The sequence below is a fragment of the Ambystoma mexicanum genome, chromosome 4p (genome assembly GCF_040938575.1).
Source record: "Ambystoma mexicanum isolate Mex_15411 chromosome 4p, UKY_AmexF1_1, whole genome shotgun sequence".
NCBI lineage: Eukaryota > Metazoa > Chordata > Amphibia > Caudata > Ambystomatidae > Ambystoma > Ambystoma mexicanum.
In genome coordinates, this window is record NC_090927.1 from 1,065,818,703 (window position 1) to 1,066,395,418 (window position 576,716).

The window sequence follows — 576,716 nt, forward strand, 5'->3', positions numbered from 1 at the left end:
CAGGATCACAGTGTGAAATACAGATGGGGGTTACCTTCTCCCTGTCCTTTCAGATTCGTAGTGAGACATTTCATATCACGCCAAGACAGGAAGCTGAAGGTGTGCCCATAGCAGAATGTATTGCTGTGCAGTGTTTCAAGCCATATCAATAGCAGAGTGGTACAGAATATTTGAAATCACCAGAAATACACTAGTATCAGGGTCTGTTTTATCCCTTTCATATCATTAAGCATAATGTAAACAGTTAAACTCAGGGATCCACAACTTGGGCTCTCCAGATGTTCTGGGTAGCAACTCCCATAATTCCTAGCCAGCATTGTCAATGGCAAGGAAACATGAGAGCTTTAGTCCAAAACATCCTGAAAGTCACAGCTTATAGCCCCCGCCCCCAACTTTTAAGTCTACGGAGTGTGCTTACTGTACAGATGCTTGGTTTGGGGCAAGCATTTTGGGATAGTGTGATTCCTGAGCTGAATGATGCAAAATACAAAGTTATGTACACAAGAACAATTTGTCTTTGGTAGAAAGTTGGCTTCCTTTTCTTGTACACTTGTATACAAATATTGATGATCGTATTTTAGCAGGAGGATACTCCTTAAATGTAATTGAAAGTATATATCAAAGGGACAAATTACTGCAAACTCCCCTTCTTGGCCTTTTGCTGCTTTGTTGTTTCCATGGTATCACCCGTTTTGCTTTGCAGGGCATGGCAATTTACTTTATTCTATCACACCCTGGCAAGGTGTTGGTTCATATTTTTTTTAATGTACATTTACTCATGGCTCTGGAATGCATTCATTGTGTTTCTTAATTGTACTTTTGAAATTTTAACTTCCCTTTTCACAAGGTTCTACTGGACCTTAGGGAACATACAGGAGCTTACATTGAGTTTTATTCAACTATCACGTAGAGATAATGTTCTTGGAAATGTATTTCAACTGTTAAAGGGGGTTTCCATTGTCCCAAAGTGCCCCCCACATCTTTCGTAGCTAATCTGCTTGTGTTGAGTAGCCAGTTATAAATCCCTCCCCCTCCCTTCTACGTTCCCCCTTAGGAGCATGAAAGTACCTGGTAGTGGGTGATGTAGGTGCCCGGTCTAGAAATGCTTACCCTTGTTATACAGTTAACAACACTCAGTCATTAGCTACTGGGATGAGAGGGTCTGGAGACCATAGAACCGTTTAGTAGGCCATTAAGAGGGAGATAGCTTCACTGTCCTAATCCGGCACAATGTCATTGCCCAAAGGCATTGTCTGTAGTCTTATAGGTGCTTGTGATGTGCCTCTGAATAACAGTCTTTCTTTCAGGTTCCATTTAAATGCTCTGTATTTGCCTCACATTCTTTTTGTCTAGTTTGCCCCTTCAGGCGCGGTCGCTGAAGTTGGAACACTGTGTGTCTGGAATAAAAGGCAAATTCATTACATCAAAAAAATGAAGTTGAATGGGACAGTTTGTTCTGCTAATTTTATGTTTTTCCTGTCCTCACAGTTGCCCAGATGGAGTAAAAACAGCTTCGGTGAAAACCAAAGTCAGGATCCTACCAGGTAAGCTTCAACAAGATGACTGGCATTATGTTATAGTTGGAAGGGGCCATACATAGGTGGGATCCCAGGACATCTTGTGATACGTCTAGGCCTCTAAAGGGGAAATTAGAAGGGAGGGAGCGCAGAGAACTCTGATGAGTGTATTTCTCTGGACCCCTTTTTCCCTAGAGCCTTAATATGTACCCACACATACCCACCTCTTGGACCCTATGGGCATCAGGCGACTCCAGTGGCCTATAGAATATGTAGCTAGGGTGTCCATGAAAACAACATTGTTAGGCCTTGTCTTTATTAGAAGTCTACATATATCATCCATCAACACTATTTCATTTTCTTGTAGTGATCACCTAATTAGGCTTTTCTCTTTAAACTTTGCCAAAGTTTCCACCACTGCCCCTTCAAGTCTAAATGCCACAATAGAATTACGCTGAACAAAAAACATATTTATGATCTCTCCTTTTGTAATTCATACCCTGTCTTCCATTTTGCATTCCTGATACTCCATGCGAGTAGTATTTTGATCAATGAAAATACGTGTTTCAGAAGGTGATTGATTTTAAAGCTCCTCTATTGAAATCAACTCAGCAAAAATCAACAAATCCTTGTTACTCCATAGAATTAAGAGTCCTCAAACAGAAATATTGTAAAAAAGAAAACATTGGTATTGTTCTAGGGACCCAGACTTACTCCTTGGTTAGACTTATTGCAGATTTAATTAACCTCTCTCTTGGTCAGTGTGTAGCTCCATTCCCCCCCCCCAAAAAAAACTTGAATTACTTAAAAAAGCCTTTATTGGATGTGGATAAATGTTGTGTTTTGTGTTCTGAACCAGAGTGGTTTACTACCAAATTGAACTTCTTTGTGTCAGTTGCAGATTTGTGAATGCAGCACTCTGCTGTCACTCTGCAGGTCTGCAGAATTGTGCCTCTGCAAGGTGGATGTTACCATATATACTTTCTAAGGATTGTTTCTGCTCTAATTATCTGGCCACAAGTGTTTTGCCATGGCAGCTGCAGGAATCCCACCACCTTCCCCATTCCTGGCAGAATCTGGCACTCCTCCAATCAGGTGGGAAAAGTGGAGGAGGATGTTCAATATCTATTTGGTTGCATTGGAAGGCGACAAGTTTGCACTAGCCAGGAAGCAGGTGGTTTTACTCCATAGCCTTGGTCCAGAGGGGCGCAGCATCTATGATGGACACCCTGAGATGCTGAAAGGGGGAGCTGGGGATTTGGATGATTTTGCTATAGCCCTCAAAAATCTCCAAGAGCACTTTGAGCCCAAGATGAATGTGATGAAAGTGATGGTTGCGAGGCACACTTTGACAAAGAAATCAAGAACCCCTGGAAACTGTGGAGAGATTTGCAGCTCTTTTGAGAACATTAAGTCATACTTGCGAGTATGGGCCTTTGACAAATTCCTTGATTAGAGATCAACTTGTGCGATGCACCAATAGTGTCATGGAACTTATGGCCAAGTATCTTATCCTAAACAAGCCGGTGAATTGACAAGGAGTATGGAAAGACCGCCGATTACATGCAAAATATGGGGGTAGAGAAACAAGCCCATGAAGTGTGTGCCATCAAACCCAAGAAGGGAAGTGAGGGTAACAAAGAAGTCAAATGTTTCACATGTGGGAGTGCCGGGCATTTGTCGTCCAGTTTGTTCTGCCTGCAAGGAATGCAAATTGTATTAAGTGTAAGCGTAAAGGACATTTTGCCCGTGTTGGCAAGGAGGGGGCAATCAATATGGTGGAACAGGCAGCGACACGACCAGAGCAGGAAGTGGCTCATGTTTCTCAGTCACCCACTACAGAAGGGAGTGCACAACATGTGTTTGAGATCTCTGCTCTCAATGGGGGCAAGAAGGGTCTGCTGGACAGATTTACCATCAACGGGAAGGTCCTATCCAGGAAGGTGGACAGTGCATCTCCGAGGACCTTTGTATCTGGAGAAACCTTAACAAGAATATTTCGAGGTTGCATCAGAAACTGCTGGAACATGATATCCAGCCATGTGGTTATGGACAGGTTGAGATCGAACGGTTGGGTAAATTCCAAGCATCCATTGAGTACAAAGGCAGGAATTGTATTGGTGAGATTTATGTGGCAACAAAGGGATCATCCCTGCTTGGTTGGGATGAGCGGGCAAGTTTGGGCATCTGCAATCAGGCCAACCTGAGTGAGCCAGTGATGGACAAATGGGCTGTGGAGTTTCCGGAGGTGTTCAAGGATGAACTGGGCAGACTGAGGAACTTTGAGCATCTAATCAAGGCCAGAGGAAATGCCATTCCTGGGGTTCATAAGGTGCGCCCAGTGCCTCATCATCTGAGAGAACAACTTAGAAGTGAGCATGATGCGCTGCTGCAGAAAGGGATTAAAGAGAGAGTGGAAGGAACAGACTGGTTGTCCCCGGTGGCACTAGTCACTAAGAGTAATGGCAGCTTGAGGTTATGAGTTGACCTCAGGGACCTCAATAGTAAAATTTTGTTAGCTTGTCATCCTTTGCCTGTCATCTCGGAAGTGTTGGCTATTCTGGGGGAAGCCAAGCACTTCACAGTTATTGACCTATCAGTGGCCTATCACCAGGTGACACTAGCGCCGGAGTGCCAAGAAGTCATGGCTTTTGCCATCACAGGGGGCACTGAGTACTGCAGGATGCTGTTCGGTATGGCCTTGGTGGCAGTGGTATTCCAACAGGCCATAGAAAAAGATCTATAGAATAAAAAGAACATTGTAATTATCCAAGATGACGTTTTAGTTCATGCAAACTCGAGGGATTGGTGTTGAGTGTGTTGAATACTTGGGGCATCAGATTTCGACAGAGCGTGGCCTGCCCTAAGCCTAGTTTGTGGAGGCTATTTGATTAGCTCTGGAACCCAAAGACAAGGACCAGATAAGGTCATTCCTGGGGTTCACTGAATACTATAACAAGTTTGTGTTTAATTTTGCAGTGATTGTATGTGAGTTAAGTATGGCCGGTCTGAGGAGTGTAGGGATGCGTTTGTGATTATCAAGGAGGGCATATCCAACGCCCCGTCTTTGGGGACATTTTGTAATAAGAACAGAATATATCTTACGTTGGATGAAAGCATCTTTAACACAAAATGATGGTGGTAAGGAGGAATGTGTAACGGCCTTTGCGTCTAGACCATTACAGAGTATGGAAAGGAATTATTCAGTTGAGAGAGAGGCTCTTGCTGTGTTTTGGGCAGTTCTCCATTTCAAATATTTTTGTGGTGTCAACGATTTGAGGTCAGGATGGATCGCAAGCCCCTGGTACAAATGTTGTCAAGCGTCGGGCGGGGCAATGGTTCAACAAGGATTTCCAAATGGCTTTTAGGGTTGCAAGGTTATGATTTAAAGTGTGCTATTTTCCGGGCAAGAAGAATTTGGTGGTGGATTATCTGTTGTACATGCATGTTGAGACTTCAGAGAGGCAGGTGAAGAGTAATGGAGAGGAAATGGTGGTGGCCAGTATGAGGCTCTAGGTGAGGCAGAGTGAGAACGCGCTGGTAGTTAGGATGATGTGTTGAAGTCTTTTGCATAGTGGACGGTTGTAGGTTGGCCTTGAAGGGGTGTCCTGGAAAGGAAATTTGAACCATATTTTCAGGTGAAGGATGAGTTGCCTTTGCCTGGAGAGAAACTCAGGAGAGGAATGCACTTTGAAACTCCTGATAGTGCCAGGGAAACATTGGATTTGGTGCATCAGGGACATTTGGGGCAAATAGCACGAAGAGAAAGTTACGTCAGAGTTACTGGTGGCTGATGATGGATAGTTGTGTTGAAAGGAAGGTGAGGGATTGTGTTGAGTGTTTGGCTAGTGAAAAGAGCAAGGTAGTTTGGTGACTTTGCTTATTTCCAGCTCAGCCCTGGAGAAAAAGGTTGCCGTGGATGTGATGGGTCCTATTCAAGGTCTGGGCGGTGGTCTCAAGTATTCTTTTGTCATGGTACACCACCATTCTAAGTGGGTTGAGTGGAAGGCAGTGAGGCAAGCTCCAACTGTGGAGTTGGTTAAATTTCTGGAGTGTTTGTTTTTCTGCGAAGAATTTCCCATGGAGTTGTTACTGACAATGGGGTTCAGTTTCGTTCGGAGATCATGAAAACATTTTTGAGGGAGTAATCTACTGTCCATGTTCACACTGCTCTCTATCATCCCAGGGCCATAGGGTTGATTGAGCGTGACAACATATTTTTGAAGGGAGGTATCCAGTTGGCTTTGAGGTCAGGTGTGCCATGGCAAGTGGTGTTGAGGCAAATGGTGTGGGGATACTGCGCAAATTCACATTCTGTGAAAAAGGTGTTTCCATTTGTTTCCACTGCAGAGACATGAGCTAGGCATTAAGGTGTGTCCCAATTGGTTGGGAATGGTGGTTCCTGTGTTGGTAGACTGTGAGGAAATGTTGAGAGTGGTGGAGGTAGGGCAGGTGCATTATAGAAGAGTGTTTGATGATTGCTTTAAATGTAAGTGCCAAGACTGGGCTGTGGGTGATCTGGTGCTAATCAAAAACCCCAGGTTGGGTCACAGGTGTCTGGAAAGTATGTTTTTGAGACTTAAGAGGAACACAGCTGCGGGGAATAGTGTTGTCATAGTGGAAGGTGGTGAAGTGTGGTCGATGGGCAAGTTAACGCTTTTTAGAGGTGTGTCATGTTCTGGTATGGGTGTTGTTGGTGTGGAGAAGGAAGTTGGTCATGGGGTCAGAGGAAGTGAGAGAGTGAAGAGGGCTCCTATTCGCTTTAAGTATGTTGTTTGAGAATGTGTTCTCAGAGAGAGAGCTTTTTGTTAAGTGGTTCTGTTTTGGTAAGATGTCTTCACCAATTACTATTACTTGTTTGGTTTCATTTTGGTTTCATTTTGCCTATTTTCCTTCCTTTCTAATGTGTTTTGTCTTTGTTCCTAAGGTTGGATATGTTGTGTTGTGTGTTCTGTTCCAGTTTGGTTTACTTCCAAAATGAACGTTCTGTGTGTCAGTTGGGGCTTTGTGAATGCAGCACTCTGCTGTCACTCTGCACGTCTGGTAATAAAACTCTTACCTGGATACGTCTCGCCCAATATTTTCAGTACACTTAGCAGGTATCATCAAATACCTATGTTTCTGTGAATAGCAAACATTTTGGAAAAATTGGTTACCTCACAGTTACAGAACTATGTCAAGAACGGCCGATCTTGGACACATTTCAGTCAGGGTTTCATCCTAAATATGGAAATGAAACCACTTTAAAAGCAACTGACTGGGATGATATCTTATCCTAAAATGAAGAAGGCAATCAATCTATTCTAGTGCTGTTGCATCATCCCACAACATTTGACATGTTAGACCACACTATCTTACTCCCTCACCTTAAAAATATTGTCAGCCCCAAATTTAGCTCTGGACTGGTTTCACTGTCTCGTTGAAGGAAGATTTCAATCAGTCATAGTTGTCTCTTTTTTTCCAGGTCTGTTGCAATTACCTGGAGAGTTATGTAACTCTTTCTGGTGTTGTTTAACATCTACCTAGAGCCATTGATGAATATTTTTTGCAATTTCGGCCTGCATTCCCATTCCTATTCTGTTTATATTCAGGTTTACATCAGTGCAGTGGCCCCAAAGATAATTCTTCTTGACTTGATTTATGCCTTCAAAAAGTATGACATTGGATGGCTGTAAGTGGCCTCTAACTGAATCCTGAAAAAACAGAACTAATTGTCATTGGGCCCAAATACTTGCTAAATGGTCCTTGTCGACTCCCTCACCCCCACTGCTCTTCGGCTCTCCCATTACTTTTTATAGTCAAGAAACTTGGAGTGATTTTGGAGCCAGACTTGAGTTAAGCTTCTGAAATCAACAAAACAGTGAAGTCTTCAATTTTTCCTCTTAGAATACTCTGATAAATGTTACCCTACATTCAAGAAGACCAGGAAATTGTGGTAGATGCCCTGTTCAACACGCGTGTTGACTATGCTAACGCTCTGTACATTGGTATCGATTATTATCTTCTCAACCAGCTACAAGCTGTTCAGAATTCGCAAAACATCTTATTTTTAGATTGCCAAAACGTTCTTTTGTTACCTTATTTAGGCAATCCATACATTGGTGAATATTAATCAAAGAAAACATGTCAAGGTACTATGTTTATTTTTTTAGTGTGTCCATGGGTTGGCCGCCAGCATGTTTCTCATAAGATTCAAGCATATCTGCCAGTTAGGTCCCTGCACTTTCAGTATCTCAGCCTTCTACTTGTGCTACCTACTCACTACATGACCAGGGGGGTAGAACGTTCTATCTGCTGGGCCTCTGCTTGTGGAATTCATTAATAATTTCCTGCTTGCTTTCCGCAAAAGTTTGAAAACCTTTATGATGCCTCTTATGTTTTTTGCTTACAATTTCTTATGTTCCTACTGCACCTTGATGCAGTTCGTTCAGCTAGGTACTACCATGTTATGTTCACTACAAATACTCCAAATCAATCAAATTACTGGAGCCGAATGTCCAAGTCTCATGAAAGATATAACTGTTTGTTCTGTCCTGAGCTGCACAACTCACCTTGAAGATTGGTCTTAAAACATGGCTGGGAGCTCAAATTCAATTTTCAGAATGTTTATGAAATTTAGGATGACAAAAATTAATCTGGATTAAAATGTATTTTGATCCTAAAACATAGTGTAATAAGGTGTAAACATGCTGCCTCAAATTCAGGCTTATTTTACATTTTATAATTCATTAGCTCTGGGAAATTGAGCTGGCAGCTTTTTTACACCATTGATAATGCAAGCTGGGCAATCTTCCCCTCATCAGATATTATTTCTGGGGACAGAATGGTCTATTCACACCTAAGCAGCAGATGGAGAGTCTTTTGACTCTGGAAATCCAAGTCAGACTGGATGGCTACAAACATGCCTGGAGGTAGCAACTCCTGTGCAAGCTTGCCAGGTAATTTCCCTTTGAAAGGTGGTGGCAGAATACAAACTACTTACAATCCCCTCATCCTACAGCTGAAGGCCTTGGCCATTTGGTTTGGGGTTGTAACCAAACTATAAATTCGAATTAAAGGAAACTAGTTCATCTTCTATATATACAAAAGTCAAAATGTGTCTATGGGTTTGTGGCTGGATTTGTGGGTTTATGGCTTGGAGAAGCGTTGTTCCTCATACAATTCACCACCGTTTCTCCACTCTGCACCAAATTCTGCATGCTTACCTGTTAGGACCCTCTGGACATTACTGGATACATGATATTTGGATACTCAACCCTTTTCCACAGATTTCAACAAAAGTCAAAATGCGTTTGTGGCTTTGTGACCTACCAACAAAGTCGTAAACCATGTTCACAAGGAAGGGAAATAAAAACTTTATGAGAGGAGAATGGACCTGAGAGGTGAAGGGGAAGGCAGGTAGCATTCCAGAAGTTTCCAAATTTTTTCTGCATGAGGTGAAATTACTTTTCCATAGGATTTTTGTGAGATGGTGCCTGCCAGCTAAGCCATAAACCATGTTCACTGTGAAGGGAAAGAAAAAGTTTTTCTAAACAAGCCTTACAATGCCGTAAACCATGTTCACCGTGAAGGGCAATAAACATGTTTTCTGCATCAGGTGAAATTACTTTTCCAGAGAAATTTTGCGAGATGGTGCCTACCGACAAAGCCATAAACCATGTTCACTATGAAGGGAAACAAAAAATGTAGTTTTTCAACCAGTCCTGACACAAGGAACAATATTTATGGTCCCTACGGTACCTCACAAAAACACGTTTCAAGGCCTTAGCATGCACGATTTCTGAGATATTTGCACCACAATGAACTGCACCACCCCAGGGTGAGGCGGAACAGAGACCTACAGGATTATTAATTTGCAACAATTGATGATAGTGTTATCATGTCTGTCTACAGAACCTATTCAGAGAACGGGTGCTTTTGCTAGTAGTGCAATAAAATGTATGTGATCATTTGTCTCAGCTTAGGCAAGATCTGTTCCTAGAGTTTGAATTTTCCAAAAAGGGAGTCAGGGCAAAAACATGTGCTTGTGGGCCACACACAGCAAGCTTTCATGGTTTATGGAGGGTGAGGAAGTATATGCCTGGATCAGCTGAGCTTAAAGGAAGGCTTGCATGCCTTGGAATGAGCTTTGCCTGGCCAAAACCTGCTTGCCCTGTAAATGGACTAATTGCCTGCATTACCACTTGATTTGTTACCACAGTTGGAGAAGCAAATGCCTCAGCTTATCCTTTGGGACGGGTGGATTGGATCTGGCTAAAAGACCTGCCATCTCTGCTATGGATACCATTCTTCAAGTCCCATCTCTGGTCACTTTGGATTATTCAAGGTACAACATATAGTATTTTGAATGGGTTCCCTGTGTTTCTGACATGGGGTGTGATGCCATAGCTATTTCTGTGTAGCTCAGTTGCCCCCCTGGATGCCTGAAAAGTGCAGATGGACCATTGGGTGCTCCCTACATGATGCTTTCTACATATTTATGTACTTGTTGAAGATGCTAAGAAGAATAAGGAAGCATCATTAAATCTACCTGAGTTTGCTGCTTCATCCATGTGCATCAAACTTTAAGTAAATTACAACACAGAGGGATCCAGAACCATTTGCATGGCTCCTTGAATATCCCGGGCCAGGCACTGTGCTTGGAAGTGCAGAGCAGAAACTAATTACGTCTTTTTGGGTTGACTTCACAGTGGTCAATTGTCCAAAAGGTACCTGTGCAGACAGACCTGAGATCCCTTAGCCTGCCCAGGGAAGGTGTGGCTCACTGGGCACTGAAGAGGGATTTGGGGCACACAGAGCTTTTTCACTCGGATGATAAGTTCCCTCTAGGACTATCAGGGGGGTATCTGAGGCGAGGGAGTGTTGGTCAGTCGCAGCTTGCCAATAGTGACTGTGATTAAAAAGATTTTCAGGGAAATCAAGGTTGTTCTCCTTGAACCTGCAACCTTGAAGCTCTTCCTTCCTTGCAGGTGAAACTAATGCAAGTCCCACCACAGACCTGTGACTGATTCAATGAATGCACCGATGGGAGAAGGGACCGTATGTTAAACTGTTGACATTGAAACATTTCCTTATGGTTCTGTTTGCGTGTTACAATAATATATCATTATATTACATTGTATTTCCTCTATGGGAATCAATATATAAATGGTGGATGGTGATCCATTTTTATAAAACTAGCAGATCCACGGGCAATTCAGAGCCCCCCTTTTTACACCTACCTTATTTAACGAGATGCACTGGCACAAGCAGTGCCTGACTTTCTGGAAATAGGATGCTTCAATGTCAGAGCGCAAAGTGCTGTCATGACTAGTGTCATCATTGTGCCTTCGTCAAGACAGATTGGGCTGTAAGAGTGCTCATCATGCAGACTTCACCCTGACCTACAGTAAATGAAAATGTTTGGCCGAACTTTAATCTAAATTGTGAATTATGCAAGTCTTGGCAGGGGTCTTTAAGGGGTTTAGTCCATTGGTTCTTAAGTGTACTGAACTGATTTGTGATTGGGTGAATGCAATATATCTTTCTGGTGTTGAACATTTTGAACTCCTGCATGCTGAAGAATTTCAACTAGCCTTTTCCAACACATGCTTAGAAGACCAGAATAATAATATTAACACTTGCCTGTTTGGAGAGCCCAAGAATCTGGGGAAAGGCACAGGAATATTTTATATAGATATGGCTGCTAGTACATCTGGTGATACGGGCACTCAAGCTCTGATATGTTATTATATACATTGGCCCTCGTTACAAGTTTTCCTGTCTGGAATCAACGGTGCCGGTAGAACCGTACCGCTACCGTTTTCCAGACTGGCACATTCTGACCCGCGATGGCGTAAACACCATCTCTGCAAAGCAACCCCATGGTGCTACCGCACCCAGTAGCACCGTGACTGGAAGCAGTTGGTCGACTCGGCCGAGCTCCCCCATTTACCGGCATGGCGCAATACCAGGTACATTACAAGTACCACGTACATGGAAACACTGCCACAAATATGGCAGTAATACTGTGAACACTGTGCCGTAACACCAGCCCCACGGACTAGGCATTAAACAGTGGCAGGTGAGCTGCAACAAGCCCCAGGTGTGCACAATTAGGCCAGCTGAAAATGATAGGCCACTGGGAGCCTACAAAAGGGCCACACCCACACCGAAGCCACCCAGGGCTGGTCTTACACCAGATTGCACCCCAGGCGGAAAGCATCAATGGCGCCCCCCCCACTCCTGACCCCTAACAAATGCCAACCAAAAAATATGTTACAAGTGTTGTAAATTGGGTACTCCATTAAGAACCAGATAGAAATACAAATGCAATAGAAAATGCATACACTAGACACTAGGTGACAGTCTTAGAATGTTACCTATATTATGTGTTCAAAAAGTAACTTTTCTTGACTTTGCCCTTGCGAATTGAAGCACAGCGTCGGATAGATCCAGGGATTGGCCAATGTCATTTTCGATTGATAAAATAGCAAGCGATGTCAGTCTTTCATTGGCCATTGTTGATCGAAGTAGAGAGTCGTAAAGTGCATAGGCGCACCAAGTGTGTGTGCAGCTGGTGTGGTTGTTGCATGATAGCTGCTTCTTAGCGGTAGGTGTGGTGCTGAGGAGATCAGTTGAATGTGTTCAGTCTAGAGGGTTGACATCCAGACTCAGTTATGGCTGTGTTAGGCCTGAGGAGATGCTTAAGATAGCCGGTGTGTGCTGGCTAGCTGTGTTTTATTAGGATGATGAGTGGTTTGATGGGTCATGTTGGTATGAGAACAGCTTTACCGAATGTGTCATAGTACTGCTGTGTTCTAGTTGAATGGTGGTGTATAGGAGAGAGTAAGCGTAGTAATGTGATTTTGTGGTAATCAGTAAGTGTATGCAATCAGGGACAATCAATGTTGTTGGGAATACCTTCTAAATTTAACTTTTAACACAGTGACGCTATTAGGGCACATTCATTGCTGTTGGTAATACTATCTTAATTCAACTCTGATACAGTGACTCTATTAGGGGATGCTTCTAGGTTCAACTTTAACACAATGATGCTATTGGGGCACACTCAATGATGTTGGGAATACAACCTAGATTCAGAATTAGCACAGAGATGCTATTAGGGCACGCTTTCTAAGTTCTGCTTTAACACAGTGACGGTATTAGTGCACACTTTCTAAGTTCAACTTTAACACAGTGACGCTATTAGGGCACACTTTCTAGATTCAACATTAACACAGTGGCGCTATTGGGACACACCTTCTAAGTTCAACTTTAACACAGTGACGGTATTAGTGCACACTTTCTAAGTTCAACTTTAACACAGTGACGCTATTAGGGCACACTTTCTAGATTCAACATTAACACAGTGATGCTATTGCGGCACACTTACTAAGTTCAACTTTAACACAGTGAGGCCACTAGGGCACACTTTCTAGATTCAACTTTACATAGTGACGCTATTGGGGCACACTTTCTAAGTTCAACTTTAAACACAGTGACGCCACTAGGGCACAATTTCTAAGTTTAACTTTAACACAGTGACGCTAGTAGGCACACCTTCTAGATTCATCTTTGGCGCAGCGATGGTATTGGGCACTCTTTCCAAATTCAACTATAGTATAGTGCCTGTGTGTCGCTCTGTTCCCTGCCATCCTGTTCACGTGCCTGGTCTGGGCGCTTTAAAGATAACCATCATATCACATCAATTCGCTTACTCTACTATACACCATCATTCCACTAGAACACAGCTATACCCCAGATTTCTTCGGCCTAGCTGTTCACATAGGAATACGACCCCATGAACACCTCATCACCCTAATAAAACGCAGCTAGCTGAGCACATTCCGGCCTAGTTGCTCACATATGCGTTCCTCAGGCCTAACGCAGCCAGAGCCAAGTCTGGGTGTCCATCCACCAGACTGCACACATCCAACTGATATCTCCAGCACCACACCAAACGATAGGATGCAGCTACCACCCGGCAATTACATCAGCTGCAGATATCTGGTGCACCCACGCACCATACAACACAATCTTTCTCTGAACAGAACTGCGGTTCCCGAGGGCATTCAACCTACCAGCGCTTTGAGGTCATACCAATGCTATATAGAGTGCTATATAAATGCCAAGTAACATAACATTGACTACGGTCACCGAGGGCGTTCCAACCACAAAGCACAGAGTATAACCAAATACAATACTTTCAAACTGACATAACACATTTATCAAAGACACCCCACCCCACATTTCCATAGAAACATCAGCATCGAAACATTCAGGGTGCCTATAAAATCTGATTCTACTCTGTTCAAGTGTTGTACTTTCCGCGACCCTAAATACCTCCCTGCTTAAGTCCTCCAGTCCACTCTAGGTCCAACTCTGCAGAGCAGATGTTTTTCTTCCAAGCAGAGAGTGTGTGTGTGTGTGAGGGGGGAGAAGAGATCTCTTCCGCAGGAGCCTCCCTACCCATCAGTCTTGATCCGGCTCTCCAAGTTCTGGATGCTCCTAAAGACCTTCCTAGTCTCCTCCTGCCACTACATCTGAATGCATGTGTCCCATATGAATCTCGGCAGGTTCTGGTCATCCCTCGTCCAGTCTCCCCTACTCACCCCTTCATAACAGCACTTGCCCTCAGGCTCCTTTCCCTGATTAGCCTTCTGAGGCTGCCCCGTCACATTATCACCCTACCCCTGGCACTAGCCCTCATGGGAACACCTTCGCACTTGCCCAGCCCCATGGGCTCTCTACCCCTATACTATCCCTTTTCCCTGCCCTTCTCCCAGATACCGCACTTGCCAGCTCCGAATGTCACAAGGCATAGGACAGTTGTTTTCCACCTCTGCCCACTGTCTTGTGGCGACTGGAAACACTTCCTACTGTATAGGCGTCATACAAATGTCCAATAAATAAATAAAAGCTTGGTTTTGGTCATGCCCCTTAACATCCAAAGGGACAGACATGAGCAAACTGGAATGAAAGGCAAAGAGTATTGGGCAAAGCCAACTGTTTTGGCATTGGCGAGGCACTGCTGCAGCGGTATGAACATCAATGGTGTGTAAAACTTGCACACAAGCCAAGAGTTGGTTTTGCCAATGCTGGTTTTTAACAAGCCTTCAGTGAACGACATGCATAGCGCTTCTAAAGAGTGGCCCGTTTAGTATTGAACTCAGTTGACTGCTTTGAAAAAACACCAGCAGGCACTTAAAGCACAAAGTCTGATAATGATCAAGTTAGCTCAAAGAAATCCGAGGATTGTGCTTTGGGATGGGAGGAGCAGGAAGTGGGTGGGAATGGCCATAGGGATTAGCATGGCCAGTCAACGGGATGGTCCAAACACTGACAAGATGTGTGCCCCTGAGAAATGTGTGTGCCAATGCACCTTTTTCACTCATCCTCTTGGCAGTCATTGCCCCTTCCCACTCATCCACTTGCCATTGCCACCTAACGCATATCCACTGCCACGTCTGTCTCCACTGCGGACCTTTCCCATAGAGCACCCACCTGTAGACCATTGTCCTCTCACACGTACCCAAGGACCATTGCCCCTTTGCAGCCATTTACAGGCCATTCCAATTGTGTGAGTGGCAGCTGCGGAGGAGAGTTGTCATGTTGTCCGTTGCACAGTGTCTGTTTCAGTGCACAGGGCTAGCCTTGCTTTTGTCGGGCTGTCACTTCGAGCACTTTAAGTGATTGCACTCCTGATAAACAAAAGAGCTCGTTTCACACCTGTAAGCAGAGGTGGTATGCCGCTAAAGTTTCACTGCTCTGTTTTCTGCAACTAGTAATTTAAGAGTCGATCAATCAGTGGTGGAAATGGAAAAAATCTGGTGGGGGATCCCACAAGGCCCGGGACGGGGGCAGAGATTTGGGGGTGGGCGGTGTCTGAGAAGGCAGCGTTTAGAGGGGGCAGAGCTGGCAGGTGACCTCCGATTAAAGGAAATGTCCAAAATAACAGTTTAAAACAGCACTATTTCTTTCATGCTGCTTCTTTTTCAAGCTATATATCAATTCCACTTTAAACCACTTCCATGGCGCTGGTGCACCCAAAATATGATATCATTACCACTTGAAAACCGTTGGGGTCCCATCATCTGATAAGGTGTGAAGGCAAGCAACAAGCGGTGGAGTAGGGCTTGCAGTCAGGATTAAGCACAGAGCCACACTGAGCCTCGTAAACCCTTTCAACTAAAAGAATTGAAAGGCCCTGCCACTATACCTATATGAAGGCTAGCCATAGACACCACCTACCTTGGCCCAGTGATGCCATGTCCCGGACTATTGGAAAAATTGGTGCCAGGCAAAAAAGTAGAGGCCACGGTTAGGGAGTTGGCAACCCATGGTGGTGTATGGACCAGACAGACACCGTTGCATGGGGAAAGTCTGCCATGCCCCTGGACCATCCTAAGGGGCTGAGAGAAGGATCACTGGGAACAAACACAAGGAGCCCTGCTGTTGGCAATTGCTTCCCTGCAATGGTAAGCAAAGTGCCCTGTTCCCACTAACTTGAGTGGAGTCAGTGCTAAGGAGCGGACAGGAGACCATCACAAGGCTGGAATACAACACTGCATGCAATTACAAAAGCTTTATTTTTGTTCTCTTATTTTACTGCAGAACGTAAAACACCCAGCAATCAGTGGTCAAAGTGTACGGAAATAAGTAGTGGAACTATGTTCCCCTACTGGCCTCCACCGCTCCCCACAAACCCCAACGACATCCCCTCGCCCCCTCCCACGCACAATACAAACCACAAAACACATGTGCCTGCTGTTTAGGGAAATGTTCAGTGCAGTGCACTGAAAGTGCAAGTTTCAACTTCATCCTACACTATTTTAAAGTGGTTTCATTTTAAAATAGGCATAGGAACCCAGAATTTTGCATTAAAAGCAATGCCCTGTGCGAGCACTGAGCACAAAGAGTAATCTACTCTGTGTGCACTGTCCTCGCACAGGGCAGAGATCTGCCGGGCCCACGAGGGCTCCGAGCAGCACAGACCCCACCTTTGCAGGCCCGGCTGTGGTGTTGTGCCTGCATGAGGAACTCATAGTGACAGTGCAGGAGGACAGCCTTCCTTAAGAAGGCCTGGCTGTTCCAGTGTCCTGCTGAAAGACAGGATCTGTCTAAAGATCCCCCAGTTTTCCAGTTGACAGTGCACAAATCAGCACTGGTTTTAGCAGTGTTAATGCAAACAAATTATTATTTCGTGCTAAGGAGTGCTACATAATTACAGTGAAGGCAGTGCTCAATAACTAGCCAGTTAGGGCATCAACGTGATGTAAACTGTGTGGAAATAGTAGAGTTATTTCATTCTGTGAACAAAGGAATAAGAAATGCCCTTTGGCAGAAAGGTCCGCGGACCGCGTTGATTAAGTGTTTGGTCAGGTTAAAGGTCTCCTCCACTCCATTAATGAAAGCCCTTCCTCTGACTTAAGCCGTGTCAAGGCCTTAGAGGCCACCAGCCCATTTATTACCACGGGTGTTTTTCAAAGAGCTTGCTGCATGTCTAAAATGCGAGATGTATTCCTTTCTCCGACACATTATGATCAAATGCGATTTCTGAGCTATTGCCATAAGTTGACCTTTGCCGCAATCACACACATATCACTTCTAGTGCACATATGCCGTGATTATGCCGTGATTGCGGTCGTCCGACTCTGGGGCATGTTGTTGTTCCATTAATGCAGCACCCTGGGTCCCTGGCCGTGTGTCTCGGGTGCTGTATTAATGGAACAACAACATGCCTGAGAGTCTGATAATACAGCACCCGAGCCGTATTAGCAAAAAAAATGTATTATAGTCACACTTGCACTCGCCCACCCCAACCTCCCAACCTCCCAAGCGCCCAAACACAGTACAGACTGTACTTACCTGATAGTGATGCATGTGCATCCACACTCGCTCGCTCCTGTTTTTGGAATGGTGGGGCCACGGGGGGCTGACAACAACGCCAGGCAGCCAGCCAGCCCCAAGCTATCAGTACACAGACGTTCACATAGCCTGAGGGGAACGCCGCACCTGCGCCCATGGGCCTGCCTGGCGGCCTGGCGCCAGCGCCACCGGGGCCCTAAAGTGAAAAAGCAACAGACAAATGTTGCTAATTGCATATTTATTAGTCTGTCAATTGCACTTTGCTGCTGACCTGAGGGCAAAGGCCAGCTTGTAGCAGTGCTCACTGCTCGCTCCTAATAACACATCAAAATCAGGATGCCATGGGGCGCCCCCTAGAGGCTGATTGATGTCAGGCAGCCGCCTCAGCTGCCTGACACAAAGACCCTTCCAACACAACCATGCTGTCAGTCGCCCTAGCAGCAACTGGGATAGGGCACCTGCAAGAAGCAGTGGAGATAGAAGCAGCACTGAGGCAGAGGAGGAGGCGGCGTAGGTGCAGGAGGCAAATGAGGAACCTGGTGGCCATCCCAAACATCGATGTACAGCAGGCACCACCCCGCAGGCAGCCAGCAATACCCCTCATCAGGGTCTCACCCTGGAACCTGACCCCAAGTCAAATACATACATTATACCGGCTCCACAGGGCCACAATAATATCAATTCTCACACTCATTGAAGAAGACATCAGCAGCAGAATCTACATCCGCACTGCAATCCCACCCCTGCTTAAGGTAGTGTCTGTACTGCACTTTCTTGCCACTGGAACCTATCAGCACACTGTTGGGGAGCTGCACGGGCTGCCACATCCCTGTTTTTCCAGGATACTCTTGCAGGTACTGGATGCGCTGCTGCGCCATGTGTCAGACCACATTGGCCTACCCTGTACCCCTGCCCAGGTCAATGCCACCAAAATGGCCTTCCATGCCCTTGCCGGCATGCCCAATTGCATAGGCACATTAGACTGTACGCATGTGGAGTTGACTGTCAGACATGCAAATGATGGGGTGTATCGCAATCAGAAGCAATTTCACTCACTGAACGTGCAGATGGTCTGCGATGCCCAACAAGTCATCACGCATTGCTGTGCATGTTTCCCAGGATCCACACACGACTCAATGGTATTGCGATACTCCACGTTGCCAGGGTACATGGCACATTATGCTGGTCAAAGGACATGGTGTACAACTGCCAATGCATGACCCCTTCGTAGTTGGGGGGGGCGATAGACAAGCACCACAGTGTCACAAGCTGTTGGGTGAGCAGAACTGCCAATTCATGACCCCTGTGTAGTTGGGGGGAGGAGGGGAATAGACAACCACCACAGTGTCCCAGGCTGTTGGGTGAGCCAATGTATGCCCCCTGTGTAGTTGGGGGGTGGGAATAGACAAGCACCACAGTGTCCCAGGCTGTTCGGTGACCATAACTGCCAATGCATAACCCCTGTGTAGATGGGGGGGGGGAGAATAGACAAGCACCACCGTGTCCCAGGCTGTTGTGTGATCAGAACTTCCAATGCATGACCCCTGTGTAGTTGAGGGGGGAATAGACAAGCACCACAGTGTCCCAGGCTGTTGGGTGAGCAGAACTGCCCATGCATGACCCCTGTGTAGTTGGGGGATGGGGGAATAGACAAGCACCACAGTGTCCCAGGCTGTTGGGTGAGCAGAACTGCCAATGCATGACCTCTGTGTAGTTGGGGGGGGGGGGAATAGACAAGCACCACAGTGTCCCAGCCTGTTGGGTGAGCAGAACTGCCAATGCATGCCCCCTGTGTAGTTGGGGGGTGGGATAGACAAGCACCACAGTGTCCCAGGCTGTTGGGTGAGCAAAACTGCCAATGCATGACCCCTGTATAGTTGGGGGGAACAGACAGGCACCACAGTCCACACAGCTTACCGCTGCAACTGCCAAATGACACTATGCCATGTCACGGCAATGCATACCCTGGCCATCATTAGGAATACCATAGCCATGGAGTGGCACAACATGCAATGTCAACATGTGGTTGTGAGTATCTCCCCGGGTGAATAAACATTAGCTACACCCATGTGCACAATGGGTGAACCTCGTGCTGTGTGCAGAAGTCACCTCGTTGGTCTGGTCTGCATCTGCCTGATACAGATCACCCCTGCACCTTACATTACATGAGACAATTAGCACATCTGAACACATGCACATTGCAATGATTGAGACAAGTGCTTGCCTACCATCACTTCACAAATGTAACCATCAGACAAAACTGACTCTGTAGGAATGTGTGACCCAAGTGTGCAGAATAGATATGTCCAACATATGAATACCAGATAGGACATCTGTGGGTTGTAGTGATCGCTGTGCTGATTTCATGCAGAGAGTATAGACATGCTATCTGATACAAACAATAATACCACAAACACTAACATGTCTCCTCACTGTCACTCCCATGCAGGTGATGCCAGATGTGCTATCAAGCATGGCTTATGATGCCCATCCGACGGCCACGGAACAGGCATGAGGAGGCCTACAACTGGGCACACATACAGACACGTGGTGTGATAGAGGGGAACTTTGGACTGCTGAAGGCCAGGTTCTGCTACCGCAGCCGATCAGGCGGCGCATTGCAGTACAGCCCGATGAAGGTAGGCAAGATTGTGCTGGCATGTGCCATGCTGCACAAACTGTGCAAACGCAGGAACATTCCACTGCCCCGGACATTGAGGCAGCAGATGAGGATGACTATGACGATGATGATGATGGGATGGGTGCACAACCAGGCCGGGGTGTATTGATGGCCTACATGCACGGGGAGCACCCATAGAAAATGTTTTCTGATCAACTCTAAATGCACATGCTGCACTACAATTTGTGACACTTACATTAAATGACTACAACACACACGAAAGGAGATTGTCCACTCGTAATTTGCATTTGCACACCAGTATATTAAGTAATTAACATATGGAACAGGTGTAATTAGGTATAATGTCCCCACGTGACCTCCCACCTCCCCAATTTACCCACTCACCGACCAGGCCCCAACTAACAAATCCCACTATGGACCATCCCCACCTCCCAAACGTACCCATCCACCGACCAGGACCACATCCCAACATGTGTGACTTCTATGTCACACTGTAAGCCCTATTTTTTCCCATGCTTGGGCCCATGATTGTCCGTTCCAGTTGCTCCAGCAAGCCGCGATGACCTCCTCCTGGTGCTGCTGGTCACAGAGCTCATAGGAGTGCTGGTGGCAGAGGGAAAACCAGGGTTTGGTGGGGGTAGGTGGCCCATGATGGCCTGCAGCGGCAGCGATATCATCTCTACAATGTTGTTTGGATGTTGTTGCCCTCTCTAACCCTTCTCGACAACACCATGTTGGTAGTGGCAAAACACCCTATTGCGCGTGATGGGTGCTGCACGGAGGTCGCGTTGCTCTGACGCTGCAAACAAGCCTCCTTATGTTGGAGCCTTGACTCCTGACGCTGTTGTTCCACCAGTTCAGTCAGCGTGTTCTTACACTCTTCAATGCGCTGTAGCCGGATGATAAATTCCTGAAGGGATGGTGTAGGTGAACGCATTGGACTGTGCAGTCCACTCGGGCTGAATGTGCCCAGCTGCTCAGGTGTGGAGGTGCACCCCTCGTTCCCTGACCCTGGTGCCTCAGTGGCCTGATGGCCATGTGCGCTTTCCACGTCATCAGATTCTTCTTGGCTTGGTGGTGGTGCAGCACTTGCAGGTGCACTTGGAATGGCAGAAGGGGGATTTGCTGGCGGTGCATGCTGGTCTACAGGCGGTGCCGGGATGGGGGTCTCCAGAGGGCGGTGCATCGGCATCGTAGTCGCAGCATGGGTGCTGGAGGTTCTAGCAGTGGCTTGCTGTTGTGGCCTCTGACGACAGCCACGTTCAGTCCCCCTTGGCATCGACTGTTGACCCCTGTGACTGTCAGATGATGATCCTGTGGGGGATTGTAAGGCATGCCATTAGTGGTGTCACAGGGTGTGTATGGGACAATCACATGCAACACACTCCTCATACTTCATCTAGTTGCAGGTACATGTATTAATGGGTGCTGCGCTCAGGTGTGTGATTCAGGGGTTGCACTCGTTTGCACACCATCTGGCTGTCCAGTTGGTGGTGTCCCATGGGGGTGCTGGGTGTGGTAGGGTTGATGGAGACTGTGCTATGTGGCTCTGTGTGACTTGCTGGGTGGGGGGGATAATTGGGGATGTTGGGTGTGATAGGGTTGATGGGGACTGTGCTATGTGGCTCTGTGTGCCTTGCTGCAGGGGGTTCATAGGGGTGCTGGGTGAGGTAGGGGTGATGGGGACTGTGCTATGTGGCTCTGTGTGCCTTGCTGGTGGGTAGAGGGGTATACCTTCATTCACATTCATGTGTTTGCACTCTATGTACTTATGAGACTCGCCAGGTGTGTCTGCTCTGGCCTCCGCTTCGCCTATCTCCTCAATTCCTTCAAGGTGCAGCAGGCTGCTGCACCTCACTTCCCACGGTTGCAGCTCAGTGGGGAATGTGGTCCCCCCTCCTGTGGCACAGCTTTCCTGTCTGTGGGCTGGCAGCAGGTTCCTGACCCGCAGCCACAGGTTGTCCCGCCTCTTATGGCAGTCCTTTACTGTCCGCCCAGTCACCCCCACAGCTGAGACCTTCTGGGCAGCCTCAGACCATATGGCCTTCCTTCTCTGCAGCGTGGAGCGCCTCTGGTCTGCGCTGACTAGTTCTTCAGCATTCTCCACTATGTGCTCAACAAACACAGTGAGTTCAGCTTCACTGAACTGGGGTTTCCGCTGCCGGATGGCTGGGATGCTTGATGTCATCTTCCTGAAGGATTTTAGCCAGTCACAGGAGCTGTGGGCCTTGTGGTTCCAGAGGAGTGCAGTGAATTGTGATTTATGTAATGGCCGCCACTCTCTTTCCGGTTTTCGCGATCACGGTATTTCTGATGCCGGTATTTCTGCTTCCGCTGATACCAGCATGGCCGTGGCGGATACAGATGTACCGCTGGCATTTCTCGCGGTGCATCCATCTCTGTGGGTGTTACTGTGATGGTGGTGGCACCGGTTCTGCACTGTGCTGAGGCGTGAGGCCGCCAAACCGTAATACGTCCTTGTTTCTACATCCATGCAGTCATGGAATCGGTGTTACCTCTATCACGGTAACACCGGATTCCAGACCAGCAAACTTGTAATGAGGCCATTGAGTCTCTATTTACATCTGATGGGAAAGGAAGTACAATGTAACACCACATTGAACAAGATATGATCTAGTGGGAGGGGTAAGGAGTGCTTTTTATGGACTATGCTCATATTATAGGCTGTGGGTGGTGGGTGGTACTGCTTTACCTATACTTCTTTTTGCTTTCTTTTCTATCTAGTTCACCTGATCTAGTAGTTAATCCAATTGTAATCGTCAACACAGTCTTGGTATCCCCGAACCTTTTTTTCCTGTGAACATTTACTATTTAGCATTTATATCATTCAGAGAATGTATTTATTTGTTATTTTTAATTTTTATTTATCTATTCCCTTATTTATTTACTTTTAGACTTGTAAGTCAAAACATATTGTATGTGTTCAGTTGTGTACCTTGTTTCTGGCACTAGTCCTTTGCAAGTAATATTTAGCTGCTTGCCAATCATTTCAGCAAAGAAGACAGTAAAGTAGAATTTACAAACAGTGCCTTTATTACCAAGTGTGCCCTTTGTGTTGACACGTGTTTCTACCTATTCAATGTCTTTTTCAAAACTCTGCGCTTATAACGTATCTATTTCTATCATTGAGGATAGGTATGGGATGATTGTATTAAGGCATGTGTGGGGTACAATCCACGGGTTCTGAACTAAGTGGCGTGGTCGCTGTGTTACTGCAGGATCAGAAAGCCTAATGGCGTGCCGCAAGGTTGAATACATACTACATATTACCTGCAATGGACTAGCACCACAAACAAGGTACCCAACTTAACTCATGCTTGCCACGTTAAGGTTTTGGGTATACCTTATCGGTACCTGGGGCAGCTAACGTCCTTAGCTTTGGATTAACAATGCATAAAATAACTTTGACCAACGATTGGCGCAGAGTGAGCAGAGTTACCCAGAACTTAAATCTCACACAACATGTTGTATCATTCACTTATTGTTAATCTTTCTTCATAAACCTAACATGGAAACCCATAACTCTACTGCAGTGATCAGACACCTTAAATTGGTCTCATGGAATGCATATGTATATAGCACTGTCAGACTCAATAATATTTTATCCTGTTTGAAATCTATGACTTGTGATATAGCTTTTTTGCAAGAGCCCGCCGCAATGATGCATAGGCAGGAAAACTTAAAAGCAACTGGCTCTGCCAAAGATTCTACTTTACATTCAATACCAGGGCGAGGAGTGTGTCCATTTTATTTCTGAAAAATGTTCCTCTCAAAATTAAATCAAGCAATAAAGACTCTGAATGAAAACTTGTCTGTGTGAAAATCACGCTCCAGAACACATAAATCCTACTATGCTGTATTTTCTGCTCCCAATTCTGATGATTCTTATATCTTTATGAGCTTGCAAATTACATGCAAGGCTATGATGCTACTTCTATCATTCTTTATCACGGTGCTGGACACCTTACTAGATTGTTCTATTTCACTTAGAATTTGACACACAACAAGAAGTAAAAGAGAGCTAGTCAATTTCATTGACAAATTTCATTCTGCAGATATTGCAGGTATCAGTCTGGGACAGACTACAGCTTTCATTCCGCTTGTCATGGTGGTTTTTCCTGACTTAACTTCTTCCTGACATGGGGTCGAGCAACCTCAAACTGTTATAATACAGAAATAGGTACAATTGCAGTGACATACCATGCACCAATATCTTTGTGTCTAGCTCTGAGGTACACACTTGTTAAATTGTTCCATTGGAGGATGAACACACCCCTAATACAAAATGAGATAGCAAGAGAAGAAATGGTTAAGGAAGCTGACAATTTAATCGAGCGAATATGAACAGAAGGCGTATCCAGTTCAATCATATGGGAAGCTTTCAAATACTATATATGAGAACTGATAATGAATATGACTGAACACTGTAGGAGGAGAAAAGAAAGGGAAATGGAAAGTCTGTACAAAGAAGCTGAAATAATTAAATGCTACTATATAATCACGAAAGATCCAACTCTTCAGGCTGAACTTAGAAAGAAAGAATATGAACTGATCAAGATTATCTCGGATAAGGTTGAATATGACATATTCAGAAGCCAGTTGAATTATTTAGAACAGGGGGAGGATGTCACCTCCTTGCATATAGGCTTAAAGTAGAAGATAGTAAAAGGGTCATTGCGACTATCAGAAATACTGGGGTGTCCTTTGTATGACCTCAGAAGGAATTAATGGCAAGTTCAAGAATCACTACAAAAACCTTTACATTTCTAAAGCAAAGTGTGATATCCTGTTGTACATTTCATCTCTGAAACTGGATTGTCACGGCTCACCAAGGATCTTGCAAGCAGACTGCATGATGCAATCCCAAAGGGAGAAATGTGCTCTGCAATCCTAGGTCTGAATACCAATAAAACACCCAGAATGGCTGGACTACTAATAGAATGTTATTGTATTTTACCCAATTCTGCCATTTAACTTCTCCATTAAATGTTCACTGAGTTTCTTGGATCAGGCATCTTACCAGATACTCTCATAGATGCCTTAATCACCGCCCTCTAGAAAAAAAGACAAGCCTCCAACGTTCTGTGCTAGCTACAGGCCAATCAGCCTGATCAATGTTGATTGTAAAATCATGACCAAGAACCTGTGGAAACACCTGGAAAAGGTGATGCCCTTCATAGTCCATGAAAACCAAGCAGTTTTTTTTTCAGGGAAGGCATGTTGCAGACAATATGAGGAAATTGCTGCTGGCACTGGAACGCGAACAGTGGGCCCCTAATCCTTTAGCCACAGTATCTCTGGATGCAGAGATGGCATTTGATAGGCTTGAATGGAGATAGCGGTTTACAACCCTGAAGCTACTAGGGTTTGGACCAACGTTTATACGATGGGTGACCCTAGTTTACACAGATCCTTCTGCCAGTTTTCTTACCAATGGCTTTGTCTTAAGAAAGATAGGCCTTCAGAGGGGTACTAGACAAGGCTGTGCCCTCTCACCCCTATTATTCATCATTGCAATGGAATCCCCAGCCATTATGCTGTGGAAGAATGGATATGTTCACTGATTCTTTTGTGGAGGAGAGTCAAGGAAGATTTGGCTATATGCAGATGACCTTCTGGTGGTGTTGCAAACCCCTGATGCGAGCATGTCCTCCATTATGCATGTGATTAAAATGTTCTCCAGCATCTCAGGCTATAAGGTTAATTGGAGCAAATCAGAGATTCTGCCAATCTCTCCATCCTGAATTAAACATCTGGTCAATGAATGGAACTTCATGTGGTACCACACTAAGATGAAATCGCTGGGAATCTGCATATTGCAAGGGTGTTGAATAAGGAAGCTGACACAAAGGTGACACGGTGGTGGTTATGGACTTTTATTTGTGCATAAAAAGGCCCTCACTATCCCTATCTTCTAGGAGGGGTTTCCCTGCCCCAAAACCAATACTAAAGGGTCTGTCAGAATGTCTGTCAAATAAAACTCCACCATCCTCTCTCACAAACTACTTCTATCCCTCACGCTACAACTAAAAGTTAATTCTTCAGGAGAATGTCTCCCTTCTCCTGATGCTCAGATAGTGTTTAAAATAAAGTTCTCTCGCGACAAGAATGCCAGGGGGAATAACTCCCTTCCCCTGGCTTGTGGGTTTCACACATTTGTGTTCATACAATTCCACATCCAGGAGAATTGCTCCCTTCTCCTGGTATAGATCTATACAGTTTTCAATAAAGCCAGGGTGAATGACTCCCTTCACCTAGCGTCTCTATCACAACTCCCAGTTCGGAACTAGGAGAATGAATCCCTTTTCCTGGTAATTCTTGGCACAGTTTACAAGGCCATGGGGAATGACTCTCTTCCCCTGGCGTCTCTAGCACAATTCCCATTTTGGAGCCAGAAGAATGAATCCCTTCTCCTGGTATTGATTGGCACAGTTCACAGCAAAGCCAGGGGGGTGGTTCCCTTCCCCTGACATCTCTAGAATATGTTCCAAGAGCTTTAGCCTCTTCTCCAGGAGAATGACTCCCTTCTCCTGTTGTCTAAAAAGTTATTTCTCACAGTCTTCAGCTTGATGTACACTTTGCCACTCTGATTTCGTGTTAGCAAAGTCCCAAATCCATCTTTGCTGATCACTGTTCTTAGTGCCACCACTAAGGAAGTTCTCTTTGTTTGCTCGATTCACTTTTGTTAGGGTCCCAGACCATGCGATGAGGAAGCTCTCCTCGGATACTCATTTTACAATTGTTTGGGTCTCCAACCTATCTCTGGCGGTCAGTGGACTTATTGTCGCCAATGCAACAAGGAAGCTCTCCTCGGATGCAGGCTTTGTACTGGCTAAGGTCTTTGAACCATTTCTGGTAGCCAGTGGGCTTATTGATGCCACTGCGACAAGAAACTATTCCTCGGATGCTGAGTATACACTGATTAGGGTCTCCTACCTGTCTTTGGTGGTCAGTGGACTTATTGTGCCACTGCAACGCAGAGGTTCTCCTTGGGTGCTGGGTATACAAGTGTTAGGGTCCCAGACTGTCTGGCACTCTCTGTGACCCTGTGCACTCTCCAGGTCGCTCATGCCTCCTGTTACTTTCTGAGGGATTGCAGCACGCCACCGGGTCTGCCTGGGACTGCGGTTCTTCTCTCTGATGCACAGGGCTTCTCTCTCTGGGTTCCAAACCAGCACAGCAGCTCTGCGCTCTGATATGTTGCTTGACTCTTCTCTTCTGCTTTGCGTTTGGCTCTATGTCAGCTGAACTCACAGAGAACTTCTTCCATGCTTCGCCGGTATCCTCCGTTCTTCTACGACTCTGTTCTGCCATGCAGCGTTTCAAACTCACACTAGTTTCCGCACCTGTTGCTTCTTCCGGCTGGGTGTGACAGGTTTGTTAGTCCATCGTCTATACTTATACAATATACAATATTGCCAGTCCCACCTGGCATATTGTAAACGTCCTTTGTTTCGGTTGATAACTTAATCCCCATGCCTCCTCGGGGCCACCTCCTACCAGTATTAGTTTAGTCAATGACCTTCATGTCTCCTGTGTCCTTATTCATCCTAATACCTTTGGCTTTAGCTTCATCCCCTGTGTTACAGCAATACAACCAAATTCTTGAGCATTGAGGTTTCAATCCAAGAACTACTGACTTTTTTGTCAACTCCATTGTTAGAGTCGTATGGCTCAAATGTGTACAGACTATTCCCACAAGAATCATACTGCGTGGCTCTCACACATTTAATTAAAAAATTTGCGACATGTAACTAAACAGAATTATCCCAATACCACCCATATCTGGGTAATATCTTTCTCGAAAGCTTATCAACAAACTGAATGTTGCATACCCTCTCACTTTTTGCTAGGAGAATTAGGATCGCTTCATTTTCATTGCTGTTGTACTGTTTCATTGATTGCCTATATTTTGTGTAATGTTTTATATTGATCAAATTCAAGTCTCGCAAGATTTTGCTTTATTAAAATGACTAATTCAATGGGTAACTTTTCCAACCAGTTTTGGTATCTGAATACATGTGCCTGTGGGTCAGCAAGACTTTGTCCGGTTCCATGTCATTTTGCCGACGGTAATTACTTTGAAGTAATTTACTTTGAAGTAATTACTTCGAAAAAAATAACAGCATTTTTAATTATTTTTATTTGGTGCGGTCCTTCCCCCCAAGCCGTCCCTTCCCCTCCACTAGTAGCCATACTCTAAGCCCCTTCCCACAATTTTAATCATTTAACCCACAACTCCCTGTATAATTGGAAGTGTTTTTGAAGTAATTACTTTGAAGTAAATTACCTCAAATTAATTACTGGTGGAAACACCACGGGATCCCTTTGTCCTACACACCAGTTTGGAAAACAAAGCAAACACTTCTTTCTCATTTTCTCATGTTTCCATTGATTAATGGTCACTACCATAGGAACTCATTGGTCCTCATTACGAGGTTCGAGGTAACCATGGCGCATTTAGCGACATGGTTGCCTCCTTACCGCATACCGGGCACAGGTTCCTCAAATGAGGACTTACTGGGCCATGCCAACCTTGGCGGACCCGGTAATTCCTCGTCCGAGGAACCCGGACCCGGTCCATCCCCATTCCCATTCGAGCCCACATAGGGCTCAATGGGAATGGGGAAGGAGCTAACAACGGAGTTAGCTCCCTGGTCTCCTCGCGGGACCCGGTAAGGAAGCCTGGTTTTACCAGGCGCCCATTGCGGGTCCCGCGAGGAGACCTCGTAATAGGGCAGAATGGGTTTACCCGCACCGCACCATTACCGGTGCTGGTAAACCCATTCCGCCAACCTCGTAATGAGGGCCATTTACTGCTAATTGAAAACATTTAAAATAATTTTTCTTGGGCTTCCATTAGAGTGTTTTCTCCAGATTGCATACATTAAGTACAGAATTAAAGTGTCTTGGTGTATGTGGTATTTAGATAACAAAAATATGCATTCCTGTTTAAATTTAGTGTGGACAATAGGTCTAGTTATTCCTACATTTCTAGGATTAAATCTTAACCTTGCTCATTGGTTAATCCAAGAGGTGCCATGATGGTCTGTTGGTTTGCCCTTTGGGAACCCTCCTCAAAATGGGCAATTACTGGAGTTCCCTTTTTCTCCTAAATTGGGTGGCAAGGGACAGTGACTTCTTTTATGGGAGGGCAAACTGGGCACGTACCCGGGCCCCCATCCTGGGATGCTTATGAAGGGAGACTCCACCTGTCCTTGACTTTGGAGGGAGCCCGGGCCAGGCATGTGTTGTGCTGTGTAACGTTCATAATTGATTGGACAATGGGCACATGGGGACATCAGACTGGGCTGCGGGAAGAAGAGAGTGAGACATGTGCCAGGCTCCACTGCAGTGATGAGAAAAAGCTTCAATAATGTTGAGCACGTCCTTGATGATTCTGCTCTGTGCTCTGCCCCTCCCTATGCCCCAGGCATATCAAGAGTTAAACCAATCACAGCTCATTTTATAGGCCCCATGATCCTTCTCAGTGGAAGTATGTCTGGCTGGAGCCTGGAACAATGCTGACAAGAAATAAACTATTTTGATTGATGAGCCTCATGTGCTGTCCTGGCTCTGCCTCTACAACCCATCAGCCAGTCAGGAATCAAAAACCTGTTGCCATGGAACTTCCGTCAGCCAATGGTATTCAGTCAGCTTCTGACTTGTTCTGGACAAGTCTCTTTTATGCAGTGCAAAGTCAAACTCAGCCCTAGACCCCATGTGCTCTTCTGAAGTTTGCACCTCCCGAATTTCATACCCAAACCCGGGGTCCCCTGACGAAGTCCTCAAACCGGAGCTCTGTCAGGTATGTAGCAATCCATGTGTGTGTGTTTATGAGGTGTTATTTGTGTAAGCGATGTCATTCCAGAAAACCTGGACATTAACAGTAAATTTTACATTTCACTGCTGCTTGGTTTGTCAGTCACATGAGAAAAGTACACTGTGATGGTTTGGCTTGGAGCTTTTTTAACCATTTGCAGGTTGATGCTGTTTAGCATGTTTTGAAAACCCTTTTCATGTATATGCTGTTTTTGAGGCTGATGCCAGTGACGACATGCAAAACTAGTGGTAGTTTGCTAAGTTGTGTTCAGCCTCTCTGCTCGTGTTGCTTTAAATGTAGGCAGCTCAGCTGAGACAGGCTTTGGTGAACATTTTTCAGACCTGAGTGTGTGGTTTCTCACTGTTGGGGAGCATTTTCATTTTAGTGCTCAATTCCTCCCACCTTAGAGACTCCCAGCTCTTTTGCTGGACTTTAGGACTTTTAATTTTAATCCCGGAGTGAGTGAGCTCTTTTTCTCACTACCTCATGTGTTTTGACCTGATTTGGATTGTGTGTTTCCTTTGTTTTTAGAGTCTAACAAACTCCATAGGCATCTACTTTTTGTATGGTGAAACACAGCACCATTCGGTGCAGTGTCACAGAGAAATCCTTTAGATTTCTCATAAGGTTTAAATACATTTTCTTGTGTGAATAACTGTTCCTAAGAATAGTAAAGTGAAATTGACTTTACTTACCCTTTCTGTTTGTAGGTCCAGCACAAACCATCTCATGTGGAGTGCTGGGGGATACTTAGTAGCCCCTTTTCCTACCTACTTATGTAACTTTTTAATGTTACCCTCACTACTTTAAATGACTGGTGGTAGTGGTTTAATTTTCCCACCAATTTTTTTTTACCGCAAGCTGAATCCTCAGCTGCAGTATAGCACCAATGAGTGATAATTTTGTCCAAATGGCCGGGTCTTCTTTTTTTGCCATTTTCTGTTTGTGAGGTCTTTTTTGGGTTTTACTCTGCGCGCCAAGCCAGGTTCGAGCCCTTTGTTTGTTTTGCATTTTCCCTCTGGTTCCAGTATGTCTGGAAGGGCAGGAAGTGAGGCAGGTTCCCGAAACTCCCCTGTCCTTTGTCTTTAGGAATGCCTGAATGCCCCAGTCCTGATTGGCTGGCTGGCTGTCGTTCAGGACAGCCACCTTGCTGTTTGAGTGACAGCTAGACTGTGCATGAATGGGAGAAACCTGCTTAAAAGGTGAGAGTTCTGGGACTGAAGAAAGAGTCGACCACTGGGAAGAGCAACCTCACAAAGAAACCGTGAACGAAGCTTGCTGCATCCTCCTGGACCGTTGAACTGCCCAGTGAAACCCTGCTGCTGTGCTGAAACTCCTTTTTGTAATTGACAGGAGACGTTCTGGAAGGGACGACTTCTTCCCATGGGTTAGTGGGACCAACTAACCCCAAGAAGAACTCCACTGCACCAGCTTCCCTGACTGGCTGTACTTCTTTGCTGCTGCAGGAACTCAGTGCCAGGGGTCGAGAAATCCGTAGTCGAGTGACACGTCTGTGATCCAGCCTAAAGCTCCAGGAGTCTCCCCAGGACCCTCCCGAAGCAGGACGACTAGAGCTTGAGTCCCCTCACCAGAGTGCAGGACTCAAGGAGTGAAGGAAACCCAACCGGGATCCAAGATCCGCAGTGGTGCTGTTTACCGAGAGCTGAAACCGCAAAGTGCAGCTGATCCAAAAAGAGACTGTAGCTGCCGCTGACCTCCGCATTGCTGCTGCAGGAGTCCCAGATGTCCTACCTCTTGTCCCCACGACTGAGGCCTAGGAACCCAAGATCTGCATTGCTGCAACCAGACAGAAGTCAGCTGGACCACTCTTCTTCTAACCAAAGGTACTGTTCTGACTTGGGGTACTTACCTCAGTGTCTTTAGCGTTGCACTTCTCAGCTGAGACTTGCAGTAGCTACTTTGCTAGAGCTGATTTCAGCTCTACCCTTCACAAGTGTAACAGCTTGTGACCCTACAGTGATTTTTCTTCAACACACTCTCTAACTTTGTGCAAGACTTTACTATCTAAGAAGTGCCTCAGCTCCATAGACTTTGTCCCCAATTGACTTTGGCTGCACTTTGTCCCTGCACACTCTTCTAGTCCATTTGACTTTGATACTTACTGTCCCTCATAGGTGATAACTTGTTTTCTAACTATTATTGCTGGGAAATGTTTTTATCTAGACTTCATTAGAAGATTTAAGTGCTCACATGCTCTGAGAACCTGTTTAACCTTTTTCCTTCCTTTAACCTTTCCTTTCTACAAACCTCATAATCTACTAAGTGTACTAGTGATATATAAATGCCATTACTGTCCTAGTTAGTGATGTCACCTCAGGGTGTCAGAAGTGTGTAAGAAGCATCTCTAAAGAGTATCTACTAGCTTTGTGTTGATTCTGGAAAAGTATTTTGAAGTATATTTGATTGCTACATACATTGCCCTTTTTAAAGAATTCTTATTTAAAAACTGCTGTTAAATAAATAAATAATGATTTTAACTAAAACCTTCAGTCTAAGTGTTACTTCACTACTTGTATTGGTGGATTTCATTGCTCCAGCTCTACAACTCACCTGTACCCCTTGTGTAGTACAGGCCTAATGGGTTAACTGAGCATACAGTCTGCACTCCGCTTGTGAGGTCATAAATCAGCATTTTTGCCAATCTAATTGAGTGAAATGCCAAATTAAAACCCCACTCACATACACTTGACTTTCAGTCTGTCCCTCTCAAATGCACAAAGAAATAGCATGATTCTTCCTTTATTGCATGTATGTTTGGCAGGGGGACTACCCTAAGGTGGCAGCATTCCCCTGCCCTCACCCTTTTTTTCCCAACCCTGTAGGACATTACAGCACTTCCAAGCAGAGCTGCTTTTATAGAGGAACATTTTGGTAATTCTCAGCAGGGTTTCTCATGAAGCGTTAACAGGGACCTCATTTCACCTAAATGACAGGGGTAGCGGAAGTGACATCACATGGCCCAAAAGCTTCCATTTAAATAAATATATTTTTTTAATAAAACATTCTTTTTTAGAGTAGCAAAGGAGACGACGGGGTTAGCAATGGAGGTCTCAGGGGTTGAATGTGCGACCCCTGGTGACCCTCAAATGACGTCTGTGTGTGTAAAGAACAATGTACCAGCACTACTCAACAGGGCTGCTATAATTTTATAGCTATTATGCAGGTGTTTTTTTTTACCTCCTCAAGTGTAATTTTACTGTTTTAAAAAAAGTGATGTCATTTTAATTATTCACAATACAATCATTCTTACTGTGTAAGCAAAATGACATGCGTGCACTTTTAGAAAAAGTCAATTTTAATTAGGTTTTTTATTCGTGACTCAAGTAGCCCACCGTTGCCCTAAATCACATCTATACCACATTCAAGTTTGAAGCGTGTGCATGTTCTCATTTCCAATCATTTGCCCACGTAGCCCATAAATACTGGAATTCTCTCCCTCTCTTTACCCGCTCTTATTCGTCTCTTTGCATTTTTCAATCCAACCTGAAAGCTCATCTTCTCGCCCCTCTTTCCACTGAGTGACTTTCTGTTTCTCTACCCCTCCTTCCGTGTTTAGTTGTTTTTTTCATTATCATGTAAATTGTACAGTTTTCTAATATTTTGAAATAGCGCTTTTGGCAAAAGGTACTTTATAAAATCAATAAATGAAATTAAAATGTAATGAACATTTTATAAAGTAACATCACGGCTGTTCTGCGCATGCAATTAAAGTGCAGTTGTGAGGCCATTTTGTATTTATATGAAAATCTTTTTTTTGTAGGAATATTAGCATTGATTCTGGGAGTCACTGGAGAGTGGCACAGATGTGACCGAATGTGGCTCTGTGAGATGTACAGGTGGTCACCAGGACTAATTATTGCCAATAATAGGAGAAAGTGGTTTTGACGTTTAACAAATACACATACTTAACTATCCAGTTCAACACCCCTTTGAGGACTATATCAAACTGTCATTGACCTTTTCAGTCAAATGTGATTTGAATGTTGCAGTTGTCACCTACTATTACAAAATGTAATTTTGGGAGATTACATTACCTTGCATACTTGTTATATTATCATATTCCGTTTTGACCAATTTCAGAGGTGCAGTATGCTTTTATGGTGCAGAATGTGCCATATTGTTTTCATAAAAATCTCATAGGGGAGCCCCTCAAAACACCTACAAAATGTTCAAATCCTCTTTGTTGGAACGTTATTGACCCAGCCCAACATCTGCGCTTTGCTGAAGTCGAGTGTAAACAGTTCTGTCCTGGACTCCTTGCCGTAGGCGATGAGTGGAATGCAGATGCACCCACCTCTATTTTTAAACCGCCCCTGTGAATGAATCAGCCGCAGCGATGCTGTTTGCTCAGGGCAAGCAGCTGTGGTAAGAGGTTGCACACTTCAGCAGCTTGCGCTGTGCTCTGCCCTGCCCTCCCAGATTACACACACTGTTACTCTTTGTACCAGTGTCTTTGAGGGTGAGGGGCTTCCTCTGCAAAAACTAAACAAGCATTGGCAATACCACCAGTTTGGGCTTTTGTGTTAGCATGAGAAAACCACTTGCCTGGCTGGCACAGCCGTAGTGGTGTTAAATACCCAATGTTGGTAGCAGGTGCAAGTACCTGGGCATCTAATAGCAGTGGCTGGCAAAAGCTTAAAACGTATGCACAAGCCAACATTGTTGACTTTGCCAATGCTTATTTTAAACATTACTTCAGTGGCTTTGCCAATGCATGTTTTTAATAGGACTTTAGTGAAGGACACGCAGAGTGCTTATAAATTGAGTGGCTGAATACATGACATTTTTCTTGCACCAGTAGCGTGTTTACAACTCCAATTAACTCTGAAGACTGCTTTGAACAAACACTGCCAGGCACTTTGAATGCAATGTCTGATGGTAAGGTTTGATTAAAGCAAGCTGAAAGAGTTCCCATGAGGAGGTGTTTTGGGTGGGAAGAGGCAAGAATGGGTGGGAATGGCCATAAATATTAGCATGACCAGGCACAGGCAATGGGTGGGCACATAACCAAACACCACATACAGACTCTAAGTCCCCCCTCATATGTCATTCCTCCATATCCATACTCTAATGAAATAGTTTAGGCTTATAGGTGTCGCAAGTGGCAGCTGGCATGGGTTTTGGGGAGGGACATGAGTTTCAGGGGATAGGTATGGGTTTTGGGGGGATTCGAGGGGGACATGGATTTCAGGGGGGCCCAACGGCTGTTTATGCCCTGGTCCCAAAAACTGTTAAGATGGCCCTGTGACGGGCTCTGCAAGGTACAAAGCTACGTCAAGCAGATTAGAATAATAATAATAATAATTAGGCATTTATATAGCGCTACGAACCCTCAGGTATCTGAGCGCTGCTTATTATTACCCACGGTGTGTGGTGCGGATTCGAACCTGCGTTGACAGGCTCTGCACGGATGTCAAAGCGAGCGCTCTATTCGCTGTGCCACTTGACCGGCTGTTGCAAGTACGCTGGTTTGAAGGGTTCAGTTAAGCACCAAAGGCAGCACTGGTGGTTCTTGTGGTTTGAATGTGGCGAGCCCAGTTTGAAGGCAGTTTGATCTGTTTGAGGTGGTGAAAAACAGGGATCCTGGCTGTCTCAGGATCAGGGAGCTTATTAATAGAGGAGATTAGCTGGTAGGTGTCTCAAGGACCTTCACGTTAGAACAGGGAGGTGATCTCCTGAAGACAAGCACACACAAGTGTCTATGACTGAAGTTCAGTGCTGGGAGGTCTTTCTCCTTAACCTCAACCTACTAGAGGAGACCTGCAGAATGATCCAAGCCTGGAGCACACCAGCCGTGCAAGGCTTACCATGGTGCTCAACTGATGAGGGTTTGCAAACCAGGCAAATCAAAGACAAAAACAAGGGTTATCAACTGGACATTCAAGAAGGGGTGAATGGACCCCCTGTTGGTGAGAACTGTTGTATGATTTATAATTAAGAACCTGTTCTATGATTCCTTTTGTTATTGGTGAGACAATAAATCATTTTGTTTGCTTGCTGAAAGCTATCTCCGTGTCAGCCTATTGTGCTGCTCACCCGGCCACCCTGTCACCCTATTTTTCCTTTTGCAGAATGTTTTTTATTTCGTTTTGTCCCTCTGACCGTAATGACATGTACGGCAGCCCTACTGCCTGCTGGTTGAGTCTGCCAATACCCAAAGGGAAAACTCAAAAGCAGTTCGGGACATATGAGTAATATGAGTAACATAGATCAAAGCAAAGGAGTTGGTCCGCAAATGGACCATTTAGAAACCAGATTTGGTAGAGGTTGTTAACCGCACAATAAATGAGACAACAGGCTGTACAGGGCTAGGTCAAAAACAAATCAAGATATTGTAGGGATTGTCTAACCTTGTTTAAGTTGACTAGTTGTTGCCCAATTTATTTATTTTTTGTTGGTACACCATTAACTAGAATAATCAAAGATTGATCTATTGGCCATGGTTTTCCCAGAGTTCATACATTTTCTTTAAGATCTAATGGCAAATATACTACTTTGTCGTGAATGCCTCTTAGTAACTCAGAAGGAGGCCACTTGGCTGTTTTGGGTTGAAGACGTATGATAGCTTGAAATGGGTGTACTGTTTGGATTATAATGCTTGCATACAAGTTAAGTTGTTGGAGAGCCGTTGAAAGTGGGACTATTTCTTACTGACAGCACGTGATGGCATTTGGTTATTTTCAAGCTTTGTATTGTAGTATGTGCAAACTATTGAGGGGTCCCTTATTTTGTTTTTATTTTCTGTTGTTAAATATAAAGCTACTTGGAACCATTTGGATCCCTTCTTGTCCTCTATTTTGTAGCCCATATCTGCTATTTTTGTGCTCTTTTTATATAAAGTTTGTTGAAAACAGACACATATTTGGTCCGGTATTTCAGCAGATGTGTTTTGAAACTTTGCTATTTCTTTTTTGTATGTGTGTGTTAGGAGGTTGGTGTTCGTAAGGTTTACACTCATGTTTTCTAAAGTTACAGAATGTTCTTTTTTTTTTTTGGATCTTCACTTCCAAAATATTTACTTTGGATGTGCTGTATTTGTTGAAGGAGTTCTTTGGCTGTACCATTTAAGAGTGTGTTATTCAAATGTTTCAGTTGTAAAGCAGGAATTTTAGCATAGTTTACTCTCTGCACAAGGGTTTGTAAGTGAAGTGGTGTACTGCTAACATTGTAATGTCTTGGAATGTGCTTTTACAAGCAGTTCCAGAAATGCATGCTAATGAATGTCCTCGCAGTCCCGTGTAGTTGTGCACTGGACAGGAGTCCATGGTTTGTAAAGTTTTTATTCTACTTTTGTCTTTTAGTCTTACATACTGATTGAGGAATTGTCATAAAGATTTGAATGTTGGGGTACGTTACACATTGAGCTGCATGCCCATTTGTACACTGGACGGATTGTTTGGACAAAAGGGACAGTTGGTTGAAAGTTTGTGGGGGGCGTTTTTTCGATAAGCGTTTCTTGTGCCTTGATGGTGTCTCCCACCCTTTCATACCCTCGGACATTACTGTGTATGGCAATAGTTTTTTTTTTCTTTTTTATAAGCCTCTTCATTGAAATATGGTTCTTTGCTGCTTGTGTGAATCTATTCACCTGCACAGAGGTTTGAAAAGTTATCTATATTGACCTTGCGCATGTTTAGACATACCTTTTGTAAGTTAGTTAGTGGTTTCATGTTGTTTAAAATTAATTTAAACAACTTTCTTTTAATCAGAAATGCGCTGTCAATTAGAGCTTTCAGGATTAGTCTTCTGTGGTCATTTTTAAGGGTACAGCATGTCTTTTCAGCTGTTATCATAAGATTGTGAAGTACTCTACGGTGGAAAGTGTTGTGTAAAATTCAATTTGCTTTACTGGGGCTACATTACCATTGTTAGATATAGGGTTAGGTGTATTTGTAGGTGTGCTTTTGTTTATACATTTTTTTTGTTTGTTTTTGGAAGAGGGGCTTTACTTTTTGTAGTGGTTGCTGGATTCGTTTTGTTGAGTGATGTTATTAGAAGTTTTATTTGAATATTTTCTATAAATTGTTTTAGAGGTGGGTGACCATATGGCTTGCTTTTATTCTTATCTGCTCTATTTTTACTTTGTTTTCTCTGGATTTGCTTTTTAGTAGGCCTTCTGTTATGTCTGTTGGAAAAAAAGAAAGTATGGGGTTTAAAGTTGTGGAATACATATGGATGTATTCTGAATGGGTGTGTGAATGTGATGGTAGGGATGAATACAGTGCTGTGTGATTGTGTAATGGAATGATAGTTGTGGGTGGGAAGGTTGTAAGAGTAACTGTGTGTGTAGAGGTGTGAAGGGCTTGGGGTAGTGAGTAAGAGAGTGGTGGCATGAATGAATACGTAGAGACATTTTGATGTTTTCAGAAGACTAGTGGGTATTATAATGATGTTGTTTAGATGAGAATGGAAAGAGTGTGCATACTGAAATGTAATGAGTAAGAGTGAAATAAATGTTGCTGATTTTAAAGAAATACTGTAGGCTAATATATAGCAAAAATGCATTGGTACCATAATAAAGAGATTAATAGTATAGTAATGTACTTTGTAGGATGTGAAGAGTAATCTTCTGGTTGGTGTCTTCGGTATTATGCTTTTTTCCTATAATTATGAAAGTTAGTGGGAATATATGGTAATGTTGATGTACTTTCAGTAAGATAGGTTATTTATGAATGTAGGAGATGTTGGGAAACAGAGTTAATAAAGTTGTGTTTTGGATTGGCTAGTAAAGTATGTTAACTATGTTATTAGAACAATTGAAGTATGAGTAGTGCTGTTTTGGAGATTAGAAGGAAAGGGGGATAATGGGTGTAATGGTGGCAGTGCAAAGGTTGTAATGAGTGAGGTTGGAAAGTGTGACATTATTATGCAATGAAAAATTATGACTGTGTAAAAAGGTTTGTTTTTAGGAGCATTTTTAGGAAAGATAATGAATGCATATGAGCATGTATAGCAGCACTGTGTGTAACTGTTTTGTAAAATAAAATAAAAGTGGAGGTTAAAGATGTGTAGAACATGTTTATGGGGTACTTGGTGTGTGTAGGTTTAATATGTTGGCAGTGGATGCGTACTTGCAAACATGATCTTTTGCAATATGTAGGTGCTTATCAAGTCTTGTTTTTCTGATTTGCATTCTGGGAGTTTAAAAGCACCACATTTTCCATTCCATATAATATAAATGTTATACTTTTCAATCGTCTAGTGTAGTCCTGTGTTTTCTTTTTTTTGTTTACATTCTGTGAGTTGTGGTCCAAGATGTGTAATGGCAGAAGTGGTATTGCAAGTCACTGAATGCAGAGAAAAAATACATGATTTCATAACCACCTATATTGGAATGGGTTATGTTGGTTGGTATGAATCGACTGCCAACATATTAAACTTCCACGGAGCAAGTAACATTGTAAAATGTTACAGAAATCTTTTCAAGCTGCCTTTCCTTTTTTTGTTGTTGAAAAAAGTAGCACACCGTGCTGCTATAAATGCACATGTGCATTTTGTAAGTTTCATGGAAATGCTTTTAAAAAGAAAGATGTTTACACGTACAGCATTGTAAGTAAGTGTGCTGAATGATGCAATATATGGCATTTGGTACAGCGGTTGCAAAAGAGAATATGTTGACTGAGAAGCTCATTACAAGGTAAGTAGAAGCAACCCTGCAACCCTGTGTGTGTGTATATATATATATATATATATATATATATATATATATATATATATATATATATATATATATGAAGATGTTGACAAAAATTACTTATAGGCATACCTGTACTATGTTTTGTTAGATACAGATTTTGTTAAATCTGGAAATAGAAATCTTTGACAGTTGCACAGTAGATTTTGATGCAGATGCCTTTCATTAACAGGAGATTTGTACTCTGAGAGTTCAAGTGTACATTTGAAGTGTTGAACTGAGATGACAGGGTTAGGTGTAGAGGTTGTAGATGTGATTGGTGGATGGATGTGCGACTCTTTGAAAGCAGCCAATGAGGGAGTGTTGAGAACATGAAAGTGGAAAGGATACAAGGGCTGCCTCTGTGTTACAGGGTCTGCGGACACCGCGGTAGTTGGCGCACGGCACGTGCCACATCCGGGTCTTTTGTGGAGGCCTGGCATGGAAAGGGAACTGCAGGGATTAGCCAATCAGGTTTGCTGGGTGTGGTTTACAGGAAGAGAGGGTAGTAGGAGTTTTGTTTGCAGGAGTTGTGAGAGCAGTGACAATGGCTATGGTTATGTGTTTCAGAAGGCAGACTGTGTGGATTCGGGGTAACTCTTCATTTCAGTCATTGAAGGTATATGCTGAGAATCATGGCATTCTTGGAAATAATAAATTCACTAGCCAATCCATAAGCCATTGGCAGAAGTGGAAGTTTCCTGGCATGCAGTTTGTGGCTGAAATTGGGCAAGCTTGCGTTCCTTCTGTGAGAGTATGGCTCATTTTAAAAGTCCAGATAATGTGATTGTCCATTGTGGAGGGGACAGTTTGGGGTTTGGGACTCCAGTGTCTTTGCAAGTTGTGCTGAAGGATTTTTTAAAAAGCCTAATGCAACTGTTTGCTGATGCTCAGACAATTGTTTCGGAAAATAAATCAAATCAGAGTCGTACATGGAGATGTCTAACACACTTTTTCAGTCCTCAAATTGAACAATCAAGACAGATTGTTAGTAAAGGCATATCTGCTTTTTTGTATGGTTCTGGAATTACATCTTTTGAGAATTATAATATCAGTTCTCATGGTGTAAATGTATTTGTCCGGATGGAATTCACTGCACAAATATTGGAAATGCAATTTTCCTTTATAATGTAAGGAATGCATTGAACAGGTTCCTGTAAGGAGAAAAACAACATAAAAGCAAAAAAAAGGTATTTGTTTACAACCCCCCCACAAATAAAAAAGTTATTTTCAGGGCCACCACTAAAGATTAAATAACCTACATTGGGGGTCATTACAAGGTGGCCGGTAAGGGATACCGGGCACTGGTTAGGAGACCAGTGCCGGTAATCACATACCGCTTAATTCCAAGGTCCCTTGGCGAAGACCGTAAAGGACGTGTGGTCGGACCACACGTTCTTTACAGGACCCGTTAAGGGACCTTGGAGATAATAACGGTACTGCAATTTGCGGTACCGTTATTGCCACCTTCCCCCTTCCCATTGAGACATATGGGGGCTCAAATGGGAATGGGGAATGTCTTTTGGAATGGGGACTTACCGGGTCCGCCTAGGGCGGAATGTCCCGGTAAGTCCCCCCTCCACTAGACCGGACCCAGACAGGATTTTGGAGGCAGCCATGGCGCTAATAGCACCATGGCTACCTCCAAAGTTGGAATGAGGCCCATTGTCTTTAATTTCCCTCCCCGGCCTGTTCAATTAGATGATCTGTCCACGGACACCGCGATAGTCCGTGGACGGCATGTGCCACATGCAGGTCTTTTGAGGTTGCCTGGCATGAAAAGGAGCCCGCAGAGGCTGCAGGCAGTCGTGGTGTCCGTGCACACAGGTGGATCAACCAATCAGGTTTCCTGGGTGTGGTGTACAAGAAGAGAGGGTAGCAGGAGTTTTGTTAGTAAGTGTTATGAGAGGATTCAAAGTGGCCATGGCAATGTCTTTCAGCAGGTAGAGTGTTTGGATTTTGGGGGACTCTTGGATCCACTGGGTGAAGGTGTATGCTGAGCATTGTGGAATAGCAAAATCTTGGATTCCCTGAATTGGAAGTGTTCTGTACGCAGTGCGTGGTAGGAAGTGTGTGGACTTGCTCCCATTTTGCGCAAATATGGTTCAATTGAAGCATCTGGACATTATTATCATTCATTGTGGTGGGAACAGTTTGGGGAACGTGACTGGAATACCATTGCAGTTTGCAATGAAGGAGACATTGGGAAAGTTGAAGGAAATGCTCCCTAATTCTAAAATAATCTTTTCACTCATTGTACAGAGACAGGTGTGGATGCATTCCAGCTCATTTTGTCTGCAATTGGAAAAAGTGAGGCGCAACATCAATAAAGCTTTGTGTGCTTTTGTTTGTGATGTTGACATGACATTGTTTCACAATGAGAACATTACATTTGATAGGAGCAACATTTTCTGGTAAGATGAATCCACCTAACTGATGTGGGTAATCAGATTTTTGTGGAAAACCTTAAAAATGCTTTGAAGCAGTTTTTGTGGAAGTGAGAAGAAATAATGAAAATTATTGTACTGTTTTCTTAGTTCAGTTTGTAAAACCAAAAATGAAAACAAAATAAAAAAGCCAAAAACACAAAAAAGGTTCTTTTAAGAGCTACCCTTTTTGAACGCAAAACAATAAAAAAATTTACAATTGTCCCACGCCTTGAATTGTTCTAGAAGTCTGCAGATTACCGTGCTGTCTGCAGACTATGCAGGCTGCACAGGGGCCTGTGACTTTTTTGTTAGTTCTTTTTTTCAACTGTAAAGGTGGCTCCTAAAGGAACAATTTTTAAAGTGTTTTTGGGGATTTTGTATTTTTTTTTCAGGAGAGGCAAAGTATGGGAGGGAAGAGAGGGAAGGGGCACCAACCACAGTGACAGAGGGGCAGGTGGAGAGAGAAAGATGTTGGGCAGGCCTTAATCAGGTAGGGGGTAGTGTTTCTTGTGCTCTTTGACCACGGCCTCGAAAGCACTCCAAAACTGCTCCTCCCTACAGAGCGATGTGTTGCAGTACATTCATAGCACTGTGACCCTTGAAAGGTAACAATGTTTTGTATGGCCAGCGAGACTTTGCCGGGATCCTCTGCCCCACAGGAGTACCTCTTGTGGTGACAGGAGCAGACAATGAAGATGGGGTAGAGGGCGTCAGCCCACTCCTCCGTTCAAAAGGTACCACCTTTCTCACTGCCTCGTTGTGATTCGACTTGGCGTGGCTGGTGGTCACATAGGAGTACACACCTGGTTTTCTGCGACTGAGTACAAGCTTGCACTCAGTGCATCAAACCTTGTGTTCCTGAGCCTTTGGTACACCTCCTACGGTGGTGAAAGGTTGCCACACCCAGGACTCACAATGGGAGCTGGAGAGAGGGACTTCCTGTACCTCATCTTAATTTTCCTCTTGTTCCTTTTACATATCTCTGCGCCTGTTCCCCTCTCCAGGCCTTCCAGATGGTGGTGGTGGTGGTGGGTGATGACGTTTTGGAGCAGAGATGGCCAGAGCGGATGCCATTAGATGAAGATTTTAAAGTTCTGCAGAGCAGGTGCTTCAGAAATGCTCTCTCCTGGACAGCCAGATTGAGAATGACGAAACGTAATGGGTGGGTCCGTTCAGAGGCACTGTCCCGGGACTGCGCGGCTGTCCCTGGACTATCAAGCCACCTCAAATGGGGCTTAAAAAGATATAAAAAGTTTCCAGGTCAACTAAAACAAATGTAGTTTGAAACTGTCTGCGGGTACGGACACGGTCCGCGAGCACTTCCGTCATGCTGCACAGGCACGGTCACATGATGACAATGGCTGTCCCCTGGAACGGATAGGGCTGTCAACGATGCGCGCATGCGTGGCAGTGTTCGCAGGACAGAAGTGGTGTCCCCTGACTAATTAAAAGTGTGCCACATGAGAGCGGACATGTCTGGACAGGCATGATGTCCGGGGGGCACTGGGAGACGAGGTGCGCATGCTCACCAGTGTTCGCATAACAGAGGGGGTGTCCCTGGACTAATTCAAAGTGCACCACACGAGAGCAGACACGTCCAGACAGGTGCCATGTCCGGGGGCACATCCATTTTGGGTGCGGACATGTCCGGACAGGCGCAGTGTCGGAGACCAACTAAAGGTGGGTCATGAAAAACGGACATTTGCAGACATCGCTCGTGTCCGGGGGCACCTCCATTTTGAGTGCGGACACACCGGACAGTCAAACTGTCCGCGGACCCATAATTGGGCTTTTAAAAAAAAATTGTGATTTATTTACAGTAAAAAACATAAATTCATTTATCAAAGAGATGGGGAATCGGAATGGGAAACATATAGGGGAGAATTGGGAATTTCTGTACAATGTTCATGAGGGGAGGAATGGAGTGAGGTTTCCTCATAGCGCCTTTTATTTAAATTGAGGGAATGTGATGGGGATGATTGGTTGGGACAAGGTGAATGTGCTGAATAAAATTATTATTTAGTTCATCCATTTTTGCTGATAATTTCATTAGTTCATTATGTACATTTGGGGCTAGGGTCTCTCTTTACTTATTCTTCAGATTCTCTCAAATGGAATTGGGCTGTGGCTTCTTCATAACAGGTATGTACTGTTAAAAAGAAAAGAATGTTATAGTGAGATTTTAACACATTACATCAGTTATTTGTTTTGAAAAATGTACTGCATACCATTAGAGGTGTTTTCATCAGTCATGTCTTCTTTAGGGACATTTTCCTCTAACCATTCCAGTGTGCTTGCCATTTCTGTTAAAAATAGAAAAACAGTGATTTTTTCCTTATAAGATATGTATATGTAACAAATGATAACAATAGAGAAATTAATAGTGTAAAAGCTTCATTTGAAATAAGTGCCAGGTGTCTCTCAGTCCATTAGCAGAGTTGTACTGAGATGATACAGTGAGGTGTACAGTTATGCTTTGTGGTTGGTGAATTCCATTATATTGTGCGCTAAATTAAAACATAATTGTTCATTTTGAAGTGAAGATTTTCTATGCACACTTATTTTTGGGTGTAGAGCATATACATATTGCTGGTTTATGTATATGTGTTTGTCGGTTGAAAGATACAACAGTGTAAGATGACCCCTGTACTTTTGGGCTGTGTGAATGCTGGCCGCCGTCCGCAGACATTCGCTCAGTCTGCAGACTTTGCAACTGTCACGTGGGTGGTCAGTATGCTGGAAGGGATATGCACTAATAAAAATCTTTTAAATTCAAACTACTTACCAGAGGATAGCCACATGACCTAGTGAAACAGTCCATGAAGCGTGCGTACGTGGGTGGTCAGTATGCTGGAAGGGATATGCACTAATAAAAATCTTTTAAATTCAAACTACTTACCAGAGGATAGCCACATGAGCTAGTGAAACAGTCCATGAAGCGTGCGTTCAATAATAACCGTGATATATAACTTGATGAAAGTACTAAGAGAGAATGTACATCCTCGTGAATCGTGTTTGTTTACACTTTAACCAACATGTAATATAAAATCAAGTCAGCCATTACTAAAAATTGGAGGAAGTGTTTTGACAAGACTGCCCCTTTGCCAAAGCACTAATATCAGAAATCTAGTCATACATAAGGATATACAGTTTGGTCTTAATAAACCAAGGACCATTACTGAGTTATGGAGACTTGATACGATTATCGGGCACCATAGATGTGGGGCTTGTTCTGTTTGTGAGTTCACCATGGATACTCTAATTGTAGATTTGGGACTGACCAATATGTGGCATTTGAAGGAATCTACCAATTGTAACACTGCAAACATCATATGAATGATCAAATGTCCATGCAACATGATGTACATTGGTAAAACCAACCGGAAATGCAAAACACTTATAATTGAACATAGGAGTTGCTCCTAATCTAATTGAAACCAGTGCATTAGTGAAACATTTCATGACCAAGGGAGACTCCCATACAGATCTTATATGGGTGGCACTGATGTAGTCCCTTCTCCCTTTTCATAGCGTCCATTTTATTTTCTCTCTTTTTTGATTTTTTATTATGGCATATAGTGAATTACAAACTGTTGCCACCTATTACATCAAGGTCACACATTCATTACTTTAAAAAAAAAAAAACATTTTTCCTTGTTCCACTTCTTAAGATCTGTTGGCAAAGAACATCTCTAAGAACTTGACTAAGGCATAGTTCAGTCCCATGTTTGTTCCTCCATACAGGGCTTCCCACCATGCTTCTGCGTCCACATTTTTAACTTGGATGGTTATTCTATTCTATTCTGTTAGATTTATATAAAGCGCCAACTCGCCCGCATGCGTCAGAGCGCTCATTAGAGATGCAGGGTCCTATAAGTTATCAGTTTGGGGCAAAACAAGATCAATGGCTTAATTCGCAGAAGCGTTTTATAATGGCACAATCCCATGGGAAAACGTTCTGTGAATCAGGCCCCAAGTGCTTTAGAGTTTATGGTCGTTTTTTGCATAGTCTGCATATGTCAAATCCCGCAGTCATTCTGTATCTACATAAGGTAGAATTTGTATGAAGTTTATTCAGGCAGAATCTGAAGAATAGATCTCTGTGATTTGCAGTCGGAAATGTTCTGAGATAAAATGGTGTTATATTGGGCAGCACAACCAGGTTGCTTGAGAGTGTATGTATTTTAGTATTTTCTCTTTTTTTTAATTTTTTTTATTTACTTGTGTATAATCATAAGAGACAATGATTTTTACAAGGATGATCAGAATCCGGGCTAGCCGCGTGTGCTTCTGCTCTCGTATGAGTACGCCAGCTCACACATTCTGTTGCAAGAAGTTAGGGTCCTTTGCGAGTTGACGGGGCTGGTCAGGCCCAGAAGGTCTGAGTGTGACTGTGGGTCCAAAGGCCAGACCTTGCTACACCAGAGGTGGTGCTGTCTGTCTCAGTGAGAGGCCGTGTTTTCGCCTGCCTAGTGAGAAGATTCTATGGCCTTTATTTTTGTGAAGGCGACTTCCAGTACTTTGCATGCCGCTACAGCCCAGCGTGTTTTTTCACCCGAAATGAGGCGGCACCACCACGTGTCTTCCTCCACCAACACTGAATTGACCCATAAGGGTTCCAAATAGGCTACACGTTCTGCGTTGAGAGTGTGGCAGTTTAGCAGAAGATGGCGAATTATCTCGATTGCGTCGTCGGATTGACATAATCTGCATGTGGTTGCCGCGGCCAAGCTTCTTATCGCCATGATTTCTCTGGTATGGAGCAAGTTAAGCCTTGCTCTTAGGAAGTATGTTCGAAGATTTCTGTTTGGAAATTTTACACAGTAGGCCAGTGGGCAGTTGAGCCGGTTGAATGTCGGTGGCAGATGCTTTAAGAATTTGATCTCTCTGGTTTGGTCGGCTGTGGTGATCCAATCTTGATTTTTCAATTTTTGAGAGACTCTTTGTGGGTTGGTTTTCAGGTCCTCTGTAGAACATGCCACTTGTTCCAGATTGTTTGCTTGGCAGGCAATCCACTTCTTGATCTCCGAGCATTTAGTTGATTCCAGCTCTTTGTTGATAATGTTAAAGATTGGAAGACCATCTTGAATAAGGGTCTTTCTGAAATAGCCATGGAAGCAAGGCTGACCGTTGCACCCAGCGAGAGTAGGCCCAGGTCTCTTCTGATGGCTCCGATCGGGATGGAGTTCGGAAGACCCAAAGTTGTCTTCCAGATGTAGCCTTCCAGCTTAGGCCATATTGAGCTAGGCATGTTAATGGTGGCGTCCATGCCTTAGGTTAGTGCAGGGACTACTTTGCCTTTGTAGAAATTGATGACGGGCATCCAAGAGAATTTGCCGAATTTGCGGTCAATCATCTTCATTTGCGAGGTTAGGTTTTTTGCTTTCTCCCAGAGATGCAGTTGCATTTTTGTCTCCTTTGGAGACCGGTCGATGTAGACTCCCAAGTATTTGAAATGTGGGACAACTTCAATGCTGCAATTATTCACTGACCAGGAATGTGCTGATTTCTTCGGCTGACGCTTCTTGGCCAGTATCATGATTTTTGTCTTGCTGTTGTTTATTGTAAGGTTGTTGACGGCCATGTACTCTGCCAGGTTATCTAGCTGGCGTTGAAGGCCTATTTGTGTCTGGTCTAGAAGGATCATGTCGTCCGCATAGAGAATACGGGACAGGATGGTGTTACCCAGCTTCGGAGGAAAGCTGCGGACCGTCACTTCAGATTCTTGGAAGTCTCCCAGGAAAGCAACAAAGAGGGCCGGCGCCAGCGGGCATCCTTGTTTCACTCCTCTTTCTGATGGAATTTCTTTAGTGAGAGAGCCTTGGTTGTTCAAGCGGACACCTAGGGATGTCTTCGAGTGGAGAGCTATGATCGGTTGGAGGATTTCGTCTGGGCAGCTCCATCCTTGAAGCTTTTTCCATAGGCGCGTTCTATCGACTCTGTCGAAGGCCTGTGACAGGTCTATAAAAGCTGCATAGACAGTTGGAGCACCCTGCTTTATCTTAGCCTTTAGAATGCTGAGGATGAGGATGTTGACTGCTGTCCCGCCGTTCTTCTTAAAGCCCATCTGGAATTGATCTTCGCATGGGGCGTATTTGGCCCATCGATGAAAGTGGTCGAGGAGAAGAGTGGCAAACAGTTTGCCCATGATGTCAAGTAGGGCTATAGGCCTGTAGCTTGCCGGGTCTTCTCTGCTTCCCTTTTTGAAGATCGGAATCACAGTGGCTTCTGTCCACGACAATGGTATCATTCTGCTGATTCTACAGTGTGTAAACAGAAGACTGGTAAAATCTGTCCACTCATCGATGTTTTTTTTTAGGTCAATGTTCGTGAGCCCATCAGGTCCCGGAGCTCTGGATGATTTAAGCTTCTGAATCCCCTCGTAGATGTCAGCTTTTGTGGAAAGATCAACCCAGGGGGTCCTGTTGAATTCCGGCTCGTGGGTCATGTTCAAAGCAGGAGTAGCGAAGAGCTTTGTGAAGAAGTGTACCCAGGAGGCTGCCGGAACCGAGTTGATCATGTTTGCTCTGGTGTTGCCTTGCACAGTGTTGGTCAGGGCCCAGAAGTCGGCAGATTTTTTTGACGCCAGTGTTCTCATCATGGTTTCTGTGTCGTTTTGGTACATAGTGGCCCTTCGCAATCTTATCCAAGCTTTGTAGGTTTTGTTTTCTTTTGCCCAAAGTGCCCATCCCGATGTGGTATTTTCAGCTTTTGCAGTACGTTTCAGTTTCCTCAGAGCCTTTTTGTTATCCGCTATGAGTTTGTCGTAGGTGTGGTTGAAAATAGTGGGAGGTGTGTTTCTCTTTTTCTGGGTGGACTTGTGATTGATCAGAAGCGGAATATAGATGGGTCTCAACAGTGACTCAGCCGTTGTTGGATCGGCCCAGGTTGTAGCGTATTGCTTGGTCATGGCTCTGACGCTGGTCGCTGTCAAGCGTAGACGAGTTTGTTGGGGGTTTACCTCTACCGACGATTTGTAGTTGCTGGGTTCCTGAGAAACAGAAGACCAGACGACGATGAGCATGTTGTGATCGTTCTGGCGCGTTTTGGAAACCTTGAAGTTTTCGATCTCTGGGCACATAGGTTCAGAAATAAAGATGTAGTCCAACGTAGCCTTTGAAGAACCTCTTTCCCAGGTTGGGATTTGCGGGAGCCAGTCTTTGATCCATGCTGCGTTATGTATGTTCCTGGCCAACATCAGTGTCATCCAGGCCTGTCCTCTTGAATCAGTTGACGCAGCAGCTGGCGATTGCGACAGAGCTTCTTTTGGATGGCGGCAATTAGCGTTCAGGTCGCCGCATATTAAGAGGTGGATGGTTTTACACTTGATTACGATTTTGTCGATAGTTTCAGCCATAGAGTGACAGAAGGCCATGGGTGACGTTCTTTGAGGGTTCCAGTACACCGTGACAATTGCCAGCGAGGTCACTGACCGTTGCTTTGATGATTCCGTGAAGTGGGTCCATTCAATGAGTGATGCCAGTATCCCGTAGGATCTCACAATGGTTTTGACAATTTTTAGGTTGTGGCCTGTTTTTACAGCGATGAGTAGGCCAGCTGAGGGGCGGCCTAGTAGGCCCCTAACCACCGGGGAAGTCTTGATCTCAAATCCATCCATGGATGGTTTTTCTAGGAGCCATGTCCCTTGGAGACAGAGGATGTCAAACTGGCCCAGATCCTCACTATTGGCGTCGGTTAAGTGTGCATGGCCTCTGGTATTCCACGAGGCCAGTGACAGCGTCTTTGTTAGGGAAGGTGGATTGGCTCCGGTGGGTAGTTGCTATCTGCTTCGATTGGCGGTTAAAGCTCCTTTTAGCCAGTTCCATGGGCCGCCTGCCGACAAATCTTTGTTTAAGTGGGCCGATGTTTCCGGAACTCTGAGAGATGGTGATTGCTTCCTATGATTTCTGTAGCTGTTGAGTCTTCTTCGTTGCGGGGAATGCTCTTGTTTCCTCTCGCTTCTTTGCGGGTCGTGGTGTCTCGTGAAAGACTGTTGGGGCGGGCTCTGCCTACTTCTGTGCTGAAAGTCTCGAGGTGAAAAGCCCTCCGAATCATCAGTCGGGTAATTTCGGCGGACGGACACTCCTAGTCTCCTCGTGGAAGAAATCGGGTCAGTTCTTCTGGATGTCTTGCTATCTTCGTCATGACGGGTGGGTTCCCTCTCTGGACTCACCCGGAAATGGGCTCTTAACTCCGCTTTTCGAGTGTGGTGGTGATCTGGTGAGGTTGTCTTATCTTTTCTTTTGCTGACTATGTTCTCTTCCTGGATTCCTTTCTTAGGTGATGGAGCTGAGCTTTTAATCTCAGATAGGAGAAATCCGGCTGCTTTTAGTTCAGATCCGACTTTCCGAGTTAACTGTTGGATTGCATCTGATTTGATGTGGAGATATGCTTTCGCCTTGTTGTCTCTATGGTAGGTCTCAATTAGTGTGAAGTCGTCCGTTTTCAAGTTCTTTAGCTCAGATGTGGATGCTATGATCTGTAGCACCGTTCTGCGATTGAGAACCATGTATTTGCCTCTGTTTGAGGACTGTTCAATTTTGAATATTCAAGTGGTTTTGACATTTTTGACAAAGGCTTTAGTATTTCCTGTAGCTCTGTGTGGTGTCGTATGATGTGACGACAAGTTTCTTTGTGCAGAGTCAGTTATTGGGGTTGTTGAGCATATATTCGCTGAAGGAATTTGTGTGGATAGGAGGTGGGCTTCATCGTTCCTGGGTTGTTGGCTTGGAGGGCCGTCCCTTTTTTGGGTTTTTGAGGGTAGATGGGTTGTTATCTTCTCCGTGGGAGTTGTGGGCCTTCTTACTTCATTTTGTGGGATGTCCTCTAAGTGCCCGGAGGCTGTGTGGGTCTCTGGATCAGGATGCTGAGAGAGGTTGCTTAGAGGGCTGGAGTCTGAAAATTCCCTAGCAGTTTTGGGTGAGTGAGTTAGGTCCATCGCGCCGGCGGCAGACGTTTGCAGTGGTTCTATGACGGCGTTATCGTATGCTGTTGCAGTTTTCCTTGTGAGTGATGGGTAGTTCGCTTTGAGAAGGTGACGAGTTGGAGGGTTTGTTTGCTCCTTCTCCGCAAGTTTAAGAGCTTTTTTCCCCAGCTCCTGGTTTTGCAGTAGGCCAACGTTGTTGGTGGTCGTGGCAACGATCTTCGTAGATGCTCTGTTCGGGGTTGGAGCCGGTTTGTTTTTGCTGAGAAAAATGGAAGCAATTTCATCGTTCTCTTTTGGCCTAGGAGTCTGAGTTGATTTTGATTCTTGCGGCCTCGGTGACACGAGTTTTGAGCTTGAGATGGCCGGGCCGTGTTCCGCGTCGAGGTCGCTTCTGTCTCTTTTCCTTTCTGAGATGTCGTATTTCAGGTCAATGGCCGTGATAAAGCCTTCCAGATAGGACAGCTTAGATTGGATGATTGCCAAAGTAGCAGTGTTGTCTTTCGAAGCGTCTCCTATGGCTTCGTAGAGTTTGCAAAAAGGCGCCATGGCAATTGTTATGGCTGACATTATCGTGGTCATGTCTCTCTTGTTATATGGCAAATCTTTTAATGTAGATTTTTGAGATTCAGTTGTGCTTCCCTTTTTTGGGAAGAGTTCTCTGCTGCCTGTTGGTAAAGTGCTCGAGACTGAGTGCCGCCGTCCCGGTGTAGTAGCGGCTGACTCTGGTAAGTTAGCAATCCTTGGCGAAGAGTTCCAGGGGCCGCGTCTTGAGGCTGATTGTGGTAGAAGATCCGTTGAGTAGGAATGGGCGGGCGGGCGTTGGATGGCGATGTGTGAGCTTTGGTCCCGGGTTGCGGGCTCGTTCCTTTATGCGCAGGGTATACTTTGGGCTGAAGTAGTTCGAATATGTCCAGCAATCCATGCTGGTGCGTTCGCGCTTCTGTTAGCAATGTTTCAGTTGATTTACTGATTATAGAAACCTCTGGGTTTGTTGGCTTCAGGCCTGGGGCTTCTGGGTGGTGGATTGGACTTGTGATGACCAGTGCGTCTGTCTTGCCCAGTTTAGGTAGGGATTGATCCGTGGGAGCAGTAATCGGGAGGTCTAGCTGGGCGGTGGACACAGGGTCTCTGTGTGTTACTTGCAGATGTTGTGCTGGCGTGTCAGCTATTTTGGCCATAGCTTCTGATTGATTGCAGGGCACTGTCTTTGAGCTAGGTTCGTCAGTGGCTGAACAAGGCAAGTGTTCTGTGGTCAGCACGTTTGTGTATTTGGTCAGTTGTGTTTTTCTGCATTTGGCTGATGGAAGAATCTCTTCCAGTGCCTCAAGAATTTCTGCGTCCGACAACTCGGAATCGTTGGATAGTTTGCGCTTTCCTTGTGTTTTAAAGAAATTCAGCAGAGCATTGGAGAGGAGCGGAACAGGTAGCAGCCGTTTCCCAGTACCCCGTTTTTTGAGAGGTACTAGTGGGGCCGAGCTTGTGGTTGATTTAGTTTCTTTTGTTTTCAGATCTGCCTTTCTTTTTTGTACAGTGGTGTTGTCCCCGGATCCTTGGGACAGAGGGAGTTTGGGTTTGGGCTTCCCTCTCTTAGAATGCTGTAGTCTTTTCTTGTTTATCACCGAGTTCGGTTTGGAGATTAGAGTGGGTGCGGCCTTAAGCTGATCATCGTCGTCTTGGTCTGAGTTAGATGTAGACATATCACTGTGGGTGTGGGAATCCGAGTCTAAGTCGTGGCCCACGGACTCTGATTGTACCAGATCCAGAAACTGGTTCACTGGTTCTGCGGGCAGACACAGGTTAGAGTTGGCAAGTAAGCCTGTGGGAATGGGAACAGCGGAGAGTGGCAATGGAGGTGGGACTGTATCGGGTTGTTCCGACAGTCCTCCCTGCGGATAGTTGTGGACCAAGGCCAGGACAGTAAGAGACGGCGGAGTTCCATTTGGGCTTTGCTGAAGTGCCTTGGCCGAGCCTTGTTTGGGACGCTTTTCCTGGTTTGGGTGGCAAATCTGGGTCGCCAGACCGGGATGTGCTTCTGATTGACCCTCTAGATTCCCTTGAAATGAGGGTGTAGTGGAAGAGACGGGTTGAAGTTGAGTCGTCTCTTCACTGTGACCCCTGAGTGGGCCGTGCAGCTCCCCTGCGGGCATCAAGTCGTCAGCAACCGCCTTGGCCCCCGCCCTCAGACCTGCTGCGAGGGATCCTCCGATCCTCTCGTCGGTTAGGTCACTCGCCGAAGCGGTAACGGGGTGGGAGGCATTGACGGGGAGAACCTCTGTTGCTGTGGGTATCCCGACCTCCGAGTCGAGCGCGTTAGGCGGATCAAGCTCCATCGCGATCTCCGGAGAGCCGGAATTCGCTCCATGGGCGAGAGGCAGGGTGTGTTGTCTTTTCGTCCGGTGTGTTCAGATCGAGATGGGGACTGTGTGAGGTTTGGTCTGCCGGCTGTGAGCTGAGAGAGAAGAAAGCGGTGGTCTCCCAATGTAGTGGGAGATTGGCAGTCCAGAATGGGATCAGACGTGATCCTTGTTTTGGGCGTAAAGAATGGGCTTGTCAGAGTGGGAGGGTGCAGCGTGAGCAAAGAGTTTTTTTTCACGTGAGTTCTGAGGATACGTGAATCGGAGTCGTCCTCCATGTTTAGGCGAGTCGCGCACTGTGCACCGATGGGGAACAGAGAGCGGGGCTCGTGGATAAGTGGCAAGACAGAGGTGAGGTAATTATAGATCTATGTAGATCGTGTACAAATTCACTCGCAGTTCACAAGACACAAATCACAGTTCGAGTAGTTTTCCGACGGCAGAATCGTCGTCTTTCTCACCTCTGTAGCACCTCTGTAGCAGGACTCACTGGCAGGCACGGTGTCGGTGGCGAGGCTCGCGTCCGGCGCGGACTGGTGCAGACTGGTACTCTGCACGGTACTCTGCGCGCGCTCCGCGCTGTAGAGGTGTTTTTAAAGCCAGTGGAGGTTGTATTCCTTAAAGAAACACGTTGAGAAAGCAGCAGCACAGCAGAACACGTCCTCTCTCTCTGGTGCAGACTGGTACTCTGCTACTTTGCTCTTTTTGATTCAGTTACCCTCCAATCATCTGCCCACAAAATGTTCTTAACAAGTGCAGGATTCTGTAATAGGGTATCAACAGTTACACCTAGATTTAAAAGAATGTTATAGCACCTTTCCTGCCATGTGTTCAGGAACCAATCTAGGATTACAGCATTGCTTGCTGATAGAATATTAAATTGCAGTGGGCGTTCTGGAGCATCCACCTTGCTAATAAGAAGTAATGATTTCCAGATGACTCTTACTTGTAATTATAGCAAGCCAATCTCAAGCCTAATGATCACAACTGGTACTGCGTTCGGTAGACGTAGAATTGATCTCCAACACCTGCCCTCTAGTCAATCCCATATTTCCCAGGGTAGGGCGAAGGTACGCTTCTGTGGCCTAGGGGATATATGGTATTACTTTTAAATTGTAGAATTTTATTATTGGGATAAGTGAGAACTTGCCATACTTCCTTGCAATTATAAGACCCTGGTTGGTTATTTGTCTGATTTTATTTTCCAAGTTACTTGTGTTTCGAATGCACTTGCACTGATCATAGCTCCCAGGAATTTTATTGATGGGATTGGTTAAAGTCTATGTTTATTTAGGACCCACCTCTGGGTTTTCAGTTTTTTGCCTTTTTTGTTCTCCAAAATTAGAATTTCAGATTTACCGACCATTTTGTTCAACATATTGAAGCAGGATGTCTAATTTCTTCTGCAGGCCTAGCTGAGTTCTGTCCAAGATGACAAGGTCATCGGCATATAGGAGCGATTTGTGGATCCCCACGACCTAAGTGTGTAAAAGCAGGGTAGCTATCTGTGGAATCTGTATGTTGGTTGCACTTTCTCTGTCCTCATCCACATAGCCCCCTATACAAAAAAGAGGACTCTTATGCTCATTCATATTGTATTCTTGTAAGGACAACCCGGTTGGTCGGCAGAGCTCTATTCATAGGAAAGATGGAAAACGTTAACATTGTTTAGTTCTCTGACAATTTATATAAAGAAATGTCTAGACCTGCCCTCGATACTTGGACAGGCCACAGCGAGAGCAGACACTGCCCCTCCATCTAACAACAACGATTTGGATTTACTTACCCAAAAAAAAGAAAAAACTTGTATGAACTGAGTCCCATGGCCAATTAATGGTTGAATATCTAAAAGCAGGGGCAATCCCAGAAGGCCTGCAAATTAAAAACATCCCTGTGGTCTTTTTAGATAATCCAAATTCATGATCAACTTTAGCAGAGTGGGCAACAAATGCTAGTGATCGAAATGGCAGATGAGCAGGCAAAAAAACAAAAAGAAGACTTGGCCCTCCTTGAAAAGAAAATACAGGAAGAAACAATTATCCCTGATATAAAAACATTATTGGGAAATATCAGTGAAGAAATGAAAGCATTTAAAACTTTTACAATTGATAAACAAAATCTGGAAACTGAAAAAATACCTCCATTATAAGGAAGAAACTACATACCCTTATCTGGTTCCTGGCTTTTCCAGCAGATGAATGCAACTCAGGGAAACAATGGAGGACAGCAAAACAGAAGCTACTACAATAACAAGTTTTTGACCTTTTCCAACTCGTCAAATAGTAGTGACTCTGATTCCAACAGTGGACAATCTATTAACGACAGAGGTTGGCAACAGCAAAGAGGTCAATTTCCTCAAGGGAAGTGAAGACGGGGCAAGACCCGGCAGCCGGGAAATCATGCCATGTGCACACAGCAGTGGCAACCCCCGCTGCAGAATTGGTAATATCAATTTTCAATTTGAGCACACACAACCTCACCCTTACTGAAGTAAGCTTGTAAGGGGTTGTCTTTTGCTATGACCACCAAAGCTAACAGATTCCAAAGGGAAATCAAAATGAAAAACTTCTTCCATATATTGAGACTGAAATACCTCTTCCGTAATTCCAAGGATCAAGAGCCTGCAAAAATGAATACATCTGGCCTTAAACATCCTTCCTTTTTTACTCCAACTACTGCTATGGTGTCACCTGAAATATTGACATTCGAAAATAAAATACTGAGATAGGTAAACAACCCTTTCAGTACAAAGAATCAGTATTCAGATAATCTAACAAAGGCTGAAAGAAAGGCACAAAAGAATCTGGAAGACAATCCTCTGTTTCTAATTAAACCAGCTAATAAACGCAGAGGAATTGTATTGTGGGACATTATTCTGTATCAAGCAGAGGTCAAAAAACAACTTGAGTATAAGACATTTTATAAAATCCTCAGTGGCAATCCAACCATCAGAATTACAGAAGAAATAGAAAGCCTCATGAGTCATGCCCTTACTGAAGGATGGATCGATCAAGACGAAAGACTGTTCCTACTTAAACATAATCTTGTCACTCCAGCATTTTATTGTTTACCAAAAATGCATAAACATGCATATACACCACTGGGCAGATCAATTGTTTCTGCATTCAGCGCTCTTTTGGAACATTTATCAATCTATGGGGATGTATTTTTGAGACCGTTTGTTAACAAGATGCATTCTTATGTACAAGACACGACCTCCATGATTAACATTTAAGAAGATCTGTCTATTGATCCAGAGGATTTACTTGTAACATTAGGTGTTGATTCTCTGTATACAAGTATACCGCAGATGATGTGTGTCCAGATCATGCACACATATCTGGAGAAGAGAGAAGATGGGACTGTTCCCTCTGACTTCATCGCTCAATGCATCAGGCTGGCTCTTACACAAAATGTCTTTCTATGTGAAGGAATCTATTATCAACAACTACACGGAACAAGCATGGGAGCCATCTTTGCCCCAGATCTGCCAAATCTTTACATTGATAATTTTGAACTGAATTCTGTGTACTCTGACACTAATCCCTTCTGTGACTAAAATGTTGGCACTGTTATATGAACCACGTGTTTATGCTATGGAGTGGAGGCTTGGACACACTTGTTACCTTTCTTACATGGTTTAACACGCAGGAACAATCTATTAAAGTCACCATGACGACAAATAGAGATAAAATTGCCTTCTTTGACCTCAAGATATATAGGTCCGTGGACAACAAATTGGGTACCACTTTGTTTAAGAAACCAATGGATATGAATACCATCTTGTTGTATAGTAGCTTCCACCCACAAAGCCTCTGTGAAAATGTACTGTATGGACAATTTCTCCATATCAGACAGAATGTTAGCAAACCATAGTATTATGAGGCAAATAGCAAAGAACTAAGTCTAAGATTAAAAAATCATGGTTATCCACCATACACCATTAGAAGGTCACTGAAACGTGCTTGCCATACCAACAGGCAGACATGGGTGACCAAACAGAATAAGATCCAGATGGAAAAAATCACATGTGTCACATCCTTCTCCTCCATCAGCAACAACTTACAGAGAAGCATTCTAAAACAGTGGAGGATGATCCACACGGATGACTTTAACATTTAAGCATCTTGGTTTGCCTTCAAAAGAATGCCCAATCTTAGAGATAAGGAAGTGCACACCTATGCACTTCAAAAAGAAAAATCTTCCTCTCAAACCTCTCTTTGGCAACTACACCCAGTAATAGGCCACTTTAATTGTGGCAATTGCTCTGTTTGCCATTTGACAAGCAACATCAAAGAAATTGACTTAAATGGTCAAATGTGGCATATTAAAACATTCACAAACTGCCTTACCAAATGGGCCATATATGGGATAAATTGCCCATGTGGCCTTTTATACATAGGGAAAACAAAGAGACCGATACGTAAGAGAATTTGCAAACATTGATAGTGCGTAAAAAATCTGAGTAGTGGAAAAGTCACTAGTTGCACATTTCAAGGAAGCCAAGCACAGTCAAGAAGACATCTTTTGGTTTATCATACAAACTATTAAACCACTTCCCTGCGGAGGTGATAGAGATCTGTCACTGAAAAAACTTGAACAAAAATGGATCTTTAATCTTCACTCAGTGAAGGCTGGTCTTAATGTATCCATTGAGTGGAACTTATTTATCCACTAGAGAACACAGTTTTTCCTTGCTGTGTACACACATCAGCATCCCCAAATAGCACATACAACTAATTGTATTAGGTAAATGATTTGTTGAAAATGGAGATGATCTAACGTATCTAGCACCAGGGCCTAACATGATTTGCTGCTGTAGCAACTTCACATCAAGATATCCCGTTGCTTGGTGCCCATAAGATATGAATCCCTCAGGTGTACATAAAAGTTTAAAGTAACTGGGAACATCCATGATCAAACAGAATATAACTTGGAAATCTGAGGCTCGAAACAAGACTCCTAAAATGGCGCCTGACAGCGTCGGTTTCGATAATGCAGTTGCCTTGCTTGCTTTTGTGCTAGAATTCACAGGACTTGTGCCAGAATGAATGATCGATAGTGGACTCCCTTGGTGATAGCGGCGTCCAGACTGAACGCAGTGGGTAAAAAAGACGAGAAGTAAGTTGACTCCTTTGATACTACAGAAAAATGACATGATGTATGTCACAAAGTCAAATAACGGCATAGTAAGCAGTGAGTTATTCACCCCCATTCTTTTGCTGGTGATACGCTCTTTCGAGGTAGTCGTCAACCGGAACACCTCGCAAACGGGAACCGCAGAGTGAGCTTTCAGTGAAAGTAACATCTTAAATCTGAATTTCACGGTTTGCAAACAGCCGTCTGCACTTTGGTTTAGAAGGTCAATTCCTTATTACATGCCTGTAACACGCTACTATAAGAAGAAACTGATACACACACAGTGGTGTGTACCTGAGTGGTACTAATATGTATGACATCATATTGTACAAGGTTGTACAAGGTAAATCATAGCGTGAACTTGGTGTCCCCAGTCTCTTCATTGCAGCATTTGAACGCAAGAACAAAGTATGTTGCATGGCGTGCCGTGCCATATTGTAGATGAGACAGAAATCAACACATCAGATCATTTGTATCCCACTCTGCAAGTGAAAATACACATGCTTGCAGGTATGGCACTATATTTAAAACATGAATTATATCCAATGACATGGTGTATCGTGTACAGTACACCAAAAGGGACGTCAGTCCATTTACACTCTGTACCATCAAGTAGTACTAAAAGAACATTGGCATATGTACATCCAAATAATATTCAATGACTGTGAATGAATTAAGTGGGACACCCCCACTTCTTTACAAATGAGCAAATTACTTGAATGATATGAGAGGAAGAAGTAAACTTGGTCTTTCTTGTCCCTCCTGTAGTTGTGAATGATACAAACTCCCCGGATAGCACAATAAATGGGAAATCCGTGAAAACTACTTTACACAATATCAAGAAATCAAAGGTCAGTCAAATGGGAATATAGCCCATGTAAATACAATATAAATTGTCCAGGTAAGCTTCTTGGGTTAAAGAAGACTTTTAATCTTTGATATTGTTATCTTTCATTGTAATATCCTATGCACATGGCCACATGTGCATGAAGAAACGTGCAACTAATCCACGTTCCATTTACAGCAAGTAGCCTGAAGACGGTTTCGAAGGAGCAAATAAAATAGATTGGTCCATGATGGTGCTCTCTCCGATCCAGAAACACCAATATGTGTAGACACCAAATAGGGAAGGGTCAATGCATGTACATTTATTTGGAATTAGCCTCTCACTTGTTCCACCAACCTTACAAAAACATCCTTAATTAATAGAAGATAGATGACAGTTTTTGTCTGTGTTCTGAAACATCAATTGGATATGTTAGTTTGGATACAACAATTTCTATGTGTATGATTTTATCTTTTTTATATGTTTTTTACATGTGTATATGAATTAAAATATGTGTACATCTGTATTGACCTGTTGTACTACTGCCTAATTAATACTATGCAGATCTGTACAGTGTGACCGGTGGGTCCCCACAACCTAAGTGTGTAAAAGCAGGGTAGCTATCTGTGGAATCTGTATGTTGGTTGCATATTGAAAAAACATCCAGGAAGGGAGATTCCAGAAGCCATGATTCTTGAATGCATATCATTTCCAAGTTGGCCACCACTTGGGGTAATCCTTGAAAAAGATGGACAAATCCTCTTGTGTTCCAGGAGCCAGTCTTTAAGGTCAGTGGCCATTGGATCCTCTGGCTCTAGTCTTGTTTATCAGAGGTTAAAGCTCTTGCCAGCCAATGCCAAGATTGCTCACCATTTTGGGCAGACTGATCCTTCATGTTTTGGCATTTTGATTTTTAGAATCTGAGAAAGGGTTAGCTCCTTTGATGGTAACATCTAAGGATTCAGAGCCATTAACATAAACTTTATTTTCTTGGTTTGGGTTTTTAGATTGGCCAGGTGAATACAATTTGTCTAAATATTTCAATGATATGGCGGTACTTCGACAAACAGCCAGCGACCAATCTTCTAGCACTGATAGTGAGTGAATGGTGTCTTCTGTTCATCTCTTGCATCCATGAGTAAGGTGAATTAGGAAGCAGAAGCCATGTGTAGTCAAACTCTATCATTCACTCCTTCATTTAGAAAGTCTACAATTTTAATTTCAATTGTGTGTATCACTCTGAGTTTCAGGACATGATGGAGTAAGAACATTATGTTTGAACATTTAAAAATGAAATCTTCTTTGGCTCTTAACACTCTCTCAAAGGTTAAAATATCATGGCCAGTTTTCCTGGAATTTGGTTGCACATAGTGAGGCTGAAATCATTGCTATGTCTGAGGTTCCGCTTATCATCTCTCATTTTGTGGACTTTTTTACTTGATAATGATTGAGAGGACAAATCATCTGTTCCATCACAGGGTTGGATTGCACGGATCCAGTTATTAATTGAGATGTTTTGCTCATCTGTTTGCTAACGTGAGAAATGGAGAAGTAATTATTGTGGATTTAGTCTGATTTTTCTGGATGACGGCCGTTTGCGTTACCTACTCGTCGGTCTCCTCGATTGTTACGTTTCCATCTGTGTCTTCACCTTATGTCGAGAGCTGTAGTAATATTTCATCGATGGGTTCTAGATGGATTGATTCTTCTTTTCTTGGAGGGGACTTACATCTTGTTTCACCTCGAGTTCATCGAACTGTGTGTTTTTAGATTGACAGCTAGAGGTAGCTGTCATGTCTATGTATGTTTTCTCTGAAGAAGGTTTTAAGTTTCTCACAAAGCTCCTTGCGCTCAAAGTTTTAGTGGAGCTACAGGAAATGGCTGTATTCTTCTTTTTTTTTGTCTGATTAGTTTTTGACAGTTTTACATTTTTGAGAGCAGTCACCCGAGGCTGTGAAAAAATTGCATAGTTGGTTGATTGCCACTTGCTTCAGGGGCATTAAACTCAGAAGTGGGTATCACTACAGGCTCGAAGTTTTTGCTCCAGGCAATATCCAGAGTCTGATGTTCAGAGACTGGGGATGTCGTTTGATGTATTTGCACAGAAGTGGACATTTGTGCGGTGTTCGTGAATCGAGGTGACAGGGTATTTTCACGTCTATCCCCAGGTCGATCGGTCAGATACATACTTGTTTAACTACCTCAGGTCTCATTACCTGGATTAGTCAGTAACGATTGCAGCTTGTCAGAGCACTCAATAATGGACTCAACTGGTGGAGAACGATCTTCAGGTTTCTACTACAATACTAGGTCTCGTACACCTTCTAGGAAGATACTTTTATCGGGTCTTACATCTTGAGTTAATTCAATTAAGGATTTCAGTACTGAGACTTCTAGTTCTTTTTCCTTTCATTCTTTTTTCTCTTGTAGTTTCAATGGCAGCGTCTATGTGAATTAATTTGGAGTGCATTAGGCCAATTAACATTGATTGATCCTCATAATTATCACTCAGGGTTTCATAGAGTTTTAAATAAGGTGCCAACGTAATCGAGACTGCAGAGGTTATGTTTATTTGTAATTGTGCAAAATGGGAATTTGAGATTCCATTGTCTCTGTCGTTTGTAGTATAAGATACTTTCCTCAGGCAATGGTTCTTGTTCTGCGATTTCTTGCGATTTCGAATCAGGGGTATCGGTCTAGTCACATCTTGTTCTAATTCTTCATCAGAATCATCACTAGAGGTAGATTGATATTAAGAGGAAATACATGCATCATGGGGATAGCTGCTATCTACAGCTGTTCGAGTTGTTTTCGTCTTCACTGCTGTCAAAAGAGGGGCCACTGGAATCGAGAGCATGGATTTTTTTTTATACCAAACGAGTGGAATTTAAAGACTCCATGGGGTCAGTGCTGGGGCGCTTATTACTACGATGGCCAGCTTCTAAGCTCAATGTGAGGTTCACAATGTCCTTTGTTGGGCGAGCAGCCAAAGTTGCATTCATGTGAGTGCAATCATTTTTTGACGGTTCTTCTGCAGATTTTAAAATGATCACTGTTAAAGGTCGTCCTTTATCGACGTTCAGTGTTTTTGATGGGGAACGAGTGTCCTCATCGTGCATATCATTGTTCAACTCTGCTTCAATGCAGTTTGGTTCTTTTGGTCTAGATGGGGGCCACTGAGGCCATTCATCTGAAGTGAACGTTTCACTTGGTAACAGGGGAGCTGGTCCATTATTTTCCACTGATTCACAGTTTTCAGCACTCAGGCGTAGTAATTCACAGTTGCTCAATCATTCGGCATCAGAGAGCGAGCTCCAGCGCAATGTTGTTTGATTCCCATTACACGTGGGAATTGTTGTCGAAGGTTGTACGCAGTTTGGGGGTTGTGAAGGTTGTACGTAGTTAAGGGGTTTAAAGTGCCATCTCAATTTTGCCATGACCGCAACAGATCTACTGTGTTTTTTTTTCAAGAATTTTATTTTGGGTGGTTTCAGTCATTCTTGTCTTTGAGATTAAATTCATAGAATTACGCAGAAAAGTGTCGCAAGCGGCTGGCGCAGAGTGTCCGCGTGCGATTGACTGCGCCAGGCACGTGAGATAAAACCGATTTCCGCGCACAGCGTATTCATGGATTTCATGCTCCCAAACCAGCCGTGGCGCAGAGTATCGCAGCGACCCTGCAGCAGCGCCAGTAACGCCCCCAAGAACGCCCTCGCGCAAGGAAAAGCCAGCAAAATCGCTAAATCATCGCAAAGGGCTGCGCTAACTCTGGACCAGTTTACAGGGCAGCCAAACAAGGAACGCAAAGCGGGTAACGTGCATATCAGGGGTACACGTGAAGTCATACACGCGATTAGCCAGGGTACGTGTATTACAGGGGTACGCGGGAAGTTTAACACTCGATTGGCCAGGGTACGTGTATTACAGGGGTACGCGGGAAGTTTAACACGCGATTAGCCAGGGTAAGTGTATTACAGGGGTACACGTGAAGTCATACACGCGATTAGCCAGGGTACGTGTATTACATGGGTACGCGGGAAGTTTAACACGCGATTGGCCAGGGTACATGTATTACAGGGGTACGCGGGAAGTTTAACACGCGATTAGCCAGGGTAAGTGTATTACAGGGGTACGCGGGAAGTTCAACACACAATTAGCCAGGGTACGTGTATTACAGGGGTACGCGGGAAGTTTAACACGCGATTGGCCAGGGTACGTGTATTACAGGGGTACGCGGGAAGTTTAACACGCGATTGGCCAGGGTACGTGTATTACAGGGGTACGCGGGAAGTTATACATGCGATTAGCCAGGGTACGTGTATTACAGGGGTACGCGGGAAGTTTAACACGCGATTGGCCAGGGTACGTGTATTACAGGGGTACGCGGGAAGTTATACACGCGATTAGCCAGGGTACGTGTATTACAGGGGTACGCGGGAAGTTTAACACGCGATTAGGCTGGGTGGGTCCTCACAGGTGTTCCCTGTACACCCTCCACGGCCCCTGCAGGCAGCCTACAAAACAGGGGACTACCCTGCACACCTGCTCATGTCCCCCTGCACCCCCACCCCCCCAGCAGTGCAGGGGCAGCCTCCACCAGGCCCCCACTCATGTCTCCCACCACCCCCACCCTCCCGCCACCAGGGGCAGCCTCCACCAGGCCCCCACCCATGTCTCCCACCACCCCCCGCCACCAGGGGCACTCTCCACCAAGCCCCCACCCATGTCTCCCACCACCCCCACCAGTGCAGGGGCACCCTCCACCAGGCCCCCACCCATGTCTCCCAACACCCCCACCCACCAGCACTGTGGTGCACGTGGCCAGCAGGCAGTCAGGCAGCAGCAGATGGCAGGTGGGAGCGTGCTCAGGGCTCTGGGGGGCAGTAATTTCGCCTCCTGGCCAGGAGCGTGGTCTCTCGTGTGTGAACGCGTGGACAGCCTGATAGGTAGCGAAATCCCACACGTCAGCAAAGGCCCTTAGCGCGTAAACCCGTCAACAGCATATGCGCGCCTATAGTCACCTGCACGTGCAGGAAATTGTTGCGTGACACGTCCCAGTGTCAAAGCGTGTGATTGGTGAAAATGGATGTACACGTAGAAGTGACAAAGCGTGTGATTGGTGAAAATGGATCTACACGCAGGAGTGACAAAGCGTGTGATTGGTGAACGTACACGCCGCGTAAGTGACGCTGTACGTGTGGGCCTGTATATAAGGTACATGTAGAACACCATTTCCTTGTACGTGCTGTTCGTGGAGAGCGAGTGGGTGAAATCTGTACTTCTTGTCGTTTCACACGCGATTTACTTCACGGCGTTTCCAGTTCGTATTCCCTGTTACCTCTGACAGCTTTTTCTCTTTTTTCTCTTTTACTGGTTTACCTGGGCCTGTTCCCTCAAACAGTGTCCCCTTCTACTGTTGTCCTGTCTTCTCAGACAGCGTACACATCTTCTTTTGGCGGGGGTTTAGCCAGCCAAACGCGCTCATTCTTCACGCTCTTTTACCTGGCAGACGGTGAGTCACGCACGTATCCAACTTCTGTGCTTGCCCCGTGTGTTGCCTACCCCTTCAGAGGTCATTCTAGGCTGCGTGTGACACGCATACGTTCATTCTTGTGTTACTGGGTGCCACAGCGTAGTGCAGGTTTTTCTTTCTGCACACGTGGTCTAGGAGGGGTTGCGTGCACGTCATCTCCCTTTTTTGGGCCTCCTGTGCGTTGCGTGACCCGTCATCTTTCCCCAGGGGTTACAATCAGCCGTGCTAGAGCACTAGGGTACAATTACCATCTGGTACCCAACCCCTTTGACCCCCAATTGCCCAGGACAATTGTCTACAGCCACTCCCATACGCACATTAATATCAGTGCCATGGCTGGGAGGCGAGGATTCCGTAAGGGTGGCAAAGGTGGAAGAGCCACAAGTGGTGGCCGTGGTGGATCCGGTAGGGGACGTGGTCGTAACTTGCAGGGTGAGCCTGTCCCCCCATGTGTGGAGGACCAGTCAAGGGCACCCATCATCCCCCCCCCCTCCCCCCCCTCCCCCCCTCCCGTTGAGGCTGAAGTGGCTGACACCATCCATGCTCAGCCCTTGTTGGACCAGCCCATTGTGGCACCAGACCTGGCTGACTCCATGGCTGACTTCCAGGTCAGCAGGGCTACGACACGTGCGCTGGTGCACGTTGATGCCATCATGCCACGTGGATCTGGGGCAGCAAGGTCATCTGCTGCACCAAGGAGGCAGGGCGGAGTGGCTGCAGGGGCAGCTGCGGCTCCATCCACCCCAGCCCTCACACACCCAGCCAGGACAGTGTCGGTCCTAGTCCATGCTGCTGACATTCCCCCTGACACCATCACACTCGAGCCAATGCCTGCACCAACTCCCATGCTGAGTGTGCAATCCCACACTCCTGATACAGAGTCCACCAGGGCTCCTGCCCCTAGTGTCCAGAGCGGCGCAGGACACTCAGGATCACCACCACCTTCCAAGCGGAAGAGGAAGAGTGCTCGTCCGGCACAGGCTGATGCCCCAGACACGGCTACACAGTCCGGCCCGTCCAGGAAGCCCAGCTTCACGGATGACGAACTGAATGCACTTGTCGAGTATGTGTCCGGACATGACAACGAGATGGTCATTGTTGCAGGATCCAAGACCACACCTGCACAACGCCAGGCACACTGGCAGACCGTTGCGGACATCGTAAGTCCCCTTGGAATCGTGAGGCGCACAGCCAATGATTGCTATAAGCGCTGGAATGACCTAAAGCGCAGGGCAAAGAGTAAGCTGGCCTCAAGTCATGCCGCAACTCTAGTGACTGGAGGTGGGTCTCCAGTAGTAGACATGGAACTCACTCCACATGAGTCAGTCGCTGGGACCTACGTCACGGAGGAACAGATCCAAGGCGTGGGAGATCTGGCTGATTACGAGGCATTGTCCGGTGAGTGCACATGCATGTGTGTGTCATACATGTGCATGGTGTGTGTGTGAGGGCTTCTGTTTGGGTGGCAGGAGAGAGTGTGTGCGCCTCAGTCGTATGGGTCAGCCATGTGCTTCATGCAATACTTCCTGCGCAGCTGCATTTGGCCATAGCAGTATCCCTTCTGCCAACAGTAGACATCTAGCACAACTGCACGCCAGTTGCCCTTGAAGTGTCACCTTGACACAACAGATTTGCTTATTTTTCACTGTTCATTCAGTCAGTTTGTTTGCATTCCACCACTTTCACTAGGCATGTCGCTGTCCACTAGTCACATGTCTGACATGGGTATGGTAAAGGGGAGTGACTTTGTTACCTGGATATCATTTGTACACACATGTCCCTGTGCAATTTGACCATTACAGACTGGCAGCTCCAGGTGAAAAATCTGACCTGTTAGAATCAGAAAAGCTATTACATGCGGGAACTGGACTGAATGAATAGGTGCTGCCCTCCTCTCCATCTTCACTCAATAGCAATGGTACATGCCATCTGTGTGATGGCATGTGTGTTTCACCTGCCAATCACAGGCCAATGTGTGATGCCACTGCCAGGCAGCATGCAGAAAATGTGTTCATCTTCCATCTTGGTGTCATCAGTGTGTGCCGTTTGCCTGCACTTCATACGCAGTGTGGGTGCATGCATGGGAGGGTTTTAGTCATGTGGGACATGTCAATCAAGTACTGGTTCTCTTGCTTCTCAGCCCTCAATGTGTGCCATGGTGCTAATGCCTGTTTCCATTACTTTGTTTTCATGTCTTTGCAGGGGAAGACGCACCTGATACTGCTGGGGTTGTGGAGATGGTGCAGACCCAGGAGGTGTCCCAGGGCCGACCAACCACCAGTGAGGGACGTGGTGTGGTGGTGGGGGAGAACCCACAAGTGCTGCAGGTCGTGCTCTCAAGGGGTGTCTCTGGCTGCACCTCCCCCGAGCTGTACTCAGGTGTTGATTCGGATGAGACCTACGTGCCGTCGCTGGTGAGTGTTCCAGGTAGGGATTCTGTTCTGTCTCACCCACCTGCACCAGGGTCAGTACCCTCCATGGGGATGTCAGTGTTGGCAGCTACGCCTTCGGTGGTTACGGATGCAGGGTCACACTCCGCGACATCTGATCCTGTTCCTGGGCCAGCAGATCAGAGGGGGAATGCAGTCCTGCAGCCTCAGGCAGTGCCGGCACAGCAAGGCGCAGTTCGCCTTGCCCCAGACAGGTGTGGTGCCCGCCGACGTGGTGGCCGTACGCCACCTGGCAATACCGCATGGGAGCAATCCATTTACGGTATGGCTACCCAACAGGCTGCATCATCCGAGATGATGGCTCAGGCCATGGATAGGGTGGCCACTTCCATTGTCCCCCCAGAAAGGCTGATGGAGCGACTAGAGCAGGCAACTGACTCCATCTGCCAGTCACACAGGGAGGACATGTTGGGGTCCAACAGGGACAGGCGGGCGGCACTGGCGACTCTGCAGGAGGCCATCTCCATTGAGTCCCAGGGCCACAGGGAAGCCCTGAGGCAGGAGCTCCTACACCTCAGGACGACTCTTGTTGAGCTTGAGGCTTCAACACACCAAAGGACAGAACAGCAGCTGGAGCGTCTCACCCGTACGCTCTCAGCTGAGATGCAGGCAACGAGGGCGGAGGTCCGGGCATCCCGTGAGTTGTTGCATGGGGACCTCCGCACACTCATCCTCCAGAACCAGACCTACCACACCCGCATGCTTGCAGCCATGGAGGAGCAGACTAGGGCCTTGCGTGGGCTGCCTCCCATAGTGCAACCACCTCCGGATGCAGCTGCACAGGGTGATAATAGCGACAGCAGTGACACTCCCACAATAGGGTAGCCGTGTGGGCCATGAGCCCATGGAGGTGTTTTATTTTCCCAGGATCCACGCAGGTGGGTTCTGGTGTGCATCCTGTCCTCGGACCTCCTGGGTGGCCTCCCCAACCCCCCCGGGCCCATCAATGGCCATTTTTGATTGTTTCTTATTTTTATTTTTATTTTTATTTCTTTTATTCCCAATTTTTTTGGGAGGATCTGTTGGCTCCGATCTGTTGGCTCCGATCTGTTGGCTCCGATCTGTTGGCTCCGATCTGTTGGCTCCGATCTGTTGGCTCCGATCTGTTGGCTCCGATCTGTTGGCTCCGATCTGTTGGCTTCCGTGGTTCCTGTGGGCATACGCTGCATTGTGGCTGGGCACATGCAGGCTTGTAATGTATTTGGTTCAGATGCTTGGGTTTGAGTCACACACACCCCTCCTGCTTCCCGTTTCCATGGGCTTGCAAAGGGTGTGCCCAAGTGACAGTGAATTACACAGTGACGTTGGACTCCCATGAGCTGTGTGGCCAGTCTGTAGTCAATACTGTGTATACATTCCTAGTGCATATTGCTGTTGTGTTGTACACTGCATGTTGCATTGATGTGTAACTCTTCTTCTGTGTCTACCTCCCAATTTGCAGGTCCCTTCCTCAAGTCCACACAAGGACCTCTAGTCTGGCGATGGGGACCATGTTGGCAGCAGTGCACCTACAACTCTACATGGCGCCAACACTGCACAGTTGGTAGTGGTGGGAGTGCAGGCATTTCCAGGTGGTGAGACTACTAATATGTTACATTTTTGATGTCATGTTAATGGTACTACGTGCTCAAGTATGTTGTTGGTCCGGCATTGCTGTGAGCATTTCAGGTGTTGCAGGTTTCTAATAGTGCCACTGTACATAGTGAGAGTGATGTCATGTTGTGGGGATTACTTTGTTTACCTGCAATTAGCATGACATGGCACGGTGTGTCGTGTGGCAGTGCTGGGGTTGGGTTGGCTGACATGGCACTGTCCTCTTGTTGCATTTTGCAAGTGGGTATTCATTTTAGCTGCTTCAATGTGTAACTTCACAAAACTGCATTGGTGGTGTCTGTGTGGGTAGGGATGCACACATTGTGACACTTCCAGGTGAACAATCTCAGGCTGACATGGAATTCCCGGTTCATTCTCCAGACATTCAGGATCAGTGTCAGGTTGAGTCATCATTGATTGTCAGATGGAATGTGCCAGGGCAGTGTGCACTCCACAGGGGTGTGATTTCTATGTGAAGTAATTAGCCACTAGCTGTGTACGGGCTGCCTCCCCCCGTGCCCTTTCCCCTCCCATGCGCAGCGGCTGTGCATGTGGTTGGGGATGTGGGGCCACCACCATGTCCACGGCCAGGCCCCGGCGTGTTGCAACGTTGTGCAGGACACATGCTGCCACTATGATCCTGCACACTACTGGGGGAGCGTATAACAGCTGCCCGCCAGAACGGTCAAGGGAGCGAAAGCGTGACTTCAGCACTCCGAATGTGCGCTCCACTATGCCCCTGGTTGTAATGTGGGCTGTGTTAAATCTTACCTGGGGTGGCGTGGTGGGGTTCCGAATTGGCGTCATCATGTGGGGGCTGAGAGGGTAGGCACTGTCCCCTGTGGAGGTGGGGATTGGTATCATTGGTGAGGTTGTGACCTTGCTCAGTATCCAACATGCATGCATGTGCAGTGGCATACATACTCACCAAGCAGCCATGTATCGCCATGCCGCCCAGCTTCTAGGTCCCGGCTTAGGGTGGACATTCGGTAAATGAAGCTGTCGTGGGTGGAGCCGGGATAGTTGGCATATACTGAGGTGATGATTCCCTTGGCATTACATGCTACCTGCACGTTGATGGAATGCCAGTGCTTGCGGTTCCTATAGATGTGCTCAGATGCCCTGGGGGGACGTAGAGCCACATGGGTGCAGTCGATGGCACCTAGCACTTTGGGGAATCGTGCCACTGCGTAAAAATCCAGGGCGGCAGCATGCCTTTCTGCAGGTGTTCTGGGCAGGTATATGTGCCTGCGGACTGATGGGCGTGCAGTCATGATGTTCAAGACCTGGTGTAGGCAGCGTGACTGGGTGGCCTGTGACACCCCACCCACTATGGCACTTGTCCGCTGAAATGATCCAGTGGCTAAGAAGTGCAGTACATTGAGGACCTTCTCCAGGGGGCTGAGTGCTTGGGAGCACAGGGTGGGTGATGTGAGGTCATCCTCCCACTCAGTCACCAGGTCCAGTATGATGTGTGGTGGAAACCTGTACCTCCCATACACCTGGTCATCAGGCATCCCGAAAAGGCTGGTTCTGGGTGTGAATATTCTGGCCCTGACTATCCTCCTCCTCCTCCTTTGGTAGCCCACTGCCACTGCTGCTAGGAACGGTATGTTCATCCTGGCGTCTGAGCTTGTTATTGTTAAAGTCCGCAATTTATGCTTAGCGCGTGTTCTAGGCGAGCGTGTGACCCGCGCAGCCCTGGAATCCTGTTCCCAGTCCAATAGCGTGTGGAAATTCACACGCACCACGGGATACAGCGTGTGACCCGCGCAGCCCTGGAATCCTGTTCCCAGTCCAATAGCGTGTGGAAATTCACACGCACCACGGGATACAGCGTGTGACCCGCGCAGCCCTGGAATCCTGTTCCCAGTCCAATAGCGTGTGGAAATTCACACGCACCACGGGATACAGGTTCGCTGACGTACTTGCATGAGTAAGTGGCCGCGCACCCATTAAATACACGTACATAGGCCAATCGCGTGTACGCGCACTTTTGTCCAATTACACGCGATGACACTCTGACGTGCAGTATCTCCACGTGTGCCCCGTCATCACGTCCTGAGTGGGGAACACCCGTGCGGGTCACGTCACAGACGCGCTTACGCGCTGAGGGACTCTGGTCCAATAGAATCGCGTATGCGTGCTGACGCGCTTACGCGCTAAGGGCCTTTCCTCGGATTTCACGCTGACGTGCAGGATTTTCACGTGCCAAATCACTCCGTATCAAGCTGGCCACGCGAAAACACACGGAAGCCCACGCTCCTGCCCAGAAGGCCGAGTTACTGCCTCCCAGTGCCCCGAGCAGCCTCCCACGTGCCATCTGCTGCTGCCTGCCTGCCTGCTGCCACCGTGCCCTGCCATTTGGTGCCTGCACATCAGCCATCTGCAGGGGTCCAGTTGCTGTGTCCACCCCTGCTGGAACTGAAGACTCCCGACTGGTATTACATCGCTCCACAGCCCAGCCCCAGGACCCAGTTGCCCACCCACACCTGCCTCTGGGGTTGCCATGTCGGGCACTTCCACATCTGGCACCAGTGGCAACCCCAGGCCAGAGGGGCAGAGGGGCACCAGCTTCACTGTCACCGAAGTTGGTGTCCTGGTGGAGCATGTCCTGGGGCAGTATGATGCCCTCTTTGGATCGTCCCGCGCCAGCAAGGAAGGACGGCAGAGGATCTGGGCCGACTGTGTGGTTGCCATCAACGCGGAGGGGGTGGCAACCCGCGACGTCCTGAAGATCAAGAAGCGCTGGGAGGACTTGAGGTCCAGGACCCTTGTGAAGGCCCGGCGCCTCGTGGAGGGGGGCCGGGGCCGCATGAGTACCATCCAGATGAGGGTCCTGGAACGCGTACGCCCAGCGCTCCACGCCCAGATCCTTGAGAGGGAGGCCCGTCTGGAGTTGAGCGGTAAGTGTCCATGCATTACTGTGTGAGACAGGGCATGTTGCGGTGTGCTGGTTCTATGATACTTGCCTGTATGTGTGCCATAGCCCATGTATGCATGTATGTGTGCAGGGACATCATGGTAATGCATGTGCGACCAGTGATGTGTGATGCACATGGTTGTTGCATGTGTTGATATGCCGCATGGGGAGCCCTAATCAGATTATGAACATGAGAGCATGCCAGTCTCTGTACCTGAACATGGGTGGGGGTGAGGGATGGGTGCTGATGCCAGGTACATATATGGTAGCCATGTCTGTGTGCCTGACCTGCGTGTCTGTGACTTGTGCATGCCATGGATGCATGACACATGTGTGTGACAATGCAGAGATTCAGTAAAGCAGCAAAATTACCCTTGTATCCGCTGTGTTTGGTGTGTTTGGGGCCAGATGGATGTGACTGAGGTGATGTGTGTGCATGTGATGGGCATGGGGCATGATGCATGTGAGTTACATATCATTGAATGTTTCAAGAGTCCATTGGACATGCATGGAAATGTCCATGGCATGCACCATGCCTGTTACTGTGTGTGTTTTGCCTGGACTGGCCCATGTGTTGTGGAGGGACATGATGGAAGTGTACTTTGACAGTGGTGCTCATCTGCTATTGCTTCCTGTCTAGGGGACCATTGTACAGTGCCCTGATGCTTGTGTTCTTTGTCTCCCTCTACGCAGCGGCTAGTGAAGAAGAGGGCGGAGACAGCGCTGTGGAGCAAGGCGGCGGGGATGCCCCCACGGCTGCAGCGGAAGGGGTGGGTGAGCCCCCACAGGGGCCTGCTACGGTGGGAGACGGTGAGGAGCCATCCAGGTTGGTGGTTTGCACAGAGGAGGAGGAGGCCGCCACTGGGGCACACATGGGGCCTGGTGGGGGCATCCCTGCTGGTGCAAGTGGTGCAGTCCAGGGCCAGGGGCAGGAGGCAGCACAGGTCACCGTGGAGGGGCCTGTGCATGTCGCTGTCCCTGACCCTGTGAGTGCACCACCATGCACCAGCAGGGATGCCCCGTCCCAGGCCTGTCCGCAGGTAGAGGGGATGTCCATGTCACCTGACTCCCCTCCACCTGCGGACGTGGGAACCCCTGGCCGTGCGGAGAAGGTCCTGATTGGGGTCGCGTTGCGCACGGCTGCGATTCGTGATGCCGTGCGTGCTTCCCGGGAGGAGCACGCACGTCATCACGAAGTGCACCGTGCCGACGTGGCCCAATTGGGATCGGCCATGTTCGGGGGTTTCCTGCATGTGTTGGCCAATGTGGCGGCCCTCTCCTCCTCTGTGCAGGCTATCCACCAGTCGTTCTCCTTGCCGTCTTCCAGCCCAGATGCCACCAGGGCCCCCTGTGGACCTGCCCCGACCAATGCAGCCAGCTCGGTGGGGATCCCATCCCTGCCACAGTCGGGAGTCAGAGATCCAGCAGGGGTGGACACCAGAGCAACTGGACCCCAGCAGATGGAGGATGTGACGGCATCATCGGGCAGGGCACGTGCACGACGGCGTCGGTGGTTTCCATCAGCCTGGATGCCGTCGTGCTGGCACAGGCAGTTGCGTCGGAGGCAGCAGCAGGCTCAACGTGGGAGGCATCATGGCTCGGGGCCATCAACATCAGGGGTGCAGGCATCGGCCGGAGGGCAGGAGAACCCTGGAATGGGAGTGGCTTCCGTGTGGGAGAGGTTGTGCCAGCGGATAGGTGCGGAGCGGCAGCGGGCAGAGGAGGAACGGCTCACGATGGTCAGGGCGGAGGACTCCATGCGGAGGGCGCTGAGGCGGGCTGAGTGCCTCGAGGGTCTTCGCAGGGAGTTTGAGCTTGACACTGCGTTATCCCTGCGGGACCTCGGGGCCAGGGAACATGCCCGCCTCCAAGCCATTGACCAGGAGTTCGAGGATGCCCTGGCCCATGACGACAACCAGTGAGCCGTCCGAATAGCCCGCTGCCTTTGTATATAGTTGTATAGTTAGGGTTAGGTTTCCTTTGTTTTTTTGAATTTTTTTTGGGTTGCGATTGGACAATGCACCACTTTTTTGTATATAGTTCCCTTTTTAGTTAGTAGTCAGTTAGGTTTAATTTGGTAGGGCTCATGGACCCAGGATTATCTTCTTGATTGGCTTATTTTAATTTTTCATAATTTTTTCTTGGACATTCATCTTGTTTTGTTTGATTTGCTTTGTGTTTTTTCTTATTTGCTGTTCAATACATATTATTTTTTTAATCTTCAATGTGTCGTATCATCTCATTGCTTTCAGGCATGTCATGTTGGGTGTTTTGTCATTCACTTGCAGCCATTGTGTGTGACAGACATGTGTTAAATTGCATTATTTACATTGGGGGTGTAACATGTAATTGGCTTTGATATGTGGGTGGGTGTGATAGTTGGTTGGGCCTTTTGGCAGGGGAGGATGGGCATTACGGACATGATTGGGGAATGTTGGGACCCAGGTGCAGGGGGGCATGGATTGGACATGGGTGGGGGCCTGCTGGCAGGTGCCCCACAGTGCTGGGGGGTGGGGGTGGTGAGAGACATGAGTTGGACATGGGTGGGGGCCTGCTGGCAGGTGCCCCACAGTGCTGGGGGGTGGGGGTGGTGAGAGACATGAGTTGGACATGGGTGGGGGCCTGCTGGCAGGTGCCCCACAGTGCTGGGGGGTGGGGGTGGTGGGAGACATGAGTGGGGCCCTGGTGGAGGGTGACCCTGGTGGCTGGGGTTTGGGGGTGGTGGGAGACATGAGTTGGACATGGGTGGGGGCCTGCTGGCAGGTGCCCCACAGTGCTGGGGGGTGGGGGTGGTGGGAGACATGAGTGGGGCCCTGGTGGAGGGTGACCCTGGTGGCTGGGGTTTGGGGGTGGTGGGAGACATGAGTTGGACATGGGCGGGGGCCTGCTGGCAGGTGCCCCACAGTGCTGGGGGGTGGGGGTGGTGGGAGACATGAGTGGGGCCCTGGTGGAGGGTGACCCTGGTGGCTGGGGTTTGGGGGTGGTGGGAGACATGAGTTGGACATGGGTGGGGGCCTGCTGGCAGGTGCCCCACAGTGCTGGGGGGTGGGGGTGGTGGGAGACATGAGTGGGGCCCTGGTGGAGGGTGACCCTGGTGGCTGGGGTTTGGGGGTGGTGGGAGACATGAGTTGGACATGGGTGGGGGCCTGCTGGCAGGTGCCCCACAGTGCTGGGGGGTGGGGGTGGTGGGAGACATGAGTGGGGCCCTGGTGGAGGGTGACCCTGGTGGCTGGGGTTTGGGGGTGGTGGGAGACATGAGTTGGACATGGGTGGGGGCCTGCTGGCAGGTGCCCCACAGTGCTGGGGGGTGGGGGTGCAAGGGGACATGTGTTGGTGTTCATTAGTTCAAGGAGACATGTGCCTTTGCTGGGGGGCATGCCCATGTTGGGTGGGCTGCCTGCGGGACATGACCAGGGATGCAGGGTAGTCCCCTGTGGTGTGGGCTGCCTGCAGGGGCCGTGGAGGGTGTACAGGGTACACCTGGGAGGAGCCACACTGTCAAATCACATGTGGAACTTCCCGCGCACCCCTGAAATACACGCGCCCAGGCTATTCGCGTGTGGAACTTCCCGCGCACCCCTCAAATTCACGCGCCCAGGCTATTCGCGTGTGGAACTTCCCGCGCACCCCTGAAATACACGCGCCCAGGCTATTCGCGTGTGGAACTTCCCGCGCACCCCTGAAATACACGCGCCCAGGCTATTCGCGTGTGGAACTTCCCGCGCACCCCTGAAATACACGCGCCCAGGCTATTCGCGTGTGGAACTTGCCGCGAACCCCTGAAATACACGCGCCCAGGCTATTCGCGTGTGGAACTTCCCGCGAACCCCTGAAATACACGCGCCCAGGCTATTCGCGTGTGGAACTTCCCGCGCACCCCTCAAATTCACGCGCCCAGGCTATTCGCGTGTGGAACTTCCCGCGCACCCCTGAAATACACGCGCCCAGGCTATTCGCGTGTGGAACTTCCCGCGCACCCCTGAAATACACGCGCCCAGGCTATTCGCGTGTGGAACTTCCCGCGCACCCCTGAAATACACGCGCCCAGGCTATTCGCGTGTGGAACTTCCCGCGAACCCCTGAAATACACGCGCCCAGGCTATTCGCGTGTGGAACTTCCCGCGAACCCCTGAAATACACGCGCCCAGGCTATTCGCGTGTGGAACTTCCCGCGCACCCCTCAAATTCACGCGCCCAGGCTGTTCGCGTGTGGAACTTCCCGCGCACCCCTGAAATACACGCGCCCAGGCTATTCGCGTGTGGAACTTCCCGCGAACCCCTGTAATACACGTAGCCCGCTCCCCCAGGCCCGATCGCGTGAGGAACTTCCCGCGCACCCCTCAAATTCACGCGCCCAGGCTATTCGCGTGTGAAACTTCACGCGAACCCCTGAAATATACGTAGCACGCTCCCCCAGGCCCGATCGCGTGTGGAACTTCACGCGAACCCCTGAAATATACGTAGCACGCTCCCCCAGGCCCGATCGCGTGTGGAACTTCACGCGAACCCCTGTAATACACGAAGCCCGCTCCCCCAGGCCCGATCGCGTGAGGAACTTCACGCGAACCCCTGTAATACACGTAGCCCGCTCCCCCAGGCCCGATCGCGTGAGGAACTTCACGCGAACCCCTGTTATACACGTAGCCCGCTCCCCCAGGCCCGATCGCGTGAGGAACTTCACGCGAACCCCTGTAATACACGAAGCCCGCTCCCCCAGGCCCGATCGCGTGTGGAACTTCACGCGAACCCCTGTAATACACGTAGCCCGCTCCCCCAGGCCCGATCGCGTGAATAACTTCACGCGAACCCCTGTGATGCACGTACCCTGCAAATCGCGTGTGACACTTCCCGCGCACCCCGGTATACATGCACACGTATTTTTTGTCAGCGGGTGTCCGTGTTTGTGGGTACCCCTTTGCACGTCATTTTTCCTGGAGGGCCACAGTATGGGACATTCATCATGGCAGTATATAGGTGCTATTTGTTGGCGCACCTTTTGGCGCACATTTCTTACAGCCGCAGAGACGCTACCGCCTCCTTTCTTGTGGCGGTCGTGTTTGTGCCTGTGCGCTGGTTTGAGCGTGCGCTTTTTTCCCCTATTCTATTCCATGAATACGTGTTGTAGGCGAGCGTGTGGGCGTTCCGCGCACTTGTGCCCTGTACTTCCCCCGTGACGCCCACGTTTTGGCAAGTTGTTCCCCATTCCGAGTGTTACGCCCGTGTTCCGCCTACTTTTATTGCGTGCGCCGCGCTATGTGCGATTTTCGCTGTGGCCTGTGCGATTTTCGCTGTGACCTGGCGCACGCTGTTAGATGGCCTGTGCGCTAACGTGCGCCGCGCACTTTTTATCGCACATCCGCTGGTTTTCTCGCGCACGGCCTTCCATGAATCGACGTGCGCTGCTTTTCGTGCGATTTTCGCACGTTCACTGCGATTTTCGCTATTCCACTGCGATTCGCACGTTTATGCCCACTTGCGCCGCGCTAATTATTCCATGAATCGGCCTGTAAGGTTTGCTGTGTGCAATTAAGTCTCCCGGGTACTTCACAAGCGTCTTTAGTTGTGAGGCTTGGTGCCAAAGCCACACTGGGTACATTATGGGAAGAGTTTCCACTAAAGTTAGTAAATATTTTAGTATGCGTGTTTGCATTTGAGCTTAAATGCAAAGAAGGGCTGATTATACAAACTTCGCTGGGTGTTAGATGAGTTTTATTTCTACTGACATCGGTTCAAAGGAATGGTGATGTGTCGTACCTGAGAAAGCAGGATTCTGGTCCTGGCTTTCAACGAACACAATACTATCAGCATAATCTTCACCCACAGTTTCACTAATAGTGCATGATTAAGGTATAAAGTCAGGCGGCTCCGATGTTATGTCTTTAGAGGATTTTGGCGCAGTTATAGTGCGAGTTTCTCGCTGATCTCGCTGTGATAAGAGCCGGACTTAACTCCGAGTGCTCTGTAAACCGCCCACTGCTGAAGGTGTATCCATTGGCTAACACCACAGCTAACACTCAGTCAACACTCTGCGATGCTCGGCTTCGGGAGAGGCGAGTGTGGGTGAGGAAGCTCTCCCTCCACAAACTAGATACTGGAATAAGACTCGAGCAAATACGCCGCAGCATGGTAGCAGTGTTATGAACGACCCAACACTCAGCCAACACTTTTTTTTATTTTTTTTAAATGGCCACCACGGAAACGGAGAAGGGACTATGCCTAGGGAAAGTCACTTTTCCCTTTCCATGACAGCCATTTTCTTTTATTACTATGGCCACCACAGAAAGGAAAAACAGACTACCTTTCCCACTCCGCAGTGGCCATTTTATGATTTTTTTTCAGCTGCGTAATGCAATGCCTCTCGTAACTGAACAAAAATACCATTAGTACCCCGGTATAACAGGCCAGGGTACTAATGGCAATATAACCCGATCGACCTGGGGCAAGGCCCCCCTCAGGATTTATTGCCTAAATATTAGCCAGCCACTAGACATGGCTTTCAGCCATGAGCAGTTGCCACAGCCTTGGCGATAACAAAGGCCACGTCCGAGACCACGGCCTAAATTGATATTTAGTTATTCAAAGTTTTATTAAGTTGATATAATTAGTGATGTCATCATTCTGGTCATAGGCTGCGTAACAGGGGTCACAAAGTTATGGTGGCTTTAGCTGAATTTCAGGGGTTAAGTTCTCATTTTAGCATCCCTGCAACTCAAGTTTTTTCCTTGAAAATATATGTTATCTGTTTCTCACACATTTACTAATAGTCGGAACATTAAATTGTGCACAGCTTAACGCACTGCAAAGAGAGTTTGATATTTTTCAACCCAGGAAAACATCTCTTTTATATTATATAACACTGTGCTTGTGAGATATCAGATGACTAGAGAAGAGTTTATTTGTGTTGTGATATTTGTATAAAAGTGACCCCTTTTGTATTGATTGTTTTGCTTATCTTTTTTTTTGCATTGCAGCTTCTTCAATTATGGAGGAGGCAGTACACCATATAGCTAATCGCAAGCTGTTTTTGCATAGAGGAGCCTATTTTCTCGAAGGCACTGTTACACCTGAATATATAGATTCTCTTGAAGATTTTCAAGTCAGAGACAGTGATGTATTTGTAATCACTTATCCAAAATCAGGTGAGACCGAAATACAGTTGTGTATGTCCAGCATTTATATACGTTAATCACAGTAGCTTGGTCAGTGTACCTTTTTCGATGTTTAGAAAACATTCAGCCGGCCACAAGAGTAGCACACTGAATCATAACCAAAGTATATGCGTTATATCCAGCTTCCAAAAGCAGGCTAATAAAATGTGTCAAACAAGCATTGGCAAAGCCAGTAGTTTGGGCTTTTGTGGTCGCACATTGTGTTATCTGTTTACAAGCATGAATTTGTGTTGGCCCCTTAAAGAAGGGGTCCAGCTCGAAGAACATGTAAGCTGAAGGGCTGGTCATCACATGATTATTATTACTTGAGCTGTTAGTCTCTGCTAGTTGATAAACTACTAGTAAGTGTTTCATTTGGCAGCTGAGGTATGAAGTTTACAGCCTGCACAGTCTACTACTGTACAGCAGCCCATAACATTATGTTGCTCTAGGTACCATCAAGCATGATATCCTCAATACAGTTAAAGAACAACTTCAAACCCAAATTACCCAGATGTATGAACCGATAAGAGAGTGCCAGAGAATGGAAAGAGAGAGGGACTCAGCCAGAAAGAAACTATAAGAGGCAGAGTGGGAGACAGGGAAGCTGAACACGTTTGTGGTTGGGAGTGATAATGAGTGATAGACTGACTATTACTGAGACTGGCTGATTATGCCTGTGAGACTGACTGGGACAGACTATGACAGAGATACTATATATGTGACAAGGACTAGGAATGTGATGAGGGCTAGAAATGTGAATAGAACTGTAATTAGGTATAGAACTAGGATTGTGACAAAGACTGGGACTGTTATGAGGATTTGAACTCAGATGAGGACCAGGATTAGGACTGTCAATGGGACTAGGACTGTGACAAGAACTGGGAAATTAAACAAGGACGATAACTGTGATAAGGACTAACTGTATAACAGTGATGAGGACTGGGACTATGATGAAGACTGGCACTCTGAAGGCAACTAGACATATGACAAAAACTAGGAACTGTGACAAGAACCTGAGGTGTGAGGATGACTAAGTCTAGACTGTAAAGAGGACTAGGATGAGGACTGTGATGATGACTGTGACTAGGATTAAAACTGTGACTAGGGTTGGATATAGCACTGTGATCAGGACAAGAACTGTAACTAACACTGCAACATGAACTAAGATTGTGACATGTACTGTGAATGTGACAAGAACTAGGACTGTATTGAGAACCTAAGAATATGACACGGTACAAGAACTGTGACCAGTACTGTGATGAGGACTAGGACTGTGATGAGAGCTAGGTCCAAGATGAGACAATGACTGGGACTATGGCTGAGAAAGGGTCCAGCTCTAAGACTTTATGCCCGATCACGAGTTGGGCGGTAGCACTTAAATGCAGCGGTAGCAGTGTTGCTGCTGCATTCAAGGGTCTACCCAATCTCGGGTCTGGCGTGTTTACCCCCAACTGGGGGTAAACACACCAGAAAAAAAGCAAGTTTTCGACTCAATTACCGTGCAGTAATACCACTAACAGCACCCAACCAGTGATCCGACTGTAATAACGCCGGACGGAAGGGCACTTTTGCTAATTAAATAGTGTGGTATCCCAGCCGAGATACCACCCAACTCGTGATCAAGCACTTTGATGAGGGTGAGGAAATCGAACAGGAGGATTTGGACTGGGACTAGAACTGTAATGAAGATTTTAAATTGGACTTTGGTGAGGCTGAGGATTGACTAAAATGATTAAAAGGACTGTGACTAGGGAAACAAAAGAATAGGACAGAAACTGTGACAAGGACTTTGATAAATACTAGGATTTTTTGTCTGTTATGAGAAATAGGACTCTGACAAACACTAGGACCTCGACAATAACTAGGACAGGCAATGTGGTGAGGAGTGGGGCCGTATAACAGATTAATACTTGACCAATCTCTGGGTAAGATATCCCTGTAAGGCTTCAAAAATGCTTATAGCCCTGCCCTCTTTTGAATCTCCCTTTGAAGTGTAGCCTTCATGTGCTCAGGATGCTCATTTTACTTGTATTTTTCTTCATGTGCTGGTGAGTTTTGCTTCAAGTCCGATCTTGCAAGGATTTCTGTGTCCCTCCTGATCCCCTGCAGTCCCTTCTCACTCTCCATTCATTTTCTGTCCCAGACCCTGTCATAATAGCCAAACTCATATTTTTTAACTAATGTTATTGTCTTGCTTATAGCGCAAATGTAGCACACAAGCAACAGAGTGATTTATAGTAGGAGACTGCCAGCATTGGGCTTGGCATTTCATAAAGAGATTTTTTTTTGTCAGGCTGGTATTGTTGAAAGAACCACATTTTAGAGTTTTTCTGATCTGCTTCAATTTCAATCGCTACATAGCTAGCTCTACAGCTTGCTCAGCCATGTTGACTTATTTGCAGAGCCTGACTCACCTACATGTATAGGCCATATTTAAGTACTCCACATTCAAATTCTTTTTTGCTTAGCCAGACCTAACTTTACAAAGCCAAAACATTAGATGAATAGACTTGTGTGGTACGCAATAAGACTAATTGCAGCAAGCCCCGATGTGAATTTTAAATGCCAAAGTGGTTGTTGCATAATCAGCTTGTCTGCCGCCCATTCAGATATATTGTTGAGCTGACAGACGTATCCTGCAGAGCCAAATTTTCTTATTGCACATTCAGAACAACTGCTTGCAATGCATGTTTACCCTCACATAGCCAAACTCACTGTTGCATATCCAATCTACTCACAGCACAATCAGACCAATTATTGCATAGCTAGAACCACCTTGGATAGCTGGATTTAATTTACACAATTAGACTAACTGCTGCATACCAAGACTTAGTTTTAAAAATCCAAAAAACACTCCTTAGTCAATTATCTGGTGAACAAGGAGCTTTTCCATAATAATAATTAATCTGCACAGCACACAGGGCCTGATAGTTCATTACATGCACCCCTCAATATGGCTTATCCAATACTGCAGCAGAATAAACCACCAGAACAACCTTTCGAGACTGTCACAGGCTAGCTCCATCCTTGCTGGCCCAAGTCCGGTGTGGGATGTCTTGTCTTGACCCACTGTTGCTCTGCCATGCGGCATCACTGTGTTCTGATGGTGCCAGAAACATCAAAATGGCCGCAAAACCCTGGTGCGCGCTAAAACCTCTGAAAATCGCGCTTTGCAAAACACAAAAAGATGGCTGCCCAATCTACCACGCATGTTGTCAGTGGTGGAACAGAGATCTCACTCTGGAATCATGTCACTGGGCTCCACAACAAGTGAAATCGGAGTACAGAGGGACAAGCAGTGTTCTGCTAAAAGAAACCCCAAAATCTTGCTTTAAATCCTTATTCTTGGTTGCTGAAATGGCAGAATGCCGGCACAAAACACCCTTAAACATCCAAAATTCTTGCTGGGTGCTACAATTCACTTAGTTCAAGAAATCATTGTGAACAGACCATGTACTGAAAAGCTCAAAGTATCAAAGAAACATCCACAGCAAAAGTGGCCTGCCTGTGGAATCTGTCAAAATATGGGCGCAGTACCCTCGGCCGCCGAATGACAGCTGTCAGAAGCCTGCATGATAAACTTTAAAACCTGTATCATCTGAAATCAAAGGTTGGAAATCTAAGTGGCCTGTTCCTTAGAGTAACCTATGTTGTAATTATTAATCCCATGGTTTAGAATCTGAAATAAGTGTTCTAGCTGCTAGTTGAAATCACAAGTTTGTTTTTAAGCCAAGGAAAAATGTAACAGAATTAACATTTAAATTTAAGCCTGGCTAAAAGCCACCCAAACTGGAATAACAGCTCTCCTTCCAGCTTCTCTCCACCAGGAAATCACACCTAGGCGATAATTATAGGGTGGGGGAAGAATTTGGGCTACAGAGGCAAAAGAAGACAATGGACTTCCTCCAGCTAAAGGAAAGGCTAAGTGTGAAGGATCGTAAATGGCCTCTTCCCAGGAGAAATAGGGAGGAGGCTGTTTTTGAACTGCAGGGCGACAGAAGGAGACGGAGACAAATAGCCATCTGTGGCTGAACATTCACAAAGAACATTTTGTTTAAATACATATAACTATGTATAATTGCGGAAAATATAGAACTAACAGCATTGTTAATGTAATTTCTAGATGCACGGGTGAAAAGGTGCCAGAACCCTGTGGCATGTTCTGGGAAGAAACGGTGGAAAATGTGATATTACATCAAATGTATTATAGCTAGAAGTGTGAAACGTTATACCCTTATGCCCATGTTATACGCGCACACTTGTACAAATTTTCTGATAAACTGGACATTGTGTTCCTGATAAAAAGGGTGAAATTCGGTGGAAAGCAGACACAAGATCCTACATCGACAGGGTTTTGAGGAGTATCTGCTACTCAAAATATGTGATCTATATATGTGGTTGTTACAGAGGTCGCACATGTGGAAATATGTATTGTACCAAAAGTAGATTTTGTGTTCAAGGGGCAAGGGGTGGACTCTAAGCCTCATAAACCCACACCAGGAAGGTGACACCCTGTTTTTCTCCTCCTATCAAGGAAGAGAGGAGACCTTAACCAATCCCTGTCAAAGGGGCGAGCTTAGGATAAACCAGCACACACACCCCTTTATCATAAACATAATAGAGACAGCTCAGCACTCAAAGGGACACACAGATTCACCCACTATCTGAATGCTGGCGAAGCACCCTTCTGCAGAATTATCCATCTTACTTGCTCCAAACTCCAGAAACTTGGCAAAGCAGAAAGGCCCATTATATAACTGAACCATTTTCCATTAGGGTGTCCGGTCAAAGGTTCGAATCCAAAAGGATCGAATGCCATAGGGTCGAGTCAAATGGCCGAAAACAAAAGGTTCGAATTTATTTTTTTAAATATATGTATTTTTTTGGGTTTACGTATAGGAAAAAAAAGAGATTTTTACCACAAAAAAAGCTGGTTTGGGGGGGACCTCCCCCCAAAAAAAGAAATTAAATTAAAAAAATAAAAATAAAAAAACGACCCTTTTGTTTTCGGTCTTTTTGATTCAACCCTTAAGGGGAACATCAAACATACAGCCGGGCTGTGCTGTACTGCTTGCCTGCTGAAAATAATTATCATCAGAACCAAAAGATCCAGTCCAGTTGTGCCGTGCGGTGTCCCGAGCGCCTTGAGGCTGCCAATCCGATGTGCCCAGCAGTCTGTCCTGACCAGAATCCCTGACCAGAATCCTGACGGTTCCATTTGAAACACATCTAGTGAGTATCTATAGATAGAACTGTGTCACTAGCCTATGTACCGTGCTTAGTTAATCCCTATCTTAAACCTATTCTCTCTTTCTTTCCGAGTCAGTATTGTTAGAACTATCTTTGCGTGGACTCTTCTCTCATATGTGTTCCTAAACCCTAACTTCCTATTGATTGATTAAGAAAGTAATTCCCAAACCAAACAGAAAGTAAAGTATCACACCTTAACTGTTATGATCGGCCGTGAATGACCTTCCTGTGTGGCATTATACTTTTGGTAGTCTTTAACATAGTGTAAGAAATCCTTTTTGTCATTGTAAAAGTGCATTTCTGTTCTCCATTCTTGCACCTAACTCGAAAAACGCCCTCCACCAAAACGTTCATAACTTCCTCAATCTTTGTGCTAGAAACAACATTTCAACTTCTGCTTGTGGCTGACATCCACAGCTTTAATTTGCATTCCAAATCCATATAGTTCTCCTGTAATCGCGATTACCGCGCACTGAAAAGTTTGCTGCGGATTTAGTTTTAGGGAATTTCTGACACGTGTAAAACAGCTTTTGATTGCTTCCGACCTTAATTTTAAGGTTCACATTGTTTCTTAGTATCAAATCATTGCTAATGTTTTTGTGCAACTATCCAAAGCAGCTCCCATAAGAATTTAAACAATTTCAGCAATTTAGACCATATTTAGTGTTTTTGCACATTCCATTCTCAGATAACTTTAAAAACCATTTTGATAGCTTGCCCATCAATTCCGTTTCTCTCTTGTGTTTGCTGGGGAAAATTGGGATTGGCATTTTGTTTGAATTCTGCCATTCCTGAATACCTGCTCTCTCTTCTTATCTCTTTACATTGTCTGTTGGGGGGGTTGAGTTGTGTGCAGGGGGAACTAGTAACCACAGTGTTATTTGATCTACACACACTAAAGTATTATTTCTGTGCTGAATTGTTTTGCTCAAATATTACTCCTTGTACCCATTAAAACATAGTATGATTAAATTGTGAATACATAAAATAAATATTTTAACTTTGCAAACCAGCCTGATTCCTGGTTCAGTGTGACCGGGGGTTTCCAGGAGAGGGGCGTGATATGAGTGGTACATCGTTCAGAAAAAAAGAACTTTTAGACAACAATAAATAAAGATTTCAGTTGTGCATTACACGCTAGGCGTTGACTTAGGTGTGTGCTGGATTGAAATCACTTACACCGGCAAGCCCAAGAGCTACCAACTGAACTAATCATCTCCAAGATAAGTGGAGGATATTATCGGGGAAACCTCACATACCTCACGGAACTCTCAATACACTGGCAAATCTCATAAAGCAATACCACATCATATCTCTAACACAGAAGGAGAGCAGTCTCAGAGCTGAATTAAGAAGCAGGAAAGCTGTGGAGGCTGCTTACAGAATGCCTACAAACCCATCAAAAAGGGACCTTGGGGCATCCTTATTACCCATCGAAAGAGAAGTAAGGGCCTACATCTTCAGATGCCTCCTGAAAGAACTCCCAGCATCAGCATCAAATGGCCAACTCTCACCCGATGGCAGCAACCCATTGCTTTAGGAAATAACAGAAACCAATACTGTAACTGGAAATATATTTTTAGAATATTAAAGGCTAACGACAATTAAAGGATTTGTTCAAACTGCAGAAACTGCCTTTGCCGGCAATACCCCTACAGCACTTAACCCTATAGCAGAAGAGAAATGGACTGGGCATATTATGGAATTATACTACGATGATAAATTGGCGAACCCATGGTGGAAACTCACAGATTTGTGTTTGGGACAACCACAGGTTTCGAGGCTGACAACATATTAAATGTCATAAAGAAATTGAAAGCGTCTAGGGCCTCTGGCCCTGATTCAATCGCAAATGTTGTCATTAAGGCACATCCATCTTTTTGGGCAACTATTCTATCCCAATTATATCAATGGATATGCCAGTGCCAGAACTCCAGATAGTTGGAGGGAGTCCATTCTAGTCCCTGTATTCAAAAAGGGGGACAGGGTGGACCCCTCCAATTATAGATTACTGGCCATGTTGGACTCGAGTTCCAAAATACTTGCCTCACTGATTCTGACAAAAAAGTAATGGGTGGGCAGAGGAGAATGGGCTTCAGAAGTAATTCCAAATAGGTTTTAGAAGGACTCAGAGCAGATCTCACAACATATGTGCCCTTTGCTAGGTCATGGCAGAAGTATATAGACACCCAGACAAAAGACTTTATCTCTGCTTCATTGATTACACTAAGGCGTTTGACTACGTCTCGTGCCCATTGCTATGAAGTAAGTTGAAATGCTGGGTTTTGGACCCCATATATTGCAGAAAAGCGCTGTATAGGGACACTTCAGTTGTTATTCCCTTAAATAAGGATGGGGCCATTACTCGACCCATGGTCACTAACCCGCTACTCGCACCCCTATTATTCAATCTATATGTCTCTGACATGGATGATGTAATGAAAACTGTGTGCACTTCCCCTCGCCCCCTGTATAGAAGGTGAACTTACTCCATGGCTGACCTATGCCGACGATACCGTGCTTTTAGATCACACCCCAATAGGACTCCAACATTCTACCGATGCTCTCTCTCTCTTTGCGACCACTAACCACATGGAAATTAAAACGTTCCAAATCGAAAATATTGGTCATTGGAAGCAGATCTACAAGAAAACCTCACTTTTTTGGGAAATTGGCCCACACCACCTTAGAAGTAGTTGATAGCTATGTAAACTTGGGCTCCCCGAAGAAATTATGTCCTGCACTCACCTTTTATGACGATTATATTATACATAAAGCCCTGAAAAAGTGGCTGGTCATTAAAATGTTTGTAGCCAGGAAAGGTGGAAACAACATGGAGGGTCTGCTAGCCATTTATCGTACCAGCATCATTCCGGGGATACTCTATGGTTTGTAGGCATTATATGATCGACATGTGGAGTGGCTGGAAAGAATAGAGTGGAAAATACTTTGTTCTATGCTGGTGGTCCCTGGCACAGTACCAGTCCAGGCATTAAGGTGTGAATTGGGATTCACTTCAATTAGGGCTTGGTGGCCTTTACAACACAGCAAGTTATTTCTGCTATTGTTGTCTATGCACACTGATACTAGTACCCCCTTGGGCCTTAAAGCCCAAGGTATGCAGGAAGAGAGTCCTAACGCCTTCCTGCAGGAATTACAAAGGTATGCATTATCACACCTTGATAACATAGCCTTGTCTGCAAAACGGATGCTGGACTCATCCCAATGCCCTGATTCTATTCAAAAACAAAACCAGAGACTGGGATAGATCTGACAATCTGTCGGAATTGCATGGGAAAAACGATTTCGTGAATATTGCTTGCAAGGTTTCCATTAAGTGTCTCCATGTACCTATTTGTTCAAAATTCTGTATGATGAAGGACTCTGTCACCTGTGTCACGCCCCAGTTGAAACCAATCGCCATGTTTTAACCTCCTGTGCAATCCTAAAGTAACAATATTGTAAGGGATACCAGGGGCTGGTTGACCATGAGGAATTTATTGTGACCGATCAATTCTCGAGTGAAATTTATGGGGCAGAATCATTGTCATAACCTCAGCAACCTTTTACATCTGGAAGGAGGCATTGGCCCTATTTGCAGTCGCAATTTAACATTGATGCCTTTTCATTTATGCATTGTTTCACTGATGGTCTGCCTTGCAAACTTGGGGAAAGCAATAATAGATCTTTTTACTATTTGTATATTCTGTATTTAATTGCAGAGGTTGTTCTTATGTATTGCTTCTTGGGGCCCATTCTTATGGATATCCATGCAATTGTGATTTTTTTGGTGAATGTTTAATAGTTGAATTAGTTTTTAAAATGTAAACGTTTTTAGCCATGAAACGTCATGTAATTAATTGTATTAATTGGTAATTCTGAAATGTGTATTTTAATATTTTGATATGTGCTAAAGATTTGTCTAAGCAACTGCACAATAAAAACATTTTAAAAAAAAAACAGTACAAACCACACCAACCTAAATTCTATTCTGACTGCTAGATCTACTCCACCAACTGAACCAATTTCCAGAAGCATGTGGCTTCAGGATTCATGTGACTTCAAAAGTCATCTGACTTGAGGAGTCTCCTTTGATCTTAGTTTAAAACCCAATACATCACCCAACAGCCACCCCTCGCTGGAACGAGGAGCTTCAACATGATCCCACGAAGAACCTACTGAGCCTGTTTGAGGACAGAGGTAACAACCAAGTGTCATCCGATGACCACAGCACAAATACTGAACAAACCAATTACCTCTTGGCTACAAGGACCCACATAGGAAAGGTTGGTACCAGATAACCTCCTCATCAACATGCAATAATTCCTCAAACACTCATCTGACATATATGATCTTCCATGTGAGTCCAAAATATAACGACTTTTGATCACTGAAACCTGGCTTCCAGGGCATCATTCGGCAGTCATATATGAAACCATTAATGTAGGCTACAATTAAGCTGTGTAAATGTGTAAAACTTGCCAACATGACAGATGGGAGAGGTGTAGGACTGACACTTATACGTAGCGACTCCATTAAAGTTACTTCTCCAAACTTTGGTAATATCCCAGACTGCAAATCCTTCTTCTTTATATGCTCACACTCACACATGTCAACACTAACTTCCTTCTCACATACATACCACCTTCCTACAATCCTTCTTTCACAGATAACTTTTCTGATTTGGTCGCTAATCTGTCTATATTCCACTACCTCACCAGACAAATCCGAAAGCCTGTCTCTGCAAACCGTGGTGTGTTTCATCACAAACAACTCATCTAGAGACCTACTCACACATCTTAACACTTCATAGATGGTATTTTCTACAACAAAACCTTGACCACTGTTTTCTCCATAGTTACATACTGTGGAGAGACCACCTTTATATCCCATTCACCATCTTTTATAAAGTGCAAATACTTGTTAAACTCCTCAAAGGACAACCAAAGTTAACCTGATCAGGTAAAAACACCCACCTAGACAATCTACTCGATAATTGTGAAGGAGCAAAACCCCAGTTTATAACTGAAACTAAGACCAGCAAACCACATGACCAACTTAAAATTGAAAACTGGGCTAATATTGCCCTGGAAAGTATAGCACAAAAGAAAAAACGTTCAGACACTCAAAGAAGAAACAGGTTTCAAACTGTTTTATGCCCAAGCTGAATCGCATCAAAAAAGAAAACAGGAAGTTTGAGAAAATCTAGAGAAAAAGCAACTTAACAAAAGACAAGCTGTCCTACAACCAGCGTTTGCAATGCTAGAGCGGAGACACTACCAAAGCAAAATACACTATTTCACTTTGTATCTAATAAGAACAGCACAGTTAGAATTTCTTTAAAATCACTGAAGAACACAAGAACCATGCACCCTGTAACATGACCCCTACTCCTATGCAACAACTCTGTGACTCCATCGTGACACACTTCAACAACAAAATTCAAATAATCCAAGTCCACCTGCATAGGAAAGGAACAACAGTACCCTACTCAACTAGGGAAGCAATACACACAAAATAGTCTATCTCATCATAAAGTGCTTTGCACTCTTTTACCACCAAGGACTTGCTTTCCACATTTAAAGTCAGCAAAATAGCAGGTTCTCTAGATAATGCCTCCATTAAGCAGGGGACGGCCTTATTCGCCTTCAAAACAGCCTTCATTAAAACCTCTCCACAAAAAAATGAAGGCTGGCCCACATGACCCAGAAATGTATCACCCAATCTCGAACACTCCCTTGATCTGCGAAATCTTCAAGATATTCATTATTAAACCGCGTTGAGAATATACCAAGACCACCAACCTCCCCCATGAAAACATGAATTGAGTACAATGAGAGGAAAACAAAACATGATGTATTCAGACTTGGACATGATAAAAACAATGCAGACAACAACGCAATCAGTGCGCTCTTGCTTCTGGGCATCTATGACGCACTTGACACCAACTGTCACAAGATCCTTATAAGAAGACTGTAGGACATTTGGATACATGGAAACCCCCATAGGGTGGTTGCATCCTTCCTCACAGAGAGAACAGAAAGAACTCTCAGGGCCCCTTTCAAATCATGTCCTTTTAACTGGCATGCAGAGTACCCAAAGGATCAAGCCTCTCCTCTTCTCGTCAACATATTCATGCCTCACCCAAATCTCATAAACAGCACAGACTTCATTTATTGACTTATTTTGCTTTACATGCTTCGATTGATATATAGGGTATTTATAACGCACCTATACACAAGTGTTTCAAGGCGCAACCAGGCAGGGAGGGGAAAATAGGGGAGAACAAGACAAACAATCTTTCTAGGCCTAATATCATTTAGATAGTGCAAGTGCACAGACAAGAAGTGCAGGGGTGAGAAAGGGGAGAATTGCATCCAGTGTAACAGTGCCCTGGGAACAAGCCTTGGAAGTGAAATGAAGGCCAGGTGGCAATGCAGAAGGGCCCAGAGGCAAATGCTAGGGACTGGACAGGGGAGTGGAGGGGGGCAGGTGTCCTATATGGCTCAGGGGAGCATCAGGCAGCCAGTAAATGTAACTGAGCAGGAAAAAGGGAAGGATAGCAGAGGGAAGGCAGAGAGAAAAGGAAGAGGGGAAAGGTTAGCAGGGGAGAGGCAGAGAGAAGTAAAAGGAGAAATGGGAGGTCTTGTGGAGCTTCTGGAACTTAAGGAGGTCCAGCTCAAGGCGGAGAGTGGCAGGGAGGCCATTCCAGAGGGAGGCACCTTCAGAGGAAAGAGATCTACCACCCAGTCTCTGCTTCGAGAAGCGACTTACCCGCAGAGAATTGGAAGTAGACGAGCGGAGGGCTCTGGAAGAAAGGTAATTAGGAAGAGAGCATTGGAGATAGTACGGGCCCGGCCCCAGAAAGCCTTGTGGATGGTGCAGAGGGTCTTCAACTTAATCATTGCAGCCACCGGGAGCCAGTGGAGGGCTTTCTGAGCCGGAGAGATGCAGTCCCTAGGCTTTAGTCCAAGGATATGTCTTGCGGTCCTGTTTTGGATGAGTTGCAGGGGGTGCGGGGTAGAGTTAGGTAGATTGAGAAAGAGGCTGTTGCAATAGTCAACCCTAGAGAGAACCAGGGCTCTGGAGACAGTGAACTTCTGGGGGAAGGTGAGAAAAGGTAGAATACCTCAGAGGAGGTGCAGTTGGAAATGGGACTTTCTGGAGATTTTTGTGATGTGTGGAGAGAAGGAGAGAGTGGAGTCGAAGATGACCCTACGGTTTTCTGCCTCACTCGAGGGTGAGGGCACAGGGCAAAGGGAGGCTGGCCAGAGTGAAAGGGGAAAAGCAGGAGCAGGGGTACCAATGAAAAGGATCTCTGTCTTACTAACATTAAGGTGGAGATCATTATTTTGTATTTTTTTGTATTTTTGTATTTATTATTAGATTTATATAGCGCTTTAACCATTAGAAGCGCATCATGCCTGAATAGCAGAGAGACAGTCAGGGATGAGCGAGGAGGAGGCCTTGGGTAGCCTGAAAGAGAGCTGCATGTCATCTGTATGACACTGAAAGTTGTAGGAAAAGGTAGAGATAAGGCAGGCCACGGGGGCCAGATAGACATTCATTATTCTTTATTTGTTTTGATCAATTAGACCTTCACAAAAAGAAGCAATTACTTAAAATAAAATTCTTTTTCCAGTTTTCCTTTTTAAAGACGCTTAATCAACAGGCCCAAAATGCAGCATCTAGTATTTTTTTTCAGCCCCTTTTGTCTTTCCAAGAGCCCCTTAGTGCGGGTTGCAGGGGGAATGTTCTTGCTCCTCCCACAGCTACCCTTCATTTTCTTCTGGAGCGGTGGTCACAGTCTGCCGCCGATCTTTTTTAGCACCTGACCTACTGCGATTATTAAGGCAGTATTGTGACCTGATGTCAAGAGGTTCCAAAAATGTTATGAGAGCAGGTACTCCATTTTATTTACGAATTTCGAAAAGTACATTACTCTTATGTCCCAAGTCCCTTTACATTCTTGAAGAAGATGCTGCAGATTTTGTTTATTCGGATCTACACAAGTATTGCAGAAGGCGGGGACATTATGACCTTGCCCTCTCACATTCAATATTTCGCCTGTGTGTATTAAATTTAGCTGTGCTCGAAGGAAGACTTTTCTTGATTCACTGTCTGGATGTTTTTGTGGCTATTTAGGTACTTCACCTAATTTTTTGTCTATGATTGGGAAGCTGTTCTTTGTTTTTACGAGTCGCATTTCCAGCCCTGTTTTATCCAATCCATTATTTCTGTTTCTTTTTTTATTTTCTGGGGGTTTTCTTTAAGTGTCTCCACCGATAGGTCTGCCTCTATCAGACTTCTCATCCCTTTTTCTTCCAGCTGTTTCAGAATCTTGGACTTATCCGACTGGTGTTGTTGCTTTATGTCCTCATACAGCGAGTTGCTTTGTGGGATTATTATTAATCTGTATAGTGAGAGAAGTCTCCAGGCCACTTATTGCTGCAATGATTTTAGAACAAGTTTGAATCTTAGAACTGCCATGGGTACACAATTAGGCAAGCCCAGGACTCTTTTCCATAGTTGGCTTTCCACTTTTTGCCAGTCTATATCCCATAATAACGGTTGAACCTCCAGTCCATACAGTATGACCGGGATTATTTTTGCGACATAGAATGTTAGTAGTGGCATAATTGAGAATTTACAAAGGCCATAGAAGACCTTTTTCATCTGGGGTACCACTTTCTCCACCTTCAGCCCTATTTCCATTTCTATTTTGTTGGTTGATGGTGAGGAGTATACCATGTACCCCAGATACACCAGCTCATCTGTTCTTGTGATGGCTTCCCCTTCAAAGAGCCATTTTCCATAGTGGATGTGCTTGTTAGGATGTTTCATCACCAAGACTTTGGATTTCCTTGGGTTAACTTGCAGGCCATTAATTTTTACGTAGCTGCTTAGTCCATTCAACAGATGTTGTAAACCTATTTCTGTCCTATCGATCAGGACAATATCATCAGCATATGCGAGCCAATGGACGTTAGTAGAGCTCAGTTTTGGACTCGCCATGACCCATAATGCAAGAAGTCTCCCAGACCCGACAGGTACAGGTTGAAAAAGAATGGTGCGCCCAAGCAACCTTGTCTCACACCTTGTTCAACACTAATTGAGTTTGTCAGATGGCCTACTTCGTCTACTCTTACCATCAGCGAGGTGTCTTTGTGCAGTTCAATTAGTATTGCCAACAGCGTTCTTGGCAGTCCCCAGTCTCTCAGTTTTGCCCAGAGTTTCTCCCTGTTGACTAGATCGAATGCCCTGGAGAAATCTATCCAGTCTCCATATAATGGGCCTTCTCCATGATTTTTAGTATTTTCTGCTAAAAGGCTCAAGACAAAACCATTTAATGACGTGGACATGCCCCGCCTAAAACCTGTTTGGAATTTGGAGATGATATTTCTTGTCTTCGCCCAGTCCTCTAGTTCTATCAAGAGGATCTGCATGAATATTTTGCTTTCAATGTCGAGGAGGGCGATTGGTCTATAATTCTCTGGTTGAGATCTATCGCCCCCCTTGTAGAATGGTATTACAATTGCTGCTTCCAAGACGACGGAAAGCCTTTTGTCTCAATTATTTCCTTATAGAGATTATATAAGAGGTTTGCCCATGTTTTGACGTTGTTTTTCAGAACCTGGTAGGTTAGTCCATTGGGTCCTGCAGCCTTCGAAGGTGAGGAGCTCAAGATGAGGAATTCTATTAAACTTATGTCAAATTTGTGTTCCCAGTGGGTAGCATCTTTCTCTTCTTCCTTAGGCTCTGTTGTATTCCTGAAGTTCTTTGTGAGGTAATCTGTCCAGCTCTTTTCTGTGACCAGGTTGCATTGCGGGCTGTTGCAATTTGTTTTTTATCTAGGTTGTTTATGATTGACCAGAAGTTTTGTGTACTATTGGCACACAGGGATATAAGCATCTGCTTGTTATCCTGTTGGTGTTGGAGAGCTATTCTTGCTTGCGACCAGTGCTTATACCCTCTTGCGAGCCTTTGTAGCTCTTCTCGTAATTTTATTGAATTTGTGATGTTCTTCTTCAATCGTCTGCATTCTCTCCTTATGATCCTTTTCTGTGTCCAGGTGTCTTCATCGAAGGAACGTTGATGATGGGTTAGGTTTCCTGCAGTTCATGCAGTTGGCTGATGGACAGACCAGATAAATGGTTTAAATCGTTCGGGCTTGCAGTTCTTTTTTTGCTCTTCCAGAGAGATTTGGTTTAGTTTGATATTTAGTTTTTCTGCCTCTCTCTTATACTTTACTAATTGTGCTTTACCTTTTCTGAGGGCCAAATCATGGGTATATCTTTCCGGTTGTATTTTCCACTTGATATTAGCCTTCAAGCGAGCATGGTCACTCCCCTCCCCCCATATGGTCTCCAGAGTCATTTCTCTTGATTTCAGATCTTCTGAAATGAAAATATAGTCCAAGGTGGAAAATGAACTTCCTCGAGACCATGTAGGTTTTGAAGGTCTGTCGTCTTCAACTGATCCATTCAACATATTGAGTCCCCATGTATTCAGGTAATCTACCCATCTATTTCCTATCTTTGATGCTTTTGCCCATTTTAGAGTGGAGTTTGTGCCCTGCGTTGTAATACATTGGGTATTCAAGTCTCCTCCCAGAATCACACTTGCTTCTCCATGGAATAATGCAATCTTCTCCAATACCAACAAGAGGGCCTGGTGAAAATTTTGTAGGCTGATTTGAGCTGGGTTCCAATACACATTAACTATAATGAGATTGAAAAACCCTTCCAAGGTAGGAATCCTTACTTTGCATGCTAGAATGCCCTCCCTTGCGCTGTGTAAGAGTATAACCTCCTTACCCAATGAGTTGTTAATTCCTAGCAGCAGTCCTCATGATGGCCGGCCCTTTGATTTCTGAAGAGCCGGTATTGTAAATATTGTAATGCCCTCTATTACGATTGGATGTGTGTGCCAAGTTTCTTGAAGTAGAATCACATCTGACTCAAAAAAGAGGGCTTTTTTTCTGCTGCTTGCGGTAAATGTATTCGGACCGTTGGTGTTCTAACTTATTTCAATAGCATCTTGCCTAAAGGTTCTGATGCCCAATCCTAGCTTTTGGAGTACCTGTGTAAGTATCTCTGGCAATGCTGCCAGTGTGTTGGCTTTAATGTCTCCAGACATTCCCTGGGAGAGTCCTCCTGCCTTCTTGTTTGGTGCTCTCACAGCACGGGAAGTTAATTCTTTGCAGTCAACTTTCTCATTTTCATCTTCATTTGTGCCCTGCCCCTGAGGTTTTTCGAACACTTGCAGACTCACTTTCTCCAGTTCTTTTGCATTGTTTTTTATTGCTTTCCAAGCTTTTTGTGATGTAAAGGCCACTTCTACTAATTGCCTGTTATTTTTGCTTGGGAATTTTACAAATTCAAGGTCTTCAGTAGCAAAAAGGTACAGGTTAGGAACGTTTTTGAAGTAGTTCAAGATGGCCCTCCTACATAGAGACGAGTACTGAAGAATTGTATTCAATGCCTTAAGCCACAATGTAGGAACGGCATAGTCTTGTTTTTCCATCTCAACTTCCTCTGGCTTATACTCGGATACTTCTTCTAGAGAGAACCGTCTTTGGTTATCTACTACTTTTTCTTCGGATTCTTCTGGTATTTCCTTTGTTTTCCCTTGTCCACTTTTTTAAATTTCTGCTACTATTGGCTCAATCGAATTTTTCTGAGGAGCTTGCTTTAGGAAAATTGGTGCAATTTTAACGTTGGATTCCATTTTTCCATTGACAATCTTTTTGGGCGAGCTTATCATTCTTTTCCCCAAGAAGATTGTGGCCCACGGGGGACCTTTTAGCGCAGGACAGCTTTTAGTGGCACTGGTCTTATTTTTTCCTTTTGTATCTTCTAATGGACTTCTCGTGCTTCCACCTCCTGCGCCCAAGGTATGTTGCGCCTCTGCAACAGTGCCTATTAGATCTGTTTGTTGTCCTACACTTGCCCAATTTTTCTTTTTGTTCCTCAGAGTTTCCTTGTCATTAGATATAGCTTTAAGCTCTTTACCCACATTTCCTCTTGTCATAGATGTCCTTTGTTCCCTTCCATTATTTTTCAAACAGTTTTCGAATTTCTATTTTCTGTGATCTGACTTTTTCCCTCTTCTTCTATGACTTGAATGTCTTCCTGATTTGATGTTGCCTTTTGTTTACTTTTTTCATGTTCTTCACTCGTGGGAACCTTCCCTTTCTGTTTATTCGCTGGACAGTTTTTTCGATTCTATCGAAGGGTAATCGGATAAGACGTTGTGCTGATTTTCTTTTTTGCTTCCTTTTTTTTGGCTTTTCTTCTTCCTTTTGAGAGATGAGTGCCTGCTTCTGACCACTTCAGGGAACAAACTCTTTCACTTTCAGATAACCCCTCTTTGTTACTCAATTTGGGTCCAATTATTTCTATTTCCTCTTCTTCTATAACATGCGCAAGCCTTCTAAACTCTTCAAGAACAGTTTCCAAAAAATGAGTATCATCAAAGAGATTGTCTACATGTTCTTCCCCATTCAAAAACCAGGGCAAGAGGATAGATCCCTGGGAAACACCAAATTTTGAGAGAGTGATGGAGGAGAGGAAGGACCCAAGTTCAACTTGGGAAGGTTGGTCCAAGAGGAAAGAGGATAGCCACGCTAGAGCATGATCCGTGATCCCCAGGGTATCACGGAGACGGGTGATCAGGATGCTGTGGTTCACTGTGTCAAAAGCAGAAGAAAGGTCAAGGAGGATGAGGACAGAGGGATATATAGAGTCAAGGTTAGAGAGCACATCTTCATCCGATGTTCAGGAGAGCAGTTTCTGTTCCTCTGGCTGCTCATTATGGTCATGGAGACAACCAACTGATTCAGTGCGGAAGGTTAGCTGGTAGATAGCTAGTTTCTCCAGGAGTTTGCCCAGGAAAGGAGTGATAGAAATAGGGCGATCGTTTCCTGGGATGGAGGGGTCAGCAGAAGGCGTTTAGAGCAGGGGGTGCACAAGGGAGTGATTGAGAGGAGTGGGGAAAACTCCAGTAGCAAAGGATTGGTTGCAGAGATCGGCCAAGGCTGAAGCGAGAGAGTCAATGTTGTCCTTAATGGATCTGGATGGGCTGACAGACATCTGTTTGGATGAGACTTTCATAGACCAAATTTTTCTGGAAACCTCATCAGGTGTGACAGAAGAGAGGGGGGAGAGGAGGAGGGGTGGCCTCGGAGGGCCTGAGAGAGGTAGAGGGAGGGAGGGGAGCAGATGAGAGTGAGAACAGAATGTTCTGAGCTTTAGTGGTTAAATGAGAGGCCAGGGTCGAACAGAGGGCCTGGGTGGGTGTGGTAGAGGAAGATACTGCAGTAGGATTGGCCAGCTCCTTGCAGATTTTGAAAAGTTTGGCTGTGTTATTAGATGCCACCGAGATTTGGGCTTGAATGTAGACTCTTTTTTAGCAAGGTTGGAGAGTCTACATTGCCTTTGGAGTAAGCGGCAGGCCAGTTTGTTAGAGGGTGAACAAGAAGTTCCCCATTTCCGTTCTGCTGCTCTGCACTTGCTTTTCAGGGCAGCCAGGTGGGAGTCATACCGGAAGTGCACTTTTTGATAGGCTTCAGGTGGATCTTCATGACAGGGGCAAGGATGCCAAGAGTGTTAAAGATGGAAAGGTGAATATTGGAAAGGGGTGTGTCAGAATGGGAGTCAGCCACAGGAGTAGGTGGAGGAGAGTAGGTGAAGGCAAAGGCTGCCACCATGAGAGCTTCATGGTTCAGATCAATGTGAAGGAGGGTGGCAGTGCTGGATGGGCCATTGTCAGGGGAACAGGAAGCTTCAAGTGAGAAGAGAGAAGAAAATGGTCAGTCCAGGAGAGAGGAGTAGTGAGAGGATTAAAGAGAGGGATGTCAGAAGAGATGAGAGCATCCAAAGTATGTCCGGCAGAGTCCATTGGACCAGAGGGTAGAATGGAAAGGGAGAGGGAGTCAGAAAAGCCCTGAGGAGTCAGGAGAGTTCAGGTGGATATTGAGAGTAAGAGAAGCTGGGAGGTAAAGGAGAGAAGAGAAGAAGTGAGGTCAGCCCATTCAGAGAGGACGAGGGTGGCCTGTCCAGGTGTCCTGTAGAAGGTGACCAGAGTGAGAGAGGAGCCAGGAGACAGAGAGAGCCTGCAGACCAGCCATTCAAAGGAGGATTAGACTTGAGTGGGAATGATAGAGAGGAATCCACCCAGGAAAGATCAGGGCCACTCCGCCTCTGGGGCTGTTGGGCCTGGGCTTGGAGAGGATCTTGCAGCCCACAGGGAGACATTTGTCAAAACCTGTGATAAAGCTGGCCTCAAACCATGTCTGGGTAAGAGCGAGAATTTCTAGATCCATCAGTTCAAGGAGGTGGCAGATGTCATAGGAGAGTTTGACCGCAGAGCGACAGTTTAGAGTAGCAGTATGGAGCAGGTTGCTACTTTTGAAAGACTTCCGGGGAGGGGTAGAGGGGACAGGGGTCCCCACCAGAAGTGTAGAGGAGCTTGGGAGGTAGAGAGAGGAGGAGGCAGAGGACCCAATAAAGACATGAATGGCAGAGGGGCCAGAGAGGTGGCGGCCAACGCAGGTGAGGGAGTCAGGAGAGAGGCATCTGCCAAGGGATCCAGAGAGGTAGAGGACGAGGGAGGCAAGTGAGCCAGGACAGCAACAGCTTGCAAGGGAGCCAGAGTAGCAGGTGGAGGGGGTGGCAAGGAAGCCATCGAGGTAGGTGGCAAGGGTGCCATGGAGGAAGATGGCAAGGGAGCCAGGGTTGTGGACAAAGGTGGCCAAGGGGCCAGCACAGTGGTAGCCCGGGTGGCAGAAAGAAGAAAGCTGATGAGGTGAGGGAGTCACCCATACAAAATTAGAAGGTTGGGCTGAGGCCCTTGTACCAGAATGGTACCATTGAGATTAATGATGACTCTGGATGAATGGATGGAGGCTAAGAGGACCTCCCAAAGTATGCCAACATTAATGGGTGAGGAGGAGTAAGGAGAGAGCAGGGAGACCAAATGAAGGGTCCATAGGTCGGATGAAGGAATGACAAAGAGGATGTCTGTGAGAGTCTCTCTAATGGAAGCACTGACATAGGTGTTAGCGTTGGAAGGCCTGGGTTGGAGACCAGTGTGTCCATCTTAAGCTTCTTCCTACCATACTTAGTGAGAGGTGAAGGATAGGAGATAGATAAAAAGTTAGAGAAGATGGGGGAAATAGAGAGCACCATGGTGGAAGTGGGAGGGGGGAGAGGAGGCACTTCGAAAAGCTGAATAACTGATGTGTAAGGAAGGGGTACGATGGGAGGGGGAGGGAGATAGAGAGAACATAGGGATACACAAGTACAGGTATCAGACTAAGAACAGTAGGTTACAACATCTACGACAGAGTGCAAAGAACAACAAAAGAGCCGCAGGCAATGAGTACCAACAGTGGGAGCCGGCTCAGACAACTCAAGGGGGGAGAGCTGGAAGCTAGCGTGAGAGAACCCAGAGAAGAGGAGAAAGGCCTATCGGAAAAAGCAAATCATGAGAACAGAGCCATGGCCGGATACAATCTGTAGCGGAAAGCAGTTGCAGGGGTCCATAAGTGTTTACCTAGAAGGAAAAAGCAGGAAATGCAAGAGAAGTGCAAGAAAAACAGAAGTGGTCATGAAGAAACAGAGTACAACTAGCCTGCAGAAAGGGCAGCCTAGTGGATGTGTGCGATACAGTGCAAGGTAAGAAAATGCATTGGAAAGGAAAGTATGCGCAAGGTAGGGCATCTTAGTAGGATGCAGTAATTTCCTACCGTGCGTTTGCTGCTGGTCGACGGCTGCACTGCATGCTCGCTCTCTTCGAATCCACGTCCCGTTCTGACCCCTTCGTCACCAAACACCTGTATCACTCAACACAGCAGCCTTGTCCTGTGAAAGATTTGCTGGAGAGGGTCCAATCCTCGGTTCTTAAAGGCTTGGATGCATGGATCTAGAATTGCATGCTATTTATCGTCGGGCATTGTTTCCTGTGCACCTGCATTGCTCAACACCGGGGCCTTGACTTGCGAGGGCTTTGCCACAGAGGGTCCGATCCTCGGTTCTTAAAGGTTCAGAAGCATGGATGTGCCATTGGGTGCTATGTATCGTCAGGCAGTATTTCTTGTGCACCTGCATCCCTCCGTAGCAGGGTCTTGTCCTGCAAGTGCTTAGCCGCAGAGGGTCCCATTCCCCATTTTTTAAGGTTTTGGAAGCGTGGATCTAGCGTTGCATTCTTTGTATCATCGGGCAGCGTTTCCAGCCCACCTGCGTCACAACACTTTCCTTGTGAACAGTCATTGGCAGCTGCCGTGTTTGCAATTGAGAAGTCTACAAGTATTGTAATGGGCTGCTCAATGACTCTCTATGTGGACCAAACTCTGCCATTTTAGAGAAACCCAAAGCTACATTGACAACCCAAAGAGCTTCAGGTTATGAGGTAATGATTTTGAACCCAACGATTAAGATTTTAAGATGTAAAATAAAGAATCATGCCACGTTTGTAGTTGAGCCAGTAGAAGGCGGCGATCATGTGCATGACTGTGCTAATTATGTTGAATTTTATGATGATATACCCTTAGTGAAAGAGAATGCTTTGGCGGGAGGGGGAATTCTCCTTATTGACGGTTCTTTGAAAATTGATTAGACTAGTGGGGAAAGGCATTCAGGTGCAGCGGTAGTGAGACATAGATTGAATGGAGAATTTGAAGTCGTAGAAAGTGCAAGGCTATCGTCCCACTTTTCAGCGCAAGCAGCAGAATTAGTAGAGCTTATGGTCGCGCTCGAGAAGCACGAAGGGCAGGAAGTGATGGCATACAGTGACTCTGCCTACGTGATATGAACCGTACATGCAGTATTAGCACATTGGGAAAGGAGGGGCTACCTCCGTGCGGATGGCACTCCGGTGCAACACGCATCCTTATTGGACAGGCTTATTAAGGCACTACAACTTCCAGTAGCCATAGCAGTTGTTAAATGCGCAGCGCACACTAATCAAACAGATTTTATCTCCTGTGGGAATGAAGCCGCAGATGAAGAAGCCAAAAGGGTTGCATATTCCACAGAAATTTCAAGTTTTGATACTGGGAGTATTAAAGAAAAGGTAGTTATAACCATGGTAGTGCAAGAAGGGTTTAATAAATTGGTGATAACCCAACTAATGGAAATTCAAGGAAGTGCACCGCAGGAAGAGCAGGAATTATGGAAGCGAAGGCGGTGTTCTTTATCCCCCACAGACTCATTATGGCGAGTATAGCACTGGAAAGCCGGTGATGCCAGTAGCGTTATTAAATGTTGCGCTTGAACACTTGCATTAACCCGTGCCTGTAACTAGGGAGAGTCTTGCTGCTACAATTGCAGATGACTGGTTCATTCTTATTATGTTGGAACACATTAGCACGATTTATGGTAAGCTGCATCGTGTGCCAAAAGTTTACTGCTGGGCATACACCGAGAACAATTAGAGGGGTAATATCTCAACTGAATGGTCAGTTTCAGCATTTAAATATCGACTATGTTGATATGCTGCAAGTATGTAATGGATATAGGTATCTGTTAGTGGTGGTGTGTCCCTTTTCAAGGTGGATCGAGGCAGGTCCTGTTACACATTGCGGTAGATGGACTCTGTGGTCCCGTGCCCGCTTGTGCGGTATCGTGCGGAAGTGCAGTTCCAAGATGGATGCCTGTCGGGTTTCTCCAGCCGACAGCTACGGTCTAGTCTATTCACGTCCCTCCGAGACACCACGGACCGCTCACGTGATACTATATCCAGACTCCAAGCCAAGGTTTCATCGCGTCGCTTCTGCTACAGACGCTCCGTGAGTTCGTTATTTGAATCCTGCATTTACATGTCTATTAGCCCTTGATTACTCTTTAAACTGTGCTAATCTTGTCTTTACCTATCTCCCAGGTATTATCTCCATCCAAGCTTTTCAATCTCTGCCCCCTTCGTGTTCAGCCCAACCCGGCGAATCCTGCTCAATTCAGCCGTCTATAACACCTCCTCCACGGCATTACCCTCTGCTTTGAACCCCATTTGGGTAAGCTTCCTAGTCCCTGAGTCTTCTCTTCTAGCCCCGAGTAGAATCACTTACCTGTTTGTTCTTGCAGGCCTTCTGCCTCTCTTCCGTTGCTCTTCTGAAGTCCAGTTCCGGAGTCTCTGTCCCAATCCTTACCTCCAAGGGTGAGAGCCTTTCTCTTCCGCCTTCTCTTTGGCTGTCTTCCCTTTTTACCTTTCGCTGATACTATCTTTTCCTCTCGTTTACTCAGAAGGGATATCCTGTGCAACTGCCGTTTGAAACCACCTCTCAAGGATTCTCCTGCTACTACTACTTCCCGATCGACAAGCTTCCAGACTCGACCAGGGTTTTCTTCCCATCAGAGGGTTTCCCTGGCGATCCTATCCTCTCCCCCGGTTTTCACCTCTTTCCGGGTCGGAGGGGCCAGGACTGTTTCAGGGGAGCTTTCACTGCTGCATTTGGCTCTTCTATATTGGATTTCCGTATTGTCAAGGTGAGCGGTTTTGTTGCGGTTTATTACCGCTTTAAGCTGTTTTCGGTCATTCCTAATAGTAATCATAACAGGTCCGTGCACACACCTTGATGCCACTTGCGCAGCAATGTCTTTAGTGCACGAAGTCTTCCCAAAATGGGGTGTGTGTGAAGTGCTGAGATACGACAATAGGCCACATTTTGTTAACGAGCTATTTGAACGGATAGGGCTTCTATTGAACATTAAACATTAAACACAAGTTTTTTTCTGCTTATCACCCGCAAGGAAACGGCATATGTGAGAGACTCAACGGCCTCCTTAAAGAAAGGATTGCCAAGATTAAAATTACTTTGAAGAGGGGATGGCTATACTGCCTACCCCTAGGTTTATATGCCCTTCAGAATCAGCTGGATCAGACCACCACCTCACCCCACATGAACTAGTGACAGGGAGGCGTGTGAGAATGCCCCTCACTCCTCCATCTAGAAGTAAAAGTGATGCCCATAATATAGCTAAAACCTTAGGTGATGAAATGCATGATTATTTGACATGTATGACCTCTAGCATCTCTCTCATTTCAGATCAAGTCAAGCACAAGGGGGTTGGTCTCAGAACACAGAAGAAGACAATTCAACAACCAAGCCAAATCAATTATTATCGGCACCAAAGCTATATGTTGGAGACCTAGTTCTCATTAAAAACTTTACTAGAATGTGCCATGAGTCATGTTTTAATTGTCCCTTTTGCATTGAGAATATAACCCCTTCAGCTGTGAAAGTCCAAGGAAGACAAGCTTGGCTTCACTTAGGCGATGTAAAAGCCTATTAAGGTGAGATGCCGATCCAGAAGCAAGACAAGAAGAAGAATTTCAGCATGTGCAGACTCGATCGATGACGAAGAAGAAGGACGACAAAGCAACAACCAGCTGATGATACAGATTTATCTTGAACTAAAATTCAGTGGACACATCCTATAGATATTTTAGCAGGAGTGCAAAGACTTGATGAGAATTTTAGGAATTTTGAAAATGAACTTTAGAAATATACATTGAAGTATCAAAGTTATGCTTAAACGTCAGTTCTTGATCAGAAATTGGAAACGAGATCAGTATCCAGATTCATTTTGTGGTGAATACCTGTTCTAAGCAGTTAAACATACAGTACTTACTGACAGCGATATTCATCGGCTTGTGCTTGCTGTTTTTGTATTTATACTTCAAGCTTATCCTGCTCTTGTCAGAAGAGACGTTGCACTTTTTTACAGGATCCTAAAAATGGCTGAGTGATAAGAAGGCTCCTCACTGCGATAATTGAGCACATTTTACAATTGCAAGTATAAAGAAATTTGATAATTTTGAACAAGTGCAACAAGTACCAGGATGGAGCGAGAAATGGACGCCTATATTTTTGTGCATAGTATATGCCTGTATGATTACTCTTTTTGTTTTTCTGTTCCTCATGTTTCATAGTCTCTACCATGATAGTACTTCCAATGAGGTAGAGGCCACTATGCTTCTCCCTACTATGAATACTACTTTTGATTTACTGCATGATTATTACACTGCTTTTGGGAGACACAAGAGAGATGCAGAGGATGATAATGAGGGGATTAATACTTATCTAAATACTTATCTACACAATGCAGCACACTTTGGTAATAACATGTGGTATCAGTACATGAGAAAAGTAGGGAAGAGACCATCTAAGGAGAGTTGCTATGTCTGCGCTCTCATACCAAATGCCATGAATACAGTGCAAATTTTAATCTCCAGGAAAGTCCCAGAACATGATGCCAGGTGCCTCATTCATCTTGCAGCATGCACGACAAGAGGACAATTTCAGGGAGGTTGGGCCACTTTACGATGGAGATTGAAAGGGTCATTTCATACCAGGACGACTATATCAAAACCACACAGATGGAAAAGGAGCCTGGGTAGAAGAGCAAGATGCTTGTGTATCCTGCAGCCGGACAGGAAGAGGTAGTCATTGAGGACATGAAGAGAATGGATTGCCCCGATGTGACAAAAATAGCTGGATTGCCTGGATGTTGGGAATGCTTACCTGCTGGTATTCAACCTTCGTCTCCTTTTTCCTTTTCACGGAAGAAACCGAGGAGTGTTCAGGAAACTTAACGTGTCCGGTTGTCGGATTCGAGGCATCCGACTGTTTCTCTGCCTCGTAGGGTTTTCCTCACTGCACGTACCAGTTTCCTGGAATGTAGCCGGTTGCCATGGAAACTTCTACGGTGTTCGGGGTTTCCGGGTCATGTGACACGTTCTACCAGGTCACGTGTTAGCAGCCTCATAAGCCGCCGAGTTACAGAGTTCGGCGCTTCTAATTAAGCGTTCTTACAGTTTCGGAATGTATCTTTGTACTGCTATTGACGACGGATAAGTTTAACCTACGACTGCCTTTAGTGTCTAGCCCTTGTCTGTCCTTGTTTCTTCCAAGCCAGTTGCCGAACCTTTACTGCTACATTTTCCCGGATTGCTTTTTGCCTCTCAAACTGTTGATTTTGCTTGCAAGTTGCCAGACCTTGTTTGATTCATTGGATTGCTCTCGTTTTGCCCTTGCCCTGCATCTGTGCCTGCGGATTATTCCACTCTTCTGAACGGAGTCCCTGTCTCCAAGACTCCTGCCCACTTTTGTCCTCCTGAACTCCGGTGATTGGATTGTTGAAGGATCTTGCACGTTTCTCCCTGGGACCAGAACTATTTGGACCGTGCTGTGTTTCAATCCAAGTCATCTGCCCCCACTGATACGGCGTCTTCGTGCCATCGGGTCCGGTGGCGCATCTGGGACTATAGACTCGCCACTCTAGGGTAGGAGGCATCCTCGTGCTGTCAGGTCCGGTGGTGCATCTGAAACTATAGACTCACCACTTTAGGGGTGGCATCCTGGTGCCGTTGGGATAGGGCCTTATTTTCCTCCCATTCATCTGGTCAAGATATTTCTACGCATTTTCACCCTGGTAAGCCTGCTTATATCTATTCACCTTTCTTATTGTTTTCTTTTCTGGTCACTTTTGGTCACTTGTTACTTGTTATATTACAGTCATAACATCCGACTGAACCTTCAGTGTTGCGTTTGCTCACCTGTGGATTCCAGTTTCACACAGGTTAGTTTGGTGTCTGCTTCTAGTTTCATGTTCCATGGTTAGCCTTCACTTGTACAGTGATTGTGTATATCCTTCTGCAGGTTTTACTTACCTTTGGTATCTGCCTCGGAGTATTCCTGCACGCCCTGTCCACGCCAACTCGAGACTGGGGTCCATCTTCAAAACAATCTTCTACTTAATAACCTTCCTAGAGTGTTCTGGTTTATTAGTCATTCAGGAAGGGTATTATCTTGAAGACTCTACGGCTACACTACGGGGTCAAGAGCCATAGAAGTCTGACACTTAGGGGGTCATTACGAGGTTGGAGGTAAGTAACAGTCCTTACCGGCATGGAGCAAATACTGTGTCTGTGTAGTAAAGAGCCCGCTAATAGAGGGTTATTACAAGTTTGCGTGCACAAGCTTTGCGCCATGCCGATAATGACATTACTGGCATGCCGCTAAAGTCCAAAAAAAGGCCCTTAGCGGCATCATGGAAAGCGCAGACAGCACTAATAGCATCAATGGATACGGCATTAGCAGGCACCGCTATCAGTGGTGACTGCTAATAGCGGTGACCGCTGATAGTGGTGCCCGTAAATAAGCGAAACCGGAAGTAGCGTCATCACACAGGAAATGGAAAGAGCACGGCGGCCATCTTGAAAAACACAATCCATTGCCATCCTCACCACACAGGATCTGGATCTTCTTTCTGACTACGGAAATCAACCCACAGCACCAGCATCATGCCCAAGGCAGTAAAGAAAGGCTCTTCCCGCCAGCGCAAAGAGCGCTTCAATCTGGATGAACTCACCATTCTGGGCGAGACACTTGCAGACAATGCAGAGGTTGTTTTTGCAAACAGCCTCAAGAGGGAAGTACAAATAAAAAAGAAAGAGATCTGGCAACTTGTTGCCCGGAAAGTCAGCGCCGTAGGCAACACCCCCGCACCATTAAGGATGTCCGCAAGCGCTGGGACGACCTGCGCCTCAGAGTGAGGAACATTCTGTCCGCAAACCGGAGCCAGGCCATGGCTACTGGCGGTGGCCCTAGCTCACCCATAAAGCTAAGCCGGTGGGAGGAGATCTGCGCCAGCACAATTAGAATGGAGGCCATAGAGGTGTGGGGGAGATGGAGCATGGCATCACCTCATCGGCAGAAAGAGGTGAGTGGCCTAAGAAAACACTGTAATGCTAAGTATGATGATAGTCCACCAATTTGTCTGTCCAAAGAGGCAATGCATGGCCCAACACATACACATTGAGACATCCCTGCCTAGATGCCGTCCGCAGCACAGACACATGCATAATACATGCAGCATGGCAATGCCCTACCTGACACATACCACACAAATATGAAAATGGCATAAGTCACACTGCAGTCAGCCCACAACAGAAATGCATGTCACATAGCATACGCCCGCCCCAACATGAGTGTCCCAGACGGATGCCTGCATGCTCCACCTATATAGCAAGCAACGTGATCATCAAAACTCCACTGCCTAATCCCCTCTAATGTGTAGAAGAGCAATAATACTAATGTATGCATGATGCTTGTCAAACCATCACTCATGCCGTCCCTCTCTTGGTCCCCCACAGGCTCAGATCCTGACAGCGAGGCCCAGGACTCATCCCCACAGGCGACTACACCCCGAAAGAGGGCCAGGGATGAAGGCAACAGGCCTTCCACTTCGAAAGGCCCAGACAAGCCACGACAGGCACTTAAGTCAAAAACAGCTCAGGATGCTACAGTACTGGTGCTGCTAAGGACCATTACCACAGTCCCCACAACACCTGTGACATGTGCAAAGAAGACAGTGGGCGATGGGGCACAATCAGCAGAGAGCAGCTCTGTTGGGGAGGCGGCAGCTACGGCACCCTGGACCTTCCTGCAATACCCAGTCCCGCCCGATCCCCCCAGCTCAAAGCTGTCTACTCCTACCACAACACCACACAGGAGCAGTCTGGAGGGGAGGCCGTACAAGGGAGCATGAGTCCAACAGAGGACCCACATGGATTTGGGGAAGTCACACATGCACCCTCCACCTCCACTGGTGTACAGGCGGGGGTGCAGTAGATAGGACACGCAGCACAGAGCCAGGAGGAGCTCACAGCCCTAGTGAGGCAGTTTGTCGCAGACAGTGCCCAGGCAAGGCAGGAGGGGCGCGACAACACTGCTTCCCTGAGGCAGGCCATTGACACAAGCACCACAAGAATCTCTGTGGAGGTGTCTGCACTGAGGCAGGTCCTCACCCGCATTGTGGATTGCATGGAGGCTGAGCGTCCGGCCCCCAGACTGGAGCAAGTGGCCACCCCTTCTTCATCAAGCTCCACCCAAACCAGCCCCCTATGCAGGTCATTGCGCACCTTGCACCGATCAGACATGGCGCCACCAGGTTCAGGAAGTGGAAGGATGTAGAAGGGGCAGCCTGATGAAGACAATGGACGCAGACATATGAAGCATTTGCTTGGACACCATGTGTGGGGGAGTTGTGGGGGGAGGGGTAGAGGGTGTGTGGGGGAGTTGTGGGGGGCGGGGGAGAGGGTGTGTGGGGGAATTGTGGGGGGAGGGTCACTGGGAGGGGGGAGAGGGTGTCTGGGGTGTTGTGGGGGACGGGCAGGGGGGAGAGGGTGTGTGGGGGAGTTGTGGGGGGAGGGGAGGGGGGAGAGGGTGTGTGGGGGAGTTGTGTTGGGGAGGGGGAGGGGGGAGAGGGTGTGTGAGGTGGAGGGTTTGAGCACTTAATTCTATTGGACATTTTAATACACCCGTTGTGTAAAAAAAATCTTGAGTGGACAATCCTTGTTGCATATGTGTCATTTATTGATATACAGTGCATAGTATACATGTACTCCCACACCCAGTGCCCTCTATCCCACTTTCATGTCACCCTCTGCACCCATGTGTGTTAGAAATATTGTGCAATCACTGACTGACGCACAGCACGTCCCTCCTGTTCATCGGCACCGCGATGATGTGCGCCCACATCTTCATCATCACCAGGTGGTTGCAGTTCAATGTCAGAGGGCAGGGCCACGTTCCGTCGGATACAAATGTGGTGCAGCATGACACATGCTATGATGATATTGGCCACCTTCTCATGCCTCATTGTGGGATGTAGAGGAGTGCCCCACCTGACCGGAGCAAGAACGATGGATGTTTGAAGTCATGGGCCAAACATGCCAAACTGTGTAGGGCAACTAACTAACATGTTTTCGTCAAATATTTCTAACTGATCTTGAAACCATTGCAGCCATTTTAAGAGTTATTATATGTTTATTTAACTGAATAGAAGGCCATTCGAAAAACTCTACATGACATTATACAAATGTGTATATACCATGTATTCCACAAGAATTACATTATAGAAGTACTGACATATAATGAACAGTCCCAACTGTGCACTTTTCAAAGAGGATTAAAGGGTGATTCTTCACATTACACAATGTATTTGATCAGTAAAACATTCCAGTACACATCCTTATGTAATTTTCTTTCAATGTTTGATTCTGCCGCCTGATATTATTTCCCCCTTTATGGGGTTTATTCCAAAATGCCTGAAAATGTCAACTAGATGGCATGGCTGAGCTTGCTAAACATCAATTTCTGAATTCAAGTGAAAATTAAAAGCAGGGTCAGCGCTGACATCAAGTGAACATTTTTAGACATGTATGCACTGATTATTATCTAACATTCCCGAGACTACAGGGCTGACAATGTTCAGTTAGTGACTTGTCACAGAAGATCTGAATGGACTACTTGATCAAGTGGTGCCATGTATTCCAAAGATCCACCATCAAACTCTAGCCCAAAAACAAGTTATTTTTGGGAAATGAGCTAAGGAAAAGTCACTTTTATTCCCATATTGGAAGGCTTTTAGCAAAATTTGATTGTACAGTTCAGTTAGAATAGTAGAGTTATGTCTGTGATTTTGAATCCTTAATTCCAATGAAAGTAAATACCCAGCTCTTTTGCATGGTTCCAGGATCTTTTTAACCATCCAATTAGTAAATATGTAAACGCTATATATTTACCAAGGGCTCCATTACAATCTGTATGATGACAATATAACTTCCACACAAGTATTTCTTTAAAAGGTTGTGCAGGTCTTTGTCCTTGTGTGGCGTTGACATTGTATATACAAATAAGCCTGCATATGTCCCTCATACAACCTCCCCTTCCTTTCTTGAACATCATGATTCATAACATCTTTGGGTAGTTTATGTTTTAGGGTTCACTGCAACATTAATTCAGGCTCCTATCTTGCCCCATGCCAGGTAACTGCAGCAAATCAAGTCCTTATTTGACTCCTTGCATTGTTGTATGTGTAATTTTCCTTTTTTGTTATAAATTCATAACTACAAGTCCAAATATGCAAAGAGATAGCACAGACTGAATCAGCATAATCTGTGATGTTTTCTCTTCAGAAAATGATGCATAGCATACACACAGCAACACAAAATGTATTTTTGCCTACATTGGAAGAACACAGTTGTCAGTAATTTGTTTTGAGGGAAACAATAGGTAAGCACCAACAAATTGAAAACCCTGGAAAAACATTCCCAGAATCGGAACAATATAAACACTGAAAAGAGGAAACCCTAAGTATAATCATAGTCACAACTAAAAAGAATAACTGGACAAGGTGTTGTGGGGTATTTTACTGGTGAAATAAGTAATTAAGTGTGAAGGAATGACGTCCGGCCAATAGTCTTTAACAAGTACACACATGGGAGTTTCTATTATATACGGGCACATCTATAATTTGATTCAAAATGAACATATTGCATATAAACATGTGTATAATGTGATGTAAACTGTTTCTAATGGTTTTGCATTATGTTGAATAAACATTGATTTACAAATTCTTACAAGAGCTATGATTTTTAAGATTAGCTGTTAATATTTGTTGGAAAACATGTTACATACGTGTTTTGCCCTTACCAGGTAGGACAGTTAAATTGATTGTGCATACAGTTGGTGCCTTCACTATAGCAGGAGTTTTTTTTTTACCTTTCTGTGGGGAATATATTGAGTATGTGCACTAACCCAAGTTAAAAAGCATCTTGATACATTTGAGTGCGAAAACGTTTAAGAAGTTCCTTCAATGTGCTAAGCACTCCTTGCAGAGATCAGTGTTCATGTTCCCAAGCAAAGTTACAAGTTCTTTCAAGACTTACTCAGGCTTCTCTCTGAGGTTGATACAGATGGATGTGTATGTATACTTTGGTGACTGTAAAACCTACTGTCCTCCAAAGCAAAGTACCTGCAGCATCAGTATTGTGCAGGTCTAGAGCTCTGTTTTTCCAAATGAAGGTTATAAAAACTGGACAGCCACCTCCAATGAAGATCAGAAAGTCATAGCTAGGGGCGAGGAATAGGTAGCCAAATTTGGAACTATGGAATTCAAGTGCTGAGGCTGACATCCCGGCTTTGTCCGTACGATTCAGTGATCCTTCCCTAATCATCTAATCTAACTGTATAGCACTGTGCTGTGTTCTGTGAAAAGGTTTGCTTTCTCTCATTCAAGTGTCATTGTTTGAATCCACTGCCTACTGTTTCTTTTCATGAATACCATTTGAGTGGAATGGGTCCTATAGAGAAAATAGCCAACCACATGTCTCAGGCTTCCCAAAATAGCCAACCACATGTCCAGTTTTGCTTCTTGGATTAATTTCAAATGTTCTTCTGTACAGCATGAATACAAATCTGTGAGTTGTTTGAGTGTATTTAACGCTTTAAAGCACAGCTGTAACAACAAAATGAAATTATTTACGCTCATTCAAGCTAATGCTGTGGTACTTGTAGACTTCGCTTGAAGATGAAGAAAATGAAGCTAGAATAATTCTTCTTTTGCATAGCATGTTTCTATGAACTTTTTTTTAGTATTGATGTGATGGGCTATTATGTTATGTGTGTAGATACCACAATAGTGACGATAACTGGGAAACAAAATGATCAAGGGCAGATATTGCAGACTGGCCTCAAATCCAACTTTACATTTGAACCAAAGTGGGTGATCCTTGGCAACTCACTTAATCTCATAGTGCCTAACCTGAAACAATTGCTGGTCCTTTAGTATTTCAAAACTGTAAGCCCTTAAGAGTGATTTCGTTCTCAGGGTTCGCTCTTCAGAAAAGCCTCACTTAATTAGCTATATTGTTGCTTTTGCTTCATAATGAAAAATAGAGACCGTTGATATATTGCACACCACAAAGTCATGTGCTCACTAATGACAACACCACTTTAAAACCATAATGTTCTTCATCTATGTACAGAGGCGTGCAACTTTCTGGCAACTTCTCATCGGTATCTGTGATTTATGCTTTGGTATGTGTACTTTTCTCGTTACTTTGAATCGTCTTTTTTATGTATGCTTGAGCCCGTTTACATTCTGTGCGGCTGATAATCTGAGTTCTGGATCTATGAAGGAATATGTGTAACTTTTTGAAATAGTTACTGATATATATATATATATATATATATATATATATATATATATATACATATATGCACCTCCATAACAGCCCATATAGCTTCCTTGTAGCTGCTACTTATAACATGTGCCCTTCACCTATGCCAGAATACAAGTTCCCTTGTCCTGAACTGCAGATGTTTCCCTTGAAATGCTACTTGATTATGGTTCTGATTTCTGCTAGGATGAAGAGGGTAAGGGGCTTGAAGGGAGAAGCCATGCTTATTCTGATCATTGACAGGGCAGCATATCAAGATAGGGGTTTTGATTGCCACCTTATGCCACACCATGCCTTAAAATAACCCTCCTTGTGTTCAAGGGTGAGCACTTGTATCGCACACGCTCAGAGTTCATACTGGAAGGGGTGAAAAGGGATTCCAGCGACACTTTGTAGACTTCTATAGGGAAGGAAGGTTAATTGAGACACTTGCCTCGACTGCCTTCCAGTGCACTCTTGGTCAGTGTTGGTCACACGGACAATAATATCAAAGGCGCAGTAGCTGCAACACGTTTATCACCTGGCATATGTACCCAGGCACTGAAAAACGTGCTCCCCCCCCCACTCCAGCAATGATGAGCGTATCCCTGGGCTGCTCCAGTTGCAAGCTGGGGCCTTCACTAACCTTTCCTGTCCCCTGGAGTTCTTCTTCAAAGGAGTTTGCAAATCTACACAGACAACCTAACTCAAGTTCCTCTGAATACTGTCATGACAATGTAAGATATGTGAACCACGTTATTTACATTTTACAGGGACTGTGTGGACCCAGCATATTTTAAGCTTAATTTATCATGAAGAGCACCGCAACAACACAGGACATATTCCAACAGTAGATCGTGTTCCATGGCTCGAATATAACTGGACAAATGTGGATTATGAGCAGCGACCTTCGCCTCGCCTTTTTTCATCACACTTGCCACATTACCTAGCTCCAAAAAGAATGAAAAACAAAAAGGCAAAGGTAGGAACTATTGCTTTTCCCCAATTCTTTTTGAGTTCACTGTTTGGAATTATTTGGCAGAACCTAATGGGCCGTCCCACAAAGTCACTTACACCCACCTAAAGTATATATTTTACACTGGAGTAAAATGTGCCCAATACAGAACAGAATAAAAGAAGCGCAAACTACCTAACATTGAATGGACCTTTGTAAATCACCCCTATGGAGCTCTGTCTCAGTTGGGCATTACGGCCTTTGGGAGCAAGGTGGCCTTCTGTAAATTGCTTAGCACTGTCATACTTGCTTGAGTATTCATATTAGCGTTTCCTCTGTCAGCTTGTATGCCACGCACACATGATGGGTGATCTAGCTTCATAAAACAAATGTTGTATTGTTCTTCAATCAAGTTTAAACAAAGAGGTAACTTCTACCCATGAAAAAAGTCAAACACCTCAGGGAAGAACATATGTATCAAACAAAGAAAAGTTAATAGATGCTGTTAGGAGGATGAGGTGCCCGATTATTAGTTAATTTAATTCAGATGAAATATTTTACAGCAGTTGTTATGGTACTTTATGGGTATTTGTATAGGTCTAAAATTATAGAGGTGGCATTACAGTACACGTATGCATGTGCAAACACTGCTTACCTATGCGCAATCACATTAGTGACAACACAAATAGACTGCTCTATTTTTTCGGGCGCTTATATGATCTGAAAGGAGCTAATTAGCTAAGAGCATTAGCGTCATCACTATTGTGCTTCTAGGGAATGGCACATCGGCCCTTATCGTGCACATATCTTTTCTTTATTAATACCAAATAGCAAGAAGAAAGACAAACACACAACTTTCCATAATTCACTCATTGTGCCCTACCCCTTTAGTCTTCCAATGAGATCTGTCTATATAATCCTCTTTGGACCCATCCTCTTCCTATTTTCTTGCTGCTCCTGCCACTAAAGATAAGTATCCAAATGTAACCAGTGCTTTCTTTCTTACCTTTGGGTGATAGTTTGTTTCTGGGGGAACGACGATTGGTCGTTCGTCTTTATTTATAAGTTGCATGGTGGCACTATGGTGCAGGTGACTTTGGAGGCTCTGGGGCTCTTCCAATTCCCACACATCTGGCTTGTCGTGCATTTCCTTGCAGCCCACTACAAGCTTAACAAATAAAGGCCCCCGTAGGCACTTTCTTCTCCCTCCACATTGCCGAGTTTGCACAGGTGGGGGGGGGGGCACATGGAAAGGAGTTTGTCACTCAGTCTATTGCTGAACACCCAATGCCAATTCGAGTAAAGGACCTGGAATTGGAGCTTTTTCGGCAACAGACATAGAAAGAGAACTGACAGTGTGTTCAGCCCAAATCAGACACATCATTAGTTCCTCTAATCAACACAGAGGGGATCTTTTCTCTGAGTGTGTGAGGAGACAGAATGAAAGAAACACCCGGAGCCAGCTTTCAGGGCAACTATTCCATAATCTATTGGGCTGACAACTGCCATGCACGGTAAAACACCTTGCGCATGAATGAGTGATGTGCGTTCCTATTGAGTGAAGCCCATGTGACGAGACAGCTCTCCTCTAAAGTTAACTGTGTCCTTGCCAAGACACAACATCTCCCCTGGGGCAGAAATGTAACACTCACGTTACTTGTCCCTCAGATTTCTTCAATGAGGCTGGCCTTTGGATGAATCTTGTTGACCTTGTAGATGCTTCCCTTGGTTCTTCTTCAGTTCAGACCTCGTGATTACTCACTTGCTCTGCTTCACCGCTCTCCTCATCACTGCTGTATGGGAGGGTCCACCGACAATCAAGGAATGTCAATATTCATATATGGTTAAATAGAAAGACGTTTATTGGTGGAAAGAAGACCCCAACCCAAACCATGCCGAGAGAAAACTTCCAACTGTCATCTCTTGGAACATTGGTGCATGCACGATGGCGCTACTATAGAACACTAAGAATATGTCATTGTGCGCACTCCAAATTAAATGAGAGAATACGACATATGCCCCGCCTTTTACTTGGCAGATGAAACACTAAAACAAGACATTTTATCACACGTGCAGTAATGGAAAATACAAACTACACGTACCTTTCTACGGAAAAAATATATATGCCATTTCATAGTCACAACATTTCCTTGGTACTCTTCTAGCACGACCACATCTGATATGCGCCACCCTCTCATCTGCACCTTCCTCCTCCTCCACCAACCTTTCCAATAACCTTTCTCCTCCATCACCCATCTCCCCATCTTGTTGGTTCTCCTCTAAAGTGGTGTCCTCATTCTTTTCCTGTTCCTGATACCCCTCAGTAGTCGCTCTGGTCCCAGCCGGTTAGCAACTTTCCCCATTTTCAAATGTCAACTTGTCTGCCTCACAGTACAAAACAACCCCTGTCCATACTCCACCGTTTCCCATTACTCGTTACTATGTGCTTTTTGTTCAAACCTTGATTACTCTTAACGGATCAGAGAAACGTGAGCATTCCTTCAGAACTTTGAATGGTTTCTTGATGCGCATTAGATCCCCAACACACACCTGGCCTGTACATTTCAGTCCTTTAGGAATGGAGTTTTCTTCCACAAATAGCCACTGTGGGTATAGATTTTTCTGCCTCACATTTTCTCTAAAGGGGAAACAGTGGTTAGTACACAAGGAGTGTCCCTATGTGCCTCTAACATTTCCAGCACACAGTCTTTCCATTGTAATCTTTTAGCAAATGGCCGTTGAATTCTTTCTTTGATGATGCCATTCACTCTCTCAACTAAACCATTTGCTCTGGGGTTGTATAATGCTATGCAATGATTGTCTATGTGATGACTCTCCAAATAATCACACATTTCGTCAGGCACTAATTGTACCCCATTATCCGATATAATAATCTTGGGGTATCCCTCCCTTGAAAATAAGCTTTCCATGAATTCAATCACTGACTTAGGGAAATTGTAGATACAAATGCAACTTCAAACAATCTTGATGCATAGTCTACAATGACGATAGCAAATCTGTGCTCTGGACCCAACATGCTCTTAGGGCCCATGAAATCAATGCCCACTTTTTCCCATGTAAGTTCAGGAATTTCTACTTGACCTGGCTCTACTTTCTCGGTTTTAAGTAATTTGTCACTGGAAGAACATGAAACACAACACCCTATTTCCTTCTCAACCATTGAGTCCATGTCCGGCCACCAAAACGTTGCTCATAGACTTCTTTTAGTTAAACATGTCCACAAATGTCCAGTGTGTGCCCTTTTGACCAATTCACTGTGAATTATAGAGGAGGAATCAGTCTCTCCCCTCTCGTTAAACCCCACTTTGAACTGCACAACTCCTCTCTTATTTTATAAAAAGGAGAATCCACAACATCACCTTTGCACCACCCACATTCAGTCTTCTTTATGGCTTCTTTCAACGTGTTTTCAGTCTCAATTCCCTTCAACCACGATTCTTTTGGAAATGCCTCCCTTATTATGTCCACAATTTGAGCTATCTATTAATCACCAATGTCATCATTTCCCTTGAACTCTTCATTTGGAGACATAGATAAGTGATCTGCTACAGGATTACACCATCCTGGAATTAATTTAACAACAAAATTGAAACCTCGTAAGGCAGACAACCTCCTTGCAATTCTAGGGGTAGCTAACCCCGAACCTCTGTTAGTGAACAAATGTGCCAGAATTTCTCTGACATTTTCCTTGTAATTGCACCTACTTGCTGATCTTTACCAGGATGCAATTCCGATCCCAATTTTCCTTGGTGTTTCCAACCTAACAAACAGTCTCCTTTGGTAGCTACATAAACTTTTGCATGTATGTGTCTGTCACCATGTGCAATATCACATCACACAAAACCTTTCAAATCTATTTTTCCTCCCCCATATGCTCTGGGTCTGGTGTCTATGTTGTGTATGTTTCTTTTCACCCCATATCTCTCTGTATTTGTCCTCAGATATGATAGTATGTGGTGACCCAGAATCTGCTAATACTCTTGTGACATTTCCGGCCAATACTATGTCAATTTCGGGTGCAGTATATTCTCCGCCATCATCATCTCCCACCTCCTCTATTTCATCATCTCCCACCTCCTCTACTATGTGAACCACCTTATTTGCTCATTCCTGTTTATTTTCCATCACATAATTCACACCAGTTTCCCCTACTATGGTATGCATGTTATGTTTGCAAAACCTGGCAAAGTGTCCTACAACTGCACACTTCCTGCACTTGCCCCTCATTGCCGGGCATTATTTAGGATTCAACCTCTGTTTTTCAAACCCACAACGAGGATAATGCCCCTTTCCCCAACCTTGTTGGGTATTGTAATTGATCCCACCAGATTGATTAGATTTGTTTAAAGCGCAAACATTAGATGTTTCCTCCATAAATTGCCCCTCTACTTCCTCACATTTCACCAACTGAACGTTTTCGTTTCCCATTTTCGCACTCACTTACTTAAGACACTGGCCCTCATTCCGAGGGTTGGTGCTAGTTATGGCGCTATTAGCGCCATGACTAGCACCATTACCGGTACCATGTCCGCCCTCGTTCAATGGGGACTTACCGGTCTAGTCTGACCTTTGCAGGACCGGGAAGTTCCCAATGAAAATACCATTCCCCATTCCCATTTTAGCTCCCATAGGGCTCAATGGGAATCGGGAGGGTGCTAATAACGGTACCGTAAATTACGGTACCGTTATTAGGTCTGAAGTCCCTTTGCGGGTCCCGTCCATAACGCCTGGTAAAAGCAGGCATTAAGGACGAGCCGCAAAGGTACCTCGTAGTAGGGCGCAAAGGGATTACTGACACCAATGTCCTTAACAGTGCCAAGTATCCCTTTGCGCCCTACTCAGAATGAGGCCCACTTACTAGTAAGTGCAATACCCTTTGCAATTACCAACACCTCTTGCAAAGGAGGATTCAGCCACCTCTTCACCGTCTCTCATCTCTGACTGTCTGTCTGCTATCCAGGAGTGGTGTACCGCCAATGACCTCTGCCTTAATGCCAGTAAGATTGTGATTCTCCTAATCGGCACACCCACTCTCTACTTTCCTGTAAGCTCTCTGGCCGGCCTTTCTTGGCCCTCTTCCTGCTCCCACCTGCAAGGCTAAAAACCTGGGGGTCATCTTAGACTCCACACTCTCCTTCTCTCCTCACATCTCTGATGTCTCTAAGAAGTCACACTACCAGCTGCACCTCCTCAGAGGTATTTTTCCTTTCCTCTTCTTCCCCAAGAAGCTCAATGTCTCCAGAGCTCTGGTTCTCTCTAGGCTGGACTATTGCAACAGCCTCTTTCTAAATCTGCCTGCTTCTACTCTACGCCCTCTGCAACTCATCCAGAACAGGACTGCAAGACTTGTCCTTGCCCTCAAGCCCAGGGATCGTATCTCTCCAGGACTGAAATCTCTGCACTGGCTCCCAGTGGCTGCGAGGATTAAGTTCAAAACCCTCGGCATCGTCCACAAGGCCTTCTGGGGCCTGGGGCCTCAATACCTTCAACTCTCTCTTCCTAAATATCTTCCCTCTCGAGCTCTTCGCTCATCCACCTCCAACTCCCTCATGGTCAGTCGCTTCTCTAAGCAACAAGTTGGTGGTAGATCTCTCTCTTCGACTGGGGCCTCCCTCTGGAACAGCCTCCCTGAAACTTGAGGAGAACCATCTTTGGTTCCAGAAGCACCTAAAAACCTTCCTCTTTGCTTCTGCTTTCTCTCCCATGCTGAAGTACTGGCTGATAATGTGACTGCACAGGTTACCTGGCCACCCATCTGATCTCGGGCCCAAGCTCTGCCAGTTGCACGCTTACGCTGCCTCCCCGGCAACCACTGCAACTGGGGACCGTTTTCTGTATCCCTACAGTCCCCAGACCAGCACTTATGTCTGCACTCACCCTGCACTTGCCACCAGCTGCCCGTTCTTTATTTATTTTATGTTATTATTTATTATCCCATGTACTGCACTTTCCTCTCATCCCCCTCACACTTTTCTTTTCCCCCTTCCTTTGCACTTGCATAATCTGAATGACACCTGGCCTAGTAGGATTGTTGTCTGTCTTCCCTCTGTGCCCCCTCCCTTGCCTCGTCACGCTTTGAAACACATGTGTATAGGCGCGTTAGAAATGTCATATCATATCATATCATTCTATGCTTGCGAGAGTCTCTTCTGTATTTTAGAATTTGAAGTGTGCATCATGAGTTGATCTCCAATATATTCATCCTCTGTACAGTAAATTCACACAAGGCTTAAATCAGCTAAAATACCATCTACTGTACCATCTACTGATTCCCCACCACCTTGATCCTGGAGAAAAACATGTATCTCTCAAATGCCACATTAACTTGTTTACCATATTGCGCTTCCAGTTTTCTTATGGCTTTTCCGTACATACCTTGCCCATCTACACCTCACTTTCCCTGCCCATCACTCACTTCCACATGTAGTAATTTTGTAATCACTCTCACAGCTTCAGCGCCAACAAAGCACATGAGAGTTGAACATTTCCTCTCATCCGAAAATCTTTCAAACCCAGATGCAACAAGGTAAAATGTGAACAAATCTTTCCAATCCTCCCAAGGAATATGAGAATCCTTAGGAGTTGCCAAATATTTGGGGGGTGGATCTAAACTCTGCAATCTTACCACCAAGTTGTATATGAAAATAAATAGAACAGTAAATATATATGATGTTTCTCCAACACAAACAAAACCAAAATATAGTCCTCCTCTTGATACAGTGTAGGATCGACCTCCCACCACATTGCACCCAAAAAAACCAAACATATGAAACACCTTCTTCTGAGATTTTCAATATAGAATGCAGGATTCAGCCAGCATATAATGCAGTACAGTTGCTAGTCAGTAGATGATGAGGTTCACCAGGGATATGACCCACAGTACTGATGTCAATCACATACCAATCCTTCTGTTCCCAGCATTCACCAAAATAACAACATGCGTGGCCGGGATAAGTCTTATGTTGCTTCCCTGAGATCACTCCACCACAAACCCTGCTACGCTCCTTGTCTCCTTGGCCAGAATCAGTCTACAATTGTCACTGGTATGTCCTGGTGAGTAATAGCCTTAAATGAGTAACTCTCCTGTGATCCCGAGCTCCGATATGATCTCTGATAGTCACTGGTATGCCCCAGTGACTAATAGCCTCAAATGAGTAACTCTCCTATAATCCCTAGCTCCGATATGAGCTCTGATAGACATGTCCCTCCAGTCAGTGAAAATCTGCCTATTATGGACAGCAGTTCACTACATGTGATGAACACCGCACTCATTCTTAGTGCTCACACATATCCCTCTCTGGGACAAGCCCTGCCGATGACATGGTGTCAGTGCACTGCGTCTTAGATCATGTGGATGTTCCAAGCCCCAGAATGAGCCCTGATAGGGAAACTATCCACCAAACGACTCCGCCCACCTCCAAACTCCACACGAAACATCCCAAGGATATGATCGATAACTCTCCTGACAATATGATGTGTCTAGTACATCATAAAATGAGGTCACTGCGACCCATCCTCACTGTATTCCCTCACAAGTGCTGGGGTCTTCTGCTTCCTTCTACAGCTTCCTCACCAGTGTGAAAACATTTCATCCTTTTTGCTCGTTGCTGGAAAAATGCTGTATGGGAGGGTGCACCGACAGTCAAGGAATGTTAATATTCGAATTTGGTTAAATAGAAAGAAGACCCCAACATGAAACGTGCCGAGGGAAAATGTCCAACTGTCATCTCTTGGAATGATGACGCATCCATAGAACACTAAGAAAGTCATCACGTGCGCACCAAATGAAACGAGAGAATACGACAGTCACTGCTTTCTACTTCTCTTTCTATGTATTCTTTTAAAAGAGTGATGTTTAGAGTGATGATTCGGCTGGGAGATCGTGGCGTCACCATTTTCCCCTTCACATAATGAGCTGGCTTCATTCATAAATGACTCTGTGGCCCAGGTTTAGTACTGTAAAATTGGGAGCAAGTGGGATCAGCCATTACGGAATCACTGATGTCTATGGGCATTCGCTTTGGGGAATCTGTTTCCACAGCTGTGAAAGAAGGGAAGACAGAGCACCTTTTCACTGATGATCGCGCTCCTGAAGATGTGGGGCTTGCCTCTGCACCAACCAAGGCTCTGCAGAAACGCTGCCATACAAAGGCATCAACAGATTCAGACATGGGTTTGTCCAGGCAGTCCAGCATGCCCAGGATAGATGCGCTTTAGGGAGTTCTGTTGGTAGGTGATACTGGTGCACCATATGGGCCACCGGTTGGAGAGGACAACCTCTGTCCATGGAGGGGGGCTAGAGTCACAGCCCAAGGTTCATCACCAGGCAGGGAGGCCTGGATCTCTGTGTGGGAAGATGATGATTCCCCTCCTTTATTTGATATGCCCCTATAATTGAATGGATTTAACTGGGGGTGATCCATATTGGGAGATGCAGACTACATAGGTGTGCCGATGTTCAACCCGGTGTCCAGTCATAATGTCGAACCAATAACGTCGAATTACAAAAATGTCGAATCCAAAAAGTCGAAAACAAAAATGTCGAATTGTTTCGAAAAAAAGCAACCAAAAAAAAAATTTCGACATTTTTGTTTTCGACTTTTTGTTTTCGACTTTTTGACTTTCGACATTATTGGATTCGACTTTTTGACTATACACCGTTCAACCCATTTCAGTTAACTCAGCCTAATTCTTCGGAATTCTAAAGAATGGCACATACTTCTGCATGTGGATACATTTCAATTTTTTTCTGCATACGATGTTGGGAAGTATCTCCAGATAGAAAATAAGAGCATAATGTCCAAAGCCCTCAATGTTTGTCAAACAGCACATGGTGCCAGGCGTAGATCCTAAACTTGCAGTATTTATTTCCTGATTTGGCAAAGATGTATCAAATGGTGCAGACAGGGCCTAGCCTACTAGCCTACTCGTCAGAAGTGACTTTTGAATACCTGTGGTCCAGTTTTGAACATTTTGGATCTGGTCAAAGAGGCTCGGTTCACGGATGAACCTTTCGACCCTGAGGTAATCTTGGGTTGGGTCCAGATACCGTTGTATTTTTTTGGGACACAAATGCCTCAATGATCCAGGAATGGTGTAAGTCATCTTTATGAAGGGTAACCCAAAGCTGTTTGAACTGGCAGATGCACCAGCCCCAGGAGATGCAGAGGATTTATTTTGTGATGGTTCTATCAAGGAGATAAGTACATTTGTATCTATATTTGACAGGGCACAGACATCACTGATTCATATGTTTAGGCCCAGATCTCCAACCAGGCTGGCCATTCCACGGGTCGTGCAGTCAGAGGGGTCACTGAGGACACGGTTTCAGACAGGAGGCAGAACAATTGGCCTTTGCATGTAAGGATGGTGCCCTTTTTCTGGGCACACATTCCAGTGGCGGGGGATACAGTATTTCGTCACAAATTGGGGTTTGGTTTCTACAGATACCTGATTTATAGATAAGGTGGTCAGGGGTTATCACAGAGTTTTTGAAGTCCCTTTCCAGGAAGCTCCAATGGGATTGCTCAGGTTCAACTGCATACAACAACTAGGTGTTACCAAGGAAGTAGCCTTGCTGTTACAAAAGAAGGCCATAGAACCTTGCCATTCACACGCATCCAACTTCTTCAGCAAGATATTTTTAGTATGGAAGAAAGATCGCTCTTTTTGACCAGTGTCCTATCTCCACCACGGAATAGGTTTGTACTGTACCACCATTTCAAGATGGAGATGATTACGTTGTTACTTGATGTGTTGCGGCCAGACAATTTGTTGGTGGAGTTGGATCCCAAAGATGCATAGATCACGATGCTCAAGGCCTCTAAACACAGGCAGCTTCTGTGTTTTCAATGGTAGAGGCAACTTTTTCAATTTTTCCTCATCGTCCATGGTGGTGGTCATTTCAGGTGCTCCCCTGCCTGTCGGAGGAGCATCACCATCAAGGCCCAGACAGCTGTGGCGAAGGCACTGAGCAGAGCGCCGTTCAACCCTGGCTGGAGGCTGCCATCTTCCCCTGCCGGGGATTGAGGTAAGTGTTGTTCCCTCCCACCGCCCCCTCCAATCCAAAGAATCCCCACCCCAGCCCTCCCAAACCCACTTACCTTCTTTTTTGTCAATTTTAGGGGCAGACCCGCTGGGAACACTTCTGTCCCTAGTGTGTCTTCTCCCGATTCAAGACAGGCCATCATGGAAAGGAAGAAGGGACTACACTTAGTCCCTTCTGTCCTTTCCATGGTGGCCATTTTTTGTTGACATTTTTCCTATTTTTTGAATGCCCACCATGGAAAGGGAGAAGGGACTAGAAGTAGTCCCTTCTCCCTTTCCATGGTGGCCATTTTGTTTGTTTACCTTTTTCATTCATTTTCGATGGCCGCCATGGAAAGGGAAAATGGACTTAATTTTCTCTTCCCTGGCGGGCATTTTTGTGACTTTTTTTTGTGGTCGGAAATGCCGGAGTGTTTTGGAACAGAAAAAAAAATGCTCTTAGTACCCCGGTCTTACAGGCCGGGGTACTAATAGCAATAGGCCCCTCAGAGGGGGGCATTACCATTTCAGGTAATGCCTGGGGCCTTCGTTAAGGCCTTTCCTTAGCTCAGGCCTGTAACTTTGGGCCCCGCTGCATTACCTGAAGTGGTATGCCCCGCCTGCTCAGGGCCTATTGCTTAATTCAAATCTCAGAAAAGGGCCCTATAAATTATTAATGTTCCAAGACCAAAACAGGGATGAATAGAGGGGAGGCATAGTCATTTAAACACATGTACACACTGTATCCATTATGCATCATTACTAGAAATTTGGCGGTAAATCCTCCCTAAAATAGAATTACTGTTACCGCCACTTGGTCAGACAGAATTTCCGCCTGAATACAAGTGGTGGTGGCAACGTAATTCCCCATTTATTTTGAGTTCATTGGACCCAATGGGGCTTTTTTTGCACAATTACCGCAGCAGAATTACCGCCACGGTAATTCCACCAATTCTGCCAATTTTTCAGCGTTGGGTGGGAAGATTTATCTCCAGGGTTTTGCTGGAGGAAAATCCTCCACTCAAAACCAAAACTCATAATTTGATGTAGTGCTAAAATTGTCAGTAACTCAGCTACCGCCAATTTTATCATTTACCACCTAACTCATAATGAGGCTGATTGTCTTTCTGTGGTAAGGGTGGATATTTTTGATGCCCAACGAATCCAAGGTTCAAGTTCTAATGACAGATTATATTAAAGTAACCTTTATGAACGAAGACATCAAAAAACAGTCTATTGGCAGAAGATTAATCTAACTCCCCCTACTCCGCCAGGCTTACAGATTGAATTTAGAGTTCGCCCTCGCCTACCCCCCTCTGGAATTGCTTCTACTGATGCAACTGCTTCATATCCCATACCGGAAAATACCAACATTGCAACACCTAGCAGCTGACATCACCATTCTGCTTGCCTAGAGAGTCTAGCATTGAAGATAGTTCTTACTATGGAGGACCTGATGCCTGTTGTCCTGGAACATTGCTGGGACAATAAAACATACCCAAGTCCAAAACTCATACAAAATTATGACATCCTTTGTTTCCAAAAAACGTGGCCCTGCCAAACAATATTGTTGGTGGGCTTTATGAATTTCACAATACCAGCATTACGTTCAAATTCGAAGAAAGGGAGGCCAAGCAAGGATGAAGTATTTGGTATTTGAGGTAATACCAATTTTAATGTTCAAGTTACATCACTGGAGACAGACGGCCCTGACCTCCAAGGTCTATATTTAGACAAGTTAGGAGATACTGCCATTTTATTATTCAAAATCTATAAAAGAACCCATGGGATAAATGTCATGGTCATGCTGGAAAAACTGGATAATTTAATGGAGACATGGTTTAACTGAAATGCAGTAAAACCAATAGTCTTAATTGCTTAATTGTGGGTGACTTAAATGTCTAATGTGAGCCGACGAAAGAAGTCATGGAATTACAGGACGAGGAGGATATTACATGGGAAATCTCTTACAAATAACAATGACGGAGAATGACTTTAACTTATTTTTCTCTTATATATGAGGAGAATAGACCAGCCTACCTGGGGGATATGAGGACATTATAAGTTATCTTGCAGCAAATGAAGATTTCGTTCCACTAGTACTTACTCTTTCTGAGATATATAACACTATTGTTTGTTAGACTAGAAGCAAAGCCCCGGGACCCAATCAAATTCTCGTGGATTTATATCTGAATGAACCACAGATATGGGCCCTTTCTTTGTTATCATTATTTTTTGACATGTCACCATCGCCATAGGATCTACACCTACATCTTGTGAAATAGCTGAGATCATCCTCACTTATGAAAAAAACAGGGGTGTGACTCCCCGGGGAAATCCTGTCTGATTTGCTTTTTGGATGCCAGTAGTGACATTTATGGGCAGATTCTGGAAACAAGACTGGAGAAATGGTTGGCAAATTCAGGAGTATTAAGTGATGAGCTGGTGGTATCAGGAAGGGGTTAAGCACTGTGGATCAGATGTTCATGCTTAGACTGATTTTAGACAAATATATTTACATTAAAAGTGGCGTAATATACACAGTCTTCAAAGAGTTTAAGGCTGCATTTGATGGAATCCCAAGGTGTGAACTCTGGCAGAAATTAGTGAAAATGAAAGTACCCACGGGCTTACTCAAAGCAATAATAGAACTATACAATGACACCAAAGCAGTTGTGAAATGGGGATTGAGAGGTGAAATGACAAACCCTTTCCCTATTGCAGACACGGGTGTATTCGTGTCCTCACCCTCTTTAATCTCTTCTTCGATGGGGTTTTAGAAAACCTGCCATCACAAACAGCAGGTTGTTAAATTTTGTTAAATTCTTCCACCATGAAGGGCTTTCAATCAACCAAGATAAAACTAAACAAATGACATGTAGGAAGACTCGTGGTCCCTACTCACAAGCACACATTACCATAGACGCTGCCAGAAATGAAGCAATGCCCCTTTTCGACTATCTGGGTATCAGAATTGCAGGGAATGGCAAATGGAATAAATAGATAGTTAAATCTAATTCGATCCTGGGGGAACACTGCAGTGGTATCCTGCGGTTTCTCAAGACATATGGTGATAATATCTTAACTTCGGCACTGGAACCATAGTGTGCCCATGACATTGCAGCCTCAACATATGTGGCCAAGCTATGGTGCTATTGTAAACCCCCGTCATACCCGCCCAGTGCAGATCACAGAAAATCATTTTCTGAAGAGTTTGCTCTCTATCCCAGTGAGCCCCAAATCGTCCACTGCATATGGAACTCGATGTGTTACCCTTTGATACCCATCTAGGTTTAAAACCATTGTTATAGTGGGTACGAATATGGTCATGTAGCTTCCTAGCCAAATATAGTGTAACGATAACAGTTCTATTGGGGCACCCACAGACACATGCATTTCCCTGGTTCAGCTATATCATTAACTTTTTTAAATTACTAAATCTGGAGGAGCTATGTGTGAACCCCTTCAATATTTCTAAAGAATTATAGGCAGTGGGGGTCATTCCGAGTATGGAGGTAACCATGCCGCTATTAGCGGCATGGCTACCCCCATACCGGATACCGGGTCCGGGTTCCTTGAATGAGGAATTACCGGGCCATTCCGACCTTGGAAGGCCCGGTAATTCCTCATTCAAGGAATCCATCCCCATCCCCATTCGAGCCCCCGTAGGGCTCAATGGGAATGGGGAGGGTGCTAACAACGGGCCCGTTATTAACGGGCCCGTTGTTAGCATCCTGGTCTGCTCGCGGGACCCACTAAAGACGCCAGGTTTTACCAGGCGGCCTTATCGGGTCCCGCGAGCAGAACTCTTAATGTGGCGGAAAGGGGTTGACGGCTCCGGCGCCTTTACCGGCACCGTTAACCCCTTACCGCCACACTTGTAATGACCCCCAGTGTGTCAACGATGCATACATCCATTTCTGCATGGGGATTTCTCTCAATACATGTTTGCATTTGTCCATTGGATAAACGTATTTACCCATTAAGAAGGGCAATTCTCTGGAGGATTACCTTTGCTTAATTGCTGATCCAACGCAGAGATCCCTTTATGCCACAATGCGTATGGGCATTTTTAACAATTGGTTCATTTAAAGTTTGTTGCAATAGTTTAAACGCTAAGGCCCTGATTCATGGAATTTGTAGCGTGGTGCAAAGTGACTTTGCACTGCCAGCAAACAACCGGATTCATGGAGCAGTGCAAAGGGTATTTTTACAGTGCAAATATACAAATCCGACCAGTCACATGGTTCTTTGGAACAGAAGCAATTGATCGACTGAAAAAAGGTGCTGTACCACTTTTTCAATGTTTTCTTGATGTAGGTGTGATTTGCTATCAGCCTGCATCTGGTTTAGGAAAAATAGACCCTCCCTTCAATTGCCTTCAGCCTTGGAATAATGAGGGAAATGTCTTTACAACAAAATTTAAATGGATTCCCCATTTTTCATTGAGCCTATAGAAAAATTGAAGAAAGCCCATGCTTATGGCAGACATAAAGAGGTCATCCCCTTTTGACTTCTGCTTTCATTACACAGGAGGGGAATCTGGAGTCAGATTTACTGCCCCTATCAGCTTCTAATCATTGAATGAATAACAGAGGTTTCCTCGGAAATGCAAGATGACCTTAGTGTCCCACTACCTCACTCAGTGGGTATTATTTGCGACCTGACAGATGACTTGAAAATTATTATCTTTTTCCTGTAAAATTGGAAAATCTCCTCCATTCACCCTCATGGGTGTGGTTGGAAGACATCAGTAGCAATGCCTACCTGTCTTTGGGGCAGTTCATAATCTTGCATATGATGTCCTGAGGTTTTGACTGCGGCTATCATCTGTCTAAATCCACTATGAGTGCATTGTAGTTCATTTCTAGCATATCATCATGGCTTGATTCCTTTTTTTAGTCATTTTGAATGGGGGCCATTCATAACCTGCAAAGCCTCATCAATGGAGTATCTGTGAAGTTGTAATTTCTAATTTTCCAAGTCAGACATTTAACAAATACAATTACATACATTTATCCCTTGCAGTGCACAAGGAGACCCTTTTATCGGCCTTCATCTTGGAGGCGCATGACAGTAATAGGAACATTGAAACCCCATCTGGACCTGTACATCCCTAGGTTGATAGCTTTGGAGATGTCAAAGTGCAGAGGATAGTGCAACATGTTGCTTGTGGCTATGCCTATATGAGGGATTGTTACCGTTCCTGGATGACATGAGGAAGGTATTCTGGTATGAGCAAAATATATATGCCCTGAAGAAGGCTGTGTTCTTTGAACATTTGAAAATCCATATGGCTGACACTGAGTAGGCACAGAGGAAAGCTGTTTGAAAAGATTCATTCGTGATTTTCGTTTTTGTGAACTTTACTCAGTAGGTGTGTATTCACTCTGGAGGACTGGCGCCATGTAATACAGAGTGGTGGTGCACTGTGTTTGGAGTCTATTTCTGCCGAGAGGTATTAGTTACCTCAATACTTTTGAACAAGCATATTTCGTGTTCAGATAACTGTGTTGTTTACACAATAAGATGACTACCACTTTATCATGATGTGTGCGGACTCATGAATGAAAGTCGGACATATGTATACCATGTTTTTGGTTAAAGCCTTTTATTCAAAGAAAAGGGGTTGGGAAAAGGCCTCTCACACTGTGTCTCTGTATAACTCTTTTCATGTATTTACACTCACGTGCTCAACGATACGCCCCGATGTTCTCTCTGCTTCTTGGTGGACTCACTCGTCTTCGTTGGCATTGCTTCTCTCTCTCGCGGTCTGTAAATTAAGGATTCCAGCCTGCTGGTGATGACCTGGGTGGGAAAGGATTTGACTCATTTGAGGCTGGACTGGGAAGCGGAGGTGGGGGCACAGATGACCGATGGAATGTGGGAACGTGCTATAGGATACCACAAGAAGGTGTCCAGAAATGCTAGATTGCAGCAGATACAGTTATACATAACGCATAGAGCATATATGACCCCGAAGAGAATATCTAAGTTTGCAAACGCAGGAAGACAAGCATGCCCAAAATGCAATGAAGAAGATGCTGATATGACTCACATGTTCTGGTCTTGCCCAGTGATTGAAGCTTTTTGGGGGGAAGTGGCACGGAAACTAGCGGATAAAGGGGTCACGCTCAACATAGATACGGCCTGGGCCTGCCTGTTGGGAGGGTTTCCCAGACCACGGAATACTAAACACCTTGGGAAACTGAGGGACCTGGCATATGTGCTTGCTAAAAGAAGGATTGCCATGGGCTGGAAGCAATGCCACAAGCCACGGGTAGAGGTATGGTGGGGGGACTTGCAAAAATGGGCGGAGGCTGAAACGGTGGTGTGGCAGGAGGCATGTAGCAAGTGCGGGGAAGAAGATGTGGGTAACCTGATGGCTTGGAGAATGTTAATAACAGGACTGTTTGGCACAGTAGTGGATTCTGCAGCTTCGGAAGGAAGCGACACCCAGCCACACGCTGCGGATACAGAACGAGAAACGCAAATAAGCTCTTGAGGGGGGGGGGGGATTTGGGGAGCAGTAATGAGCGTTAATTGATGTTCACGAGTCTGTTGTAAACAATGCTGCAAGTTTGGTTTGTATTGTTTATTTGTTTTCAAAATAAAAATCTTTTAAAAAGGATTCCAGCCTGCTTTCTCTTTGCAGCTGCCCTCTCTTCATTTGATGGTTCTTCGGGGCTTCTGCTGGACACGCCTGATTTTCTCTTGACTTTGGTAAGTGCTGTACTGCTTTTCTCTGTCTGTGAATGCCCAGGAGTCCCTCGACAGATCCCGGAATTCCATGCATTGGTCTTTCACTCTGCAGCTTCTTTCTCTGTCTGTGAACCACTCCGCTTCTCCCGGCCAGTTCAGGCTCTCTGGTTCCTTAATCCTCACAGTGAAGTTCAGCTCTCACTCGCCATTCTCTACAGCAGCTGTCAATATCTCTCGGTTTGTGCTGCTTAAATGTCCCGGGCACAGGTGTGTGCTGGGAAACACTTGAATGCTTGTTGAGCTTGTGATCTCTTTTGCTCCATTCTCACTTGTTCGTCTCAGCACTTCAAGGATTCTGGGAGTCCATTGGTGACAATTGATTGATGGACTTTGAAAAAGCATAAAAAAGGTTGATGGATAGGGGGAATTGTCAAATGTGATTGCATCAGGTTGGTAATGTTAGTTTATATATTTTATATGAGGGATTTCAGTGTTCCTCATAGAAAAAGGAGCAGATGCATGACAATAGTCCATGAGGGTTTCAGACATTGAGAGTGGAGAGGTTATTTTCAAGGGGAAATGGGGGATATCATGTCTAATCCGATGGAGCCATGCCATTCCATGGAGGCTGTCTCCTCCTATGTGATCCTTCCTCATATAGCCACCCATAGGGCCATGATCACGTAGCGGCTGCTGTCCCCTGGCCACAAGGAGGAGGCTATTGCTGGAGAATTAGTGATGTCTTCATTGGATTCATCACAGATGTTTGGTTGTGTATGGAAGGATGTTCTGTCGGCTGTTGTGTGAGTGGTGTGTTTGAGTATATTTATTGATGCAGTGTTATTGTCATTGATTCAACTGTTGATACCTTGATGCTATGCCCTGTATTTGAATGCCTTTTTGCAGTAGATGGTCTCTGCACTCCAGCACTTTTTTAAGTGATAATTCAATGTTCTTATTAAAAGTAATTTTTGCTTGAAAAATATTGTTGATTAAAGACAGGTTATATTAAATGCACATTGGATCCTTAATGTTTATTGTCAGGGCCATCACCATGACAATGCAGCACCACCAGGGCATTGAAACTGCTAGTTATGTATCGGCCACCCCTGCCAAGCGATCAGTGGCCAGCACGGTGCCAAGGCATTCACTCCCAAGTGAAGTCACAGCAAGTCGTGCTCCCATGCCCACACAAAAAAGGGACAAGATGTAGTGGGCTCTTACATGGGACAGACTAGAGGCCAAAGGCTGTGGGGAGGGTGATGGTGTTGGGAATGTGGGTGTGGGGAGGGTGATGATTTTGGGAACTTGGGTTTGGGGAGGAGTATGGTGTTGGGATGTGGTGCGGGGAGGGTGATGGTGTTTGGGATGTGGTGTGGGGAGGGTGATGGTGTTTGGGATGCGGGTGTGGGAATGGCGATGCTGTTGTTTTACCTATGGTTTAAATCACTGAGTACAGTCAATGTTTCCAGTGTGTATTCAATGGAAGTGATGTATGTGCATTCAGTGAATGATCACAGTAGTGTGAGAGTTGCATAAGTGTGAAATCAACAAATTATCATTAAAGTCCAGGCAGACAATGCGTTCTTCTCTCACCTCCCCACGTATGTCCTGAGGTGCACTTGTCACCTGCAAAGTGTTTGTCATCCATCAGAGCAGGGGAGGCAGAATTTCCTGGAGTCATTTGAATGTTCTGTTGTATGCACACATTGTGCAGTATTTCACATGCCATGATGATTTTACTTTCACAGGACTATACATGAGTGCACCACCTATCCGTTGGATGTGCCAGAATCTTGCATTTAGCAGTCTGAATGTGCGCTCAATGCATGTACTGGTCCTCCTGTGTGCCTCATTATAGGCTATCTCTTACGGTGTACCACGGTTCCTCACAGATGTCATCAACCAGGGTAACTGATATTATATTATTATTATAATTATAATTGGTTATTTATAACGCGCTTAATACCGAAGAGGTTTCTAAGCATGGACGTAGGATTCAAACCTGTGCTGCTCTGCGTCGTCTTGCTTCCATGATGCGCACGTTGCCACTGAGCTATACTACCCATGCCAATAGCCTGAGTCCCCTACAACAAATAGGTTGTACAGTGTTACACAATGTCAATCTGGAAAAATGAATACCCTTCATTTGAATGACAGACGTAACTTGATGGCCGTGGGCCAAACGTCTTATGCACCGAATTATAGAAATATAAACTGCTATGCTTGATCGACGAGCGGCCATTTTAAATGTAGCAAGAATCGCCATTTTGCTTGTTAACCCTTGCTCATTGCTTTCTGTCTAAAAACTGCTTTGCAGCTTGCAATTCTTGCGGATTCTGCTTACTCTGCTCAACTGTTAACATTGTTGTCTGAATATGAAAGGACAAGGTCGCGGGATTGGAGAGTTTGCTGAAACTCCTCATGAGTAGCCCAGAGAGGAATGCCCACGCTCCCTCTCTGTAGCCTTGGGAGGAAGCTGCAGGGCATTTAATCACTTCACAGCTGCCAGCCAGTCTCGTACGATGGTAGAATATGTTAGAATAATACAGTTAAAGGCTTGAATTATGCTTTTCTTACGGCCCGCCTTCGCAAAACCCTTTAGAACGTGTCAGCTCCCAGGACACGAATAGTACCTCATAGATAGCAAAGCTTGGAATGTGGCTCTTCCCCCATGTACAGACTGCTTCCAAGAACAGAACCACCGTGTTCTAAAAGATGCCTCCGCACTTTCTAAATTTCACATTGTTACTAGAATAGACATCGAAAGCATTATAATTGTCATACTCGTCGGATATGTCCATCGTCATCCCGAGTTCATAGGAACTTAATACAGAGGGGTGTTGAACATGACTTGCTGATTGTATGATATGCATTTTGTACATATGTAATTGTTGTACGAAATTCGCTCTCTTGCGTCCCTCGAGGTCTAGGAAACTCACGTCGCGGGGCGTGAGATCAGAATTGGCCAATTGATACTATCTTTTGCTTGCAATAAACCCTAGCATTGGGAATTTGAACCTCGTGTCTGGCGCATCTTTTCATGTATGGTTATTGCCTTGTTTCCATAGCACGAGGGACCTCTAGGGGCCCCTTTCAAGATGGTGCCCGAATAGGGACCCTCCCCCACTTGCCCCATCGTATACGTTGTACCGGAGTAAAGGCGGAAGAACGGCGAGGACGGGACGGTTGAGCCGGGATCAAGAAGTGTACGGGGCGCCCTTTGTTTGTTACGGTACATGCATATTGTTATATTGTGCAGGTGGCCTATGTGTACTCATCTGTGCATGTAGATGATGCAGTGTGTATCAATTGGGGTGATGGGGCATTGTCCTGCAGAGTCCTTTGGCAGTCATTCACAGTGTGTCCAGCCTCATTCATCATGTGTTTTTCTATGTGCTGACATCACCCCTGCAGTTGACACTATGGCGATGGCGCTAGACTCTGTACTGCCATGTTATGATGCATTGGCAGGGAACGGCTTCTTGGATTAGACAGACCTTGCTTGGTGTGAATAATTGTATGTCTGCTTCCATGCTTGTCAGGATGTCCTGTGGAGTTATCTTAAGTCACTATGTGGACTGCTGCATGTTCGTCATGGGCCAGGGCCTATTCATCCTATTCTTGGTAATGCATTATGAGACACATGGCTCACATTTGTTCTCATTCCCTGTCTCCATTTGTGTCTCTGTGCTATGTCATTGTCAGATTGAATACAAGCCAGGTACGCTGTCCTCTATCTGTGTTCATGTAAGCTGGTAGGGTGCTGTTCATCAGTATGATGGCATTGTGTGTGGCACCTGGGAATCAGACGCAGCAGTGGCTGAGGGTGACATCGGTATCACATGTCATCTAAATGTTCATGGAATGATACTGTTTCCTGTTCCAATATGCCTGCTGTGCCTGCTCCAATGCTTTGGGGGGCACTAATGCCACATGTGTGCAACCCAGTGCCGCAATGATATTGGGGAACTGGGCAATGGTGTAGAAATGGGCTTTAGCTGCGTGCACCTGTGCCTGAATGGTGGGCATGGAGATGTGCAAATGGACATGCCTCATAAGCTCATCCAAGACTTGCTCCAGCACTTTCGACAATGTTGGCTGGGACATCCCATGCAGCATCCCAACAGTGTGTTGGAATCCACCCATGGCACAGAAGTGTAGGACGAACACCAGCTTTACCAGGGGGTGGAGGACAGTTCTTACCCGGGAGATCAGCCTCCATCAGTGTCAGCAGGTCTGAGATGGTGAGCGGCGGTCCAAGCAATGGTGTTACTAATTGGTTGTCCATCAGTGTCCAAGGGGATGAGCAGACACGTGGTATGGGTGGCCTTCACAGCACACGTCTCCTGCACCTTTGTGGTGCTTGTCTCCTTCCTTGCTGAGGCCTTGCATCCCACTGTGCTCAATGAAGGTTGTGGATCCCATAGTTCACCACAGTTTGTTGCTGCATGTTGCTTGGATGTGTATTTTGGGTCAGGTATGGATTGGCTGCACCCGTGACCTGATTTCCATGTCCTATATCCATTTACCTCCACATTTTGGATGAATGTAACTGAACTGTGTTTTTTTCATAATTACAGCCGATTTTCGGTGGTATCTGCACTTGTAATATGGTGGAAATACTATATTTGTTTCTGGTGCAAATTCCGCTGTCGGAATTATCCCCAACGCCAATTCCGCCATATCTCGGTGGTAATTCCGTCTCTGGTAATTCCGCCGGTGCAAATTCGGCCATTGCCAATTCAAAGGTGAAATCTGCACCAATCTTCTGGGAAGCCTAATTCATCAGAGTGGTAAATTCTGTTAGCACCACTTTATCCACTTACCGCCAAACTCATATTGAGGCCCCATATACTTTGTCTATTGTCCAGTTTATGTCCAAACCCTTAGCGGAACAGAGCTCATTAACAACTTCAAACTGTGTGTTTAAACCTTGTGGGCGTAAGTGAAATAAGAACGGTGTTGTCTGCAAATAGGAGCACAGGGCACTTTCCTGGGGCCAGGCTAGGGGCATTAGCAGGGATTGCTAGCAACTTGTTGATGATACCATTTATGTACAATAAAAACAGCCTTGGAGCCAACTCCATGTGCAATCCCCATTTTACCACAGCTTGATTGTCACTATAAAACAGTAAGATTAAGGATGAGAGACCATGGGGTAGTCTAACTCATGAAAAGTGCCCCAGAATTTTGTGCCAGGGACGCCGTCAATGGCAGTTCAGAGATCTATAAAAAGTGCATACAAGTTCGCTTTCCTAAGGGTGACATATTTATCAATTAGTAAAAACAGTCTAAAAGATTGATCCACAGTGCTCCTGCCTTCCTGGAATCCAGCTTGGAGATATTTTATTAGACCATTATCAATCATCCATGTATTTAACTACTCCAATAAGGCTTTTGCGACAATTTTTGCTGTCGCAATTAAGAATGAAATTGTGCGGTAATTAATAGGATACTCTCGCTGTCCCTTCTTAATGAAGGGAACAACTTCCGCTCATTCCCAGGAGTTAGGAACTGACTTGGTTGAGGCTATGGCGTTAAAAAGCTGCAAAAGATAAGGGACCCAGACTAACTTCTTGAATTTGAGTAGGTCAGTCTGGATTTTGACAGGCCCAAGGGCTTTGTTGTTTATTTGGCCTTCAGTTGCTGTCATAATCACACGTAAAGGAAGGCTAGCGGCCAAAGGTGCCAGTATACTGTCCTTTTCTATTATAGTGTTGGATGGCAGCTCCTAGTGGGTTATGGCTGATGTTACCATTTTAAGACCTAAGTTGATTAGCTGTTGCAGGAATGACATTGTTACTTTCAGTTAGGTGCATGTGTACTAGCTTCACACGAATCCTTGGGTCGTTCACTCCTTGCAAAAGATCAGCATTGCAGCAGTTACTACGCCTGCTGAGAAGCAAGCAAGGATTATCAGCCACATGTTTCTTGAGCTTAAGTAAGGCTAGCCATCCATCTTTTCATGCCTGGCATTGCTACTCCCAACACCCAAATGTTCGCTATTATCACCGTCCCAAGTTAATATTTCATATCTGTTAGTGATAGGAACATTATATGTGCTTTTTTCATTAGTACTGCACTCTATATTAGTCGGTAGGTTATGGATTTCTATGTGAATGGCATAGCACTTGATCAACTTTCTTTGGTCTTTCAACTGTGTCTATTGTCTCATCTATACTCGTGAAAGAGATGTGCGATGTATGATATTGCACAGTGCTTCCTTGGATAGTCATGGGGCGGACAGTCAGCGGGTTACTTTGCAGGGCTGAGGGACCTTCTGAGAGAGCTAGGTTATGGCATGCTGTATTCCTCTTAATGCAGGGATTACAATCAATCAACAGTCGCTATTGTTACTAACTACGCAGTTCAGGGCATCCGTGATTAAGAAATTGGATGAGGCTAAACATAATTAGTGTCCTGGGGTAGAGAGTGGGAGTGGCTTAAAACACCTTGGGCCTCATTACGAGAATGGAGGTAATGAAAAAAAGGAAGGCGGAATGGTAATAGCGACATCGTTGACGGATCCGGGCATTCCGACCCGACAACCTGCTAATACCGGCACCGCCCGTACCGTGCCCCCTCATACCGGCATGGGCACGTACACGCACCCCTTCTGGGAGCAAATACTGGCATGCCGGTAATAGGAGGACATCACAACCCACGCGGACATGCAACTACCGGCATCCCGCAAACAGAAATCAGCAATCAAGCCAACTGCCACAGGTGCGCACAATCACCACAGTTGGAGTCAATGGAGGCTGGGCCAGTATAAAATGAGTACACCCACACACCACACCCCTTCCTACACCAAAATGCTACCACTAGCTGTTGCAATCATGGCGCTGGAGGACATGCCTATACTGCTACAACTACAGCAACAACAGCAACTCCAACAACTACAGCAGCAACATGCAGCACAGAGGAGACGCAGGAGGAGAAGGAGGGTAAGACAGGGCCAGCAATTACCACCAGTGCAGCCAGCAGTGCCTCATAGACAGCCACCAATCCCTCGCTTCAGACCCAGGCCATTCAACCTGACCCCTGAGCAGATCCACACCCTGTACCGGTTGGACCGGGACACCATCACCACCATAGTGGACATGATACACAACGACATTGCCAGCCTCATAGAAATACGCACTGCCACCCCCTCGCTACTAAAGGTGGTGTCTGTGCTCCACTTCCTAGCCACAGGCACCTATCAACACACAGTGGGGCAGCTGGATGGCATTTCACAACCAATATTTTTCACGAATGCTGAACCAAGTGCTGGATGCCCTCCTGAAGCATGCACACACCCACATATCCCTACCATGGACTGCCCAGGAGATAGCCGACACCAAAGTAGGCTTCCATGCACTGGCAGGCATGCCCAATTGTGTTGGTGCCCTGGACTGCACCCATGTGGAGTTGGTAGTCCCCCATGCCATAGAGGTGGTGTACCTCAATCGTAAGCAATACCACTCCATCAATGTGCAAATGGTATGTGACTCCAGCAAGATCATTACAAATTGCTGTGCCCGATTTCCCGGATCAACACATGATGCCATGGTGCTGCGCAACTCCACGCTAGCCCATCACATGGAGCGACATGCTGGACCATGTGCCTGGCTGCTTGGTGAGTTGCCCAACTGGCCCATGGCAGTGCTTTGTGGTACTGATGTGTAGGGATGGGGGGGATGCATACTCCACCTGGGTGGCAATTGACGGTGATTGGAGAATGCATGCAGAGCTAGACACTCCTGACCTGAACCTCCCAAACCCAACATGACAAATCACTGTCAAACATTTTACCAATTATGCATATCGATGACAACAAGTAAGAGGCACAACCAGGCCACCATGGGTATGTCAAGCAATGCATGACTGAACAGGATTGCAACTGTGCCAATGTGGCTAGTGTGACCATGCACAGTGTATAATACACAGCATAAATGGGAGGCTAAACATTGTCGTACAACCACAGTACATCCGACTCAGCATGCATTATTTCACCCTGCATCATCTATTGAACGCCATCCAGACTACCACACCTCATAGCAGTATTGTATGCATCTAGGAAACATTCTTGCATATGTACAGGGACATGTGCATGTCCACACCAAATAGCTGCGGCCATGACTGTGCTTCCTGAAGATGGCAGCTCAGAGTGACACACACCTATTTGTATTTGCTTGCAGGTGATGGAGGATATCCCTTGAGGCCGTGGCTACTTACCCCTGTGCGGAACCCGCAGAACAGCCATGAAGAGGAGTACAATCATGTTCACACCCGTACCCGTGTTGTGACTGAGCAGACCTTTGGCCTGTTGAAGGCACTTTTCCGCTGCCTAAGCAGGTCTGGTGGGGCACTCCTTTACAGGCCTGAGAAGGTGGCAAAGATCACCATGGCCTGTGTCATGCTGTACAACATGTGCGTCCGGAGAAATGTACCACTGCCACCTGACATTGACATGCATGCACCGGGTGAGGTTGATGAGGATGGTGGCGGAGGTGAAGTAGCACCCCTGCCAGTACGTGATGCACTGGATGGCCATGCAGTATGCCAAGCACTGATTCACGAATACTTCTGAACCAGAGGGACTATGATAGACATGTGTCAGTGACAGACTGGGTCCATGTGGACATACACACAGGGATTGTTGGGGGTTGGGCACTGAACACCGTCACACATTAAATGGATACACACGAAATGAACAATGTCCAGCCATTGAATGTTTTTTCTCACAACGGGTGTATTAGTTCAAACAGCAAACGTGTGACCACTCCCTCCCCAACCCCCAGTGAACTCCCAAACCCCCTCAGTTAACTACAAACCCCCACAACAAACTCCAAAACCCCCCAGTGAACCCCCAAACCCACCCAACAAACTCCTAAACCCCCCCAATAAACTCCACAAAATGCTCCCCTTCACCCCCAACCATGTGTCCCACTCCCATTGTCCGCCCACACTACTTGCAGGACTTTTTGCTGTCCGGGGGCGGCATTTCACTGTGTCTTGCACTCCTTATGGTTTGGCGCACAGGGCTGGTGGGGACTGAGGAAGCAGGTGTGGCGCTGATGAGGAGACGGTGGCAGGTTCCACTCCTGCTGCAAGGCATGGCCGCTGCATGTGGAACAGGATTGATGTAAGTACTTGTTTTATTGCCCCCAGACAGTCCCTCAGCAGCACAGCCGATGCATTCACAGTGGCTGTGTTTGCTCTAATGGCTGCTGTGGTCCCCGCCTTGGCAGTGGCGATTCCCCGCCTGGTGTCCTCTCCATCCGCAATGTACTGCCACAGGAGCTCCAACATGGCCTCCTGTCAGGCCTCCACCCTCGACAGATGTGACTCGAGGGTGTTGGTGGGAGCTGGAGTGGTGGGTGGTGCACTCACGGGGCCTGCATTTTTCGGTGCTGTCCTCATCGAAGGGGCTCAGGTCCGAATCATGGAGGCAGGGATCAGCACTGCTGTAGGTGGGTGAGGGCTGGATATGGGGCTGGGGGGTGGACACGGGGCTTGGGCTGGGTGGACATGTCACTTCCGTGACTCCCTCCTGGTCCACATTGCCATACAAGTCATCCTCAGTGGTGGCCGGTGCTTGTAGGGACTCCCCTTCAACTGGTGTGGGTGTGGGCTGCTGGGTCTCAAGTGTGTCAGGCACACTGGCAGCAGGTGTTGTTGGCTGTGTCTCGGCTCGGTCAGGCTCACTGGCTGTGGGTGTGGCCTGCTTGGCTGCCACGGAGGTGGTGGTGGCGGTAGCCCTTTTCTTTGTGTGGGACGTGGATGCCCTTGCTGTGTTGTATTGGCTGGCATCTTCCTCATCGGTGCCTGGGGGGTAGAAGAGATGCAGGGCATCAGTGATGGTGTTAAATGCCAGAAGCATAGAATGGTGCTGTTCATTATTCATTTAATCATGCATTCATGTCTTACAGGTGTGTCACACAGGGTATTCTGAGGGGGCATTTTGGCTTTCACTACATGGCAGGTGGCATGCCGTTGATTTGGGGTTTGTGTGATGTATTACATGGGCACGGTCCAGGTGTGTTGGCTGTGTGTTGGTTATGGGATTGGCACTCAGCATGCATTTCTGTCTGGCAGGGTTTGGCCCCCCCATCTGGACTTGGATATGTTCATGTGGGTGTTGGGATATGCATTGCCTGCCTAGACTCTCTTCCACATCACTTCTGCTACGTCATGGTTTCCCCTACAGGGATCTGCAGGGTCACTCACCTCCTTCTGGTGATGATGCCTCACCCGTCTCCATCTCCCCAAATCCCTTGATGGACTCTGGATTTATGAAGCTGCTTGCGGTCTCCTCCGAGGGGAGCATTTTGGCAGGAGAGTGGGAACCCCCGCCTGTGGCCATGGCCTGCCTCCTGTTGCTTGCCATGATGTTGCGGACCCTCAAGCGGAGGTCATCCCACCTCTTCCTGCAGTCCTTGACACTACATGGAGTGGTTCCAACAGCCGACACCTTGCGGGCTACCTCCTGCCAGATGTCCTTCTTCTACTGCTGCACCTCACGCTTCATGTCATGGGATTTCATGAGATCTGCATGTGCAGCAAGGGTGTCTGCTAACATATTTAATTCAGCGTCAGAAAAACGCTGTTTCCGCAGCCGGGGGGTGGTCTTCCGGATAGCCTTAGACATTCTCGAAGTATCGGCACAGAGCTCTCCAGGAATCAACTGGTGGTTTGGGAGGATTGCAATGGATTGTGTTTTTAAAGATGGCCGCCAGCCCATTTCCTGTTCTGACGCGATGACGTTATTTCCGGGTCTGGTTTTACGACCCCGGTATTAGCATGTTGCTATTACCGGGTTGGTATTTAGGGGTTCCTCCTAGGCGGTGTCGGTATCGGCGGGTCCCGTGATGTCGCTATCGGGGCGTTGGAGGGCCTTTTGCGGCATGCCGGTATGGCCATTACCGGCATGGGGGTTTGCGCGTGCTCACGCACTCGTAATCACCCGCTGTTAGCGGCGTCATACGAGCACGGACCCGCTGGTTCCGCCATGCGGTAATGACCCCGTTTTTACCGCGCTACTCATAATGAGGCCCCTTGTCTCTCGACAATTGGGGTATGTGCCTTGTCGATCGGTTTACTAATTACAGTTGAGCTTTTTTTTTATTTTCCCAGTTCGAAAAGCCATGGTTGCTTTAACTTTCCCCATTCATAAATCCAGCCTTTAAACAGCAAGACTAAAAAGCACATAAATAAAAAGATATATGTGTATTAGCCTACATAATAAAATAAATATAACATGCTAGAGATTCCTCAAGAGGTATGGTTTTCTTAAGTAATTTAAGTGCCACATTTCAATCTGTGTAATCAAAAATGGGATCTGGTATGCAAACCATAGTAATTCTGACCAGATGCAAATCGTTAAAGTGCTGCTAAAGTGCTAATACAGAGCGCAAGGTAAACAAATTATATTTTAAGTACCCCTGGTAATCAGTAGTGCTTTCAATAATGCTTAAGGCACTCTGCTCCCGAAGACAAATCGGCCACACCCCACTCTTGAGCCCAATAAAAACCTCCTTTCAGGAAGAGGACATCAATACTAAAATGCTACTGTGCAATAGGAATATATAAAAACACAGTAAAAAGCGAAACAATACCCAAGGATGCTGGTGGAGGATTCGCTCACTTATTGCAGTGACACTCCCCCATATCTGCAGCCAATTGTGAACCTTATCCTGAAAGAAAAAGTTGGCACAGGATAAAAACTGTACTGCAAAGGATCCGGAAAAAAACATAGCTCAATATCGCTCTATATAGCTGGTGCAGTGGACGCTTGACTGCTCGTGGGGCACCCCAAACCCCCCTTGCACCTGGCAGTTCAAGAGTTGATTCCCTAAAAAAGTTATCCCAGCTGCAGTTGCTGCTTCTTGTAGGAACTGCCCCTCTTGTCCGGCACAGCTTTTTCAGTCTTTGTATCAGACTGAATTCCTGGGTCGGCTTGTAACAACCCCTCCCGCAGTCCAGGTGGAGTCTTGCAATAGCTCTAGGCAGTAACCCACACAGCACGGTAGCAAAAGGGACACGTGCTGGGCTCACAAAAGAGACAAACATGCTATTTATAATTGGTAAATATTGTCTTCATGACATCCCAAGGTTGCAACCCATGCAATTTGAGATGAGTAAACATCTCAGGCAACAGGAGTTTTGCCTTGCAAGTCAGTGGTTCTGGGCCGCAAGTGGAAATACAGATGGTGTTGGTTTGATCAGTTCTTTGTGGGCAAACACCAGGACAGACACAAGTAAGGGGCATTGGGGCCTGCCCCTACTTACATGACAACACCATGTGATTGTGTCTATTGCTTGCAGCCTCCCAGAAATCTACAGACGGCTACCTTGAACCTTTCCTTCTGGCTTTGCCAAGGGCTTAAGAATGGTTCCCTAATCAAGGTGCAAGGGGGCAGGGCCACAACACGGCACAGCGTGGCAAAGTGGGAGCATCTCTGCGAGAGGTCCTTCCTCCCTGAATTCTGCAGGTCATTGCCTCGCCCTTTCCATCGGCCATCGGCTCGAGGATGGCATCCCAACAGAGGCGGAGAAGGCAAGGTCCAGAGGCATAGACAGGGTACAGCCTGAGCGGGCATGGCCCACCCAAAATCTGTAAATGCCCACTCAGCAGCGCATTTACAGATGTTAACGTCGCTGCGGTGGGCCCAACTACATTAGCTTCAGGCCCCACTTGTTAGACAATCTTGGCTACGCCTCTGGCGAGGCCACAACATGGCACAGTGGGATCATCTCTGAATTCTGCAGAAGACTACATTGGCCCTTTACCTCAGGCTTCTCCAAGGGCTGAGGATGGCATCCTAACAGAGGTGCAGGCAGCGGGGCCACAACACAGCACAGTGTGGCATAGTGGGAAGTGGGAGTGTCTCTGCGAGAGGTCCTTATCTGGGGACACAGCCTTGCAAGATCACAGCGGCTGTCGTAACCTCGCGAGACTGCAAAGTGCATGCATGCATCTCAGTGCCTGGAGCGGAGACAGATGAGAGTGACCGGGGGAAGAAACAGATGCACCCTGGCCCTCCTCCAGGCTCAAGGCCACACTAACTTTTACAGACACTTATGACGTGCAGGCTCTGAGGCTGAATCTTAGATACCCACATCAGTAAAGCAACTGGTGTTGTGTCCAGAGACTTTAATAACTATGACCTATTTGTTACAGGTCATTCCTGATTCATGTGCAGTGAATAAATCCTACACATCTATCACTGTGTTGAGTTGCATGTGAAGCCAATACAACCTCCTCCCTAAATTCTGCAGGCAACTGCATTGGCCCTTTCCCTCAAGCTTTGCTGAGCACTCAAGGATGCCATCCTAACAGAGGCACAGGGGGCGGGCTACAAAACAGCACAGCGGGAGCGTCTCTGCCAGAGTTCCTTCCTCCGTGAATTCTGCAGGAGACTGCATTGGCCCTTTCCCTCATACTTTGCCGAGGGCTCAAATATGGTGTCTACAGGTGCGGGGGCTAGGCCACAACACGGCACAGTGTGACATGGAGGCAGCATCTCTGTGAAAGGTCTTTCCTCCCTGAATTCGGCAGGCGACTGCCTTGGCCTTTTCCCTTGGGCTCCGCCGACGGTGCAAGCACAGCATCCTAACAGAGAAGCAAGGGGCAGCGCCACAACATGGCATAGTGTGGCACAGTGGGAGCATCTCTGTGAGAGGTCATTCCTCTCTGAATTCTGCAGGAGTCTTCTTCGCCTTTTTGCTTCCAAAGAAATATTTGAAAATAATCCTCTAGTATTCGAAAAAAATTCTGTTGCGTGTTGACAAATGATACCAAATTGTGTGTTTTAAAATGGACCAAATAAACAAATTAGCTCTGCTCCCTGTAAAACGTAATGTTATATCCATTTAGGTTTTGACCAGTGAAAACCTGAAGGTATCTCACCCGCTAGTTCCCGGGTATCTCTCATCCAGGTGGCCAGGACACGGCCATCGCTATTGGATCCAGTTCCTAGGGGTGGACCAATGCGGGAGGATCACCTGGATGGGGAATCTTCAGGCGTGGAAGTGGGACGACAAAAGATGAGACACGGTACCCCTTTCCTTATGACACCTTTTCCACATCCTACCCAGTAGGATATTTGGAACCCCCTTTTCCTGCACAAACACTTGATCACACTGCGAAAGACAACTGACTAACAACAAAGCCATTTACCTGACATGTCCCAACACAAGGGTCAGGCAGAGTCAAGCAATTGCCGATAACTACACACACCTGACAGCCCTTTCCCTTCCCCACAGGGATAAAAGGCAGAACACGAGAGCACACTTTGAGCAAGGCCGAACACACAAGGAAGCAGCTATTCTGAGACAGCAGTTCAAATGGGGGAGAAAGGCGGTGGAAACCGAAAGGACAACAAGGAGGGAATTGCCTTTGCCCTTTCCGAAAAGAACAGTGAGACCGGGAATTGCAGCTGGTGATTGGTGTGGCAGATGTCAACTGTACACAGGGTGCACCCGCACTGATAGCCAGGGCAGGGAAAAGAGCTTGCCGCTGCGGTACCGTCCTTGACTCCAGTGGAAGAAAAGCCAACGAGTTCAGCCCAGCCGGTGAGTCAGAGGAAACCGATAGTAGCCCGGACTATGTTAAAACTCACAGCTGTAGTGGCAACATTTGCGTTAAAGAAAAGAAGATAACAGACAAAGGTCTTTTGTGAACAACCGAGGTATTAAAGTTAGAGTGGTCCCGTGCCGCATGGGCACTCATTCGAAGGACTCTTACGAATGCCCCACTCCTGAACAAGGAAGATATGTGGAGTTGAGAAAACCACAAGAACCAAAAGGCCCTAGTGGAGGCCAGCAAGAGATGTCAAAGTGGTCATACAAGGGTCGAGTCAAAACCCCCGTACAGTCGAATGTCTTTGACACGTTGTAATTTGAAAAGCTACGTGAACTGCATTGTGGTGACAAATGAGAACCCAATTGAGGGGTGTCCACAGTGAGCTATTGGTCTGAGCCCGATTGAAGGAGGCTGACATTGTGAAGGGGACCGGAGCCTGGCTGAGGGGGATTCTTAGGTAAAGAGTAATCGCCCAACGTGAAAAATAATAGAAGGAACTTTTGTTTGTTGTTTGTGAAACATCAGGACCTCTGAAGCAAGAGACTTTGCATAAAAGAGACTTGGGTGCAGAAGGCCCTGATATTGTAAGAATGAACTGTAAACTCGGGCGGGAGAAGCCCAGAAGTGTGCTGTGCTCGAGAGTCTCACCTTGTCCCATGCTTCAAACGTGGGCAAGGGAGACCCCAGCCATACATTCCTGACTTATCATTTGAGAACACTTCTTCTTTCTTTCTTTCTTTGTGAACATTATCCACACTATTTTGTAGCATAGCGGCAAGGATTGGCAATAGGTTTTTCTTAGTGTAGGCCATTTTTGTTTGACTAGACTCCACTAGGACTGTATTCTTATTATTTGATGGTCGTAGCTTGCTCCCATCTTAGATTTAGGTTTACAGTAGGCGTTTATCTTACCAATTTTTGCAGTTTAATAAACACCCTTGAACTGTGATCCCTTGTGGCTGTCATACTTTGATACCATGCCTTCCTTACATACCATATATATAGCAGTAGAGAAAAGGGTAAAGGTAAAGTGGGATGAAATGAGGTAGCGTACAAGTTTCGCACTGTCTCACGCTCCTTTTTATTAATCTCGCGAGCTTGATTCCTCTAGTTTCCTTGCCTCCGCATTTCATCTGGTAAAGAGGAACACAGACTCATCATGACTTCCTACAGCGCTCTCCTCACAGAGTCACTCATCTTCGGACAAAGATGCTTGCAGTACAGTGTGCTTAAAAAAACATAATTTTTCACATAAGTACCCACAAAGGTGTACCCAGTGTGAGAAACCTGAAGGCATCCTCACTTCCTTCTCCCCAGAATCCTCTGCTCAGGTGACCAGGGAAAGACCATTGCTTTTGGATCCCAACCCTGGGGGTGGATATGCGAGGAAGGATCACCTGGGTGGAGGACATTTGGGGAATGGAAGGAGGATGTCTTTAGGTGAGACGCAGTATCCCCATTTCCATTCTGCAATGAACCTTAAATCCATGACGCCTTTATAGGGTATTGTCAAACCCCCTTCCTTCCCTCTTTGAAAAATAACCCTCATCTAAAACATCCCTATAGAGGAACAGTGAAGAGAACAAGAGGGAGAACACTTGCTTATATGGGCAGGCGAGACCCATATTCACCTCCTCGGGTTAGACCAAGAAATTGTAAAAATACATTTTACACTCCCCCAACCTTCATAAGTTATTTCCAATCTTCCCTGTCACACACTCCCCTGTATCCCATTTAGTCCCTTTAAGACTGGGACGAGGAAGAGGCGACTGTTACAAATGTTTCTTAATAAGGTAAAATAGTGGTGTAGTACTCACGATGGAAGAGTCATTCAGATGCAACAGTATATTGTGCTGGCAAGAGTCGCCCTGAAACCCCTGCAGCTCTCCGGATGTAGCAAGCCGGGAGGCAGGTGCTCCAGGGAAACCCTCTAATGGGAAGAAAACCCTGTTGTAGGCGTAGGTAGACTATCCTGTATTGCAGTCAGCGGCAGGGATCAGCCTTTGAATTACTGCTGTCTGCTGTGGAGTTCTGCCAGCGAGTTGGTTCGGGCTCCCACTCAGTACGCTGCACTGTCTGTAAGGGTGGAAGAGGAGGCAGACAGTTAATATGAATGCGGTGAACATAAGAACGTTACCACGGTTATTTTGTCAAAATGGCATTACCCGAGGGTTTGGCTTTGCGGGCAGTGAGAGTGGGTCTGTGGCAGTCTTACGATAGACACAAGGGACAAGATCTAGGGGACATGAGAGAAAGTTAGTAAAATAGAAGAGAAGGACCATAAGCAGAATAAAAAGGCAAGCCAAGAAATAGATTAGGTTTGAACTCACAGGTGTCTTGCTGAGAGTAGAAACGCACCACAGTTTGTTCTCACTCCCATTGCACAAGTAGAGTTGGCACTGCAAAAAATGATGATGTGGAAGCGACTTCTCCCCCTGGCATGCCCACTAAGGAGAGACTACAACGGTACATGGCGTTTCAGCCGCCATGATGGGCAGGGTCAGACTGGGACAAGAAATAGGCCTGGACACCCAAAAAAAAGTTGCCCACCCCTCGCCTCAAAAAAGGTGGCCCTTAAACCATCATCCGTGAATCACGTCAATTCACGACTTTACAGAAAATGCTACTTCTGAAGGGTTCATTTGTCTGTAGCAGCCAGGAGGATATGCAATGCAGATCTCATGCATGCGTGGGGGGGTACAGAGAGGACCTGCTATCAAAGAGGCACTCTGCGTGAAGCAACATGAACTGCGGCCAAGTGCAGTTCTGCAGTCCTGCAGGGCTTTGGGGCACAAGACTGTGGGAGGGATCTGAGGCTACTGCTGAAGAAAGAAGTTGCACACAGCATGCGTTCCTTGTACTGACGCAGCACTGCAGTTGTGCGGCTATAATAACTGCCACTATTTACATTATGCTATTGAAGCAGAAATGCAAGGGCACTTACAACCTACGCTCAGAGCTCCCAGCACGAAAAAGGGTGCTTTACTGGTGCAGCCAAGCACCTGCTTCCCCCAAGATTGCTAAACAAATCTGTTATGAGCGAGCAGGGGAGGGAACACGTGGGTCTGCCCAAGGGCAGAAAAATCACAGAAAGGGCTGTGGGCAGACGGAGACTATATGGTCCTGCCAGGAAACGGGTGGAGCAGAGCTATGCAGATAAACAAATGAAGAAAGTTTAGAAACACGTGATTGTAAAAGGGTTTGCTCAGAGCCAGCGTCCTTCAGTGTTAACGCACTGGAATGAGAAGTATGTAATGAGGTCTGAGGTCCAGAGTTCGAGGGGGACACTTACTTAGCCATTGATTGGGAACCCTTTGTTTGTGCTTCTCTGCAAATTTGTGTTACTCATGCAACCCTTGTGGTGAGTACTCGCACGTCATCATTGTCCAAGCACTGGTTATTCTTGGACACATCCCATAGCTGAAGCATGGGCTTCATGACTCATGTGGCATTTCCCCACACTGTGCATAAAGCAGCAGGCAGTCTCTATTATATTCCTGAGCAGCTTCCTGCAAAGTGAACCCAGTCCCAGTCCTAAATATTCACAAGTAACTAGTCTGTCCAGATTTCTATGCATTATTGAGAAGAAAACCACATTTTAATGATTTACAAGAAATCCTTTCGTGCTTAGCCACTCCCACCATTATGCTTCCAAATAAAGCAAAGGGTTGCCACTGGTGCACTGTGTCACGAGGTAATGCAAGTGGACAGTAACAACACTAAAACATCCAACATTGACAATAACTCACTGCTTAATCTGAAATTGTAAATAATCAAGGATTGTGAGTTCAGCAGGGGAGACACAGTCTCAAAGTGATGAGGCAGTTGGACAAGTTACAGGGACGCTGTCCCTTAAACAACAGCCTGGCTGTTGGCAACATATACATGGAAACTCCTTTTGCATTCTGGGATTTGCCCTTTTGCTTTGCAATTATAAATCCGTTCCGTAACTACATTTCCCAGAATGCACAGTGCTTAAGCACTGCCTTTACGATCTTGGGTATGTTGGCTCAGTTCGTATAGATGGAAAAGGTCACGAAAAGACACTCCAAACAAGGCAAAGCCGTGGACCAACAGGCACTCATAAACACAGCAAACCTTGCAATTCCAAGGATGGAAGTGCAGGTGCTGCTCCCTTCACCACACCCCACAGAACGAGCCCCTACCCCTGTGCTCTCATCCTCGCTCCAGCCCGCAGCAGAGTCAATAGGGGCACCATCTTCTGCTGGCACCAGGCGGGCTCCTCACCCCTCACCAGCACTACCAGGAACTGTGGGATGCAGCAGACTGCATGACCGGGGCCCAGGGCCAGGCCCACCGCAGTGACTGGTGTAAGAGCGAGTACTGAAGCCTGCAGGTAGAGGCTAGCTCCCCGTAATGACTGGAGTTAGTATAAGGGCAGCATGCTATAGGGTTTGGTGTGTGGAACCAATTCAAACCCCATAGTTGTTTGCAGATAAAACCTGCAATGGTTGGTTTGGTAATCATAGTACAGTACGCGAGCACACAGCGCAGAATACAAGGAGGAAATTCTCCTCCACTTGGTCCAAGGCAAGTGCTGGCGAAAACGAGACATAACAACAACTAGGAGTAATGCGCACTTCCATCTGTCCACACTACTCTAGTACTGGGAAGAGGAAGAGGACTGTAGAACATCACTCTAAAGGTCAGGCATGTCCCATTGACAGCGTTAATTGTAGTCAGGCCAAGGACGTCCACCTGCAGCCACTTGAGAGGCTACAGGTGCATATAAAAAGGAGAGACCCACATGGAGAAGGGGAACTTCGAGGCTTCGAGGCTCGAAGCTGGTGAAAAGCATGCTGACGACTGCAGGGGAGTGGGAAGGACGCTGAGGCTGGAGAGAGCCACAAGAGAGTCAAGAGCCCTCCAGAGCCCTGAGCCGTCTGTCCCCCGCTGCAGCTGGGCGACACAGACCGAAATCTCCACTACGCTGCAGGAGGCAGCAAGACCACTCACACCAGGCAAGTGCAGCTCGCCGGTGCTCCTGATGGGAGAGATGGGAGCGAGCGAAAAGCAGAAGAGGAACGCGAAAGCACTCAGAGAAGCGGCCAAACACAAGTGACTGACAGGGAGAGAACACTCATGCTGGGGCTCTCCACGGGTTTAACATGGGCCAAGGAAGTTGCCGAACAAGTGCATGCATATGGTAAGTGGGTCTCGAGAACCAATGGGCGTTACTGAATACCTAACAAATTGCGAAGTACTTAATGAGTTTGCATTTATAAAGAGGGGATAATTGTATTTTGCGCCAACTGTATTCATCAAAAGATTATGCCAATAAATTGGTGTTCAAAATAATCTACTAGTGCTGGTCTTGATTAAAAACACTATATTTATTGTCAGGTTGTCTGTTAATTCAGCTCTCAACACGTTTTCCACCATCCACATTCCTAAATGGATCATCAGGAGAAGTTTATCAATATTGTCTATACAGTGTTCCTATTTGTATGGTTGTTACTGTTTTAGTGTTTCTTAGTTGAATTAATAAATGGAACAACCATTTCTTCTGGCTCACTATTGATAGCAATCTTCAATTTTCAAAAGGAAGCATCCGAGAACAGGAAAGTGAATGAAAGCCTGAAAGAAAAAACTCTTTATCTTGGAACAAAGCAATTTAAGTATTTGAAAATTGAAGATTGCTATCAATAGTGAGCGATAAGAAATGGTTGTTCCACTAAAACAGTAACAACCTTACAAATAGTAACACTGTGAATCAAGACCAGCACTAGTATATTATTTAAAACACCAATTTACTGGCATAAACCTTTTGATGAATACAGTTGGTGCAAAATACAATTATCCCCTCTTTAAAAATACTGAATTGTTGCAGTCAAGCAGCCTCACTAGCGGGAAATACTATTTTTGCCTGACAACTACCCAACAACCAACAAATGTGCAATCGCCACATGCCAGCCATTTAAGACTGTAAATTGGTAGAGCTATTTAATGAGTTATTAAATATCGAACTAAAGTAAACCTATGCACAATATATGAAAATATCACAAGAGTGGAGAGAAAGTAGTGTGTATTTGCGAATGGAATGAAAATCAGCAAAAAGCATTTATGAACAATGTGAAAGTACAAAGCCAAGTGAAAACTGGTAATGAGAGTTGGTGAAGCACATGAGAGGCAAATGATAAGCACTATTTGATATTGTGAAAGCAAGGTGGTGACAAGAAATAAAACACTGCAAAGTGGATTGTGGAAAAGGAACATGCAGAGGAGCAACTGTATACATATGTAGGAGATCCTGCCCCCTACATCTCCTGTATTGGAGACATGAGACCGTGCCTTGCCTAACCCCAGCCATCGTACCAACACTGCAACAAGTATTTGGAAGGAGATACTCATTAAGACAACCCTATCGAAAGTCCCCCCGAAGTGATGATAACCTACAGGAGGAATTCCCTGAAGGAATATGAGAAAGAGCTGAGCAAATGAACTGATGACATCATACAAAAGTGTGCACAACGTCCGGAGATATTGAATGAAGACAATGTATGGATCCTAGAGGACAAATGATGAAGTAAAGAATCGAGTAAACTATCTACGTGAAGAAGAAGATTACGCATTAACAAAGTGCTGCAGAAAACAGAAGTTCAATAAATGTACAGACACTAAAACGCAAGGTAGATCAAGTCATCATATAGGCAAGCTACGAGTAGTAAATAGAATGCAGGTAAAGCCGCCACAGTACAGAACCTGGACATTGGTATCATGAAATTAATAAGCCAGAAACCATGAAGGGAGAATGGAAAGCTGTGTCGCAGCAGAATAGCAGGCTCATGAAGCCAAGATTCTGGAAATCGAGGTCAGCTATCTACTCTGAAGAAGAACGAGTGTGCAGAGGATGAATCTGCTCATGTTAAGGTGAAAGAAAGAACACAAAGGATGCCAAGTTTTAATTCATTTAAAGCATTTAAAAACTGAAAAATGGGCCAGATCGTGGTCTCCTGTTACATGAGCCAAGGACGGAAATAGAGCTTGAACTTGGAATTCCAGACACGATAACGAGTGCCGTCACTCCTGTGCATTCCCAAAGACAAGCATTCTCTACAAGGCCAAGTACAAAGACAATTTCATGGCAGAAGGCATGGGTGATGAGAGATGATAGGCTAATTAGGTGGTGAGGTAGTGTCATGTCCTATCTCCCTGCACCTGGGTCTGGGCTTACATGCTGCTAAATGAACCGAATGTTCCAGACATGGCACAAGTGTGCCAACCAATTGTATTAGTCCGTATAATGAAGGACCTTATAGCTTGTAAGACCAATGAGATACTGTGTATCTAATGTTTCTGAAATTACATGTTTTATGATATAGGCATACGTTGTCCACCTGATAAAGGACAACCAATGACAATCCTTGCTCCTATATGAGTGTATATCTAGTTGTTTTCCTTAACCAATCCCGACCTTTGATAGGTTTTTTACTATTGCCACATAATATGATGTCACTCTGATGCATAATTGAGTATAAGAATTGTATTTGTTGTGGAGATCATTGAGAGACTGAGCGTGCGTCTGTTGATGATCGTTGTAACCTCCCTGTTTTAGATAATTGTCAATAAAACAGTAACTTGCCATCTTCTTGAGTTTGTCAGGTTATTTGGACTCAGAAATATTCTGGTGTAATCCCATCCGTTACATATGCACGTTCCAAAGGGCTGTAAACTCAAAAATATTGGCAGAGTCAAGAGACTGCTAAGGAGAAACAGGAGTACAGATGGACTAATGCCACAGGTGCGGAGAGGAAACCTAAGGTGGTAAAGTAGTCCCATGAGAAATAGTAAACATTATAAAGTGCCAAGGGTTATCGGTTTCATGACCTGTGATGGGTGGACCATGTGGTCCGTCAACTGCGCATAGACCAAGTTACCCCTACTTGAAGTAAGCCAAGGAAAATAGATACATGTTGAAGTTGCTGTGCTTAACAAGCGTTAAAGTGACTAAGGAGAAGAAAAAGCCAAGTGAATGGTTAGAAAGCCTGAAATGTTACAAAGTGGATATTAAATTCATATTCAAAGCTAATAAAGTTGAATTAACTGCAAACTGTGTTAAACTTGGGGATTGGAACCCCAAGGCAGTTTAGAACTGTGTTGAACTTGGGGAAGGGAAACCCCAAGGTTGTTTGGAACTGTGTTCAACCGGTGGAAGGGAACCCCAAGGCTGTTTAGAACTTGTTGAACTTGGGGAAAGACACCCCAAGGCTGTTTGGAACTGTGTTGAACTTAGGGAAGGGAGCTGCAAGATCCTTTTGTGGAGCTGTGTTGATCTCGGGGAAGAGATCCTCAAGGTCTTTTTGTGGAACTGTTTTGAACTTGGGGAAGAGAAAGCTGAAAGAAAGCCAGGAACTGTAAAAATCTCAGAACATTATTTTGAACACTGTTTCTTCGGTTGCTGTCATCCCTAAATATTATATAGATTTAGCCTGAGTTGACATTTATGACAAAGACTATCCTTAGTTTCTTTGGGTAGGGAAATGCCACCTTAGCATAGGGCAAGAGGCCTTACTCCATCCTGACATTTGAGAAATAGACGCTTTATTTTAGAAAAGTGAATCTGTTGTCTGTGTCTTACTTCATGATGCTTTCACACCAGGTACTTCTCAAACAATGTGTGATGAAATGTTGCAATGCACAGATGTTAGCATTTTATTTGTTTTTGCGTGTCTAGTCCTGTTTTCTATCCCAGTCTGATCCAATATAATGGAATACGTTTTGGAAAATACACGTACATGTGCAATACGACTGTGACTGATGGGAGGATCACTTGTTGCATAGTTAAAATCTGTGGCTGACTTCTATTTCCTAAATGGGTGGCTGTGTATGTCCTGTTCCGAAATGTTGGATATAGAATGTTGATATAGTTATGGAGGTTTTTTGCCATTTGTTCCTTTTTTACTGTTGTAGAGGGTTTCTGATGATATGTGATAAAAAGACTGTATATTGTGTGCTTTTCTAAAAATCTCTTTTTTAATATTTACCAAATTTCTCTGAATTCCTACAGGTTATATATGTAACCAGAAATCCTAAAGATAATATGGTGTCCTCCTATCACTTTACACATATGATGAAGAAACTTTATGAAATACAGGACAACATACCAGATATTGGGGCCTTCATGGAGGGATATCTGACTGGGATTGAAGGTACTGTTTCTATGTCATGCATTAAAGGATTATCGTTTTACAATCAAGAATCCTGAATTATGATAATTTTTTGGCATGCTAGAAGATATTTGCAAATTGTTATCGGGTGATTTGTGATTGCAATTTAAAATTTGCTCTACAATTTGCATAGTTACAGGGCTAAAGATATAGAGGGTAATTCATAGAAATTCGCACAAAAGTGGCGCAAGCGGCTGGCGCACAGTGTCCCTGTGCGATACACTGCGCCAGCCGCGTGTGAAAAAATCCTTTTCATCGCACAGCGTATTCATGGATTTTAGCCTCCAAAACCAGCCGTGGCGCAGAGTGGCGCAGCGACCGTGCAGCAGCGCCAGTTACGCCCCCAAGAACGCCCTCGCGCAAGGAAAAGCCTTCAAAATTCCCAAATCATCGCAAAGGGCTGCGCTAACCCTGGACCAGTTCACAGTGCTGCCAAACGGCAAACGCCAAGTGGGGAACGTGTATTTCAGTGGTTCTCGGGAAGTTTCACACACGATTGTCCTGAGTACGTGTACATCAGGGGTGCGCGGGAAGTAACACACGCGATACCATCAGGGCACGTGTATTCCAGGGGTGCGCGGGAAGTAACACACGCAAAAACAGCAGGGTACGTGCATTTCAGGGGTGCGCGGGAAGTATCACACGCGATTCCATCAGGGTACGTGTATTTCAGGGGTGCGCAGGAAGTATCACACGCAAAAGCAGCAGGGTAAGTGTATTCCAAGGGTGCGCGGGAAGTATCACACTCAAAAGCAGCAGGGTACGTGTATATCAGGGATGCGCGGGAAGTATCACATGCGATTCCATCAGGGTACGTGTATTCCACCAGGCCCCCACTCATGTCTCTCATCACCCCCACCCCCCAGCAGTGCAGGGCACCCTCCACCAGGCCCCCACTCATGTCCCCCTGCACCCCCACCCCCCAGCAGTGCAGGGCACCCTCCACCAGGCCCCCACTCATGTCTCCCAGCACCCCCACCCCCCAGCAGTGCAGGGCACCCTCCTCCAGGCCCCCACTCATGTCTCCCATCACCCCCACCCCCCAGCAGTGCAGGGCACCCTCCACCAGGCCCCCACTCATGTCTCCCATCACCCCACCCCCCAGCAGTGCAGGGCACCCTCCACCAGGCCCCCACTCATGTCCCCCTGCACCCCCACCCCCCAGCAGTGCAGGGCACCCTGCACCAGGCCCCCACTCATGTCCAACTCATGTCTCCCAGCACCCCCACCTCCCAGCAGTGCAGGGCACCCTCCACCAGGCCCCCACTCATGTCTCCCATCACCCCAAACCCCCTACCCCCCAACAGTGCAGGGGCACCCTCCACCAGGCCCCCACTCATGTCAAACTCATGTCTCCCAGCACCCCCACCCCTCAGCATCCAGGGGCACACTCCCCCAGGCCCCCACTCATGTCTCCCATCACCCCCACCCCCCTGCAGTTCAGGGCACCCTCCACCAGGCCCCCACTCATGTCCCCCTGCACCCCCACCGCCCAGCAGTGCAGGGCACCCTCCACCAGGCCCCCACTCATGTCTCCCAGTGTTAGGCGGAAACCTGTGCAGTTCCCTCTGGGACCACTGCAAAATATTTAGGACTACAGGTGTTTGGCAGTAAACCCACTTGGTAGCAGTCTGTACCACACAGATTCACTTGGTAGCTGTGGCTGAGCAGTCAGACTTCCCTCAAGAAGAGTTAGGCAGTATGTGGAGTATACAAAATAGGGCAATCTACACAGTAGAACAAGCAAACACGGACCAAAGCTTCGGTGTAAAGATATAAAGGTATTTATTTATAACGACACATCTATAGAAAACACTCTGGCACTAATACGGCAAACAATTTCAATCGCAATTACTATGAGAAAAAGATCAATCCCTCTAACAATAGTTCGGCAAGTCTAGGTTCAACTGCATCACTTATTTGCAGACAGAGGTGTATGCTTTAACCTAGATGGCACTCTAGTATTCATTAGGATGGGAGAGAAAAAGGCGGGTTAAGAAATCAACTCGATACCAACACGTGTAAGAACAAAGATGCAAGGCAAGAAGACAAGAACCACTATAGATTCCAAAGTTCAGAGGCAAGGCCCACTCGGAGAGAAGCAAGCCGGTATGTCCCAAAAAGTATCTTAGTGGAAATGCGTTCGAGTCTTTGTAGCAAATTGTTATCGGCAGATTGGACCAGTTCAGAACAACACGCTAGAGAAAGCTTGGAGGCGACCATATGGAGAGGCGAGGATTAAGACAACTCACTCTATCCGGCAACAAGGGAAGCCAGGCGGACACAGTACCTTGATTGTGGAGAGACAGCTCCGGCGGGGGCAGTTGTTCCTGGTGGAGGATGCACATCCGGTCTTTGCCAAGAGAAGAGATGATCTCGTTGTCGAAGGAAAGTTGAAGATCGTTGCACTACCAGGGAAGAGACCAGCTGCGGAGTTCTCTGTCACAAGGCACCACCTTTTGGTCGCGGTACAGGGGTAGTGGCTATCCGGTTGCCGAGGTGCTCTGCACGGGCAATTCGACCACTGCGTCCTGAGGCGAAGAAAAAGCAAAGGGGACTGGTTGTTCCCACCAGTCAGGGGAAGAGACTCTCTGGCAGGGAGATCTCCTCTGTCGTCAGGAAGTGGTGAGTCGGTTCAGCAGGGCTCCACCGGAGGTGTCGTCGTTGCAGGTCGGCTCAGCTTTACCCTCGTCGGATTCTTAGGTCCTGTGGCGACTTCTGAAGATCCAGTCCCAAAAGCCCTGCTTTTATGCAGAAAACCCCCATTCATTCAGCCTAGCTGTCAATCAAAACACGCTAAGTGGTGAGCGGGGAGGCTCACCACTTGGGCCAATCACACCACAGTGCGACCGGAGTTGGCAAGGCAACTCGGTCCAGGGTGCCTAAACCCCCTCCCACACCCCTGTGGTAACCCAGACAGAATGGCACCACTTTGGAGGGACTCTGTGCAGAAGCCCGCCAAAAGTGGAACAAAGGGCTCAACCTTTGGTTTAGGAGTCACAGAGACGAACAGAGACGCCATTTTAAAAAGCGGAGTTCTGGCAGAAAATACCATCCGATAGACTTATTTAAGATAAGTGGACCGGTGGTATGTTAGAGATTAACGATAAACAGTATCAATCTCCAATAATGGGAAGAATCCCATAGGGTTATATTCGGGGTCGAATATAACAAGTAGTTTCCACTGCCACCAGCCAAAACTCGACGAGGGGGGACGGGACAGTGCCCCCTCGAATAACAGACCTAGGAGTAATCGAATTACCCCTACTAGTACGTCCACAATAGGATGGTTTGTATTAGTTCTGTTAGTAAATTTAGGTCTAGTAAAGCCAATGGTGACTTTACATGCCCGGGGAGACAGTAGTCAGTCCCCGGGTATGGAGTCTATGATGGAGGTCCGCTAGGACGCCCCAGTGCTACGGCACGGAGGGTGCGGTGTAACACACATAGCAAAACATATGAGACCCTATGGAGTAAAAGACCCCATAGCCCATAGAACACATGGACATTCAAAGGAATTACACACATGAGAAAAAGAGTCTCACTCTTGGCAGGATGGAAAAAACAAACTCCAGAAATCCAGCAAAGCTGCGGGGGGACTCACTAGGTTAGGAAATTCAGCCTCAACAGAATATTGTCCTTAACACTCAGCACCCCCACCCCCCAGCAGTGCAGGGCACCCTCCACCAGGCCCTCACTCATGTCTCCCATCACCCCCACCCCCCCAGCAGTCAGGGGGACCCTCCAACAGGCCTCCACTCATGTCCCTCTGCACCCCCACCCCCCAGCAGTGCAGGGCACCCTCCACCAGGCCCCCACTCATATCCAAATCATGTCTCCCAGCACCCCCACCCCCCAGCAGTGGAGGGCACCCTCCACCAGGCCCCCACTCATGTCTCCCATCACCCCCACCCCCCAGCAGTGCAGGGGCACCCTCCACCAGGCCCCCACTCATGTCTCCCTGCACCCCCACCCCCCAGCAGTGCAGGGGCAACCTCCACCAGACCCCCACTCATGTCTCCATTCACCCCCACCCCCCAGCAGTGCAGGGCACCCTCCACCAGGCCCCCACTCATGTCTCCATTCACCCCCACCCCCCAGCATCCAGGGGCACCCTCCACCGGGCCCCCACTCATGTCTCCCTGCACCCCCACCCCCCAGCAGTGCAGGGGCAACCTCCACCAGGCCCCCACTCATGTCTCCATTCACCCCCACCCCCCAGCATTGCAGGGCACCCTCCACCAGGCCCCCACTCATGTCTCCCATCACCCCCACCCCCCAGCAGTGCAGGGCACCCTCCACCAGGCCCCCACGCATGTCCAACTCATGTCCCCCAGCACCCCCACCCCCCAGCAGTGCAGGGCACCCTCCCCCAGGCCCCCACTCATGTCTCCCAGCACCCCCACCCCCCACCAGTCAGGGGCTCCCTCCACCAGGCCCCCACTCATGTCCCCTGCACCCCCAACCCCCAGCACTGTGGTGCACCATCCACCAGGCCCCCACTCATGTCCAACTCATGTCTCCCAGCACCCTCACCCCCCAGCAGTGCAGGGCACCCTCCACCAGGCCCCCACTCATGTCCCCCTGCACCCCCACCCCCCAGCACTGTGGAGCACCCTCCACCAGGCCCCCACTCATGTCCCCCATCACCCCCACCCCCCAGCACTGTGGAGCACCCTCCACCAGGCCCCCACTCATGTCTCCCAGCACCCCCACCCCCCAGCAGTCAGGGACACCCTCCACCAGGCCCCCACTCACGTCCCCCTGCACCCCAACCCCCAGCAGTGCAGGACACCCTCCACCAGGCCCCCACTCATGTCTCCCATCACCCCCACACGCCAGCAGTGCAGGGCACCCTCCACCAGGCCCCCACTCATGTCCAACTCATGTCTCCCAGCACCCCCACCCCCCAGCAGTGCAGGGCACCCTCACCAGGCCCCCACTCATGTCTCCCATCACCCCCACTCCCCAGCAGTGCAGGGGCATCCTCCACCAGGCCCCCACCCATGTCCAACTCATGTCTCCCAGCACCCCCACCCCCCAGCATCCAGGGGCACCCTCCACCAGGCCCCCACTCATGTCTCCCTGCAACCCCACCCCCCAGCAGTGCAGGGGCACCCTCCACCAGGCCCCCACTCATGTCTCCCATCTCCCCCATCCCCCAGCAGTGCAGGGCACCCTCCACCAGGCCCCCACTCATGTCTCCCATCACCCCCACCCCCCAGCAGTGCAGGGCACCCTCCACCAGGCCCCCACTCATGTCCAACTCATGTCTCCCATCACCCCCACCCCCCAGCAGTGCAGGGCACCCTCCACCAGGCCCCCACTCATGTCTCCCAGCACCCCCACCCCCCCACCAGTCAGGGGCGCCCTCCACCAGGCCCCCACTCATGTCCCCCTGCACCCCCACCCCCCAGCACTGTGGTGCACCCTCCACCAGGCCCCCACTCATGTCCAACTCATGTCTCCCAGCACCCCCACCCCCCAGCAGTGCAGGGCACCCTCCACCAGGCCCCCACTCATGTCCCCCTGCACCCCCAGCACTGTGCAGCACCCTCCACCAGGCCCCCACTCATGTCCCCCATCACCCCACCCCCCAGCACTGTGGAGCACCCTACACCAGGCTCCCACACATGTCTCCCAGCACCCCCACCCCCCAGCAGTCAGGGGCACCCTCCACCAGGCCCCCACTCATGTCCCCCTGCACCCCCACCCCTCAGCAGTGCAGGGCACCCTCCACCAGGCCCCCACTCATGTCTCCCATCACCCCCATCCCCCCAGCAGTGCAGGGAACCCTCCACCAGGCCCCCACGCATGTCCAACTCATGTCTCCCAGCACCCCCACCCCCCAGCAGTGCAGGGCACCCTCCACCAGGCCCCCACTCATGTCTCCCAGTACCCCCACCCCCCACCAGTCAGGGGCACCCTCCACCAGGCCCCCACTCATCTCCCCCATCACCCCCACCCCCCAACACTGTGGAACACCCTCCACCAGGCCCCCACTCATGTCTCCCAGCACCCCCACTCCCAGCAGTCAAGGGCACCCTCCACCAGGCCCCCACTCATGTCCCCCTGCACCCCCACCCCCCAGCAGTGCAGGGCACCCTCCACCAGGCCCCACTCATGTCTCCCATCACCTCCACCCCCTAGCAGTGCAGGGCACCCTCCACCAGGCCCCCACTCATGTCCAACTCATGTCTACCACCACCCCCACCCCCCAGCAGTGCAGGGCACCCTCCACCAGGCCCCCACTCATTTCTCCCATCACCCCCACCCCCAGCAGTGCAGGGGCACCCTCCACCAGGCCCCCACTCATGTCCCCCTGCACACCCACCCCCCAGCAGTGCAGGGCACCCTCCACCAGGCCCCCACTCATGTCTCCCAGCACCCCCACCCCCCAGCAGTGTGGGGCACCTGCCAGCAGGCCCCCACACATGTCCCCCAGCCAACACGTCATCACAATCCAGATCCCAGGCTCCTATGCCCACCCAAATCCCACCCCACGCCACCTCAGTCCAAACACCCAACCAAGCTTTACATCAATTCAAAATTGAAATACCCATGGCCCTCCGCATGGAGTTCTCCGCCCTGACCATCGTGAGCCGTGCCTCTTCTGCCCTCTGCCGCTCCGCATCTATGGCATGGCCCAACCGCTGCCACACGGAAGACACTTCCCGTCCTGGGTCCTCCTGCCCTCCGGCCGATGCCTGCCCCTCCGATGTAGATTGCCCCGAGCCATGATGCCTCGCACGTTGACTCTGCTGCTGCCTCTGACGCAACTGCCTCTGCCAGCACAACGGCATCCAGGCTGATGGAATCCACCGACGCCGTCGTGCACGTGCCCTGCCCAATGATGCCGGCACATCCTCCATCTGCTGGGGTCCAGTTGCTGTGGTGTCCATCCCTGCTGGGCCTCTGACTCCCGACTGTGGCAGGGATGGAATCCCCACCAGGCTGGCTGCGTTGGTCAGGGCAGGTCCACAGGGGGCCCTGGTGGCATCTGGGCTGGAAGACGGCATGGAGAACGACTGGCGTATAGTCTCCACAGAGGACGAGAGGGCCGCCAGATTGGTCGACACATGTATGAAACCCCCGACCACGGCCGATCCCAACTGGGCCACGTTGGCACGGTGCTCTTCGTGATGACGTGCAAGCTCCTCCCAGGAAGCATGCACGTCATCACCGATGCCTGCCCCTCCGATGTCGAAGGCCCCGAGCCATCGTGACTCCCACCTACAGCCTCCTGCTGCTGCTGCTGCTGCTGCTGTCCATGTGCCCTGTTTGATGGTGCCTGCACATCCTCCTCCAGCTGGGGTGCAGTTGTTGATGTGGCCACCCCTGCTGGACGTCCAACTCCCGACTGTGGCAGGGATCTGTTGTCCACCAGCCTGGCCGCACGGTCAGAGGCAGCTCCACAGGGCACCCAGGTGATACATGGGTGGGAAGATGGCATGGAGGACGACTGGGTCATAGGGGGTTCCGTTGAGGAGGGGGTCGGAACAAGGTCCAGGAAACGGAGGAATCCGGCCATGGTGAGCTGTCCCAGTGGGTCAACGTGGTCAACGAGCCATGCGAGAAGACATGCAGTCTCATCATGGAAAGACTGCAGGTCAGCTCTCATGGCCCGTTGACGCAACGCCACCCCACCCTGGACAGGCTCAACCTGTTGCAGGATAGCCACATCCGCAGAGAGAGGAAGGCCAGTTGGTGTAAGCCACTTCCTTCCCTGAGGACGGGTCTGGAGGTAGGCATCCCTGCTGGTGCAAGATGAAGCAGTGACAGGAGCAGTGACAGGATTGCACACAGGCACCTCCGCGGCGGCCTGTGCTGCCACCTGTCCCTGGTTCTGCACTGCACCACTAGCACCAGTGGAATCCCCACCTCCAGACCCCGCCTCTGTTGCTTGCACAGCCTCCTCCTCCACCAAACCCCCAACCAACCTGGATGACTCCGTGCCATCTTCCTCCGTTGGGCCCTGTGGGGTCCCAGCTGCCCCTTCTGCTGCCGAGGAGTCCAACTCCAACCTCCGCCTCCTGGACCTCCCCTCGGCAGCTGCGGCCTCGGACGCGGCACCGGACTCCTCACTCCCCGACGAGATCAAAACCTGGGAGGTGAGCCGGGCCTTGCGTCTTCGGCTGGTGGTGCAACCCCTGCCGCTGTGCTCCACAGCACCTTCTCCGCCCTCTTCATCAGTCGACGCTGCAGACAGGGAGAAATAAAACACAGGCATCAGGGCACTGTATAATGGACTCATAAACACATGACAGTTGTACATGAGTGGCATTGGCAAGCCTCAGACATGCCATCACAATCTCCAACACACGTGTCATTTTAACTTGCACACATGAGCTATACCACAGCCATATCGCAACAGCCAGCACCATCCATACACATACAACAGCATGAGCAGGCAAAGGTGAGCCAGACATCACATGTGACACAGGGAGTGTACTACACATGCACACACACCACCACACTTGCATGCATGTGTACACCTCCGCCAACTGTCGCAGTGTTCAGATCAGCATCCATGTCACACCTGCCAATCATTCTTCCACATCCTTTGCCATGCAAGCCTACACACACAAGCACCATCCATGTGTCACACATGAGAGCCCTCGCATGTGTCAGCCTCACAGCCCTGTACCCCCCCCATACTTGGCCACATAAAACCACATGTGCAACCTGCACACTCCTGCCACACCACCACATGCACAGCTTACAATCAGTATGCATGTACACTTATCGCTCGACTCCAGACGGGTCTGCCTCTCAAGAACCTGGACGTGGAGGAGCGCTGGGGATATGCGTTCCAGGACCCTCATCTGATCTTCCGTCAAGTGGCCCCGGCGCCCCTTAGCATCCGCTGCTTTCAGGAGGCGCCAGGCCTTCTTGAGGGTCCTGGACCTGAAGTCCTCCGAGCGCTTCTTCACATGATGGAATAGTCGGACTGCCACCCCCTCCGCATTGATGGCAGTCACGATGTCCGTCCAGATCCGAGTCCGTCCTTTCTTGTCGGCGCGCAACCTTCCGAAGAGGGCATCATACTGCCCCAGGACATGCTCCACCAGGACACCAACTTCGGACACTGGCCTCAAGTCATGGCGCTACTCTAGTGACTGGAGGTGGGTCTCCAGCAGCGGACATAGAACTCACTCCACATGAGCATGTTGCTGGGACCTACGTCACGGAGGAACAGATCCAAGGCGTGGGAGAACTGGCAGATTATGAGGCATTGTCCGGTGAGTGCACATGCATGTGTGTGTCATCCATGTGCATGGTGTGTGTGTGAGGGCATCTGTTTGGGTGCCAGGTGAGGGTGTGTGCCTGAGTGGTTTGGGTCACCCATGTGCCTCATCCAATACATTCTGCGCACCAGCATTTGGGTATAGCAGTATCCCTTCTGCCAACAGTAGACATCCAGCCCAACACCACGCCAGTTGCCCTTGAAGTGTCATCTTGCCACAACATTGTTGCTTATTTTTCTCTGTTTATTCAGGCAGATTGTTTGCATTCCACCACTTTTACTAGGCATTTCTCAGTCCTATTGTCACATGTCTGACATGGCTATGGTACAGTGGACTGACTTTGTTTCCTGGATATCAATTGTTTAGACATGTCCCTGTGATATAGGACCATTTTGGACTGGCAGCTCCAGGTTAAACATTTGAAACATTTCAATGAAAAAAGCAATTTCATGAGCAAAATAGACTGAATGAACAATTGGTGCCCTCCTCTCCCTCTTCACTTTATGGCTAGGGTACATGCCATCTGTGTGATGGCATGTGTATTTGACCTGCCAATCACAGGCCAATGTGTGATGCCACTGCTAGGCAGCATGCAGCAAATGTGTTCATCTACCATCTTGGTGTCATCAATGTGTGCTATCTGCCTCCCCTTCATACTCAGTGATGGTGCATGCATGGGAGGGTTTTAGTCATGTGGGACATGTGTCAATCAAGTATTGTTTCTGTAGCTTCTCAGCCCTAATTGTGTGCCATAGTGCTAATGCCTGTTTCCATTTCTTTTCTTTTATGTCTTTGCAGGGGATGACGCACTTGATACTGCTGGGGTTGTGGAGATGGTGCAGACCCAGGAGGGGTCTCAGTGCCGACCGACCACCAGTGAGGGACGTGGTATAGTGGTGGGTGAGAACCCACAATTGCTGCAAGTCGTGCTCTCAAGGGGTGTCTCTGGGTACACCTCCACCGAGCTGTATTCAGGTGTCGATTGGATAATGAGACCTATGTGCCGTCGCAGGTGAGCGTTCCTGGGAGGGATTCTGTTCTGTCCGACCCACCTGCACCATGGGTAGAACCCTCAATGGGGATGTCAGTGTTGGCAGGTACGCCTTTGGTGGTTACGGATGCAGGGTCACAATCCGCAACATCTGATCCTGTTCTTGGGCCAGCAGATCAGAGGGGGAATGCAGTCCTGTAGCCTCAGGCAGTGCCAGCACAGCAAGGCGCAGTTCGCCTTGCCCCAGACAGGTGTGGTGCCCGCCGACGTGGTGGCCGTACGCCACCTGGCAATACCGCATGGGAGCAATCCATATACGGTATGGCAACCCAACAGGCAGCATCATCAGAGATGATGGCTCAGGCCATGGATAGGGTGGCCACTTCCATTGTCCCCCCAGAAAGGCTGATGGAGCGACTACAGCAGGCAACAGACTCCATCTGCCAGTCACAAAGGGAGGACATGTTGGTGTCCAACAGGGACAGGCGGGCGGCACTGGGGACTCTGCAGCAAGCCATTTCTATTGAGTCCCAGGGCCACAGGGAAGCCCTGTGGGTGGAACTCCGTCAGCTCAGGGCAACTATGGTTGAGCTTGAGGCTTCAGCTAACACGAGGACAGAACAGCAGCTGGAGCGGCTCACACGTATGCTCTCACTGAGATGCAGGCAACTAGGGCGGAGGTCCGGGCATCCCGTGAGTTGTTGCATGGGGACCTACGCTCAATTATCCTCCAGAACCAGACCTTCCACACCCGCATGCTTGCTGCTATAGAGGACCAGACTAGGGCTTTGTGTGGGCTGCCTCCCATAGTGCCACCACCTCCTGATGCAGCTGCAGAGGGTGAGGAGATCGACAGCAGCGAATCTCTCACAATAGGGTAGCCGTGCAGGCCTTGAGCCCATGGAGGTGTTTTTTTTCGCAAGAGCCACACAGGTGGGTTTTGGTGTGCACCCTGTCCTCGGACCTCCTGGGTGGCCTCCCCCAACCCCCCCGGGCCCATTAATGGGCATTTTTGATTTTTATTTTTTATTTTTTTATTTTTTATTTTTTGGGCAGTGTGTTGCCTTGTGTGGCTCCCGTGGGCATACGCTGTATTGTGGCTGGGCACATGCAGGCTTGTCATGAATTTGGGTCAGATGCTTGGGTTTGTGTGACACACACCCCTCCTGCTTCCCGTTTCCATGGGCTTGCAAAGGGTGTGCCCAAGTGACATTGATGTACATGGTGACGTTGGACTCCCATTTGATGTATGGTGTCATGATCTCTGCTTCCAAAAGGTCAGGACTTACCCAACTCCCTTGGAAGCAGACCCATAACCCAGGTTCCGAGTGACAACCACTCCCAATTGGGACCTTTTGGGCCCTGTCCTGGCGCCAGTGGCACCAGGCTCATAAATATGCCCAGTCCCAGCGCTGGAAGCGCCGGGCTCATAATGCTTGGGTGGACTTACCTGCAGCAGACTATGCTGCTTACTTACCTGCCAGTTGAGCCTCTAATCCTCTTCTGTTTGGGACTACTTTTCCTGTTGGGTGGGGCAGGAGCCACTCCCTAGGTTCAGAACACTGGAACTCTTCTGGAAAGCAGGAACTCTTTTCTTACCTAGGCGAGGCTGTGGAAGGAGACACCTAAGCACTACAGGAGGCTATTTAAACCACACCCGATGGATGAATCTTGCTTTGCGTTATTCTGCATCCTCTGCAGCAGAACGCTCATCGTGTCTTCTGCATCTGATCCTGGGCCTAAGGGAAAAAGGCTTACCATCCTGAATCCAGTCTTCAGCAACACCTATAAAGACAAGAAAGAACAGGTTAGCATTACGGTCTTCAGTGACAGCGCTTCTCTTACCTGGTCCATCAGCTGTCACCAACGCCTCGCGCTGCATTCCGGCATCTGAAAGACAAAGGCTTACCTACTCTTCGCGTGCTCCGGAGGTCTTCGCACTGCATTCCGGCATCTGAAAGACAAAAGCTTACCAACTCTTCGCACGCTCCGGAGGCCTTCGGCGCTGCATCCCGCATCTGAAAGACAAAAGAAGGTGCGTTTAAAGACATTGGGTAACTTTATTACTCACGTGCCATTACTCCTTCCCACGCCGAACCCAGTGGGTATTCCGGCACCCTTCAGCAGCTCCGAACTTGTACCTGCAAGATAAAAGGACAGTTAGTGCGCCTCGTGAAGCAGGCACAAGCGCTTACTTACGTGCTTCCAGGTGCTTCTATTCCTCACACGGGTTCCATCCTCAACTCACTTCAGCCCGTCATCCGCCATCGCCGGAACCCTGCAAAACAAGAGACATCATTACCAAAGACTTTTAAAGACATTTGAAATACTTGAAACTTACCATTCGTGCAGTAAACGACGAACAGCAGTCCTCTGAGGCCAAGAGGCCTGCACCCTTATCCAGTGAAGAAACTGGTTACGGCACCCTGCCCCGAGGCAGATGGAGAGCTCGGCGTTCACTTACCTAAGGTGAGAGCGTTAACCTTTGGGGTTCTACAGGAGAAGAGAAGGGGAAGAAGAGAGAGACACCCAATAACTCCAGTTCATTAATCCCATATTTTCTATCTACAGACATCTTACACTTCGAGTTAGACATACAGTGCACAGAGGTCCAGCCCAAAGAGCCAACCGTGTGTTACACATCACCTTTGAAGATACGGTATTCGCCAAGTCAAGACCGGCACCTCTGCGGGAATCAGGTGAGCATTACATGTGGGCAGTCTGTAGTCAATACTGTGTATACATTCCTAGTGCATATTGTTGTTGTATTGTACACTGCATGCTGTATTGATATGTGCCTCTGCATCCATCTCATCCTCCTAATTTGCAGATCCATTTCTCATGTCTTCAAAAGGCGGTCTACTTTGGAACTGGAGCCCATGTTGTAAGCAGTGCACCTACACTCTTGCGTGGCGCTAACACTGTATACTTGGAAGTGTTCGAAGTGCTGCCATTATCAGGTAGTGAGGCTACCAATGTTTTAAGTCTGTACTGTCATGTTTATGGTAGGTTGGAGGTTGTGTAGGTGATTGGTATTCTTGGTAAGTATTTGGTAATGTGTGTTGTAGGTCCTGCATTACTGTGAACATTTCATGTGTGGCCAGTTTCCATTAGGGACACTGTAGTTGGTGACACTTGGGGCATGTTGTGGGGATTAATTTGTTTGCTCTCACATTGCATGACATGCCATGGTGTGTTGTGTGTCCGTGCCGGGGAGGGGTTGGGTGACATGGCACTGTTCTCATATAGTATTTTGCAAGTGGGTATTCATTTCTGCTGCATGGAAGTGTGTCTTTTGATGACACTGCATTGGTGGTGTTTGTGTAGGTAGGGATGCACACATTGTGACACTTCCACATGAACAATCTCAGGTTGCTATGGTTCTGACAGTTGACTGTCCCTTTGTTCGTCATAATTGTCAGTTCGAGTCATCATTGCTTATCAGATGGTATGTGCCAGGACTGTGTGCACTCCACAGGGGTGTGATTTCTATGTGAAGTAATTAGCCACCAGCTGCGTACGGGCTGCCTCACCCCGTGCCCTTTCCCCTCCCATGCGCAGCAGGCGTGCATGTGGTTGGGGATGTGGGGGCACCACCATGTCCACAGCCAGGCCCCGGCGTGTTGCAACATAGTGCAGGACACATGCTGCCACTATGATCCTGCACACTACTGGGGGCTCATATAACACCTGCCCGTCAGAACGGTCAAGGGAGCAAAAGCGTGACTTCAGCACTCCGAATGTGCGCTCCACTATGCCCCGGGTTGCAATATGGGCTGTGTTGTATCTTACCTCGGGAGGCGTGATGGGATTCCGAATTGGCGTCATCATGTGGGTGCTCAGAGGGTAGGCACTGTCCCCTGGTGAGGAGGTGATGGGTATCATTAGTGGGGTAGTGACATAACTCTGCATTTGACATGCATGCATGTGCAGTGGCATTCCTACTCACCAAGCAGCCATGTATCGCCATGCCGGCCAGCTTCTAGCTCCCGGCTTAGGGTAGACATTCGGTAAATGTAGCTGTCGTAGGTGGACCCTGTTAGTTGGCATATACTGAGGTGATGATTCCCTTGGCATTACATACTACCTGCACGTTGATGGAATGCCAGTGCTTGCAGTTCCTATAGATGTGCTCAGATGCCCTGGGGGGATGTAGTGCCACATGGGTGCAGTCAATGACACCTAGCACTTTGGGGAATTGTGCCACACCATAGAAGTCCAGGGCAGCAGCCTGCCTTTCTGCAGGTGTCCTGGGAAGGTATATGTGCCTGCGGACTGATGGGCGTGCAGTGATGATGTTCAAGACCTGGTGTAGGCAGAGTGACTGCGTGGCCTGTGACACCCCACCCACTATGGCACTTGTCCGCTGAAATGTTCCAGTGGCCAAGAAGTGCAGTACATTAAGGACCTTCTCGAGGGGGCTGAGTACTTGGGAGCACAGGGTGGGTGATGTGAGGTCATCCTCCCACTCACTCACCAGGTCCAGTATTATGTGAGGTGGAAACCTGTACCTCCCATACACCTGGTCATCAGGCATCCCAAAAAGGCTGGTTCTGGGTGTGAAAATTCTGGCCCTCACTATCTTCCTCCTCCTCCTTTGGTAACCCACGGCCACGGCTGCTAGGAACGGTATATTCATCCTGGTGTCTGAGCTTGTTTGTTATTTGCACGCACTTTTATGCTGCGCGGGTCGACGTACGCCTGCTTCCTGCTGGCGTACGTGTTTCCTGATTAGCACGTTTTTTTGTGCGCATGCCTTAGCCCCGTTCAATTCCATGGATACGTGTTGTTGGCAAGGATGTAAAACTTCCCGCGCACCCCTGTAATACACGTACCCAAGCAAATTGCGTGTGAGAATTCCCGCACACCCCTGTAATACACGTACCCAAGCAAATCGCGTGTGAGAATTCCCGCGCACCCCTGTAATACACGTACACAAGCAAATCGCGTGTGAGAATTCCCGCGCACCCCTGTAATACACGTACACAAGCAAATCGCGTGTGAGAATTCCCACGCACCCCTGTAATACACGTACACAAGCAAATCGCGTGTGAGAATTTCCGCAAACCCCTGAAATACACATACCCAGGCCAATTACGTGTACGTGCACTTTCATCCAATTACACGCAATGATACTCTGACGTGCAGTGTTTCCATGTGTGCTCTGTCATCACGTGCTATGAGGGAAACACCCGCGCGCGTCACGTCACAGACGCGCTTATGCGCTGAGGGCCTTTGGTCCAATGGAATCGCGTATGCGTGCTGACGCGCTTACGCGCTAAGGCCCTTTCCTCGAATTTCACGTTGACGTGCAGGATTTTCACATGCCAATTCACTCCGTATCAAGCTGGCCACACGTAAGCACACGGAAGACCACGCTCCTGCCCAGAAGGCCGAATTACTGCCCCCCAGAGCCCCGAGCAGCCTCCCACGAGCCATCTGCTGCTGCCTGCCTGCCTGCTGCCAACGTGCGCTGCCATTTTGTGCCTGCACATCTGCCATCTGCAGGGGTCCAGTTGCTGTGTCCACCCCTGCTGGAACAGAAGACTCCCGACTGGTATACCATCGCTCCACAGCCCAGCCCCACGACCCAGTTACCCACCCACTCATGCCTCTGGGGTTGCCATGTCGGGCACTGCAACATCTGGCACCAGTGGCAACCCCTGGCCAGAGAGGCAGAGGGGCACCAGCTTCAGGGCCACCGAAGTTGGTGTCCTGGTGGAGCAAGTCCTGGGGCAGTATGATGCCCTCTTCGGATCGTCACGCCCCAACAAGGAAGGACGGGACAGGATCTGGGACGACTTGGTGGTTGCCATCAACGCGGAGGGAGTGGCAACCCGCAACATCCAGAAAGTCAAGAAGCGCTGGGAGGACTTGAGGTCCAGGACCCTCTTGAAGGCCCGGCGCCTCGTGGAGGGGGGCCGGAGCAGCATGAGTACCATCCAGGTGAGGGTCCTGGAACATGTAGACCCAGCGCTCCACGCCCAGATCCTTGCGAGGCAGACCCGTCTGGAGTTGAGTGGTAAGTGGGCAAGCATTGCTGTGTGAGACAGGGCATGTTGCAGTGTGCTGGTTGTCTGATGCTTGCCTGTATGTGTGACATAGGCCATGAACGCATGTATGTGTGCAGGGACATCATGGTCATGCATGTGAGACCAGTAATGTGTGAACTACACGGTTGGTGCATGTGTTTAAATGCAACATGGGGAGCCCTATGCGGATTGGACACATGAGAGCATGCCAGTCTATGTTCCTGGACATGGGTGGGGGTGAGGGATGGGTGCTGATGCCATGTACATGTATGGTATCCATGTCTGTTTGTCTGACCTGCGTGTCTGTGATTTGTGAATGCCATGGATGCATGACACATGTCTGTGACAATTTACAGATTCACAGATGCAGCCTAGTTATCCTTGTATCCACTGTGTCTGGGGTGTACAAGGCCAGATGGATGAAATTATGTTGATGTGTGTGCATGTGATAGGCATGACCCATGATGCATGTGAGTCCCATAACAACATTGTATGTTTGGAGATTCCCTTGGACATGTATGCAAATGTCCATAGCATGTGCCATGCCTGTTACTGCGTGTGTTTTGCCTTCACTGACCCATGTGTTATGGAGGGACATGATGGAAGTGATCTTTGACAGTGCCACTCATCTGCTATTGCTTCCTGTCTAGGGGACCATTGTACAGTACCCTGATGCTTGTGTTCTATGTCTCCCTCTACACAGCGGCAAGTGAAGAAGAGGGCGGAGACGGCGCTGTGGAGCTAAGCGGCGGGGATGCCCCCACGGCTGCAGCGGAAGGGGTGGGTGAGCCCCAACAGGGGCTTGCAACAGCGGAAGACGGTGTGGAGCCAACCAGGTTGGTGGTTTCCACAGAGGAGGAGGAGGCCGCTACTGAGGCACACATGAGGCCTGGTGGGGGCATCCCTGCTGGTGCAAGTGGTGCAGTCCAGGGGCAGGAGGCAGCACAGGTTGCCGTGGAGGGGCCTGTGCATGTCACTGTCCCTGACACTGTGACTGCACCACCATGCACCAGCAGGGATGCCCCATCCCAGGCCCGTCCGTAGGCAGGGGTGATGACCATGTCATCTGACTCCCCTCCACCTGCGGACGAGGGGACCCGTGGCCATATGGAGAAGGTCCTGATTGGTGTCGCGTTGCGCACAGGTGTCATTCGTGATGACGTGCATGCTTCCCGGGAGGAGCTTGCACGTCATCACGAAGAGCACCGTGCAAACGTGGCCCAGTTGGGATCGGACGTGGTCGGGGGTTTCATACATGTGTCGACCAATCTGGCGGCCCTCTCGTCCTCTGTGGAGACTATACGCCAGTCGTTCTCCATGCCGTCTTCTGGCCCAGATGCCACCAGGGCCCCCTGTGGACCTGCCCTGACCAACGCAGCCAGCTTGGTGGGGATTCCATCCCTGCCACAGTCGGGAGTCGGAGGCCCAGCAGGGGTGGACACCACAGCAACTGGACCCCAGCAGATGGAGGATGTGCCGGCATCATGGGGCAGGGCACGTGTACGACGGCGTCGGTGGATTCCATCAGCCTGGATGCCGTTGTGCTGGCAGAGGCAGTGCGTCGGAGGCAGCAGCGGAGTCAACGTGGGAAGCATCATGGCTCGGGACAATCTACATCGGAGGGGCAGGCATCGGCCAGAGGGCAGGAGGACCCAGGACGGGAAGTGTCTTCCGTGTGGCAGCGGTTGGGCCAGCAGATAGGTGCGGAGCGGCGGCGGGCGGAAGAGGAGCGGCTCATGATGGTCAGGGCGGAGAACTCCATGCGGAGGGCCCTGAGGCGGGCTGAGTGCCTCGAGGGAATCCACAGGGAGTTGGAAGAGGACATGTCGGCGTCCCTGCGGACCCTCAGGGCCATGGAACAGGACCGCCTCCGGGACATCGAACAGGAGTTCGATGATGCCCTGGCCCGGGACACCACAGAGTGATCCGCTGGACTAGCCCGCCGCCTTTGTACATAGTTAATTAGTGTTAAGTTTTATTTCTTTTTTTTAATTTGGGGCGTTTGGACTATGCCCCACTTTTTTGTATATAGTTATTAGTTAGGTAGGTTTTATTGTAGGTTTCATTTACATCGTTGGGATCATGGACCCTGGATTTGCTCTTTGTACATAGTTTGACAGTGGATTTGTGGCATTCATCTTTTTTTTTATTTTTCACCATGGAGCAATGGATTTTCACTTTACTTTCCCTTTGGATTTGCTTTGTTGGACAGTGACTTTGGACACAATTTCATTACGGTTATTTTTGAGTCCCATTTTCGTTATTTATTATTTTTGTGGACATGCTGCTTTTTGATATTTGTTGCCATTATTGTTTGTTTATATTTCATTCACTTCATTTACACTGTAATACATTTTTCTTTCTTACTTCAATGTGTGGACTTCTCTCATTGGTTTCATGCCTGTCAGAATGTGGGTTTTCACAGTCATGTGTTGCCATTGTGTGGGTCTGACGGACTTGTACTCATGCGCATACTGCTTATTTGTTATCTATCATGTAATGGGTATTTCCATTTTGAATGGTTGTAAAGCTTGTTTGGGTGTTTGGACTGGGGTGGCGTGGGGTGGGATTTGGGTGGGCATAGGAGCCTGGGATCTGGATTGTGATGACGTGTTGGCTGGGGGACATGAGTGGGGGCCTGGTGGAGGGTGCCCTGCACTGCTGGGGGGTGGGGGTGATGGGAGACATGGGTGGGGGCCTGGTGGAGGGTGCCCTGCACTGCTGGGGAGTGGGGGTGATGGGAGACATGGGTGGGGGCCTGGTGGAGGGTGCCCTGCACTGCTGGGGGGTGGGGGTGATGGGAGACATGAGTGGGGGCCTGGTAGAGGCTGCCCCTGACTGCTGGGGGATGGGGGTGCAGGAAGACATGTGTGGGGGCCTGGTGGAGGGTGCCCCTGACTGCTGGGGGGTGGGGGTGGTGGGAGACATGAGTGGGGGCCTGGTGGAGGGTGCCCCTGGCTGCTGGGGGGTTGGGGTGCAGGGGGACATGAGTGGGTGCCTGGTGGAAGGTGCCCCTGGATGCTAGGGGGTGGGGGTGCAGGGGGACATGTGTGGGGGCCTGGTGGAGGCTGCCCCTGACTGCTGGGGGCTGGGGATGGTGGGAGACATGAGTGGGGGCCTGGTGGAGGGTGCCCCTGGCTGCTGGGGGGTGGGGGTGCAGGGGGACATGAGTGGGTGCCTGGTGGAGGGTGCCCCTGGATGCTGGTGGGTGGAGGTGCAGGGGGACAGGTGTGGGGGCCTGGTGGAGGCTGCCCCTGACTGCTGGGGGGTGGGGGTGGTGGGAGACATGAGTGGGGGCCTGGTGGAGGGTGCCCCTGGATGCTGGGGGGTGGGGGTGCTGGGAGACATGAGTTGGACATGAGTGGGGGCCTGGTGGAGGGTGCCCCTGCACTGCTGGGGGTGGGGGTGCAGGGAGGCATGTGTGGGGGCCTGGTGGAGAGTGCCCTGCACTGCTGGGGGGTGGGGGTGATGGGAGACATGAGTGGGGGCCTGGTGGAGGCTGCCCTGCACTGCTGGGGGGTGGGGGTGCTGGGAGACATGAGTGGGGACCTGGTGGAGGATGCCCCTGACTGCTGGGGGGTGGAGGTGCAGGGGGACATGAGTGGGGGCCTGGTGGAGGGTGCCCCTGGCTGCTGGGGGGTGGGGGTGCAGGGGGACATGAGTTGGACATGAGTGGGGGCCTGGTGCAGGGTGCCCTGCACTGCTGGGGGGTGGGGGTGCTGGGAGACATGAGTGGGGGCCTGGTGGAGGGTGCCCTGCACTGCTGGGGGGTGGGGATGCAGGGGGACATGAGTTGGACATGAGTGGGGGCCTGGTGGAGGGTGCCCCTGACTGCTGGTGAGTGGGGGTGCTGGGAGACATGCGTTGGTGATCAATAGTGCAAGGTGACATGTGGGTTGGCTGGGGGGCATGGCCATGGTGGATGGGCTGCCTGCGGGGCATGAGCAGGGGTGCAGGGTAGTCCCCTGTGGTGTGGGATGCCTGCAGGGGCCGTGGAGGGTGTAGAGGGAACACCTGGGAGGACCCACACGGTCAATTCACGTGTAGTACTACCCGGCAACCCCGAAATACACATACCCTGCTGAAATCGCGTGTGGAACTTCCCGCGCACCCCGGAATACACGTACCTTGCAGGATTAGCGTGTGGAACTTCACGCGCACCCCGGAATCCACATACCCTGCAGAATTAGCGTGTGGAACTTCACGCGCACCCCGGAATACACGTACCCTGCTGAAATCGCGTGTGGAACTTCCTGCGCACCCCGGAATACACGTACCCTGCAGGATTAGCATGTGGAACTTCACGCGCACCCCGGAATCCACGTACCCTACAGAATTAGCGTGTGGAACTTCCCGCGCACCCCGGAATATACCTACCCAGGCCAATCGCGTGTGGGACTTCCCGCGCACCCCGAATACACGGACCCAGGCAATTCGCGTGTGGGACTTCCCGCGCACCCCGGTATACACGGACCCAGGCAATTCGCGTGTGGAATTTCCCGCGCACCCCAGAATACACGTACACAGCCAATCGCGTGTGGGACTTCCCGCTCACCCCGGAATACACGTACCCAGGCAAATCGCGTGTGGGACTTTCCGCGCATCCCAGAATACATGCACACGCTATTTTTCACACAGCGGGTGTCCGTGTTTGTCGCGTACCCCTCTGCATGTCATTTGTCTTAGAGGGCCACAGTATGTGACATTCATCATGGCTGTATATAGGTGCTTTTTGTTGGCGCACATTTTGGCGCACATTTACTTCAGGGGCAGGGACACTACCGCCTGCTTTCTTGTGGCGGACGTGTTTGGGCCTGTGTGCTGGTTTGACCGTGCGCTGGTTTGCCCTATTGGATTCCATGAATACGTGTTGTAGGCGAGCGTGTGGGCGTTCCGCGCACTTGCCTCCTGTACTTCCCCCGTGACGCCTAGATTGGACTGACATGTACCTCTGGAGATGTGTATTTTTCTGCGTTTACTGTTTGCCTTCTGGCTTTTGTTTTTTCTCGTTCTTGTGAGATTTCGCTGTGGCCGTGGCGCACGCCGTTAGATATCCTGTGCGCCGGCATGCGCCACGCACTTTTTCAGCGCACATCCGATTTTTTTCTCGCTCACGGCCTTCCATGAATCGATGTGCGCTGGTTTCCCTGCGATTTTCGCACTTGCACTGCGATTTTCGCACTTTTACTGCGATTCGCACGTTTTGGCACCTCTGCGCGGGAATTTTCGGCGCACATTAATTCCATGAATCGACACCATAATTGTGTGGGTATTTTGTTTGCATTTAATTTTATCTTTATTTTTGTTTATTTGAAAAGAGAGAAAAGCTTCGACAAGAAGCAAATTACATAAGGGCATACAGACAGCTGGAGCAATCCCAGATTTGGTTGCCTCACAGTGGAAATGAAGATGCATTGCAGGGCTCGAAATTAAGGTTGGATGAACATGAACTAAAAGCAGCTAATGGGTATTCAGCATTAACCCGTGACCAGGAGCTACCACTGGGAAATCTAACTTCCACATAACATGGAAACATATCATTTGTTCCATTCTTCATGTCCCTTATTGTTTTACAATGTGTAAAGATGTTTTCTAATGTTTTTTTGTTTTTTTTAAAATTTTGCTTTATTGGTTTTACAAAAACAAAGGAGAAAAAATAAAAAAGAACGAGAAAAAACAAAAGCCAGAAGGCAAACAGTAAACGCAGAAAAATACACATCTCCAGAGGTACATGTCAGTCCAATCTAAGCAGAGTATAACATGTTATTGAAATCACATGGTTTGGTGACACTGGGCCTCATTCCGAGTATGGCGGTAAGGGATAGCGGCCACCGCTAACGAGAGCGGTGGCGGTAATCCCTTACCGCCATACTCCGAGTTCCCTTAGCGCCATGGTGCTTTTAACACCTGCTTTTAGCAGGCGTTACATACCATGGCGCTAAGGGACCTTGATGTTAATTACGCCACCGTAATTTACGGTGGCGTAATTGACGCCTTCCCCACTCCCATTATGCCCTATGGGGCAAGAATGGGAATGGGGAAGGGTAAATGGGGATTGGGGAATTACCGCCCCGCCAACCTTGGAATGGGGCGGTAATTCCGCCAACCATCAAGGCGCTGCCGGTCCGGGTACGGCGTCAACCAAGGCGTTAATAGCGCCATTGGTTAGCGCCGTACTCGGAATGAGGCCCAGTCTCATGTTTCTGGATGTGTCACCTCCACTGTTCGCTTCATCCCACTCCCCCCCCACTTGGGTTAGTGTACATCATATGTATAATCGTTTAACGTAAGTACTAGAAACGCATAGTTAACACAGTACAGCATCTGGCAGCACCATGGCCGCTGGAAATTAGTCTTTCACCACTTGTAGTGTTCTTTGAGTTTTGCATCATAAGATCAAGCCTTTGAAGGTTCCTCCAACTTTGAGTCAGAGGTAGGTGTAATATGTTCATCCATAGGGTTTCACATTTGGCTGCTGTATTGTGCTGTATTGTGCAGGGAGGCAGAGATTGTTTCCATCACGTAGATGCTCGTGGCCAGTTTAATCCATTCGTTCTTTCGTGGGACTAAAGGAGATTTCCATTTGGTCGCTATTAGGGCTCTCGCCGCCAACAATAGTTTGGGGGCCAGTCCTTTCACTCGGAACCAGTCCTCCTCGTCCTTTTCGAGGCCAACAGCACAAGGTAGGGGTCAAGCTCCCTTTGGATCTCATCTACCTCCTTGATCCATCCCAGGACCTCGGTCCAAAACACTTTGACTTGTGGGCAGCTCCACCACATGTGCCAATAGTTAGCAGTTTCGCCACAATTCCTCTAGCATCTCGGGCTCACGGACTGGGTCATTTTAGAAAGTCTGAGAGGATCATATTGCCACCTTTGTAGGAGCTTTACTGCATTGAGCTTATATTGGTTGGATATGGAGGATTTAGGTGTCACTCTACACATTAAGTCCCATTGATCAGGGGGTATCTCTTCGCCAAGGTCCTTTTCCCATCTGGCCCTGAGAGGATCTGTGGTTCCACCTCTCGTCGCTAATAGCGCCTGATACATCACAGATATAAGGCCTTTCATTTCTACTCTGGAGTCTAAGAGTTTCTCAAAGGCGGTAAGGTCTCTTGTGAGTTTTTCTCTCCAGTCAGGTTTCATTAGTACCCCTTTTAATTGGATAAAGTGGAATGTCGATAGATTGCCTATCCCCAATGCCGTTGTCAGATCCGGTAGTGTGATGAACGAGTCCTTTCTTTGGAGTTGCCCTACCCTTTCCAGGCCCGCCTCGTACCATGACTGGAACCGCTCCACATTCGGTATATGGTTGTTTATACCGGGAGACCACAAGTGACTGAGCGGAGATGTCCAGGTAGTGATTTCGCACATCTCTTTCCCAGTGCCCCATATGTTCCATATGGTGCTCAGTATGGGGTGGTATTTGATTTTCTTTTGTACCCGTTGGTATGGTGACAATAGCCATTCTGCTACTGTGGCAGGGGACAGGTAGTGATTGTCCATCTGTACCCATTGAAGGTGTTTGTAGTCCCTGAGGTGTGGGATTAGGACGCGCAACTGGGCGGATTTGTAGTAGGTCCTCAGATCGGGAAGTCCTACTCCTCCCTTGTCTTTGGGGAGTATTAGTGTATTGTACGCAATTCTCGGCTTCTTCCCCTGCCAGATAAATCGCATCATGATCCTTTGGGCATCTATGAAGAATCTTTTGGATATCTCAATTGGTAGCATCTGGAAGGGGTAGAGAAAACGGGGGAGGCACTCCATCTTGACAGCGTCAATACGCCCCAGCCAGGAAATCGTCAATTTGCTCAATTTCTTGAGATCTATCTGAAATCGCCGGAGAAGCAGGGGGAAGTTAGCCTCATAAAGGTCGCTCAGGTTTCTGGTGATCTGTATACCCAGGTATTGCAATGTCGTGTGTTTGAGCCCTAGTGAGAGGAACTTGCCATCGTTCTCATCTGGGGTACTTTGGAGGGGGAAGAGTATGGACTTGGATTTATTTACTTTAAAGCCGGAGCACTGGCCATATTCATCTATTAGGGTTAGGGCATGAGGGATGGAGTTTGAAGGGTTCGTTACGTGTAGAAGGATGTCATCTGCGTACAACGCTGCCTTATATTCCACCCCTCCCCAATCGCATTCCCTTATGTTGGGGTCATCTCTCATTTTTTGCGCCAGTGGTTCGAGGGAGAGTGCGAACAGGATCGCAGAGAGGGGGCAACCCTGTCTGGTCCCCCGCTGTAGTTCGAACCACCTGGAATATTCCCCGTTTACAAATATCGACGCCTTGGGAGAGGCGTATATTGCTCGTATCCCATCATGGAGTTTGGGGCCTATCCCTACTTTCTGCAGGACTGCTCCAAGGAAGTCCCATTCCACCCTATCAAAGGCTTTTTCTGCATCAATTGATAGGAGGACCAGATTGTCTGGTAAGTTGTGGGCTGCATGGATGAGGTGTAGTGTTTTACGCATGGTGTCGGCTCCCTGCCTCCCGAGAATAAACCCGACCTAGTCGGGGTGGATCAATTTGGGCATTAAGGTTTCCAGTCTCGCTGCCAGTACCCTAGCATAGATCTTGGCGTTGAGATTGAGGAGGGAGATGGGGCGGTACGAGCCACATAGTTTGGGGTCCCTCCTCTCCTTAGGGATTACTGTTATGAGCGCTCTCTAGAAAGAGTCTGGTGCGACTCCAGTGTCCACTATCTCATTAAAGAGCTCTGTGAGGAACGGTGTCAGTTGTTCACTAAAGGTCTTGTAGAAGCCGGACGTACAACCATCTTCACCCGGAGATTTCCCTAGTGTTAGCCGTTTGATTGTGTCCCGAATCTCGTGTTCAGCTATTGGAGTATCAAGGAGCTTGGTCTCTGTGTGTGTTATTGTGGTCATGGTGATTGAGGACAGGTAGGAGGATATGTCAGATTGGGCAGAGATCAGCTCGGAGGTGTATAGGTTTTCATAAAAGTTGGCGAAGCACTCCGGTATTGAGTGGGAAGGGTGCACCATGGGATTAGTGGTCTCTGTTATCTCTTTCACCTTGCGTTCTGTCCTCTGTTCCCTAAGCCTGGCAGCCAATAGTGCGTCAGCTTTGTCTCCTTTTTCGTAGTATGTCTGCCTAAGGAATTGCAGTGTGCGCACTACTTGGCCATGCTCTAACAGCCGTAGTTCCTCTCTTTTACGGTGAGCTGCATCTATTTTAGTGGGGTCCACCTCTGCGTTTTCTCTTACTTCCACCTCTAGTTGGTGTATTTCATTACGTAGCTTGTTTTCTACAATCTTACGTTCCCTTTTTTTATAGGAGCCCTCGCATATCAATATGCCTTTCCAAGTGGCCTTCCCAGCTTCCCAGATCACTTGTTTGGAGACCTCCCCATTATTATTTACCTTGAAATATTCTTCGATCTCAGTCTCCATTTCATTTTTAAACACCACATCAGTCCAGAGGGACTCCCTGCAACGCCAAGATCCCCCAGCGGCAGGTAGGTTGGCCCAGTTGACATCTGCCAGAACCATGTCATGGTCTGACCATGTTATCGGGACGATTCCAGAATAATTTGTGAAGCCTGTGAGGCTGATTGATAGGCATATATAATCTATACGTGTGAATGTGCCATGAGGGTTCGAATAGAAGGTGAATCCACTCTCGTCAGGGTGCAGAGCTCTCCACACGTCCCGTAGTTGGTATAGCTCCATCATGACGGCGAGTTCTGTACGGTCCCCTCTGTGTTGACTTCTCGTTTCCTGCTTGCCTGGTCTCCAGTCTACGGACGGGTCGACCCATTGGTTAAAGTCGCCTCCCAGGATGACGTGGCCTGCAGCTTACTATTATAGGGATCGTTTTCCTAAGGAATGCGGCCTGTCCGCTATTGGGTGAGTATATTGTGGCAATTGTGACCTGGACTTTTGCAATTTTTCCCACTATCAGAAGGGCTCAACCACTCACATCCGACCAAGTCTTTTCCAGTTCAAACTCAGTTCCTTTCTTGATTAAGATTCTGACCCCTCCTTTCCTGAGCGGGCCAGAGCCCCAGAATTCCATGCCTCCCTGCTTCCCCAGAACACTCCGCTCTTCCCCTCTTGCAAATTCCGTCTCCTGGAGAAGGAGAATGTCTATGTCGGATCTGCGGAATTCTCTATGAACCAACGATCTCTTTGTAGGCGAGTTCAATCCCTTCACATTGACGGTCCCAATTCTGAGGAGACCCTTGCCTTTAGACTTGTCAGGTGATGCCATCGGCGGCTTGTGTTTGGGGATCATTCACCCTCAGCGGCCAGAGAGACATGCAAATTCCTAGTGCCACCTTGACTGTGATGTGTTGGAATGAACCAAGTAATACTAGTACGTTTCCCAAGTGTCTTTTACCCTTCTCCCCTTTCCCCCTGTTCCGCCATAGTTGGTGGTGCTCGTGTGAGCCCAGGAACTGGAGGTGCTGCGTGGGCAGCTGTTGACGGCGTCCGGAACGGACTGGATGAGAATGTGCAGTCTGTTGGCGGACCATCAGTGGGGACCGTTGCCTCACGGTCCCAGTGAAATGTGACATCTCAACATAAGGGTGAGCCCCCATCTCATTCCCCCCCTCCCAAATCTTATATAATTTCAACAATATCAACAACAAACATGTAGAAGTATAACGTTACGTGCATTCCCCAGTTTCTCCCGCAAGAGTTCGTGTCACCTCATGATCCAGAGGGGTGCTCCGTCAGCAGGGACACCCACGTCGCGGATCTTGCTAGTTCTCAGTCTCTGCGGGGTCAGAGTCCCATGATTCATCCGAAGCTGTAGTCAAGCCGATTCACAGGAGCCACAGGACAGTCCTTCGTTTTCAACTGTCAGGAGTGTTGTTGGGGCGCCTGTATTTCCTTGATCCCTTCACTCTCTATCGCCTGGGGCCCTGGAGTTCCCATTGTGGTCCAGGTCGCTCACTTTCACCACTCCCGTTGTCCCTAGGGCCCGTGCCAAGGAGGTCAGCAATGCAGTCTATGATTTCCTCCTCAGATCGGAGAACGATTTTCCTGCTTCCGTGCTCAAAGGTGAGTGAGAAAGGGTATCCCCATCTATAACGTGTGCCCTGATCTTTGAGCCATTTCGTCAGGGGGGAGCGGAGACGTCTGTGTGCCAATGTAAGTGAGGATAAGTCCTGAAAAACGGTGATTTGGGCGCCTCCCATTGTGAGTGGGCCTCCGGACCTGGCCTTCTCCAGAATTCTGGTTTTGTCTTGATATCGATGAAATTTGGCCAATACGGAACGCGGACCGCCAGGCGGTCCACCAGCCCTATGTATTCTTTCAGTTTTAGGTTCATCAATTTCTTCATCAGCAGTCAATATTTTTATGATATCGTGGATGGTGTCCTTGAGGTCTTTTTCAGTTTCACCCTCACGCTCTGGAATACCAAAAAAGCGGAGGTTGTTCCTCCTCTCTCTGTTTTCTAAATCATCCATCTTGAGTCGCACCTCAACCTCCCTCTTTTCGATATTATGAATCCTCATGTCCATCTGAGTTTCGAGGATGTCAATCGAGGCCTGGTTATTCTCGACACCTTCCAGGCGTTCTTCAAATTTGTCCATCCTCTGAGTAATTTTATCGGTTTTACCACCAAGGCTGGCCCCCATGTTTTTTATCTCGCTTAATAATGCAGCGATGTCTCCTCTGGTGGTAGCGGCACCAGCTTCCGAGATGTCTGTGGACATGGCTGCTGCGTTTCTGGTGGGTGAAGGGGATGGATCGTAGGCGAATCTAGTCAATTTGTGACGTGGGTCCATACGGTGAGACCCGGGTCAGAGGAGGCACACGCCCCTGTATCGGGGGCCTTACCCTCTTCGGAGTTGCACAGGACTGCAGGGTCAGGGCTAGCTCTTATAATTGGCACCAGATGCAGGTTGTCATGGGATCGTCAGGATTTGCAATGCGGGTTCCGTGAGACCATGTGGCGATGTCGGGGTATCAGTTGGGAGTCCGCCGAGGGTTATTTATGCTCTGTTCAGTGCAAGTGGATGGGGGATTACGGACCCGATTATGCGTGGATTGGACCACTACACCCTTCACAAGTTCCTCTTATCCTTCCCTTGCCCCTCTCCCTATTGCACCTTCTTTAATTGCTCCTTCCACTTTGTTTGCCCCCTATCTTATTTGCACCTTGCGAGAGTTCTTCAGAGCGTGCACCTCGTTGGTTCCGTGTCACAAGAAAGGGTCTGTGCCGGGGGGGCACCTGCCCAGGTCGTTATGGATGGAGCAGGGAACGCAGCAAAGGCACCAAGTAGGTGCGTGTTGGGATTCTTCTCGTGCAAGGCCCTGTGTTCATGAGGCCCCACACGGCTCAAGCGTATCACTGAGAGGAGCCAGGAAGGGAGGACCTCCAGGCCGTGTCCGCAAGGTATTCAGCAGGGATACTCGAGGGCGTGCCGAGCGCAGAAGGCAAGCCTGCGTCGGGCTGGTCTCGATGGAAGCGGCGCTTTGGCTGGGGAAGCTTGGGGGAGGCCCAACGCAGCGTTGTGCGGTCCGCGGCGGAAGGCGCTGGGGAATCCCCGACGCCGCGGTCAGGTTATCCGCCACACGCTGTCTGATGGATGGCGCGAAGGGGGGCGGTCGCCTACCGTTCGCAAGCGGAGAGCGATGTTTGTGCTCCCTCGGCGCCTCGCGTAGCAGGCGTGTCAACCGCGGGGCCAGAGGCTCTTCTGTGTCTTGTAGCGTGGCGCCGTAGGAATCGGAGACTCTCCCAGGGGGGGGCGAGGTATTTTCCGGGTTTCCTCTGCCACACAGGCCCGGGATCCTCCTGCGACGACAGCATGGGCCCACACATGTGCGGAGGGGCCGCGGAACTCCTCCGCCGCGCCATCTTTCTCCGGGGCAAGTTTCAGGGGCTTCCGAGGTCCGATTTTGTCTGGATTTTTCCCAGGGTGGGGGGGGGGGATCTTCGTACAGCACCACAGCCAGTCTGGATCTCAGGGGGGGGTCCCATGGTGGGGGCTCAAGCCAGTTTAGGGACCGTGAGTCGCGGAGCTCACACGGGATCAAGACCGATCCGTGCACCCCCTGGTAGCCAGTTTTCTGTTTCCTAATGTTTATTTATACAGTGTCCCAAACACACAGGGATAACGTGTTTGTTCAGCATACGTTGGCCTGGGGAGCCAAGAGTATCTCCTGATAGATGTTGGTGTCAAGCAAACCGGGCTCTTCTAGGCTACAAGCAGGTGATAAATAGCTCCCATCTCCCTTCAATTTCGAACCCTGCATTGGATGATAACCACCAGATGAGTGGGGAAGAGGAATGAGACATACATAGGAGATGGTATTGATATACAATGCATAAAACATACACCTAATGTCCAGAATATGCATAAGTCTTTAAAGTGGAGGATGGGGTATTGGGGGTGGGATGAAAGTGATGATATAGGATGACACAGGTATACCTTCAAGGTAATGGAAGTACTTTTTCAGGGGAGTCTTAAATTCTGTTATATTGGAAATGAGCTTGAGGTCACACAGTAAGGAGCTGCAAAGCTTTGGCGCAAGTAAGATTTAGGCACAAAAGCATGAGGCAGAGCAGGGAGGTTATGCAGGGTTTTGGATCTGATTGTGAGGGTTGAAGAGCAGACGACGTTAGCCCAGTTGGCGGGAGCTAGCACATGGATAGATTTGAAGACAAGAAGGAGGAATTTAAAGAGGGAGCCATTTGTGTTGGTAGCCACCTCGCATGAGGTTGATGTTTGGAAATGGGTTAGTCTCGAGAGAGGTTGGGGAGTGTGTGGGTGGGAAAGTACTGTAAATGTTCAAGTAGGGTACAGGCGTACAGAGCGAGTGCTTTCAGGAGCATGGAGCAGTAGTGAATCCTGATGAGGACTATGGAGAAGGATGAGGTTCTTAGCAGAGTTTTAAGTCAGTTGGGTACAAATATTTGAGATGTTCAGGAGGTTACACTTGGCAGCCATTACAGTGGGTGAATTTAACATTTGCAGCTTCCGATCACTATCCAAAAGGACCTCCAGGTTGCAGGCTTTACATAGATATCTGGTGAGGGTATCTGCGGGGAGATCAAGGACATTTTAAATCATTAGGTAAATCACCTAGATATTGGAGAAGTTCAGCGTCAGGCATCCAGAGACGCATGGTGGCAAGGTATTTGGTGTTGTGATGGATGGGACAGAGAAAAGTGTTTTTTTGTCGACATCAAGGATGTGAAACAAGCAGTCAAAGGAAGAGATGGGATGAGGTATAGTGGGGGGAGCAAGAGGGGACAAGGACAGAACCATGAGGAATCCCTACTGGAAGAGGAGGGGGTGAGAAAGTGCCAGCCTTGCAACACCCCATGGGCAGCCACCAAGGTAAGAGTATATACATGCAAGTGCATTGACCTATAAACTGAGGTGAGAGAGATAGTTGTTATGGTGTTGAAGGTGGCAGAACACTCAATAGGATGTAAAGCATAGATGGGAGTGGTGATCAGTTTTAAGCAAGTTGTAGATATGGGTAAGCACTGACTCAGTGGATTGGTAGCTGAGGACCACAGGCTGGATGGAGGCTACTGTGTCCTGAAGTGGGGGGTTGTGGGATCACTGTGTCCATTTGTTTCTGTGTAAGTCATTATATGGCAGAACACCATGCACACTAACATTTTGAAATAGTATCTGATAAGGAAGACAGGATAATAGTGGGGAGAATTGTGTGATTGCTCAGCCATAAGTTTAGTTAGAGTAGGTATGTGTGTGGTCACCATAGAAAAGGTTGTGAATATCCAGTAGGACAGGAAAATGTTGAAGATAGGAGAGGGAGGGGGGATTGGGGGATCAAGACAGCAACAACAGTTTCTTGGCTATGAAAAGACGCTTGATGCTTTGCAGGGGTTTAGGATGGGGTGACAGACCAGAAGGTTTGTGTTTGTGCTACTACATCAGCCAGAATGATAGCTGGAAAGAAAAAGAGAAAGGAGCAGGTGATGTGTGACAGAGAGAAAGAAAAAAGACAAGGATGAGAAAGGATGCCGACCTGGTGCCATGGATTTTATAGATTTTAGTTGCGCATTAGCAATCAAAGAAATCGGCAGAATGAACAAAGATGGGTTCAAGTGGGGTCAAGCATGGACTAGAGGGTTTTGTATAATTTGAAGGAGTGACTGCAGAGAGACCCAATGTGGTGGTTGTACTAGTAGCAGTGGGAGTAGTTGGTGTAGTGGTGTGACTTTATAAAGTGAATGGCGTAGGCTCCTTGAAGGAGACAAGAAGAGTTGGTGAATCGGGTTTCCACTAGCTGGGTAGATGGAGCTGCATGGTTGTTCTCAGTTGATGGATGGTGGAGATCTAGAGTTGAGGACCAAGTTATAGGTTAAGGCCACAGTAGTCCTTATTAGTAGATTCAGCATGTCTTGGTGAGAGCCCCTGAATTGAGGACTGGATGATTTAGATCGGGACCTATGGAGCCAGGTCATAATTTACGTTTGGTCACAGAAGGGTTGAGGTGGAGGTGGTAGAGGCAAAAACATTGGAGTGGCTCCAGCAGAGAGGTTAGAGGGGTAAATGATGTCAGAGTGAGAATAAACAGAGTGATGACTCAAGAGTCATTTAACAAGAGGAGGAGGATAGTGATATGGTGGGATTTAAGAGAAGGGCGAGAACTGTACAGAAAAAGTGACGAGGAGGAGGAAAAGGGTGGATAGGAGCATAATAAGGGACAGTGGTGGCAGGCAGAAGGTGAGATGTTTGAATGTCTGATAGTCCACAATCTATTGAGAAACAGTTATCACGGCCACTAAAGGCCAACATACAGCGTCACGGGCCACTAAGGATAAAGAGGTCAGTAACAATCAAAATGCTGATACACAAGCCAGTGGACACCAAAATGTACATATTGAGGTCCCTATGCAGTCTAGATAGTTGGATCTAAGGAACTTGTGCTGCATCCAACATCCAGTTTTTCTATAGCATTGAGGCTGTTCTATGCCCCTTCCTTGGTGCCTGAGGCAAGGGTAGATGATTGGGTGCCGAGTGGGGCATACATTGAAGATTTTGAGCTGGTGGTTGCACCTGTGCAGCAGACTGATCATTTTCCCCCTTGTACCGGCTTGTGCCCTTGAGAGGGCTCCTAAAATGGCACCATAGCTTGGTAAGTTTATGAGTCCGATTTTGAGTGACAGAGATGGTGTTCAGTGGAGCTGCAGTTGCGATGCCGGAGCTGAGGTCTACTGTTGCTATGAGATGAACTCTGATCTTACTAGTGAAGGATCAGTGATCTTTATCTCTGTACAACAGTTGGAAGGGGCATGACTTTGGGCCTCACCATAATTATGCTAGTCCGTAATAAATGCTGGAAAAAAGGAGGACATTCTGATTCTGGCATTTTTGCCAGACTGGCACACCTCAAGTTTCCCGGTGGGGGCCACGTATCGCCCAGCAGGCCTGACCTGCCAGGATTTCAGGCCTCTACCAGAAAATAAATGCATGAATGACGGGCACAGTTACTAGTGGTGCCAGTGATTCATGCAATCCCATCCCATGGAATCCTATGGGACTCCACGGAATGGGAATTTACCGGCCCTCCGTCACCCATAATCCCGGCAATATCAGGATTTTGGATGGCAGAGACAGTAAGGCAGGTTTGCCGGTATCCTGCCAGAATTATTTGCGGGAACTGCCAAACCAATAATGAGGGTTGGGGACTGGATATGAATGGCCCGAGAAGTGGCGAGTGAAGGCGGAGATATACCATGAATGATTGTGAAGCAGGAGCTGAGCTGGACCCTTGTGAGTGAGTTTCCTGTCTGTTATCGTACATAGTTATTCGAACCCAGACATCATAAGGATTATTGAAATATTGAGTTCAGCAGCTTTTTGCAGATTAATTGGACTATGTCCAAAATATTCCCTTTAAGGGGCATTTTCAAAGCAGAGATTTGGAATTACATTTGCTCTTGGCACGCAGCAGGTTACTTATTGGGTATGTTTGTAATGCCAGATGAAAAAGTACACCACCAATACAAGTTAAAAAATGTTTTGTGGAAGTTGCCTAGTAAAATGGACAAAAGGCAAAAGTTATTCTGAAAGTGAATAGGCTGCAAGACCACCAGTTTTGTTAATCTGGCAATTGGTTAATAAACGTAGGAAGTGTGTAGGCCTAATTTATTTAGATACTCCTTTGATGGACCCATTTTATTGGCCATCTGATGCTTTAACACAGAAAATGTATTGTCTGCCATCATTTGTAGATGGTACCTTGATATCATATCCTCAACTAGCAGAGACATTTGAAAGTGTGTTTATATACTAGCATTTCTAAATTAGAGATAATCTGCAGGATTTTTACCAGCATTCTGATTTTGCATCAATTTTCAAGGCGGTGTATACCATGATTGGACATTTGAAAAGGATATAATCATAATACTATATCTAATTCTACAGAATGTGGGGAAGTTGTGGGACTAATTAGTAGGCATACATGAAATAGAAATTTACCAACAGATTTGACTGATCCACAATGACAACAAGCTGAGGATTGGTGCAGTGGATTTCTGCAGTTTTATGCAACTTATCATAAACTTTGCACTTGATTGAAATTGTTCTGATTCATGTAAATGCAGTTATTAGGGGGGTTCTTTTCTCCATTTAGCATGGGACTTAGTGGCAGCTGCTAAATTTTGTAATTGGAGGGGCGTAAGTGTTTCCGACAAATATGCAGGAGTGACCAAGCATAGGGATGGAACCTGAACAAAGCGAGGACGGGTGGGAGGGGCTTCTTCCCGAGAGATAATTTGTAATATAATTAGTTGAAATGGTGGGTCTGTGTCAAGTCAATGTGAGTGTTCGATGGCAATGCAAGAGTTGGATTGGGCCACCTGGGCATGTGGGCTTATAGAAAGCACAGTAATTCCTTTTAGATTGGCAATCAATTATAATAGCCTTTTGATTTAAGTGTGCAGTGTGGAACAAAGTACCACCCTATGGCCAAAACCACTCCTACAAATAAGAGAGGAACGGGAAAGTGTGTTTGTAACCAGAAACTGATTAGCATAATAAATGGCATTGCCTGTGGCATGCATTAACCAAGATACAATTGATTATATACTATGCATCCCTGCAATGTACACCAATGAGGGCTTGCAGTAAAACAGTTTTGTCAATCAGGAGTTCCAACATGTCTGTTCAGGGTTTCACACCCTGGCCCATAGAATGGCATCACTTGCTTAATTTGCCACCTTGAGCAGTGTCGCCACCTCATATTGCTGAGAAATACCAACACAATCCTATTTTTGCCACCAACCCCCATTGTCTATAAGATTCCCGATGCAAGTCAGAAGCTGAGTCAAATGGCAGAGCTAGGACAGGTTGGTCAGAAAAAGAATATTTTGTGTACTAGGAGAACTTTTTCTTCAAGTCTCCGATGGTTGAACTTCGTAAAATCGCCAACACTGTCTACTTACTCTTTTTTGCACGCTGACATTTTGTTTTATCAAACAGCTGCCTAAATGGCTCAAGAAACCAGATTTGTAGCTGTTGGAGTTGCCTGGATGACTTCACCCTCATCAAGAAGTGTTAAAGATATTGCTCCACACTTCAGGAACTGCGCCACACTGAATACTGGTGAAAAAGTTGATATTTATTGTATTGCCCTTTATAGATAACCCGTGTTTTGACACGCCAGTGTCTTTTTCAAATCAGGGCTATTAGCAAAGCTATATTCCAAATCAAGATTTTACAATTAAGTGAAACAAAAAAGCACAGGATGAATCCTCCTCCGAGTTGCACACAATCTTCTGTCGTCTGAGTCGGTCATCAAGAAGTGATAGAATAATTGTTCATGACAACCACAACAAAACCCCAGCTGCCATTTCATCACATTTGGAATCAGCGGTACACAGAGAACTTGCAGATATAACACTTGTTCCAGTCTGTTTCTCATAAATTGGGACTCATTATGAGTTCAGCGGTAACCCGCTGGTGCTACCAGCAGGTTGCTGCCGAACCCATAACACTGTTACTCCACCTGAGATCCCGATGCCACTGGGACATTAGAAGTCCCGGCGGTCCGGGATGTCAGGCAATGGAAAGTGTAAGTCCCCATTCCCGTGGCACCCCATAAGACGCCACGGGAAGGTGAACACAGAAGCACTGGCACGATTTGTAACAGTGCTGGTGCTTCCGTGAAAAGCATGCCTGCAGGGGCCGGTGCCCCCAGCAGGTCAGACCTGCCAAGGACAACGGCCCCTGCAGGAATAGCTGTAGTCTAGCGGTCCATAACGGGTGTTGGTATGCTGCTACTGGCACCCTTATTTCCAGAGCGCCAGACATTTGATGGTCTTGATCCACCGGTTTCAAAAGATTCATAATCTTTTGAATTTTGCCTACAGTCATTCACACATTTCACTTGCAATGACAAAAAAGAAATTACATGATAATAGTTAATATCACATGCATATATAGCACAGATTTTACAAACTCAATTTCGTATTGATCCAAAGAGCATCAAACAAATGATAGAGCAAAGGAATAGCAATGGTCTGGATGGTTGCACAGACCTATGCCCATGGTTATGATTGATTCAAAACCTTCCAAACATCATATTTTGCTTTCTCTGTAGTGACTAATTTACCTTCCGGACTCTGAAGGCATCTAGTAGGTCATGAAGAAGGCAGGTAGCTCCAACAGCTAATGGATGATGGACTGGAGGTGGCGTGTGCAGAATCCCCCGGTCACCACCACTTAAGGCTACTTATTCTCAGGCATTTGGCAGCGGCGACACACAAAATCACCTCTGATAGTATCATTGTAAGAAATCCCACAGGTTGAAGAGGACCACTTAAAACAAATGCAGTTATGCATTGTTTCCTGTGCTCCCCATATAAGGCTTTTAGATGCGGAGAGTACATGTATATTTAACACACAAGGCACGTTGTTGCAAACAGGAACTCCTTCCTGCACTCCTATAGAGCATACACTCAGTATAGAATATATACACATTCAATATTCTTTCAAAAGGTCAAAGAAATCAATATTAAAGGTTTCGAATCATACATTCCAAACTGAAGTCGTTGTAATGAAATGGGTGTTGAGGATACACCCTTACCTTCTCAAAAAGAGATACATATTAACAAAATCATATACACATTAGCAACTATTGTAGAAACAATTGAGAATCCCCAATTCTGTTTCCACAATGTGTTATTCAATTTAAATGTAAACAAATGTTTCAAATTTCACAAGAAATCAAACTATGATGAAATGTTTTTACATCCTGAAAAAAACAAACATAGCATATTAAAATCATGTATAGAACTATTTTCAACACTTCCAGCGTCAATATAGAGTGGCCCTATGTTCGTGTCTCTCAGTCTCTAATGTGTAAACTCCAAAATGTTATTCAATGGTCAGCAACTTTTAGCCAATGCGTTTCGGAATCATTTTCCTTCTTCAGGAAAGTTCTCTGTGTTTCTGGTTGTTCTATACCTGTAAATATAACAGGCACAAATACTTATTGCATATTCAAGATATCCAAAGTTCCGTGTAGGGCATCAAACAATGTAAATTGAATGTCCTATTACTGACCTGTGTGTCTTAATTACTGTGTGTCATCCTATCTCTTCGGACCCTAAAACAAAGGGGAGTGAGGTCCCATTATTGATATGTGAAACATATTTCAAGAAACAGATGAAAATAGTATCAGTGTCTAAAATCAAAGTATTAGTACCATAAGGCATAAGATAAACTGTACTCACCCGCCTGGTGAGTCGCGCCGGTTAGGTAGGGAGTATAGCTTAGATGGTGATGTCCAAAAAGTTACAGATGCACTTAAATGGGCGAGGGTAATTGAAATAAGTGACATGGTAACATCTATTGGATACTACATTAACAGTCTACTATGTATAGTGTTGACAGCGACTGTACAGATAGCTGGTAAATTTCCATGGTATATAATGGGGCCTAACGCCCCAATTTCCCCCTATCCGGTAACTACAAAGCCCAGCCTGGGCTGCCTAGGTGCTATGCCACCTCCTGAGTGTTCGTGTCCACTGACTGCGTGGAGTGTATGCCTCATACTTAACGGCTGGTTACATCGTAAGATAGTGTCCGCTTCCAAACCCTTTCATAAATGTCTCACTATATATCCTGACTGTTAGCACCATTACAAATGCCTCTTACCTGTGATAATCACAGATTATCTTGTCAAAAATGTCAGCGCATAACCAGAGTCCCACTGCCGAATACGGCACGTCTCTTGAGAAGTGTATATATCCGTTGGTATGGTAACGCTGTGCATGTCTATTGCTCTCTCTCTCTACGTCGCCATCTTGGTGTGGGCAAAGTTAGAAGCTTGTAAAACGGGTTGCAATGGGGGCCACCCATGCTTGTTATATATTTGTTGTAGTCCGTGCTTCTGTCAAAATGAATAACTGTTGATGTGAGTGCGAGTGCATCCTGACATATATCTAACATATACTTTTTGTGGCGTGTTGAAGCGTCATGCATGTCTGCATATTAGTCTAACCCATACCTGTGCTGCATCCCATGTGGGTCGCATCACGCACAGCCTAGGGCATTAAAGATATAAGCGCGGCTGGGGAAACGGAGTCAGAGGACAGCTGACCAATGGTGGTATTGTCTCTCCTCTGCTCCCCAGAGTGTGGCATTATTCATGTGATGATTCACATTTAATCGACCAAGTAAGAGTAACCTGGTGATTTCACTCGTAAGTCTACGTCAATATAAATGCCCTTGAGTGTAGGTCAATTTTGACAGAAGCCGGGACTACAACTAATACATAAAAAGCATGGGTGGCCACCATGGCAACCCACCTTACATGCTTCTAACTCTGCCCACACCAAGATGGTGACGTACAGATAGAGGAATAGACAAGCGCAGTGTTATATAAACTTCGCAAGAGCTGCATCGCATTCAGCAGTAGGACTCTGGTTAGGCGCTGACATTTTTGATGTGATTATCACCGGAAGAGGTGTCCCTAATGGTGCTAACAGTCAGGATATGTAGTGAGACTTTTATGAAAGTGTTTGGAAGTGGACACTAGCTTACAATGTTATCAGCCATTAAGTACAAGGCATACACTCCATGCAGTCGTTGGACACGAACACTCAGCAGGTAGGATAGTACGTAGGCAGCCCAGGCTGGGCTTTGTAGTTTACGGATAGGGGGAAATGGGGGCGTTAGGCCCCATTATATACCATGGAAATTTACCAGCTATCTGTACAGTCGCTGTCAACACTATACATAGTTGACTATTAATGTAGTATCCAAGAGATGTTACCATGTCACTTATTTCGATTACCCTCATCCATTTCACTGCATCTGTAACTTTTTGGACATCACCCTCTGAGCTATACTCCTCCGCCTTACCAGGGCGACTCACCAGGCAGGTGAGTACAGTTTATCTTATGCCTTATGGTACTAATACTTTGATTTAGGACACTGATACTATTTTCATCTGTTTCTTGAAATATGTTTCTCATATCAATAATGGGACCTCACTCCCCTTTTGTTTGGAGGGTCCGAAGAGATAGGATGATACATAGTAATTAAGACACACAGGTTAGTAATAGGAAATTCAAGTTACATTGTTTGATGCCCTATACGGCACTTTGGCAATCTTGAATATGTAATTAAGTTTTGGCACCTATTATATGTACAAGTATAGAACAAATAGAAACACAGAGAACTCTTAGCTTCAAATGCCCTGAAGAAGGAAAATGATTCCGAAACGCGATGGTTAAAAGTTGTTGACCAGTGAACAACATTTTGAAGCTTACACATTAGAGACTGAGCGACACAAACATAGGGCCACTGTATATTTACCCTGGAAGTGTTGAAAATAGTTCTATACATGATTTGAATATATTATGTTTGTTTTTTTCAGGAGGTAAAACCTTTCATTACTGTTTGATTTCTTTTGAAATTTTAAACTTTTGTTTAAATTGAATAACACATTGTGGAAAAAGAATTGGGGATTCTCACTTGTTTCTCCAAATAGTTGCTAATGTGTATATGATTTTGTTAAAATGTATCTCTTTTTGAGAAGGTAAGGTTGTATACTCAACACCCATTTCATTAAAACAGCTTGAGTATGGAATGTATGATTCAACCTTTTAATATTGATTTCTTTGACCCTTTGAAAGAATATTGAATGTGTATATATTGTACACAAAGCGTATGCTCTATATGAGTGCAGGAAGGAGTTCCTGTTGGCAACAATGGGCCTTGGGAGTTGATTTTGATTGTCTGTGGTGGCCTTGAGACCTTACCTTCCTGCACCTGAAGTTATACCTTACAAACAGATTGACTGTGATTAATATATAGGATCTCTACCTCTTCATCAGGCATTGCTAAGGAACCAACATACGCCTCTCTATTATATTAGGTTGTGCACCTCCTTTTTATCACTATCTTTATAGAGAACATGTATACTTGCTATCACCATCCCTATAAGGTAACAGAGCTTGTTTATTGTATTTAGTGATCACTGTGGACGAGCCCAGCCAATCACATCCAAGCATGATGCACAGACCTCACCATAACCAGATTCTTGCAACTCTTGCTGTTCTTCTCAGCACCCCATAAGACGCCACGGGAAGGTGAAAACAGAAGCACTGGCACGATTTGTAACAGTGCTGGTGCTTCCGTGAAAAGCATGCCTGCAGGGGCCGGTGCCCCCAGCAGGTCAGACCTGCCAAGGACAACGGCCCCTGCAGGAATAGCTGTAGTCTAGCGGTCCATAACGGGTGTTGGTATGCTGCTACTGGCACCCTTATTTCCAGAGCGCCAGACATTTGATGGTCTTGATGCACCGGTTTCAAAAGATTCATAATCTTTTGAATTTTGCCTACAGTCATTCACACATTTCACTTGCAATGACAAAAAAGAAATTACATGATAATAGTTAATATCACATGCATATATAGCACAGATTTTACAAACTCAATTTCGTATTGATCCAAAGAGCATCAAACAAATGATAGAGCAAAGGAATAGCAATGGTCTGGATGGTTGCACAGACCTATGCCCAGGGTTATGATTGATTCAAAACCTTCCAAACATCATATTTTGCTTTCTCTGTAGTGACTAATTTACCTTCCGGACTCTGAAGGCATCTAGTAGGTCATGAAGAAGGCAGGTAGCTCCACCAGCTAATGGATGATGGACTGGAGGTGGCGTGTGCAGAATCCCCCGGTCACCACCACTTAAGGCTACTTATTCTCAGGCATTTGGCAGCGGCGACACACAAAATCACCTCTGATAGTATCATTGTAAGAAATCCCACAGGTTGAAGAGGACCACTTAAAACAAATGCAGTTATGCATTGTTTCCTGTGCTCCCCATATAAGGCTTTTAGATGCGGAGAGTACATGTATATTTAACACACAAGGCACGTTGTTGCAAACAGGAACTCCTTCCTGCACTCCTATAGAGCATACACTCAGTATAGAATATATACACATTCAATATTCTTTCAAAAGGTCAAAGAAATCAATATTAAAGGTTTCGAATCATACATTCCAAACTGAAGTCGTTGTAATGAAATGGGTGTTGAGGATACACCCTTACCTTCTCAAAAAGAGATACATATTAACAAAATCATATACACATTAGCAACTATTGTAGAAACAATTGAGAATCCCCAATTCTGTTTCCACAATGTGTTATTCAATTTAAATGTAAACAAATGTTTCAAATTTCACAAGAAATCAAACTATGATGAAATGTTTTTACATCCTGAAAAAAACAAACATAGCATATTAAAATCATGTATAGAACTATTTTCAACACTTCCAGCGTCAATATAGAGTGGCCCTATGTTCGTGTCTCTCAGTCTCTAATGTGTAAACTCCAAAATGTTATTCAATGGTCAGCAACTTTTAGCCAATGCGTTTCGGAATCATTTTCCTTCTTCAGGAAAGTTCTCTGTGTTTCTGGTTGTTCTATACCTGTAAATATAACAGGCACAAATACTTATTGCATATTCAAGATATCCAAAGTTCCGTGTAGGGCATCAAACAATGTAAATTGAATGTCCTATTACTGACCTGTGTGTCTTAATTACTGTGTGTCATCCTATCTCTTCGGACCCTAAAACAAAGGGGAGTGAGGTCCCATTATTGATATGTGAAACATATTTCAAGAAACAGATGAAAATAGTATCAGTGTCTAAAATCAAAGTATTAGTACCATAAGGCATAAGATAAACTGTACTCACCCGCCTGGTGAGTCGCGCCGGTTAGGTAGGGAGTATAGCTTAGATGGTGATGTCCAAAAAGTTACAGATGCACTTAAATGGGCGAGGGTAATTGAAATAAGTGACATGGTAACATCTATTGGATACTACATTAACAGTCGACTATGTATAGTGTTGACAGCGACTGTACAGATAGCTGGTAAATTTCCATGGTATATAATGGGGCCTAACGCCCCAATTTCCCCCTATCCGGTAACTACAAAGCCCAGCCTGGGCTGCCTAGGTGCTATGCCACCTCCTGAGTGTTCGTGTCCACTGACTGCGTGGAGTGTATGCCTCATACTTAACGGCTGGTTACATCGTAAGATAGTGTCCGCTTCCAAACCCTTTCATAAATGTCTCACTATATATCCTGACTGTTAGCACCATTACAAATGCCTCTTACCTGTGATAATCACAGATTATCTTGTCAAAAATGTCAGCGCATAACCAGAGTCCCACTGCCGAATACGGCACGTCTCTTGAGAAGTGTATATATCCGTTGGTATGGTAACGCTGTGCATGTCTATTGCTCTCTCTCTCTACGTCGCCATCTTGGTGTGGGCAAAGTTAGAAGCTTGTAAAACGGGTTGCAATGGGGGCCACCCATGCTTGTTATATATTTGTTGTAGTCCGTGCTTCTGTCAAAATGAATAACTGTTGATGTGAGTGCGAGTGCATCCTGACATATATCTAACATATACTTTTTGTGGCGTGTTGAAGCGTCATGCATGTCTGCATATTAGTCTAACCCATACCTGTGCTGCATCCCATGTGGGTCGCATCACGCACAGCCTAGGGCATTAAAGATATAAGCGCGGCTGGGGAAACGGAGTCAGAGGACAGCTGACCAATGGTGGTATTGTCTCTCCTCTGCTCCCCAGAGTGTGGCATTATTCATGTGATGATTCACATTTAATCGACCAAGTAAGAGTAACCTGGTGATTTCACTCGTAAGTCTACGTCAATATAAATGCCCTTGAGTGTAGGTCAATTTTGACAGAAGCCGGGACTACAACTAATACATAAAAAGCATGGGTGGCCACCATGGCAACCCACCTTACATGCTTCTAACTCTGCCCACACCAAGATGGTGACGTACAGATAGAGGAATAGACAAGCGCAGTGTTATATAAACTTCGCAAGAGCTGCATCGCATTCAGCAGTAGGACTCTGGTTAGGCGCTGACATTTTTGATGTGATTATCACCGGAAGAGGTGTCCCTAATGGTGCTAACAGTCAGGATATGTAGTGAGACTTTTATGAAAGTGTTTGGAAGTGGACACTAGCTTACAATGTTATCAGCCATTAAGTACAAGGCATACACTCCATGCAGTCGTTGGACACGAACACTCAGCAGGTAGGATAGTACGTAGGCAGCCCAGGCTGGGCTTTGTAGTTTACGGATAGGGGGAAATGGGGGCGTTAGGCCCCATTATATACCATGGAAATTTACCAGCTATCTGTACAGTCGCTGTCAACACTATACATAGTTGACTATTAATGTAGTATCCAAGAGATGTTACCATGTCACTTATTTCGATTACCCTCATCCATTTCACTGCATCTGTAACTTTTTGGACATCACCCTCTGAGCTATACTCCTCCGCCTTACCAGGGCGACTCACCAGGCAGGTGAGTACAGTTTATCTCATGCCTTATGGTACTAATACTTTGATTTAGGACACTGATACTATTTTCATCTGTTTCTTGAAATATGTTTCTCATATCAATAATGGGACCTCACTCCCCTTTTGTTTGGAGGGTCCGAAGAGATAGGATGATACATAGTAATTAAGACACACAGGTTAGTAATAGGAAATTCAAGTTACATTGTTTGATGCCCTATACGGCACTTTGGCAATCTTGAATATGTAATTAAGTTTTGGCACCTATTATATGTACAAGTATAGAACAAATAGAAACACAGAGAACTCTTAGCTTCAAATGCCCTGAAGAAGGAAAATGATTCCGAAACGCGATGGTTAAAAGTTGTTGACCAGTGAACAACATTTTGAAGCTTACACATTAGAGACTGAGCGACACAAACATAGGGCCACTGTATATTTACCCTGGAAGTGTTGAAAATAGTTCTATACATGATTTGAATATATTATGTTTGTTTTTTTCAGGAGGTAAAACCTTTCATTACTGTTTGATTTCTTTTGAAATTTTAAACTTTTGTTTAAATTGAATAACACATTGTGGAAACAGAATTGGGGATTCTCACTTGTTTCTCCAAATAGTTGCTAATGTGTATATGATTTTGTTAAAATGTATCTCTTTTTGAGAAGGTAAGGTTGTATACTCAACACCCATTTCATTAAAACAGCTTGAGTATGGAATGTATGATTCAACCTTTTACTATTGATTTCTTTGACCCTTTGAAAGAATATTGAATGTGTATATATTGTACACAAAGCGTATGCTCTATATGAGTGCAGGAAGGAGTTCCTGTTGGCAACAATGGGCCTTGGGAGTTGATTTTGATTGTCTGTGGTGGCCTTGAGACCTTACCTTCCTGCACCTGAAGTTATACCTTACAAACAGATTGACTGTGATTAATATATAGGATCTCTACCTCTTCATCAGGCATTGCTAAGGAACCAACATACGCCTCTCTATTATATTAGGTTGTGCACCTCCTTTTTATCACTATCTTTATAGAGAACATGTATACTTGCTATCACCATCCCTATAAGGTAACAGAGCTTGTTTATTGTATTTAGTGATCACTGTGGACGAGCCCAGCCAATCACATCCAAGCATGATGCACAGACCTCACCATAACCAGATTCTTGCAACTCTTGCTGTTCTTCTCAGCACCCCATAAGACGCCACGGGAAGGTGAACACAGAAGCACTGGCACGATTTGTAACAGTGCTGGTGCTTCCGTGAAAAGCATGCCTGCAGGGGCCGGTGCCCCCAGCAGGTCAGACCTGCCAAGGACAACGGCCCCTGCAGGAATAGCTGTAGTCTAGCGGTCCATAACGGGTGTTGGTATGCTGGCACTGGCACCCTTATTTCCAGAGCGCCAGACATTTGATGGTCTTGATGCACCGGTTTCAAAAGATTCATAATCTTTTGAATTTTGCCTACAGTCATTCACACATTTCACTTGCAATGACAAAAAAGAAATTACATGATAATAGTTAATATCACATGCATATATAGCACAGATTTTACAAACTCAATTTCGTATTGATCCAAAGAGCATCAAACAAATGATAGAGCAAAGGAATAGCAATGGTCTGGATGGTTGCACAGACCTATGCCCAGGGTTATGATTGATTCAAAACCTTCCAAACATCATATTTTGCTTTCTCTGTAGTGACTAATTTACCTTCCGGACTCTGAAGGCATCTAGTAGGTCATGAAGAAGGCAGGTAGCTCCACCAGCTAATGGATGATGGACTGGAGGTGGCGTGTGCAGAATCCCCCGGTCACCACCACTTAAGGCTACTTATTCTCAGGCATTTGGCAGCGGCGACACACAAAATCACCTCTGATAGTATCATTGTAAGAAATCCCACAGGTTGAAGAGGACCACTTAAAACAAATGCAGTTATGCATTGTTTCCTGTGCTCCCCATATAAGGCTTTTAGATGCGGAGAGTACATGTATATTTAACACACAAGGCACGTTGTTGCAAACAGGAACTCCTTCCTGCACTCCTATAGAGCATACACTCAGTATAGAATATATACACATTCAATATTCTTTTAAAAGGTCAAAGAAATCAATATTAAAGGTTTCGAATCATACATTCCAAACTGAAGTCGTTGTAATGAAATGGGTGTTGAGGATACACCCTTACCTTCTCAAAAAGAGATACATATTAACAAAATCATATACACATTAGCAACTATTGTAGAAACAATTGAGAATCCCCAATTCTGTTTCCACAATGTGTTATTCAATTTAAATGTAAACAAATGTTTCAAATTTCACAAGAAATCAAACTATGATGAAATGTTTTTACATCCTGAAAAAAACAAACATAGCATATTAAAATCATGTATAGAACTATTTTCAACACTTCCAGCGTCAATATAGAGTGGCCCTATGTTCGTGTCTCTCAGTCTCTAATGTGTAAACTCCAAAATGTTATTCAATGGTCAGCAACTTTTAGCCAATGCGTTTCGGAATCATTTTCCTTCTTCAGGAAAGTTCTCTGTGTTTCTGGTTGTTCTATACCTGTAAATATAACAGGCACAAATACTTATTGCATATTCAAGATATCCAAAGTTCCGTGTAGGGCATCAAACAATGTAAATTGAATGTCCTATTACTGACCTGTGTGTCTTAATTACTGTGTGTCATCCTATCTCTTCGGACCCTAAAACAAAGGGGAGTGAGGTCCCATTATTGATATGTGAAACATATTTCAAGAAACAGATGAAAATAGTATCAGTGTCTAAAATCAAAGTATTAGTACCATAAGGCATAAGATAAACTGTACTCACCCGCCTGGTGAGTCGCGCCGGTTAGGTAGGGGGTATAGCTTAGATGGTGATGTCCAAAAAGTTACAGATGCACTTAAATGGGCGAGGGTAATTGAAATAAGTAACATGGTAACATCTATTGGATACTACATTAACAGTCGACTATGTATAGTGTTGACAGCGACTGTACAGATAGCTGGTAAATTTCCATGGTATATAATGGGGCCTAACGCCCCAATTTCCCCCTATCCGGTAACTACAAAGCCCAGCCTGGGCTGCCTAGGTGCTATGCCACCTCCTGAGTGTTCGTGTCCACTGACTGCGTGGAGTGTATGCCTCATACTTAACGGCTGGTTACATCGTAAGATAGTGTCCGCTTCCAAACCCTTTCATAAATGTCTCACTATATATCCTGACTGTTAGCACCATTACAAATGCCTCTTACCTGTGATAATCACAGATTATCTTGTCAAAAATGTCAGCGCATAACCAGAGTCCCACTGCCGAATACGGCACGTCTCTTGAGAAGTGTATATATCCGTTGGTATGGTAACGCTGTGCATGTCTATTGCTCTCTCTCTACGTCGCCATCTTGGTGTGGGCAAAGTTAGAAGCTTGTAAAACGGGTTGCAATGGGGGCCACCCATGCTTGTTATATATTTGTTGTAGTCCGTGCTTCTGTCAAAATGAATAACTGTTGATGTGAGTGCGAGTGCATCCTGACATATATCTAACATATACTTTTTGTGGCGTGTTGAAGCGTCATGCATGTCTGCATATTAGTCTAACCCATACCTGTGCTGCATCCCATGTGGGTCGCATCACGCACAGCCTAAGCATTAAAGATATAAGCGCGGCTGGGGAAACGGAGTCAGAGGACAGCTGACCAATGGTGGTATTGTCTCTCCTCTGCTCCCCAGAGTGTGGCATTATTCATGTGATGATTCACATTTAATCGACCAAGTAAGAGTAACCTGGTGATTTCACTCGTAAGTCTACGTCAATATAAATGCCCTTGAGTGTAGGTCAATTTTGACAGAAGCCGGGACTACAACTAATACATAAAAAGCATGGGTGGCCACCATGGCAACCCACCTTACATGCTTCTAACTCTGCCCACACCAAGATGGTGACGTACAGATAGAGGAATAGACAAGCGCAGTGTTATATAAACTTCGCAAGAGCTGCATCGCATTCAGCAGTAGGACTCTGGTTAGGCGCTGACATTTTTGATGTGATTATCACCGGAAGAGGTGTCCCTAATGGTGCTAACAGTCAGGATATGTAGTGAGACTTTTATGAAAGTGTTTGGAAGTGGACACTAGCTTACAATGTTATCAGCCATTAAGTACAAGGCATACACTCCATGCAGTCGTTGGACACGAACACTCAGCAGGTAGGATAGTACGTAGGCAGCCCAGGCTGGGCTTTGTAGTTTACGGATAGGGGGAAATGGGGGCGTTAGGCCCCATTATATACCATGGAAATTTACCAGCTATCTGTACAGTCGCTGTCAACACTATACATAGTTGACTATTAATGTAGTATCCAAGAGATGTTACCATGTCACTTATTTCGATTACCCTCATCCATTTCACTGCATCTGTAACTTTTTGGACATCACCCTCTGAGCTATACTCCTCCGCCTTACCAGGGCGACTCACCAGGCAGGTGAGTACAGTTTATTTTATGCCTTATGGTACTAATACTTTGATTTTGGACACTGATACTATTTTCATCTGTTTCTTGAAATATGTTTCTCATATCAATAATGGGACCTCACTCCCCTTTTGTTTGGAGGGTCCGAAGAGATAGGATGATACATAGTAATTAAGACACACAGGTTAGTAATAGGAAATTCAAGTTACATTGTTTGATGCCCTATACGGCACTTTGGCAATCTTGAATATGTAATTAAGTATTGGCACCTATTATATGTACAAGTATAGAACAAATAGAAACACAGAGAACTCTTAGCTTCAAATGCCCTGAAGAAGGAAAATGATTCCGAAACGCGATGGTTAAAAGTTGTTGACCAGTGAACAACATTTTGAAGCTTACACATTAGAGACTGAGCGACACAAACATAGGGCCACTGTATATTTACCCTGGAAGTGTTGAAAATAGTTCTATACATGATTTGAATATATTATGTTTGTTTTTTTCAGGAGGTAAAACCTTTCATTACTGTTTGATTTCTTTTGAAATTTTAAACTTTTGTTTAAATTGAATAACACATTGTGGAAACAGAATTGGGGATTCTCACTTGTTTCTCCAAATAGTTGCTAATGTGTATATGATTTTGTTAAAATGTATCTCTTTTTGAGAAGGTAAGGTTGTATACTCAACACCCATTTCATTAAAACAGCTTGAGTATGGAATGTATGATTCAACCTTTTAATATTGATTTCTTTGACCCTTTGAAAGAATATTGAATGTGTATATATTGTACACAAAGCGTATGCTCTATATGAGTGCAGGAAGGAGTTCCTGTTGGCAACAATGGGCCTTGGGAGTTGATTTTGATTGTCTGTGGTGGCCTTGAGACCTTACCTTCCTGCACCTGAAGTTATACCTTACAAACAGATTGACTGTGATTAATATATAGGATCTCTACCTCTTCATCAGGCATTGCTAAGGAACCAACATACGCCTCTCTATTATATTAGGTTGTGCACCTCCTTTTTATCACTATCTTTATAGAGAACATGTATACTTGCTATCACCATCCCTATAAGGTAACAGAGCTTGTTTATTGTATTTAGTGATCACTGTGGACGAGCCCAGCCAATCACATCCAAGCATGATGCACAGACCTCACCATAACCAGATTCTTGCAACTCTTGCTGTTCTTCTCAGCACATCAATTGTTCCTCCTACCATTAAGCTGTGCTATCTGATAAGGTCGAAGACATTCGCTTCCCTAGTTTTACTAGAGTGGCAACCTCAGAGCACCCAAGTGGTACTCATGAGGGCGCTGACCCTATTATTACATTTCCCGCTTTGTTACTTCAAACAAAAGACAGAGTGCCAAAAAGCAGAGTGCACTCCAAGATTCTGCACTCTATATATATCAAAGGCAACTATTACACTTGATGGAATTTTTAGAAGATTTAAATCCAATATTGTGTAAAAGATTGAAGAGTAAAATAACGTTGCATGTTCAATGGATGAGGCAATTAAACAAACTGGAGTTATGAAAAGGCAACATTAACATTATGTTGCCTTCTGCCTGCCACTGTCATAATTCACCAATTTCTGAAAAATGCCAAATTGTAAACTTTCTTAAAACCAAATATGTCATCAGTGACCAAAAGACCCTCTTTGAAGTCTTCAATGAAGCTACCTCCTGCTAAAAGCAAGATAAAAGCACCCAATGTAATGACTTTTTGGGTAAAGGATGTAGGATTATAGCAGTGTAAGTTACTGCAGCAGTGTATTGTCATTAATATAGGGCCCTATTAGTGTTAATATCCTCCCAGAAGTGCTCTGGTGTTGCAGCAAGCTTTAAAACGGACAGTTGTGACAAATCCAGAGAATCTTCTCTTCTCCCCAAGGGAGAGCTGCCCCCCCGTGAGACTAAGGAGGTGAGTCTGCCACACAAGACCCTCCCTAGTGGTTTCGGGAAAGTGAGATGTCACTGGGATAAGGACTCCCAATCTTTCAAGGCAATAAGATCTCCCTTGACCCCAATGTCTCCATTGTTCTCAGAGTATATGGGAACAAGGAATCCTACTGATAGAATGGCAATCTTGCCCATGCTTGGTGTGGGTGTTGACCCCTCCTGGAAGAGGCAGTCCCAGGGCCAATGGGACATTGGGCCTCATTACACGGAAGGCGGTGAGCCATGGCGCTATTAGCGCCATGGCTCATGCCGGTAAAATACCGGCACCGCCTTGGCGGAAAGGGGATTTACCGCCCCATTCCAAGGTTGGAGGGGCGGTAAATCCCCTTTCCACCATTGCCCTTCCCCATTCCCATTTCTGCCCCATAGGGCTCTATGGAAATGGGGAAGGCGCTAATTACGCCACCGCAATTTTGCGGTGCCGTAATTAGCTCCGAGGTCCCTTAGCGGGTTGGATTTTAACGCCTGCAAGAAGCAGGCGTTAAATCCTCCAACCCGCAAAGGGACCTCGTAGTACGGCGGTAAGGGTTAACGGTCACCGTTGCTATTAACGGTAAAAACACCCCTCAAAGTAACGCTCTAAGGAAACGGTCTGTTTTGCAAAATAAAATACAAACTTCTGTAAGTCAGGAAGGAAATCAATTTCAAGAATGACGACCTTGGTAGATATCAAAATAGCCAGAGAACACCTCTTACATAAGCTGTTTGTGAGAGGTGAGTTGCTCATCAGGACCAGGCGGTCTGGTTGCAGGCAATCGCACCCCAGATCACTGAAACAGGGTCAGACACATGGAGAGATCAGGGTCCATTACATGAGTGAACTATATATAGCCCCTAAGGCCAAGGATGAGCACAACAAGATTGCCAGGGTAGCGGCAGATTTATATTTATATATGGGAGCCATACAGGACAAATGTGCTGAAGGCCAAGATCTGGCAAATAGGCAACTGATGGCATTAGAGAAGGCCCAATCTGACCTGGTCTCTTCTGAGCAGAGGCTGCAAAGGAGCCAGGAGTCAGAAAATTATAGTAGGCAGTATATTATTAAAATAAAGGAGGATATGGATATCCTGAAACAGGAAAGGGCTGACCAGGATACCAGATTTCTGGCCTTGCAGAAGGAGTACCAAGAAGGTTTGGACTCCCTACATCAGAGCCAGTAAAAGCTGGAGCAACAACTAGACTTTAACAGGGCATGCACAGAGCAGGTAGCCACCCTGCAAATCCGACTAGACAGAGAGAAAGAGGAAAGCAATAAATTGATTTTGAAAGACCTGGATACCCAGGCAGAGTTTGATCAAGAACGCCAGAAAGCTGGTGCCTTTCAAAGGCAGAGGGATGACCTGGCGGAACAGATGCAGGCTCTTAGTCAGGAAAGGGACACCTTAGGCCAGGAAGTCTGCCAATTGAAAGAAAAAAATGAATAAAATCACTTGGCCCTCCAGGGACTGGGTGACCTCCAAAAAGAGCATCAGAACTTGTTAAAGCACACCAGGAGGGTGGAAGATGCTCTGGCAAGAAAGGAACAGGCCAGTAGGGATGGGACTCAGGAGGTAACCCTCCTGCAGCAAATACTGGCCCAGTATTCCAGGACCAATCAGGAGGCGCAGAGAGAAAATGAGGCTCTCTGTCAGCACAATGATAGGCTCCAGCAACAGGTAGCCATGCAGGAGAGACTGATAGAGTCTAGTAAGGACTTAACTGAGGAACTGAAAGCGCAGGCTCTTGCATTGCAACAGGGAGCAGGGGCTGACAGAGATGAAGTTCGCTGGGAAAGGGAAACACCTGAGCATAACCTCAGGAGCCCTAGTACCAGAGGCCTTCATCTCTCTCAGTCCTTGGGCTCTGCCATCCCCATGTCCCCTGGCGCACATGAGCACAGGGCCAAAGGGAGGGCAGATTACTATCCAGCCAAAGGTATGGGGTTCATAGGCCAGTACCTCCCAGGAATGGATGGGCTGGCATCCGGGTATGGGCACCTAAGCACAGTGCAATTTAGTGGGGAACCCCAGGAGCGTAGGCCCACTAAGGGCATCCTGAAAACCTCTGCCCAGTTAGGTCAGTGGGGGGGGGGTACCCATCAAATCCCAAATCCTGGCAGCAAGGAGGGATCTGAAGACTCCTCTGAGCGTCCCAGGACACAGGAGACTAGGTCCTCACATTCTGCCAGCCATTCCCAGGCTCTCAGAATCCGGGAAAACCTGGAAGATCAGACGGGCACCTCTGGGAGCAGTGCCTCTGAGTCAGAGGATGAGTGGACCAGGGTTACCCGAACCAAAAAGGCCAATAAGGCAAAAAGGGCCTTGCTTAAGGACCCCTTAAAGAAGATCAAGGCAATAAGGAGTGTCATCACCCCTTATCACAAGAATGCCAAGTATTCTGTTTGGGAACACTTGGAGCTTTATGAGGAAATGATGGAGACTTCCCATTTGAAAGACAGCAGTAGCTGCATTCAGTATGTAAAATGGGCATTCGCCCCAGAATACTCCAGTTTCTTTGCGGGGCTGGAGGACCAAAATCATTCAAGATGGTCCACCTACAGGGCGGCCATCTTGAAACATTTTTCTGTTCACTGAAATCCCCAAGAAGCTCGCAAGGCCTACAATTTGCAATGTGGGGAGGATCAGGCCCCACAAGAATTTGTGCAGCAGTTAAAGCGTGCTTTTGCGCAGACTACAAAAAGGGTACGCAGGGACACTAAAGAATTTGTTAATACGTTTTTCCATGCCTTACCCAAATACATAATGACCCAGCTCGTGAGAGACTTTCACGAGAAAAGATCTTTAGACTGGGTCATTGAGCAAGCCACCCGCATCTATGAGGGGCAGAAACCAGTGGAAAATAAGAATCAGCCTAAAAACCCCAAAACCAACAGCACCCCTGCTGCTGCCAAAGTGGCAGAGGTAAAGGTTACCCCCGTTTTAGATTTGGAGATGGGGGGGCCTAAAAACCTGTCTGCACCGAATAATTCTAAGCCCAGAAGGCCCTCGGGCCAGTCACAGACAGGGAGTCACGGAGGTAGTCCCACAAATGGGGTCCCTTGCTCCCCTGACTATGTAAGTCCCCGCTAAAAGGGAAACAGTCCAATCCTGGGTTATTTGTGGACTCCTCCGGCCCAAGGGGGGATCCTAAAAAAGCGCCCAACCCAGGGAACTTCCCTCCGCACTTCTCCCAGGAGGGCAGAAATTCACCAAATCCTGGGCAGAACTTGTTCCCCAGGTATCCACCCAACTTCCAGCCCCAAAATCATCCATCCTTCTTTCCCCAATTCCCTGAGCCCAGACAACCGAATCCGGGAGAGGGGAGGCCAAGAGTGGAGGGGTACCCAAATCTTCCCAACCCGGGGTACTACCAGAGAAGGGATAGCTACCCTTCCCGGGATCAGCCCAGGGGAGAAAATAGAACCCGTATCAGCCTGAGCAGGTTTCACAGTTAGAGCGCCAGGTCCAAAATATGGCACAGGATCTGGGTCACATACTGAGGGCTCAACAGAACCCTCCGATGAGCATCCCACCGCAGAATGCCCCAAACTCTGGGCCTGGTGCTCCAGAACAATGACGGGGGCAGCAGCCCGATAATCCACCGGTTCCCAGGGAGGAGGCACAAGTGGAAGGGGGGTGTAAAGCCTTGGAGGAAGCTTCCTTCCCCACTTGTAAACAGCCCCTGGAAACCCAGGAACCGGAAACAAAATCTCCTACCCCTGAAAGTCTGCCACCCAAGGAGCAGAGAGGAGGTAGGAGAAACAAAGGACCCAAACAGACCCATTTTGTGGAGAGGTACAGGTCTTCCAATTTGAGGGAGAGGGATCCTCAGAGGATCCTGGGAAAAGGATCTTCTCCTTCAGAGATGGGGGAACTCCCCCCAAGGAAAAATGGGTCCCAAGGGATTCCAACCCAGACTGGGTAGACGTGGGGATTGACCTGTCACTGCCCATCATTCTATCCCAGAACCAACAATACCGAAAACCCCTGGTTCAAACCCATCCTGGTGACTGCCTCCAAAAAGGGCGGCGCGGCCCAGAACCGGAACCACGGGAACCCAAAACCGCATCAATAGACTGGGTAGATGTGGGGATCGAGCTGTCGCCGCCCATCATCCTATCCCAGAACCAACAATACCAAAAACCCCTGGTTCAAACCCATCCTGGTGACTGCCTCCAAAAAGGGGGGGGGCGGCCCAGAACCGGAACCAGGGGAACCCAAAACTGCATCAATAGACTGGGTAGATGTGGGGATTGAGCTGTCGCCGCCCATCATCCTATCCCAAAACCAACAGCATCAAAATCCCCGGGTTCAAACCCATTCTGGTGACTGCCTCCAAAAAGGGGGGGGGGCGGCCCAGGACCGGAACCAGGGGAACTCGAATATCCTCTTTCAAGTTGCCAACTTTTTCTTGCAGATTCCCATGACTCTCCACAGAATTCTGCCCAAATCTCTTCTCTTCCAATGTCCAAACCAGAAAATTAGCCCACCAGTTGTCCAAAAATGTGCATTATCTGTGCCCCCTTGAGGAGAAGGAGGGAAGGTACTATGCCCCGGTACAAGTACAGGGGCAGGGTACAATTTTGGCACTGGTGGACACTGGATCCCAAGCTACCCTTCTGTCCAAAAAGGCCATTGATGAAATAAATTCAGGACGGGGGGAGAAATACCAGATTCCTCTCACCTCTCTTCCTGGACAACTGCAGAACTTCCCATCGAGGGGACTGCAGATTTGGACATTAAAATTGGGCGACACAAGGTGAAACACCCGGCCATAGTAGTGACTCCAGAGGGCACCCCTTGTTTACTAGGGAATGACCTCCTGAGAAGTTTGTCACCCCTAATAGATTGCGTAAACAAGGTCCTCTGGACTCAGACCAGCCGACCAATAAAATTAAAACAGAGTGTCAACCATATTAGTTTAAACGGTACATGCCACATGGTTGAACAAAAATCTGACCAAGTAGAATTTCACTTCCAGAACAACCAGATTCCAGACGTGGCAGTAATAGCAGTAGGACAACAGACTGGTGATGGGGGGACCTCTCTATTTCTGAAAATCAACCTTCCTTCCAGTTTAAGGTGGTATTCCACACTGGAAGGAAACACTCTGAAGTTCTTTACTAATCCACAATCAGACAGTCCCACTCCTATAGTCCAGAAAGATGTGAAATCAGCTCATAGCCTGGCTGATATTCAGCAAATTGGAGATAAATTGTTCATCCCTGTTCAGTTAAATGATGGGAAGGACTCTGTTCTCGCTCGAGTGTGTGTGAACAATGGTAAGAGCTTCATCAGCGAAGCCATGTTCCGCCAACTCCCAAAAGATGCAGCCATTCCCACATTCAAACTGATAGACAAATGGGAAATGGACCTGGAAGCACCTAATTCCAAACATCTCCTGCCAAGCAGGTGTATGCTCAAAATCTCCATTGGCAACAAGAGCATAGTCCATAATGGTTGGGTCGTGCGAGATGTCACTGCCGCCTTTTACTTAGGCAGTGACATTCTCAATCGATTTGCCATTAGTTTGGACCTAATAAACTTCAAAGCTTGGTCCCGATTAGCGGATAATCCCATGGGCTTTGATGATCCAGAAAAAGCATTTAGGTCAGCTCAATTGCTACCTTATGCAGTTGAAATTCAGGTTAAAGAGGAAGTCACCATCCCAGAAAGGACCCGACAATTCTCCCTGGAAGTGAAAGTTAAAAGAGGACAAAAATTGAAAAACCCTGATGCTTATATTCATCTAAATGCTTTTCTCCAACAGAAAGGGTTAGGGATAAACCCAACACCATTAGTCAACTATCTTCTGTTCTGCGAATTACAGCTTAACATGACTCTGTCTCTCTGCGCCCTGATGCCTGCGGGCTTTTGACGCATTACAAACATATAAAATAAACATAGAACATGACACCATTCCAACAGAGGTGGATAACAGCGACTTAAAGAGTATTACTCTAGCCGCAGGCACCATTATTGGAATGGCGGTTGATGACCGACCTTTCTCCATTGATTTAGGAAATGAACTGTTAGGACCAATCCCCAAGGACTGTTCTGACAGTGACAGTGATGACAATACAACTCCAGACAGGATCTTTACCCGGCATGGGGGGAACTTCCTGGTGTACACTTCCTGCCCTTATGGTAAGGAAGATGTGACTTGTGACTTCAGGAGGGATGAGGTGATTTTCCAGGTCCATGAGGGCTGCCTTTCCCACCTGAAGCCTCCAGTCCAAATCAGCACTCTGACCAGGGACTTCTCCACCCAGCTGGAGGAGGCCGCTGAGATAGCAAAACCAGAAGTCTTTCCAGGCTTCAGGCAGATGGTGGAAGAGAGCAACCTAGCTGATGCCTGCGTGACTCTAGAACAGAAGCAAAAGTTGAAACAAGTTTTCTTGGATTCCCAAGATCTCTTTGCGGTAGACTCATATGACTGTGGTCGCACTGACATCCACACAACAACAATTCCCACGGACCCTGGCATGACTCCAGTGTTTGCGAAGCAATATCGCTTGCCTCTCACATCCATGGAGTCCCTTACTGAAATAATTAAGAACCTTGAGTCCTGGGGGATAATATGTCCAGTACACAGCACCTTCAATAATTCCGGTGCTGGGAATATTGAAGCCAAATGGCCAATGGAGACTCTCCGCTGACCTTAGGGAGCTCAACAAACTGGTCCATACTTCCCGATGGCCTCTGCACTACATTGACCAAGGGCTGGCCCAGATTCAGGGGTCACAGGTATTCGCTGCAATAGACCTGACCAATGGATACTGGACTGTGCCTGTCAGTAGGGAGGACCAATACAAACTGGCTTTTACCTTTGGGGGCCAGCAGTACACATGGACCCGGACTCCCTTCGGATACCTGAACTCCGGCAATGAATTCAACATTTTCCTACATAAGGCCATGACTGACCTGGGTGCGAGGGGTAACCTTGCTTATGTAGATGATGTCCTCATCAAAAGTTCATCTATGAAGGAACATATAGCGGAGATCCGTTATGTTCTGACACAGTTGAGGGCCGCTGGAGCAAAACTTTCCTTTCAGAAAGCACAGTGGTGTAGAACCCGTGTTAATTTCTTGGGGCATGAGATTACTCCTCAGGGTCTCTGTCCCCAAGAAAAGAAAGTGGAAGCACTTCAGAAACTGAAAGACCCCACAACTCTGCGGGAACTAAGGAGCCTCCTTGGACTGACTAATTACAGCAGAAAGTTTATTGAGGGCTACGCAGAGATAACCAGACCCCTGATTCATCTCTTGAAAGGGGGTGGGGGGTAAAGTGGGAATGGGGTCCAGAACAATCTGAGGCAGTAAGACAGCTCAAAAGAAGCCTCTCACAAGCGCCCTGCCTAGCTTACCCTGTCAGAAACAAGGAGTTTTTCCTGGCGACAGGGTTCTCTAATACGTGCTTGACGGCAGTATTATACCAAAAGCATGACAAGGTCAATAAAGTAATCTCCTATGCCAGCAAAACTTTATCCTCTGTGGAGGAAAAATTCAACGATTGTGAGAAGGCACTCCTGGCAACGGTGTGGGCATTGATGAATTACCGCCCGTTCATCCAGGGGAAACACATCATAGTGGAGACTCCACACCAGCCTCTGCAATATCTCCAAAGTGACCGAATCCGGGCCGGAAATGTGAGTAATTCCCAAATCACTTCCTGGATCCTGTCAATGCAAGGCTTTCCTGTGGAGGTCAGATATTTTTTTTTTTTTTTTTTTTTTTTTTTTTTTATTGAAACATTTACTCAGTTTAACAAGTAAAGAAAAACTGAGTTTTATCAAAAGTCAAACGAAAATGTCCTCTCGAAGAGAAAAAGGAAAAGTCTTCACACAACGCAACCTCACTCTCCATGTGTGTTGCGACTTTGAGTGGATGACGAAGAATGAAAGAAAGAATGTCTGACCTTTATTATGCTTGCGATGAGGTGTTATGAGTATTTAATTCTTTCATTGCTAGCTCTATTTGTTTCGCCATTGCCACTGCCCAGTTTGTTTTCTCTCCTGAGATTAGTCTATCCCACCACTCGTCAGGCTCCAAGATCCAGGCGTTATCTAGCAAAGGGCGAAGGTAGGCTGTTCGGTTTTTTCTGGTTATTGGACAGTTGATCACAAGGTGCTTGACGGATTCAATCGTATCCAGGTTTTTGCAGAGACGACAGGACTTTGTGGTCTTTGGGTCGCGAATGGCCATGATCTCCCGCGTGGGGAGTAAGTTTAATCTTGCTTTCAATAGAAGGTTTCTCAGTTTTTTATCCGGGAATTTTTGACAATATTTTAGCGGCGTTTTTACTTTGTTAAAGGTCGGAGGTAGGGTGGCTAAGAGTTTGTTTTTAGTTGCCTTTTCCACTGTGGTCATCCAGTCCCACTCTTCCATTTTGCGTTTGACACGGTCCGGATTTTCCCTCAGATCTTGTTCGGAGCAGGCTATTTGTGCTAGGTCGTTTCCTCTTTTCTCTGCCCAGTTGGATAGGGCAGAGCAATTCCCTTTCTTTGTTTCAATCCTCAGGATTTCGTATAATCGCAGGGAGTCAGACATGATGATTTTTCTGAATAACCTCATTGCGTTTTGATCCACCATGGATGTCAGTGAAACTAGGCCCAGTTCACGCCTGATTGCCGGCATGGAGGTCGATTTGGGTAAGCCCAGAACTGTTTTCCAAACATAACCCTCCAGTTTGGGCCATAACTTGTGTGGTAGACACAGCGAGGACTCGGCACCGTAGAGTATCGATGGAACCACCTTTGTTTTGTAGAAGGTTATGGCTGGGATGAGTGAGAATTTGCCGTATTTTTTGTCCACTGCTCTTGTTTGGGCGGTCAGCCGCTTTGTTTTCTCCCATAGTTGAAGTTGCCAGGCCCTGTCCACTCCGGAGCAGTCCAACAATATCCCTAGGTACTTGATGGTTTTTACAGTTTCGATTTCAGTGTTCACCAGAAACCATGATTGCTGTTTTGTTCTTTTTTTGCTTTTTTCGAAGACCAAGATCTTGGTTTTTGACTCGTTGATCTCCAGATTATTTTCTCTCATATACTTTGCTAGATTAGTCAGTTTGCGCTGAAGACCAACTGGGGTTTGGTCAATTAGTATGACGTCATCGGCATACAACAGGCGAGGGATCTCCGTATTTCCTATTTTTGGGGGAAATGTTCTAATTTTGCTTTCTGACTGGCCAAAATCTCCCAAAAATGCCTTGAACAGGGCGGGGGCCAGTGGACAGCCCTGTTTGACGCCTCTATAAACTTCGATCTCTTCAGATAATGTACCCTGTTGATTCAGTTTGACCTTGATTTTTGTCTTCTCGTGGAGGGCTTTTATTGGCTCCAACACCTCTTCCGGACATTTCCAGTGGTGTAATTTTGACCATAACTTGTTACGATCGATCTTGTCAAAGGCCTTTGATAGATCTACAAAGGCCAAAAAGATCCTGGGCGCCCCCTCCTTGACCTTGGCTTTCAGAATATTGAGGATTAGGATGTTTATTGATGTACTCCCGTTTTTTTGGAAACCTGTTTGTAGGAAGTCCCTCGACGGGCTGTTTTGTTCCCATGATTTAAAATGGGTCAATAGCAGCGTCGCAAAGATCTTGCCTATAATGTCCAAGAGAGCGATGGGTCTGTAGCTTACTGGCTCATTTCGGGCTCCCTTTTTGTAAATGGGGACGATGATCGCAGTTCGCCAGGTTTCGGGGATCATCTTTTTTCTACCACACTCCTGAAAGATTTTACTGATCAATTCTGACCATTTTTCCGGGTATCGCTTAAGGTCCATATTTGTAAGACCGTCCGGACCAGGGGCTCTTGATGTTTTTAGTTTGGTAATTGACGCTTCTATTTCACTGGGGTTGGGTACATCGATCCAGGATGAGTTCGACCGGTTTGTCTCCGTGTACACTTCACCGTCTGGTCTCTTGAATTCTCTGGTCAGATAAGCAATCCAGCTGGATTCGGCCACCGCGTTTGTCTGCGCTGAGCCTGGAGTGTTTGTCATTTCTTTTATAAGGCCCCAAAATTCACTGGATTTTTTTGTTTGTAGCTTGGACATCATAAGCTCCGCATCTAATTGCAGTTGGGAAGCTCTCTGCTGTTTTAGCCAGTTTTTGTACCCTTTTGTTTCTTGCTTCCATTTCTCCCAATCGGCGGAGGCATTTGTTTTTTTCGCTATTCTTTTTCGCTTGCGCACCTCTTTTCTTTTGTCGACCAGTGCTTTGTTGAATGCATGTTTTCCGGTACCGAGTGTCTTTGTGGACTTTTTGGCCTGGGTCTCGTAGGCCAGTAACAGGGGTAAATAGTTTGGTCGTTCGTCGCAATTTGTTTCTTGCAATTTATCAACCTTTTCGACCCAACCTTGCTTGATTTTAGCGATATCCCCTTCGCTTATCTTCAGCCTTGTTCTTTGAGGGTTTAAGTCGAGCGTTGTTCCATATGTTTCTTTAGACGGTTTGCTGCCTTGCCAGACACAGGTAAGCAGGTTATGATCGCTGTGTTCTGTTTTTAGTACTTTAAAGCTTGTGATACCGGCTGTAAGGCCATCGGAGATAAAGATGTAATCAAGTGTCGCGGTTGCGGAGTTTCGTTCCCATGTTGGGAGATTTACTTGTGAGGGGAACAGATTGGCAACATTTTGGATATTTCTTGCTTTAATAACTCGGTTCAAGGCTGTCCCTCGTTCGTAAGATGCTTCTCTTGATCTGTTCCCTTTTTCGTTACCCAAACCAGTGGGCCTTAGGACACTGCATTTTGCGTTGAAGTCGCCGCATATTATGATGTCGATCGAGTCAAAGTTCTCGTACAATTTATCGATGGTGCCCCTCAAGTTGTCACAGAATGTTTTGGTGGACATCCGTTGAGGGTTCCAGTAACAATTTATGATTGCTACATTTTTGGTAAAGCTGATTTCTTTTTTATCGCTTGTCTGTTTCCACGAGGTCAACACCACCAATACTTCGTATTCCTCCTTCCACTTAATTGGAGCCGATAACCCTTGGCCCGTTTTAATCGCCACCAACAGGCCAGACGATGGTCTGCCTAGTAAGCCTTTCACTGCCGGTGAAATTTCAACTGTGTATCCGTCCAATGCAGGTTTATCCATCAGCCAAGTCTCTTGGAGACATATCATATCGTAGAGCCCCAGGTTTACTTCACCGACCTTTGTCAAGTGGGCATGCCCTCTTGTGTTCCACGAGCACAGAGTGAAAGTCTCTGTTTCCGGCCGTTCCTCGTCGTGGCAGTGTATGAAATCGCCAACGTCGAACGGCCCCGGTCGTTGCTATTTTTTGTTGTTTTTGTTCCATTTTTGAGTGAACCATTTCCAGGGGCCTGATTCCTGGTTTGCAGATTTTACACCGTTTCTGGTGTCTGGAGAACTGTTTTTGTCGTCTTTCCACCTTGCTTCAGTGCCGACCTCACTCTGTTGTTCTGGTTTTCTTCCTCGAGGCGGGCTACTTTCAGAGCGGCTATAAACCCTGTCCCGCTGGTCACTTCTGTAACGTCGCCGAATTTCATCACGAGTATCGTGATGTCTCTTTCGTGTGGTTTTCTTTGTCTCCTTGTCCCAGTGATGGTCACTGAAGGGCCCTCTTTGTCCATCCTTCTCTGCTACCTCTTGTCTGCGATTTTGGGGATACATGTCTTCCGTCCTTGATTTGTAGTGCACTGATCTGATGGCGATATCAGCCTTTTTCTTACTCGACACGATTTGCTCCGTAGGCCTTGTGAGCTCAGTCAGGGTGAAACCCAAAGATTTCAGTTCTTCGTGCGCCAATCGATCGATCCGCTCAGTTTCTCCTGCTTTAATGTGAACGAAGGCCTTGGCCCTTTTCTCTCTGTGGTATGGTTCTACTAATACCACATCTGCTGGTCTGATTTTGTATAAAGATTTCGTTTTGTTCATAATCTTCATGATTGTAGGTCTGTTCAAAATCAAGTAGCCGCTCACTATCTCTCTTTGCTCAAGCTTGAACACTCTTAGTGCGTCTTTATTCATTTTATGATCTCCTCTTTCTCCCCTTTGGGCTCTTAATTTCACTGGGCTGTCTTTTTCGTTAAGTCCTTTACGCTTAGCACTTGCCTTTACTGAAGCAGGCTTGAGTTTCTCTTTAGGGACGACAAGTCCTCCATTTTGTTGCGGTGTTGCCGTGGCCTCCTTGTTTCCGTTTTCCATTTCGACCCCTCTATTATCCACTTTTTCGTCCTTTTGATGTAACTGTAGTTCGACAATTGGCCCTAACTGCTCTATGTCTCTACTTTTCTCTATTTGCTCGTTTTCTTCGTAAATCGACATATTCATTAGGTCTGAGTGTAGCATAAACTCTTCTGCCGTTTGTGGTGATTTGGGAGAGATTAGCTTCTTTATGCAGCTTTGTTGCAGGTGTTCCTGCAGTTTTTTACTGTTTTTTAGGACTTGGTACTGATTTTCGTCTTTTGGTGGACTTTTTAGGTCGACTGACTGGTGTTGGATTTCGTCAAACCTTTTGAATGTGGATTTGTCTTTGGGTGGACTTCTTAAGTCAACTGACTGGTGTTGAATTTCGTCGAGCCTTTTAAATGTGGATTTGTTAAACGCCAACAGCGTTTGAGTGGTATTTCCTATCAGTTTAGGCTGCGACTGTGATGGCTGGATTTGTGGTTTTTGGCTGTTTAGTTGGGCCCGCTGCTCATTGTTTATTTGTTCCATAATTTCTATCTTTTTCTCAAGTTTGTTGATTTTACTTTCCCAATTTCGATAAGGGGAGGTGGCACGATTTTCTATGGCTGTGATGTAGCTTTCGACGTGAGACATTTTGTTTATCAAGTTGGATAAAATTGCGGTGTTGTCTTTCACCTCTTCTTTGATCGCCTCGTATAATTTGCAAAAGGGGGCCAGCACAATAGTCATAGCCGACATGATGGCGATCATGTCTGGTTTTTTACTCGGTGACTCTTTTTGCATTGCTGCTGCTATGTCACTTAAACGTCTCTTTTTTGGAGATGCCAGGATTTGTTCTTTTCTTCGTGCAGTTGCCTGGGGATCATTATAGGAGGAGTCTCGTCGAGGGCTATGGCCGTTTTCGTTTAGCATTGTTTGATTACTTCGCCCCTTGTTCACTAAAACCTGGTCCCAAAGGGTTTTGGGCAGATCCCTTACCTCTGAGACCGGTTTACTTTGAGAGACCAGCGACAGGTGTGGTCTTGTCCCAGCCATCTGCTGCTCCTCATCGCCTGCTTGGTTTTTCTCTGGGTTTGCGTTGCTGATAATCTGCCCTTCTACTTCCTTAACCACCTCCGATCCCATGCTCGGGTTTTCTGCTTGGCTTTTCGTCTCTGGAATTACTTTCTTTGGGTAGGAAGTAGGTTGGCTAATTGAAGAGGCTGTCAGTTTTTCCCTCGCGCCTTGATTTGTCTTCTGTGCTGTTATGTTGTTTCTTATTGGCTCTTCCGTGACTTTTAGACTTTGTACTTTTGCATTTTTGTTTTGCTGCTCCTGTCTCTGGATGTCGTTTGCGTCGAAGGCAGGTTTTCTCGTTTTAAGAGCTTGCGGGAGATCCCCTACTGCTTCCAACATGTCTGCATCCGATACTTCATCATCTGTTAGAATTTTCCTTTTTTGATGTTGGGTAAAAAAGGCCTTCAAGAAGTTTTGATTTGGGGGGATGGAAGGCCCCTTTAGTTGCACGTCTTTTCTGGTTCGTACTTTTTTGCTCGTTTGTTCTGGAGTCTCTGATACGAACTTTGATCTTTTGTGACCAGTTTTTTTGCTTTCTTGGAGTACCCTCTTTCTTCCTATTTTTAGGAAGGTTTGGTCGGTAGGGCTTTTGATTGCCCCGTTTTCCGGGATTTCTGAATTTGGTGCAGCCTTTGATTTCTTTATCAGGTCAGCCGATTTTGTGGTTTCGGTGTCAGAGTCCACTTCGATCACTGCCTCATCATGTCTTATCAGTTCTTCTGTCTCTGAAGTTAAGTCCGTATCTGGGTCTGAGTCCGTTTCGCTGCTGTTTGTCTCTGAGCAGCGCTTTCGTTCGTTTGATCGTCTTTTGAGTTGTTTGTTCGCTTTTTTTGTTTGTTTTAAAGTGAGTGACGCAGCGCTAGGATTTCCGTGGATCAATGCCGTTACCTGAGTGACCTTATAGCTGCCATCTAGGCCTTCTTTTTGTGGTACATTGAGCGGGAGTTGTTGGGGATTTAGGGTATCCTCCTTCTCTCCTTCGCCACTCTCGGAGTTTGTATCAGCGTTCTGTGTACTTCTTTTTACATATGGGGCGCCCTCCGATTTATGGCTTAGTTCGCGAGTGCACGCCCACAAGTTTTCTTTTTCCTTTAGCGTTTGGGGCTCCTTCATGTCAATTGACTCCCTTCGACCCGCCACTCCGTGGCTCTCGGTGGTCCGCGTACCGGGCGTCCCCTTTTCACCCGTCGCGTTTTCCAGCACCTTTCCAGCGGTCTCCAGGCGCATCCTAGCGGTGACCCCTGGACTCACGGGAGAGGTTGAGTTGGGGGCCCTAGGGCCCAAAATGTCCACTCTTCTTGAGGACTTGGCTAGGGACTGGGCTTCCCACGGTGGAGACGTGTCAGCATCGTTATCGATATCACGTTTGCCTTGTGTCCCATTTGGGTAACCCGGGATGGGGGACGGTACCATAATAGAGGTACATACAGGTGGAGACATGGCACTATGCTTGCTCGACCCTTGATTTAACCTCTCTGGCCGAGCCTCGGGAGCACCTTCGGACAAAGTTTCACTCGTAGGGGGGAGTGAAGGTGGAAAGGGGGAGTTTAAGGTGGCAAATTCACTCACCGTCTTCTCTGAAGGCAGGTCCTTTTGGATCGCTGTCAGGGTTTCCATCCGCTCCGTGCTCCTTTGCACTGTGCCAGTACTTGCCGGTTTCACGGTCGGTTCGGATTTCGTTCTTAGTTTCTTGCCCACGGGGGATGACCACGCGTGGGAAGCTGGATGCGGTCTCACATCGGGCTCCATCCTGCTACGACTCCGCGTATGTGTTCCACGATGTGGTCAGAACACAGGACTGCAGCAGACTGCTCCCAACTCAGCTCACAACTCCGCTCCGCGGTGTATTCGGTGCAGTTAACCACTTCCTGGACACAACGATGTGGTCAGAACACAGGACTGCAGCAGACTGCTCCCAACTCAGCTCACAACTCCGCTCCGCTCCGCGGTGTATTCGGTGCAGTTAACCACATCCTGGACACAACGATGTGGTCAGAACACAGGACTGCAGCAGACTGCTCCCAACTCAGCTCACAACTCCGCTCCGCTCCGAGTCCCCTCGCGCAAGGTCTGGCTGACTTGCATGATTGTGCCAGAGAAAACTGTCTCGAGGACGAAAGTCTAAAAATCAAGGACAACATGGAGGCATACCTTAATTCCCCACACAAAGTCTTTGAAGAGGACAAGTGTGAGGGAATGCCCACTGTCTATGTGGAGGGATGCTCTTACCATGTTGACAACAATGGGGAGAAAGAACTGGTGGTCGGCGTAGGGAATGCATGGGTGAATGAGTCCCCAGAACCCTCCGCTGGGTACAAAATTGGTCCCCGAAGTAGTCAGGTGGCAGAATTGATGGCTGTGCATCAGGCCATCCTCACTGCTGTCCAACATCAACTCCACGAACTGGTCATAATCACAGATTCAGATTATGTACGGAACGGGTTTGTGGAGCACTTGGTTAACTGGAAAACCAGACGCATGTTATGTGCTAATAACAAACCCCTGAAACATGGGAAGTTAATTCAAAACATTGATGATCTGGTCACCTCGAATGGGATGACCATCTACTGGAAGAAGATCAAGGGTCATTCCAAAGTAGAGGGACCAGACAAAACTGGAAATGACTTAGCTGATCAGCTGGCCAAAACCGGGGCCATCCAAGGGGATCTAATAGAGATTGAGTCCCTGTTGGGGGAACTCCAGGTCACTGCTATCACAAGGTCCCAGACAAATGCTCACAATGATCTTTCAACAGTACAATGGAGTAAGGAGACCCCAGATGCTGATTTGATTACGGCTCAAAAGCGGGATCCAATAATTGGTAAGTTTTACCAACACATTGAGGACCCTGAGAACTTTCCCCTGACGGATACCGATTACATTGGGAAAGAGGACCTTAGCGTGTTGATGAAATGTCCAAGGATGTTCTGAATCCAAGACGGTTTGTTGGTAAGGAAATCCCAAGCTGGCCATGATCAGTGGGTGGTTCCTACCTCATTCCGAAGCCTGATGTTAAGTCACGCCCATGATGCGGCCACTGCCGGTCATAGGGGGATTCACACAACACTTGAGATCTTAAGAGAGGTTGCATACTGGCCACACATGGGGCAGGACCTCCACCAATACTTGAAGGGGTGTCTTGTGTGTGCACAATTTCAGCCAACATCCCTCACACACCGGTTGGCTCTCCAAAAGAGGGGGATGACACTGCCATGGTCAGATTTGCAAATCGACTTCATAGGCCCCGTGATTCGCTCCTCTAGGGGAAACAAGTACATGTTGACGGTCACATGCTTGTTTACCAAGTGGGTGGAATGTCTCCCGGCCCCAAACTGCAAGGCAGAAACAGCAGCTGCCCTGATGATTAACCAAATCTTCTCCCGTTTTGGTCTACCTCAAAGGATTGGGTCAGACAGAGGTAGCCATTTCACCAGCGAGGTAATGACAAAGATGTGGGAGATACTGGGGGTCAAAAGGAAGCTACATATTGCTTACCAGCCAGCCTCTTCTGGTGCAGTGGAGAGATACAACAGAACCATAGTGAGCATCTTAAAAAAGTTTGTGGCAGATTCTGGACCAAGTTGGGATACCCGATTACCTCTGGTCCTAATGGCCATCAGATCTACCCCTTCATCTGCAACCAAAATGTCACCATTTGAGCTGATGACTGGACGCAAGATGGTGCTTCCCCAGCATTTGCTCTACAGGACCCAAGAGCAGACATTGATAAATGCCTCCACAACTCATGAGTATGTGGAGAATTTAAGGAAACACCTTCAACATGCTTTTGCCTATGCTCAGCGGAATCTAGAAAGATCAGCTGATAGCATGAAGACCCATTACGATTTGAAGACCACCCGGAAATAATACAATGTGGGAGACCGGGTCTATCTATACAATTTCCAAAGAAACCAGGCCAAACAGCGAAAATGTTTACCTACATGGAAGGGACCGTTTGAAATTGTAGATAATATCTCCCCAGTTGCCTACAAGATCCGCCTCCCCAAAGGTAGTTTGGCGGAAGGGGAAGACAAGTGGGTCCACATAAATCAGTTAAAGTGTTGCCATACCAGGCACACTCTGCAGCAACTGGAGGAGTCCTCTGCAATACCAGAGGGGGCCGCTCCAGAGTAATTCAGTTCCAACCCTAAAATATCCCACATATAGTCTCTAAAATATTATGATTCTTTAATGAAGATGTCTTCTTATTATATCTTGTTTTTTTAAAATAAGAATGTAAATGTCTATTGATTTATAAGGTGTATATGCCGCCCAACTATATCAATAGTGGGGGAGAAATGTCTACGAATAGGTATTGCCGCTTTGCTTTGTCATCCTAGGAGAAAGAAAACCTGGAGACTGACCATGGAAGACGACCTGGGGACCGGGAGCAAAGATCCGAGGGGCCCGGGGTACCGCCCAATACTCCCATCAGGACCGGCGAGGAGAACCGATCGATCCACCCTGATGGAGGAAAAGATGCTGAACTTTGTCATTTGCGGAATCGGAAGAAGATGATGCGGACATCCCAGCGCGTGGATCAAAACATCCTTTGCACCCAACTCCCCCTCAACTCGAAATCAAAGCGCAATTGGGCGTGGGGGCTTGTTGGGTGTCCTGACCCACGTTTGGACTATTATGCTGCAACATTTGGTGCTGTGGGCTTAGGAAATCCAAGATGGCGGAAAAGCCCACATTTGCGCCAGAATCCAGGAGAACCGTGCAGTTTTGCGCACACCAAAATGGTCCCCTGACCTGCCACCCACCAGTGCAAAGAAAGATGGTTCTGTTCAAAACCAGTTTTTATTAATGTCAAAAATTGCTAAGATCATGGGCCCGAAACTACCAAACAAAAATCCAACTATGGTTGAGTGTTTTACTTTACTCTACTACAGATCCACATCAATGCCATGTCAAGCAAGGATCATATACTATCAAGTAAAATCCTTTCTTTTTGAAATGTATTAATTTAAGACAGCTGTCAAAAATAGGTGCAGTACCGGCATTGGACACTGACCGGCGCTGGCGCTCTATAAATCCTGACAGGAGAGCTGTCTTGCAGAACTGTGCCGTGAACAGAAGGGGGTCTTATGTAATTAAAAGTTCAAAAGACATGCCTTTCCTGAGAACTCTTAGCACCCCAGAGACCCACACCAGGAGGCAGGATATCACATGGCCCTGTTGATTGAGAGGGAGGGGACTTCCCTGCAGCCTGCTGGACCCAACACAATAGACCCTTTCAATTGAATGGAGTATGCGGATTTTTGTTGTGGACTGTAAACAGAGCTCTGCCTGAAGGAGAGACATGTGATCCCTGACTCCCCCAGTTCCTAGGGGCGGGCCAGACAGGACTGTGGATTCATATTGCAGTAAATATATGTTTAAGTTAAATGCTTCTAAAATCTTGTATTAAGCTCACAGAAATGTACAATTTGGGCATCCTGAAAATGAAAAATGCCCTCACGATTTGAGCCCAAATTCCACTTTGTACAGTGTTCTGGGACCGAATCCCGCTAATTATTAATATTGCAGACACTGTGTTTAGGATATAGACATAGTAATTTCCAGTAATATGCTCAGGGAAAGGGTGCAGGTCTGTGTAAATTTTGAGGAAAAACCAATATGGCGAAAGTCACTAAAAAGCACAAAATGTTGCCATTTGTGAACCCAGGCTCTGGGGGGGATCAGAGTTGGGCGAGAGTGTATCTTAAAATAATCTGTGAAATGTGTATGTAATTTCAACGACGTGTGTATCTGGCAAACCTGTTAGTTATGAAAAATTAATTTTCTAAGTAAAAGCAAAGGGGTGTTTCTTCAATAGACTGCAAGACTCTGACTCACTCTGACACACTATCCCTTCCCAAATCAGGTCACAGAGAATCCTTGACCTATCAAATCATGAGAGGGTTGGGCATGCAGAATGAGCCGACCCACCCACTTTCAAAACACATAAAAGGAGACTGCTTGGACAGGCAAGACATTCATTTTTCCATTTTCTTGCAGAGCATTTTGCCGGACCACACAACATCTAGAAGGAACATCCAGAACTTAGACTCCAGATAGACTACAGAACTTAAAGCAAAGGCCTAACCCATAAGCTGAGAACTTTTCTCAGCTTCTCAGCAGGCCTTCAGAATCCAGCAATCCAACCAAACTATTCTACAGCCGGGCGAGCTGTTGGATTCTTTGCCAAGAACTTTTTCCAGAACCGGTAGCAGACCCAGAAAGCAGTGCTGTATCCAGAATCCACTTGATCCAGACCAGCAGAACCACAGACCAGACCGCTGTGAAGTGCAGAGCCGAGCTGACCTAGAGAGCTGTGACTTCAGAACCACCCGCCTGGAGTCCAGTCCAAATCTGCTGACCAGACCCTGACGGCCTATTTCAAATTCATAGTGTGAGTACTCAGCCAGAACTGTGCAAAACCAATCTCTTAGTTTAAAATAATCTGATCCCAACCATTTTAACCTGTCCAGAACTGCATCATGTAATCATGTGTCCCTTCTCCGATTTTAAACCTGTAAAGTGTCATTTTGCCATTTTGAATCATTATTTCATTTCTGAAAAACTACCTTCATAAAATCGTCCTTTGGAATCGTAGGTGCTAGGAACGTGGTTTAACTTCCATCTTAAAGCTAAGATTCTAAGCTTTCCAACAAGCCTAAAACCGACTTGCTACTCCTTATAGTTCCGCCGTAATCGTGATTGACGCACTCAGAAAAAAGTGCTGGGAATTGATAGTTTGCTTCATTTCAACCACGTGGAAAAATATCTGTCTTTTGATCCATTACTGAATCCCGTTTTCAACCTGATAACCATCCCTGAATAATTGGTAGGGCTGACCTGAACTGATTTAAAGTATCTCTCACTCACCCTGAACCTCTAGAGGGAATTAAAAGCATTTTCAGCATATTTTTCACTTCATTGCCACCATATTTAAAAGGATCTTGCCTGCTTTAAAATCATACCTGTTTTCCTCTAAGCTCGCTGGGGGGAACTGGAAATTTGTATTGCGTTTTGTATTCCTGAGAATTGTGTGCTCCCCTTCCATCTCCTTATCTTGCATAGGGGGGGATGGAATTGTCAAAGAAAAAGTGATCACATTATCTTTTGTTGAAATCATATCAAGTTTATTTCTGTGCTGCATTTTTCCCTCAATGCTTTCCTTGAAACCATAAAAGTATTTTCTGCTACCTTAACCTTCCTATACTAACTCCTCATTGATTGTAAAGAAGTGTGCTAGTGTCAGATTATCTATTGTCAATCAACATTATATTCATATGCCTAAGTGTGATATCAAATATTAATTTATTATAAAAGTGTGATATATATATATTGTTTAATTTTTCCAATAAATCTTTTAAATTGTAAAACAAACCTACTTCTTGGCTCAGTGAGGTCAGGGGGATTCAAAGAGAGGGGCGTTATATAAGGGTTTATCGTCCAGAGTATAACTTGTCATAAAAATATATAAATAAGGGCTTCCGTTGAGCAATCCCAGACAAGGCACTGACTTAGTGGGAGTGCTTGATTGGAGTCACTTGACAACCTATACCCTTACCTACCCCCAAATATATAATTAATTGAATGTGATCAAAATAATTTCATCAAATGTTTTAGGTCAAATGTTTTTAGGTAAATTATGCTAATACCCCTATGAGTAGTCACTACCATCTCCAATTAGTCCTTCAACCAGCATCAGGACTTATTTCATCCAGTTATTTCTTGTGGAGGGTTTTTCCCCAGGCTTGCAGTTTTCCCTCATTATTTGGCCAGATCTTCCAGGGTCACTGAATACACTGGTTGTATTCCAGACCGGAGAACACAGTGGCTTCTGATAGGGGTTGGCCTTACCTCTTCACAGCACGCCACACTCAAAGGACCAAGGGAAGGTCAACACCTGATGGTTTGCGAGGCCGACCAAACACATCAAGTATGGATCCTGTGCAACTCTGAAAATTGGTGCAGGCTGTTCAAACCCTGAGCACAGAAGTCCATACCTGTTTACGACCAGAGAACCCATACACATGGATCCTTCTTTTGCCATTGTGAATATTGACAAATTTGAAGGAAACCCACACAGGCTGCATGAATTCTTGGATCCATGCACTGTTCATTTTTCTTTTCGGGGGTCACCTATGCCCAACCGACTAATCTAAAGTGAGGTTTTTGGTCTCTAATTTGGCAAAAATGCACTTGCTTGGGCTACACCCTTGGTGGCCTCAAACAATCCTTATTTGGACTGTTATTAAGATTTTGTTGGAGCTCTGAAACAAATGTTTGATCGTCTAGACCACTATTATACTGCCCAAGAAACCCTTTTGGACATCACCCAGGTTTGTACAGACCTAAGCATAGTAAGCATAATAGATAAGGTAATAATACAAAAAAAGGACTACGCGTCCTATATAGCGCTCCCCACTCAAGATGGCGACGACAACCTTAACCCAAACCGCATTCAACGGCCAGAGGACCGGAGCGAACAGAAAAAAGCTAACAGAGACAAATGGAGCCAGGTAACTCTTCCTCGTAGTTCAGAACACCCCATAATTATACCACGGCTCACCCTGTGATGATATGTTGATGAACATGGTTGTCCACCTTAGACAAACAAGAATAGCAGTCCTTACTTTGTTGTTTGAATGTCCCCCCTACAATTCAATACTGCTACCAAGCCCGCCTTCCCTACCAAGAGGACTGAATTAAGAAAAGCCACGAAAGATTTCTCGTCGCCTAGGCTACTAACTGTCATCTAAAAGGTGAGCCCGACTACGACGATAGCCGCTGTATGTTCATAAAAACTACAACGAGATGGAACCTAAAATAGTAATTACAGTTGACATCCTCTCTAGGCACAACTGAGCGCCTCTCTCCTTGTCGAAAAGTTAAACTACACACAAGGATTGGATATACCCGAAATACCTAGAGTATCATCTCCATCTAATTAACTCTACAACGATAGAGAGCCTCTCTAAAAGTGGTAAGTTATCACTAATTTCGCACCATGCAATATGTAGGAGTTAGCCAGCCTGCCCTGACAGTACGTCAATTAATCAATGGAAATTAAAATTGCAGGTCCCTGTAGACTTACTTTGAAGCCAACTACGGACCCAGAGGACAATATCCTGCTTCACACAGGAATCTACCTCTTTAAGAACCACTCGCCCCGACAAGACTAGGTAATAACTTAACCTAGCCATGTCAGATACATTTATTTTACCAAAAAGAACTAATAAGCATTTATAGCTTACATCTTTTTTCATATCTTTCTGTTCCATATCAACAGCTGCAGAAAGAACACTTAAGTTCGATATTAAACACTTTCAACAGGAACCATCAACTCAAGAGCTGTGCATTAATAGCATGCGCTAATGTTGTTGTTGCTGTTGTTGTTTTTTTACTGTAATACTTTCAGATACAGTGATACCACTCCTGATGAAAGTTCCGCTAAATGTTCAGAGAACAGAAACATGTTGAGTTTTCTCCATCTAGAGTAAATACTAGAATGAGGAAATAGCGATCCAAATATAGGTCCCATGAACAGTGCAAGTTAGCAATTGCTCCCTGCATTGGTCATTGAATCAAAATACCCGTCAACAAAGACAGAGGTTATTAGATTGCTTCTAAGTTTAAGTGTCACGACAAAATCGTCTGTTTTTAGACAGCATGCGATTGTTTTATGCAAAGTGAATGGGACTGCCCCACCGCTTTTTTAAGCTTATGTGTGTTTTTCTATGAAATTTATTATTAAAAAATGATTGAATATGTAATTCTTACAGCGCAAATTTAATGTTGACTGTAAGCTGTTGATATGAGCTAACTGCCTCTAACATAGTAAGACATCTAAACACATGGGTTCCTAATTTACAAAATAAAGTGATTCAAATAAGAACAGAGTAGTTCAAAAGTCCATTGTTGAAATTATACATTGTGTCTCTATACGAGGCATTTGGGGCTAGGATGCCCTTCATCAGGTATGGACAATTCAAGAAATCAACACATTCTTAAGAATTAAATAAAAAATATATAATGTTAGTCTGACTTGTAATGTTTCAGTTTGGATTTAATCTACAATTTTATGTTCAGATTATATGCTGGAACCTACTGACTTTATCATGCTGGCACTGTGACCTGACTATTGAAAGTAAGGATTTGTAGTGACTGCTGTTAAAATCTATTTTAATTGGGACACAGCGCTATGATACTGTCAGGGATGGCACTCTATTAAGAGTAGCACAAGACACCCAGAAAGGGTTTGGGTGGTTGTGCCAAAATAAAGTGGACAGATAAGTACACACACAGCAGAGATGAAAGAGAACAAAGAGTAGGCCAGAGTAGCAAGGGAAAAAAGGTACAGAATGAATTCCCTCTTGGGGTGTATGCAGATCTAGGAAAAGAGTATTCCACGAACCTTAGGAAATACTCTAGCCTTCTACACAGTTTGCTATAACAGAGGCCCACGCTGTTTGCTCATGGCTTGGAACAGCAGCTATGGGTGTCTGTAATGTAGAAACGAAACAAGGGAAGGGGCAGAGGTTGACTGATGGGAACCAACAGACAAGCTCTGTACAAAAGGGTCTACAAACAGTACAAGAGAAGATACTACAGACAAATCCAGGAAAGAAGGTGATAGCAAACTAGCAGAAGGAAATGAAGGGAAAGTCGTGTAACAGGATAGGATAGCAGAGGACAGTAAGGAACAAGGTTGGGAGCTCAGAGGAGCAGGAAAGCAATGAGCAAGCCCACATGAAAAGGGCTTAGGGCAGCAGAGTAAAGCAGGCTGCACGGTAAGGAACCCAGAAGGGCCGGGCGGCAAGGAGTGGGCCCTGAGGGGCAGGGCCGCTGACCGTAGAAGGTAGCAGAGGACTGTAGCGGGCTGCTAGGCCGAGAACCCAGTGGAAAAAGATAGGTAGTAGGCAGCGGAGCGTGATAAGCTGCAAAGCAGGAAGGCCAGAGGACAAGGGCCGTAGGCAACCGGAGTGAGGTAGGCTGCAGAGCAGGGAGCCCAAAGGACAAAGGCGGAAGGCAGCCGGAGTGAGGCAGGCTGCAGAGCAGGGAGCCCAGAGGACAAGGGCTGAAGGCTGGAAAGCAGCAGAGCGTGATCAGCTGAAATGTAGAGAGCCCGCAGGGCAAGGGCGGAGGCTGGAAGGCAGCAGAGCGTGATCGGCTGCAATGTGGAGAGCCTGGTAGGGCAAGGGCGGAAGCTGGAAGGCAGCAGAGCGTGATCAGCTGCAATGTGGAGAGCCCAAAGGAGCAGGGCTGTGAGGCAGGGAGCCTGGAAGGCAATGGCAGGAGGCAGCGAAGTGTAACAGGCTGCAAGGCAGGAAGCCCAGAGGAGCTGGACTGAGGTAGGGAGCCCAAAAGGCTAGGGCTGTAGGCAGCAGGGTGTAGCAAGCTGCAAGGCAGGAAGCCCAGAGGAGCTGGACTGAGGCAGGGAGCCCAGAAGGCTAGGGCTGTAGGCAGCAGGGTGTAGCAAGCTGCAAGGTAGGATCCAAGCAGGAGAGATGGTAAAAAGCATACAAAGATCCGTAGAAAGACGCGAAAGGTGGAGGAAGGACTCTCAGATGCAAGAGGCTAAGCCACTGCAGGCAGCAGCCTTTATACTGCTTAGCCCAGCACAGAGGCAGGCTAATTGGTTGCACTTGGCTAAGCACACCTGCAGGCAATCGGCCACCTCCCTTTCTGTTCCTGGGCTGGTGGAAGCAGGGCAAGTCCCTAGGGCTTCTCGGGGGTGTAGTTCCTTTGATAACCAATAGGAACAGCCAGGAATCGATGCTTGTAGCCAGGTGCATTGTGGTATACGTAGTTTGTTGGAAAAAATAATAAAGCACCAAAGTCTCGCAAATGGGAAATAAAGTTCCCAAAGTAAATATAGATGGATCCAAGAGTCTGTTGTAAATAAATGATAAACAAATAGTCCATATTGAGCGTAAATGGATGCGCCCGTGGCGCAGGCGTGACAGTATGCCCCTCTCCAGGCCCCTCTCCAGGCTCCCTGAAGACCGACCTACAGGAAGAATGTCTGTCACACCGTACAAGAGTCTTAATCCAAAAAGGCACATCATGAAGCACCAGAAACGGGTTGCAAGGTGAGAGTCTTGAATGACAGAGACAGTACCAATGTTCTGAACTTTTGATGTAGAAATCAGAATAGACAAAGTCTTTGGAACACAGACCCCAACTGTGTGTGCATGAAGAGAGGAACTGCGAAAAACTGCTGCAGGCTCCATGATAGATTTTGCTTTGACGGGCAACAGTATGGTGCTGGAAAGTGGAGCCATAGGTACAGCAGAGTTGGTAGCTTTAGGAAGGTTTTCCAAGACATCCGGAGCAGCAATGACAACGTTAGGGTGAGCCACAGAGAGTTCAGGAGTCACAGCGGTGGTTTTCCCATGATTAGTAGACAGTTCAGAGGTTACAGCAGCAGTGAGATCTTGAATGGCTGTAGAGAGTATCAAAGCTGTAGCAACTGGGTGTGTGGGTGCCATGAGAGAACGAGCAGGCTGGAACGCACCTGAGGCTGGTAGAGTAGAGTCTGGCAGTCTTAGTGCTATAGATACACCAGCAGGAACAGCTGGAACAGTAGTCTTAACAGGGAAACCCTTCGCTGACTTTGCAACAGTTAGCATGGCGGATGAGGGATCAGGAAGAGAAGGTGCTGCGGGATCAGGTTGTGTAGCAGAGGATTCTGCTGCAGCGAGCACAGCTGTGAAGGAAGTAGAAATCTGGGCATCGGGAGCATCAGAAATAGCGGTAGCTTCAGGAATCACAGTAGCTATAGCAACCTCAAGATTCGCAGCAGGGACTTCAGGTGTCTCAAATGTGGCAGGGAGTTTAGGAGCCATAACAGCAGGAGGATCATGAATAGCAGTTGGAAGTTTGGGTGCTGTAGCAGCTACAGACAGTTCAGGTGTTGCAACTACTGGTAGATCGGGTACCACAACCACTGACGATTCAGGGGGTATCGAAGAAACTGAAGATGTTGATTGCTCAAGAGTGTTGTCTGATAGTACAGCCACACTTTTGCAAGCCCCGCTTGCCAATTCAGCATGCTCGGTGTGAACTGTGCCAGTCTCTTCAGCTGCCGTTGTCATTTCAGAAGAGGTTGTAAGTGTGAGTACTGGACAATAGGCAAGGGTGAGGGCGGAACCATCCTTTGACTCAGAGGGATCTCCAATTAGAAGACCACCCTTGTTTTGTGGTGTTATGGCTGTGTGAGTGATTTGAACCACCGGAGGAGTTAATTCTTTTCTGTCAGTACAACAACCTGAGTTACTGTGGCTGGAAGATGAAAGAGCTGTGTCAGTCTTTAGAAGGGATACATATGCTACATTTAGGTCTTCCATCTGCTTGGTATAAGTATGTATCCTTTTCTGCGTGGCAATTCCAGGCCTTATCATGTCGATCTCTAAAGATAAGATGTCAGGTTTTGGACATAGTGTCAGATGGTCTGGTAACTTGTGTCCCTTCATAAGATTCTGATAATGCAAATAAACAAAGCCATCATAGAGGTCTTCGGTCTTTCTTTTAAGGCGTAGGAGTTGTTCTTGTAGCAGGTAAGTATCATTTGTTTGATCTAAAGCTTCAGAAGCTGGTGTGTAGAAAATTCGGTTGCAGCAATGGGAAGACTGACCTTAGGGTTATTGTGGTTAGTAGATACTGTGGAAGCATTTAGACAACCGATGGTTAGTATAGGTCTTTTGTACCCAGGACCAGATGCACAAACCTCAGGATAATGACTGCCTTGTCCTGTCAAATAAGGTTTTCCAGCATTCTGGGGGGCTTGCCAAGCTGATCTTGCGCATATCACTCTGGCAACAGCGTATTCTGGTTTAGAGTCTCCCACAATGAGTGATATATCCTTAGCTGTTGCGGTGTTAGAAGGCTTGTCAGAAGACGCAGGAAAGTTTTTCACTGTTTGGTCTAACAAGATCTGTAAGAATTCATTTTCTTGCTGTAGCTCTGCAACAGATAAGGACTGCGGATCATAGTCGCAAATGTCATAATAATTGTACATGGAAGAAGGGTCAGCTAGCCAGTGAGTATAGTACCGTGCTTGTAAATCTTTGTTTAATAAGGCGAGACTGTCCTTTAGACTAAGGTTCTTGTTTGCTGTCTTTAGGGAAACCATAGGTTTATGCAAAGGTTTCTTAACTGGAAAGGAAAGCATCTTTGGTCTGTGTGTGCCTTTCCGGCCTATGGAACAAGAAATGTTTGGCTCTTGCATTCTGTCAGGGATGGCACTCTATTAAGAGTAGCACAAGACACCCAGAAAGGGTTTGGGTGGTTGTGCCAAAATAAAGTGGACAGATAAGTACACACACAGCAGAGAGGAAAGAGAACAAAGAGTAGGCCAGAGTAGCAAGGGAAAAAGGTACAGAATGAATTCCCTCTTGGGGTGTATGCAGATCTAGGAAAAGAGTATTCCACGAACCTTAGGAAATACTCTAGCCTTCTACACAGTTTGCTATAACAGAGGCCCACGCTGTTTGCTCATGGCTTGGAACAGCAGCTATGGGTGTCTGTAATGTAGAAACGAAACAAGGGAAGGGGCAGAGGTTGACTGATGGGAACCAACAGACAAGCTCTGTACAAAAGGGTCTACAAACAGTACAAGAGAAGATACTACAGACAAATCCAGGAAAGGAGGTGATAGCAAACTAGCAGAAGGAAATGAAGGGAAAGTCGTGTAATAGGATAGGATAGCAGAGGACAGTAAGGAACAAGGTTGAGAGCTCAGAGGAGCAGGAAAGCAATGAGCAAGCCCACAGGAGCAGGGCTGTAAGTTAGAGAGCCCAGATGAAAAGGGCTTAGGGCAGCAGAGTAAAGCAGGCTTCACGGTAAGGAACCCAGAAGGGCCGGGCGGCAAGGAGTGGGCCCTGAGGGGCAGGGCCGCTGACCGTAGAAGGTAGCAGAGGACTGTAGCGGGCTGCTAGGCCGAGAACCCAGCGGAAAAAGATAGGTAGTAGGCAGCGGAGCGTGATAAGCTGCAAAGTAGGAAGGCCAGAGGACAAGGGCCGTAGGCAACCGGAGTGAGGTAGGCTGCAGAGCAGGGAGCCCAAAGGACAAAGGCTGAAGGCAGCCGGAGTGAGGCAGGCTGCAGAGCAGGGAGCCCAGAGGACAAGGGCTGAAGGCTGGAAAGCAGCAGAGCGTGATCAGCTGAAATGTAGAGAGCCCGCAGGGCAAGGGCGGAGGCTGGAAGGCAGCAGAGCGTGATCGGCTGCAATGTGGAGAGCCCGGCAGGGCAAGGGCGGAAGCTGGAAGGCAGCAGAGCGTGATCAGCTGCAATGTGGAGAGCCCAAAGGAGCAGGGCTGTGAGGCAGGGAGCCTAGAAGGCAATGGCAGGAGGCAGCGAAGTGTAACAGGCTGCAAGGCAGGAAGCCCAGAGGAGCTGGACTGAGGTAGGGAGCCCAGAAGGCTAGGGCTGTAGGCAGCAGGGTGTAGCAAGCTGCAAGGCAGGAAGCCCAGAGGAGCTGGACTGAGGGAGGGAGCCCAGAAGGCTAGGGCTGTAGGCAGCAGGGTGTAGCAAGCTGCAAGGTAGGATCCATGCAGGAGAGATGGTAAACAGCATACAAAGATCCGTAGAAAGACGCGAAAGGTGGAGGAAGGACTCTCAGATGCAAGAGGCTGAGCCACTGCAGGCAGCAGCCTTTATACTGCTTAGCCCAGCACAGAGGCAGGCTAATTGGTTGCACTTGGCTAAGCACACCTGCAGGCAATCGGCCACCTCCCTTTCTGTTCCTGGGCTGGTGGAAGCAGGGCAAGTCCCTACGGCTTCTCGGGGGTGTAGTTCCTTTGGTAACCAATAGGAACAGCCAGGAATCGATGCTTGTAGCCAGGTGCATTGTGGTATACGTAGTTTGTTGGAAAAAATAATAAAGCACCAAAGTCTCGCAAATGGGAAATAAAGTTCCCAAAGTAAATATAGATGGATCCAAGAGTCTGTTGTAAATAAATGATAAACAAATAGTCCATATTGAGCGAAAAATGGATGCGCCCGTGGCGCAGGCGTGACAGATACAGCGACTTCTCCCAGTTCCAGCCCTTCCTACATGATCATACTCATGAAGGATCCATTTATTTTTTCAACAGATCTAACTCTCAATGTCAGAGCAGATTTTAACAGCAGTCAATACGAATCCTTAATTTCAATAGTCAGGCCACAGCACCAGCATGACAAGGTCAGTAGGTTCCAGTATATAATCTGAACATAGAATTGTAGATTAAATGCAAACTGAAACATTACAAGACAGACTGAGATTATGTATTTTTTTGTATTCGTAGGAATATAATATAGAGACACAATATACAGTTTATGTCATCCCAATGTATATGAAAAAGTATCTCAACAATGGACTTTTGAACTACTTATTTGAATCACTTTATTTTGTGAATTATGAACCCATGTTCTTAGATTTCTTACTAAACATTAGTTGTATTTTTGTGAAATTGCAAACATTGTACATTATGAAATCTATTTTGTTCAACATTGTCATTTTTGGAAATCTTGCATTTACTTTATTTAATTTCCATCTCCATTGAATTTTGTTACCATTAAAAACTATATATTTTTAATGTCATCAGAATTGATTTAGCATTTGTGGTATGCTACAAAAGTGTGCACAGAGCCAAAGTTCCACTCAACTTCCTGCAATATGCCTGTCGTTGTGGAGTGGAGCGTACCCCGAGCGTCTTCAATCCTCGCAACTCAATGGTGTGCTATCAAAACTGGCTCTATGGGCTACGGGACCCGCTAGATGATCAGCTATGTCTTCGTCTTCACTCGAGTTACGACATTCCCCAATCCCCTCCTCCTCACCTGAATAGTCCAGTTTCTTCCGGCAGGTAAGTCCTATGTAAGGCTTCTTCTTTTTTTGAAGATAGGGTCTACCTCGGAAGGAAGCCACCGTGACTCCAAGACAGAGAAAACCCATGGTGACTCCCCTCCGCGACAGCCAGAGGGGAAAAAGCCACTGGATGGCAAAAAAACCCTGGATCCGAGGTAGTCGGGAAGGCTATGGAAGTCGTCTGATCTGCAGTAGGTTGAATTGGTCCTCTGCCAATACCCAGGAACAGCGAGGTCGGCGTGTCTCTGCAGATCGTTTGATGGAGGAAGCGGGATACAGGTAAGTACCCCTCAGGGTGGAGGACAAGCGGAACGGGAGAATCTGGGAGCCAGAGAGAATCCAAGAGCGAAGAATGGCTGGAGGGAAGGCAGCATGGGAAAAACCAAGGGAGAAGGCAAGCGGGAACAAAGAGAGGGGGGGAGCCTAACGAACGGGAGGAGGAGGAAAACAGACGCTAAACAAGGCGTAAGTAGCAGGACAAGACTGTCAGAGGGAAACTAGCGCAAGCAACGGGGCGAGAATGAACTCAGTTGCAAAGCGCCGAGCCGCCGGCAGCCGAGTGAGATAAACAAACGGCGGCGGCCATCTTGGGAAACAACTAGACCGTGTCTGGTAGACGGAGAAGGAACGTAACGGAACACTTCAATGGCGTCCCTGTTTCCACTTTCGCCACAAACGCCAGTCGCCGGCGGCAGTGACAGTATGCCCCCTCCGAAGGCTTCTCCCTCCCGGCCTTTCAGGATGGAGTCGGTGGAACTTGTGTAACAGTCGAGGAGAGTGAATGTGGAAATGGGGTTCCCAAGTATCTTCTGAGGAGGGATACCCTTTCCAATGTACAAGATATTCAAGACATCCCCGATGATAACGGGAGTCACGTATCTGAGAAACTTCATACTCCTCAAAGGCTGGAACAGGCAAAGTCCATAACTTGGGGGATGCTTGTTTCCGGGTATCTGACACAAAGGGACGTAAGAGAGATGAGTGAAACACAGGGTGAATCCGCCTGAGTCCCCTAGGCAAATTGAGGCGGTAAGCCACAGGATTGATCCTTGAAGTTATCTCGAAGGGTCCGATGTAGCGAGGTGACAGCTTAGAAGGCCGAACCCATCGAGGAAGGAACTTGGTGGACAGCATGACCTTAGAGCCTTTATCCCAGGCAGGAACTTGTTTCTGGTGTTTGTCGGATTGCTCCTTGTAATGTCTGCTAGCCTTAAAGAGGCTCTGACGGGACGTATTGTGGGCCTCCTTGATCTGCACGAGGGTGGACTCCAATGAAGGGATGTTAGTTTCCTCCCAGAAACCAGGAAATATGGACTGCGGGTTGAATCCGTAGGTACAGAAGAAGGGGCTAATCCCTGTAGCAGTGTGAACAGCGTTATTGAATGCAAACTCTGCTGTGGGGAGCAGGTCCACCCAATTGTCTTGCTGCTTATTTATGAAATACCTTAAGTACTGCTCTAAGGTTCCATTTAACCTTTCGGTCTGTCCATTTGTCTGGGGGTGAAACCCCGACGAAAGAGCTCTCTCAACGCCCAACGAATTACACAATGCTGCCCAGAATCTGGAGGTATACTGGATGCCCCTGTCGGAAATTATCTTTTGGGGAAGCCCATGTAGCCTGAAAATGTCCTTGAGGAATACGTCAGCCATGACCGAGGCGGAAGGGATCTTTGCCAAAGGAGAAAAATGTGCAAGTTTCGAGAACGTGTCCACGGTTACCATTATGCAGGTACAGCCTCGGGAAACCGGTAACTCCACAATAAAATCTGTAGAAATGCATTTCCAGGGACCATGTGGGACTGGTTCCTGTTGTAACAACCCCAAAGGTTTCGAGGTGGTATATTTGCTTTGTAAGCACACCATACAGGATTGAACATAGGCTTGAGTATAAGCCTTCATGTTGGGCCAGATGAAAGCCCTTTGTAGAAGCTCCAGAGTGCCTCGTACTCCTCGATGACCTGCTGTCTTGGAATCGTGGCACCACTAAGTGACCCGTCGCCTGAGATTATTGGATGGAATGAACAGTCTTCCGTGGATGAAGTGCAACCCGTCCTTAGTGGTGACTGGTTGATTACCCACATTGAGAGTAGGTTCGTGGAGGTAGGCTCCTCGTACTTCCTCCAAAAAGCTAGTCACTGCAGATATGATCCGAGTACGAGGAAACATAAGCTCCTTGCTGTAAGGGAAAATAACATAATCTCTGCGAGAGAGAGCATCGGCGACTAGATTTTGAGAGCCATGGATGAATGTGATGACAAAATCAAACTGGGCGAAAAAATGAGCCCATCTGGCCTGACGGGTGTTATAACACTCTTGCTGCTTGAGTATTTGCAGATTTTTATGATCTGTTCGTATCTGGAACGGGTGTAGGCTCCCTTGGAGCAAATACCTCCACTCCACACAAGCCAGCTTCATAGCAAGTAGTTCCTTTTCTATGACAGAGTAGTTGTGTTGGCTGGGATTCAAGGTCTTGGAGAAGTAAGCCACCGGATGCTCGAGGTCCTTGACTCTCTGAAGAAGAACGGCACCCACGGCAGCTGCAGAAGCGTCGGTCTCCAGAAAAAAGGGTAGTAGTTGATCTGGTTGTTTCAAGATAGGAGCTGTACAGAACTTGTGTTTCAAGCTGAGGAAGCTTTCTTCAGCCTCATTAGACCAGATGAAAGGACCAGTGGATTTCTTGAGAAGGGATGTAATGGGAAGAGTGAGTAAGGAAAACCTCGGAATGAACTTCTGATAGAAATTTGCCAGCCCCAAAAAGCGTTGAAAATCCTTAACCGAAGAAGGCGACGGCCATGACAAGATGGCATCCACCTTCCTTGGGTCCATGGTAACCCCTTTGTCGGATAGGATGAATCCCAAGTATGACAACGAGGATTGAGCAAATGCACATTTCTCAGGTTTTACCAGAAGACTGTGATGTTGTAATCTGCGCAAAACCTCCTTGACATGCAGAGTATGTTCCTCCTGGCTCCGTGAGAAGACTAAAATGTCATCCAGGTAAACCACTGTGTTAAGGTTCAGAAGGTCTGAAAACAATCGGTCCATGAATCTTTGGAAAATGGAAGGTGCATTGACTAGGCCGAATGGCATAACCTGATATTCAAACAACCCATAGGGAGTGCGAAACGCTGTCTTCCACTCATCTCCTGTTCTTATGCAGAGTAGATGATAAGCATTCCGTAGATCAAGTTTAGTAAACACAACAGAGCCTTGAACAGCCTCCAGAATCTCTGAGATGATGGGCATAGGGTACCGATCCTTTATGTTCACTCTGTTTAACCCCCGATAGTCGATACAGGGCTGCAGCTCCTTTGTATCCCGTTTGGGTATGAAAAACAGCGAGGCCCCTGCAGGGGATTTGGAAGGTCTTATGAGTCCATTTGCTAAATTATCATCAAGGTAACTTCGGAGCACAGCCTTTTCCGATACAGAGAGGGGATACATCCTCCCAAAGGGGACCAACGCCTGCGGTACAAGGTCGATACCACAATCCTCTGGGCGATGTGGAGGAAGTTTGATGGGGGTCTGCTCCTGAAAGACTTCTGCGTATTCAGAAAGACGTTCCGGTATGCAATGGATGGAACTACTTTCGACAGCGGACATGGTCTTAACAGTTTCGAACGTTGGTTCCGGAAGGCATTCTCGTAGGCAGAAAGCGGAATGAAAACTTAGTAGATTCTTAGACCAATCCACTGTTGGGTTGTGTTTTAGGAGCCAGCCTATTCCTAAAATGACCGGGAAGTGGGCCGCCCGTATGATGTCAAATCTTATGGTTTCAGAATGCTGGTGAATGGATACCTGAATCTCCTCGGTGGTGTGAGTAATGAGTCCCGAACATAGGGGTGTACCATCCACTCCTTCAACCTTTTGGTCCTCTTTTTTCTCAATACTAAGCAGACCCACCTTATCAGCCCAAAAGGTGTCAAGGAAGTTTCCAGCCGCCCCACAGTCCAGTAGAGCCTGCGTCTCTACTTCTCTCTTCCGGAAGCAGAGTTTGATGGCTATAACCATGAGATGCAAATCTTCACTCATCTGAGATTAAGCCACAGAAAGAGTAGTGTAGGAACAAGGTGCAGCCCCTCGATAGTCTGTTCCACTGACTATCGAGGACGGTCGTTTCCCGATCTCCTTGGGGGCACATCAGGGCAATCTCTCAGCAGATGGTTGGCAGCTCCACAATATAAACAAAGATTTCCTTCACGCCTCCTCTTCTTTTCTTCGGCAGTCAACAGAGATCTGGTGGTTCCGACATGCATGGGTTCATCTCTGACGGGACGCGATGCAGGTGAGAAGGATGACGGGGGCGTATCCAAGAAAGGATGAGGACCTCGAGCCTTCTTATTTTCGTTTTTTCATTCCGTCAGGCGGAAATCGATTCTTAGAACGGCAGTCTGAAGATCTAAAAAGGTTTCTGGGCGAGGGATCCGGGCAAGCTCATCCTTGAGCTCCTCTTGCAAGCCCCTGCGGAATATGGCGTACTGGGCCTGCTCTTGCCAACCGGCCTCTGCAGCGAGCTTCTTGAAGGTGGAGATATAGGATAGTAAGTCGGTACTCCCTTGACGCACATCCAGCAGGTCTTCGCTAGCCACGTGTGAGCTTTCGGTTCGCAAAAAGGTGTGTATTAGTAGTTCCTTAAAGGCCGCATAGTCCTGCAAAACTGGGTCTGATAGGGTTACCAATGAAGTAGCCCATGCCAAGGCGTTTCCCGTCATGTGTGTGATCATGAAACCCACCTTGGAATGATCTGTGGAAAATGCATTCCTGCGGAAGGTGAAGTGGATATTACATGCTTCCAGAAATTCCTTAACCTTTCTTTCCGAGCCGTCAAATTTACCCGACACCAGGGGTAGTGGGGGTAAATCAGATGTCTGCTGTTCTCTTGAAGCTACTCTTTGCTGGAGCGCCACGTTGTCAGCCTTGAGTGTTTGGACTTCTGCGTTGAGGGTTTGGACAGCTGTCACTAGCTCTTGCAGTTGTTGTGGCGTAGCCATAACTTCTTTTAGGCGTTGCAAGCTATCAAAACTGGCTCTATAGGCTACGGGACCCGCTAGATGATCAGCTATGTCTTCGTCTTCACTCGAGTTACGACATTCCCCAATCCCCTCCTCCTCATCTGAATAGTCCAGTTTCTTCCGGCGGGTAAGTCCTATGTAAGGCTTCTTCTTTTTTTGAAGATAGGGTCTACCTCGGAAGGAAGCCACCATGACTCCAAGACCGAGAAAACCCATGGTGACTCCCCTCCGCGACAGCCAGAGGGGAAAAAGCCACTGGATGGCAAAAAAACCCTGGATCCGAGGTAGTCGGGAAGGCTATGGAAGTCGTCTGATCTGCAGTAGGTTGAATTGGTCCTCTGCCGATACCCAGGAACAGCGAGGTCGGCGTGTCTTTGCGGATCGTTTGATGGAGGAAGCGGGATACAGGTAAGTACCCCTCAGGGTGGAGGACAAGCGGAACGGGAGAATCTGGGAGCCAGAGAGAATCCAAGAGCGAAGAATGGCTGGGGGGAAGGCAGCACGGGAAAAACCAAGGGAGAAGGCAAGCGGGAACAAAGAGAGGGGGGGGAGCCTAACGGAACGGGAGGAGGAGGAAAACAGACGCTGAACAAGGTGTAAGTAGCAGGACAAGACTGTCAGAGGGAAACTAGCGCAAGCAACGGGGCGAGAATGAACTCAGTTGCAACGCGCCGAGCCGCCGGCAGCTGAGTGAGATAAACAAACGGCGGTGGCCATCTTGGGAAACAACTAGACCGTGTCTGGTAGACGGAGAAGGAACGTAACGGAACACTTCAATGGCGTCCCTGTTTCCACCTTCGCCACAAACGCCAGTCGCCGCCGGCAGTGACATGTGCCCCCTGGCCCTGAAGACGCGATGCCGACATTCCATTTGCCTTAATTCCCTTCTCATAGTAGCGTGTCGGAAGGACAGCAAACCGGACACCACCTTCCCGACCTCCAATTCTTTCAACTCCTGCCTCTCCTTCCTCACCAACCTGAGCTTTCCAAGATCAACATCTGCTCCACCCAGCTCATCAGCCTCTAAATCGCGGATCTCCCCACTCAACCTCTCCACCAGCAGGGTCCTAACCCTTTTCTTTTTTGCACCCTCTCCTATCAGGAGCCCCCTCCATGTTACCTTTGCGGGCTCTCAAACTGTGTTGAGGTCCACCTCACCTGTGTCATTAAAGAAGAAAAACTCACCCACCACTTTTCTAACTTCCTCCACAAAAACCACATCCTTAAGCAACATATCGTTGCATCTACATAGGTAATCCCTTGTTTATAAGCCCACCAGAGAGATGCCCATAAGGAGCATATCATGATCCATCCAGCAAATGGGGGTAAGATCACAATTGGACACCCTGTCCATGTGTTGTCTCTGTATACACCAGTAATCAATCCTTGTCCGGGTACCATGTGCAGGGGAGAAAAAAGTGTAGCCCCTGGTCTCAGGACTCCCTTCAAACATCCACCAAACCCTCCCCCACCATAAGACTACAAAAACCACTGCCTAACTGGGCTTCCTCCCCACCTGGCTGACCATCACCCCGACTCCTGTCCATCCTGGGGTTTGCCCACATATTGAAGTCCCCAATTATGAGTAGGAGACCACTGCTTTGCTGGAATATTTCCCCCAACACTTCCTGAAAAAACTACAGCTGTCCCCGGTTGGGGCAATAAATAGTGGCCAGCGTCATCTGGATGCCTTCCAAGGTGCCAGAGACAAGCAAGGCTCTAACATCCGTCCTCCGCCAAACCCTCATGTCACCCAGGCGAAGCCGCTTGTTAAGGAGGATTCAAACCCCACCTTTCTTGGTCGTCTCCGATACCCAGAACACCTGTCCGATCTGACCCCCTGGACTACACCTTTACTCACCCGACAGTAGCCTTGTCTCCTGCAGCAGCATGATGTCCAACCCCTGATTTCAGAATTCCCTTGCCACCAATGAGCACTTTGTGTGAGAGTTCAGGCCTTTCACATTTAAAGTCCCCACCCTGAGCACATCCGCCCGCCCACCACTGTCAGTATGCACCATAGCTGTAACTCAATCTCAATCTTGACCCCTCTGTTGCAAGATAAAGTAGCATATCCAACTGTATTAAACCCCCATCCATTCCCAACCCACCCTCTTGGTTCCCCCCTTCCCCAATCTCTCCCCCATCGCCCCCATCTCTTCTACCCCATTCTCCAGTTAGAGACGCCCAACATATGATGGGCCACCAAGGATAACTGTGCCTCGCCATCCATTCATCCTATCACATGACTCCTCCCCATTTATACCAAGCGCACATTTGGCATTGAGAAACTTCCTAACCCCTGAACAGCACCCCTCAGATTCCAATCATAGTCACTTCAATGGAGAAGGGGTGTTAAGTTTCTTGTATTTTGTGCCACCTGGCATCCTTCTCTTCGCCAAGAATTCATTGCTCAGCTCTGGGTCTGTGGGGGCCCCACTGTTTTCCTCAGAGGTATCTGGGTTTGGACCCTCCTACTTCAAGGACTGAAATACCTGTTGTGCCTCCTGGCCACTGGTAATCCGATAATCTGTATCGCTCCTCTCAAATGACAAAGCAAATGTGAATGACCAACAATATCGGATCCCCTTCTCCAGCCTATGGGCCTCATTACGACCCAGGCGTTAAGGGTTAACGCCGTCGTTAACCCTTAACGCCTATTCTGATTTTAACGGCTGCTTTTAGCAGCCGTTAAAATCCATGGCGCTAACCTGCCATGATGCTAATTACGCCACCGTAATTTACGGTGGCGTAATTAGCGCCTTCCCCACTCCCATTATGCCCTATGGGGCAAAAATGGGAATGGGGAAGGGAAAATGGGAAATGGGGATTTACCGCCCCACTCACCTTGGAATGGGGCGGTAAATCCGCCATTGACCATGGTGTAAACGTAGTTTACACCATGGTGGTAAAGTTGGCGCAATTAGCGCCTGGGTTGTAATGACCCCCTATGTGTGAGAATGCGAAAGTCTCTTCGACAGGACAAAGTGAGTCCTGAAAGGTTCCGGAACACTTTAACCAAGTCCCCCTCATATTGGTTCCTCACCATGTGCTTCGCCCTCTCCAGGACTTCCATCTTCTGCCTGTATCTGAGGAAACTGACAAAAATCAATCTCGGGGCTCTGTCCTCTATTCTGCCTCCTCTGTGGGCCCTCTCCAGCTGGACCTCCTCCCCCCCTGAGAGGAAAGGGTTTTTTATCAGGCCATGCACCTTCCTTCCCACATTTACAGCTGTCTCTCCCTTCTGTTCCCTCAGGCCTAAAATGCGTAGATTGTTCGGTCGCTCTCTATTTCCGAGGTCATCAAGCTTCAAAAGGGTGTCCTCATCCCGTGTTTCCAGGTCTGTCAACCAAGCCTCATACTTCATGTCCAGGAGGTCCACTTGCAAATTATTGTTTTCCATCCCTTCCATTTTGTCCTCCAACTTGTCCACCCTTCCTTTGAGGTCACAGATGGAGGCCTGAATGTCACCCCTAATGGCTTTGATTTCCTGGAAAATATCCTTCAAGTTCTCCATTGTTAAGCGTGGCAAGCCTCCTCCCTCCTCTGCTTCTTGCCCTCTGCTTGCCGATTCTACGGGCTCCATCCCAGGTTCCCTCCGAAAGCGCAGGGATTGAACACTGAGGGGTATGCCCTTCTCCAGCTTCTCCAGGCTCCGCTCCCCGCCCACCCAGACATCAACTCTCAGTCTCCCTGGGTGTTCTCTTCCCCAGAGGGGTTGCTGTGGGACACTATCCCCCCACTATGAGGGTTTTATGTCACTCACTCGACTGTATTCCCTGGCTGTCAGCCCCACCCAGGACCTTTGTTGGCTCCTCCACTCTCTGCTCTACTTCTTGAGAATTCAGGTAGGCCCTTCACTTGGATGCCGTTTGCCACTGACTGCTATACCATGGGCGTCCTCCAGGGCCTCCTGCAGCACCTCCAGGCCAGGGGCTCGAGTGGTGCTGCTGGCCCTGAGTCTTTATTATAGGGGCGGCCTCCCAGGTATCCTCTGCCCCACAGCACCAGAGCGGCCTCACCTCTCATCCAGGCCTCACCTCCGGCATGCAAGAAGTGTTTCGAACCGATCATGGAGCTGCCGGTCTTCTCCCACTCACACTACCGGGGCCGCGACTGCCCCCCCTCCTCCTGTATGCCACTGTTTGCTGACTCCCAATGCCACCCCTTGTCCTCCTCGCCGGCCTCACAGCTGCAAACCCGGCTCTGCAACCCCAACACCGGTCGTGCATGAGTACCCAAGCACCGCACTGCTGCTGTCCCACGGGGAGCGACGTTCAAATATACCGGGGAGAAAGCTCCAGAATCAAACTCTGGACGGTTAACAGCAGAGCTCAGCTTAACGCAGCCATCATGGTCCGCGTCCCCTGGTGGTCTCCCGCACAGTGATTTTAAACACCCCAGCTGCAGTGGGTGTTTCCAGCGATCCACAACCAGTAAAGCAGATGATTTTCTCCTCTCCAAGATGGCATTCTTTGATGAACTGTAGTTACACTTGACAAGCACTTGTTTGAAGCATGTGCGCAGAAGCACAATATCCTGTTCTTTTAAACACCAAAGGAGCAGTGAGTGTTTCCAGTGATCCACAACCAATCAGTAAAGCAGATGATTTTCTCCTCTCCAAGCTTGCGTTCTCTGCCGAACTGTAGGTACACTGTAGAAGCACTTGTATGAAGTGTGCACACAGAAGGGAAACGCCTAGTGCTTTTAAACAACCCAGGTGCAGTGGGTGTTTCCAGCGATCCACAACCAGTTTTCTCCTCTCCAAGCTGGCATTCTCTGACAAACTGTAGCTACACTTGACAAGCACTTGTTTGAAGCGTGTGCTCAGAAGCGCAATGCCCAGTGCTTTTAAACACCCCAGGTGCAGTGGGCGTTTCCAGCGATCCACAACCAATCAGTAAAGCAGATGATTTTCTCCTCAGCAAGCTGGCGTTCTCTGCCGAACTGTAGGTACACTGGACAAGCACTTGATTGAAGTTTGTGTGCAGAAGGGCAATGCCCATTGCTTTTAAACACAGCAGGTGAACTGGGTATTTCCAGCGATCCACAACCAATCAGTGAAGCAGCTTCTCCAAGCTGGCATTCTCTGCTGAAATGTGTACTTGGCTATTTTTACCCTTTACCTCTTTATTATCTTATGATATCTTGGCTTATACTGCGCACCGTTAGCATTGGTATAGTCTTCAGGTGCTCACACGGCTCTGAAGGAAAGAGGGTGGGTTAGTCACTGAAGAGGGATAGGGTAGAGGTGGTGCTCTTCTGTTGGTTCCTGAGAAACTAGGAGGAACTGGTGTCCTGTGTGAGTCTGTTTTCTAAGTGGGTTTAATTGTGTGCACTGGCTTGTTGTATCCCGAGAGATAAGGCCCAGTGTCATGGATTGTTTGATATTTGTGAGTGGATATTATGTTGGATGTGTGTTTTGTGTGTGTTTCATGTCATTTGGCTAGCCTATAAGGCATGTATGGTACTTGGTAGGTAAGCAGGAGAGGAGCAGGAGTGGGGTGGTTAGGACTATAGCTGCTCAGTGTTATCAAAGTGTGTCCTGTTGGCTATCTTCAACATACTTTCCATCTGTTAAGCATAGGCTAGCCGTCATGACTCCTAGGTGCGACTCCATGGCTAATCTTCCCAGTTCTAGCTGCAATACATTGGCAATATCAGAGGATTCCCTCGATTGTAATAGATAGGCTACTTTTGCGACTCTGCTAATGTTACACATTGTCCAGTCTCGGGATCCTCCAAGTGTAAACACTTGTCTATCCACTCACTTCATCTAAGTGCAGTCTATCCGCTATCCTCATGAAACTATTGTGTGCGACACATTGGTTCCCCTCATCATTCTTCCTCGAGCAACATACTAGCTACCATCTGGATCTGCTACGTACAATACCTAGTCTATCTTCTTGTTTTTTGTGTGTGTAGTGCTGTGCTGTCCAATTAACTATTGTGTGCGATGCATAGACTAGCTTTATCAATATTTCCAAGTGTACATGGCTACACTGTATATTTCTTCTGGGTGCAAAGTTACGGCTATCCTTCAGGACTCATCAGGACATTTCATCTGAGTGCAGTACATAAGCAATACATGTGATAACTTCCACTTTTCATTCAAGGCAATACATGTGCTAGCCTCCACATTCTACACATTTCATCTAAAAGCAATGCATGTGCTAGCTCCCTCAGTGACACATGTCTCGGAGGAGGCCATGAGATGGTTCGTATCTTTTCTATCAGAACGCACCTAGCAGGTAAAAATGAGTAACTGCCTCTCAGAAACTGTGCTGGTCGAGTGTTGGCTATCCCAAGGGTCCTCACTGTCACCTTTATTTTTTAACATCTACATCCGTATTCTGCTGAATATTTTATCAGAATTTGGTCTGTCATACCACTCATATGCAGATGACACCCAAATTTATGTGCGACAAAACCAACCAGCTGAGGAAGTAAATAAGATCAAGGAACGGATGCTGGAAAATAAACTGCAGTTGAATCCAGCAAAAACCGAGGTTATTGTACTGTGCGCAAGGAGGATGGTATGGGATATGGTTCATACTACCCCATGCCCATCTCTCTTTGGCACACCCACCAAGCATAAACATTGTAGAAAACCTCAGCTGTATTTGGCAGTCCAGTATGGATTGCAACTTACAGGTAAATCAGACGGTAAAATCTGTAATGCCTCTGATTGCAGCAAACGATCGGCCGACTGTGGTTGGAACACTAACCAACGCCAGGCTGGATTACTATAATGCTCTTCTCATGGGGGTGCAAACATTTCAGATTAAGAGACTCCGAGTAGTTCAAAATTCAGCTATTAGGTTGCTTTTCTCACTGAGTAGAAGAACTGCAATCTCTCAGTTTAGAAGACGGATACACTGGCTCCCGGTATCTCAGAGGATTCTCTTCATGGTATTCAGGTGCATCCATGGGATGGCACCTGCCTATCTGAGCGCAAAGATCCACCTGTATTATTCTCAGAGACAGCTGCGCTCCTTGGATCAGCGACTTTTGCATATCCCAAGGGTTAGAACGGCCACATGGGGTGAACAACGGTTTCCCGTCTTTGGTCCTCGAATGTGGAATGCTCTTCCACTGAACTTTCGACTCCTTGAATCTTTAGCAATTTTCAGGAAACAACTGAAATGTACCTGTTTGCCTAGTGTAGAATCCATGGGTAGCTCAACTTCTTGTGACACTGCGACAAATTACATAAGAACATCCTGCGCCCAGTTGCATTTGTGCTCGGTCCCCTCAAGGGTATGCACGGAATAAATCTACAAATCAAATCAAATCAATCAAAGCCTCCACATTTCATCTAAAATCAATACATGTGCTAACCTCCACATTTCATCTAAAAGGAATACATGTGGTAGCCTCTACATTTCATACAAAAGCGTAACAATGGCAAACACAGAACACATTGCAAGACATCATTCTGTTAAGAGGGGATACTAGTAATGTGGGAGTGGCAGGATTTATCTGGAGCACAGTAACGGCTGTGCTACCTTCCCATACCACCTTACCTGGATGTAACTGTAGGGTGTCCTGCCGGGCATCCATGGGCGAACAGGGAAATGGAAGGTGCCCCAGGGAGCTGCCCTTTGCCTCTGACCCCTAGCTGGCTTCCGGCGAGGCTGCCCTGGGAGGGCCTCTGAGAAGGTTTGGGCCTCGCCCAATGGAGCGCCAATGTGGGCGGATGGAGGTGGGGGAAGGCAGGCCATTGGTAGGCCATCTGGTGCAGTAGCACAAAAGAGCTGCCGCGCGCGGCGTGTTTCAAAAGAAAAAAAGCTCAAAGAAAACAGAGAAACCTTACCCAAGTGATCCCTCTTAGAACATGCATAAATGCGCATTTCAGACCAGTGCACAGAGAGTAAGTAGCTACGGTGCACACCTGTATTGCAAAACGTGGAGTGGGCCTCATCCAATGCAGGGCCAATGTGGCCGGATGGAGCGGGGGGGATATTGTAATTTCCTTTTGTGTGAGCCTTCAAGTATTTTTCCTTATTGCCATTTAGAATAATAGCCATCGATAGAGCACATGTTTATAAGTATTTAATAAGATATTTATTTTAATATTTAAAAATAGGAATGACAGTCCTGGATTCTGGAACTTTTTCTATCTTGCTAAATGTGTAGATAGAAGTATCAGCAGTTTGACTGTTTTGCAAAATACCACAATTATAGCAATTCTTGGGGTGAGATTTGGGATTCCCCAATGAACCACCGCCCCTCTCCCACAAGTTCAACAACCAGTCCAGTCATTGATGTCATGCAAGGTTGATGTCATGAGGTGTAGCAACTGCTACCCCGGAGAACACCCTTGCAACACCAGGCAGTGATGAGCTGGACAACAGCAGATGCAATTGGGCTTTGCTTTTATTCCCTGATTACAAAGTAACTCCAGAAATGATCATTCTTGTCCTTGAATTTTGTTCTTCGAAAGACATTGGGGCTCATAACTGGTTTCGCGGTGTGGGAAAAAGTGGAGGGAATTCCGTTTACCTCAATTTTTCCAGCACCGTCAAACTACAAGTTTGCAGGTATTATCTCCGGCAATATTACCAGATGGTAATACCATCCATTTTGGGAGGTGAGGTGGAAGAGTTTCGCTCCCAGATTGTCCATCTTTGAACGGGTGTTAAACATTATGAAATAATGTTTCAGGCAACATTTCTTTTTACATCTTCATGCTTTTTCATTGCTGTACTTTTAAAAATTGCAGCTGTGGGGTCTGATTAGCAAGTCCTGTAGAGGCTCAGCAATCGTATGCCATCTTGTCAGCAAATATAGCTCAGTGAGTTCAGCGCTGGCCTCTGCTACGTGTATTCAGCCCCTCTGGAAAAAGTGTATTCAGTTTCTTAAATGTAATTTATGATATTTACCAATTGTTTCAAATATTAATGTTGAACTGATGGACTAAAGAAACACTGATTTTCTGGTGCTGTCAAAGGCATCCTTTACTCTGACGATAGCTCATGAGTTAAGCAATAGATGCCAACTGCACTTTGCACGTTTGAATGCTGGCTGGGCTGACTAATTTTTCTTAAATTAATACATTGAAATTGCAAGTGGGAAGAATGTGGCATAAAGCTCTACATAAAAACCTAATAGTAGAATTATTTTACAATGAAATGGGGGTTGAAATCATAAAATAGTAAACAATACATGTTAAATTAAACCAAATACAGATGTACGGGCCACATACTCAAAAGATCCTGGAACTCATTTTAATAATAAGTGTAAATTGCCCAGAGCAGAACGCTTACGTTTGCACTAATGTGCAAACAGGTCCCCAATTTTTGAAAAGTGCACTGCCGAGTGCAAAACAGAAGTGTAAAGTGACGGCGGAAGCATCTTTACGCCTCTCTTTTGCACTCTGTGAACACCACTACTTTATAGATTCTTTTGGGGATGTACTTATAAATATTCTTTAGGGGTATCACTTCACTTACTTTCAAGGTTTTTGTTAGTGGTCCAAAGCAGCAGGACTCTGCACAGGTTAGTCATTCTATTGACCCCTGCTTGCAAATGGCTCCTCGCTCTCTGGACATCTGCTGTCCCTTTGGATACTCGCAAGAAGCAGCTCTGGAGTACGCTATCTGCTTCTAAGCACTGCCCTCCCTTCTGCTTCAGTCCCAGTGTGAAATAGACTCCTCCCCCCGCACAACCTTAGGCCCCTCCTTCCAAGATGGGTATTTTCTCTCTTCAGATAGCAAGAGCCTGCCTCCATATAGGATCCGTGTTATTCTTCCTGGACCCACTGCCTTTCTGCAACAAGTGCTTCCCAAACCGATCCTTTTCTTTGTTAAGGGCTTGAAATTTTAAATGGCATTAGACCTTAAGAGAAATTCATGATGAAATCATGTTATTTTTGTTCCCTATTCCGATTGGATGCTTGGATGATGTGACGTTTCAAAAATCACACCGTGTAGACATGAGTGGCTTGTAGCGGAATGCTCTTTTTCAGGAGGGGAGCATTTTTATCCCATTGCTACTGGAGAGGAGCTCACATGTTTCATTTTGTCCCTCTTCTCCAGCAAAATGCGGCTCCGTGTGGGGCTCAAGAAGGTCCTTGGCCAGTCCAAATGGCAACGTAGGCTCTCTTTCACAAAATGGTACTTCTGGGCTGCCAAGCTGGTACTGATGAATGCCACTTCCAGGAATGGGAAGTGTGGCAAGAGGAATACTATTGGTAACAGAAGGGGACGGACAGGGCAGGGCGTGTTAAACTCCATACGGGCAGATTTGTAATGTAGATGTGTAAGACTCGGAGGCCTGGCTGTCTTTTTTGTGTGCGAGGGAAAGTCTAGCATTAAAGTAAATAGTCAAACTTGACGTTGGACAGCGACACCAAACGATTGAGGTTAGCCTTGAATACATACAAAATAATAATGGGGCTCAAAATGCATTATGCAGCAGGCCAGAACAAAAACATATAAAATCACAAAACAACATACACCGGGCCCGGTCTCACAAACATTTGCGATGACCAAATCAGCGGTTGCCGTGAGCATGCGTACCTTTGGAGCTTCTTGGGTGTGACGTTTTACATGATCTGATGCCAGGTTAGAGGTTAAGAAGGGTTGTTGTTCCGGGTAGTTTGTTCTTACCCTGTTTCAAGTCCTTTCGTTGTGTTTATCCAAGAGAGAATGACTACAGAAAAGACTCGTTTATTTAAGAATATAGGAGGTCCCTGACTACCATGAAGGGGACAGAGATTTATTGCCATTCATCCCGTTGCGTCGCTCATCATTTTTGTTGTTCTTTTGCACTGGATATTAGTAGGTCAAAGTGTAGCAAATCATTAGAATTTAGATGTCGTTTTTATGTGAATAGATGTGAAGTTATGGGGGTGCGAGTTTGGAATATTTCAGGGAACTCTCGCCACCCAAAGGCATGGAAAGGTTGAAATTTCGTCCATTTGTAGAGTATGCGTGTAAGGTCAACTATTTCTTAATTGCAATGCAGGCATAAGTGTGAGGATAATAGAGTGAATGTGCATTTTTCCGAGGTCCATGCTGTCCTGTTAGGTGAAAGAAATCTGGACAGAGAAACGTCTGCCGAGACTTTTGCTATGTGGGATGACCACACAATATGTTCTCATTGTGCCCCACTGGGCTCCTTGCCCCACTTTATAAATAGTCTTTTATTTTGCGTAATGTCTGCTTGATTTTGGAGTTTATACAGTTTTGATAGAAATGTCGGTAAATATTTCTGAGTAATGTGTACCTCAGGTGTTTGACCTCTGATTGGTGGCTGTCCAAAGGGGAAGTACTGCACTACCACCGCAACCTATGCCTTAAAAAAAAAAAGGACGGTAGCATATTACATAGCATTACGGCAACCTGTTGTCAGGGTGGGCACTGGAGTGGGTGACATATATGGGTTGTCAATCGAGGGGGATACGATCCTGAGCTTTTAAGGGGAGCAACTAGAGACGTTTTTATGGGAGGGCAAAAGGGGCACTTGCCCGGGGCACCCACCTTGGAGGGGGCCCCACAAAGCTGACGGATCTAAAGAAGTAAGATTCCTTTGTTCACCAGACTTAAATAGCACGCATCTGGATATTTTATGGCATGGTGCTGAGGCTTTAAACCTATTGCCTGTCTGTATTGGCAAGTACATTCTGCCTCAATCAATTCATCATGTCATTCTTTCTGTGTTGACTGTGGTATATTGGGAATTATGTTGATCATGTGCAATAGCCAATTTTAAAATGCATACTGGTAAATTGAGTGCAACAATGGTTCAGAAGTTAGCTCAGTGTGTTAAGCACTCATTGCAGAGATGTGTGTTCCTATGCAAGATTAGAATAGCACATTCCTGCAAGGCTGCCTGAGCCTTTCCTATGTCTGAAGTTTATAAACCTACCTGCATATGTACTTGGTCTTGCAGCACAACATGTGCTATTATCAGTCTAGAAATTGGTTTGTTCAGATGGGGTGTTGTAAAACCTAGGTAATCACCTCCAACAGTGAGCATAAACTGTTAGTCCGATAGATTTGGAACCAAAGCATTCATGCTTGTATCCTGGCTTTGCCAGCAGATAATACAGTGATCCTGGTCAAATCATCTAATATCTCGTACATTACTGTACTGTCTTCTGTGAGGTTTGCTTCCTCGCATTCTGGTGGCATTGTTTAGCCCATTACTTGATCTTTCTTCTTATGTAGGCCATTTGAGTGGAAGGGGTGGTAGACAGAAAGGAGCGTGCCAGATGGTGCAGGACTCGGGCAAGCATATTTTAAAGTCTGCTCCTTTGACACAGAAAAACGCTTTGCATTTTTTTAAGTCAAAGATTTTTCTGCATGTTTATGAATGACAATTTCACAAGCCAGTGTTTTGGAAGTATGTAAAGCTTTAAAATACAAAATGCCAACCCAGATTAAATCTGTTAAATCACACTGATTGGTATGCTGTGACTTATATACCTCTTTTGATAATGGAGAGAATGAAGCTAGAATCATTCTGTGTTAAACCATTCTATAATATTTTGTTTTAAAAAATTGTCATGTTTGGTAATGTGATTGGAGTACTTTCCAAGTCAGTTTAATAACATGGGATTATTTTAGTTTGTGGTAAGAACTGGTGATGAAAGTGTTCAAATGTAGAAATTGCAGAGTTGGCACCAATCCCAGATTCACCAGTTAACCAGTGTATGTAATGCTGGGCATCTAATTTAATCTTGTATTGCCTAGCCTCTCAAAAATTGCCAGTCGCTAAACCTTTCAAAATTGTCAGTCCTTCAGATAGATTTCCTACTCAGGCTATGATCTTCAAAGCAGCCTCTTTCATGGTTTCACTGGCTATAGTGTTGCTTCCACTATAATAGTGAGCATTGATATATTACACACCACAGGCACTTCATTCTTTTGATCTCTAATGGCAACACTATTTGAAAACCATGTCCCACTTACAATCTCATTCTGTCTGGATACAGACACCTTCCTGGTGGCTTTTAATCTGCATCCACTATCCATGCTATCATATGTTTAGCTTACTCTTTCCTACGAATTGGTCTCCTCTATCCATGGTTGAGCATGTTTGCGCTCTCTGAGGCAGCACATGTGAGTTCTCTGTCTATTCTGGGTTACATATACCTTTTACATACAGTCCTGGATCAATACTACAGGCTGCATACCTTCCTGGATGATATATATAAAAAGCCTCCTGTATCTATGCTAGAACAGAAGTAACCTCTTCATAGACTGATAATGTTGGCCTTCAAATGGTATTTGTTTATCATTCTGATTAGAGCAAGAATGAAGAGGCTAAGGGGACTTAAAGGGAGTAAACATCCTTATTTTTAATGCTGTGAGGCAGCATATCAACCTATGGGTTGTGATTGCGGCAGGGGGGAGCGAGGTAGATATTCTTGATCACTTAATTAGTTTGGTGTGGTGGTGGGTGCCCCAAAGATGTCCGTGCCCAGGGCCCCAAAAGTGCTTAAAATGGCTCTGCCTGCCACCTTCCAGCCTGCTCGGGCAGCCAAGTAATCTGGGTCCCCTTTTGTCTGGGAGGTCTACTGTCTCTCCCTGCACACCCGGGTGCCACTGGACATGCACCTGTTAGGTGTTGCCCATATCCCCTGGGGAGGGGTGCTTTCTCCTGCAAGCCCACTTAATGCCTCTGGGCCTTGCACCTGCGGGGGCCCAGGTCAATGTGCCACACACTTTAGAAAGCATTTCAAAGCACAATTACACCCTCCCTGCCTTGGTGGTAGCAGGAGTTAATGTAAATAATGGAGCATTTGATGAGAGAATTGGCGCAATACTGTGGCTGGACGAGGCTGTACTCAACACTGCTACCACCAGCAGCACATCCACAGCCTGCCTTCATTGTCATTCCAGTGTTACTCTTTTGAGGGCAGTATTGTGTATTTTACATTAATAAAAACGAACTGAATTCCAGACAACACAGCATTAGCACCCAGAGAGCTGTCAGCTGTGTGCAACACTTTCATAATAAGGCCAAGCGTGAAAGTTTATGTGGGACTTTAAAAAAACACGCTCTCTAAACAGTGACGTGCGGCCGAGGGACTTTTTATTTTTAGAGCAGTACATTACCAAACGTTTCCAACCTCTCTTCATTGTATATTTACAGCAGTAAAACATCTCCAAAATTATTTTTTAAAAGTTAAATTTGCAAGGTTCGACTTGGGAAGGGATAGTTATCTAATCACAGGGTGCTTGGAGAAATGAGCGGCACACCATGGCAACACGTGGCACAGTCCATGGTAGGGTAATGTGAGGTAGACGTGAAGAACACATTGGGCCCGATTCATGGAATAGTGCGCAGAGATCCTGCAATGCCCGTGCGCCAAAAATGTCTCTGCGCGAGACTGCCCGTAGAGGTTTTTCTGTGCCGTCTGCGTAGTCACAGAATTGTTCACGCAAAGTAACCATATATACAAGTCACGGCCAGAACGCGCCCGACACGCCACCCCCACGCAAAGTAAAGACAGCCAGGAACAGCTACCTTTTCCTGCTCCCTGGGCGTGAACACATGCACCCTTAAAACAGTGTGTGGGGTCCCCCACAAGCAGGCCTGCATTTCGGGGACCCTGCCATGGGTCCCCCTTAACTGTTACTTGCACCCGGACAACATGAGTACGATTTATTGTAACTCAGGGACAAAATCTGAAAATCTGCATGCGTTAACAATTTCCTTCACCTCGGCACACTGGGTACATGCACCCCTAAAATAGATTGGAGCCCCGGCTGCGTACACACACCCCTAAATCCGACACCTGATCTTACATCTGCGCGGTGAATCCTAAGCGCAGGTGTCTGTACGCCTGCCTTCGGGTGGCGAATAGAATGAGGGCTTTGCGTGGCCATTTCACTGCCGAGAGGTTGCGCGGTTGGATCCATGAATACATATTGTTCCGCGCAATAGTGGGCGTGCGATGTGCTGCCTGTGGGCCGTCAATCTTAATGCCCACATTTACCTTGTTCTTCCTCATTTTACAAGTTCTACCCCCTTTCTCCGCCCCCTTCCCTGCCCTCTGCACAAGCCATGTCCACGTTCTGTGTGGTGTTTCGTGCAAGGCACTCTGCTGCTCACAGAGATGTGCCGACCCTGTGTGAAGTCCCCGAAAAGTATGAAAAAATGCCACACAGTCGATTCTATGAGTTGACAAACTTGATTTTGCACGCAGTTTGGCGTGCAAAGTCCCCATTTACCGTGCAAATAATTCCAGGAATCAGGCCCATAAAGGCAAACTAACTGATGGCTGAAAGCTCTAGCGGCGGGTACTTGCGGGGAGAGCTGCACACCACAGGCATGCAATTTAAGATGTTGCAAAAGTCAGAGCAAAAACAATCGAATGCAAAGCCTGACCCAAACCACGCCCTCTTCCTGGACTGAAATATGTGCTGCAAAGTTTAAGTGCTCACTGGGTAGAGCTTGAACATCAGGAGGGATGTCAATTAAAAACCTCTGACAGGCAGGTAAGGCACAGACCTGCAGCAGTGTGGATGCAAGACCTAGAACGAACTTTACTAGCAATCCCAGGGTTGGACTCAAAAGCCAACAGACACAACAAATGACCTTAGTCGAGAAGGGAAGGTAGATGGGTGGGGCCAGTGGCTGCAGTGGCAGGGAGCAACTGAGTGACCAGAGAATGGGTCGCTTGGGTTTGTGGTGTGGTCTGCTCATTGTTTGATGTTGATCGTTGTGTGCCTTTAACACGCGTTTAAGACTTTGTTAAATAATTGTGCATGCACACATGCTCCAACATGGAGAGTCATTTTCTTGATGCCCCCTTTGTGGTCCAAAGAGCAACAGCTGAGTGGGAGTTACCATTTTATGGCAGGATTCCTGGAAGAGGCCGAGTGTCTGGGACCGGGTTAAGTGTTTTATCAAATGAGGCTGTAAGTAATAAGCCAGTCACTATGCATGTGTTCTGCTTCTTGTCTTTCTGTAAACGTGTTAACATGCAAATTCATCCCATCTCCACTAGATATTAGAAGGACATTTTCTTGTAAAATGCATCAGCATGATTTTTTTGATGCCCTGGAAATTAGGAGTTATGTCACAGTGCTACCCCCTCTTTAGCCATTACCGGTGGTTTATTCGCAGTGAAAAAGGGGCCTACTCCTCTCGCACTTGAAATAGCTTGTGTTTACCGTGCACGTTTAGAGGTAGTTACATGCTAAAGCCACTAAGGCTCAGATCCGAACCATCCTTACCCACACTTAGCTCTTGTGATTTAGAACTTTGGCTGCTTTATGTTCCATGGAGAGATGACAATGTCCTCTCAGTGAGCACTTTTCCCGTTTTGCCTGCCTTCCTTACATTCACCTCCTGGCTTCGTGCCTTGACTTAAACCATGGAAAAGGCAGTATGCTACTAATGCTAGAAATTAAGTGCATTTCACCCTGGATGGTGGCCTTAAGGCACGTATGACCTCATCGCCACACAGCAATGTGGTCGGGATGACCGTCCTGGGTCAACTGGTCCTTTGGCTGGGCCCAACTAGCCATCTGGCCGCAGCGGTCCGACCAGACGGCCTGAGTCACAGCTGGCCCAGCTGTCAACTACATTTTTCTTGCGCCTGGCTACATAATAATGGGTGAGATGTGGGCCACAGTGGGACAGACATGTGTTGCGGGAGCTGGACAGACTTCTCCGTGCTTAGACTGGGGCACCAGAGCAGATGAGGATCAATAGGCCTTGCCACAGAGGGAGAAGCTATGCAAGCCCTGTAGCTGAAGGCCTAGGAATCTGGTAATTGTCCCAAGGAAGTGCCACTGGGGCTGGCGGTCAGGGGCCCGAGGCCTCTCCAGAGAACATAGCTCGAAGTTGTCCCAGTCGAAGGCCTGGGCGTTCAGGGCTGCTGAACCAGCCATTGTGCACTAGCCTTCAATGCAGGGCTCTGGCCATCTAACTCAATGGCGGTCTTCATGGGGCCCCAGCCCACTCTGGAGGGCAAAGCTCAAAGGCATCGAGGGCAGGGCTGCAGACAGTCAGGGGTGCCACACCACCCTTGCATGCCGTTTGGTATACCATAGCTTTCAAGTTTCTTTGTTCCATGTGGGACACCTCAAGGCATTCAAGGTGGTTTTGCAAGCCCTGATGTAGATGGCCTTCAGGTGAGCCCTTTCATGTAATAGGTGCATGCCAATCAGGGGGGCACATGGTATGGTAACATTGTGCCTGGGGATGTCTTTTCTCTGTTTTGAAATTTGACCTGTGTTGGGTGTAGGTGAGCCGGTACAGTGGCAGTGGTGCAGAGGGAGACGTCATGAAGATGGCAATCAGGTGAGTCCTTTGTTAGAGTTGGAGCATACCACTCAGGGGAGCACGTGGTATGCTGGCATTGTGCCTGGGGATGTCTTCACTATGTGTATGATTTTGTGCCTGTGATAAGGATTCTGTTATTTTCACTTGCTATGCCTGTGTATGTGGTACGTGCACTTGATGTGATGGATAAGGATGGTTTGGAGTTGTAGTTCTATTACTATGGGGCTCACACAGTTTGCCTCTGACAGATGCACATTCTCATGGAGTTGTAATGGGCAAGCCGGATGTTCCCTATTCAGACCCGCCAAGATATTGCAGCAGGAAATGTAAAATGTTGCAGTATAAATGCACATTTTGTGGCACAAAATTATTTTTATTGCAGCATTTTTGTGGTACATTTTTTGACTGGAGGGTGTGAGATTGGCACTTTGCAGGAAAGGGGCAGTGTGCATGGCAACATTTTCAAGGGAGCGGAAGCATGACTTATGCACCCCAAATGTGCACTCGACTATGCCCCTAGTGGCTATGTGTGTTTTGCTGTACCTTACCTCACCTGGGGTGGCTGGTTTCTGCAGGGTGTCCTCCTGAATGGTGAGAGTGGGTAGGTACTGTCCCCTGCAAAGTTGGAAATGGTTGATGTTAGCATTGATTGTCATTGCTTGTTTTTGTGTGTGTCATGTGACTGCATGTATGTGCATGATAGTTGATACTCACCGATCAGCAAAGTGTTTCTGAAGGTTCCTGTTGCAAGTGCATGGTATATGGGGTGTACACCGGGACCCCCAACCGGCCCACAGAGCTGGGGTTTGCCCAATAGCACTTTAAGATAAGATAGCAGCAACCGTGAGATGGATGGGGGTGCAGATTAATACTCCAACACCAAACCAATATTGACAATTTAACGGTTTGGCAAAGGGAGTCCGTTTAATGACAAGTACAAAAACAGGGATTCTCATGAATATCAGCAGATGTATGATCTTCTCCATCGCTTCGCTACTCCAACGAACTTCATAAAAAACACATCATTTATACTAACAACTCGTCATCGTTCTATTGGTTCTAGAAAGGTAACTTTTATATAGATACTATATCTGTATATGGTAACGGAGTAAGGGGATTGGGTAAACACTGTCAGGTGGGACATCTAAGTCCTACCTTCAAAATGGCTGCTGTAGACGTCACTAAAAGTTCGATGTCCCATTGGTTCTACTAACTATAGAACCCTAGATTACTTGGTCCACTATCATTGGTTTGGCATCAACCCCACTCATACTTTTCCACTTCGCCTAGCAGCACGCAGAATGGTCAGCCAGGTGCAGGGTGCCCCCCAGGTTCCCCGGCCTTCCTCCAATTATTGTTACAATCAAGCATCACTTTAGTGGCCATGTCTCAATTATTTCACTGTGGTTGTCCTCGAGACTGCATCTCCTGTCTGGAAAAGTTCTGATATCTTCGCCTGGCCCGCTGCCATGCGTACGTGTGAAAGTCTCACTTCTTCTCGCTCGGCTGGTCACGTGATTCAGACACCGTGATTTGCCTCTTCTTCATGTAATTCGTGTATTTGATTTTCACTTTACCCATCACCTGCCTTCGGCTTCTTATCTCGACCTTTCAGAACAGGATATTCTGTTCCTTGCTTCATTAATTGTAGCTACTGTTAATCTATTTTACCTGATATGACCTTGGTTTTCTAGGCACGATTTGCCTCTGCTAAGTTTAGTTCTTCCTTTTATTCTCAATTTGTTAAATATGAAGCTTTCCTTGTGTAGCCTTTAGTAACCTTTGGTTAATTCTGCTTCTTGTGCAAAGTGGAAGTATACTTATATAACGTGTTTCTCTTGAGGTAGATATGTATAGGTGGTGCTTGCCGCACTCTATTATTCTACTAAGCATAGCAAGCCGCACAATTTGCTTAGCTTTCTTGTGGTTCCAAGCATATGTACATGCCTAAACTGGTTGAACATCTTAGTCATGCTTACAGCTTAAGCTTCTTATATTTGACATCATCCTTTCACTTTAGGTCCACAATGTCCCTAGTCCAGTGTTTTTTGTCTCTTTACGTCATTCTCTGGTCGTCATCTCTTCTATATGTGAGTCAGTCCGTGTTCTTGTGTTGTCACCATTCATCTTCCATTAAGACCTTTTTGGTTTCTTCAGGGATTGTATTCAGACGATATTCGTTTTGTTTACTTTGTTGATATGGTTTTCTCAATGGGTACCTTACTGTTCATGGTTTCTTAGCTATAGGTATTTCAATAGGTGCTACTCTTCTGATAGGTACTGGACAGGGCCCTACTGCGGCTCTCTGCTGGTTAATTTGCTCATCATAGGTCACATATTTCGGCGTGAACATTCCTGGTACTTCAAAATGGATGGTGATGTAATTGGCTGTAATTGGGACCTCCTCTACACTCCCCCCTCTGGGCGATTCATCAACCACTTTCACCTCTTTCTTTGGGTTCATCTTCTTTGGTTCCTCTATATTCCCTTTTGCTTCATTGCTTGGGTCCATTCTTTCTTCATCTTCTGGGTCTGTACATGATGGTCTGAAAAAATGTATCTTTGGAGTCCATATTTTTATGACTCCTTTTAAACTTCCTGCTGTTCTGAGGTGTTTGATCTTGTTCCACGTCATCAGTTGACATTGTCCATTTGGGCTGAGTAAATCCATCTTCCCACATAATTTCTATGCTTCCTGGGATATAGAAACATTGTTTCTTCTGGTGCATGAATGCTGGCCTTCACAAAGTCTCTTATTTCTTCATCAGTTAGGTCCTTGGGCTTCCATCCTGGTTCGACATCAATCATAATCTTCATCCCTATGGCATTTTCTGCAGGTTTCTGGCACTGGGAGATTATTATCTTGATAACACAAAATCATAGCACTATCATCCCTAGCAGGGCTCCTAGGAATTTGAATGCATCTGCCATCCATTGTGGAACCCATGAGAATAGTGATCCAAACCAGCTGTCATCATCAACTTCATCGATCATTTGATTCTGTAGTTTTGACAGCATACCTATGGCTTCTGTTAAAGTTCCATTTTCTTCGTTGTTAGGCAGAATCCTGTGCAGTGCCCTTAGGGACCACTACACACAATTAAGACCACAGGTGGCAATACAAGTTTTACCTTTGGTACAAGCCTGTACTACTATGTTAAAGTGATAGCAGTAGCGGAGCAGCCAGGCCTATCTAAAGAGTATATGAGCAGTAATAGACATTACACAAAGGGACCACAATTACTGTGACTCAAGCAAACACTGACTCAAGGTTTCAGGTAGAAAAATATAAGTACATTTGTTTTTAAACCATTTGTTATAAACACAACACTTCTATTAAATGCAAAACCACACGTAAGATATACTACAACTAACCAATTAACTTTGTACGGTATGACTCAAGGTAAGTACCCTGTGTTTGAATGGACCAGTGTTACGAAACTAGACACGTTACTGTGAATACGATTGCGATCACTTTTTGACAGTTCAGTCTACTAAATAAACGCGTATCCGTGACAAGAAATGCTACCGGGGCAAAAACACACTTAGCACCTGAGATACCCAGAGGGAGTTGGAGGCAAAAATCATAGGCAATATTATAGTTAGGCGGACAGAATCGAAGAACACTCATAGACAGGAAGTCAAGAGTCAACGGGCCGGTGCCAGGGTCAAGTGACACCGGGGACCTGTTGTCGAGGATCACACAGTCGGACAGTTCACGATTCAACATAGCCAAGAGTACTTTGATATTGTCAATGTTCAGAAGAAAAAGTTGTAAGAAGGAGGGATGACAAGGGCAAGCCTTGGAGATGAAGAAAAGGGATTCACCCTAATTCCTCAAGCAGGACACACTACCTTATTCAATGGATAAGCTGGTGCCCTGGCAGTTGTTCCTGTTGGTTTCCCGCAGACCCACGGTTCCTGGAGCTTTGATGTGAAGGAGGACGTCTGGAGGGGTCTGCACCACACAGGGATGAGGCCAGCAGCAGCGACGATGAATAAAAGGTGCGCTCCTTAAAAACAGGAGAGGCTCTTCAGATGGCTATCCGGACCACTACAGCAGTGTGCAGTGATTTCGACCAAGAAGAGGATCCTCTGGCTGTAGAAGATAAGCTGGTTATCCCCACCAGGCACAAGGGAAGAAGACTCCGGACTGGATCTTCTCTGGTCGTCGAAGGGTAGATAGCTCAGGACTGCAGCAAGGCTTCACCGGGACGGGGTAGTTGCAGCAGCCGACTTCTTCTCCGCTTCTCTTCGGTTCCTTGTAGTTCCATTGGCGGCTCTCTGAATTCTAGCCCAAGAGACCTGCCTTTTATGCAAAAAAACCCCATTCACACAGCCTGGCTGTCAATCACGCAGCAGGGGGGTTGTCCAGCCCGGACAACCACCACAGCCAATCATGGCAAAGTGCGACTTGGGTTTCCTAGGATAGCCTGTGCAGGGGGTGACTACACACCTCCCTAACATTCAGCCCACCTACACACCCAGGAGCCTGGAGGAGAGCTTCTGAGCAGAAGCCCACCAACAGACGGTGAACAAAGGAGGCAAACCTGGTTTGCCGCACAAAGTAAGACACAAGAAGGACTTTAACAAAAAGAAATGGTGAATAAACCCGACCGGAGCCAAAAGAAAAAGTATTTGGTCAAGCGGGGTTAAGTTCGAGGCTAATATAGTAGCCTAAAACAATACCACGGTTATCTAATATAATCCCGGTAGAAAAGTTAGGGTAGATACCACTGCCATCAGCCAAATCTAAATGTTAAAAGAGCGAAACAATTCTCTAGGAGGTAAAGATACAAAGGGATACGAAGTAACCCTTTCCAGTACTCCATGGAAGACGGGGTCTACTGGATCTGTGGTAATTTGACTAAGTAAAGTCAATGGTAACTTAACCCTTTTCTGGGGGACTGTAGTCAGCCGCAGAAATGGAGTCGGTGGGAAGTCTAAAAGACAACCCTGTTTTACTGCATTGAAGGTGCTGAGTAACACACAAAGAAAGCGGCTACTGAAGTGCTGTACTCCAGAGACCACAATCACAAAAACAGGAGAAAGACACATGGCAAAACATGGGTAAGAGTGGGGGAAAAGCTCACACTCTTACCAAGTGAAAAAAATAAACTCCAGAAGTCCAGCAAAGCTGCTGGGGGACTCACTAGGTGAGGGAAATTAGCCATAAATGAGAATTCTCCCTAACACTCGCACCCCCCAGACTAAGGGACAGGAGGATTTAATCCACTCCTGGATGGACCTCATACCTCTAGTCGGTTACAAACATCCTAGAGAGACCATCAGCATTTTGGTGGTGACTTCCTGCTCTGTGCTTAATGGAAAAATCAAATTGTTGAAGGCAGATTGACCATCTGGGTAACTTTGGGTTTTCCCCTTTCATTTGCATCAGCCATATCAAGGGTTGGTGGTCAGTCTGAATGGTGAAGGTAGACCCATACAAGTATGGTCTAAAACTCTTCATTGACCATACAATAGCAAAACATTCTCGTTCTATTGTGCCCACCTTGTCTCAGAATCCTTTAACTTCCTGCTGATGAAACAAATGGGGTGTTCCCTATGTTTCTCATCGAGTTGACTAAGGACTGCACCTATACCTACATTAGAAGCATCAGTTTTTACAATGAAGGGTTGGTGGTTGTCAGGAGCTCTTAGGACTAGTGCTTGACAAAGGGCTTTCTTTAGGCCGTCAAAGGCTTGATTGCACTCCTCATTCCACCTGACCTTTTTAGGGAATTTGGGAGAGGAGATGACATTCAAGGGAGAAGCTATGGTCCCATAGTTCTCTATGAAGTTCCTATAATGTCCAGTGAGACCTAAGAAGGCTCTCACTTGGGTTTGAGTAGTAGCGGTGGCCCAGTTTTGTACAGCATGTACTTTGCTAGGCAATGGCCTGATTTCACCTCCCCCTACCTCATGTCCAGGGTAGACCACTGAACTCTGACCAATTTGACATTTGCTTGCCTTTATGGTCAGATGGGCCTGTTCCGGAGCTTGCAATACATATCCTACGTGTTCAATATGTTCTTTCCATGTAGGGCTGAACACTGAAATGTCATCCAAGTATGCCATGCAGAAGTCCTCCATCCATTCAGAACTTGATTGACCATCCTCTGAAATGTAGCAGGTGCATTCTTTAGTCCAAAAGGCATTACCTAGAATTGGTAGAGGCCAGCTTGGGTGGAGAATACAGTTTTCTCCTTGGCATGGTCTGTCAGGGCTATTTGCCAATAGCCTGACGTTAGGTCAAATGTGCTGAGGTACTTGGCTGTGCCAAGTTTGTCCACCAGCTCATCTGTCCTAGGCAAAGGATGGGCGTCAGTCTTTGTGACTGCATTTAGAGCTCTATAGTCCACACAGAATCTCAACTCTTTGGATCCTACCTTTGGTACAAGCACAACTTGGCTAGACCATGGGCTAGTAGAGGGCTCTATAACCCCGAGATCAAGCATCTTGTTGACCTCATTCCTTATGTGGGATCTTCCATGGTCTGACATTCTGTACCCCTCTGCTTTTGACAGGCAAACAGTCACCAGTGAGTATGTCATGCTGGCCCCAGGGGGTCAAGCCTGGTGAGAGCGAGAACAGGGAGGCAAACTGATTTAACAGTAATTTGCACTCATCCTGCTGGTCAGATGTGAGACTGGATGAGAGATTAACTCCTTCCACTTGCTCATCTAAAGTTAAGCCTCTGAGGAGGTCAGGCAGAGGTTCACTTTCCTCCTCCTCCTGAGCTGAAGCTAGGAGCAAAGCTCCTATGTCAGGTCTAGAGACATACGCCTTTAAACAGTTGGTGTGAAAGACTCTGGGAGCCTCCTTAGGATTGCATAAGTCCACCAGATAGTTCACCTCTCCAAGTTTACCCACAACCTTGAAGGGTCCTATGCACTTGTCCTGCAAGGCCCTCTGCCTCGTTGGGACCATAACAAGAACAAGCTGGTCTTGAGTGAACTCAACCATGTTAGCCTTCTGGTCATGCCAATCCTGACCAGCCTTCAAGTTATCACTTGCCTCTGCCATCATGTGTGACATTCTCCTCTGGAGACCTATCACATAGTCAATCACTCTGACTGGCTTGTGGGAAGGAGCACTCTCCAACCCCTCCTTAATCAGGGCCAATGGACCACTGACTAGTTGGCCATAGAGAAGTTTAAAGGGACTGAATCCTACTCCCTCCAGAGGGACTTCCCTATATGCAAAGAGAAGGCATGGCAGTAGAAGGTCCCACTTTCTTCTAAGGGGTTCTTCTAAAGCACCTATCATGCTCTTCATAGTTTTGTTAAACATCTCTACCAACCCATTGGTTTGGGGATGGTAGGCAGTTGAGAACTTGTAGGTGACTCCACAGGTTTTCCAAATGGCTTGCATGTAGTGGGACATAAAATGTGATCCCCTGTCAGATATCACCTCCTTAGAAAAACCTACCCTGGTAAAATACCAAGTAGGGCCTTAGCCAAAGCCAGAGCCGTAACAGTTCTCATGGGTATGGCTTCAGGAAATCTAGTGGCATGGTCCACTACAACCAGGATGAACCTGTTGCCTGAAGATGTGGGAGGGTCAAGAGGACCAACAATGTCAATCCCTACCCTCTCAAAAGGAACTCCCACCACTGGGAGAGGCACCAAGGGTGCCACATTCTTGGCTCCACTCTTGCCAGAGGTTTGGCAAGTGTGGCAGCCTCTGCAGAATTTGTCTACTTCTGAACCCATCTTAGGCCAGTAGAAGTAAAGAGCGAGCCTTTCCTTCCTCTTCTTAAAACTTAAGTGACCAGCCAAAGGTACCTCATGGGCTAACTGCAGAAACTGGAGTCGGTTCACCAGAGGTACTACAGTCTTTTGCAGTCTCCATGGGTTGACTCAGTTGGTTCACTGTAGAAGAGGCCATCCTCCCAGTGTAACCTATACTTCCCAGGCTCAGTCCCATTGAGCTGGGAAGCTGCCTGTAGGCGAAGACCTTCCAGGGTAGGACACTATCTTTGTCTTTTGCTGAAATCTGTCCTGTTGGGTCCACCTTCTGCCAGTAAAGACTGCAGCTCAGGATGGTCAACAGGTTCAAGATCTCCTACCAGATTAAGATCTTCTTCTAGATCTGATTCCTCAGTATCTAGCTTAACCATACAGGGTTGAACCTCACATTCAGCCTCAGCCGGTGGAGGAGTCACAGATGTGACTTTGGACAGTCTTGGAGATATCCTTCTGGGCACATGGGTGCTTGCTGGTTTCTTGCTGACAGACTTGGGTTTCCCCTTTGTCTCTTTCTGTCCTGCAATAGCAGTAAGTAAGTCCTGTGGACTTGGGGTGATAGTTTCCTCTATCATGTCTCCAGGAGAGCCTCTCACGGTTCTCTCCCTTGCAGACCTAGTGAGCTCCTGCTTCCTTCTGCTGGGGGCCCGGGGGTACTAGACACAACTCCAAGAGTTTTAAGGTCATTACCCAGCAGGACCCGCCCAGGTATGTTATTTTGCACACTTACAGGTACTCTGACAGTCATGTCATTACACTGGATGAGAGCTGGTAACTGGGGAACCATTTGCACCGGGCCTCCAGCTAACTTGGTTAGGTGTTTGGGTACCTTAGCAACATCCTCCACCTTGAAAAAACATTCATCAACCACAGTTATGCTGGCTCCAGTGTCTCTGATGGCAGGGGTCTCCTGTCCATTCACAAGAACACTATCTTTGTAATACACTTTAGTATTATCTGGGATTGCTTTATAGACATCTAAGTTCTGTTGTTCCCAAAGACCCAAGGACACTAAAGAAACACGAGCTGAGACTCTCATGGGCTCATCAGCTAGTAACTGAAAGTTTCCACTGGCCATAGGTACTTCATCCACCTGGGAGAAGGCTAAGGAGACAGTGTTGATCCCTGAAGGTTTACCCTTACATCTGGGATCTCCTTTCACATGGGCAGGTAACCCACAAACAAATCATTTCCCAAATGCTCTTTGGAATGGGGGTTTGTTCTAACCTCCATCTGGTGTGGAACCAGATGGTACACTAGCCTGATTCGGTTTACCCTGTGGCTTACCCTGGTTATGTCTGGAGCCCTCTTTTGGATTGGAATTATTCAAATTCTCTGTGTTGTCTTTCTTTGGCTGCTTCCCCTCATCCTTTTTCTGAGTAGCCCCGGAATCCTTGTGAGTAGCCCTGTTGGCAACCCACAAGTCAGCAGCCTTAGCTAGCCTCTTAGGATCTATCTCCTTTGAATCAGCCAAGTGCTGTCTAAGCTCAGGAGAGCAGAAACCAAAAATAGACTCCAACATTACAAGATTCCTCAAACCTTCATAAGCGTTCACTTTGTAACCCTTAACCCAACCATTTAGGTTTTTCAAACATTCACACACCCAGGTAGCCCAAGGGGTACCATCATGCTTTTTGAGGGTTCTAAACCTCTTAAGATACTGGGAATGGGTCTTCCCAAACCTAGCTATTAATGCTAGTCGCACACACTCATAATCCTATTTATCCTCCTCCCCCAACTCCATTACAGCATCACTTGCAACAGGGAGAAGCCTAGAGAAAAGCCAAGGAATCAACTGATTCCCTGAAATACCTTGAATCCCATGATTGTACTCAAACATTGCTCACCAATCCAAAACATCAAGTTTAGTCTCATACATACCAATCATCTCCTTTGGTATACGGGGTCACTTAGGGCTGGAAGACCTAGAGGACTCTGAGAGAGAAGCATTTTCTACAGACAATTTCTTCATCTCTAGTTCATGATTCAGCTTCATTTCTCTGAGCCTTAACTCTTGATGTTTCATGGCAGTTTGTGCATCAATAAGTTTCACTTCCAATTCAAGTCTCATTTCCTCAAGTGCAATAAACTCAGGAGTAAGCATAGGACCTGTGGGGGTCCCTGTGGACAGAGGTTGTGCATTCTGAGCAGGCAAGGGAGTTGTAGGGTTTCCTAACAAGGACTCATCTAGTTCTTCACAATTAACACTCTCAGAATCAGAAACATCAGTATCCACATTTGCTGGAGGGGTAGGCCCTTCTGACCCACTCTCCAGACTTTGTTTTCCCATTAACTTTGCAATCAATTCAGATGTCTTTCCTTTACCAGAGAGACTCCTCTCCCTACACATGGTTCTTAAAACCTCAGCAGTGTAGTTCAAGAGACCCTCTTCAGTGTAGTTTCCCATATTTGACATGATTTCTTAGTTAAATAGAATTAGTGGTGTTAGCCTTGTGGTTAGTTGAACCCAAGCAATAGCAGCATTCTAAGTGTAATCACTCTACTTCCAAATCCTAACCGCTGTACACCAGTGTTTTTTTTATAAATATATATTTTTTAAATTAATTTCACACACAACATATAACACTCCCGACCTTTCCAATTACATGTGTTTCACAGTATACCGTACATGTTTGTTTCTTTAATGTCTTCACCCCTCCATCCCCCAAAAACTCGAGCACTACTCTTTGTACCTCCACTATTAGTTATTCATGGTAAGTCCTCCTCAGGGTTCTCAGGCAAGTCCTCGTCGCTGGGGTCACTGCGGGTGCACCCATGTAGCGAGGCTATCATTTGTCTCCATTCCATTAGTGGTCTCACTTCTTCTCCCTCTCCCTTGCTGGCCGCCTCATACCATGCCATTGTCTCTGCATCGGCCCACTTGAGGAGGTCCTCCCACCACCTCTCCACCCTGGGTCTGTGAGCGCCTTTCCAGCCCATGGCGATTCTCCTCTTGCCCAGGATGTATGCTAAGTCTTTGAGTTTGCATACGTGTTTCAGTTTTCATGGCCTGGGAAATCCCCCCAGCATGCATGCCCAAATGGATTCTAAATCTAATTTAATCCCCTTCTCGGACAGCTTGAGTTTAATCTCCCCCCAGAATTTCCCAACCTCTGGGCATGCCCAAAACATGTGGATCATCCCAGCGTTCTCTTCGCCACACTTGGGGCACCTTTGTGCCTCTGCATTTCCGAATTTTGCTATCATACAGGGGTCATGTATGCTCTGTGAGTGACAAATAGTTGGATTTGTTGTAACCTGGTGTTTCTGGAAACCTTCTTGTGATATTTTTGGGCCCTCTCCCATTGTCCGTCTTGCATGGCCTCTCCTGCCTCCTCCTCCCAATCCCTCCTTAGATCGGTGAGCTTTTTCCCCACTCTCAGCATAGTTAGTTCATAAATCCTGGATATTTCGTGCCCCCCCTCCGAGATGTCATACATTGTTTCAATGGCCGTAACCGGGAGCTCTGCCAGCTCTAGCTCGGACCATGTTTCTTTCACTCTCTTGACAATTCTGTTATGCACTGTCCTGGCTGTACCCCAGTCTCATCCACGATTGTTTGGAACTCTAAGACCCCTCCCTCCTGCCAGATATCCCCCAGGGTGGCTAGGCCCACAGGTTCCCAGTATCTTCGGATCATTCTTCTGAGTTGGTCATCTGCTCCGCACAGCACCACCAGTGGTGCCTGCGGGGAGCACAGGGCCAGGCCCCCCATGGACCGGCACGCTCTGTGCCAGACCTCCCAGCCCAATCTGAGTAGTCTCGGTCTCTCTCGCATCTCCAGTTTGGGAAGCCATATTAGTTCTCCTAAAAAGTAAGGGGCACTATCCTCCTTCAATAGCCTGGATTCAGCCGTCTCATTTTCCGCTAGCCACCTGGCTACATATTGTAGTTGCGCCGCTAAGTGGTATACCTCAAAGTTTGGTAACTTAATCCCCCCTTTATCATATGCGTTCTGGAGCTTCCACAGGGCCACCCTATTTCTAGTATTATGCCACAAGAAGCCCCTACACAAGCTGTGTAGTTTAGTGAAAAAGCACTTGGGCACCATGTATGGGATATTTGTAAAGAAGTGCAGTAGCCTGGGCAGAACCACCATCTTCAACAGGGCCGCCTGACCCACCATAGCCAGGGGAAGCTTGGCCCAAAATTCCATGCTATTTTTAACGCCTTCCACCGCTTTCTCTTTATTATATTTGTGCACTACTGCTGCCGTATGATAGATATTGATCCTCAGGTATCTAAACATTTCAGGCTGCCATGCTACTTGTAGGGAGGGCAGGTTTGTCTGTGGGGTGTCTCTGTATCTGCCCAGGGGAAACATGGTTGATTTATTGGGGTTGACCTTGATCCCGGTGAAGGCCGCATATCGTTCCATCACTTCTAAGATATATTGCAGGTTCTCCTCCGGGTAGCGCAGGTATAAAAGCATCTCGTCTGCATAGAGCGATATTAGGTGCGGTCCCGCTTTGGTGTGCACCCCTATCTCACCGTATTGTTGTCTAAGGTAGATGGCCAGGGGCTCGAGTGCTAATATATACAACATAGGTGACCATGGGCAGCCCTGCCTTGGGCCCCTGCCCAACTGCCAGCTCTCCGATATGATCTTCCCCATTCTTACTCTGGCTGTGGGGGAGCTGAAAAGCATTTTCACCCACCGCAGGTACCCAGGACCCATCCTGAATCCCTTTAAGGCCGCCATCAGCCATGGCCATCGGACCGAGTCAAATGCTTTGACTGCATCCAGTGAGATCACTGCCATTTCATCTGGGTCGCCCTCTGCCTGCTCTATGATGTGATGAAGCCTCCTGTGGTTGTCGGATATGCTCCTACCCAGGACATATCCTGTTTGGTCAGGGTGTATAAGTTTATGTATCATAGGCTTAAGTCTATTAGCGAGTACTGGAGTAAGGATCTTACTGTCCTGCTTTAGCATGGACAGTGGTCTATATGACCCGTAGTCCGGGCTGGGCTTGCCTGGCTTGAGAAGAGGGGTGATCATCGCCTCCCTCAAGGACGCCTGCAGTCTTCCCGTCTCGTATGCCTCATTCAACATGGCCAGCAGAGGGGGTAGGATCTCTTGTCTATATGTTTTGTAAAACTCGCTGGGGAGCCCATCCCTGCCAGGGGCCTTGCACCTGGATAGGTGCGTCACCAGTGTCTCGAGTTCCTCCAGTGTGATCGGGACTTCTAAGTTCTCTCTAGTTTGGGCAATACTATGTCCTCCAGAACCTCGCGAGTTTCGCTTTCCATGTCTTCCCCCACTTCTGCGTAGAGGTGTTTGTAAAATTTGAGAAATCTCTTGTTCACCGTTTCCTGGGTATTACAGATCTGTCCCGCCTCCCCCATTACCTCCCTAATCACAGGCTTTGTTCCTCGTTTTTATAGAGCCACGCTAGCAGCCTCCCAGGTTTGTCCCCACTCGCATGTTGCCGTTCAATGTATTTCTTGTAATTTAGGTTGCTGAGCCTGTCCCATAGCTCTCCTCCCACCAGCTGTAGCTGGCTCTCCCTCTCAGAGTGTTCTAGCGTCGACCCCTCCTTCTTCATTATTGTTTCCAATCTCTTTTCTACATCCTGCAACTCCCGCTCTATGTCTCTTTGGAGCCCTTTGGATTTGGCGATGGCCGCCCCTCTGATTACCACCTTAAAGGCCTCCCACAGGGTCCCCCCTGATTCCACACTTCCCGTGTTGAGTTCAAAGTAGTTAATTATCTCCTCTCGAAGGTCCTCGCGGAATGTAGCATCTTTCAGGGCCTCGGCTCTGAGCCTCCAAGTGGGGACTCTGGCTCTTGGGGGCTGATGTCTCCACTCCAGGACCATGGGGGAGTGGTCCGACAGAATCCTGGCTTTGTATTCGGAGCCCGCCACCTCCCCAGATACTCCGGGGGTGGCGAACATGTAATCCAACCCTGTGTATAGATTATGTGGGGCCGCATAGTGGGAATAGTGTCTCGCTGTCGGGTGCTGCTGCCTCCATATGTCTTCAAGCCCAAAATCCCCCAGGAGGGTTCTAAGTGCTCTCGCTGCGGGTGTGGGTTTATCATATTTTGTGTCTGATCTGTCTAGTACAGGGTCTAATGTACAGTTAAAATCCCCCCCCCCCCAAATGACCAACTCGTCTAAGAGGGGGGCTAATCTTCCTATATAGCGATTTATAGTATGACACAGAATCCTGATTGGGAGCGTATATGTTTATGATGCTTATTTCTCTATTTTCCAGGAGTCCCCGAATTGCCACTATCCTCCCATCAGGCTCCACCATAGTTTGTAATATCTGAAGAGGCACCTGAGGTGCAACCCATATAATCACCCCGCTGGCATATGCTGAGTAAGTGGCCCCCACAGTGGTGCCCTTCCATTTTTTGTAATTACCTCCTGTTTCTCCCTTGTGTTGTACACCGGTGTTAGGCAGAATCCTGTGCAGTGCCCTTAGGGACCACTACACACAATTAAGACCACAGGTGGCAATACAAGTTTTACCTTTGGTACAAGCCTGTACTACTATGTTAAAGTGGTAGCAGTAGCGGAGCAGCCAGGCCTATCTCAAGAATATATGAGCAGTAGTAGAGATTACACAAAGGGACCACAATTACTGTGACTCAAGCAAACACTGACTCAAGGTTTCAGGTAGAAATATATAAGCACATTTATTTTTAAACCATTTGTTATAAACACAACACTTCTATTAAATGCAAAACCACACGTAAAATATACTACAACTAACCAATTAACTTTGTACGGTATGACTCAAGGTAAGTACCCTGTGTTTGAATGAACCAGTGTTACGAAACTAGACATGTTACCCTTAATACGAATGCGATCACTTTTTGACAGTTCGGTCTACTAAATAAACACGTATCCGTGACAAGAAATGCTACCGGGGCAAAAACACACTTAACACCTGAGATACCCACAGGGAGTTGGAGGCAAAAATCATATGCAATATTATAGTTAGGCAGACAGAATCGAAGAACACTCATAGACAGGAATTCAAGAGTCAACAGGCCAGAGCCAGGGTCAAGTGACACCGGGTGCCTGTTTTTGAGGATCACACAGTTGGACAGTTCACGATTCAACGTAGACAAGAGTACTTTGATATTGTCAATGTTCGGAAGAAAAAGTTATAAGAAGGAGGGAAGACAAGGGCAAGCCTTGGAGATGAAGAAAAGGGATTCACCCTAATTCCTCAAGCAGGACACAGTACCTTATTCAATGGAGAAGCTGATGCCGTGGCAGTTGTTCATGTTGGTTTCCCGCAGACCCGCAGTTCCTGGAGCTTTGATGTGAAGGAGGACGTCTGGAGGGGTCTGCACCACACAGGGATAAGGCCGGCAGCAGCGACGATGAATAAAAGGTGCGCTCCTTAAAAACAGGAGAGGCTCTTCAGATGGCTATCCGGACCACTACAGCAGTGTGCAGCGATTTCGACCAAGAAGAGGATCCTCTGGCTGTAGAAGATGAGCTGGTTATCCCCACCAGGCACAAGGGAAGAAGACTCCGGACTGGATCTTCTCTGGTCGTCGAAGGGTAGATAGCTCAGGACTGCAGCAGGGTTTCACCGGGACAGGGTAGTTGCAGCAGCCCACTTCTTCTCCGCTTCTCTTCGGTTCCTTGTAGTTCCAGTGGCGACTCTCTGACCCTCATTCACACAGCCTTGCTGTCAATCACGCAGCAGGGGGTTTGTCCAGCTTGGAACAACCACCTCAGCCAATCATGGCAAAGTGCGACTTGGGTTTCCTAGCATACCCTCTGCAGGGGGTGACTAGACCCCTCCCTCACATTCAGCCCACCTAGACACCCAGGCGCCTGGAGGAGGGCTTCTGAGCAGAAGCCCGCCAAAAGATGGTGAACAAAGTAGGCAAACCTAGTTTGCCGTGCAAAGTAAGACACAAGAAGGACTTTAACAAAAAGAAATGGCGAATAAACCCGACCGGAGCCAAAAGAAAAGGTATTTGCTCAAGCGGGTTTAAGTTTGTGGCCAATATAATAGCCTAAAACAATACCACAGTTATCTAATAAAATCGCGGTAGAAAAGTTAGGGTAGATACCACTGCCACCAGGCAAGTCTAAATGTTGAAAGAGCGAAACAATGCTCTAGGATGTACAGATACAAAGGGATACGAAGTACTCCATGGAAGATGGGGTGTACTGGATCTGTGGTAATTTGACTAAGTAAAGTCAATGGGAACTTTACCCTTTTCTGGGGGACTGTAGTCAGCCCCAGAAATGGAGTCGGTGGGAAGTCTAAAAGACAACCCTTTGTTACTGCACTGAAGGTGCTGTGTAACACACAAGAAAGGGGCTACTGAAGTGGTGTACTCCAGAGCCCACAATCACAAAAACAGGAGAAAGATACATGGAAAAACATGGCTAAGAGTGGGGGAAAAGCTCACACTCTTACCAAGTGAAAAAAATAAACTCCAGAAGTCCAGCAAAGCTGCTGTGGGATTCACTAGGTCAGGGAAATTAGCCATAAATGAGAATTCTCCCTAACATTCGTCATGAGATGGTATAAATGTGCAACATGATTCTCCAATTTTTGCACAAACACCTCCATCCATAGCTGTGATCATGTCAAAGGACATATTTGTTCTGGAGAGTCATAAGTCGAATAGCCCTTAACTCTTCATTTATGGCTTTGAATCCTTTTATGGTTGTGTTGATGGTCTGCAGTAACTCCCATCTGGTTATCTGCAACCATTTAGTATTTGCTCCAACTTGAAATCTTGGCATGAAGATTGTCGTGAACACTGATGAAGTGAGGCTGAACAGCCTGTGTTCACATGGGATTGCATGAAAAGCTTCTTCTGATTTGGCAGAAAAGTAATTCTCTCTCTTCATTCGATTCAGCAGTTTCATAGAACTCTTCTTCCTCAGGTAAGCAACTGCTTTCGGGAAACTGTCAATGTTCAGGTCACTTTTCAGGATCACCAATGCTGGAACGTGGACATTCACTAATGTGCATACACCGCCCCAGTTTTTTGGCAGTCCGTGGTATGCTTTGGATCCACATGCCCACTAATGATCCATAATTACTGCAGTTCCATGTACCATTCCTGGAGTATCAAAGATTTGTCCACAGTTCTGGTTTTCGCCCATCTTCCTTGTGCCATTATTCCTGAAGCATGATTTTGGGGTTTCCAGTGACACTATCTCTAAGGGTCCCCCTCTGTCCTCAACCCATGTTAGCAGTTTTGGCCATAATGGCTTGTATCCATTTCGCACTATGTTGATGGTGGGCTCGTGGGTACCGAAGATCATCCATGCTCTGCATTTCACTACTCCTTTCTCCCATCTATCTGGTGAAAGCATGGTTCCCCAAATTTGCATTTGGCCTATTTTCTTCCATCTCTGAGCTGCCTTTGGAGTTTTTCCTTGGACATTTAGCTTCTGGTTCACTTCTCCTCTGATTTCTGCTCCTTTAACTCCAGGCTTCTCATATGTGATCACAATGTGTTTCATCTTTCCATTGTTTCTTGTCTTTATGTTCTGGAGATAATCATCTTCATTTGGATCAGTTGCTTCAGTTACCCATTTCAGTGAGGCATCACTTCCCATGAACTGGCCTCTGGTCTTGCATATTGCTACATGTGATAGACAGTGTGCTGTCTGGACATCCATTTCTACGGCTACAAAGATCTTTGATTTCCCCATGCTGTAGGGTTGGAGTGCACAAACAAAGCATTCCCCCTCTGAACTGCGTCTTCCAACTTCTTTCATGTGCTGGTACCAGATGTTGTTTCCCAAATGTGCTGTGCTGTCCAAGTAATCATTGAGTTCACTGTCGTCTGCTTGTATGCTTCTCTTGATTCTTAAGGTTTTCATGTAGTTTGCTATAACTACATCCCTGAATGCATCCTTATGGCTTCTTCTTGCTGGAGGATTCTCAGGTATCCTGATCCATGATGCAAGTACCTTAATCTGTGCCAGTCGAGTGGAGGAAAGTCTGGCAATTCTTTCCTTCTCCTCTTGCATTCTTTTTCTTTTGGTTAAAAATGTCCATATCCACTCTTCCATTGTTCCAGTATATGGCTGTAGTGTAGAACTTGTACTTGTCCCCTTCATTGGATCACGTGTGCCTGTCAATGTTGTCTCTGTTGGTTTATTCTCCAACTCCTCTTGTCTCTTCAGGAGCTCAGCTTTTCCTACTTGTCTTATCACTTCACTTGTAGGGTAGCTTCTCATTGTTGGTTGTCCAACCCTCCCCTCTTCTTTGACCTGTGGTTCTGCAGTTATTGACGCTAGGCCTGGTGTGTGTGCATTCATTGTTTGCATGCGTGTGGTTGTCGGGAACCTTTTTCCATTCATACTTTGCCGACCCTGTCTCCGGCTTTTCACTTGGCTTGTTGCCACAAATGTGTGTGTGTCATTGCTAATCACATCCATCTCAAGTTCATGCATTCCACCATCAGATCTCCTATGGACTGGAATGACTATGTAAGGTCTGTGTGCCTTCGTAGGTTTCATGCGTGCATCATTAGGTGGGTGCACTGGAATTGGAACGCTTTGTGCACCAATATGAAATGCAGTTCTAATCGTCAGTGACAGTAAAACAATGATGAATATAATACATAAGTACATAATACCCCTACATAATAGCTCAATCTACAGCATTTACTTCCCGAAAAATACAAACGTCTCTCCTCCTAAGGGAGGACAAGGTTGCTGCTTTGAATCCCCATCTCAATCATCCGTTGAAAGATGCTAACTTTTAATACACTCTTAAACAATATTATTTCTCGATTCTGCCAGTTCTTTTTGTGTGTTGCAGGTATTGAAACAATTGTCCCTCCATGCCTGAACAATGGATTGTCTTATTATCTCTGGAGAAAGTTCTCTTGCTAGGCTATGGGAAGTATCAAAATCAGGGAATAATTCAGCAAGTCTCTTTACTGTGCATGTTCCAAATATATGAGTTCCCAATCGGTGCCTCTGATTTGCTTCATTCCCAAATAGATGTTGTGTCCTTGTCAGTATAACAAAAAGTGAAGTCTCTTCCACTACTTTCTCGATCTGTCCCTTGGCAGAAAGTTTAAAATCTTCTCAGATAGTTCTGCTGATGGTTAGAAAGTTCAACTTGCAATATCATGCAAGAGCATGCTTATCTGCTTAGAATTAGCTGAGTCTCTGATGAATGTGAGGACAGCAACACTGGTGGGTCTTCCCACAAGTTCTGGGAAATCTTTGATTAGGTGAAAAAAGACGTTGCTTGCCAATCTGCTATCTTCTGGTGACAGGGACATTTGTCCTGCTCTTATTGAAGTTTGGAACTGTTTGGCCCTCACTCACTGTGAACAGTTTCTACAATTTCGGTGCGCGTGGAGCTCAGAATTATAGTTCAGAATTATACTTAAATGTTCTGTGTTTGCTGGATCAAAAAGAAATGTCAATACGTCCGTGGTTCTTCCGATGAGATCTGGACAGTCTTCAATTAGGCGAAAGAACAGTACATTAATAAGCCTATTCGCTTCTTTCTCCGCTTGGGACATTTGGTTTTTCCTCGCAGTATCCCGGAAGTAGGAGGAATTGCTCGGCAATCACAGTGAGTAGCCTCCTTATGTTTTTTTTGTTTTCAGGATCTTGAAGAAAGTCAGTGATACTGGTGAGCCTCCCCACCAGTGACGGGTACGATCTCAGTACTAGTTCGAAATATATTAGTATGTCCTTGGGGATGTCGCTACTGTGGGACACCATAAGTGATTCCAAACAAAGTCTCTGTTTTGAAAGAATCAGGATACTGTATTTTCTTCCAATTTGTGTTTCCTCGATCAAAATTTGGCATGTTCTTTTCTAATCAAGGCTTCAGTGTGCCTCAGTCCAAAGTTCAAAGTCGACAGACTATGTTGTGGCTTAAAAGTGCACTTTTCTTCTTCACCCTGCAACTAGGATGCACAGAGTGTCTGTTTTTATGGCCTTAACCTCCTTTTGCTCAGAGAAATGTCTCAAAGGAAGCCACAACTTTGCACAAAAGTTCTTTGTCTTTGTTTTGCTGCTGGTCATGCGTCCTTCTTCCTCGTCATGGATCGCGTCTGCACGTGCTGTGGTTCTTCCCCATCATCTGTAGTCTCTACGTGTTGGGGTGCAGGCAGGGGACCTTCTCCAATGTATGGCTTGATGTCACCCAAAAAGATCCAAGCTCTTCTTCCTTGCAGCTTCACTGCAGAGGGAGTGCAGTCTTCCACTATAAAGGGACCATTAAACCTTGGCTCGTCTCACTTCTTTCTAGTGTGGTTTTTTGCCAGGATGGTGTCTCCAGGGAAGATTGATGGAATACATAGGCTCTGAGCTGTGCCTGCATTAGTATCTCCTTCTTTGTTCCATGCTGCCCTGCACCCTTTTCGTCGTCGCTGCATCTGGCCTGAAATTACAGTAAGACAAGATGTCATGCAATTCAAGTAATTTTGTATTTCAGACCCTAAGATTTCTCTTGTCGGCTGGGCATCACACCTAGCTCTGTCTCAGGGTGTCAGGGGAGTGTGCATTCTTCTTCCTATTGCTGTTTCATGCGGCGTAAGATGGTGGTCAGAACCAGGCTGGTTTATGACTGCATACAGTGGCAAAGGAAGGCAGTGTAACCATCCCTTTCTTAGAGTAAGCTTCAACTTGGCTATCCTTTCCTTTAACAAGCCAGTGAGCTTCTCACATATCCTGTTACCTTGCGGGATATACGCTGATGAGAACTTGTGCTTTATACCAAGCAACAAGCTAATCTGTTCAAAAACTTCATTGACAAAGTGAGTTCAATTATCTGATCTCATGACTTCACATACTCCCCACCTGGGAAATACCTCTCTCACTAAAAATGTGGATGCACAGGTAGAATCTGGGTGTGTACATGGACCTGCTTCTATCCATCTAGAGAATGGACACACCACAACAATTAGATACCTGTACCTGTTACATACTTGTATCATATCGACGTAACGGACATGCGAGTGCTGAAAAGGTCCATTGGGCCTTGGGATGACTCCTCTAATTAGTTTTAGTGTGTGCCCAGCCCTGAACTGTTGGCAAATTATACAGTTCACCATAAAAAATGCAGTGTGCTCTGCTAAGTTTGGTATGAACCAGTCTTCAGCGAGTGTTGCCACGAGATTCTCTTTTGTCATGTGCGCTGGATAGTGTAACTGTTCCAATGCTATTCTTAACAGGGCTATAGGCATTACTGGTTTACCAGTGCTGTCTTGTCGCCACAAGCTTTCGGAGGGGTTTAAAGAACACCCTTGCCGCTTGTAAACATTTTTCTCCTCTTGTGGTGCCTCCCCTTGGAGTTCCATTAACTGCGTTTGTCCCATGTTATTGTAGCTTCCAGGTTCACTCTGTGCGACAATCATTTTTTCATTTACATTAGTGACTTCCACATCTATGATCGTCTTGCTCTTGGATGCCATATGCTTGGCTTCTGTGTCTGCTGCTTGATTTCCACTTGAGATAAAATCTGTCCCCTTCGTGTGGGCAGCACATTTCACGACTGCTATGCCCACTGGGAGCATAGAACTTTAATCAGCTTATCCAATAGGGCTGCGTTCTGTACTGGTTTGCCATCCGCTCGGAGGTAGCCCCTCCTTTTCCAGCACACTAAGACTGCGTGCACTCTTGATGTCACATAGGTGGAGTCACTGTAAACAGTTACTTCCTGGTCTGCATGATTCTCAATCGCGAGTATCAACGCCAATAATTCTGCAGCCTGTGCTGAATAATGAGATGGTAATCATGCACTAAGAAGCACTTGAAACTCTCCATTTGCAGTGTGCTTCATTACAGCAGCGCCTGTATATCTTGTCCATCGTTTTTATCGATTCTCGAGGAACCGTCAACGAAGACAATTTCTCCTCTGCCAATGCATTTTCTTTTACTCTGGGAATTTCATCATAGAATTCTTCATAATGGGCACAGTCATGTATTGGCTCTCCTTCAGTGACTGGTTCTGCTAGGAACATGGTTGGGTTCACTATCTTGCATCGGAATACCTTAATCGATGGATTCAATATGATCACTTCATAAGCAGAAGCTCTCTGAGATGTCGGTTTCTCTAGAATAGCAAATAGCGAGTGCTCGACGTGCAACGTCATTGAGCATCCCATCACAATGGTTGTAGCCTTCTCTATGACGAACGTTATGGCAGCTAAACTTTGTTCGCAAGGGAAATGACCTCTCATCACTGGGTCCAAATTTCCACTATAATATGCCAGGGGCTTGTACCCCAATGTGGTTCTCTGTGTGAGCACTGCCGTCATAACGCTGCCATTTTTGTGTGAAAACAGGTAGAATTCCTCTGCATAATTGGGAATCCCTAAAGCTGGTGCCGTGCAAATGGCTCTCTTGAGCGCAGCAAACCCTTCCTCCATGGTCTCAGACCATTCATTCTTTTCTTTCATCACCTGTGCCTTCATTAGAGCCTGTAGCAAGGGCTTGTTATATGAGCTATAGTCGAAGACCTATGCCCTGACATAATTGCAAAGGCCTAAAAAGCTCTGCATCTGTTTTATCGTGTGTGGCTTATCCGTGTTCAGTATGGCTTCAGCCCTTTCTGGGGTAATCCTTTTCCCCTCATGTGAGATCAGCTGACCTATGTATAGCACTTCTTGTTGACAATATTGTAACTTTTCTTGTCAACCTTATATCCTTTTTCAGCCAATATAGTCAAATAGCAGAACAGAATTGTGTCTGCATCTCTCCTCTGTCATGCTGCAAATTAAGATGCCATCCACATATTGTAAGACAACACTTTCGAATGCAATATTGCTTAGGTCCATCTGCAGGACTCTGTTAAAAATAGAAGGAGACTCACAGTAACCCTGGGGAAGCCTTGTGCTTTTCAGGCGCATTTGTCTGAACGTAAATGACGTCAGATCTTGTGAGTATCGATGCAATGGGATTGTGAAAAATGCATTTTTTAAGTCAATCACTGTGAAATTGCCTCAGCAGGTATATTACATAGGATTGTAGCCAGGTTAGGGACTAAAGGGAACTCGGCCTCAACAATATAGTTTATTGGCCGTAAATCCTGAATTAAACGCCAAGACGCTCCCTTTGATTTTTTAATCAGGTAAACCGCAGTGTGGAATGACGATTCTGATGTCACTAAGATGCCCTGCTCCATCATAGCTGAAATTGTCTTAAAAATTCCTTCATCTGCCTCCCTGGACATGGGGTATTGTCGTGCTTTTGGAAGAATTGCTCCTGGCTTTAGTTTAATTTTCACTTCTCAGACTCCTTTCAATAAGCCTACTTCAGAGGGGCCTGTGGCCCACACTGAGACAGGCTTCCTGGGCCATGTCGTCCTCAAAATATTCAGAACGGTTCTGTGCCAACATCATTCTCTCAGGCACTTCTCTTTTGATCATTTTCAATCAAAAAGTGAGGTTTACCTCAACTGCTGTTTCTCCCCTATCTGCTTGCTCGTCAAACAGATTGTCATCAGTGACGTCAGTCAATCTATACCCTTCTTCAATGGCGAATATTGTGCACCAGTGTCGGCCTTCATCATCACAACCATCAATCAAAGCCATTTTCCCTCGTATCGCGGCTGTGTGTATCATCAAGGGAAATACTTGTCCCTTTTCCTCGTGCATAGGTATTCTTGGCCTAAATAGAAATTCGTCTAGGGTCCTCATGGTTTTCTCAGCAAGGCCTGGCAGCCCTGCCATTAGCATGCGTACTCCATACACAAATATTTCTGGCTCTAATGGTACAGCCCTCATAGCTGTGCATCCTGCATATGCTCTAATCATTTTGCATACGTTCAAGTAGTGCATTCCTGGAGTTGAACATACTATGCCCATCTCCGTGAACGAGATTGTCATGTTTAACTTTGTCATTAGATCTCGACCCAAGATGTTTACTGGGGTTTGTTGCGAATATAATAGTGGTACATTCATCTCACATTCTCCTATAGAGACTGGAAGTGCGTCTGTAAAAGGAACACGACTTGTAGCTCCTGTGAAACTCTGAGTATTTATAGCATCGCCAGACAAGGAAAACTTGCCTTCACGTATACACGAACGTGTTGCACCCGTGTCAACTAAGAAGGAATATTGTTTATCCCCTATTACGACATCCACCCTTGATTCCTGGTGAGGGTCTGGTGTCACTGGTAGGATAGAACACATCAGGGTTCCCAGTGAGCTGTCCTAGTCCATATATAATTTTGTCCCACCTTGTGCGAATTAACTTCCCCCATCACCAGTTTTACTCCTCATTCCAGGGTTCACAGCCTGACCTGTACTTACAGTCTGTGACAGTTGCATCAGCGACTGTTGAGACTGTCCTAGTGGAAAACTCATCGAATTTTGAGGTTGCAAGTTTTGTTGTGCTCCTGGCATTTGTTGTTGCACCATGTGATTCTGTGCAACTCCATTTCCTCCCTGTTGTAAAAACACAGATGGATTCACCATACTTGCTCTTGTTCCTCGGTCATTTTGCATCATGCCTTAACTTCTGCAGGTGCGTGCTACATGTCCTGTCATCCCACACAACCAACATATTGGCGATGGTCTAATTATTTACCCATTTGATATATCTTGATTGCCATTTTGCATGTTTTGAAAGCCTCCTGATTACTCTGAAAACCTCCCTGATTACTCTGCCATTGTCTTTCTCTGAATCCTCTTCCCCTGGGATAAAACCTAGTATTGCCCTGATTATTCTGTTGTGGGTTATTGACTTGATGCATGCTTGACCCGTCTGTGCTAGTTATCATTGCCCCTTCAATGGCATATTTTGACAATTTCTTCTACACTAATTTTGCCTCTTCACCCTTTCGTGCAGCCTCTTTTTTGCTATTCTTTTCTTGTAGCAACCGGCAATAGTGTGCTATGGTTAACTGTATTTCAGACCACGGTTTGGCCTCGATTCCTACCAATTTCTTGAGCTGTTTCTGTACCGGATCTGGCAGCCCTTGGCACAATATGTGGTAAAACACAGGTATAGATTTCCCCCAAGATTCACGAGTCTCGAGTACCCACGTGTCTTGGAAATTCTGGATGTAAAGCTCTGACTCCTTCATCTTACATGTCATTATAGCTCTCATATCAGAAATATCCAGATATAGCAATCGTAATGCTTTCCATACCACGGCTCTGCAATTGTTAAACGGTGCTCCGTCAAGCGCAGAATTAACTGTGGTTACGCCAGGGTAACCTGCCTGTGTCCACACATCGTCTGCTCTATCACCAAGTATGGTAATTAAGAGACCTTTGATATTCCCTATAGATAACGTGTTCCCTCCCGTCATTTTTTCTAGCTTGTGTATCCATTTTCCAGCTCCCAATGTCAACATTGGAAGCTTATTTTTCAGGTTTTCCCAATCCATGTGTGGCCATGGAATATACTGTGGTCTCGTTCCACCTTTCTTGAGCAACGGCAATTGGGATGCATGGCCCTCTCTCTCTTCCTCCATTGTTCTTCTGTGTATTGCAGGAGTAATATTCCCGCATCGCCGCCTACCTGGCAACGTCATTAGCCGGCGCACATAGGGTGGGGAGGACAGCCCCCTCTGACCGTAAGATACTCCTTTGTGTCGGTCTGACTGTGTGGCTGATTCTGATGCCCTCGGTGTAGACCCACTAGAATCTGACCATCTTATCCCTTTTCCTCCTGAAAGCCGTTTTTCGCGTCTCCTCTCTTCCTCCTTTTCCACATGCCCAACTCGTGCAACTTCTCACATCCTCCTTGTTCTTACTTATTTCAACTTATCTAGGGACAGCTCTCTATTTCTACTACTTCGGGAGGCGTCCTCAGCATCGTAAAGCTGAGTGCTCTCCAGGCGCTCGTCTTCCCCCTCCCCTTGAGGTACTTTTTCCAGCCCCATTTCTTCATATATTCTATCGATCGTCTCTCCGATGCTTATGGTGTCGAAGTCATCCTCAATATTTGCCCTAGACGTGCCTGGTACTGAATCGTACTCAGGAAAGAATTCTTCTATATCTTCCCAATCTACTACTGGCTCAGGTTTTTTAACCTCCCTTACCAGATATTCACGATCACATGCTCTTTGTTTTTGCTTACGTTCTACATCGTCATCAAATTCTCTGCGCTTCCTCGCTTCTTCTCTAACCCTATCTTCTTCCTCTTTCTTTGCACCTCTATGTTCATTTGCCCTTCGGATTTCCTCATCCCTTCGTCTCTTTATTCTTTTCTCCTGTATCCTTTGTTCTTCTTCTATCCTTCGCTGCTCCTGTTTATGATTGTGTAACCTTTCTTGCTCTTCGCGATATAACTGTTCTCATCTCTGCCTATCTTTTTTCCTTATTCTTTCGTCTCTCAATCCTTTTTCTTTTTCCTTCTCTTTTCTCTGTAAATCATCTAGCTTCTCTTTTTTTCATGTCATCTATGCCTTTACCATCGAGCTTCAATAAAATCTGCCCTCCCATCCATTTGTTCTGTTTGAATGCTATCTCCTCAGTTATATCCTCACTTCCTTTCCATCTTTTGCCTTCTCTCTCCATGTCGAGAGATGTACTTGCTTGTGCCTGTTCTTTTCTCTCGTTCTCGCGTCTCTCCTTGTCCCTCGGGGCTTTGGAAGTGATATCTCCATCCTTATCCTTGTCTAGGTTTCCGTCACTACTTTGCGTAGGTGACTCATATGCCGGATTGCTATACCCTGTAGCTGCTTTAATTCTCTTAGCAGGTATAACCCTTCGTCCTTGCTGCCCTCAGTTTTCGTTTCAGATGGGGCGGGTGGTGCTGAAGGCATCTCACCCCCTCTGTGCATACGTTAAGTATCCAGTCTAATGGCAGCTCCTCCTCCTTATCCTGTTGATATATCTTCCAAAGCACTAGACTAGCTAGGCGTTTGTCTAACTTTTTGCCCGTGTATGTAGCGTGCAAGTATGTCATCATGTGTTGTAGGACCGTTTTAGATAACGATCCACCCTGGGGCCACAGCATAAACATTTTGTTTGTGGTTCCTTTAACCCATTCTGCACTGTACTTTTTCTGCTTAGGTGCATGTTTTGGCAACTGTTTGCACAGATGTACTAATGGAGTCATGTCTTCCATATTTAAATCTGTTCACTTTCTCTTTATATAACACTTGTTAATGTCTTTCGTTTCTTCAAACAACTTCAACAATATGAGCGAGCACCAATCGTCGCAAGCTCCAATCCCATTTTTCCGCAAACATTTTATATCTCCTTCTTTAATCAACAAACATCAATTTGTACTCTACAATATCTTAGTTAATTAATCGTGTAGTTTTTATGCTAGTTCTTCAAAGGAAAAATGTTGTCCTATGACGTCACAACAAATAACACATAAGACATATGTTAACATACTAGACAAACTCCAGCTGGTTACACAGACCTCTGCCCCTAATGTTACCCCGACATGGAGTGTAAACTCGTCCCTTTCACAGGCGTCTTTAACCGCTGTGGTGACCTATTTGTTCCTATTTTATTCAGATCTATGGATGCAAGTTTCTTCTAGCCGCTGTATTAAAGCATAGGAATTAGGCGTATCCTCTCTCTTCTCGGGTGTCCTCCCCGGTATCCTCTCTCTTCTCGGGTGTCCTCCCCAGTATCCTTTCTCTTCTCAGGTGTCCTCCCCGGTATCCTCCTTTGCTACTTAGACACCCTTTTAGTCACTATTTACTTCCCCTTATATACATATATATATATATATATATATATTCTACTCTACTTCTGACTATATTTTGTTTTCCCGCCTCCCTCCGTTACGTTTCCCTTACTTGTTAAACCATTCTCTCCTACCAAGTGTACACCGGGACCCCAAACCAGCCCATTGAGCTAGGGTTTGCACAATAGCACTTTAAGATAAGATAGCAGCACCCATGAGATGGATGGGGGTGCAGATTAATACTCCACCACCAAATCAATAATGACAACTCAACGGTTTGGCAAAGGGAGTCAGTTTAGTGACAAGTACAAAAAACGGGGAGTCTCATGAATATCAGCGGATGCGTGATCTTCTCTCTCACTTCACAACTCCTACGAACTTCATAAAAAACACTTCATTTATGCTAAAAACTCGTCACCACTGATGTTTAATGCTTAAAAGTTGGCATGCAAGTCTATTGGTTCTAGAAAGGTAACTTTAATATAGGTACTATATCTGTTTATGGTAACAGAGTAAGGGGATTGGGTAAACATTGTCAGGTGGGACATCTAAGCCCCACCTACAAAATGGCTACTGTAGACGTCCCTAAAAGTACGACATCCCATTGGTTCTACTAACTATAGGACCCTAGATTACTTGGTCCACTATGATTGGGTTGGCATCAACCCCTCTCATACTTTTCCACTTTGCCTAGCAGCATGCAGAATGGTCGGCCAGGTGCAGGGTGCCCCCCAAATCCCCCGGCGTTCCTCCAATTATTGTTACAATCAATCATCACTTTAGTGGCCATGTGTCAATTATTTCACTGTGGTTGGCCTCGAGACTGCATCTCCTTTCTAATATCTTCGCCTGGCCCCCTGCCATGCGTAGGTGTGAAAGTCTCACTTCTTCTCGCTCGGCCGGTCACTTGATTCAGACACCGTGAATTTGCCTCTTCTTCATGTAATTCTTGTATTTGATTTTCACTTTACCCACCACCTGCCTTCGGCTTCTTATCTCGACCTTTCAGAACAGGCTATTCTGTTCCTTGCTTCATTAATTGTAACTACTGTTCATCTATTTTACCTGATATGACGTTGTTTTTTTAGGCACGATTTGCCTCTGCTGAGTTTCGTTCTTCTTTTTATTCTTGATTTGTTAAATATGAAGCTTTCCTTGTCTGGCCTTTAGTAACCTTTGGTTAATTCTGCTTCTTGTGAAAAGTAGAAGTATACTTATATAACGTGTTTCTCCTGAGGTAGATATGGATAGGGGGTGCTTGCCGCACTCTATTTCTCTATTAAGCATAGTAAGCCGCACGATTTTCTTAGCTTTCTTTCAGTTCCAAGCATATTTACATGCGTAAACTGGTTGAACATCTTCGTCGTGCTAACCTTAAGCTTCTTACATTTGACCTCGTCCTTTCACTTTAGGTCCTTGTCCATGGTGTTTCGTCTCTTTACGTCATTCTCTGGTCGTCATCTCTTCTATGTGTGAGTCAGTCCGGGTTCTGGTGTCTTCACCATTCGTCTTCCTTTAAGACCTTTTTGGTTTCTTCAGTGATTGTACTCAGACGATCTTCATTTCGTTTCCTTTGTTGATATGGTTTTCTCAATGGGAACCCTACTGACCATGGTTTGTTAGGCATAGGTATTTAAATAGGTGCTGCTCTTCTGATAGGTACTGGAAGAGCCCCACTGCGGCTCTCTGCTGGTTTATTTGCTCATCACACGTCACATATTTCGGCGTGAACGTTCCTGGTACTTCAAAAGGGATGGTTGGAGTGCGGGCTGTACTTGGGACCTCCTCTACAGGCTGAATGGCAGAAGATGTAGCTGTTATACGTGCATTCTGGGAAAATTTGCATTTACATGCATGATGTGGCACTTGTCAAATCACATGCAAATTAATGGAATGCCAGGGTTTCCTGTTTTGAAAGATGTGCTTTTCTCAAACGGCAAAAACCATGTTTTAATGGATCAAATGACACTCTTTACCACATGGATAAACCTAATAGTATATATAACAAAAAAAGGGTGTAAACACCGTACAATATACCACAGAGGTGACAAACGCCAGGGATCGTATATTCCCGAATATACTTGTTCATACATTAATTTATTTAATTATAACTCTCTTAAAATGATCACATTACATAAAATTCATAGTTAAACACATAATATATAAAACATCAAAAGACTGTACTTCACAAAACACATACAAATCCCGAATATGGGTTGATTCTGCTGGTCTGTAAATTGACTCCGTGTGGAACTCCACACTGGAGAAATTTCTCTTTTAACTAGGTTTATTGGTCCTTGCTCAGTAACCCAACTTGTACAAGTTTCTGTCCTAGAAACACAGATTAATGTGGGACATTCATCAGGGGTAAAGTGATATGTGTTTTTTTCTCTCAAAGGTGATGGTGATTCCTCCTACCACTTTCTTGCAGCCATAGAATTTCTAAAATTGACTCCCTGTGGAATAAAACAAAATCTATTACTAATTTTGTACGGCTGTTTGTATCTTATAATTTAGACTACAAACATCAGCACCCTGATCCAAAAAAGGGTGTTAGAGTATATATTTATTTACATACCTTATCAATTGTGGTAATAACTTCCACGACAACGCCAAATTTATGGTATTGATAAAAGCGACTTCCAAATGGTTTAGAGAAGGTCGCTCCAAAACTTCATCTCAAGTTCTACAAAATACTGGTAGCCTGAACTCGTGTCGACAGTCAACAAATTCGACAGTCACATTAAAATGTTGGACTTTCTTTGTATTCTAAGCAATTAATTTACCATACCAGCAAGTCCTGTACATTACCTTGAAATTGCTAACAAGCCCAGGCTGCAGAAACAAAGTCAAGGATGCTTCAAATAGGAATGGCACACATGGGCAGTGCTTTAAACCAATAGTTTCACCAGATTCATTGATGTTTGTTTTATATTGATTTTTGATGTATGAAAGGAGCGTATGAAATATGATGGTTGCAGATGAGATTGTCAGGGTTGCTTTCCGTGTTTTAGGATTTTGTCTGTGTAAGGGATATTTGCCCTTGCGCTTTAAAAAAAACCTTGTTAGAGGATGCTTTCTGGGTTGAAACACGTACGTGACTATGTGCAATTTCGATAATGGTCATTTCATTAAATATTAATAAATAAGTGTAAAAGGTCACTAAGTGTAACCAAATGCACTTAATAAAAAAAAGAAGAAATGAATACATCAATTACAATTAAACGCTTTCATATTGCCCATGCTTACTTGGGGCTGTGATGAAGAAATGTGATCTCTAGACTGGGGCACTTTTTATTGTGTGCTTGCTGACAAGCCTGAATGGCTAGTCTTCCAAAATGTTGCTTGGTTTGACCATATTATTTGTGTTCTACTAAAGCGGTGTATGGCATTGTGGGAGTCCTATTTTCAGAAGGGTTGCGTTGCAGGCTTTTTTAATTAGGTTTTGTACTTTGTGACGGGTATCATGTGGCGGAAAGATCGTGAGATGTGCGCTCCCCTTTGGACTCCAGACAATTGCGCGATGGATTCCATCAATACCGTTTCCATTGCGCTCGATTGGGTGTGCTTGCTGTTTGCATGGTGCGTCCCTCCCCACGCCCTCGTTCTTCCTCATTTTCCGTATGGAATGGGGATTTTGCATGTTTCCCCACCTATTTATTTCTTTGCACTGGCCCTTCCCGCGCTTTACGCTTTGTGTCACTCAAAGCACTCGAGCGCAGCGCAAAGTGGGATGGATCAGCGCAAAGTCTGATCTATGACTTGGTGACATTGGTTTTGCTTGCCACAAAGTGTACTTTTTCAGCACAAAGTGCATTTGAGCAGCTCCAGCGCAGCGCAAAGTGGGATGGATCAGCGGAAAGTCTGATCTATGACTTGGTGACATTGGTTTTGCTTGCCACAAAGTGTACTTTTTCAGCACAAAGTGCATTTGAGCAGCTCGAGCGCAGCGCAAAGTGGGATGGATCAGCGCAAAGTCTGATCTATGACTTGGTGACATTGGTTTTGCTTGCCACAAAGTGTACTTTTTCAGCACAAAGTGCATTTGAGCAGCGCAACATTTTTTGTGAATCAGGCCCAAGTAGTTTTGAACTGGCCATTTAGTGACAGGAAACCAGATGTTGGGCTTAAACCCATGACTACAGCTTACATTCCTTTCTGATCTCCCATGGAAAGCCGGCCCCACTTCTTAAGCCGCCCTCCCCATTTCTAATAGCCACTTGCTTCGTATTTATCTTTATCTCACTTCATTTATACCTATTCTGATATGTTTATTTTAACCTTTTTGGTTATACCAGTGCAAAATCCCAAGAATGAAAGAATTTGTTATAAATAAAGCTCAACCTATCGAAGAACAATGCATTTCTGGGGAGGGTCACATCTCAGATTACATGACATGACAACATGACAAACAAGTGGCACCCCATGTACATGTTGTGCCTAATTACATTTTAGTAGCTAGATATACATGTTTACATTGTATAGACCTAACTGTGTAGAGCATCGGAGGTACAGAAGTCATAAGCTGAAAAGACACATTCCGTCCAGGATTGTGATTCTACACGAAAACTGGAAAGCTTTCCAAAATGCATTAATTTTCCTAGAAACCTTTCTGATAATAATGATAAACAATAAAGTCATTCGTTTCTGTTAAGTTTGGCAAATAAAATGTGTTCCAGGTCCATAGTCTATTGCTGATAAGTTCTGTCGTCTTATTTCCACTAACACGTCTTTTTTTCTTTTTCCACAAGTATTTCCCTGTTTATGGATTGACCACGTCAGCGGCTGGTATGCCCACAAAGAGGAATTCAATATTCTTTTCCTCTCCTATGAAGAGATGATTAAGGTGAGCAATCGGAACGTGCACTACTGATTTAAGGTAGGATGTGTGTTGATTTTTCCTCGTGTCTTGGCAGAACCACTCCCAGAGAGCTGGTGGTAGACCCCCCCTATTATCATGGCTCATTAACCAGGCAGGCGTTTTTGTCCCATGTCTGACCAGTTAGTTATCTTCAACCAGCCGCTATGTGGTGGCAGAGAAATATATGCCCTTTCTTACTCCTCTGACTGGCACCCCTTCCAGGTGATACATGCTCACATCCACGCTGTTCTCAGTCTCACTTGTTATAGTGGAAGAGGCCTTTCATGAGTTCCTCCACTCGTACTCTTCCTCCACCTTTACCTCATGGAGCTTGACCTCCAGAAGCCAGGCAAATTCAACGTCACTGCTTAGCTTTCTTCAGTGGTATTCTCTACGCTACCCAAATCCCGTAATGCTGCTACTCGCGTCAGACCTGCCCTGTTCTCTAAATTGGGCCATGTTCTATTACATTGCATACAGACTCATTTCCAAAGGGTCACCACATCCTTTAGGGCAAGACCACCCAGGGACGTCATTTGGCGGTTGCCAGTGGTCGAAGTGAGAGGGAGTGGACGGGAGCAGTGCTCCTCTACTTCTTTTAATTAAGTTTTAACGTTACTATACTTTTATTTTAAAAAGAAACCTTTCCGGAATGGTTTCGTTTTAAAATAAAAGTGTAGGAAGCAGTTGTGCACTGAACATTCCCTTAAACTGCAGGCGCATGCATTTGGGGGTTTCTATTGTGTATGGGAGCGGATGTGGCAATGGGGTTTGAGGGGAGCGGTGCAGACCAGTCGGGAACATAGCTCCACTACTTCTTTTCGTAGACTTCGACCACTGGTGGTTGCCAGGGGTAGCACCCGCTACACCTAGCTCTCACTCTGCTACCCCTAGATCTGACCTTATGGCCCCTGGGCCACTGGACAAAGAGGCAGTGCCAAGAGCAGATATACGTGTTGCACCTGAAAAAGGCAGTTGTAAATGCATCCAAATGTACCACAGCTTTTTTCACCTGGAATCTAGATTTCGTTAGATGGAGAAATAACAGTGATGCAGGAAAAAACATGAAGCCACCATCACTAACAGGTTGGCGAGCCCATTAGTGAAGAATGCATGAATGGTTAGGTTGAGAGGCAGAGCTGTCTGTGCAGATTATACCCAGTACTGTAACAACAGGAAGGGTATGGAGGCTAGGTCTAGCCAGCTGGGAATGGGCAAGAGCAGCCTGCAGTACTCAGTGACAGCACAGCATGAACACACATCTTGTCAGTGTTTCTTGTTGTTTGCTTTGCACATCCAGTGAGCCACTGGGCCTGTGACGAGAAGGGTGTGCCCTAGCGGCTTCTGCCACCAATCATGCCTGGGCACTGTGTGACCTGACCCAGATCTGCCAGATCTACATCACAGGCACACTGTAGATAGATGCAAGGTGAGATAATTAATTTAGCTGAAGTTGCCCTCCTCTTTTGAAGTAAAGCATCTGTTCCTTCCTCAAGCAAAAAATATATATATTTGGTAGGCTTGGTCAGGGGAAACACCTGCTTTGGGACCAAGAAGATGCCGTGCAAGATGGGTTCAGTTCCTGTTCCAGTGCTTAGAAATTGGGGGAGACTGGCATTAAGCAAGATGTAAAGGACCAAAGAAAATAATAAAATGGGACTCCAGACAATTGTTTTTCAGCCTGCCAAGACACTACAGGAGGGGAAAGACCATATGCAAACCAGACTTGGTTCCACCCCAAAAGGGTCAGTCCAGCCTGAACTGCTAGGTCACATGCTTTCTGCACGAGACCACACGCATCCCCAGGCATGTTTCAGCCTCATTGGTCGGCATCAGTGAGAAGTAGCCTAGGTCTGTAGGCCCAGCAGGCTTTTCTATGGGTGATGTCATGGATTGCTGCTGCTGTTTACATTTTAAAATAAAAAAAAACCTGCAAATACTGTGACCTGCAACATATCCTTCCCCTCTATCTTCCCTCTAACAAATAAAATGAGCAAAACAGAAAAGGTGATGGCTGGAAGGTTTCAAATCAATCATGGCACAGTTCTGGGCAACCCTCCAGACTGTGGTGTGGGGACTATTTAAGTGTGGGCCTGTTGCCCCATTAAGGAAAAGCGTCATAACTGTATCATGATGCTCCTAAAAAAAAAGGGGCTCTGCTGGCACGTGAGAGGAGTGCAGCAGAGCCCCAGGAAGTGGCAACTCGTGTCGGTGCCCTTTGTCTGGGGATCTGACTGCTATGTGATCACAGCCTACTGTAGCAGCCCTGGCCTGGGTGGCCCCAAGCCGAGGCTGCAGTCCGCTGGGTGCCCCCAGCCATTTTATCCCCATCTGGCATTCTGGATATTGCAGGGTGCACTCTGCCTCATGGTTGTGCGAGCCACTGCGCAACTGTCTTGCCGGGTGATCCTGGCACTTGGTGTGGCCCGCCCTGGTGACCTGTGGGGAGCCACCACATTGGTGACGAGGGCGGTCTGGGCCCGCATACTCCGGTGTGTGGGCTGCTGGAAGCCCGTGGTGCACATCCGAATGCGGCATCGCCCACGTGTCAGGTGGCAGAGGTGGCCGCAGAAGTAGGAAACCTGAGGCCCAGTGTGCAGCTGGGCTGGGCTCAGTTTGAAGAGGCTCGCTCTGAGGCGACGGCTGAAATGAAGGAACAGCTGAGGCCCTGAGGCTGCCGCACGTATGGGGGAGGCAGTGGTGACCACACAAAGGGGGTGGGCTGAGCCCATCTGAGTCCGGGCCCGCAGAAGTGTCATTGCGGTGCGTGGATAACTGCTGGTGTCCGCCTGTGAGCTAGGGAGGAGCAGTGGGTCCTTGTGCGCCTGCACTGGCAGAGAAAAAGAAAAAGGAGGAGGAAAGCAGAGGATAGCGGAGGATAGAGGAGGATTTTCCTTGTCGGTGTCTGATCGAGGGACCGTGAGGCCCAGACAGAACAGGGCGTGGCTATCCGACACCCAGGCCCGCTGCAGTGATTCTGTCATCCGAAAAAAGGAAGGTGGGCATGGCCCACAAACAACGGCCGCGGTGTGGTATATAAAGTTAATTCAGCCGCAGCAAAGAAGGGTGGGCATGGCCCACGAACATCGGACCTGCCAAAAAAAAAATATAACATTCAGAAAAAAAACAAAATTGCAAACGCTGGAGAAAAAAAGTGAGAGCGACAGAGGGACACGATGGCCCGTGGTGCCCCAAAAAAGAGGGTTTGACTCATGCAGGACCCGGCCGGAAGGTAAAAATAAAAGCACCACTGGCGATGCAGCACTGGCAGCCCTGCCCACAAATTAGCCTGAGTATGCCATCAGCCTGAAAACCCAACGTTCAGGAACATAAAAGGACCAATCAACCCACCAGTCTGCCCTGAAGGCCCCCGAGTGTAACCCTCAATGTTTATCTTACCTTCATCAAGAGTATCCAGCTGTTCCCAGACGGGTAGCAGCTCCATAAGGAGTGCTTGTGCACCCTCAGTGACTTCCAGATTGGTCAGTTAAGCCGGGGGACCAGCATCAGTGAGCGCAGGATGCGGCACCCCTGTGACCATCATGGGGGACAACGACAATGAAGGGGCATACCGCCAGAATGTGCAGCTAGCACAGTTGTATCCGTTTGATGTGGTGGAGGCTCCAGCCAGTCTAGGACCCAGGTGGATGGCGTGGGTGGAAAACCTAGAACTGTATTTTGAGGCAGTGGAGATCAAGGATAGAGCTAAACGCCCAACGCTTCTGTACTCGGCCGGCCCAGCTGTGCAGAGGCTGTTTAAGACCCTGCAGCCCATAAATCAGTCATATGGCGCAGTCATTGCATCCCTAAATGAGTACTTCATGCCCATGGTGAACCGGGATTATGAACGGTTCAGGATGAGATGCGTGAGGCAAGAGGAGGGGGGAGAGCCTCAATGCATTTAATGGCAAGCTTCGTGGAATTGCGCTGTCCTGCGCCCTAGGCAACTTCGAGGATGATGAGATCCGGGCTCAGATAATCTACGGCTGTAGCTCGGCGAAGTTGCGCAAAAACAAGTCCTCAGGGAGCCAGGGCTGCGCCGTGACCGAATCCTAGAACTGGGCCGCAGCCAGGAGCTGGCAGAGGTGCGTGCCTCGGCTATGGACCTCTCCAGGCAACAGCTCAAGCTGGAAGCCCCCATGCAATGGGCAAAGTTGGAAGAGGTGTCGGCTGTCAGCAAATGGCAAGGAGGTAGGCCAATGAGAAGTGGGGATTGGCCACGGAGGGAGCCAGGTGCCACAATAGGCCATCAGTGTGGATGGGACCTCCCGCACGCGCAGGACTGTCCAGCCAAAGGACACCCGTGTAGGCCATGCAGAAAAGGGAATCATTTTGCACGAGTGTGCCCAGCCCCAACGCCGGCCAGCATGACTGGGGCCTCAGCAGGAAGTGTGTCAAAGGAGGTCACTGGGAGGAAGCTCTCCAGGGTGGCAGTGGTCCAGGTGGTACAGGAGCAAAGGAGGAGACTGTATGAATATGCCGAGGAGGAAGATGAGGAGAATGTGTTCTTCCTGTTCTGCAGCAGCGCAAGTGGGCAGTTTGATCCAGGCATTTTCTGATTCCCCAACGCGGCCACCAGGGAGCCGGTGGGTGTGTGGACTGGAATGCGCAGTACTTTGCAGTGATTGAAAAGTTCATCGGAGTGGTGTGCGGACTGGAATGCACCACTGTTTGCAGTGCTTTGGTAGTTCTTGGGTGGTACGCGGACTGGATTACACCATAGTAGTAGACTCTGGATAGGGTCGTTGTTTTATTTGTGCTGTGTTTTTTTTGTTAAAATAAAGGATGGATGTGGTGTGTGGCCCATTTCAGTGTGTGCCTGTTGCCCCTATAAAGAAAAGTGTCATGTTTGTGTCATGACACTCCTCAAATAAAAGGGGCTCTGCTGCTACGTGAGAGGAGTGCAGCAGAGCCCCAGGAAGTGGCAACTTGTATCTGTGCCCTTTGTCTGGTGATCCGACTGCCGTGTGATCACGGCCTACTGTAGCAGCCCCGGCCTGGGTGGCCCTAAGCCGATGCTTGGGTCTGCTGGGTGCCCCCAGCCATTGTATCCCCATCCGGCGTTCCGGATATTGAAGGGTGCCTCCTTCCTCATGGTTGCTGTGAGTCCGCAGCGCAACTGTCTCGCCGGGTGATCCCAGCACTTGGTGTGGCCCGCTCTGGTGTCCTGTGGCCGTCCCCCACAAAGACTATGGTTTTTCTGGTTGGACTTATGTTGGTCAGTTGCTGTTTCCAGTCTGTGGCCAGACACTTGGAAGGTACTTGATGTCTGCGCTTTGGGCTTTAGGCCTCTTCGAGTTGCTCTGTCTGTTTACAGTTTAGTCCGAGGGATGTACAATAGCCCAAGTTGTTGTGTTGGACGTCTGCTTACATTCACAATAATTTGGTAATATGGGCCTATACACACTGATATTAATGCTACATATGGTGCTCCATTCTTGTATGAAACGTATATCATATTACTGTGATATCATAACCATATGTTTCTTTTAGTGTACTGAGGAATAATGCTATGTGATGCCACTTTCGGTTTTGTCAAGGGGTGAAAGGTTGTGTGCTATCACTTCCCACGAGGTCACTTGGGGGTGCGGTCAAATGAGAGGTCAAGGGTCATGTGATGTCACTTCTTCTACACCTGGCATTTTGATGAATTGTGGTCCCTGAGAACACCTAAAAAACCAGAGGTCCTTAGGATTGAAAGTGCCTCCTATACACGTTTAAGTACCTATATAGTGATCCCCCAGTGGACTTTCAGAATGGAACACTCCAGTATTGTCTTGTGTCCCCCCCTCTACACTCAACTTGTATATTTGCTTTTGTAAATGTACTTTTTTTTGTGGAGAGCCTGCAGATCGTTTTTGCATGATATGCAATGCTTCGAATGTATACACAAAAATACGTCATTAAAGGTCTAATAAGGCAGCTGACAGCAGCAGCAGTCAGTGCCTTACGGAGGCTGACGTCTGTGAACTCCAGGCTCTGGGGTTTGAAGTACTAGGAGACAGAGGCAGTGCAGACATCTTCCATGTGATGTCCTGCAAGCCCTCAAGAGCTGAGAAGCCAGTTGTTAGCATGGATATCTGCCATAAGGAGGTTCAAGTCCACACACGCTGCACCTTGGGGGTGGATTCAAGATGAGGCAGAGAAAGAGAGGACATAATTTCAGTTCCACAAAACCCTGAAAATGAAGTTGTCAGTAGTTTATGGCAAGTCTCCAACGTGTTATGTTGGGCACAGGCCGAGAAGCTGAGCTGCCATTGCTTTGAATGTCATAAGTGTGCTGAAAAATTCAATTTCTCCTGGCTGTTTGTCCTGCCTTCCTACATCTACTATAAGGATCGTTAGATCCGCAAAGGCAAGCAACTTTTATACTATTTTATAAGGCCCTGGGTCTTGGCCTTTTGATCCATTTTCTTCTGCAGTCCAGGCTTTGATGTCGTGAACTTTGTCATTGGCTAGGTGGGTTCTTGAATTGAATACAACAGAACTATTTCAGACTGGGGCCCCGGCAAGCAAGGAACCCAAGCGTATGCATTGTTGAAACATTAGGTTACGCAGGCAAAGTCCAGTGATTTGTTTCTGCTACCAGTCGTATTTTGGACATTTGCTACATCTGACTAATTGCTTTGTACCCTCTGGGGCTTTTGAATGTGTCTGTCGGGCCGAGTATAATATGATTGATATGAATTGACTAGTGGATTGGTGACTGGGCTCTCCAAAGGCTTGAAATCCATACATGTATAGTGTTGACAGTGTGTAATTAGGGCTGATTGTTCTGCAACACTTATTTTGAACAATTGACTTTTTTTGTATTGGTTACACTTTTTTAAGTTTCTTGTTTATAGACCCTCTGCTCATTCTCTAATCTGTTAGATTGCTTGTAGATTGCTATCCGACTACATCTTTCTTAATCACTGAAGATTTTAATAACATTTTCTCTTTTACATTCTGGTGTTAATGTGCAGATATTAACTTGTTTGTATAGAACATCCTATGTGTGTAGATATTCTATTTGATCCCTGGCCCATAGATGTTAGGAAGTCAGCATGAGCTTGGGCATTTCTGTCCTTTGCCTCTCTTTTAGGTGGATAAGGTTAACAATTGATTAGTAAGGTTCATATCAAAGAAATACTAGTCAAAATAATCCCAGTCGCCGGTGTATCATCTGAAGTACTCGACACTCATTAGCACGAAAAGTGACAAACCTTTTTAAGAATGAGGAGTATCAAACTTTGTGTATAGTGACAGTAGCTAAAGTGGAAGCAGGCAGGGGAGTGACGCAATAGTAAACAAATGTACCCCCTGAATACGGTATCGTCAGGGCTGTCTGTCGATCATCTTTTGTGGGGAGTATGGTGTATGAGTGTGTATGGCTTATGAGTGTTATGTAAAATGAGTGTTTGCCGTTTCAGTGTATCAGCATATGAGTGTATGCCATATACGGTTCATAGTTTGTCCATGTACACAAATGTAACATCTTGTACAAGTCTTAGATACATATAAAAATTAACATCAAAGTTAGTGCTGAATTGTGATTTTTTTTTCTAATAGCAGTGTACTTGTACACAATGTACATTTCCTGCAGGCACATGTCCAGTTTGTGTACAAGATGTCAATTCGTTTAGAGCATGTCTTCTATCCGTGTTGTAAGAGCATGTGGCACAAGTGAGTGTTGCGTGTGGGACGCAAGTGTGTAAAACATAGCTTTATTCGGTAGAATACTATAAAAGCAAATAAACATCACAATCCAATCACACATATAAAACCGGCAATTCACATTTAACAATGCTAGTTAATATTTCAGTTTAAAACAGCATGATCCAATACAATCAGAATTCATCTCTTGCAAAGTAAAAAGTATATTTTCGGCCAACAAACACACTATACTGTCATTTTTTCGCCCTAAGTAGCCATGCTCTATGTATTAATTTTTGCAATATAAAAGACCAGGTTTAGATCTGAGGTGTTCTTACAGAGGTCCACTGTTTGGTCAGTTGATCTAATGCCTTTAAGTCAGAACAAAGCAATCATATACCACTTTCTCAACCTTGAGTATCCAGGATAAAACAATAGAAAGTGTTTTAACAGACTCCTAAGGATTGCCACAAACCTTACAACCATCTCCCGAGAAGATGAACATCCTGCCGTAAATGTTGCCACTTTAAGAGTATTGGCGCGTAGTTGGCTACATAAGCATCAAGCATATGCCAGGGCTACATAATCCAGATACAATTCAAAACCATAACCTTTTTCAGCATTATGTATATAGCACCTGTTCCCAGGCCAGTGCAGGAGCTTTTCATCCCGTTTATTATAACCTCCTTTCATATGGTTTTCAGGTGGGCCTTTTGTCTCAGAGTTATATCCTCTGGGCTTGACCAAAGGTGTCCCAGTCCTATTTTCTGAAGACCTCTCTTGACAAATCGTAGCCATGGAAAGAAGCAGATCCCGATGTAGATCTCAAACAAGTCATTGCTTCTCTGTATTTGGCAAGTTCTTGAGTACACCAGAGCCTTGTCCAATACAAGAACGGTTTGGTAGCTATAACTTCACTAATTGTAACTCCCAACACTCCCATCGTAAGCTAGCCATTGGTGCTCCCCTAGATTGCAATCAGCGCCGGCAAAGGGCCATAACCCCACAATTCTGCCCCATACAGAGCCGCTTCCCTACCCTGTTCATGATACAGTTTAATAACCGGGAAGACTGTGCACCCCTTTCCAGTCTGTTGTAAAGACATTGTATACCCCCACTGTATTTTTACAGGGCTGCTGTGGCCTTAACAAGGTGTGCTGACCATGACCATGACAGATTCTCAGAGAATCTAATCCCCAAGTAGTCTTAGTGCTGCACCTGTTCTAACACATATTCGCCTATGGAGATGGTCAATTTCATTTTCCTCTGGCTCTTTCTGCCAAAGATCAGCACCTTTGTCTTCTCAAGATTCAGTGTCGTAGATAATTCTTGACATTTCTCCCTAAAGATATTCAAATTGTGTTTCAGCACCATGGGGTAGTAGATAAGAGAACTGCGTCATCCACATAGAAGAGTGCTGGGAAACTATCCTGTCCCAGCCTAGGTGAATCAAGGCTGGTCGCCAGCAATTTCTCTATGATGACAATGTATAGACAGAAGAGGATAGGGCCCAAAACACACCGCTGTCGTACCCCCCTTCTCCACGTCAAAATAATCAGTAGGCTCACCATCCACCTCCCGCCTCACAGCTGCCTTGTTGTTACAGTACAGAGATTGGATGTTTGCTGAAAGAGCCTCAGGAATTCCCTTTTCTCTCAGACTTTTCCACCATAATTTATTACGGCACACACTGTCAAACGCTGTTCGCAGATCCACATAAACAGCATATACCCTGGTATGCCGGGCTGTTACATAATTAGTTAAAATGGCATTCAGATGGACACATTGAGCCAAGGTACTAGTGCCAGGGAGAAACCGTGCTTGGAGATGGTTCAGAATGCTGTTGTCAGCAGCCCATTTTTGTAGCCGTCTGGTTAATACTTTCCCCTAGACCTTACCCGAGGCATCAAGCAATGAAATGAGTATATAGCTACGTGGCAGTTTAATGTCCCCTTTTTAAAAAAAATAGGTCACATTTTTTGCACTACACCAAGATTGTGCAACGTTTCCTGTCTTGACAATGCAGTCAAGTACCCGTTTTAGCACAGGGACCCAAATAGCAGGCTCGTCCTTAAACAGATCGATTGGCAATCCTTCTGGTCCCAGAGCTTCCCCCCACAGAGAATCACCACAGCCTCCTTCACTTCCTTTAATGTAAAAGTAGTAAGTAGGCCACTATCGTCCCCATTAACACTTCGTACCACAGGGTCAGATGTTATTTCTTGGCCGACTTCATACAGATTGCTAAAGTACTAAAACCAGGTGAATTTGAGGATAGTAAATAACAGCCGGTTGCCCATATTCTTATCATCCCCAGCTACAGATCTCCAGAAATTAATCTGATGGCTTTTCCTGCATTAATTTTAATGGTCATCCATTCTTTTCATACTAAACTCAGCCTTTTTCCTAGCTTGCAACATCTTATACAAGGACCTTAAATTCCTTCGATGTAGCCTGTCAATCATTGTTTCGTTCTTTAAATATGTTAGGAGCTCATTTTTGGCTAACTGGCAGTCATTGTCATACCAGCCCCTATTGCTCAATGCTTGCTTCTTTAATTTCCCGATTGATTTAGTGAAAAAGGGGTACAGGACCTTTGTCATATGTAAATACAGGTCTTCAACTTCCCGAGTGGTTTCACATTTATAGCATAATCCATCAATACGCGGTTCAGTACTAGCATATACTCTAAGTTTGGTTACATGGAGATCGAGAGATGACCACTTTATAGACTTCTTAGAGAGACCCACAACCATAATGGGGCTCCCAACTCTCCAACTCCTCTGACTGTTGCTACCATATTTCTCCCAAAGCACAGTAGAGCTCAGGGCATAATGGTCACTCTTGCTGCAGATAATTACCTCCATACTTTCAACCCTTAGCCAGTCTAACATACTAGTTGCTATATAATCAATATGGTATCTTCCCTTATGGCTTACAAAGGTATAATTCTCAGGCATGTCAGGTAGCACTCTCCCATTGCATGCTCTTAGACCAAGCTCATGTGGCATAAGGGGTATGGGTTTTTCAGTGGTAACTGTCTGGCATTTGCGTGTATGGCTTATAAACAGTATATGAGAGTTTGGTATAAACTCACAAAATGCACGTGTTCTATACACCTCCTATACACATAGACACTCATATTCGAGAGTTTGTATGAATGTAGGAGGTGTATAGAAGTTGTATAGTTCATATATGTGCACAATTTATATCTCCCGAAAACTGACACCAAAGTCAGCCCAGACTTTGATGTGAGTTTTTATATGCATGCTGGTGTGCGTGCACAAAATGTATATCTCCCACAAGTTCATGTACAGTTCGAGTATAAGATGTACATTAATTCTGAACATGTCTTATGCACCTCATGTATCCCCATAAGCACATTAAAGCAAGGTTCAATATGTAAAAGAGGTGTACAAAAATATGACATTTTGTACATGTATGCAATTTACAGCTCTAATACATCTTTTATACATATAAAAACTAACGTCAGAGTCAGTCCTGACTTTGAAGTGAGTTTTCATATGAATAGTAGCGTACATGTATGAAATACACATATGGGCCTCATTGCAAGTGTGGCGGTCTGGAAATAAGGGTGCCGGTCGCACCGTACCAGCACCCTTTCCTGGTGCGCCACGCTACAACTCTGCGGGCGGGGGCTGTTGCGGCCGATAGGTCTGACCTTCCGAGCGTAACGGCACCCGGCCACCGAGTTTTCACGCAAGTACCGGCCCCATTAGCAACAGTGCTGGTGCTTCTGTGTCCCCATTCCCATGAATTCCTATGGGACTCGATGGTAATGGGGACTTACACTTTCTGCAGCCTGATATCCCTGGCTGCCGGGATTTGTAATGTCCGGGATCTCACGTGGCAGAAACGATATTATGAGTCTGGCGGCAACCCGCCAGTAACACCAGCGGGTTACTGCCAGACTTGTAATAAGGCCCTATATCGTACACAGACGTATACGGTTCATATAAAAGATGCACATTCATTCTGCACATACGTGATCAAGAGATAAATCTTAAAACGTGGATATCTTGAAATTGACAAGCTTCATTTTGAGAATAGCAAGTGTAGACACAAACCCTTCTGATGCTAGAAGAATGTCTGACTCAGATGCAGAGCTATTGAACTTAAGTCTGAACTGCTAATATGAGGTACAGGACGCTATTGAGGGGGGTTTTACACCAGACTCACCAACAACTGTTTATGAGGATGAATTTGATGATAACCTTAGTGTAGTAGTTTCATTACCCCATTCTCTTCGAAGGGAAGACAATGGGCCTCATTCCGAGGTTGGTGGTAACCCGCTGGTGCCACCAACGGTTAGCTGCCAACCCTGTAACACTGTTTCCACCGCTTGACTTCCCGGTGCCACCTCCCGGTGAACATTACAAGTGCCGGCGGCCCGGAAAGTCAGGTGGCGGGAAATGTTAGTCCCCATACCCGTAGAGTCCGATAGGACTCCACGGCACAGGGGACTCTGAAGGACCAGCAGCGTTGCTAATGGTGCTGGTACTTCCGTGCCAACTGTGCCTACGGGGGGCGATGCACCTGGCTGGTCAGACCTGCCGGGAGCACAGGCCCAGCATGCACAGTTGTAGTCTGCCGGTCCAGAATGGCTGCCGGTACGTTGCTACTGGCACCCTTATTTCGGGACCGGCAGACTTGTAATGAGGCCCTATAGCTCCTATCTGAAGCTATTCGAGGCAGGGAGTGATGGGCAGGAGGGACAGGATCAAACAGTCCTACATGCCCTCAACTATGTACTGTCATCTTCTGTGTGTCTATATGAAAATATTAAGATCAAGGTAAAGTTACATACTGTGATGTTGGAATGTGTGATGAAAAAACTGGATAGAATTGCACAGGTGGATGAGTTTTGGGAGCATTTTAAACCACCAGTAAAGATTTGTAGGAGCTCTGGAGGGCTGTCCATCTCCCCCACATGGCCTGCGAAAGCCCAGGAAGATCAAGTACCTCTGAGGATTGTTCCAACGATTCCAGTTGTATGCAAGGAGGCCATTGTAGCAGAGGTTACTGAAGACAAAGGTGAGGGTGACAAGAAAGTTGGGGAAAATTTTATCTTAACAGTTCGATCTCAGTTTACAAAGTCGACTGTTAATGTCTCTGATTGTAAGGGCACTAACGGGAGTAAAAAGACAGGTGGCAAGCAGAAAAGAAAAAAAACAAGAACATTAAATCAAAATGTAATAATAGACGTGGTTCCAGAATGTTTTTAAGGATCCGGCTGTAGTTAATTTCCCATTCTACGTAGGCATCTGGACAGAAAAAAAGGGAGCATGCTTCAACCTGGGTGTCTGGACTAGTCTGATGAGTCCCTAGAGTGAGTAGAGGACATGCAGAGTATAGTGACTATTCCTGTAAATCAAGAGTTCCAGGTGCCTCCACTGCCAGGGTCGCCTCAAGTGATTGAAGATTATGTGTCAAATAGAGTCTCTGGTCCTTGCTCTGTTCGTTCCTACGCAGAGGCAGTTAGAAATACAGCCCTGTGTACAAAAGATCTAGTGGACAACTTGGGAACAAAACTACAGAATTACTTGGCATTAATCCTCCAAGAACAATATAGGGAGCAACAGTCATTGCTGCAAACCTTATTTCAGGGGTCCCAGCAACAGGGTAACATAATGAATGCCAGAAAGCTAGTGGGAGAGAACTCCTCATTGACTCGGACCCTGAAGGAAGGCCCCGTCAAGAGCTAGTCGAACATATAACAGTCTTAGGCCCAAGGTTGACTGCTGGTAAAAGTACGAGAGGCCGGTCATTATAAACTAGCAGCCAAACAGTCTTACAGTATTTTAAGAGATGCACCTTCTTTGGATAATAGAGCAAGAAGACCCTGCATGGAAGCCCGGCCCTATGAGAGATCCTCTTGTAAGAACGGACAAAAGCAGGTATCCGACGGGCCTATATGCGGGAACAGGTTTTGCTTAGAGTGTATCTTCCATGAAACACAGCTGTGATAACGAACCGGCAAAACATTCTATTACTTTTTGCAGAGAACCTGAAATTGAGAGCAATCTCGATGATGGATATCTCACGTGCGGAATTCATTGAGGATGAGTGGGTAGATATTGTCACTTTGGGTATAAAATCTAAAATTGTGTATGATGTAATCCTGAAGGAGTGTAATCTCTTGAGACAGTTTGGTTATGATATTAGTCCGTATGTAACACCACCAATTCGGGATTCCAACAGGTGGTTGAGATCCTTCATTCCATTTGAAAGAACTGGTAATAGCCTTACATAAGGAGGGGCAAGGCTGAACGGGAGGTACGATTGATATCTAATGACCCACATCACAAATCAGTTGTGCAGGATTTGTTTTGGGTTTCAAGGGCTGTATGTGATAGAGGAGAAAGGGGTTGACCCGTTAGAACAATCTCTTTACCAATCTGCTGAAATAGGTTTCCTGGAATTTGTGAGGGTATAACCATTTGTACGAAAATGCAAATGTGTGTAAAATCCTAAAAGCCCATGATATCATTTTGTTACAAAGGTTATGGCTCTTGACCGAGCCAATTATGGACGGTTATTCTTTGTCATTTCAAGCAGTTAGGCCTGGTAGAGAAAGCCCGCCAGTCGGGTGGGCTATTATCTGCTGTGAAGTTAGGCTCCAATAGATCACTCATGAAGAGATTTGACATCCAACAAGGGAATGTAAATGATGAGGGCGAGTGTCGCTCATTGTTGATTATAAACATCTACTGCCATTGAGGTGTAGCGCCTCTACAACACTTCCTGTATATATTTTGCTAAAATGTGTAGACAAATGGAGCCTGGCTAATACGAGGGGGTTTATGATAGTTGGAGGTGATCTAAACTCCACATGTGAGCATGAGTAAACTGGTATTGATGGAGTGATGGATGTTTGTGTAACTAATAAGCACTCTCATAAACTGGTAGAAGGGAGGTCATGGCTGGCAAGTCTATCCTCATTCAGTCTAACTGAACTTAATGGGACCATAGATGGTGAATTGTCTAAGAAAGCTACATGGCATAAGTGGGTGCAGGAATCTGTCATTGATTATATCTTCTTTGACCCGATTCTATTGGGTAAGTGTTAGACAATGAAGGTTATAGAATCTTCTTTGAGTGATCACAATATGCTTTCTATTTTATTTATTTATTGTGTGCTTGTCATGACCTACAGAACGCGCCCCTTTTGGACTTCCTTGTCCTTGTCTCAAAGGGGCTGCACTCCCTAGTACTCCCAACATGGCCGTCCAGCGTGAAACACCTTCCTCGCTCTACACGTTGGATGTAGCGTGTTCTATTAATAGACCACGCCCCCCCCGCGGCTGCGCGCGTCTCAATGCTATTGCGAATTAGCGACCAGACGTGTGCTTCGTAGCTCGCGGTATTGTTTCCCTGATTCTGTCCCTACTAACTCCATTCCTAGTCCCTCTCCCTTCTTTCTTACTTCCTAGACTCGTGTGCTGAGTAGTGCACTTTCTTAATTTTCCAGATTCCTGGATCGTTGCATCCCCAAACTTTGAACGCACGCTGGAGTCGGAAGAGACTTGTGCAGCCTTATTCAAGACCCGATCCGTCCGCAAGAAGGCATTGACCAAGAAATCCAGCAAAGATCGGACTCAGGTGAGAAGGGGGGAACTCCTTGACAGTTTGAGACGCCACCCGACCGAACTCGATATGGACATGGAAGCGGCCGTTCAGGACCTGATGCGTGGCATGCAAGAACTATCAACCGAGGTACAGAATCTAAAGGCGGAAAACGCCGCTCTCAAACAATTAGTTCTATCCCGTGATTCTGCCACAAAAGAAAGTGTGTTGCTGGGCGGCATAGTTGACAAATACGATGGGCCGGCAAAAACCCTTTGTGGTTTCCTGGATTCGTGTTTGGTCCACTTTACTTTTAAGTCCTACTACTTTTCAACTCCCAGGGCTAAGGTGGGTTTCATAATTTCTCACCTTTCAGGAAATGCCTTAACCTGTGCTACGCCCCTCGTTAATTCCCGCGATGCTCTCTTAGATGACTATGATGGGTTCATACAGGCCATTAAAACCATGTTTGACCGCCCAGAGCAGGTCTATAGTGCCCAGGAACGCCTGTTAGACTTTCAGCAGGGATCCCAGGATATGCTCACCTTTGTAACCCGATTCAAGCAATTATCCAAGGAAGCTGATTGGTCCCCTGAGGCGAGTTTTACCCTTTTCAGGAGAGGACTGAATGAGGAGATTAAGGATGAGTTGGCCAGAGTGGCTCGCCCAAACTCATTCCAGGCACTAATGGACCTTGCCATGCAAATAGACTTTCGTATCCAGGAAAGGAAGGCAGAGAAGAAGAAATCCAGAGGAAATCCTCTGAAAGTGTCCTTTGAGAGCACCACCAAGACAGACACAAACCCAGGCTCAGTCACTGAACTAGAACCCATGCAGATAGAAGCCTTCCGTGGACCTATATCCCCGCAAGAAAGGATGAGAAGGATTCATACAGGGTTGTGCATGTATTGTGCCTCAGATAAACACTTGGTTAGGGAGTGTACTCTAGCCCCTCCTCGGCGTTCAGGAAACGGCAGCTCCCGATCCTAGATGGAGCAGAGCTTCGGGAGAGAGATGTTTGCTCCACATCAATTCCATCCTTGAACTCTCCTAGACAAAACTATTTGGTGATACTGCAGGCCTTCCTATCGCCCTCCAAGAATAAGACCTATTCCATTTTGGCCTTGGTAGACTGTGGAGCTATGGGAATTTTCATTGATCAAGATTGGGTTGTTAGTCATCATATTCCATACGAGACACGAAGCACCATGCAGCCGGTGGAAGCAATCGAAGACCACTCACTTGAGGGCCCGTAAGCCTGCAGACTAAAGAGATCCAGCTTTCTATAAACCATCACCAAGAGCGTATTAGATTCGACATCATTAAGTCAGCTTATTACCCCATGTTATTGGGTATGCCCTGGTTACAGAAGCACAATCCGTATATCAAGTGGACAGCAGGATCACTATTCCTAGGCTCAGAGTTTTGTATGTCTCACTGTCTATTCCTGGATCCCTCCTTAACACCCCCTAAAGAACCACCAAGAGACCAGCAAACCCCACTCATGGTTTCCAATATCATACAACTCCCTGAGGCCTATCAGGGATATGCTGATGTATTTTCAACTGCCATAGTCCATGCCTTACCCCCTCACAGACCTGAAGACTGCGCCATAGATACAGATCCCTCAGCAGTGATTCCCTTTGGCAGAATGTTCATCCTTTCCGAACCTGAGAAAAAGGCCCTCCGAAAATACCTGGATACCAACCTTGAAAATGGCACCATAAGACCTTCAAAATCTCCAGTGGGTGCTTCGTTGTTCTTTGTTCCCAAGAAGGACACCAAGGAACTCAGACCTTGCCTCGACTATTGTGGCTTAAATCAATGCACCCTCAAAGACCGGTACCCACTGCCCTTGATCTCGGATATCCTGGAATCTGTGAGAGGCGCTGTAATATTCACAAAGTTGGATCTCTGGGGTGCCTACCATTTGATCCGTGTCCGGGAAGGAGATGAATGGAAAACAGCCTTTAGAACACCTTTTGGTCACTATGAATATCTAGTCATGACCTTTGGACTAGCTAATACCCCGTAGTTTTTCAACGTTTCATGGATAGGGTGTTCTTTGACATGTTATTCCTCTTCGTCATTGTCTATCTGGACGACATATTGATCTTTTCCAAGGACCTTCTAAAGCATGAAGAACATGTAAAGGCAGTATTACAACGACTCTGTGAACACAAACGTTTAGCCAAACCCGAAAAATGCTTGTTTCACGTTACTTCTGTTCACTACCTAGGATTCATCCTTAGCCCTGAAGGAATTGGTATGGACCCTTCAAAGGTAAAGGACATACTGGCATGGCCCGCTCCCACGTCCTTGAAACAAGTTCAATCCTTCCTGGGGCTTGCCAACTTCTACCGGAAGTTCATATCCACCTTTTCTGAGATTGTTCAGCCGCTCGTTGATCTCTTGAAGAAAGACACCCCCTTTATCTGGTCTACATTGCAAGATAAGGCATTCCAACGTTTAAAGGCAGAGTTCACGCAGGCCCCCATTTTAGCCCAACCCGACATAAATCGAGCATTCCTAGTGGAAACGGATGCCTCTAACTATGCCATAGGAGCGGTGTTGAAGCAGGAATTTGAGGATAAACTGGAACACCCCATTGCTTACCTTTCACGAACCCTAACTCCCAGTGAGACACATTACTCCGTCCTGGAAAAGGAAGTGTTAGCCATCCGCCAAGCCTTCACTGAATGGCGACATCTACTTCTGGGTGCTAGACATCCAGTTCAGGTCCACACGGACCATTGGAATCTTCAAATTCTACAGTCATTGGAGTGTAGGAACAGTCGTCAGGCGCGTTGGGCCTACTTCTTTGCCCAGTACCAGTTCCACATCACCCATGTTCCCGGATCACAAAACCTGATTGCTGACGCCTTATCTCGATGTCCTGACTATGTAACTACTGAAGATAGGGCCTATCGTAAGATGTTTCCCCACACAATCTTTGTAGCTCAAGCAGTCAATCTCCTGAAGAAATTCGAGTCCAAACCCAATCCTCTGATCTGTGGAAGGATATTTCAAGGATGAATCAATGGAATCTAAGAGTCAAGGAAGGATATTTATTCAAGGACAATGCACTGGTCATTCCCACACAGAAATTACAACAAAGAATAATAAACCTCTGTCATGATACCCTTCACTCCGGACATCATGGCATAACCAACTGTTACGCTCACCTGGTTCCACGGGGGAGCCACCCAGCAATCGGGGTCCTGGTATCCCTCCCTGCGATGCCCAGTAGTGACCAGCGGATGAATCCTTGTTCTTGATGTTGGTGGGTTCTCCATCCTGCTGTCTCGGCAGGGGCGGGTAGATCTTTGCGGGCAATGTCGGTCGAGTTACTTCACTGATGCCGGCCCGACGTGAGTCTTTTAGGTAGGTCTTATTGCTATGGTGTTTTCCTGTCCTAGCATACCTTCTGGAATTAACAATGTCTTTTTCTCTTCCTTAGGTACGTGGAAGTCTAATTCGTGGCGAAGATTGGATTTGGGGTTCGCTGGTAAGTATTAGCGTTTTTTGGAGTGCCTTGACGCGGCGAGTAGGCGCTTTACGCAGCGCTAAGGTGCCTTGCCTTTGCTAACCTGTTATCTTTTATCTTCACAGGTTGCGGTGCTCCGCCGGAGTGTGGAATTCCAGGGGTGTTGCTGAATAATGTGCGAGTGGCAAGGTAAGCCTTTTTGCGGAGTTCGTTAATTGTGCAAAATGTCTAATGCTTTGTCTCTCCCTTTCTGCAGGTCCATCGATCCGAAGGAGTGCTGGTTCATGGATACCAGTCGGAAGAGCTGAGGACTGCTAATGATGTAATTCAGGTAAGCTGCAACCTTTTCTAACGATGTCTTCTTTCTTTTTCTGCAGATGCTGTTCCTCCTAGGTTCGTGGCTGAAGCTGAACACGGTGAGCGTCACGTTGCTGAATTGCAAACTAACACGAAGCGTGTCAGTCTAGTCAGGTGTGGTTTAAATAGTTTCAAGAAAGAAGTCCTGGTAAAAGAGTTCCAAAGTACCACACCCAAACCATCCTTCTGCAAGCCAGGTTCCAAGAAGCCTGATTCTGTAGATGCTTCCACATTGAATGACAGTAACAAAAAGTAGTTCCCAAGCACAAACTCATTATTAAGTATGAGCCTGGTGCCAAAGGCACCAGGACTGGCCCCAAGAAGGCCTACTTTTGGATTTAGTGGGGACTGGGGTCAAGGCTCCCCCTGGTCCATAGGTAGGCCAGGGGGGCTTTGGGGTGAGGGTCATGACACCAACACCCTCCACCTCATACAAAGACAGTTTTGGTGGCCTGGAATGAAGACCGACATACAGAAGTACATCCAAGCTTGTGCTATCTGTAGTCAAAATAAACATGATAATAAGAGACCGGCGGGTCTTCTATTGCAACCTACTCTGACAACAAGGCCATGGGAATTCATAGCTACAGACTTCATTATGGAATTACCACCTTCCCGAGGATACACGACCATCATGGTTACCATTGACTTGTTCACTCATATTGCTCATTTTACACCCCTGTGTAAGCTACCATCCTCATCCGAACTTGCTGGAATCTTTCTGGAACACATATTCCGTCTGCATGGACTTCCTTCCAAGATCATATCTGATCGAGGACCTCAATACGTCTCACAATTCTGGAAACATCTCTGTCGCATTTTGGGAATCCAACGTGCCCTCTCATCAGGTTATCATCCCCAAACCAACGGGGCCACAGAACGTGCTAATCAGACCCTGGAACAGTATCTTCGATGTTTCGCCACCAAGGTTCAGGATGACTGGTCGCTCCTGATACCTGTGGCTGAATTTGCCTACAACAATTCTGATCATTCAGCACTTAAGTCCAGTCCCTTTTATTGTAGCCAAGGTTTCCATCCATCGGTTCTACCCTCTGTTCTCTTTCATCCCACACTGGTACCTACTGTCGACTCCTGGATCGAAACCCTCATCAACGTACACCAGGAGGCCAAAGAAAACCTATAGAAGGCCAGAACACAGACTAAGAGGTAAGCGGATTCCAAAAGAAAACCAGGGCCTTCTTATGCAATTGGTGATCAAGTCTGGTTGTCCTTGACATTACTACCCCGACATCTACGGCCAAACAAATTGGCTCCTCGGTACTATGGTCCATTTCCGATCAAGGAAATTATAAATACAGTCTCATACCAGATCAAACTACCAGACTCCTGGAAGAAAATTCACCCAGTTTTTCACACATCCTTATTAAAACCCTATGTCCAATCATCCCGGAAATCCTGCAGACCCCCTCCTCTGCTGCTCGACAACCAACTGGAATATGAGGTGTCCCGAATATGCGACCACTTTCTAATATCAAGACCCCTCGACTGCTCAGAAAATGTCACCTCATACACCCGGGCAAACCTGGAGAAATGGGTCTTCGGAGGAGGCATGCTGTCATGACCTACAGAACGCGCCCCTTTTGGACTTCCTGGTCCTTGTCTCAACGGGGCTTGCACTCCCTGGTACTCCCAACATGGCCGTCCAGCGTGAAACACCTTCCTCGCTCTACACGTTGGACGTAGCGTGTTCTATTAATAGACCAGACGTGTGCTCCGTAGCTCACGGTATTGTTTCCCTGATTCTGTCCCTACTAACTTCATTCCTAGTCCCTCTCCCTTCTTTCCTACTTCCTGGACTCGTGTGCTGAGTAGTGCACTTTCTTAATTTCCCGGATTCCTGGATCGTTGCATCCCAGAACTTTGAACGCACGCTGGAGTCAGAAGAGACTCGTGCAGCCTTATTCAAGACCCGATCCGTCCTCAAGAAGGCATCGACCAAGAAATCCAGCAAAGATCGGACTCAGGTGAGAAGGGGGGAACTCCTTGACAGTGCTATATTTTCATACAAACATTTTTGACACAGAAGAACAGTAAAACAGTAAAAGCGCATTGAGCATTAGAACCACCTAAAAACAAAAACTATTAACATGCTTTATCATTAATACGGCGCAATATAAGTCTTTAGAATTCAAAATAGATAGCATCATAAAGATACACAGCAGCACATATCAAAATAGTCATTAGTTAATACATATTTCATATTCCATCTAATTTCAGAAAAAGGTTTAGTGACAGTGCCGTAACCATTTACAATAGGTAATCAATCAAGAATAATATTCACAAATTTCATTGCAGCAATACAGAGGGCATCGTCTGGTTTATATAGCAAACATTATCGCTGCCATTCCCACGATTGGGCACCAATTTTTCCCACAGAATTTCCAAAGAGATAAACTCAAGCATCTTCGAAATACAGCACACCGCACAAATAGATTTTGTAACGTCTCAATTTCCTGGTTACAAAAGCGGCACAATCTTTCCTGCTTTGGGACATTTTCTCTAGCACCCAATACGTCCTTCATTGGGAGCAAATTGGGCTTTATTCTCAATATCACTTCCCTACATTTTCTAGAGGGATGTCTTGATGAATAGGATGGACTCGCATGAAAGGGTTTCACGTCAAATCTAAAATGATCATAGAGCTCATAGGTAAGCACCTGCTCTCAATTCAAAATCCAATCAGTTTCGCAAATGTTTTCCTTTACTTTATAGGGGAAGACCAACAGCTCATCTTCCGAGGACTCTATAGATGTTCAAATTGTAGTACGCGATTCTGACCACGAGGTTATTGTGTTGCATGTGCCAGTCAGCAACAACTCCCTCAATTGTACAAAAATGGTACAGCTCGAGGGCAATAGCAGGCCTTTGAACAGCTGTAGGCGTCTCCAGTCTATTCGCACCTGCAGTGACATCAGACCTATCTCATGTCTGATTGCAGGCAGTGGAGTGACCTCACAGACAATAATATCACTTTCTTCCATATATTAGACTCAAACGTTTCCCAGTCTACACCTGCATCAATGTGGTTTCACTGGAAGTAACCATCCAGAAACGCGGCAGTCATGATATTTTACCAGGGGTTATAATGGTTAAATCAGGGTAAAACAGGATTTTGTGGAATAATCATAGGATGGTTACTTGTAATGGGCAGGTGCAGAAGGATATGGCAAATACAAGTTATGATTGAAACTTTCCTAAAAAAAAGATTGGAAATTACATACTTTTGCACCAAACTGTTTTCACACCTATATTGAAGAGTTAGTGAACAAGCAATTCTGACAAAATCAAGCTGTGACTTCCAACATATTTAAGGCAAGGAGTCACAAACATGTATACAATCAGGAAATAAAAGAACAGAAAAATCATATAAATCAGGAAGTGAGGAATTTAGTAAATCACCTATGGATGTTGTATCACGTTTGACTGCTATTAGGAAAGTTAAACAGCAGTATCATAATTGGGTGAAAAATCATAGGTGGAAAATATATCAGCAATATATTGAAAACATGTTAAAAATGCCTAAGAAGAAAGACGCTACTGGCTTCTGGCATATTATTAACAATATGGGAGTACCCAGGATACAGTACAGGTTAACAACATCTCTGAAAAAGAGTGGGACAAGTATTTTAAGGGTACATTTGGCACTGTGCATAACAACCATGTGGCTTATCATATAGTGTAGGCGGGGGTCTTCGATAGTGATTTGGACAGAATACAGAGGGCCAGTGCGTCTAGAGCTATGGGCCCCAGTAGGTTATCTAACATGCTCTTTAAAAGTGCGCCAGAGGTCGGGCAGTAATACTAGAGGTGCTTACATATTTCCCTAATCATGGCAAACCTCATACATGGTTCCGGTTTACAAAAAAAGGCCTGTGCTCAGACCCTAAGAACTACAGACAGATAATGTTAATGGACTCAGAAAGTAAGATCTTTGCGTTCTTAATACTGTCGCATCTGGAACGCTGGGCGCTGGAAAAGGGAATATTCAAAAAATATCAATCAGGTTTTAGTCGAGGAATAGGAACCTCATTGAATTTTTTTTCTGAAATGTATGCAGGAACTTGCCTGGGCCAAACAGTACGAGTCTATATTTACGGCATTGGTGGACCTCACGTCTGCATTTGATGTAGTGCTCCAGGATTGTTTATAGGCCAACTTAACAGACTAGGGAATTCTGAGGGCCTACTTAGGATTCTAGTTAAATTATATAACCAATCAAATATGCAAGTTAGACTGGATTTTGAATGACATTTATCACAAAAAATTGAGAACACGCTTGGGTTGAAGCAGGGGTGTGTTCTTGCCCCCTGCCTTTTACAACTTGTATGTGGCAGATCTTGAAGAGGTTCTGGGGAACGCCTCATTGGTTTCTCCAAAGTTAGGTGAGATGCCGTATAAGTATATCGCCAATGCCGATGACTTAATGTTACTCGACTGTACACGTGCCTGCAAAGGGTACTGTAGGCTTTTGCTGATTTCGTGTTAGTGAATGGCTTGCAAATAAATCTACAAAAAACTAAAATCCTCCAATTAATGACATCAAAAAAACTTGTAATGTTTACTAGGGTTGTAAATAATGAACAGTTACCCAAGGTGAATAATGTCATTTATTTAGGCTTCGCTATATTGAGTAAGCCACAGAGGTATAACATCTTGGATTTTCTGCAAAGCCATGGCAGGCCAATTGAGAAAAATTGCAAATAAATACAGAACATTTTCTGCGCACCATTGATACATTTCCATGAGGGTAACAAAGTACCTTAACTCCTAAATGGTGTGGAAAAAATGCAATGCTGGGTGTTTGGAAGCCTGGTAAAATTCAGAAGCCCTAATCGGGAGGCGGGCTCTTGGCTTATCAAACTGCACGCCTATGGTCTTATACGTTTTGAATTGGGCCTAAAATCACTGTCTGCAAGAGGGAACTGGAAATAGCTCCTGTTGTTTCAAAAATGAGTTGTGCCACCGGCCACATCTTTGTATGGGGGCCTACCAGTTCTGATGACCACTGGTAGCAATGGTACAGTGATTCAAATTAAGGGCCATTGTGTAGAGTTGTTGCAGGGCTGGGTTTTTCAGAGACTGACCTTGTTACTTCTGTATGAACACTGCTTTATATAGAGCTGACTGGATTACCACCATGGAAGATCTGCACGGTTATAGTGCTTTGGCTCACCTTTACAAAAAACACAAAAGTATGGTCTCTGCTGATCCTTATTTAATATGCTTCCCTGATGCTATGGTGCAGAATATTTGAATAAGGTTTCTTTTTTATCTATTACCCACCAGAGAAGTAATGGCCAAAAGAGGTCTTATTTCTCCTGACCTCGCGCATTGATGTCATTGCGAAAATATTACTGAAATGGAAACATGGCAACATATGTTTTTATTTTGTCCAACACTAATATTTTTTTGAATGTTATATTTTAGACAATTTGTACATGATACTAGATATGTTAATAATGGCTTATTGTGGCACAGGTTGTTGAGTCTTACTCCTATGTCTGTGGCAATTGCAGTATGGGGTTTTATTATAAAGATGAACGTGTACACATTTTAGGGTAATAGGTAGGTCTGTCTCTATTTTGTTTGTAGTAACGATACAATGATGAAATATGACAGTATGTTTGATTATGTGCGATTATAATAAGGAGAGTGGAACTATGTATATTGTGATGAATTTTTATTGTATTAATAATTAATGTTTGAAACTATATTTTTAGGGATTTTATATGTGTTAATGGTAATCAAAGTATTTTCTTTGTGTGTATAATTATGAATTCTAATTGCGATTTTTGGACATGTATGTGTTTTAATTTTGTAAAGGTTGAAGCAATTTAACAAAATTCAATAAAAATAATTTTTAAAAAACTTTTTCAGTGCATCTTTTCATGATACATTCTGGGTGTATGCCAAAAGTCTTGAAAATTGAAGTAGACAATTTTGAGATATTTGGGCCAATCCCCATGCTAAAAGCTGTTAGAAGCTGTTCAAAAGAAGATCTTTTTTTTTAAAAAATGTAGTTTCTGTGGAGTGGAAAAATGTATGAACTGACAATATGTATGGACCAGCAACGTGCACTTTACAATGCACCCTTTATTATGAAGTACAGTTACAATAATCATGAGAAATGATGAAGCATAAATAAGGCACCTTGAAATAGATACAGAACACCGACATTCACTTCACAATGTACACTTTTTCACGAAGTACAATACCACATATAATTGCTACAAAGATACCAATATCCATACAAAACACTTTGGAATATATACGACAGCCATTTGCACTTCAAAATGTTGTCTTTACTATTAACTACAATTCCAAGTACAATTATTATGAGTAATCATTTGGGTAAAAAAGTATGAAAAGCCAATAATTTTGAAAATTGCAGTTCTTTTAAAAGAGATGGTCGTAGCTTCAAATATGACATCTAAATACAGACGCAATGACCAATCACTTTGTAAAAATGTGAGAAATAAAATGGCTTGCCAAGCAAATAGTTTTGTCATTTGTAGTTGCTCACTGAGAAACAAATATTAGTAGCTTGAATTACCACGAGCAAACACTTGTGTAAAAAGGTATGATAAAATGGTCTTACATAACACCTTTGAGGGTGTAAGAGTAAGACTCGGACATGAGGGTGATTTCCTGATTGGCAAAGACTTTTATTAATAACAAAATGGGGGAGAGTTGGAGAAAATCCTTACTAACCCTACCTCTAAGAGGGGTGAATCCGCAGAGCGGGTCCTTTAAGATGAGGTAACAGTTTCTGAGATGGATGGGGATGCAGATCTTACTCAAACATCAATAATAAGACCGACTAAGAGGTTGGCAAAAGTTAGAGCTGTTTTAATAACAAGTCTGTAAAACAGGGAATACAACGGACATCAAAGGACGCTGCACAGACTTTTCTCGACATAATTCATAATAAATATTGCCTTTAAACTAAATATTCATCATAAGTCACGTCAGGAAATGTGGCAAAATAAGAAAACTTACTAGGAGTTGTGGTTGGTCAACAGGGAACATCTGCATTAACTTTGTATGGGCTATAGGGACATAATTGGATCTCTAAGGTCAGGTGGGCAACGAGGCCCATCCCAAGTGCAAGTAATCTTCTGTGTCATGAAAATATGTGACATACTATTGGCTTATCAAACTATAGGGCTCTTTGCTATGTGGCCCTCTCTAATTGGTTGGCACGCTTGTTCCCTTCTGGAAGATTCCGTACCCTAGCAGCACACAACTGGGACTCCCGGTGCTAGGTGGTTTGGCCTGGTCATGCCTCCCCACCCAATTTGCCCAACATACATCATCACTCCTGCAGTCTGCCATTCAATTAATACCTTTGAACTCGGCCTTGCAGAGGCTCACTGCGCCTGGGAATAAAAGGTAGTGAAGCATGGTCTTATCTTCTTGTATCGGTGTAGCTCAACCCGAAGTCTATTCTCATCAAATGATGTGACTGGAGACCACGTTTTTTTTAGCTCTTCATTGTATTTTAATATCATTAAATGAAGAAATGTTGGCACCCTCGATGGTTTTCATTACACCTCAACAGGAGCTGAGCTTGCTTCTCACATTTTTTTGTATCTTCTCGAGTACATGGCAAGGCTCTCGGCGGCCCCTGACTCTGGGCCAGGCGAGCCTTTCTCAAATCTTCCTTCGCCGTCAGCTATTATTCTGCTGCGCCACACCTCCAACTCTTCCATTCACAGGGTCCAAGTTTGCTAAAGTGCATTTGTGGAACATCCAGAGTCTATATATTCCTACGCATATACATTGCCGCATCGCTGTAGTCTATTCACTACGTAGCCAGCTTTATGATTACTTTGTCTACTTGCGTTAATGCGTCTGTACAGTTAGAAAATGGTTTTGCATTTCCTTCGGTGCCTCTCTGCACATGCAATCTTCATTTCAGGGTTGAAATTTTACATTCTTCATTACTTCACCATCAGGTTCTATAAGGTCTATGTTCTTCATTTATATCTCTTCTGTGTGCGCCACCTCAACTTCTTGTGATGTCACCAGTTCTTTCTTCATTCATTTTCACACTTCTTCCGGAACTTCCTTCAGAAGATTATAATTTCTTTTTGGATACATATAGGGCTTTTTCAGTGGATGCCTTGTTTCAAGGGCTTTGCGCGGTATTGGTATTCTTACTGGTATTGCACGTGTTGCAAATTCCGGTTGCCAACATAGAGGCAGAATAGGGGCAGAACTTCCGGTAGAGGTACTTGGCTCCTCCTCTACACAGGGTTCCCTTCCTCAACAGAACTAGCTAGTTAAACTGTCAGTGTCAGAATGTCCAATGTAAACCGTGCCGTCCTGTGTCCAAATCCTAATCTATCCCTCAAAAGCTAAACTCGACATAGGGTGAAAAGGGAAATGTCTCTTGGTTGTCAACCTGCAGCCCAGCTTTGTACTTCAAAACAAAAATTCCAAAAAGGTGTAAAAAAAAAGCAAATAAAAGTTACACAAGGTTGGCTCAAGGGGTTGATTCCCGTTCCCCAGAGTTTTCCAACTTTATCCAGAAATGTTTCTGTCTCTTCAATGATCAACATAGTTCCTTATCTTTACTTGGCAGGCCTGACTCCTAGGCCGGGCAAAAGGATGGACGGCCTACCTTTTCCAAGCCGTCTTGAGGATCCCAGACACTTTGTGAGCATCCCAGGTACTACAACAAGGAATAATAGCCTGGTTCCCTCTCCCAAGCTGTGAACAGGGTCCCTGATCCTTTATTCATTTTATTTATTTATAACATTCGTGTAACGCCCAAACCCGGATTTATGACAGCATTTGTACCAGCAAATGATTTAGAGACAACGCAAGACAATAGGTAAGAGCACATTAGTGGAAAGTCATACGCCAGAAGATGCGGTCTTGTGGAAAGTCATGCGACAAGTATTGGTGTGTGCGGGATAGCAATAATGCAGTACCGCTGGAGAGGTTAGTCATATTTGTCAAATAGCTAGGTTTTTAGAAGTCTCCTGAATGTTGCATAGGAAGGTTAATTCCTAATGGTCGGTGTTAAGGAGTTTCAAAGGGTGGGTGTACTGACACTGAAACTCACGTCACTTGCTCTGGCATGTTTGAAAAGTGGAGTGGACAGTGAGATACTGCTGGAGGATATGTTGTTTCCTTGTGATGGTGTTGTTCAGATTGAGGGGGGCTTTGTTTTAGATCCACTGGTGGGCTATTGATAGTGACTCTGTTTTCTCATTGTTGAGACAGAGATTGTGTGTGGCCATCCAAGTTTGTATAGCACTATACACATTGTTTATGGTGGTAGCATCCTCACTGTAGTTACCTGAGATAGGGATGAGAATTTGAGTATCGTCTGCAAAGTTTGTATAAGTGATGCCAAGGGAGTCAAGGATATCAAACATCGGTTTGGTGTAGGTGTAATATAAAGTGGGGACAGGCAGGAGCCATGGGGGTCATCAAGGGGGAATAGGATGGGGTCAGCGGCAGTGTTATCTATGGTGACTCTTAAGATACAATCAATGAAGAAAGATCTGATCAAGGTGGTGGCTTCCATGGTGAAGTGTAAGTGAGAGCTGAGGGGCTGACAGAATGTGTCATGATCTGTCAAGGCAGCCGAGAGGTCGAGGAGGAGGAGAAGGAGGAGGAGGAGGAACATGGGGAGGAGGAGGGCTAGGTTACCAGTGTCACACATTCTATCCAACTGCATTTTAAGGTCAAGTAGGGCAGTTTCTGTGCTTCGGTCGGAAGCCATACTGTTTGGCTCCAAGTAGGAGGTGATGCTCTAAGAATTTTACTTGTGTGTAAGGAATGCAGTCTAGTGTCTTGAGCAGGAAGGGCACAGTAGTGATGGGGTGGTAGTTGGTGGGCATGGTGGGGTCCAGAGAGGGTTTTTTAATGAGTGGCATGACCCAGGCTGCTTTGATGCTACCAGGGACAGTGCATGTTTTGAAGGAAGCATTAACAAAGACAGTACTAATAGGGGTTACGATAGGGGCGCAGAGTTTGTTGATATGTGCTGGGCAGACAACTCCCTTGCAATTGGAAGGTTTTAGTGTTTGGATGCTCTCCAATACCATAATTTGAGATACTTGGGAGGAGGAGAAGTAGCAGGGTGGCTGTAGTAGTTTGGGTAACTGGGACTGATGCTCCATAGGTGGCCAGAGTGGTGTGTTTGGCTGCAAGATGAATTTATTTAAGTTCATTTTGTTGCAAAGCAGGTCAATTTTGTTGGCAAGATTGTCTTGAATGGTGGTGCACCAGTGTTTGTCAGCCCTAGTGAGGGGATTAGACAAGACTGGTGTCTCCAATTCTCTTAGTACAGCGAAGAGTTCTTTTGTATTGGAACTCACGTCTGAAATTCTATTGTCATAGGAGGTGGCTTTGTTGGAGAGAATTACTTTCTTAAAGGCCATGGTGGCATTGGCTCAGTTTAAAGAGTTGCCCGTAGATAGGTGTCTCTTAGCAAGATGCTCTAATGATCTTCTGGTTCTACGGAGGGTGATAAGCTCATCAGAAAACCAGGTGTTAGTAGGCTTGTGGGGCTTGTGGGTTTTTAGTTTTAGTAGACCACATAGGTCAATGGTGAGGCGGTGGCCATGGTGGCAGTGGTTTGCTATGTTTTCCGGCTCACTGGAGCAAGGAGGGGTGAGGGTAAGCGTGGACAGTAGCATGAGCTTGAGGATCTCCTGCGTTAGTTTCTTGGTGTTTCTGACCATGATCTGGTTGTGTGGGCTTTTTTTCAAGGACGCATTTGGTGTTCAGGAGATGAAATTCTATTAGGTGATGGTCTGACCAGGGCACAGGGTTGATAGAAGAGATTTTGATATTGGAGTTGGTAGTGAGTATCCAGTCGAGGATGCGACCTTTGACGTGCATGGGGGCAGAAACGTGTTGAGAGAAGCTCAGGTCTTTGAGTAGAGGGGTGATCAGCAAGGAAATGTTGTATTCTGGTGCATTAGGTGAGTTAGGTTGGCGGAAGAGGAGGAGTATGTTGTAGGTAGTCTGTGGGTTGATGGCTAGTTTTAGTAACATCATTTCATAGCCTGTAATGGGTGTAGTTGGGAAGCTGCGGATGGAAAGGGAGGATTTAGCAATGAGGGCTACATCTCCCCCAACAACGTTGGTGTGATCTGCCCTGAAGATAGTACACTCACGGGGGATGGAAAGCGCAAGCAAGGGACCGGATGCACTATGTAGCCAGGATTCATTGGTGGCAAAATCAGATTGTGGATTTCAAAGGCGTGTGGTCCTACGCAGCGTTCATTGATGACTGCACACTTGAGGGAGACATTGTGGGTGGCTAGAGTAGGGCATGGGGGGCAGGAAATGGGGATGATAGTGGGAATGGTGGTAGGTGGAGATGGAGGGGAGCTGGAGCAGGATTCAAGTCTTAGCCTTCAAATTTTGCCTACAATGCCGTAAGAGAAGCCCAGCTGGGATGAGTCAACTGTGTTGGTTCTGCAACGTAATTACATAGCCTTAGAGTGCCTAATTGGGGTGGAGAGTGGTTCACAGTCTTGTGGATAAGCAATGCGGGAGCTGGTGCCTCACAATGTGCAGGCAACGTGTACGCTTGAATTAGGGCGCAAGCTGGAGCTGCGGGCAGCAATGTATGAGGCAACAAGGCAAAGGATGGTGCTATGGTTGGCAATGCAGGAGGCAGAACGGCAAAGGATGGTGCTATGGTTGGCAATGCAGGAGGCAGAAAGGCACAGGATGGTGCTGTGGTTGGCAATGCAGGCGGCAACAAGGCACAGGTTGGTGCTATGGTTAGCAGTGAGTGAGACAACAAGGCACAGGAAAGTGCTATGGTTGGCAATGCAGGAGGCAGGAAGGCAGTGGGCATGGGCAGCGGGTGGGGGCTCTGCTGGGAATGCAACTGGAATGTGTTGTAGCCTGATAACACTGGCATTAGACCGCTCAGGGAGGCTCGATTGAAACTTTTGGGAACACCTGCAGCATTGGTGAACACTGGTGGCAGTGTGGTGAGAGGCAGAAAGGAGGTGGGTGGTATCTGGACAGCGCCAGCAGAACCTCAGACTTGCATTTCACATTAGACCTAGGCGTGGTGTCTCTGCATACAAGAGTGGAATGCGCATGGTGGGTGCAATTGTAAAATGGTGTGTTGCAGTGAATCTCCGTACGCAGTGGCGGGGAGTCGAAGGACGCATTGGATTTAGAAAAGGCTACAGGCAAACGAGGCGATGCTGGATGTCTGGGAGTTGCATGGAGCAGGGGGGCGAAATATACTTGGCAAGGGGATGGGGCGGGTACAGACCAGTCAGACAGATCGGCGGTATGACGCTGGCAGATCGCATGGTAAAAGTGGTACACTAGCAGAATACAGGTGTTCAGGCTTACCTATTTTTTATTGCATCAATTAGTTTCCAAAGAAAAACTTTAAATGCAAACATGTAAGAAAAGAAAAAGTCAATGATACAAAGTAGAAAAAGAAAAGAAAAGAAAAAAAAAATGAACCAACTCTAAAAGGGGAGAAAAAAAAAGGAAGTAACAATTCAAGATGTTCAGACAAAGCAGTATTAAAAAACAAGGGCACTGGACCACTATATACAAAATTAAATTCACAGATCGTAGAAAAACTAAGTGTCCAAAGTTAAAAAGATTTCTCTCACAAAGTTCAACAGTGTCAAAGTCAAGGAAACTTTTCCTCCCCATCTTAAGATGGACCACCTCTCTAGAGGCGGATTGAGTTTAAAATTCTCAAAATGTTTTGCCAACCATTTGTCTCTGAGAAGTGTTAAAGAGGTGCAACTCATTATCAAATGGTATAGCGTTTCAGTCTCCTGACCACAACAACGACATAACAAGGTCCGACCATCCCTGTTTTTAGTCCTTCTTCCCATAACTTCTCTTGTGGGGTAGAGGTTCAGGCGGAATCTCAGGAATTGGTGCCTTTCTTTAGGAGAAGGGAATCTGTCTAAATAGGGAAGCACTGTACCTCTGCAATAAAGGTCTTCCCATACCAAGGACAAGGACTTACCTTTACCAGACATGTAGGGAGGGAGGAGATGGCATGGGTGTGCTGGCGCAGCAGATGTAGTGGTGGAGACCGGTAGAGACATTAGACAATGGCCTTATCTGCAGGCCTTGAGAGCAGGCCGGATTTGCCTCCGGCTTGCTGGGGTGAGGAGGGATGGTACAGGCAGTGGCCAATCAGCTTCTCTGTAGCCCACGGAAGGGTGAGAGTAGAAAGAAGCAATGGATACGGCAGCTGCCATCTTCTGGTGGTGGCTAGGAACTCTCGACCCAATGGAGATGCTACTACGGTCTGTGCAGGGCTCCCAGTTGGGAAAGTGGCCCAGTTGCAAAGCAGGACCAGCAGAGACGTTACACAGTGTCCTTATCGGCAGGCCTTGAGAGCAGGCTGGCTTCCCCTCCTAGCTTGCTGGGGTGGGGAGAGATGTCCCAGTCAGTGGCTAATCAGCTTCTGTGTAGCCCAGGGAGGGCTGGGAGAAGATACGACAGCGGCCATCTCATCTTCTCGTGGTGGCTAGGGACTCTGGACCCAATGGAGATGTTGCCATGGTCTGTGCAGGGCTCCCAGATTGGTAAAGGGACCCTGAGCAGACCCGGCTCACAGGTTCTGTGATCAGGTAGGATAGCCTGGTTCTCTCTCCCAAGCCATGTTGAGGGTCACTGACCCTTTGCAAGCAGACCCGGCTCAAAGGTAATGCAAAGAGGAAGAATGGCCTGGTTCTCTCTCCTAAGCTGCATTGGTCTTTCTCTCAATTGCGGTGGATCCCAGACCCTGTTCGCGGTATCCCCTCCTTGGTTCACCTTCATGCCAAGTAGAGTACTCTATGTTCTCATTCTCACCGTTCTCTCTCTCTGTCTTCACTTTCACACACAGCCTTGGTTTACTCTCCTGCCAAGATCTTTTAGTGTCACTTATGCTTGTAAGCTTTGTATTCCTCTTTATTACTGTTTGGGTTGTATTTCCCCAACATGGGTCCCATGCCCTCTTCACTTGATTGCTCTGACAGTACTCTTTATCTGATCTCTCTTCAATCCACAGCCGTGGTTTACTCTCCTGCCAAGGTCTGTGAGTATCACTTGTATATTCAAAGTTTGTGTCTTTATCTGGTCTTTTCAAGCCACAGCATTGGTTTACTTCTCTGCCAAATCTGTGTACTACATGTACATGCAAAGTTCTTGTTTCTCTTTGTTACTGTTTGGGATCTGCTTTCCCAATATGGGTGCCTGACCCCCTTCACTAAGTGTCTCTGCGCCTGTGAATATTCCTTCTGTGCTTTGCTTCGGGCCTTCCGCATCATCTGGGTCTCCCCAGCCCTGGGATTAGCCACCCTAGTACCTGCAGACTCTCAGCCGCCACCCTCCGGTTGCTCTGCGGGTATGTGTTGGCTTCTCTTCCCTGCTTTGCCTTCTGTCACCAGTGGGTATCTTTTCCCTTCTCTGGTCTGCCTTCTGCTTCACAGGCCTTCCGAGAGTGTGCCTCCTTCCTGGACACTGTCTGCTTCTCTGCTCTGCTGGTCTGTGTGCACGTTGCTGGACTCTTGGCCCATGCCGAGCAGAAAATGAAGACGCCATCATTATCTTGCCTCTCTGCTTTTGAATGACAGCTAACCAATAGAATCACCCAAAAGACTAGAGCGTGTGTGTTCATTTTTGTCAGTGATCTTCATTACTCATTACCTGCTCCTCGTCCCAGTAGTACTTACCTGGGATATGCTACAAAAAACATGGGGGCATTAGGTGGTGTGAAATTGGAGGGGTTTTGAAGGGAGGCGGGAGGGTCAAAGGGATACTACCTTCTCACGAAATGGTCACTACTCTTAATGGTTGCTTCCTCTCCATGAGATCCTCCTGCTGAGTAAAACTCCAAGGGGGACTATCAGGTAGCGGCCTCACCTCCCTGGCCTCATGAGAAGGGGCTTCTCCATCTAAAGCAGTGACAATACTTTGGAATTCATCACACAGACATCTGCCATGTTTGTTTACCTCGCTGCATGGTAAAATCAATGAAACAAAAAGTATTTACAAAGCCAAAAGGTTTGTCATTTGCAGTTGGTCATCGACAAATAAATGCTTTTCACTTGATTTTTTAAGACCAATCACTCATGTTAAAATGCATGATATAACAAGCGTTGGTAAAACCAATAGTTTTGCTGTTTGTAGTTGTTCATTGACGACTAGTCACAGCTTTGTATCTGATTTTGTTAAAAATAGTGCAACATGATATATGAACATGCAAACATATGACAGGGAAACTCTTCTAACAGCATTGGCAAAGCCAATAGGGTTGGTATTTCGAAAATCTATAAATTCATCTCTCATACCAGTCTTCAAAAAGGGTAATAAGTCAGACCAGGGTAATGATCAGTTACTCTCTATGCTTGATACCACAAGCAAGATTTTTGCCTCAATACTATTAAAAGAATTACAAATCGGGGCAGATAAAAAGGGAATTTTAGATCGTTTCCAGAGTGGTTTCCGGGCAGGCTACTCTACTCTACCATAGTCTTGGTATTTCTAGTTTTTCATTGACAAACACATGATTGTAGGTTTGTATTTCGTTTTGTATATCACACAATACCCTCTCCCACAGTGCACTCATAGGCACCTACACTGAAACATTAAAAAATATTGGCTACTAATGGGTGGACGTGTGGCTAATCTACTCTCTCAATCTCTATATTATAGGGCAGCAATAGTTAAGGTGAGTCGGAGACACATAGGAACCCCGCAAAATTCTATTGTCAATAACTTTTAATTTGAGTAACAGATTTGACTGAAATGACGAAAGTGATTAAAAGTCTGCCCCTGCGCCACCACCCCGGACTGCAAAGTTTCGTAAAGATTCGTTAAGAAATAAGAAAGTTATTGAGCATCAATAATTTTTTATTTCCCAAAAGTGCGGCCTACTTCCCATTCCTTTTCCTATACACAGAAAAGATACATTTTTGCCAAAGCACACACTCCAAACTGCTGGATGGATTTGGGCCAGGTCATGAAGCGTTCAAAAGAGTGCTTTGCTTGGTTTGGGGTTATTCAGTGCAGTAGTTATTTGAATATTTGACGGAGAAGGGGGTACTCCTTACCCCCATAATAATAGAGATATCTCCCATTGTGCATTGCAGGATCATGGTTTTCAGAAATGAAACGGCCGCCATCTTGTTTTTCTCTCAATGCAAGAGATATTTGTGGCTATAGCCGAGGTTATGGGAAAATGAAACGCAGTAAAAAGCTATTTGCAGGTCAAAAACATACAAATGCCATCAGTGTAGAGGTGGGGGATGTCTAGAGGGCACTGAGTAAAACTAGGGAGTTGGAGGAGGTTGAGGGACTGTGTTCGCAGCATGAAGGTTTCCGTAGCCTTGGCAGAAGCAGCGTGTGTTGTGGGGGGAAAGGGGAGGTGAGGAGGACAACTGGGGAGTGGGGGGAGCTCGCACAGATGAGGAGGACACTTAATGAGGCGCTGTAAAACATTTTGTTTCCAGCCATTTTGCTGGGGGTGAAAAATCACTGGCCATAGCCAGTGACTTGATTGCCAATTGGTCTGCCATCCATGCAGAAACCAGGACAGACTCTGCTTAGCTTCATAGTGAGGAAGGGGCCCGCCTCGTTAGGCCATGTTGCCTGATAAATAAGCCAAATTTACAAGACCACTTATATGAATGGACCAGCCCTTTCCTTGCTTTGAATCTAAGCAGGGTCAGCCCCACTTTGAAGCTAAGCAGGGCCAGTCCCAGTTACTGCATGGATGGGTGGCCGAATAGGCATCTGAATTATTTATTTATTTTTTGAAACCATGCTACTGCCAGTCCCTGAATATTGTGCAACAGTGAGTTTCCCATACCCGCAGTAACGAACCCTGCTTAGCTTCAAAGTAAGGAAGAGGTTATCCACCTAAGCCCACATTGCCTAATAGATGATCCTCCCTTACAAGACCACTGGATCCTTCCTCGCTTTGAAACTAAGCAGCGTCAGTCCTGGTTGCTGCATATATGGCAGACAGTCCGCAGTCCTGAATGCTGTGTGTTTTCTTAGTTTGAAATATCTCATAACACACAGCATCCACATTATTATATTTTTAAACCATGCTACTGTCTGTCCTTCAATGTTTTGCACTCAGAGACAATTATTTTGCCTTTTGCTGAACTGCATTCTGGTATGTGTAGTCTCACAGTGAAGATAGGGGGAATAATGCCACAATTGTCCACTTTTGCCTAACATAGTTCTATAAGGATTTATATATTTGAGTGACACTATGGTATGTGTACTTTTCAAGTAAGTTTTATAAAGCATAGTATTGTTGAAAGCCAGACATGGGGGTGAGGACGGGAAATGAGGAGAGGGCAAGTAAGTCATGAGTATTTGCCCACAATGTGGCAAGGGAGTTTGCAATCCTGGGCAATGGTGCAGTTATTTTCCCCTGATTGTGGGTGCTTTTCAGGGCACTAGTAAAGGACACATGTGGGTGGACAGTGTACATTTTTTTCAGAGGGCCGATGCAACTCCTTGTTTTTTTTTTAAGTTGATAAGCCTGCTCAAGTATTTGGATACCAGGATTGTACTCAGGTTATCATGTTCCTAGTGAAGACGCTTTCCCACAAGACCACACGCAGTTGCTTCATATTGGGATTTTGATTTCCATAGAATATTTCGCTAGAAATTGCTGAGTTTAAAAGGTGAGCACCTTTCATAATTTGCCAGATTATTTATTGGAGGATTTCCTCTCTCAGGTTATTTTTCCAGTGTTCATTACTTTTTTTAAAGGTCCAACGCTATTTTGTCTTGCGCACTTTCTTCTAAGGAGATATTAATTGAACTACATTTGTATATTTCACTTTAAAATAAATGGTCACTTATTGTGCGTATATTCATGGGTGCCAGCTTTTTATTTTCGCTATGGGCGCAAAAGTACCTGGGCATATGTGAGTCTTGCAGCTGGTAATGTTTTACCCTTTTCCGTGCTGCTTAAATGCAGTTAGTTTGGGTCGTGCGATGTATCACAACAGTTACCAAGAGACCGGCTATAAAACAAGGGGCTTGTAGCACGCTGCTTAACCAAAGTGTGTGATCCTCGGCAAATAATGTAATCAGACAGGGACATTAACTAAAAACATTGGGAGTTCTCAAAGCCTGCAATCTTTTATACACAATAAAAATATATATATTTTTACAGCTACAGTGACATCGAGGGTGAAAAATCACTAGTGACCTGGGTCTCCCATCCATGCAGTAACAAGAACTGACCCTGCTTAGCTTCAAAGTGAGGAAAAGGAGAGTCCCCTAAGGTCATGGTGCCTAACAAGTGAGGCAAAGTTACAAGACCACTTAGAGCTACATGGCCTGAGGGGGCTGGCCCCTTCTTCACTTTGAAGCTAAGCAGTACTGTGCGGATATGCATGCGTGCCAGCTTTTGATTTTCGCTATGGGTGTAGAAAGTACCTGTGCAAATGTTATTCTTGCAGGCAGTCATTTTTTTCCCATTTCCATGCTGCTTAAATGGGGTTAGTTGGGGCCGCACAATCTATCACAACAGTCACCAAGAGACTGGCCATAAAACAAGGGACTTGGAGCATGGGACAGGACATTTCGGCATGGCCAGATAGGCCCATACCGTTATGGCGGAACAGTTTCGCCGCAGGTCCCGTTTGGGCATGCCCAGTTAGACACAGCCAGTTGGGCCCAGGGACCTCTCGGCACAAGGATGTTTTGGCATGAGAGGTCACAATTGGCGGGGCATGAACCTGCAGGCACTTTGCATTCTGTACCTCTTGGCACAAGGATGTTTTGGTGCAAGAGGTCGCAATTGGCATGAACCTGCAGGCACTTTACATTTTGTAATATGGATTAAACATGAAAAACATTTATTTACCGCAACATTATAAAACAGGATGGGACATGTATTACACCGTTGTTGCAGAACTGAACACGTATTAAACATGAAACACATTTATTTACTGGAACATTATAAAACAGAATGGAACATGTATTACACAGTTTCGGGGCAACATTATAAAACTTAAAAATCACATTTATGCTGAACGCTGCCTTTGAGAACTCTGGCCTGCAGGAGTTCGAGACACAGCACTAAACAATTATGCTACAGTGGCATTATTGATTGAATTTTCCAAAGTTTCATACTTAGCCTTTCACAATTGGACCAATTAAATTGTAGGATAAGTATGAAATGTATACACTTTAAAGCACAGGAACAGAGGGAGGACAGAGAAAACGATCTTACTAGGCCAAGTGACATTGAGATTTCGCACGTGCAGGGGAGGGGGTGGGGAAATGTGCCTGGGGAAAGAGGAGGTGGCAGTGCTGCACATGGGATCAAAACAATAACAAGAAGTGCGGCCAGCAGGTGGCTGGTGCAGGGGTAAGTGCAGACAGCAGGTGTCCAAAAGTGCAGGTAGAGGGACTGTAGGGTTACAGATACAGACCCAAGTGCAAGGGTTGACAGGAGGCAGTGCGGGTGTGCAACTGGGCGGGTAGGGACCTGGGCCCAAAATCAGAGGGTAGCCAGCTGACCAGGGCAGTATTAGAAGGAAATCAGAAAGGTAGAGGAAGAAAGAAAGCAGAAGCAAAGAGGAAGATCTTGACGTGCTTCCAGAACCGGAGATGGCTCTCCTCAAGTTTCAGAGCGACAGGGAGGCTGTTCCAGAGGGAGGCCCCAGCCGAAGAAAGAGATCTACCACCAACTCGTTGCTTTGAGAAGCGACAGACCCTGAGGGAGTTGGAGGTAGAGGAGTGAAGAGCTCGAGTAGGAAGGTATTTACGAAGAGAGAGTTGGAGGTATTTAGGACCCAGGCCCCAGAAGGACCTGTGGACAATGCAGAGGGTCTTGAACTTAATCCTTGCAGCCACTGGGAGCCAATGCAGAGATTTCAGTTCTGGAGAGATACAATCCCTGGGCTTGAGGCCAAGGACAAGTCTTGCAGTCTTATTCTGGATGGAGGGTGGAGAGTAGAAGCAGGCAGATTTAGAAAGAGGTTATTGCAGTAGTCCAGCCTAGAGAGATCCAGAGCTCTAGATTTTGGTAAACACTCTGTATTCTAGACTATATAGTCTAACAGACATGACTTTGATCCATGTGGCCTCCTTCATGGAAACATTCACCTAATCACTGCACGATTTTAAGAAGGTCTTTTGAGCTGCACTACCAATGGGTCAATATTAGTTGCGTGTCTTCGATTGCACATGAGCCAATGCAAAGAAGACTTTCTTTGCGGCTCAAGGGAGGGGCTTGCCACACAGTCCCATTATTCCCTTAATATAGTGCGCTACTTTCAGACTTTGAAAACGGCAGTGGCAAGTAGACATCACTCCTCTCAAGCCCCTTATTCTCACTTTCCCCAGCTGAAAAAACATATTTTACTTGTTTTCCCCCGCCTGTGATTATAGGAAAAATCATGAATATAGCCAAGTTATATGTCTTGTATATATTGTTATATGCCACATGTCCCTTGTTATTTGTAAGATGATCATCCAGGTTTCCTTTTTACTTTGTATTTTGGGACTTGTAGTACAGGACATATGATGGACAAAACAAAATTACAAGTCACAAAATGCAAGAAAAATAAGAACTGGTTGTGAATCTTCCAAATTACATTAAGACATGCATGCACACACACACACACACACACACACTGACACTGAAAACTCACTCTTGACGTGTCACAATGCTCACATACATACATGGGTGCACACGCGTGCGCGGACACTAACGCTCACCTTCACAGATCAAATGCACACTGCACACACAATCCCTCACAAACAACTTCACACCATGCACACACACACGCTCACATCAAACACCCACATTGCATACACACCCTCTCAGATGCCATGCACACCCTCACACTACACATTCCCCTTTACACTGCCCATGTATTCAAAAACAGGACTACACCATATCTGGGCAACATTATAAAACAGAATTCATTTTTTTAAATCACATTTATGCTGAACTCGGAGAAGTCTGGCCTGAAGGAGTTTGAGATGCAGCAATTAACCATTATGCTACAATGATGTTATTGTTTGGATTCTCACAAGTTTCATACCTAGCCTTTTATCATTGAACATATAAAATTATAGGCTTAGTATGAAATGTATGCCCCATGAAGCAACAAGCCATTGTGGCCTAGTTGTTAATTGCTTAGCCTTAAACTCTGGCAGACCAGGGTTCAAGGCTTTATGTTTTTTATTTTTTTAGTTAAGTAATTTAATTTAATTAAAAGAAAAGCAATGCAACTGGGAGGTGCTGAGTTTTGTTGCAGTGCAGTCCTGTGATCTTATTTGTCATGCGGGTGTTTAGACATGGCTTCAATGTCTGCCATATCTGAACATCCCTCATGCCAAAATAACTGCACCAAAATGGCTTTTGCGCCAAAAAGGGCGCACGAAATGGGCGCTGCAGTGGAATTGCAGCGCAAAATTGGCCCATGACAAAATGATGGCACCGAAAAGGGGTGTACCACTTTGAGCACGCTGCTTAACCAATATATGTGCTCCACGGCAAATAATTTAATCTCACTGCACATTGCCTAAAACATTGTGGGTTCTCAAAGCCTGCAATCCAAAGGCCACAGCTTGTGGCCTGGTAGCATTTTAAAATGGACAGTGGGCACCGCCAAAGTCCATGCCCACTGACCATGGCCGAAGACCAATCTAGTGGTCTGGAAGTGTTCTAAAAATCTATGGAAAAACAAAACCATTGAAATTCAAGGAAAAAAATGTAGTTGCAGGGACATTAAGGTAAGCAATACATTGTAACAAAACCCTTGAAATTCAAGGAAAAAAAGTTAGTTGCACAGACTTTAAGATGAGAACTTAACGGAACAAAACCCCTGAAATTCAGCTAAAGCCACTGTAACTTTGCGCCCCCTGTTGCGCAGCCTATGACCACAATGATGACATTACAGATCACATCACTAATGACATCACTAATTACATTACAACAGTAACTGGCACTAAATATGGCCTTCAACCATGGTCAGTGTGCATGACCAAATATATTTCAACACAAGAATGGGTACTAGCCATGGCCTTCAGCTATGGACAATGGTCACAACCTTCAACCATGTGCACTGAATATTTCAAAACACTTACAGGCTACCAACCATAGATTTTGGCCTTTAACAGTGGATACAGCTTTCAACTGTGTCCACTGTATATTATATACACTGATCAGGCACTAGCCTCGGACTTTAGCCCAATACTGGTCACTGGCCACAATCTTTGGCTGTGCCCGCTATATATTCTAACATATAAATGGGCACTAGCCATGGCCTTTGACCTTGAGAAGTTTGTGCAGCTTTTGGCCATGTCCACTGTACGTTTAAAATTTTTAAAAAATGCAATAAGCGATGGCCTTTGGCCGTGCCCACTGTGTATCATACAGCACTAACCAGCCACTAGCTATGGCCTTCGGCCATGTCCACTGTATATTATATACACTAACCAGCCACTAACCATGGTCTTCAACGCAATACTAGCCAGTGGCCGTGGCCTTTGGCTGCGCCGACTGTATATTCTAACATATTAATGGACACTAGATATGGCCTTTAGCCATGGCCACTGACTACGGCTTTCAACCTTGCCCACTGTATATTTTTAAAAAGTGATGGGTACTCAGCATGGCTTTTAACCATGCACATTGGTTTTTTAAATACTAACCGACCATTAACTATGGCCTTTGGTACTGGCCAGTGACCCCAGCCTTTGTCTTGGCCAAGTCCATGGCCTAAATTGTTATTACGGTAATCAAACGTTTCATGAGCTAACTTATAAATGATGTTATGTCTAATTCCATTATTGATTTAATCAGTTATATTCAATGTATTTAGTGTTGTCATCAGTGATGTGATCTGTGATGTCATCATTGTGGTCATAGGCTGCACAACAGGGGGTATGAAGTTAAGGTGGCTTTAGCTGAATTTCAGGGTGTTGTTGCGTTAAGTCCCCTTAACATCCCTGCATTAAAGTTTTGTCCTTGAATATATATATATCAGTGAAAAAAACTTTGTTAAAGGGACGTTATAGCTGCACTAATAAAAACCTATCAAATTCAGTGGAAAACTGTGTTAAAGGGATATTGTGGTTACAAGTAAAAATCGAAAAACCCTAGACATTCGCCAGTTATGGTAAGCTAAGCAACCATAACTCGCACCACCACCGTGCACTGCTAAGACTAACAACCAACACATCAAACATGAAATCCCAAATTTCACTGATGACATCACATATCTGAGCCACTTGTTTTTGTTCACTGACATATCTAGGCCAGGTGGTTTTGTTCACTACCAGTCAGAATATTAAAATTCAAAACGTGCTATATATCTAGATGTTAACCTTGTTGTATATTCTTAAAGTACTTTCCTTAGGGTTTAGTCCCAGCTCATGGTGCAGATATATGGGGCAATAAGCAGGCTTTAAAAACACAATTCATTTGTATAAATAAAGATAAACTGTAATGTTATTAACATTTTCTGGTGATGCTGTTTCTTTCTTCCTTACTGTAGTTTCCCTGTATGTGCCTCTGATTTGTATGCATTGTGAGTCTTCATATGTATTGTTTTTACTAGCACAAGTGTGCAGTAAATCTTGAATTGTTAGCTAGTTATTACATGTTTAAGATTACTGAAAACTCTGATAATGTAGCATTCATTGTTTTACTATCCAAAAATACAAGATTATAAATATTATACTTCTATGATGCATGCTGCAGCCATTGCCTATGTTTATGTATGATTAGGTTCCTGCATTAACAACACTCCAATATAATGTTGTTTAAATTAGTACATTCTTTAATACAGTAAGTTCATGGTAGGTCTCCTGATCACCTCTGATAATTTTTTACCCACATTATAATCACAACCCCTTGTAGGGACTTTTCATCAAAATGTATTTCACATGTGATGTCATCAGTGATGTCATCAATGACATTTGTGATGTCATGTTTGATGTGTTGGGTTAGGTCGGAGTCATACCAGGTGTTGCGCTTGGCGTCAGACTTCATGCAGATCATCATGACAGGGGCAAGGATGTCCAGGGTGTTGGAGATAGAGAGGTGAAGGCTAGCAAGGGCTGTGTCAGAGTGAGAGTCAGTGGCCGGAGTGGAAGGGGGAATGAAAGTGGTGGCAAAAGCTACAATTGACACACGCTTCATCGGTCGAATGACAGAGAAGGAGACTGGCCGTGCGGGCAGAGGCTTAGTCAAGGGACCCAAGAGATCCATATGTGAGGACAGGAGAGCATGTTCAGGCCAGGAGAGAGGTGTAGTGAGAGGGTTGGAGATGGGGATGTCTGCAGAGATGAGAGCATCCAAGGTGTGTCCGGCTGAGTGTGTCAGACCGGAAGGAAGAAAGGTGAGGGAAAGAGAGACACAGAGGCTGTATCAGGGGAGTAAAGGTGAATATTGAAGTCTCTGAGGAAGAGAAGCTTGGATGTGGAGGCCAGAGGAGAAGAGAAAGGGTCAAACAACTCTGAAAGGAAAAGGGTCCTGGAGATGGTGGCAAGTAGACGAGAGAATTGGAGAGACAGCAAGCTTACAGATGAGGCATTCAAAGGAAGAGTAGGTCTGAGTGGGTATGATAGTAGCAGGGACCCATTCAGGGAAGATCAGGGCCACTCTGCCGCCAAACCCGTTAGGCCTGGGCTTAGAGGGGATCTTGTAGCCCTCTTGGAGGAGAGTGTCAAAAACAATGACAGAGCTGCCGTGAACCACGTCTAAGTGAGAGCGAGGATGTCAAGATCGAAGTTGTCAAGGAGGGGGTAGATGTCAGAGGAGTGTTTAACGGCAGAGCGAGTGTTGAGAGTAGCTAAGTGAAGCTGGTTGCCCCCTTTGAGGATCTTTCAAGGAGGGGAACAGGAATTTGGTACAACCATCGGTGGTGGTGATGGGGCCAGAGGTTTGGCAGAAGGAGGAGTCACAGGAGAAGGGAGGGTGTTGATAAGAGATGGAAGACGCTTGTCCTTTTCCTTTCAGGCTTAGAAAGAGAGACAGGATAAATGATAGAGTAGCAGTTAGGATAGATAGTGGAGATTGAAAGCGCCATGTAGTGAGAGAGCAGCGAGATAGAAAGGGAGAGAGAGAGTGAGGCGGAGGAACTGCACAATGCACGACAAACTCACCAGGGAGCCTAGCAGCAAGAAAGGCGCAGACGAATCAGGTGTGCGATAATGTAGTCCAGACTAGTGAAGAGAGTCCTGTGCTGGAGTGGATCCCCTGTGCTGGCTTAGTCCCCTGCAGTATCCTTCCTCCCAGTTGCCACGCCGATGTCTCTCAGCGGCTCGGCTCCCACACCGGGGCTCTCAGCAAAGTTACCTCACAAATCCAGTTGTCGGACCTGGCAGACACTGCAACGGCCGCGTCCCAGGGGGCCGGGGAAGGATCCTCAGGCCCAGACAAGTGCTGAGGGTCTACCGGCCCATAGGCTGAATGAGCCGGCCCCAAATTGCACCAGACTATGACAGGCCAGCTCCGCTACACAATCAGTAGTAAGTGGGAAAGAGTGAGCAAGCTCCTAACAGCCCCATCGACAGAAGTACTTATAACCAGGCATGTGCCCCAAGCTGTGATGGCTTCTGTGATCGCTAAGTTGAGGTGGAGACCAAGCCATAGCCATGAGCGCAGCCCTCTGCTCTGGCAGGCAAGGCATATCAAGGGGAGCCCGCCATCAGCTTGTTATATCCAAAGCGACGGATCGGCCTCTGTGGCCTTTAGACCACTCTTCCGCTCCTATAGCTAATGAACTGGCACCTCTGAAAGCTGCTCCTCCCTCCTCATCCAGGCAGGAAAAATGGTGCCAACTGGCAGGGACATCATTTAGGGGTCGCCAGGGGTCGCACTTGCGACCTCTGAGGTCTCCATTGCTACCACTAAAAAAAAGAAAGCTTTTTTATTTTACAAATTGAAGCCCCTGGGCTGTCTTTCTGGAATTCCTTACAATAATGGCTAGACTCATTAAAGGGGTATTTCAAGCACACTTCAGGGGTGAGTCACTGATTTAGTCTGTTCTTAAACACCTCAAATTCACAATGCAGACACAATCCTCCAAAAAGCATTTAGAGTAGAATAAACATCCATTTCGGACTATGTATTTTGCTTTTCGCAAATTGCAGTTATAGCATGTTTTTTTCTGCCGATACATATGGTGATCCATTCTTGTATGAAATGTGTATCACGTTACTGTAATATTGTAACCATATTTTTCATAGTGTAGTTAGAAACAATGGCTACGTGATGCCACTTCTTGTTTTGTCAGGGGGTACACTGTCATGTCCCATTGCTCCCCTTGATGTCACTTCGAGGTGGGGTCAAATGACATCACTTGGTGTGATGTCATCAGAGGTCAAGGATAATGTGATGTCACTTCCACTACCCCTGGCATTTTGCTGAAAATGTCCATGCCAACCGGGTCCGCATGGCAGGGAACACGTGCTGCGCGACTTGCTGATCAGGAAGCCGGCACATGAGTATTCACTCTGACACAGTAAATCACCATTGTTATGGGTGACCCTCCCAATGTGTGCATTGCCCCTTTAGGGGGATGTGCCCTCCCACGTGTATTGCCCCTTTAAGAGGGGCCATGACTGTGTCATGGCCCAAGCTAATAAAAGCAGCTCCTGCAGGCACGTGAGACAGAACGGCTGCAGACTCCCAAAGAGGAACGACTGAGTCCGTGTCTCATTATTGATGTAGGCCGCAGGCCTACACGTGGAGGCACAGGCCTGCATGCCCTGATGCCGTGGGACCCGCATGCCAGGATGGCAGCCGATGTCCGCACAGTCAGGGGCCTGGCAGGCTGTGACCCCACCTCATGGTGCTGATGTCCCATAGCACCAGGGGCCCTGCCAGATGTCCAGGGCAGGCCCCCAACCCCGACAGATAGTGGGCCTGTGTCGTGCTCACAGAGATAGCACCCAGGGGCGCCTGCCGGACGACCATGGCAGGCGACCCCCAGCAACCATCAGGGACGCTGCTCACCCCAGTCAGATGCACGCGACCTTCCGTCAGCTACGCAGTGGCGAACCCCTCTCGAGTGCCGGTTGTCGGAGGCGCTATCTGACACACGCTGCTCGGAGTACAGCAGGCCACAGCTTGGCTACGCAAGCCTTAATTACCAAATAAACAAGAGACAGTTCCCCCATTGTAGGTCTGATTGAATAAAGTTGCTAAACAGTGGTTAGGTCAGAATAGTGTGCAAACCACATTAACTCACTGGAAGGACACAAACATAAGATTTGAATGTGGCTTGCTCAAAACCAGCAAGCCACCTATTTGCCCTTTTAACAATAATGTCAGGATTAGCTTGGTTGCACAAGCCTTGATTACAAAATAAACAGGAGACAGTCCCCGCCTTTTAAGTCTCATTGAATAAACATGCTAAACAAGGGTTAGATCAGAGCAGTGTTCAACTCACTAGAATGACAAAACAAATTAAAATTTAAAAATGTTTAGGTTGTCTCACACTGCCACCTTATGGCTATTGCAGGAAACGGAATAAAACCTAATTTTTAAATCTAATTTGTAAAGTATTTTTAGGTGTTCTCGTGCTGCCTCTTTGTGGCTATTGCAATCAACTGAATAAAACTGACATCATTTTTAAAGCTGATTTGTAAAGCACGCTCAGGTTTTTTCACACTGCCACCTTGTGGCTATTGCAAGCAATGGTATAAAACAGACTTCAAATTGTAAAGCTGAAATGTAAAGTATTCATATGCTATCTCACAGTGTCACCTTGTTGCAAGACATGGCTTTATAGTCTGTGTGTGTGCATGTGTGCGCGCGTGGCTGGGACAAAAACGAGTGCTCAGAGGAGAGTTACAAGGGCCCAAGATCATACACGATATCTGCTTTAAATGGGATAAGAATCTTTAGGCAATGTGTTTCGATGCACATGTTTGGATGTCCAGGACATCTGTGGAGGCAAACGTATTGATGGTGACGGTGCGGTACGTGTAATGGGGCAGGTGTTGATCTTAAAAAAAGGGTCTGGTTAGTAGCAAATGAGGGTTCAGTAAGGGAGAAGAAAAGGCTTTGAGAGACTAGATATGCAAAGTCAGGTGGTGCAAGGGGCAGTGTGGGGGCATTCACGTGGTACCCATTTTAATGATTGCCAGCAGCAACTTTTATTGAAATGGTTAAATACGTTTTCTCCATCTCCCTTTTTCCATCTATTTTGTTGTTGTGATACATATCCACTGAATTGTTCTTGTTAAAATGTATGATGGACCTTCTAATAATTATTTTAAAAATTAAATTTCTTTTCCAGTGATTTTTTATTTCTCGTATTTTAATTTCTCAAATTTCCTTAGGAGGAAAGTTGAGCTAGAGTCAGTTTGTTCCCATCATATTGTAGGTGAGATTTGCTGCCTTTTTGTATATTAAAGTACTGTCTGGCCCGTTCCGGCGCGCTCTGGGTTTTACACATACCCCCAGAGTCACTCTATGCAACAGTGACTAAAGGATACCTTTAAAGTGTTGGTGGTATGGCTTTTTGAGGTGCCACTTGCCGGTTTATTATGTAATACGACAGGAAACATATACATATTTTTCTAGAGTGTGTGTGTGTGTCTGTCTGTGTGTGTGTGTGATGTAACCTGTGCTGGACACAAGATGGCTTTAGCTAAAACGTTGTGGAGTATGGGCGCAGCAGTGGTATTGCCTGGCATTTGGTGTAGTGGCACATATATTGGTATACGATGCAGTAAATGGCCTGTGGGCTTGGGGCATGGAGGGGAATCTCAAGTCATGATGTTAGTAATTGACATATGTCTAGGTAGCGGTACCTGGGCAAAATAATATTTGACGAAGCACTAACGGGCAAGGTCATTTTCTGTGGGCAATATAGAAAATATCAACAAGATATGTGAATCAGTTATGGTGATGTTGAAACTGTCGTGGCAGTTTATTTGAGACAATATGAATCTGGCATGGTCATTTATCTTGGGGTGTTAGGACAGTTTTTCTGAAGTCCAACGAAGGGCTTAGTAAAACCATTCAACTGAGGCAGTAAAGACTCCGCTCTTAGTATAAGGCTGTACCACCTGAGTATATGGCAGCGTAGACAGAGCGGCCAGGCTTATCTTAGGAGAGAGAGAGAGAGGGCTGTAGAATCAGTACAAATTAAATTGTAATACAAATGGGCCAAAGAAACACTGAAACACTGTGGCCTTCATTACAAGTTTGCTGGTCCTGAAACAACGGTGCTGGTAAGCTTTACGGCACTGTTGTTTCCGGACTGGCAAACTACGAGTCTGCGGGCGGGCACTGTACCGCCCGTCATGGTCAGACCTGGCGGGTGGAATGGCACCCGCCCGCAGGCTTTCACGGAAGCACTGGCACCCTTATTAACAGAGCCGGTACTTCCGTAATCCCCATTCCCATTTGAGTCCTATGGGACTCAAATGGGAATTAACATTGACTGCCGCCTGACTTCCCAGAATGCCGGGGTCGTTATCGCCCGGTGATTCCGGCAAGTCAGGCGGCGATAATTAATTATGGGTTCAATGGCTACCTGCCGGTTTTACCGGCACGGTTTCCGCCAGACACATAATGAGGGCCTATGTATTGTAAAAATAAAGGATTTATTTAAATACAGGTAGGCCCAGATAAACCTAGGGGAAATTAGTACTATCAAACATTATATGAAATCACCATTGTGAAAACACAACACTATGCTTAATGGTGCACAGACCAAAGCATAAACCTTATTGGAACACCTAACAGTAGATCTAGGGAAGTCAAAACCTTTCCATACCCATTCAGTATAGGTCACGCCTATTCTTGGGGAGTAAAAACCAATGGTTACTTTCACAATTACATTCAGTAATTCCAAGGCAGTATACCTTACCAGTTGTACAGTGACTCTCAGTAACAAATCAAATAGTCAGTCGACTGGACAGTATATGTTTCGTGAATAGTGAAACATGTATTCCAGGTACAGTAAAAACCTATAACTACTTTTGTGGTAACAGACAGTTATACCAGGTGAGTAAAACCTAAGATCAGTGAAACACATATTGAAATAAGCAGTAACTCTTGTAACTTATTTTTGGATGGCACGCAGCTACCTCAAGGTAAGTAAAACCCATATATATTTTTAACCTCACAATGAAGTCCAGGTTAGATCTTTCCCAGATATACAAGTACCTCATGTATCAGTTATGAGGGACAGTTAGAACCAAAGACTCTTCTTGTGTCTGTCTAAACAGCACATGGAAAGCAAAACCCAATGTTACTCTTTACTGAATGACTTAAAGTTATTCTAGGTAGGGAGAACCTAATGGAGACTTATTCTAGACAGGCTAGCAGCAAGTCAGGGGAAGCAAGACCCAGTTGGGGCACACTCATACAATTATCCTAACAGGAATAATCTGGTGATACCAACAGTTGTGGGACACCCATAAAGTATCCTAACAGGAAAAATATGGTGAAACCAACACATTACTTATGGGAAGAGGTACAACCAAATCACAGGAGAGTAATATACCTTCACATCTAGTTTCTATTAGAATGGCAAAACGGTTCCTAAGGAAAGAAAGATGTTAACCATACTTTGAGTTCCTTCGGAAGACTGGGCAAACAGTTGAGTATTTTACTTCTAGAGTTAGAAAGGGGTTCGGGGCTTCGCAGAAGACACCCTGGCAGGATTCTAGCAGTGGGACTTGGTGCACTGGTGAGAGGCCTCCCCATCACAGAAAACATCCCTCAGCTACACAGAAATCCTAACAGACTTAAGGTAAGTACATACGCAAGTCAACACAGTACCTCAGCATTGAAGAAGATGTTGCAGCAGGAGGACTTCAGGATCTGCAGCCAAATACCCGGTCAGGGGATTCCTTGTCGTAGTGACTGAAAACAACACCTCAGAAAGAAATTTGCAGCAGGGATAAGGCTCCAGGCAAGATTTTCTTCACGGCTGAATGCGGTTCTGTGGATTTGGCGCCTTTTCAAGGAGCACAGAAGAAGACAGAAAATCGTGGTTGAATTCTCGTCGTTACAAAGGTCCAGCACTCGGTTGAGGGGACTTTTCAGACTCTATTTGTTTCTCTGGAGATACACCAGGATGCCCACAAAGTTTCAGCAAGATTCATAATTCGGAATTCATAGCCGGGAGAAGAGGGCAGGAGCCGTCTCTCCCCAACTTGCTACCTGTGTGCGAAGACACGCTCAGCTGCAATTTATACTCCATATGGTGAGTGAGCATGAGCCAGCGAAAAGAAATGCAAATAATGTTTTTAAATCTGCTACTATTCCGGATTAAGTGCCCAGATGCCTGATTTCAGGGGCCACACAGTCCTTTGACCATGCAGCTGTTTCTGGGCCCATTGGACTCCATTGCCCACAACGTGGTTAATGGCCGCGTTCCGCACCTCTCATTCCTAGGAGGCACACCAAGATTCCACCAGCCCCAGCATCGGATTGGCTGGTGCACTGCATTTCCGCCCACCGTCAGCAGCGGTAGGCGGAAGCCAGCCGTTCCAACTAAGGGCCGTGAATAAGGGCCTGTCTGTGCCCCATGATCTTCATAGCCGCCAACACGCCGGGAGAAGAGGGCAGGAGCCTTCTCTCCCCAACTTGCTTCCTGTGAGCGAAGACACGCTCAGCCGCAATTTATACTCCATATGGTGAGTGAGCACGAGCCGACGAAAAGAAATGCAAATAATGTTATAAATCTGCTACTATTCCGGATCAACGCACCAAAGTGCCCAGAGGCCTGATTCCAGGTGCCACAAGGCCTTTTGACCATGCAGCTGTTGCTGGGCTCATTGGACTCCATTGCCCGCAACGTGGTTAATGGCCACGTTCCGCACCTCCCATTCCTAGGAGGCGCACCAAGATTCCACCAGCCCCAGCATCGGATTGGCTGGTGCACTGCATTTCCGCCCACCGTCAGCACTGGTAGGCAGAAGCCGGCCGTTCCAACTAATGGCCGTGAATAAGGGCCTGTCTGTGCCTGTCCGTGGAGGTGCGAGCCATCAGCCAGACACGCTTCCCTATTCCCTGCATGCCACAATGAGTACAATCCTCTTTCTGGTTTGCCCACCTGCTGCCCCTCCAGTCTCTGCTGTACCTTCAATAAACTATCTCTCGCAGACCCATCTCATCACCAGGTCCTCTCAAACGCCTATCTCGTGCTCACACTCTGCCCCACTGCCCGACGAAAGCATAACTCTCCTGATCCCACGCTGCAGTCCGACCTCAGGACTCGCTACAACCTCATCAAGGCGCCACTCGCCACTGTGATTTAACTCTGCCGGCAGCATTACGGATAATAAATACAAAAACAAATCTCGCTGTGAACCAGTCTCTGAGGTAGACACCATCAGTATGACCACTGTGTGCCTGACATTCCCACGTCACCTTGTGTTCCCAAATCATATGTACCACAACCATACCTTGTTTGTACCGTGTTAACACTGGCTGAGCCAGCATTACTGCACATGCGCGATATTGATCCTAGAGCCACTCACACCGCCTGGAATTATTTACATAGACTGGTCGAGCTCACCACTCGCAGCCTATATTCCCATGCATGCCTTGCCTATGATCCGCCGTGATATGCCACACTACTCTTGCTAGACAAATTGTTACCCTCAGCACTTACACTTGTCGTCCATCGCCCCTGGTACTCATCTAATTCTCTGCCACAGTCTCTCCATGTATCCCTCCACGGCTCTGCTAGCTCCACCCGCTGTACAGCACGCACACCACACCACCCTCACGCGACGCCTCGTGTTTGTGCTAATACTCACCTACGCCTCCTTCCTGAATCCCATCCAGCCAACCATGATAACCTCTAACTCTGCCTCCCCAGCCACTACCACACCCCAGCCCACATCCCCAGATGACTGGTTCTCCCAAAGAAGTACCTCTGCTACACTAGGCCACCAGGATCACCTAACATCTAGACTCACCAGGCTTAGGTACCGCACCACACCTTCCATACCCCCATGCCTTCGTAATATCACGATCGGAAGGAACCTCAGGCTAAGCTCTCGCACACACCACACTTATGCTACTAAGTACACCACTACAACCAAAGACTCCCACGTCCATCCAAAAATATCACCCCCGACAGCCCTCCAAAGGCCACCAGCACTCGCCCATAAGTCCTCTCACTTCAACACAGCTCAACTCATCAAGCCCCCCCAGATATCCCCTCTCCCCCCATTCACCAAGCCGCCACCCCTCGCGACCAGTGCCAAAAAGAACTGTCTCCCACCCGTTCTTAAATGTGCTCTGATAAATGCACACTCTCTTTCCGCTCATGCTCTGGAAATCAATGACCTAATCACTACTCAGGACCTAGATCTACTCGCCGTCACAGAGACGTGGCTCCACGAGGCGTCTGGTCCAGCCATCCCTCTAGCCCTCCCAGCCAGTTACTCCATCCTCAGCCAAGATAGACTGGTGTCTAAAGGAGGAGACGTAACCCTCATCACCAAAGATGCACTTTCTATCAGACTCTGCAACCACCCATGGGAAGGCAACACTGACCTACTCTCAGCCAAACTATCCCTGTCACCCAACTGCACCATCAATCATCAATATCCACCTTATGTACCGGCCCCCCGACCTAGCACCAGAGTTCCAAGGCCACCTCCTCCACGTACTGGGTAACAACCTAAAAAGCTCCTGCAAATCTATCCTACTCTGCAACCATAATCTAGGCTTGAAAGATCCTAAAGACAAAGCAGCCTCAGCCCTAGCCAAAGAACTAAACCATTTAGGGTTCATACAAAAAGTTATTAACCCAACCCACTGCAAAGGTCGCACTCTCGATTGGGTGGCAGACCACAATTGCTCAACCTCCTTTATCTCCAACTCTTCCTACCCATGGACTAGCCACAACTGCATCCAATTCACCATTCCCACCACTCCCACCCCCAAAGCTCTCACCTATGCCCCCCCAGCACAGGTCAGAAGTTCAAAAAAACTAACCACGGACAACCTTCGTCCTCTCCTGGATGTCTCTGAAGTCAAGCCCCCATTCTCAAATGATCCTAGCATACTCGCAGACATCTACGCCGACATCCTCACCAGAGATGTCAACACTATAGCCCCAATTGAATCAAAAAAAGAAAATAAATCTATGCACACCAACTCATGGTTCACGGATGAACTACTCGCCCTACGTACCTGTAAGCGTAACGCTCTAACTAGCTGGCAATCTAAGCCCAGTGACTCCACTAAGGGAGAATTTAAAAAACTATCCTTGCAATATCAAGCAGCCATATTCAAAGCTAAATCTAAATCCCTTAACCACTGGATTTGCAAGGCCAACTCACAGCCCAAGGAAATGTTCTCCATATTCAAAAACCTCATCAGCCCTTCCCTTTCACTAGCCCCGGTGATATCATCAAGGATGAAGCATGGTGCGCCAGCATTCAGTCAGCCCTGCTCAATAAAACTGAAAAGTTCCAAGAAAACATACAAGCACAATTCAAAGCCCTGCCCAAGATCGACCACCCCCATGCCTAGCCGCCTTTCTCAAACTCCCCCTAACCTTTTCTTCTCATTCCGTGACGTCTCAGAATTTGAAGTCCTCGAACTCCTCCAAAAAGTCAGACCCTCGACTTGCAAGAGAGACATTTGTCCTCCCAAAATCATCAAAGAATGTGCTGATTTCCTGGTCCTCTCATCACGGCATTCATTAATGCCTCCTTCAAAACCTGCACTGTCCCCTCTAGCCTCAAAGAAGCCTGGGTTCACCCTCTTCTAAAAAATATATCCCTCGATCCCTCCTCTCCTAACAACTACCGCCCCGTTACCACTGTCCCATTTCTCCTCAAAATCCTTAATAAAGCAGTTCACAATCAGATCCAACATTTCCTAGAAACCAACATCCTTGGTAAAAGACAATCAGGGTTCCGTAAAGGCCACTGCACTGAAACTGCCCTTCAGGATCTAAAAAATCAAATAACCACACAATCATGGACAAAGGCAAACCTGCCCTCCTCCTACTCTTGGATCTCTCGGCTGCTTTTGACCTTGTGGATCACAAGACTCTCAGCTCCCACCTCACGCATGCAGCCCATTTCACCAGCAAGGCCTCCTCATGGATCACGTCCTTCCTTGAAGGAAGAGCCATGAAGGTATTCTCAGACCAGGTGAATGCTGCTCCCTCCACCATCCATTGCGGTGTTCCCCAAGGCTCTTGCACAACGCCCACCCTATATAACCTGTTTACTAAACCACTCTTTGACAGACTAGACTCCATCGGCATAGCTTATACTAACTATGCCGATGATACGCATGTCCTCCTACCACTCTCAGGCATATATAAACAGGACGCCGCAGCCCTCCTCCAGATCTACACGACCAGCCAGGCATGGATGGCAGCAAATGGGCTATGCCTCAACGGCGATAAAACCGAGATTAACATCATGGGCCCCAAAGAAACACTAGCCAAACTCAGCAAACAACACTGCGACTTTACTATCGATAACTCCATCATCCCAGTCTCACCAGCAGTCAAGACACTTGGGGTCTTCTTAGACTCCATGCAGTCTATGACTCGCCAGGTCAGTGCCATCGCCTCTGCATCTGCCCACACCACCAAGCTTATAAACTCAGTCAAACCCTTCCTCTCCAACCAAAACTGCCTATCAATAGCGAGAGCGACCATTGGGGCTAAATTAGACTACTGTAATGCACTCCTAGCTGGCACATCCGCTAAAAATCTGAATAGACTCCAAACAGTCCAAAATAATGCTCTCAGAGCAGCTCTCAGGATCCCGAAAAGAGACCACATCACGCAGGACAGGCAAGCTGCCCACTGGCTCCCTGTTAAGGAAAGAATCACCTTCAAGACACTCTAGCACATAAATGCCTAAGACTCTCTGCCCATCCCTACCTATCAGAGATCTTATCCAGAGACATCTCATCACGTCCTAAAAGAACCTGCCCCGCAAATAAACTACGCATCCCACCTATCAAAAGAGCCGAGACCTCCCTCACAGCCTTGCAGAAAAATCTCAAAACACAGCTATTTTACTAACACCTCTTCCCCCTTCCCTCCTCCATCACCCTCACTAACCCTGCCTGTAACCAAGTATGTACCTTGTTTTCTTCTGTAACTCAGTGAGTCTCCACGTTGTTGCAAGATGTCTGTAACAGCACCACGATACCCCCGGGCTTCTGCACGCTTTAAAAATGCTAATTATAAATAAATAGATAAATAAGAGCATGCACCGCACGATGGCTTGAGGTCCCAGGGTATTTAGGTATTGCAGCCCGCAAGGTCGCAGCAAGGTTTTGTACATTTTTACCGTTGTTTCCGGAACACCTGATCACAACTCCTGCAGGCGGGAGGTGATGTTCCCGCCAGGTCTGACCTGGCGGGCTTAACACCGCCCGCCTGCAGGCGGACGAGGAAACACCGGCAGCATTACGAGATGCTGCCGGTGTTTCCATGATCCCCATTCCGCCTCCATGATTCCCGGAAACCGGGGTTGTAATGCCCCAGTAATTCCGGGAATCACGGAGGCGGAATGGTAATACGAGTCCGGCGGTAACCAGGCGGTTTTACCGCCTCGGTTACCGCCGGACTCGTAATGAGGCCCTATGTATTGTAAAAATAAAGGATGTATTTGAATACAGGTAAGCCCAGATAACTCTAGGGGTAAATAAGTACTATCAGACATTATATGTAATCACCATTATAGAAACACAACACTATGCTTGAAGGTGCACAGACCGAAGCATAAATCTTATTTGGAACACCTAGCAGTAGTTCTAGGGAAGTCCAAACCTTTTCATACACATTTAGTATAGGTCACACCTATTCTTGGGGAGTACAAACCAGTGGTTACTTTCATAATTACATTACGTTATTCCAGGACAGTAGACCTTATCAGTTGTACGATGACTCTCGGTAACAAATCACATAGTCAGTCAACTGGACAGTATACGTTTTGTGAATAGTGGAACACTTATTCCAGGTACAGTAAAAACCTACAACTACTTTTGTGATAACACAGTTATACAAGGTGAGTACAACCTAAGGGTGTAATATTCAATTACAGGTGCTTTTGAGCTCAGTGAAACACTGATTGAGATAAGCAGTAACTCTTGTAACTTATTTTTGGATAGAACACAGCTAACTCAAGGTAAGTAAAACCCATATACTTTTTTAACCTCACAAATAAGTACAGGTTAGATCTTTCCCAGCTGCACAAGTACCTTATATATGACTTATGAGGGACAGTTAGAACCAACAACTCTTCTTGTGTCTGTCTAAACAGCACAGGGAAAGCAAAACCCAATGTTACACTTTACTGAATGACTCAAAGTTATTCTAGGTAGGTAGAACCTGATGCAGACTTATTCTGGACAGGCTAGCAGCAAGTCAGGGGAAGCAAGACCCAGTTGGGGAACACTCATACAATTATCCTAACAGGAGTAATCTGGTGTTACCAACAGTTGGGGCACACTCATACAATTATCCTAACAGGAATAATCTGGTGAAACCAACACATTACTTATGGGAAGAGGTACAACCAAATCACAGGAGAGTAATATACCTTCACATCTAGTTTCTATTAGAATGGCAAAACGGTTTCTAAGGAAAGAAAGATGTTAACCATACTTTTGAGAATAGTGCATCACACATATCCAAGGTAAGTAAGAAGGTTTGTAAATGTTCACTCTTAGAGTTACAGATACCAACCAACTCTTTACACGTAAGTAACTTTTAAACACTTATTTACTTTTCTAGGCAAAAGGCCCAATCCCTTAACAGTATTTCCCTTATTCTTTGAGCACGAGTGTTCTCAGTGGCGGAAGGGGGTCACTACGATCTAGTGACCCCCAGACAGTGTTAGAATAGGTTCTTAAGTAGCAAAAGTCTGAGTTCCTTAGGAAGACTAGGCAAACATGTGAGTACTTTACTTCTAGAGTTAGAAGAGGGTCCAGGGGCTACACAGAAGACATCCTGGCAGGATTCTAGCTGTGGGACTGGGTGCACTGAATGAGAGGACTCCCCATCACAGAAAACATCCCACAGCTACAAAGAAATCAGACTTAAGGTAAGTACATTCCCAAGTCAACACAGTACCTCAGCATTGAAGAAGATTTTGAACCAGGCTAGGCGAGTATGTTGAGACAAACGGTCTGTCCATTAATCCAGCAAAACCCAAAATAGATGGTCTTTAGGCATGCGCGAAAAAAGATTCACTATTCTAATTTGGTACTGAAAGGCCAAGTCATTCCAAGGGTTGAAGAAGTAACCTACCTGGGCTATAAGGTATATGCATCACCAGCAATATATAAAGCAGAGTCTGACATGAATGGAAAAATTACGCAGCTCACTCACCAAATGAAAAAGGTAGTCGCCAAATACTGCAAATTCTCGATCCTGCCCCTGATTAAATATTATGTAGCGAAAGCCGTACCAGTAATTCTATATGGACTAGAGGCAAATCCAATGCTCTGGTATATAAACTGGCGAAAATTTGAGAGCCTTCTGTGGAAGAGAGTTCTTGGGCTCCCAATGAGTGCCTTGTCCCCCAGTCTAAGATTTGAGCTGTGCCTAAAATCTTTGGGATCCCTTGCAGATTGGAAGTTGGTGTCTCTATTCTGCCAGATTCTTACTGCACAGGCCCACACGCTATATAGTGACATTAAGGGCCTGATTCATGGAAGTGTTTTATAATGGCGCAATCCCACAGGAAAACGTTCCATGAATCAGGCCCTAAGGCTCACTTTGCGTACTTCGAATCAGAGATTCTCTCAAATTTGCAGATAAGGGTCAAGGAGATCCTGGTAAAAGCGGATTCAGATTTTGAAACATTAGTCACCAATCCTCTAATAAAAGTAAAGAGGGCAGTGGAATCGAGTGATTGGATTTTAACTTGCGAAACACAGTTCCCCCAAATTTACTTTTGACAGATGACAAAACACTGGGCTACCTTCCGAGATACTTGGCAAAATTTCCCGACTGGAAGGTTAGAAAAAACGTCCTTACAATAAGATAAAATTTAATACACACGGGAGAGGTATTAGCCAAACGAAGGCAAGGAGAAGTAGCCCACAAATTGTGTGAAGTATGTCAAAATCCACTAACCCAAACGCTAAAACATCTGTTAATGGAGTGTGAGGGCACTTGGCCTGCTAGAGTGACCCTGTTTAGGAGTTTTGACAACAGAGATGAGGGATTGGTTTCCGAAATGTTTTGGGACAAACTGATCTCTGGGCACAAAACAGCATTAACACTTAGGGGCCAATTCATGGAACAAACGTGCGCCGAAAATCTTCGCGCAAGCAGGTGCAAGCGGAAAAAAACAGGCGCAACCGCACGCGTGCGATTCATGGAAGTCCCTGCGCGTGTTCACCTCGGGATGTGCGCCAAACCCGTGCATGGCGCACAAGTCACTGCAACATCCCGAAAGGCGTGCGCGACGCGCACAGTGAAAGCGCACAACCTCGGCGCATACACCAGAAAGTGGGCGGGACACGGGGCGTAACGCGCGGAATTGGGAACAACGCGCGAAAATAAGGGCGTAACGGGATGTACTGCAGGGAAGCAGACGGAATGCCCACACGCACTTGAACCACACATATTCATGGAATCGAATAGGGCAAAGCCACGCATAGCCAAAGACAGGCACAAGCTGAAACACGTCCGCCACACGAAGGCAGGCGGTAGAGTCCCAGCGCATCACAAAAGTGGCAACATACAGCAATTGGGCCTGTGCGAGCGGGGCACGTGCATTGCGGGGGTGCGCGGGAAGCAACACACGCAATCGAGCGGGGTACGTGTATTTCGGGGGCGCGCGGGAAGTTACACACGCGATTGAGCGGGGTACGTGTATTTCGGGGGCGCGCGGGAAGTTACACACGCGATTGAGTGGGGTACGTGTATTTCGGGGGTGCGCGGGAAGTTAAATACGCGATTGAGCGGGGTACGTGTATTTCGGGGGTGCGCGGGAAGTTACACACGCGATTGAGCGAGGTACGTGTATTTCGGGGTTGCGCGGGAAGTTAAATACGCGATTGAGCGGGGTACGTGTATTTCGGGGGTGCGCGGGAAGTTACACACGCGATTGAGCGAGGTACGTGTATTTCGGGGGTGCGCGGGAAGTTACACACGCGATTGAGCGTGGTACGTGTATTTCGGGGGTGCGCGGGAAGTTACACACGCGATTGAGCGGGGTACGTGTATTTCGGGGGTGCGCGGGAAGTTACACACGCGATTGAGCGGGGTACGTGTATTTCGGGGGTGCGCAGGAAGTTAGATACGCGATTGAGCGGGGTACGTGTATTTCGGGGGTGAGCGGGAAGTTACACACGCGATTGAGCGAAGTACGTTTATTTCGGGGGTGCGCGGGAAGTTACACACGCGATTGAGCGGGGTACGTGTATTTCGCGGGAGCGCGGGAAGTAATACACGCGATCTCATCAGGGTACGTGTATTTCGGGGTGCGGGGGAAGTATCCCACGCAACATCAGCAAGGTACGTGTATTCCAGGGGTGTGCAGGAAGTTCCACACGCAATTCCATCAGGGTACGTGTATTACAGGGGTGCGCGGGAAGTTCCACACGCGATCTCATCAGGGTACGTGTATTACAGGGATGCGCGGGGAGCAGCACACGTGAATTGCACGTGTGGGTCCTCCCAGGTGTTCCCTCTACACCCTCCACGGCCCCTGCAGGTGGCTCACACCACAGGGGCCTACCCAGCACATGTCCTGCAGGCACCCCATCCACCATGGCCATGCCCATCAGCCAACCCACATGTCAACTTGCACTACTGCCCACCAACGCATGTCCCCCTGCACCCCCAGCCACCAGGGGCAGCCTCCACCAGGCCCTCACCCATGTCTCCCACCACCCCCACCCCCCAGCCACCAAGGGCAGCCTCCACCAGGCCCCCACCCATGTCTCCCACCACCCCCACCCCCCAGCCACCAGGGGCAGCCTCCACCAGGCCCCCACCCATGTCTCCCACCACCCCCACCCCCCAGCACTGTGGGGCACCTGCCTGCAGGCCCCCACCCATGTCCAACTCATTTTCCCCACCACCCCCACCCCCCAGCCACCAGGGGCAGCCTCCACCAGGCCCCCACCCATGTCTCCCACCACCCCCACCCCCCAGCCACCAGGGGCAGCCTCCACCAGGCCCCCACCCATGTCTCCCACCACCCCCACCCCCCAGCACTGTGGGGCACCTGCCAGCAGGCCCCCACCCATGTCCAACTCATGTTCCCCACCACCCCCAGCCACCAGGGGCAGCCTCCACCAGGCCCCCACCTATGTCTCCCAACACCCCACCCCCCAGCACTGTGGGGCACCTGCCAGCAGGCCCCCACCCATGTCCAACTCATGTTCCCCACCACCCCCACCCCCCAACCACCAGGGGCAGCCTCCACCAGGCCCACACCCATGTCTCCCACCACCCCCAACCCCCAGCACTGTGGGGCACCCGCCAGCAGGCCCCCACCCATGTCCAACTCATGTTCCCCAGCACCCCCACCCACCAGCACTGTGGGGCACCTGCCAGCAGGCCCCCACCCATGTCCAACTCATGTTCCCCACCACCCCCACCCCCAGCACTGTGGGGCACCTGCCAGCAGGCCCCCACCCATGTCCAACTCATGTTCCCCACCACCCCCACCCCCCAGCACTGTGGGGCACCTGCCAGCAGGCCCCCACCCATGTCCAACTCATGTTCCCCACCACCCCCACCCCCCAGCACTGTGGGGCACCCTCCACCAGGCCCCCACCCATGTCTCCCACCACCCCCACCCCCCCAGCAGTGCAGGGGCAGCCTCCACCAGGCCCCCACCCATGTCTCCCAGCGCCCCCACCCCCCAGCCACCAGGGGCAGCCTCCACCAGGCCCCCACCCATGTCTCCCAGCACCCCCACCCCCCAGTCACCAGGGGCAGCCTCCACCAGGCCCCCACACATGTCTCCCAGCACCCCCACCCCCCAGCCACCAGGGGCAGCCTCCACCAGGCCCCCACCCATGTCTCCCACCACCCCCAGTCACCAGGGGCAGCCTCCACCAGGCCCCCACCCATGTCTCCCACCACCCCCACCCCCCAGCCACCAGGGGCAGCCTCCACCAGGCCCCCACCCATGTCTCCCACCACCCCCACCCCCCCAGCAGTGCAGGGGCAGCCTCCACCAGGCCCCCACCCATGTCTCCCACCACCCCCACCCCCCAGCACTGTGGGGCACCTGCCAGCAGGCCCCCACCCATGTCCAACTCATGTTCCCCACCACCCCCACCCCCCAGCACTGTGGGGCACCTGCCAGCAGGCCCCCACCCATGTGCAACTCATGTTCCCCAGCCAACATGTCATCACAATCTAGATCCCTGGTCCCTATGGTCAGCCTCCAAATGCAAAACACCCACCCGAGTATTGCATCCACCCACTCATAATTTGCAATTACATCACAGAACACCAATTGCAAGTTCCGAAACAAACACATCTCCCTCACATACACCCAATGGGTGTCAGTGAATCTCAAAACACATATCATGAAATGCATGAAACCAATGAGATACCACACATTGAAGTTCACCAAAAAAATATGTATTAAAGGAAACATAAATAGAATAAAAAATGAATAAACAGAAATGTGAATGTACAAAAATTAAAAGAAGCATGTCCGTGAAAAAAAACAAAACCAAAAATAAAATTCCAAAGTAATGTTCTCCAAAGTCAATGTCCACAAAACAAAATCGAATGGGAAATAAAAAATAAAGCCATTGCTCCATGGTTAAAAAGTGAAAAAAAAATACAATCCAACAGTGAACTATGTACACGGGAACAAGCCAGGGTCCATTATCCCAACAAAAGAAAGGAAACCTATCTAACTACACTAACTAATAAAATAAACTATATACAAAAATGTGGCCAATGTCCGAAAGTTCCAAATAAAATCAAAACAAAAATGAAACCTAACACTACCTACATAACTATGTACAAGGGCAGCGGGCTAGTTTCAGGGCTCACTTGTGGATGTCCCGGGCCAGGGCATCATCAAACTCCTCCTCAATGTCCCGGAGGCGGTCCTCCTCCATGTCCCCGAGGGTCCGCAGGGCCGTCGACGTCTCCACCTCCAAACCCCTGCGGATTGCCTCGAGGCACTCGGCCCGCCTCAGGGCCCTCCGCATGGAGTTCTCCGCCCTGACCATTGTGAGCCGTGCCTCTTCCGCCCGCTGTCGCTCCGCATCTATGGCGTGGCCCAACCGCTGGCACACGGAAGACACTCTCTGACCTGGGGCCTCCTGCCCTCCGGCCGATGCCTGCCCCTCCGATGTTGAAGGCCCAGAGCCTTCATCTCTCCCACCACGTTGCTGCTGCTGCTGTGCCTCTGCCCGTGCACTGCCTCCTGTTGCCTGCACATCCTCCGCCGGCTGGGGTGCAGTCGTAGATGTGGCCACCCCTGCTGGACGTCCGACTCCCGACTGTGGCAGGGATGCCTCCTCCACCAGCCTGGCCGCACCGTCAGAGGCAGCTCCACAGGGCACCCAGGTGACTGATGGGTGGGAAGATGGCACGGAGGACGACTGGTGCGTAGGGGGTCCAGTTGAGGAGGGGGTCGTAGCAAGCCCCATCAGACGGAGGAATCCGGCCTGGGTGACCTGTCCCAGCAGGCTGACGTGGTCAACGAGCCATTCGAGATGACGTGCAGTCTCTTCATGAAAAGACTGCAGGTCACCTCGCATGGCCCGTTGACGCAACGCCACACCAGCCAGGACAGGCTCAACCCGGACCTGGATAGCCACGTCCGCAGGCAGAGGAAGGCCAGTTGACCTGAGCTCATCCCCTGCCTGAAAACGGGTCTGGACGTAGGCATCCCTGCTGGTGCAAGATGATGCAGGGACAGGATCAGGGACAGGATTGCACACAGGCACCTCCGCGGCGGCCTGTGCTGCCTCCTGTCCCTGGTCCTGCACTGCACCACTAGCACCAGTGGGATCCCCACCTCCAGACCCCGTCTCTGGTGCTTGCACGGCCTCCTCCTCCACCAAACCCCCCACCAACCTGGATGACTCCATGCCATCTTCCCCTGTTGGGCCCTGTGGGGTCCCAGGAGTCCAACTCCAACCTCCGCCTCTTGGACCTCCCCCCGGCAGCTGCGGCCTGGGATGCGGCACCGGACTCCTCACTCCCCGACGAGATCACAACATTGCGTCTCTGGCTGGCGGTGGGATCCCCGCCGCTGTGCTCCACAGCACCTTCTCCGCCCTCTTCATCAGTTGACGCTGCAGACAGGGAGAAACAAAACACAGGCATCAGGGTACTGTACAATGGACACATACACACATGACAGTTGTACATGAGTGGCATTGGCAAACCTCAGACATGTCATCACAATCCCCAACACACATGTCATTACAACTCGCACAAATGAGCCATACCACAGCCATATCGCAACTGCCACCACCATCCATACACATACAACAGCATGAGCAGCCAAAGGTGAGCCAGACATCACATGCAACACAGGAAGTGCACCACACATGTACACACACCACCACACTTGCATGCATGTGTACACCTCTGCCAAGTGTCGCAGTGTTCAGACGGGCATCCATGTCACATCTGCCAATCAGGCTTCCACATACCGTTGTCACATGCATCCATGTTGCATCACTGTTGCACCCTTGTCAAATACACACACATGCACATGTACACAGTGCTGATACATGCAGCCGAAAACAACATACATGCGTGACATCACGGACATGTCTACTTACATACACATTCATCCAAACATGTGTGCCCACACAACTGCATTTGGCATGCAAGCCTACACACACAAGCACCATCCATGTCTCACACATTCCAGCCCTCGCATGTGTCAGCCCCACGGCCCTGTACACCCCCACCCATACTCGACCCCATACAAACAGATGTGCAACCTGCACACTACTGAATAATCACCACACGCACTGCTCACAATCAGGATGCATGTACACTCACCGCTCGACTCCAGACGGGTCTGCCTCTCAAGGACCTGGACGTGGAGCGCTGGGGATATGCGTTCCAGGACCCTCATCTGTTCTTCCGACAAGTGGCCCCGGCGCCCCTTGGCATCCGCTGCCTTCAAGAGGCAACGGGCCTTGTTCAGGGTCCTGGACCTGAAGTCCTCCCAGCGCTTCTTGACATGTTGTAAGTCGCGTACTGCCACCCCCTCCGCGTTGATGGCAGTCACAATGTCAGTCCAGATCCGAGTCCGTCCTTCCTTGTCGGCTCGGGAACTTCCGAAGAGGGCATCATACTGCCCCAGGACTTGCTCCACCAGGACACCAACTTCGGTGGCACTGAAGCTGGTGCCCCTCTGCCTCTCTGGCCGGGGGTTGTCAGTGGTCTCAGATGGTGTTTGCCCCGACATGACAACCCCAGAGGCAGGAGTGGGTGGGCAACTGGGTCCTGGGGCTGGGCTGTGGAGCGATGGAATCCCAGTCGGGAGTCTTTGGTTCCAGCAGGGGTGGTCACAGCAACAGCACCCCTGGCTGATGTGCAGGCAGCAAATGGCAGGGCACGTGGGCAGCAGGCAGTCAGGCAGCAGCAGATGGCAGGTGGGAGCGTGCTCGGGGCTCTGGGGGGCAGTAGTTCGGCCTTCTGGGCAGGAGCGTGGTCTTCTGTTTGCTTACGCGTCGCCAGCTTGATACGGAGTGATTTGGCACGTGAAAAATCTGCACGTCAGCGTATAATTCGAGAAAAGGCCCTTAGCGCGTAAGCGCATCTGCACGCATACGCATTTTCATTGGACAGAAGGCCCCTCAAGCGCCCCTGTGACTTGACGCGTACAGACGTGCATGGGCATTTCACCGCGCGTGGAAAACTGCACGTCCGCGTGTAATGCGAGGAAAGGGCCCATGCGCGTAAGCGTGCGTGGAAAACTGCACGTCCGCGGGTAATAGGAGGAAAGGCCCTTAGCGCGTATGCACGGCAGCACGCATATGCGATTTCATTGGACCAAAGGCCCTTAGCGCGTGAGCGCGTCTGTGACGTGACGCGCGCAGGTGTTTCCCTCATTGCACGTGATGACAGAACACACGTGGATTTCCACCAATCGCGTGTGAAAGTTCCCGCCACCCCGGAACACACGTACCCAGGCTAATCGCGTGTGAAACTTCCCGTGCACCCTGAAACACACGTACCCAGGCCAATCGCGTGTACGCTCACTCCCCTCAGATCACACGCGATGACACTCGGACCTACAGTCTTACCACGTATCCGAATACGGGAAACCCACGCACGGCAAAAGACGTGCACAGGCGTCAACCCGTCCGCCCACACGAAGGCAGGCGGAGGCGTCCCCGCGCACAGCATAAAAGTGCGCGCAAACAACAAACACGTATATACAGCTACGATAAATGCCCCATTTGTCGCTGCACTGATCGTGGGACACCGCAGGAGGAGGAGGAGAATAGCCAGGGCACGCATTTTCGCACCACGGACAAGCCTTTTTGGGATGCCTGACGACCAGGTCTACGGCAGGTATAGGTTTCCACCCCATATCATCCTAGACCTGGTCAGGGAGTGGGAAGATGACCTCACATCCCCCACCCTTTGCTCCCAAGCATTGAGCCCCTTGGAGAAGCTGCTCAATGTCCTGCATTTTTTGGCCACTGGGTCATTTCAGCGGACCACTGCCATAGTGGGGGGGGTCTCACAGGCCACGCAGTCACGCTGCCTACACCAGGTACTGGCAATCATGACAGCGCGTCCCTCAGTCCGCAGGCACATATACATGCCCAGAACACCCGCAGAAAGGCAGGCCGTTGTCCTGGATTTTTTCAGGGTGGCACACTTCCCCAAAGTGCTCGGTGCCATAGGGCCATTGAGCACATCTACCGAAACCGCAAGCACTGGCATTCCATCAATGTACAGATGGTATGTGATGCAAAGGGAATCATCACCTCTGTCTATGCAAACTACCCTGGCTCCACCCATGACAGTTTCATATACAGAATGTCCGCCCTGAGCCGGGCCCTGGAAGCTGGGCAGCATGGCGACACATGGCTCCTAGGTCAGTACAAATGCCCTTGCACATGCATGCAAGTCACACACAGACAAATATCCAAACCCTAATAATCTCAACTATTATCACCTCCCCAGGGGACAGTGCCTACCCTCTGGCCAACCACATGATGACGCCAATCCGGAACCCCACCACACCACCCCAGGTAAGATACAACGCCGCCCATATTGCAACCAGGGGCATAGTGGAGCGCACATTCGGAGTGCTCAAGTCACGTTTCCGCTCCCTTGACCGCTCTGGTGGGCAACTACTCTATGCACCACCAGTAGTGTGCAGGATCATTGTGGCAGCATGTGTCCTGCACAATGTTGCAACATGGCAGGGTGTCCCGGTGGACATGGTGGTGCCCCCACATCCCCAACCACAGGCACAGGCGCTGCCCATGGGAGGGGACAGGGCACGTGGCGAGGAAGCCCGGACCCAGCTTGTGGCCACATTTTTCACCTAAACTCCCACCCCTGCGGAGTGCACACAGGCCTGGCACATACCAGGTGACAATCGATGATGACAAAGAGACAGTCAACTGTCACAACCCTACCACCCTGAGATAGTTGCCATGGAAGTGCCACATCGTCTACATCCCTAGCTACTTAAACACAAGCTATCCTGTGTGACCAAAAGGCACACATATGACATATGACATGATATGGGCCATACACAAGTATTCCAAGGCGCAATGAGGCAGGGAGGGGGGAGCAAGGGAACACAGAGAACGGTACTACTAGGCCAGGTGTCATTGAGATCGTGCAATTGCAGGGGTAGGGGGAAAGGGAAAAGTGCAAGGGGAAGGGTGGGGGGGAGTCCAGTACAGGGGAAGTAGGCCAAAAAAATAATACATAGGTCGCCTGGTGGCAACTACAAAGGTAAGTGCAGACAAGTGCTGGGAAGGGAGGGCTGTAGGGATAGAGAGACAGTACTGCAGTGCAGGGGTTGCCAGGGGGGCAGTGCAAGTGGAGAGTGGCTGGGCCAGGGACCGAGGTCGGTGAGAGTGGCCCAGTTGCAGCTCCTGTGCAGTTCCAGTGAAGAATTCTGCAAGGGAGAGGCAGAGAGTAAGCAGAAGCAAAGAGGAAGGTCTTGAGGTGCTTCCAGAATTGGAGATGGTTCCCCTCAAGTTCAAGTCAGGCCGGAAGTCTGTTCCAGGGGGAGGGCCCTGCTGCGGAGAGAAATCTACCCCCAGCTAGTTGCTCTGAGAAGCGGATGACCCGGACATGCAAGGTGTGCATCACACACACCTGCAAAACAGGCCATGGCCATCACTGTCATGTCACTCAAACCCTCCCAAACATCAACATGACATGGCAAGCAATACCCATACACCAATGCAGTAACGATAAGGTACACATTGCCATGTCCTAAATGTACAGTGGCATCGGACAATGATGCCTGACCCGGAATCAGATGAAATGACAGACCAACAAAATCTCCCACCCAAAATAAGTCATTTCCAAATGCATTACAACAGTCGTAGACGTAACATCACAATGAATGCCTGTCTACATGCACATTATGCATTGCAAAATCAACACTGCAGCTCATGTGTGCAGTGTCCTACTCCTGCATCACACTGCTCAGCGCACAGCACAGTAAACAGCCATTGTGTGTGATGCACACCCTGAGCATCACATCTAAGTGATAGACCACATCAAACATCAAATTAGGCATGTACTGGATCCATAATCGGTCACAGAACATGTGCTGCCGGGACACAGTGGGCACCAGAAGGCAAACAGTGTACACGTGGATATGCAAGGGTGGGAGTACATGTAGTGCCTCCGAGTGCAAGTGTGTGGTTCTGCAAGGACATGCACTCCACATATTCATGTGCACTCAAGTGACCATCAGTGTTCCCTACACATCACATGTGAACATCCACCATGTGACCACCCCAGCATGTCAAACCACAACTATCCCCTCGCACCGGAAAGGAAAACACAACACATGAACAGGCATTGATCAGCAGAACACAACATGTACATAGGATACCACCATTACTATGTCAGAGTTCCCATCACACTGCAGGGCAAGGCAACTATCAACAACAACCCCCCCCCCCCTCCCTCACAAATGACCATGACCCACTGAACAACTGCACCTGGGTTATGGAGCCTCCAAACCTCAATTCCACCTGGCCACAGGATGACCTTTACCCTTCGTCACCATCTCCCACCTTGTGTGTAAAAAGATGCCTGAACCCTCAGAATCCACACTCATTTCCAAAATCACAAAATCCAAGGCATAAAAACGAACCCGAACACCCTCCAGTAGATGACTTGACGTAGAAGTACCTCACAAAGGCCAAGTACTACTACAATGATGCAACAACCAAGGTAGCACAGCAAAACAATGTCACGACAGGATGTGAGACATGTGTGGTACATGACATAGGATGATGCACCATGAATGGATGTGTACTGTCACAGGTCCCCTGTACAGGCACGGGAGTGTCATGAAACAACCACCCCCACCATGTCCCGGGTGCCTACAAGGTCAAACTCACACAGGCCCCTGAGACCCTGGTGGGGAATGAGGTTCAGGGATATGCAGTCGGGACAGGTGTTGACACAGTGGATGACTGGAATGAGTGGCAGGAGAGGGGAGGAGGAATGACACATGAAACTAGGGAATGCACGAAAATGTACAACCTGCATGAACACATACACAATCCAAACAAACTTGGACATCATTGTCATGGCCTTCTGTAGTCCAGGCTCAGGAGTGGTACGAACCAACCACCCCCTCTAGGGTTTTGGCACCTGCAAGTTCGGGGCTTACACAGGCATCCGCAACCCCAGTGGGGAAAGAGGGTCAGGGAACGTTGCTTGGATAGGCACGGGAAGCAGGAACACCGGGTAGAGGGTACAGGTTTCAAAATTGCATAGGATCACGGGTGATTAGGGAGAAAAAACATACCAAATTGAACCACACATACATCCATGCATCAGTACACTCCCCAGCAAGCCTATGCAGAGCAGTTCGAAAGAAAAACAACAAGACACTTAGCTCTGGTTTTGAGTGCTGGCCTCCTGCCTGCGCACTCTCAGGTCCGGTTACAGGAGCACTGCAATGCTGCAAAGAGAGCCACAGTCAACAACCTGTACGTGCCAATTACACAAAAACACAACACCAAACATGCCCCATAGCAACAAACTACTCTACAAACAGACAATCTGTGCTTGATGCTTTGTACCCATATATAATATCACCCCTGTGACGGGTCATACACAGTCAATGCAGTAAGTCAGCCGCTGGTGGGTGCGTGGCAAATGGAACACCAATGTGTCACAATTCACACAACATGCAATGTTCCCTGGGCAAGCAGACAGACCCATATAGCAAGCCATGACTACAGAGCAAGTTGCGTACCACCATGACCGAAACAAAGTTGGCAGTGCATTTATCATGAAGTACGTGGAAAAGACATGCACTGCACCCGAGTATGTCCCTTGCTGTATGTCCCTGTGAGCTGCCCCTTTCCATGTCTCGGAAGGCTACATGGTTGATACAAGTGCCTCAATGGACCTTGGTGTACCGGAGGGTATGTGCCACTGCCCCTGCATGTGTCCCAGACAACTCTACTATCAACAGCCATCAGTCCACAAACACATCTGAGCTGCATTGTGTGCTTCAACACCAATATTCGTCTAAGCTCACCCTCAGTGCTGTGACTAAGCCTGCATGTGCAACTCGCCTGGTGCAAGCTTTGCTGTGTCGTGGCCCCCCTGTGATGCTCACCTTGCCTGGAGTTCCTTGGAACATGTCAGCAGTTCTAGGATGTGGGTCTGCAATCACTGTGCCTCTGCTTGTGCACACATGTGCATGTGGGCACCAACAAACGGGTCCAGAATTCCGTCGTCCAATGGGCCATGTCTGCTGGCAAAGGTGCTCTGGAGGCTCACCCCCCTGCAGAAAGGGCATGAAACACATGATTAATGCTTCAAAGTCATCTGTCTGTGTCTCATCAGGCATCTCATTACTTGACCATGTCAGAGAGTCACATCACAAATCACACCATCAGTCCGTCTTTCACCTCCAAAGTGTGGAACACTATCTACAGCATGAATTGCAACAAGCACGTGTACAGGAAAGATATGAAACATACTACACAATGTCCACTTTAATCATGACACACCCCATCTAGCAAAAGCTGAACAGTGGACAATGACACCTAAATCATCCCCACTAGGGGTGTCAACACAAGTCACACAGCACCAGACATGCCACAGATATGACAGTCCAAAGCCCTTGTGTAATATTCTGTAACACCGAACCATCCTTGCAAGCCCATGGATAAGGGAGGCAGGAGTGGCATATGTGAGTCAAGGACCCCAAGCAGCAAACACATACACAAGACAACCATGAAGGGCCCAGCTGGAACAGACAATGGATGCCTTCAAAAGCCACAAAGCACCGCACCGTCACATGAAAGCACAATAGACTAGCAATTTTAAACTAACTCAACTATTAACTAATTACACTAACTATGGAAAACCTACATTACCTATTTAAACTAACTATCAAACAGAAACTTAACTAACTAAACTAAAAGAAAAATCAAAAATGGCCACATACGACCCGGGGGGGGGAGGGGAGACACCCAGGAGGGGGGAGGTACAGGGTGCTGCTCAACATCCACATGCGATGATGCTGAGCCAAAAAAAAAATCCTCCATGGGCTCAACGCCTGCACAGCACGACCTATGTGGGAGATAGATGGTCGTCCGAGTCTGGCTCATCCTATAAAGGAGGACGTGGCACAGTAGCCTGGCCACGCCTAGCCGCAGCTTGCCCCTCGTCGGCAGCAAGTCTGCCGGACGGGTGAGCCTGGTTCTGTGTGGCGATGTTACATAGGTCTGCATGCAGAACCTCACGTGATACACGTGCTTCCTCTTGCAAGGTAGCACGTGTAACACAGAGTTCCTCCTGCAAGGCCTGGCTGGACAACCGCTGCACCTCCCAGCAAGCCTGTAGCTCAGCCGAGATGGTACGCTCAAGCTGTGCAAACCTCTCCTCTGCCTGCTGCCTCTGGGACATCATAAGGACACCCAGAGTGGATCTGAGGGAAGCATACTCCTCCCTCAGGGCATCCATGTGCGCCTCTGCGTGAGCAGCAATTGCTTGACGCAGAGACGACATTTCAGCCTGGCGTGCCCTGTCTGAGGCCGCCATGCCCAGCCTGAGCGAGCGGGCCGTGGACCGTGCCGCCTGCTGCTGGAGAAGCACCTGCCTAGCAGGAGGGAGCACAGATCGGGCCACACGCTCCATGCTCTCAGCGATGTTCTCCATTGCTGCCCCCTGCCGTTCGGAATTGGCAGTCATGTCTTGCTCCCACTCAGTATACAGCGGTTGCGTGCGGCGACCGCGTTGCCGGGCTTGACCCCTGCGGGACCCAAGGACCGGGGGTCCTCGCTGTGTTGGCACCGCCTGCGGCTGCACGACTACATGCCCCCGTCGACGTGATGTCCCAGGCACATCAGTGACTGGTGTGGAGGGTGACCCTGCGTCCCGATCCACCACGGGCGGAAGAACCAAGACTGTCTAATCCCTCAGTGCAGCTGTCGCAGACAGAGGAGTGTCCACATCAGAATCACTCACCCCTGACACATGGACTTGATGCTCATCCAACTCAACATGGACGTCATAGTCGTCATCAAGGCTGGACTCATAGGCAGCCAGAGACAAGATGGACTGCAGCACTTGGGGGGTTTCGTGGCCTACCACCCCACGACCCCCACTAGTGCCGGGTTGATGTGGTGTTACCAACCCTGTGTCTGGCATGTCAACACCATCCTCCGCCTCCATTGCGTCATCAACTGAAAAATAGAGAGAAAAAGGTCACTACACATGTCAGAAGCACACGACACACACACACACTGACAGCAAAGGCATCCGGCAGACATGTGACACACAACATATGACCTGGCATGCATGCTGGGTCTACTTTGAATAGCTTCTGTGATCAGACCTGGTGAAAGGTGGCAGTTTCCATGGAAGTGGGTCTATGCAGTGCAGAAAATGTGTACGCCACTCACTACCTACATGTACAAGCACTCCATGGTGTGTGCCAGGAAATGTGAAGGCAGTGCAATGTCAAATTCAGACATCACGTGCATTGTGCATTCAATGTGTACCATGTCTAGAAGCCAAGCACCCCTCCACCCCAGTACCAAAGCAGGGATGCCTAGCATGGTATCAAAAGGCTGACCATACACCTGTGTATTGACAGGCAGTGTTGACTGGCATCAACAGCTTAATGTGATACAAATTACAACACTGCAAATGATGCTGGGACAGTGGGCAGGACACATGATGAAAACTCCGGAGGACGCCCACGTGTGAAGAAGACACAAGTGTTGGACAGAGTCATTGGCCATTGAACAGGCTGAGGCCTGTGAGCCACACATATTGTCAGGGCCTAAACATGTGTGCAACGCAGGACTGAGCCACAGTTGACATGGGGAGGCCGATGAGATGGCAGGCAATGTATGTGACCAAGGACTCATATTACAGTGATCATCCAGTCAAGGACACATAGGGGCATGCGTGCAATGCACATGGAGCATGAATGGGCACTCATGTCCCTGCGGGACATCTGACCCATGCACAGTACAAGTGAGATACCCTGCATCGAGTACTAAGGCTGTACCACACGGCATATGTCTGGCAGTTTCTACGCTGGAAGTTAGCATCTATACAGGACACATGAACAAGAAACTAAACATTGGCAAGATTGAAGCAGACCAGTGCAAAGGTGGAACTGGAGTGCAGAGTGGCGGAGGAGGGGCAAGGGAGCATGCCCACATGGAGTCCCGCATGCAGGCAGAGGAGACATGCATGACGGTAGCATTGCATTACTTACACATCAGAACCATGTACACGTCACATGTAGCAGCAATTATGCACAACACATCCCACAAGTGAAACACACACGTCCTCAACAAACACGCATCAACACTCACTGGACTGGGCATCAAAGTCCAGCATCTCTCCCACTCCTTCAACCAATTCAGGTGGTATGAACTCCGCAACGAGAGCCTCAGGCGGAGTGAGTTCTTTCTCCTCTGGTGCAGGCCCACCGCCAGTCACCAGAGTCAAGTTGTAATTTGAGGCACGCTTGGCCTTAGTGCTGCGCTTGATGTCATTCCAACGCTTTTTGCACTCCTGCGCCGTGCGCACCTCATGGCCGAATGAACTGACATGTTCCGCAACATGCTTCCAGTGGGTGTCACGTTGGGCAGCCGTAGTCTGACTATTGGCACCCACTAGCATGTCACGGCTGTGGCCCCGCACGTAGTCCACGAGGAAGTCCAGTTCCTGCTTACAGAAAGGCTTCTTCCTCGACGTGCAGGAGGTCATGGCTGTGTGTGGGGTCCCAGCCTGTGCTGCAGGTGCAACCTTCCTCCTCTTGGACTGTGGCGCAGACCCTGGCTGGCTAATGCCGCCCTGACCAGTATGGCCAGTGGGTTCGGTGGATTGAGCCAAGGGAGTGGCAGGTGGAGGGATGACCAAAGGCCTGACTTGTGTCAGTGGCAGCTGGGTGCCCACTAATGGACCCTGCGCAGCAACATCAGCTGTGGCAGGGTCATTGACCGCAACGGTCCTGGTTGGCAGACTCACAACCGGGGTGCTGTTGGGTGCATCTGCCCCTGCACTTGCCAACACCCGGCTGTTCGGGACAGCAGATGACATGACTGCCCCAGGGACACGTGTCTTGGTCTGAGCAGCCCGGCGTGCCCCTATGGTTTCCCCCCTGGCCTGTTGGAGATCTACCAAGGGCTCTTAAAGTGCCAACGCAGCCTGCGCTGGCAGACCCTGAGCCTGGGTGGCGGTGTCCACAGCTGCACCTGCAGCTACCACTACCCTTGGGCCCGTGGCAGTCGATGGAACGGACTGTCGGGTCATACGGGTGCCAGTGCCAGTTGCAGGAGCTGCATCCCCCGGAACCACAGGGGGTGGTGGCATGGCTGCACCGACACATGGCACAACATTGTGCTCAAGTGGCGCACCCCTGCCTCTTCCCCCTCTGTGGCTGCCCTGGACACCCTGGAGTCCCCCTACTCCCTGGTCACCATGGCCATGTCCCCGACCACGCCCGCCACGAGGAGTACGCCCAGCTGAGGCGCCCCTCACCTTTGGTGGCCTCCCAACCATGGCACAGATGTAGTAGTGCTGGCACAGATGGAGTGGTGCCAATGGGAGGTGTACACCACAATTGACCTGGGCAATTGGGGTGAAGGGGGTGGGAAGTAAGATGTTAACAGCCCCCCTGCACCTGCAAGGCTGTATGTGACCCCGGTGATGTGGTGACGGGTCACGCAACGCTCAGGCACCCCAAAACTGCAGTAAAACCGTGCACGCAACCCTGCAGCCTACATGCATGGATTCAACCTCCCGCAGTACGCGGTGGCACCCAGTAACACGAATAACGCGTATGCGTGGGACACGCAGGCTACTATGACATTGAAAATGGGTGCGATACACAGGGGCACCCGCAGTGGGAAAAAGAGCGTGTGCGACTCACCGTCTGACTAGCGCGATGCAGAAAAACACGCGTAGCCAATACCCCCGCCAAAAGAAGAGATACGTCCTTGATAGCTGTGAAGTTGTGATGGCGCGCGAAACAACAGGAAGCAGCAACACACGTCGGTCTCCATGAAAGGCACGTACAGCGAACTGCTGGGCCTGCTCACCTTTAACCCGTGCTGAGGGAAATGCACGCGCGCGTCACATCACTTACGCGCATGGGCCCTTTCCTCGTATTACACGCGGACGTGCAGTTTTTCACACGCGCTTACGCGCATGGGCCCTTTCCTCGTATTGCACGCGGACGTGCAGTTTTTCACGCGCGCTTACGCGCATGGGCCCTTTCCTCGTATTGCACGCGGACGTGCAGTTTTTCACGCGCGCTTACGCGCATGGGCCCTTTCCTCGCATTGCACGCGGACGTGCAGTTTTCCACGCGCGGTGAAATGCCCATGCACGTCTGTACGCGTCACGTCACAGGGGCGCTTGAGGGGCCTTCTGTCCAATGAAAATGCGTATGCGTGCAGACGCGCTTATGCGCTAAGGGCCTTTCCTCGAATTACACGCTGACGTGCAGATTTTTCACGTGCCAAATCACTCCGTATCAAGCTGGCCACGCGTAAGCACACAGAAGACCATGCTCCTGCCCAGAAGGCCGAACTACTGCCCCCCAGAGCCCTGAGCACTCTCCCACCTGCCATCTGCTGCTGCCTGACTGCCTGCTGCCCACGTGCCCTGCCATTTGCTGCCTGCACATCAGCCAGGGGTGCTGTTGCTGTGACCACCCCTGCTGGAACCAAAGACTCCCGACTGGGATTCCATCGCTCCACAGCCCAGCCCCAGGACCCAGTTGCCCACCCACTCCTGCCTCTGGGGTTGTCATGTCGGGGCAAACACCATCTGAGACCACTGACAACCCCCGGCCAGAGAGGCAGAGGGGCACCAGCTTCAGTGCCACCGAAGTTGGTGTCCTGGTGGAGCAAGTCCTGGGGCAGTATGATGCCCTCTTCGGAAGTTCCCGCGCCGACAAGGAAGGACGGACTCGGATCTGGACTGACATCGTGACTGGCATCAACGCGGAGGGGGTGGCAGTCCGCGACTTACAACATGTCAAGAAGCGCTGGGAGGACTTCAGGTCCAGGACCCTGAACAAGGCCCGGCGCCTCTTGAAGGCAGCGGATGCCAAGGGGCGCCGGGGCCACTTGTCGGAAGAACAGATGAGGGTCCTGGAATGCATATCCCCAACGCTCCACGTCCAGGTCCTTGGGAGGCAGACCCGTCTGGAGTCGAGCGGTGAGTGTACATGAATCCTGATTGTGAGCAGTGCGTGTGGTGATTATTCAGTAGTGTGCAGGTTGCACATCTGTTTGTATGGGGTCGAGTATGGGTGGGGGTGTACAGGGCCGTGGGGATGACACATGCTAGGGCTGGAATGTGTGAGACATGGATGGTGCTTGTGTGTGTAGGCTTGCATGCCAAATGCAGTTGTGTGGGCACACATGTTTGGATGAATGTGTATGTAAGTAGACATGTCCGTGATGTCACGCATGTATGTTGTTTTCGGCTGCATGTATCAGCACTGTGTACATGTGCATGTGTGTGTATTTGACAAGGGTGCAACAGTGATGCAACATGGATGCATGTGACAGCGGTATGTGGAAGCCTGATTGGCAGATGTGACATGGATGCCCGTCTGAACACTGCAACACTTGGCAGAGGTGTACACATGCATGCAAGTGTGGTGGTGTGTGTACATGTGTGGTGCACTTCCTGTGTTGCATGTGATGTCTGGCTCACCTTTGGCTGCTCATGCTGTTGTATGTGTATGGATGGTGGTGGCAGTTGCGATATGGCTGTGGTATGGCTCATTTGTGCGAGTTGTAATGACATGTGTGTTGGGGATTGTGATGACATGTCTGAGGTTTGCCAATGCCACTCATGTACAACTGTCATGTGTGTATGTGTCTATTGTACAGTGCCCTGATGCCTGTGTTTTGTTTCTCCCTGTCTGCAGCGTCAACTGATGAAGAGGGCGGAGAAGGTGCTGTGGAGCACAGCGGCGGGGATCCCACCGCCAGCCGGAGACGCAAGGCCGCAGCTGCCGGGGGGAGGTCCAAGAGGCGGAGGTTGGAGTTGGACTCCTCGGCAGCAGAAGGGGCAGCTGGGACACCACAGGGCCCAACAGGGGAAGATGGCACGGAGTCATCCAGGTTGGTGGGCGGTTTGGTGGAGGAGGAGGCCGTGCAAGCACCAGAGACGGGGTCTGGAGGTGGGGATCCCACTGATGCTAGTGGTGCAGTGCAGGACCAGGGACAGGAGGCAGCACAGGCCGCCGCGGAGGTGCCTGTGTGCAATCCTGTCCCTGATCCTGTCCCTGCATCATCTTGCACCAGCAGGGATGCCTATGTCCAGACCCGTCTTCAAGCAGGGGATGAGCTCACGTCAACTGGCCTTCCTCTGCCTGCGGATGTGGCTATCCAGGTCCGGGTTGAGCCTGTCCTGGCTGGTGTGGCGTTGCGTCAACGGGCCATGCGAGGTGACCTGCAGTCTTTTCATGAAGAGACTGCACGTCATCTCGAATGGCTCGTTGACCACGTCAGCCTGCTGGGACAGGTCACCCAGGCCGGATTCCTCCGTCTGATGGGGCTTGCTACGACCCCCTCCTCAACTGGACCCCCTACGCGCCAGTCGTCCTCCGTGCCATCTTCCCACCCATCAGTCACCTGGGTGCCCTGTGGAGCTGCCTCTGACGGTGCGGCCAGGCTGGTGGAGGAGGCATCCCTGCCACAGTCGGGAGTCGGACGTCCAGCAGGGGTGGCCGCATCTACGACTGCACCCCAGCCGGCGGAGGATGTGCAGGCAGCAGGAGGCAGTGCACGGGCAGAGGCACAGCAGCAGCAGCAACGTGGTGGGAGCCATGAAGGCTCGGGGCCTTCAACATCGGAGGGGCAGGCATCTGCCGGAGGGCAGGAGGACCCAGGACAGAGAGTGTCTTCCGTGTGGCAGCGGTTGGGCCACGCCATAGATGCGGAGCGGCAGCGGGCGGAAGAGGCACGGCTCACAATGGTCAGGGCGGAGAACTCCATGCGGAGGGCCCTGAGGCGGGCCGAGTGCCTCGAGGCAATCCGCAGGGGTTTGGAGGTGGAGACGTCGACGGCCCTGCGGACCCTCGGGGACATGGAGGAGGACCGCCTCCGGGACATTGAGGAGGAGTTCGATGATGCCCTGGCCCGGGACATCCACAAGTGAGCCGTGAAACTAGCCCGCTGCCCTTGTACATAGTTATGTAGGTAGTGTTAGGTTTCATTTTTGTTTTGATTTTATTTGGACCTTTCGGACATTGGCCACATTTTTGTATATAGTTTATTTTATTAGTTAGTGTAGTTAGATAGGTTTCCTTTCTTTTGTTGGGATAATGGACCCTGGCTTCTTCCCATGTACATAGATCACTGTTGGATTGTATTTTTTTTTCACTTTTTAACCATGGAGCAATGGCTTTATTTTTTATTTCCCATTGGATTTTGTTTTGTGGACATTGACTTTGGAGAACATTACTTTGGAATTTTATTTTTGGTTTTGCTTTTTTTCACGGACATGCTTCTTTTAATTTTTGTACATTCACATTTCTGTTTATTCATTTTTTATTCTATTTATGTTTCCTTTAATACATATTTTTTTTGGTGAACTTCAATGTGTGGTATCTCATTGGTTTCATGCATTTCATGATATGTGTTTTGAGATTCACTGACACCCATTGGGTGTATGTGAGGGAGATGTGTTTGTTTCGGAACTTGCAATTGGTGTTCTGTGATGTAATTGCAAATTATGAGTGGGTGGATGCAATACTCGGGTGGGTGTTTTGCATTTGGAGGCTGACCATAGGGACCAGGGATCTAGATTGTGATGACATGTTGGCTGGGGAACATGAGTTGCACATGGGTGGGGGCCTGCTGGCAGGTGCCCCACAGTGCTGGGGGGTGGGGGTGGTGGGGAACATGAGTTGGACATGGGTGGGGGCCTGCTGGCAGGTGCCCCACAGTGCTGGGGGGTGGGGGTGGTGGTAGACATGGGTGGGGGCCTGGTGGAGGCTGCCCCTGCACTGCTGGGGGGGTGGGGGTGGTGGGAGACATGGGTGGGGGCCTGGTGGAGGCTGCCCCTGGTGGCTGGGGGGTGGGGGTGGTGGGAGACATGGGTGGGGGCCTGGTGGAGGCTGCCCCTGGTGGCTGGGGGGTGGGGGTGGTGGGAGACATGGGTGGGGGCCTGGTGGAGGCTGCCCCTGGTGACTGGGGGGTGGGGGTGGTGGGAGACATGGGTGGGGGCCTGGTGGAGGCTGCCCCTGGAGGCTGGGGGGTGGGAGTGCTGGGAGACATGTGTGGGGGCCTGGTGGAGGCTGCCCCTGGTGACTGGGGGGGTGGGGGTGCTGGGAGACATGGGTGGGGGCCTGGTGGAGGCTGCCCCTGCACTGCTGGGGGGTGGGGGTGCTGGGAGACATGGGTGGGGGCCTGGTGGAGGCTGCCCCTGGTGGCTGGGGGGTGGGGGTGGTGGGAGACATGGGTGGGGGCCTGGTGGAGGCTGCCCCTGCACTGCTGGGGGGTGGGGGTGCTGGGAGACATGGGTGGGGGCCTGGTGGAGGCTGCCCCTGGTGGCTGGGGGGTGGGGGTGGTGGGGAACATGAGTTGGACATGGGTGGGGGCCTGCTGGCAGGTGCCCCACAGTGCTGGGGGGTGGGGGTGGTGGGAGACATGGGTGGGGGCCTGGTGGTGGGTGCCCCTGGTGGCTGGGGTGCTGGGAGACATGGGTGGGGGCCTGGTGGTGGGTGCCCCTGCACTGCTGGGGGGTGGGGGTGGTGGGGAACATGAGTTGGACATGGGTGGGGGCCTGCTGGCAGGTGCCCCACAGTGCTGGGGGGTGGGGGTGCTGGGAGACATGGGTGGGGGCCTGGTGGGGGCTGCCCCTGGTGACTGGATGGGTGGGGGTGGTGGGAGACATGGGTGGGGGCCTGGTGGAGGCTGCCCCTGGTGGCTGGGGGGTGGGGGTGCTGGGAGACATGGGTGGGGGCCTGGTGGAGGCTGCCCCTGGTGACTGGGGGGGTGGGGGTGGTGGGAGACATGGGTGGGGGCCTGGTGGAGGCTGCCCCTGGTGGCTGGGGGGTGGGGGTGGTGGGAGACATGGGTGGGGGCCTGGTGGAGGCTGCCCCTGGTGACTGGGGTGGTGTGGGTGGTGGGAGACATGGGTGGGGGCCTGGTGGAGGCTGCCCCTGGTGGCTGGGGGGTGGGGGTGATGGGAGACATGGGTGTGGGCCTGGTGGAGGCTGCCCCTGCACTGCTGGGGGGTGGGGGTGGTGGGAGACATGGGTGGGGGCCTGGTGGAGGCTGCCCCTGGTGACTGGGGGGTGGGGGTGGTGGGAGACATGGGTGGGGGCCTGGTGGAGGCTGCCCCGGGTGGCTGGGGGGTGGGGGTGCTGGGAGACATGGGTGGGGGCCTGGTGGAGGCTGCCCCTGGTGACTGGGGGGGTGGGGGTGGTGGGAGACATGGATGGGGGCCTGGTGGAGGCTGCCCCTGGTGGCTGGGGGGTGGGGGTGGTGGGAGACATGGGTGGGGGCCTGGTGGAGGCTGCCCCTGGTGACTGGGGGGGTGGGGGTGGTGGGAGACATGGGTGGGGGCCTGGTGGAGGCTGCCCCTGGTGGCTGGGGGGTGGGGGTGGTGGGAGACATGGGTGGGGGCCTGGTGGAGGCTGCCCCACAGTGCTGGGGGGTGGGTGTGCTGGGAGACATGGGTGGGGGCCTGGTGGAGGCTGCCCCTGGTGGCTGGGGGGTGTGGGTGCTGGGAGACATGGGTGGGGGCCTGGTGGAGGCTGCCCCTGGTGGCTGGGGGGTGGGGGTGCTGGGAGACATGGGTGGGGACCTGGTGGAGGCTGCCCCTGGTGACTGGAGGGGTGGGGGTGGTGGGAGACATGGGTGGGGGCCTGGTGGTGGGTGCCCCTGGTGGCTGGGGTGCTGGCAGACATGGGTGGGGGCCTGGTGGTGGGTGCCCCTCCACTGCTGGGGGGTGGGGGTGGTGGGGAACATGAGTTGGACATGGGTGGGGGCCTGCTGGCAGGTGCCCCACAGTGCTGGGGGGTGGGGGTGCTGGGAGACATGGGTGGGGGCCTGGTGGGGGCTGCCCCTGGTGACTGGATGGGTGGAGGTGGTGGGAGACATGGGTGGGGGCCTGGTGGAGGCTGCCCCTGGTGGCTGGGGGGTGGGGGTGCTGGGAGACATGGGTAGGGGCCTGGTGGAGGCTGCCCCTGGTGACTGGGGGGGTGGGGGTGGTGGGAGACATGGGTGGGGGCCTGGTGGAGGCTGCCCCTGGTGGCTGGGGGGTGGTGGTGGTGGGAGACATGGGTGGGGGCCTGGTGGAGGCTGCCCCTGGTGACTGGGGTGGTGTGGGTGGTGGGAGACATGGGTGGGGGCCTGGTGGAGGCTGCCCCTGGTGGCTGGGGGGTGGGGGTGATGGGAGACATGGGTGGGGGCCTGGTGGAGGCTGTCCCTGCACTGCTGGGGGGTGGGGGTGGTGGGAGACATGGGTGGGGGCCTGGTGGAGGCTGCCCCTGGTGACTGGGGGGTGGGGGTGGTGGGAGACATGGGTGGGGGCCTGGTGGAGGCTGCCCCTGGTGGCTGGGGGGTGGGGGTGCTGGGAGACATGGGTGGGGGCCTGGTGGAGGCTGCCCCTGGTGACTGGGGGGGTGGGGGTGGTGGGAGACATGGATGGGGGCCTGGTGGAGGCTGCCCCTGGTGGCTGGGGGGTGGGGGTGGTGGGAGACATGGGTGGGGGCCTGGTGGAGGCTGCCCCTGGTGACTGTGGGGGTGGGGGTGGTGGGAGACATGGGTGGGGGCCTGGTGGAGGCTGCCCCTGGTGGCTGGGGGGTGGGGGCGGTGGGAGACATGGGTCGGGGCCTGGTGGAGGCTGCCCCTGCACTGCTGGGGGGTGGGGGTGGTGGGAGACATGGGTGGGGGCCTGGTGGAGGCTGCCCCTGGTGACTGGGGGGGGTGGGGGGGTGGTGGGAGACATGGGTGAGGGCCTGGTGGAGGCTGCCCCTGGTGACTGGGGGGGTGGGGGTGGTGGGAGACATGGGTGGGGGCCTGGTGGAGGCTGCCCCTGGTGGCTGGGGGGTGGGGGTACTGGGAGACATGGGTGGGGGCCTGGTGGAGGCTGCCCCTGGTGACTGGGGGGGTGGGGGTGGTGGGAGACATGGGTGGGGGCCTGGTGGAGGCTGCCCCTGGTGGCTGGGGGGTGGGGGTGGTGGGAGACATGGGTGGGGGCCTGGTGGAGGCTGCCCCTGGTGACTGGGGGGTGGGGGTGCTGGGAGACATGGGTGGGGGCCTGGTGGTGGGTGCCCCACAGTGCTGGGGGGGTGGGGGGGTGGGAGACATGGGTGGGGGTCTGGTGGAGGCTGCCCCTGGTGGCTGGGGGGTGGGGGTGCTGGGAGACATGGGTGGGGGCCTGGTGGAGGCTGCCCCTGGTGACTGGGGGGTGGGGGTGGTGGGAGACATGGGTGGGGGCCTGGTGGAGGCTGCCCCTGGTGGCTAGTGGGTGGGGGTGGTGGGAGACATGGGTGGGGGCCTGCTAGCAGGTGCCCGACAGTGCTGGGGGGTGGGGGTGGTGGGGAACATGAGTTGGACATGGGTGGGGGCCTGCTGGCAGGTGCCCCACAGTGCTGGGTGGTGGGGGTGGTGGGGAACATGAGTTGGACATGGGTGGGGGCCTGCTGGCAGGTGCCCCACAGTGCTGGGGGGTGGGGGTGGTGGAGAACATGAGTTGGACATGGGTGGGGGCCTGCTCGCAGGTGCCCCACAGTGCTGGGGGGTGGGGGTGGTGGGAGACATGAGTTGGACATGGGTGGGGGCCTGGCGGAGGCGGCCCCTGCACTGCTGGGGGGTGGGGGTGCTGGGAGACATGGGTGGGGGCCTGGTGGTGGGTGCCCCTGGTGGCTGGGGGGTAGGGATGCTGGGAGACATGGGTGGGGGCCTGGTGGTGGGTGCCCCTGCACTGCTGGGGGGTGGGGGTGCTGGGAGACATGGGTGGGGGCCTGGTGGAGGGTGCCCCTGGTGACTGGGGGTGCAGGGGGACATGCGTTGGTGGGCAGTAGTGCAAGTTGACATGTGGGTTGGCTGGGGGTCATGGCCATGGTGGATGGTGTGCCTGCAGGACATGTGCAGGGTAGGCCCCTGTGGTGTGAGCCACCTGCAGGGGCCGTGGAGGGTGTAGAGGGAACACCTGGGAGGACCCACACGTGCAATTCACGTGTGGTGCTCCCCGCGCACCCCTGTAATACACGTACCCTGATGGAATCGCGTGTGGAACTTCCCGTGCACCCCTGAAATGCGCGTACCCTGCTCGCACGGGCCCAATCGCGTGTGGAACTTCCCGCGCATCCCTGGAATACACGTACCCTGATGGAATCGCGTGTGGAACTTCCTGCGCACACCTGGAATACACGTACCCTGCTGATGTCGCGTGTGAAACTTCCCCCGCACCACGGAATACACGTACCCTGATGAGATCGCGTGTGGAGCTTCCCGCGCACCCCTGAAATACACGTGCCCTGCTGATGTCGCGTGTGAAACTTCCCCCGTGCCCCAAAATACACGTACCATGATGAAATCGTGTGTGGAATTTCCCGCGCACCCCTGAAATACACGTACCCTGCTGAAATCGCGTGTGGCACTTCCCGCGCACCCCTGAGATACGTGTACCCCCAATCGCGTGTGGAAATTCCCGCGCACCCCTGAAATACACGTACCCTGCTGAAATTGCGTGTGGCACTTCCTGCGCACCCCTGAAATACGCGTCCCTGCTCGCACGGGCCCAATCGCGTGTGGAAATTCCCGCGCACCCCTGAAATACACATACCCTGCTGAAATCGCGTGTGGCACTTCCCGCGCACCCCTGAGATACGCGTACCCTGCGGAAATCGCATGTGGAACTTCCCGCGCACCCCTGAAATACGCGTAGCCTGCTTGCACGGGGCCAATCGCGTGAGGTACTTCCCGCGTACCCCAGTGATACACGTAGCCCGCTTGCCGTGCTGGTACAGGGTTAGCGCAGCCCTTTGCGCTGTATTGGGTATATTGATGGCTTTTCCCTGCGCAAGAGGCGTTCTTGGGGGCGTAACTGGCGCTGCTGCAGAGTCGCTGCGCCACTGTGCGCCACGGCTGGTTTTGGTGGCTGGAATCCATGAATACGCTGTGCGCGGAAAAGGATTTTAGCGCACGCGGCTGGCGCAGGGATTCGCACGCGCACACTGTGCGCCAGCCGCGTGCGCCACTTGTGCGCTGAATTCTATGAATTACCCCCTAAATGTGGTACAAGTTTTAGAACGAAGCAACATTGCCCTCTGAAAATGTTCCCCATTGAAAACAGCGGCTACAGGATGACTTCTTATTTTTTAAGCTGGAAAGAAATTGGGTGGCCAAAACTAGACCTCTGTTCTGGAACCTTAAAGGTGACTCGGCCAAGAATTGTTCAAAATCCCCTCTGTTTAAGTAATGTACTCCGAACACTTGGGGCTACAATGCAAGAACATTTTTTATTGTTTAGTAATGTTGTTATGAATATGTTTTATCTTTAATTTTATGTAACTCTTTTTGTAAAAGGTTATTGAAACCATAAACAAATAAAAAAAAAAAAATGAAGATTTTGCAGCAGGAGGACTTCAGGATCAGCAGCCAAATACCTGGTCAGTGGATTCCTTGCCATGGTGACTGCAAACAAGACCTCAGAAGGATCTTTGCAGCAGGGATCGAGGGATTAGGCCCCAGGCAAGGTTTTCCTCGCGGCTGAATGTGGTTCTGTGGATTTGGCGCCTTTTCAAGGAGCACAAAAGAAGATAGATAATTGCGTATGAATTCTCACTGTTACAAAGTTCCAGCACTATGTTGAGGGGACTTTCCAGAATTGACATAGTGTCTCTGGAGATACACCAGGATGCCCATGAAGTATCAGCGAGATTCGGAATTCGGAAGACTGTGCACCGCACGATGGCTCGAGGTCCCAGGGTATTGGGGTATTGCAGCCCCGCAAGGTCGCAGCAATGCGTGGGATGGCACAAATGCAGGTATTTGTGAGTCTAATGTGTCTCACTAAGCTCTAGGTCAGGGTCGTCGTTAGCGGAGTCCCCAGGTTGATTGGAAGGAAGGGCTACAACAGGCTCTGGTTACACAGCTCTCTGTTTGCTGGAAATAATTTCAGCCACTTTTCCTTCATCATCCTCTTCGGTTTTGGTTCCATTGGTCGACTTGTCTTCAGCTTGCAGGTTCGCAGTATTTGACAGGAACTACAGCACATCTTCAGCATTCTCTCCCTGCATTTTACAACAAGGGGCGGTCTGGTTGGCCAATCAGGACAGCCAACCCCCCACTGGTATTTGTCCCCATTCAGACAAGAAGGAAAACAAAGGGCTGAAGAGTTTTGGATTCCTCCCTCGCTTGCTGCTTCCACAGACAGGCTAGAGCCTGGGCGGGGAGTCCAGGGGACTCCTGCCGAAGGTAAAAAGCTCACAAAGGAATGTCCTGCCCTGCTGGATGTCAGGGGAAGGCACAAGAAAGGAAAAGAAACACTAAAATAGCAAAAAAAGAAGACAGGGCAATGTTGGCAAAATGAGCACCCTTCGGTGCCTTTACTCCAGCTGTGAACACAGCCCGCGGTAAATGTGCACCAAATTAATACAAGGTATCACTGCCACGAGCAATTGAAGGTAAGCTTGTCCCTGTAACAGAATTGTTAATGTTTTAGTGTGAAAGGGGATACATTGTATCTCCCCAGCACTCCACATAAGGTGGGGTGTGCTGGTTTCACCTAACAAAATGTAAAAGGGATCAAAAGATCCTTTCTACCCTTGGGAACTGTAGTTCACTCAAGGGTAGCCAGAGAAAGTTAAAAGGGGAGCCCACAGGGCAACCCAGCAACAACGGGCACTTATTGCCAGGTTGCTAAAGAGGATAACTTTAAAAAGACACTCTACAGAGTCTAAAAAATGACACCCATAAAAAGAGTAAAATATTCTGTGAGGGTGGAAAAAGGTTTCCACTCACAGAGGTATTAAGGAAAAATATTGCACTAGTAAAGCAAAAAGTTCTGGAGTTGACCCAGGTCAAGAACATTTACCATTTCTATTAACATCTTACCTAACATGGGGCAATGTAGAAATGGGTATGGCAATTTGTGCAGAAATGGGTCAATGCGAGACTGGCTTAGAAATGTGGCACTCCACTGTAGAAACTGGCAGACGGGTGCGTTGAACTGAACTTTTTGAAAGCATCAGAATGTTTTTGTGCAGCACGAATGGAAGAATGGCCCATTAAGTGCCATATTATAAACAAGGCCATACAATATATAAGCAACCCGCTGATAATATTGACAGTGTGCTGCAGCATTTGAACACAACTTTGATAAACATTGGAAGGATCTGGTTGGATAGTGGTTACATTCTAGCATATAACAGCATTTTCGATTGTATTGTATTCTGTGGGAATTCTGAATTGTAAGATATTAACTAGCAGAGGCACAGGGATATGCACTATACCTGGTACAATCTTTACTGTCATTTTAAACAGGATTATGTTTTACCCAGTGGCACTCTGCATCAGGCACTGCTTCAGTGATGTGGTAACACATGTGTTTTCTGTGCATCCAGAGTTTGCATTGAGTGCAATATTTATGATGGGCACATACATGATTTGCTTTTGCAAAGAAATACTGGCCGTAATGTCACAAGCCTGGCCACTGTCTCCATTCAGAATAATTTGTAAATCCTATGGCTTTTGACCTAATTTCTCGAAAAACTGCAGTGAATGATGCACCCTTTTGAACACATGGGCCTGAATCACAAAGATGTGCATGATGGAAATCGAGGAAATGCACCTGAGCATTTCAAAACTGATCCACAAATCTTGCAACTGTAGGGAATATGGGGACGCCTGGAGCATCTGTGAGATGCCATTTAGCAAATATTTATGAATCCCATTTGCAGATGAAAAGCTCAAAGATGGTAATGGTATTGTTTATTTATATAGCGCCTATACACAGGCAAGTGTTTCAAAGCGCTCAAGGAGGGTGGGAACATGGGGGGGTGGGAACAACATTCACTCAGAGCCCTTGAATTTCTGAGATGATAATAGTCTGCACAGGCAGAGTAAGTGGGAAAACAATACATTTAACAGTTTGGATACAGCAAATAGGCCTGACGGCGCTTCTGCAGTTTTACTAGTGCAATTAAGGGGGGTGAGACAAGGGAGAACAGACAGATGCTCCAGCATCATGAAGATGTCCCCGTTTTCAGACTTTTCGAATTAGGTAATAGGCAGCAGGCACACACCAGGTATGTTAATTGGCATAGCCTCAATCCACATCTCTGTGGTTCAGGCCCATTCATTTAAAAGGTGTCCCATGGCAATCGCCCACCCAACCTCCAATGGGTGGGTGTGAGAGTCAGCCTCACTCTGTTTGTTGGCGGGTATATAAACCGCACCATCCACCAGTATCTTCCATAACTAACACAACAAAGTGCGAAATGTGCAAGACATACAATCTGTTTTCACCAATAAACTGGAGCAACTTGTGATATGAGTGGCAGCCATTTCAAGAAATTGAGATGCCCCCTCTGGGTAATGTGGAGACATAAGGCTGCCTAACTCAAAGCAGAGAAGGAGCTGAGGGTTGATGGTTTATTGATCAAATCTACTGATTCGGAAATAGGGTGAGCTCTCTTCCATCTGCAAATATTCTAAATAACATGTTTTTTATTTTTTGAAATTTTATTTAGGATCTGAGAGGTGTTATACAGAAGATATGCAATTTCCTAGACAAGCAACTGGACGATCAAAGCATGGAAAGAGTTGTGGGACGAGCAGCATTTAGGACCATGAAAGCAGACCCGCTGGCCAATTACCAGAGTGTTGGGGGAAAAGAGTTGCATTTTTTCATGCGCAAAGGTAACCGTATATGAGAAAGACACCTGCATGTTTAAAGACTGTAAATTATGATTTAAACTCATTACAAATAGAGACATGTGCTACCCTGCATTGCTTCTTGCACCCCGCTGTCTGAACATCTTCCACCTTCACTGCTACCCCGTGCCTCCCTACCCCTTATAGGCAAAGTTTAAAATGCATTTAGTAATCCTTGACACATGGCCAATACTTGGGGATTTCTGGAACCATTTTTTTAAAATAAAAAATATTTAAAACATTATTTTCTTTTTTCACCTTTGACATAACCTGTGGCAGCTGTCTTCGTGAAACTAGATAACTGATGATTGGAATACTGTACTCCAGATAGTGGTGAAATATTGCAGGTATTGACAGTGGAGAATTGGAGTAGATGGTCTGGTTTGACCCACTTGGCTCGTCGGGGCCTGCTACATACACTACATAATGCTCATGGCTGTTATCCCCATCGGTAAACAAATTCACTGCGCATGCATTAGGTCCAGCTGTTTCTTGGACGCACTTTATGGTTCTTGTTATCTTGGTACACACGGCTGATTGAAAAATTGAAAAACGGCATCCCCCAGACTGCCTAGGGCTTTGGTGAGATAATGCAGAGTCGTGTGCTTCGGCGGGGGTTATGGGAGTTGCAACAGAGTAGCGTTGTCACTTTCTCCTAACTCCCTTTCTGCAGCTTTGTGCTTTAACAGCGAGCAACATTGTTTTCAAAATGTGTACTTATTGCATAATTCCTAGCTAATGCCTTATTTCCACATTAGTGGTCTTCTGGTAATTAGGTTACATGTTTTGACAAATTTTATAATTCTTTTGATCTTTTTAAACACACCCAATTGAAAAAGTACATCCCCCAGACTGCTTTGCGGCGCACCAAGTTAACGCGCACTGTTTTGCTCCAGCGGGGTCTATAGGACCCGTGTCCAGCATATTCAACCTGTTTGGCCTGAAGGCCTGCTGGATTAGCTGATCCTGTTTTATGTTATAAAGCCTCTTCGCATAAGTGTTTTCTTACAATTGTTTTATGCAATATTGTTATTGTCTATTCATCACCCATTATTATTCTTATTATGGTATTTATTGAGCGCAGACCTAGATCCTGAAGCAACGGAGTGCTTTACAGAGGTATACAACAGTACAGGTGCATAATGGAGAGCTATTCAGAGGTAACAACATAACAAATATACAGCAGGGGTAGGATACAGAGGGGTACAGCTGTTCTGGGTGGCGGGGAGCAGAGGTGCCGGTGGCATCTAGCGACAGGTGGCACGAGGAGCGACATGGTGTTCATAGGTGTTGAGGTGGAGAGACTCCTTGAAGAGGTGGGTCTTGAGTTCTTTTCTGAATTGTAGGAGCGTTGGGGCGAGTCTGATGCTGACGGGGAGGAGGTTCCATAGTCTTGGGGCATAGGTATTAGCTGGCTGATATCTGATATCATGTTGAAAAAAAATGTATTCATCTTTCCTACACCATTACACATAGAACATTTACTAAATTAGTTGCCAATTCCATTCTAGAACATACTTCGCCTCCTAGGATCTCACTAAATTCTTTGCCACCTTTATCTAACCACGGCATATCATCTGCTCAGTCTATAATTGGGGGTGTTCTAAGCACCTCAAAGAGTAATATATTTAATGCGCGTTCAGCTGTGGCTCACATTTCTCTTTATGACTTCATTTTAGACCTAAATTGTGGCATTTTATTTCTGACAGAAACATGGTTTAATGAGGCTGCTTGGCCGAGTAATTTTGCTAACACGCCCGTTGGATACTCAGATGGCCTCATTACAAGCATGGCGGCAAGTGGTAAAAGTGGCAGTAATTCTATTACTGCCACTTTTACCACACCGCCGAATTAAGCGGTCCAGGAAATGGCACTGATTTCATCCGCGGAATTAGTGCTGGCGGTACCGTTGAAATCTGGCGGAATTAGCCCTGGCGCTAATTCTGGTGGCAGGAATAAAAATGGTGATTCAACTGTATTACAATTGGAAATAGGCCTAAAAATGGGTGGCAATTCCACCAAAAATTGGGCACAGTTACCTTCACCAAACAAGTGCTGGTAAATGTACACAGGTGAAGAAAAAGGCACACATGCACCCGCCTGACTCAAAGAGGGAGTGTAAGGGACCCTCCTTCCCCAAACTCACTTCCAAGCACCACGCAGCCCCTGAAGGTTGCCAACTCTGATATCCAGGGACTCCTACTATATATTGACCTACATAGGATAGCACACCAGCAACAACAACGGAACCCACCAGGTCCAAGGCAGAGGTGAAGGAGGGCGCCCACACCCAGAGTCAAACCATTTCCCTGGCACTGACAGAGGCACAGTTGAAAACACTGTATCTCCTCATCCGCCAAACAATTGTAGACCTTCTGACCCTTATCGAGCCAGACATTGAGAATACCATCAACCTATGAACAGCCATACAACCAGTGCTGAATCTAGTATCAGTACTACAATTCTGCGCCACAGACATGTCTGAGCACACCTTCAGCATACAGCTTTGCCTGTCACAGCCAACATTTTCCAAAGTGTCGGGACAAGTGCTGGATGCACTACTGACACATGTGCACCAGCACATCTCTCTGCCCAGCGCCCCTGCAGAGGTCCGGGCCACAAAGGTCAGAACCTCCTGAATGTAATAGCTGCTCTGGACTGCATGCATGGGGCATTGTTGGCAGCCCGGTATCAGAGCATGTGTTTCAAAAGAGGAGACAGTTCTATTCCCTGAATGTGCAATATACATCAACGCAGACCTTACTGTGACCCACCGCTGCGCCCATATCTCAGGTTCAAGTCATGGTGCCATGGTTCTATGAAGCAGCACCCTTCCTGTGTACATGGAGACCCACAGAGGACAGTCCACGTGGATCCTATGTATGTATCCACAAAGGTGTGTGTGGAAGTGAAGGCGGGTTTTAAAGATCCAACTTGCACATGTAGCAAAAAGTATCCTGGGGCATGATCCATATGGCCTTTCAAACACTGCAAACCATGCCCCTACACACTGAAGCAGTTGGGCTGAAGGGACCACAGAATGCATAAGATGCCATAACTGAAAATGCATTTTTGTGGTAGAGCGCCCCCTCTCTTACCCCTCAAAAATGATGCCTGGCCCAGGTGGCACCCATGGTAGGAGAAAGGAAAGCACCCCACCATACCCTGTAGCACACAACATTCCAGAGACATGCAAAACACCAATCATACACATTGCCACAGGCACACATAAATTACACCACAATGGCCAAGAAAAAGGCAGCACAGGCATATACAAAGCAACCATTGCAATGCGCAGGGACAATTGGGGAATCCAAACTATAGGGGTACATACTTATGCTGCAGTGCAAGATGAGCACAAGTCATTGTGCATTGTCAAATGCAAGGGAAACGCTCCCCAACAGCACTAGCGTGTACTCAAATAATTACATGCAAGTGAAAAGCATGTTTCACTTAGGACAGGGAAATATGACCTCTTAACTATTTGAAAGGGACAGTTTCATTCGACTTGCAGTTGACTCTGGCAACCCACAACTACCGTAGCTCATGAGCCCAACATGGAACACTGGCACACCACATGAATTTGCCTACAACGAGGCACACACAAGGACCAGGGTATGCATAGAACAGTAGATTCCGGTGACTCCACCGGACTGGTGGGGCACTTATGTAGAGTCCAGAGAAGGTTGGGAAGAGAGTCCTTGTGTGTGTGTGATGCTGCATAATATGTGCATCAGGAGAAACAAACCATTGCCTGCTGAGGAGGACATGGCACAGGTAGACTATGAGGAGTCAAGGGTAAACATGGGCTGCCAGAGCAGCACAGGATGGCAGTGTAAGAGGATGTGATGGGCGCATACAGCGTCAAGAATTGACAGTCACATTTTTCTGAAAACAAAATCCACACTGCACATTGTAAATAGGTAATCACTGCATTCAAATCTATGGCACGGCTCAAAAGACTACCCAATCTTCACTTGGGAGGCAAATTCCACTTATTAAGTCTCTGAAACCCCTCCCTTAATCCCAAACATCCATTGCCTCCCACTTACCTCAATCCCCAATGTCATCTTGGAGTCAGTCCATTATTTTTCACAGAGCTTCTTGGAGTATCTTGATCCCAGCCAGCAGCGTGCCTATGATGTAATGTATGGAATATTGAGTAGCGGGGGATCTAGATTGGAAGTATGAGAGAGAGCCTACTGAAAGGAGGGACGCTGTGTTGCTGGTGGGGCTTCGGAAGATATTTGAAGAATAAACTAAGGTTTGTGAAACCTGCCTGGCTCCTGCATATTTTAATTTGGTGACGAGGTGCCCACCAGCCACCTACGCTTGAGAAAAGCAGCAAGAATCCTGCGGGTTCATCCAAAAATGAAAAAAAAGTAAAAGCGTAGCGTTCCCTTCATATAAATGATGCATGTTACAGCTGCGGGGCGCAAGCGCTTTAAAATGCTACAAAACTACAGCTCAATTACAAAAGAAAAATCCTTACAGCACTAATCTCTGCCTTTGTGTGCTTGTGAAGCCGTTAGCACTAAGAGTGTCTCCGGGCTCATAAAAAAAATAAAACTGTGCCCCACATTGCAGGCCTATTCTGCCCAGCAACTGATTATGCGCACGGCTCTCTGCATTTCACCCAGCAATTGTGACATGCAATAAAGGAAACAGAGCACTCAGCATTGCCTATTCTGCCCAGCAACTGATTATGCTCAGGCCTCTCTACATTCCACCCAGCAACTGTGACATACAATAAAGGAAACAGAGCTTTCAGTATGCCATCCTATACACTAGAAAGGGAATCCATTGTTTGCTGCGTGTTTAATGAGAAAACATAATGAATTAGTAAGGGAGCTGCAAACACCTTCATACAGTGGACCCACATATACAAGCATGCATGAATATCAGTAAAGCAGAGAAAAGTAAAACTGGATCGAACTCTATACAGAAACACAGTGGGCCTCATTACGACCCTGGCGGAAATCGCGGTGCAAAATGCACCATGGAGCACGGCGGAAAGCTGCCGATAGCGCCATGGGGGTTGGCGGATTTTCCGCCCCATTCCGACCTTGGCGGGGCGGTAAATCCCCATCCCCCATTTTACCCTTCCCCATTCCCATTTTTGCCCCATAGGGTATAATGGGAGTGGGGAAGGCGTTAATTACGCCACCTCAAAATACGGTGGCGTAATTAACGACAAGGTCCCGTAGCGCCATGGATTTCTCCGCCCGGAAAAACCAGGCGGAAAACGCTCCATGGCGCTACGGAATCTCGTAGTAGGGCGGACGGGTCCACCGCGAATAACGCTGGCGTAAACCCACTCCGCCAGGGTCGTAATGAGGCCCAGTAACTTTTTCCCTTTAATTCTACTACCCAAGTGAGAAGGAAATTGCTTTCGGTGACAGGCATTCCCCAATTCTACACATGCAGAACATTGCAGCCCCAATTACTTTTCTGCCTACACCAGGTAATCCGCCAGTACTGTGAAAAAATCTGTTGAACATTACGCATTAGCTGTGTGTGGGAGCAGCTATGGCGCCGAACATAAGAAATCATTACTTGTGCATTGCTTAGGCACCCCGGGACAGGAATAATGTGATAATCTACCTGACTTGCCACCTGATGAAGCATATAAACTCAATGAATTTGAAAGGTGCATAGCAAAACCTGACAAGCATTATGAGTGTAAAGTGAGCATTATATTAGAAGGGTATACATTCAGTAAGAGATCTCAAATTGAAGGGGAAACAGTGGAAGCATTCATCACATGCAATTTCGAACTGACAACGGAAGAACGTTTGCAAGACCAGTTTATGTTAGAGTGTAATGACAGCAAAACAAGAGAACAGCTATGGTCCAAGAGTGACCCACCACTTGATGAGTTTTTACGTATGGAGAAAGAAGTAGAGCACACAAATACATGCGTAAAGATGCTTGAAGCCAAGGTTCACCAATCAAATGACCTGAAGAAAAGAACCATGGTAATAGTGCTGAGACAAAGGCTGTCATCTCTGGAAGTAAGAGGTAACACCTTCAACTAAACCCAAGTCCATTCATATGAACAATAGTCATTTCAATACCAAGATGAATCCAAAATTTGTGAAAGAATGTTTCAGATGCGGAGCTACCGGTCATCTTGCCAATAGTACCACATGCCCAGCTCTCGATGCGAGATGCCAGCAATGAAAAAGGAAAGGGCACCTCACGAAATGCTGTCATTCTGGTGACATAAATACAGTTGATGACTGGTACTATGGTTCTGAAGAAGCAGTATTAGCCATTGGTGAGGAAGAGGAGCACTTGGATGGTCCAAGAGATTGGGTAACCATCAATGGTTAGAAGATTGAGATGATGATAGACTCTGGGGCAAAATACACTCTACTACCAAGAAGAATATTTGATAAAACATTCTGATGCAAGAAGTTGCGGATGGTTGACATCAATCCGCAAGCCCATGGTGGCGCAAGAATATATTTAATTGGATGGTTCAAAGCCTTGTTAGAATTTAAAAGAAGAACAGGCACAGGTAAAGTTTATGTCACAGAAAGACAGTCAATGCCTTTACTAAGCTGGTTAAAGCAGAAAAGATGAAAAATCAAACTTAATTCTAATGAGGAAGAGTGGGTATTACAAGTTGACAAAGAAGAGTTACAGAATCAAATATTCAATGACAAACCGGGTTGCTTGAAGGGATTTGTTCACAAGATACGTCTTGTGCCAGATGCCTAACCAATTGCTCAAAAAGTAAGGCCAATGCCTTTGGCTCTACGAGAAGAAGTTAAAAATGAATTAAAGAAGTTGCAAGAAAACGGCATTATAGAAAGAATTGAGTCATCAAGATGGTTTTCACCTCTTGTGGTTGTTACCAAACCCTATGGAAAATTGAAATTATGTGTAGACCTCCGTGCACTCAGTAAGTGCTTAATACCGGACTCACGCCCTCTTCCCAACATCTTGGAAACCTTATCAACCATGAATGAACTATTTTCATCATTGGATTTAACGGCGGCCTACCATCAAGTCGAGTTATACCATGAATAAAAAAAAAAACGACGCCATTTGTGACACCAGAAGGATTATTTTAATTCGTGAGAATGCCCTTTGGCCTTGTCTCAGCTGCCTCTGTGCTTCAAAGGCTCATGTATGATATCTTTAAGGGTGTAGAGGAGAGTCTTATGTTTTCAAGATGACATCTTGATATTTGGACCAGACCAACAAATGCACAATCAGAGGCTAGACAAGGTGATGAAAATGCTGATCAAAAGAGGACTAACACTCAGTAAGGAAAAATGCAAAATGAATCAGACAAAGATTGATTATTTGGGACACACTGGGCCTCATCAAGAGTTGGGTGGTATCCCGGCGGTATTATCGCCGGGATACTGCCTGTCCTATTAACATTACTGCCAACAGGTCCGGCGCTATTAGCGCCAGACCAAGGGTTGGCCGGTAATGGGTATTCCCCATTCCCCATTGGGTCCATTCGACCCAATGGGGCCTTTTGGCGCAATTGGCGCGGCGCTAATTGCGCTGCGCTAATTGCACACGAAAATAGGTGTTAAGTTGCTGCATTTACCCCCAGCTTAGAGCTGGGGGTAAATGCTGCCAGACTTGTGATTGGGAGGACCCTCAAATGTGGCAGTAATAGCGTCACTGCCACATTTAAGGGCTACCACCCAACTCGTGAAGTGGCCCACTGTGTCGGCCGATGAAGTTAATGTAAAAAAGAAGCTTGCCAACAACATAAAAATGCTGTTGAACCAAAGAATAAAGATTCAGTGTGTACATTCTTAGGCATGGCAGAGTATAATTCGAGATTTATTCACAACTTTGCTAGCATGACGGTAAATATGAGGATGCTTCTTAAAAATCGCTATCAATTCATATGCAGCTCGGAGTGTGCCCAAGAATTTGTTGCTAGCACAGCTGCATTAGAATGCACGCCTTCTCTTAAAGACTTCAAACTAACCAGAAAATCGATAATTACAACAGATTCCAGAAACAGAGGACTAGGTGCAGTGTTCAGGCAGATCGAAGACAACGAGGAGTTTGTCACTGCTTTTGCATCACGTTTGGTAAAAGGAGCAGAAGTAAATTACACTACCATTGAAATAAAACTTCTCACTGTCAAGTGGGCAATTGAGAGATTTAGAAGATTTGTATGGGGAACGGAATTAGTCGTACGTACTGCTCACAAGCCTTTGAGAGAGACATTATGGAAAAAGGGTCTGGATGGTGCATCCTGGCGTATAAGGAGATGGGTTGTTGACTGCAAGAATATAGATTTGATGAAGAATCTACCAGCGGACTGTTTGTCTAGCATTGGACTGGATGGAGAAGATGAAAATGAGTGCATGCAAGAGGATGAATGTGTGTTGTATGTTGAGCCCAAGATGATATCGAGTGACAAGTGGGAAAGAAGTTTGGAAGGAGATGGCATTCTTAAGAAAGTGCAAGAAATGTTGGAGCGAGGTGAGGAAGTGAAGAAAGAGTTGGTGGGACCAACATAGAAGGAATTTGTAAAGTGAGTGAGGAACTTCATGTGGAAAGAGGCTATGTCATTAGGGGAGATAGAGTAATTCAACCCACTGACATGAGGAAAAGGATAATTGAAACAGCACATGAGGGACACCAGGGTATCACAAAAACCAAACAAACATTAAGAGCTGAATTCTGGTGACAGGGTTATGATTTAGAAGTAGAAAGGACAGTAAGGGACTGTGTACCATGCGGCTTAAATGAAAACAATCTCGTGCCAAGAGAAAGTCCCATGTCACTTGTTAAGAGTTCCCTGCATGCCGTGGGAAGGAGTAGGCATGGATATTGTTGGACCCATTCATTGCAAAGGTGTGGACAAATGTTGCATTGTGTTGATTGACATATTATCCAAATAGGTAAAGGTGAAGATCCCAAAGTCTATTACGACTAAAGATGTTATCACTTTCATGGAAGGGTACCCGATGGAGTTGTTGACTGACAATGGCGTTCAATTTAAATCTAAAGAAATTAGTAATTATTTAATGAGAAATGGTATGCAACATAAGATGCCCATGATTTATCATCCTCAAACTAATAGGGTGGCGGAACGCTTCAATAAAGTGATCAAAGACTGCATTAGGTGGGTATGGGTGAATGGTGAAGATTGGGAGGTTGTTGTGAGGAGCAGGATGGTGGCGCACAGATTCTATCCCCACACAACGACTGGAGTATGGCCATTTGAGTTGTGTAGAGGGAGAAAACCCAATACAAATTGAGTCCTTAGTGGATGGGGCCAGCAAGATAGAAGTGGGAGAGTGTGCAGCAGGTGAGGGAGAGAAAGAGAGGAAAGCAAATGAAGAATAAATGGAGGTACAATGAGAGGAAGTTGGTAAATGAAAATGAGATAAAAGAAGGAGACTATGTCAGGATTAAACTGCCTGGTCCATTGAGGCAAGGTCCTATGAAGTGGTGCTCGCTATGTGAGGTAGTGAAAGTTTTGCATAATTCAGTGAGAACAGATGATGGTAGATTTTGGAACATGTTAGTCTCAGAAAGAAAATCCAGAGGGTACAATTTGAAAGTACAGTATCAAGGATTTTATTAGACCTGATGCATTTTCATTATGTGAATTGAATCACGATTTAATCTGCACTTGGGCAATCATTTTACATAGCAGGAAAAATTAAGATCACAATAATTCCATAAAATTCATACTGTTAAATCATTCAACCATTCATACGCATACATTCATCATACATCAATCCACTCATACCAAACATCAATAGGTATAAGATAAAAACCTATAAAAATCATAGCAAACAATTCTTCAATAATTCAATTATTATACAAAAATTGTGCAATACAAAGTGCATAGCCACAGACGATCATATAAGTGGTCAGCAACCAGGATGGGTCCCAGAAAACTTCAAGAATGGCCTCATCCCAAATTTCTCTACTGGTTTCGACGTATTAACGTTGTTTATGTTACGTCTTCATCAAGAGATAAAGATTACTTTCTAAAAGAAGGGAGAACATAAAGTCATACGTTCCCTATTCTTTAATTGCATCATAAAACAGAAATCTATACGAAAAAAGGTGGAAAAGGTTTTTTACAAAAATGTAACAATTACATCAATTAACAATAGTCACATCATTATTAAAAACCAATTTATACATAAAACAAACAACAACTTGCTCGCACCCCGAATGTGTATTTCAAGGTTGGACCATAGGTGTCAGACGGAGAGTGCTACCATCAGAAATTGGTGTCCCAGGGCAAAGTGGAAATGGGTCATGGCCAACAGAAGTACCAATAAATTAAAATGCCAATGCATAATGCTAGGCTGCCCTAAAGAATTAGGCAGTTGTATTGTTCGAGGCTCACAGTTACCAATTGGTTAAAGTGCAAGTGCATAATACTAGACTCCTCTAAAAGATAGGACAGTTGTAGTTGTTGACCTGTGGGAAGTGACTCCTAATGTGTAACCAAAGGAAGCTCATGAGTAGTGAGGACTAACCTTAGCACAAAAGACAAGAAACAGTCCATTGCTTCTTGTGTGATGAGCTGGACGCGGCGCCGTAAAAATGGACAGCATCCAGATAGGATTTCCTGCGTAGCGGCTTGCTGGGCTTGGAACTCCAATCTATAATGTATTGCCATAATGTCAAGTGACTGCTCCCAAAATAGAGAAAGAGATTTAGGATTGATTCTAAATACCACAGCTAATCTTACCCGATCAGTCCAAACGTTTGAGAGGTACAGGGGAGGGTGTTCCAGCTCCTCTGAAGGTCTTAACACTGACCGTAGTTCAGTCAAAAGGTCACCCAAGTGTATTGCGTTTCTAAACAGGGAGAAGATTTTGGAACATGAACATATTTGTAGAAGTGATAAAAAAGAGGATGGTAACTGTGAATGTGCAAGTGGCCGGGAAAAAGGATTTCACAAGTGACAATGGTCTGAGACGTGGGACCGATAGGCCACAGATGTCGATCAACAGGCCTGAGAGATTCAAACACTTTGTGTTGTATTAATGTTGTGTTAATAGGAGGGAGGTTTGTAGTATCTTGATCCCAGCCAGCACAGTACCTATGATGTAATGTAGGGAATGTCGAGTAGTAAGGGATCTAGATTGGAAGGATGGCTGATAGATCGAGGGCCTACTGAAAGGAGGGATGCTGTGCTGCCGGTGGGACTTTGGATGATACTTGAAGAATAAACTAAAGTTTGTGAAACCTGCCTGGCTCCTGTATACTTCACTTCTCTTGGCCAGAAGGCACCTTTGGTGTGTGAGCGACATTGCGTAATGACATCCTACTGGAACTCCCTGCATGTGATGCTTATGTGGGGATAACAGAGGGAGAGTTGGCAGACTCTAGGCCACGCATGTGTTGCATCATGAGGAGAAGTGCCCTCTGCATATTTTCCAGGCCAAATGGCACTGCTTCAGTAAGCTCTTGCACCCTCTGGCTGGTGGGCATTCTCCACTGTAGCCTCAGAGAGGTGTCTGCACTGCCGTGCCATTTTCCTGTCTATTCTCCTTGTGGTCCCTTGCATGGCATCCGCATTGCCTGTGCATGCTGCTAGTGAAGCTCTATGAGCTCTTCCATCCTCTCCTGCCACTGCTCCATTCTTGTGAGTCTCTCCCAGATGGCAGATAAGGCATCACTGGGCAGGGCAGCAGGTGGCTGAACAGGTGTGGTGGTGGGCGTGACATCACTCTGAAACATTGCTGCATCGTCACCATCTGAAGCATCATGACCATCATCAGGTTGTGTGAGTGACTACAGGCTTACAGCAACAGGGGGTTGGGGAGGACTGATGGCAGGAGAACCAAGGCCTTGAAGAGGGCAGGTTAACTCCAGCCCCATCCTTGACCAGTGACAAAGATCGTAAGCTGGAGACTGATAAAGGATGTCTAGTGGTAATGGTCGCCAGTGGTAATCCTGCATGACTTGAGCCAGGCACACTCTTGGCATTTCTGGCATTTATTTAAAGTGAGGGATGGGACAACAGGCATGTAAATCGCTGGACTTGCAGCTGAGGTAGTGATGGGTGCAGCAAGAGATGTGGAGGCAGGCAGCTTGGTGGCAGTGGCAGGTGCAGAGGTCACTACAGTGGTAACAATGTCAGTATAGCTGGCAGCTGCTTCTGGGTACACCGTTAATCCTGCTTTGTTGGCTGTGGTCTTGCAGTGACTGACAGATGTCTGGAGGTTATGGGTGGCAGAAGAGGTGCTTGGGGATGCGGTGCCTGCTGCTGCGATGATGGGAACAGCATGTGGAAGCGCTACATCAGTGCCACTGGTATCTTCACCCTTGGTACCTTGTAATGGGGGGAAAGACTGAGATTCAGTTGTCATGTATACTGTGGCTGGTAAATGCATGGAAAACAGGCAATGGTCAGTGGTCTGGGTCCATCTATGTATGTGTAGTGCAGGCCTGTCCTGTGCACAGTGCACCGTTGTGTGCAGTACCTGTAAACCTTCAACATTACTTAGCTGTTGCATAATGGATACAGTGTGCATGCGTGTCATTGCCCTGCTGCGACAGCTAGTGTGTGTCCCCTGGGTTGTTGGTGCAGGTGGACAGAGTCCTGGGACTACATTTGTCGAGGGTGTCTGTCCAGCCCTACGTGCCCTGCCAAGCTTGTGATAGTACTCTCACTCATGGTTTGGATACCTTTTTGGAGGCTGTATGGTGCATGTGTTAGCTCATGTGCGGGAACCTGGTTATAACAATCATCTGACATGGTGCACATAGCATGACCGGGGGTATTCTGGGTTGCTGGTCATTACATTGTGCAATTCTGGCTGTCAAGGGCGCATGAGGTGACAGTCATCACATTTCTTTTCATTCTTTGCCACATGGTGCAAAGTCAAGGTGTACACATGGAATGGGTTGTCATAGGGATTCCTGTGGCATTATTGGCGGTGACCCAGCAATGGACTCAACATCAACATTGTCATCTTTGTGTTGACCTAAGGCTGACTGGGACACATGCACTGCCTTCACATATCCCTGCCCCAAGGTGTGGTTTTGTACTGACCTGGTTCTGGTGGGTTTCCTGTTCCCACCTCTGCTGCTCCAATTCCCTCTTTCCCTTCACGGTGAAAGATGCTTGCCACTCTCTCCTGCCAGGGTTAAGGTGTGGTGGCTCTATTGCACCTCCTCCAGTGGCAGTTGTCTCATGGTGATTAGTGGCGAGGAGGCTACAGACACGCGCCTTGAAGTCATTCTACTACTTCCTGCAGTCTTCCACGTCCCGATGCACAGTAGCTACTGCCATTACCTTGTCCCTTATGTTGGCCAATCTTGTTTTCTTGTGGAGGACAGATGTTTTGCACTGATTTGCCTCAACAAGAGCAGCATTGGCCACCACCCCACCTGCCTCACTGAATTTAGGTTTGCAGACCCTCCGTTCTGGCACCTTCATCTTGCACTTGTCTCCTGGCATGTTTCCACAAAGTTTGGTAGGTTGATAGCAAAGGAAATTGGTGGATTGTTTATTAACATGCCACTGCTGAGCTGCACATTTGCGAAATAATGCAGATTAATTTACCCTTCAGTAATTCCACCAGCGGAATTACCACTTGGTAATTACACCGGTGGAATTACTGTTAAGTGCGCCTCATTCCGAGTTTGGCGGTGTGGTAAAAAATTGTCATAATGCAGTGGTAACAGAGTTACCACTGGACTACCGCTGAATTACAACACTGCCAAACTACAGGTTTAGAGTTAAGACAGAGGAAACACCTCCAGCAGAATGACGGTAGCAGTGTGTTGGCGCCCCACTGAAAAATGCGTGCCACTAACTGTGAGAGACTGCTTCAGTTCCCCGTTGAGCAAAAATTCCTGCTCTCCCATAATGTTGACGGTAGTGCCCATGTTGATCAGAAAACAGTGTGTCGCACCGTCCATCTCAACCGTTACTTTTGGGGCTTCCATGGACTCCTGCTCCCCATGCATCAAGATATCAAACTCGTCTGTGTTCTCCGGATGTAGGTCTTGCCCCGTCTCTTCAAAGTCATGATACCAGTCAGACGGGTAATCATACTGCTCCGGCTAGCCCATGTATTTTACCGTCTGGTCTTCATATGGTGCCTTGCACTATCCGGGATAGTTTTTATGATTCCTTTAATCTCTTTCCCTGCAAAGTTAGTGAAAAAGTCACTGATGGCGGGCGCTTTCTCTTCCCATAAAGTCCTTATAAAGTCATCAAAGGCTTCTACCCATTCAACTCACACAGGTCCGTTGTCATGCTGGGGCTGCAGCATAAATCGATAGGTCTTCCTGAGAAATGTGGCCCTTGTTCTTAAATGCTGCATGGCTGACTGATCCATGGCCTGCTCTTCCATGTCTGCACGTGGCTGTGGCCTGTTCTTCTAAGTACCAGTGGTATCTGGCACCTAAATGTAAGTCTCTTTTACTGTGTAAGCCAGTAATTGTATGCTCCTTTTATTTTGTGAGACTGCCCTTCGAAGACTGATCGATGTGGCCACACAGAGCATTCTGGACTGGCTCCTTTGCAGCTTCTTCGGCACACAGAGTGCTTCTGTGCAGACTTTTGCAGCCTACGTGTGCAGCGGCAGCTGTGGAGTGTGCCACGTGCCTGGTGTGGCCACCGCAGATATTGCTGGGGCTACTCTCAGTACCTGACGAGCCGTGAAGTCAGTTGTGCCCTGCAAGGGATCCAATGGCGGGCAACCTCCCACGTCAGGAGAGGACAGAGTACCATGGATCACGGCTGGACACTAGTGCATTGGCACTGGGGGGAGGAGGAAGAAACCCTCGGCTTGAGGCAGCTGCCTACCGGTGTGTCCGGGTGAAAGTCCGGGACTTCGGGTGACTGCCCACCACCGCCAACTGGCAACAGAAGCTGCCCAGGATGCCACAGAGTGTGGCGGATGCAGGATGCTAGACGCTGCGGGCATGCAGCGGCTGGCTGCCACCAGCTACCTGTGCACAGCAAATGTCCTGGATGCCACGGTGTGTGGCGGGACGAAGGACGACACTTGCAGGGACACTGGGGAATACAGTGGGGCACTACACATTACATTGGGACGAAGCACGGCACAGGTTATCTACTTCGTCACCAGTTGTTACCCTGGTTCGGGAAGGAGCACAGTCTCAGGCCTGGATTCAATGCTATTATTTCTATAACTAACTCCTCTTTACCTTTGGCCCCTCCTCTTCCTGTCACACAGGTCTTTCCCTTAAAGTGTCCCCATACAGCATGCCATTAACCCATAACACACACAAACCCAGACATATTTACTGCAAAACGTAATGTCTGAAAAATGTTCACCAAAGCCCGGCAGCTCAGCTCAGCTGCCTCCATTTAAACAACATGACCAAAGAGGGAACACGTATCAGAACGTCAGATTCAATCTAAATACAACTTAGCAAACTACCACTAGTTTTGCACATTGTCACTGACATCAGCTTTAAAAAATGGCAAATATATGTTAAGGGTTTTCAAAACATGTTAAACAACATCAAAAAAACTCTAAGCTAACCCATCACAGTGTACGTTTCTCATGTGACTGACAAACCAGGCAGCAGTCACATGCAAAATGTACTATTAATGTCCACGTTTTTTGAAATTACCTCACTTACACAATGAAGACCTCGTGCATGCATTGCTACTTACCGGGCAGAGATCTGGGTTGAGGACTTCCTCAACAGGGGACTCCAGGGAAGGGTATAAAACTCAGAGGGCCTCCTCCTCTTCTTCATAGGCTGAGTAGTGTGGGCTCGCTTTGCTCTTCTTACCAGATCCCTACCTAAATAATAAATCACAGACCAATTATGTTTATGGAAAAGTTGTAGGCCGTAGGCATTTTATTTTCTTACAGAAAATACAAAACAACAAAAATCAATACACTGCCATATGCTTTTGGGCACCTTGTGTCCAGTCTAGAAGTTGCCCAAGGCTCCTCCTGAGTCCTTGTTATCCCTGAGCCTTAGTTCCTGGGCACATGCCGCCTACGGAACATGTGCTTTGGACCGTGTAACGAAAGAGTACTTGGCGTTCCCACTCCTGCCTGCTCTTTGTCGTGGACCGTGTACCGAAAGAGTACTCAGCATTCCGGCTCCTGCCTGCTCCCTTCTTCTTCCATTATTCTTGTAGGGTGGGTTGGGTGGCAAACGTTTTTCCTTCCCCTTTATCCAGGCACTAAGAGCCTACCCGAGAGAGGTGAGCTCTTTACCTGGTTTGTGCAGCCTCTCCTTTTCCTGGCTTACTTTTACACCCCAGACCTTTTGTTCCTTCTTGGGGGCCGGGTTTCCCCCCCCCCGGCCCCTTGCTGTTATATTTCACACCTTCCCCAGGTGCTGTTTCCTGCCCTTTCCTGGGCTTTTGTTTCTTGTGGCGCCGTTCGGACGCCCCTCCCTACTGCTTTCGCGCCGTTTCCCCCCACCCCGCGCCTAAACTCCCAGGCACTCCATCGGCCCACATTTCATGCGGCCCGGGGCCTGGGGCATAGGCTGAGTAGTGTGGGCTCGCTTTGCTCTTCTTACCAGATCCCTACCTAAATAATAAATCACAGACCAATTATGTTTATGGAAAAGTTGTAGGCCGTAGGCATTTTATTTTCTTACAGAAAATACAAAACAACAAACATCAATACACTGCCATATGCTTTTGGGCACCTTGTGTCCAGTCTAGAAGTTGCCCAAGGCTCCACCTGAGTCCTTGTTATCCCTGGGCCTTCGTTCCTGGGCACATGCCGCCTACGGAACATGTGCTTTGGACCGTGTAACGAAAGAGTACTCGGCGTTCCCACTCCTGCCTGCTCCTTGTCGTGGACCGTGTACCGAAAGAGTACTCAGCGTTCCGGCTCCTGCCTGCTCCCTTCTTCTTCCATTATTCTTGTAGGGTGGGTTGGGTGGCAAACGTTTTTACTTCCCCTTTATCCAGGCACTAAGAGTCTACCCGAGAGAGGTGAGCTCTTTACCTGGTTTGTGCCGCCTCTCTTTTTCCTGGCTTACTTTTACACCCCAGACCTTTTGTTCCTTCTTGGGGGCCGGGTTTCCCCCCGGCCCCTTGCTGTTATATTTCACACCTTCCCCAGGTGCTTTTTCCTGCCCTTTCCTGGGCTTTTGTTTCTTGTGGCGCCATTCGGACGCCCCTCCCTACTGCTTTCGCGCCGTTTCCCCCCACCCCGCGCCTAAACTCCCAGGCCCTCCATCGGCCCGCATTTCATGCGGCCCGGAGCCTGGGGCATAGGCTGAGTAGTGTGGGCTCGCTTTGTTCTTCTTACCAGATCCCTACCTAAATAATAAATCACAGACCAATTATGTTTATGGAAAAGTTGTAGGCCGTAAGCATTTTATTTTCTTACAGAAAATACAAAACAACAAAAATCAATACACTGCCATATGCTTTTGGGCACCTTGTGTCCAGTCTCGAAGTTGCCCAACGCTCCTCCTGAGTCCTTGTTATCCCTGGGCCTTCGTTCCTGGGCACATGCCGCCACACCTGAGCGGGTGCTGTTTGCCCCCCGTTCAGGTCCCCCCCAAAAGCACCCTACCTACAACCCCGTTCCAGGAGTGCCCTAAAAAATGTTGTCGGAAAAAGCCCCTATCCCCTTGCTTGATAGGTGTACCCCATCCTGGTGAAACATGTCCAGTTTGTTCCGGTGTAGTCCATGCTTTATGAAGTGTAGCCCTGTGCTCTTGCAATACTTTTCTACTGATTTATTTAGTTTCTTTCTGGCTATATCGATTGCGTGCCTCCTCTGTACCCCATACCAGACCCTTCTTTGTATTATTTCTGACATGAAAATCTCGGTTTCCCACCAACTGTGGGCTATGCTATGTAGTGACTCGCAAATGTTCCTCTGTAACTTACCCCTATTTGTGCTCACCAGATCGTTCCCCCCGAGGTGTATAACCAGGTACTCGGGGGGGGGGGTCCCTGAAACCTATCAGGTCCAACAGCCTGTCGTGAATGTCCTCCCAGTGCATCCCCGGGAGGCCCCACCAGGATGTGATTGTGTTTTTGAAATGTGGTCCTTGCTTCACTTCCTCCAGCCACCTGCCTGCCCGGGTCATGAAAGAGTGCCCCACTATCCATGCCGACTTGTAGGGTCCAGCCCCTATGGAAACGGGGGAGATAAGCGTTTATATCAGTTCCTCCCTTATGTATTTTTTAAAACATTGCGACTTCCACCCCCACAATCCTTTTCACTCCCTTTGCTCCCAGGCCCCCCGCCAATGCAGAGGTTGCCGCCCCTATCCTGAATGAGTGTGTTCCAAACTCAGCTGGATCCCATCCTGCTTTGGCCACCGCCTCTTTTAATACCGCCTGAAACTGGTACATGCTGAGCGCGCTGCCGTCCCTATGTATTAGTAGCTGCCCGTCGACCTCTGGTCGGAGATCCAGGAATTCTTGGGTAATGCATCTGGGACAATGGTCCTTCTCTCTGATGCAATTGAGGTCTATTGCTCTCGCCTTCCCCGTTTGGTCTGTTTTAGATTTCTTTAACATTATAGACATCCCCTTGTTACCCATATTAATATCCCTCCTTGCCAGGCCGTCTCCTGCCACCGTATTACTGGCCACCAGCTCCCCTACCCTGAAATCCCTGTAATATGCCAGCGAGAATGCTGCCCTGAACAGCACGGTTTCGTACATGCTGCTGCATGTATCTCGTAACACTTTTAACAGGATTATTAACTTCCCAAAGTTCCCCGGCCTTCTGCTTGCTATCTGGTTTCTTCCCCTCTAATTTAGCCCATCCTCTCATAGCATATTTTATTCTAGCGCTGTCGGTTGGATCCGGTATGCCCGCCAATTTTGTGTTATATGCCACCGCCGCTAGCTGTGCTGCTGCCCAGCTTTTCTTTCTCCCTTTGGCAAATGCCCCTTCCAGAAATGCACACATTTTTTCGGTAGAAATTTTTTCCACTTCTTGCCCACCTGTTTCCACCAACACATCTTTTACATGCCTTTTCGTACTGCTTACCAGCTTTGTACGTTAGGGCGTTCCTGGTCAGTTTCAATGGGACCCATGCTTTCTTTGGTGTGGGCGTTTTTTCACCCTTTTGCATCCGGCCTCAGGGCGTTCCCGGCCAGATTTTCTATGACCCGTGCTTTCCATGGGACCCATGCCCTCTTTGGCATTGGTGTTTTCTCCCTTTTGGTTCCAGTCAACGTCCTGGCCAATCTTTTCATTATTTCCAAACTTCCGATGCTTATTCTTGGAAACCCTGCCTTTCCCGGTATGGGCGTTATTTTCCTGCCATACACGTGGCCATATTTTTCTTTTTCTATTCAGCCTTATGGCTAACCTTTGCATTATTTCCGGTGCTTATTCGTGGAACCCATGCCTTTCCCGGTATGGGCGTTATTTTCCTGCCGTGGCCATATTTTTCCTTTTCTATTCAGCCTTATGGCTAACCTTTTCATTATTTCTGTTGCTTATTCGTGGAACCCATGCCTTTTCCGGTATGGGCGTTATTTTCCTGCCGTACACGTGGCCATATTTTTCCTTTTCTATTCCAGCCTTATGGCAAAGCCTTTCCATTATTTCCGGTGCTTATTCGAGGAACCCAGGCCTTCCCTGGTGTGGCCGTTCTCTGCCCTACGGTTGCCAACTATTGCCCCCGAGCCATCTTTTCCTAGTGGTTGATATGCGACTGCCATATAGCTGCTCTTGTTGACCACTTTGGAATTCCCCCTTTTCTGCCCTTCTGCTTATGCTCCATGCTCCCAGCTATGTTTTCCCGATATCTCCCGTGCCACCCCCTTGATCTGTTGGTGGTATGTTACTTTGCTACTCTGCCGTCCTCTCTGTGTCCCCTATTGACTGCCCCAAAGGTTCTGTTCCCCTGACCTTAAGCGATTCCTTGTCGTTATTATCATCTCCCCTGTTGCTGTACCTGTCTTTGCGTATTCCTTTCATGCATCCCCCCCAATGCTTTGTATACCTTCAAGACCCCTTGTTGCCAAGTTAACAATGCCACTCCATCCTCTGGGTATTTTTGTAATACTGTCGGTGCCCCTTGTAGGCTGTGACCCAGGTCCCCTGGATCACCTAGTGGAAATGGACCTGCCCCTGCACTCTTGTCTGCCCCCTTCTATGGCAGAGCCCTTCTCACTCTCCTTACCTATTACTCCTTACCATTTTACCCATTCTTCCAAGGAGTCCCACTGTTCCTCCGTACTGCACTCTACCTTGGTTTGTGGAATTGGACCTGCCCCTGCACTCTTGTCTATCCCTTCTATACCAGAGCCCTTCTCGCTCTCCTTACCTAGTAACCCTTCCCATTTTACCCATGCTTCCAAGGGGTCCCTCTCTTCCTCCTTGCTGCTCTCTCCCTCGATTGTGGAAACCCCTTCCTCCCTGTATTTATTCGGCTTTCCCCTCTTCCTGTCCCTGGTTCTGGGCGACTTACCCGTACCAGTGATGCCTGAGCTTAAACTCTTTACAATTTACTTCCAATTTTTCTTCTGTCCTGTTGGTAGTGCCCTCTCTCCTGCTGCCGGGCTCCTCACTCAGCAAAGGCGACATTTTCCTTTGCCCTGTCCTCCTTCCGTAGGACGCCTAGTTTCGGCTACCAAACACTTTTTCTGCCTTCTCGGCCCAACTGCTGCCTTCCTTTTGCCCTCTTTGTTCTTACCTCGGCCATTTTCTTTTCGCCTTTCCTCGCTTATTTCCACATCACTGCGCGCGGAGTGGCACCCCTGATACAACGTGCCAAGCCGCATTACCGGAGGGTGGTCACCGTGGGCACCCCTGTTCACCCCGCTGGCCCACATGCTATCATTTAACAATACTGGTTCTAAACTCTCTCGTGAAGTGTTCACAGTTTTTTGACTGAAAAAGAATGATTACACCCCCACGCACGCGAAATGAACAGCAAAGAATCCCCCTAGTGCACCATGACTGGCAATATACGCACACACATTTCTGATCACCAGAGATTAGAGAAACTCCAGGCGCTCATAGTAAGAGCAGATTTACATTTTACTTCAACATTGGAAGCTACCAATGCCGTGTGCTTTTCTACTATGTCTGCTGCATAGCCGTCCAAACAAGCATTGACCTCTTTGGTGCGCAGCCGCTAGAGAGCATATCTCCACACCCCCTTGTAGTTCGTAGCTGCGACCCTACAGTGGTCCTTGCGCACGCAACTATGAAATCCCCCATGCAACCCCCCAGGCGAGGCAAGCAGAGGGAGGGTGGGTGTTACCCAGGGCCAGTGGCATGAATTAAATCCCCAAAGTGCTCACCTACTGCTCGACATTTCCCTTTACACAAGGCTACCGTGGCCCCCAGCGCTGAAGTCCCGCTTTCCTCCCTCGTAGCTGCGACCCTACAGTGGTCCTTGTGCACGCGACTATGAAATCCCCCATGCAACCCCCCAGACGAGGCAAGCAGATGGAGGGTGGGTGTTACCCAGGGCCAGTGGCGTGAATTAAATCCCCAAAGTGCTCACCTACTGCTCGACATTTCCCTTTACACAAGGCTGCCGCGGCCCCCAGCGCTGAAGTCCCGATTTCATCCCTCGCATTACCCTGCTCCTTTACCTGACTGGCTGCCACCATATTGCCTCTGCGCTGGAACCCCGAGACAACCGGAACCCTTCCTCTTCTGTTGTAGCACATCTTCTTGCTCGGGAACGGTCACCCAGGGAAGGACCCGAACGAAGAAAACGCACTTACTTCTTTCTGCTTCGTTGGGCGACATCAATCCGGGTTATGCTTCCTTCCTCAGCTGACGTTTCCAAACCGGTTCCTTTTCCCTTGTCCAGGTCCCAAAACACTTACCCGAACGAGGTGAGTGTCTTGCCTGGTTGCCCGTTCACTGAAATCCTGGGCCCTTCTTGCCATTTCTTCCACCCTCCTTCTTGTCTGACTTCCTTCTTTCTGTAGGGCTGACCTCCTCGGAGACTTCCTTGACTTCCTTGAAAACACGATCTTCCTTTAACTTTGCTGCTTCCCGCCTCCTCCTGGTACTTGCTGCGCCAGTGGTCTTCTTCTCGCGGTCCCGCCAGGCTGGTCGGGCCCACTCTCCGACACGGTAGGTGAAACGATGCCTGCACGTTCAAGCGAGGAACAAACAGTGAGCCCGCAAGAGCAAACGTTTTTGCCTGTATGTTAAACGGGGACTTAAAACAGTGAGCCCGCAAGAGCAAACGTTTTTGCCTGTATGTTTAAAAGAGGACTTAAAACAGTGAGCCCGCAAGAGCATACGTTTTTCCTTCCCCTTTATCCAGGCACTAAGAGCCTACCCGAGAGAGGGGAGCTCTTTACCTGGTTTGTGCCGCCTCTCCTTTTCCTGGCTTACTTATACACCCCAGACCTTTTGTTCCTTCTTGGGGGCCGGGTTTCCCCCCGGCCCCTTGCTGTTATATTTCGCACCTTCCCCAGGTGCTGTTTCCTGCCCTTTCCTGCGCTTTTGTTTCTTGTGGTGCCATTCGGACGCCCCTCCCTACAGCTTACGCGCTGTTTCCCCCCACCCCGCGCCTAAACTCCCAGGCCCTCCATCAGCCCGCATTTCATGCGGCCCGGGGCCTGGGGCAGAAGAACGCATGGGGTCTCGTGCTGAGCTTGACATTGCACTGCAGTCGAAGGAAAGAGCCTCACTCAGAACAAGTCAGAAGCTGACTGAATACCATTGGCTGACTGAAGCTGCATGGCAACAGGATTTTGGTTCTTGATTGGCTGAGGTGTTGCGGAGGCAGAGCCAGAACAGCACATGAGGCTCATTCAATCAAAATTGTTTTGTTCTTGTCAAAATTGCTCCAGGCTCCAGCCAGACACACTGGCATGAGAAGTGATCACGTGGCCTGTAAAATGAGCTGTGATTGGTTTAACTCTTGAAATGCCGGTTGAGGCAGAGCACACAGCAGAATCATCAGAGACCTGCTCAATATATCATTGAAGCTTTTTCTCTTCACTGGAGTGGAGTCTGGCACATGTCTCACTCTCGTCTTCCGCAAGCACAGGCTGGCTCCTCCATGTTCCCGACCAATTATGAACATTACACAACACAACACATCCCTGGTCCCCGACCCCCAATCCAAATTGAAGGGCATGTGGGGGCCCCCTGCCCAAGGATCCCAGGATGGGGGCCTGGGGCACATGACCTGTTTGCCATCGCATAAAGATATCACTGCTTAGGGCAGTCAGCCTCTGGGCAGAATCCCCCAGCCAAACTTACATGTTATAAAGGAAGAATCATGACAATGCTGTGTGCATTTGAGAGGGACAGACTGAAAGTCAAATTTTGGTGAGGGGTTTAATTTGGCATTTTGGCCAATGAGATTGGCAGAAATGCACACTTACGACCTCACAAGCGGAGTGCAGACTGTATGCTCAGTTTACCCTTTTTGTGTTCAACAGTTGAACAAGTGCCTACATATTTTCACACACTTTTCTCTCCTATCTATTCAGCAGAAGCACACCTGCACGTTCAACACAAAAACGTCCTTCTCTCTAACAGTACAAACAATAGATAGTTGCTTGGCAATAGGGTTTTATAAACCCTCAGAATATCCAACATGTCAAGCTATGATTATGAAACAGTGAAAAAGCGCACTGTTATCCCAGTTCGGGAAGGGCCACACAGACTCAGGTCTTAATTTAACACCTTTATTTCTATAACTAACTGCTCTTAACTTTTGCCCCTCATTGTCCCGTCACACAGGTCTTTCCCTTAAAGGGTCCCCGCATGACATGCCATTAACCCATAACGCCTCCCCCTCACAGGTCTCCTCGAATCCATTCACATTTCTTCAGTAAGTCTGGTTGGCCTTTTTATTGTCCTCTGGGGCATTCCGTCATGCTCTCTCTTGCTCCTTGGTGTCACTTGCTCTCCAGGGTTATCCCTTCCCTTTCATCATTCGCAGGCACCTGACTGGTTTGGCTTCTCTCCTGGTTTCCCCCGTCTGTCTAGCTCTTCAACATCTCTGATGAGTCTTATGATGAATGAGGCATTTATGGTCACCTCCTTCTTCTCATTCGGGGCTGTCACCATTGTCCTTTTTATCTCTGTTGATCGTAACGGCATAGCCTCATACCTTGAGTCTGTCTTCCTCTGTATTTACTGTTTTACCAGCACTTCGTCTCCTTTGTTGAATGCTTTCATTTTCGCTCCCCCTTTCCAGTCTGCCCATTCCTTGGTACAGTCTTTCCCTCTTGAATCTCGTTCTCTGATCTCCTGTTCCTCTCCATCATGCTCGCCTCTCCCTGTTTCTGACACTGTGTGGGGTATACTCGTTCTTGCTTGGTATGCAATCATCAATTCCCCCAGGGTCTTTCCAGTCGCATTGTGGGGGGTGTTTCGATTGTGTTGCAGCGTTCCACACAGCACTTGCTGTATCGGCATCCTGTTGATCACAGCTGTTTGTATTGTCCTCTTTATTAATGCCAGGAATCGCTCTACCGTTCCCATTCACCTGAGGCCATAGAGGTGTAATTTTCTGATGTATGAACCCCAGGTGTTCCTCGAGCTTATGTAACTCATGGCCACTGAAAGGAGGCCCCTTGACCTTCTTCACTGTGTGAGTGATGCCTCACTTGCTGAAACCTCATCAATCACTCCAACTACCTGGGAGAACATGGTCGTGTGTGTTCTCTTGACGATCGGAAATCTTGAGAATTTGTCGAAATATACTAGCAGGTAATCTCCTGTCTCCATGGGCCCATAGAAATTCATAGCAACCATGTGCCAGGCCTTCTCAGGGAGCGACGTTTCTTGCAACGGAAGCAGAGGGTAACTTCTTGCTGTGCACTGGCAAGGGAAGGATTTCCTTAATCACTCCCCACACCATGTCATCCATGAACGGGAACAACACATTCTGGCGCAAGAGTTTCTTCGTAGCGTCCAGTCCCCTGTGCTCTTCAGGCGCCGTCTGCACCATTTGTCTCCTGAAACAAGCTGGTATGAGCAGTCGACATCTCCTTAGTAGGGTACCCTGGTCCGAAACGACTAGTTCAATGTGGATTTTGACCAGCCTTGTTGGCATTCCTGTGGTGCAGTAGCTGCTGCTTGCAAGCCCTCCATTTGTTCTTGTTGGTCATCTATATCACCATGGCAATCGAAGTATCGCTTGTGATGCTTGGGCCACTTCTTCCAGTGTCAGTGCGGTGGAAGTGCATTTTCTGTGACCTAATGTAGGTACTTCACAGCCCCCTCTCTCGGCGCCTGTTGTTGTAGCCCAGAGTGCCGCGATATGTAGTCGGTCACATTTTTCTCGCCACCCGACCTGTGTACGATCTTGTAATCGTATTCCTGTAGGCGGATCACCCACCACTCTACGGCGCTGGCATCTTTTTCTTTGGATTGCCAAACGGTAATCAGTCACTAATGTAAAGTTCTTTCCTTTAGTAAAGTGATAAAAAATTATCACATGCCCAGACAGTCCTGAGGCTTTCTTTCTCTGCCTTGGAATAGGCAACTTCAGTGTGTGTTAAGATTCTGCTGGCATATGCCACGATGTGGCTCACTGGGGAATGCCTCACTTCCCTTTGGGCCAGGTTAGCCCCAAGTCCCACAGAGCTGGTGTACACCACAATATCGGTGTGCCTTGAGGGGTTAAAGTATGCCAAATGTTGGGCATTTGCTAGATACTCTTTAATCCTGTCCAAGGTATATTGGCACTCCAGAGACCACCGGAACAGTTCCTCCTTCTTCAACAGCCATCTCAGGGGCTAGTGATGATGACATATCTGAGAATGTACCGTGCACAATATCCAGCCATCCCCAGGAAGGATCTCACATCAGCCACCTGCCTGGGTGTAGGCAAGTCATTGATGGTGCACACTTTTTCAGGGTCAAGTTGCATCCCTTCCGACAACAAGATGGGGTCAGTACAATCTGAGCTTCTGTTGGTTCACATTCCATTTGTCACAGTTTAACGTAAGGCCTGCCCTATACATGGGGGGTCATTACAAGGTTGGCGGTAGGGCTTTAACAGGGCTGGTAGAGCTGCCGGCCCCGTTAAACCCCTACCGCGGCATTATGAGGTTTGCTCGTGGGACCCGGTAAGGACGCCTGGTGTTACCAGGCGCCCTTAGCGGGTCCCAAGAGCAGACTAGCGTGCTAACAACGGGCCCGTTATTGACAGGCCCGTTGTTAGCACCCTCCCCATTCCCATTGAGCCCTATGGGGGCTCGAATAGGAATGGAGATGTACTGGGTCCGGGTTCCTTGAATGAGGAATTACCGGGTTCTCCAAGGTTGGAATGGCCCGGTAATTCCTCATTCGAGTAACCCGGACCCAGCAGCCGGTAAGGGGTTAGCCATGCCGCTAATAGTGGCATGGCTACCACCAAACTTGTAATGACGCCCATGGTCTCACACACCACCATCAATGCCTGTCGTGTTTCTCCTGGGTCATACCATAGACCAGTACATCGTCACTGTAGTTAAATGCTGACTTGATGGTCATCAGCAGTTGACTAATTGCCTCCTAAAAAAAAGATACTGCGGCCGACGAAATGCTAAAGTTGAGGCGTTTATACCTCAACAAACCATCATGTGTCACAAACGTTGTGATGGGTCTCAAATTGGGGTGTAGCTCCAGCTGGAGGTTACCTTGGTTAAGGTCGAGCTTGGAGAATCTGACGGCCCTGTTCAATTGCACAATTATGTCCTCTATCTTTGGGCAAAGGTGTAATTCTCTCTGTATGTTTCTGTTTGCTACCCTCATATCAATCCACAGTCTGATCTTGCCCCCATCCTTGGGCACCACCACCAGAAGCGAAATCCACGATGTCTGACACACAGCTATCTCAATGATCCCATTGTCGAGCAATTATTGTAATTCCTGTGACACCACCTGCTGGAGGTCGAACCCGATCCTCCTGGGGTGTTACAGTACTGGTTGCACTTTCTCATCAATGTGCAATTTTACCACAGCCCCTCGTAGTCTTCCCAGGCCATGGCATAGTTCGAGAATTGTTTGACGCAAGGCTTGTTTTGACATTGATGTTCCCGTCAACTGGGAGATTACTCCATCAGTGGAAGTGTCTCTACAGCTCACTACCCCATCATTTTGACAATGAATGTCTATTACCCACTGACAGGGCTTCTTAGTACATGTATGGTGGTATATGTCATCTTCACTCTGTGCAACAAGGTGCTCTGAAATTGTCCAATTGACAGTAGCAGTGTTTTGGCGCCCCACTGAAAAATGTGTACTGCTCACTGGGACAGACTGCTTCAGTTACCTGTTTGAAAAAATGTCTGCTCACCCATGATGTTGACGTTGGTGCCCGTTTCGATCAGAAAACAGTGTATCACACCGTCCATCTCATGCATTACTTTTGGGGCTTCCTGCTCCCCATGCAGCAAGTTAACAAACTCGACTTCATACTACAGACATAGGTCATGCTCCGTCTCTTCATAGTCATGATACCAGTCGAGCGGGTAATTATACTGCTTCAGATAGCCCTTGTATTGTGCGTCTGGTCTTCAATTGTGCCTCACAGTATTTAGTGCCTTGCTCCATCGTTCTCACAAACCTTCGTAGCATATGTGGCTGCATCAGTGGGAGTCTCCAGAGCACCTGGGTCAACGGTCTTGTCGGGTATCTCCAGGTCGCTTGCATGGGGTTATCCCTAACAGAAAACACCATCACTTCCTGCATACAGTGTAGAACTGGCCTCTCTAATGCATTTGGAGCATTTCTGGTTGACAGCTGGGCACATCCCTGAGTGGGGAAATGCTGACCCACACTGAAAAAATGTTTGTTGATGCCTGCCTTACTGTCTCAGCTGCTGGTACCCCTCTATAGTGGATCCTCTCATCAAGGCCTGGAACCTTGATAGTCCTCTGGTTGTGTGATGGCCGCTACAGTTGCGTCTTTGTCTGCTTTCTTATTCAGTGTCGCTATTGATGTTGCTTGTATCTCTACTCTTTCATAGACTCTCGATAACTTGATGACTTCATCTATTTCAAGAGGTTTTTTCAGTAGTTGCTTCTGAAAAGCTGATGATATGCACCCCTCAATTACACGCAGCTGTATGGCTTCATCATTTGAGAATCTTGAAAACTGACAATGTACTAATTTTTGTCTTTGACAGGTGATGAAGTTGTCATCTGTTTCATGGGGTAGCTGCGAGCATTGGTTAAATACATATCATTCGTAGTCTCTGTTGAGCTGTATTACTAGTTTTCTGTTCAAAGCTGCCACAAGGTCCTCATAGGACACCTTCTCTGCATCCTGGATAGTTTTTATGATCCTTTTAATCTCTTTCCCCTCTAAGTTGATGAAAATGTTGCTGATCTTCCTCTACAGCCCTTATAAAGTCATCATAGTCTTCTACCCATCCCACCCACCCAAGTCTCTTGTTGGGCTGGGGCTGCAGCATCAATAGATAGGGCTTCCTGAGAAATGTGGCCCTTGTGCTTAAATGCTGCGTAGCTGGCTGATCCATGGCCTGATCTTCCATGTCTGTACTAGGCCCTGGCCTGGTCTTCTAAGTACCAGTGGTTTCTGGCACCTAAAAGTATATGTCTTTTACTGTGTAAGCAAGAAATGTTATGATCCTTTTATTTTGTTAGACCGTCCTTTGAAGACTGATCAGTGCGGGTATGCAGAGCACTCTGGGCAGTTTCCTTTGCGGCTTCTTCGGTACACAGAGTGCTTCTGTGCAGGTTCTTGAGGCTTCTGTGTGTAGCGGGAGCTGGGAGGTGCTTCACTTGCCTAATGTGGCCTGCGCAGGTTTTGCCAGGTCTATTCTCATGGCCTGACGAGCCGTTACATCAGTTGTCCCATGTGGGGGGTCTTGCGGCAAGTGGCATACACTGTGCCGTGGATCACAGCTGGACACTAGCGCTGCAGTGCAGTTGGGGCAGGAGAAAGACCCCGGCGTGAGGTGGCTGCCTCTGGATGTAGGTCCCGGGCATCACAGCGACTGGCCACCGCCCTCTGACCGGCAACAGAAGCTGCCCAGGCTGCCATAGAGTGTGGTGGATGCAGGACGCTGTATGCTGCAGGCGTTCAGTAGATGGCGCCACCAGCTACTTACGCACAGCAAGTGATCTGCATGCTACAGAATTTGGCATGACAAAGGACACCACTTGCGGACAACAAGGGCCCAAGGGCCCAAGATGCCAAAGAGGGTGGCAGAGACAAGGGCACTGCCGATTACAAAGGAATGCTGCAGATTACAATGGGACGAAGCATGGCGCGAGCCATCTCCTTTTTCGCCAGGTGTGAGCAGAGAGGGAGCATGTATCAGATTCAGACTAAACACAATTTAGCAAACTACCACTAGTTGTTCACGTCCTCACTGACATCAGCCTAAAAAATGGCAAATATTTTGTGAGGAACTCATGGTGCTCAGAGATGGACACAGACACAAATGTTCAAGTTTCAAAACCTTTAACAAAAAAGGGATGCAATGGTTCCTGCCTAACTAGCCCTATCTCTATAATGCAATTGATCTCAACCATTAAATTAAAGTCAATCAAACTAATAACGATCCTTGTCAAAAACTAAGCTTGCCCACACTTTGCTATAACAATAATGTGTACAGAATTGGACTAAATAAAAAAAGGGGTGAATCAAAAGAAACGTCAAGGTGACGCTGCAGTGGCTCTGCAGCTCTCTTGTGTTGGTCTCTTCGCTGGTAGTGGAGCTGTCTCACATCTCCCTTCCACAAGCTTAGGATACTCGGGATTTAACAAAGTTCTGTAAACTTAAACAGGTTAAAAACAGTTTCTCAAATTCAATAGTTCCAAACAAAGTTCCCTCAGGTTACTAAGAGCTCTCTTACCCCTGAAGCCTCCTTGTTACCTTCTTTCAGGAAACTCACAATTCACAGTTCACAACTTAAAGAGGTCACAAGATTCTCTCTTGCTCTGGTTTCATCGGGGGGTTCTTCCCCTTCAATCTTGACACTTAGCAGTTCAATAGTACTAAAACAACGGGGTTCCCTTCCCCAACAATTCAACAACTCTCCCTACTTCTTGGTACTGGAGACTTTCGACGGTGCACAGGATTATTTTAAAACTGTGCAGGACCACTCCAATACCCAGACTTTTAGGACCGTGCCCCTGGAATCCTATTCCAGTTCGCAAACTGTACATATCTTCCAATTTGCCCTCGCCTTGAACTTTTCACCATTCCTTTTTCACTTTCGGGGAATGTCTCTGTTCTTCTGTGGCCTTTCACAGCATATCAATGTACACACACTTTTCTTGGGGTTTTAGCTCGTTTTTCCCCTCTTGCGCAGCTCCTCTTCACTTGCTCTCTACTTGGCTCCTCCTTCGAGCCTCACACAGCTCCCCTGCACTTTCGGAGAGATGGTGTCAGTTTTCACAGTTCCTTTTTTAAAACAACTTGCCAATGTATACTTGACTTTTTTTTCCTTCTTTCTCTCTCTTGTGCCGCTTGCACTTTTATTTTTATGGAATTTTGAATCTTGCTGTCATTCACACGGCAAGTCCCGGAATGCTGTTCATCTTGGGCACTACCATTTTCTGGCTCTTTACTCTTGCTATTACCCAAACTGCAAGTCCCAGAATGCCTTTCAATTTCATTAACCTTTATACTTCCTTCTGCCATTCCAGCCACACACACACGCTCACTGGGTTCCTCTGTCTGGTCACGAGACTCACCCGGTTAACGGGACGCTGGTGGGCAGTTCTTTGGGTATTTGGGTCAAGGTCAGGGTCTCTCCACCTGCCCCTCAGACAACTGGGCTTCCTTTCACATGCCCAGGGGAAACAAGCATGCAGTGGACACAGCCAGCAGGCTATAGTCTGCCTTCTGCGAGCCTTGGGAGACACGGCTCCTCAGCTGCGCTTCAGCACCTCACAGGCACTGGCCCAGCACCTCACCCTTCCATTCTCCTCCGGACTCTCTCCACAGCTTCTTCTGCTCCCTCCTGCTTCTGCGCTCTGCACTTCCTCTCTGCAGTTCCAGCTCGCTCAAAATGCTGTTTCTGGCTGCTGCTTTTTTACTCCCAGTTGTGTGTCTGGTTGTGCTTAATTGCCTGACCCTGCCTGGCTTCATTAGTGGGACAGCCTAGGGGTGGGTGGTAGTTGGCTTTCCTCTGCTTCTTAAAGTGTTTCACAGAGGTAATCTCCACTGCTCTCAGTTGCCTCTTCTTATTCCCAGTGTCTATCGGAAATAGGGGTGGAGGGGATTTAGCAGGACTTAACATATCCAATGAAAATTTGGGGATTATCGGTTTCATGGGAAAAGGAAATGGGGGCTACAGCGTCTCTCCTAAGGGGTTCAAACCCCTGCCCACTAAGTCTTCTCCTCTCAAGTGATACTGCCTTGCATATCCGCCCCCACTGTCAGGATCAGAAAGCGCCTGCCTTTCCCTGGCCACCTGAGGGGAGGACTGTGGGGAAAACAAATGAGAACACCCTCAGGTTTATCACAATATGAAAATGGTTTTCAAAACATATTAAATAACATCAACCTGCAAATGGTTAAAACAGCTTCAAGCCAGCCCATCACCGTGTACGTGTGCTCATGTTACTGACAAACTAAGCAGCAGTCACATGTAAAATGACGTATTAATTTCCATGTTTTCTAGAATGACCACACTTACACGAATAACATCTTAACAAACACTTGTGCATTGCTACTTACCGGACAGAGCGCCTGGTTGAGGACTTTCTCAGGTTGACCCCAGGGTAGGGTATGAAACTGGGCAGGTATCCTCTTCTTCAGAGGGGCACATGGGGACTCGTGCTGAGCTTGACTTTGCACTGCAGTCGAAGGAAAGAGCCTTGCCCAGTACAAGTCAGAAGCTGACTGAATACCATTGGCTGACAGAAGCTGCATGGCAATAGGTTTTTGTTTCTTGATTGGCTAAGGTGTTGTAGAGGCAGAGCCAGGACAGCACATGAGGCTCATCAATCAAAATTATTTTGTGCTTGTCAACCTTAGTCCAAGCTCCAGGCAGGTACACTGGCACAAGGAGTGATCACGTGGCTTGTAAAATGAGCTGTGATTCGTTTAACTCTTGAAATGCTGGTGTGGGCTGAGCACAGAACAGAATCATCAGAGACTTGCTCAATGTTATTGAAGTTTCTTCTCATCACCAGAGTGGAGCCCGGCACATGTCTCACTCTCTTCTTCCCCCAGCCCAGGCTGGCTCCTCCATGTGCCCATTGCCCAACTAATTATGAACATTACACAACACAACACATCCCGGCCGCAGGCTCCACTACAAAGTGAAGGATAGGTGGGGGCCTTCTCCCCAAGGATCCCAGAATGGGGGCGTGGGGCACATGCCCCGTTTGCCCTCCTATAAAGAAATCACTGTACCTGTACAGCTCAAATAAATTGCTCATCACCGAACCTTCCCTTGAACGACTGGAGTGTCACTCGCTGACACAAACCAGCAGTTACCAAACAACTTGAACCAGCTCAACCTAATATTGCTGCTTCATCAAACCTTAAACAGGAATATCAGGAGCACAGCTTTGAACCATCAGCGCACCTGGACTCGAACGACTGAAGCATCACTTACCTACCCCAACCAGCAGTTACCAAATGCTTCAAACCAGCTCGAATCTGAACCAATCCTGGAGAGCACTCTGACCTGCATCACTGAAATGCTGCCTTTGAAGTGCTCTGAGCTGCCGCATTCAAACCAACTTGATGCCTGCTCACTGCTTTGACCAACACTACTAGCTGCACCTGAACTTGGTTTGATCCACTACAGCCCGAAGCCTGTTTCGATGCAGTTGAACCACCTATGAAAAATCAGAGGGTGTTTTATAACCTAGTCCCCGGGGTTCCCGTACTCAGGTAGCCAGGGAAATGCAGCGCTTTTGGATCCCGACCCTGAGGGCGGACAAGTGAGGGAGGATCACCTGGGCAGGGGGTCCTTGGGGAGTGAGGGAGAAGCACCTGATGGTGAGACATGGTATCCCTCTTTTTCCACAACCCATCTAACCCCTATCCCGGCTTATTTTATGGGAAACTACAGCTCCCATAATTCCTCCCACTTCACATTAACAACACTACTGAGCCGAGGAAGATGAAGAATGAGGCCAGGAAAATTACCTCTACTGACTTGCATTGACTCAGTCCGTTTAATGAGACCAGGCAGAGTCAGGCACATAATCCTAACTATCAACACCTGTCACTTGTTAACACTCCCTGTCAGAAAAAAAGGTGGTGCGGACGGGCACACTCTGATCGAGGCTGGGTACGAGAAGGAGCAGCTCTTTCGGGGCTGATGTGAGCTAAGCTATGGAAGTTGGAAGGCCATGGGTCTGATCGGCAGTAGCAAAGAACAAGAGAGAGCCAGGCGAGAATTCCACACTTTCGGGAAGCCGTAAGCGTTCCAAGACTGAAACCGAGTGAGCGGAAGGGAGAAACCATCAACATGCTTCAAAGCAGCCTGCTACCCTCCCAGGTGAACGACCCAGTTGGGGAAGAGCAGAGGAGATGTTGGTAACGGCCTTGACTGCTGCATGAAAGGCATTGAAGAGAGAAGCCCAATTAACATGACCGGTGAGGTATCAAAGGCAACAAAAGCCTGGTCTGTGTTAAAAGCAAAAATAACTGTAACGAAAAGTTGAAGTTTGCGCGTGTGCTGATAAAACACAAAGTGAAAAGGACAGTTGCTGAATTGAGAAAAAGGTATGAAAACTAAGAGTGCCCCTGCGACGAGTAATCGCACATTCTAAAGTCTCTCTGAAGTGTTGCCAATTGAAGTATATTAAAAACGGGAACCGAAGACATGAAAGTAACTGCAATCCCAAATGAAAGTAGAATAAGTGAAAAGCAAAGTATGTGAACTCTCAATATGCCAAGAGGGCAAAGTATATGAACTTTGAAAGAGGCCGAGGGGGCAAAGTAAAGAGAATAAGAAACTGCAAGGACCAAAAGGCATTTGTGTCACAAAATGAGGAAGATCATTGAATTGTTTAAAGAGAGGTCGAAGTGGACATGCAGAGGTCTACGTAAAATCCTTGCAGTTTCAAAAGTCTTCAACAATAAAAAGATATGAAGATAAAACGTGGGGTAGTGAACCCTCACAAAGAGAAAGAAAGGCTCAAACCCGGCGGAGGGAAGCCTGTGCTGAACTGTGATAAAGTGAAAAGGTGAATGTGAAAAAGAGAGGCAGGCTCGAGCCTGGTGGAGGGAAGCCTGTGTTGTATTGTGGCAAACTAAAAGTCAAGAGTAGAACAGTGTGTTTATGACAAGTCGGACAAAGCCTAAGGAACTGATTCAACTGCCTAAAAGCTTGAAGCCCAAGCCTGAACTGTTGAATTCTACCAGTAAACCAGAGTGTGCAAGACTGCTAGAACTGTGCCATCCATCAATCCTTTTTAAGAAACTCTGAAGACCCCATGCTGCTGAACGTGGGGAAGGAAATTGTTATCTAAGCAATTCTGAGATTACTTTTAAGACACTATTTTTACTTTTGTATGCCCTTAACACATTTGTCATTTTAGAAGGAGAGCAAGGTTAGTTTAATTTTTAGGATAGGTCTTTTTATTTTGACTAGGCTGACTTGTACTTGTTTGTTATTTGTTTAATGGGTGAGACTATTCCCATTCTAGATTTAGGCCCAGTTAGGAATTTTACCAACCCAATCGAAATACCAGAATACAGGTTTTCGAAACTTGCATCTATTGTGTCTGTGTCTACTACTGATACCATGCCTTCCTTACAAACCTAAGAACGCCAGAAGGATATTATTGATCCATAATAATAATAATCAATTGGCCTTTTCTCCTCTATCCAGGACTCTCAAACTTAGCTATGCTTTTCTCCTGTCTCTAAGATTGCACTGTGAATGTATTTAAAAACTGCATTGTGAAACCTATGCCTTTTCTCCTCTATCCAGGACTCTCAAATTTAGCTGTGTTTTTCTCCTGTCTCTAAGATTGCACTGTGATGGAGTTAAAAACTGCATTGTGAAACCTAGGCCTTTTTTCCTCTATCCAGGACTCTAAAACCTAGCATGTATTTCTCCTGTCTCTAAGATTGCACTGTGAATGTATTTAAAAACTACATTGTGAAACCTAGGCATTTTCTCCTCTATCCAGGACTCTCAAACATGGCTGCAATTTCTCCTGTCTCTAAAACTGCAGTGTGGTAGTCTTATATCCGAGTGTCTGTCGTCTTGTCCAATAGACAACTTGTTGTCTCATCTGTCCCGTCTGCTTGCACCCTGCCATTTGTCTTTCCCTAGCCTAGTGTTCTCCCCACCTCACCCCTTCCTCCTCTCTCCCTACCTACTCTATGGTGCTCTCTGTCTCTCCTATCTTTTCTAACTGCTTCTCTATCGACTATCCTGCTCTCCTCACTAAATCTGGTAGGAAGAAGTTTAAAAAGGACATCCTGGTCTCCAACCCAGGCCTCCCTATCACAGACACCTATACCAGTGCCTCCTCCAGGCAAACCTTCACTGACATCCTCTTTGTGGTTCCCTCGCCAGACCTATGGACTCTACATATGGTCTCTGTGCTCTCTCCCTTCTCTTGTTCTCCCATTAATGGTGTTACCCAGTGGGATGCCCTCCTGGCCTCCTTCCACTCCTCTAAGGTCATCATTAATGTTAACTTGAATGGCACCGTCTTGGTCCACGGCCCTCAGACCAACCTTCTCCTCTTCGATAGACGCTTCCTGCACCATCAATTTCCTTTCTTCTCCGGCTGTCCCCTCTTCCCCCTCCACGGCTTCCTTGCCTTCCCCTGCTGCCTCCTCCTCGGCTACCGTGCCCACTCCTCCTTCCTCTTCTGCCCCCCCTCAGGCTGCTTCTACACCTGAGCAGGGCGTACCTCTGATTTGTACCACTCCCCAGAAGTCTTTCAAGGGCGGCAACCTTCTCCATATTGCCACTCAAAACTCTTGCTCAGCTTTCAAACACTCCTCCGACATCTGCCGCCCTCTGGAGGAACTCGACCTCGATGTCCTTGGTCTCACCGAGACATGGGTCACAGCCAGCTCTGTCACGAGCTTTGACACTCTCCTCCCTGATGGCTACAAGATCCTCTCCATACCCAGGTCCAACCGCTGCAGAGGGGGTGTAGCCCTGATCTTCCCAGAGTGGATTCCTGCCTCTGTCATTCCTGTGCAGGCCTACTCCTCTTTCGATTGCCTCGTCTGCAGGCTCTCTCTTTCTCTCCTAGCCATTCCATTACTGTGACTACTATCTATCGGCCACTTGGTCAGATCTCCTCCTTCCTCTCTGAGTGGGTGGACCTCTCCTCTTCCCTCCTGGTCTCGACCACTCAACTCCTGCTTCTTGGAGACTTCAACATGATGCTTCTTGTCCTTCCTCTGGACTCTTCCGTGACCTTTGCGACTCGCTCTCACTTTCTATTCTCCCCTCTGGCCTGACTAATTCTGCAGGGCACACTCTGGATGTTCTGATCTCCTCCGACCTTCCCCTTTCTATCCCTCTCACCACTCTTCTCACCTGCAGTGATCACTTTCTCCTGTCCTCCCAGCTCACCCTCTCTACCCCTCAGGCCAAGCCATCTCCAGCACTGCCTCGCACCTTCTCGGTCATCCGATCCAAGAAGTGCGTGTCAGTTGAGGCTTTTGTCGCCGCTTTCTCATTCCCCCTCCCCCTTTGTCTGACTCACACCCTGACACAGCCCTTTCCATGCTCCACTCTGCTATATCGGAAACTCTTGACGTTCTTGCCCCTGTCATGAGGATCCACCTGAAGCCCAAAGCCAAGTGCAACTCCTGGTACGGTTCAGGCCTTGTCATCCTCTGGCAAACTGGCCTGCCGCCTGCTCCAAAGGCAATAACGGCTCTCTGTCCTCACCAAGAAGAGAGCTCACATCCAAGCCTGCGTGTCTGCGACATCTAACAACTCGGCTGAACTCTTTAAAATCTGCAAGGAACTGGCCAATCCTGCCACAGTCTCTACCTCCCCTGTCCCTTCCCAGGCCCTCTGCATGGCACTGGCTTCTAATTTCATCTCTAAAACTCAGGACATCCTGTCCTCGCTCTCCTCCTCTCCCCTTCCTCCCTCTACTCCCTGCTCTTCCTCTGGCCCTTCTTCGGCCACCTCTCCTCCCACCTTCTCTGCCTTTCCCCTGTTCTCACCAGACAAGGTTTCTAGACAAGTCTGATCTATGAAAGTCTCATCAAAACGGGTTCATCCCTGTTCCTCCAAAACTATTAAGGAACACATTGACTCCCTGGCTCCTGCTCTGGCCGACATCTGCAACCACTCCTTCGCCACTGGAGTTTTCCCTTCCCCTCTGAAGCACTTCCTCGTGCACCCTCTTCTCAAGAAACCCTCTGCCGACCCGTCCTGCCCGGCCAACTATAGTCCAATCTCCATCACTTCTTTCTTGGGCAAACTCTTGGAAAAGCTGGCCATCTCCCAGCTCAATCTTCACACTGAATCTGTTGGTTGTCTCCACGATCATAAGTCTGGCTTCAGAGCTGCCAGAAGCACAGAAACTGCTCTTCTGAACATCGTTGAAGACCTGCTCTCCAACCTTGATTCCAACACCCCATTGCGTCCTCATCCTACTTGATCTCTCTTCTGCCTTTTGACATGGTCAACCATGCCATCCTGCTCAACCATCTCCGTGATAACCTGGGTATCACAGGTCCGGCCCTGGCATGGCTGTCCTCTTTCCTCTCTGATCGACCCTCCCAGGTGCAACTTGGGTCCTTCCTCTGACTGCCTGTCCGCCATCCAGGAGTGGTGTGCCGCCAATGATCTCTGCCTTAATGCCAGTAAGACCGAGATTCTCCTCATCGGAACACCTGCTCCCTCCTTTCCTTTCACTCTCTGGCCGGCCTCTCTTGGCCCTCTTCCTTCTCCCACCTGTGAGGCTAAAAACCTCGGGGTCATCTTTGACTCCACACTCTCCTTCTCTCCTCACATCTCTGACGTCTTTAAGAAGTCACACTACCAGCTGCACCTCTTCAGAGGTATTCTTCCTTTCCTCTCCTTCCCCAAGAGGTTCACTGTCTCCAGAGCTCTGGTTCTCTCTAGTCTGGCCTATTGGAACAGCTCTTTCTAAATCTGCCTGCTTCTACTCTCCGCCCTCTGCAAGGGATTGTTTTCTGTATCCCTACAGTTCCACTACCAGCACTTGACACCTGATGTCTGCACTTACCCTTGCACTTGCCACCAGCTGGCCGTACTTCACTTATTGTTTATTATCCTTTACCCCATGTACTGCACTTTCCCCCCTCCCCATGGACTTGCGCGATCTGAATAACACCTGGCATAGTAGGATTGGGTTCTGTCTTCCCCCTGGACCCCCCTTGCCTCGTCACGCCTTGAAACACTTGTCTATAGGCGCGTTATAAATGCCATATCATATCATATCTATACCTCCTTAAACTGTGTTTTCTGCTTCTTATCTGCACATGAGTCCAGTCTGGACCCCTGGCAGGGCAGCACTTCCTTTCATTCTTGGTGAGCAGTACTTGTGAGATACCCTTAGGGCACCCATGGTTAAGGGTACAACCCTGTACCCCTAATGTATGTTTTGGGGGACATGTGTGTTGCCCTCAGAGCAGGGTATGGGCTGTGGCAGCTACATGCTGATGTGCCAGTGGCTCTAGGTATCCTCAATTATGTGGGATACCCAGGCCCAGCCATATGAATCAATGGATTGTTACACAAAGGCAAGATGGCCACCGGTGGTCTCTTGGTTTCCTTTGCCTTACTTCCTTGTTTCTCAAAATCCTGAGAACCCCTGCTCTGTTCCCTTTTCCTGAATGGTTGGTGGTGGAAGGACCATATATGGCTCTGGTGCTGCCTCCTGCCAGACTGGTTGGAGCCTTCCCAGAGGCTGTTTGTTGTGGATACACCTTTGGGGTGGAACCTGAATGTAGTAAGTAGTCCATATGCATTCTGTGTTGTGGGTGTCTGGTTTTGGCTGTGACACACAATGCCTGAGCCTGCCCTGACTGAAACTTGAATGAATGCAGTATGGTGCATTAAAAGGATGGGGAGTAGCCCTCAATCCAAATCCTGTGTTGTGGGTGTCTGGTTTCTGGTGAATAGCCCGAATGCCTGTGAACCTGATTGGGGGCTGCCTGCATGAATGCAGTTGTGTGTGATTGGCTGGCTGCGGCTGGGTGAAAGGGGAGTGTTCTGTAAACCAGGGGGCCTCAAATTCACCTCCTTGTTAGAAGCTGTAACAAGAAACCTGAAGCTGAAGCTAAAGTCATCTTAAGCTTGCATCCTGGAGTCCAGCTGGAAGAAGAAGTCTATGGCTGCAAATCTTCAAGCAAGTAGAAAGCTGCTCTGCTGACTCAAGGACTGAACCACTGAGACCTGGATAGGCGACTTCTTCCCGAGTTACCAGGGAACATTATGCAACTGCTGCTCTTCACCCGAAGTATCCTGGAAGCCAGTCCTTTGTGCCTGCCGTCCGGAGAAGGTATCTTCCTGGGTCCAGAAGAGGAGTGCCTGACCTCTTGAAGCCAAGTAGTTAATCTGTGTCACCAAGGGCCGGGAGGAGTATTTGTGACTGCTGAAGCCAGTTTTCTGAGTGTCGCACGGTCTAGGGGGTACCCTGTCATAGTGCTGCTTGACATCCGGAGCTGCAAACGTTCCAAATATTTGAAGAATCCTGCCATGACATCTCTCTACTTGTCCAGGGTCACTGCCTGCAGTGAGGTGTCCGCCGGTGGGTTTCATGTCAACAAAATCTGAAGAAGAGTGTCCAGACTTGGTGAGGGTCTGCAGACACTTAATATAGATTTCAACAGTTTTGGTGACCATGCCTCCATATCATTTGGCATCCATTTTTGTATTCATTCACTTATGCTTCAACCGACCTTGGCTTTTGTAACTTTGCTTAGGCGTGGTGTAAGTGTTAGGTGGAACACTAAACCTTTTAAAAATGTACTTCAGCCCTAATTTATTTGTTCTACAATGTCACTGGACCCAGGTTTAACACTTGGAATGGATTAATTTATTGAACATGTGTACAATTGTGTGTTGATGCTTCTTGGGAAAGATAGAGGTTTATTCTTGATTGCCAAGAAGGGGATCTGTCAAGACTATAGAAATCTTAAAAAGATTGAAGCCCTAATATAACAACACAAACAGTCAAACATTGTTAAACAATCTTTCTGGTTTTTGGGAATTCTCTTAAAAGACTACCGCACAACCCATTCCACTCATACTAATATTATTGAGGAATCCATATGGGTGCCTTATTATAATTGAATCTCTGCCAAAATAGACAAACCTTTCCTTTTACCATCAGCAGGTCAACATTTAGTGCCTGGGAAGGTGTTTTCCTCTCTGATGATGTTAGGAATGTTATCTTTAAAATGAAACCTTCCAAAGCTCCAGACCCAGATCTCTAGGCACCCATCCCAATCAAGTATAATCCAGAATTGTGGTCTATAATTCTTTCCAAACTGTGAAATGAAATAATTGCAAAATAAGATTTCCCTTCTTGGCAGGTATCTTATATCATACCGCTTTTTTAAGAAAGGGGGTGAATATAACCCAGCAAAGTATTGGCCAACTGCCATATTAGATGCCTCCAGCAAAATATTTGCATTCCTATTATTGAAGGAATTAACCTCATGGGTGAACAAATTGAATGTTCTCTTTAAAATTGAAGTGGGTTTCCGAAAGAGGTTGGGAATCTCCTTGAATGGTACTATACTGATACACTTAGAAGCCTAATTTACAGCAATAAAATCAATGATACGTCCAATGTGAGAAGGCTGTCTTACAATACATGTTGTAGCTAACTTTAATTGCTTACTTTACTTTACTTTACTTTAATACATTTATATAGCGCAACCATAGACCATAAGGCGTGAGGGCCCTACATGACAAATACAACAAATAACAAAGCGAAAAGATCCAAAAAGGGAAGCCAGAAGGAGAATATTTTCAGAGCATGTCAAGATCATTTAATTTAATTTACGATTCCTTGAACCTAGAATCTGGCTCATGATGGGTGCCAAAGGCAGATTAATTCAAGTCACTACCTTTGACTAATATTACATTGAAGACTTTCAAAAGAGCATGGCTTTCTTTACAGACCACCGGAGGACCACTTTGACTCAGAGTTCACGTTTTAACTTTCACTGTTCCATTCTTTAAGACTTAATCTTGCTTACTTCACTTTTGTTTTTCATTTGCTTTATTGCTTCAAACAATGTACCTTTCACACAGACTTTCCAGTGGGCTACTTCCTTTTGCTGGACCACTCCATTACTTAGTATCGCTGATCTCACAACTGCCCTTACTTCAAAGTTCATTCACAGGTTTTCCTTTCTTCACGTCTCATCCACACGCAAGCAACCTTCACTTGCGATGTAATATTGCTACTTCAAACTTTAACACACACCAGTCTCTCAGGTTGCTTGCCAACTCACTGGCTGTGTGCGTTTCTTTTGTGGTTTTACGATTTCCAATTCATGAGTCAAGGTTAGTACCACAGGCTTGGCCTCACCTCCCTAACTCTGCCGTTCACCTGGGAGGGTCACTGGCATCCTAGAAACACAATGCAGCATTCTGAGGTGGGATCTGGCCTTCTCCGCGTATATATGCCTTCGTCCCAGAAGTTCTGTTCATACTCGTTTTCTGCCCTGCTCAGAGTGTGTCTCTAGGTTCTGCCTTTTATTTGTGTGAGGAGAGCTAATTGGTATCAGGTGTATGCACTTAGAGGTAAGTGCCTGACTTGCCTGACCCGATAAGCAGGACATGTCCAGTATGATGTGTGAAAGTTAATGCTGTTACTCTCAGTCACCATCTTCCTCGGCCCAGTGTTTGTCTAAAAAAGTGGGTGGGGGGAGCTGGGACCTTGGAGTATCCTAAAACATAGGATGGGTTACAAAAACAAAATAGGGGGAATACACCCTCTGGTTTCTCACAGGCAATAGAACAAACAAGAACGTTAACTTCTACCAGGCCCCGGCAGATGCCTTGAACTGCTCAGTTGATCACAACGCATGATGATAATCCCCTTCTTGAAGTCCTGGGCTTCCCACGAAAAAGTCAATTAAGTTGCCCGAAATAGAATACACAGTGGCCAAAAACTAACATTTTCATGGCCTATCGCAGATAGGATAATGCATCCAGTGCAAAAGATGGTGTAAAATACTACAAACCTAAATACACAAAGACAACCAGCAATGCAACCCAATTGGAAACCAGCATATTTCTCCATAGGACTTATAAAACCTATTTTGGCAAAAAAGGTCAATTTTGCAGGAACTTTTCAACTTGTATAGGAAACTCACAATATTATCCATCATCAACTACAGTGTTTTTTAGCATCTCAAAGAAATAATCATCATGTTTCAAAGATACAATCTTTTTATTAAATACTTTAAACAATTAAAATAGAAAATATATTCAATCAATAAACATTAATTACCAAAATTACAGAACAATCAATATAAATCACAATAAATCAAAGAACGGTATGATTTTGTTCTCCTTCCTAAACATTAGCACAAGTCTATCTCACATACATTAGTTTTCTCCAACATACATATGTTTCTGTCCTCAGGTGTACTCTAATACCATGTACTTTCTTTCATCAGGGGGAATTTTCAGTCATATTCTAAGAAAATCCAAAATGTTCAGTCCATAGACAATTCATCTGTGACAATTTAGTGACATGACATTATTTCACCCAAGAAGCTTCAAAGCAACAGCAAGAACAAACTGAAAAGAATTCCAACTCAGTGACGGAAATTATTATTTAAACGAGGTATATGTGAATAGGAATGGAATAAATTACCATTTCTTACCTGGAGCATAGTCCCAAATCGTGTATTAATTCTAAGTGCTTCAACTAGTTCATCTAGATCATTTTCTAAAATATGCACCAAGAAAGCCATATTGGAACATATAGACTCAAACTCTCCTTCCACAACCACGTAATCTAATTATTCACTCTTCTCACCAGATCTTAAGGTAATGGCACTGCTGGTGTGCGTCTCGACACCTTTAACTTGTTAAGGAAACCCAATATAACTTCTTTGTCCTAAACAACATATTTGATCTCTCAGTCGTCTGCAAAGGAGTGAAGAACACAAAGACCCAGTTACCTCGGGTATTTGTCGAAATCATTCAAAAATATCAGCTCATTAAAAAAATATGCAACTGAACATATGGTGTATTAATTCATTTAGAATGGTCGAGTTGCACTATGGACGCTTCTGCTCCGCGTCTTTTGAATATGGGAGGGAGAGGAGTGTGTCTTATCTATTACGCATGCACTGGGAAGATTCCCAACAACGCGCTCAGATATCCCATCATCATCCTGCGGTTGAACTACTCGGCACTTGGGAATGCAGTTCAAACATCTCAATATGACCCTATGTTTGTTATAAAAAGCCACTGCAGTAGCCTAGATTTTGTCTAAATCTGCTGGTACTTATAATACCGAAATGGTGGCGAAACGAGCATTTATAAACGGCTCATTGTAATTGTTGTCAGGTAATCTAGACCAGCCACGTTAAGGGACCCAATCAAATTCTGAAATATATGAAAAAAGCACTAGATTGAAAAAAAACGCTATTTGGAAAAACATCTGCTCTTTAGTCGCATTTAATCCCTCATACATATCTGGATTATTCCCAAAGGTAGAAAATCTGTGCCGAAAACCTGAATGGTATTGAGCTAACCAAATTATTTCTTGTACAAAAAATCATTGTTTTCTGCCATATGCTCTCTTTTGTAGTTTATCAATCAGGTTGTTTGCTCCTCATAAATATGTTTAGAGCTGCTATTGCATCTGAGTCGTAAAAACTGTCCGAAAGGGCAGATTATCTTTAAAGTGCATTGGATTGTGACTATCTTTTGAAGGAGGGCATTTCTTTCAGTAGATTTATGAAAGGATTGCACCTCCAAACTGCAATTATTCTCATAGATAGTTATAATTATATTAATTATGATTGCAATTATGCAATTATGATGTATAAATGTTTGTGTATTTGTTTTTATGGTTGTAATGCCGAATTAAACTGATGATGATGATGATGATTAACAGGGAAGGGAACAATAAGTGTTTACTGGGATTGGTCCATGTAGCTGCAAATGATTATATACTGGGAGCAAATGGTCATATGTTCTATGGATCGTAAGGGGTTTTACTAAGGGAAATAAGTGATCAAGGAAAAGTCTTGAGAGGATCTGTTCAGAAAATTGCCTATGTCAAGATCTAGAGTGTTACGAGTAGGAACCCTGAATGATAAGGGTCTCAGCACACCTAACAAAAGATCCATATTGGGGAGGGAGTTTCAACAATCTGATTATTCAGGAATTCACACTTAAGAAAAGAAAGGAGATTCACATTAGGGGGAAATGGATATGGATTAGCATTGGAATCCTAATTAAAAAATCCTTGGTTTTATCAATCCAACAAATCAAAAGGGGTATGAATGGATGACTATTACCGATAAGAGGGAGAATTGACAGAGCAGAGGTGACCCTATGTTCCCTATATGGACCAAATCAGCAGCAGGGCCATTTCTGTGATGAAGCGCTTCAGGGATTGGAGAAATGGAAACCGGGATTGATGATTTGTTAGCCAACCCACAACAAGATTGGTATTCCCCAAGGTAAGGAGCAACACAACCAGTTGGAGGACCAGATAATGACTATAATTATTCCAAAATACTATCAATGTTTTATTCCCTCCCCCCACAAGACATATATGCAAATAGACTACATTTTGGTGGAATCTGAAAAAGTGCACGACATTGTGAGGACAGACATAAGGCTGGTAGCCTGGTCTGAGCACGATATGAGCACCACCTACATAGACCTGGGCCTCACTTCAATGACAGAGAGGTGATGGATTTGTAACGACTTCTTGTTTAGAGACTTAGGGCATTATCAGAAGTTAGGCGGAGCAGTAAAAATGCATTACCGCTCCGCCCAGTTCCAAGTTTGGGGAACCGCAGAGCATTTACCTCCAGCTCTGAGCTGGAGGTGAATGCGCTGACTTTCCCCCCATTTTTGGTGTAATTACTGTGGTGTAATTACCACTGCAGTAATTGTGACAAAAATGTCCCATTGAGTCCTTTGGATTCAAAACAAATGGGGACTTACCCCGCCACCTCAACTTGTGATCCAGTGCTAATAGCACCGGACCAAGTTTCGGTAACGCTAATTGCATTCAGCGGTATCCCGACAGATTTACCACTGGGATACCCCCCACTCATGATGAGGCCCTTAGTATTTCAAAAATCATTCAGAGTTCTTCAAGGAGAACAACACTGAGGAAACCCCCAGACAATTCGTATGGGAAGCAGCAAAGGCCACCTTTCGAGACCTTCTGCTCTTAGAGGGTTCTGCAAAAAAAAGGATTATGGCACTACAGGAAAATGAACTTAGTGCTTTCTCTCGGTCCCTTGTACATTGCCTAGGTGAGGACCAAACAAATACAGAGGAGGTGCAACAAGTAGTGGCTGAATTAAGGCAAGAGCTCAAGGACATGTGGAATGGTAAAGCCATGTTTCAATTCCATCGCTTAAAGCAGTAATTCTTTGAAAAATGCGACAAAGTCCAGACATTACCTGCAGCTAGGCTTAAGAGGCAAAGAGCAGACAGAGTGGTCAACCAGATTAGAGACTCCTTGGGCACCATATTGACACACACAGGAGAAAAAGCCCAGAGATTTGGCAGATTTTATGCCACGTCATATTCCACTGACAATACTCTTAACAATCAAGATGCCTACTTATCTAGATGATATTTGATTACCAAAACTAGCTAAGAAAAACCTTGTACAAATGGACGCCCTGATAGACCCCATGGAGATACTCCAAGCGATCTCAAAATGAAAACCGGTTCGGCGCTGGGCCCAGACGGATATACAATGGCATTCTATAAATGACACCGAGATGAACTCGTCCCATTTCTGTGCAAACTTTTTAATGATATTCTGGAAGGGAATACAGTCCCCAAATCCTTTTTTCAGGCTACGATTGTTGTAATCCCTAAGGAAGGGAAATATAAACTTGATTCTGGCTCTTATAGCCCAATCTCTTTACTAAATATCAATACAAAACTCTATACTGGTGTATTGGCAGATAGACTGAGAAGACTAATGCCGGAGCTGTTCCACCCAGATCAAGTCTGACAGGGCTCAGACAAATCCAGAACACTCTCGACCTAATAGTCACCATAGATGAAAGAGATACAGATCTTGCCGCTTGTTTTCTTAGATGCAGAGAAGACCTTGAACCATGTTGAATGGCCTTTTCTGAAGGCAGTCTTAAACAAAATGGGCCTTTGTTCTTGATGGTTAACAGGGTTTATGGCCCTATACAACAATATGAGTGTGCAGGTAATGGTTAATTGAATTTCCTCTGAAAAATGTCCCTGAGCAGGGGAACCAGACTGGGTCTTTCCCTATTGATATGTGCCTTAACCCTAGACCATTCAGGGACTAGTGAGTCATACTAGGTAATATAAGCTGGCTCTCATTGCCGATGATATTTTGGTATACATTACATCCCCAAATGTGTCTCTCCCCTAGGGCTAGCCCGCCAAGATACAGGGAAAAGGGTGTCCTTCTGCTAGGGACAGCCTGTTTTGTGTATATGATGTATTGACAACACATATATAATAAATTCAGCAGAATTGTTTCTCCTTAGACTGTAAAAAAGCTTCTACACATTTTCTCTGGGGAAGTTAGGAACCATGCATAGACTTTGGGACCTTGACACTACCCAAAGAAAAGGGTGGAGTATGTCTTCCAGATCTGAAAGAGTACTAAAGAGGAACTCAATTCAGAATACTTCTAGAACACATAAGAGGGCAGCAAAGAAAAAAAAAAATGGGTGGAACTTGAGATTGCCCTCATGACCCCAGTTACCATAAGTGAAGGGCTCTGTGTGCCCAATAGAATAAGGACTCGCCCAGTCTTATATACCCGGTGGCAATTAGGGAGAAAATAGAACATTAAAGATAACATTACCACATGCTCCTCTCCGCACAGATTTCTATGCCCCTCCCACTACAATCAGCAACAAAATACAAGAGCCACTCCGGTTTGAACCCCAATGCTAGAGGGGGCTAGAAAGAGTGGGCCATCCCTGGCGAGCAGGGAAATTCCTGGGAAAACAAGTGCTTGATGAAATATTACTAGGGGAATCATTGTCCCTGTTCATGTACTCGTATATGAACAGGCGTGCCACTAAATACAGCTACCCGCCTACACACATGCTAGGTGTGACTAGTTGCACCAAGTGTTAACAAATCATGTTGGTCTATAGATCCGAACAGGAAAGAGGGATAGAGATAAACATATTTTAATCAGTACATGAAAAAACTCGACATGTTAAAAAAACAACAATGCATTTCGTTTACACAAAACATAAAAACATGGTTTAAAAATCATCGTTTATCCTAACCAGAAAGACAACAACTGCAAACATCCTTTTTGAACAGTGTTGTGAGGTTAGTACAAGTATGGTATTGACAATTCATATATCCTCAATGGTTGTTATTATTTGTCCTTGACTCTGTCGACACAGAGAAATGTGTTTCTGGGTTCCAGCGGATGTTGTTGGAAAGAAAAACTCTCTAGCTGACGTTAGATTGCTATGAGACGTGTGCTGGACCCGTCTTCAGGACAATACTTTGTATGGCCACAGGATAAATCTCAGGGGCACAATGGTAATGCTAAAAACCAAAAACACAGAAAACGTGTTAGTGGTACCTTAAAAACTAGTTGAAAATCTCTATAGGTGTACACGTGCAACTGTTAGCACTAACCTTGCAATTGCTTTGTAGCTGTGTGTGGCATCGGATTTGGTGACCATGTGGACCGAATTCGATAGCAGTAACTGTGGGAACTCACAGTTAGAATGACTGGAATGGAAAAATAAATTTTAGCTGTTTGTTGAACAACATTTATTTGTATTTTAATTATTACATTATGTGCGAAGAACTGCACAAACCCTAAGTGAGCAGCTTGGGCTATTGAATTTTATTTCTTCGTGGACTATCCGTTTATTTTAGTGATAGTCCTATGATTGAGAAATTGAAAAAGGCCTACATATTGACATGCAGAGTTTTACAATCATGCTGGTAACGATTATTACCTTCATGCCCAGGCCAAGGTGTGCCTGTTCGTTGATGTCGATCGACACGGTGTTGGCCGAAATGGTGCGGCTAATACAGAGTGCGCCGTGTGGCTATTTCTTTAAAGAGAAAAGGAAAAGCCGGTAAATGCCTTGAAGCGCTAGTGTGAGGTCTGGTGAAAGTGTGAATGTTCTGTCCTCTTACCTATTCGGAAACCAGAATGAAATACCGAAGGATTGCAGCTGTCACAGTGCCGAGTGCTGAGTGAAACACTGGAAGATACAGATTGGGTGAGGCCATATTTGAATGCTTGAAAACTAGACCGTGAGTGTGCTACCAGAGTGGATTATATTGGACGCCATCTTGGATGAACAAAAGGCGCATGTTGACGGAACTGAAGTAGTCATGTACCTGGATCCCTCTATGAGGGTAGACTGCATAATTTATTTTTAGCAGACTAGGCGATATGGTAAATGTTGAAATGGTCACACTGACACAAAATAGTTGGTTACATGTGTGGATAGCGCCTATGTCTAAACAAAAGAGGTGAATCATTTGTGAAGGAATAGACTCCATTCTATCCCGATGTTTAAGCCAGCTTGGACAGTATTCAATTGATAAATCCATTTTTGCTCAAGCTGTCTTAATTTTCGGTCTCTATCTCCCCCGCGGGGATGTGGTGGTACTGTTTGAATTATAACCCACTGGATGTCTTTGACAGTATGTTTGGCTTTGACAAAATGAGCCACTAGTGGTTTTTCAGGCACTGCGTTTTTTACACATGAACGATGTTCGCAGATCCTTTGTTTTATAGGTCTCTTAGTTTTGCCAATGTATATAAGCCCGCAAGGGCACGTGATGGCATAAATGGCCCACGGTGTGTTACAATTCGTAAACTTCTTGAGATACCAGGTGAAACCATTTAAATTGACAGATTTTAAATTGTCAGTTAGTTCACATACCGAGCAGTTGCCGCATTTAAAATGCCCAGCTACTGGCGGTAAATGCCATAATGTTGTTTGTGATGTAGTTGAAGGTGTCTTTGCAACCTTGTATGTATGTATTAGTTTATCACGTAAATTGGGCATACGTTTGAAGGCAAAGGGTGGTTTCTGTACAAAAAACTCCTCAGTTTGTATTAGAGACCAATTTTTCAATATGCAACGTCGCAAGTAGTTGCTAATTGGCGAGAAAGTGGACACGCAAGTAATCTTGTCCTCTTGTGCCCTATCTTGTTTTTCTAAACAACGGGATCTGTCGGTGTTCCGTGCCCTTTTCATAGACCGTCTAATGATATGTGGAGGGTATCCTCGTTCTTTTAATCTAAGAGACAGATTTTGACTATGGCTGTCAAAGTCTTCTTTAGTCGAGCAGTTGCTCCTAATTCGTAGGAATTGGCCAAAAGGGAGATTTTCCCGCAGAGATTGCGGGTGGAAACTTTTGAAAGACAACAAGGTGTTTTTGTCTGTGGGTTTCTTGTATAGAGTGGTGTTCAAGGTACCCAAGGTTGTTTTATAAATTTCTAGATCTAGAAACGCTATTTTCTGATCATTGTGATTCATGGTGAAATTTATACATGGGTCTTGTTGGTTTAACCATTCTAGAAAAATAGTCAGAGATGTTGAATCCCCGTGCCAAAGTAAAAACACATCGTCTATATAGCGATGCCACGCGATGATTTCTGTTTTGAAGGGATTGTTGGCGTGATAGACTGATTTTTGTTCTAAGTCATCCATGTATAGGTTGGCTAGATCGGGTGCAAAAGTGGCCCCCATGCTTGTTCCATGTAGCTGTTGAAAAAATGTATTGTCTACCATGAAAAAGTTGTTGACCAAAGCTATCTTTATGCATTCACATATAAAGTCAGAGGGAACTGACAAATCCGCTCTTTTTTCGAGATATGTGTGTATGATCTTGATGCATTCTAACTGGGGGATACTGGTGTATAGAGATTCTACATCCAGAGTGACCAAGATGTCGTCAGGGGAGGTCACAAGGTTGTTGACAATTTTTATCATATGGGTGGTGTCTTGAACATATGACTTCATTTTGAGCACAAAGGGTCTAAGGAAGGAATCTGTGTAAATGGACAGTGGTTCTAGCAAAGAACCAATGGCAGCCACAATGGGGCGACCTGGTGGATCAAGGGCATTTTTATGGATTTTAGGGAGGCAATATAGAGCCGGAATGATGGGGTGACTAGTGGTGAGGAATGACTTTTCCTCATCGTCAATCCACCCTTCGTTGGATGCATGTGACAGAAGACTGCTGATCTCGTCTTGTATGCTGTCAGTTGGATTGCCTTTGAGTTGGTTGTAGAACTTTTTGTTCTCCAGTTGTCTCCTAACTTCATTGTCGTACTTTTGAGTGTCCCATAAGACCACGAATCCACCCTTATCCGCTGGTTTAATTACGAACAGATTATTGTTTTCCAAATTGGTGGGGCTAGTTGCTCTTTTTTTGAGAGGTTGCTTATACATCTGTTTTTCGTTTTTATAAGGGTTTTCATTTCTCGAAGCACTTTATTTTCCAAACTAATGATTTCGGGTGAAACCATTGATGCCAGTGGTGTAAAGGAGGAGGGAGGTTTTAAACCTGTTGCACTGGATGTTGTTCTAACGTCAAGGGGTTTGTCTCGAAAAAAATATTTTAATCTTATGATGCGAAAAAAAAATTCGCATTTCGATTTCAGTTTGAAACAGATTGGCACTACTGGTTGGTACGAAAGAGAGACCTTTGCTTAAGAGGTCAGTTTCAACTGGTGTTAAACTGTGTTGGCTCAAATTGAAAATTGGAATTCCCAAAGTGGGAATTACCAGGTTGGTGGAGGCGGTTGCCACTGGCGGGTGCGCATTCCATGGTTTCCTGGTTGTCGCATTCTGCCTCTTTTGCCCCGTCCTTGAAAAAACTGACCTCGTGGGGGATGTCCCCCTCTGTTGCTGGGTACATTATTCACAGATCCCGAATCACTACTGTTGCTTGAGTTTGAAAAAGAAACACATTTTTTGTAGGGTCTTTGCCAATTAGTGCCCCGAACAGGGCCATGGTTGGCATTCACTGTTTGGAAGAAACCGGGAACCAAGTATGGGTAAGTGGTCTCCTCTTTATAATTTAGTATGTCTTTTTTCAATTTCCATATTTTTTTGTCTAAGGTGAAGGTTTTAAATTTCACCATTTCTTCTTGTAATTTCTCCAGTAGTGTTTTGGTCTCTGGGATAATGGATTCGTCTAAAATCTTTTTTTCTAGGATGGCGAGTTCTTTCTTTTGTATTTTCGCCTCCTCTTCTGCCGTGGAAATCACTAGAATAACCCAGTCTCTGGAGCACTTGTTGCCCACCCCACTGAAACCCACCATGAACTTTGGATTGTCTAAAAACACTCGAGGGATGTTTCTGACCTGCAGCCATTCTGGGATAACTCCCGCCTTGAGATATTCAACCATTAATTGGCCGTGTGACTCAGTTCGAATGAGTTTCTTTTTCTTTTGTGTGAGCAGGTCCAAGTCGCACTTGTTGAAGCAGAAAATCCAGGGATGCAAAATACTCAATCACAGTGGGTTAGTGACCTTGAAATCTCAGTAGACAGAGACCCATGGCCGGACATTTACAAACAGGTGTGGTCAACCTTGATCGCAATGGAGTACAAATTATGTAATTATAGGTTACTGCAGCATTGGCAGTTGACCCTGTATAGACAAGCCAAAATGTGCCCAGGCACTGCTATATATTGCCTGAGGGGATGTGGGAACATTGGCAGTTACAGGCATATTTGGTGGGATGTCTGTTGGCACAGTATTTTGGAAGGAGGTTTTGACCTGCTTAAAGGGTATTGATGGCATTGACAGACCAATGTCTCCACTCCTGGTTCTGTTTGGGTTAGAAGACGATGGGGTACACTACACAGGGTTGACCCATATGATACGAAAAATATGTTAGCAGCCAGAATATGCATGATGATTTCTTCAAAAAGGCCCCACATGCCGACACTGAATGTATGGCTACATAAAACCCTTGTAATCTATGACACAACATCACATAGAGCCAGAGTGGCTCCCTTTTGTAGCATCTAGGAGACAGGTGTTAAGCGCAAGGCAAGTAATTCACCACCACCACGTCCTAGTCCCGTAACTAATGAAACATAGACCAGGCCCCCCTAACGCATGCCATGAAGATATACACAGGTCCTAATCAAGGGACGTACCCTTTCCTTACCTTGGTGAATTCATATAGGTGAAAAAAATCAATAGCTATAAATCCGTAATCAGTTTACGCCCCAAGTCCAGAGAACATTGATGGAAAAAAGGGCTTGTGGTATAGAAAAGAAGACCAAGCACCTTGCAAGATCAATCCGGATGCTAGTTTGGTCCCCAAGGGGAAAATACATTTAATGCATAAATACTGAACACATAAAGTGCAACAAGTGCATAAAGAGCAAGGAATGAAGTTTACCCTCAAGCGACTGTGGTGGTGGCACAATCGAGTGATGGCACCTACCACCTAATAACTGTACACCTAAACTATGCAAGGCCAGAAAAGGTAACCCATCTTTTGTTAGGTTGAAATGTTCTGTATGAATCTGTGGCGGCCCATCTGGGCTTAGGCTGATAGTCATCAGTTAGGTATGGATATGCAATTTCTCAATGACCAAACAACAAGCATACATTTTGTGCATGGCCATTTTAGGGCAATAGACACATTAGGCACCACTGTATTTATCCTCCTTTATCCAAATCTAAAAGTCTCGAAATCTCTGCTCTGTCTCCTCGACTATCTTTTTGGCTCCTCTCAATCCCTGTGCTTCCTCTTGCTTTCGCTCTTTCTCTATTCTTGCTCCACTTGCATGGAATTCTCTTCCCCTGGACATCCGAGAAACAGTCCACACGGATTTGTTCGAAACCAAACGCCTCCAAATTACCCTCTTAACTTACCTCTCAGCTGCCTGCTAGCTCCCCAACCTCTAACCTGCCTCTGTCTCTCACTTCCTCTGCCTCCATTCTAGCACTTCACCCATCATGGTCACATCCCGAGCACAGCTGGCCGTACCGCTTCCCTGCACTTAAAAATGGCTGATATTGGTTGTCCTTAATCTATGTATGTCCACGTACGTATTGTCCCATCTGACTGTTCTATTTGCTCCACTCCACAACCTGGTCAGAATGTCCCTCAAACTCACCCCATTGTAACAAACTCACTGCTTCCCGTCAAATTTGATTTTTTATCTATTGTAATTTCTTTTGTAATCAAAAGAGTATTGTTCCTCCTGTATATAAATAAATAAATAGTAGCCATACGTGGTAAGCGTGAATGTGCACACTAAAAATAACACAATCATTGTAAAAATGTAACTGCTACCACCAGCTAGTATTTAGGCACATATAAAAGTAACTCAAAATCCCAAGTATAAAAAGCTACGGTGATACAAAAGTATCCCCATTGCACTGTAAGATGCTGTTTGCAAGGTTAAAAAGTCAAGAAAATGGAAAAAGGGAAACATAGTTTCCCAGTACTGAAAGCCTGAAGGACTGATCAGTTTCCCAATAACAAATCAGCAAAAGGCGGGTGAAGTGAATCTGAAGGCTTTACTTCCTCTCGAAATGTCAGAACAGGTTCAAAAACAGAGCAAAAAGAAAGGGGGCCCATAAAAACTATGGTGGGAAAGTTGCAAAAAGAGAAATCTTTCCTAACATGAGGTTCAGGGTATAAGAAGAAAGAAGGGAAGTGTCATCAACAAAGAGATGATAGGAAAACCCAAAAGAGGCCATGCACTTTTTGTGATAGGAGGTGTATTGTGAAATGGGTTGAGGATTGAGCTTTAGAAATGCCCACAGCGAGAATGGAGCTATCATTGGTTCATGTTTTCCAGGAAAGAGGCAACAATCAATCAGAGGTGTAAGAGAAAAGTGCAGTGTCCTGAATTCCAAGGCTGGAGAGATTGAAAAGGTAGAAGGGATCCGCGGTGCCACAGGCTGTGGAGAATTCAAGGAGGATGGGGAGGGGATTTTGAGGTAATGATCAGTGGTGAAAATGTTTGGGACATTGGTCAGCTCCTTTTCATTGGAGAGATGGGGATGGAACCAGATTCAAGGAGACCGCAAAGACAGTTAACTTCCAAGTAACAGGCAATACTTTTGAAAAACACACCTTTCATAATTCTAGAGCAGTGGGAGACAAAAGAGTCTGGTAGGACAGTGTGTGTCCACGGACAGCTTTTTTTTTTTAGCATATGTGGAGCAGGCCTACTTTGAAACTGCTGGAGTAGGGAGTGAGGGGTTGAAGACAGAGGAGATGCTATTTGTTTTATAGCTTGTGGGAAAAGGCTGTCAATTAGGGTGCACAAAAAGTTGGTTGTCCAAAGGCTGGATGCCGGCACAATGAGTGAGGTTAAGAAAAAGAAGCAAAGGCTGGCTAGAAGAGAATGGAGTGGCAGCACCAAAAATGAGGATGGGAGAAGGACAATGAAGGTTTTGCAGATCTTAGAGATCTTGGATGAGAAGTAAGTCATCAGCTGACAGGGTGAAGGAAATAGAATGACAGCGTGGGGCTGTATACCTAAGAGTGTCAGAGAGAGTTTGCAGGGGTGAGGGCATAGTCAGGAAATAAGACTGGTAAAGTGGTAGGACTCAGAGAGAACTCCTAATGGCATTTAGGAGTGGGATTTGGACCAGCAGCATAGGTGGTGGTGCACGTTTGTCCTAAACTGAAGTGCAATCGAGGTGGTCCAGAGCTAGGGGTGGGAAGTAGAGGGAGTAAAGGTGCGGCTACGATCGTGATACTCAATTGGAGAGCTGAATTTAGAATTTAATGAGGAATTGAATATGTCAATAAAAGAAGGAAGAACTTGACACAGCACTAAGTGGAATTGCCAGGGACAAGTCACTCATAAAGCCAAAGTTTGTTACCCAACCAGCTGAATATGGCATACACCCATAGTAGGAAGCTAAAAGGCCAAAGATCCTGGTTCAGACCACCTATTTAGATATCAGTTTTGGCTGAGGTATGTTTTAGCCTGTGAGTTAACATCCATCCATTTGTAGAAGCCATAAAAGCCCAAACGTTGTCTGTCGAGGATGCCCTATACCCACTCAATAGGCGCAAGAATTGGGTACCTTTTGCAAAAGAGTAACACTGAAAACCAACCGAGTGGATAAGATCTGCCAAAGGTTAGCTGTAATGCTTAAACAAAGTAGGTGAGAGGGAGGAAGGATTATGCACCCCATGTCTGAGGGGGAAAAGCATCTGAGGAAAAGGGAGATAAAATATGTGTCTGTGGCGGGAATGATCAAAAACTACCAGAACAAGCAAGAAGTGGTAAATATGCTGGATATTTGATGATCTACTGTATCCTTCAGAAAGTGAATCTGTGACAGTGCACTGGATGAATTATATCACCAATAGCAATCATGAAAAGGATGTAGGTGCACTAGTAAGAACGTGGCAACGATTTCTGTTTATGTATATCACACCATCACCAAATTCAGGTAGTGTTTAAAACAATGAACTACAAAGTGGCATGTCACTTTTCAGGGAGAGCTATGTCATATGTCACTTATTGTTGGCCCTCAGTTATCCCTGCAGTTATAAACATGTGGACATCTCACCATCTTCTCACTTTCACCCTAGGCACTATTGGAGACTGGAAAAACATAATGACGGTGGCACAAAATGAAAGGTTTGACCGTGTGCTTCAGGAAAAGCTGAAGGATCTGCCAATCAAATTTATCTGGGACATTAATTAAATCATATAACTTCACAAATATCAATCAAATGTGTATTTGACTGTAAAAAATAACAATCATCAAACAAACCTGAAATGTACCATTGATAAGAATACAGACAACTGTTTGATAAGAATAAATAAATACATCTTAAAATATAATACAGTGGAATAGTTAGATGGCTGTTAGTTGTTGCCTCTGCTGGTTTGATTGATGTATTCAATATGTTAGTGGGTTGTACGTATCCTCTTCATATAGAAAAATACTAACACTGTGTTATATCTTATCTTCCCTATTGTCTTCCCTGTGTGCATGTCATGATTAGAACTATGGGCCATTGAGGTGTGGGTGTGATGTCATGGTGTCTCCCTCTCAGTGTTCTCCCACTACATTCCTCCTCTATCCGTTAGGAGGGTTACATCATGCATCTATGGGGGATAAATGTCAGGTCCTTTGCTTCCCTCTACACTACCTTTGGTTTATGTCTACTCATGTGTGACTTACCAATAAAGACACTCCCCTGCTATTACACCCTCAGTAGAAAGGAGAGGTGGGGAAAGATGGTAAGGCGGGTGCAAGCCGCTTCCTGCTTGCTCGGTATGCAGGCTTGGATCAAGAGATTCAGCCCACGATCTAAGCAACATGATCGCTTGAGCAGTCGGTCCAGTGCCAATTTCAAATCTGACTTCTGAGAATGACATGGAGTTAAACAGTGGGCCTCATTATAAGTTTCCCGGTCCGGGAACTATAGTACCGGTAAGCATACCAGCACCGTAATTCCCAGACCAGCAAACTACGAGTTGTGCTCGCGATTGCCTTTCTGCCCGCCAGGTCCGACCTGGCGGGCAGAAAGGCACCCGTGAGCACAGCATGTCGGATGCACTGGTGCATCCGACCTCCCCATTCCCAAACAGCCCCATGGGGCCGAATGGGAATGGGGAGCATCTCTTTTCTGGTGCCCGCAAATGGGTAATTACTGGGTCCGGCAGGGCCATAATGACCCGGTAATTGCCCATTCGCGGGCGCCGGAAATTTTCAGAGGTTTGGCGGCAGCCTGCCGGTTTTTAAACATCTAATGAGGCCCAGTGTATTGAAAGTAATTGACATATCCTAATGACCCATTCAATAGACATGTAGATTCATTTATTGGCTCTGCTTAAATAATGTGTGTTTTTTATATAAAAGACACATGACGATACCAAGATGCATTTCTGTGCTATAATCTGCTGATATCAATATTTGAATTGATGTTATGTTTTACTATACTCTCAACAGACCCTATGCCCACCCCCTTGGTCTTGTTTAAAGTACCTCCACCCTAATCCAAGCATCCCTAACCCTGTTTAGTAGATAGCGATTGTTTCACCCTCAGTATTTTGACAAACTAGATGAACTGTTATAATAACCTAAAGGCCGTTGGCCTTACCTAACTAAACTTCCTCTAGGACATCTTAGCTTTACCTACTCTACCAAGTTGTTAGTGTTCTAAAAGGGGTCATGAGATTGTGACTTGCAGACACCCTGCTTGATTCAGTCATTCTTCAATTACTCTCATTTTATCCTCTCCCTCTCCTTATCTCTCTCTACACTCCCTCTCCAGTCCCACCTGCCTCTGCTCTCTAACCTCTCCCCATTTGTCCCTCACATATCTTTCGCTTCTTCTAGGTTTTGACTCCACTCTTTTATGTTATTCCTCTCTCCTTCTCTCAGCTACTCCACACTACTACTTACTCATCTACACTACTACTCCCTCCTGCAAACTACTACTCCCTCTTCCAAACGTCTACTCTCTCCCTCACATCACTACTCCATCCTTTACACTACTTCCTCTTCCACTCTACTACAACTCTGCCCATTTCCAACTCGACATCCTCCTTTCACTTAATCACATACATTTCACATTTACTTATTACACTATTTCAACTAACTACCCCAGCCACACTGTCTCATGCACACTCACACTGTGCTACCACTTGCACTCACTAACAATATCTGACCTTCACCAGAAATCGCCTTCACACTCCACTGCTCCTTTCTTCGTCCTGCTGGTCTCTTGCTCTGCTACCTCCATTTCCTGTGACTTCACCAGTACATCCCACAAATTCCTACTATCTTTACTTCTTTTTTTATGCTTCCCCCTCTTGCTGCCATTGGTCTACCTCCCCTGTCTGATCTATTCCGATCTTTCTCACCTGGGTTATGACACAATCCGAAAAACTGTCAAAAAAACGAGCTAAGTCTAGACCCTTTTCTCCTTGCGAGTCAGCCGCAGAATAATGATGATGGACTGATGTACTCAATGTTCATGTTCATATTGGCAGGCTTGGTCCTAGGCTCCTCTTAGGAAGCTACAGTCTATTTGGAAACCACATCCCCATGGTTAAGTCTGTGGTAGCATAGGAAATGAGCCACCCCTGCAGTGCATTGACCCAGCCCTGGAGAGCATTGTGCCGCGTTGCTTGCTGGCAAGTAGTTGCAGGTCTGCAGGCTCTCTACCCCCTGGATCTTTACTTTCAGCAGCAGTAGGCCTTCAGTACTGGATACTGGAAGGTTGTTTTGTCTTCCTTGGGGTCAGCCCTTTGCTTTCAAGTTGCAGACTGCATGTAGCACTCTGAAACACTTGTGTACGAGCGTGATAAAAATAAAATATCAATAGTGCTGGAGGGCTTCTCTCTGAACTCTCTTTGTGCTCCATGTTTTAGCTCATTTTAGGTTTGCTAACTCTACAAGAAACAGAAAGGGTCTGGAGAGTATTTTGTACTAAATGCATGATGTGAGACAAATGTGTACTGCATAACAGCATGCTGGCACAAAGAGGGATAGGAACTTGGACCCTCTCAACTGCCATTCTCCTCCCTTTTTGACAATGCCAGGATACTGACCTCGTTATACACCTCTACCTCTCCTTACAACTGTTCCTCCTTTACCTGTCCACTTCCTGACTTTGAGTACCAGGAAATACAACCTACATCTGTTTCCTTCCAACTCAATGTTCTACCTTGATTGAAAATGGTTGTAGGGCCAGGAACCATCTCAGAATGCAAGGATTCAAATCTTTGTTTCAGGCCATTTAGACTAGTGGAGTATGATCACTGACTAGCTTGCATTGCTAGCCAGTAAGGTAATATTGTGTACTATGAACAACCCATTTGGCCACAAGACATTCTAGTTCAGAGGTAAAACTTGTGGCTAATGTACATGATTGTAATCCAAACTGTGGGCTTACTCTCCACTGTGCTAACCACTTTTACAATCATTGACAAAGGCACTAATGGGCTGCAGAGGAAAAGAGAGCTTCAAGCCCAGGGAAGCCTTCCAAGAATAAGGTTTAATGTGTTTCAACCCCTGTGCCCATACCCAATAATTATTAGTTATTATTGAAAGTACACCTGATAACAGTTTGAGATCAATATGGCGTTAAGAACAATTGATTATACATAAGTTAAAAAATCAGCTTCATACCTCTTGTATATAACGATGGTAAAAGATATGTTGAAGTTTACACTCAGAAACAATGTTTTCTTGTTTAATGAGAACTTGTTCAGACAAACCAAGGGGGTGGCGATTGGAGTGAATTATGCACCGCATTGGCAAACCTTTTTATGAGAGTCTTTGAAAATGAATATGTCTATTCTGACAATATGTATAGATCAAGAATCAAATTGTGGACAAGATTTATTGATGAAGTTTTCTGTGTTTGAAAGATTTTGTGAATTATCTTAACATTAACAACTTTGGCATTCAATTCACATTTAATAGTCATGCAACAGAGATAGACTTTCTAGATACTATTTTATATATAAAAGGTAACGGGATCATTTCAAAAACGTATAGTAAACCCACAGAAGTTAACTCTGTTTTGTTAGCAATGAGCTGTCATATACCTAGGACCTCATTACGACCCTGGCGCTAATGGGTTAACGGTGCCGTAAAAGCCTGCGGCGCCGTTAACCCATTAGCGCCTAATTACGAGGTCCCTTCGCGGTAAGTATGGTACCGCAATTTGCGGTACCGTACTTAGCGCCTTCGCCATTCCCATTATGCCCTATGGTGCAAAAATGGGAATGGGGAAGGGCCATGGGGAAATGGGGAAATACCGCCCCGCCAACCTTGGAATGGGGCGGTATTTCCCCATTTCACCATGGCGGATACGTTACGATACCGGCACCAACCATGGTGCTAATAGCGCCATGGTTTAGTGCCGGTATCGTAATGAGGGCCCTAGTGTTATTTACAATATCCCGACTGGAGAATGTATTAGAGGAAGGATGAATTGTAAAAAGAGTACAGAATTTGAAAAAGAATGTATGATCCTGGACAAAAGATTCAAGAAGAGGGGTTATGCAGTGGATATTGTAAAGAAGGCTAGAGAGAAAACTAGATCCATGAATCAAGTAGATCTACTCAAACCAAAAGACAGGGTCCAGACACATAAGTGGTAGAAGGTGTGAATGGTAACCCCATTTTCGAGCAAATTGTATAAGATCCTGCACAAGCATTGGAAAATATTGACCTTAGACTCAGATCTAGTCTCAGGAGGATAGCTGAGGGGCAACATGCTTGCCTTGGAAGCAAGACGACACGTAGCAACACAGGTTCGATCCCGGGTCCGCGCTTAGAAACCTCTGGGTATTAAGCGTGTTATAAATAACCTATCATCATAACTAGTGAACTATATAGAAGACAGACGAAAGGTAGTATATACCAAAGCACCGACTTTGAAAGATGCCATTAAGCCCATCATTTATGCAACCTTTACCACAAACACAGACATGGCTATATCACAATCTGTTGGGTTTCTATAAATGTGGAAACTATAGTATGTGCCAATACACAATGGAATGCAAAAGTTTGAAAATCGACATTGATGAGGAAGTGATTATTACAGAATTCAATAATTGTAGAAGTATATTTGTGGTGTATGCCATCGTTTGTGTATGTGGTCTAATCTATATAGGAAGTACAATATGTGAACTGCGGATGAGAATTAGAGAGCATGTCAATACATTGCACAAGGAAGATGTAAGATTGACATTGCTTGAACATTGGAAGGATTGTCACCAGATGGATGACAAGTCAGGAAGTAGGTTTATAAGCCCAAAAACCATACAAAGAAATCCAAGGGGTGGTGATAGAAAGAGCGTCAGAGAATGGAAGCAAAAATGATTTGCAAATATAGAACAGTGTATAAGGGCTTTTACTCCGACCGTGAAATGGGGGTGTTTCTGTAAAGCTAAGATTGTACAGATTCTGTGTGAATAGGATGTTCGATTCAGGCAATGACCCGAGGGTTGTTAAAAATAGATTCCTAACAGTTGGCAGCACAGGTGCCCTTGGAGGTTGTGGAAAGTTACGGTTATAGGTATTGATAATTATTTGAGCGTCCACCAACAAGACTCATATAACATGATTTTCACAGTGTATATATAGAAGACTCAGAGTGATATATAGCCTATTGAGCAACGAGATTAAGAATCTCCAACCTGAATTCTATAATTAGAATTTCAATTTGTTTAGGCAATACAATGGACACACTTGTGGTCCTCAGTGTTAGAGGTCTTTAGTGTAAGGTCAGAATCACCATGTGAGGTGTGTATCTAGGAGTTTGACTTCTCAGGCAATAGAAAGGACTAAACTGGGGACCTCACATATTGAGGTCATTATCACAATAGATAAAAGATGTCATATTGCAAGATAGCCCGCAATATGAAAAGTCTGTAATCTACCAAGAGAATCTATATCAAACACAGAGAATTATTTGATCTGCGAATGTTGTGTGATATGAAAATCATGACGGGGGCGCAATGGCGCCTTTGGAATACTGGTTTGGCGCGTGTCTGATCCTAATACAAGCAGTTTCTTATTTGGAATACAACCAGGTTATTTGAACAAATGTTCAATCACAAAGCCTCCTTTGGGCTTCTGTGGATACGTGTGAAGTAGGGCCAGAATAAAATGGCGCTCTCGCGCCATGTGTAACAATGCAGACATCTGAATATAATATCATCTATAGGTAAGAGTAGTGGGGTAGGGAGATAAGCAGTATGTTATTTGGAATATAACCATGCTATTTAAAATAATATTTGGATAAAAATGCTCCTTTCAGGGTTGTGTTGATATATGGTACTTAGGGGCATGTCCAAGGCAATGACGTGCCATACCTTTAGACTTTAATTTGAGGCCAGAACAAAATGGCACTCTCGCGCCGTGTGGACCACCGCATTAATGTAAATGCAGAAGCATCAAAGGTAAGAGTGGGCGAGGGATGCTAGTCAAAATTGCTGCAACTAAGGAGAGCTGATAAGATCATTGTGGCTTAGTTGCCGTTAATGTAATGAGGATATTTGTTAATTGAAGATTTCAGAGTGTACCCGTAGTAGTGAAAACATTGGGCTAGATTAGAATGGGGCAATACACTAAACAGACTGACCATAGGAATTGAATTTTAGGAATGGTGAACAAGAAGTCTATCCTGAAATAAATTGTATGGTATGGAAATCGGAATTGTGACAAAGGCGCTGAGCAATTAGGTAAGGATTGAAGTAAATTCATTACTTATAAAAGTAGGAAGGAGAAAGGCAACATCAAGTGTGACTTGGAGATGTGTATACTTTTTTTATCAGGTTATAAGAAGTGAGAAAAAAGGTGAAAATTATTTAGTTATACACAACAGTGTTTGAAATTGGAAAGCAGTAGGTAAGAATGTTTGAGATTCCAAACATAGTGTTATGAAACAATAAGTATAAAAAAGAGACCTGGAATCAAATGTAAAATTCTCTTTGATTTATGATAGAATGAGAAACTGACAGAAGAACGAGAATTAGGAAGACTAAGAAATAAACATCTTTAGAATGAGTTGGAATACTACTAGGAAAGTCCTAAGAGTAATCCGTGCTTTAATATTAAAATCTAAATGGAGCAAACATGGACGACTAAACGATTGACAACTCACAATGATAGGTGGAACACATAAGGCTAACACTATTAACCAATTGAATATACACTGAGGGGGTAATTCATAGAATTTAGCGCAGAAGCAGCGCACGCGGGCAGCGCAGAGAGGGAGCATGCACCAGCGTGCGCCAGCCGTGTGCCTTAAACAGCATTCTGTCGCACTGTGTATTCATGGATTTTCCAAGCCATTTGGAGCCGTGGCGCAGCGAACATCCTGCAGCGCCAGTTACGCCCCCAAGAACGCCCCTTGCGCAATGCAAGGAAAAGCCATTGAAATCCCCAATATGGCGCAAAGGGACGCGCTTACCCTGTACCAGTTTACAGGCCCGCTACACTGTAATTGCATGAAAATCTACACGTACCCCGCTCGTGGCAGCCAAAACACGTGAAAATGTACTTGCGCACCCCATTGAATATGTGTACCCTGCTCGTGGCAGCCAAAACGTGTGAAAACCTCCCCGCGCACCCCCTTCAATACGCGTACCCCGCTCGTGGCAGCCAAAACGTGTGGAAATGAACTCGCTCACCCCCTTGAATACGCATATTCCTCCTGCACCAGGCAAATTGTGTGGAAAATGTCCCCACTGTGGTGTGGGCTGCCTGCGGGTCATGGTCAGGCGTGATGGGCTGCCTGCGGGGCATTCCGGGGGTGCGCGGGGAGTTTGACACGTGAATCCCCTGGCGCAAGCGGGGTACGCGTATTCTCGGGGTGCACAGGGAGTTTGACACACGATTGGCCTGGCGCGAGCGGGGTATGCGTATTCCAGGGGTGCGCAGGGAGTTTGACATGCGATTCACCTGGCGCGAGTGGGGTACGCATATTCCGGGTGTGCGCTGGGAGTTTAACATGCGATTCGCCTGGTGCAAGTGGGATACGCGTATTCCGGGGGTGCGTGGGGAGTTTGACACATGATTCGCCTGGCATGAGTGGGGTACGTGTATTCTGGGGAAGTGCGGGGAGTTTGACACGCGATTGGCCTGGCACGAGCGGTGTACGCGTATTCCAGCGGTGCACGGGGAGTTCGACACGCGATTTGCCTGGCGCGAGCAAGGTACGTGTATTCTGGGGGTGCGTGGGGAGTTTGACACGCGATTGGCCTGGCGTGAGCGGGGTACGCATATTCCAGGGATGCGCAGGGAGTTCGACATGCGATTGTACTGGCGCGAGTGGTGTACACGTATTCCAGGGGTGCGCGGGGAGTTCTACACGATATTGGCCTGGTGCGAGCAGGGTCGGGTATTCTGGGGGTGCGTGAGGAGTTTGACACGCGATTGGCCTGGCACGAGCAGGGTACGTGTATTCCAGGGGTGCGCGGGGCATTTGACATGCGATTGGCCTGGCGCGAGCGGGGTTCGCGTATTCCGGGGTGTGCGGGGAGTTCCACACTCGATTCGCCTGGCGCAAACAGGGTATGCGTATTCCGGGGGTGCGCAGGGAGATCGACACGCGATTGGCCAGGTGCAAGTAGGGTACCTATATTCCGGGGGTGCGTGGGGAGTTCAACACGTGATTGGCCGGCCACGAGCAGGGTACGCATATTCTGGGGGTGCGCTGGGAATTTGACACGCTATTTGGCAGTTTGGGCTCTCCCGGGTGTGCCCCTCCCACCTCCCCATGTCATGCAGGCAGCCCACAACACAGGGGACACCCCTACAACCCCTTGCCATGCCCCGCAGGCAGCCCACACCACAGGGGACACCCCTACAACCCCTTTCCATGCCCGGCAGGCAGCCCATCCACCCTGACCATGCCCTGCAGGCAGGCCACATGGCACCATGCACTTCGGAGCCCCAACACATGTCCCCCCCACCCCACCCCCATTGACAGCAACCTGTTAGCAGGCCCCGACTCATGTCCCCCCCACCCCACCCCCATTGAAAGGCACCTGCCGGCAGGCCCCGACTCATGTCGCCCCCACCCACCCTCCATTGACAGGCACCTGCCCTACAAAACATAAAAGGTTCCACAGAAAGAGATCTGTAAAAGACCTGATACATGAATCAGGTCTGGCTAAATTGGTGATGTCTATGCCAGGTTGCTCTATACACAGATCATCAGTTGCATGAGACCAGCTCATGCTATAAAAAGGTCGACCGGTTTCATAACCTTTGCAGTTCAGGTCATCTTCATCAGGACGCAGAAGTGGTTCATGGCAGAGGGGTCTTGACCATAGACATCACCAATTTTGCCAGACCTGATTCATGTATCAGGGCTTTTACAGATCTCTTTCTGTGGAACCTTTTATGTTTTGTAGAACCTTATAGATAAGGAGCCTCATATGTGTATTTGTTAGACCAGTACAAGTTGATAGAGATATCTAGTAGCTGGCACTGCATCGGCCAATAAAGAATAACACATTACAGTGCATAGAGAGCGCTAGAAAATCCTAGAATTGGACATTATCTAATGTAGAATGCCCACATATTGTGTTATCACTAACTTGGAACTGGATTTTTAATTGTGACTGTAGGAATAGGGAAAGGTTTCTCCATTCTATCCCTTTTAGATAGGCGGTGCTACACCCGACGCTAGGGCTAGCCCGCCGAGATACAGGGAAAAGGGTGTCCTTCTGCTAGGGACAGCCTGTTTTGTGTATATGATGTATTTACAACACATATATAATATGTTCAGCAGAATTGTTTCTCCTTAGACCGTAAAAAAGCTTCTACACATTTTCTCTAGGGAAGTTAGGAACCATGCATAGACTTTGGGACCTTGACACTACCCAAAGAAAAGGGCGGAGTATGTCTTCCAGATCTGAAAGAGTACTAGAGAGGAGCTCAACTCAGAATACTTTTAAATCACTTAAGAGGGCAGCAAATAAAAAAATAAAAATGGATTGCCCTCATGTCCCCAGTTACCATAAGTGAAGGGCTGTGTGTGCCCAATAGAGTAAGGACTCACCCAGTCTTATATACCCTGTGTCAATTGGGGAGAAAATACAACATTAAAGATAACATTACCACATGGTCCTCTCCGCACAGATTTCTATGCCCCTCCCACTACAATCAGCAACAAAATACAAGAGCCACTCCGGTTTGAACCCCAATACTAGAGGGGGCTAGAAAGAGTGGGCCAACCCTGGCGAGCAGGGAAATTCCTGGGAAAACCAGTGCTTGATGAAATATTACTAGGGGAATCATTGTCCCTGTTCATCTACTTACAATTGAAGGGGGTCCCAACAGACCGAATTTGGGAAGTTCAGTAATATAGACCATTGACGCCTTTCAAACAAATCCTTTAATACTCACTCTGGAACCAAAGGTCTTATTTCCAGACTGTATGCAGCACTTGTTGAAGCAGAAAATCCAGGGATGCAAAATACTAAATCACAGTGGGTTAGTGACCTTGAAATCTCAGTAGACAGAGACCCATGGCCGGACATTTACAAACAGGTGTGGTCAACCTTGATCGCAATGCAGTACAAATTGTGTAATTATAGGTTACTGCAGCATTGGCAGTTGACCCTGTATAGACAAGCCAAAATGTGCCCAGGCACTGCTATATATGGCCTGAGGGATGTGGGAACATTGGCAGTTACAGGCATATTTGGTGGGATGTCTGTTGGCACAGTTATTTTGGAAGGAGGTTTTGACCTGGTTAAAGGGTATTGATGGCATTGACAGACCAATGTCTCCACTCCTGGTTCTGTTTGGGTTAGAAGACGATGGGGTACACTACACAGGGTTGACCCATATGATACGAAACATATGTTAGCAGCCAGGGTATGCATGACGATTTCTTCAAAAAGGCCCCACATGCCGACACTGAATGTATGGCTACATAAAACCCTTGTAATCTATGACACAACATCACATAAAGCCAGAGTGGCTCCCCTTTGTAGCATCTAGGAGACAGGTGTTAAGCGCAAGGCAAGTAATTCACCACCACCACGTCCTAGTCCCGTAACTAATGAAACATAGACCAGGCCCCCCCAACACATGCCATGAAGATATACACAGGTCCTCATCAAGGGACGTACCCTTTCCTTACCTTGGTGAATTTATATAGGTGAAAAAATCAATAGCTATAAATCCATAATCAGTTTACACCCCAAGTCCAGAGAACATTGATGGAAAACAGGGCTTGTGGTATAGAAAAGAAGACCAAGCACCTTGCAAGATCAATCCGGATGCTAGTTTGGCCCCCAAGGGGAAAACAGTGGGAGGGGGAGGATATGGCGGGTAGGGGGGAAAGGTTGAAAACTTGGAGCATGTTACAATGGGTTGTTCCTTTTTCTTTGATGGTTGTGATATAACCACATTACATACAGTAAATGGTTATGTTGATACCAATGAACGTCATTTTATAGCATTGTTAAATTAATCTTGGCGTTGTATTGTAATTGGTATGGATTGCTCCTGGCAAACTTACATAAAAAGTATATAAATAAAAAAATATGATCCATTATTATAAAGGTCTTGGAATAAAAATACAATGTATTCATATTACTCAAGTTGGACCCATATGAAATTCCCAGTGATATGTGAACACGATTCAATTAGTGACATTTTCAACATTATACTTTTGTTGAGATAAAAATTAAAAAGAGATCTGTACATACTAATTCACAAATACTTAGTCCTACAAAGACCTGGCCTGTATATACTGCTACATTTATAAATATATTATATAAATATTGTTTCATGCATCTCCTATATCTGACATACCACAGTATATAACTACTTTTTCAATACACTGTTGTTATTTTTTTTAATGTGTTATGGTAATTTCGATTTTAATAATCATTTTGTAAATACATATGTATTCAAACAGAAAATATGTGCTTTCAATTATGTTTATAAATAAGCTTTCTGCATTTAGTGAAGCTGCAGTCATGTTTATAAGTAATCTGGAAAATGTTGGTTTATTAAAGAGAGTACTACATACTGTCATTTGTGAAATATCATCACACTGCAGGATTTCCACAGGATTCCCTCATTGCAGGAGGCGCTCAGAAAATAATGATCACAGGAACCAGCGAGTGAAAGGGGCTATTAGGAGAAAGTCAGGAATTATTCATACAAAGTGGGGAGGGGATGTAGAAAAAAGGGGTAGATAGGAGATTGGGAAGACTTTTAAATAGTTGTGCTTTGCCATTACCTCAGCAATCGGGAAATTATGCATTAACATGGGAATGATTACCCAGAATGATTAGCACAGTAATATAAGGTGGCATCAATCTGACTAGGGTTTGTTAACATGGGAATTTCTCAAGGGAAACCACCACAGAAATGAAATGAAGGGAGTAAATAAGGGGCATGGGCCAATGGTCATTGCCTCATGCACTTTAAATTGTGTTTCTATGACAGGGACAGTTTCCATGGACATTGAGATCTGATAATTTAATAATTAGGGGAATATAGGCCTGGGCTGGTGCCTAGCCACTGCCCGTGAATGAAGACCATGCCCGGTTGGACTCAGTCTTTTAAATTAAGTAGTGCAACTTGGACAGTGGCTATGAGAGTGTTTCAGGGCTGATAGGTGAGCAGAGAACAGATCTTCCTGAATGTAAACAGCCTCTGCCAAGACGCAATAGCTGTAGAGGTGATGAACTGTTGGAGATTGCTGTCCAAGAAGACAGAGAAGACTGTGAGCCTTGGAGGAGTGAATTGATTGGTCAAGTGAACAGATACTTCCAGGCTAGGGGGGAGTTCTGGGCAGAAAGATAGAGGTTCTTTGTCTTAGAGGAATTGGGCATAGGACAGCAAAGTGCCATCCAGTGACGAATGGTTGAAATCCTACAGGCGAGGTGTTAAGATGGATTTCTAGAATCTGGCCTCGTAGACTGGGTTTAGGCGGCCACTCTGTGTATAGTGAAAAGGTAACTCTGAGGGGTTATCCAAAACCCAATCGAGGTTAATGTGAAGAGCAGTCTAGGCTATTCTTAGGAGACTGTGAGTGTGGTCAGTGGCCCTCATAATAAACATATATACATTCACCATAGGTTCATATATGCATTCAAATGACTTATTCAACACATAAGGTCAGTAAAATAATGCAGTATATGATGGAACCAGTTCACAAGTTATTTCCCTAAGCAGTCTGTTCCCTAAGAAGAATGGGGCCTTGTGCCAAAAAGTCACAGGAGCCAGAATGCTTCTCACCAGAAGGTCTTGTTGCAGTTAAGTCATAATTTACTTTTGCTGGTGAGGGAACAAAATACTCTTCAACAATTTTACTAAGGTAAGTAAATAGTCTTTTTTATTTCAGGAGTTACTACCCAGGTTCAATGACCAAAAGGCAGTGGAATGGAAGGTCAGGAGACAAGGATTCTTCCGGTCAGGTACAGCAGCCAGATGTAACCGCTGGAGATGAAGCTATGCAAGATGCAATGGGAGGATAGCTCAGGGGCAACGTGCTCGCCTTGGAAGCAAGATGACGCAGTGCAACACAGGTTCGATCCCCGGGTCCGCGCTTAGAAACCTCTGGGTATTAAGCACGTTATAAAAAAACAATTGCAATTACAATGATGCAGGCCTCTTCAAGACACTTCACAGGACGGTGGAAGGTGAGCCCCAGCGAGGATCTCCGCACACAGGTGACAACAGGAGTCCTTCCAGTTTTGGACACAGAAGCTTCTCTAGGATAGAATGCCTTGATGTTGGGATGCTAAGATTTGGAGGGAAGGAGACTTGTACCACAAGTTACTGATACCAAAGTTCCGGGTTCAACTGCAGAACAGTGACAGTTTTGGTGAGGTAGCCCACGAGAGAGCTGGTCAGTCCACTCGGTGGTTCAGGGACACTTCCGAAGGCTCGGAATGGCTGGATGCTCGAGAAGGCATCGAGACTAGTTGGTCCCACTAGTCCATAGGCGGAAGCACTGCTCAGGGCCTTCAGATATCAGGTAATGCAATAGGGCTTCACTGGTCCAGATGCCGGAAGATGTGGCACCTCTTCAGGAATCTTCTTTGGATCTCCAGTGGGCAGTTCCTCTAGGAGGGATTCTTGGCCCCAATGCTGATCTGAAGGAATTGCTGTCGGAGTCCTCTTCTTATCCAAAATCCAAGTTGGAATCGAATCCAAACCCACCAATGGTAGGATCTGCACCATTTAAACAGCCATCTATTGTCCAATCAGGACAACTACTGGTTTGACTAATGCCCCACACCTAGACTCTCTGACATCATGCATGTGGAATGGAACTAGACAGCCCCCCCCCCCTTTCTTAGCCATGAACACACAAAGGCAACATTAGCCCATGAAAGCAGCAGGGACTTTAAATCAAAAACAGTATGGAAAACTCTTCTAACTACTTATAGTCAGTGGAAGAGTCCCTCTGGTATTCATTAAAAAACAATTCCCTCTAGTGTGATGCAAACAGATATTGATTTAATGTACACAAATAACAATCAAGGTTCTTATCATACAAACAACATCTTGAAAAGAGATTCTTGCAAAAAACAGGGGGGCAACACTGTCCCTGTACACAAATATCAAGTACAAGAGAAAATACATTTAATGCACAAGTGTATAAAGAGCAAGGAATGAAGTTTACCCTCAAGCGACTGTGGTGGTGGCACAATCGAGTGATGGCACCTACCACCTAATAACTGTACACCTAAACTGTGCAGGGCCAGAAAAGTTAACCCATCTTTTGTTAGGTTGAAATGTTCTGTATGAATCTGTGGCGGCCCATCTGGGCTTAGACTGATAGTCATCAGATAGTTATCCAAATCTAAATGTCTCGAAATCTCTGCTCTGCCTCCTCGACTATCTCTTTGGCTCCTCTCAATCCCTGTGCTTCCTCTTGCTTTTGCTCTTTCTCTCTTCTTGCTCCACTTGCATGGAATTCTCTTCCCCTGGACATCCGAGAAACAGTCCACACGGATTTGTTCGAAACCAAACGCCTCCAAGTTACCCTCTTAAACTACCTCTCATCTGCCTGCTAGCTAACATGTTTCCCTAACCTCTAACCTGCATCTGTCTTTCACTTCCTCTGCCTCCATTCTAGCACTTCACCCATCATGGTCACATCCCGAGCACAGCTGGCCGTACCGCTTCCCTGCACTTAAAAATGGCTGATATTGGTTGTCCTTAATCTATGTATGTCCATGTACGTATTGTCCCAGGTGACTGTTCTATTCCACTCCACAACCTGGTCAGAATGTCCCTCAAACTCACCCCATTGTAACAAACTCACTGCTTCCCGTCAAATTTGATTTTTTATCTATTGTAAATTCTTTTGTAATCAAAAGAGTATTGTTCCTCCTGTATATAAATAAATAAATAGTAGCCATACGTGGTAAGCGTGAATGTACACACTAAGAATAACACAAACATTGTAAAAATGTAACTGCTACCACCAGCTAGTATTTAGGCACATATAAAAGTAACGCAAAATCCCAAGTATAAAAAGCTACGGTGATACAAAAGTATCCCCATTGCACTGTAAGATGCTGTTTGCAAGGTTAAAAAGTCACGAAAATGGAAAAAGGGAAACATAGTTTCCCAGTACTGAAAGCCTGAAGGACTGATCAGTTTCCCAATAACAAATCAGCAAAAGGCAGGTGAAGTGAATCTGAAGGCTTTACTTCCTCTCGAAATGTCAGAACAGGTTCAAAAACAGAGCAAAAAGAAAGGGGGCCCATAAAAACTATGGTGGGAAAGTTGTAAAAAGAGAAATCTTTCCTAACATGAGGTTCAGGGTATAAGAAGAAAGAAGGGAAGTGTCATCAACAAAGAGATGATAGGAAAACCCAAAAGAGGCCATGCACTTTTTGTGATAGGAGGTGTATTGTGAAATGGGTTGAGGATTGAGCTTTGAAATGCCCACAGCGAGAATGGAGCTATCATTGGTCCATGTTTTCCAGGAAAGAAGCAACAAGCAATCAGAGGTGTAAGAGAAAAGTGCAGTGTCCTGAATTCCAAGGCTGGAGAGATTGAGAAGGTAGAAGGGATCCACAGTTCCATAGGCTGTGGAGACATCAAGGAGGATGGGGAGGCGACTTTGAAGTAATGATCACTGGTGAAAATGTTTGGGAAATTGGTCAGCTCCTTTTCATTGGAGAGATGGGGATGGAACCAGATTCAAGGAGACCGCAAAGACAGTTAACTTCCAAGTAACAGGCAATACTTTAGAAAAACACACCTTTCATAATTGTAGAGCATTGGGAGACAAAAGAGTCTGGTAGGACAGTGTGTGTCCACGGACAGCTTTTTTTTAGCATATGTGGAGCAGGGCCTACATTGAAACTGGTGGAGTAGGGAGTGAGGGTTTGAAGACAGAGGAGATGCTATTTGTTTTATAGCTTGTGGGAAAAGGCTGTCAATCAGGGTGCACAAAAGGTTGGTTGTCCAAAGGCTGGATGCCTGCACAATGAGTGAGGTTAAGAAAAAGTAGCAAAGGCTGGCTAGAAGAGAATGGAGTGGCAGCACCAAAAATGAGGATGAGAGAAGGACGATGAAGGTGTTGCAGATCTTAGAGATCTTGGATGAGAAGTAAGTCATCAGATGACAGGGTGAAGGAAATGGAATGACAGTGTGGGGCTGTATACCTAACAGTGTCAGAGAGAGTTTGCAGGGGTGAGGGCATAGACAGGAAATAAGACTGGTAAAGTGGTAGGACTCAGAGAGAACTCCTAATGGCATTTAGGAGTGGGATTTGGACCAGCAGCATAGGTGGTGGTGCATGTTTGTCTTAAGCTGAAGTGCAATCGAGGTGGTCCAGAGCTAGGGATGGGAAGTAGAGGGAGTAAAGGTGAGGCTAGGATAGTGATACTAAATTGGAGAGCTGAATTTAGAAATGAATGAGGAATTGAATATGTTAATAAAAGAAGGACGAACTAGATACAGCACTACTGAATATGGCATACACCCATAGTAGGAAGCTAAAAGTCCAAAGATCCTGGTTCAGACCACCTATTCAGATATCAGTTTTGCCTGAGCTATGTTTTAGCCTGTGAGTTCAAATCCATCCATTTGTAGAAGCCATGCAAGCCCAAACGTTGTCTGTCGAGGATGCCCTATACCCACTCAATAGGTGCAAGAATTGGGTACCTTTTGCAAAAGAGTAACACTGAAAACCAACCGAGTGGATAAGATCTGCCAAAGGTCAGCTGTAATGCTAAAACAAAGTAGGTGAGAGGGAGGAAGGATTATGCACCCCATGTCTGTGGGGGAAAAGCATCTGAGGAAAAGAAAATATGTGTCTGTGGCGGGAATGATCAAAAGCTACCAGAACAAGCAAGCAGTGGTAAATATGCTGGATATTTGATGATCTACTGTATCCCTCATAAAGTGAATCTGTGACAGTGCACTGGATGAATTATATCACCAATAGCAATCATGAAAAGGATGTAGGTGCACTAGTAAGAACGTGGCAACGATTTCTGTTTATGTATATCACACCATCACCAAATTCAGGCAGTGTTTAAAACAATGAACTACAGGGAGAGCTATCCGTATTTTATTGCGCATTCCTATACACATACAACTGAAGCTCAATGTTGTGTAGTGTAGGTCCTGTTCATAGGCTTTAAATAATTGGATAAGGAGTCACATGTTTAACAAATTGAGCTAGTGCGATCTGAACAGACAAGCTTGTGTTAGTTAAAAGGTAGTTCCATATTTCTTCATTGGAACAGAGTATTTGAAATTTACATTTGGCGTAAAAGTATTTGTGTCTTAAGCAACTCAGTACTGGACATTCAACCACTAAGTGACATAATGTTTCACTTATTTGGTGATTAAGACAATATCTACAAAAGGTTTGATCTTGTGACACCAATTTTCTTCTTCCCAGTATCTGCCTGGTTGGACATAAATTTAGACGAATAAGCATCATCTGAGCCCTCACAAAACTAGAAGCATATTTAACTAAGTAGGGTTCAGGGCAACGCATTTTTTTGTGAGATGACTTTACCAGTTCACAGTCCACATATTCTAGACATTGGTTGCATGTACTTATCCAATCGAAACGAAATAGTTTCAGTTTGGCCTTTGTTGGATTCATCAACAATAATTCAAGAGAGATGTCAGCTTTAACTAGTGTGTGTAGAACACAGTCAACCAATTTTTTTGGAAATTTCTGGTCAGAAATTATCAAATAATTGGCTACAGGTGAATGAAGAAAATTGAATATCGTGGTCAGAAACGCAAGGCCGCACTGCTCTCCTCAAATTATAGGTCAACTATCTTGACTAGAATCAAAACAAGACACAGAAACTGGATGCGTTCATATCGGGCAACCCTTTACCAAAGGAGAGAATATGTTGTCCATGACCCTTAATCAAAACACGGCTCAGATGTGGACTACATTAAACACAGCTACAGCTATTTCCCAAACCATGGTACAGTCACATAATGTTACTGATGAAACTTGGATTGAACATTTCACCAAGATCTATGCAAAACCCACAACGCCATCTATGGGACAAGAACGTGGAAATGATGTACCATTCCATCTCAATTTTACAAAAAAATGATATATTGTACATTATCTCCACATTAAGTCAATCCAAAGCCCCAGGGTTGGATGGGCTCTCGAATAAATTATTCAAGCTCAATCCGAACCTTTGGGCAGAGGTTTTGTTTCAAATTTTCAAGAATATTATTATCACTCAAACTATTCCAGCCTCATGGAGACACGCTGTTATTATACCCTTGGTTAAAAAAGGCGACTGCCAGCTGCCTCAAAGCTATCGTCCGATTGCCATACTAGATGCTCCTGGCAAATTGTTCAATCGTATCATTTTCCAGGAGCTAAATGAATGGACAAAGCATGAATTTAAAAGAGACACGTTTCAGTCTGGTTTTGTTACAGGAATTGGCACTGCACCTAATATGCTTGTGCTCAATTTGCTTAAACATAAATATGTTGGTGAAAATTGTAATCTTTATGTTGCTTTTGATTCGATTGACCGTCAACTTTTGTTTAAGAAACTTTTCCAACATGGATGTCCCTCCTCAATTCTCACACTGATAAAACTCTTGCATTTCCACACTTCTTTGCAAGTGGGACTGTCCATGGAGGGGCTACTATCGGACATAATTCCCACTGAACGAGGTCTGAAGCAAGGATGCATTTTAGCCTCCACTTTATTCAACTTTTTCTTGCTAGACATTGGTTCTAAATTTGAGAGTACAACTGCTGATTCACCCAAACTAGGCAACCAGAGGGTTACCTGGCTCTTATACGCTGACGATTTGGTGCTACTATCATGCACACCCTATGGACTACAAAATCTTCTAAATAAACTTCAGGAATATGTTATGGAGAATAATTTGACTATCAATCTCGAAAAAACCCAAGTAGTAGTTTGCCATAAAAACATAATTAAAAAAACGTGTAAATTTACTTGGTCTTTATATAACCAAAATTTGACTGCAGCTCAACAATACAAATATCTGGGCCTTCCTTTTACAGAAGTGATGAATGATGGCATTTATTGTGTAACCCTTGATGCGAACAATCGCTCATTAATATCTCAAGCTAAAATTCTACTGTTTAGATATGGTAAATTTACATTAGTCCATATTATTACTTTTTTTCTAACAAAAAGTGACACCCATAATTACTTATGGGGCAGAGACAGTAGCGCCAAAATCAAGAGCCTTTTGGGACTGCCTTGAATCACAATTTTGGAAAGGAGTCTTGGGATTACCTCAATGTACCCCACTTCCAATGATTCGTTATGAAATAGGATTAATTTCTATGTCTACCCAAGTATTGTGGACATTTTGTTCATTATACCGAAAATGTCTCATTGGAGCTTCACTTCCCAATGTTTTGGGTGTGTTAGCCAATTATTTGATAATTTCTGACCAGAAATTTCCGAAAAAATGGGTTGACTGTGTTCTACACACACTAGTTAAAGCTGACATCTCTCTCTAATTATTGTTGATGAATCCAACAAAGGACAAACTGAAACTATTTTGTTTCGATTGGATAAGTACACGCAACCAATGTCTAGAATATGTGGACTGTGAACTGGTAAAGTCATCTCACAAATAAATGCGTTGCCCTGAACCCTACTTAGCTAAATGTGCTTCTAGTTTTGTGAGGGCTCAGATGATGCGTATTCGTCTAAATTTATGTCCAACCAGGCAGATACTGGGAAGAAGAAAATTGGTGTCACAAGATCAAACCTTTTGTAGATATTGTCTTAATCAGCAAATAAGTGAAACATTATGTCACTTAGTGGTTGAATGTCCAGTAATGAGTTGCTTAAGACACAAATACTTTTACGCCAAATGTAAATTTCAAATACTCCGTTCCAATGAAGAAATATGGAACTACCTTTTAATTAACACAAGCTTGTCTGTTCAGATCGCACTAGCTCAATTTGTTAAACATGTGACTCCTTATCAAATTATTTAAAAATATAAAATTGTGTGAATTTGGAAGTAACTTTTAAACTGGGTTATAAGTTTTATGTGCAAAATTGTGCAAAATTAAATTGATTGTTTTATTTGCAACAATGTGTTTCTTTTGAAAGGTTGATTCATTCAGCCAAATCAAAATTAAAAAAATAAAAATAATAAATAGGCTTTTGCTGCAATGTCATGTGTCACTTATTTTTGGCCCTCAGTTATCCCTGCAGTTATAAACCTGTGAACATCTCACCATCTTCTCTCTTTCACCCCAGGCACTATTGGAGACTGGAAAAACATAATGACGGTGGCACAAAATGAAAGGTTTGACTGTGTGCTTCAGGAAAAGCTGAAGGATCTGCCAATCAAATTTATCTGGGACATTAATGAAATCATATAACTTCACAAATCTCAATCAATCAAATGTGTATTCGACTGTAAAAAAATAACAATCATCAAACAAACCTGAAATGTACCGTTGATAAGAATACAGACAACTGTTTGATAAGAATAAATAAATACATCTTAAAATATAATACAGTGGACTAGTTAGATGGCTGTTAGTTGTTTCCTCTACTGGTTTGATTGATGTATTCAATATGTTAGTGGGTTGTACGTATCCTCTTCATATAGACAAATACTAACACTGTGTTATATATTGTCTTCCCTATTGTCTTCCTTGTCTGCATGTCATGATTAGAACCATGGGCCATTGGGGTGTGGGTGTGATGTCATGGTGTCTCCCTCTCAGTGTTCTCCCACTACATTCCTCCTCTCTCCGTTAGGAGGGTTACATCATGCATCTACGGGGGATAAATGTCAGGTCCTTTGCTTCCCTCTACACTACATTTGGCTTATGTCTACTTATGTGTAACTTACCAATAAAGACACTCCCCTGCTATTACACCCTCAGTAGAAAGGAGAGGTGGGGAAAGATGGCAAGGCGGGTGCAAGCCGCTTCCTGCTTGCTCGGTATGCAGGCTTGGATCAAGAGATTCAGCCCACGATCTAAGCAACCTGATCGCTTGAGCAGTCGGTCCAGTGCCAATTTCAAATCTGACTTCTGAGAATGACATGGAGTTAAACAGTGGGCCTCATTATAAGTTTTCCAGTCCGGGAATTATGGTACCGGTAAGCATACCAGTACCGTAATTCCCAGACCAGCAAACTATGAGTTGTGCTCGCGGGTGCCTTTCTGCCTGCCAGGTCGGACTTGGCGGGCAGAAAGGCACCCGCGAGCACAGCATGCGGATGCACCGGTGCATCCGACCTCCCCATTCCCATTCGGCCCTATGTGGCCGAATGGGAATGGGGAGCATCTTTTTTCTGGTGCCCGCAAATGGGCAATTACCGGGTCCGGCAGGGCTATAATGACTCAGCAATTGTCCACTCATGGGCGCCGGAAATTTTCAGAAGTTTGGCGGCAGTCTGCCGGTTTTTAAACTTCTAATGAGGCCCAGTGTATTGAAAGTAAATGACATATCCTAATGACCCATTCAATAAACATGTAGATTAATTTATTGGCTCTGCTTAAATGATGTGTGTTTTTTATATAAAAGACACATCACTATACCAAGATGCATTTCTGTGCTATAATGTGCTAATATCAATATTTGAATTGATGTTATGTTTTACTATACTCTCAATAGACCCTATGCCCACCCCCTTGGTCTTGTTTAAAGTACCTCTACCCTAATCCAAGCATCCCTAACCCTGGTTAGTAGATAGCGATTGTTTCACCCTCAGTATTTTGACAAACTAGATGAACTGTTATAATAACCTAAAGGCCGTTGACCTTACCTAACTAAACTTCCTCTAGGACATCTTAGCTTTACCTACTCTACCAAGTTGTTAGTGTTCTAAAAGGGGTCATGAGATTGTGCCTTTCAGACACCCTGCTTGATTCAGTCTTTCTTCAATTACTCTCATTTTATCCTCTCCCTCTCCTTACCTCTCTCTACACTCCCTCTCCAGTTCCACCTGCCTCTGCTCTCTAACCTCTCCCCCTTTGTCCCTCACATATCTTTTGCTTCTTCTAGGTTTTGACTCCACTCTTTTATGTTATTCCTCTCTCCTCTCAGCTACTCCACACTACTACTTACTCATCTACACTACTACTCCCTCCTGCAAACTACTACTCCCTCTTCCAAATGTCTACTCTCTCCCTCACATCACTACTCCCTCCTCTATACTACTTCCTCTTCCACTACTTCCTCTTCCACTCTACTACAACTCTGCCCACTTCCAACTCGACATCCTCCTTTCACTTAATCACATACATTTCACATTTACTTATTACACTATTTCAACTAACTACCCCAGCCACACTGTCTCATGCACACTCACACCGTGCTACCACTTGCACTCACTAACAATATCTGACCTTCACCAGAAATCGCCTTCACACTCCACTGCTCCTTTCTTCGTCCTGCTGGTCTCTTGCTCTGCTACCTCCATTTCCTGTGACTTCACCAGAACATCCCACAAATTCCTACTATCTTTACTTCTTTTTATGCTTCCCCCCCTCTTGCTGCCATTGGTCTACCTCCCCTGCCTAATCTATTCCGATCTTTCTCACCTGGGTTATGACACAATCCGAAAAACTGTCAAAAAAACGAGCTAAGTCTAGACCCTTTTCTCCTTGCGAGTCAGCTGCAGAATAATGATGATGGACTGATGTACTCAATGTTCATGTTCATATTGGCGGGCTTGGTCCTAGGCTCCTCTTAGGAAAGTGCAGTCTATTTGGAAACCACATCCCCATGATTAAGTCTGTGGTAGCATAGGAAATGAGCCACCCCTGCAGTGCATTGACCCAGCCCTGGAGAGCATTGTACCGCGCTGCTTGATGGCAAGTAGTTGCAGGTCTGCAGGCTCTCTACCCCCTGGATCTTTACTTTCAGCAGCAGTAGGCCTGCACTACTGGATACTGGAAGGTTGTTTTGTCTTCCTTGGGGCCAGCCCTTTGCTTTCAAGTTGCAGACTGCATGTAGCACTCTGAAACACTTGTGTACGAGCGTGATAAAAATAAAATATCAATAGTGCTGGAGGGCTTCTCTCTGAACTCTCTTTGGTGCTCCATGTTTTAGCTCATTTTAGGTTTGCTAACTCTACAAGAAACAGAAAGGGCCTGGAGAGTATGTTGTACTAAATTAATGATGTGAGACAAATGTGTACTGCATAACAGCATGCTGGCACAAAGAGGGATAGGAACTTGGACCCTCTCAACTGCCATTCTCCTCCTCAGGGGAATCCCATCCCTTTTTGACAATGCCAGGATACTGACCTCGTTATACACCTCTACCTCTTCTTACAACTGTTCCTCCTTTACCTGTCCACTTCCTGACTTGGAGTACCAGGAAATACAACCTACATCTGTTTCCTTCCAACTCAATGTTCTACCTTGATTGAAAATGGTTGTAGGGCCAGGAACCATCTCAGAATGCAAGGATTCAAATCTTTGTTTCAGGCCATTTAGACTAGTGGAGTATGATCACTGACTAGCTTGCATTGCTAGCCAGTAAGGTAATATTGTGTACTATGAACAACCCATTTGGCCACAAGACATTCTAGTTCAGAGGTAAAACTTGTGGCTAATGTACATGATTGTAATCCAAACTGTGGGCTTACACTCCACTGCGTTAACCACTTTTACAATCATTGACAAAGTCACTAATGGGCTGCAGAGTAAAAGAGAGCTTCAAGCCCAGGGAAGCCTTCCAAGAATAAGGTTTAATGTGTTTCAACCCCTGTGCCAGTACCCAATAACTAATTAGTTATTACTGAAAGTACACCTGATAACAGTTTGAGATCAATATGGCGTTAAGAACAATTGATTATACATAAGCTAAAAAATCAGCTTCATACCTCTTGTATATAACGATGGTAAAAGATATGTTGAAGTTTACACTCAGAAACAATGTTTTCTTGTTTAACGAGAACTTGTTCAGACAAACCAGGGGGGGGTGGCGATGGGAGCAAATTATGCACCGCATTGGCAAACCTTTTTATGAGAGTCTTTGAAAATGAATATGTCTATTCTGACAATATGTATAGATCAAGAATCAAATTGTGGACAAGATTCATTGATGAAGTTTTCTGTGTTTGAAAGTTTTTGTGAATTATCTTAACATTAACAACTTTGGCATTCAATTCACATTTAATAGTCATGCAACAGAGATAGACTTTCTAGATAATAGTTTATATATAAAAGGTAACCGGATCATGTCAAAAACATATAGTAAACCCACAGAAGTTAACTCTGTTTTGTTAGCAACGAGCTTTCATATACCTTGTGTTATTTACAATATCCCGACTGGAGAATGTATTAGAGGAAGGATGAATTGTAAAGAGAGTACAGAATTTGAAAAAGAATGTATGATCCTGGACAAAAGATTCAAGAAGAGGGGTTATGCAGTGGATATTGTAAAGAAGGCTAGAGAGAAAAAGTAGATCTATGAATCAAGTAGATCTACTCAAACCAAAATACAGGGTCCAGAAAACATCAGTGGCAAGAGGTGAGGATGGTAACCCCATTTTCGAACAAATTGTATAAGATCCTGCACAAGCATTGGAAAATATTGACCTTAGACTCAGATCTAGTTTCAGGAGGATAGCTCAGGGGCAACACGCTTGCCTTGGAAGCAAGACGACACGTAGCAATACATGTTTGATCCCGGGTCCGCGCTTAGAAACCTCTGGGTATTAAGCGCATTATAAATAACCTATCATCATAACTAGTGAACTATTTAGAAGACAGACCAAATGTAGTATATATCAAAGCACCGACTTTGAAAGATGCATTAAGCCCATCATTTATGCAACCTTTACCACAAACACGGACATGGCTACATCACAATCTGTTGGATTTCTATAAATGTGGAAACTATAGTATGTGCCAAAACACAATGGAATACAAAAGTTTGAAATCGACATTGATGAGGAAGTGATTATTACAGAATTCAATAATTGTAGAAGTACATTTGTGGTGTATGCCATCATTTGTGTATGTGGTCTAATCTATATCGGAAGTACAATATGTGAACTGCGGATGAGAATTAGAGAGCATGTCAATACATTGCACAAGGAAGATGTAAGATTGACATTGCCTGAACATTGGAAGGATTGTCACCAGATGGATGACAAGTCAGGAATTAGGTTTATAGGCCTAAAAACCATACAAAGAAATCCAAGGGGTGGTGATAGAAAGGGTGTCAGAGAATGGAAGCAAAAATGATTTGCAAATATAGAACAGTGTATAAGGGCCTTTACTCTGACCATGAAATGGGGGTGTTTCTATAAATCTAAGATTGTACAGATTCTGTGTGAATAGGATGTTCGATTCAGGCAATGACCCGAGGGTTGTTAAATAAGAATAGATTTCTAATAGTTGGCAGCACAGGTGCTCTTGGAGGTTGTGGAAAGTTACAGTTATAGGTATTGATAATTATTTGAGCATCCACCAACAAGACTCATATAACATAATTTTTACAGTGTATATATAGAAGACTCAGAGTGATATATAGCCTATTGAGCAACGAGATTAAGAATCTCCAACCTGAATTCGATAATTAGAATTTCAATTTGTTTAGGCAATACAATGGACACACTTGGGGTCCTCAGTGTTTGAGGTCTTTAGTATAAGGTCAGAATCACCATGTGAGGTGTGTATCTAGGAGTTTGACTTCTCAGGCAATTGGGCACCTCACATATTGAGGTCATTATCACAATATATAAAAGATGTCATCATATTGCAAGATAGCCCGCAATATGAAAAGTCTGTAATCTACCAAGAGAATCTATATCAAACACAGAGAATTATTTGATTTGTGAATGTTGTGTGATATGAAAATCATGACGGGGGCGCAATGGCGCCTTCGGAATACTGATTTGGCGCGTGTCTGATCCTAATACAATCAGTTTCTTATTTGGAATACAACCAGGTTATTTGAACAAATGTTCAATCACAAAGCCTCCTTTGGGCTTCTGTGGATACGTGTGAAGTAGGGCCAGAATAAAATGGCGCTCTCGCGCCGTGTGTAACAATGCAGACATCTGAATATAATATCATCTCTAGGTAAGAGTAGTGGGGTAGGGAGATAAGCAGTATGTTATTTGGAATATAACCAGGCTATTTAAAATAATATTTGGATAAAAATGCTCCTTTCACGGTTGTGTTGATATATGGTACTTAGGGGCATGTCCAAGGCAATGACGTGCCATACTTTTAGACTTTAATTTGAGGCCAGAACAAAATGGCACTCTCGCGCCGTGTGGACCACCGCATTAATATAAATGCAGAAGCATCAAAAGGTAAGAGTAGTGGGCAAGGTATGCTAGTCAACATTGCTGCAACTAAGGAGAACTGATGAGATCATTGTGGCTTAGTTGCCGTTAATGTAATGAGGATATTTGTTAATTGAAGATTTCAGAGTGCACCCGTAGTAGTGAAAACATTGGGCTAGATTAGAATGGGGCAATACACTAAACAGACTGACCATAGGAATTGAATGTTAGGAATGGTGAACAAGAAATCTATCCTGAAATAAATTGGATGGTATGGATATCGGAATTGTGACAAAGGCGCTGAGCAATTAGGTAAGGATTGAAGTTAATTCATTACTTATAAAAGTAGGAAGGAGAAAGGGAACATCAAGTGTAACTTGGAGATGTGTATACTTTTTTATCAGGTTATAAGAAGTGAGAAAAAAGGTGAAGATTATTGAATTATACACAACAGTGTTTGAAATTGGAAAGCAGTAGGTAAGAATGTTTGAGATTCCAACTATAGTGTTATGAAACAATAAGTATACAAAAGAGACCTGGAATCAAATGTAAAATTCTCTTTGATTTATGATAGAATGAGAAACTGACAGAAGAACGAGAATTCAGAAGACTAAGAAATAAACATCTTTAGAATGAGTTGGAATACTACTAGGAAAGTCCTAAGAGTAATCAGTGCTTTAATATTAAAATCTAAATGGAGCAAACATGGACGACTAAACGATTGACAACTCACAATAATAGGTGGAACACATAAGGTTAACACTATTAACCAATTGAATATACACTGCGGGGGTAATTCATAGAATTTAGCGCAGAAGCAGCGCATGCGGGCAGCGCAGAGAGGGACCATGCACCAGCGTGCGCAAGCCATGTGCGCTAAATAGCATTCTGGCGCACTGCGTATTCATGGATTTTCCAAGCCATTTGGAGCCGTGGCGCAGCAAACATCCTGCAGCGCCAGTTACGCCCCCAAGAACGCCCCTTGCGCAAGGAAAAGCCATCGAAATCCCCAATATGTCGCAAAGGGACGCGCTAACCCTGTACCAGCTTACAGGCCCGCTAAACTGTAATCGCGTAAAAAATGACATGTACCCCGCTTGTGGCAGCCAAAACACGTGAAAATGTACTTGCGCACCCCATTGAATACGGGTACCCTGCTCGCGGCAGCCAAAACGTGTGAAAATCTCCCCACACACCCCCTTCAATACGCGTACCCTGCTCGTGGCAGCCAAAACGTGTGTAAATGAACTTGCTCACCCCCTTGAATATGCATATTCCGCCTGCACCAGGCAAATTGCGTGGAAAATGTCCCCACTGTGGTGTGGGCTGCCTGCCGGTCATGGTCAGGCGTGATGGGATGCCTACGGGGCATTCCGGGGGTGCGCAGGGAGTTTTACACGCGCTTCGCCTGGCGCGAGTGGGGTATGCGTATTCTGGGGTGCACGGGGAGTTCGAACGCGATTCGCCTGGCGCGAGCCAGGTATGCGTATTCCAGGGGTGCACAGGGAGTTTGACATGCGATTCACCTGGCGCGAGTGGAGTATGCATATTCCAGGGGTGCGCTGGGAGTTTGACATGTGATTCGCCTGGCACGAGCGGGGTACGTGTATTCCGGCGGTGCGGGGGGAGTTTGACAAGCGATTGGCCTGGCGCGAGTGGGCTATGCGTATTCTGGGGGTGCGGAGGGAGTTTGACATGCGATTCGCCCGGCGTGAGCGGGGTATGCGTATCCCGGGGGAGTGCTGGGAGTTTGACACGTGATTGGCCTGGCGCGAGCAGGGTACGCATATTCCGGGGGTGCACGGGGAGTTCGACACGCGATTCGCCTGGCGCGAGCCAGGTATGTGTATTCTGGGAGTGTGTGGGGAGTTTGACACGTGATTGGCCTGGCGTGAGCGGGGTACGCATATTCCAGGGATGCGCAGGGAGTTCGACATACGATTGTACTGGCGCAAGTGGGGTACACGTATTCCGGGGGTACGCGGGGAGTTCTACACGCGATTGGCCTGGTGCGAGCAGGGTACGCCTATTTTGGGGGTGCGTGAGGAGTTTGACATGCGATTGGCCTGGCACGAGCGGGGTACGTGTGTTCCAGGGGTGCACGGGGCATTTGACACGTGATTGGCCTGGCCTGAGCGGGGTACGCGTATTCCGGGGGTGTACAGGGAGTTCTACACTCGATTTGCCTGCCGCAAGCGGGGTACGCGTATTCCGGGGGTGCGCGAGGAGATCGACACGCGATTGGCCCGGCGCGTGTAGGGTACGTATATTCCGGGAGTGCGCGGGGAGTTCAACACACGATTGGCCCGGCGCGAGCGGGGTACGCATATTCCGGGGGTGCGCTGGGAATTTGACACGCGATTTGGCAGTGTGGGCCCTCCCGGGTGTGCCCTTCCCACCTCCCCATGTCCCGCAGGCAGCCCACAACACAGGGGACACCCCTACAACCCCTTGCCATGCCCCACAGGCAGCCCACACCACAGGGGACACCCCTACAACCCCTTGCCATGCCCCGCATGGCAGCCCACACCACAGGGGACACCCCTACAACCCCTTGCCATGCCCCACAGACAGCCCATCCACACTGACCATGCCCCGCAGGCTTTCCACATGGCGCCATGCACTTGGGAGTCCCAACACATGTCCCCCCGCACCCTGCCCCCATTGACAGCAACCTGCGAGCAGGCCCAGACTCATGTGCCCCCCACCCCACCCCCATTGACAGCAACCTGCCAGCATGCCAAACCCATGTCTCCCCCACCCCACCCCCATTGACAGGCACCTACCAGCAGGCCCCGACTCATGTCTCCCCACCCACCCTCCATTGACAGGCACCTCCCAGCAGGCCCTGACTCATGTCCCCCCAAACACCACGTCATAACTATACAGACCCATCACCCTAATGGCAACCCAAATCCCACACACCCACCCTCCAGTACAAACACCCAACGATCCACTGCACCCACTCCCTAGTAAATTACCTATTCCATGATAGTCTGAAAAGATCCAGCATGACCATCAACAAATGTCCTACAGAGCCACACAGTGGCAACACATGACTTAGCCAATGCTCATGGAGACATGCACAAAATAAATCATAGTACACCACACCAATAATGTTAAATCATGAAATGTATTAAAAAGTAAAACAAATGACAAAATGAAAACCACACATGCAAATGAAGAAATAAATAGTGCAATAAGAAAAATAAAGTCTAATCCAAGGAAAAAAACAAATCCAAAACATGAAAAAATATAAGTGGTCCATACCCAAAGGCCATAGAAAAAAATCATGAGTTGAAAAGCATAAAAAAACATTAATCCAGGTGAACATCTAAAAAAGAAAGTATGTACATGTCCGGAAAAATTGTAAACGAAAGTCTGAAGGGTCCATTATCTCAAAACAAAAGGAAACCTACCTAAAACCTTATCTAATATACAACTATATACAAAAAGTGGAGCAAAGTCCATGAACTCCAAATCATAATAAAAACCAAATGAAACCTAAACTAAATAACTATATACAAAGGCGACGGGCTAGTCCGACAGCTCACTTATTGATATCCCGGCCCAGGGCATCATTGAACTCCATGTTCATGTTCCGGTGGCGGGCCTGTTCCCTGGCCTCGAGGTCTTGCAGGATGTAGCCATGGCTTCCTCCAACTCCCTGCGAGTTGCCTCGAGGCACTCAGCCCGCCTCAAAGCCCGGTGCATGGAGTTCTCTGCCCTGAACATTATGAGCTGTGCCCTCTCCAGCCTCCGCCGCTCCACACCTGTTCGCTAGCCCAACCGCTGCTGCACGGAAGACACTCCCAATCCTGGGTCCTCCTGCCTGCCGGCCAATGCCTGCCCCGATGATGTAGAGGGCCCTGAGGCCACATGCCTCCTACGCCGAGCCTGCTGCTGCCTTTCTGCAGCCTGCCGCCGCCACCACGACTGCCTCCGGGTAGATGGCAACACCCGGGGCCGTCATGCAGGTGTCCTGCTTTTATGTGCCTGCACATCGTCCGTTGCCAGGGGTCCAGTTGCTGGGGTGACCACCTGTGCTGGAGCTGCGACTCCCGACTGTGGCAGAGATGGGATCTCCACCAGCCTGGCTGCATTGGTTGGGGCAGGTCCACAGGGGCCCTGGTGGCATCTGGGCCGGAAGACGGCACAGAGAACAACTGGCGTATAGTGTGAACAGAGGAGAGGGCCGCATGAGATTGCGACACATGGAGGAAACCCCCGACCATGAGCCCTCCCAGCGGGGCCACTTTGGCACACATCTCATCGTGATGACGTGCGTGGTCCCCCAAGAAGCATGCACATCTTCATGAATGTCACGTGTGTGCAACGTGACACCAATCAGGACGGACTCAATCCTGTCACGTGACCCCATGTCCGCAGGTAGAGGAGTGCCAGATGATGTAGACCTCCCCCCGACCTGCGGACAGGCCTGGGACGTGGGATCCCTGCTGGTGCATGGTGAGGCAGTCACAGTGTCAGGGACAGTGACATGCTGAGGCCCCTCCGCAGTGATCTGTGCTGCCTCCTGCCCCTGCTCCTGGACAGCACCACTTGCACCAGTGGTACCAGTAGTACCACCCCACCACGCCCCATGTGTGGCTCTGAAGCGGCCTCCTCCTCCTCCATACTCACCACCAGCCTGGATGGCTCTGCACCGTCTTCCGCCATCGGCAGGCCCTGTGGGGGCTCACCCACCCCTTCCACTGCAGCCGTAGCTGCTTTCCTCCACAGCGCCGTCTCCGCCCTCTTCTTCACTCGCCGCTGTGTAAAGGGAGACATTGAACACAAGTATCAGGATACTGTACAATAGTCCCCTAGTCACAAAGCAATAGCACATGAGTGGCACTGTCAAACTTCACTTCCATCATGTTCCTCCACAACACATGGGTCAGCGCAGGCAACAAACATGCAGGAACAGGCATGGCACATGCACAAACATTTGCATCCATGTCCAAGGCACCGTAGAAACATCCAATGGTGGGCTGAAACCACATGCATCATGGGACATGCTGATCACATGCACACACATCACCGGACGGTCATGCATCTGGCACCGTATACCCCCAGACACAGTGGATACAAGGATGACTAGGCTGTATCAGTGAATCAACACATTGTCACGGACATGTGTCATGCATCCATGGTGTTTACCAGTCACTCACACACTACTCAGAGACAAAGACATGTACACCATGCATGTCCATGACAGCACCACCCATCTCTCACACCCCAAACATGTCCAAGTACAGGCACAGGCATGCATACATGTGTGCATTCCTCATGCTGCTCCGCATGATGCATTGTAACACATACACCATCCATGTGGGTCACGCCTGACTGGACTCACATGCAGCACCATCATGTCCGTGCACACACACATCCACACATGACCCATGTCACACATACAGCCAAGTAGCTAACTACCACCACACTGCAACATGCACTGTTTTAAATGGGAATGCATGGGCACTTACCGCTCGACTCCAGACAGGCCTGCACCCTGAGGATCTGGTGGTGAAGCACTGGGCGAATGCGCTCCAGGACCTTCATCTGCTGGGTGGTAAGGTGGACCCGGCGCCCCACTGCATCCGCTACTTCCAAGAGGCGCCGGGCCTTCTTGAGGGTCCTGGACTTGTATTCCTCCCAGGGCTTCTGGACGTGTTTGATGTCACGGGGTGCCACCCGCTCCGCGTTGATGGCACCCACTATGTCCTTCCAGATCCTCTTCCATCCTTCCTTGTCGCCGCGCGATGGTGAGAAGAGGGCATCATAATGCCCCAGGACTTGCTCCACCAGTACGACAACTTCATTGGCAGTGAAGCTGGCAGCCCTCTGCCTCTGTGCTGGGGGGTTGCCACTGGTGCCGGATGGTGCTGTGTCGGACATGGCAACCCCCGCGGCAGGTGTGGGTGGGCAACTGGGTCCTGGGGCTGGGCTGTGGAGTGATGGAACACCAGTCAGGAGTCTTCTGTTCCAGCAGGGGTGGGCACAGCAACTGGACCCCTGCAGGTGGCTGATGTACAGGCACCAAATGGAAGAGCACTGTTGGCAGCAGGCAGGCAGGCAGACAGCAGCCGATGGCTTGTAGGAGGCTCCCTGCGGGTTTGGGGGGCAGGAAAATGGCCTTCTGGGCAGGAGCGTGGTCTTCCGTGTGTTGTCGCGCGGCCAGCTTGATGCAGAGTGAATTGGCATGTGAAAAACAGCCCGTCAGTGTGTAATTCGAGGAAAGGACCTTAGCGCGTAAGCACGTGAGTGACGTGACATATACAGGCGTTTCCCTCGGCACGGGTGCATAGTGAATCTGCACATGCAAAAACAGCACGTCCGTGTGTGAATGTGTGTAATTCGAGGAAAGGCCCTTAGCGCGTTAACACTTAAGTGACATGGCACGAATGGGCATTTCTGTGGGCAGGGGTTAAAGTTCCGTGTAGGACATCATTTTCTTGTATGTGCTTTTTGTGGAGAGCGAGCAGGTGATTCTTGTACTTCTTGTTGGTTCACACGCGATTACTTCACAACCGTTGCAGTGCGTACTCCTTGTTTACTGAGACAGACCTCAATTCTTCTTTTGGTGGGGGTGTTGCCCACGTGTGTCTTTTTCACGTTCTTTTTCCAGGCAAACAGTGAGTCGCGCATGTATTTTTCCACTGTGGATGCCCCGTGTGTCGTGTACCCATTCAGAGGTCATTGTAGCCTGCGTGTACCACGCGTACGCATTTCTTGTGTTTCTGGGTGCCACAGCATACTGTCAAGCCACTTGTGGCAGTGAAAGTTGCTGTCACCAGGCCACGTGGATGCCCCGAGTAGCCAGGGTGAGGAGGCTGCAGGGGCAGCTGCAGCTCAATCCACCCCGGCTCTGAGTCACCCAGCTGGGACAGTGTTGGTCCCAGACCATCACACCAAGGCAGTTGTGCCGCTTGGTCCTGGCAACAGCACCCAGCAGCCAATGCCTGCAGTGAGACTTTTGGTCATCGTGCCATTGCCTGCTTCCAGTGGCCAGGCCACCTGCGCTTCAGCCCCTACAGACCAGAGCGGTGTAAGCCACTCATGGTCCGCAACCCCTCTCAAGAGGAAGATGCGTGCTCTTGTGGAACAGGCTGGGACCTGGGACCCCAGACATGGCTCACCCTCCGGCACGTCAAGGAAGCAGTTTCAATGATGTGGAACAAGACGCACTTGTGGGCTACATGTCGGCACATGGCCGCGACATGCTGGTGACTGCAGGGTGCAAGACTACGACTGCTCAGCGTAGGGCCCACTGGCAGTGCATCGCGGACCAGATTAGTTCCCTTGGATTTGTGAAACGCACAGCTGATGATTGCTCAAAGCAATGGAATGACCTCGAACGCTGAGCAAAAACAAGCTGGCTTCCAATTACGCCTCTACTCTGGTGACTGGCAGTGGGTCTCCACCAGAGGAGGATGAACTCACAGAAATTGAGGCAATCGCTGGAGGGTTCATCGCAGAGGATCAGATCCAAGGCTTGGGAGACCTACCAGATCTTGAGACAATGTCCAGTGAGTGCCCATGCGTGTGTGTCCAGACATGTGTATGTTGCTTCGGTGATGTGTTCTGATTGAGTGCCAGGTCAGGCTGTGTAGTCATGACTGCTATATGTGACCCACGTGGGGCCTCCAAGCCATACCCCGCCCTTGCGTTTGGGTTTCACAGTATCCCTACTGACCGCTGAAAACACTTTGCACATTATGACTGCACTTGCCCTTCAACTGGCATCATGCCACAACATTCGTAATACTGTTTTTCTCTTCATTCTGCCTGATGATGGAATCATTTGCATGATAAACGCACATGTGTGTGCCGTTCTGCCCCATAATCACCATACTTCAGACATGGATTTCCCCCCACAAAGCCCCACATTTGTTCGCTTTTTATGCAAATGATTTCATCAATCAGGCTGATTGACTGCTTTTCACCTACACATGCACTTCACCCGATCACTTCTGATCCCTGTTTGAATGTTGAACATGACAAATGACTTGTGTCATGTCCAAGTGACCTAGCATTGTTGTATCCATGTGCCTACCATCACTGTATTTGAACACACTCTTTGCATGTTCTATTTGATGATGTGCGTCTTACATGGATGGGGGACAGTACTGATTTACTACCATCTGGGTGTCCTTGTCAGTTCTGCCATGGCTATGCTACGTGCCATCTGTGTCCTGGCATGTGTCATGTTTGTGGATTGTCCATGACACTCACAGGCTAATGTGTGATGCAGGTGCTATGCACCATGCAGCACATGTGTTGCTTTTACATTTTGGAATCCTCAGTGTCTGCTTTCAGGGCCCCCTTCCATTTCATTGCTACTGCATGCATGCCAGAGTTTGTGTCATGTGTGACATGTCTCATTAATGCATTGGATGTGTAGATTGTGATGCCTATGTGTGTCGGCTATGCTGATCATGCGTGTCTTCATTACTTTTCTTTTCTTTTTGTGCAGGTGATGAGGCACTAGATGCTGTGGAGGAGGAGGAGATGGCGCAGGGGAAGGAGTACTCGGAGCACCAACCAGGCACCAGTGGAGGACGTGGGGTGGTGGTGCACGAAAATCCATTAGTCCTACAGACCATCCTGTCCACGGGTGTCTCTGGGCACACCTCCGATGACCTCTATGGCTCCAGTGCTGAATCAGACATTGAGACAAATGTCCCGTCGCAGGTGACGGCTTCTGGCAGGGATGCTGTTCTGTCCAACGCACCTGCACTGGGGGTAGACCCCTCAATGCCCCATTCAGTGTTGGAATGTCCGCCTGTGGCGGTTACGGTTGCAGGGTCACACTCCCCAATATTTGCTCCTGTTCCTGGGCCAGCAGATCAAAGGAGGAATGTAGTCCTGCAGCCTCAGGCAGTGCCAGCACAGCAAGTTGCACATCACCTTGGGGCAAACAGGTGTCATGCCCGGCAACGCGGTGGCCATGCACCACCGGACAATACTGTGTGGGAGAACTCCATTTATGCTATTGCAGCACAACAGGGGGCATCGTGTGAGATGATGGCACAGGCCGTGGATAGGGTGGCCACTTCCATTCTCCCCCCAGAAAGGCAGGTGGAGCTCCAGCAGCAGGCAACAGAGTCCACGTGCCGCTCACACAGAGAGGACATGTTGGCCGCCAACAGGGACGGACGAGCTGAACTGGGGACTCTGCGCACAGCCATATCTGCAGAGTCACAGGCCCACAGGGATGCCCTAAGGGAAGAAAACAGGTCCCTCAGAGCTACTCTGGGTGCACTTGAGGTGTCCCAGAGTACAAGGTCAGAACAGCAGCTGGAGCAGCTAACACGCACAATCTCAGCTGACCTCCAGGCAACCTGTGAGGAGATCCGGCATCACGTGAGGCCTTGCAGGCAGAAGTCCGTGCTACCCGTGAGGTGCTGCATGGGGATCACCGGACCATCATCCTGCAGAACCAAACTTTTCAGACCCGCAGGCTTACTGCCATGGAGGAGCATGCCAGGGTCTTCCTCCCATACCACGCACACCTTCTAATGTAGCACCAGAGGGTGACAACAGCGACGGCAGTTCTCCCACTATCGGGTAGCCGTGCAGGCCATGAGCCCATGGAGGGATTTTTTTTCTCAACATCCACGAATGTGGGTGTTGGGGTGCCCCCTGTACATCCTCCCTCCTGGTCCCCCCCCCCCAGTCGACACATGGCCATTTTTCATTTTTCTTTTTCTTTTTTCATTTTCATTGTAATTTTTAATTTTACATTTTCATTTATCATTTTGATTTCTCATTTTCCATTTGATTTTTTTCATTTTTCATTTTTCTTTTTTGTTGAAAATGTTTTGTTTCTATTGTGTATTCATGTTACAGTGTGTTGCTTTGTGTGGCACCCATAGGCATCCTGTAGGCATCCACTGTGTGTTTCAGCTGGGCCCATGCAGGCTTGTCCTGTGTTTGTGTTTGATGCTTGGGATCCAGACACATATACCACTCCTGCTTCCCCTTTCCATGGGCTCGTAAGGGTGTCACCGTGTGACAGTAACTTACACAGAGGCATTGGGCTTCCATCAGTTGTGTGGGCAGTCTGTAGTCCAAACTGTGTATAAACCCCTAGTGGGGATTGCTGATGATTTCTCCACTGCATGGTTGATTTGTGTATTGTATTCCATAATGCCCATTATGCATATTTGCATGTAGCTTCTTCATGTCTTAACTTGCCTGTCTCCATTGCAGATGCAGTTCATGTTGTATGCAGTACCCTGCCACATTTACCTACCAGCAACACACTGGAGATGGAAGGGGTTGATGTGCTGCCTTTGTCAAGTTGTAACTATTGTGATTGGTTACTGTCATACATTGCCACTGTTGGGTCCTGTATTCATGTTTTCTCTTGCTGGTAAGTATTTGTTCATGTGTGCTGTTTCTTTTTCATAGGTGAGAGGGAATTGTCTCTGGCCTGTTTCCATTTGTGACGGTGCACTTGCATGATGTGTTGTGCATTCATTTGGTTGCTTTGAAATTGCATGCCATGCCATGGTGTCATGGGCGGCTGAGATGGGGTTAGGAGGGGTTGGGTGACATACCAGTATTTGGGTGTGCTGTTTTGCAAGGGGTTAGTCCTTAATGCAGCATGAATGTGTGTCTTTTACTGACACAGCATTGGGTCTTTTTAAGTAGCTAGGGATGCACACAATATAGCACTTCCAGGAAAACAATATCAGGGTGGTATGGTTGTAACAGTTGACTGTCCCTTTTGTCATCATCAATTGTCAGCTGGTATGTGCAAGGCCTGTGTGCACTCCGCAGGGGTGGGATTTTAGGTGAAAACATTTGCCAAAAGCTGGGTACGGGCTGCCTCACCACGTGCCCTTTCCCCTCCCATGCCCAACAGCCGTGCATGTGGTTGGGGTTGTGGGGGCACCACCTTGTCCACCGGCACGCCCCGCAGGGTTGCAACATTGTGCAGGACACAAGCTGCCACTATGATCCTGCACACTACTGTGGGCGCATATAGCAGCTGGCCACCAGAGTGGTCAAGGGAGCGGAAACATGACTTCAGCACTCCGAATGTGCACTCCACTATGCCCCGGGTTGCAATATGGACTGCGTTGTATCTTACATGGGGTGGCGTGGTGGAGTTCTGTAATGGTGTCATCATGTAGGTGCTCAGAGGGTAGGCACTGTCCCCTGGGGAGGTGATAATGGTTGTCATTAGTTGGGTTTTGCCATTTGTCAGTGTCTGACATGCATGCATGTGCAGAGCCATTTCTACTCACCAATGAGCCATGTGTCGCCATGCCTCCCAGCTTCCAGGTCCCAGTTTAGGGGTGACATTCTGAATATGAAACTATCATGACTGGACCCCGGATAGTTGGCATATACAGAGGTGATGATTCCCTTGGCATCACATACAACCTGCACATTGATGGAATGCCAGTGCTTGCGGTTTTGATAGATATGCTCAGTGGCCCTAGGAGGATGTAGAGCCACATGGGTGCAATCAATGGCACCTAGCACTTTGGGGAGGTGTGCCACCCCGTAAAAGTCCTGGACCACAGCCTGCCTTTCTGCGGGTGTTTTGGCCATGTTTATGTGCCTGCGGACTGAGGGGCGGACCTGGTGTAGGCAGCGTGACTGCGTGGCCTGTGAGACGCCCCCAACTATGGCACTTGTCCACTGAAATGACCCAGTAGCCAAGAAATGCAGTACATTGAGCACCTTTTCCAAGGGGCTCAGTGCTTGAAGCACAGGGTGGGTGATGTGAGGTCAACCTCCCACTCAGCAACCAGTTCTAGGATGATATGGGATGGAAACCTGTACCTGCCATAGACCTGGTCATCAGGCATCCCAAAAAGGCTGGTCCTGGGTAAAAAAAATGCAGGGCCTGGCTATCCTCCTCCTGCGGTGTCCCACGACCCCTGCTGCAAGGAACGGTATATTCATCGTAGCGTATGAGCTTGTTTGTTGTTTGCATGCACTTTTATGCTGTGCGGGGCCGCTTATGCCTGCTTCCGGCTGGCGTACGTGTTTCCGGATTTTGTGGCGCGCAGGTTTCCCCTGTTCGATTCCATGAATACGTGTTGTTAGTGCGTGTGTGGGCGTTGCGAGGATTTAGCAGCAGTACTTCTTCCGAAACGCCCACATTGTCACGTGTTGTTCCCCATTCCGCGTGTTGCGCCCCCTTTTTAGGTGTGTGCGCTGCCCTGTGTGCGCCTTCACTGGCCGTCTCACACACAGCCTTTGGAATGTCGCAATGACGTGTGCGCCACTCGCAGATTCAGCGCACATCTCAGCTAAACCCCGCGCAGCGCATTCCATGAATCGACAAACAGCTGCGTGCACAGCTTTCACATGCGTGCGCTGCAATTTTCACGCTTGCGCTCCCCTTTTCAGCGTACATTAATTCCATGAATTACCCTGTGAGTGTTGGTGGTGGCCACTGGAATGGTTTAAGGTTAAGAGAGTTAAACACATACATAAGCAAGAGTATTTTAAAAAACGATTCAGACTTTTATATGGATTGTAAGAAATAGAATAATTGTGGACTAACATTGGAAATGTATCTTTTCATTTTCTCTTTTTTTCATGTTTTGTATATTTATTATTTTCTCTTCGCTTCCCTACATTGTGAAACATCGCTGGCCTGCCATTGGTCTGTATACAATTTTGAACTTAATTTTGTTTGTTTTTGAAATGTGATTATCTTGTGGGATGTAAAGACCTGATGAAAACCAGTGTGCAAAAGGTCGAAACACGTGTTGGCGATAGCCACAGGATGAAATTAAATAATATTTAATGCACAAATGTAAATTGATGTTTGTTTGATCTCAAACTGTTATCAGGTGTACTTTTCAATAATAACTAATTATTTATCGGGTACTGGCGCAGGGGTTCAAACACATTAAACCTTAATGTACATGATTGGTTTTCTTCCCCATTTTTCATTTGTGAAAATACCGCCCCTCGGCCGATAGTGGACGCGTCGGGTCAGGAGGAACAGTCTGGCATTTTTAGTATGGGGTCTGACACTGCATTCTTCTGCTGCTCAAAGGCATTGTTGACAAGTCTCCCCATTTTATGACATTGAGGTGGCTTTTCCTGAGTTGCTCCATTAGAGGACTTGCTTTTCTCTGAGAAGTTAAGTATAAATCGACAGTAGTAGTTTAGTAGAATGAAACAGCCTGAAAGTCCTTATTAGTTTTAGGTCGTCGCACCTTTTGCAGTGCTTCGACCTTTACTCTTTGAGGAAGTACCTGTCTATTGCCTACTTGAAACCCCAGGTACTTGACACTGCTCTGGGCAACGTGGCATTTCGCATGGTTCACGTTCAAGTGGGCTTTCCTTAGTTGGGCACAGATGGCTGTAAATTGAGGCAGATGTTCCTCCTGTGTAGAACTATAGATGACAATATCATCTAGATATGCCTCAGCAAAGGCTTGACAAGGGGCCAGCAGATAAGCCATTAGCCTTTGGAACGTAGCAGGTGCCCAATGAAGTTGACGGGTAGAAGAGCAAACTGGAATATCCTTTTGGGAGTAAAAATGGTAGTCTTGTGTATTTGTATTTATTTGAATGTACCTTCGCCAAGGTGCTGTACACAAAAGAAAAATATGGTACAAAATAATGAAGTAATAAATACAATAACAATCAGCATGAGAAACAGTATTTAGGAGGATGAGAGAGAAGATGAGCTTTGAGATGCTAATGAAATATGTGAAGGGTCCGTGAAGCACAGATGTCAGGTGGTAAAGCATTCCAGCATTTGGCGGCTAGAAAGGAGAAAGAACAAAACCGTGAGGGAGCACAAGTAGGTTTAGGAGAGGCATGGAGATGTGATAAGTGAAGAGAATGTGAATAATAATAGAGGGAAACAATAGAAGCAAGATAGGGGGGAGCCAGACCCTGTTAGCATCTGAAGACAATACAGAGAAAATGAAAGTGTAGGCGAGAATCATAAGAGAGAAAAGAGACAGAGAGAAGAAAGGGTGTATTAGAGGAGCGAGCATGAAGTGAAAAAATAAGACAAATTGTGGAATTGAAAACCGAGCATAGAGGAGTGAGGTGTGAGAAAAGAGGAACCCAGAGCAGTGGTCAAGACGTGAAAGGATGGAAGAAGTAATAAGGTGTTTAGCCTCAGATGAGCATGTTTTTTGCAGATGTTGAAAAGAAGAAAGTGACAAGTGCGGGAAGTCAAAGATATGGGTAATTCATAGAATTTCGCTGAAAAGTGTCGCAAGCGGCTGGCGCAGAGTGTCCGCGTGCGATTGACTGCGCCAGGCACGTGCGCTAAAACCGATTTCCGCGCACAGCGTATTCATGGATTTCATGCTCCCAAACCAGCCGTGGCGCGGAGTATCGCAGCGACCCTGCAGCAGCGCCAGTAACGCCCCCAAGAACGCCCTCGCGCAAGGAAAAGCCATCAAAATCGCTAAATCATCGCAAAGGGCTGCGCTAACCCTGGACCAGTTTACAGGGCAGCCAAACAAGGAACGCAAAGCGGGTAACGTGCATATCAGGGGTACACGTGAAGTCATACACGCGATTAGCCAGGGTACGTGTATTACAGGGGTACGCGGGAAGTTTAACACGCGATTGGCCAGGGTACGTGTATCACAGGGGTACGCGGGAAGTTTAACACGCGATTAGCCAGGGTAAGTGTATTACAGGGGTACGCGTGAAGTTATACACGCGATTAGCCAGGGTACGTGTATTACAGGGGTACGCGGGAAGTTTAACACGCGATTGGCCAGGGTACGTGTATTACAGGGGTACGCGGGAAGTTCAACACGCGATTGGCCAGGGTACGTGTATTACAGGGGTACGCGGGAAGTTCAACACGCGATTAGCCAGGGTAAGTGTATTACAGGGGTACGCGGGAAGTTTAACACGCGATTAGCCAGGGTACGTGTATTACAGGGGTACGCGGGAAGTTTAACACGCGATTGGCCAGGGTACGTGTATTACAGGGGTACGCGGGAAGTTTAACACGCGATTGGCCAGGGTACGTGTATTACAGGGGTACGCGTGAAGTTATACACGCGATTAGCCAGGGTACGTGTATTACAGGGGTACGCGGGAAGTTTAACACGCGATTGGCCAGGGTACGTGTATTACAGGGGTACGCGGGAAGTTCAACACGCGATTGGCCAGGGTACGTGTATTACAGGGGTACGCGGGAAGTTTAACACGCGATTAGCCAGGGTACGTGTATTACAGGGGTACGCGGGAAGTTTAACACGCGATTGGCCAGGGTACGTGTATTACAGGGGTACGCGGGAAGTTTAACACGCGATTGGCCAGGGTACGTGTATTACAGGGGTACGCGTGAAGTTATACACGCGATTAGCCAGGGTACGTGTATTACAGGGGTACGCAGGAAGTTTAACACGCGATTGGCCAGGGTACGTGTATTACAGGGGTACGCGGGAAGTTCAACACGCGATTGGCCAGGGTACGTGTATTACAGGGGTACGCGGGAAGTTTAACACGCGATTAGCCAGGGTAAGTGTATTACAGGGGTACGCGGGAAGTTTAACACGCGATTGGCCAGGGTACGTGTATTACAGGGGTACGCGGGAAGTTTAACACGCGATTAGCCAGGGTACGTGTATTACAGGGGTACGCGGGAAGTTTAACACGCGATTGGCCAGGGTACGTGTATTACAGGGGTACGCGGGAAGTTTAACACGCGATTGGCCAGGGTACGTGTATTACAGGGGTACGCGTGAAGTTATACACGCGATTAGCCAGGGTACGTGTATTACAGGGGTACGCGGGAAGTTTAACACGCGATTGGCCAGGGTACGTGTATTACAGGGGTACGCGGGAAGTTCAACACGCGATTGGCCAGGGTACGTGTATTACAGGGGTACGCGGGAAGTTTAACACGCGATTAGCCAGGGTAAGTGTATTACAGGGGTACGCGGGAAGTTTAACACGCGATTGGCCAGGGTACGTGTATTACAGGGGTACGCGGGAAGTTTAACACGCGATTAGCCAGGGTAAGTGTATTACAGGGGTACGCGGGAAGTTTAACACGCGATTAGCCAGGGTAAGTGTATTACAGGGGCACGCGGGAAGTTCAACACGCGATTAGCCAGGGTACGTGTATTACAGGGGTACGCGGGAAGTTTAACACGCGATTGGCCAGGGTACGTGTATTACAGGGGTGCGTGGGAATCATCACACGCGATTAGGCTGGGTGGGTCCTCACAGGTGTTCCCTGTACACCCTCCACGGCCCCTGCAGGCAGCCTACAAAACAGGGGACTACCCTGCACACCTGCTCATGTCCCCCTGCACCCCCACCCCCCAGCAGTGCAGGGGCAGCCTCCACCAGGCCCCCACTCATGTCTCCCACCACCCCCACCCTCCCGCCACCAGGGGCAGCCTCCACCAGGCCCCCACCCATGTCTCCCACCACCCCCACCCCCCCGCCACCAGGGGCACTCTCCACCAAGCCCCCACCCATGTCTCCCACCACCCCCACCAGTGCAGGGGCACCCTCCACCAGGCCCCCACCCATGTCTCCCAACACCCCCACCCACCAGCACTGTGGGGCACGTGGCCAGCAGGCAGTCAGGCAGCAGCAGATGGCAGGTGGGAGCGTGCTCAGGGCTCTGGGGGGCAGTAATTTCGCCTCCTGGCCAGGAGCGTGGTCTCTCGTGTGTGAACGCGTGGACAGCCTGATAGGTAGTGAAATCCCACACGTCAGCAAAGGCCCTTAGCGCGTAAACCCGTCAACAGCATATGCGCGCCTATAGTCACCTGCACGTGCAGGAAATTGTTGCGTGACACGTCCCAGTGTCAAAGCGTGTGATTGGTGAAAATGGATGTACACGTAGAAGTGACAAAGCGTGTGATTGGTGAAAATGGATCTACACGCAGAAGTGACAAAGCGTGTGAATGGTGAAAATGGATCTACACGCAGAAGTGGCAAAGCGTGTGATTGGTGAAAATGGATCTACACGCAGGAGTGACAAAGCGTGTGATTGGTGAACGTACACGCCGCGTAAGTGACGCTGTACGTGTGGGCCTGTATATAAGGTACATGTAGAACACCATTTCCTTGTACGTGCTTTTCGTGGAGAGCGAGTGGGTGAAATCTGTACTTCTTGTCGTTTCACACGCGATTTACTTCACGGCGTTTCCAGTTCGTATTCCCTGTTACCTCTGACAGCTTTTTCTCTTTTTTCTCTTTTACTGGTTTACCTGGGCCTGTTCCCTCAAACAGTGTCCCCTTCTACTGTTGTCCTGTCTTCTCAGACAGCGTACACATCTTCTTTTGGCGGGGGTTTAGCCAGCCAAACGCGCTCATTCTTCACGCTCTTTTACCTGGCAGACGGTGAGTCACGCACGTATCCAACTTCTGTGCTTGCCCCGTGTGTAGCCTACCCCTTCAGAGGTCATTCTAGGCTGCGTGTGACACGCATACGTTCATTCTTGTGTTACTGGGTGCCACAGCGTAGTGCAGGTTTTTCTTTCTGCACACGTGGTCTAGGAGGGGTTGCGTGCACGTCATCTCCCTTTTTTGGGCCTCCTGTGCGTTGCGTGACCCGTCATCTTTCCCCAGGGGTTACAATCAGCCGTGCTAGAGCACTAGGGTACAATTACCATCTGGTACCCAACCCCTTTGACCCCCAATTGCCCAGGACAATTGTCTACAGCCACTCCCATACGCACATTAATATCAGTGCCATGGCTGGGAGGCGAGGATTCCGTAAGGGTGGCAAAGGTGGAAGAGCCACAAGTGGTGGCCGTGGTGGATCCGGTAGGGGACGTGGTCGTAACTTGCAGGGTGAGCCTGTCCCCCCATGTGTGGAGGACCAGTCAAGGGCACCCATCATCCCCCACCCCTCCCCCCCTCCCCCCCTCCCGTTGAGGCTGAAGTGGCTGACACCATCCATGCTCAGCCCTTGTTGGACCAGCCCATTGTGGCACCAGACCTGGCTGACTCCATGGCTGACTTCCAGGTCAGCAGGGCTACGACACGTGCGCTGGTGCACGTTGATGCCATCATGCCACGTGGATCTGGGGCAGCAAGGTCATCTGCTGCACCAAGGAGGCAGGGCGGAGTGGCTGCAGGGGCAGCTGCGGCTCCATCCACCCCAGCCCTCACACACCCAGCCAGGACAGTGTCGGTCCTAGTCCATGCTGCTGACATTCCCCCTGACACCATCACACTAGAGCCAATGCCTGCACCAACTCCCATGCTGAGTGTGCAATCCCACACTCCTGATACAGAGTCCACCAGGGCTCCTGCCCCTAGTGTCCAGAGCGGCGCAGGACACTCAGGATCACCACCACCTTCCAAGCGGAAGAGGAAGAGTGCTCGTCCGGCACAGGCTGATGCCCCAGACACGGCTACACAGTCCGGCCCGTCCAGGAAGCCCAGCTTCACGGATGACGAACTGAATGCACTTGTTGAGTATGTGTCCGGACATGACAACGAGATGGTCATTGTTGCAGGATCCAAGACCACACCTGCACAACGCCAGGCACACTGGCAGACCGTTGCGGACATCGTAAGTGCCCTTGGAATCGTGAGGCGCACAGCCAATGATTGCTATAAGCGCTGGAATGACCTAAAGCGCAGGGCAAAGAGTAAGCTGGCCTCAAGTCATGCCGCAACTCTAGTGACTGGAGGTGGGTCTCCAGTAGTAGACATGGAACTCACTCCACATGAGTCAGTCGCTGGGACCTACGTCACGGAGGAACAGATCCAAGGCGTGGGAGATCTGGCTGATTACGAGGCATTGTCCGGTGAGTGCACATGCATGTGTGTGTCATACATGTGCATGGTGTGTGTGTGAGGGCTTCTGTTTGGGTGCCAGGTGAGAGTGTGTGCGCCTCAGTCGGATGGGTCAGCCATGTGCTTCATGCAATACTTCCTGCGCAGCTGCATTTGGCCATAGCAGTATCCCTTCTGCCAACAGTAGACATCTAGCACAACTGCACGCCAGTTGCCCTTGAAGTGTCACCTTGACACAACATATTTGCTTATTTTTCACTGTTCATTCAGTCAGTTTGTTTGCATTCTACCACTTTCACTAGGCATGTCGCTGTCCACTAGTCACATGTCTGACATGGGTATGGTAAAGTGGAGTGACTTTGTTACCTGGATATCATTTGTACACACATGTCCCTGTGCTATTTGACCATTTCAGACTGGCAGCTCCAGGTGAAAAATCTGACCTGTTAGAATCAGAAAAGCTATTACATGCGGGAACTGGACTGAATGAATAGGTGCTGCCCTCCTCTCCATCTTCACTCAATAGCAATGGTACATGCCATCTGTGTGATGGCATGTGTGTTTCACCTGCCAATCACAGGCCAATGTGTGATGCCACTGCCAGGCAGCATGCAGAAAATTTGTTCATCTTCCATCTTGGTGTCATCAGTGTGTGCCATTTGCCTGCACTTCATACGCAGTGAGGGTGCATGCATGGGAGGGTTTTAGTCATGTGGGACATGTGTCAATCAAGTACTGGTTCTCTTGCTTCTCAGCCCTCAATGTGTGCCATGGTGCTAATGCCCGTTTCCATTACTTTGTTTTCATGTCTTTGCAGGGGAAGACGCACCTGATACTGCTGGGGTTGTGGAGATGGTGCAGACCCAGGAGGTGTCCCAGGGCCGACCAACCACCAGTGAGGGACGTGGTGTGGTGGTGGGGGAGAACCCACAAGTGCTGCAGGTCGTGCTCTCAAGGGGTGTCTCTGGCTGCACCTCCCCCGAGCTGTACTCAGGTGTTGATTCGGATGAGACCTACGTGCCGTCGCTGGTGAGTGTTCCAGGGAGGGATTCTGTTCTGTCTCACCCACCTGCTCCAGGGTCAGTACCCTCCATGGGGATGTCAGTGTTGGCAGCTACGCCTTCGGTGGTTACGGATGCAGGGTCACACTCCGCGACATCTGATCCTGTTCCTGGGCCAGCAGATCAGAGGGGGAATGCAGTCCTGCAGCCTCAGGCAGTGCCGGCACAGCAAGGCGCAGTTCGCCTTGCCCCAGACAGGTGTGGTGCCCGCCGACGTGGTGGCCGTACGCCACCCGGCAATACCGCATGGGAGCAATCCATTTACGGTATGGCTACCCAACAGGCTGCATCATCCGAGATGATGGCTCAGGCCATGGATAGGGTGGCCACTTCCATTGTCCCCCCAGAAAGGCTGATGGAGCGACTAGAGCAGGCAACCGACTCCATCTGCCAGTCACACAGGGAGGACATGTTGGGGTCCAACAGGGACAGGCGGGCGGCACTGGCGACTCTGCAGGAGGCCATCTCCATTGAGTCCCAGGGCCACAGGGAAGCCCTGAGGCAGGAGCTCCTACACCTCAGGACGACTCTTGTTGAGCTTGAGGCTTCAACACACCAAAGGACAGAACAGCAGCTGGAGCGTCTCACCCGTACGCTCTCAGCTGAGATGCAGGCAACGAGGGCGGAGGTCCGGGCATCCCGTGAGTTGTTGCATGGGGACCTCCGCACACTCATCCTCCAGAACCAGACCTACCACACCCGCATGCTTGCAGCCATGGAGGAGCAGACTAGGGCCTTGCGTGGGCTGCCTCCCATAGTGCAACCACCTCCGGATGCAGCTGCACAGGGTGATAATAGCGACAGCAGTGACACTCCCACAATAGGGTAGCCGTGTGGGCCATGAGCCCATGGAGGTGTTTTATCTTCCCAGGATCCACGCAGGTGGGTTCTGGTGTGCATCCTGTCCTCGGACCTCCTGGGTGGCCTCCCCAACCCCCCCGGGCCCATCAATGGCCATTTTTGATTGTTTCTTATTTGTATTTTTATTTTTATTTCTTTTATTCCCAATTTTTTTGGGACGATCTGTTGGCTCCGATCTGTTGGCTCCGATCTGTTGGCTCCGATCTGTTGGCTCCGATCTGTTGGCTCCGATCTGTTGGCTCCGATGTGTTGGCTCCGATCTGTTGGCTCCGATCTGTTGGCTTCCGTGGTTCCTGTGGGCATACGCTGCATTGTGGCTGGGCACATGCAGGCTTGTAATGTATTTGGTTCAGATGCTTGGGTTTGAGTCACACACACCCCTCCTGCTTCCCGTTTCCATGGGCTTGCAAAGGGTGTGCCCAAGTGACAGTGAATTACACAGTGACGTTGGACTCCCATGAGCTGTGTGGCCAGTCTGTAGTCAATACTGTGTATACATTCATAGTGCATATTGCTGTTGTGTTGTACACTGCATGTTGCATTGATGTGTAACTCTTCTTCTGTGTCTACCTCCCAATTTGCAGGTCCCTTCCTCAAGTCCACACAAGGACCTCTAGTCTGGCGAAGGGGACCATGTTGGCAGCAGTGCACCTACAACTCTACATGGCGCCAACACTGCACAGTTGGTAGTGGTGGGAGTGCAGGCATTTCCAGGTGGTGAGACTACTAATATGTAACCTTTTTGATGTCATGTTAATGGTACTACGTGCTCAAGTATGTTGTTGGTCCGGCATTGCTGTGAGCATTTCAGGTGTTGCAGGTTTCTAAAAGTGCCACTGTACATAGTGAGAGTGATGTCATGTTGTGGGGATTACTTTGTTTACCTGCAATTAGCATGACATGGCACGGTGTGTCGTGTGGCAGTGCTGGGGTGGGGTTGGCTGACATGGCACTGTCCTCTTGTTGCATTTTGCAAGTGGGTATTCATTTTAGCTGCTTCAATGTGTAACTTCACAAAACTGCATTGGTGGTGTCTGTGTGGGTAGGGATGCACACATTGTGACACTTCCAGGTGAACAATCTCAGGCTGACATGGAATTCCCGGTTCATTCTCCACACATTCAGGATCAGTGTCAGGTTGAGTCATCATTGATTGTCAGATGGAATGTGCCAGGGCAGTGTGCACTCCACAGGGGTGTGATTTCTATGTGAAGTAATTTGCCACTAGCTGTGTACGGGCTGCCTCCCCCCGTGCCCTTTCCCCTCCCATGCGCAGCGGCTGTGCATGTGGTTGGGGATGTGGGGCCACCACCATGTCCACGGCCAGGCCCCGGCGTGTTGCAACGTTGTGCAGGACACATGCTGCCACTATGATCCTGCACACTACTGGGGGAGCGTATAACAGCTGCCCGCCAGAACGGTCAAGGGAGCGAAAGCGTGACTTCAGCACTCCGAATGTGCGCTCCACTATGCCCCTGGTTGTAATGTGGGCTGTGTTAAATCTTACCTGGGGTGGCGTGGTGGGGTTCCGAATTGGCGTCATCATGTGGGGGCTGAGAGGGTAGGCACTGTCCCCTGTGGAGGTGGGGATTGGTATCATTGGTGAGGTTGTGACCTTGCTCAGTATCCAACATGCATGCATGTGCAGTGGCATACATACTCACCAAGCAGCCATGTATCGCCATGCCGCCCAGCTTCTAGGTCCCGGCTTAGGGTGGACATTCGGTAAATGAAGCTGTCGTGGGTGGAGCCGGGATAGTTGGCATATACTGAGGTGATGATTCCCTTGGCATTACATGCTACCTGCACGTTGATGGAATGCCAGTGCTTGCGGTTCCTATAGATGTGCTCAGATGCCCTGGGGGGACGTAGAGCCACATGGGTGCAGTCGATGGCACCTAGCACTTTGGGGAATCGTGCCACTGCGTAAAAATCCAGGGCGGCAGCATGCCTTTCTGCAGGTGTTCTGGGCAGGTATATGTGCCTGCGGACTGATGGCCGTGCAGTCATGATGTTCAAGACCTGGTGTAGGCAGCGTGACTGGGTGGCCTGTGACACCCCACCCACTATGGCACTTGTCCGCTGAAATGATCCAGTGGCTAAGAAGTGCAGTACATTGAGGACCTTCTCCAGGGGGCTGAGTGCTTGGGAGCACAGGGTGGGTGATGTGAGGTCATCCTCCCACTCACTCACCAGGTCCAGTATGATGTGTGGTGGAAACCTATACCTCCCATACACCTGGTCATCAGGCATCCCGAAAAGGCTGGTTCTGGGTGTGAATATTCTGGCCCTGACTATCCTCCTCCTCCTCCTTTGGTAGCCCACTGCCACTGCTGCTAGGAACGGTATGTTCATCCTGGCGTCTGAGCTTGTTATTGTTAAAGTCCGCAATTTATGCTTAGCGCGTGTTCTAGGCGAGCGTGTGACCCGCGCACCCCTGGAATCCAGTTCCCAGTCCAATAGCGTGTGGAAATTCACACGCACCACGGGATACAGCGTGTGACCCGCGCACCCCTGGAAACCAGTTCCCAGTCCAATAGCGTGTGGAAATTCACACGCACCACGGGATACAGCGTGTGACCCGCGCACCCCTGGAAACCAGTTCCCAGTCCAATAGCGTGTGGAAATTCACATGCACCACGGGATACAGCGTGTGACCCGCGCACCCCTGGAAACCAGTTCCCAGTCCAATAGCGTGTGGAAATTCACACGCACCACGGGATACAGCGTGTGACCCGCGCACCCCTGGAATCCAGTTCCCAGTCCAATAGCGTGCGGAAATTCACACGCACCACGTGATACAGGTTCGCTGACGTACTTGCGTGTGTAAGTGGCCGCGCACCCATTAAATACACGTACATAGGCCAATCGCGTGTACGCGCACTTTTGTCCAATTACACGCGATGACACTCTGACGTGCAGTATCTCCACGTGTGCCCCGTCATCACGTGCTGAGTGGGGAACACCCGTGCGGGTCACGTCACAGATGCGCTTACGCGCTGAGGGACTCTGGTCCAATAGAATCGCGTATGCGTGCTGACGCGCTTACGCGCTAAGGGCCTTTCCTCGGATTTCACGCTGACGTGCAGGATTTTCACGTGCCAAATCACTCCGTATCAAGCTGGCCACGCGAAAACACACGGAAGCCCACGCTCCTGCCCAGAAGGCCGAGTTACTGCCCCCCAGTGCCCCGAGCAGCCTCCCACGTGCCATCTGCTGCTGCCTGCCTGCCTGCCTGCTGCCACCGTGCCCTGCCATTTGGTGCCTGCACATCAGCCATCTGCAGGGGTCCAGTTGCTGTGTCCACCCCTGCTGGAACAGAAGACTCCCGACTGGTATTACATCGCTCCACAGCCCAGCCCCAGGACCCAGTTGCCCACCCACACCTGCCTCTGGGGTTGCCATGTCGGGCACTTCAACATCTGGCACCAGTGGCAACCGCAGGCCAGAGGGGCAGAGGGGCACCAGCTTCACTGTCACCGAAGTTGGTGTCCTGGTGGAGCATGTCCTGGGGCAGTATGATGCCCTCTTTGGATCGTCCCGCGCCAGCAAGGAAGGACGGCAGAGGATCTGGGCCGACTGTGTGGTTGCCATCAACGCGGAGGGGGTGGCAACCCGCGACGTCCTGAAGATCAAGAAGCGCTGGGAGGACTTGAGGTCCAGGACCCTTGTGAAGGCCCGGCGCCTCGTGGAGGGGGGCCGGGGCCGCATGAGTTCCATCCAGATGAGGGTCCTGGAACGCGTACGCCCAGCGCTCCACGCCCAGATCCTTGAGAGGGAGGCCCGTCTGGAGTTGAGCGGTAAGTGTCCATGCATTACTGTGTGAGACAGGGCATGTTGCGGTGTGCTGGTTCTATGATACTTGCCTGTATGTGTGCCATAGGCCATGTATGCATGTATGTGTGCAGGGACATCATGGTAATGCATGTGCGACCAGTGATGTGTGATGCACATGGTTGTTGCATGTGTTGAAATGCCGCATGGGGAGCCCTATTCAGATTTTGAACATGAGAGCATGCCAGTCTCTGTACGTGGACATGGGTGGGGGTGAGGGATGGGTGCTGATGCCAGGTACATATATGGTAGCCATGTCTGTGTGCCTGACCTGCGTGTCTGTGACTTGTGCATGCCATGGATGCATGACACATGTGTGTGACAATGCAGAGATTCAGTAAAGCAGCCAAATTACCCTTGTAACCGCTGTGTTTGGTGTGTTTGGGGCCAGATGGATGTGACTGAGGTGAAGTGTGTGCATGTGATGGGCATGAGGCATGATGCATGTGAGTTACATATCATTGAATGTTTCAAGAGTCCATTGGACATGCATGGAAATGTCCATGGCATGCACCATGCCTGTTACTGTGTGTGTTTTGCCTGGACTGACCCATGTGTTGTGGAGGGACATGATGGAAGTGTACTTTGACAGTGGTGCTCATCTGCTATTGCTTCCTGTCTAGGGGACCATTGTACAGTGCCCTGATGCTTGTGTTCTTTGTCTCCCTCTACGCAGCGGCTAGTGAAGAAGAGGGCGGAGACGGCGCTGTGGAGCAAGGCGGCGGGGATGCCCCCACGGCTGCAGCGGAAGGGGTGGGTGAGCCCCCACAGGGGCCTGCTACGGTGGGAGACGGTGAGGAGCCATCCAGGTTGGTGGTTTGCACAGAGGAGGAGGAGGCCGCCACTGGGGCACACATGGGGCCTGGTGGGGGCATCCCTGCTGGTGCAAGTGGTGCAGTCCAGGGCCAGGGGCAGGAGGCAGCACAGGTCACCGTGGAGGGGCCTGTGCATGTCGCTGTCCCTGACCCTGTGAGTGCACCACCATGCACCAGCAGGGATGCCCCGTCCCAGGCCCGTCCGCAGGTAGAGGGGATGTCCATGTCACCTGACTCCCCTCCACCTGCGGACGTGGGAACCCCTGGCCGTGCGGAGAAGGTCCTGATTGGGGTCGCGATGCGCACGGCTGTGATTCGTGATGCCGTGCGTGCTTCCCGGGAGGAGCACGCACGTCATCACGAAGTGCACCGTGCCGACGTGGCCCAATTGGGATCGGCCATGTTCGGGGGTTTCCTGCATGTGTTGGCCAATGTGGTGGCCCTCTCCTCCTCTGTGCAGGCTATCCACCAGTCGTTCTCCTTGCCGTCTTCCAGCCCAGATGCCACCAGGGCCCCCTGTGGACCTGCCCCGACCAATGCAGCCAGCTCGGTGGGGATCCCATCCCTGCCACAGTCGGGAGTCAGAGATCCAGCAGGGGTGGACACCAGAGCAACTGGACCCCAGCAGATGGAGGATGTGACGGCATCATCGGGCAGGGCACGTGCACGACGGCGTCGGTGGTTTCCATCAGCCTGGATGCCGTCGTGCTGGCACAGGCAGTTGCGTCGGAGGCAGCAGCAGGCTCAACGTGGGAGGCATCATGGCTCGGGGCCATCACCATCGGGGGTGCAGGCATCGGCCGGAGGGCAGGAGAACCCTGGAATGGGAGTGGCTTCCGTGTGGGAGAGGTTGTGCCAGCGGATAGGTGCGGAGCGGCAGCGGGCAGAGGAGGAACGGCTCACGATGGTCAGGGCGGAGGACTCCATGCGGAGGGCGCTGAGGCGGGCTGAGTGCCTCGAGGGTCTTTGCAGGGAGTTAGAGCTGGACACTGCGTTATCCCTGCGGGACCTCGGGGCCAGGGAACATGCCCGCCTCCAAGCCATTGACCAGGAGTTCGATGATGCCCTGGCCCATGACAACAACCAGTGAGCCGTCCGAATAGCCCGCTGCCTTTGTATATAGTTGTATAGTTAGGGTTAGGTTTCCTTTGTTTTTTTGAATTTTTTTTGGTTGCGATTGGACAATGCACCACTTTTTTGTATATAGTTCACTTTTTAGTTAGTAGTCAGTTAGGTTTAATTTGGTAGGGCTCATGGACCCAGGATGATCTTCTTAATTTCCTTATTTTAATAATTCAGAATATTTTCTTGGACATTCTTCTTGTTTAGTTTGATTTGCTTTGTGTTTTTTCTTGTTTGCTGTTCAATACATAATATTTTTTTATTCTTCAATGTGTCGTATCATCTCATTGCTTTCAGGCATGTCATGTTGGGTGTTTTGTCATTCACTTGCAGCCATTGTGTGTGACAGACATGTGTTAAATTGCATTATTTACATTGGGGGTGTAACATGTAATTGCCTTTGATATGTGGGTGGGTGTGATAGTTGGTTGGGCCTTTTGGCAGGGCAGGATGGGCATTACGGACATGATTGGGGAATGTTGGGACCCAGGTGCAGGGGGGCATGGATTGGACATGGGTGGGGGCCTGCTGGCAGGTGCCCCACAGTGCTGGGGGGTGGGGGTGGTGGGAGACATGAGTTGGACATGGGTGGGGGCCTGCTGGCAGGTGCCCCACAGTGCTGGGGTGTGGGGGGGTGGGAGACATGAGTTGGACATGGGTGGGGGCCTGCTGGCAGGTGCCCCACAGTGCTGGGGTGTGGGGGGGGTGGGGGACATGAGTTGGACATGGGTGGGGGCCTGCTGGCAGGTGCCCCACAGTGCTGGGGGGTGGGGGACATGAGTTGGACATGGGTGGGGGCCTGCTGGCAGGTGCCCCACAGTGCTGGGGTGTGGGGGGGGTGGGAGACATGAGTTGGACATGGGTGGGGGCCTGGTGGAGGGTGACCCTGCACTGCTGGGGGGTGGGGTGGTGGGTGACATGAGTGGGGGCCTGGTGGAGGGTGCCCCTGGTGGCTGGGGTGTGGGGGTGGTGGGAGACATGAGTTGGACATGGGTGGGGGCCTGCTGGCAGGTGCCCCACAGTGCTGGGGGGTGGGGGTGGTGGGAGACATGAGTTGGACATGGGTGGGGGCCTGCTGGCAGGTGCCCCACAGTGCTGGGGTGTGGGGGTGGTGGGAGACATGAGTTGGACATGGGTGGGGGCCTGCTGGCAGGTGCCCCACAGTGCTGGGGGGTGGGGGTGGTGGGAGACATGAGTTGGACATGGGTGGGGGCCTGCTGGCAGGTGCCCCACAGTGCTGGGGTGTGGCGGGGGTGGGAGACATGAGTTGGACATGGGTGGGGGCCTGCTGGCAGGTGCCCCACAGTGCTGGGGGGTGGGGGTGCAAGGGGACATGAGTTGGTGTTCATTAGTTCAAGGAGACATGTGCCTTTGCTGGGGGGCATGCCCATGGTGGGTGGGCTGCCTGCGGGACATGACCAGGGATGCAGGGTAGTCCCCTGTGGTGTGGGCTGCCTGCAGGGGCCGTGGAGGGTGTACAGGGTACACCTGGGAGGACCCACACTGTGAAATCACATGTGGAACTTCCCGCGCACCCCTGAAATACACGCGCCTAGGCTGTTCGCGTGTGGAACTTCCCCCGCACCCCTGAAATACACGGGCCCAGGCTGTTCGCGTGTGGAACTTCCCGCGCACCCCTGAAATACACGCGCCCAGGCTATTCGCGTGTGGAACTTCCCGCGCACCCCTGGAATACACGCGGCCAGGCTATTCGCGTGTGGAACTTCCCGCGCACCCCTGAAATACACGCGCCCAGGCTGTTCGCGTGTGGAACTTCCCGCGCACCCCTGAAATACACGCGCCCAGGCTGTTCGCGTGTGGAACTTCCCCCGCACCCCTGAAATACACGCGCCCAGGCTGTTCGCGTGTGGAACTTCCCCCGCACCCCTGGAATACACGCGCCCAGGCTATTCGCGTGTGGAACTTCCCGCGCACCCCTGAAATACACGCGCCCAGGCTATTCGCGTGTGGAACTTCCCGCGCACCCCTGGAATACACGCGGCCAGGCTATTCGCGTGTGGAACTTCCCGCGCACCCCTGAAATACACGCGCCCAGGCTGTTCGCGTGTGGAACTTCCCGCGCACCCCTGCAATACACGCGCCCAGGCTGTTCGCGTGTGGAACTTCCAGCGCACCCCTGAAATACACGCGCCCAGGCTTTTCGCGTGTGGAACTTCCCCCGCACCCCTGAAATACACGCGCCCAGGCTATTCGCGTGTGGAACTTCCCGCGCACCCCTGAAATACACGCGCCCAGGCTGTTCGCGTGTGGAACTTCCCCCGCACCCCTGAAATACACGCGCCCAGGCTGTTCGCGTGTGGAACTTCACCCGCACCCCTGAAATACACGCGCCCAGGCTATTCGCGTGTGGAACTTCCCGCGCACCCCTGCAATACACGCGCCCAGGCTGTTCGCGTGTGGAACTTCCCCCGCACCCCTGAAATACACGCGCCCAGGCTGTTCGCGTGTGGAAATTCCCGCGCACCCCTGAAATACACGCGCCTAGGCTATTCGCGTGTGGAACTTCCCGCGCACCCCTGCAATACACGCGCCCAGGCTGTTCGCGTGTGGAACTTCCCGCGCACCCCTGCAATACACGCGCCCAGGCTGTTCGCGTGTGGAACTTCCCGCGCACCCCTGAAATACACGCGCCCAGGCTTTTCGCGTGTGGAACTTCCCCCGCACCCCTGAAATACACGCGCCCAGGCTATTCGCCTGTGGAACTTCCCGCGCACCCCTGAAATACACGCACCCAGGCTGTTCGCGTGTGGAACTTCCCCCGCACCCCTGAAATACACGCGCCCAGGCTGTTCGCGTGTGGAACTTCCCCCGCACCCCTGAAATACACGCGCCCAGGCTATTCGCGTGTGGAACTTCCCGCGCACCCCTGCAATACACGCGCCCAGGCTGTTCGCGTGTGGAACTTCCCCCGCACCCCTGAAATACACGCGCCCAGGCTGTTCGCGTGTGGAAATTCCCGCGCACCCCTGAAATACACGCGCCCAGGCTATTCGCGTGTGGAACTTCCCGCGCACCCCTGCAATACACGCGCCCAGGCTGTTCGCGTGTGGAACTTCCCCCGCACCCCTGAAATACACGCGCCCAGGCTGTTCGCGTGTGGAAATTCCCGCGCACCCCTGAAATACACGCGCCCAGTCTGTTCGCGTGTGGAACTTCCCGCGCACCCCTGAAATACACGCGCCCAGGCTATTCGCGTGTGGAACTTCCCGCGCACCCCTGGAATACACGCGCCCAGCCTATTCGCGTGTGGAACTTCCCGCGCACCCCAGAAATACACGTAGCCCGCTCCCCCAGACCCGATCGCGTGTGAAACTTCACGCGAACCCCTGTGATGCACGTACCCTGCTGAAATCGCGTGTTAGACTTCCCGCGCACCCCGGTATACACGCACACGTATTTTTTGTCAGCGGGTGTCCGTGTTTGTGGGTACCCCTTTGCACGTCTTTGTTCCTGGAGGGCCACAGTATGGGACATTCATCATGGCAGTATATAGGTGCGATTAGTTGGCGCACCTTTTGGCGCACATTTCTTACAGCCGCAGAGACGCTACCGCCTGCTTTCTTGTGGCGGTCGTGTTTGTGCCTGTGCGCTGGTTTGAGCGTGCGCTTTTTTCCCCTATTCTATTCCATGAATACGTGTTGTAGGCGAGCGTGTGGGCGTTCCGCGCACTTGTGCCCTGTACTTCCCCCGTGACGCCCACGTTTTGGCAAGTTGTTCCCCATTCCGAGTGTTACGCCCGTGTTCCGCCTACTTTTGTTGCGTGCGCCGCGCTATGTGCGATTTTCGCTGTGGCCTGTGCGATTTTCGCAGTGACCTGGCGCACGCTGTTAGATGGCCTGTGCGCTAACGTGCGCCGCGCACTTTTTATCGCACATCCGCTGGTTTTCTCGCGCACGGCCTTCCATGAATCGACGTGCGCTGCTTTTCGTGCGATTTTCGCACGTTCACTGCGATTTTCGCTATTCCACTGCGATTCGCACGTTTTTGCCCACTTGCGCCGCGCTAATTATTCCATGAATCGTGTCTACATGAGAGGCAAAAGTTAAAGATGGGTCAAAGATGACACAGAGGTTGCGGGTAGAGGTAGAGAAAGGGAGGACAGAAGGGGGAAAGACGAAACCAGAGGGGAGTGGGAGAAACAGGTGGAACATATAGAATTTCTCTTTTCGAGGGATTGAGGTAAAGGAAGTGGGAATGCATCCATCTCTGGATGGCGGAGAAGCAGGATGAAACAGAATCATAAAGGGAGTCCGAAAATGTAGAACAAGGGAAGATGATTTGTGAATTACCCATCTACGAATGAGAAGAAGAGTTGAACAACTCAATGATCGAAAATAGAGGTTTAATATATATAGAAAAAGGTAGAGGGCCCAGGATTTAGCCTTGGGGAACACCATATTGAAGAGGTTACTGGCCTTGTCACAAAATATGGTTGATGTAGACTGGATTATGCTTATTAAAATAACAGTTAGAAAAAAACACTGTAGCTCCATTTTCCTTTCAAATAAGGTGAATGCTTATCAGCTCTTAATAGTAAAGGGGACAAATAGCAATGAGTGGCGTCCTCAGTACTTTCAATCGCAGGATCCCAACAAACCTCGGACGCAAATACTAGAGAAGTATTTACCTTTGGCTCCTAGAACACGAGAGGATACATGGACTTAACGAGTGCAGGGGACGTTGATTTAGGAGAATACCATATTCTCTGCTTACAAGAAACATGGTTGACAGAAAAGCCATCTTTGGACGGTTTCACGGTAGAAACATCTCCCGCCGTGAAAGCACTACTGGATCGCCCATCATCGGGACTGTTGACAGCAATTCGTATAGGATCGGGACTAACATCAATCGAAAAACTGGAAGAATCCTAAGAAATGCTGGCTATCCTAACATCATGGGCTCAGAAAACATCAGGCAGAGTAATTTTTTCAAGGCTAGTGATCATCAACACTTACTGGAATCCCCAACGAACAACAAATAAAGCTTTTTGTGCAAAGGCGGCGGGCATGATCGACAAAATATACGTTGAATATGAAAATACTGACATCATATGCGGCGACTTAAACGCCAATTGCAAGGAACAATAGAAGAGTACCGACGGACAATGCCTTCAGACAGCATCGAAAGAAAGAGGTAAGGCATGGATGACTAACTACATCCAGAAACCTCCATAATTTCGCAAGTCTGTTTCCTAATAAAAAAATGGAACCAACCTGGGAACGGCAAAACGCAAAGGCGACACTCGATTACATTTTTGTAAGTCAAGAACTCCTATCCAATATACAGGGCCTCATTATAACCCTGGCGCTCCCGTAATGAAGGGGGCCAGAACAGGACCGGCCCCCTTCATTACGAGAGCTCCGATTACGAGGTTCCCAATGCGGGACCCGGATCGGATGTCTGGTAAAACCAGACGTCTTTTCCGGGTCCCGCGAGGGGAAGATGGAGGTAATAACGGGACACTTGTAATGTGCCCATTGTTACCTCCCTCCCCATTCCCATTAGCCCTATGGGGGCTCAAATGGGAATGGGGAATGGTTCCTGCAAGGAGGAATTACCGGGTCCTCCTATGTCGGAATGACCCGTTAAGTCCCCATTGCAGGAACCCGGTAATGGAGCCCGGTTTGGAGGCACCATGGCTAATAGCCCCATGGCTGCCTCCAAACTCGTAATGAGGCCCACAGACTTTCCAGGTACAAAGAACCAACCATAGTGATCATAACCTGCTCCACTTCTCATGGCGGGGAAATCACCCAGTAAAACAGACCTACAATCATAATGTATCAGTAAATAAGCAACAAACACAACTCTGCTTGTCAACAGCAGCCGTAAGGGAGATAAACGCAAAATATAATCCACTAGCAGTAAAGAAGACCATGACGCAAAAAGAATTGAAACCAAACTACCTACCACTTCTAATGGCCTACAAAATAAAGCCGGCAGGACACAAAGACACCTGTGAGAAATTCAAAGACGTATATGACAAGGCCATGGTCGAAAAAAGAAGATGGATATGGAAATTGCAAAGAAAGGCAAAAAAGGCAAACACAGCGGAATCATGGTCGACCTTCGAAACAGAAGCAAAGGCGTATACCAGATGGACAAAACATCACAGACGGGCATTATACCAACAGGATTTGGAGGAAATGTTGAGAGCGCTAAGTACAAAAATATCTCGAGACTTCTAGGCTCTAATTAAAAATACACAGCCCACTGACGATATCTCGAATTCAGTATCCGAGGAGAAGTGGATAACTCATTTTGCATCCCTCTTCGATTTCCTGCCATCTTGCACCCGAACTCCCCAACGGGAAACAGCATCAACATGGGCTGACGTGACAGATCCTGAAGAGATCGAAAACGTGATAGTCATACAAAAAAACTCCAGAGCCCCAGGCCCGGATGGCTTGACTAATAATGACTTGAAGCAATCACCTGGTGAATGGGCAGTCATAATTAGTAAAATCTTTGGACATTGTGAAAAGCAAAAATGATCCCTGAGTCCTGGCAGCAAGCAACGGTCGTCCCCATTTTCAAAAAAAGGAAGTAGAGAAAATCCAGAGAGCTACAGACCGCTAGCGCTCCTTGATATTATTGGGAAGATCTACACAACCCTTTTGCTAAATACGTTACGGAAATGGGCTAAAAATGCGCCCTGCGCAGACATCTTTCACGTGGGTTTCAAGAAAAACGGAGGCACATACGTGAACATCGTGTTGCTGAACATTCTAAAGTCAAAAGTCAAGGCAGGGTCTCCTAAAGTCTACCTGGTGTTTGTCGACTTATCCAAAGCTTTCGACAAAGTCGACCGTAAAAAACTTTGGTCCAAACTGGAAGCCTGGGACTGTCCGAAATTCAGTCTTAGACCCGGTGATTGCTCTGCATTCAAGTACAAAGATACGTGTACGATTGAACCGCCAAGGGACCCTGTCAGAGGAAATTACAACAAACAGAGGAGTGAAACAAGGCTGCCCTCTAGCCCCGGCTCTTTTCACCACCTTGTTAGGAGATTACCAATATGCTGAAGCTAAAATTAGAGCGTTCCCGCCGAAAGTTGGAACAACATCAATCTCAAGAATACTATATGCTGATGACCTGATTCTAATAGATCACACTCAAATCGGTCTACAGCGTAAACTGACCAACCTGGCACGCTACATTGAAGATAACAACTTGGAAATTAACTTGGAAATTAATAAAAACAAAACAAAATTTTTGATTTTGGATAAAATGAAGCCAAAGAGATCACGTAGCAAGAAACAGAAAAAAATCCAAACTTGAAATAGTGTCCCATTACAAATACCTGGGAGTGACTATCGATGGTTCAACTCAAGAGACTATGATGCAGAGAACATTATGGGATAAAGCAAAGCAGTTAACGGCTCAAATAAGATCGATAGATATCAAATTTGGAAGATTCTCGCTGCTACCAGCCATTCAATTCTATAAAACAAAAGCAGTCCCCTCGCTTATATACGGAATGGACGCAACCCTTACTATTACCACTTCAATATGGACAAAGCTAGAAGGCATGATATGTAAGTCAGTGTTGGGCCTGCCCAAATCGACGCCTATGGCTGCAATTAGGCGCGAGTTAGGCCTTCTATCTTTAGCTGCTTCCGTAGACCAAAGTTCCACGAAAGTCTACAGAAAAACGCTGCTACCAGACATACTACCAATCTACAAAGTGATAGCAGAAGAAATCAAAGGCGGGAAATGTAAAACACTCAATAAATGGGTCGCCCACCAAAAAGTAAAACTGAGAGCCGTTGCATGTACAGAAGAAGATCTGAAAAACAACCCACAAAGGGTAAAAATAGAAATGGAATATGAAGATTGGATTTACACCAACGAGAAAGCAAACGAGAACAAACTCCTAGTGCACCTCCCTCCAACATTCAATAAAGTAAAAACTCCCCTGAATTACTGTATTAAATTCCCAAATAAACTGCTACGAAAAACATTCATGAAAGCAAGACTTAACTTCTTAATGACACATGAAATTTTGACCATAAGATCGACTTTCAGGTCTAACGAATGCCGTCTTTGCAAAAATCTGTAGCAGCTAGAAACAGTAAGACACCTGGTGATGTCATGCCCAAAAATGAGGCAATATAGATCAGTGTACCTCTGGCCCTTACTCACAGGATCTGCAATCGTAGACGAAGACATGGTCTGGAACCGACTGATTTCAGGCGAAAACCACAAGATGGTCCTTGACAACCGTAAAAATGGTGGACTTGGCACTAAAAAACATTAACAGGCAAAGACTGAGCAGGAACAAATCACAAGTTCAGTTATACATAACTGCCCTCTCCCAAGTCCTCCTTAATGAGAGAAGCCCCCCCCACACTTAGACCTTTATCCTTGATTTTATTTGATGAGAAAGAATGAGGTCCTTAGTTCAGTTTCAGTGTGATGTTTTGATGTTTTGATGAATTGATGACGCGTCGTGGCTTTGATTTGATACGAAACCAATCTTGTAAAAATCACATTTGATCAAACACAAGTAATCAAAAAAATAAGGTGAATGTTAGGACTAGAACATTCTTTAGAAAGCACTCTAGGAATCATGCCACTAATCCTAAAAGGGATCCTTTTAACCTCTCTCTTAGAAGAAACAGTGAATCAAAGCAGATTGTATGACAGAAGCATGGCACAATTCTCAAAAAGAGTTGATAAGCAGCAGTTATGGTGGGAGTACAAATTATATGAACCAGACATCATCATCTTTCCTAATGCTTTAATCAAGGAATGTAACAATACGTTAAAGGTTGTCTACACTGATTCTATGTTAGCCCAGGAAGTTAGTGTAGGGACCAAAACAACATTAAAAACTTCAGTAGCAACCAAAATGAACTACCTTTAAATCTGAGATAGTCACTGGTGCCTGAAAGGCTTATTTATCTCTCTCATGCATAACATTTTAAGGATAGTGGCCTTTTTGGTGGCAATATGGCATTGGGTAGAATACTGGAGGGTGTACGTTCATATTACTCTGTACCAGATGTGCCTGTGTGGTCCGTCTAAGGTGAATGGCATTTTGGATATTTAACCATACCATAATGGCAATGCAGATACATTTACAGCAGCAGCATGCAGGCCGGGAGGATAGTTCAGGGTCAACACATTGGGCCTCATTACGACCCTGGCGGTACGGGGTTAACGGCGCCGTAAAAGGTGCCAGCGCCGTTAACCCCGTACCGCCTCATTACGAGGTCCCCCAAACCAGGCGTGCTTACCAGGTCCCGCGAGGGGAAGAGGGAGCAAACAACGGGCCAACTCGTAATGGCCCGTTGTTTGCTCCCTCTCCCATACCCATTCAGCCCTATGGGGGCTGAAATGGGAATGGGGAAGGACCGGGTCCGGGTCCTTGGAGGGAGGAATTACCAGGCCTTCCAAACTCAGAATGGCCCGGTAATTCCTCATATTGTGGACCCGGATGCGATTTCGGCGGCAGCCATGCCACCAATAGCGGCATGGCTACCACCGAGGTCGTAATGAGGGCCATTGTCTTTGAAGCAAGACAACGCATAGCAACACTTATCTCATGCTTAGAAACTGTTCTTCTGTATTAAGCGCGTTGTAAAAGAACAATTATAATTATGGAGGAGGTCCCCCTTAATGTGAAGCTCTTTAAGAGCACAAAGTTAGTAGGCTGAAACAAGGGTGTGGAAACCTTAGGCCTTTGGAGGCGGGTCACTCAACTTAGGGGGATCCTGGTCTCAAGGGTCCATATTTGAACAATGGCATACGTAGGAAGATTGCCTCTGAGGGCAAGTGTGCTTGGATATCAGACAAGAATGTTCACCTCCTTTCTCTGTCCAAACCCAGTATAGTGCTGCAAAGTGGTGAAAATGGCAAAAGAAAGGAGGATTCCCAGCATCAGGAAAAACTATCCTGGAACTTCAGCTAGTAGAGCATCTTCTTTGAGCTTCTATGAATTGGTTATAATTGTGTTATGGTCTAGCCATTCCCAAGAGAAGGCACCAGAACATAACGGGCTCTCAGGTGTGCACAGCAGGCCTCCTTGCAGCCATGGGGGTCAGTGGCAGATGCTGCTGGGTGGATCATTAAATTCCACTCATTTAAATCTGTTGGAACAGTAGACTAACATGTAATGGAGATTGCTCCACTACGTGACATCTAAAAGAGATCAGAGGGGCTGTCTTCACCACCTCATCATTTCCCAAAGTGAAAAGCTGGTGGCTATCCTCTGGGTTTATGTCCAGGGAGAAGTCTCTGGTAGCTTTGCTCGTCTCTACACAGTAACACAAACATCTATCAGATGGTATCAGAGGTTTCAAAAGCGTCTCTTGCCTCCTTAACATGACCTGCATCCCCTGTAGGGTTGAATTGTGCTGCCCATTGTTGACCTTTTGGATGGAAGCAGGAAGGCGAGTGTCAGAACAGGGGAGCACCTTGATAGTTGTTATGTCTAAGGCCTATTTAAAGATTGCCCCAGGAAGATCTGAGAACATCTATGGTGTTAGTTTACCATTTTATACCAGTATTATTTCCCACTCGGAAGAGATTTTTTGCAGTCTCTCAAATACTTAAATATTAAGGGAACAATTAATTACCAGTGAAAATGAGTCTTGTTTTTTCTCCGAAAGAACCCAGAAGAATGGGAAGGCTAATCAGTCGAAGGTTTTACAAATAGTCATAGTTCTGGCACTCATCTCCCTATGGATGATTGAGAGGAACTGGCGGCTCTGAAAAGAAAAAAAAGAAGCAGAAACATCATGTTGACACACCATCCATGGCACACCCAGATTCTCTGATTTCTGAAGCCCTCTATTTGGCACAGTCTTTTATCAAAGAAAGGTAAGCACTTGCCAACAGAATCCAGGTTGATGGAATTATGTTGCTCACTGTCTAAAATAGACAGTTGCTAATATTTCACTCAGGGGCAGTTAAGATCCATGAAACAATTATTATAGGTTGTAGAAGAGAGGGCAGTGTCAGCATTTCAAAGAAAAGAAGAATCATTCCAATAAAGTTTGTTGAAGCCAAAAGTATTTGTGTCACCTAGAATTGGTTGAGGAAGTGCTTTCATGCCAGATCAGTTGAAAAAACTTGACTCATTTAGATTTTCAATAGGATATAGATGTTTGCAATATTTTCTGCGAGTGCATACATTTAGATGTCAGGAACATGAAAAACACAAGTCCGAAACGTTTATCAGCACGATTACAGACCTGCAAACTACACGTTTGATTGTGGGCTCGCCGGAATTACCTCCAGCTAAGGGCTGAAGGTAATTCCGCTACCGCACCAGCAAAAAAACACTGGTATTATCGGCACCAGTACTACCAGTACCAGTAATACCAGCAATCCCCCCATGGAGTCCTAAAGGAATGGGGATTAACCACTGTTATCGGAACTTAAAATATGCCGGTAATTCCGGCATACTATGGACCTCATTACACGGAAGGCGGGTTGGCGCCGGTACCATACCGGTACCACCATGGAGAAAAGTGGAATTACCACCCCATTCCGAGGTTGGCAGGGGGGGTAATTCCCCCTTTCTCCATGGCCCTTCCCCATTCCCATTTTTGCCCCATAGGGCATAATGGGAATGGGGAAGGCGGTAATTACGGTACCGCAAATTGCGGTACCGTAATTAGCACCAAGGTCCCTTTGCGGGTCCCAACTCTAACGGCTGGTCTACACCAGGCGTTAAGGTCGGGTCCCGCAAAGGGACCTCGTAGTAAGGCGGTAAGGGTTAACGGTCACCAGTACCTTTACCGGTGACCGTTAACCCTTACCGCCTTCCGTGTAATGAGGCCCTATGTGCCTGTAACAGTATTACCATGGTGCTATCCTGCCAGATTTACCACCAAACATGTAATGAGGCCTTATGAGTTACTTCTAAATATTTTGAAGCTAAAACATAAAATAAAAGTTTGAACAAAAACATATTTGTACGTTATCTTCCTCCATGAAAGTCCGACACTCACCAGGCGATGCTGAGTCTTGAATAAACAATGGGCAGTATCTGGATACTAGGGGCTGATATATTTTTGCCTACCCTCAATTGGTTGTAAAGTGGAACAGTATAGCAGCAAAGAAAGGCAAGGCATTCAGCAAGATGTGGAAAGCCAAGGACCAAAAGAAATGTGATCCTGGTGCACAGCCTGGATGCTTGTAAATATATATTTTTAGATTAATTTTAAGTACGTTGGCCGCAATTGATTTTTAATGTGGAAATGTAAAAAGTACCGAGGAGGGGAAAGATAAGACGGGAAAGGGAGACAAAAAGGGGAAACAAATAGTGAAGTCAGGGAAAGAAAAATAAATAGGAAAAATCAAGGTGTTGGTTAAGCATGGGGCACAGATTAGGAGAAATGTGGGCGTGTCCTGTGCTAGTAGTAGGGGACAGGGTGGATGAAAGGAGAAAATAAATCTACTGGGTGGTATAGCATACAGTAATGTGGCATGAAGTCAAGCTGACTTTGCTTGTTCAAGTGTTTGGATACATGAAATGAATAAGGAACAGATCAATTGGATGGAATCGGAAGCGGCCATATGCGTAATTTTAACAAATCCTTTGAGCCTTGTAAAGATAGGATGCTTGAATGTTACCCGGTTCTACTTTAAAGGCAAGCGACTCAGATTAGTGGAGTATATGAAACAGTCACAATATGGCATTTTTTTATATAGGAAACCAACATACCATACTCCCACAAGGTTGTGTTTGGAGGTAAGGTTTTATATGAGGTTTGTGACAAAGTCGACAGCGGTGGTGAGGGGCCGGGCAGGCTCTGGTGGCCAGCGAAAGCTACCTGCTCTGCTATGTAACTCCTGGAGGTGTAAGGCTTGTATCCCCAGAGCTTTTCTAGGCCTCCGGTGAGAATGTCCAATGTGTTAGGGTGCCAGCTGAATGGACAAGACCAATGTAGGTGAGAGAGAAGTTGCCTCAAGTAAATAGACCAAAGGAGAGGTAGAAATAATCCCACAGTCAGGGGAAGAGGACCCCTCTCCCATAAACCAGATCTGGTACCCCAAGTCTAGAGCTTACCCATATGGGCAGAAAAGAGGCAAGCCTTCCTTCCTAAGTTTCCTGTAAATCCAAAAATATGCATGAATATAGTTTCGTTTAGGGCCTAGATGCCCAAGGGCTTTGGCACTTTATAAGCACATAGATAGGTAAATAGATAGATAGATAGATAGATAGATAGATAGATAGATAGATAGATAGATAGATAGATAGATAGATAGATAGCATGAATTGTGATAATGAGTTGCAAGCCCCAGCGACTCTTTGGAGGGTTCCTCCTGGTGTTCAGGAGCAAAAGTGAGACAATTGTGCCAAACTGTCATTTTACAGTTGCTTCTTACTAGGTTTACTGCCTGTGCCATATTCTTTGTTTGCTTTAATGAATATGTTTAAAAAGAAAAGCCAATATTCAAGTCAGATTCTAGAATTTTGATTAGGCATCTCCAGACAAAGTTTAAGATTTCTCAGATAACCAACAAAAGTGGACAAACATTCAATCAAGCTATGGCCCTCATTAAGAGTTTGCCGGTAGGGATACAGGCAAACTGCCCTTAGTTTCTCCGCCGCCCGATATCCCGGTATTACCGGGATATTACAGGCGGCGCAGAGCCGGTAAGTTCCCATTCCCATGGAGTACGAGACAATCTTTAAAGAAGGCACTTGTCCTGAAAGAACACCAATAGGAACTTTTAAAAATGTTTTTAAATCTGGTCCTCTGCGCTTATCGCCCCATCTCTGTTCTGAATACAGATAATAAACTTAATAGCAATAAAAGTATGGCTCCTATTCTCTGGATCTTGAAGCTTTAACACGTGTTATGTGGTATAATTCAGGGGTTACTTTAAACCTTTTGCTTTTCCTCCCAATTTGTTGCTGCCATTTGTGACAATCTCCACTTCCGAACCCTTGCAGTGTGCAGAGGGTGACCATGGGGTCCGGATGTCACCACCTGCGGTTGGATGCAGGACCCAGGACGTGTGGGGAGGATGCCTTTGTAACTCCAAGCAGTGGGTAGCAAGGACTTTTCAAATTGGAAGCAGAGCTCTGCATAACACATTTTATGGGGTTCCAAATACCAATATTAGTGTGAGTGAGGATGTCTGTTCAATTGGTCCTTTAATGAATGCAGGCCTCTAGTTTAGAGAATGTATTATGTTCCAAGTCTGTGGTGTAAGTATCCTCCCACCCAGAAAGAGCATGAGCATTGTAATCCCAGCCCAATCTACCAAGAGAAAGGTTAGCAAATTGTTCTCAGCCGCACAGATCACTCACGGAGTACCCACACTCCATCACATATGTACTCAGTGAGAGAAATCCAGTTTAGTAGACAAGCTTTTTGCACTTCTAAATCAAACACACCTGTAATGCAACATGAATTTTAAATCCCTTAATCCCTCTCCAGTTAGCCACATCATACACTGGGCAAGCCCTCTTAGCGAACCCAATACCAGGGTAGACGAGAAGGCATTACATAAAGACATCCCATCATCACAGAGATTTGGGAGTTTTGAGGAGAAAGTGGTGCAAATATGTAGAATGATGACAGAGAGGAAAGGCTTGAGGAGCAGAGGAGGCTGGTGATGAAAGGAGGCGTTATGGGAGAGTTGGAGAAGTGATCTGAGGAGGATTTATAGAAGGGGTGGAGGAAAGATTTTAGGGGAGGGTAAAAGGAGCAACTGAAGAGGAAGTCAAAGGAGGACATATGGGGGAAAGCAGGGGCTTCAGAGAAGGTGGAGTAAAGATCTAAAGAGGAAGTGAGGGTACAGATGAGGTTAAAGGATGAACTAAGGTGGAGGTATGGATGAAAGGAGGAAGTAGAAGAAAGACATAAGGAATAGGTGGTACAGAAAGGGGCGCTAAGCAAGAGGTTGTGCTGAAACGAAAAGCTGAGTAGGAGGAGAAAGTAGGATCAAAGGGTGAGGAATGAAGAAACGAGCAGATGAGCTGGAGCAGAGCATTACACATAAGGAGTATGTGATGATGAAATGAGGATCAGAGGAACAGAAGGAGAAGTATTGGCTGAAGGCGTCCAAAAAGGAAACCAAGAATGAGGCACACAAATAAGTGGGTATTGAAGGGAACAACCACCCTCACTATAGAGGGTGCATCAGGGAGGAGGTACAAGAATGTGCTGGAACCTAAAGGGGGAGGGACAAGGAGCTTATACAAGGAAAAGGCATCCGGTGAAGATCATAGGCTCCTTTGGAACAATCTTACATTGGAGCGAGAAGGAGGAAAAGTGACCGGTCAGCCAGTTCAGACCCTTAAAATAACGTGACTACATGGCTTAGAGAAATAACCCTTAACCTCTCCAAACCAGCCTCCCTCCTTGCAACCATCAGTTAAGCACTTTGAAAGGTTGGTAAACACTGCTGCTGGGTCCCAATCTGACCCGATAAGATGATCTCAGGGATTTTTCCTGACGAATGTCAGGAAAGGAGTTATCCTTGTAACAACTGGGGTTGCTGGAAGAAAACCCCCTCTACACCCAGCAAGCAAAATCAACTTGGCAAAGCCTGGGTGATTGAATTATTACCAAAAGAAAGAGACACCCAAACCGTGCTGTGATCATTTGCGGTTATGCATGGCCATTCCGTGGGTGCCACCTTGGTACTCAATCTAGTGGATACTGTATAATATGTAGGTATGCAGTTGCGAACAGTCTGAAGACCTGCAGGCTCCCAATGCCCTTTCAGGGATTTTGATGGTTATTGGTGTTGAGTTGTCCACTCGGAGATAATCCCCTTTTTGCGGCAGGATATCTACAACACAAGTATTGTAAGAGTAAGCCATGAAGGCACAAGTTGGTAAACATGAGTTATTTATTCATTTGATTTATTTATATAGCGCTAAAGACGAGAGCCCATGGGATGGGGGCGCTAAACATAACAAACATACATAAAACAGAAAAAAGAGGTAACCAGGGGATAAAACTGTTTGGTTACTAGATCAAGAAATTAGCAGAACAGTGCTGTCTTCAGGACCTTCTTGAAAACAGAAAAAGATGAGCGTGCTCTGAGATTGAGAGGAAGCTCGTTCCAGAGACTCGGGGCTACATGAGGGAATGACCCTCTTGTCACACAGGAGTGTTTGGAACATCGCGTCACCAAACAGGGAGGTGTTGTTAGAACGCAAGCTCTACGATGCCTGATAATGAAAACAGAGATCCCCTTTGGCGAAAAATACTATTAAGGTGCAGTGTAATTATTTTCCCTGTAGGAACTTGGGATGTTAGCCAACTCCTGTCATATTCATGTTAGTGATAAGTCGGCACTACAGGTTACCTTACACAGATTCTCTCTCCACAGCTGGACTGGAAGGAGTGTGGTATGAAGTGGCCTGGTGGCAATGGACAAGCCTGAAGGCCAGAGCCAAACACACCAGGGCTACACAACATTTTCCAATACCCAACTCTTATGTTTGCGTACGAATTAACATTTCTGCCAATTATATTGCTATTGTCAATACAGATCTCTGAAACACAATTTGTGCCTTGCACAACCTGGAGGCCTGCTTGTGCTGTGGGGTATGTATTAAGTAGATAAATGCAGCCAACAGCCATCACGTTCCTACTTATAGTCACTGAGACAGCACAACTGCATTGAATATTAAGGAGTCAAGCTTGTAGTCAATCCCAGGATGGGTTTGATATTCATTTTCAAACACTTCCCAATGCTAAAGCCTTGCCGAATAATCAAATCATGTATCTTTATCTGTATCCAGCAGATTCAATGCAATAAAGATACACATCTATGGCTCATGTTCTTTACTGGAGGAAGCTGTATTGCTCCTATTTCTTCTTTTAAAAGGTAATTCCGTTATCACCAGATTTCGATGAAATTCTAAGACTCCTCGAAGATCAAGGAAAGAGGTATGACGTCAGACACCTTTAGGTTGATTGCCCTTACATCATGATGTCTGGGGCGACAATGGCCAGTAAAATAGCCAGTGTTAAATACCAGAAAACTGGCATCAACATCTTACTGCTTTCAGAGGGTTTTTAATTTCAATCCTTTGCACAAATTCAACAGCTATATTTATTTTAAATGATTGAATCCCTCTATGGCTGAGAACATATATGTCACATTCCATTGACCAGGTTCGCTGGGCAAAGAACGTGGCATACATGTTTTATCTACTATTAATTGCACGTATCACTGGGCAAAACAAATAGTTACTCTGTTCAGACCGTCTTTCACACAGGAGGCAACGCTGTGTGGGAATTTTAAATCGTGGCACTTGCTAAACATACACCCATCTGGATGACGAAAAGTTAACCAAATCAGGTATTTTAAATCTTTACTCTGCCTGTTTCGGCTTCTTACAACAGATTTTTTAAAATATTAACGAAACGCTCTTGAAGTTCAAATCATTCTCCATTCTGTGGGCCTGAGCCTCCTTGTCCATTGAGTGCCTCTTGAGACGCCATTGAATCCATCCTATCAATGTTATCAGTGTACGATCAATTGCTTGCCTAACAAGATTCACAACGCATGCTAAAAAATAACGAAATAATTCAGTCAAGAGATACTTTATGAGAATATAATCTTTCCCGTCCTTCCCATGACCCAAATGTTAAGGCTGGCAAATCACCGGATGTATTAATACAATACGATTTTCAGCCTCTACCAAAGTGCAGTGACACCAATGTGATCCATTAACATGTTTTTTAAATGATACTGTTATCCTCAGTAGAGGGCCTTCTTTTGGCTTACTGGTATGTGGTATGAGCCACAGTGGTTTGCAAGCATGTTGAGCAATTAACAATGTACTGTTTTACATATTTTCTCATCTCAGTCTGTTTTATATGTCAAGCAAAAGCTAAGTAGTTGTCAATTTACCAAAGATCTCTTTGAGCTAGCTTTATCAAACAGTAACATCAGATGCCGTGCTGTAAGTAGCCACCACTGTTTTTTTCAAAGTAGTCTTCTTCTAAATTGGCGTGTCATTGCACTACTGGCGTAAAAATGTCTCATCCAAATTAGCCTTGAGCCATTTGATTTATAAGCAGTATGAGAGTCCTTGCACTGATGTCATGTTTAAAAGAAGCAATGGCAAAGCCAACCATTTTTCTCGTGTATATGTATTGGGTAGTCATGTGCCAGGCACTGCTATCATATGCTAGCCAGATGCTACCATTATGGCAATGCCTGACAAATGCATATGCCCTGCCTACACACAAGGCAAAACTGTTGGCATTGCCAATGCTTGCTTAGAATGCTAGTACACCGACATCAAGTATGACTCAATATTGGAAGTACCACAGCGTTTTAACATGGGGCCTTTTGAACTGCAATTCATCCCAATTACTGCCAGGAAGTTAGGTACCTTAGAAGTCTTTCCAGATTAATATTATTTCTTCCCGGCCCCTTATCCCTTAGTACTGATCTCATAGGGTGACAGCTGTCAAACAACATTGCGCAATCTTTTTTTTTTTTTCATTTTCTGAAACTTTATTTTCAATGTAGAGAAAGAAGACATCAATTTTAAAAAGCAATAACATATTTACAAAATGATATACAAATTCACAGAAACATCAAAAACAATAGTATCTATAGAAACGAAACCCACCCTAACCCACAGTTCACATCTCATTACCTACAAAATCTAATTCAATACAGTTCCAAAAATCTCCCCCATATCTTTGCAAACAAACCATTTTTGCCTTGTCTCCTATATAAATGTTCCTCCATAGCTGCCAAATCTCGCATTTCACTTAGCCACATTTCTTTTTCTAATGTAGCAACAGATTTCCAATTCCTAAGGATAATTTTCTTACCCACTGCAGCCCCTCTAACCATTTTTATTGGCACTGAGATAGGTCATCCATGATGGAGTCATTCCCCAGAATTAACGTCTCGAAATTAAAATCAATGGTCACTTCCAGGATTTCTACACAAATTTCACAGACATCACTCCAAAACCCACGAACCTTCACACAATCCCACAGCATATGTTCCATTGTACCATTATCCTGAACACATTCCCAACATTCCGGACCATCTTAGTCCATCTTCTAGTGCCAAAGAGCTCTTAAACGAAATTACATGAAAAATAATGCTTCATGGTTTCTCACGTGTATGATTGCATCTGAATATACTGTTTGTATCCGAAATGTGGACATTATAACTTTCTGCTGCTGGTTTGTTTTTGGCCAATATACCTTTATCCACTATATGGATGACAGTGATTGTATGGCTCAAAGTGTGAGCCAAAAGTCCTCTCACGTGCGACCACCGACACCACATCACATCACAAGGAAAGTATCTGACTGGCAGGGCCATCTTTCTTTCAGAAAAAGACAACCTCACTTGCAATTCCAAAAATGAAAATTGACAGGAGAGCATACCTTCACTCAAGGCATTTTGTCAGACATAAATTGTGCATGTAAAAATACGTTTTAGACAGATCAACAATCGTGACCTATTCTTTTTAGATTGCTGCACTTTCTAGTCAAACGGTCCGTTATTAAGACTGAAAGGGGTGCGAATTGACATTCTTGTAGGTTGTAACTTCTGATAGCCCAGAGCAGAATAAAGGTGCTAAAGACAGGCGTAAAAGGGATATACCTGTTTTAACGCCTCTTTTTATGTGCGCAGGGGATTTTCTATGTCAAATGCAGGTACAGAACAGGATTATCCTGTCCACCGTTCCAGTACGCACCACCAACCAAATACATATGGATTTCCTCTAGCATATACGTCCATGCTTGCAGAAAACCAGTTGTATTGTAATTGGTTATTTATGACGTGCTTAATACCCAGAGGTTTATAAGCACGCACGCAGGGATCGAACCAGTGTTGCTCTGCATCGTTTTACTTCACAGGCGAGCGTGTTGCCCCCGAGCTATCCTTCAGAGATCATTTAATTCCTTCTTATCAAATCAGCCTGCTTTTAGCAATCACAACAGACATATTCCACAGGAATCCATTGTCTGCCACGTGGACATGTCAGTTGGCATTAACATTTTTTGCACTGTGAAGTACAATGGAAACATGTCAATGGGATCTTGCCCGGTTTAACACTTTTTTGCCCTTCTAATGCAAATGACCAAAATTGCACGGTCAGGGCCGTAGTGCATGGAAGGTTAAACATAGACATTTGTGTCTTGTCTTTTTTTTGTCACCTCCAAGAGACTACTTTTAGCGGTGGTCAATGTCCAGTTTAGAAATACAATAATCTTAGACCATGCCCTCATGTTTCTAAATATGTAAATGGGTGGGGACTTCGAAGATTGGGAACAAAAGTGCAGGTTAAATATAGCTAACGCCTGAAAAAACGTGGACCTGAGACCTTAAAGATCGAAATATCTAGATTTTGGGAGAACAACCTGACCCCTGACATCAGTTTGTGCTCATGCTGGGAAGCCATAAAGCCTTTCCTGAGGGAAGGAATTGCATAACAACGTGTTTTATGCCAAGAAAATAACACTGTGGATGAAAGAGGACGAAAAACAAAGTATTGACCTAAATATATGAAGTATACACGTTAGGCGGAGGGAGTTTATTTAATTACTTTATTGACTTAATCAAGTTATTTGTATATTGGGGATATGAATGAAGTGGCCGTTTCCTTCACCATAAACCGTCACTCTCTCTTCTCCCTGCGTTCGGATTCCAATTCTGGAATCCCACGCTGCTGTGCTGATACATCATACTACACATCCTCCTCCTTACACAAGCATCTCTTATTCAGAGAAGTCCTTCAGGTATTTCGGTCTCCGATAACTCCTCCCAAACCTAGAACTGGTCGTCGCCGGAGTCATCTTCATCTTCGGGATATCTGGCACATCTGACAAGGAAACATGACTGCCATCTTTGTAGCCTACCTTCTCACTCCTCACAGTGTCAACATCAAACATAACCATAACTCTACTATTATTCCACACCGTACCGTCCTTTGTCCTTACAGCATGCTTGAACACTTCTATGAACTCCATGGGTTTGGACCATTTGCTACCATCCACTCGCAGAACTTGCGGCAAACTGACTCTCACAAATCCACCAACCAAAGGAATTTTGACTGCTCTAAATCGAACACTATCTTTCAACATTTTATTGCTGACCTGTCTCATCCTGATATTTTCCCCCACATCGCTCAAAGCCACATCCATGCTCAACACTTCACTCATCCAACTTGGAAACAGCTTGGTATTTTCTCTTCTTCCCCTACTCATTTCAAACGGGGAAACACCCATCGTACTATCTGGCGTGAATCTATGGGCCACCACGGTCATCCTCATCACTTGTTTCCAATGCTTTCCGTTAGACCAAGCCCACCTGATCGCCTCTTTTAATACTCTATTGTATCTTTCGACAATCCCATTGGTCTGTGGGTGATATATCGCACTGGTCTTATGAACAATAGATTGCTCCCTCAAATATTCCCTCATCTCTCTAGACTTAAATTGAGTCCCATTATCAATCAAAATCTCCTCAGGATAACCTTTCCTACCACACACATCTTCCAAAAACTCAATGGCACCTCTCGTTGACACATTCGTCATAACTTTCACTTCAGCCCTTCTCGTTAACATATCAACAATTACTAAACAATATGATTGCTGCCCATTGCTCCATACAGGACCTAAAATGTCCATCGTAAACCTCTTCCAAGGTCTATCAGGAACATCCACCAAAACCATTGGATACTTCGCCCCCATGTACCCCTTATCACTGCTACAGCAAAGGATACAGTTTCTGACATGTCTTTCGATTTGGAGATCACACCCCGGCCACCAGTAAGTCGTCCTTATCCTGTTCTTCGTCTTGGTGATACCTTGGTGGCCTTCATGACCTAGTTGAATTATCTTTTCCCTGATTCCTTCTGGAGGAATCAGTCTATCACCTCTCAGCAAGTAGCCACTTTGCACAGAATGTTCAGCTCTTTCACTCCGCAATCCTTCCGATCCTACTTCACTCCACAAATTTATGCTATCTCAGAATTGTATTCTTGCAACATGGAGACCCATCTTCTAATTCTTCCTGAGACTTTATCAAGTCCTTTTGTGGAAAACACCTGTACTAACGGCTTGTGGTCTGTATGCAAGTCAACTTCGTTCCCCAGATGAAACTTCTGAACTTGTTTACCACCCATGTAATATCTAGAGCCTCTTTCTCAATTGTCGCATATGCCTTCTCAGTACCCTTCAACAGGCGAGAAGCAAATGCTATGACGTATTCCTTGCCATCATGCACTTGTCTCAGTACAGCTCCCAAACCCACGTTGCTGGCATCTGTTGTAATTACAGTGCATCCCCCACGAACATAATGTTTCAATGCCGGAGCAGATTTAAGTGCACTCTTGATATACATAAATTCTTCCTGACATTTTATGTTCCATTCAAACTTTTGGTTCATGTTCAGTAGTTCTCTCAACATCACTGTGTGATCCGAAAAGTTCTTTACAAATTTGGCGGAGTACTCTGCCATTCCTAAAAAGGTTCTAAACTGTTCTTTGGAGTTGGGGACAACCATGTCATCAATAGCAGATGTCAGTTCTCTTCTTGGCATCACACCGTCCTTAGAAATAACGTGGCCAAGATATTCAATCTCACTCCTGTTGATCTTAGATTTCTCTTTGCTAATTTTCATTCTTGCCTTTCCCAGTTTTGTATTCACGAAATTCAGCCTCCTGTTGTGTTCCTCTACTGTGTCTGCGTATAACAGAATATTGTCTTGAAAGAATAGGACACCTTCGTCCCCGTCAAAAATTCTGTACAGTATTTTCTGGAAAACTGAGGCTGCCGAGATTAACCCAAATGGCATTCTACGATACTGATACAGACTTTCTGTTGTGATAAAGGCAGTAAGATGCCTCGATTCTTTATGCAACTTCACTTGGTGGTACGCCAATGTGAGATCTATTGTAGAGAACACCTTGGCAGAGCCCATCGTTGCAAGTAATTCCTGGATATTGGGAAGTGGATGCCTCTCTGGCACGAAACATTTATTGAGCTCTCCTAAATCAATACATATTTTAATTTTTCCTGAACTCTTTCTCACAATCACCAAAGGAGAGACCCACTCCGATGCATCGATCCTCTCAATTATTCCTTGACCTTCAAGGTTGCACAGTTCTTTCTTTATCTCTTCTCTCATGGTTATTGGCACACTTCGTAACTTCTGGCCAACAAGTTTACATCCTGGTTTCATTTGAATGCGATGCGTGAATCCCTTTAAGTAACCAATTCCATATCTGAACAAACTTGTGCACATCTTTTCTTGATTAACACTGGCACCTTCTATAGCAAATACTGATTCCTCAGAACTGGCGTCAAGACAAACTTTGAGAAAGCTCTGATTTGTCCAACTCAGTAGTGGTGACGCTCCCTTCTTTGATACGTAGACCTTTCCTACAGCAGACCTCTCTTTGAAGCTCAATTCTGCTTTGAACCATCCTAAAACATCAATCTTTGCTCCTCCATACGCGTGAGGATTAATATCTACTTCATGTAACCATTCTGGTCCAATCTTCTTCCATTCTGTTTCTGGTAAAAGGGTATATCTGGCCCCTGAGTCGATCATCATCTTGACAGGTTTCCCGTTCACCATGACTATGGCCTTTGGGCTGACTTTGATTTCTTCATCACAGTCACCACTAATTGCAAATGTACATTCTTCACCGTCATCACTTCCCTCATTACCTATACAATTAATGTGGTTGCCTTTGGTCCTACAACACTTAGCGAGATGCCCTTTTCCATTGCAATTCCTGCAGATTATTCGCAGAGCTGGACATTCTGGACTGCTCGCAAAATGTGATGGACTATCACATCTAAAACATCTCCTGGCACAACCTCTCCCTCGTTGGTTGCTCTGAAACCAGTGATATTCTGAACTGTATCCTCTGCCATATCCTCGGCCTATCATCGAGTCTCTTGAGATTCTGTGTTTTCCATATCTTTGTGCCACTGATGGATTGCCATCGTTCCTTCTCCTCACACTAGTACCGGAGTTGTTTACACTTGCCACCACATTCTCTTGGGGGTTTTGTAACATATTAATAGATGATTCCACTTTCAATGGTACTTCCTTCAACCTGTCTTCCAGTGTGTAACAAATTTTTCTGTGTGTTCTACCTCCATGGCAATTCTCAGAACATCCTCTAAAGGTGGATCTAAAGGTGGATCATTCTCCGTCCAAAGTTTCTCACGCACTTTGGAACTACTGCACTTCAGCATAAACTGATCTCTTAGTCTTTCTTCAAGTTGAGGACCAAACTTACATGTTCTTGCCAGTTTTCTGAGGGATGTTATAAATTGTTCAACTGTTTCACCTGCTTCTTGTGTTCTCTTTCCGAATGTATACCTTTGTAATATGATGCTTAATTTCTTTTCATAATGCTTATTCATTTTCAAAACACATTTTTCATACTCATTTATATCCCCACTCTCTGCAGTTGATAAGTCTGGTAAATCCTCATATTTTTCTTGTCCTGCTGGACCCAGACAATGTAAAAACAGAGACTTTTTCCTTTCCACACTGTAATTTGCCCGACACACAACTCTTATAATGTTCAAAAGTCTTTAACAATCTTTTCCACGGTAGAATAGGCTCCCCCACTTCAGGTAAGAATAAGGTGGGGGGGGTGTACTGTGCATGGCCATTACTCTGTCTTCAGCACCACCCCCAATCAACTCTGCCTTCAATAACTTGAAATTGTATGTGTGTACTTTTGTAACTTTACTAATTGTGCATCTCGTAGAGTAATATTGGCTATAGATATTTCCAAAGGTAGGCACCCAAAACATTTTTTTTTAATACTGCGCCGAGGAAGAAGAGATTAGGATTCAATGAGGATTATGTAATTTGTGCCTGGCTCTTCAAAATGGCTGCCGCATGCAGCGTGATAATGTTGCACGTCGGTATGGATTTCCTTCAAACCTCTAATAATCGTTATCAGGGATGGCCTTCTGCCCCTTTTTTCTTCGATTTGGGCATGCGCAGGAGAAACACATGCAGAGAGTAAATGGAGCGCTATGGGGCCACTCACTCCCTCACCTTGTCCAACGTTGCTGGAGATCGGCCCGTCACTTACACGGCCTCCTCCTCCGGTGTTGCTCCGTCCCCAACACGTCTTGCAAAGGACCTACAGGGGTAAGCCCTCGTCGCCACGTGAAGTATACAGGTTAGGCGGAGGGAGTTTATTTAATTACTTTATTGACTTAATCAAGTTATTTGTATATTGGGGATATGAATGAAGCGGCTGTCTCCTTCACCATCAACCGCCGCTCTCTCTTCTCCCTGCGTTCGGATTCCAGTTCTGGAATCCCACGCTGCTGTGCTGAAACATCATACTACAACATATTGGAAAAACATATTTTACCACTAGACAACAATTCAAATTTAACTAAATAATATCTGAAGCAGTAAGTTGGAGTTTAACCATGCATTGTAAAAAAAAAAAGAAAAAAGTATCAGGCGTTTGGAGAGAGAATGTGCAAGGTGCTGGCCCACCCCCTCAAGAGTTTGGGTCACTCAGGATGAATTAACTAATGAAAGACCAAGGCTGACAACAAGACACTTTATGGGCCTTTCAAGACTACAAGAACAAATTATATACAGCGCATACTAGGGGTGCCCCAAGAACACTGATGTATTTCTCCCACACGTCCTACTTCTTCATGTGGATGATGATGATAATGGAGCCAGGCCTGTTGAGTCCAATGAAAGTGAAGAAATTGCGGGTGACAATATGTATGATGAAGTCAGGCAAGACTCCAGGCCTGGATGTTTATCCAGTGGAGTTTTACTCTACCTGCTCTGATGTTGTGGTACCACTCCTCCAGGCCAAATGAAATGAATTTTTAACTACCGTCAGAAAACCTGATTTTATGTTCTGTTCCTTATATCCCTCAGACTTAACTCAGGTAAGGTGGGGTCTGAAGGAGTAAAATATGGGTCAATGAGTTTTCAACGTAAACCTAACAATTCTTGAGGCTGCCTGTTGATTCAGTCATCCATTGTTTGATTAATTATACCCAGGTTGAATTTGGTAAAGAAGGGCACTGTCCTTATAACATATGTGAACCCTTAGAACTTATTGACAACCATAAAAAAGTATGGAGGTCATTAGGAGTTTAGCCGTCCAGGAAAAGTGGTGGTAATTCTGTTACCGCCACTTTTCCTGCATCGCCAAACTACAGGTTTGCCGGTGGGGGCTACCCGATTTACCTCCAGCCAAAAGCTGGAGATAAAGTAGGCCACCACTGGCAGAAAACAGGCAGTATTACCGGCACTTCCCCCATGGAGTCTTATGGGACTCCATGGAATGGGCAATGACCGCCGTTGCGGACACCTGTAATATCCTGGTAATCCTCGGTTATCAGGCACTGGTAACAGTAGGTCCATTTGCCGGTATATCGCCGGAATTACTGGAAAACTCCTAATGAACCTCCAATGTGTCTTATAGCAACAGTCAGATTTGAGAGAGAAAAGCTTTCGGCCATGTGAACTGGCTATTGAAAAAAGGGGATTGGAGCTTTTCGTCTGATAATTGTTCGCGGTGAACTGTCTGCAATAAATCTGCTTGCATTAGAACAATTATCAAACGAACAAACATCCCCAATAAATATGGCACTGGAATGCGGGGCCCCTATCCACCTTCCCCTACTTACCTGTTTGCTCGCCTCCACGTCCTCTGTACCCCTGCAGCGTCAGATCCGTCCCTCTAACGCGGGTCAGATCCGACGTTGCAGGCTCCCCTTTTCTCTTTTTTCCAGTCCCCTGCCTCCCATGTTGAGGAAGTGGGGGACACCCCTGAAACGCCGCAAGGCCAAAAATACCAAAAATAGGGAGCGGGGGACACCCTCGCAATCCCCGCTCCACATGCCAGTATTTTTAATTTTTTGTAATCGATCGAATCAATTATAAATGAACAATTTGGCTAATACCACAAAAAAGGGTCTGCAAGCCATTGTTTTTAGAAGCATTCCTGATATATGATTTGGCCTTTATCATGGAGCTAAAGCTATGGTGCCGACTACCTACTGTATCTCTAGGAAATGTCTTCCAGAGATCAATACTCATCAAGGTTGTGACCTATTTCATAAATTTTTAGTTTTTAATCTTTTTACTGACGTTTTAATGATCAATCAAAAAAAGGAGTATTATCAAGATTGACAATGTAGAATCAGACAAACCTCTGTTACAATGTAACTCAATTCTCATGCCTTCCTCGAATAGACCCCTTGCCCGTACCTGGCACCAAAATATGTAGCTTGTTAGTACAGCGTTTGTATGCCTTGAGCCCCTTCGAACCTGTGAAGTCCTTATTATGATTTTTTACATGTTCAAGAAAGTTTCTCCAAACCCAATACAATTCTGTGAGTTTATCTTTAATTGCATATGACACGTTTCCATTACTTAAAACCTGCCGCAATTTCCCATACCAGTCCTGTACATGTGGTATTTGACAGGACTTCCACATTCTCCCAAATACAGTCTGATGGATAGGAGCTCTTTGGAGATAATCTCATTTGCTTTCTATGAGAGTCGATAGATGCCTTTTACTAGGGAAAGCCCCAAGATGTCGCCCTCATAATTCCGACAGCCAAAATTCAGACTTTTTTTTTTAATACCCTCTTACACCATATATGAAGGGGTGTAAAGGGGGTTAAAAAAAAGTTAGCATTTACGGCCTTCAGAATTATGGGGGTCGCAGTTATCACATAGATCTCTTTTTCTCGGCTACTAAACAAATATATCTCCGGTGTTTCGAGTATGTTTCTAGCCCATAGTCTTACTTAGCTTTTCAGTTATCAGATTCCAAAATTGTTTAAGGTTTGGTCAATGCCACCATAAAAAACATCCATGCTCCTTCACAAGCCCTCAACATAGTCCATTCTTGCCTTTCACATAGCATTGGAGAATTTCAGGGACCCGATACCTTGAAACTATAATTTCATAAAGCTGTTCTTTGTGAAGAGTGTACATTGTTGCTGCTACCACTCTTTCCCAGATTTTCACCAAAGTATTCTCTGTCCCAGGTCACTCCTAGAGCATGATGTCAGTTTTTATATACTGTGGAGTCAGGAATGAAACTCTGACACAAGTTAGACATGGTTTTGGCTAAAGACTTTTGTTGATGAATAAAAGGGATTGGGAAAATGCCTCGCTGTCCCTGCACTAGAGGCGTTTCCCTACCTAAACTCAATACTAACGATCTGTCAGTGTCAGAATGTCCAAAACAAAACTGTCCTGTGTCCAATGTACTATCCTGACCCTCAGATTCTAAGGAAATTAAGGTTAAAGTGAAAAGGAAAATGAATGTGGCCTTCAATGTTTTAGAAATGTTAAAATGGGCAAAGCATAAGTAACTCCAACAAAAAGTCTCTCAAGGATATTTCTCTTTACTCCAGAGGGTGTCCCCCTCCCTTGGATCCTTCTTCATGTTTTCTTAAAAATAACAGTTCCAGTATTTCCTCCTGATCAATACCAAAACCGCACACAACTATCTTTGTTTCATCAGGAAACCTGGGATACTCTCCTGCCAAAGTTTCTCTGTTCTCTTATCTTCTTTTTGTACAGTATTTTCCTAGTCCTGATATTTCTCCTCAGGACCTCTTTATTCTTGGTTGACACAATTCTGGTTCAGGTATTTCTTTAGCTTCGATCACTTTCTTGCGACTGGCTGATATCCTTTTTTCTGCTACAGTCTCTTGTATTCACAATCATCCACTTTAAATTGCCTGGTATGTTTTCTTGCCAGGGTTTTTTATATTCATACACTTGTTGTTGCCTGGTATATTCTCCTACCAGGGTTTCTTGTAGTCACACACTTGTAATTGCCTGTGTCTGCACCTCCACTTTTGATAATTCACCACATTAGCCCTTTTGGATATTGCATTCTGGCCAGGGTATATTGCCTCATTAATGTTTTGCTCACACTTCCACTCTTGGTAATTCACCACCTTAGTCTTATTGGCTAACTCACTTTGTCCATTATATACTGACTTGTTAATGGTTCTTATATTTACATTTCGTACATATGGGCAAACTTCAAAGGTTCCCTTCTTTAATTGAAGCACTTTCAGGTTCCCTCTTTCGTATTCAATATTTGTATTTCTTTTTTTCTCTGTTCTATTTCATTCAACTACTCACATGAGGTGTGCTCGCCAATATGGCGCGGTGTCCCCTTCTTCCCAACGTGGACCCACCAGTTCTTTGTGGTGTTCCTTCTCCTTTTTGCAACCTGCCGATAGCAGTCTAGCAGTCATCAGGGGATTTCCTCCTCGTGCAGTTCGGCTTTCTGCGTCATTGCTTCCAAACAGGCTTCTCTGATTCACACAGGTCTCCGCTAAGTGTCTCACTGCTTCCTTCTACTGGCAAACACCCAAGTGTCCTGTAATGGTTTCTGGCACTTCTGCCATGTGTGGTCTTCCTCGCGCAGCTTTCATCTTCTCAGCACTTGAGCCTGTTGGCTCCACCGTCTTTCTCTCAACCAGTATGTCACACAGAGAGGAACAGCCCACTCCCACCAGCAGTCTACCATGGTTTCTTGCAGTCCTGCTTTAAATGACCTTGCCAAAGGTGCATGTTCACAGCAACTAGAGCCTCCTCTTCTTTGTCACAGTGTCAAGGTGATTCTTGGAACAGTAGTCCTTTTTAGTTAACTTGCACAAAAAACATTGGAGGAATGTTTCTAAAATGTTTTGAGGACAAGTAGTGTTTGAAGGTTGGTCTGTAGATTGGAATGAGAGAGATTCAGCACTCCCCTTTGGGTAGCAGGGGAAGAATCACAATAGGCCATTGGAGTGTTACAAATGGGAGGTTCATCCTGCAAGGGGCAAGGGGGATACCATGTCTCATCCGATGAAGCCATGGTATTTCCCCAGAGGTTGTCTCCCCCCACGTGATCCTCATCTCCTATAGCTGCCCCCAAGGTCAGGATCAGGCAGTCGCTGCCGTCCCCTGGCCACATGGGAGGAGGTCCCCACCAGGGAAACAGTGATGACTCCATCTGATTCATCACAATACACATATATCTTTTCTTATGTTTCTTCCCCAGGTTCTTGTATATTTCAGAGATCAAGTATTTGCTTTCCCTGTTGGATCATGATTCTTTCAAATGTGTTGAGGGGCCTTCTTATTTTCTTCCTAATGCCCCTATGAAGAGGCCAGTACCTAAAATGTAACTATTTAAATCTTTGCTTTCAGTTAATCAGAAATGTTCTTTACATCGGTTAAAAGATTTTCAGGCCGATTCATGGAATAATTAGCGCGGCGCAAGTGGGCAAAAACGTGCGAATCGCAGTGGAATAGCGAAAATCGCAGTGCAAGTGCGAAAATCGCACGAAAAGCAGCGCACGTCGATTCATGGAAGGCCGTGCGCGAGAAAACCAGCCGATGTGCGATAAAAAAGTGCGCGGCGCACGTTGGCGACAGGCCATCTAACAGCGTGCGCCAGGTCACAGCGAAAATCGCACAGGCCACAGCGAAATTAGCACATAGCGCGGCGCACGCAACAAAAGTAGGCGGAACACGGGCGTAACACTCGGAATGGGGAACAACTTGCCAAAACGTGGGCGTCACGGGGGAAGTACAGGGCACAAGTGCACGGAACGCCCACACGCTCGCCTACAACACGTATTCATGGAATAGAATAGGGGAAAAAAGCGCACGCTCAAACCAGCGCACAGGCACAAACACGACCGCCACAAGAAAGCAGGCGGTAGCGTCTCTGCGGCTGTAAGAAATGTGCGCCAAAAGGTGCGCCAACAAATAGCACCTATATACTGCCATGATGAATGTCCCATACTGTGGCCCTCCAGGAAAAATGACGTGCAAAGGGGTACCCACAAACACGGACACCCGCTGACAAAAAATACGTGTGCGTGTATACCGGGGTGCACGGGAAGTCTCACACGCGATTTGCAGGGTACGTGCATCACAGGGGTTCGCGTGAAGTTATTCACGCGATCGGGCCTGGGGGAGCATGCTACGTGTATTTCAGGGGTTCGCGTGAAGTTTCTCACGCGATCGGGCCTGGGGGAGCGTGCTACGTGTATTTCAGGGGTTCGCGTGAAGTTTCACACGCGATCGGGCCTGGGGGAGCGGGCTATGTGTATTACAGGGGTTCGCGTGAAGTTCCTCATGCGATCGGGCCTGGGGGAGCGTGCTACGTGTATTTCAGGGGTTCGCGTGAAGTTTCACACGCAATCGGGCCTGGGGGAGCGGGCTACATGTATTACAGGGGTTCGCGTGAAGTTCCTCACGCGCTCGGGCCTGGGGGAGCGGGCTACGTGTATTACAGGGGTTCGCGTGAAGTTCCTCACGCGCTCGGGCCTGGGGGAGCGGGCTATGTGTATTACAGGGGTTCGCGGGAAGTTCCTCACGCGATCGGGCCTGGGGGAGCGGGCTACGTGTATTCCAGGGGTGCGCGGGAAGTTCCACACGCGAATAGCCTGGGCGCGTGTATTTGAGGGGTGCGCGGGAAGTTCCACACGCGAATAGCCTGGGCGCGTGTATTTCAGGGGTGCGCGGGGAGTTCCACACGCGAATAGCCTGGGTGCGTGTATTTCAGGGGTGCGCGTGAAGTTCCACACGCGAATAGCCTGGGCGCGTGTATTTCAGGGGTGCGCGGGAAGTTCCACACGCGAATAGCCTGTGCGCGTGTATTTCAGGGGTGCGCGGGAAGTTCCACACGCGAATAGCCTGGGGGCGCGTGTATTTCAGGGGTGCGCGGGGAGTTCCACACGCGAATAGCCTGGGTGCGTGTATTTCAGGGGTGCGCGGGAAGTTCCACACGCGAATAGCCTGGACGCGTGTATTTCAGGGGTGCGCGGGGAGTTCCACACGCGAATAGCCTGGGCGCGTGTATTTCAGGGGTGCGCGGGAAGTTCCACACGCGAATAGCCTGTGCGCGTGTATTTCAGGGGTGCGCGGGGAAGTTCCACACGTGAATAGCCTGGGCGCGTGTATTTCAGGGGTGCGCGGGAAGTTCCACACGCGAATAGCCTGGGCGCGTGTATTTCAGGGGTGCGCGGGAAGTTCCACACGCGAATAGCCTGGGCGCGTGTATTTCAGGGGTGCGCGGGAAGTTCCACACGCGAATAGCCTGGGCGCGTGTATTACAGGGGTGCGCGGGAAGTTTTACACGCGAATAGCCTGGGCGCGTGTATTTCAGGGGTGCGCGGGAAGTTCCACACGCGAATAGCCTAGGCGCGTGTATTTCAGGGGTGCGCAGGAAGTTTTACACGCGATTTCTGCACGGTACGTGTATTTCAGGGGTGCCGGGGAGTCCCACATGTGATTTGACAGTGTGGGTCCTCCCAGGTGTACCCTGTACACCCTCCACGGCCCCTGCAGGCAGCCCACACCACAGGGGACTACCCTGCATCCCTGGTCATGTCCCGCAGGCAGCCCACACAACATGGGCATGCCCCCCAGCAAAGGCACATGTCTCCTTGAACTAATGAACACCAACTCATGTCCCCTTGCACCCCCACCCCCCAGCACTGTGGGGCACCTGCCAGCAGGCCCCCACCCATGTCCAACTCATGTCTCCCACCACCCCCACCCCCCAGCACTGTGGGGCACCTGCCAGCAGGCCCCAACCCATGTCTCCCACCACCCCCCTGCCACCATGGGCAGCCCCCACCAGGCTCCCACTCATGTCTCCCACCACCCCCACCCCCCAGCAGTGCAGGGGCACCCTCCACCAGGCCCCCACTCATGTCTCTCACCACCCCCACCCCCCAGCAGTGCAGGGGCACCCTCCACCAGGCCCCCACTCATGTCCCCTATCACCCCCACACCCCCGCCACCAGGGGCACCCTCCACCAGGCCCCCACTCATGTCTCCCACCACCCCCACCCCCCAGCAGTGCAGGGGCACCCTCCACCAGGCCCCCACTCATGTCTCCCACCACCCCCACCCCCCAGCAGTGCAGGGGCAGCCTCCACCAGGCCCCCACTCATGTCCCCTATCACCCCCACCCCCCAGCAGTGCAGGGGCACCCTCCACCAGGCCCCCACTCATGTCTCCCACCACCCCCACCCCCCAGCAGTGCAGGGGCACCCTCCACCAGGCCCCCACTCATGTCTCCCACCACCCCCACCCCCCAGCAGTGCAGGGGCACCCTCCACCAGGCCCCCACTCATGTCTCCCACCACCCCCACCCCCCAGCCACCAGGGTCACCCTCCACCAGGCCCCCACTCATGTCTCCCACCACCACCACCCCCCATCAGTGCAGGGGCACCCTCCACCAGGCCCCCACTCATGTCCCCTATCACCCCCACCCCCCGCCACCAGGGGCACCCTCCACCAGGCCCCCACTCATGTCTCCCACCACCCCCACCCCCCATCAGTGCAGGGGCACCCTCCACCAGGCCCCCACTCATGTCCCCCATCACCCCCAACCCCCCGCCACCAGGGGCACCCTCCACCAGGCCCCCATCCATGTCTCCCACCACCCCCACCCCCCAGCAGTTCAGGGGCAGCCTCCACCAGGCCCCCACCCATGTCCCCCTGCCCCCAGGTCCTGACGATACACAATCATGGCAGTAATGGGCAGCATACCCAGCACAAACACCCAGGCAAGGATTGCATCCACCCACATAGTGAATGCAATTACATGACACAACCCCAATGGCAAGTATGTAAATGAACACATGTCCGTCACACACACATACACAATGGCTGCAAGTGAATGTCAAAACCCATATCATGACATGTATGAAACCAAAGACAAAATAACACAAGTGGAAGTAAAAATAAAAAATGTATTAAAGATTAAAAATAAGTAAACAAATCAAACATACAACTATGTGGATAACAAAATAAATGGTCCATGTCGGAGAACAAAAGTAAAAATCAAAAAACGAAAAAGGAATACAAAAACAAATGTTGACCAAAGCAATATCAAGTAGAAGCAAAAGAATGAAAAACCATTTCCACATGGTGAACACAATAATGAAAAAAAGAAAATGTTCCTTCAAAAAACAAACTAAATACAGGAATGTACCAGGGTCCATGAGCCCAACACCATAAAGGAAACCTACTACTACCTAATGAAAAAAATATATACAAAAAAGTGGCCATTGTCCGAGCGGTCCAAAATAATAAAAACAAATAAAGGAAACCTAACACTAACTAACTATATAACTATATACAAAGGCAGCGGGCAAGTCCTGCGGCTCACTTGTTGATGTTGCTGGCCAGGGCATCATCGAAATCAATGTCGATGTCCTGGAGGCGGGACTCTGTCCTGGCCCCGAGGTCTCGCAGGGATAACCCCATGTTCAGCTCAAACTCCCTGTGAGCTTCCTCGAGGCACTCAGCCCGCCTCAACGCCCGACGCATGGAGAACTCCGCCCTGACCATGGCGAGCCACTCCTCTTCCGCCCGCTGCCGCTCCGCACCTATCCGCTGGACCAACTGCTCCCACACGGAAGACACCACCATCCCAGGGTTGCCCTGCCCTCCGGCCGATGCCTGCCCCTCTGATCTTGATGGCCCCGAGCCATGATGCCTCCCATGTCGAGCCCGCTGCTGCCTCCCACGCCACTGCCTCTGCCAGCACGACGGCATCCAGGCTGATGGAAACCACCAACGCCGTCGTGCACGTGCCCTGCCTGATGATGCTGTCACATCTTCCACCTGCTGCGGTCCAGTTGCTGTGTTGTCCACCCCTGCTGGACCTCCGACTCCCAACTGTGGCAGGGATGGGATCCCCACCGAGCTGGCTGCATTGGTCGGGGCAGGTCCACAGGGGGCCCTGGTGGCATCTGGGCTGGAAGACGGCAAGGAGAACGACTGGTGGATAGCCTGCACAGAGGAGGAGAGGGCCGCCACATTGGCCAACACATGCAGGAAACCCCCGAACATGGCCGATCCCAATTGGGCCACGTCGGCACGGTGCACTTCGTGATGACGTGCGTGCTCCTCCCGGGAAGCACGCACGGCATCACGAATCACAGCCGTGCGCATCGCGACCCCAATCAGGACCTTCTCCGCACGGCCAGGGGTTCCCACGTCCGCAGGTGGAGGGGAGTCAGGTGACATGGACATCCCCTCTACCTGCGGACGGGCCTGGGATGGGGCATCCCTGCTGGTGCATGGTGGTGCAATCACAGGGTCAGGGACAGCGACATGCACAGGCCCCTCCACGGTGACCTGTGCTGCCTCCTGCCCCTGGCCCTGGACTGCACCACTTGCACCAGCAGGGATGCCCCCACCAGGCCCCATGTGTGCCCCAGTGGCGGCCTCCTCCTCCTCTGTGCAAACCACCAACCTGGATGGCTACTCACCGTCTCCCACCATAGCAGGCCCCTGTGGGGGCTCACCCACCCCTTCCGCTGCAGCCGTGGGGGCATCCCCGCCGCCTTGCTCCACAGCGCCGTCTCCGCCCTCTTCTTCACTAGCCGCTGCGTAGAGGGAGACAAAGAACACAAGCATCAGGGCACTGTACAATGGTCCCCTAGACAGGAAGCAATAGCAGATGAGCATCACTGTCAAAGTACACTTCCATCATGTCCCTCCACAACACATGGGTCAGTCCAGGCAAAACACACACAGTAACAGGCATGGTGCATGCCATGGACATTTCCATGCATGTCCAATGGACTCTTGAAACATTCAATGATATGTAACTCACATGCATCATGGCTCATGCCTATCACATGCACACACTTCACCTCAGTCACATCCATCTGGCCCCAAACACACCAAACACAGCGGATACAAGGGTAATTTGGCTGCTTCACTGAATCTGTGCATTGTCACACACATGTGTCATGCATACATGGCATGCACAAGTCACAGACACGCAGGTCAGGCACACAGACATGGCTACCATATATGTACCTGGCATCAGCACCCATCCCTCACCCCCACCCATGTCCAGGTACAGAGACTGGCATGCTCTCATGTTCAAAATCTGCATAGGGCTCCCCATGCGGCATTTGAACACATGCAACAACCATGTGGGTCACACATCACTGGTCGCACATGCATTACCATGATGTCCCTGCACACATACATGCATACATGGCCTATGGCACACATACAGGCAAGTATCATAGAACCAGCACACCGCAACATGCCCTGTCTCACACAGTAATGCTTGGACACTTACCGCTCAACTCCAGACGGGCCTCCCTCTCAAGGATCTGGGCGTGGAGCGCTGGGCGTACGCGTTCCAGGACCCTCATCTGGATGGAACTCATGCGGTCCCGGCCCCCCTCCACGAGGCGCCGGGCCTTCACAAGGGTCCTGGACCTCAAGTCCTCCCAGCGCTTCTTGATCTTCAGGACGTTGCGGGTTGCCACCCCCTCCGCGTTGATGGCAACCACACAGTCGGCCCAGATCCTCTGCCGTCCTTCCTTGCTGGCGCGGGACGATCCAAAGAGGGCATCATACTGCCCCAGGACATGCTCCACCAGGACACCAACTTCGGTGGCAGTGAAGCTGGTGCCCCTCTGCTACTCTGGCCTGGGGTTGCCACTGGTGCCAGATGTGGAAGTGCCCGACATGGCAACCCCAGAGGCAGGTGTGGGTGGGCAACTGGGTCCTGGGGCTGGGCTGTGGAGCGATGTAATCCCAGTTGGGAGTCTTCAGTTCCAGCAGGGGTGGACACAGCAACTGGACCCCTGCAGATGGCTGATGTGCAGGCACCAAATGGCAGGGCACGGTGGCAGCAGGCAGGCAGGCAGGCAGCAGCAGATGGCACGTGGGAGGCTGCTCGGGGCACTGGGGGGCAGTAACTCGGCCTTCTGGGCAGGAGCGTGGTCTTCCGTGTGTTTTCGCGTGGCCAGCTTGATACGGAGTGATTTGGCACGTGAAAATCCTGCACGTCAGCGTGAAATCCGAGGAAAGGCCCTTAGCGCGTAAGCGCGTCAGCACGCATACGCGATTCTATTGGACCAGAGTCCCTCAGCGCGTATGCGCGTCTGTGACGTGACCCACACGGGTGTTCCCCACTCAGCACGTGATGACGGGGCACACGTGGAAATACTGCACGTCAGAGTGTCATCGCGTGTAATTGGACAAAAGTGCGCGTACACGCGATTGGCCTATGTACGTGTATTTAATGGGTGCGCGGGCACTTACACACGCAAGTACGTCAGCGAACCTATATCCCGTGGTACGTGTGAATTTCCACACGCTATTGGACTGGGAACTGAATTCCAGGGGTGTGCAGGTCACACGCTGTATCCCGTGGTGCGTGTGAATTTCCACACGCTATTGGACTGGGAACTGGATTCCAGGGGTGCGCGGGTCACACGCTCGCCTAGAACACGCGCAAAGCAAAAATTTGCGCACTTTAACAATAACAAGCCAGACGCCAGGATGAACATACCGTTCCTAGCAGCAGTGGCAGTGGGCTACCAAAGGAGGAGGAGGAGGATAGTCAGGGCCAGAATATTCACACCCAGAACCAGCCTTTTCGGGATGCCTGATGACCAGGTGTATGCAAGGTACAGGTTTCCACCACACATAATACTGGACCTGGTGAGTGAGTGGGAGGATGACCTCACATCACCCACCCTGTGCTCCCAAGCACTCAGCCCCCTGGAGAAGGTCCTCAATGTACTGCACTTCTTAGCCACTGGATCATTTCAGCGGACAAGTGCCATAGTGGGTGGGGTGTCACAGGCCACCCAGTCACGCTGCCTACACCAGGTCTTGAACATCATCACTGCACGCCCATCAGTCCGCAGGCACATATACCTGCCCAGAACACCTGCAGAAAGGCATGCTGCAGCCCTGGATTTTTACGGTGTGGCACGATTCCCCAAAGTGCTAGGTGCCATCGACTGCACCCATGTGGCTCTACGTCCCCCCAGGGCATCTGAGCACATCTATAGGAACCGCAAGCACTGGCATTCCATCAACGTGCAGGTAGTATGTAATGCCAAGGGAATCATCACCTCAGTATATGCAAACTATCCCGGCTCCACCCACGACAGCTTCATTTACCAAATGTCCACCCTATGCCGGGACCTAGATGCTGGGCGGCATGGCGATACATGGCTGCTTGGTGAGTATGTATGCCACTGCACATGCATTCATGTTGGATACTGAGCAAGGTCACAACCCCACCAATGATACCAATCACCACCTCCACAGGGGACAGTGCCTACCCTCTCAGCCCCCACATGATGACGCCAATTCGGAACCCCACCACGCCACCCGAGGTAAGATATAACACAGCCCACATTACAACCCGGGGCATAGTGGAGCGCACATTCGGAGTGCTAAAGTCACGCTTTCGCTCCCTTGACCGTTCTGGCGGGCAGCTGTTATACGCTCCCCCAGTAGTGTGCAGGATCATAGTGGCAGCATGTGTCCTGCACAACGTTGCAACACGCCGGGGCCTGGCCGTGGACATGGTGGTGGCCCCACATCCCCAACCACATGCACAGCCGCTGCGCATGGGAGGGGAAAGGGCACGGGGGGAGGCAGCCCGTACACAGCTAGTGGCTAATTACTTCACATAGTAATCACACCCCTGTGGACTGCACACTGGCCTGGCACATTCCATCTGACAGTCAATGATGACTCAACCTGACACTGATCCTGAATGTCTGGAGATTCAACCGTGAAAAGCATATCAGCCTGAGATTGTTCACCTGGAAGTGTTACAATGTGTGCATCCCTACCCACACACACCACCAATGCAGTGTTGTGAAGAAACACATTCAAGCAGCTAAAATGAATACCCACTTGCTAAATGCAACAAGAGGACAGTGCCATGTCACCCAACCCATCCCCAGCACCGCCACACAACACACCGTGCCATGTCATGCTATGTGCAGGTAAACAAAGTAATCCCCACAACATGACAAGTGTTGCGATGTACAGTGTCCCCAATTGAAACTTGCTACACCTGAAATACTCACTGTAATGCAGGACCAACAACAAACTTGAGCAGGTACTACCATTGACATGACTTCACTGATGTGATAAATCAGTAGTCTCACCACCTGGAAATGCCTGCACTCCCACCACTTCCAACTGAACAGTGTTGGCGCCATGTAGAGTTGTCGGTGCACTGCTGCCAACAAGGACCCCATCTCCAGACTAGAGGGCCTTGTGTAGACATGAGGTAGGGACCTGCAAATTGGGAGGCAGACACAGATGATGAGTTACACATCAATGCAACATGCAGTGTACAACACAACAGCAATATGCACTAGGAATGTATACACAGTATTGACTAGACTACCCACACATGTAGTGGGAGTCCAATGTCACCATGTACTTCAATGTCACTTGGGCACACCCTTTGCAAGCCCATGGAAACGGGAAGCAGGAGGGGTGTGTGTGACTCAAACCCAGGCATCTGAACCTAATACATGACAAGCCTGCATGTGCCCAGCCACAATGCAGCGTATGCCCACAGGAACCACGGAGCCGACAAATTGTCCCAAAAAAATTGGGAAAAATATAAAATAAAAATAAAAATAAAAATAAAAATTAAAATTAAAAAAAATCAAAAATGGCCATTAAAGGCCCCGGGGGGGTTGGGGAGGCCACCCAGGAGGTCCGAGGTCAGGGTGCACACCAAAACCCACCTGTGTGGATCCTGGGAAAAAAAAACACCTCCATGGGCTCATGGCCCACACGGCTACCCTATTGTGGGAGTATCACTGCTGTCGCTATTATCACCCTGTGCAGCTGCATCCGGAGGTGGTTGCACTATGGGAGGCAGCCCACGCAAGGCCCTACTCTGTTCCTCCATGGCTGCAAGCATGCGGGTGTGGTAGGTCTCGTTCTGGAGGATGAGGGTGCGGAGGTCCCCATGCAACAACTCACGGGATGCCCGGACCTCCGCCCTCGTTGCTTGCATCTCAGCTGAGAGTGTACGGGTGAGATGCTCCAGCTGCTGTTTTGTCCTTTGGTGTGTTGAAGCCTCAAGCTCAACAAGAGTCATCCTGAGTTGATGTAGCTCCTGCCTCAGGGCTTCCCTGTGGCCCTGGGACTCTATGGAGATGGACTCCTGCAGAGTCGCCAGTGCCGCCCGCCTGTCCCTGTTGGACGCCAACATGTCCTCCCTGTGTGACTGGCAGATGGAGTTGGTTGCCTGCTCTAGTCGCTCCATCAGCCTTTCAGGGGGGACAATGGAAGTGGCCACCCTATCCATGGCCTGAGCCATCATCTCAGATGATGCTGCCTGTTGGGTAGCCATACCGTAAATGGATTGCTCCCATGCGGTATTGCCAGGTGGCGTACGGCCACCACGTCGGCGGGCACCACACCTGTCTGGGGCAAGGCGGACTGCGCCTTGCTGTGCCGGCACTGCCTGAGGCTGCAGGACTGCATTCCCCCTCTGATCTGCTGGCCCAGGAACAGGATCAGATGTCGCGGAGTGTGACCCTGCATCCGTAACCACCAAAGGCCTAGCTGCCAACACTGACATCCCCATTGAGGGTTCTGACCCTGGTGCAGTTGGGTGGGACAGAACAGAATCCCTCCCTCGAACACTCACCTGCGACGGCACGTAGGTCTCATCATCCGAGTCAACAGCTGAGTACAGCTCGGGGGAGGTGCAGCCAGAGACACCCCTTGAGAGCACGACCTGCAGCACTTGTGGGTTCTCACCCACCAGCACTCCACGTCCCTCACTGGTGGTTGGTCGGCCCTCGGACCCCTCCTGGCTCTGCACCATCTCCACAACCCCAGCAGTATCAGGTGCGTCTTCCCCTGCAATGACATAATGACAAAGACATGGAAACAGGCATTAGCACCATGGCACACAATGAGGGCTGAGAAGCAAGAGAACCAGTACTTGATTGACACATGTCCCACATGACTAAGACCCTCCCATGCATGCACCCTCACTGCGTATGAAGGGCAGGCAAATGGCACACACTCATGACACAAAGATGGAAGATGAACACATTTTCTGCATGCTGCCTGGCAGTGGCATCACACATTGGCCTGTGATTGCCAGGTGACACACACATGCCATCACACAGCTGCCATGTACCATTGCTATTGAGTGTAGATGGAGAGGAGGGCAGCACTTATTCATTCAGTCCAGTTCCCGCATGCAATAGCTTTTCTAATTCAAACAGGTCTGATTTTTCACCTGGAGCTGCCAGTCCAATATGGTCCAATTGCACAGGGACATGTGTGAACATATGATATCCAGGTAACAAAGTCACTACACTTTACCATAGCCATGCCAGACATGTGACCAGAGGACTGAGGAATGCCTAGTATAAGTGGTGGAATGCAAACAATCTGTCTGATTGAACATAGAAAAATTAGCAACAATGTTGTGGCAAGGTGACACTACAAGGGCAACTGGGGTGCTGTTGGGCTAGATGTCTACTGTTGGCAGAAGGGATACTGCAATGGGCAAATGCAGCTGCGCAGGATGTATTGCATGAAGCACATGGCTCACCCATAGGACTCAGGCGCACACACTCTCACCTGGCACACAAACAGATGCCCTCACACACACACCATGCACATGGATGACACACACATGCATGTGCACTCACCGGACAATGCCTCGTAATCAGCCAGATCTCCCACGCCTTGGATCTGTTCCACCGTGACGTAGGTCCCAGCGACTGACTCATGTGGAGTGAGTTCCATGTCTAATACTGGAGACCCACCTCCAGTCACTAGAGTTGCGGCATGACTTGAGGCCAGCTTCTTCTTTGCCCTGCGCTTTAGGTCATTCCAGCGCTTATAGCAATCATTGGCTGTGCGCCTCACGATTCCAAGGGCACTTACGATGTCTGCAACGTTCTGCCAGTGTGCCTGGCGTTGTGCAGGTGTGGTCTTGGATCCTGCAACAATGACCATCTCGTTATCATGTCCGGACACATACTGGACAAGTGCATTCAGTTCGTCATCCGTGAAGCTGGGCTTCCTGGACGGGCCGGACTGTGTAGCCGTGTCTGGGGCATCAGCCTGTGCCGGACGAGCACTCTTCCTCTTCCGCTTGGAAGGTGGTGGTGATCCTGAGTGTCCTGCGCCGCTCTGGACACTAGGGGCAGGAGCCCTGGGGGGCTCTGTATCAGGTGTGTGGGATTGCACACTCAGCATGGGAGTTGGTGCAGGCATTGGCTCTAGTGTAATGGTGTCAGGGGGAATGTCAGCAGGATGGACCAGGACCGACACTGTCCTGGCTGGGTGTGTGAGAGCTGGGGTGGATGGAGCCGCAGCTGCCCCTGCAGCCTCTCCGCCCTGCCTACTTGGGGCAGCAGATGACCTTGCTGCCCCAGATCCAAGTGGCATGATGGCATCAACGTGCACCAGCGCACGTGTCGTAGCCCTGCTGACCTGGAAGTCAGCCATGGAGTCAGCCAGGTCTGGTGCCACAATGGGCTGGTCCAACAAGGGCTGAGCATGGATGGTGTCAGCCACATCAGCCTCAACGGGAGGGGGGGGGGGATTATGGGTGCCCTTGACTGGTCCTCCACACATGGGGGGACAGGCTCACCCTGCAAGTTACGACCACGTCCCCTACCGGATCCACCACGGCCACCACTTGTGGCTCTTCCACCTTTGCCACCCTTACGGAATCCTCGCCTCCCAGCCATGGCACTGATATTAATGTGCGTATGGGAGTGGATGTAGACTATTGTCCTGGGCAATTGGGGGTCAAAGGGGTTGGGTACCAGATGGTAATTGTACCCTAGTGCTCTAGCAAGGCTGAATGTAACCCCTGGGGAAAGATGACGGGTCACGCAATGCACAAGAGGCCCAAAAAAGGGAGATGACGTGCACGAAACCCCTCCTAGACCACGTGTGCAGAAAGAAAAACCTGCACTACGCTGTGGCACCCAGTAACACAAGAATGAAGGTATGCGTGTCACACGCAGCCTAGAATGACCTCTGAAGGGGTAGGCTACACACGGGGCAAGCACAGAAGTTAGATACGTGCGTGACTCACCGTCTGCAGGGTAAAAGAGCGTGAAAAATGAGCGCATTTGGATGGCAACACCCCCGCCAAAAGAAGATTTGTACGCTGTTTGAGGAGACAGGACAACAGTAGAAGGGGACACTGTTTGAGGGAACAGGCCCAGGTAAACCAGTACAAGAGAAAAAAGAGAAAAAGCTGTCAGAGGTAACAGGGAGTACGAACTGGAAACGCCGTGAAGTAAATCGCGTGTGAAACGACAAGAAGTACAGAATTCACCCACTCGCTCTCCACGAAAAGCACGTACAAGGAAATGGTGTTCTACACGTACCTTATATACAGGCCCACACGTACAGCGTCACTTACGCGGCGTGTACGTGCTAGGGCCATTGCCACCAATCACACGCTTTGTCACTTCTGCGTGTAGGTCCTTTTTCACCAATCACACGCTTTGTCACTTCTGCGTGTAGGTCCTTTTTCACCAATCACACGCTTTGTCACTTCTGCGTGTAGGTCCTTTTTCACCAATCACACGCTTTGTCACTTCTGCGTGTAGGTCCATTTTCAACTATTACACGCTTTGACACTGGGACGTGTCACGCAACATTTTCCTACGCGTGCACGTCGATTTACATGCAGATTGATTTTCGCGTGCAAAATCACTCGTATCAAGCTGGCCACGCATTCACACACGGAAGACCACGCTCCTGCCCAGGGGGCCAAATTACTGCCCCCCAGAGCCCCTAGCACGCTCCCACCTGCCATCTGCTGCTGCCTGACTGCCTGCTGGCCACGTGCCCTGCCATTTGCTGCCTGCACATCAGCCAGGGGTGCTGTTGCTGTGACCACCCCGACTGCTTTTCCGTCGCCCCACAGCCCTGCCCCAGGACCCACTTGCCCACCCACTCCTGCCTCTGGGGTTGCCATGTCAGCCACTACAACAGGTGGCACCAGTGCCAACCCCCGGCCAAGGAGGCAGAGGGGCACCAGCTTCAGTGCCAGGGAAGTTGGTGTCGTGGTGGAGGCTGCCCCTGCACTGCTGGGGTGTGGGGGTGGTGGGAGACATGAGTGGGGGCCTGGTGGAGGGTGACCCTGGTGGCTGGGGGGTGGGGGTGGTGGGAGACATGAGTGGGGGCCTGGTGGAGGGTGACCCTGGTGGCTGGGGGGTGGGGGTGATAGGGGACATGAGTGGGGGCCTGGTGGAGGGTGACCCTGGTGGCTGGGGGGTGGGGGTGGTGGGAGACATGAGTGGGGGCCTGGTGGAGGCTGCCCCTGCACTGCTGGGGTGTGGGGGTGGTGGGAGACATGAGTGGGGGCCTGGTGGAGGCTGCCCCTGCACTGCTGGGGTGTGGGGGTGATAGGGGACATGAGTGGGGGCCTGGTGGAGGGTGACCCTGGTGGCTGGGGGGTGGGGGTGGTGGGAGACATGGATGGGGGCCTGGTGGAGGGTGCCCCTGGTGGCGGGGGGGTGGGGGTGATAGGGGACATGAGTGGGGGCCTGGTGGAGGGTGCCCCTGCACTGATGGGGGGTGGGGGTGGTGGGAGACATGAGTGGGGGCCTGGTGGAGGGTGCCCCTGCACTGCTGGGGGGTGGGGGTGGTGGGAGACATGAGTGGGGGCCTGGTGGAGGGTGCCCCTGGTGGCGGGGGGGTGGGGGTGATAGGGGACATGAGTGGGGGCCTGGTGGAGGGTGCCCCTGCACTGCTGGGGGGTGGGGGTGGTGGGAGACATGAGTGGGAGCCTGGTGGGGGCTGTCCATGGTGGCAGGGGGGTGGGGGTGGTGGGAGACATGAGTGGGGGCCTGGTGGAGGCTGCCCCTGCACTGCTGGGGGGTGGGGGTGGTGGGAGACATGAGTGGGTGCCTGGTGGAGGGTGCCCCTGCACTGCTGGGGTGTGGGGGTGGTGGGAGACATGAGTGGGGGCCTGGTGGAGGCTGCCCCTGCACTGCTGGGGGGTGGGGGTGGTGGGAGACATGAGTGGGGGCCTGGTGGAGGGTGCCCCTGCACTGCTGGGGTGTGGGGGTGGTGGGAGACATGAGTGGGGGCCTGGTGGAGGGTGACCCTGGTGGCTGGGGGGTGGGGGTGGTGGGAGACATGAGTGGGGGCCTGGTGGAGGGTGCCCCTGCACTGCTGGGGGGTGGGGGTGGTGGGAGACATGAGTGGGGGCCTGGTGGAGGGTGCCCCTGGTGGCAGGGGGGTGGGGGTGATAGGGGACATGAGTGGGGGCCTGGTGGAGGGTGCCCCTGCACTGCTGGGGGGTGGGGGTGGTGGGAGACATGAGTGGGAGCCTGGTGGGGGCTGCCCATGGTGGCAGGGGGTGGGGGTGGTGGGAGACATGAGTGGGGGCCTGGTGGAGGCTGCCCCTGCACTGCTGGGGGGTGGGAGTGGTGGGAGACATGAGTGGGTGCCTGGTGGAGGGTGCCCCTGCACTGCTGGGGTGTGGGGGTGGTGGGAGACATGAGTGGGGGCCTGGTGGAGGCTGCCCCTGCACTGCTGGGGGGTGGGGGTGGTGGGAGACATGAGTGGGGGCCTGGTGGAGGGTGCCCCTGGTGGCGGGGGGGTGGGGGTGATAGGGGACATGAGTGGGGGCCTGGTGGAGGGTGCCCCTGCACTGCTGGGGGGTGGGGGTGGTGGGAGACATGAGTGGGAGCCTGGTGGGGGCTGCCCATGGTGGCAGGGGGTGGGGGTGGTGGGAGACATGAGTGGGTGCCTGGTGGAGGGTGCCCCTGCACTGCTGGGGTGTGGGGGTGTTGGGAGACATGAGTGGGGGCCTGGTGGAGGCTGCCCCTGCACTGCTGGGGGGTGGGGGTGGTGGGAGACATGAGTGGGGGCCTGGTGGAGGGTGCCCCTGCACTGCTGGGGTGTGGGGGTGGTGGGAGACATGAGTGGGGGCCTGGTGGAGGGTGACCCTGGTGGCTGGGGGGTGGGGGTGGTGGGAGACATGAGTGGGGGCCTGGTGGAGGGTGACCCTGGTGGCTGGGGGGTGGGGGTGGTGGGAGACATGAGTGGGGGCCTGGTGGAGGGTGACCCTGGTGGCTGGGGGGTGGGGGTGATAGGGGACATGAGTGGGGGCCTGGTGGAGGGTGACCCTGGTGGCGGGTGGTGGGGGTGGTGGGAGACATGAGTGGGGGCCTGGTGGAGGCTGCCCCTGCACTGCTGGGGTGTGGGGGTGATAGGGGACATGAGTAGGGGCCTGGTGGAGGGTGACCCTGGTGGCTGGGGGGTGGGGGTGGTGGGAGACATGGATGGGGGCCTGGTGGAGGGTGCCCCTGGTGGCGGGGGGGTGGGGGTGATAGGGGACATGAGTGGGGGCCTGGTGGAGGGTGCCCCTGCACTGATGGGGGGTGGGGGTGGTGGGAGACATGAGTGGGGGCCTGGTGGAGGTTGACCCTGCACTGCTGGGGTGTGGGGGTGGTGGGAGACATGAGTGGGGGCCTGGTGGAGGGTGACCCTGGTGGCTGGGGGGTGGGGGTGGTGGGAGACATGAGTGGGGGCCTGGTGGAGGCTGCCCCTGCACTGCTGGGGGGTGGGGGTGGTGGGAGACATGAGTGGGGGCCTGGTGGAGGGTGCCCCTGCACTGCTGGGGGGTGGGGGTGGTGGGAGACATGAGCGGGGGCCTGGTGGAGGGTGCCCCTGGTGGCGGGGGGGTGGGGGTAATATGGGACATGAGTGGGGGCCTGGTGGAGGGTGCCCCTGCACTGCTGGGGCGTGGGGGTGGTGGGAGACATGAGTGGGAGCCTGGTGGGGGCTGCCCATGGTGGCAGGGGGGTGGGGGTGGTGGGAGACATGAGTGGGGGCCTGGTGGAGGCTGCCCCTGCACTGCTGGGGGGTGGGGGTGGTGGGAGACATGAGTGGGTGCCTGGTGGAGGGTGCCCCTGCACTGCTGGGGTGTGGGGGTGGTGGAGACATGAGTGGGGGCCTGGTGGAGGCTGCCCCTGCACTGCTGGGGGGTGGGGGTGGTGGGAGACATGAGTGGGGGCCTGGTGGAGGGTGCCCCTGCACTGCTGGGGTGTGGGGGTGGTGGGAGACATGTGTGGGGGCCTGGTGGAGGGTGACCCTGGTGGCGAGGTGGTGGGGGTCATAGGGGACATGAGTGGGGGCCTGGTGGAGGGTGCCCCTGCACTGCTGGGGGGTGGGGGTGGTGGGAGACATGAGTGGGGGCCTGGTGGGGGCTGCCCATGGTGGCAGGGGGGTGGGGGTGGTGGGAGACATGAGTGGGGGCCTGGTGGAGGCTGCCCCTGCACTGCTGGGGGGTGGGGGTGGTGGGAGACATGAGTGGGGGCCTGGTGGGGGCTGCCCATGGTGGCAGGGGGGTGGGGGTGGTGGGAGACATGGGTGGGTGCCTGGTGGAGGCTGCCCCTGCACTACTGGGGTGTGGGGGTGGTGGGAGACATGAGTGGGGGCCTGGTGGAGGGTGCCCCTGGTGGCGGGGGGGTGGGGGTGATAGGGGACATGAGTGGGGGCCTGGTGGAGGGTGCCCCTGCACTGATGGGGGGTGGGGGTGGTGGGAGACATGAGTGGGGGCCTGGTGGAGGGTGCCCCTGGATGGTGGGGGGTGGGGGTGGTGGGTGACATGAGCAGGTGTGCAGGGTAGTCCCCTGTTTTGTGGGCTGCCTGCAGGGGCCGTGGAGGGTGTACAGGGAACACCTGTGAGGACCCACCCAGCCTAATCGCGAGTGTAACTTCCCACGCACCCCTGTAATACACGTACCAAGCCAAATCGCGTGTGAGAATTCCCGCGCACCCCTGAAATACACGTACCCTGCTGAAGTCGCGTGTAAAACTTCCCGCGCACCCCTGAAATGCATGCGCCCAGGCTATTCGCGTGTGGAACTTCCCGCGCACCCCTGAAATACACGCGCCCAGGCTATTCGCGAGTGGAACTTCCCGCGCACCCCTGAAATACACGTAGCACGCTGGGAGACATGAGTGGGGGCCTGGTGGAGGGTGCCCCTGGTGGCGGGGGGGTGTGGGGGTGATAGGGGACATGAGTGTGGGCCTGGTGGAGGATGCCCCTGCACTGCTGGGGGGTGGGGGTGGTGGGTGACATGGGTTGGGGCCTGCTGGCAGGTGCCCCTGGTGGCTGGGGGGTGGGGGTGCAGGGGGACATGAGCAGGTGTGCAGGGTAGTCCCCTGTTTTGTGGGCTGCCTGCAGGGGCCGTGGCGGGTGTACAGGGAACACCTGTGAGGACCCACCCAGCCTAATCGCGTGTGATAATTCCCACGCACCCCTGTAATACACGTACCCTGCCAAATCGCGTGTGATAATTCCCGCATACCCCTGTATTACTCGTGCCCTGGCTAATCGCATGTAAGACTTCCCGTGTACCCCTGTAATACACGTTCCCTGGACAATCGCGTGTTGAACTTCCCCCGTACCCCTGTAATACACGTTCCCTGGACAATCGCGTGTTGAACTTCCCGCGTACCCCTGTAATACACGTTCCCTGGACTATCGCGTGTTGTACTTCCCGCGCACCCCTGAAATACACGTACCCTGGCACCCTGGCTAATCGCGTGTATAACTTCACGCGTACCCCTGATATGCACGTTACCCGCTTTGCGTTCCTTGTTTGGCAGCCCTGTAAACTGGTCCAGGATTAGCACAGCCCTTTGCGATGATTTAGCGATTTTGATGGCTTTTCCTTGCGCGAGGGCGTTCTTGGGGGCGTTACTGGCGCTGCTGCAGGGTCGCTGCGATACTCTGCGCCACGGCTGGTTTGGGAGCCTAAAATCCATGAATACGCTGTGCGCGGAAATCGGTTTTAGCGCACGTGCCTGGCGCAGACAATCGCACGCGGACACTCTGCACCAGCCGCTTGCGACACTTTTCTGCGAAATTCTATGAATTACCCTGTCAGTCTAAATGTGCTTTTTCCATGATGAAATTGCAAAATTCGCCTATTTGTTTATTGTCCAAATCCCTTATAAACTGTGTTTATTTTTATATGTTTTATATGAAAGACCTTGAAGTGAATCTTAAAGTCAAAACCCCAGTTTGGAGTTAACTATTTAATTCTGACTTGACAGTGCCCAGCCTGGGAAAGATTCACACTTCCGCTTGACACTCAACTGCTACAGGAAGGCTTAATTGATGCTGGAGGTGCTCGCATATTGACACAATGAGCTCATCATTCTTTTGTCTCTGGCACAGCCAAGGACAAAGACAAGCTGCCTACTGATCCCTACAGGAGAGTTTCCCTCTCAAGGAAGAGGACACCCCTCCCTGATCAAAGGAATGTGACAGATATTGCCTGTTGAAAGGAAAGTTACAAAGAATAAATTGTAGCAAAACTATTAATGCTGCAAGTCTAATATTGTATACCCATGCTCTAGTGATAATTGCCCAGATATGTACTGATTTAGAAATTGTTAGGCCAAAATTATGATTAAATTTGATAAAATTCCACAGAACGACAAAGACAGCTCTCACAGAGATGGGAATTGAATGTAAAAATAACCCATCAAATATGTAATGCATGTGTCTGATTTTATTAGGGTACAGTTATCAAAAAAATTGGATCAGGAGAACGGGATGACGCTGGTTAAATTTAATACATATCAAATTTTATTCAATAAACTCATCACGAAGAAAATTCATCTTGATATCATAAAATCTCATAAAAAACTGTCAATTAGTGCCATCACTCATAACCACATACAAGACTCACTCAGACATTCAAATACAAAACACCCTAGTGTTTACTACATCAATAGATATTGGAAATATTGTTACACCACATATTTTCAATTATCATATTCAACAATGACCCAGTCCATAACATCAGGTGTTGTCGTGTAACTGCTATAACATTTGACCAGATATCTCTCACAGAAAGAACGTCTGTAACCTGTACACTATACCTAAAGGATCAGGGACTTGAGTGCAGGTCTACCCCTTTACTTATCCTTTGATTTTATTAGGGGACATAATTTTAGAAATGTGCATTTGTGCAACAGTTAAATTGTGGTTCAAATCAATGTGGGAGTTTGCAAATCACATTATAAAGATGACAGCTCTTTTCTGACTTCCAACCAGAACAAGGCAAGTGCCTTTGACCAGTCACAGCCGTGGGGGTGTGGTTTGAAATTCTGCCCCTACCATAAATTTTGTGATGTCACTTGGTAGGATAAATATAGGAACTTCACCACACATAGACAATCTGCTTCCTGACCACATGATTTCCGCGCAGTGCTTTGTTCCAGAACTCTTCATCTTGCAGCTAATTCCAGACTTCTTTGCAAACCCAGGCCTCAGCATTTGCTGAACTCTTTTCAGCCAGGCCCAAATCCAATCATCCCAATCTTAAGGGAAATTAATTCATGCTTGCCTACTGAACTCACCATCCTGCTAATCTACCATGTCCAGTGACCAGAAGGGCCAATCCAAATCCAGTCGGAGGGGCAGTCCAAATTGACCAGAACCACACAGCTGATCCATTTCCACCAGAGGTGTCTTGCTGCTGGTAGACCCGATCCGATGACCAGAACCCTGACGATCCAATTTTAATTTACAGTGGACTATAAGTATGAACAGGCATCATAGTGACCCATAGTATATTTGCATTGTGCCAATCTAAACCTATCCCATCATTAACTTCAGAACCCTAATATTGTCAGAACCATTCCTGCGCTGATTTTTCCCATTTTGTTTCATTAAACCATAACCCATTAGTGATTTGGATTAAATAAAGTAATTCCCATACAGAACGGAAACCAGAGTATCACACGTGAAGAGTTACAAGAGGCCGTGCGTAACTGTGGAAATTCATGGGTTGCATTCTCTTTTTCAGAGTCATTAATATAGTTTAAATAAACCCAATCTGTCATTTTTAAAACCAAATTTCTACTTTTCTCTGTTCTATTTTTTCAAAAACGCCTCTCACTAAAACTTCCATAACTTCTTCTATTGTATAGCTAGAGACCTAATTTCAACTCTCAGTTAAACCGAAGACCCGTAGCTACATCCACAACTAAAATTTGCAGAACAGTGTATTTGACCCGTTTTTATTAAAAATCGCATAATGAAATTTTACCGCTAATTCACATTTTGCAAATGTTTTACACGTGTCTTTTCCCATTCAAAGTGTTTCTTAACTCCCATTCCGATCTAAAGCGTGTACTGTTGTTTATCTTGTAGCTCATGTTTGTTAGGACCTGTTTAGTATTGCTCCCATAGGAATTATTTTTATCGATTTATGCATTTTTGCACACTTTTCATTGTTTCACAAAGCCATTTTCAACTGTCATTTTAAAAGTGTCAAAGTTCCCAAAAACCGTTTTCTCTCTTGTTTGGGGAGGGAAGACTATATTCAAACACTGTACTCTGTTCTTCATTCCTAAATACCTGCTGCTTACTTACATCTGTGTAGAGTTGCTCATTTGTGAATGAAGAACTTTGCAGGGGGAATCTCAACTTAAACGCTACCTTTCACAAGCCAAAACTGTCTTTTTCCTTTGTGTTATCTTCTGTGCTGCTTCAAAGTGAATTAAATTGTTTTACTTATTTTCTGAGTTGTATTGTCACCACTTGGTGATTGCTGCCCCATATATATAACTTCAAATTTGTGGTTGATTTGAATTTTAAATAAATACATAATTACCTTTACCAACCAGCCTGATTCCTGGTCCACTGTGACCTGGGGGGTATTTTGAGACGGGTGTGATATGAGTGGTATATAACTCAAAATATTGAACCTATTGACATAATAAATAAGTATTTCATTTGTTCATTACATGCTAGGTGAGAGCTGGGTGTGTGCCTGATTGAAATCCTTAACAATCACAAATATTCCCTTGAGGCAGGATGACATCCTCACCCCAAGGATTTCTGAGAAATGTAGACCCGGCATGCAGCAGTTATCCCCGAGACCCCAGGGATGCCACCAGATTGTGTGCCGAGTCCTTCCCACCATCAGCAGAGGATGCTAGCAGGTTAGGATGTGATAAGTCATTTATAACACACCTGTATACAAGTGTATCTAGGCTCAAATCGGTAGAGTTTGAAATAAATATAGACGTCTTAGCATAATATTAATTTCTGCAACCATAATTCCTCTGAGCCAGGAGATCATAAGGGGCTTACACTATTCAAATTCCTCCTTCATAGTACTGAAAAGAGAGGGGTAGTTGGCTGAATAAAGATCTTCTATCTTTCTCCTCATGACCACTCCTAGACATTTTATTGTCAACGCTACTATTTTTAACGCAGACTTTGAGCGATATCCTCAAAAACTGTGGGATCCAATGTCTGATTTGAGTTGGCTTTAAATCATGGCGCATTTCGATATTCTTATTGTTTGTTCATTAACAATAGAATAGATCTCTTTGGATGTGAAATCGAGAGCAGTATTTCATCTGCAAATAGTCATATCTTAAAAGAGTTCCCTCTATAATGAATGCTGCTTATTTCCTTCTTTACCCCAATCACTTGCGCTAGTGGCTCTACTACCAATGCAAAGGGATGGGGCTACAGGGTGTATCCCTGCCTCGTTTCCCTAGCTATAGGGAAGTGTTCTGAAATGAATTCATTGTGCCATTGGATTACTAAAATGGCTATTACGACCCTAATGAATTCCTAACCCAGCCCACCTTTTTCAAGACCTTAGCTAAAAAGGGCATTCCAACCTATTAAAGGCTTTCGTGGCATATAATGAGATTAGTGCTGCTGCTATTTTACAACAATGTGCTATAGTCATAAGAACAATTATCTTGCAAATAGTGTCTGCTGCATGTCATCCTGGGATGAATCCACATTGATCTTCCCTAATCAGGGACACCCAGAGCCCCTCCAGTCTTTTTGCGAGTACTCATGCATACATTTTTCAATCTATGTTTAAGAGGGTGATGGGTCTGTATGAACTGCAGAGGTATGGCTCCTAGCTTGGTTTAGGAAGTACGTAAACACTGCTTGGTCTATGGTGGTTGTGACTCTCCCCTCTTCTATCATTTGATTACATAAAGATACCAAATCAGTCGCTTAGCATATATTTAGTAGAACACGGTATAAAACCCAGCCTGACCTGGTGAATTTTTGAGTTTCAAATTACTTATCACTACTAGTATTTTTTCCTTAGTTATTGGACGGGCTAGTCAGCCAATAGTAGTAGTTGTAGTTTACACTTCTCACTATTTATCACCTCTCCTTTTGTTTTCAACGGGACTCTTGCCTGGTTTTAATTTTTGCTTCTAGGTGGTGGGCCAGCAATTTGTTTGCTTTATTACATGCTTCATAAAATATTTGTTTTGCCATGCATATTCTAAATTATTTTTTATTTAGATGTAAAGCAGTATGGTATGTTCTTGCCAATTGTAGTTTTAGTAGCTTGCAGGACCCTTTCTTCTTATGCTCCATTTCAAGGTCTGCACTAAATTGTACCAGGTTTTTCTCTTCTTTAGTCCTAATTATATTCATCCTACTTGCTTTCTCAATAGGTTCTCTAATTACTGTTTATAGGCTTCCAACCTAGCCATCTTACTTGTATAACGCACTGTATTGGTTTTAAAAAAGGTATCCATATGTTCCCCAGCTCTCCTTGCATTATTGGATCTTGTAAAAGGCATGGAGCCAATTTTAACATATTTGGTCTACCCTAGTTTTCTTTCATAAATATATCACAGCCTATTGGTGCATGGACCGAACGTGTGATTTGCCCAATTGTGGAGCTTCCTCCTATGTATTGGGTATGTTTATCTTTGAATAACTGGCCATCCAGCACTTGCAAGCATACCCCACCAATTCTCTTGCATCCTCATTAACGCCAAGTCAATCTCCAAAAACAAATTCCACATCTTTGACCTTATCACAGAAGAAAATCCAGATGTCCTTATTATCACAGAGACTTGGTTTGCTGATGATTATGAGCCCATTGTGCACAAGGCTTTACCACCTGGCTACAACCTTATTGTTCGGATCAGATCTGGAAGGGGTGGAAGACTTGCTATGCTACACAAACACCAATTCTCACTACTAATTAAGGACACCTCAGCCAACACCACAGACTATGAATCCCTTCTGGTAAACCTCCAAGAGTAACCCTCTGCCTTGCACAGTTCTCTACTCATTCACAGAGCCCCTGGCTACAACATAATCTTCACAGACAAACTCTGCAATGCTCCAACAACTAACCTCAAACTACTTACGATCCTAGGTGACTTCAACATCTGGTTTGATACCCTCAACCCCCATGAACCGATCTCTCACAGACAGCTTAGAAGCCTTCAACTTGACGACGCATATCCACGCCCAATCACACTAGAAGCCACACCCTCGATGCAACCTTCAGCACCACAAACATTTCCACACTGCCTCCACGCCCCCTATCATGGACACATCACTCAGCAATTGTCTTCTCGTACCACTGAATACGGCGGCCCACGCCCAAGACTTTGTCTGACCTCGCTGACCCCATACCCTCACTCCTCTCTGGAACAATGTTATCACCCTAGACTTAGCCAACTCCCTCCTCACCTCACTCCCATACTCGCCCTCCAAGAAGCCCCCCACCCATCAAACTATTTGACCTCTGGCTCTCGAGCTCCCTCGCACTCCTCACCCCAACAAAACAGCGCTCTCAGAGATCAGAACCCACACCCAGGTGGTACACCGCCAATCGCAAATCACTAAAATCCCTCAAGCACCGGCTGGAACAGACCTGGAGAACCATCCCTACCGTCCAGAACAAAACTACCCTAGCAAGACTAACCAGAGCATATACACTGGAAATTAGAAAAACAAAAAAAACATTCTATGGGAACAGAATCCTAAACTCTCGCAACACGAGCAAGGAATTGCATGGAATAATTTCTGAATTCAGTTTTCGGGGCTGCTCTAACCCCCCCCTCCACCCAACTCCCAATCCCTATGTCACCTTATCAGAAAACTTCCATAATATCGCTTTTGACACACTCCACCATCATCTCCAAATTGAAACATATTCCCCCACCCCACTACCCACCCACTGTCGACCCCCATCCAAACCCTCTTTCAATCCAAACCTTAACCTCCTTCTGTCCAATCTCACACCAGGAGTTCCTCTCGCTCCTAGCACAAAGCAGCCAATCAGGCTCCCCCGAGGACTCCTTGCCTCCCCACCCTCCATAAAAACATTGTAGCATCAACCTGTGTAGGCAGTATCACACACTCAATCATCGACGACTCCCTAACATGGGAACCTTCAAAAACCTCCTACATCAAACCCCTCCTCGAAAAACTTACACTCGACCCACTCTACAGGCCGATCTCCAACAGACGCTTCCTGGCCAAACTCATGGAACGCACAGCAAACAAGCAGCTCAGCCTTTTCACTGAAGCCAACAACCTCGTGGATCTGTCCCAATGTGGCTTCAGATCGGTCTGAGGAACAGAGTCCTCCCTAGTGTCCGTCAGGGGCGACCTAAAAAGAACAGTGGATGCAGAAGGCTGCATTGTACTCCTCCTCCTTCTCCTGAAAATGTAAATCCTAGTCTGTGGAAAAACAGCACTCCTTTCCCCAACCTATTTCCTGGCTTCCATCCCTAGGCCCCCCACCGGCAACCTCCACCTCGGGGAAAAACCTGGGATGTACACTAGTCACACATTTATTCCTCTCCCAACACATCAACTCCTTATCCAGGGAAAAGGCAATATATAAATGACAAATACAATGCGTGAATGGCTATGATGAACAAGCAAATAGAAGGTATAGTCCCTTTCAGTGGAGTTGTCTGCCTGCAACGTTTCTCTCATACCCAGTCCTTCAAGTGATTTAATTACATCCAACACCATTTGCCAGATGTCCCAGCGGCCGTGAATTGGTGTATCCTTTCTTCTATCGACCCCAATGTTAAAATCTTCTGCTAAAAGAATGTGGCCTTAGGCCATTCTTTGCAGTAGTTTCAAAAAGTCCCTGTAAGTACTTTTCTGACCGGAATTAGGTGTGTATATTGTAGCTTTTGTTAGCGGTCCTCCCTCTACCGGTATATTTACCATCAAATACATTACGCCTCCTTATCTCCTACCTGATTGACCTTCTGCGGGGATCAATCTTCTGGATAATGGTATTCCAAACCTTGTTGCAATGCCAGATGCATAATATTGTGATGGGTATAGCTTTGCCAACATTCTTGTGACATCTTTATTTAGCGGGTATGCTTCTTGGATACAGGCTATGACAATGTTATTTCATATGATTTAGTAAGCACATCCTTTTATAAGGGGCATTGTGAGCCCTCACATTAAGTGACATCACCTTCAGCGGTTTGCTTTTATCATCGTCCCTCTGCTGCTTAGGAGATTCATGTTTTGACTTTTATGCCTAGTACCGCTCCATAACCCAAATTCCCTCTCTATTCACCCACCCCGCTTGATTTTCATAGCCAACATTAGGATACTTCATAGTGTTTCCTCAAAGAAGGTTAATTTGGTACATTCTTCCTGGTTCTGAGAGTGAGAAGCAGCTCTCAGTATGAATGTAAAATTCGAGAGGGGAGTTCAAAATCACCACACTGCCACTCCCCGAAATCTATGTTTGACCCGGAATGATAGCTCTTGGTCTATCATCTTAGTGACTCATTATTTCTTCTTTCAATTCCCTTGATTCTTCTTCCTAGAGTGAATGTCATCACTGTGCTTCTTCTAGTTCCTTTAAGCCTTATATCCTTTGTAAATATAGCAAGCCATAGGTGTGCATTCATTCTTTGCACAAACTGTGCACCCTCCTTTACACTGATTGGAGAGATTGGTGGTCTGGATTTCTTTGTGTTGGGCGCGGTCTACTATTTCTCTTGCCCCTCTCTAGCTTGTAACCCTGTATTCTTCGATTTTTCCATGTGAAGGCTAATCCAAACAGAAAGGTTCATTTGTAGCAAATGCCTTCATTTCAGAGTTTCACCGTGGCTGAATGTAGGGACTGTCTCTTTTGAGAGAAGGGATTTAAATTCAGAAATATCTTCACAGTATGCCTTTGTTATGTTATTTTGTTCATTTCCCTTTTGTTTTTGTTTTTTTAAAGTATTTGTTCCGTCAGAGTATAGGAATGGAATTTCATGACTATCTTTCCTCGGTCTTTTTTCAGTAGACGGATGTGTACCGAGTCCAGAAATATCTTGGTCTTTGCCATAGTAGGATTGATATGTAGGAGCACAGGCTTTAGCCCATTCCTCCAGATCTGAACCCTGCACTCATTTAACCAGACCTTTGGCACATAGATTTTCCCTTCTTAAGCCTTCAAGCTGGTCTGATTTACATTCCTGCATCGCTAGATTTTCTTTTCTACTTTTCTCTGTTCTCTCATTAAGTCTTGAATAGCTTTTTCATTCTCATAATCCCTGTGGCTAATATCCTCGATTTCACACAGGATCTCTGTTATGCTGTTATGTATCGACCCGACTGCTATCAGCATTTCCACTGTCATTTTGTTTCCTACATCTTCTTTAAGAGAGGTCAGACATGAGTGATGATCTTCTTTGGTAAGTGGCATTGTAGCTCGTGAGACCTACATGATTGTTTCTTCCTTTTGCGCCATTGCGTGCACTTGTCTGGCGTTTGTATCTCATTTTATAGGGATTTTTGTTGCTTCTGAAGCATTTTCCACAGTCGCACTTTGGAGTCCTTTCTGGACCTGCCTCTTCTTTTACTCATATATTAGTGGAGGATAGGGGGCCTCATCCTTTAAATAGGCAAAGGAGATTTCTGATTCGGGAGAATATTTTGTCTTCTTTCCTGCCTGGGGATAGCCTTAGCTCCATTCCTTTCTTGGGGATTGTAGCAAAGTAGGGCTGCTTTCATTTTTCTCAGAGGGAAGTTACTATGTTTAGTGAGTCAGACAGGCTGCCCACTGCTCCACCGGCTGGTTATCTGGAGCAGGGCACCCTCCTCTGTTTCTCCAACAACTCCCAGACCACAATAGGTAATATGTACTGGTGTGCTGCTCGAATTACCAGACTAATAATGTGCGAACCAGTTCTCTTCTCCCACTTCACAGTGTGCACAACACTGTGGGATGCAGCTGGCCGGCCGAGGAAGCCCTGGCAGCCAAACCCCAGTTCCCAGCTACCTCAAGGCCACTGGGTCTGAAACCACCTCAAACTTCCCATGCATCTTTGCTCAAACATTCTGGATGGCTGTGAAACATCCTCCCCTGTGTCTTCACATTCTGCTCTATGCTGCTTCCTTGCTGCGAGGGGACTCATGTTCTTATTTCATCAAGATACAGGGTGTATTCCTTGCTCCTTTGGCAGGTTTGAGCTTTGTGTGATTCAGCGGATAAGCAAAAGAGCCACAGAGGATCCTCGGGTTTTTACCCAGTCTGCCTTCTTCCCGTTCGACGCATGGGTGTGCCTGTTCAAGATGGCCGGTGCATCATCCTTTCTCGTACCCTATTGCCCTGTAGCCTTCATCCATGGTATTTTAACCTCTTATCTGGTTATCATCTTTGCCCATGTAATCTTAGTTTTGCCACTTGTTCGGTTAAGCCGCTGGTTTCCTCCGCAAATATTTAGTCCCCACAGAGATGGTCTGGCGGATCCCCAAGATTTAGAAACCATCTTTCCTGGCAGAAACCAGGTCATCCCCCATCTTTCCTAAACTAGTCCTCAGACACTTGCTTCAGATGCTCCATGCTGACCCCCTTATCAGAATCAGAGGTAACCTGGTAAGAGATAAATAACATAAGGTTCTGGATTACTTTGTGGTTGTCCTTGTCCTCCTTCCCACACTTGCTGTGGGAAACAGTTGGACATGTCCTGGATCTGATTCAGGATTACAGTAATGTTTTGTGCTATGAACTCAACCTATTGTGGTCATTATGAAAGAAATCAAAAAGTTCAATGTAAGAAAAAGTACCATATAGCTAATTCTACAAACGACACGGTGTGCCAGAATCTTTTTGTTTAATAAGGACCCAATGTCATACAATAATGACATTATTGATATCAATGTAAACAAAACATATTTATCAATGTTATCATTTATTTCAACACGTGTTTCGACCTGTGGTCTTTATCAAGACAATTCCATCAATCCATGTTACTACATTTCCTCTAGAAGCCAATATAATGAATCATATTGCAAAGTCGATTTGTGACAATTCAATAAAGTTATTTTAAAGTCAATTCAAGTTCATCCAATTGTATTCAATTGCTGAAATCCAAAGAGGGGGGAAAACATGAACATTTTATATATTGGAAATGTGAAGAACCATTTTCATGCATTTTGAACACCCACACTAAATTGATTAGTATTCAGATTTCTTATCCTATATCTTGTCATTTCAGGTTTTTAGTCCTGTAAAATCATAGTTTGTAGGGTATTTCCAAATGAGCGGTTTAAATTGTGTTCTATTATAGATTCTGTTAACAGAAATATATGTATTTAGTAACCCAGTGTTTGTATCTGGTGGCAATACACATACTTGCCTTACTTTATGCGTGCAATTCTAAATCTTAACTGCTTTCTTTAAGTGGCCAAATCTGGTCAAATATGTCTAAAGTTAGATGCCAATAACTCATAGAATTCTCTAGAAATAAATTCATGTAATATATATTATGCATAATGCTTTATTTCGACAATGCCATAAAAGTGAACATTTCATCCTATAACAATTAAATAAATTCATAAAATATAAGCATAGGAAGATATCAAGAATAAAAGAGAATAAGAACAACCTAGCTGTTCAAATAAATGATCACGAAATCCGTAAATCAATACATCTGTATCTTCGTCTGTCTTACCCTCCGGACCCAAACAAGATATTTATAAGTATCCACTACATTTGAATAGTGTACTGAATTTAGTTCTGAAGAGTCCAATATTTCCTGGCAGGCTATCTTGCTTTGTTTTGTGTTCATATTAACCCGGCCCCAGTCAGAGTTCGGTACACACTCAAGTCGACACTTTAGTCAGCAAGAACATCACTGGACCGCCATGGCCTCAGCGATTGTACATCAATAATGGACCCGAAATAATGGCCGTAGGAAGCGTTTTCTTACTATCATTGTAGAAGAGCATATGAAGAGGTGGACCATGGTTTCATTCATACAGCCACAAAAGGGATCAGTCGGAGATACATTATTGTACGATTTGTGGCGAAGACTCGCAACCAGTAGGATCCCTATGCGTAGTTGAATGAACAATGCTCTCATGTTTCGGGTTTACATAATCCAAATAGTCCTCATAACCCTCATTCATCTTAATACTCCAATAGCATGTCAGAGCCAAAGATTCTGCTGCCTTAGAGCAGTTGTCACAGTCAGACTTTATCAGCAATGCGGCCTTAATCGCCGCCTTGGCTGAATTGGTTATAGCGCTGGTATTAGCCCAGAACTCTAAAAGACCAAAAGTATGTAACAATTCTTTAACATGAGCGAACCATGGTAGAGAAGGACCCTCTGCCTGAGAGATAACATCTATCATGGCTTCTTTATACTTGAGCAAGGAATCGCTCTATCAACAAGCCCAGTGATAGTCTGAAAATGACAGATTTGATACATTTCATCACGGTTTCTAGGAATACAGGGAGTTTGGGCGTAGTACAGGGTAGTCCCAGCATGTTCTTTAGATGAACAAGTAACTTTCTTAGCTGGTAACGTTCTTTTGAAGGGATGGTCCGACGACGTATTCCATATCTATGACAGGTAATGTCCACAGCTGTGCTGCTTCGGAAAATCTTTGGTGTCTGTGTCCTGTGTCGATGACGTCGATGCGCCGTCCCCGAAGACCCCCTCCGAAGGCTGACGTCACCCGATGTGATAAGTAGGACGCACGACGCCCAAAGCCTCAGTTATAGTTTTTTCCCAGAATGTGTGCCACCAGTTTTCTGCCAGTCAGACACACAAGGCCTTGCGGAACGCAAGCTGCAATCGCAAACGAAATTCTGCAGCGGGGAAGGCAGGGAGGGAGCGATATGGAATACGTCGTCAGACCATCCCATCGAAAGAACGTTACCAGGTAAGAAAGTAACTTGTTCTTCGAGGGGATTGGGTCCTCCGACGTATTCCATATCTATGACAGACTCCCACAGCAGTACCAAGCAAGGAGGTGGGAAAGAATTTAGAACACAAATTTAACATGCCCAATCAAATTGCAGAATAGAGGACTGCCTTGCCAAAAGCCAGATCCTGCCCTTTGATGGAATCGAGGGAGTAGTGACGTACAAAAGTATGTACTGAAGCCCAGGTGGCTGCATCACAGATGTGACGAATAGGAACTCCCCTCTGCAGGGCAGTAGACGCAGCCACTCCCCTGGTAGAATGGGCCCGCAAGCCAGCCAGAGGATCCTTACCCGCCAAGTGGTAACACTCAGAGATAGCTAAAATAATCCGATACAAAGTCTGTTTCGTCACAGCTTGTCCCAAACGCATTCCAGCGTAACCAATGAAAAGTTGATCATCCACTCTTACCCGGGACATGCGCGAAATATAAAAGCTCAACGCTCTCCTAGGATCAAGGCTATGGAGCCTCTCCTCTTCCTTACCAGGATGTGGAGGAGGATAGAACGCCGGAAGAACAACCTTCTGGCTCAAATGAAATTCCGAAACCACCTTCTGAAGAAAAGAAGGACGAACTCTAAGGACAACCCTGTCCTTATGAAACACAGTGAAGGGTGGCTTAACTGAAAGTGCCTGTAACTAACTGACTCTGCGAGCGGAAGTAACCGCAACCAAAAACACAGTTTTCATAGTTAACAGCCTCAAATGGCAAGAATGTAAAGGCTCAAACAGAGCACCCATAAGAAACTTAAGAAAAAGGTTCAAATCCCAACCGGGCACCAGAAAAGGTGACGGAGGGAACACATTAGTGAGCCCTTTCAAAAACTGCAAAATTAAAGGAATCTTAAAATAGGAACACTCTTCAGACGAGTGCTTAAATATGGACAGCGCCGACAGGTAACCTTTAATGGTCCCCACTTGCAAGCCCCTGTGGGCCAGAGAAAGCAAAAAAGACAGAACCATGGGAATGTCACATTCAAAAGGATCCACATTCTTAACTTTCTCCAATGGCAACGGTACAGAGACTTTGTTGCCTGCCGCCTGGCCGAGAGCGACACCTCCATCACGTCTTCAGGGAGGTCCAATCCATATACCTCAACCTTTCAGAAGCCAAGCGTGAAGGTTGAGGGATCTGACCTCTGGATGGAGAACCCGACTCCCCTCCCGTGAGAGCAGATCGTCTCGGTAGGGAAGACGACGTGGAGGGCAGATGGACAAGTCGAGAAGGTCCGGGTACCATGTCCTCCGCGCCCACGCCGGAGCAATGAGGATCATCTGGGAACCGAACCTCCGTAACCTCCACAGTACTTGCGGGATACCAGGGACTGGAGGAAACGCTTACAGCAGTGGGAATGACCACTCCACCACGAACGCGTCTCCTATGGCTCCTTTTGGAGGAAATTCCAGCGAGCAAAACCTTTTGCACTTCCGGTTGACACTGGAGGTGAGGAGATCCACATGAGGGGTCCCCCAAAGGGTGAAGATCTCCAGGAGAATCTCCTGAGCCAGCTCCCACTCGTGAGAGATCGTGCTCTGCCTGCTCAGAGCGTCCGCCCTCTCGTTGTCTTCTCCAGCCAGATGAACAGCCGAGATCGAAACTTCCTGTTGGATGGCCCAGAACTCGAGCTGCATCGCCTACCTGCACAGCAGAAGTGACCCTGCCTCCCCCTTTTTGTTGAGGTAGTGCATGGCCACCGTGTTGTCCGTTAGAATCAGGACACTCTTTCCACGCACAGTCGGCAGAAAAGCCTTCAGGGCTAGCCTGACGGCCCTCAGCTCCAACAGATTGATATGCAGTCTGGACTCCGACGGAGACCAACAACCGCAGACTGTCAACTCGTTGGCATGAGCTCCCCATCCTGTGAGGGATGCGTCCGTCACGATCGTCACCTCTGGCCAGGGCAGCCAAAATGGGCCCCCCCCCTTCATCAGATTGCCTACGACGGCCCACCACAGAAGGTCCTGGGCTACCGAGGGCGGCACCTGAACAGGGTCCGACAGCCTGCCGGAGGACTGAGACCACTGGAGCTTGAGTGCCCACTGCAAAGATCTCATCTGCAGATGAGCCTCTGGCACCAGAAGAATGCAGGATGGCATGAGGCCAAGCAGTCTCAAGAACTCGGACGCTGGGAGATCCTGGGCAAATTGAAACTTGTTCACCATCTGCTGAATGTGAAGAGCCCTCACCTGAGGAGGCAAACACTGCCCCAGGGACGTGTCGAGCACTGCTCGGATGTACTGGAGCCGCTGTGTTGGTGTCAAATGGGACTTCTTTAAATTGAGGGCGAAGCCCAGCCTGTGAAGGGAGTGGCAGGTGACAGACAGATGATCCAGGACTTGCTCGGGAGAGCTCCTCCTGATCAACCAATCGTCAGGTAGGGGTAGACATGAATCCCTCCTTTCCTGAGATGCGCTGCCACCACCATCATGAGCTTGGTGAAAACCCTTGGGGCGGAGGTCAATCCGAACGGCAGGACCCGAAACTGAAAGTGTGAGTCGCCAACCGCGAACCTCAGGTACTTCTTGTGCCTGGGATGAATCGGCACGTGGAAGTAAGCATCCTTGAGGTCGAGAGACACCAACCAGTCCTGAAGTTGAAGGGCCTGGAGGACTTGAGAAAGAGTCACCATCTTGAACTTGTCCTTCCTGAGGAGTTTGTTCAAACCGCTCAAGTCCATGATGGGTCTCAATCCCTCGTCTTTCTTCAAAATCAAAAAATAAGGGGAATACCATCCCTTGTTCCTCTCCGCTGCAGGCACCAGTTCTATGGCGCCTTTGTCCAGCAGGGCTTGAATTTCCTGCGCAAGGAATAGATCCGGACTCTTCAAAGAGAGGTTCCCTGGTGGATTGTCGTGAGGCCTCTGCCGAAAAGGAAGACAGTAGCCGTGGGTTATGATCTCCAGAACCCACATATCCGAAGTAATGGCTTGCCACTCTACGAGATGCTGCGCCAGCCTTCCCCCAACCGGCGAACCATGGGACCTGGCCTCATGACTGAGTGGTAGCTGCTGCGGCATTGCCTGAGGGCAAAGAGGCAACTGCCCGAGCGGCCTTGGCACCTCGAGTACCTTTGTTTCCACCTCTGCCACTCTTACGATGGCCTCTTTGACTGCTAGCTCCCCTCGCTTTACTGAAGGACGAGTAATAGTGAAAGGAACCTCCCCTCCATTGCTGTCCCCTAGGACGAAAAGGCGGAGGTTGGCGAACTGCAGCGCCCAACGACTTTGCTGCAACTTTGTAGGTCTGCAACCTCTCAAGGCTCTTGTCAGCCTTGCTGCCAAAAAGGTGTTCACCGTCAAAGGGCATGTTGAGGAGCTGGGACTGCATATCAGGAGCAAACCCAGACTTCTGCAACCACGCAAAGCTGTGCATTACGGTGCTCGCCACCATGGACCGGCTGACACAATCTGCCAATTCCAAACCCGACTGAACAGCCTCACATATGGCATCCTTGCCATCCTAAACCATAGCAAGGAAACCATCTCGTTCGTCCCCTTCGGGAATATGTGCAGCCGCTAATGCAACACAGTTCCACAGAGTGTGTGTGAAACAAGACAAGGCACATATGGAGTTGTCCGCATGAAGCGCCATACCCCCAGAAGAAAACACTTGCTTCGCCCAGCTGTCAAAACGTTTGTCGTCCCTATCCGGAGGGATGGTAGGATACGACGCCTGCTTTGCCGGGGCCGTAGCCGCCTGCACCACCAAACTCTCCAGAGTGGGGTGCCTAGACAAGTAGCAGGGGTCGCTACTGGCTGGACGGTATTTTCGTGACAAAGACTTGCCCACTGCCGGGAGAATCTCCGGCGCAGTCCAAGCCGCCGCCACCCTTCTCTGCAGAGCCATATGAAACGGCAAAACCGGGTCAGTGGGGGGACCAAGATCAAGGATGTCCGTGAGATCATCCTGAACGAACTCCCCTGGGGGAGCAGACCAACCCAAGTACTCGGTGACCCGAGACATAAGACACCGATATGAAGAATCAGCACGAGTGCCAGGCTCTGGCCTACAAAACTCCACTTTCGGAGAGGTGTCCAGTCCACTGGCATCATGCAGCGACTGCCTCAGGTCATCAAACTGGCTATGGCCCGAGATAAGCTCATCTGGAACCGTAACCGGAACCAAGCCGTCATCAGAGCCTTCATCACCCTCTGAAATGTACTCCAGGCAGGAGAGGAAGATCCCTGGGGACCAAAGCAGTGCCTGACCTTAGCCAGAGCCTTCCTAGGGGCTAATCCCATGCCACGGGGCCCCTCCGACACCGCCGCCTCAAAAGGCGGCGAGGTTGCCGACTGAGTCAGCGCCGGCGTCGACAGAAAAGGCGTTGACGTCGTGCGAATCGGTGTCGACGTCAGCTGCAGCGCTGCCAGCATCGGCAGCTTCGACACAGGCCTCAAAGCCAGAGCTCCGAGCGTGTCTCTCGACGACCTAGGCGCCGATGGCGTCGACGACCCCCTCAGAGGCAGAGCCTCGAGAGAAATCGTCGATGACCCCGGCGCCACAGGCGTCGATGTCTTCTTCGAAGACGGCACAGGATCACGCGGTCTCGAGCGCGTCGTTGACCGGGACCTGGAACGGGCATGGCGAGAACGGCTACCCTTGTCCGAGCGGGACCTCTCCCGCGAGCCGTGCTGACCACCCGAGCCCAAAGGCGTACAAGCGGTGTCTCTCGACCGGTGCCGACTGACCCCACTCGGAGGCGCAGACGGACCGGTGCCCTGCGATTCAAGAATCGCTAGCATCTGCTTCCCAAAGGAAGCCCATTCCTCTGGTGTCGCTTGCATGGAGGGATAAGCGACCCGTCGATGGGCAGAGGCCTCGGAAGAGGAAGGGGAAGGCGACCGATGCCGGCACTTCCGGGAATGCCTCGAAGGAGCGGAGGAGTGGCGAGACCGACTCCTGGAAGGAGAACCACTGGATTTCCGATGATGACGCATAGAATCGCCCCTCGAGTCATCCGTCGAAAGCCCCGCAGACCTCGACTTGCGGGGCTTAGACACCCGGCCTACCGACAGCTTCTTCTTGTGTTCCTGCAAGGCCTTTGCCATGAGCGACTGGCAGTCAACAACAGACAACACAGTCATCCATATCGTGGGCCTCCCCGAGGCACCAGAGGCAGGTGTTGTGCGAGTCTGTGACCGACATCTTGGACCCACAGTCCCCGCATTTCTTGAAGCCCGGACGCGGGGTTGAAGACAAAGTAGATCATGTCTTCACAAAAAACCAAACAGGTTCAACGAACCGAGAATTGAAACAGCAAACTCCAAAGAGTCGAGGCGTACCAAGATTCACGAAGCGAACAAGTTCGCGTAAAAAACGGAACTGAGGCTATGGGCGTCGTGTGTCCTACTTATCACATCGGGTGACGTCGGCCGTCGGAGGAGGTCCTCGGGGACGGCGCATCGACGTCATCGACGCAGGACGCAGACACCAAAGATTTTCCGAAGCAGCACAGCTGTGGACATTACCTGTCATAGATATGGAATACGTCGGAGGACCCAATCCCCTCGAAACGTATTTTCTACAATAGATAAAGAGATGATACTTGAGTGCCTCATAACTCTGCCCCATTAACTGCGGGCTGCCTAGCTTGGGCTTTATAGGCCTCAAGGGAGACACAAACTGCACCGTCATCTTGCTCAGTAGTAAATCTTGAGAGGGCACCATGTTCTAGTGTCTTACCTGCTGGAACACTCGGGTGGGGGGATTCGGTGGTATTTGCGGGGAGAGTGAAGGGAAGCTAGCAAAGGGTTGTGTTGTGCCCGACCGTCCGCAGGGCTGAATAAAATAGATTAACTTGACACAGCGCCTTGTGAATCTTTATACAGGTGATGAGCTGTTGGAGGGCGTGGGGGTTGGCTGTGGCCTTTGGAACACCCCACTTGCTGGTCTGCCATTGGCGCAGCTGTGTGTAGCGGCCTGGCCGTGTGGTCATCCCGAATTTTGGTGAGCGGCTGAAGTTGGTGTACGGCACCACATGCAGAGCCCCCTCCCCAGGGTCAATTTGGGCTGTTTTGGGCTGCTAGGTAACACGCAAGGCCTCAGAGAAGCATGTGAGGCCATAGAGAAAGGCACCCTACACCACACATGATGCAGCAGCGTGGCAAGGATTGTCGAGCCACAAGCCAGCAACAAAGCGTACCAAGCAAGGGTGCGCTGGAGCAAGTGAAGGCAAAGCCAAAGGTAAGGAGAAATGTGCTCCAAGGAAAACAAAGTTAAGAAAAGGCTAGAAAGAGGAACTGTGGTGTGTGTATGTGTGTCTCCCCATCTGCATCTGTGTGAAGACTTCGCTTGTTAATCTCTGTGAGGAACCCTAGGGCATCCTCACTTCTACTCCCCGTGAATCCTCCTCTCAGGTGGCCAGGGAGAGGCCATCACTCTTGAATCCCGACCGTGGGGGTGGATATGCTAGCAATGATCAGCTGGGTGGAGGGCACTTGGGGAGTGGGGAAGAGGATGTCTTTGGGAGAGACATGGTATCCCCCTTTCCCTTGTAAAAAAGGAACCCTATATTCCCCCTACCTTTATAGGCTATTTTCAGTCGTCATACTTTTTTTTTTACTCACAAGATCCCAGAGTCATTTCACCTTAAGACTGGGACGAGGAGGAAACAACTGGGAGTTATACACACTTCCAGTCATTCACACCACTGGTACTGAGAAGAGTAAGAGGGCTTTGGAGGAGTTCAATTGTAAAAGCCATGCATATCTAGCTAATCGGCCCAACCATGGCCAGGCACTTGAAGGTAAGGACTTACACCTGAAACCCTATAACAAGTCACAGGTGTATAAAATCGGTGACCATCCAGCAGTGAGGTAGAGAAGGCTGCGAGAGAGATGACCTGGAGAAAGTGACGTAGCTTGCAGAGGCAGAGCAGGCTGGCGTGGAACAGGCTGGAGGGAAGCCGTGCCGAGCAGAATTGCAAAAGACATGCAGGGCTAAATCTGCCCGTGAGGGTCGATAAGTCTGCTGTCCTCCCTGCCCAGCGTCCACAGCAGGAGCTGTGGGGCACTGAAGCCTCCAGATTGCTGCAGGCCACAGAGAGTGAGAGGTGCTCTCTGCAGCTTCTGCAGAGGGAACGTGGAGCTACACGCTGCAAGATTCCAGGGAAGCGAGCGCTGCTCACTGGGGCTTCGCAAGAAGAAGGCGGAGCGGAAAGAAGCCGGGAAGCAGACCCAAGGCACCCAGAGGAGCGATCGCATACCAGTGAGTGTAAAAAAGAGCACACTCATACCGAGGCACTTCATAGGCTGGAAACAACCATATCTGAATACCAAACAAATTGAAAACGATTACAATTGCTGTGAAAGTTCCAAACCAAGCAATTTTGAATACTGAACAAGATGCAAAGTGTTATTAATACTTTTGAGAAGTGCAACAAGCATTATTGAATACCAAACTAACTGAAAGATATGATGAGCATATGTGAATACAGTACGAGATGAAAGCAAGTGGTTAACACTTATGAATAAAGTGAAAGCAAGTGCAAGCAAGGTGGTGGAAAAGGGTGACCACCACTAATAGAATTGTATGAGTTGCATGTTGTGGCAAAGCCAAGAGACTGCCAAGGAGAATCTGAAATAAGTGTTGGCCAAGGACGAGAGAGAGAGAAGACCCATGTTGGTGAAAGCCTGAAGTTCCTAGGGTTATCGGTTTGGTGACCTGTGATGGGTGGGCCGTGTGGTCAGACAACTGAGCCTAGATGACTAAGGAGCTGAATTGGAACTGTCTTGAAAGCCAGGATATTTGAAATGATTTACATGTTGAAGCTGGAGGAGCTGACTTCTTGAGCAAGGGAATCCCAAGACTTTTTGAACTTTGTTGAACTCTTGGGGAAGGGAACCCTGATGTCATTTGGGACTGTTCTGAACTTGGGGAAGGGGAAGCAGAGTATAATCCAGGAGCTGGAAGAAGGTTGGGACTTTGTTTTGAACACTATTTCTTTTGCTGCCTACATCCCTCCACATTAAATTATAATATATATATTTTTTATTTATTTATTTATTTTTTGGGATACATAGTAACCTTTACAAAAACAATAAAAAACCAATAAGAACAAATCTTAAAAAGAAATACATACATAAAATTTAGGTTACATGGATTAGATTACATTCCTTATAATACATCCTAATACAACCAAAAAGTATAAATGCATTATACATATAAATGATCCATATTAAAACAAAATGAAAAAAGACACGCAAGATGCATAAGCCTACAAAAAATGTTGTAGCTGAAATACCTCCCTATAATGCTCATTTAGCTTTTAGAAAACGCAGTATGGCCAGTTGAAGTTTGACCCTAGAACCATACAACATGTCTTTCCATAGGGCAACCAGATCCACATTCTCTGGGTTGGGCACATATTTAATAAAGTAATCAATGCGTGCCAATCTTAGACCCAAACATTGTGTCAACAGGTGTTGTAAAGTTACTGCTCCAATGTCTGAATCACAAAATAGACATTTAACCATTTGCGGAGGCAAGGTTTGCCTTATAGTCATAATCTCACCTGTATGAAGGACATTAAAACGAAAGCGCATAAATTCCTGTCGAAGCCCTTTGTTTGGAAATTTTATGAGGTAAGGTTCTGTTGTTGCAATTTTTTTGCGACTGCCTGCCAAATGCGCATATACTTTTTCGCTTTGTATTATGTCAACAGTGTGATTCCAGTCTGCATGCTGGAGAAGTATCTTCACCTTGGTTGGGTTGTTAAGCAGTTCTTTAGAAACCCCAACTAATGCTAGTACTTTATGTACCTCTTTTTCCAGATCACACACTACTGCAGAAGATTCCTTTCCCGCCACTAGACACCGTCTGAGAATTCCATATAGAGTGGATTCTTTATTTACAAGCAATTTCCTAAACAAAGAGAATCTACGCCAGAGAATTACGCTTGAAAGGGAGTATAGCCTAAGTTCAAAACGTATTGCTGCTAATGGAACACATTTCGGAAGATACCAAACCAGTGATCTTAGCATACGTGCTTCATATTTAACAAATTTGCTCTTAAACCATGACAGAACCAGTTCGATTCCGTAGCTGAACTGAGCAATCGTTTTACTACGGTACATTTTTATACATGGTAACATTGAAAATTTCCCATATTTGCAATCGATTTTGAGTAATTGAGAAATCAGTGGCATCACTTTTTTATCCAAGTAGTTACGTAAATTCACTCTGGTGACCGTCTCAAAAATGGGATAACCTAGGTACCTGAAGGCATGACATATGGTGAGTTTGACGTGATCCAAAAACCTTTCAAATTTTGCTGGACTTTTCCTATAACTGAGTTGCATGATAAAGGTTTTTGTCTGCGTTATATCCAAAGCATTGTCCGCCGTATACTTCTTAAATGCAGAGAGAACACGTTGCAAGCCCATGGGTGTTAAGTCAAACAACAACACGTCATCTGCATATGTAGTCCATGCAATCCTAGTACCTTCAACTTTTGGTGCCGCAAACGATGCCTCATCTATGTGCGGGCCAACATCAGACAAGTACAGATTCAAAACAGTAGGGACAAAAATACACCCTTGTCTGAGACTGTTTCCTGTATTTATTTCCTCAGACAGGGATCCCGCAGTGTTTAATCAGACTCTTATCTTGGATTTTGAGTGAAGATAATATAAGATCGCTAGGAGCTGTGGCGGCATATCTATGGCAAACAGTGTTCTCCACAGTGTGTCTCTATCCACTAGATCAAAGGCTGAACAGAGGTCAATAGAAGCCAAGTAGATAGGTTGGCTACCTCTCTGTCTGGTCTGTTGCTGCATGATAGTTAGGAGAAGTCCACCTGCATCAGTTCCAACCCCTTTTCTAAAACCAAACTGTTGTGCTGACGATACATCCTTTTCCTCCATCCACACATGGATATGTTCAAGAACAAAGGAGGCAAATATCTTAGAATCAGCGTCCAGCAAGGCGATAGGTCTATAACTTGTTGGTATAGATCTAACGCCCTTTTAGTAAATTGGGACCACATATGACATGGGCCAAGTAGTTGGAAATACCTGGTTGATGACAATGTTCTTAAACAGTAGGAAGAGGATTTTGGCCCAGAGAATTGTATTACCTTTGAAGACCATGTTAGCTAACATATTAGGACCTGGTGCATGGGAAGACGAGTACCTAGAGATCATTCTCTGCACATCCTGTAAGGTGGAAGGGAAATTCCATGGACATGAGGTGATCTCTTCCGGAACCCCCCATTTACAAACCGTAGGTTTATATATTGAGCCAAAGTGGCCTTTCAAAATGTCAGAGGATATACACACACCTTGTTCTTTGGTGTGCGCTTCCCCGCGTCTATTAACTAGGGACCAAAAATGCAGAGTATTCGTTTTTGAGAGTGCCTCAAGTACGTTTTCTGCATCTCTTTGCACCATGTTTGCTTTTAGTGCATGTATCCTATAACTCCATTGTTGGTTTGCTTTTTTGACCATTTCACCCAGAGATTGAGTAAATGGAAGTTTCTGGAGTTTACGAATCTCACAATTCCTCTCTTTTTTAAGCTGATGGATGACCGGATCGTAAACATGGGTGTGAATGTTGGCTTTTTTCAATGATCTCCCAATACCTTTTGTCCCAAGGATAACCTCCCTGACATAGTTGTTAAACTCCACATGTGCATGTATCAAGTTCTTTTTCTCACAGCCATATTTGTTATAGTCCTCAAAAAAGACCTTGTTCACCTTTTCAACATTATCCAAGTGCCAGTTTATTCTATTCCTAGCTGAGTTTAACTCCAACGTCAGGGGAAGAACAGAAGAGGATTCCAGGGAAGGGTCTACCCTCATGGTGAGTTTGAGGATATTGTGATCACTAATCAAGGATGGTCTAATTTTAAAATCAAGCAAAGAGTGTCTTAAAGACATACTTACAAAAATGAAATCTATGGTAGAATATTCATTTCCATTAGACCATGTGAAAGCACTCAAATCTTTATCCAGGTAATCGTTTACACAGATTAGGCCCCAATTTCTCATAAATACACTCCACTGTTGGCCCTGTATTTGTTTCCTTGATGAACCAGGATTATAAGAACATGTGCCTACATCTGAGTTGAAATCACCCAAAAACATAATATTCAGAATTTGATATGTTGTTTGACACTCTTGTATAATTGCATCCACCATACTAATGAATTCATTTAGATCTAATTCAGGACTCCAATATATGTTAACCACCAATAGGTAACCAAGAATCATGGGCGGTGCAAAATGTAATAGCATGGCGATACATCCTTTATGAGGAGAGAAAACTTTCAGGCACTTAAAAATCATGGTGTTTTGTATCGCCATCAAAAGACCCACAGAAGGCCTTCCCCTGGACTTCTTCTCTGCTGTTGTCTGGTGTAGACTATACAAATCCAGCACCAATGGAGAAAGAGCCCAGGTTTCCTGAATACAGCAGATGCTAGCATCCGTAAGGAGGCGTAAACTTTCAGACTCTGCTCTCAAAGATTTGTCACCACGTGAATTCCAGGATACCACTGAGAATGTCGGCTCGTATTATGATTTCACCTTCAGTTCGTGTATCTTTGCTAAGGTTTCAGTTAGTGTTTGAGTAAGCCATTTTAGATCCGTCTCAGAAGGTTGTTTCTGTGTGATGGGGCCCTCCCCTCCCTCGTACTGCATGTTAGAATCAACGTTTGCATGTTCAAAGGACTCGACCTCCACTCTTCTGCTCATCAATTGATTATTGAATGGTTCTAAATCAAGTCCAAAGGGGTGGAAGGCGTCTATTTCTGATATGACTAGATCCATGATAGCCTGGGAAAAGAATACCAGTCGTACACAGTCCAGTCTCAGTGGATGTATGTAATCAACAAGTTTAATATCACCTGAGGAGATCATAGAGAGCCTTGGTATTTCACTGAACAAGGTAAGAATTTGATGGCGATTCAGGAAGGAAGAACCCCCCTGCGAAAACATGGAATACAGCATAATACTAGGGTAATCAGTGAAGGCTGGCGATCTCCAATCCATTCTATTATTTACCATTTGTTTAGGGGATTTGACTTCCCTCTCTGTCCTAGTTACAGACCCGGTAGTATTCACCACCTCTTTATACAGCTCATTGCTGGGAACCCATGCCTCCGTCAGAAGCGCCTTAGGGTTACCCTCCTCTCTATGATGTGCCGCTTGTACCAGATTCATCCATGCTTTGGGGACCAAATTAGTGGCTTCCTGTCCTGATTGGGTTCCATGAGCCGTATGCAAGGATGAGGCATTCAACTCCCCACCCTGTCCAACTAACTCTTCCCGGTTCCATGACAAAATATTTTTATCTCTGCCCAGTCCATTCTCAGCTTTTGGCTGGGATGGTTGTAGACCTTTTATTTCTCTATCCTGTATATGTCGGTTTCCCATACCATCCCCAAGCACTCCTTCTAGATTAACCTTATTGCCACTGCTCAGACTCCTTACCTCAGTCCAATTTTGAATATCTGCCACTGTCGTGCCTACCCTCCTTGTGTCTTCAATCAGATTCTGTAATGCCTGTTTTACTAGGATTTTGATATCCTCACTGTCGAGGATGACACGATTGCCCCCTTCACACTCCTTCCCAGTGTTGCTTCCATTATAAGTGCTTCCATTCTCTGATTTCCCCCCCCCCGTATTCGGCAAGAGCCCCTCCCCCCTTGGCATTTCGATGGTTACATTATCTCCTTTCTTCGTCTCTTGCTCCTCAGGTAGGGGATTATTTATTGCTTGTTGTGGTGGAGTAGAAGTATGAGTAGGCGAAGAGCACTTAATCTCTTTGCTGCTCAGAGAGGCTTTTTTAGATTTGGAGTTGAAAAAGAGCTTAATGTCCATCTTATCATTTGCAACCCTAGCATTTTTGTTACAGTTGGGTCTCTTTACGACAATTTTAGACTCTTGGGCTTGTTTCCCCCCAGTTCTTTTCTTGTCAAGAGATTTTTCTTTTTTATTTGTTTCATCTTTTTTTGTTAGTTGCTTACATACCTGTACCTTTCCCTTATGAGTCATAGCATCAATCAAGGTGTCAGATGCTTCCCCATAATCACCATCTACAGTTACTGTGTGGCTGGTAGGACTTGAAGTATGATGATCCAGCTTTCCTTGACTAAATTTATTTGGTGCCTCAAATTCTTTCAATTCCAGTGCTTTTTTGCTTTCATCGTCCAGTTGAGAAAGGTCAATACAACCTTCAACCGCCAGACTACATATATCTTTCAGATTTGCATTGGAATTGTGAATTTTTAATGCTGGTAAATTCATAGGTTTTTTTTTCACAGTTTTTTACTGTGCCATTTATTCTAGCCAACCTACGTCTAATGGCCCTAGCCCTCATTTTCTTCTCTCTTCTAGAAAGCGGTGGGTTATGGTTAGTAGAACTATCTAGGGTAGAGTCCCCATCCAAGGCACACCTTTCCTCACCGCCTGGCTCTACTCCCTCCTCTAGGGCCCTTATTAATACAGATGGACTATCCGTATCAGGAAAATTAGTTGAGGCCTCTCGGTTGCCTATACTGGATACTACTTTCTCATCCAGACTTGCAACATTTGTACAAACCAATTCAATTTTTTTTGCCTAGGCCCGTGATCTGTGTGCCAATAATAGAGACCATTCCTTTGAGCTCGTCCAGTACAGGCAGCCAAGCAGCCTGCAAATCCTTATTACCTTGTGCAAGGACTTCTGCATAGGATTTAGGACAGACCACAGGCTCACAATCAGTCTGTAACATCTGGTCATGGGTGATCATGTTAAAATTACCATGCCCTCCCACAGGTCCACATCTTCCTATTGCCATAAGGAAACCCTCCATTTTGCAAATCTTTTCCGTGTTAACCAATAATATTGATCTAATTTCCTGTATATCCAGATGGTACGATTATGACCCTTATCTAGAAGATTCAGGATCCTGGTTAGCACAGGAAAGGTAGCAAATGACACAGCCAAGTCCTCTTGATTGATGCCCTCAAAGAATGGTCCTGTGTGGGGATCGATAGTTCCAAAAGATTGATTTAACATGGAAAACACATGTGAGACTGGACTGGAGGAATGTCTGGTTGGGCACAAAAGCACCCAGTCTCCCGTCACCCCCAATAATGGTTCTGTCTCCTTATTCCTGTAACTGATGTATAATTTCTTTTATCCCTCCTAGGAGGTTGCTCGGGAGAAAATGGAGCCTCCTCAGTAGGTTCATGTAAATGCACATTGTCAAAAACCCCAGCTCTGTATCTAATAGGTGTGGATGGCTCATTTGACAGCCGGACCCTTCTATCCAACTCGGCCCTAACAACCGGTGCCAAGAGAGAATTGTCGGCTCCTTTTTTGGGGTTTTCTCCTTCCTCTATTTGTCCCAAAGAATATCTACGGGACTTCTCTTGTGTACCTGACATACTCTTCTGTGTCTTGATAGGTGCTGGGCCGGTATAAGAAGACGTTTTTCCCCAGTTAACATTCTCACCCAGCTGGAGGGGAGACACCTGTGCCGTTAATCAAGCGATGTGGGTGCAATTCTTCATCTGGTACGTTATCATTACTAGGGCCTTTAGTTGAAATGGGATCTGACAATGGGTATTCCGCCAACAAATTATCCATTTTATACACAAAAACTAGTTTGGCAAAAGGATGTATATAATTGTTGTCAGGGCACGTATAGGTTTGGGACACAGACAGACTTGAGTTGAACTTAATGACACAGACTATCCTTAGTTTTCTTTAGGTAGGGGACGTTAGCATAGGGCAAGTTAGGCCTTAGTCCATCCCAACCTTTAAGGAAAATAAAATCTTTTATTTAAAAAATGTAATCGGTTGTCTGTGTCTTACTTCTTGATGCCTTCACATCTCCTTAAAAGCGTCATTTGTTTTGTTTAACTGGCCATGGGTGCGCAGTCACTTGCAGTGTAGTCAAGGCAGCAGAAAACATGGCACCACCACTCCAGTTTTTGGCTGAACCAGGAACACCTCACACCTCCCATCAGGTCGGATGGATGCAAGATGTTCAATATTTATCTCATAGCTATTGGTGGTGACACATTTACCACTGCAAGGAAACAAGCTGTTCTGCTGCATAACATTGGAGCGGAAGGTCGTAGCGTATATGAAGGTCTCCCTGAGGAAGTGGAAGGGGGGGGGGCAAGCAGACAGATGACTATGCCATAGCAGTTCAAAAATTCCAAGAACATTTCAAACCTAACAAAAATGTTACGTTTCAATGTCATATTACCACAAAAAAGTGATGGATGGAAGGTTTTGAATGAATATGAACCACTGGCATTGCTTCGGGCAACCTTCCACACCACTGTTTTTAAGCCTGTCTATGCCATTGCAAAAGGGTTCCAGCCTTGTCACACATTTTTTCTGAGAGTTAAGGTCCTGCATGAACCTGTGGCAGGTTTGAAAACCTTGAGTCACACTTGCAAATTTGGGGAATTGACTAATTCCTTGATCAGGGATCAGCTGGTGCACTACACCAACAATACCACAGTGCAAGAGAAACTCATAGCTAAAGACTTCTCTTCAGCAAGCTGTGGAGGTAACAAGAGGGACGGAGCAAACTGCTCACTACAGAAGGAGAAATAAAGTGGAGAAGCAGGGGCAGGACGTCTCTGAAACCAACCTCCAAAGAAGGGTGGTGAAAACAAGGAAAATTAGTGTTTTAAATGTGGCAGCAACAGGCACCTGTCGACTAGTTTGTTCTGCCCTGTGAGGAATACAAACTGTATAAAGAATAGGTGAAGGGGACTCTTTGCCCGTGTGCACAGGGATGCTACAGTCGATTCCGTAGATTTGGGTGGGCGCCGCTAGGAAAAGGAAGAGGCTCAAGTGGGGCAGATCCAACTGTCTGGATAAATTAAACATGTTTTGGAAATCAGTGCTTTGACCAGGAAAGGTCTGATTGAGGACTACACTCTTAATGGGAAGGTTATTTCTATGAAGGTGGATAGTGGTTCATCATGGACCATCATCTAAAGTGAGAGGTAAAGAAACACTGTTGGGGGAAGATTTGAAGACCTGCAGAAGCACGACATGGGACCAAATTCAAGGCACAAGTCGAGTATAAAGAGAAGTGGGAAGAAGTGGCTGTTGGGCTGTGCCACTCTGCTTATACTGCTTTCTGAACGCTCCCTTGGATTGACCGGACTGCTGCTGGACTAACACGCGCCGTCGGCATTTGTTTTTGCCCGTAACTGCAAGGTGACTGATATTGGACACTCTTGGCTGTGTAGGTCTCATACTGCGAGCCGTGGCTTCAACCGCGGCTTCTGTTTGTTTGCTCACATTGTGGGCGGGCTATTTTCTCGCTTACTCACCCAACCTTTGTTCTCTTTCTTTTTCTGACCACCTACAGTGCTGACTTGCTCCGCCCCCTGCCTGCCCGCCCCCACGCCACTTCCTACTTCAAGCGCCACGCGCGTGCATCGGAAGTGGGAAGAAGTGGCTGTTGGGCTGTTAGGCTGGGAGGCAGGCTGGTCTGGTATGTGTGTTTTACTTAAATTCACTCATACATATGCACATTTTGTATTTCTTTCTTCTTTGAGTGTATATTAGTTTTGTGGCTTGTTTTGTTTCATTATCCAAAGTAATGGTTAATGGATTGCGCAGTGGGCACAAGCTTAACCAGTCCAATTTGTTAAAAGTTGAGGGCGGTCTTCCAACCAAATTTCCCCCCATGGAGTCAACGGAGAGTACTTCTGTTGCTGCTCTTTCCAATACTAATCCTTTTACTGAGGATATGGCGCACACAAACAATGTTGATGTTAAAATGCTGGAACCCTGCATTGCTTCAACTAACATCCCTGAAGATTTGGGGCACAATGATGCCCCTATGTCATATTCTGCTCTTCCATTATCTGCTGAAATTGTTCCATCAGGAAAGTATTCTACTGAATGCGATAATCAATCTATAGATCTTGATCTTGATTGTGAGTCCAACCTATCCCCAGGGTCTTTATTACCTCTGGCTGCTTTAAAGCTTACTGACATTCACAGTATTCAGTCCAATTTAGTCACTGAGGTATCCTCTTCAATTACTAAGGAGGCCATTTCCACCTCACCAAGAGGATGGATGGATGACAGTGTAAATCTGGATGATAGCCTTATGAGAGATGCTATTAAAAAGAAAATGGGAATGAAGTGTTTCAATCATCAGTTGGCTGGTTTTTCAACTCTTCCTTTGGTGATAGAAACCGATCTAGGAAGACATATCAGACTGTCCCATGAACATTCCAACCCGGTAACTCAAAGAAAATATGGTGTGGACAATGTATTTTCTGTCAACAATGGACCAAAATATTCTTATTCAGTTCCCAAACAACTCACTGCACAATACGGGGCGGGGGGAAAATGGGAACACACTTTCCTCAACCAGACCCTCTACCATGACGCACCCAGTGCAACTTAATAGTTCCCCTATCTCAGCAAAATCGGATACTCAATTATCCCAGGCTGCCAACTCTCATGATTGTTTTCCTTTACCACAGCCAGGCATATTGGGGCGTTCTAGCGATGATATTATATGCACCGAAACCATCGCCCCCTAGTGATTTGCCATTTAATCCTGAGGCTTTTCCAATCATTACTCGGATACTGAATTTGCTAGATAAAGGCCACAAACGAACTCATGAGGAAGTTAGATTTCTTCAAATTCAAAACACTGAATTGCTTGCGAAAATAAACAAGATAGAAGACCTACTTTTTACTTGTGGTGCTATTTCTTCTCTAACTTCGAATCACACAACCACAGTATTATCCAGCCACAAATGTACTCAAACAAAAACTCGTGCAGAAATTATTTATGACAGTCCGAAACTCTCACCACAGGTACCGATAGCTTTGGACCCTACACTTGCGCAATTGGTTGCTTTTAATGCAGCTAACATTGATAAATTGCTAATTGCAATTAAAGAGGTTCACAATACACCTGCGACTTCTTCTGCTCCTAATAATGCCGATGTTCCTTCTCTTCACGATCCTTCTAAGTCTCCATCTCTTGACAGCCCATCGGCTCTCACAAACTTAATCGATTTATCTGATAATGATACAGAGCTGATCTCTTCCAGTGACAAACTTGATGTTGCTGGTCACTCGAGTGTGATGCTTCCGGTTTTCCTTACCAGAAAACAAAAAGAGCAATGGCCAGAGTTGAAAAATGTAAATGAGCTGATAAAAGAATGAAGCAAAAAATAGAAAAAAAAATCTAAAAATCAAGTTGCTCCTAAACTTGATCGACATAACTCTAATATAAGAGAGATATGTAATTTATCAGGTGGCGATGGTACTATTGATTTGAACCAACTAAATGCTTAGTCTAAAGTAGTGCTTAATCTTTCTGATCCCTTGACTTTAAACACTGTGAAAATCTGCAGACCTAAAGAAGTATGCACGAAAGTTGACAGAAGGAGTTGAAGTCATTTTCAAAAAAAAAAAAAAAAGCTATCGAGGGTTGATTCCTGCAATGATAAGGGATTTCCAACTCTTCCGCCTTTGGTTGAAGATTCCATGCAGGTCCCAAAACAAGCAATATTATCTATGTTTTACCCTATGCTAGCTCCTAAGAAAACGCACACAGTGATTCGTGGTCCTTGTGTTGATGAGTCCTCAAAAAATCAAGTATAACCACAAACTCAAATGGAAAAGGTGACCACAAATGCATCTAATGGTATCTATGGTATCTTGGCAAATAACGTTGCAATTCAGGACAAAGGGGTAATTAAGCCGCAGATTGCTAATTTGAGTCAAGATTCGACTAGTGAATATTCTTGGATCATCCCCTTAGTGGATGACGGTATTTCTTTGCAAAACAGTTCTAATAATTAAGTTGTTCTTAACTCAACTGCTCAGCTTAAATCAGCAGTTGCAATGGGATGGGAAAGTGTTACAGAGCGTCATGGCAAAGTAAGGTTAAATCGTTCTTACTTCATTACTACATTGCAAGAGATTCTCGCCTTAAGAATGATCAGATCAAATGATTTAGATTGGGTCAAACTTGCATCTGTTAATAACAACAAAATGATCTGTAGATATAATTTGCCTCTAGTCATGAAGTTAATTTGGGAACAAAAGGAAGACCTGTTCTCAATTGGGTTAGTACCCACGTTATTTTACTCCTTTGATGATGCAGAAACCTTTGTTAATACCCACACTACTGTGGTTGTGAACCCTCCTATTTTGAATGTTCAAGGAGGACCTTTAGGAATTGATGAGAATACTCTTACCCAATTGATAGTGATTGTGTCATTGAAGGGCATCCAATTGGTGGGATCCTCACTGGCTCCCCCAAATTTGCAAGTTGGTTCGTTAGGACATTCTTAGCTTGGATGTGCTAACTTTTGTCTCATGGAATCCATGTGGATTAAACAACTTCAGAGCTTGGATTAACAAAGAATGTGATCCTCAGCCTGATGTCTTTCTGCAGGAAACCATGTGCCAATTCCCATTAACTATTTATGGTTTTCATGTATATTCACAGGAAGCTACGCATGGTCTGTTGGGGCGTCCTTCAGGGGGGTTGGCCATTCTGATAAATACTGTATGCAAATGTGTAGTTAAGCGGCTAAATTGTACTCATGGTCTTTTGGCTGTAGAGTTAATTCCTGATGAACTGCCAAATATTGCTTTCTTGTTGATTCTCATTTATTGGAATAGGTTGTCCTCAACTTCAGATTCTATTCTAGATGAAGTGAATTCTGTATTAGAATCCGCAATTGCAGCCGATCCTTTGATTAAAATTGTTGTTGATAGTGATTTTAACGCCTTTTGCCATGATGTTTCAAAATGCAAAAATGGTCTAATACCTTCTCATTCGGCTTCTTCTGCAAGAAACGGGCAAATAAGGCTATTTTCAACCAACACCAGTTATTCTCACTCCTTACAATTATACTTGGCATAGAGGCAAATGTAAATCATTGATTGATTTATTTTTTATTTCATCTTGCTTATACCCAAATATTGACCCTGTTACTATTTCTAATCCGCTATTGGGTGATCACATGATAAACTAATTGTACACCTACCATTTGCCCGATTTGTTGCTAATCCTGGTTTAACTTTATTAGAACCTGATAGACCATTTTTGTCTGTTCGTTGGAGTTTTAAATGTTGTCAAAGCTTCTTGAAAAGAATTGCTGTAGATCACAATATTGTTACTTGTTTGGAGGGAAATGTTCTCCCTTTGTCTAAAATTGAAGCTAATAACATGAATCACATTCATTCTCATTTAACAGAAATGGCCCTTGACACTTTGTTCCTAGTCTCTTTGAATTCGAGTCATGTACATACATATAACTTCACCCTTGCTAACTTAAAGAAAGAAAAAAACTGTTCCATAAAAGAGATCAATGCCTCTTACTACTCTAACGACGTCCGTAATAAGGAAAATTAAGCAGACTTATAAAAAATTAAATTAAATTCTTGAAAACCTCAATGTATGTTGCTGATAACCAAAATATATTCTATCACCTGCTTAAACATAATACTAGACAAACTTGGTCGCTTCTGCGCAACATTAAATCAGATCACAATACGGATATTCAGTCTGTAATTTCTGCAGATGTTTGGAAGAGCTACATCAAGCAGAAATACCAGATGCCTCATCATTTTGCCTTCCTTAAAGGTAACCATCTGAGGGTTATATGTAGTATGCGTTTGAGATGGAGTATTTGTGATATTATCTATGCCATCGGTAAACTTAACAACTCTAAGGCGTCTGGCCCCGATGGGCTACCTCAATGTATCTATAAATCTGATCCTACTTTTTGGGCACACCTATTAAAGATCCGTTTTGATCCGATTCTTCAAACTGGCACTATTCCATCGTCTTGGTGTTCAGCACACATTATTCCAATTTACAAGAAAGGACTGCCCGATCTTCCTAGTAATTATCGTCCAATAGCCCTTACTGACGCTTCATCTAAGATATTCTCGCTGTTACTCTTACAGGAACTACAAGCATCTATTGAGAAAATGTAACGCTCAACTGATTCCCGCAGAGGCGCCGGTCTTGACTGGGCGAATACCGTATCTTCAAAGGTGATGTGTAACACACGGTTGGCTCTTTGGGCTGGACATCTGTGCACTGTATGTCTGACTCGAAGAGTAAGATGTCTGCAGATAGAAAATATGGGATTAATGAACTGGGGTTATTGGGTGTCTCTCTCTTCTTCCCCTTCTCTTCTCCTGTAGAACCCCAAAGGTTAACGCTCTCACCTTAGGTAAGTGAACGCTGAGCTCTCCATCTGCCTCGGGGCAGGGTGCCGTAACCAGTTACTTCACTGGATAAGGATACAGGCCTCTTGACCTCAGAGGACTGCTGTCCGTCGTTTACTGCACAAACGGTAAGTTCCGAGTATTTCAAATGGCTTTAAAAGTCTTTTGTAATGATGTCTCTTGTTTTGCAGGGTTCCGGCGATGGCGGATGACGGGCTGAAGTGAGTGGAGGATGGAACCCGTGTGAGGAATAGAAGCGCCTGGAAGCACGTAAGTAAGCGCTTGTTGCCTGCTTCACGATGCGCACTAACTGTCCTTTCATCTTGCAGGTAGAAGTTCGGAGCTGCTGAAGGGTGCCGGAATACCCACTGGGTTCGGCGTGGGAAGGAGTAATAGCACGTGAGTAATAAAGTTACCCAATGTCTTTAAACGCACCTTCTTTTGTCTTTCAGATGCGGGATGCAGCGCCGAAGGCCTCCGGAGCGTGCAAAGAGTTGGTAAGCTTTTGTCTTTCAGATGCCGGAATGCAGTGCGAAGACCTCCGGAGCACGCGAAGAGTAGGTAAGCCTTTGTCTTTCAGATGCCGGAATGCAGCGCGAGGCGTTGGTGACAGCCGATGGACCAGGTAAGAGAAGCGCTGTCACTGAAGACCGTAATGCTAACCTGTTCTTTCTTGTCTTTATAGGTGTTGCTGAAGACTGGATTCAGGATGGTAAGCCTTTTTCCCTTAGGCCCAGGATCAGATGCAGAAGACACGATGAGCGTTCTGCTGCAGAGGATGCAGAATAACGCAAAGCAAGATTCATCCATCGGGTGTGGTTTAAATAGCCTCCTGTAGTGCTTAGGTGTCTCCTTCCACAGCCTCGCCTAGGTAAGAAAAGAGTTCCTGCTTTCCAGAAGAGTTCCAGTGTTCTGAACCTAGGGAGTGGCTCCTGCCCCACCCAACAGGAAAAGTAGTCCCAAACAGAAGAGGATTCTCTAATCCTCTTCTCAACTGCTCAACTGGCAGGTAAGTAAGCAGCATGGTCTGCTGCAGGTAAGTCCACCCAAGCATTATGAGCCCGGCGCTTCCAGCGCTGGGACCGGGCATATTTATGAGCCTGGTGCCACTGGCGCCAGGACAGGGTCCAAAAGGTCCCAATTGGGACTGGTTGGCACTCGGAACCTGGGTTATGGGTCTGCTTCCAAGGGAGTTGGGTAAGTCCTGACCTTTTGGAAGCAGAGATCATGACAGCACCCCCCCTCAAGGCCCCTCCCAAACCGGGCTTCTCCGGGGGTTTGGGCTTGTCAGGAAATGTTCGATGGAATCTTTTGATTAGACGAGGAGCGTGGACATATTCTGCAGGTTCCCAGGATCTTACTTGGGGGCCGTAGCCTTTCCAGTCAATTAGGTAAAATAGTTTAGATTTGGAGATCTTGGAGTCCAGGATGCTTTTGACTTCAAACTCGAGTTCTCCATCAACTAGGATAGGTTTTGGAGATTTAGTTAGTCAGGTTTGAGGTTGCACGGGTTTTAATAGAGAGCCGTGGAAGACCGGATGTATCTTCATGTGAGGGGGCAAGTCCAACTTGACCGCTACTGGGTCTACTATGGTAGTGATGGAATAGGGACTAAGGTATCTTCGGTTGAATGTGCGTGGCCCTTTTAGAGGTAGATATTTGGTGGATAACCAGACTTGATCTCCTACTTGATATTGGGGGGCTTCCTTCCGATGTTGATCTGCTCCTTTCTTGTATTGTTCCTTAGCCCTTTGAAGGTGAGAAACGGCTTCCTTAAAGGCTTGGGTGATTGTAGAATGCAGGTAGTCTACTGCTGGTGTTCCAAGATCTTGGAGTGGTTCCAACTCCGAGGTTCGAGGGTGACTGCCGTATAGAAGAAAAAACGGGGTTTTCCCAGTTCCCGAGTGGACAGAGTTATTGTAGGCATATTCGGCTATCCAAAGGATATCTTTCCAAGTTTTTTCAGTTTGTTGCAGCATGCAGCGTAAATACTGTTCCAGAGGTTGATTGGTCCTCTCGGTTTGTCCGTCGGTTTGAGGGTGGTGACTGGTCGATAGTCTCACATCAATTTGAGCCGACCGACAGCAATTTCGCCAAAAATGAGAAATAAATTGACTACCTCGATCCGAAATTAGAACTGAAGGAAAACCGTGCAGTCGGACGATGTTTTCGAGAAATTCTCGGGCCAGAGTTGTTGCTGTTGGCAAGCCTTTGAGTGGAATGAAATGCGCCATCTTGGAGAATAAGTCCACGATTACTAGGATCGTATTGTATCCGGAGCATGGAGGTAGATCGGTGATGAAGTCCATAGAAAGCGTATGCCAAGGGCGAGGTGGGATGTCAATAGGGCGTAAGCGGCCGGCTGGTTTTTCCTTTTGACTCTTGTTTTGGGCGCATACTCCACAGGACATTATAAAGTCTCTGATATCTTTTTTCCAAGACGGCCACCAGAAGTAGCGCTTGATCTTTTCTGAGGTTTTGGCCATACCGGGATGTCCTTCCATTAAGGAATCGTGATAACAAGAGATTACCTTTTTCTGTAAATCTGTGCTGGGCAGGTATAATCGTTCTTGGAAATACAATAAGTTGTCCTTCAATGCAAAGTCCTTTCCCTGCAGATGCCAATTCTGTATGTCTGCTGGAGTTACAAGTTGCCTGGCTTTATCCTTAACTTCCTCTATGGATTGTGTGGCGATTACACCCAGAATTCTTTGTTCGGGAATGATAGGTACAGGTTTAGGGTTGATCAAGTGTTCTTCCACTCCCATCCGAGAAAGGGCATCAGCTTTACCGTTTTTTGTACCAGGTCGATAGGTAATTATGAAGTCAAACTTGGCAAAGAATAGTGCCCAGCGGAGTTGTCTAGAGGATTGGGCTTTTGCGGTTTTCAAATATTGCAGGTTTCGGTGATCCGTAATCACAGTAACGGTGTGTCGGGCCCCCAGAAGATAATGCCGCCAAGCCTTAAAGGCAGACTTGATAGCCAGAAGTTCCTTATCAGTAATAGTGTAATTGATTTCAGGAGGCGAGAATTTGCGGGACCAAAATGCCACGGGATGCAACTGATTGGTTACTGGGTCCTTTTGTGATAGAACTGCCCCCATGGCAAGGCTCGAAGCATCAGTTTCAACGATGTAGGGGAGTTCGGGGTGAGGATGTTTTAAAATTGGTGCAGAGATAAATTTAGTCTTCAAATTCTGGAAAGCTTGCTCCGCCTCGGTAGACCATTCAAAACGTTTGTTTTTCTTTAACAAGGCGGTGATGGGCTGGACTATTCGAGAGAATTCGGGGATAAACCTGCGGTAAAAGTTAGCAAAGCCTAACATGCTTTGAACACCTTTTACGGAGGATGGTGATGGCCATTTGAGAATTGCATCCACCTTCTTTGAATCCATACGCACTCCGCTAGGTGATAATATGAATCCCAAGAACTCAACTTCAGTCACGTTGAAAACACATTTTTCCAACTTGGCGAAAAGTTTGTGTTGACGCAATCTCTCGAGGACCATTTTCACGTGTTTCCGATGTTCAGATTCCGATGAAGAATAAACGAGGATGTCGTCAATGTAAACAACAACACACACATCTATGAGCTCTCTGAGGACATCGTTCATAAAATATTGAAAGGCGGCCGGGGCATTGCAAAGTCCGAAGGGCATGACCTGATATTCAAATAGCCCAGACTTGGTGCGGAAGGCCGTCATCCATTCATCGCCCTCTTTTACTCGTACCAAGTGGTAGGCTCCTCTAAGATCCAGCTTTGTATATATGCATGCTTTTCTGACTTGGTCCAGGAGTTCAAGGATCAAAGGTAACGGATATCTATTCTTAACGGTGATCTGGTTCAGGGCACGATAATCTATACAAGTTCTAAGGTCCCCTTCTTTTTTTGGAACGAAGAACAAAGCTGAAGAAGCAGGGGACTTGGAAGGACGAATAAACCCATTCGCTAGGTATTGATCCAGGTATTGTCGGAGGTGAAGGTTCTCAGGCTCGGTGAGGGCATAAATTCTACTACAAGGAGGAGTAGATCCAGGTATCAGGTCTATCTGGCAGTCATAAGACCTATGAGGAGGTAGAGAGTTAGCCTGATCCTTCCGGAAAACATCTTGGAATTCTAGGTATTCAGGAGGTAACTGAGGAGTCTCCGAAGAAATTGCTGCCAGTGCAACACCAGGTGGAGGGTGACAAGTAGAGACACATTCTGGAAACTGAACCGTTCTTGCTCGCCAATCGATCTGAGGATTGTGTTTCTCTAACCAAGGTATTCCTAGAATAATCTGGAACTGAGGGGCCTTGATCACATCGAACACGATCTTCTCATGGTGTCCATCTTGACTTACTAGCGTCACTTCTTGAGTGGTATGCGTTACTGGTCCGGAGGCTATCTCCGTACCATCCACCGTAGTAATGACGTCCTTTACAGCCTTGGGACAAAGAGTTAGATTCATCCTCAAAACCATTTCATGATCCACATAATTGCTGATGGCACCGCTGTCGACGTAAGCTTCAATCGCATGTAATCGATCCGGATGATCAGGGCTAATGAGGACCATAGGTATCACGAAATGCGAGGTCACGGAACTGGTTTTAATGCTCGGCAAGAGGACCTCTATTCTTGTCGGGCGAGGTCGTTTCCCTGCTCAGAGTTTGTGACCTTGGTAACTGCAGCTCCTACTGCCTTCTTGGCTGGTTTCACCGGACAGTCTCGAAGAAAGTGCCCTGAGTTTCCGCAATAGAGGCATAATTGCAACTGTTTTCTCCTTTCCCGCTCCTTTTGCGTTAGTGGTCCTTTCAGGCCCCCTATTTGCATGGGTTCCCCGGAGTCTACTCCTTTGGAAGGAGTTGGTGGTTTGGAAAATACTCGAGCATCAAACTTGGAACGATCGGCCTTCCTGTTCTGCAGTCTGTGATCTATTTGAACGACTAAGTCTATATAGTCCGAACAGTCTTGCGGGGGATTCACTACTTGGGCTAACACATCTTTGAGCTCTCCACGTAGACCTCTATAAAACAGCGTAATCCTTTTGTCCTCAGGCCATTGAGTTTCCACTATCAGTCTGTTGAAAGACGCAATATAAGCCAAAAGGTCTTGATTACCCTGTCGCAACGAAAGAAGCTCATTGTCCAAGGCCTGCCCGTGTGAATGTCTTGCGAACAGTTTTTCCATACTGAGCTGAAAAGCTTGAAAATCATGGAGAACCGGATCTTGATTAACTAGAGGGATCGACCAGTCTGCCGCATTGCCACTAAGGTACGAAAGCTACTTTAGCTTGATCAGTTGGAAAGGCTGCTGGCCGGCATAAGAAATGCAACCGGCACGGATTAATAAATACTGCAAACCTCTTTGGGTCACCAGAAAATCGTTCGGGCGGAGCCAGAGGTACATTCCCAGGTAGGTTGATTTGCACTGGATTCATAGAGGATGTTGAAGGAAGATTTGCCCCTGATGCGGGTAATGGGGTCTGTCCGGCTTGTGACTGTAGCAATTGTCTAGCGAGATCGTCTGTTCGCTCCTTGGAAATAATCAGTTCCCTTCTTAGAGCGTTCGTTTCCTGACGGGATGCATGCACTTCTGCTCTTAGTTCCCCAAGTAACTGGGCTAGCTGGTCGGTATCCGAGGTTTACATAGCGCCTGGGCGGGAGTTTTGCGGTAGGCTTTGCGTTCTGTAACGCTCACCTGATTCCCGCAGAGGCGCCGGTCTTGACTGGGCGAATACCGTATCTTCAAAGGTGATGTGTAACACACTGTTGGCTCTTTGGGCTGGACCTCTGTGCACTGTATGTCTGACTCGAAGAGTAAGATGTCTGCAGATAGAAAATATGGGATTAATGAACTGGGGTTATTGGGTGTCTCTCTCTTCTTCCCCTTCTCTTCTCCTGTAGAACCCCAAAGGTTAACGCTCTCACCTTAGGTAAGTGAACGCCGAGCTCTCCATCTGCCTCGGGGCAGGGTGCCGTAACCAGTTACTTCACTGGATAAGGGTGCAGGCCTCTTGACCTCAGAGGACTGCTGTCTGTCGTTTACTGCACGAACGGTAAGTTCCGAGTATTTCAAATGGCTTTAAAAGTCTTTCGTAATGATGTCTCTTGTTTTGCAGGGTTCCGGCGATGGCGGATGACGGGCTGAAGTGAGTTGAGGATGGAACCCGTGTGAGGAATAGAAGCGCCTGGAAGCACGTAAGTAAGCGCTTGTTGCCTGCTTCACGATGCGCACTAACTGTCCTTTTATCTTGCAGGTACAAGTTCGGAGCTGCTGAAGGGTGCCGGAATACCCACTGGGTTCGGCGTGGGAAGGAGTAATGGCACGTGAGTAATAAAGTTACCCAATGTCTTTAAATGCACCTTCTTTTGTCTTTCAGATGCCGGAATGCAGTGCGAAGACCTCCGGAGCACGCGAAGAGTAGGTAAGCCTTTGTCTTTCAGATGCCGGAATGCAGCGCGAGGCGTTGGTGACAGCCGATGGACCAGGTAAGAGAAGCGCTGTCACTGAAGACCGTAATGCTATTCTTTCTTGTCTTTATAGGTGTTGCTGAAGACTGGATTCAGGATGGTAAGCCTTTTTCCCTTAGGCCCAGGATCAGATGCAGAAGACACGATGAGCGTTCTGCTGCAGAGGATGCAGAATAACGCAAAGCAAGATTCATCCATCGGGTGTGGTTTAAATAGCCTCCTGTAGTGCTTAGGTGTCTCCTTCCACAGCCTCGCCTAGGTAAGAAAAGAGTTCCTGCTTTCCAGAAGAGTTCCAGTGTTCTGAACCTAGGGAGTGGCTCCTGCCCCACCCAACAGGAAAAGTAGTCCCAAACAGAAGAGGATTAGAGGCTCAACTGGCAGGTAAGTAAGCAGCATGGTCTGCTGCAGGTAAGTCCACCCAAGCATTATGAGCCCGGCGCTTCCAGCGCTGGGACTGGGCATATTTATGAGCCTGGTGCCACTGGCGCCAGGACAGGGTCCAAAAGGTCCCAATTGGGACTGGTTGGCACTCGGAACCTGGGTTATGGGTCTGCTTCCAAGGGAGTTGGGTAAGTCCTGACCTTTTGGAAGCAGCGATCATGACAGAAAAATGCACTTTTGTCTATTTATCAGGTTGGCTTTAGAAAATATATCGGTTGTCCTCTTAATGCCACTATCTTAGCACATCTCCAAGCATAGATTGCTGGTTCGCATTTGGGGCCAGTGTACATGGCCAGCTTGGATTTAACGGCTGCTTTTGATAGTGTCATACGAAAAATCCTTTGGGCTAAATTGATCGATCTTGGCATCTCTCACTCCTTGGTTGCTTTGATTGCTCTGTTGCATCAACACACTATGTATCGTATACGTCTAAACCGCAATGGAGCACTAACAAATTCAATCACTACCGAAATTTGAGTGAAACAAGGTTGTAACATGGCGGCAGTCCTTTTTAATCTCTACCTGCAAGGTATAGATTTGCTTTGGAAAGATCAGATAGTTTATCCTGCTAAATTGGAGCCCATTAAGTTGGATTGGATTGGTTTCGCAGATGATTTATTTTTTCATCGTACTCCGTTTGACCTGCAAAGAAAACTAGATTTATTTAATGAATTTGCGATGGCCCATAACGTCACAGTTAATCCTGCGAAACCATTTATCCTAACCTTTTTTCAAGGGCGTTGCAAAGTAAATAAATACGCTTGGTCCTTAAATGGAGTTGCTCTTACCTATGCTTCGTCTATTCGTTATTTAGGTTATCCTTTAACTGATACCTACTCCATTTGCATGTGGAAAACTTATCTTAATAATAAAGCTAAAATGTTGTATCTTCTCAAATGAAAATCATCTATCATAAATATTGTTTATTTTCATTATTGCCTCTCATTCAGTTTTACTTGCTTGAAGTGGAACCGATCCTTCCATATCCTCTTGACATGTGTTTGTTCGATATTGACTCCTTCCTTGATGTACTGCAGGGAAGATTGTGGAAGTCTGCACTGGGCTTAGCCCAGTCCATTCCAAACATCATTATATGTCATGAAATTAATTTGCTTCCATTATCCGCTAAAGTAAACTGGCGCAACATAAAAAACTATATAAAAATGATTGATCCACCCAAAAACACTTTATATGTAGAGCTCAATAACATTCTGGATAATCCTTGCATCCGTTTTTTGAAAATAACAGATAAATTGAACTCCATATTGGAATCAATTAATGAAACTCCAAAAAATATGGCTATGCTTCTTCCTGCTCAAAAGAAGAAATACGAACTCTACCATTGGTGTATTATGTCTGATGCGATAGGAATTTATTCTTCATATTCAGAATATAATATGTTTCAAAGGAAATGGGGAGATCGACCTACTTACCTAATACAATTCCCATCTCCTGTGGGTAGAAAAACCTTTCTTCGATTCCGATTAAACCAGCTTCCCACACTTGCAAAAATCAAAAACTGGAATGGAAGGAATGCAACTAACAGCTCTGATTCTTGTCGCTTCTGCGCTATTGTAGAGGCAAAGGAAACACTTAAACATCTAATAATATGTTGCTCATTTTTTTCAATAGTGCGATCAAGAATTTTTGAACTTGATGTCCAGAGTCAGACATCCATTGTTATGGAATCGCTGTGGAATCGATGTATGGGTGGCATAAGCCTACGTCTTACTTTAAAGTTAATTGAACTTTTGACAATTATCGAATCAAATTTAAATGAACTTTAATTATGTATGATATGAATATTCTTCTTTAATGAGTTGTGCTAGTACTTATGTATTGTCTGTTTTTACATGCAAGTATTTTTTAATGTGTTTTAAAAATCTGTTCATTCTGCTAATATTTGTCTGCGATGAATAAGCTTGAACTTCATTCTTTTTTTCACTTGTTCGTTTAATTAATTGTATAATTTAAGACTGTTCTACTGTGAATTCTGCTTCTAAATCAATGGAAATATTGTAAAGGTTTTTATTTTACTTTTATGTAAATAAACCAAACACAAAAAAATAAAATAAAATAAAAATTAAAAAAAAGAGGAGCTGTGTAGCTAATGAGTACCCCACGACCAAAGGTTCATCGTTACTAGGTTGGGATGAACAGTACGAGCTTGGAGTTCACATTGAAGCTAGCTCAGCTGAACCTGTTGCAGTAGCAGAAGTTGAAGACAAATGGGAGGTTCAGTTCCCAGAGGTATTTACAGAGGAGCTAGGGAATCAAGGATTTTCACCATATAAAAGTAAAGGAGGGAGCTACTCCAGTGATTTACAAAGTGAGATTGGCATCTCATCAGCTGAGAGGGAAGTTGAAGGAGTTGGACTTGTTGCTGCAGAGACGTATTATCGAGAGGGTGGAGAGTTCCGACTGGTTATCCCTGGTGGTGGTTGTAGCCAAGAGCAATGGAAACCTAAGGGTTTGTGTGGACTTGAGGGACCTGAATAGGATCATTTGGATATATCGCCATCCTTTACAAGTCATCTCAGAGGTACTGGCAACATTGGGAGAGAGTAGGTTATTCACTGTAATTGATCTGTTAGCGGCATACCATCAAATTCCCTTAACCCTGCAGCACCAGTATGCCACTGCCTTTATCGCTATGGAGGGAACTTCCAAAGGGAATCTTGCAATATTTGAATTAGCTTCTGCAGCTGCAGTTTTTCAAAGGGTGATGGAGAAGGTGCAGGAAGGGGTCCCAAACATAGTGATTTTTCAGGATGATGTGCTAGTCCACGCAAACCATAGAGAGAATCATGACAATGCGTTGAGGGAGGTTCTACACAGACTGAAGTGGGCAGGTTTGATTGTCCAGTGCAAGAAGTCCCAAATAGCTTTAGAGATCATAGAATACTTGCGGCACTGCATGTCGGAGAAGGGAATCAGTCCCAAAGTGAGCTTGGTGGAAGCTATCAGCTAGGCTCCAGAACCCAAAGACAAGGATCTACTCAGGTCATTGCTTGGCCGGTCATAATATTACCATAGGTTTGTGCAAGGGGTTTGCTATGATTTTCACACCACTGAGATTGTTGTTGAAGAATGGAGTACAGTTTAGCTAGTCAGAATGTGGAGAAGCTTTTAAAAGGATTAAAGATGATATCGCAAATGCGTCTTCATTAAGAACATTTTGAGCTAAGGACAAAACTGTTCTGACGGTAGAAGCCAGTGTGTTAGGGTTGGGAGCATCATTGACTCAGAGTAATGGGGGAAAAGATGAACACATTGTGGCTTTTACCTCGAGACCTCTGAGCTGATCGGAAAAAAAATATTCAGTGGTGGAAAGAGAAGCCCTTGCAGTGTATTGGACTACATTGCTTTTTAAATTCTTCTAGTTTAAATTCAGTTTATTGTAAGATCATATAACAAACCCTTGGCGCAGATGCTTGCATGTGGAAGTTAGGGTTCTGTTTCTCCAAGGATTAGTAGGCGGTGTTTGGGTTTCCAATGCTATGATTTTCACGTTCGCTATTTTCCAGGAATGAAGAATGCAATGGCAGATTGCCATTCACGGTTGGCAGTGCGGGCGGTGGAACCAGAAGGTGGAGAATGAGGATTAAGGTTCATCATTGCTAGTTGTGAGATGGAGCGTGTGTTCGGCAGTTGGAATGGGAAATGGCGGAAGGTGCAGATGATTTGTGGAAGTGTGTTAAGGAGTGGACTGTTACGGGGTGGCCCAGCAAGCAGGTTCTGGACAAACGGTATGAAGTGTGGTGGAAGGTAAAAGAAGATTTGGCTTTGATTGCTGGTAGGTTTAGAAAGGGTGTGAAAGTTAGTCCCACAGTTGGGCTCAGGATTAAGTTGGTTGAGTTAGCCCATCAAGGACATTTGGGTGTCAATGGTATGAAGAGAAGTTTGAGGCAGAGTTTCTGGTGGCCAGGAATGGATTATCTGGAGGAGAGTAAGTGGAGTGACTGTATGCCATGTTGT

At 47.1% G+C, this 576,716-nt stretch overlaps 1 protein-coding gene across 1 annotated transcript; it reads left to right on the forward strand.

The window, feature by feature from the left end:
• The first annotated feature begins 29,745 nt into the window (after positions 1 to 29,745).
• LOC138452651 (amine sulfotransferase-like) lies at positions 29,746 to 431,031 on the forward strand. Its single transcript, XM_069605019.1, has 7 exons — positions 29,746 to 29,836; positions 78,690 to 78,857; positions 112,901 to 113,109; positions 153,435 to 153,576; positions 287,519 to 287,613; positions 375,038 to 375,206; positions 430,772 to 431,031. Exons 2-7 carry the CDS (start codon positions 78,701 to 78,703, stop codon positions 430,885 to 430,887), a joined length of 888 nt encoding a protein of 295 aa, XP_069461120.1. The 5' UTR covers positions 29,746 to 29,836; positions 78,690 to 78,700; the 3' UTR covers positions 430,888 to 431,031.
• The last annotated feature ends 145,685 nt before the right edge of the window (positions 431,032 to 576,716 follow it).

Coding starts and splice junctions, on each gene's coding strand:
- LOC138452651 (XM_069605019.1), top strand. CDS start 78,701: ATGGAGGAGGCAGTACACCATATAGCTAATCGCAAGCTGTTTTTGCAT. Junction 153,577..287,518: donor ATATCTGACTGGGATTGAAG/GTACTGTTTCTA, acceptor TTTTTCCACAAG/TATTTCCCTGTTTATGGATT. Junction 375,207..430,771: donor GCATTTTTTCATGCGCAAAG/GTAACCGTATAT, acceptor CTTTCACCCTAG/GCACTATTGGAGACTGGAAA.